The sequence below is a fragment of the Schistocerca americana genome, chromosome 1 (genome assembly GCF_021461395.2).
Source record: "Schistocerca americana isolate TAMUIC-IGC-003095 chromosome 1, iqSchAmer2.1, whole genome shotgun sequence".
Taxonomy (NCBI): Eukaryota; Metazoa; Arthropoda; class Insecta; order Orthoptera; family Acrididae; genus Schistocerca; species Schistocerca americana.
In genome coordinates this window covers 750,042,641-750,619,356 of record NC_060119.1, presented here as the reverse complement: position 1 = coordinate 750,619,356, position 576,716 = coordinate 750,042,641, and the positions used below count along the sequence as shown (strand labels likewise).

The following is a 576,716-nucleotide window of genomic DNA, read 5'->3' as shown; positions in this document are numbered from 1 at the left end:
GAGTGGCCGAGCGGTTCTAGGCGCTTCAGTCTGGAACCACGCGACCGCAACGGTCGCAGGTTCGAATCCTGCCTCGGGCATGGATGAGTGTGATGTCCTTAGGTTAGTTAGCTTTAAGTAGTTCTAAGTTCTAGGGGACTGATGACCTCAGAAGTTAAGTCCCATAGTGCTCAGAGCCATTTGAACCATTTGAACCTTGATCTATTTCACCGTAAATTACGCCGGAAGAAGACGAAGAATCAGGACACTAGGGTAGTTCCCAAAAAGTCGTGGAAAGAAAAATGTCGACATGTAGACAGATGCAGATCCATATCCTTCGGTACAATCAGTTTCGTGGAGAAAGCCTGAAAGACTATTTCGTGACCTTGTCACCAGGCAGCACCTGTTAACTGCTTGAATATATCCGAAGCTGAAGTACTTCACACACGGTAATCACTGTTTAGATGCTTTCTTCTTCGGTTCAGCGCTTCCACTTATTTGTCATTATCATTTGATTATATTAATTTGAGTATGCAATTTACGTTTCACAAAATTGCAAATATGAGCGTACTGTCGCACGTCCTATCCCAATCTACAAAAATAATGCTCTAAATACGGTGCTGATGACGCCAGGCGAGCGACTTCCAGTTAAGATGTCTCCCCTATACGGGATTATACCTGATGGATGTACGAGTACAGCTTGTAGACTCGTAGTTGACATATGGAAGTTTGGGTCTGGCCGTGACTGGTGCTCGGACAGCCTAATGATAAGGCGACCGCTCGAGTAAAGCAGGAAATCCGGGTTCGAATCCCAGTCCTCCACAAACATCAATTGACGTCATTCCATTATACAGCTGATGGTTGTCCCTATAAGCAACGGCGGAAACACTTGGAAGCTTACGTAATCGTAATCGCGTAAAAAAAAAAAAAAAAAAAAAAAAAAAAAAAACTGAAGTAGCCGGATCATTGTATCGTGAAGCATCCTAACTGAACTGTGACTTGACACAAAGTTGCTTCAAAGATGATGGAAGACAACTCATGTACAACAAAATGGCAGCATCCCGCGCACTACTAGCAGTACCCAAGCTATACTTTCCAAGACCTGCAACTGAATCGGTGACCCCCTAAGATCCTCAGCAGAATGGGGCTCGGAGCTTTGAAAACTCTGACATAGCAGAGAAGCACGCTTCCTCGGGGGAAAAAAGGGTTCCTGTAAGTAACTTTAGCGGACGTGACAGTGAAGGCGTTCCCGCTGTTTTCAGCGCGCAGGGCAGCCCGAACTACTGGCGTGTAAGTTGTGTAACGTGTTGTGACTTCACGTCGAGAAGTAGGGACAAACCACTGTCCCTAAGCAACGGCGTAGTTGCGTCCGAAATTATCTAGATAACGGCCCTAGATTTGCTAATTTTCACCATCTTGCGGTTTCTTTTTAAATAATTTGATCGGTGGACATGAAAAATGTTACGCCCCTGCCATTCGTTGGCCCTCTACTTAGGCAACACTTTGATAGTTTTCGTTGGCCGGGGAAAATTTATATTAATGATTAAATAGACCAGTTAATTTTACCAAGTTTTTAGTCAAGCAAGTAGTAGGGTGGTGATTTCTACGCTTGAAATTTGATTAGGAATTGATTATGAATTCGAAATTATGTGAGTAAACTCTCCTTTTATGTGAGGGACTGGGCAGGATTGCCCTTGAGGCTTCTCCGCGGGGGTGTTAGGAAAGTATCAGGATCAGCGATTCATTAGGAGTATCTTAAGGATATGAAGTTTATCCCCAAAAAAAGTAGCTTATACAATGCTTCTTTGACCGAATAGAAGAGGCAGACAAGATCCAACGGAGAGCGGAGCGGGTCGTCACGTGACCTTTTGGTCGACGGGAGACCATAACGGAGATGCTCAACGAACTCCAGTGGCAGACACTACAAGAGAGGCATTGTGCGTTACGGAGAAGCTTACTATTGAAATTCCGAGGTAAAATGTACGGGGAAGAGTCTGACAACATATTACTTCGTCTCACGAAGCGTCCAATGCGAGTAATTAGAACTAACCCGCAAATGGAACGGGAAATGATAAATCTAGCAGAGGTAGGATAAGTATCTTCCGCCATCTATTAGGTTAATGCATAAGTTCGTAGCTATTTTGTTTTGCATGTCTGTGTTCCGGTTGCTGTGGGTTTATATATAAACTGTAACTTTTTATTTGTTGTTCAGTGTTCCTATTCATTTGGAGATAGTGAGTGGAGCTGTGGACGCGAGAAAATGGAGTGTCTAGTGGGGAAAACGGAACGTTTCCGACGTATTATTCTGTTCGTCTTCATTGGAGGGATGGCAGCAGCTAAGGCAGCCAGAAACATTTGCGCCGCTTATGGGGATAATACCACTGGACAGAGCACGGCAATAAAATGGTTTTCTTGTTTTAAGCAGGATCGTTTCGACAGTAGGGACTCTTCACGTTTACGGAGATCTAGGGGGTTTGATAATGGTCGTTTAAAACCAATTATCCATAAAGATCCACGTCAGCGTACTCGAGAGCTGGTAGACGTGATAAACCGGTATCATAGCACCGTCGTATGACATTTGCATCCAGTGGAGAAGATTCAAAAATCGAGTGTATGGGTACGGTATGCTCTAAGCCAAAATCATAAAAACCAGCGGGTGGCCATATGTGCATCTTTGCTCGCTCGCCATTAGTTTTTTCTCTTGAACTATGACGACCATACCCATTCTGTATCATTACATGTGTCGAGAAATGGTGTCTTTATGCTAAGGAAAAGAAAGAAATGGTTAGGCCAAAGCAAAGCAGAAACTCCCCTTACAAAGTCCTGCGCGCATCCACGAAAGATAGGGCATTCATGTGGCGGAACAGCGATGATGTGGTGTGTTACAAATTGCTTCCCCGAGGTGTAAACAATAAGTGCTGACGTTCATTGTCATCAAGTAAGACGTATCGAAGACGCAATACAAGGATATCGACCAGGAGGAATGCGTGAAGGGATGCTATTCCACGATAACGCCCGCCCGCAGTTCTTAGTCTGACATAAAACGCTACACAGTAGTTGAATTGGGAAGTCATTCCGCACCCAAATTATCGACCAGATCTCGCCCCCTCAGATTTCCGTGTTTTTCGCTATCAAACTACATTCAGGGACCTTCCTTTTCGAGCGCTCCGAACATGGCTCGACGAACTCCTCACCTAAAAACGACACGATTTCTGCAGTCGCGAAATCAAAAAATTACTTCAGCGTCGGCACACTAGTGTAAATAGTGAAGAATTGTTTATTACTGATGACTAAGGTCTCTGATACGTGTAACTGTCGTGTTAATTAAACTTATCTACGAACTTATGCACCAACCCAATACATGCATACATAATCCGCAAGCCATCGTTCAATTGGTAGTGTAGGGTCCTCTGTACCAATACTAGTGATTTTCTTTCCTGTCCCACTCGGAAAAAGACCTACGGAAAACTAATACCTCCGTATGAGCCTTTGAAAACAAAGTCGCCTTCCTTCCAGCGATTCCCATTTGCATTTCCGAAACACCTGCGTGTTGCAAGAACCCACCGGTAACAAAGCCAGCATCCTGCCTCTGCATTGCTCCGATGTCTTCGTTTATTCCAACCTGGCGTGGAATACTCGAACAGTACTCGCAAATACTCGAACAGTACCCAGGAATACGTTGCACTAGCGTCCTATATGCGATCTCCTTTACAGATGAACCACAGTTACCCAATACTCTCCCAATAAACAGAAGTCGAACATTCGCCATCCGTACCACAATTCTCACATGCTCGTTCCATTTGATATGTAGTCGCAACGCTACGTCGGGACATTCAAACGACGTCACTGTGTCAAACAGGACACTACTAATGCTTTGTGCGCCCCCGGGAGCTGAGTCGTCGGCTGGGAGTAGTGGCGTACTCCTGTAATCCAAGCTTCCGGGAGGCCGTTGTTGTGGGACAGATCTGGGAACAACTACAGATTCGGACGTTTCGGTAGCTCAGCGTGTTCGGTCAGAGGGTTAGCTACCCTCTGTAACAAAAAAACTGAGTGAATGTATGAACAAAGAACCTAAACGGGTGTCATCGTACATCCGCCCCGAACAAATTCAACGAACAATATAGAACAAAATGAGATAAAAAAAAAGCCGGCACGGTAACTCAGCGTGTTCGGTCAGACGGTTAGCTGTCCTCTGTAATAAAAAAAAACTGACATAATCGATCAACGACGAACTGAAACGGGTGTCTTGCGACGTCCGCACCGTGCAGATACAACGAACGAAAACGAACAAAATGAGATTAAAAAAAAAAGTAGTCAGCGCAACAGAATGTCAATCCTAGGACCCCGGGTTCGATTCTCGGCTTGGTCAGAGATTTTCTCCGCTCAGGGACTGGGTGTTGTGTTGTCCTAATCATCATCACCGACGTGCAAGTCGCCGAAGTGGCGTCAAATCGGAAGAAAGTCACACGGCATTTATTTATTTACTAACGCTGCATGCGACTATTACTCCGAACATACCCTTATGTTTCTCCAACTCAGATGCATTAACTAACATTTTTCTACATTTAGAGGTAGCTGCCATTCCTCATGCTAACTAGAAATTCTGTGTGAGTCATGTGGTCTCTTCATATAGTCACTCAACTCCGACACATTCCTGTATACTACAGCATCATCAGCAAACATCCGCAGATTGTTTTCTGCCAGATCTTTTATTTGTATAGAAAATAATGGCGCCCTATCACAGTTCCTTGGGGCCCTTCTGACGATGTCTCTGATGTAGACTCGCCGTCGACGACAACGTACTAGGTTCTATTACCTAAGAAGTTTCGAGCCACTCTCATAGCTGGGAACCTATTCCGTATGCTCTTACCTTCGTTAACACTCTGCAGTGGTGCACCGTGTCTAAGGCTTTCCGGAAATCTAGAGATATGGAATCTGCCTGTTGCCCTTCATCCATTCTTGTTGTTGTTGTGGTCCTCAGTCCTGAGACTGGGTTCATCCATAGTTCGCAGTATTTCATGTGAGAAAGGAGCAAGCTTAGATTGACACGAGCGATGCTTCCTAAAACTGCGTTAATTCGTGGACATAAGCTGACATTTATTATATTCGAATTCGGAATATGTTCTAAAATTCTGCAGCAAACCGATGTTAAGGACATTGGTCTGCAATTTTTCTGGTCCGATCTTTTACCCTTCTTATACACAGGAGCCATCTGCTCTTTTGCCCAGTCGCTTGGGACTTTGCACTGGGCGAGCCATTCGCCATAAATGGTAGCTAAGCAAGGGACCAAAGCGATGGAGTACTCTTTAAAAAACAGAATTGGGATTCCATTCGGAGCTGGCGAATTTTTTGTTTGCAACTTTTTCAGTTGTTTCTCTACGCCAGGGATGCTTATGCAGGACTCTGTGCTATGGTCAAACGACGATATGTTCGTGTAAGTTTACTGTGTGAACGGTACCTTAAACTAGGAATTTAATACTTGGCCTTCGTTTATTATCGCTCTTGCAACGCTCGTACACAAAATTTTAAGATCTTTGTTCCAGCACTGAACTTTCCATTCACGGTAAGGACGTGACTGCGGTAATGGGAGCGCTACTAATGCTGTATGTGATATTATCGGGTTTGTCTTTCCTGCTCATCCGCATTAACTGACATTTTTCTACACTTAAAGGTAGCTACCATTAATCACAACAACTAGAAATTTTGTCTAAGTCATCTTGAATTCTCCTACAGTCATTCAACAACAATTGTCATCACCAATCAACCGACGATTGCTGCTCACCCTGCCCGCCACCATCATTTCTGTATACGTCGTCAGTAATTTACAACGAGGGTAATTCCAAAAGTAAGGTCCCCTATTTTTTTTATAAGTACCTGTTTATTTCTACGTTGGTTTGCATCAGTTTACATCTTGAACATTTAGCTATTTTTCGAGATAATCACCATTTCTGTCGATGCATTAATGTAGACGCTGTGGCAGTTTTTGTATGTCCATGTCATACCAGCTCGCCGCCATGCTGTTCAGAAAGTTATGAATCTCTTCTTTCACCTCGTCGGCGGAGCTGAATCGCTGGGACCACAACTAACGCTGACAGGTACTGTGAGACTTTGAAAAAACTCAAACTGGCAATTCAGAACCGGAGAAGAGGAATGTTGAGCAAGGGCGTACACTTCCTCCACGACACCGCTCGCCCACACATCGCGCGGCAAACTGTTGCTCTCCTGCAACAGTTTCAATGGAACATAGTCACCCACCCACCCTATAGCCCTGACTTGGCCCCTAGTGACTATCACCTGTTCCCTAGGTTAAAAGAACAGTTGGCTGGAAAGCGATTCAGCTCCTACAACGAGGTGAAAGAAGAGGTTCATAACTTTATGAACAGGATGGCGGCGAGCTGGTATCACATGGGCATAGGAAAACTGCCACATTTTCTACAATAATGCATCAACAGAAATGGTGATTGTGTCGAAAAATAGCTTAATGTTCAAGCTGTAAGCTGATGTAAACCACTGCAGAAATAAACAGGTCAATGTACTTATAACCAATAGATTGTGGCCAGAGTCCACATCCGCCCCTGGAAATGTCTTACAATTTAAAACCTGGCTCCTAAATCTCTGTCTTACCATTATATAATCTATCTGTTACCTTCTAGTATCTCCAGGATTCTTTCATGTATACAAAAAGGTGGCAATTTAAGGAAATGGGACCTGGATAAACTGACTAAACCAGAGGTTGTACAGAGTTTCAGGGAGAGCATAAGGGAACAATTGACAAGAATGGGGGAAAGACAGTAGAAGAAGAATGGGCAGCTTTGAGGGATAAAATAGTGAAGGCAGCAGAGAATCAAGTAGGTAAAAAGACGAGGGCTAGTAGAAATCCATGGGTAACAAAAGAAATACTGAATTTTATTAATGAAAGGAGAAAATATAAAAATGCAGTAAATGAAGCAGGCAAAAAGGAATACAAACGTCTCAAAAATGAGATCGACAGGAAGTGCAAAATGACTAAGCAGGGATGGCTACAGGGCAAATGTAAGGATGTAGAGGCTTATCTCACTAGGGGTAAGATAGATAGTGCCTACAGGAAAATTAAAGAGATCTTTGGAGAAAAGAGAACCACTTGTATGAATTTCAAGAGCTCAGATGGAAACCCATTTCTAAGCAAAGAAGGGAAAGCAGAAAGGTAGAAGGAGTATATAGACGGTCTATACGAGGGCGATGTACTTGAGGGCAATATTATGGAAATGGAAGAGGATGTAGATGAAGATGAAATGGGAGATATTATACTGCCTGAAGAGTTTGACAGAGCATTGAAAGACCTAAGTCGAAACAAGGCCCCAGTAGTAGACAACATTCCATTATAACTACTGACAGCCTTGGGAGAGCCAGTCCTCACGAATCTCTACCATCTGGTGAGCAAAATGTATGAGACAGGCGAAATACCCTCAGACGTCAAGAAGAATACAATAATTCCAATACCAAAGAAAGCAAGTGTTGACAGATGTGAAAATTACCGAACTATCAGTTTAATAAGTCACAGCTGCAAAATACTAACGCGAATTCCTTACAGGCGAATGGAAAAACTGGTAGAAGCCGATCTCGGCGAAGATCAGTTTGGATTCCGTAGAAATGTTGGAAGACGTGAGGCAGTAATGACCCTACGACTTATCTTAGAAGCTAGATAAAGAAAAGGCAAACCTACGTTTCTAGCATTTGTAGACTTAGAGAAAGGTTTTGACAATGTTTACTGGAATACTCTCTTTCAAATTCTGAAGTTGGCAGGGGTAAAATACAGGGAGCGAAAGGCTGTTTACAATTTGTACAGAAACCAGATGGCAGATATAAGAGTTGAGGGACATGAAAGAGAAGCAGTGGTTGGGAAGGGAGTGAGACAGGGGTGTAGCCTCTCCCCGATGTTATTCAATCTATACATTGAGCAAGCAGTAAAGGAAACAAAAGGAAAGGTCGGAGTAGGCATTAAAATCCATGGAGAAGAAATAAAAACTTTGACGTTCGCCGATGACATTGTAATTCTGTCAGAGTCAGCAAAGGACCTGGAAGAGCAGCTGAACAGAATGGACATTGTCTTCAAAGGAGGATATAAGATGAACATCAACAAAAGCAAAACGAGGATAATGGAATGTAGTTGAATTAAGTCGGGTGATGCTGAGGGAATTCGATTAGTAAATGAGACACTTAAAGTAGTAAAGCAGTTTTGCTATTTGGGGAGCAAAGTAACTGATGATAGTCGAAGTAGAGAGGATATAAAATGTAGACTGGCAATGGCAAGGAAAGCGTTTCTGAAGAAGAGGAATTTGTTCGAGTATAGATTTAAATGTCAGTAAGTCGTTTCTGAAAGTATTTGTATGGAGTGTAGCCATGTATGGAAGTGAAACATTGAGAATAAATAGTTTGGACAGGAAGAGAATAGAAGCTTTCGAACTGTGGTGCTACAGACGAATGCTGAAGATTAGATGGGTATATCACATAACTAATGAGGAGGTATTGAATAGAATTGGGGAGAAGAGGAGTTTGTGGCACAACTTGACTGGACGAAGGGCTCGGTTGGTAGGACCTGTTCTGAGGCATCAAGGAATCACCAATTTAGCATTGGAGGGCAGCGTGGAGGGTCAAAATCGTAGAGGGAGACCAAGAGATGAATACACTAAGCAGATTCAGAAGGATGTAGGCTGCAGTACGTACTGGGAGATGAAGCAGCTTGCACAGGATAGAGTATCATGGAGAGCTGCATCAAACCAGTCTCAGGATTGAAGACCACAACAACAACATGTACATATAAAAAAAATAGGAGACCTTACTTTTGGGATTACCCTCGTAAGTATAGATGTAGACGGGTGTAGGTACTGAGGTGAATATTTCCGTCTTTCCGGCTTAATGTAGAGAGCGCACTTGTTTTCAAGATGTAACTGTCAGATCGTGCGATCTGAAAGTGGTTGGAGCACCAGTGACGCACAGCGTACTTTTTATACGGCTGTTTCGGCCACTCGGCAGTGTTGCAGTTTTCACTTAAGGCGGGAGTCGGCGTACGTGGCAAGCGGCACTCGCTGCTCCAGAGCCCGCACGTAGCTGGCACGTGCGCGCCGCCATCAATAAATGCAGCAGCTGCCAAGTGGCTGTTTCGCAGCCGGCGCGCCCTCATGAAATTCTTAGCCCCTTCTACTGCTGCTGCTGCTTCTGGCTGCTTTCTGCTGCTACACGCCGCTTGCTCGCTCGCCTGTCGCCTCGTGTCGATACAAGAACGCGCAGGCAGCGCCGGGCGACGAAACACAGCGCCTGCTGATTGAAATTTTCCCCCAGCTAAAGCGGTTCACATGGTATCGCTGCTCCCAGCAGTGGGACGAAAAAGGAATCTGAAAGCGTCTGGAGATCTCACAAGTACCGCCCTACTAGATTCTTCTTCCTTCTCTGTTTTTATCGTGTACCTGTATGGGATCAGCATGGTTATTATCGAATTTGTCACTGTTAATATTAGAGGGTGGCAGGTGTCTCTCCTGGTGCCACTCTTTTATACCAAATGACAGAATTTGTTCATACCCAAACTGTCTGCGTGTAGTGTTATCCATTGACAGTGTGCGAACGTTTTCTAAACTTTTGCAAAGCATGCATCTACATATAACTCTACATGTACATGGACACTCTGCAAATCACATTTAAGTGCCTGGCAGAGTTCATCGAACCACCTTCACAATAATTTTCTATTATTCCAGTCTCGACAGCGCGCGGAAATAAGAACACTTACGTCTTTCCGTGCGAGCTTTGATTTCCCTTATTTTGTGATGATCGTTTCTCCCTATCTAGGTCGGCGTCATCAAAATGTTTTCGCATTCGGAGGAGAAAGTTTGTGACTGAAATTTGGTCAGATGGTCCCGACGCTACGAAAAACGCCTTTGTTTTAATGATGTCCACCGGAAATCCTGTATCATTTCAGTGACAACCTCTTCTCTATTTCGCGGTAATATAAAACGTGCTGCCCTTCTTTGCACTTTCTAGGTGTACTCCGTCAATTCTATCTGGTACGACTCCAACGCCGCGCAGCCGTATTCTACAAGAGGACGGACAAGCGTAGTGTAGGCAGTCTCTTTAGTAGATCTGTTACATTTTCTAAGTGTCCTACCAACAAAACGGATTCTTTGTTTTGCAGTCTCCACAACATTTTCTATGTGTTCCATCCAGTTTAAGTTGCTTGTAATATTAATTCCTAAGTAATTAGTTGAATTTACAGGCTTTAAATTTGACTGATTGATCGTGTAACCAAAGCTTCACGGATTTCTTTTAACACTCATGTGGATGACCTCACACTTTTCGTTATTTCCGGTCAGTTGCCGATTTTCGCACCATACAGACATCTTTCCTAAATCGTTTTGCAATATGTTTTGATCTTCTGCTGAATTTACTAGTCGGTAGACGACAGCGTCATCTGCAAATAACCTAAGACGGCTGCTCAGGTTGTCTCCTGGATCATTCATATTGATAAAGACTAGCAGAGGCTTATAGCACTACCTTGACGAACGCCAGAAATGACTTCTGTTTTACTCGACCACTTTCCGTCAGTTACTACGAACTGTGACCTCTCTGACCGGAAATCACGAATCCAGTCGCGCAACTGAGACGATATTCCATAAGCACGCAATTCCACTACAAGCCACTTGTGCGGACAGTGTCAAAAGCCTTCCGAAAATCCAGAAATACGGAATCAATTTGATATCCCCTGTCAATAGCACTCGACACTTCATGTGAGTAAAGAGCTAGTTCTGTTCCATAATGTTTCGGGTATGCAGCTGCATAAATTCAGCTTCTTCTTCCAATATTTCCACATGAATACCGTTAAGGCCTTCTTCAGATTGAGCTGAGCTGACTAGAGCTCCAGCACTTGCTCCGTCCTTTTAAACCTAAAGACCGAACCACTGCGTTTGCGGCTGTAGATACAAAAGGAGCCAGAGGCGGCAAAGAGGTGTAACACATACATGAAAATTAAATCTATGGATGCACAGTCGTTCGACACATCGATATCACCGTGTGGAACAACTGCGCAGCCATAGATTTAATTTGCATGGATGTTTGACACCTCTTTGCCGCCTATCAACGTCCCTTTATATACATATACATTTATATATACATAAATTTTCGGTTTCTTTCCAAATGGCTACACCATGGTATATGTAACACATATGGGACGCTATCAGCCGCCATATCTGGCTACAAACCATCGAGCCGTAATTTACGGGAATTGCATGGTCCTCACGTAGACACCTGGTAGCTTATATCTCCGGAAACATTCCGAGAAGTTATCTAATCCGTGTCACGCAGAATCGCTGCGGTAATGCGTTCCATCGATAGACCATCACAGTTAAGAAGCCGGTGGTCATAACCTTTGTGCTATCAGTGTATGTTCTAAGCCACGTGTGAGAAATGGACCACAGTTAAAATACTATATATGTTTCACTTCATTGTTTTTATAGTACAAACAACATATTATGTTCTACAAAAGCGACTCACTGTGTGGGGATACTATCTCCTTAGGATGAAGGGACGGAGGGGGGGGGGGGGGGAAAACGAAATTTTCTGAGGAATGCAAACAAAAACGGGTCATATCTATTGTTAGTATTTCGTTAGAATAAATTATTATTACCTAAAATTTTCAGATACTAACGCCTGGCTATGATGCGACAAGGGAGAAGCCACAGATTATGAAATGAATGTGTGAATAATATTATTGGGAATTAGAGTGCAATCAGCGACTTCACAGCAAATAACCATTTCGTTGAGGCGGCGCGCACAGATTTACCACCTCGCTTGTCACACAGTGTTTCGCCAGTCAGTTGCTTGCCACACCTCTTGATCCAAAATGACAGATTTCCAAACTAGTATACCTCGTGAATCTCTTTACATCAATAAGTGCGCAATATGGTTAATCTTTTAACAGCGCACGTTAAAAATTGAGGCTTCACAGACGCAGGGCTAGACCTGACGACGTTTGAACGTTCACAGAACTGACAATAATGCTCGACCCAAGCAAGAAAGAATAGTCAAACGTCCATACAAAAATTTAGCTTTTCTCGTCAGTAATAGATTCTAATGGTAGCCGTTTGCTCATCGGGAGCCACCCGAAGGCCATTTTCAGTAAGTGGAGTAATATTTTAGGATAGCGAAATATGAGCCCAAGTACAATCTCTTGAGAAAGAGATTTTCACTCTACATACGTTGCAAGAAGGATAATAAAGGAAAGTCGAAGTTTTAAATTTCGAGTATAAGAAGTCATTCACTCAGGAGAGTGAATACCGTCGTTTGACCATAGCACAGAGTCCTGCACAAGCATCGCTGACGTAGAGAAACTGCAGAATTTTAGAACATATTCTGAGTTCGAATATGATAAATGTGCTGGAGACCGAGAAGCTTACGTTCACGAAGTAGCACAGCGTTAGGAAGCATCGCTCGTGGGGATATAAGCTTGCATTTCTTCTCACATGATATACTAAAAACTATAGACGAAGGACGACAGGCAGATTCCATATTTCTAAATTTCCGGAAAGTCTTTGAGATGGTGCCCTACTGCAGACTGTTAACGAAGGTAAAAGCATACGGAATAGATTCTCTCACATGTGAGTGGCTCAAAGACGTCTTAAGTATTAGAACCCAGTATGTTGTCCTGGACTGCGAGTGTTCATTAGAGACAGGGATATCATCATGAGTGTCCCAGGGAAGTGTGGTAGGACCGCTACTATTTTTTATACACATAAGTGATCTAGCGGACAAGGGTGGGCAGCAATCTGCTGTTGTTTGCTGATGATGCTGTAGTGCACAGGAAGGTGTCGGAGTTGAGTGACTGTATGGGGATACAAGATTGTTTACACAGAATTTCTAGTTAGCGTGAGGAATGGTAGCTATCTCAAAATGAAGAAAAATGTGAGTTAAGGGAGATGAGTAGGAGAAACATACGGGTAGGGGAAACATACAGGTAATGTTCGAAGACAGTGTTAGTAGTGTCCTGCTTGATACAGTCACGTCGCTAAAGCATTCCAGCAAAACTTTCGTTTCAAAGTGATATGAAATGGAACGAGCACATGAGGATTCTGGTAGGGACAGCGAATGTTCGACTTCGTTTCATTGGGAGAATTTTGGGAAAAAGTGTTTCATCTGCAAATGAGACCGCGTATAACACACTAGTGCGATCTATTCTTAACTAGTGCTTGAGTTTTTGCAGCGATCCGCACCAATTCGGCTTAAATGAAGACATCAAAGCGATTCATAGGTGGGCTGCTAGATTTGTTACCGGTAGCTTCGCACAACACACAGGTATTACGGAGGTGCTGAGGAACATTGCTGAGATAATTCAGAGAAGAGGCGTTTGGAACTGACTGCAGAATGATCCTGCTACCAGGAGCATACTCTTCGCTTAAGGACCACGGAGATGCTGTACTGCCAGTGGAACAGGTAAGGAAACGACCAGTAGTGGCACGGGGTACCCACGGCCACGCATCGTAACACGGCTTGCAGGGTATGTACGTAGTTGTATTGGTAACCCATGTTCGCCCGCCCGGTTAGCCGTGCGGTCTAACGCAAGGCTTTCCGGGCGTGAATTACCTCCTGGTCCCCGGCACGAATTCGCCCGGCGGACTTCTTTCGCGGTCTGGTGTGCCGGCGAGTCTGTGGATGGTTTTTAGGCGGTTCTCCATCTGCCTCGGCGAATGCGGGCTGATTCCCCTTATTCCGCCTCAGCTACACTATGTCGGCGATTTCTCCGCAAACAAGTTTCTCCACGTACGCGTACACCACCATTGCTCTACCACGCAAACATAGGGGTTACACTCGTCTGGTGTGAGACGTTCCGGGGGAGTGGGGCGGGGGAGGGGGGATGTCCACCGGAGACCGAACCGCACAATAACCCTAAAAGAGTGGTTCGGTGTGGGGCGGCGGAGGGGTGAAGCGGACTGCGGTGGTCGTCGTGGGGTTGTGGCCCATTGCGGCTGCGGCGGGGACGGAGCCTCTCCGTCGTTTCTAGGCCCCTGGTTAACATACACATACAATATAACCCATGTTCTCTAAATGACAATAATATACAAGGATAGCTGTCGTGACTTGAGCCAGAATATTCATTTCTTGTGCTCTTCGCTTTGTAGATCATAGACGACTTTCCTAGAGGGATTCATGCTCACGTTGGCGAGGCTAAGTCAACCATTACCTCCACCCCATACAAAGAAACAGCACGTTATAAGTGAATGCAACTAAATTCATGCCACAGAGTGTGATAACTGATGAAAGCACAAACTCAACCACCGCACTGTTGAGTCAATGACACGTTAAGTGATTAAGTACAGAAGCTTAATATGCAAAAAACCTCTTGCAGTTAATAAACTATTCATAAAATTCTGGAACTACAAATGTGTTGTTCTTACTAGACAGTAAGGTCAGAATATTTATGTGATTATCAGTTAGTTACTTAAATGTTTTATAGATCGAACGAGACGATGTATAAATGACATGTGACTAACATTAATGGACACATTATTTTATTAGTCCTGCTCGGGCAAATACGCTTAAGGAACAAGAGTTTTTTTATGTTTTTATTTCATTTTTTTTACGAAATCGTGAATGGAGACGTTTATCTCAAGGTTTTTGTGTAGGCGTGGAGAGGGCATCCCTAAGGGTAAAAGAGCCCTTTCTCCTGCTATACAGACGTAGCAGGGGTAGAAAGAGCAGCTTTCCTGCGGGGTTCGCAATATGGACTGTTTCAGTCGAGTTAGCTCACTATCCAGGTTACAAAATGGCCAGACACCGGTTTCCCTCTCATTTCTAGCTCTTTTGGGTGTCATTACTTCGTCAGTCGTTTACCGCAGCTTAGGCATATTTCTGTCAACGTGAACAGTGGCTCATCGCAGCCGTGTGGAATTGACGGACGCCACAACTAAGCCTGCGCACGCCAGATGTTTACGCTGCGGGCTGACAGCCACCCACGTGCTGTCCATAAGCCGAAAAGCGCGACGCTCTATGGCGCCCCTTGTAACGATTCTCTAGAACTACCATGGCTAGTTAACAACTCTATCACTTCCCTCCGGACTGCATTTGAACTTCGAACTCCCCTGTTTGTTCAAATGGCGAACGGGAATGTAGCAGGAGACGTGGTCGGCCATTGCCGATGTTTCGACATGTTAAAGGCGAAACTGCAGCAAGAAAGTATTGGGCAAGAGAATTTAATACTTCCAATTGCAGGCAATTCCGGAAAGATAACACACACACACACACACACACACACACACACACTCACACTCACTATAAACACTCGCTCTACTTGACAGCCAAAGTTATCGATAGCGAAAGTTAATAACCAAGGGGTTAAGTTGCATTAGCTCTGCCCCTCCATTTTTTTGACAAAGTTACTATATAATTTAATTTCATCATCTTCCTTAATACCAATATCCTAATAGTTTGAAGTGCACGTTAGTGTTGTTGTATTTCGCAGACTGACCCATGCAGGAGAATGTTCTGCAATGGCGGATTTGCTTGGCTGTTGTAAGCTTGAGTGATGGTTATCGCCATTACGTCGGCCCTCATCAGTCTTGATAGTCTGACGATAATACATGTCACAACTGGAAAGAACAGTGTAGACACCCATTTTACGCAAACCAAACTAAAAAGACCCTAATCTTGGATGGTGCCTGAAAAACGCATTTCACATGATATTCCCGCAAACTACGACCAGTTTTGTTGGAAATGTTCCCTGAGTAAGCCAGAAAGGCCGTAGACGTAGATGCCACCACGGAGCACGGTTGGCCGATAGCGCAAACATTTTGACGAAAGGTGAACTTAAGATGCACTACAAGTAAGGGTGAGTAGGCTTTCCGCAAACGGTATGCCCCCACCTACCATCAGCCTTCCTCCTCACCAACACATCAAGAAAGGAAAGGGAGCCATCCTTTTCAACCTCCACTGCAAACCAAATATACAGATGAAATGGGTGTAAGAGTCGTGTAATTTCTCACCGCCATGAGGCCAAACAAAAAGTGTATCACCTACACCCCAACTGCAAGTTCATCCGTCTGCTCCTAGTGCTGGACATTAAATAAAAAGTAAATGGAAGCCATCACGTGTTGAAATGGCCCTTTAACTCAATACCAAAACTAAACTCAATCAACCATGACGAATCAGACAGAGAAATTAGAATACTTACTCATAAACATTACCTCTAATTGATGTAAGAAATCGGCCGACTTCTTCATGTGATGCTCACACTTACCTACTATGTACGCATATGGATATGGTGTCTGTTCTTTCGGACATGTCCGAAAGAACAGACACCATATCCATATAAGTATATAATTCTGGCAATTCCGGCCATAACCTTCTCTTCTTTGCGGATGCACAGATATTCCCCGGACTCTTACGGGACTTGATAAGAATGTCTTCCACGAGTAATGAGTGTGTTGGGATGGGACTCTGCAAATGTAGTGTGTAGACATACAAGGTGAGAATGTCGGTCTCGCAGGAGGTGTGCGCGAGATAGTCCCTGCAGTCGCGCTATCCTCTGTGCCCTCGATGGCTCGGATGGATAGAGCACTGCCATGTAAGCAGGAGATCCCGGTCGGAACACACATTTTCACCTGTCCAAGATGGTATATATCAACGCCTGTCAGCAGCTGAAGGTATTAATGTAATTCTAATTTCGACCTCTTATGTGGCTCAGCAGAGTAGCAAGGCATTTTGATACACGATGTCCGAGAGTACGTTGCGTAACTTAGGAAGGCCGTATAAGACAGGAAGAACTGTACAATAACAGTTAAGAGTCTTCGTGTCTCCTTGTGATGAGGTATTTTTCTTCGAGAAACTATTAGCTTTTCTCTCAGTACTTTTTGTGGTCCTCAACAACGGTCCATCGACTGACTGAATCACACAGTAAACATTGCATCTTTTGAACGTAATTCTGCTTCATCCAAAACAACTGTAGAATTGCCTCTGTCCGCAAGTGTAATAACAACATCCAATTCTTCTTTAAGTGAACGTAAACCCCATAATGCTGCACCCGTTCTCAATTAGGGGGAGATCCGGCAACCCTGCTGGCCAAGATGGGGCTTGGTAATGACGGAGACAAGCGGTAGAAACCTCTCACCTGGTGCCAGCGGGCATTACCTTGCTGAAATATAAGATTAGGATGGCTTGCCACGGCGAGCAACAAATCGGGCGCACAGAATATCGCCGAAGTACCGCTGTGCTAGAGGGGGGCCGCGGGTGACAACCAAAGGGGTCCTGCTATGAAATGAAACTCCAGACCGTTACTCCTGGCTGTCGGGCCGTATGGTGGGCAACAGTCAGGGTGTGAGTCTGGAGGCGCCCCGACAACGATGAGGTCCCACCCCGACTGTCGCCCGCCATACGGTCCAAGAACAGCGAGTGAAACGATACTGCAGTGCCTGTGTTATTCCCAATTACGATGCATTGCTCCTGTGGACATGCATGAATGTCCAAAGGAACAGGCACAGCTTCGACTACAGCCGTTAAGAAGTACATGAAATGTATTTGCAATTACGAATGTGGACAAGCATCAGGTGTATGATGGAATGATGACAGTGAAAATTTGTGCCTGATCGGGATCCAAACCCCGATTTCCCGCGAATCGCGAGCGGTAGCCTCACTCTTAGGTCATCCGAGCACGAATCACGGCCAGACCCAAACTTCTATATGTCGTCACCAATGTGTCTACAACCTATACTCATACTCCAATATGTATATTCCAGTACCGGCGAGACATTTTACTTGAAAGTCGCTTGCCCAATGTCGGCAGATAAATACGATCTTGCAGTGCTTGTGTTATGCCGAATTACGATGCAGTGTTTCTTTGAACATCCTTGCATGTCCAAAGCAACCCATGTTCCTCTGTTTGATTTTGTAGGGTTGGCAGAAGTTAGGTCTGCTGTTGACTTCCACAATTTATTCAATGATGAGTACTATGAGCAGACAGATGGAGCTGCGATGACAAACACATTGTTACCTGTTATTGCTAATTTGCTTTGAGTCAGGGCCTTGAAATCTGGGTGTATTTTTCAGAAACACAGATGACAGTTTTATTATTTGGCCTCATGGCAGTGAAAAATTGAACGAATTTTTAGAACACATATATTTGTTTCGCTTCGGAGGTGGAAAATAACGGCTGTCTTCCCTTCCTTGACGTGCTGGTCAGGAGGAAGGTTGAAGGTAGCTTGGACATGTTGTCTATAAGAAGCCTTCTTACACTGACTTTTGTACCTACAGTGTTCAGCGTGAAATTGTACTTTGCACCTTTGTCCACGGAGCCCACATCTCTAGGACCATGAGAGTTCTTTAGATGAGTCAGCCCATCTTGAGGTCACCTTTCATCAGAAAATTTAGTATGAAAGAAATATCAGACGGGAATGCACGACAAACCAATGGAACACAAGGTGGGTGAAGATAATACCGAGATGGCGTCAAAGTCCACGCCCCTTTTGCCTTTCGCAGGGAAAATTTGCAATAGAATTGGTCGCATTTTGCGAAAAGAAGTTGTGAAATTTGTTTTTCGGCTACCATCTAAGATTAGTGTCCTTTTAGCATCCGTAAAGGATGGTCTTTGTTTGCGGAGGGCAGTTGTCTGCCGTATTCCTTGCAGTTATGGCATGTCATACTCGTATATTGGTCAAGCTATCGAGACTGTGGAGGACCGATTCACTGGACATAAGTTGTCAAACACGGATAGAATAGCCGAGAAAATCCGCATTTACAGAACACTGTCCTGGCACCGGGCGTATTATGGAATATAACAACACGGATGTTGTGGTTTTCATTTCCAGGTACTGGGTTATTGTTATTTAGAAATCAGGTAAAGTTATACATAGAGATGGAGGTTCCTGTTTCAATTATGTGTGGAATCCTGCTCTCTCCGTTGTCAAAGAACATAGGGGCACAGTTAATACTACTTCATTTGTTGCTTATTAATTTTCACTCTGGGTAACTACTGCCGTCGGTCACCTTTGGTTGTGTGCGATGGCGCCAGTGTCCATCTATGTGTGTGCGTGTGTGTTATATCTTTCTGGTATTTCTCTGCAGTCCGAGCTATTCAATTCCCTTGCAAAGCGCTTTCTAGCAGCAGATTTTCTTTGAAAATCACAGGGTGTGTTCCTGCAGAAATATCGGCGGCTGTCAACAACGTCACCCGGCTGCATCCAGGATGTTATTTCAATATTGTACACACCGGGAGAAACGCAGGTCTCACATTTTCTCTATTTCCTGCCCCAGCACGGTAGTTATTTGGCTTTGTGCCACGGCTTGCCGTTTCGTTTTAACGTGCTACTGGCTGGAGAAAGCGAATTTCACCATCTTTTTAATACTTTTCATATTCAAATGTTTTACTGTGTGTAATGGCCATTTCCACTAATCATCCGGCATTGTGTGTCAGTGGAAAGAATGCCTTAGCTATCATTTGTGCTTAGAAATATACCTAAAATCGCAGTACGCTGCCACAGTCATGCCGACAGGAGTATTTCTCTGGAGTTTATGGAGGTAAGGAATTGTTTATCCTGGAGTAAGGAGAGAAGCTACAGTTAGCAAAAGACCAAAGCTAAGATTTCCAAGGTGTGCACAGCTTGAGCTGGGCACCATTTTCCCGTGCGTAGCATAAAACGTTAGGACACCCTTGGAATTCAGTTCACACTTAACGGTGATCGAACATTATCTATTGCAAAGCCCAGTCACGACAGTGTATTTTAAGAATGTATTCCGACCGTAAATTTGGATTGAAACCCAAATGTGTGCGTTTGACAGGTTACTACACGCTTGAAGTTGGCTTCGCAGCCGACTATGTAGTAGAAAAAAATTGAAGAAATAAGGATAAGTTATTGATATACAAAAAGTTTATTTCTACTGTGCCCCATATTGTAACTAGACTGGCGTGCACTACCTAAGAATGAAAGTAACTTTCACTTGACTTGAAGTAATGGAGTTCAATGGAATTTGGACCAAACATAGCGAAACGTCCCCTTAGAAAAATTAATGAATTACTGTGCTGATAAACCTCTTACGTTATTAGATTTCCAAACAGCTGTGCAGAACTGAACGTACTCAGACATTTACCTCTTTACTTATTCTGATCAACACTAAACTAACACACAATATTTTTAGCGCAACGCAATCTGACTTTCAATAATCCCTACAAAAGAATGGCCCTCACTGACAATACCTATACGTTTCATGAATCACTTACCTCACAAAAATCTTAGTTACTCGAACTACTGCAATACAACGAACGCCAATACTGCCAGCTAAATAAAAGATTCTAACTACTGAGGTCACTAACTACTGATAGGCATAGCTAGCAAATGAAAGATTTTGATAGAGAACAAACAATGTATTTACCTTAATAGTGTTCAAAAGTCATAATATATACATATCAGTTCGTGACATCCAGTCCTACAAATTTACTCTCTCTGATGGACACACGTCCAGATTATCTGCTCTCAAAACTCCGCCATCTCACTCCCCATATCCTCCAACTGCGCAACGCTACGTACTGTTCACATCCAACTGCCCAACACTACAATAGCGACAATTCCAACAATACCAACCAGCCACAGACTTCACACAGCACATTCAGTGTTTTCATATAGAGCGCTACGTGCGTTACCAACATAAAAACCTAAACAGCGTACTTACAATAGAACAGACTGCTACAGTTTAGTAAAATAGGTAACTGAAAGAAATACACAATGAGACAAAAAGCAATGACACTTTTCCAGAATGAAACATTCACTCTGCAATGGAGTGGCGCTGATTTTGAAAATTCCTGGCTGATTCAAACTGTGCGCCGCACTGAGACTCGAAGTCAGGACCTTTGCCTTTCGCGGGAAAGTGTTCTACCAACAGAATTACCCAAGCACGACTCAGGACCCGTCCTCACAATTCCACTTCCGCCAGTACCTCATCTCCTACCTTCCAAACTTCACAGAAGTTCTCCTGAGAAACTTGCGGGGGTGTGCATTCCGCTGCAGAGTGAAAATTTCATTCTGGAAACATCCCCCAGGCTGTGACTAGGCCATGTTTCCGCAATATCCTTTCTTCGAGTAGTGTAATCCTGCAAGTTTCGCAGGAGAACTTCTGCGAAGTTTGGAAGGTAGGAGACGAGGTACTGGCGGAAGTGGAACTGTGAGGACGGGTCCTGAGTCGTGCTTGGGTACCTCAGTTGGTGGAGCACTTGCTCGCGAAAGGCAAAGGTCTCAAGTTAGAGTCTTGGTCCGGCGCACAGTTTTAATCTGCCAGGAAGTTTCAATGACAATTTTATTTAAGGACAGTAATGACATTTTACTCATTCCGATTCATAATGATTCCCTGGACATTACGAAAGGCATGGTATGGTTCTTAATAGCGTGTGTAATCACCACTGATGGTAAAGCATGCCTTGCGACGTGCTCCCGTGTTGGACACCAGGTTGAAAAAGAGTTCCTGTGGCAGGGTGTTTCATTCTTCCATCAGCGTGGTTGACAACCGCTGGATGATCTTTGCTGAATGTGGACGTGCTGCAATACGTGTCCCCAACGCATCCCACATATACTCGATGGAAGTCGGGGAAACGGGCAAGTTAGTCCATGGGCCGAAAATCCTCTAGTTTCATAATCTTCTCTACTTCCACTTTTCGATGTGGTCGCTCATTGCCATCCATAATAATGAAATTTGTGACGAATTCACCACTGAAAAGACGTACATTGGGAAGAAATGTAGTGTCTCAATAATACAGGTCGGTGAGTGGTCCGTGTTCAAAGATCTGGGTGCCAGTACGCCCATACAACGTTATGCCTTCTTGCACCATAACACTTGGAACACTAAAACGATCTCGTTCGACATGTTCCTGGATGCATTATGTGTTCCCATCTTTCTCACCATAGGAGGGTGACTGATGCAGTACGCATTTCTGTCAGTTACCTTTTGTACTACACTATAGCATTTCTTTGCACAGTCCACGTTTCATCGAGCTATGTTACTTGAGTGACACATCATGAGAAAGCTGCATTCATCTTTAAGTTTTGCACACCAGCGTATAATGTTGGCATCCGAAGTATCCCATAATTGTATCTCACTGCCACGTTAAAATTTGGCTCAGAGGTGCCTCTGACCTTCCTCTGTAATGGTGAAAAAGCCCCACAAAATACCTCAAATGAAATGAGCTGTGGCATTTTTCATGTGTGTTGACATGCTGTTTGAAGCGTTGTTGTGCACTAGGGTGACATGGCGTAACGCCCTGCTTGTGCATCATTGCAGAGGAAGGTTGTAGACACCTTTGGGCCAAATTTCAAACTTATGGGATGCTTTTTTTGCACATTGTATATGGGATTTGGCAAATGTTACCTATACTTGGGAGCCGAAAACCCTTCCTGATACTCCCATAACGTTATCGCCAGGGATTTGCTTTATATTCTGTATCTGATGTTCAAGAGTATGAACTGTTACGAAAACTTTATCTTTGGCGACAACGTTAAAAGAAAACTGGGGCCGGACACTCTCATTTAATCACAATTGTTGTTGTTGTTGTTGTTGTGGTCTTCAGTCCAGAGACTGGTTTGATGCAGCTCGCCATGCTATTCTAATCTGAGCAAGCTTCTTCATCTCGCACTACCTACTGCAATTTACATCTTTCTGAATCTGCTTAGTCTATTGATCTCTTGGTCTATCTCTACGATTTTTACCCTCCACGCTCCCCTCCAATACTAAATTGGTGATCCCTCGATGTCTCAGAACATGTCCTACCAACCGATCCCTTCTTCTAGTCAAGTTGTGCCACAAGCTCCTCTTCTCTCCAATTCTACTCAATACCTCCTCATTAGTTATGTGATCTACCCATCTAATGTTCAGCATTCTTCTGTAGCACCACGTTTCGAAAGCTTCTATTCTCTTCTTATCTAAACTATTTATCGTCCATATTTTACTTCCATACATGGCTACACTCCACACAAATACTTTCAGAAAAGACTTCTTGACTCTTATATCTATACTCGATATTAACAAATTTCTCTTCTTCACAAACGCTTTCCTTGCCATTGCTAGTCTAAATTTTATATAATCACCATTACTTTGTTAAAAGTCAAGAATGATAATAACTTTCGTTTAATTTTGAACTGGAAAATAGCGACGGTGCATAGTTAGCTCGGAAGCTTTTCGCTTGGTATTTTACTAACCGAGAGAAGAAATGAAGTCTACTTTCGTATTAATTGCACTCAGAAAAACTAACGGAATTCGAGAAAAATAAATGACAGCACGCTATAATGAATGTAATATGCAAATAGTCATTGCACACAAAATTGTTTTCGAACCAATGTATAACCTGACGACAAGCTTTCGTATTTAATGAATGAAATTTCTTTCTTTTATTTAAAATAAAGGAGTATCATCAAATAGCATAGTCTTAATACGCATTCTATTTCTTTTGCTTGTTCGTCCGATTCTTGAGTATTGCTCATCAGTATGGGACCCTTACCAGGTTGGATTAATAGAAGAGATAGACATGATCCAGCGAAAAGCAGCGCGATTCGTCATGGGGACATTTAGTCAGCGCGAGAGCGTTACGGAGATGCTGAACAAGCTCCAGTAGCGGACATTTCAAGAAAGGCGTTACGCAATACGGAGAGGTTTATTATCGAAATTACGAGAGAGCACATTCCGGGAAGAGATGGGCAACATATTACTACCGCCCACATATATCTCGCGTAATGATCACAACGAAAAGATCCGAGAAATTAGAGCAAATACGGAGACTTACAAGCAGTCGTTCTTTCCACGCACAATTCGTGAATGGAACAGGGAAGGGGGGATCAGATAGTGGTACAATAAGTACCCTCCGCCACACACCGTAAGGTGGCTCGCGGAGTATAGATGTAGATGTAGATGTAGAATAAACATTGTCTACGCTCATAAATAAAGCTCACTTTTATTAATACAGCACAGTCACAGAGATCTAATTACAACCAAGACATAATAAAAAGAGAAAAATAGCACAAGAGAACAAGACCACAAGAGAAAAAGTGAGTTTCTCACATTCGTACATATCCTTTAATAACGTTCTAATAGTTTATTGCTCTGGCTCTGAGCACTATGGGACTTAACATCTATGGTCATCAGTCCCCTAGAACTTAGAACTACTTAATCCTAACTAACCTAAGGACGTCACACAACACCCAGTCATCACGAGGCAGAGAAAGTTCTAATAGTTTATCTCTGCGTAATTTTCATCTCAGTATTAGTTACATGGTTCAAGTATTGCTTGCATTGCATAGATGTAGGAACCAAGAAAATTAAATATTGTTTCACTTAAGTGCAATAGACGATGCCGTTCAGTAATTATTTCTTTAGATATGGGGCAAATTGATTAAGTCTGGCTTTGACGCCTCGCACCCCGCCGCCCCCTCAACCCGCAACCCCCCCCCCCCCCCCCCCCCCAGATCTATCTGTGTCTAGAGTAAATCTAACGTTCAAGTGTGAGAACGCTTTTGACTGTTTGCATAGTGTGTATATGAGGTATGACCTGTGACCCTGACAGATAATAACACAAATGGATGTAGGAAACCGCCTAAAAACCATATCCAGCTCTCGTTGGTAATGGGCGATGCGGAGTCGACCCGGGTCAGACCCATCTACCTGTATCCCCGAAGCGGGGGGGGCTTTAACCGACTCGGCTATCAGCACAGACCCCATAAAAAGCTTCCAAGTACCATAAAAGCGCAACGACATCGATCCCCTTGGCAGCAAACGGCAGATTTATCAATCGAAATACAGTGTTTCGCAATTCCATAAGAAAAATAGTAAAAATCAATCATATTGCAATTAGAAGCTGATGAAATTTTATCCCTTTTCCTATAAAAACCTATTATACCGAGAGATAAATGCAATAGAACTAAATGAATTTCAGTGTCCTTCATTGTTAAAGATAATAATAATAATGTCGTGTGGCCAGGGCCTCCCGTCGGGTAGACCGTTCTCCTGGTGCAGGTCTTTCGAGTTGACGCCACTTCGGCGACCTGCGAGTCGATGGGGATGAAATGATAATGATTAGGACAACGCAACACCCAGTCCCTGAGCGTAGAAAATCTCCTACCCAGCCGGGAATCGAACCCGGGCCCTTACGATTGACAGTCTGTCACGCTGACCACTCAGCTACCGGGGGCGGACATTGTTAAAGAAAAATGTTATGATGAGTCATTTAAATTTAAACAATAAAAGAGAAAGAAATAGTTCCTGAGTCAATGAGTGTTCCTTTGTAAAGTGGTCATGTGATTTTGATTTTTGTATATCATCGATGTCCACGCCAGAGACAGAGCAAGTTGCGTTACTGTGAAACAGTCTTTGTTCTTGTCGTGGCACAGTCTTTGCCTCTGCTCAGTCTGATATATTCGTAGTTGAGTTGTGGTAAGTTTGTGGTAAGTGATGGACTTATCCAGTTGTGCTATGTTGACTGTGATGTTGTCTGTAAGATGAAGAGGGAGTTACTGTAAAGGATAGCATGGATGAATATGAGGCACACATTGAAGGGTGACAGGAATATAAATTTTAAATAATGTAACTTTTTTTTGAAGAGAAGAAGTTTGAGGTGAGACAGCAGGCCTAAGCGCCTGATTTGTAAAAATGATTGACCGCCAGTTAACTTTTATCACTTGTCCAGAGCTAAGAGAAAGACCACTCTACTTCCCTGAATCATGCAACTGATTTAGCTGTTTGATTTTGGTAGAAATTCTCTGTTAACATTGTACCTTTTTCAAATCATTGTTCACTTTGTTAACCATGGTATCATGTGTGAACATCGCGTGAAGTTTTACTCTTTCTTTTGAATACATACTTCGTTCTAAAATCATTGTCTTGGAATATCAGTCCATAGGATTGGTTACTCTCCCCACCCCACTGCTTATCATTACGCACCACCAAACGCGATAGTCTGAGTATTTATTTGGAATCCAAAATCTAGCTTAGCCGGTGCCTGCTTCTGTTTGCTGTTGTGCTTTCGAGAAATCTGCAACAATATTGTCAAGACGCGAGGTAAGTGGAAATTTTGGTTAGGGCTAGATAATTGTTTTACTTCAGGTACGCATTTAATATCAAGGCAATATTAAATTCAGATCAGGTATGGTTCATTTCAAATTAGGTTCTGTATAGTCAAATGTTAGCTTACGAGTAGTTGGATGATAATTTTCGGGGACATAGTTTTGGTAGTAAGCAGACTTTTATAGAGTGGGAGGTAAACTTGGGCTAAATTTCAGACAAGTACAAATGTAGTTGGCGGGTTACACCGTGACAGTCGCTGTTTTACCACTGTAGTTTCATACAGCACTGACAAATATTAAGAAATGTTTGAGATGGTTGTGCACCTTTCGTTCAGTGACGGTGCTCGCAGTACGTTTATGAATTGTTACTTTGTGTGAAGAAGTTCTAGTCCAATACTGAAATGTAAACAAAGTAATAAATTTATGCTGCTTCCAGATGAGACTGCGGAGCGCTATAAATCAGCAAGTATTTTGTACTCTGTTCCTCTCTGACGTGGGGGAAGCGAATGAGAAACTGGGGCCCGGGATGAGGTATGTAAATAGCGCTCTTCCAGCCGTTGCTGCAGGAAAGAAATTAAACAGAACAGATACCTCGCATAATTCTCCTGAACAGCGAGGTGCAGGAAATTTCTTGAGGTGCTTGCAAAATTTATAGAGCCGCCTGGCCTCGGGTTCCCTACTTTTTTAAAATAAAATAAGAAATGAAATACAAAACGCGTTAATTATTTGAGGGCAACCAGTTACCTGTTCTTTACGCATGAAATAAATTCGTGTGAAATAATTGCAGAGATATAGAGAAACAGATGGCCGATCCTACATTGTTACGTTGGTGCAAATAAACTCTAGTACGCTGCAATACGAACGACTATTGATCCAATCAGCATCATTGAAATTTACACATGGAACACTGGAAAGCTAACAAAACCACAGAGGAAAACCTGTCTGTACTTCATTTTGTAGTCCCCTCCAATGGCTGAAGTAGATACTTTAAAGACGACTTCTTGAATTAATCAGTAGACAAGTTTGTTAAACAATTATCGTCAGTGGTATTGAAACTTACATATAACTCATTAACATTATCAGTCCGTAACAACGGAAATGTTATTGTGGAAATGTTACTGCCTCACATGAACTGCGTAACTACTTGTCGTAATAATACGCAGCATGCGTGGACTTAATTTTTACTCTAAAGGGAAGTTGGCTTACCTTCCTCTTGAGCAAATCGTAGGAGGAATAGGTACTATGTGTGAGGTGCTGTTTGTCAAATATTTCCCTCTAAACACTTACGAGAAAGATATTTGACGACTGAGATCTGAAAATCGTCATTTGGAAGTGTGGGACCATTTTCACTGTTATCTGTGCATGCCTGATGCTCCCCATTGACGCATTCTCATGTATTTCCGACACACACGTGGGGTTTTGCACTACAGGCTATACACGTAGTCTCTAGATGAAACGTCAAATACAGAAACAGATTCTATCCGACAGGTTACGTGTACTGGATGATGATACGTATTGATTACAACGGGTAATTCGTTTGTCACACCATCTCTGTAGCAGCATGTACAGCTGCAAACACGCATATAATCCGCTTTCACATCTCAACTACGAACTGAATAACGTGTATTTTTGGACGATTAGCTGTCGTGTAAGGTCATAAGAGTCTGCAGTTCAAGGACAATATCGAAGGAACATCTCCAAAATAGACAAGAAAAGCAATTGACAGCCGAAAGAGCAACATTGTTTGCATCAAAGGTCAACTTTGACATATTTTATAGAAGAGTAAAGATAATTTTAGCAAGTATACTGTGAATGACATATCAATAATTCATAATTAATCGAAACGTTACTGACAAAGTACCCGACGGCAAGTAACCATACAAGTAATGCTATTTTGTGAACACTGCCCAATCGTCTGTTGCTTACAACTATTTTTAGAATTTATGAAGAACTAAATAGCAGGTGAAAATGCAATCGAAGTGCATGATGCCTATTCCACAATGATCTCAGCTCGATAGTCTCGAAACACTTGAAAAAATTCCTTATCTAAAAACCTTCCTAGTTCCACTTTTTTCCTGAAATACTTGTGAATACAAATAAATCTGAGAATGACAGTGGTGTCAAGAGTCCTGTGTGACAGAAACTAACGAAACTAAAATAAAAAAAGTAATGAAAAGCAAAGAGAGAGTCTGTGTAGTAAGTACAACTATAGAAGATGTAAATTACGTTGAAGAAAGTAGTTCCAGTTAAGAAATAAATATCTTGCCGACATATGGCAATATTTTCTGATAGTGTGATTTCCATAAAAAATGCTTCGATTAAAACTTGTCCACAAAAGTGACCCGATCGGCTATGGATATAACCAAATGCAGCGCAACGATCAAAAACCTAATAGACCTGTTGCTATCTGTGAATTGTATCTACATGTTGTCCTTTCAACGGTGGCTCACTTTAACGTTCGGCGGCCCTGATCGCTCATTCAGTGAGCAAGATTAAGGAAACAGCCTGTTAATATCATGCATATATTTGCCATCTTCTCTGACATAGCGGCATATCGTGTCCCTATTTTATTAAAAATTACGACGTAGAGACTCCCAAAGTATGTATTTTCGCAGCAGATAACCCAACGCTGTAGCCCCAACGGAATCTAAAATGTTATAGAGGAGATTATTTATGAACTGTCGGTTTCTTCTGTTGCCGTGCTTCTCTACGAAATACCTATGGATTTATCCGTTTTCAAACAGAAATTTGCACTTATTAATAACTACACTGACCACGATGAGACACAACAATATCAAAATTAAATAACAAAAGAGTTTCAAGAAAACCAAACAGAAACTGTTGGCGTCTAGTGCAATTATCAACTGACGGGAGAATTTAATAGCAAATGTTTTGTAGTAAGTGTGCAAACCAGTCATTATCAAATTAAATTAATGCACTATTGACCCACCGAAATGAGAATATACAAATTAACAGGGACCTCATAAAACCAATTAATCTGTATTTGGAGTAGTTGACGACTATGAGTTGTAGTGAGAAATTCTGTAACGCCCCAGTTCCGTAAAGATGAAATTTTATAATTATTACAGCTACTAATTACAGCATATTTAAGTGTGCCGTCGGCAAATAATTTAATAAATAAAGGGATTAGATGCACGTCAGAAATGTTAACAAATTACACAACAAGAAGTATGTTGGCATAAATGTTTCTTTTTGGACTACGACTGATAGATTTTAGAAGTCTTTTCCGAAACACAATTAAACAAAAGTTGATATCTCTCCCTTACTATCATTACAATGACAATACCAACATTATATATGTAAAAAATATATTAATTTCTCTTTCCGTGGTTTATTTATTGCTGCTGTGAGACAGCATATTTCCTATACATACAGAGACTATATGTGAATACTAGTTGAAAAGAAATCGTCTCTATATTAAGCGGCTTCAGGATTAGGCTCTTGTATAGCAGCGACTTAGGATTGTCTATACAGAACGCAGTAAGAGAAGTGACCCACACGGGCGTACAACCAAACGACAGTGAGTAGCAATCCCAGGACGTCAGTAGCAGCCTGTTAACATGCGGCGTTACCCGCTTGTTGGCTGCTCACTGTCATTTGGTTGTATGGTCTTGTGTAGGTCATACTGCTGGCTAGAGATGCAAGTCAATGCAGAAGATTTCTTCTGCGAAGCTAAAAGAGAAACATCGATGTGTAACATGGAGAGAGAGCTGTTTTCAGGCAAACTGCAATAAATTAAATTTTCCACCGGTTGTTGCAAGCAAACATTTTTCAGAGAAGACAAAGATTGGTTAGCGTCACCCACAATTGTTTCCACGTGTGCTGGGTCGATTAACATGTCACGAGTACCCAAAGTGTCTTCAGATTTCCATCCGTCTCGATCACGAGCCAAACATTGGTTCACACTGCAAGTTTTTATAACATATTCAGAAAATTCTGGAAATACAGTCGAAGGCCTATCTGATGTTCTGGATTCTTAGAAAGAATGCCAAAAATGCATCCAGCAGATTTTCTATACGTACAGAGACTGTAGGTGAATACTAGTCGAAAAGAAATCGTTTCTATATTAACGCACTAAGAGAAGTAACATACCGAAATCTTAATGTTCAACGATTACAAGATCAAATAATCACAGCCTTCGTCAACTGCCTACTTTGAGGAAATATACTTTCATTTTCAATTAACTTCTCATGACGCTGAAAATTCCTGAACACAACCCAATATGGTGATCTTAAATTTGCTCCAAGGTCAACGAAACCCAGATTTTTTTCCTCTCTTTTTACGACAGTTTGTTTCGACAGTTTAGAATATTTAGGGGGAAGGCATATCCCGGTACGATGTTACATGCTCTTAGATATGTTATGTGACGCCATGCAGGCTAATTTGGTATTAGTTATAACTGTACAAAGACGAGTACAATACAACACCCAGTCCCCGAGGGGAGAAAATCCACTAACCGTCCAGGAATCGAATCCGTGCCCCCTTTGTTTAGCATCTTACCGCGCTGACCCGCAGCTGCCGAGACGGACAAAGAGTCTGTGGTTGGAATAACACATGGCCAGCAACAGTATCGAGAAAATGTTTTTGTTGTTGGAATGAAGCGACTGACAGTTGATGACAACTATACGTTCACCATTTGTAGCCACAGAGTTGGCTAAATTTTTCTGCCTTTTTTTTCTAGAAACAGTGGCACCCAGGATTGACTTTTGCATTACCTCTATCTGATTTTCAGTAAGAGAGGTAGAAAGAGGCATTCCGCCCATCAGACTCCACGACAGAACTGAAATACGACGGCGCGACTGTGGCGGCATAATCAAACCCACAACAAAGGCGCCGCTTCTCTTTCCAGTAGAGCCAGGCCACGCAGCGCCTTGTGGCTAACCGGTTCACTGTTGAGAAGCACTTCTCAGTGACTGAGTGAAGAGGACCTTGGACAAGGCGTGGAATTCGGCATTGCTATAATTTATTAAACCAGAGCGAAGTCGCCACGCTGTTGCTGCCATCGAAGATACGCAGAGTAATTAGCTTTTCTTCTTATACGTCCTAGCATGTAGCATGTAAACCCATCGTCTCGTAACCCACCCCCCACCCCACCGCACCCCTCCCTCTCTCTTTGTTTTTCAACCTGTTCGTCACACATCCAACGTCCTCAAATCTGTGTTGGATTTATTCTATTCTCGGCCTTAATCTGTTGTTTTTACCATTTATAGCTCTAGTTAGTACCATGGAAGTTATTCCATGATGTATTAACGAATGTCCTGCGAACCTGTCTCTTCTTGTCAGTGTTTTCCACTTCTCCTTTCCCTACCGATTCTGCTGAGAAACTCCTCATTTCCTAATGGTTCACATAACTTACGATATCTGTGGCAACACAAACGCTTCAGTTGCCTCCTTTGCCGGTTTTCGCACTATCCTTGATTCACATTCGTACAATTCCCTGCTCGAGACGTACATTCTCTGGAATTTCTTCCTCAAGTTAAAACCGACGTCTGATACTAGTAGACTTCTTTTGGTTAGGAATGTTCACTTTGCCTGTACTAATCTGTCATTGATATCCACCTTGCTTCGTACAGGAGATGGTATTTTGTTTCCAAGGTAGCAGAATTCCTTCGCTTCGTCTACTTCGTGGTCCCCAATTGTGATGGTAAGTCTCTTACTAATCTCATTTCTACTGCTCCTCGTCACTTTCGTCTTTCTTCGGCTTACACTCAGTCCATGTTCTGGGATCGGTAGATTGTTCATTTCATTCAGTCGATCCTGTAATTCTTCTTCACATTCGTTGAGGATAGCAATGTCGTCGGCGAGTTTTATTATTACTTTTTAACCTTGAATTTCAACCCTAATCTCTGATCACAACGTTGTCTGTCCACGTGAATGTGCATTGGTTACGTTTTGCTGGCGTACTAAAATTGTTACTTGCATTATCAGGAAGGAGATAGCAGTCTTAACATAGTATATTAAATAAAAAAATTTTAAACTAAGAAACTATTATCTGTCAGAGCATAATTTTCCATTTATAGTTAAAACTCTAAACTCCTCTTTCATCCTCAGCCCACAGGCATCACTGGATGCGCCTATGGAGGGGTATGTGGTCAGCACACCGCTCTCTCGGCCGTATGTCAATTTTCAACTTCTCAATCAAGTAGCTCCTCAGGTTGCCTCACAAAGACTGAGTGCACCCCATTTGCCTACAGCACTGATCGGATGGTCACCCATCCAAGTGCTAGCCCAGCCCGACAGCGTTTAACGTCGGTGATCTGACGGGAACATGTGTTACGATTGCGGCAAGGGCGTTGACCTGTTATACGTGGTTAAAGTAGGATAATTAGTTTCGGTTGCTTTCTACAGCCTCATACAGATCGTTCAAAACGCAAAAAAGCGGTGAATACGCACTGGAAAGCATCATTAGCAATGACATGCATTGCTAAATACCAAGACAGTTACAACACGTATTCTAAAAAAATCACCATGAGAAAGCCAGGTTATACACCGCAGTCTCGCAGGATGATGATAATAACGCCGGCCGGAGTGGCGAACGGTTCTAGGTGCTTCAGTCTGGAACCGCGTGACCGCTACGGTCGCAGATTCGAATCTTGCCTCGGGCATGGATGTGTGTGATGTCCTTAGGTTAGTTAGGTTTAAGTAGTTCTAAGTTCTAGGGGACTGGTGACCTCAGATGTTAAGTCCCATGGCGCTCAGAGCAATTTGAACCATTCATTATAACTGTCATTCCATGCAATTATGGTCAATAACCGGGGTTGCTTACGGAGGCGTTTTTAAACTACGTAGTGCCCTTGTCTACGCAGACGAAATTAGTTATCGTCCTAAAATACGACTGTGGCCTAGGCAATAAAAGTCTTTCACTTTTTAAAAAAAATTGCTTGAATACAATTATTTTTGCTTGGCCAATGATTTGTATACTGTTATATCGAACGAATACCCCTCAAACTAATGAAATCATAAACTAAATTTAAAAAAGAATTACAAATTTAAATGACAGTTACAAATATCAGCCGTACCACACCACACAGTCCAGTACTCTACGATACTACAATATAAAATAGTGTGTTTGCAGAAATACTAATAGCCGGCCGCGGTGGTCTAGCGGTTCTAGGCGCTCAGTCCGGAGCCGCGTGACTGCTACGGTCGCAGGTTCGAATCCTGCCTCGGGCATGGATGTGGGTGATGTCCTTAGGTTAGTTAGGTTTAAGTAGTTCTAAGTTCTAGGGGACTAATGACCTCAGAAGTTGAGTCCCATAGTGCTCAGAGCCATTTGAACCATCTAGGGGACTGATGACCACAGATGTTAAGTCCCATAGTGCTCAGAGCCATTTGAACCATTTTTGAACCAGAAATACTAATACACACATCGGGTCCTTGGGCTCGCCCCCCCCCCCCCCCCCCCTCCGCCGCCACCCCTCCCCCAGCCCCATTCCTGGCAACCATTCATCTCTTCTTCAGGCTTGCAAGATCTTTCCCCCTCCATCTGAGGGTCCGCTGATTAGAAGACAAGGGCTCGAGGGCTCGCCCTTGTGGACTGTATCAAGGCAAACGCCTGCGATTGTGATTGCTCAGTAGCCCCCTAGTGTCGCTGTCCCGGCCTTCACGCGGCCCTGAGTGCAGTGCGACGTCCGGCTGTACTGTATCTCACCCGCAGAAGACTCGACTGCTAACATGCTGGATGATGTAGAATACGCCACACTGTTTTGAAACATACTTTAAACGCTCCTCCTTCGGACCATTTATTTTAATGTTACAATCACATTATACGAAAGCGTGGCACCTATTCTTTCGAACATGTCCGAGAGAACAGACACCACGCATTCGTTAAATGGGTTCGGCTCGATGAGCAAAAAATCCACACCTTGTCCGAAAGAACTGACACCATGCTTTCACAACTGATTCGCATCGTTGGGCCATGAATATACAACCTTCAGTGTGGATGCACATTTACGTCCGACCTCCAGCAGGAATCTAAAATTAGCGAGCGTGGAAGGCATACACACGAACTGCGGTTAGGTGGTGCTAGATGAGAGTTGACTGGGGAGCGTACCGAGACAGTGCACGCTTTTGAGAGGACGGCGCAGTGGCTAACGAAACTGCCAAGTGAGCGGGAGATCCAGAGTTCGAGTCTCTGTCGAGCACACACTTTCACTCGCTGCTTCTGATCCGTAAAAAGTCCCGATGCAGCTATCATCAGTCCCTTTCTTTTCCTTTCTCCCCCTTCCACATTCAATTTACACTACTGGCCATTAAAACTGCTTCACCAAGAAGAAATGCAGATGATAAACGGGTATTAATTGGACAAATATATTATACTAGAACTGACATGTTATTACATTTTCACGCAGTTTGGATGCATAGATCCTGAGAAATCAGTACCCAGAACAACCACCTCTGGCCGTAATAACGCCATTGGTACGCCTGGGCATTGAGTCAAACAGAGTTTGGATGGCGTGTACAGGTACAGCTGCCCATGCAGCTCCAACACGATACCACAGTTCATCAAGAGTAGTGACTGGAGTATTGTGACGAGCCAGTTGCTCGGCCACCATTTACCAGACGTTTTCAATTGGTGAGAGATCTGGAGAATGTGCTGGCCAGGGCAGCAATCGAACATTTTCTGTATCCAGAAAGGCCCGTACAGGACCTGCAACATGCGGTCGTGCATTATCCTGCTGAAATGTAGGGTTTCGCAGGGATCGAATGAAGGGTAGAGCCACGAGTCGTAACACATCTGAAAGGTAACGTCCACTGTTCAACGTGCCGTCAATGCGAACAAGAGGTGACCGAGACGTGTGACCAATGGCACCCCATGCCATCACACCGGGTGATACGCCAGTATGGCGATGACGAATACACGCTTCTAATGTGGGTTAACAGCGATGTCGCCAAACAAGAATGCGACCACCATGATGCTGTAAACAGAACCTGGATTCATCGGAAAGAATGACGTTTTGCCATTCGTTCACCCAGGTTCGTCGTTGAGCACACCATCGCAGGAGCTCCTGTCTGTGATGCAGCGTCAGTGGTTCGTGCAGATGGTTGTTTTCTTGCAAACGTCCCCATCTGTTGACTCAGGGATCGAGACGTGGCTGCACGATCCGTTACAGCCAAGCACATAAGATGTGTGCCATCTCGACTTTTAGTGATACGAGGCCGTTGGGATCCAGCACGGCGTCCCGTATTACCCTCCTGAACCCACCGATTCCATATTCTGCTAACAGTCATTGGATCTCGACCAACGCGAGCAGCAATGTCGCGATACGATAAACCGCAATCGCGGTAGGCTACAATCCGACCTTTATCAAAGTCGGAAACGTGATGGTACGCATTTCTCCTCGTTACACGAGGCATGACAACAACGTTTCACCAGGCAACGCCGGTCAACTGCTGTTTGTGTATGACAAGTCGGTTAGAAACTTTCCTCATGTCAGCACGTTGTAGGTGTCGCCACCGGCGCCAACCTTGTGTGAATGCTCTGAAAAGCTAATCATTTGCGTATCACAGCATCTTCTTCCTGTCGGTTAAATTTCGCGTCTGTAGCACGTCATCTTCGTGGTGTAGCAATTTTAATGAGCAGGAGTATACATAATATACACACACGAACACTATGTACTCTGCGACACTTTGGTTCATAGCCATGCCAGTCTGTGTCGCTCATGTATGGAAAAAAATGGTTCAAATGGCTCTGAGCACTATGCGACATCAGTCGCCTAGAACATAGAACTAATGAAACCTAACTAACCTAAGGACATCACACACATCCCTGCCCGAGGCAGGATTCGAACCTGCGACCGGAGCGGTTGCTCGGCTCCAGACTGTAGCGCCTAGAACCACACGGCACATGTATGGACATATACTCTAAATGACTCATGCCCAGTTAGGAAACGGATCATACACTTCGATAAGTACGACGAAATACATGGTTTTTGTCCTAAGAGTCGTTAGGCACATTATCTCTGATGTTTCGTCAGGTAAAGGCAATGTCGTTTTTGCAACGTGTAGTCGCATTCAGGGCAAACAAATACTGTACATCACATCTTTCATGCAACACCCGGTCACGACCGAGAGCATCGGTTTGTTTTCTGTTACAAACAAGATTATTTTTAAAGTGGAATTTTGCTTGCGTATTCGAGAGAGCGGTCCCCAGTTAGTATAGTGCGATATTCGTATTACTTATATATATTACAAGAGGCAGTAAAACACGAGTGCCCTCTACTGCAGCAGTGACAGCAGTTCCCTGGCCCACACTCACTGCTACCGCCATCTAGACGCGCTGCTCCATCGCTGCTGGAATACTGATTAATTTTCGTATTTTACTGTTCCTGTTAGTACATATCGATAAAAGTAATAACGCAGTAGACTAATGTTGGACTGCTCTGTTGAATGGGCGTATAATATTCCGCTATAAAAGTAACTTTGTTTGTAATGGAAAACAAAATGACACTTTCCGTCGACGATGGGGGTTGTATAAACGATGTGATGAGCAGCACTTGTTTGATCTGACTCCAGCTACACGTTGAAAAAACGAAATTGTAAATATCAGCCGAAACACCAGAGGAAAGGCTCCCGAATACTACAGGGGAGACACGTGATACGAATCTTCATGTTGAAGAAAAATTCAGTATACCCTTCTACCAATGTCAGAGTCTTCTCAGAGCCTCTGTCAATCACTTTCAACCCATTTTGCCATCCATTTAGCCAACCTATCTAGTGTTACCCCAATTATTTCTAATCTCCAGGGCACAGCTAGTATACAAACAGTTCCATTTATCACGACCGGCCCTAATAATTTTATTCGGTTGAAAATTAAAAATATACAAAGATGACATTGGGACATTAACCAGCATGACTGCCCTTCACGCATCTTTATGCTTTACGAAGTCTTCAGAAGTACCTTTTTTTTCTTTTAATGCCATCCTTTGCTTTCTTTCATAGCCCATTTTCTAAGATCTGTTCAGAAACTATCACAGTGTAAGTAAATATGAGGTTATTAAAAACAAAACAAGAAATTTACTTTAAGTCTCCTGCATACGCTAACATGCACTGCAGGTATCTATGGTACGGTAATTAATTCAATTTTTAGAGCTGACAGTAAGCAAATGAATACACAATGAAAATTCGTATTGGTTACTCACTCAACCGCATACAGGTCAAGGTTTGTGTGAGTACAATGAAGAAAAGGTACAACTGCTAATCGACGGAGAATATAGGTTAGCAGAACAGTAATAGCAATAATGATGTCCTTAAAATACGGGTGAATGTTGAAATATCTCTCCAGCGCTCTTAGGTCAATAATTACAATAATACATATAACTCAAAGTGAAATATAGCGTAATCTTTGAATACTAAATGTCTTTGAACTGTAGCGACTAAGGGGAAACGCATTCTCTTTTATGATTGCATTCTTTAGACACTTTTGGATTCAGAATGTTAGATCTTTTCACTGTTTTTAATGCTTTCCTTGAGAATTCCGATTTCAGGAGAAACTATACTAATGGTTGCTTGTTTGCTTTGCTGTTGAACTTTTCTGACCAAGTCTCGTATCCCCTTCCGCGGCGTTTCTGCAACCTCGTTGAGAAACTGTAAGTCATCTGTTCCTAGACTCTTTATAGCACAGTCACTTTCACATTCATAGACCGTCCGGAGTTCACAGGTGTGCTAATACGGCACTGGCGATGGAGACCAGATGGTAGTCGTCGTACTGCCGTGAATAAAAACAAAATCGTAGAAATTGTTTCCTCAAAGGAATATGACGTAGCTGGAGGTAATAACTATCCTCTGATTCTACATCGATCCACACGATCTATGAATTTCCGAAATGTATAGGACACATAAGGGTCGATCTACACGATATGAACACTTATACGTGGTCCAGTCACATTAATGTGACCACCGCATATGCAGTGCAGTAACCCTTCACAGAGGGTAGGTGGCAACACTAGCAGTGGAGGGTATGCAAAGCATGTTTGGCGGGATGCGGAAAGTAGAGCAATTGTAATTCAGAAATGAGTGATTTATCTGATGTCCAAAACGGCATGTTCGTCTTTCGAGCCAAGGTTGGAAGCATTTCCGAAACTGCTAACTTTGTAAACTGTTCGTGTGCCGCCGTGGTTCAAATGTACCTTGCATGGCAAAATGACGCTGTCCAAAACAGGCGCCGAGGCAGCAGTGGTGCACCACGGTCCATAAACGACAGGGGCGAACAGAGGTTACGGTTACGTTTACGGGCGAATAGACGTGCAACTGGTTCAAAAATGGCTCTGAGCACTATGGGACATAACACTTGAGGTCATCAGTCCCCTAGAACTTACAACTACTTAAACCTAACTAACCTAAGGACATTACGCACAACCACTCCCGAGGCAGGATTCGAACCTGCGACCGTAGTCGTCGCGCGGTTCCAGACTGAAGCGCCTAGAACCGCTCGGCCACTGCAGCCGGCAGTACTTGGAACAGTACGTGGAACTTGCGGCGCGGCACGTTATCTTTTACCGCCCTGCCAATGTCAAGCAGTGTTCATTTGTCTAGCTAAAAGCTGCAGTAGAAAATACTAGACCACTACTGTCTATTGCAGGTCGCTACATATATAGAATTGTCCGGTAAACGGGATGTGGAATAAAAGTTTTAACTCGCAATGTAAATTTTCAGGTGTATTTTTACGATAAAGATCACAGTTAATACTGCCAAGTCCGTACTAAGTGTCTACACAGTGTAAAGTTCCCACGCACACCACAATCACACACGTAGCCAGTTTATGGTATTACACACGTTACCGAAATTAACGGAGTTCACTAGATCGTTTAGTTATGAAATGCTCGCTCAAATGTTGTGCACTCTGCTCTACACGTAATACCTGTTCCAATCTTAGACCGCACAACACGCCACGCGGTTTTAACTAACAGTCAAAAGCAATAATTTTGATATTCCGTCCGAAATTCCACACGACTTCCACTAAACCGTTCACTTAAATACGCTTTGTACTACTTCGCCAACTCGTAATTAGCATTTATCCGCGATTTTACAGTACTTTCATCGGAGCTGCTTTCAATGAGATGTTACTAGTTCGAACCCTCAGCCCCCGACTTCTCTAGATCACACCAAAGGCTTTGTTCCCAGCATAGATTGGCGCGAGCCTGCATTTCTCTGATTGGCTGATATCACAAACAGCAAATCAGGTTGCAGTATTATCCCGCGCTGACCCGCGCTTTACTTCAATGACCAATCATAGTAAAACATTTCTTTCTATGGCAATTGCTAAATAAATAAATTTAGAAAAGTGTCAAGTATAAAACTACTCCTTCAGAAATTACCGATTAATTTGTGTTCTACTCACGATTTATTAGTACCATAAACTGACTGCACATTTAACTATAGTAAATCCCCTGTATAGTTTAACTGGTACTTCGTGAATAAACAAAACAATTTTCATTTACTTCTGTTCTTCTTCACTCATACAACACTCACACTGCTAATTACTACGCATATAAAACAATTATAATTATGCAAATACATTAAATATTTGTCAAAAATAACTTTACAACATTATTCTGACTACGACTGCTAGCACTTTCCAACAACTGCTGACCTCTGCCGCCTACTAGTACAACTACGTGCAGCTCTGTAACTCAGGTCCATGTCAGCTGGTGAAATCTGTCGATGACTCATGCCTATAAACATATTGTCCTAACAAGTGGCAGGAGCGATGCGAAGGCGATACGCCTCAAACTATTGAGCAACTGACCACCCAGATGAATCAGATGAACCAGTGTCTCCTCAACGACCGTTTAGTTAACGTTGCTGGGCACGGGTCTCCGCAGCAGCCGCCTGGGTCACGCACCAATGCGGACTGCTGTTCATCGACGACGATAGCTGGACGTTGCTCGCCAGTACAACAAGTGGACGTTCACCGAACGGCGTCAGGTGCCCTTTTCAGATGAATCACGTTTTATGCTCTACTGAGCATATGGCCGTTTTTACGCACAGCGTGAAGTGTCTGAAAGCAAACCTGGAAGGTGCATTATGGTATGGGGAATTTTTTCGTGGCATTCCATGGGTGATCTTGTCATTCTGGTAGGCATAATGAATCCAACACAAGTGTGCATCTATCTTTGGTTATCACTTCCACCCATAAATGCATTTTGCTTTTCCTATCACATGGAAGAGGATGTAGATGAAGATGAAATGGGAGATATGATGCTGCGTGAAGAGTTTGACAGAGCACTGAAAGACCTCAGTCGAAACAACGCCCCCGGAGTAAACAAGATTCCATTAGAACTACTGACAGCTTTGGCAGAGTCAGTACTGACAAAACTCTACCGTCTGGTGAACAAGATATATGAGACAGGCGAAATACCCTCAGAAGAATATAATAATTCCAATCCCAAAGAAAGCAGGTGCTGACAGATGTGAGAATTACCGAACTATCAGTTTAATAAGTCACAGATGCAAAATACTAACGCGAATTCTTTACAGACGAATGGAAAAACTGGTAGAAGGGGACCTCGGGGAAGATCAGTTTGGATTCCGTAGAAATGCTGGAACACGTGAGGCAATACTGATCCTACGACTTATCCTAGAAGAAAGATTAAGGAAAGGCAAACCTACGTTTCTAACATTTGTAGACTTAGAGAAAGCTTTTGACAATGTTTATTGGAATACTCTCTTTCAAATTATGAAGGTGGCAGGGGTAAAATACAGGGAGCGAAAGGCTATTTACAATTTGTACAGAAACCAGATGGCAGTTATGAGTCGAGGGATATGAAAGGGAAGCAGTGGTTGGGAAGGGAGTGAGACAGGGTTGTAGCTTATCCCCGATGTTATTCAATCTGTATATTGAGCAAGCAATAAAGGAATCAAAAGAAAAGTTCGGAGAAGGTATTAAAATCCATGGTGAAGAAATAAAAACTTTGAGGTTCGTTGATGACATTGTAATTCTGTCAGAGACAGCAAGGGACTTGGAAGAGCAGTTGAGCGGAATGGACAGTCTCTTGAAAGGAGGGTATAAGATGAACATCAACAAAAGCAAAACGAGGATAATAGAATGTAGTCGAATTAAGTCCGGTGATGCTGAGGGAATGAGATTAGGAAATACGACACTTAAAGTAGTAAAGGAGTTTTGCTATTTGGGGAGCAAAGTAACTGATGATCGTCGAAGTAGAGAGGATAAAATGTAGACTGGCAATGACAAGGAAAGCGTTTCTGAAGAAGAAAAATTTGTTAACATCGAGTAGAGATTTAAATGTCAGGAAGTCGTTTCTGAAAGTATGTGTATGGAGTGTAGCCATGTATGGAAGTGAAACATGGACGATAAATAGTTTAGAGAAGAAGAGAATAGAAGCTTTCGAAATGTGGTGCTACAGAAGAATGCTGAACATTAGATGGGTAGATCACATAACTAATGAGGAGGTATTGAATAGAATTGGAGAGAAGAGGAGCTTGTGGCACAACTTGACTAGAAAAGGGGATCGGTTGGTAGGACATGTTCTGAGACATCGAGGGATCACCAATTTAGTATTGGAGGGCAGCGTGGAGGGTAAAAATCGTAGAGGGAGACCAAGAGATGAATACACTAAGCAGATTCAGAAGGATGTAGGCTGCAGTAGGTACTGGGAGATGAAGAAGCTTGCACAGGACAGAGTAGCATGGAGAGCTGCATCAAACCAGTCTCAGGACTGAAGACCACAACAACAACAACATCACGTTGACACCTAACAGCAAGACAATGAACATGTCACGGAGTTCGCAGTGTTCGTGCGTGGTTCGAAGAGTAACCAAGAAACCTAGCGCAGCCGGCCGATGCACTGGAGTCCGCACTGTTCCAGATTCCCTTGATTCCCTTCGGTATCTTCTAGAATCGCATGGAGTCTTTTTCTGCACGTCCCGCATCGGTCCGCTCTGGTTATTGAGGCTTTTAACAGGTGCTCACATTAACGTGATTGGATAGTGTACCTTAAGGAATAATTACAAAATATATTCCTGAAGAAGTAGTGCACTTTTCCGCTACACATTCGCTGCGATTTCCTTCATAACAACCTCGGATTAATTAAATAAAGTGAACATGAATTGAGAATTACGTAATGACGATTACTAACAATACCTAGAATATAGGAAAGAATCTAGTCGCCATAAAATTGGTCTAGTAAAGTCTCGAACATGACAAGAATATCTCATTTTCTCTTCTGGTCAGTTACCAGGCCGGTCGTTGTGGCCGAGCCGTTCTAGGCGCTTCAGTCTGGAACCGCGCGACCGCTACTGTCGCAGGTTCGAATCCTGCCTCGCGCATGGATGTGTGTGATGTCCTTAGGTTAGTTAGGTTTAAGTAGTTCTAAGTTCTAGGGGATTGATGACCCCATAGTGCTCAGAGCCATTTGAACCCTCAGCTATCAGGTGTAGAAGTATGAAACCGGAATTTGGTTGCAATAATTACACATCTGCATTTTGAACTGATAAATAATATTTTATTCAAAGTAATCTCCATTGCAACGCAATTTACTGGTATGCATAGCTTCCCTCCTCCTCCCCCCACCGCCAAAAAAAAAGTTCATTTTTGTGCATTTGCATACGAACTGAAGCGTTCTTCAGAGAGAGCGTGTCCCAGTGATGCAAAAAGATGATAATCGGACGGAGCCAAGTCTGGAGAATAAGTAGCATGCCATAGTATTTCCCCATAGGCCGCCTCGTTCGTTTCCCTGACGCGTTTTGCTGTGTGTGATGCGGCGTTACCATGGGCCAGTATCACTTTGTATCGCCTTTTTCCATATTCCGGTCGTTTTTCACGTAATGCTCGATTTAAATCGATCATTTTCTGTCAGTGTTGACGGCTTCACCAATTTTTAGCATATCGTAATAGATGACACCCTTCTGATCCCAGCCAACACAGAGCATTGTCTTCTTTTCAGAGCGATTTGGTCTTTCAGTGGGTGTCGATGGTTTGTTTGGATTCACCCATGATTTACGACGCTTAGGATTCACAAAATATATCCACTTTTTGTCACCTGTAACTATTCGATAAGAAAAACGACTTTCTTTTGTTTCTAGCGAGCAGCATTTCACAGGTGGTCTTGCTGTCTTTCATTCAGTTCATGCAGAAAATATTTTCCCACTTTTTGCACCTTCCCCAAAGCTTTCAATCGAAAAGATACGCGTTTCTACGTCATATGCAATTGTTCCCCGAGTTCCTGTTCAGTCTGAGTATGATCTTCAGCCAATAAGCTCTGCAATTCGTTGTCTTCGAACTTTTCGGTGCTTTCCCGCGCTCGTCGTTTCTCACGTCAAAATTACCACGTTTGAACTTTTTGAATGACTAGAAAAACTGTGTTTTCCCCAGAGCATATTCGCCGAAAGCTTCGAGAAGCATTCGATGCGATTCTACAGCTGTATGGTGCTTGGAACAACAGTTATTGGCCATTATTTCACACATTATAATCTAAACGGCAGGGCATATGCCAACATTTCTTACAAAAATTATTCTTCGTCTTTTAGGTGAAGTGTCGCTAAGAATCATAATGCTTACGTCGCACTGGGACGACAAATGTCCACATTTAATTCCTAGCATCCCTGTCGTATGCTGAAACGAGGTATCCTGATAGTTGGATTAGCTGTGGAGGTACAGTGATTGTATACTTGATTTTCTGACGCACTTAACTCCTGTGGGAGGCAAAAAATACGTTATCTATCGCGGTATTCCAACAACTTTAGAGAACATGGAGGAACGTATGGTGGTTGGATGTAACTTACTTCTGCACGCAACACTGGAAAATGTTACATGAACTCTTTCATGTAATATATGGACAAACTTATCACTGTACATGGGGACCGCTCTCAGCACAGCTGAGTGTTTTGTCCCTATTTGTGCGCACTGGGGATTACAGTACTACAAGTGGTATTAAAAATAACCGTATTAAAAATAACTGTTTCTTACTAACACGAATGTTATGTTTACGTGAGTATGCGATATGTTTTTGAACTAGTCCTGAAGAGAGAGAGAGTGCATTACTGAATAAAAAGTGTAGAGTGTTCTTCAAAACAGACGTACTTCTGTTCATATCTTCGTAATGAGCAATGATACAAACAATCATGATGGGTAATGGCTCTCGAGGATAGATAATACGTGGTTGATAATTTTTTTATGATGCTTCTGCACAAAAGCTATACATGGTGGTCACAAGGCACGGGGTGCACATCTGAGCAGTATGTTAATGGAAGAGAGAGATTTTTCATGGCTGTACAATCGAGGAAAGCAAAGACTTACTGGAAGATAGGTGATATTAGAAAACATAGGTGCTTATAGCAGCTTTTAAGGTATCACAATCAGTCTAGAGGAAAAATTTATCTAGTAATCCATGTCTAATCGCTGACAATAATGATCTTTAGGATGGCTTATTCATATGAAAAACTTTTCACAGTCTGTCAAATTAATAAGACTATTTGTTACAAAGGTTTGTTACGTCGTCCTGCTTCTAATTTAATTGTCAAATTATAAGGACTATTTGTTACAAACGTTTGTTACGTTGTACTGTTTCTAGTTTAGTGCGTCTTGTACTTCCTTTTTGTCTCAGAAGTTCAATGTTTGTCTGGTACAGAATGAAGTAACTGTTGCGAAGGCACGAACCTCTGCGTCGGAAACATCTTACAGTGTATCGTTGTGCGTGAGATATTAAACAGAGTTATATAGGCTATCGAGCGGACAGCACACGATGCGGTTTCGAAGCGACAAAGGAGTACGAAACCTAGCTACCTGAAGGGAAAAAGGTAGAGGCGAGTATCAGTAATGGTCATGAATCATCTGGTAACTGTGCGCAACTACCTCTCTCCTGTTTCCCGTTAAACATATGAATATTTCCCCTTTCTTCTGAAATTCAACTGCATTACCGAAGGCGAGCGCCACTCCAAACGTACGTGTTAGAGATATTCGCTACGAAACTGGACATCAAAACGTTTAAAACTGTTAATTTTTCGATATTTCACTGGACAGATAACGTGTGAATGTCTTCATTCCTTGGGCAGGCATGTCTGTGAGACCATTTATAGATCTGCTGCAGTATTCACTGAGGCAGGGAATATCTGACTGGTTGAGACGGTAGCGGCGAATGGGATCAAATACTGGGACAGGTAAAGGTAGTTTTAGTACATGTGCATACGGTGGCAGTTAGAGTGCTCACGATGGCGGATTTAATTTCAAGTTTTCAAGGAATACGTGACACTCAAAGTCCTTGAGTGATTAAATATTAGAAATTGTGCGGCAGCACTCAGCACCCGCGCAAGTTGCACCGCGGGGCTGAGTTCGTAGGAGGCCTGCTCTCACCAAATTCTGCCTCTTGGCGGTGTCTTGTCATAAGGTTTGGGAACTAAGGGCGTTGTGAGGTAGTATGCAGAATCCCTCACTGTTTAATTGCGGTTATATACGGATACGTTTTTATAACAACTAAACTGCAAAAACAAAATGCCGCAAAACTGGCAGCGTGATGTTTGGTCCAGTTACCTCGTGCATGGTGCCAAACGGTCGAGTGTCTCTTCTATAATTGTCACTCCAGTGACAAGTCGCTTTCGAAAGGACTGTACTTCAATAAAGGGAAATGTGTACCAGACTCAGCTCCAGTCCAGACGAGGTCAGCACCAACATCACACTGCTAATAGTGTGACGGCTGCACACAATATAAGTTTTCTAAATAAAAAATGGTCGGGTTTCCAACATTACGTGTGTCTGTGCTGTCAACCTGAACAATGCAAGTGGTGTAATTATGAAACGTTGTCTGATGAAGACAAGTCGCCATACTATCTGAAACGGTGTAACTGTGTTGTAACTAACTTCTACCAGAACGTAAAACTTCATAATAAAAAAGGTTCTCCTGTGAAATTATATATTGTGCAGTGCAGTGAACAGTGTTCAGTACGTGACGTACAAATTACAAAACGAATTTTGAACGAATAAAGAACCAAAATGTTCCTGTGGAAATACGTTGTGAATTTATGTACATAAACTGACTAAACAAATTTCCAACACCTAATGATAAACAAGTAAATATAACGCTACACTGAACAGATAAATATCTGCATATGAAATGGAATCGGAACGCACTTAACTAATCTGAACCCTATAATAATTTTGAAACGCAAATATTAACTGTAAATTATCTTGTTGTCATGGCTGTAATGTAAAACTGGACCTAACAAATTTTCATAGCTTACTTGTGGCAACAGAAACTAGATCCTGCACGAAGTAATGAACATAAAGAAATACAGCGCTGCAGCAGACTAGCTAAAACAGAAAAAAGGCCTTGCACACGGTGGAAGTTTCAACAGCTTGTCTTCGTTGTTGCCAAAGCCTGCCTTTTCCAGAAATGTGGCCTGGGCTCTCCCCAGTTGAGAACGTTTGGAGCATTATTGCCAGGGCCATCCAACCAGCTCGCTATTTTGACGATTTCACACACCAATGGTACAGACATAGCCACCACATCCCTCAGAAAGACATCCAACAATTCTACCAATCAGTGCCAACCCGAATAACTGCTTCCATAAAGGTTAGTGGTGTATCAACGCATTATTCACTTGCTCAATTTGTGAAGTTCTTTCTCTTGAATTAATCATCCACTTTTTCTGGAATTAAAACCATTTGTTTGTCTGTACATGTACATTTCTGACCCATTCTGAGACGATTTCTTCGTGGAGCGTTTTTGTCTTAGAGTGTACGTACTTAATGTCATGGCAGTCTAGAGACGAAAGGTAACAGCATTACACTTAGTGTGATTAGTTATAATGTTCAGGACGAGGTCCCCTCAGATGCAATATACCGAGTACGTCTCTTCCAATAGATTGGAGCATTGTAAACGTGAGTCTCCTGTTGACAGAAGTCAGACGAAGATGTCTGGCTTCACATACACCACAAAAACACTGCTGTGCCTACATCAAAGGTCCTGAATCAGAGTTGCTAACAGATTTGTGCCTTTCTTGATCTGGACGTTGGTACCCCGCCACATGTTAAGGCAATAGACTCGTATTCAGGAGAACTGCTCTTCAAAGTTCCGTTTGTCTATCCGACTGAGTGTTTGTAGTCGTTTCTTAAATTACGCAAGAAAAATACGAAGATCATTATCAAGGAAACTGCCGATTTCGTATTCCATTCTTGTCCGATGCAAGCTTATGTTCTATCTCAGATGACCTCGTTGACGACGGGGTGTTAAACCTCTATATTCCTCCTTCTAATTCGACGTGAGCTAAACTCTAAACCGCTCTCCTTAATTTTCCGCAAGACAGAGAAGAATATATACGTTAACATCACCACTCTTCTCGATTCTTTGACTTTAAAGACGAGAACCGCAAAGCGTGTTGGAATGGAACACGTACATTCGCACGCCTAATTTATGAAAAGTAAAATTAAAAGAAACTATTTTGGACCGTTACAACAGGCAACAGTCTGTGATCGTGTATGTGAGAGAGAGAACACGTCCGAGTTTGGAGGTGGCGTAATTACTCTGCCGCTTTATGTAATTAATGGATGTTGTGTTTTTACTTTTTTAATTTTTTCAAGCATCAGACGACAGGCGAAAATTGCAGTAATTTTACGGGCGTTATCGCCATTAACTGAATTTTGTTCTCCTGCAACGTGCCGCACTAGAGCAGCAGCGGCCGTGCGTACATTCTGCAGGCCTCTCAACGAAGGAATTAAACAGCGGCTATTAACTACGGCTGACGTCACTTAACGTCATACGTGCGCACCAGGTGCGGGTAATTTAGATTGCGTGGGTGAGGCGGCGTGACGCCATTTCATAAGTCTGGACAGTAGCGCAGCACGAACAGTACGTTCGTTAGCTCAGAGAGGAATGTTGGGCTAGTGTACTACCGTAAAAACTAATGACGGTGTGCTTCAGTTTGACGAGACGAATGATCGAACTGGCATGTTTGGTGATTTCCGATATTGCTGAGCCAGTCTCCTTTGTAATAAAACGGAGAACTGGTGACGGTATTTCCACAATTTAGTTTTACGGGAATTACTTTAAAATCGTTATTATCTTTGTTTCCTTTTTGAAAGCAGACTGAACTTTTAAAGAATGAATTTTCACTCTGTAGCACAGAGCTATTAAAATTTCCTGACAGCATAGATTGAAACTGTGTGCCGACCCGAACACGAACCCGAAGCCTTTGTCTTTTGTGTGCAATTGCTTTTCCGACTGGGATATTCAGGCATGAATATTAAGCTGAGAGGAAATGGTGGAAGCAGGGCTGTGGGCGAGTCGGAAATCGTGCGTGAATAGCTAAGTTGGTAAGAAAGTTGCTTAGGAAAGTTTTCATCTGGTACGAAATTTTGTTTTTCTCACATTTACTAATTTTATAATAAATGCGTATTATGTGGGCGAGCAGGGATATGCAGTTCACTGAGTATGAATCACATCCCATGTCTCTGGACTCAGGATCTTAGCCTCGTGTGAGATTTCTGGAAACCATTCTGTACATTTCGTTAAACTTTGATCGTGTGTCTAAAAGTACTGAAATTGCACCATTGAAGTAGACTCTTCGAAACTGAGTTGCTGTTCCAGTGTGCTTTGAAACATTGGTAATTGTACTAAATAACAGAACTGAAACACCGGAAAATCGTCCTTATGGATACGATTTTTTATGCATAGTTCTTTATCACTTGCAGAATGAATGAGCAACATATCATTTAAAACAGCGTTTTAAGTCTTTTTTTGTCATTAGCAATGACAAAGTGCTATATTATCATTTATTTTAGAATATAGCTCAGGTACTTGTCTCTGCCACGTTGTGGTATAGCAAGGTAGCTTGTAGCATTCTCCGGTTTATGCCTTCCCGTTTCCTGTGTCAAACGCCATTAGTTTCAACTTTTTTGTAAATTTGTCATAGCGATCTCATGTAAACTATTTTTTTTTTATATTCAGCTTTCTCCCAGCGTACCACGCATTGGCAGTTGTACATGCCTATTATAAAATGATTGAACTGATTTCACAGTTTCGTTGTAGCTGTATTATTTGGCATATTCTCGCAGGGCTTTGAAGACTACTTTTTTCGTTTTTTGAGTATCTCTCATCTAACTGGTTTGATGCGGCCCGCTATGAATACCTCTCCTTTGCCAACCTTTTCATCTCAGAGTAGCCCTTGCAATCTACATCCCCAAATATTTGTTGGATGTCTTTCAATCTCATGTGTTCCTCTACACTTTCTGACCACAACAGCTCCACCTACTACCATGGAAATTAATCCCTGATGTCCTATTGTCTTGTCCCTTGTTCTTGTCAGTGTGTTCCATACATTAATTTCCCCGATGATTCTTTGGAGAACTTGCTCATTCCTTACCTTAACATTCCACCTAATTTTCTAAATTCTTATGTAGCACCACATCTCAAATGTTTCGTTTCTCTTCTGTTCCGGTTTTCCCACATGTTTCACTAGCATACAACGCTGTGCTCCAAACATACAATCTCAGTATTTTCTTCCTCAAATTAAGACCCATGTTTGGTACTAGAAGACTCCTGTTGGCCAGGAATGCCCTTTTTGCCAGTACTAGTCTACTTTCTATGTCCTGGTAACTCCATCATGAGTTATTTTGCTGCCTACATAGCAGAATTCCTTAACTTCGACTACTTCAGGTTCCCCAATTCTGATGTTAAGTTTCTCACTGTTGTTACTCCTGCTACTTCTCATTACTTTCATCTTTCTTCGATTTACTCTCAGTCCATATCCTGCACTCATTAGACTGTTCATTCCGTTCAACAGAACCTGTAATTCTTCGTCATTTTCACTGATGATAGCAGTTTGATCAGCTGATCACTAATATCTTTCACTTTGAATTGTAATCCCACTCCTTAACCTTTCTTTCATTCTCGTCGTTGCTTCTCAATGTATAGATAGAATAGTAGTGACGAAAGACAACAGATTTGTCTTAGAATCTTTGCAATTCGAGCACTTCGTCATTCGTCTTCAAGTCTTATTATTCCCTATTGTTTACTGTACATATTAAATTTTACCTGTCTTTCTTTATAGCTTACACTTATTTTTCTCAGAGTTTCGAACATCTTGCACCATTTTACTCTGTCGACTGCCTTTTCCAGTTCGATGAATCATATGAACGTTTCTTGGTGTTTCTCCAGTCTTGCCGCAGCGAGATAATCGCCCCTCTCGTGATTTTCCCTTCCCCAAAGCCAAACTCATCGTCATCTAACAGTTTCTCATTTTCCTCCATTCTTATTTGTATTATTTCTGTCAGCAGCTTGGATGGATCAGCTGTTAAGCTGACTGCGCGATAGGTTTCGGAACTATCTGCTATTGTTATCTTCGGAATTTTGTGGATAATATTTTTCCGAAAGTCTGATGGTACGTTGGCAGCTTCATAGATTCTAAATACCAATTTGAATAGTGGTCTGGTTGTCTCTACACCCCAATGAATTTAGGAATTACGATGGAATGTTATCTATACTTCCTGTTTTATTTGGTCTTAACTTGGCCTAAGCTCTTTGAAATTCTGATTCTAACCCTGGATCCTCTATCTCATCTTTTTCGACTGGTGTCTCTTTTTCTATCAGACATGTCCTTCGCCTCATAGAGGCAATCCACCTATCCGCTCTCTCCTCAGTATTTGACAGTGCAATTCCCATGGTAATGTTATTATTACCGCCCTTGCTTTTAATTTCAGAGGAAATTGTGTTGACTTTTCTATATGCTGAATCAGTCCTTCGTACAATCATTTCTTTTTCGATTTCTTTACATTTTTCATGTAGACATTTCGCCTTGTCTTTTCTGGCCTTCCTATTTTCTTCATCCCCAAGTGACATGTATTTCTGTATTCCTGAATATCCCTGTACATTATTGAACTTCGTCCTTTCGTTGATCAGCTGAAGTATTTACTCTGTTACCCATGATTTCTTCTTATTTACCTTCCTTGTATCTTTGTTTGTCTGTGAGTGACCTTTTTATTGATGTCCACTACTCTTCCTAACTTGATATTCTTTATCGCATGGCCTAAATCGTTAGTGAACTTCCAACGTACCGAAATTAAAACACCCCTCAGCATTACTCAGTACTTCAGTATCTCATTTCCATTCCTGATTCTCCTAGAGCTTTCTCTTGGACTTCAGTCTATTGTTCATCATTACTAAATGGTGATCTGAATCTATATCTGCTCATGGTACGCCTTACAAACAAATATCTGACTTCAGAATTTCTATGTGACTATGATGTAGCCCAACTGCAATCTTCCCACGTTACGGAGTCTTTTACAAGTGTACCTCCTCCTTCTGTGGTTCTTGAACAGGGTGTTCGCTATTATTAGCTGAAATTTGTTACAGAACTCAGTGTTTCTCCTCTCTCATTCCTATTACCAAGCCCATATTTTTCCGTAATCATTTCTTCTACTCCTTCGCCTACAACCGCATTCAATACGTCTCGACTATTACATTTTCATCTCCTTTTAATTAATGAATTAACCGTTCAGTATCCTCGTATACTTCCTCTGTCTCGTCATCTTCCGCTACTGGCGTCGGCATGTGCAAGTATACCTGGACTATTGTTGTCTATGTTGGATTGGTGTCGATTCTGATGAGTACAACCCTATCACTGTCTGTTCACAGTAAGTCTCTCTCTGTCCTATCGTCCTATTAATGACAAACTGTACTCCCATTACACCGTTTTCTGCAGGTGTTGCTATGACACTCGTCTGGCCAGAAATCTTTCTCTTCTTTTCATTTCACTTCACTAACCCCCAACATATTTAGATGGAGCCTTAGCATTTTCCTTTTCTGATTTTCTAACTTACGTACCATGTTCAATCTTCTGACATTCTACGCTCTGAATCGTAGAACTATACCCTTCCGTTGGGTTTTCAATCTTTTTCTCATCATCACCTCCCACTAGACAGTCCGCTCCCAGATATCCGAATGGAGGACTAATCCGGAATATTTTGCTGATGGAGAGTTCATCATCACACTTTTTCAGTTACATGCAGCATAGCCTGTCGATATACATCATGTGTCTTTAATGCAGTGGTTTCCAATGCCTACAGCATCCTCATGCCGTACATCATTGCTCATTCCTCCGCCTTTTACGGGCATTTTACAGCCCTAAGGGCAAAAGGGTGCCCTGAACCGCTGTCCACTTCTCCGCCCTCTTTGACAAGGCCTGAAGTCATCGGCCGCCATTGCTGATGACTTTCATTCAAAATTTAAGCAATGGTGAGATTCAAACCCAGGACCCAGCACTTCTAGACCACAAACAGAAAAACTTAAAAAGTTTATTTATTACCATTTTACAAGTGCTCTATATGCGCCCCTACATATTCCGCAATAGTAAGTCCATAATCAAGTTCTTCCCACGGTCAATGCAGCATGCCCTATCAATCTGTTTGCAAACATAGTTGATGCTGTCTCACAAATAAGGTAAATTTTTTTGTAGACCAGGCGTAAACACTGAATCTTTCTCATAACCGCAGACAAAGATCGCAGGGGGTTAGGTTAGGAGAGCGTGGAGACCATGAAATATTCTGCTTATCATCAACACCACCACAAATTTTGTCTTCGGTTCTGGTACCTGAATTTAAATTTAAGAATTCCCGAATATCATGTAGCACCATCCTGTTGGTAGATGAAGTTCGCACTGCTAGTCTCCATTTGTGGCGTGAGCCAATTCACCAGCATGTCCAGACTCACGTGTCTTATAACGATCTTTTCACAGAAGAAATACTGGCTGTAAACTTTAAACTGTAAAACTATATATAAAACATTAACTTTTGGCGAACCCCTAAAGTGGTTCACAATAGCGCGTGGATTCTATGTCCCCCAGGTTCGCACATTGTGCCACTGACAAGAAATGTTGCTTGATCGCTTGAGACCTCGTCCATAAGCTGTTAAAACTGTGCCGAAAATTCGAAACAACTGATAGTCACTGGGAGTCAGGGGTTGCAGCAGTTGTAAGCCATAAGGCTTCTGCTGCAGTCGTTTCTTTAAAATCTTCCAAACAGTCGTTTGTGGTAAGTTCAGCTCGCGGTTAACCGTTTGTTCCTTTGCTTCAAGTCGACCCTTTCATTTTCTTTTGCAGGTGCACCCTGAAGCTTCAAACTGTGCGTACAGCCACCGAAAGGATCTGGCAGTTGGTTGATCTACGTTAAACTTAGCTCTGATGCGTCGTTGACCTGTTACGGCAAACTGATGAGAATGCTTTTCAAGCACAACATACTCTTTTCGGCAACTATCGGCCATCTTTCCTAACTGCTCACTGCTGCGTTCTCCTGGCAGGAACTTGAAGTGCAGCTGTAAAAATACAAAGCTTTTTAGTTTTTCTGTTTGATGGTTGAGTTTGTGACGATTCAATTTGGATAGTTACGGTGAACTTATGAAATCAATTCAATTATTCATAATAATTCTGTGTGCAGATGTCTTCGACGTATCACCTCACTTGCCAGCTACCCGAAGGGACAAAAGCAGTGAGTGTCATCTGTCTGTCCAAACATGACTGTGATTGGGTGTGGGTGCATTAAAATCCAATGCGTTTTGCGATGCGCATCGTTCAGACAGATCAGAATTAATAATCCGATCGCTCATTACAGCACTCCAGTCTTTCAGTGCCGTATTAGCAGGTCTGGTCAGAACAGAACTAAGGAACAGTGAAAAAATGTTGAATAAAAGTGAGCCTCAACTTCGAAACACTAGAACATTCCCGCTGTTTTCTGAACGCTGTATGAAAACAGTAGGACATTAATTAGCACCTGTATGGACTGCTAGTCGAGTGACTTATAAATGGCGACAGTTTAAAAATGGGAAATCCGAATTCCTCGTGACAGCAGACACTCGCCTGTGTAAACGAGTCGTGAGTATTCCAGCAGTAATTATGAAGAAACTGAAACTGACACAGCTCTCAAAGGAAATGACACCTTGTAAAGGACCTACTAACCACTGTTTTGAGAACTTCGTAGACCGCATATAAGCGGATGTAAAGTCACAACGAGCCAAAATTACAATACAGCCACGTCGCAGAAAAAGGACAGAGTTCGATGTAGAAGTAATATCTGTGCCGTTGCTGCTGTATGAGTTCCGTAGAGTATTTATTGTGATAATTAGAAACCAGAATTAGTGTTTTACGTAGACTCGTTTCCTCACCGATTTGATGGAAAAGTGCAGTTATTACCTTTTCTACCGTCTTAACTTCCAGTAATTTTCTGTAGTACCACATATCACATAAATCACTATGGAATTAATTTATGTCTTTTAATAATAATATAATGAATTGAGGACTAGTAGAGGAGTTCCTTGACGTTTGCTCTAAAAAGAAAGGATTGGTAACTTTTTCGTTCTTCAGTCTGCGAAAAATACAGTTGCAGTCGATCTGCTATTACCCTGTGAATCAAAGACACAATTAGGGAACTAAAACAACTTCCTGTCAGGATCATAACAAGGAAAGAAGAACAATTAGTTTCAATGAGGACATGGTTTTTCTGCCGAAAAGTGAGCGGGACTAGCAGCAAATGTCAACCAACTGCATAGGCTTTTTAGAACAGAATTTGCGGCAACAATAAAGAAATGTTTTATGAATAAACCCATCCACATCGCTAAATAAAATGTCTTTATTTACTATGACCTTTCGGCATCATCAAATATCTGAAAGTGTAATTCTTCAAGGTTTCCTGGCGAGGCGTTGTCATGTTGAATAATCGGGTTTCTGCAGGTTTCTCGTTTCTTTCCTGCACCTTTGTATTTGATCTGCACGACTCGCAGTCTTCTTCAGTGATTCCGGTGTCGAACGAGTCTGGTATTTATACTCATGTTGTGCTAGGAGCCCTGTGTGCGGTCGACACCGTGTCGGGCGCTCTGTCAGTGGTATACGCCGACCAATAGCAGCGGCTGTAGCGTTTCCTTCTAGCCACGGCCGTCCCGAACGCTGTGGGCTGTGCGCGTACCCGGCTCTATTCTCAATTATGTCCAAGCCCTGATAGACCTTTTATCTTATGATTTTCATCATTTAAGTCCTCCTGTGATCTACGACGTTCTGTTACCGAGGTGTGCCTAGTTAGGAGTTCGTCCGAAATCACTGCCGCCAGGAGCGGCTGCAGTGTTATTTTTAGGCCGATGGTGTTCCAATAGAGACTCGGTAGGACATCCTCAGGTGTTGTATCTGTTTTCTGAGGTACCACTTCGTGTGCGTCCGTCGTTACATGTACTGGGCTGTTATCTCTAACTCCATCTTCATACACTATGTGACCAACATACGTTTTTCATATTAGGTGCATTGTGCTGCCACCTACCGCCAGGTATTCCATATCAGCGACCTCAGTACTCATTGGACATCGTGACAGAGCAGAATGGAAATCTCCACAGAACTCACGGACTTCGGACGTGGTCAGGTGATTGGGTGTCACTTGTGTCGTACATCTGTACGCGAGATTTGCACACATCTAAGCTTCCCTAGGTCCACTGTTTCCGATGTGATAGTGAAGTGGAAACGTGAAGGGACACGTACAGCACAAAAGCGTACAGGTCGACCTCGTCTGTTGATTGACAGAGACCGCCGACAGTTGATGAGGGGTCGCAATGTGTAATAGGCAGACATCTATCCAGACCATCACACAGGAATTCCAAACAGCATCAGCATCCAATACAAGTACTATGACAGTTAGGCGAGAGGTGAAAAAACTTGGATTTCATGGTCGAGTGGCTGGTCATAAGCCACACATCACGCCGCTAAATGCCAAACCACGCCTTGCTTGATGCAAGGAGCGTAAACATTTGGCGACTGAACCGTTGAAAAACGTTGTTTGGAGTGCTTAATCACGATACACACTGTGGTGATCCGATGCCAGAGAGTGGGTATGACGAATGTCCGGTGAACTTCATCTGCCAACGTGTATAGTGGCAAAAGTAAAATTCGGAGGCGATGGTGTTATGGTGCGGACGTGTTTTTCATGGAGGGGGCTTGCACCCGTTGTTGGTTTTCGTGGCACTAACACAGCACAGGCCTAGATTGATATTTTAAGCACCTTCTTGCTTCCCACTGTTGAAGAGCAATTCGGAGTTGGTGACTGCATCTTGGAACACGATCGAGCACCTGTTCATAAAGCACGGCGTGTGGCGGAGTGGTTGCATGACAGTAGCATCGCCGTAATGGACTGGCCTGCACAGAGTCCTTACCTGAATCCTACAGAATACCTTTGGGATGTTCCGAAACGCCGACTTCGTGCCAGACCTCACCGAGAGACATCTCCTCAGTGCAGAATTGCGTGAAGAATGGGCTGCCATTCCCTATGAAACATTCCTGCACATGATTGAACGTATGCCTGCGAGAGTGGAAGCTGTCACCAAGGCTGACGGTGGGCCAACACCATACTGAATTGCAGCATCGCCGATGGAGGGCGCCACGAACTTGTAAGTCATTTTCAGTCAGTGTATTTGCGTCCCTTGGGGACTCGATGTTGCCTCCATTGCGACTTCAGATGATCGAGTGCCGGGTTCAAAGCAGAGCTCAGGTGGAAACCGGTGTCACAGTTAATGAGATTCTCCGCGACCTTAATCTCAACAGACTCTTTAATGACGCTGTCCCAGGATATCGATGTTTGTGTTAAAACTTGACATAATTACACTTCATAGAATAATTGCGTTCTAAAAAATTCTTGGCAATCGCTGACTTGGTTGCCTGTCTCAGTCTGGTGTATGTTTAGTGGTCTTTGCACCCGATATTAACGGTCTTGGTCGTCTGGCCGATTGTATGCAATATCACATCGTATGGTAGACGCAGGTCATCCTTAGCACTCCCTAGCACAGCCTTCATCTTGGTGGGTGGATGGTACATGCTTTTGATATTATGTTCGAGGAGAATTCTGCTGACTTTGGCAGATATCGACCCGACATATGGCAAATATACAACCTTCTGCGTTTCTTCGTGTACTTCTTCAGGAACCTCTGGCAGGGAAACAGGTCGCACTGCCATTTGAACACCTCTAGCAGAGTATCCATTTTTGTAGAACACAGACTATAGATGTTCTATCTCCTTCGCCGAATTATCACGATCTGACAGTGTCCGTGCCTGGTGAACCATTTTTCTGTACCATCTGGTGGCAACCGGTGGCTTGCGGGTACAGGTCGGTGTGAATGGGTTTGCGGTACACACTGTGTCGGAAGGTACCACTTGCCTTCCTCTTCATTGGTATATCTAGGAAAGGGAGTGGCCCATCTTTCCCCAGTTCCATGGGGAATTCAGAGTGGCCTTAGTTTAGATGGTTCAAGAAAATATCGAACTTTTCCCTCCCATAGGACCGTATGACAAAGGTCTCATCCACGTACCTATAAAATCATTTCGTTTAATCTGGGTCCGATGTAAGTGCCTCCTCTTCAAATCTTTCCATAAAGAGATTGGTCACCATCGATGAGAGGGGGTTGCCCATTTCTACTTCTTCCTTTTTCTCGTGGAATTGACCCAAACATAGGAAGTAGTCCACGTCGAGGTCACTGTGTGCCTGAATAAGTCCAGGAGAACACCGTAGAACTTTTCTCAGTCGTGTCAAGTGAATCAGTCAATGGTGTGCGGGTGAACAGGGAAACCACGTCGAAGGTGACCATAATGTCAGGTTCCGTGATCTGTAGATGCATGTGGTGGTGTAGGAAATCCTCTGAGTTGCGAATGTGTTGGGCACACTTCCCCACGTATGGTGAGAGTATCTTCTGAAGGTGTTGAGCAGTGAGGTAGGTGATTGTGCTAATATTGCTGGCTACTGGACGTAGAGGAATCCCTCCTTTGTGAATCTTAGGCAGCACATTAAGTGTGGTGGTACTGGTGCTTTAGTCCTTATCTCCTTAACGATCTTTTCTGAAAGGCTTCCTTCAGAAGAGCCCTGGTCTTATTATCCACATTCTCTGTGCGGTCTCTTTCTTCTGGTCTGCATGCCGGGTCATCGAGAAGTCGTTGCACCTTACTGTCATAATCTGGCTTCTGTAGCATTCCGCTTATCTGATGGTAACACAACAAAGCTGTCGTCTTCTCGGACTTGTTTGAGGGCCACACTCTCATCACCGGAGATGTTTAATTTGGGCAATCTGGTTTTAGTGAGCGCTCTACACGTCTCTCTTCTGACTTCTTGAGCCTCACTAGCAGGAAGTTTCAGGACTACCTGCTCTACTGCACTGACGAAGGCCACAACAAGAACATTTCTGGGGGTTACTGCAAATTTAAGACCCTTTCTCAATACTTTCAAGGTGGTTGCTTCAAGTTCCTTCTCGCTCAGGTTGATGACCGTCCGAGCGTCCTCGTTCTGCTGCACCTTGTTGTTAAAACGTTCAATCTTGGCTAGTTGACAGGACGCTGAAGTCTTCCTCATGCACTCCGCTAGGGAGCAGGAGGTGCCATAAACTAGGTCCCAGTCTTGTCCGGTTAGAGAATTCACTATAAAGGTGTGGAGACAGGAACTCTCTGGATGTCACATCGAGATGGTGGCGCATGTCACTTACTCTCTCCCTGACCAATGATAAACTCGCTCGATGTTTAATTCTGCTGGCCACTCTGCTATTGACGAGATGTTTAATTCTAGCAAGTGCCGGACCCACATCCTGTTCTCGGCATCACAGCAGGAAAAAGAGAGAACTGAGCAGTCTCCCCTTCCTTTGTCAAAGCTTCTCCAGCTTTCTAATATTCAGATACATTTCATCTCCATAGTGTCTTCTAATCTAATTCTTCGGGATTTCCCGGCGAGGCACTGTCATGTTGAATAATCGGGTTTCAGCAGGTTATTTCTGCAGGAAAGACCACTGGCAGAAACCCGATTATTCAACATGACAAAAATATCAGAAAACTGAACGCGAGAAACAAGGTTCACTTTCAATATTAAATATTTTAATAAATGAAAACGTTTTATTTGTCGATCTAGACAGTTTTATTCACAAAATATTAATGATGATTGAGGACTCATTCTAGAGATTTGCTTCCGTTTTTAACAAAGAGGACAAAATCAATGTAAGCCCGCAGAACGTAATTTAATAATCATATACACACGAGGTAAAAAGAAAAAAAAGAATCCTTAACCTCAAACCCGCCAGGGTGACCGAGCGGTTCTATGCGCTACAGTCTGGAACCGCGAGACCGTAACGGTCGCAGGTTCGAATCCTGCCTCGGGCATGGATGTGTGTGATGTCCTTAGGTTAGTTAGGTTTAAGTGGTTCTAAGTTATAGGGGACTGATGACCTCAGAAGTTAAGTCCCATAGTGCTCAGAGCCATTTGAACCTTAACCTCAAACGTGATAGAACAAAAAAAAAATTAAAAAAAAATAGCTCAGTTTTCCGTGGACAAAAAAAAAAAAAAAATCGCTGGGTTCAGCTCCCGACGGAATACATAACTGAAGACTCGCCTTAATAGCCCTGGATATTGCAGAGTGAAATATTGATACTGGAGATATAGCTTTGGCCTCAGCTGAGCTATTCGTTGCCATGCCCCTGCTTTCAGGATGGATCTCCACTAAACTACGCAGGGATGAAGGAGATACGCATAACTAAAGACTGGAACAAAAATCTGAGTGGTATATGTATAGTGCAGGTGGTACGAGCATTATTTGAAAATAACTAAAAATCGTGTTTTAAACCCATTTCGGCTTTCGAGATGTGAGCAACACAACACTGAATAAGTTTACTTCCTAGACAGTAATATCACAGAACGAGGTCAAATGAGTGTTCACTATTGTGTTGTATGTACCTACGAGGGTCACTCCAAAAGAAATGCAGACTATTATTTTTAAAATCCATCTTTTATTGTACATGTTTGAAAGTTTTACAGTGTGTAGATACATCCGTTAGGAACAATATTTTCATTTCTCCACATAATTTCCATTTCTCTCAACTGCCTTACGCCATCTTGGACCCAGCGCCGATATACCCGCACGGTAAAATTCTGGACCAACCTGTTGAAGCCACTGTTTGCCAGCGTGCACAAGGGAATCATCATCTTCAAACCTTGTTCCACGAAGAGAGTCTTTCAGTTTCACAAAGAAATGATAGTCACATGTAGCCAGGTCAGGACTGTAAGGCGTGTGTTACAGTGTTGTCCATCTGAGTTTTGTGATCGCTTCCATGGTTTTTTTACTGACATGTGGCCGTGCATTGTCGTGCAACAGCAAAACATCCTGCTTGTGCTGATGTGGTCGAAAACGACTCAGTCGAGCTTGAATTTTCTTCAGTGTCGTCACATATGCATCAGAATTTATGGTGGTTCCACTTGGCATGATGTCCACAAGCAAGAGTCCTTCGGAATCGAAAAACACCGTAGCCATAACTTTTCTAGCAGAAGGTGTGGTTTTGAATTTTTTTTCTTGGGTGAATTTGCATTGATTGCCTCTTCGTCGCTGATGAAAGCCATGTTTCATCACCTGTCACAATTCTTCCAAGAAATTCATCTCCACCATTCTCGTACTGTTCCAAAAGTTCTCTGTATACCGTTCTTCTTGTTTCCTTGTGAGCCACTGTCAACATCCTGGGAACCCACCTGGCACAAACCTTTTTTAACGCCAACACTTTCAGTATTCTGCAAACACTTCCTTCCCTTATCAGAACGTAGCGTGACAATTCGTTCACTATGATACGTCTGTCAGCAGTCACCAATTCGTTAACTCTCTGCACATTGTCTGGAGTGTGTGCAGTATGAGACCTGCCGCTGCGAGGACAATCCTCAATATTTCAGAGCGAGCTTTCATCACGTAACCTGCTTGCCCACCGACTAACTGTACTGCGATCGACAGCAGCATCTCCATACACCTTTTTCAACCTCTTATGGATGTTTCTCACTGTCTCGTTTTCACAGCACAGGAATTCTATGACAGGATGTTACTTCTGACGAACGTCGAGTGTAGCAGCCATCTTGAAGACATGCTGTGACGGCGACACTCACGGGAACAGGTTGAACTAAGTTTGAAAACAAGCAGGAAGGATGTATCTATATGCTGTAAAACTTTCACACATGCAGAATTAAAACTGTATTTTTACAAAAAAGTGTGCATTTATTTTGGAGTGACCCTCGTATATACAAATGAAAGCTTGGATAAAGTAACAAAATTTGCGAAATATGTGATTCGATGCTACAGAAGGACGGTAGCATGTTTCCGGACACACTATTAGAGAGAATAGGTAGAAACTTCTATGTAGTTGTAATTAGTATGGTTGAAGCGCTGAAATATGTTTCAAAATATTCAAGGGAATGTTAAAATTACAAGAAAAGACAGAAAAGTAAATGTTAAAAGCCAGCTAAGTTGTAAATCACTGATAAAGGTGGCCTTATGCGGCTGCAAATGGATGGACAAATGTATGAAAAGTCTAAAAACACAACTGATTATCACGCCTAATAGGTGCAGAAGACACGCTGGCATTCAATACACCTTCCATTCATCTTTGAATGGATAAATACGGCTGTTGTATGGTTTCCAGTGCAATCTTACACAGTTCTTCCGGCAAAACAGTGGTAAGTTCAGGTAGCGATGACGGAGGTGGTTAGCGACCACGCACCCCTTCTCTCCAGTGTAGACCACAAAGGCTTAATAACAGTGAGATCTGGCGACCGTGGTGGACTGGTGAGATGCGACAGTTCATCTTCGTACTCACTAAACCAGTCCTCGACCGTGCAAGCACTGTGTTCCGTCGTCTTGGAAAACAGAATCACTGTTGGGAAACAAACATTGTTCTATGCGATGGAACTGGCCAGCCAAAACGATCACATAATCCCTAGCAGTAATGCAATCTTTCAGAGTACCCAAGATCCATGGAATACCACGATATGGCTATCCAAATCATCAATGAATCCTAGCCATCTCTCACTATCATCACACCACATGGTATTATTCCATTGTTTCATAGACGAAGTTTTATGGCTGCGGCACCATTGTTACCTGTTATGGGCATCTGCAGCACAGATGAGTGAATCTGGAATTCCACATCGCCCTGCAGTTTCCTGCTTATGCAGCTGTCTTGATGCGGTGTCTCTTGAAACGCCAAACCCTCGGCTCCCCTGGGAGAAACCACCGTACGAGCACCAACAATTTGCCCACGATTGAATTCATTTATCTGCGACATAATGCATTGGCAAACAATCTAAACAAGAACCCTAAAAAGTTTTGGTCATATGTAAAATCGGTAAGCGGATCTAAATCCCCTATTCAGTCACTCGTTGACCACGATGGCACCGAAACAGAGGACGACCGAAGAAAGGCAGAAATACTGAATTCAGTGTTCCGAAACTTTTTCACTGCGGAAAATCGTAACACGGTCCCTGACTTCAGCCGTCGCACGGACGCCAAAATGGAAAATATTGAAATAAACGATATCGGAATTGAAAAACAACTGCTATCACTTAGTAGCGGAAAAGCATCCGGACCAGACGAGATACCCTTAAGATTCTACAGTGATTATGCTAAAGAACTTGCCCCCTTTCTATCAGCAATTTATCGTAGATCGCTGGAAGAACGTAAAGTACCTAGCGACTGGAAGAAAGCGCAGGTCGTTCCCATTTTCAAGAAGGGTCATAAATCAGATGCGAATAATTATAGGCCTATTTCGCTTACGTCAATCTGTTGTAGAATAATGGAACATGTTTTGTGTTCTCGTATTATGACGTTCTTAGATAATACAAATCTCCTTCGTCATAACCAACACGGATTCCGCAAACAGAGATCATGTGAAACTCAGCTCGCCCTATTTGCCCAAGAAATTCACAGTGCCGTAGACACTGGCGAGCAGATTGATGCCGTATTCCTGGACTTCAGGAAGGCATTTGATACGGTTCCGCACTTACGTTTAGTGAAAAAAATACGAGCTTACGGAATATCGGACCAGGTTTGTGATTGGATTCAGGATTTCCTAGAAGAAAGAACACAACATGTCATTCTTAACGGTTCAAAATCTGCAGATGTAGAGGTAATTTCGGGAGTACCGCAGGGAAGCGTGATAGGACCTTTATTGTTTACAATATACATAAATGACTTAGTTGACAACATCGGTAGCTCCGTGAGGCTATTTGCAGATGACACGGTTGTCTACAAGAAAGTAGCAACATCAGAAGACTCGTACGTACTCCAGGAGGACCTGCAGAGGATTAATGCATGGTGCGACAGCTGGCAGCTTTCCCTAAACGTAGATAAATGTAATATAATGCGCATACATAGGGGCAGAAATCCATTCCAGTACGATTATGCCATAGGTGGTAAATCATTGGAAGCGGTAACGACCGTAAAATACTTAGGAGTTACTATCCGGAGCGATCTGAAGTGGAATGATCACATAAAACAAATAGTGGGAAAAGCAGGCGCCAGGTTGAGATTCGTAGGAAGAATTCTAAGAAAATGTGACTCATCGACGAAAGAAGTAGCTTACAAAACGCTTGTTCGTCCGATTCTTGAGTATTTCTCATCAGTATGGGACCCTTACCAGGTTGGATTAATAGAAGAGATAGACATGATCCAGCGAAAAGCAGCGCGATTCGTCATGGGGACATTTAGTCAGCGCGAGAGCGTTACGGAGATGCTGAACAAGCTCCAGTGGCGGACACTTCAAGAAAGGCGTTACGCAATACGGAGAGGTTTATTATCGAAATTACGAGAGAGCACATTCCGGGAAGAGATGGGCAACATATTACTACCGCCCACATATATCTCGCGTAATGATCACAACGAAAAGATCCGAGAAATTAGAGCAAATACGGAGACTTACAAGCAGTCGTTCTTCCCACGCACAATTCGTGAATGGAACAGGGAAGGGGGGATCAGATAGTGGTACAATAAGTACCCTCCGCCACACACCGTAAGGTGGCTCGCGGAGTATAGATGTAGATGTAGAATGCACTCACAGCTACACAGTACACTTTCCTAACCACAACTGACCCTCGCAAAGTAACGACGCCGTTGCACATATTCCGTTCGTGGTCGATTAAAACAGTGCAACTTGTAGAATTGGCTAGCATCAGCATTTTTCTTCACACATGCATTTCTCACGATGTTTCCATGTTTTTGTCCAACCCCTGGATTCTTATACATCTGAACAGTCAGTTTAAGCCTCCTCAGCACGGAAGCCTTATTACGCAGCGCTGGCGACTTCTGCCACCATTGCTATTTTCCATGCAATTGCTGCTTATTCAGAATGTATCCAGAGAGCGGTGTAGAATAGAAAATACTCATTTATACTCCTGTTGACTGCCACATAACCTAATCACTTTAAAACTTCTTCCTACAGTATCGTAGTCTATCGATACTGCCGCAGCCCTCTCGAAGATTTCTGCGGACGCCACAAGGGGCGCTTTGGACATCGCCACCAATGAAGAACTTCCAGGCCGCCGATCAATGAAGACTGCGAGGAGGGGGCTATAAGCGGCAGGCACCAATCTTCTATTCGATATTAGTTCCGCGTCTCTAGTTGGTCCCGAACGTTACATAGAGTTGTTGGTAGTCCTACCAGCAAACATTCGGTATACCGAGACTACTCACGCGTCTACCTTCTGCCTCGGATGCCACAAGCTGTGAGCAATATAGGTTTTTTCACGCACGATATATTTATTTAAAGTGTATGTGTGTCAACTAATCCTTTTGCTTGCCCGTCCAAATTCCTACAGTGTCATATTCCTTTGGACACATTCCACCCATGTATCATTAGCAGCCCCGAGTGAAGTGGTGCAAAGATTATCACACTAGACTCGCATTCGGGAGGACAACGGTTCAAACCCGCGTCCGGTCATCCTTATTTAAGTTTCCGTGGTATGCCTAAATCGCTTTAGCCAAATGCCGAGATGGTTTCTTTGAAAGGGTAGGGCCGACTTCCTTTCCCATCCTTCCGTAATCCGATGAGACCGATGACCGTGCTGTTTGGTTTCTCCCCTCTATCAACCAACCAACCTATCAGTAGCATCGAGAACGTAACACTTGGCTCCTTGGAGCATAACGGTTACCGGTTCGCATCGTAACACTTTAGGCAATGATAGGCTTGTCTTCTAGGCATCTATGGCTGAACCGTTACCAAATGCGCCTTCACAGAAACAATCATCACTTGGTAATGACGAATTGCTTTTATGAATGCACTGTACGAATACATATTCGCAGAATAGTGATTCTTAGTCACCTTCGCTCGGGAAGCTATCTTAAACATGTGATAGTCATGCTTTACAAAAAGAATAACTATTCTTACGTTTACCAATCTAAATAATTATTCCTCTCGCTTATTATTAAGTTAAAGAGATAAACACTTTATCTGAAAGACCCCGACATTTTGAGAATGCAAAAAATTGTATTTCACCTCGGCTTAAGAATATCAACCGAAACACGCATAAACACAAAGTCGCCGAGGAGCAGTTCGTTGTGCATGAGTAGCGATTTGCCCTGGATTTGCATTAATAAGCGTCTATGGCCTTACGACTTGTCTGGCGTTGCGGTAATAAATTTTACGCACAATTTTTCCCGGTGATTTGACCTGTCTATTAGTGAAGACTGTATCAAAATTGCAGCAGTTCCTGAGACTAGCTCTCGTATAGAGATAATCGAGAAGGAGGACTTAAAATTATTATTGTATAGATAACTGACAAAAATAAAATGCGAAACTGCTAACGCAACTTACTGTGTCATAGATATAATGTGAAGCAAAAGAAATAGTATTTAGAAGAGTCAAATATATAAGTTCACAAATTGCTATTTATCATAAGAACCAGTAAAAAATTTCATCCTGGAGGTGAAATAATTTATTCTGAAGATTACCCCGCAGATAAAAAGCTGCAGAATTCACAAGTACTTGTGGCACTGTAAATAGAGTACCAAAAAATAAGTTTTCGAAAGAAACCAAAATTAAATTTTACTGACTTATGGCAGTTCCTGTCGTTTTCTACGGCAGTAAGACCGGGACACTTTCCAAAGTGTGGAAAAATGCAATTCATGTCTCTGCAAAGAGATTCCTAAGAGCTCTGAAGTATGAACAAAATTGGGTAAAAAATGTACATATTACACAAGAGTTGCAGTTTTAAACAATGAGCAATGAAATAGATGACTGCAGAGTTAAATGGTAAGAAACTGTGATAAGAAAAAGTGTCGATTACCACTATAAGTGACGAATAACTGGTCTTGGAAGACCAAGGAAGAGGTACCACAAATCAGGCTTACTGATGAAGACGGAATAGCCGTCACACCTAATCCCTGAAAGCGAAGATGATAAGGATGATGATGATGATGGTGGTGGTGATGATGTTGATGACGACAACGACGACGATGATGATGATGATAAACATGTCTGTATAAATCACTACGTTTTATAAAATCTTCGAGTGTCCTATCTGAAGTAAACATTAAAGATATTTGCCTGTACCCTACAAACCGAGAAATGTATTAGTGTACATCGAGAAAGTTCACAGTGACTTAGCACAATGGCCTGAAATTCTGCGCAAAGCGAAAGTCTGACGAAACGAAAACATGTGTTCGTAAGTACAATACAAAAATTTTACATGTTTCTCTGTTAACATTTTATCTGCTTGAGTCTCACTATTCTATTGATCAACTGTAACCTGTCAGAGCTGATTGTACCTCTGTTGTCCTCTCTGGCAATCTAAAAAGCTGAATGACTTATTTTTGTGTGTAGTTTACTAATTGTAACACAATAGAGAATTGATAATGTTTTTTTTTAATTTTAAGTGCAAAATGCAGATCGACTCCCAAAGGTTCATATTAAATTGAATTTAGATTTGTAATAATAATCCATGTGTTTTTTTTTCCATTGGAGGACTGACCTGGAGACAGATTGATACTGGCTTGTAGGCAGTGATGTCGCGGAGACGATGTTGTGAGGTGCGTAGTTAAAAGAGTTCTTTATTGTAACGAAGCTCGGATAAAAAGATTAAGGAAGTTTCTTGGCTAAAATTTTCACAGTTGTAAGTCGTCTCAACAAAATATATGTCTAGAATACAAGAATATCCGGACATGAATTGTGGAGATGTGGTTGTGGCACTGACACGAAAAGGACAATGGCCCTGGATGGCGTCTTGGTGAGCCATATTAGTCTCCATTGATAGAGACGAGAATAAATTGTGTAATGTTGCTCCACACCACAAATTGCGATTGTTGATTTACTACAGGGTAAGATATTTTGTGTGCTGTCATATCTAGAAGTACATAGGGAGAATAAATCATATCATTGAACATATCTGAACTACGAATTTTGGGACAACACAATTTATTGATTGTTCTCTGCCTTAATGTTGCTGGCCGGCCGGAGTGGCCGTGCGATTCTAGGCGCTACAGTCTGGAGCCGAGCGACCGCTCCGGTCGCAGGATCGAATCCTGCCTCGGGAATGGATGTGTGTGATGTCCTTTGGTTAGTTAGCTTCAATTAGTTCTAAGTTCTAGGCGACTGATGACCTCAGAAGGTAAGTCGCATAGTGCTCAGAGGCACTTGAACCATTTAATGTTGCCTGCAGACAATCATTACCATATTTCCTGTGTTACTTTAATAAAGGGGTTAATTTTTTTTACTATATGAAATGACAACGTGTAACCTCCCCCTCACCTATCGACCTTAATGACAGTGAAAAATTAAACCGCATTCAGCTAATGGAAATTTGGGAAGAGCAATCGTCACGGAAGTTAATCTATCAGTAAAGAGGGAGGAAGGGTTACATCTAAATGAAAGGAAAAATGCAAATGAAATTGGTGGAAATTAATTTTGAAAAAGGGTAAAGTTAATAAAGAAAGCAAATGTGCGGTCGTTACGTTAACAATTAACTGGCGTTAATTAGATACTTAAGATTTGGGTAAAATTACGGTCGCCAGTCGTATAGACAACTACTATAATAACTGAAAAAGAAAGGTTAATGCACATATAATTAGCACTAAAAGCGTGGCAACTGAAGGTTGACACGTATTGTGTGAAAATTGAATGTCTGTCAGAAGTAATAAATTTCGCTACACTCTGACTTGATTTCGCAGAAGAATTAATAAAACCGAAAAATTGAAGGTTAATTTAGTGACTGAAATTAATAGTGAACCTTGTTTCTGAAGCATTGCGATATTAAATAAAAGAAGGTTAGTCTTGGGCTACCTCAACAATCATCTCAAAAGCAACATTTGCAATTTAGAAATTAGAGATTTAACTTTGAACTTGAATTAAATGACTCTGAACAATTAACAATAGTAAAATTTAGTATGTACCAAGCGGAGTTGCAGTCACAGGTAAGCTAAAATATGGTAACAAAACTCGCACTCTTAATTTGTGCTTGTGTAATCTAAATATTGTAGCCAGCTATGAATACTTTAACTGAACTTTGAAATTAAAGCAGTGAAATGGAATGATATTACTTTCATGCAGGCGTTTGAATTTCAACGAGACTCGGGTTCATTTCGGAAAAGGAAGGGACCCTGCTTGGTAATGGAATTGGGACAGTGATCAACAAAGGTTCATGCTAAGTTGCTGTATTTTAGTGATGCAAATGGAACAGTTTGAAAAGCTGAGGTCTGCCATACGGTTCTAAAACTTTACATGCTTTCAGTCTTCCTTGTTGGTTGATTGAAGGTTTGAAGTCGTCGATCTAGGAGGTGGCAACAATCACTTATTGTCAGCCATCACTGTTGCAGAAGCTGGATGTTGGCGCTCCTTCTTCACGACATGGTCACCAGGCGAAACGGGCTCTCGATGTGTGCCAGCTAATGTTTCCCGCCCGCGACCCCGTGCTAGAAACTATCATAGCAAGTCGAGCGTAATTACATGCTGCCAAACCGCGCAGGAGCGTCACTCAACACACCTGCTCCACCGCCCTACTCCAGCCAGGCTCTGCTCTGCCCCCATGCTCCACGCGACAGAGTTAACACTCCCAAGATCTTAAACACTTTGGTTCTCCACACGACCTATCGATGTAATCGTTCGATAGCGTAGTTTTCCCTGGGCAAGACCCAGCGTAAAAATACCAATAATATTTACAAATCAAACGAATTATACATCGACATAAATGCATATATATATATATATATATATATATATATATATATATATATATATATATATATATATAGACACAGAAATGTCATTTCTTCAGGTAACAAAATAAGAAAAAAATTTCTAGTACAGTAGATGGAAATAGGAGGGTACGCATTTCCGACGTTACAAACATTAATGTATCTTACATCAAGTACATAGTTTTATAACGAACAAACAGAAGAAGAATCTAGTGGAATCGTGGCCTTTCCAATTTGTCGTGTTTCGATTAGTTTTGCAGTCAATTTTCGGTTGTATTGTAAATAATTTTAGTAATTCCTTACGAAAATTTTTTTAAAACACAGTAGCTACGACGCTACGTGGTAATTATTTTGCTGGCATTCATCTTGCTTTCAAGTAACTCTGGAGTAATAAAAGAAAAACTGTCTTTAAAAACCTTCAGGACCGGCAATAGTAATATTCTATATTTAGTATTTATTACAAATAGAAGGATACTAACGGTAAATTAGCCGCTACACTCGTCCTGACGCTGAATACAAGCGTTATTTGTTCTGTGGATAGAACTGAGTTATCAAAACGATATCGCAGGTGGGCAACGCAGTGAAGCGTATTGCAGATGTAATTTGTGTGTGAAAAAGATCAAACCACGATTATACCTGTTCAGTATTGTTATCAGTAATGTGCTCCCGTACGTAGTAACGAGTTAGAAGTCCTAATGAGTTTTAATTCTGTTAGATACAGTTCTGCGACTGATGTTGTGTAGATGATGAAAATCGTTTGACTACAATGTTACGAAGCGTCTGCGTTCGCTTTCGCGGATTCCGGTAGGCAGATATCTCGAAGATGAAACGTTTTCTCTTTCCTTACCTTCAGCCTTAATCCTCACCAGCTTGCATTTCATACATTTTAAATCCCGAAAAAGTTTTCAGAGTGAGGAACTCTTTCTTTTTTACGGGAGCAAAAGTAATTTAATGTTCCCTGAGTGTGGCGGCGTCCGCTGTCAGGCGGCTTCTTTAACAGGAATTGCAGAAGTTATACGCCTGAAATCACTGTGCAAAGGCAGAGGGTGTTCTTGGAAGATTGTTTTTCCACATTAATCAATTTCTAATTGTCAGTGGCTCCCTATTGCTGCATATTTGAAGCAACTACAAAAGAGAAGAATTGATCAGAAAATTTGTAAAAAAAGAGAAAGGATCGATGCTACAAAATGTGATTTCCAGCTACCATCCACTATCAAAACACTACTATCTGACCGCATTGGTGTATGATACCTAGGCAGCGCACCTTTCTGAAGAATTTCCACTAATCTGGCTGTGAGAAATGTAGTTTTCATTTTTAAAAAAAATTATAGGCAATACCACTGGAGGTGATCTGCGCTCATTTTTCGGACTGAAAGTAAAAAACTGAAGGAAAATAGTGCTGAGTGTATAACCTACCTCTACTCTTGTACTTTAGTATGGTTTCACCTAAATCACAGAAAAACCTGTCTCCTTGTTGTATGTTATACCCCAACACAACAAATAGACCTGTCACGGGAAAAGCCACATATAATCCTCTTACAAAAATTTAGTTTAGTTTCCAAATAAAATAAATCACTTTTACACTGAAATATACAAGAATACGTACCACATCCGGTTAGCGAAGTTTCCCTTCCAGTATTCCATTAATGCCCTTATAATTGCTGCTGTTATTCAGTAGGTCTAACACTGGTCAAGATGCTGTTCGTCGATTTTTGCACAAGATGAAGCAAACTATAATTTCAGAAACTCTGTGTCTAATCAACTGAAACACTGGTGTAACAACTTCGTTTACAATTATGACAGTAACAGGACAGATAAAATGAGTTTTACATATAACGGTCTGCTAGTTCTGCTGTTTGTAAGTCATAGATTTCTCATTGTGCCTTGCGTTGTACATGTGGAGAAAATTAAAAACTACACCTACAACTGGCTTTAGTTTTTTTGCGACACCAAAGGCTACGGTGCAAGACATTCTGCTAAAAAAATTGAGATATACTTTTTACGGCCATTTTCTGTAAAAAAACATTTATAAGTCAAGGATCAAAACGTTCGTTAATAATTAATTAATGGGAAAATTTTTACCAGCATTGATCACTACGTGAAAAGGAGTTACCATGATCGCATTGTGGCAAATAAAAGGAAGATATTGTAATTAACATTTAATAAATTCCTTGCGTGCTTTTATACGCCAATATATATTTACTTCTATCAATAAATAGGCCAGTTCGGGATTTTCAGACAAATGATCAACCGCATCTGCTTCCTAACAATAACATTCCTTAGCTTGAGCTAGTAATTAGAAGCCCTGATTGCAGTTTGACTGTCTTATGACATATGTTTATGAACTTTTTCTCTTGAAAATGACTAAATAGCTGAAAATGGCCAATAGTCGATTAAATAAACGCAAATATTCATTATCAGCAGGAACAATAACGACTTTCTATAATCTAATGCCTGTACGTTGGAACCCCAGTAACTTTTGTAAATAAAATTTCCTATGTAACAAAATATTACTTCCATTCACATAGTTTCCCTTGTAATTTACGGCGCATTAGAAATCGTGACAGAAATCGTTAGATGTAAGGGTGATATCGTGGGGCCTGGTAGTAATGTGGGCCTCCTCCTTATGTAATAAAAAAGCTGCGCATTCTGGTAGTGAATGTGTCAGTTACAAGGGTAGTTGGTAGTTACGTCACGAGATAGTTTCACCAGTGAGCAGCGAGGTCATCTTCGTTTCACCACCGACAAGACACTTATAGATGTAGTGGTTTGTGTCAATATTACTGCAGCTATGCCTATTTTTACATTCGTTGTCATATTTTACTTGTATTACCCACGTATCCAGGGTTATGTCCACATATTCATACTGTTATTTATAGTTAACGTTAGGTGATGGTAAATATTTGTTTTCGAGGATGGCGGTGCAGGTACGAGTCCCCTTCGTGCTGGCACTATGAAGTATGAACCCCAGTGCCAAAGATAAACATTATAATCACTACAGTACGACAACTTCCGTTGAATTTTGTGTTGAGAGGTCTAGTAAAGAGTTAATGCTAGTAAAGCGTTAATGCCTATGAGAAAACTAAAAAGAAAGGTTTGAGATGAATGAGACATTAAAAGCAAGACATCCGGCAAAGAATGGGGCTAAAAATGGCAGGCGAATGTAGGGTGTCTTCAAGAAGATTGTACACTGTAAATCTTGATTTAAAGTATCTTTTTTGTAAGTTGTTGCTTAATCTTTTGACTTTATCACATGAGACTCACATTAGAAGCATAATTTTTTCACATATTGTTTAAGGTTCCATAAAATAAATTATTTTTTGTGTAAGACATAATATCTCGAAAACAGTATGATAAATAAGTGAAAGTCGTGTCAAGTATGTACCCAGCAAGTTTGAAACAGAGAGAAAAGAAATCGTGGCAGTAAGGACAAATAGGGTGTGGTCCGTTATACCACCTCTTCCTACAAAATAAAGAATGTTTAACGTGTTTCCCTAATTTGCCTGCTGCCTTATACATTACTCAAGCTGACTTGTTAGTTTCAATATGATGAAGTCGTACGATGTCCGAGCCCTTATCTACGTTGGTCGGGGCCGGCCACGTTTATCAGTGTTTTCTTTTACTGCTGATAAACCTGTGTTCCTTGAAATGTTCGTTGGATCGACACTTTCGACTGCGACAAATGTTTTAATAAATAAACGACATCTTAATAATGCGAATGCCAGACCTATTTCATTGTGTAAATACTTCCCTCGTCACTGTATACGAGGATTTCCGACTAGCTAATTTGGGTGAACTCCGAATTTATGGGATGCTAGCAATACGGCTCATGAACTACGACACTCACTCCGTAATTCATTTCACCACAGGGCGCAGTGAAAGCTGGTTTTCATGGCTGCTTTGCAAAGTAATTCCTGAAATATGATCTAATTATGAATGAGCGTAGACAGAATATCGCAGTGCGGAACTTCAGTTTATGGGACAGCATTATTTAGTCCGTGGAAACAAGGCTCTAATGAATCTTAATGAACAGGGATTGTGATTCTAATTAAAGGAAGGCCGGGAAGGGAACGTTTCGCTGAATTCTGGCGTTGCAGCCTGAGAAAAAACATACTGCAAGAGGCTTGTCCGACACCTAACGATCTTGACTCTTGTACTTCTGAACTCAGTTTTAACTTTGGCAATGATATCTCATACTGAGAGTCTACGGCAATTCAGCGAATTTTCTCTCTGGAATTTAAACTTTACTGTCATTAAATGAACGTGCATATATTTCGCCTATGAGTCGCTATTTCGTAGTTGAACGGAGTGTTGGTGACATGTCCGGCGTGATGCTTCGGAGAAGAAACTTTACAAAAACTATTAGAATAACACCAGATCAGTGTGACAGGCTAAGAAATACTTTTGCGCCGTACTTCTGGAGCATCGATTGTGATGAACGTGCTGCTGATTCAGGTGATTAAGGATTCGGACATTTTGAGGAGGATTGCATCTTTCAGCAAGCGTAATGTCAGGCGTCTACGCGAATCTACGAGGTTTATTAAGAAAGTAAGGAACGATCGGTTGCGAAAAGGAAACCACAGTGAAAATCCGATGTAGTTTTGCACAGGTGTGTTGGGCAGTGTGTCTAGTATGCCCGTCGATCACGTTACGTCGTTCTTTCTAGTTCTGAGCACACAGAGAGCACATAAAGATACCTAGAACAACAGTGTCGCCCGCCAAGTACGAGGGCCTGATGAGAAATTTCGCCTGAAGCTATGCAGCCAACATTACATCACTGTCTTCTTCGTGACAATTCTCAGTCATATTCTGCAGGGGCAATGAAGATGCTACTTCATCGTCTTCAAGCGCAAATGTTTGATTACCCACAATACAGCCCGTAATTGACTGCCTTTGAGTTTCATCACTCCTCACATGAACCGCTGGCTATGAAGACAACAATTTGGCACAGACAGCGAGCTGTAGGCCAGCGTAGAGTATTGGTGGAAAGCACTGGCGGCTGCCTTCTATAACGAGGGTATTGGGAAGCTGGTACAACGCTACGACAAACGTCTAAGTCGTATCAGTGACTATGGAGATAAGTAGCTGGAAGCTGTAACTAACTGTAGCAAATGATACAGTTTTGATTTTCACTGTGTTTTCCATTTCGCGACCTGTCTTTCCTTACTTTCCAAATTGCCCCCGTATATACTGCATGAAATTCAGTGTCCACACTCCTCTGTCGTCTTAACCTCTGCACGTTAAACTCATAGAAAATCTGCTGTTGCACGTTGACCGGAGTGTTCGTTGCAAGAATCTTACGACACCTCATTTCAACAATTGTTGGAAGCCATCTGATCACCATAACTCTATGTTTTCGTTGGGACATGGAGACATGTTACAATTGACTGACTCACCTCCAGCTTGCTTAACAACTGTACGTGTTGTTAAATGTTGTTGCACTAGACAACAGAAAGTGTTCACTAAATGATATTACAAAGCATATAGAGGACACTCATCCCTCGGTCTGTGGTCACTTAAGTTTAGTGAATGTATGGATGAAACTGTATTATTCCGGTTGGAAAGTACGACAGTGGCATTGTGCTCTGTAGTGCCACAGAGGATTTTCGATGTAAAATCAGTCAAGTTATTTGTCGGAATTACTTCGATTCGTTGATGACACTTATTAATAGAAATAGCGTATAGCTGACTGCTGCGAAAATATTGAAGCAGCGTTTGAAAGTATTGAATTACCTTCTACTGCTTAGTAACGTATAGCTACATTGTCACCTAGTGCAGCGTGTTGTGAATGATATTATTGTGGTTAAGTTTTTATTGTGATGGAACAAGCGTTTGATTGCCAACCATCTTCTTCTGGAAATATATGTTAAGTATCAAGTCAGCACAGACAATCCTTAATAACGTTCATCACGTCCAGTGTTGATGTCATGAAATTGCAATTATTTCAATTACGTACGACAAAAGTATTACTTGAGTGTGATATATATATATATATATATATATATATATATATATATATATATATATATATATTACTTACGAAATATCGCTCAAATGAGACGATGAACGTCATAAGATTACTTTTAATACGGTGTCGGATCACATTTTTCCCGGTGTAGTGCAGCTACTCGCCGTGGCATGGACTTAAAAAGTCGCTGGAAGCAGCCTGTTGAAGCACTGAGCCGTGCTGTCTCTACGCCGTCCATAATTGCGAAACTATTGCCGATGCGGGGTTTCTTGCAAAAACTGACCTCTCGATTATGTCTCACAAATGGTCGATGGGATTCGTGTCGGGTGATATGGGTAGCCAAAACATTCCCTCGAACTGTCCAGAACGTTCTTCAAACCAATCGCGAACTGCTGTGGCACGATGGCACCGAGCATTGTCATCCACAAAAATTAAATCGTTCTGTGGGAACATGAAGTTCATGAAAGGCTGAAAAAGGTGTCCAAGTTGGCAAATATAGCCAGTCAACAATCGGTTCAGTTGGACCAGAGGACACGGTCTGTTCCATGTGAACACAGCACACACCATTATGGAGCCACTACCAACTTACACAGCGATTTGTTGACAACTTCGGTCCATGGCTTCCAACAGAAATCGGGGCTCATCTGACCGGGCCACGGTTTTCAATTCGCCTAGGAGCCAACCAATGTGATCCGAGCCCAGGGGATACGCTAAAAGCGATGCCGCACTGTCAGGAAAGGACTCGCGTCTGGCGTCTACTGGCAGAACCCTATGAACGTCAAATTTAGTTGCGCTGTTAACAAATATGTTCGTCGTATCTCCTATAGTGATTACTGTGCTTTTTCCTGGCTGTTTTACTTGTCTGTTAGCTCTGACAACTCCGTGCAATCTCCGCTGCTCTTGGTCGGTGAGTGAAGGCCATAGGCCATTGCGTTTTCCCTAGTGAGAAGTAATGTCAGAAATATACTATTCTCGACACAATGTAAAAACTCTGGATCTCGCAATACTGAATTCCCTAAAGACTAAAGATTTCCGAAATGGACTGTCCCATGCTTGTAGCTCCAACCACCATTTCGCGTTCAAAGACTGTTATTCCCAACAAGCGGCCACATCCACAACGGAAACCTTTTCAAATGGATCACCTGACTGCAAGTGGCAGCTCCCCCAACGCACTACTACGCTGTCTAGGCGATACTTCAGCCATCTGCACTTGTGTAATTTTACTGGACATTCAACGGCGCATCTGCATCATGGATCCTATTTTTATTTTTATTTTTTTTTGCTTTTCCTGTTATAACGTGAAATCCTGCCAGAGAATTCCCTATCTTGCTAATTTTAGCTTTCTCAATTTCGATAATATGATCCAAATGTCCTTCTCAGATGTAGCCAAAAATCCTAGCCACTTCCGAAAACCCTCAGAAATCCAAAAATCTTTTCACCCATTAATGATTCTCATAATCTGGGCATGAAATTCTGCCTAGTCCCACATTAGTGCTATAAGGGGCAGTTCTATAAAAACGAGACAGATGGAAAAAAATAAGTAAACTGTTTATTATTTAGGAAGTAATCGCCGTAGCTGTTAATGCATGTATCTCAGTGTGTGACAAGATGGTCAGTGCCTTGACGGGAAAAATTTGAAGTCGCTTACGGAACCATGATTGCATCCAAGCGTGCACCTCTTCGTCCAAAGCAAATCGATGGCCAGGATTGTCTTTCTTCACAGCTCGAAAAATATGGAAATTGCACGGGGAGCGATCGGGACTGTATGGATGATGTATAAGAGCTTCCCAGCGGAACTTTGTAGCATGGTCGAAATGACATCGTTCTGTTGCAGGATAATGCCCACCGATCTGTTGCTAAGGTTGAGAAAGATACATAGCACTAACCGAAGCGAGTCATAAACCATACAAAAATGTTGTGCGTTGTGAAATGCTGTAGGACGCCAACCCATCCGAATGTGCCTTAGTACAAATTCTGAGTAAGCCTGCCATTCCACCGTGGAATCCTTTTCACGATGCAACGTGGAAAATTTATTCGTGGTGGAATAAGTCTTTGGAGTCAAACAAAGACTTTCGATTGAAAAGTTGTAAGGGAGTGTGAGAACTTTAAGGGTTCATAACATGCTCTGGCCCTGCTGCTGAAGTTAGACGTAGACGATATCACGTTACAGTATGTCTGATGGACACGACATTTCTTCCTTACGCTAAAAATCCTAGGATCGATTTGCATTATCTCTCCAACCATACATCCGATAACCATCCAGTGCATGCTACCAAGAGTATATAACAAGATTAAATTTTCGTCTATCGTGATCACCTGCTGATAGCCAAATCAGCCCACTGTTTGTGGCTACAAGGCTGATGTATCACCCAGTTTTAGCACTATCCTCTTTGGCCCTAAGTGAAACGTTGCGATGAACAGTTCCGTTAAGTCTTACAATCTTACAGTGCAACCATACATCCGATAACCATCCAGTGCATGCTACCAAGAGTATATAACAAGATTAAATTTTCGTCTATCGTGATCACCTGCTGATAGCCAAATCAGCCCACTGTTTGTGGCTACAAGGCTGATGTATCACCCAGTTTTAGCACTATCCTCTTTGGCCCTAAGTGAAACGTTGCGATGAACAGTTCCGTTAAGTCTTACAATCTTACAGTGGAATTGTGCGCCGAGAGAAAATTCCTACATTTTTTCTGTTTTCTTTGCCAAATGGATAACTTGTAGGGATTTCAGAAGTCTTCTCGACGATTTGAAAACAAATTTACCTGTATTGCTCAACAGTGTGAATGCCAGGTATGTGGCGCCTAAGAAATGTAGGAGAAATCATATGAGTTTAACAATGAAGTAGTGACAGAAGAAAGTTAATTTTTCAGTTTTGAATCAAATTCGGCAGGTGACACTGACATGGAAGCATAACAATGTTCTCGCCAACAAAAGGAGAACATTGATGAGTTTCCTATTTTTGCTGAAAAAGACTGCGATTTTTCCTTGATTTTTATCCTGAAATAAAAGCGATTCTCAGCAGATGTAACACACTGCAGTCCTTTTTGACATCTGTTGAACTTGTATTCTTTTTACGCCGCAATGTTAAAACTTCTGCTACGGTCGCAGGTTCGAATCCTGCCTCGGGCATGGATGTTTGTGATGTCCTTAGGTTAGTTAGGTTTAACTAGTTCTAAGTTCTAGGGGACTAATGACCTCAGCAGTTGAGTCCCATAGTGCTCAGAGCCATTTGAACCATTTAAAGCTTCTAATATTAAGTCAACATTCTGAAGAGACTTTAGAATGATGCGTTTCTCTGAAAAATATTCTCAAGCAGCGCCCTATGGATTTGCTTTATAAGATGCTGAAGAATTGGAGCATAAAATTTACATTTTATTCGCACACAATTTCTATTCACAAATAACGAATGAACGTTATTAGTGTAAACGAATAACTGCCGAAATAAATATTTTTATTTGTCATTCGCGAATTACAAGTAATAATACCTATAGTACTTTCTCGTATTTTCAAAACCCATTTGCTCAAGTAATTTCCTGGCGTAATTTCATCCACATTTGGTGAACGTACGACTAAGTAACTTGAAAAAATGCAAAGAGAATAAAACACCTATACCAACCCTAAGTGTGGCTAGCTGAGCAAAAGTGAGATTTAAAAGCAAATGAAAAAGGCCATAATTGTTTTATGTTTCATAGTTTTCTGGAACTCTTGCCTGATTAGTTACAGTCCTATCGCAGTTATTCCTGACAGTGAGGGAGAGCTGGGAAGACGGGAAGCTACAGTAAAGGAAAACAACGATAGCAGTGTCGAGTGTATAATATTAATGGTCGCTCTGCTCAATGGAGAGAGTTACGGTGGTATTTACGTCCAAGTTTAGTTGAATAAAGGCAGTATAAATCTGCTGAAAACACCTAAAATATTTACAAAACATTTTGTTTGTTCACAAAGGTGATATAATTTATCTATAAGTATCTTGTATTACATGGTGATTTAGTTGTCCCTACCTATGGATTTTAAGCAACCGACAACACCTTCAAAAACTACGTACGAGATTTTGATATTCTCTCGCTCACTACGTCAAAATATTAGTCGTACAGCAAAAATCAACAAAACATTTTTGTACGAACTTACATGCGGTTAAATTTTGTACTTGGTTACGTTTTCGCTGGAGGCCATGGTTTTTCAGTTATTCGAGAAAAACGAGTTTGAAGGTCACTTTTTTACGTTTTTCCTGGACAATTCGAAAACCATGGCCTCTAGCGAAAATGTATCCCAGTACAAAACCTAACTTGCTTAAATTTCGTAAAAAATGGTTCTGCTCACTTTCTCTGTAGGACAAATACTTTGCGCAGGGCGACCGAGGGGAATATGAAAATTTGCGGTTGGTATTTGAAGGCGTTGTGAGTTGCATAAAACCCATAGGTAGAGGCATTTAAATCACCCTGTATAATTAACGTGGAACACATTATGACCTAAATAAAATGGTTTAGTAGTGCTCTTTTGCAGATAATTTACATCAAGATTCCATATTTAATTAGCTTCACATCCCACTTTGAGATTCACCATCACTACGAATATGATCATTTTTCTACATTTACGTATTGTGAGGAATTCTTCATCTTACTACACTTTCGTGCACATGCCAACACACACGAAGGTTTGCGATTAGAGCTACGAAGGGTCGAGGAAAGTGTGTGGTGCAAAATCTGATGTCGCAGCTAAGTGTTCCATACATTAGAGAGTCAATTGTAACGTATACACATATACATTCCTATATTCTTGATTTATTCGCTTCTAGCTTGCACCGTACGTCCAGTTTATGAAATTATAATAATAAGAATTTATCACAGGTTCATTTCAGTTCTTTGTATAGTGTAGATAAGGGAGATCCAGCATTATCATCCGAGTTTAACAGAGCTTTGGAAGACTTGCATTCTAAAAGGACAGAAGGAATAGAGAATATTCCTTCGCATTCATTGGAGGTAGTAGCAACCGAGAATTCGTAAGTATTCTCTATGAGACTGGAGACATAACATCAAACATTACAAAAGAATATCATCCACAGAATCACGAAGAGTTGCGTAACCAGCTGGCTAAGCGCCCAGCGGGCAGTGCGGCACTATGTTTTCCATTTTTTTCAAACTGTTGCACCCTTGAGCCCCCGGTCCGCGATGTACGCTCCCTGGTTAATGGCTGACGCTACAGATCACACGTTATTAATAATTATAATACAGGGTTACATCACCAGTCACAGTTACATTCTCAAGAAGTACGCCAAGTCCTTTAACCAGTACATGTATTTTTTCATCATTACTAACTTTACGACAGGAGCGGGTATAAATGTAAAAGGTATATCACTATATACATAACTAGGTCTAGATTGGGACTTAGCATCTATTCCACAATGACAGGTCTTGTAAGCGATGACATCTCGGTCGGCGAATGATTCCAATCCGGGTAGAGACGCTTTCTCACATCGGACGATAGCAAGAGTAAACCATTCACTTCCAGTACTCCCTGTGCCAGCATAAAGACTGAAATTAACTCGACATCCACGGACAGTCCTTCGTATTGGTTCAACCTGGTACATCTTTTTGGTAGAAACTGGTATAATCAGAATCTCACCGTGTAGTAAATGCGGGTTAAAATTTGAGTTTGTCTTGAGGCAGAAAATAGTACAAAAATTGAAGGTATTAATTATTGCACTTATCTCTTCCATCATTACCCTCATGAATATTACAACTTACTACCAGTAAATTGTCAGAGGTAACATCTTCATTTAACACAAGGATGTGCTCTGAAGTGATAGAAGTCATGGGATAGCGATATGCAGATATACAGATGGCGGTAGTATCGCTTGCTCTCGTATAAAAGGGCAGTACATTGGCAGAGCTGTCAATTGTACTCAAATGTTTAGGGGAAAAGGTTTCCGATGTAACCAGGGGCACATGACGGGAATTAACAGACACTGAATGCCGAATGATAGTTGGAGCTAGACGCATTCCATTTCGGAAATCGTTAGGGAATTTAATATTCCGAGACCTACAGTGTGAAGAGTGTACCAAGAATACTAAAATTTCAGACATTACCCCTCACCAGGGACAATGCAGTGGCCGACGGCCTTCACTTAACGACCGAGAGCAGCGGCGTTTCCGTAGAGTTGTCAGTGCTAACAGACAAGCAACACCGCGTGAAATATCGGCAGAAATCAATGTGGGACGTACGACGAACGTATCAGTTAGGACAGTGCTGCGAAATTGGGCGTTAATGGACTACGGCAGCAGACGACAGAGCCGAATGCCTTTGTAACAGCACGACATCGCCCGAAGCGCCTCCTCCGGGCTTGGGACTATATCTGTTGGATCCTAGACGACTGGAAAACCGTGACCTCGGTATATGAGTCCCGATTTCAGTTGGTAGGGTGGGAGTGTGGGGCAACCCCCAGAAGCCATTGATCCAAGTTGTCCACAAGGCACTGTGCATGCTAGTGGTGGCTCCATAATGGCGTTGGCTGTGTTTACATGGAATTGAACTGATCATTGATTGGAAATGGTATGTTCAGCTACTTGGAGACCGTTTGCAGCCATTCATGGACTTTATGTTGCGAAACAACGATGACATTTTTATGGATGACAATGCGCGATGTCACTTTGCCACAATTTTTGCTTTGAAGAACGTTTTGAGCTATTCCAGCCAATGATATGATCACTCATATCACCAGACATGGGCCCCACCGAACATTTATGGGACATAATCGAGAGGTCAGTTGTTGCACCGGCAACACTTTTGCAATTATCGGCGGCTATAGAGGCAGCTTGACTTAATATTTCTGCAGGGAACTTCCAACGACTTGTTGAATCCATGCAACTGCGAGATGCTGCACTACGACGTGAAAAAGGAGGTTTGACATGATATTAGGAGTTGTCCTATTACTTTAGTCACCTCAGTGTATAATGTGTAGAAACATCAATAGGGACCAATAGGACTAAGGAAAAGAGCATAGCGTTCGTATTAAAAAGCGGAAGACAGAAATACAGATTATTGCCCCTACTTTTCAACATGTCCATCGAAGGACCAATGGAAAAAATAAAATAAAAATTCAAGAGTGGCATTAAAATTCAAGGTGAAAGGATATCAACGACAAGATTCGATGATGGCACTTCTATCGTAGTTGAAAGCGAAGAAAAGATACAGAACTTACTGAATGGAACAAAACGTCTAATGAGTACAGTATATGTACCGACAGTAATCCGAAGAAAGAGAAAAGTAGTAAGGAGTAGCACAAAAAAGATTGGCTACAAATTTAACATCAACATTTGGCACCACGAAGTAGACGAAATGAAAGGATTCTGCTAGCCTGAAACCAAAGACAACATGAAGAGTAAACTAGCACTGACAAAGAGGGCATTTGTAGGCAAAGAAGTAAAAAAAATCAAAGCAAAGTAATCGTTAATATTGGAAAGAAGTTTCTCGTCGGCAGTGTGGACCGCAGTGTCTCCATCATTAAGCTGCGGTGCGCAGAGCCCCTGAAGTCGGACAGAATGCTGAGGTCTGCTCGGCAGAAGTAAATTTCCGTAAGCGAGGCACATTGGGCAGCACCTCCGGTAATTTGTTCCCTCAGAAAGAGTACGGCGAACGCCGCTATCCGTGAAATTAATGTAGCGTTCCAGGCGAAACTGCCGAAAGTAGTCGCGAGCTCGGGCGAAACAGTTCGGTTCCCTCCCGAGCAGGCCGAGCAGAGCTGCTGGATGCTCCACTCACCCCGGGCCGCGTCGTGCAGGAAATGGAACGGAAATTAACTGCAGCCCGTGTCGAAATTTCTGCATCTAACCTTATAAACTCGGCATCAGCTTGTAGCTCAAATTAAAGCCGACTGGCGTAAATCGTCTCAAGAATGAATCACAGGAAAACAGACAAAAGCAAATATGGAACGCCTGTATTGCCCTTATTATTTTAGCAGGATTGTAAATATCACAACTTGAGTCTTTTATTTCCTGGCATTGGTTAGCGTAATATACCCACCCGTCGAGGAAGTGCAATCGCACCCAGTCTAGGGCGTATCTAAAAATAAATTTTCTTAGATGATAGTGTATCCCCCAGCGGTATCAAGCAGCAAACTGGAATAAGCAAACGTCAATATTATTATTTTTCTAGCCAAGCAATGAATATATAAACAAAGGAATACAATTTTATTTAATTACTAGCTGACATTCTTCGTTTATTCATCTTATCAATTTTCTATTAAAACGAAAACAAAAATTAACTACGTTTGTGTTATCGTATCGAAAAAATTTCATTTCAACCTATTAGGGGAAACACCTTTCAAATTATGGAACTATTTTACAAAGAAATACGCATAATGTACAAATGTATAAGTGCAGTATCCATATTAAGAAATATAATACGCAAAACAAAAATTGTCTGTAACTTTTGTTTAACTCAGAATTCGAGGAAACACCTTTCAAATTATGAAACTGTTTTACAAAGAAATACGAATAATGTACAAATGTATAAGTAATGTATCCATATAAAGAAATATAACATGCAAAACAAAAATTGTCTCTAACGTTTGATTAACTTAGAACTTGATTATAGCCAATCTTTCTAGATACATGTCCAGTAGCCACAATGCGATTGTGTAAACGTCTCTACGGCAATGTCTCTTCATAGCTCCACAGGCGGCTATTGTTTTCGCCTACAATCAATGGCGCTTCGGACTGAAAGCCGGTAAAAGCGGTGGCAGGTGTCACACATCGCATCACACAATGAAATAATTTTGTAGGGACATTCAGCGACATTAGCGGATACTGTCTCAAAAATGTGTTGCTAATTGGTTTAAGTAAAAAGAAGTAATACATTTAAACGTTATGCACAATGAGGCAGTTTTTGAGGCATCTTGCAGTTTACGACGTCATAACTCCTGAACTACGATGGGTTAGTACTCGTAGTTCTTACCATCACGACAATTGTTGCCTCGCAGTTAAGGGATATGTGTACCAAGATTTACTGAAACCAATCCAGTGCTTTAGGAGAAGATTTGAAACATACGCACATACGTGCATCCATTTTTATAATACGTGTGGATCTGCAAACTTAATTTGAAAGTGAGCGTTATAGATTTATAATGCATAATTATAACTATGTCACGGAACGAAGAACACAACCTCATCGTCTATAACTGTTACAGGTTTCAATCCACTCAGGGTCATTCTCTATTATTCCACTTACTAAATTTCCGATTGAAAAATTAGTTTATGGTCATTTGCATGCGTAATATCATTTGGCTGTGTGTAAATTGAAATGCGTAGGAAGTATATGTACTAAAATAAAAACGAATCATATTTTAAGAGACTGCTATCCGTGCTGGCACAAGTATAATGGAAAATTGTACCATAGCATTAATATTTTTGTTCTAGATGTAGGTCGAGATCATATATGCGAGTATGGTAAATTATCTACGTGTCGAACAGAATAGTAGTGCACCGACGTTATTCAGTATGTGAATAGTGGACTTGAGAAAACCGTGTTATGCTGGTATCGTATTTAAAGTACATTTTCAGCAGAGTACTGTTTTCTGCCATGCACTCACCTGGTGTCGATATAGATTACAACACTCTTTCTTTCTTGAAATATGTCGAGATGCTGGTGCGAAAACACGATTAAATTAAAACTTTGGCTCTCGCAAAGCGAGATCTGAAGATCACTTTCGGAGAACCTCTAACCAACTGCAACAGTTTCACTGCTGTCATATAATATACTCTCTGTTTTGATGGAAACACCGCATAAGATTTCTAGATTTTTGCAGCTTTTTTAGCGTACCTAGACGATGAGGTATAGCCTGCTTTTGTAACTGCTATCGTCAAATATCTAAGTTGTTCACACATACAAATCTATCGATGTCACGTGGGGATTCTATTTGAATTCGATCAACGGCCTGCAGGGAATCTATGAAGCGTAATCCCACTTATTGATCAGTGAGGCCCAAATAGTCTTACGCCGCGTTATAGTGACGATATGCTGATATAAGCGCTACAGCAGTTTGCATCAAGTGTAGCCTTAAATCGAACTGGTAGCAGGATCAGTTGTGAATGGTCTCCATGGCTACATCGGAGTATGCCGTTTACAGTGTGTCTGACAGCGTGTTAGAGGATACTGCAGAAAACAGGACGACCATGCTGACCCAACAATTTCACGTTCGAGGTTTTCGGAAGACTTAGAAATACTAATGTTCGACCAGCCATTTCTAGAATATGGACGAAGCGGAATAACATTCTGATAGATCCTATACTACTCGAAGATTACGTCTTTTTATTGCTTAATCTGGTTATCTGTTGTCACATGAATCATTATAGATAAGCTGTCTCGACGTATGCCGGGCTATAATCCTCGACCAGCTGCCTAATATTTTTTCCAGCAGTGGTTCTAGAGTTAGTTTCCCAAAGTTTCTCTTCGGACAGACAAGGATCCACCCTTTCAGTTATGTAGCAGTGTCTCGTGAAGCCTGCCACTCGTCAAGAAGCAACAAACTGGTTCAGATTCCCTGTTAAAATCACTGAATCACTGTTAATGCAGGTACAGAAACTATTTTCTGTCGCCCTATTCTCTGTGGACAGCGTTGTGGTGCATTGTTGCACGTCGGATGTCTTTTACAAATATCCTGAGGAGTCGTTCATCTGTGTCATCGATAGCACTCGGAATTCTGCCGGTTGCACGACAGTTACAGCGGTGTCTAGTCATGGTTACCTCCAACACAAAGATGGGTGAAAATTTCAACGATTAAAAAAATACTCTGCCCCAATTTGAAAACCAATAACCAACAATTTTCAGGAATGGAATTAAGATGACTCCTTACTCCTGAAGACAGCGAGTAAAATGTGCAGTTAATGAAAATGTATTTAGGAGAAGCAATTTTTTTCTCAAGAAAGAAATAAGTGCGTTATTTTATTTGCATCCGACAATTTGTAGATAGTACATTTTAAGGATCAGCAGAAAAAAACTATATTTTCAAGGGCTGAGAAATTTTTTCAAAATGGGGAATAATTTTTCATTAGTAACGTATATTAACAGATAATTACAGATACAAGAACTAAAAGATTTTGTGATGATAGATTGAAATAAAAAACAAAAATTATTCTACCTTGTTTGGACCACGAGAAAAAAGTTTACGTTCGCTTGCAATATTTTTTATTCCTGGAAAACCATCTAGGAGAAAACGCTACAATATTGGAATAATGCTGTACAATTAGGCGTCTACGATTTTGTAGTGGTTCCGTCAACTTGTCAATTTGTATTGTTTTTTAATTTTATATCTGAAAGACATCACATTTGTACTGCTCCTGGTGTATTATGAATACCGTAAGTGTTGGTATCATAACCGTGGTCATGTCGTCAATTGGTGTAAATAACGAGGGAAGGAGAAGAAAAGGAAAACTGCTGTACAAATCTAACTTCTGTATACACTGTGTGTTTGGCGGGCCATATTTTGTGACTTCAGGGTGCTGTATGAGGCGCCAAATGCCCCCCACCCCCCCACCGCTCCCCGAAATGCTTTCAATGCGACGCATGGTAATAAAGACAACACCCCCTCCCCCCTCTGCACTTATGGCACCACTACGAATCAGAGGTAGTGAGGGTCCCTGATGGGTATTGCGACAGTTTGTTTGTGGGTCTGTGGAGGTATGTGACTTTAGATGTCTACGCACAAGTCATATAATTCGCGGAATTAGGGCCCACTGATTTTTGTACGCAGTGACGGCGCCAGATAGTGATCCAGATGGGTTTCAAAGGATTTACATTAGGCGAATTTAGGCGCCAAAACATCAACGTGAGCTCACGCTAATGCTCCTCAACCCTTTGTAACATGGTCGTGGCTCAGAGGCACGGACAATTATAATGCCGACATCGCCATCGGAGAAGACATCAAGCATAACGGGATGCAGATTGTTCACAGCTGTCAGCGTGTCTTTGATTACTACCACAGGTCCCATGAAAACATAGGCGAATGTGTCCCATAGCATAATACTCCTCCCACCGGCCTGCGTCCGTGGTGTGCTCCACGTTTCGAGCCGCCGTTCACCTCCATGACGGGGTTTTTAGGGACGACCATCCGACCTGGTGTAGCAAAAGTGTGATTCACCAGAGGAGCCATCAAGTTTCCGTTGATGGATTTGTTTGATCCAAATGGTCCCGTGCCCTCAGCAATCGTAAATGACGATGTCGTTGTGTCGACATGAGAGCATGTAGGGGTAGTCTGCTTCGGAGCTCCATATTCGACAACGTACGACGGTGAGCTCTGAAACACATGTGATCGAGCGGTTCTAGGCGCTTCACTCCGGAACCACGCGGCTGCTACTTTGGCAGGTTCGAATCCTGCCTCGGGCATTGTTGTGTAATGTCCTTAGGTTAGTTAGGTTAAAGTAGTTCTCTGTCTAGGGTACTGATGACCTCAGATGTTAAGTCCATAGTGCTTAGAGCGGACAACCCTCGAAACACCAAGTTCTGTGAAGAGCAGTGGACGTCCAACCAGTCAGCGCCTAGTGATTGTTTCAGTATCCTTTTACCACTTCTCGTAGATGCTAGTGACAGTAGCTTGTGAACATTCGATCAGCTTCACCGTTTTTTAGATACTCGTTCAGAGGCTCTGCATATTAATAATCTCCCCTTTGTCAAAGTCACTTATCTCAATGTAATACCCCATTTGTAGCCCAAATCTTCGTCAGGGTGATCCCTCGTCCGTGACTGCAATTGTTAGCGTGTCACGTGCGAACAACGTCAACAAGCGGTAGGCAGTAGTCGTAACGTTTTTTTCTTATCAGCGTACATTTTGGTTTTGTTGTCGGTATTCTTCAACGAAAACAGCACAGTGAGGCATATTGTTAAAACGTTGCAAAATCTGACTGTACCCCAAATTTCCTCCTCCTCTCCTCCCGAACAGGCCATGAAGGGCTAACGGGACCGACCGGCCGCCGTGTCATCCTGAGCCCATGGGCGTCACTGGATGCAGATATGGAGGGGCATGTGGTCAGCACACTGCTATCCCGGCCGTATGTGTTTCCGAGACCGGAACCGCTACTTCTCAATCAAGTAGCTCATCAATTTGCATCATAAGGGCTGAGTGCACCCCGCTTGCCAACAGCGCTCGGCAGACCGGATGGTCACCCATCGAAGTGATAGCCCAGCCCGACAGCGCTTAACTTCGGTGACCTGACGGGGACCCGTGTTACCACTGGGGCAAGGCCGACCAGCAATTTCGTCCAAACATAATGTCACGAATTTAGACAATTTCTAGCACGTAATTTTTAAGTTAATGACAAAGCAGCGAAAAATTGAGATATGTTAAAACTAAAGATATTGTCAAAGCTAAAAATACCCTTAACACGGTATATTAGAGAGGAGACTATTGGTAAACACAGAAAACACATGAAAAAATGAAGAACGCTTACCTACAAAAGTTTCAGAATTGTCGAAATTGGGTACGTGTTGATAGAAACGCATACGACAATGAACCGTCGCGTCAGTTTTATAGAACACTGACGTGACCTGAAACGCTGTTTTACAGACTTTCCGTAGGCTACAGGACCTTCCAGTGCCAAATATATAGCTGCCCCAAATTTAGACACAATCCGAAATTTGGACCACTTTTTCCACTTAATAAAACATCAACAAAACGAATTAAATTTCTATGTGTGTGACCTCTTTGGCTACTGTGACATAAAAATTAAAAAAAAAAGTGTCGTCTGAAAGCCAACATCTTATTGCAAAATTTAGGATACATTTTGTAGTTCTGATAACGAGCCTTAAACATTGATTTAGATAAAGGTGAAAACGTTCCTTACTTTAATTAAATTTTAATCAAAATGTGGAAGTTTTGCTGATATAGAAATCTCTGACTTTGCAGATTTACAGTTTTAAGCGCAAAATGGTGCACTATCTAAGGAATTTGAATTAATCTCTTGTTTCGTAATCAACTCTAGATTGGAATCACGTTCGTGTCTGGCATAAAAATTCAGCGGTTCTGTAGCACGAATACATTTCCTTTTCAAAACAGCGCATTGACATCTCGCGGTAAAGCTACTTTTTCGAGGATCTTTGTTCAAATAATATGCATCTGGGATTTATATTGGTTTTACGTTTGACATGAGTTGGTTCAGTTTCTCTACGTGTTTCTCATTAAGTCATCTGTTGCCTTCAATGTAACCCAGTGATTACGAGGAATCTATTCCAAAGACAGTGACACAAAATCCACATTAATTTTACGAAACCTTGATGCGCTTTATTTTACGCTTTACTTCATGCACTTTATTTTGCCTGAATTTACTGTGGCAAATTTTTTCCATTGCGTATATCTCATTAAGATAAAGTTAAAATCGCCTTCTCTTACGAAGCGTCGCGTGTAGGCAAAATTATCTCCAATGTTTCTTCACGAAAAGTCCCTTGAGAATGTTTTTAATTAACCTTTTGCTTCGCGAAAAAAATTCATTTAAAGTTTTCTCCGGCAAAAGTCGTGCGAATGAGAGTTTCAGGACACAAATGCGGCAGTAAATTTTGTCTGGTGTATTTTCATTGATTATTATACGTTTTTAGGAGTGATTTTAAACGCAAAGTTTTCAATGAAGGTTTCACTTGCACTGCAGAGGAAATATTCGTACTAGCTAAGGAGATGGTGCCATCATTTCGAAACTTATAAAACGTAAAGAACATACCAGCAGAACGAAAGCCACCTGCGAAAGATGGTTGTCCATTGTTTCATGTACCGCACCACAGCGTTAACCTTCTGTGTTATTTAGTACACATGTGATACTGGCACAAGTTGCTCAAAGTAACGCTGGAATAAGATCATTACGCTGCTGACGTCCGTCTTCATTGTCTTCCACAAACTAATTTCTGCTGCCCGTCAAGAATTCTTATTATCACTGCAGACATCTCTGGTCATCCAACTAATGAGGGCAGAAGTGATAGACCGCGACGTTAGCCACTGTGTCACCAACTGGGCTGAGCTTATGGAACACTAAAAGCCATGTAAATAACGGGGAAATCTTTTACAATCGTTTCCTCAGAAATGGTCTCGTATCTACTACTAAGCCGAGATACGTCTTCGTTATTTTGGGTCTTCTTCCAATGAGCGAAAATTCAGGTGAATTCGGTTGTGGTACTTTCCGTGATACCCTCGCAAGGGCTATAGATTAGCGACATTACCGGCCTCAGATTTCCACTGATGGTTCTTTCGTGAGGCAAGTGGTAGGAACGTACATTGTCAGAACTTTAACAGTGAATTTGTCCATGATTCACAACGCCTCTGTTCTAGAGCCTACTACTGCCTTTCTTGCTCGTATCACTCCCGCACATGCTATTGGAATTTGTGATGAAATGACCAACTTTTCACTGTATTTTTTTCTATTTCTTCTATTAAGTCCTAACCTCTCAACGGTTACCAGCTAAAGAGCAACACTCAGGAGTAGGTCGAAAAAGTGTTTCATCAGCCATTTCTCTCGTATTTTTCCTATGTTTATCCCAATGAATCTTAGCCCCTCATCTGCATTCCGTAGAACAAGCTTCATGCGGTAATTTTAGTTTAGATCTTCCAGCATTGTTTCGAGTGATCTAACGCTTATATTATTTCAGAACATTCGCCTAGTTATTCGCACTATGTTACATTTATTTCTGTTCAGACGACATCTTAAAACGATAGAACCCTGTCGCCAGAGAGGCCTGAGAGTGATTCCATGTATAACATGGCAAGATAGAAGCATAAATGTCAGCATAATTGAAACGGCACCCAGAACCAGAGTAGAAGCGACAGATTCAAGAAGCCAGTTACGGTGGACAGGGTGAGTAGCGCTCACGCCAAAGAATCGTCTTCCCAAAGAAGGGAGGAAACTTTTGCAGGTCGTCAGAGGAACAGATTTAAGAGCTTAATTAACGCTAACATCAAGATCAAATGAAAATGTATGGTTCCAGCAATGTTTTCAATTCCCAAACATTTATAAAGTATACAGGGTGGTCCATTAATCGTGACCGGGCCAAATATCTCACGAAATAAGCGTCAGAGGAAAAAACTACAAAGAACGGAACTTATCTAGCTTGAAGGGGGAAACCAGATGCCACAATGGTTGGCCTGCTATATGGCGTTGCCATAGGTCAAACGGATATCAACTGCGTTTTTTTTAAAAATAGGAACCCCCATTTTTTACTACATATTCGTGTAGTACGTAAAGAAATATGAATGTTTTAATTGGACCACTTTTTCCGGTTTGTGATAGATGGCGCTGTAATAGTCACAAATATATGGCTCACAATTTTAGACGAACAGTTGGTAACAGGTATTTTTTTAAATTAAAATACAGAACGTAGGTACGTTTGAACGCTTTATTTCGGTTGTTCCAATGTGATACACGTACCTTTGTGAACTTATGATTTCTGAGAACGCCTGCTGTTACCTGTAAATACCACATTAATGCAATAAATGCTCAAAATTATGTCCGTCAACCTCAATGCATTTGGCAATACGTGTAACGACATTCCTCTCAACATCGAGTAGTTCGCCTTCCGTAATGTTCGCTCATGCATTGTCAATGCGCTGACGCATTTTGTCAGGCGTTGTCGGTAGATCACGATAGCAAATATCCTTCAACTTTCCCCACAGAAAGAAATACGGTGAACGTGCGGGCCATGGTATGGTGCGTCTACGACCAATCCACCTGTCATGAAATGTGTAATTCAATACCGCTTCAACCGCACGCGAGCTATGTGCAGGACATCCATCATGTTGGAAGTACATCACCATTCTGTCAAGCAGTGAAACATCTTGTAGTAGCATCGATAGAACATTAAGCAAGAAATCAGCATACATTGTACCGTTTAGATTGCCATCGATAAAATGGGGGCCAATTATCATTCCTCTCATAATGCCGCACGATACATTAACCCGCCAAGGTCGCTAACGTTCCCCTTTTCGCAGCCATCGTGGATTTTCAGTTGCCTAATAGGGCATATTATGCCGGTTTACGTTAACGCTGTTGGTGAATGATGCTTCGTAGCTAAATAGAACGCGTGCAAAAAATCTGTCATCGTCCCATAATTTCTCTTGTGCCCAGTGCCTGAACTGTACACGACGTTCAAAGTCGTCGCCGTGCAATTCCTGGTGCACAGAAATATGGTACGGGTGCAATCGATTTTGATGTAGCGTTCTCAACACCGACGTTTTTGAGATTCCCGATTCTCGTGCAATTTGTCTGCTACTGATGTGCGGATTAGCCGCGACGTAAGCTAAAACACCTATTTGGGCATCATCATTTGTTGCAGGTCGTGGTTGATGTTTGACATGTGGCTGAACACTTCCTGTTTCCTTAAATAACGTAACTATCCGGCGAACGGTCCGGACACTTGGATGATGTCGTCCAGGATACCGAGCAGCATACATAGCAGACGCCCTTTGGGCATTTTGATCACAATAGCCATACATCAACACGATATCGACCTTTTCCGCAATTGGTAAACGGTCCATCTTAACACGGGTAATGTGTCACGAAGGAAATACCATCCGCACTGGCGGAATGTTACGTGATACCACGCACTTATACGTTTGTGACTATTACAGCGCTATCCATCACAAAGCGAAAAAAGTGGTCCAAGTAAAACATTCATATTTCTTTACGTACTACGCGAATATGCAATAAAAATGGGGGTTCTTATTTAAAAAAACGCAGTTGATATCCGTTTGAGCTATGGCAGCGCCATCTAGCGGGCCAACCACAGCGCCATCTGGTTTCCGCCTGCAAGCTAGATGAGTTTCGTTCCTTGCAGTTTTCTCGTTTGATGCTTGTTTAATGAGATATTCGGCCCGGTCACTATCAATGGACCACCCTTAATATGCAGACCGAAGCGGCGACTGAAAATGTGTACGAAGGTTGGGGTTCGATTCAAGGTCTCATGTTCACTAGGCAGATGCACTATCCACTACGCCACCCTGGCAGAATGGCTTTGTAGATCTGCACAGACTACCCTAACACGCCCCCTCCTCAATGGAAATTCCCATTCATACCTCCGTTCGCATGTGTACGTCATAGGTGAGTGATACTTAAAAAGATCTCCGGGACCGTATAGTTTTATTGAATTAAAACAATTGTGCCCGTTTTTCAGGCAGGGCCCTCGTTTCGTTCGATGCTCAAGAGCTATTACAATACAGCTGGAGAGATTCTGCAATGCAGTTCGAATTGAGGGGAATACCAGGTGGGCTGAGGAGTGAATGGTAGTTTGTATTGAGGAGGGAGGCATGTAGTCCGTGGAGATGTGCAAACCCGCTGTGTCCGGATGGTGTATTGGTTAGCACATCAGATGAGGGAGCAGGAGACCTGATTTCGAATCCTAGCCTTCGTAAAGATTTTAATTTGTTCTTTCAGTATGTATGTGTGCATTATCATATAACATGAAGCAGTTACATACTACGCAAAACAAAAGACGGCAAATAAAGGTACAGCGACACTTGACAACGCTACACACCGTAAACATACTTATTCAACACACAGTTGGAAACTGGAAGTATTGAAATAGATGCGGTTGAATAAACGCCGAAAATCAGCCATCCGAAGGTTCTAGGTCGAGTAAACGCATCTCGAGGACTACACTCACGGATTAACAACATTGGAAATGCTTGTAAGTACTATATGAAACATTTAAAAATGGTTGAAATGGCTCTAAGCACTATGGGATTCAACATCTGAGGTGATAAGTCCCCTAGACTTAGAACTACTTAAACCTAACCTAAGGACATCACGCACATCCATGCCCGAGGCAGGATTCGAACCGGCGACCGTAACAGCAGCGTGGTTCCGGACTGAAGCACCTAGAGCCGCTCGGGCACAGCGGTCGGCATGAAACATTTAAGATATACACTTACTATATTCATAGATTACAGACCACTCATAAATAAAAGAAGCAAAATGCATACGGCAAAAAACAAACAGCCTTTCCTTTGGTTGCAGAGATGGAATGTACGTTCAAGACTTTGGAGCAACCAAGAAACGACGCAAAAAGGAATAAACGACAATATTTACAAGTGTTTTGGAAGGCTTCATTAACTTTTTTGTTTGTGCGGTCGTAGCGTCAGTAGCTGCATTGGAGTTTGTTAAAGATATTTTAAATCCCTCTTTGTAGCTACAAAAAGTTTTATGTATTACCATACGCGAAAGTAAGAATCACACCTCAATATCTTTTGCAACGAAATATTTTAGACGTATGAGTAGAAGGTAAACTGAAGTAGCAAATTTGTTTAATTCCAGGCTATTAATGCCGTTTTAAATCAATTAAACGAAAGACATGTGGTAATTTAAATAAGGAAGGCTTTTGCGTACTTACGTAGGTCATCAGCTCACAGAAGAACGGCACCGACTAACTTGCACTGCTCCTGCACTGTTCAGTAGGAGCACCGCTGCAGGTGCCAGAGCCACGCTGAGATCAGCCCTGTGTGTTGCAGAAGGGCCGCCACCACCGGGCGCTGGCGCAGTCCGCGGGCCCCCAGACGGCGACGCCGCCCGCCCCCGTCGCCGCCCCCGATGCCGACGCCTCCACCCTGTCGCCCATCGAGCTCTTCGACCAGATGCTCGTCAGTGAGGGTGAGTCCAACTTTCTTATCCTATTGTTCTCGTACAATGAGAGCTGTTCTATTGTGGACTCTGACTATGCACCGGAAGCTTTTGATTCAAGTACCAGTAATAGTTCCTCGCCTTTTGAAATGAAAGACAACTCAGTCACCAAGACAACTAGTCCCATATGGAAGTTGTGACACAAGTTCTAAAACTACTATTCAATCAGTCATGTAATTTATAAAAATTTTTTGCCTTCATAGTTTGTCGTAATATAACTGCGATATGCAAAGACTATAAGGAAAATGTGCTACTGTGATGTCAGATTGCTTTGCTAATGTACGTTTGTCACTTACTTGAGGAAGTAAGTGAAATGTATAATTTGTTAAAATAACATTTAGTCGTGGAGTAATGAAATGAAAATGTTCGTGTATGTAATGTTACACACTGAAGAGACAAAGAAATTGGTAAACCTGCCTAATATCGTGTAGGGCCCCACGAGCACGTAGAAGTGCCGCAACACGAAGTGGCATCGAATTGATTATTTTCTGAAGTGGTGCTGGAGGGAAACGACACCACGAGTCCCGAAGGATTGTCCAAAAATCCGTAAGAGTACGAAGGAATGGAGTTCCCTTCTGAACAGCACATTGCGAGACATCCGAGATATGCTCAAGTCTGGGAAGTTTGGCGGCCAGCGGTACTGTTTAAACTCAGAAGTGTGTAAAATGGCACGCACTTGGAGACAATGTGTAGGATAGGCATTATGTAAAAGATGGAGTGCTTTTGTGCTGTACGAAAGTTACTGTGGGAAGTGTAAAAGGTGGCTTAGGTTTTTGAGCGCTACCTGCAGAGTGAGCGGGAACGAGAGAACACAGTCTGTAGGCAGCAGCGAAAGAGGCAACACTCGGACGAAGTAGGCGATGCCTTGCCTGGAAATTGTTGCACAATAGCCTTGCATGACGACTGCTTCGTAGGACTATGTTATGGATGACAAACCGACGCCAAGAAGAATTAATTAGTCCATTCTTCTAGGAACTTGTACACTGTACCAAGGGTAGTGTTGCCGCCATTACTATCTGCTACACCCAACGACTACAGCCAAAGGGCTACGAACTGTATAAATAGAACTGTAGAAGCGTGAACCATTAATTCAAAATTAACTTATTTGAATAATTATTATGTTAAACATAAAATTTGTTAAACCCTATTATTTTATTCCTTATCATTCACCTGTATCGGGTCCTTTCCTGGTGTTTGATTATTCCAAGTAAAGTTGTCATAAAAGCATTTGAAATGGTTTATTCCGTATCTACAAGTACTGTTTTCGTCTCTCAATAAATGTCTGAAAATAAGGTATGGACTAACTTTTAAAGTACAGGTAAAAAAAGTACTGTATGATTACGTTGTAGAAGAGCTGAACTGAAATTCTGCTGAAGTACTGTATTAGATGTTTTCAGAGAAATTTAACGATTTTAATATTTTTACTCTCTTTGTGGTAATAAGTAAAGTGATAGTGTAGAAATCAGTTTTGCCAAAAGGACGAACTGAGAGGTTTTGCAAGTTTTGAGTAAAGTAAAGATTAAGTTCTTTCAGTTATAAATAAAATTCATTAAAGTCCAAAGAGTTATAAAAAGAAAATTGCTTTCGTGGCTCAGTAACACTGAGGTAGGGTTGCATAACAATACTGCATGACAATACAAAGTGGCCACACCCTACCTTCGCCTTTTGAAAGGAGATTCGTTAAGAGAAAGGTGTAAACAATGTGCCTTAATAAATTTAAATGTGCATGTTATGCTATTGGGCAACGGCCTTGCCGTAGTGAATGCACCGGTTCCCGTCAGATCACCGAAGTTAAGCGCTGTCGGGCGTGGCCAGCACTTGGATGGATGACCATCCAGGCCGTCATGCGCTGCTGCAATTTTTCGGGGTGCACTCAGCCTCGTGATGCCAATTGAGGAGCTACTCGACCGAATAGTAGCGGCTCCGGTCAAAGAAAACCATCATAATGACTGGTAGAGCGGTGTGCTGACCACACGCCCCTCCTATCCGCATCCTCATTGAGGGTGACACGGCGGTCGGATGGTTCCGATGGGCTACTTGTGGCCTGAAGACGGAGTGCTGCTGCATTATGCTATTAGAATATTTAATGATTTCATTTGTACGTTATGCATAATGCAAACATAGAAGTCCCCCTGGCCATATTTGATCAAAAATTCGTGGCTTTTCTAGGTCAAATCTATATATATTTGTGGATGTTGTAGCTAAAATATTTCTGTGTCTTTCTCAGTACCATATCTTGAAAAGTTATATTTATTTTTGAAGTTATGTTAGGAAACATCGGGAAAGTATGACAGAATTGCTTCTGCTTTTCTGAAACTTTTCTGCCTAAACAGACTGACGACCGTAAATCCATTAGACAAACAACTTCACGACCTTGGTATAGAAAGGTTCTAGAGTCAGTATAATTTCATTTTTCTGCGTTTCCTTCTAACAGCTAGAAAACTCTTTGGAAAAGGAACTAATATTCTGATTTCCGTATCCATTAGTCATACATGACGGTCAAATCCTGTAAAAGGGGTAACACTGTAAGATAGTTGTGGGAAGTAGGTACGTTTATGACGTGTGTACTGTAAGTCAATTCCCCGTACAATAATGTTATATGTGGCTTTTCCCGTGACAGGACCATTTGTTCTGTTGGGGCAGAGCGTTGCAAACTGGTCTCTTTACTGCTGACCAGGGGGACGTTCAGTGCGTGCCTCCTCGGAACCCAGCTTGTGAGAGTCGCTAGGGTTATCTGAATCGTACCTGGTCCTAAACCAGACGCAACGTTAAGATCGAATGCTGGTGAAATGTAAATAACTCATGTAACACACTCCAAGGCCGTAGGCATAGCAATAAAGTGTAACGTATGGAACCACAATTTCACTGTTAAATTTATTCCAATAACGAGGGACTGTCTCATTAAATGAATAAGAATCAAATGCAAGTTTTAACTATTTGGTTTATTAGCATGAAACAAACTCGTGCCGCGCGGGATTAGCCGAGCGGTCTCAGTAGCTGCAGTCATGGACTATGCGGCTGGTCCCGGCAGAGGTTAGAGTCCTCCCTCGGGCATGGGTGTGTGTGTGTTTGCCCCTAGCATAATTCAGGTTAAGTAGTGTGTAAGCTTAAGGACTGATGACCTTAGCAATTAAGTCCCATAAGGTCTCACACACATTTCAACATTTTTTGAACAAAACTTGTAGAACATTAGTTAATCACAGAATACATGACTTTAAAATGTTATTTTACAATAATGAACATAAAGTTTCTCCAGAAGCTATTGCATGACAAAGTTACAGGGGTGGTGATTGGATTAAATCTCCGTTTGTTGTAACTCAGTATCGAGTGGTTGTCTCGCCTACTAATTGCTTACAGTGTCTGATAGTCTATTAGATGAAGTTAAAAGATAGAGCCATGGATATCAGTGCCCGCTGATGGACTGCAAATACGTATCCCAGCCATTGATGAAATTCTAAGATCCATACTTCTCTAACATACCGATGCTCACCATAATACGAGGGTGAGTCAAGTGAAAACTTTAAATATTTTTTTAAAATTTTATTTGTTGCGCAGAAGTGGTACAAAGCTGTATCACTTTTCAACATAATCTCCCCCCAGCACAATGAAAGTCCTCCAGCGCTTACAAAGTGCATAAGTTCCATTAGAAAAAAATTCTTTTGGTAGTCCGCGCAACCACTCATGCACCGGATGACGTACCTCTTCATCTGAACGGAACTGCTTTCCTTCTATTGCGTCTTTGAGTGGTCCAAACACACGGAAATCACTTGGAGGCAAGGTCTGGTGAGTATGGTGGATGAGGATGCAGGTCTGTGATTGTTGTAACTGTTGCACGGGTAGTGTGGGGCCTTGCGTTGTCATGTTGCAAAGGACACCTGCTGACAGCAAGTGGGGCGGCCATTTTTATACTGATACCGCGACGGTATGTGTGCATCTGCACTATGCTGCCACCTACAGGCCATTCTGCACGCTGTTTGTAGCACGCATACCTACTTACAAGATAACGGCGTGAAATTTCGATTTGTTATTACAAATTTAAGGTTTTCATTTGACTCACCCTCGTATCTGTCGCCATGTGAATTGAGTGGTGTTGAGGTGACAGGCTGACGACCGGTACAGCAGTTGTGATGATCTGCCAGTGAGGTCTGCAGTTGCAAGTGGACCCAGCGCTATATTGGGTTGTTGCACTCCTCGTGAAGATCTTCCGTCTCTGGCGCCCCGGTGTCGAATGTTCTTATCTGCCTATTCCAAAACTGCCTTGCTGTACGTTCCCTCTAAGTGTTACTAGAGTAGTTAAACAAGAGTCGTACAATCATTTGACGTCACAGAGTAGCTGAACAGTCATTGCTTTCTGTTAAATAGCTAGCCTTGCTACACAGTCTATGAGAAAGAAGTGAACTGGCTGAGATGCTAGTTCCTCAGACTGCCAGCAGTTACCACATTCTTACTATGTGTTGGCTGTTTGTGGAAGATTGCCCATAGTCGACAGATCTTGTGACAAGAGTGTATTCGACACAAAACGGAGGCCTAACTTCAGATGAACCGCCATTTCGGCCCCCAAAACGAAGACTGTTTCGTCGCCCCACTCTGCAGTGTGTAGGCCCTGGATGGCTGCCATCACTACCCTGCTATCTGGGCTGTAATTCCTCGAAGGACACTCCAAGGTCTCGCTACCACCAAGCTACCAGAAGCACGACCTTTAGTCCACCCTCAGCATCCACAAAGCTCATTGCTCACTTCCTTATTTCAGTCGAAAATGTTACCAGCACCAAGTTGTTATGAAAGTTAATTAGAAAAAGAAAATCAATTTGATCAAGCAATGCATTGCAAATAAACCTCTCTAACAGTTAATCTCCTAACAGCGCCTATGTGATCTGCTACAGTATGATCTCATTACGCGACTGAATAATTATAAAAGATGAATAATTGTTAAGCCGGACCAAATGGCTTGTCACCTTGCATGTGTTTTAAGAAATAAATCACCATAAAATTGGCCCACTGCACACCTGTGCAGCCAAGTACAATGATGGGTTCTCGATCTCGCTGTACCAGCTATTCAGGACTACTTTAGTGATTCGAAAATTTAAATCCAGTCACTTGGTTTCATCGAGATATACTTAAATTAACGCAAAAATTCAAAAATCTGCAACGACATAGGAACGGATTGAACACCTACTACTTTATGAATATGACCGTTGTGTATAAAGGAAGTGAACGCAATAGACATTTTACTGGGAGTTTGTCTAGAGAATATGCGTTTTCAGAACTTGTTCTGTGGTTGCGGATTTCCTTAACCTTGCATGCAATTGTCTTTGCTTTAAGACGAACACGCAGTAGTGAGAAAACGAACGGCAACAGCAACAATAACATGTGCAGACATTAAAAACCCAACACTAACGTCAGTTTCACTGATACTGTTTTCCATAACGTTTATTTCGAATTGACGTATTTGACCCTTAAATTTGCCACGTAGTTCAAACGTCGAACAAAGTCCATGTTGTTATAGTCGAATACACATCAACAAAACCGTAACTTGGGGCTAACGATAACTGGTAAACAGATACTTGTTACAGTATGTAGGCAATGAAATCTAACATTTACGTGAACAAGAGTTGCTAGTGTGAAAACCTTACTGATGCAAGTCGGTGTACCAATACAACGTATCTTCACCGTTATTCCTCATTTCTTAACGCCTGACCAGACGGAGAAGAAAGGAGTTAACTAATAAAGCAGCACTAGGTAAAATTAAATCAATTAAAATGTCTCAGTCAACTAGTATAATTAATTATTTGTTTTAGTGATCTACGTTTCTGGCTATTAGGCTACTGCACAGCATAACTGAAAAGGATGATAGTGGTCATAGTCATAAAAACTTGAACAGAAAACAATTTATAATCTTCAGAGAGACTAATGACGGTAAATTCTTGGGGTTTATGGTGGTTCCACTTTGCACAGCAACATCTCTGCCGCCGCGCGGGATTAGCCTAGCGGTCTTAGGCGCTGCAGTCATGGACTGTGCGGCTAGTCCCAGCTGAGGTTCGGGTCCTCCCTCGGGCATGGGTGTGTGTGTCTGTTCTTAGGATAACTTAGGTTAAGTAGTGTGTAAGCTTATGGACTGGTGACCTTAGCAGTTAAGTCCCATAAGATTTCACATACATTTGATTTGAACATTTCCGCCAGTTGTGCTGGACAATGAGCTGACAACGAGAACCCAAGATCGCAAAACTAAGTAACTAGCGAACAAAGTGTGTTGTTTTCCATATAACAATAAAGTACTCACAATGAAAATCTCATTCAATTATGAAACACCTCTCACTATCTCTTGTTTATGAAACTTCCAACAGCATCCCGTGTGTCATTGTTAATGTGAAACGTCTGTGGATTATCACTGCCAGCAGTTTTCGGTATTGGTAACATGATTAACTGCAACTGTGTTTAATCATGGAGAACACTTAACATGCAGATATTTGCTGAATGCAGTTAATGTTTTTAAATGTGGCGGGTGCAGTAATTAAATGGAGAAGCTATCCTGAATTTAATCGGTAGAGTTCGTAACGTTTCGCATGAAGAGGAAATAAAAACACAAACAGAGCGGAAACATCCCGTACTCGAGCGAAAAGTGTAATGAGGGTAATGACTAGATCCAAACATCTGTTAATGAAGTTATCGACGTGATTCCATAATTTGTTAATTCCTTTGAAATATAATGTACCGTTGTTCATAGATGATGTAAGTCTTCAGCGATATAACTGACGCCATCCACAGCTTTTGTTGTGTCGTCTTTTAACAGCTGCTGGCCGTAGACGAACTTACTCTAAACATAATACTGTTACGACTGGGTATTATATGTCAACGTCCTTGAATAAGATATATATCCTGAGACGACTGTAATCATGATTTAACAGGACCTGTTAATGTGCCTTGTAATGTCGGAGCCTCACAGAGGCGGTGCTCAAACAGCTTTCTTCTTGGTGGGGGTTGCGAGAGCTTTTTTAACAACAAGGCGTGGCGCCGCGTAAGAAGGATAGATCAAAATTTTATTTTGTGTGTTGTATGGTCATAGCCTATAAAATAATGTCCAAATATTGATTAGGTATCAGCCTTTAGCAGTTAACGTAAACCGTAAGCCATCACCTACGTGATTAAGTCAGATCGGCTGAATGTTGTCGAGTAGCAAACACTCACAGAAAAAATCTTAGGAAAAGAGGAAACAAAATGAAGGGCGAGCTATGCGTCGAGAGCTTATGTAGCTCATACTAACTGTAAAATGTAAACTTTCACGGCCGGAATTGTCACAATTAATAAAATATTGCGGGCTATTATGCCGTGGTCGAAGAGATTTCAGTTTAATACCCGACGTTTCATCCCCATCTGCGGAGGGCATTTTAAGGGGGATCGTAGCTTCGTTGAATGTCTGAAGACATTCACACCCTGGCTCGCTACTGACTGACCATAATAGCCCGGAATATTTGTTTAATTGTGAGTTTCGTTCGAATACCACAAAATTAGGTTAAATGAACAACGTAGTAGGAGCGCATTTCGGGTTCCTTGTTATTAGGATACTACATTTTCTTGCGCCTAGATCAGAGATCGGCAAACTCATTGGTCGAAAGAGTGACATATCAATAGTAAAATGACTGAAATTTCTTTTGAGAGCAAAGTTATTTAAACTTAAAATATGTAAACAAGTACATTCCTATTAACTTAATTAGAGTCCTTCTAAGCTGGTTCTTGTAGAATCATCCTCAATCTGATTGAAGTACTACATTCGCTGAGGTCGACCACTTCCAAATCTCCCATCAATGCTCGTCTTCCGTACTTGTTTCTCTACCTCCTTTCGTACATTCCTCTATATGTCCTAATCATCTCAACAGACGTTTCTCAACAATCGAAACCACAGCTTTCACGCCACTTAACTTTACATAAAATATTAAAAATTCATCGTACATTTACTGATAAAATTAGATTTTAAGGTATTCATGAAATTAAATCGTGACAATGACTGATAGAAACTGATGTGAACATTGTCCTTGTATCTCCATGGAAAGTCTGAGTAAGTCACGTTTATCTGTTGCTTTTAATGTCAGGTAATATTAGAAGTTCTCGTGAACAAGACAACTTCTCAGTTTTCTTTGTTCAGAGACATGTTTGACAATGATTGTTCGCATGCATATGTAGATCGTAATAAGGAAAGAACAGCAAACACTAGTTTTTTCAGCCGATTATGAGTCAGGAATACTATTCCATCTGTTAAAAATCAACATAAACTGCCGGAAAAAAATTAGTACACCATTTTAAAGGTTTCCAATTTACTCAAGATTTATGGGCGCAACAATGTATATGGTGTACATGAAATGGTTAGATTTACAGATTTTATGTATAGACCTATGCTGAAATACCCATATTAGTACTTGGGATAGCCTCCACAGGCGGCAGTATAGATGCTGACTCTGGTAGCCAGTCGATCGAACAGAAGGAGAATACTGTACTGGGATACGTTATGCCACACCTGCTTGATATTTTCACCCAGTTCTGTAAGAGTTGTTGACGGATGAGTCGCAAAAGCCACTTCTCGTCCCATCATGCCTGCACGTGCGAGACTGGCGACAGGTGCGGACATCGTGCTGACCAGGGAAGTTGCTGCACGTCTTGTAGAGCACGTTGAGTTTCACGGACAGTGTGTGGGAGAGCATTATCCTGTTGTAACAGCACATCACATTGCCGTTTCAAGAACGGCAAAGGACGAATTTAATAACATTCAGCACGTACCGAGCACTGGTTAGCATCCCCTCTAGAAATACCAAAGGTGAACGACAGTTGTATCTTATCATATCCAATGCACTCTACAAGACACGGCTCATAATGTCTGTGTCGTACGCATAAACGTGCAAGCAGACTGTGCTTTCATCGCTAAAGAACACGGAGCGCCATTTCATCCTTCAAGTGGTCCTCAGACGGCACCAGTCGAGCCCTGCATGTCGATAATGTGACGTGAGTGAAAGACGGGCTAGAGATGTGCGTGCCTTTGACCCTCTGCTCGTAATCGGTTCGCAACAGTTCGTGTTGACACATCTGGGTTCAAATGGCTCTGAGCACTATGGGACTCAACTGCTGAGGTCATTAGTCCCCTAGAACTTAGAACTAGTTAAACCTAACTAACCTAAGGACATCACAAACATCCATGCCCGGGGCAGGATTCGAACCTGCGACCGTAGCGGTCTTGCGGTTCCAGACTGCAGCGCCTTTAACCGCACGGCCACTTCGGCCGGCGACACATCTGGGCTTACAAGTCCTCTTCTATGTGATTTGGTAGCTGTACGATCTGCCACTGCTGCCAAAAAAATCGACGATCTTAGCGAGCATCTATGCTGCGTGAACGTCCTGAACCTCATTTACACGGGTGTGAGAATCTTCACGTGAATACTGATACATGAATTGTTGCACAACTGACGCAGAGCGTCCAACTTATGTTGCAGTTCTTCTAAAGGACTATCCTTCCATTCGGAGAGGGCCGCAATTTGACACCATCAAACTCCCTCATTTGAGTGTAGTAAGCACGCGGGTTTGTCCGTGTCCTGGTTGCCTGCTTGCTTCACACGTTTCGACCACACTGAGCCTTCTGGCTGTGAGCATTCCCAATTAAAGGGTAATTGCTAGTGGTGCCCTTATACCTTAAACACTCTGCTGTATGTCGGCGGACGACGTTGAAATAATTATCTGGACACCTACTATCTACTAGGTGGGTTATGCCGTCATCGGATCAAAATCGACTTCGTTTTCCCAGGTGTACTAATATTTTTTCTGACAGCGATTTTCATTTCAGAGAACTCGCCTAAAGATAAAGGCACATACACGAACTAGGTATGTAAAAACGGAAACAAAAAACAGTTTTTTACAAGTACTTTATTTGGTATTACACAAGCTTATATTTCCTTGTCCCTACAATCATCTGTTCCACTTATTTCAGATTCATAGTTATTATTAAACCTCTTTCCAAATGAGCAACTGTTAGTTCATTATTGCGTAGAAATTGTCCCACCGCAGCCCTCAGTCGTTCACAGCCCCATAACTGGACACGGCAGTCCACCCACACCCCTCCCGCCCAACACTGAACCCAGGGTGCGATTCAGCCCAGAGTGACCCCCCCCCCCCCCCCACCGGTAACGTCTCATACCAGACCAGTGTAACCCCAAATGTGTGTGTGGATGAGTAATTATGGGGTGTACGCATACGTGGAGACAGCGTTTGTGCAGTAATCGCCAACATAGTGTAACTGAGGCGCAATAAGGAGAACCAGACCGCATTCGCCGAGGAAGATGGAAAACCGCCTTAGAAACCATCCTCAGGCTGGCAGGCACACCGGACCTCGATACGAATCCGCCGGGCGGATTCGTGCCGGGGACCGGCACGTCTTCCCGCCTGGGAAGCAGCGCGTTAGACCGCGCGGCTAGCAGGGCGGGCACTAGTTCAATATTAATGTAATTATTTTCCTCTTTGGCCTGATATCGCACTCTCCCCCACATTTCACGAGAAACAGTTCCTTTCTCTTTAACGGAATAGATTTTTTCTTACAGTGCACCACGCTAAAAATTACCTCACGCGCCTGACATGGAACCATTATTCATCCCCTCTTTTGAAGACATAATAGCAAGCAGAAAAAGCGGTGCGGGTACATCTACATGGCTACTCTGGCAATCATACAGTTACCTGCCTGTCACAGGGTTCATCGAATCACCCTTGCAATAATTCCCTGCTATTCCACTCTCGAACAGCACGCAGAAAAAACGAACCCTGTATCTTTCTGTACGAGCTCTGATTTCCCGTATATTATTGTGATGATTGTCTCTCCCTATGTAACATTTTCACACTCGGAGAAAAAAGTTTGTGATTGAAACTTCGTCAAATGTTCCGCTGAAACTAGAAACGCCTTTATTTTAAGCCGGCCTGGTTGGCCGAGCGGTTCTAGGCGCTACAGTCTGGAACCGCGCGACCGCTACGGTCGCAGGTTCGAATCATGCCTCGGGTATGGATGTGTGTGATGTCCTTAGGTTAGTTAGGTTTAAGTAGTTCTAAGTTCTAGGGGACTGATGACCTCCGAAGTTAAGTCCCATAGTGCTCAGAGCCATTTGAACCAGCCTTTATTTTAATGATGTCCACCCCAGATACTGTATCATGTCAGTGATACTCTCTCCCCTACTTCTCTACAATATATTACGTGCTGCCTTTCTTTGAACTTCGTCGGTGTATTCCGTTAATCTTACCCGTTGAGGATCCCACACCGCACAGAAGCATTTCAAAACAAGAAAGAGGACGTACAAGCTCAGTGTAGGCAGTCTCTTCAGTAGATCTGTTGCACCTTCTAATTGTTATGCCAGCTAAACGCAATCTCTGGTTCCCTAGCCCACAACATTATCTGTGTGTTCATTCTAATTTAACCGTTAACTCCCGAAATGACTTTCCTGTAACGTATACCACGAGGAGGGCTTTCTGGGACCCCTATCTTTAAACCGAGATTTAAGGCAAAAATCATTTAAATTTTTAATTTATGATATGTAACATTTATTTTTACAATTATTAAAGTGTTCCTTCTAGTTTATTTTATTGCACTAAACAAAGACTGCAGCATTTTGTTATTTATAACACAAAAGCACGTGATTTAGTGTGGTTCTTTTAAATAGCACATATAAGTGGACCGTTAGAGTACTTAATTTTACATTCCGGAAAATTATACAATCTCCGTAGAAAATAAATTTCCAAATAAAACTAAATTACAGGGTTTGAATTTGCGCATAAAGATTCCTCCCGACAGGTACAAAAAGAGAGTCCATCAAACGAAATTCATTGCTGGGAACTGTATTTTTCTTATCACCAGTCAGAGCACATGCGATTTTAATAGACACTTGAAGTATTTCATTGCAGAAACAGACCAATCCCCATCACAAATTTCCTGAAGTTCTTCCTCTGAATGAAACTCTTGTTCGATAGCAGAAATGTGATCACTGGCTAATTTAAAATCGTCGACTTTTTCGTTTCTTTCTTGACCATTACCACTGACACCTTCCTCCATACGCCGACTAACAATTTCGTCAAACTCAGGAAAGTTAAAACTGACACATTCGTACTAACACATTTTGACCTATGGTACCGTACTGAAAAAAACAGGTACGTAGACTCCAACACCCATCAGTAACAAGTGTCAACAATAAACAAAAGAGGCGATAACGTAAGCGACAGGAAAACATGGCAGGCTTGGCAATTTAAGGAGGATAAGGGGAGCATTCCACCACAACTGGCCTTGGAATTCGAAAATTTTCGCGCAGTCTGAGAGACCACGCTCATGTGGATGACCTCACAGTTTTCATTATTTAGAGTCTATTACCAATTTTCGGACCATACAGATGTGTTTTCTAAATCGTTTTGCAATTTGTTTTGATCTTCTGATGACTTTACTATGCGGTAAACGACAGCGTCATTTGCAAACAACTTAACATTGCTGTTCAGATTGTCTCCTAAGTCGTTTATATAGATAAGGAACAGCAGATGGCATATAACACTTCCTTATGGAACGCCAGAAAACAAATCTGTTCCATTCGATGACTCTCCGTCAATTACTACGAACTGTGATGTCTCTGACACGATGTCACGAAACCAGCAGACAATAGCGACGATATTCCTTAAGCATGCAATCTGACTACAAGTGACTTGTGAAGCACAGTGTCGAAAGCCTTCTGTATATATAGAAATACGGAATCAATTTGAAATCTCCTATCGATACCACTCAACACCTCGTGCAATTAAGGACCTAGTTGTTTTCACAAGAAGAGTGTTTTCTAAATCAATGTTGACAGGGTGTCAACAGACCGTTCTCTTCATCTACATCTATATCTACGTGGATACTCTGCAAATCACACGTAAGTGCCTGGCAGAGGATTATCGAACTATCTTTACAATAATTCCCCATTATTCCAATCTCGGGCACAGCGCGGAAGAAACGAACACCTACATCTTTTCGTGCGAGCTCTGATTTCCTTATTTTATTATGATGATCTTTTTCCCTATGCAGGTCAGCATCAACAAAATATTTTTGTACTCAAAGGAGAAAGTTGGTGATTGAAATTTCATAAGAAGATTACACCGCAACGAAAAGTGCCTTTGTTTTAATGATGTCCACCCTAAATCCTGTATCATGTACCTTTATTTCTCGGTAATACAAAACGTGTTTCTATTCTTTGAAGTCTCTCGATGTACTCCGTTAATCCTATCAGGTAAGGATTTCAAACCACGTAGCGGTACTCCAAAAGTGGACGGACAAGTTTAGTTTGAGCAGTCTGTGTAACAGATCTGTTACATTTTCTAAGTGTTCTACCAAAAAAGTAGTCTTTTATTTGCCTTTCTCACAAAATTTACTATGTGTTCTTTCCAATTTAAGTTGTTCGTAATTTTAATTTCTAGGTATTTGGATGAATTTGTGACCTTTAGATTTGACTGATTTATCGCGTAAAGGAAGTTTAACGGATTCCTTTTAGCACTCATGTGGACGACCTCACATTTTTTATTATGTAGTCAGCTACCAATCTTCGAACCATACAGATTTGTTTTATAAATCGTTTTGCAATTTGTTTTGACTTTCTCGTGACTTTGCTAGACAATAAACGACAGCAACATTGCAAACAACCTAAGACGGCTGCTCAGATTGTCTCCTAAACCGATTATGTAGATGAGAATCAGCAAAGGGCCTGTAACACTACTTTGGGGAACGCCAGAAATCGCTTCTCTTTTACTCGATGACTTTCGGTCAGTTACTACGAGCTGTGATCCCTCTGATATGAAATCAGGAATCCATTCACGTAACTGCGGCGATATTCCATAAGTAGGGAAATGCAATACAAACCGCGTCTCAAAACCCTTCTGGAAATTTAGAAACACGGAATAAATTTGAAATCTCTTGTCGATAGCACTCAATACTTCGTGTGTGTAAAGAGCTAATTGTGTTACACAGTAACGATGCTTTCTAAATCCACGTTGAGTGTGTGTCAATGGGCCGTTATCTTCATAGTAATTCATAGCGTTAGAACACAATATATGTTCCAAAATCCGTCTGTATATCGACGTTAATAACATGGGCCTGTAACGTAGTGGATTACTCCTACTAACTTTCTCGAATACTGGTATGACGCATGCAACTTTCCAGTCTTTGGGTACCGATCGCCGGCCGCGGTGGCCATGCGGTTCTGGCGCTGCAGTGCGGAACCGCGGGACTGCTACGGTCGCAGGTTCGAATCCTGCCTCCGGCATGGGTGTGTGTGATGTCCTTAGGTTAGTTAGGTTTAAGTAGTTCTAAGTTCTAGGGGACTTATGACCTAAGATGTTGAGTCCCATAGTGCTCAGAGCCATTTGAACCATTTTTTGGGTACCGATCTTTCGTCGGGCGAGAGATTTTATATGATTGTCAAGTATGGAGCTATTCCCTGAGCATACTGTGAAACGAAACTAGTTGGTACACAGTCTGGGCTGGGAGACATCTTTTATTGATATAAGTTGATTGACTACTCCGTGGATGTCTGCTTCTAAGTTATTCGTGTAGGTAGCTGTACTTGATTCGAATTCTGGAATAATTATTTCGTCTTCTTTGGTGAAGGAATTTAGGAAGGCTGTGTTTAGTTGCTCTGTTTTGACTGAACTGTCGTCGATAGCGTTTCCGTTGTTATCGCTCAGAGAAGGCATTGATTGTGTCTTGCCACTAGCATACTTTGCATGCGAGCAGAATCTCTTTCGATTTTCTGCCAGTTTCGAGACAAAGTTTCGTTCTGGAAACTATCATGAGCTTCTAGCAATGACGTCTGCGTTAAATTTCGAGCTTCTGTAAAAGATCGCATATCCTGGCGGTCTTGGGTTCGTTCAAATTTGGCACGCTTTTTTCGTTGTTTCTGCAACTCGGTTCTGACCCCTTTGGTGTATCGTAAGGTAGTCAACTCCGTCGTTTGTTAATTTATTTGGTATAAATGTCTCAACTGCTGGCGATACTATATCTTTGAATTCAAGCCGTGCCTAGTCTTCACTTAAATCGTCAGATGGGAAGGAGTAGAAACCGTTTCTCAAGAAGGCGTGAAGCGTAATTTTGTCTGCTTCTTTGAATAGATATTTTTTTCGCTGCAGCGACTGTAGGTGGTCTGAGTCGCTACGTCCCCATGCAAATCCACTTCATCCAAACAGACTCGCCCAGGTCGGAAACCTGATTCTGTGTATAGGTCACGAAGTTTCGTTCGCACGTGTCATTTTGTGGAAGAGCCACACTCAAAGTGCTAAAGAGTTGCATGTGGCCTGTAGACAAAAGTATCTTACAGCCGGTGTGTCCTCTTCTGAGGTGGTATGGTTGTTCAAAACTGTTCTACCTGAGCCTCGAATCCTGAATTTTGATACTGAGGTGGAGTTGACTGCCTAGCTGCCGACCTGATCCCATCGATCGGCAACAGGTAGAGACATGTTACTGATCAAGGAAAAACGTCAGCATCATGTAGTGTTGTGAGTGTGAGCGCACTCCTTGTGCTGTTGCAAATTTGTCCCAAGATATTGACATATGTCAAGTAACGCATGAATGCGCAGAATGGCTGTTCTAGACTTGCGTAGCTAGCAGTTGCCATCTTAAGTTATCCACGGTAATTTCTCACATCGTGGCTCCAGACACAACACAAGTGTTTCTCTTCAAAGAAATGGCAGAATGTCTCTTCTCCCTTCGGCGTCACACATTCAGAGACGGTGGTGATCGGCGGTAGCACGGAACCTAGACTCATCACTTAAAATGATTGGCGCTGCTCGTCAGCTAGTCAGTCGCGTACGGCACCAAACCCACCGGTCCGTGTTTTGTTAACAACCTACATGCATGGTTAGCTCTTCAGCAGTTCTGTTTGTAATGTCTCCTACTAATGACGTGGAATGACAGGAAGTTTTAAACTGATAAAATTATTATTACCCGGATGTCAGGTGAGGATGTACAGGGTATGCCACGAGCTTTCGCCCTGATCAGACTGGATCAACCAGTAGCTTGACATTACTATTCACTCCAACGACTGCCTACTGTCAGTTACGAATGCCTTTCGCGCCTCTACATAGCAAGATTTGACTAATTACCCAACCCACAATTACACCCGTTTCAAACTGTGCCAAATGCTGATAGCTTTGGCGTACACGAGCAAGCACCGTTATTGATATTGCTTCACGGTTTTCACCAACCATATGACGCAGCACTCTCCCCTTGTATAGCCTGTTAAGCCGGATAACATGGTCACACGATAAAACAATAATGCACCCTGTTGTACGTTGTGGTTGTCACACATATCTGCAACTCTGACCATTTATATACCTGCTCAAGCAACGCACGTGTACGAATTCGCGTCTGCATAGGATATGTAACAAGTTTACCTCTGATCCAAAAATGATAGACTGCTCTTCTCAAGAGGTCGTATCCAGGCTATAAAACTATTACAGCCTCCGTTGCCGTTATATGAGGTGGCATGTTGAGTACGACAAGAGCCCCATGAACGAAACTGGTAAATCCTTTGTGGTTCTCCTTGATTCAAACAGTTAATTAATCGACATCGTAAATGATAGGACCGATAGGTCATCAAGAAATCTCAGGCCCTGTTACGAAACCCACATAAGTGAGAGCATGCTATGGACTTCGAAATACAGAATAGCTGGGTCTTGGATCCGATACAGGGGTAACACTATAGGTCTGATATTGCAGAATCTTTCATTCGACTCCATTTTACGAGAATAGACAAAGCTGCAGTTTTAATTAGCTTTTACAGCCAGCATTTTGTGATAGGGGGAAACCTGTAACGTGACTGGGGGAAGTCTGTAATACGCTGAAGGGTCAGTCTTGAGGCTACCGCAGAAACGCTAAATTTAACTCCACTACGGCATGGTTCCAGGTTTGCAGTCTGTTGGTGTGCGGCACTTACTGACACATGTAGTGCAGTACAGTTTCTAAATTAGGAAGTTATGTTGAAATAGCTTTCTCGTAGTGAAGTTTGGCCCCTTGTTGTTACAGTATTGATCCAAATGAGTAAAAGAATGTTTTACTGCAAATTTCTTGTGAACAATGGAAAAGATGTTGTAGGATGAAATTCCGGCACGTTGAGGTGACATTATCTTACAACACGTAGTGTGGAGATGAATGATTTCAGCCACCTGTTTTAGATCTTCTTGTACCTTCCTCGCTTATGAATCATTTCAGGACGTGGCCTCTGTTGCAGTCTGTAATAGCGGTAAAAAGGTGTAGATTCTTCGATCAGAAAACTTTTACCGAAATGTCAGTGTCCCGCAGTAGTGAATTTTAAGAAGCCATAATGTGACTCAAACAGATTCCGTTAGACATCAGACAGATTTTTCTCAAAAACATTCATATGCATGCCACGGTACTTCAGCTCCCATACTTTAGATCTACTAAGTGGATAAATAATGTTGGCATCCTCTTGGGTAAAATCCCCATTCGTATCTCCGAAAGAAGACTACTCAGAAGAATGTCGTCATCAGGTGAAAGTAAAGTGGTGTCCTGCGTTTCGGAGCTTGGTATGTTCGATCCCTTAAATTAGAGAATTTAAAAAGGCAAATGGATGGGTTGATGTTAAATATAGTGTGAATTAGTAAAATTCGGCGGTACAAGGAACAAGAATTCTGCTCAGGCGAATGCAGGTTTACAAGTATAGAATCAAATAGGCGTACAGCAGAAGTAGCTGTAGTAAGATACTACGAACAGCATTCTCGTAGCCAAGACAGAAAAGAAGCCCACATCCATGTCAGGTGTAAAAGTTTCTATGTCAACTAGCTCCGCACATGATGAAAAGACTGAAGACAGTATGATGATGTAGAAGAAAGTACTTAGGTAATTAATGGAGTCAAAGATTTAATTGTGATTGGGGAATGGAACTCGAAAGTAGGAAAAGCTAGAGGAGGAAAAATAGTAGATAAATGTGGACTGGGGAAAGGGAATGGAAGAGGAAGCCGCCTGTTAGAATCTTGCGCAGAGCATAATTTAATCACAGCTAACTCTTGGTTTTAGTATCATGAAAGAAGGTTCTACACGTGGAAGAGACCTGGATACACTAGGACGTTTCAGATCGATTGTATAATGGTAAGACAGAGATTTCTGTGTTATATTGTAAGACATTTTCAGCGGCAGATGTGAGCACTGACCATAATTTATTGATTAGTAACTGTAGACTACAACTGAAGATATTGCTAAAAGGTAGGAAATACAGGAGATGGGACCTGAATTAGTTGAAATACTCAGAGGTTCTTGAGAATTTCAGAGGGAGCATTAGGCGCCCATTGACTAGAATAGTGGAAAAGAATAGAGTAGAAGACGAATGGGTAGCTTTGAGTTATGAAATAGTGAAAGCCTAGCAGACATTCTTAGTTATCATAGAACATATTGAATTTAACTGATCAAAGAGGAAAATATAAGAAAGCAGAATATGAATCAGGGGAAAGGGAAAACAAACCTATAAAAACGAGATTGACAGAAACTGCAAAATAAATAACTAGGGTAAAGATAGATAAAGATAGAGATGGGCGACATGATACTAGGAGAAGAATTTGACCGAGCGCTGAGAGAGGTAAGTCGGAGCAAGGCACATGGAGTAGGTGTCATTCCGTCAGATATATTGATAGCCTTGCGAGACAGTCACGACAAAATTATGCCATTTGGTGTGCAAGGTGTATGAGAAAGGCAAAATACCTAAAGAGTTCAAGAAGAATGTAATAATTCCAATTTCAAGGAAAGAAGGTGCTAACATGTGTGAATATTATCGAATTATCTGTTTAATCAGTCATGATTGCAGAATACTAATACGTATTTTTACAGAAGAACAGAAAAACTGGTAGAAGCCGACCTCGGGGAGATCAATTTGGATTCCAGAGAAATGCTGGCACACACGAGACAATAACTTACACCACGACTTATCGTTGAAGAGAGGCAAATCTACGTTTATAGCGTATGTAAACCTCGAGAAAGCTTTGAGAAATTTGACTGGAATACTCTCTTAGAAATTCTGAAGGTAGCAGGGGAAAAATATTGTGAGAAACCAGACGGCAGTCATAAGACTTGAGGGGCGTGTAACGGAAGGGCAGAGAAGGGAGTGAGACGGATCCCTACAAGTAAGCAGAGCAAGCAGTAAAGGAAATGAAACAAAAATTTAGGGTAGGAATTTAAGTTCAAGAAGAAAAAATAAAAACTCAGAGTTTTTTTTATGACACTGTAATTTTGTCGGAGACAGCGAAGGAGTAGGAAGCGCAGTTTAACGGGTGGCGGCGGGGGCGGGGGGGGGGGGGGGGGTGAGGGGGACAGTGTCTTGAAAGGAAGATATAAGATGAATATCAACAAAGGAAAACAAGGGTAATCGAATTGAATAGTATTAAATCTGACATGCGGGGGGAATTAGGTTAGGAAACGAGCACTTAAAGCAGTAGATGAATTTTGCTGCTTGGGCAGCAAAGTATCTGATGGTGGCCGAAATAGAGAGGAAATAAAATGTATGTAGACTGTCAGTGGTAAGAAAAGAATTTTGGAAGAAGAAAAATTTTTTAACATCGAATATAGATTTAAGTGTTAGGAAGTCTTTTCTGGAGTATTGGCGATTACCAGTTCAAAGAAGAGGAGGATACAAGCTTTTGAAATGTGGAGCTACAGAAGAATTCTGAAGATTTGACTGGTGGATCGCGTAACTAATGAGGAGGTACTGAACGGAATTCGGGAGAAAAGAAATTTGTGGCACAGCTTGACTAAAAGATGGAATCGGTTGATATGACACGTTCTGAGACTTTAGGGGATCACCAATTTAGTATTGGAGGAGAGTGTGTGAGGGTAAATATCGTAGAAGGAGACCAAGAGAAGAATACAGTAAACAGATTCAGAAGGATGTAGATTGAAGTAGTTTTTTAGAGATGAAGAGTCTCGCACAGGATAGAGTAACATGGAGAGCTGCATCAAACCAGTCTTCGGACTGAATCTGAACGGCTACCTCGAAAAAAAAAAAAAAAGAGAAGGATCACGTTGTTGGGTAATACGGTAACGACATGCATAATACGATTTTTATCTGTGGTAAAGCTACCACTAATGACATTGCTATAGTCAGTGAAAGTGAAGAAGAATTACTTGACCTGCTGGATGAAACGAACAGTCTAATGAATGCAGAATATGGATCGATAGAAATCTGGGAAAGACGAAAATAATGAGAAGTAGCAGAAATGAGAACAGCGAGAAACTTAACATCAGGATTGATGGTCACGAAGCAGATTAAGTTAAGGAATTCTTCTACCTAGGCAGCAAAGTAGCCACAACGGATAGAGCAAGAACATTGAAAGCAGACCACCACTGGCAATAATGGCGTTGCTGGCCAAGGTAAGTCTACTAGTATCGAATATAGGCCTTGATGTGAGTACGAAATATCTGAGAATGTACGTTTGGGGCACAGCATTTAATGGTACTGAAACATGGATTGAGGGAAAATGCGAACAGAGGAGAATCTAAGCGTTTGAGAAGTGATGCTAGAGGCGGATGTTGATAATTAGGTGGACTGATAAGGTAAGGAATGAGAAGGTTCTGCGCAGAATCAGAAAGGAAAGATGTGGAAAACACTGACAAGAGGAAGCGACAGGATGATACGACATCTGTTAAGACGTCAGGGAGTAATTACCTTGGTAGTAGAGGGAGCTGCATAGGCTAAAAACTGTAGAGGAAGACAGAGATTGGACTACATCCCGCAAATAATTGAGGGCGTAGGTATCTGCTCTGAGATGAAGAGGTTGCCACAAGAGAGGAACTCATGACAGGTCTCATCAATCCAATCAGAAGACAGATGACCCAAAAATGTTTTCAAACAGTAATAGTCCTTTCACATTTACTGTTAATGACTTCCGTTCTTACGTTATCAGCATCCTTTTTCCTGATATATTTCATAAAACACACACTCTCACCGACATTCAATACAGTAACGAGACTATTAGTGTGGTGTAATCGTAAACAATCGTTATCATAAACTAAATATCTCAAGTGCTTTTTTATGTTTACAGTCGGTAGGGCAACCTCGATATTCAGTTGCATGATATTTAACGACAGCGATAGCAGTACACGAAGAATTATCAGTGTTTCCGGCAGCGACTGAACACACCCCTGCCGCCTTGTCAGTCCCGTTGCATCTCCATACGGTTCACACAAGTTTTGCATGGAGGACATCAATCGTGTAAACGCAGCTGGCAGCTGAGCATTTCTCACAACACTATACCCATTTTTAGGACTGAGGTTAAAAGCCACTCTTTCTTGAAAGTATCACGATCTAGATCTTTTACAGAACTGTATGCCGCTGTATTCACTGCGAAGAACAATCTCTACTGCCTCTCGTACAGAAAGACGAAGGCTTGTTTACTGAAATCTATCTGCTGCCTCGTTCCGTGAACAGATACCTTTGGCTCGCATTGTCCCAAAACAAAACCTTATAAATAAATAAATTAAATTGCTCTATTTTCTCGTACCTTCTTATATTTTGGGGCATGTTTGTAAGTCCACAAACAATATTCTTACCCCAGGAACAAGCGGTCAGACTAATCTGCTGTCTAAGTTCGCGAGCTTCGTACAGTCTCGGAATTTTGACTTCGCCGTCCCTGTACGTGCGATTGCTTTCCAACAGTATTCACTCGTTCAGATGAAAATGCAGCATTCAATCAGTAAACGCTTGACGGACAAACGACGTTCACTTGGATAATAATTTTTCATCTTTCTACACAAAGTTGCCTCCAGAAAAACCGAAAAAAGTATAAAATTCCAAATATTTAAATTCAAGTCGAAAGGTTTATTTATGGTACGCTACTTTTCTGTACGGAATTTCCTAGCAATAGTTGACACCTTCTCTCTGTAATAGGTTATTTATTCGTGTAATCTGTTTCTTTCATGTTTGATTAATTAGTTTTTAATTTTTTTTCTATTTTCCGTAAACCATGCACCACTTGTTACATGACAAAGTCTAGAATTGCCCCAAGGAACTTGAGAAAAAAATAAAATGTATAAATTCGCCAATAACACTGGCCGACAATAAGGAGTTGATTCTTTCAAAAAGAATAAAAATATAGGACTGTAGATATATTTTTAATGTTTAATGCAAATATCACTTCCGTATTTCCCCATCAGGCAAGAGTTTTGTGTGATATTTCTTTGAATTTTTGATAATTTGAAACAAAATTAGTAACCAGCTGTCTAACTTTGAACGATATACTACTCATTTTAACATACCTAGAAATCGGTGGATAATAATTTTCTGGCATATTTTGCACCTGTAACATATCTCTTTTTGGTATAGCAGTAGTCAGCCTGCATATTAGAACACCACTTGCCGTGAAATTTCTTTTCCATTGTAGAAATTTGCTAATGAAAACGCTCACCGTGCTCATCGCTGACAGTCCCCTGGAAGCCTCGATGAGAGTTCAAGATGGGAAGTTTTGAGGACATGTTGCATCCCATAGGTTTATAAGAATGCAGAATACCAGTCGCTATGTCAGGATAGTTTTCTGCTTTATAGTTTCAACGATGTTATGACATACATCTTTGTAAAACACCCAGGCTTTTCCCGGTGGATTTAACAAGCCTTCAAATGGTTCATCGGCCATTAATGACCGTATTTGTGGCCCAGTACGAATTCTCTCTTTCAGTTTAGCGTCATTGACTTTTGTAATTTCGATGTAAACCAGAAGAATTCATCAGAAAGTTTAGCCGTAGCTTTGACGAAGTTTTCAGTACTCCTAACTTAATATGCAAAGGTGGTAAATAGCCCACGAGCTACAACACGATACCACAGTTCATGAAGGGTAGTGACTGGCGTATTGTGACGAGCCAGTTACTCGGCCACCATTGACCAGACGTTTTCAATTGGTGAGAAGTATGGAGAATGTGCTGGCCAGGGCAGCAGTCGAACATTTCCTGTATCTGGAATGGCCCGTACAGGACCTGCAGCATGCGGTCCTGCATTATCCTGCTGAAATGCAAGGTTTCGCAGGGATCTAAGGAAAGGTAGAGCCACGGGTCGTGACACATGTAAAGTGTAACGTCCACTGTTCAAAGTACCGTCAATGCGAACAAGAGGTGACCGTGACGTGTAACCAATGGCAACCCATACCATCACGTCGGGTGATACGCTAGTACGACAATGACGAATACACGCTTCCAATGTGCGTTCACAACGATGTCGCCAAACACGGATGCGACCATCATGATGCTGTAAACAAAACCTGGATTCATCCGAAAAAATGACGTTTTGCCATTGGTGCACCCAGGTTCGTCGTTGAGTACACCATCGCAGGCGCTCCTGTCTGTGATGCAGCGTCAAGGGTAACCACAGCCATGGTCTCCGAGCTGATAGCCCATGCTGCTGCAAACGTCGCCGAACTGTTCGTGCAGATGTTTGTTGTCTTGCAAACGTCCCCATCTGTTGATTCAGGGATCGAGACGTGGCTGCACGATCCGTTACAGCCGTACGGATAAAATGCCTGTCATCTCGACTGCTAATAATACGAGGCCGTTGGGATCTAGCACGGCGTTCCGTATTACCCTCCTCAACCCACCGATTAAATATTCTGCTAACAGTCACAGGATCTCGACCAACGCGAGCAGCAATGTCGCGATACGATAAACCGCAATCGCGATAGGCTACAATCCGACCTTTATCAAAGTCGCAAACGTGATGCTACGTATTTCTCTTCCTTACACAAGGCATCACAACAACGTTTGTCCAGGCAACGCCGGTCAACTGCTGTTTGTGTATGAGAAATCGGTTGGAAACTTTTCTCATGTCAGCACGTTTTAGGTGTCGCCACCGGCGCCAACGTTGTGTGAATGCTCTAAAACGGGTAATCATTTGCCTATCACAGCATCTTCTTCCTGTCGGTTAAATTTCGCGTCTGTAGCACGTCATGTTCGTGGTGTAGCATTTTTAATGGCCAGTAGTGTATTGTTTCAAAATTCACTACGGGAAACGTCACACATTTTTCTGGCCAGGGATAAATTCACGTTTAGGCCATGTTTCTCTAACTTGGTGGAATTTCTTATCTCTGTCGTCCCATTCGCGCAAAAGTAATAAAATCTCGTGAACGAAAGTTTCAAAACAAGCGATAAAGCAATGGATTTTAAGGCACCACAGATACTTCATTTACATATTTCATAATGGATTTTCTCTAAAGCCAGTTTCATTTTGTCATACGACTCTTTCACACCAGGAGTATGTCCTACAGGTATTGATGGAAGTCCAACGCCAATTTGTAGCAGCACAACCTTCAAATTAACTTTATAGGAGGCCACAAACAATCGCCACTCATCTGGATGGTGTTTATGTGCTTGAGTTTTCATAACAGGACAAATATCGCTTCAAAACACACTATCAATTTCTTCAGAGAAACGGCCTTTGAAATCACAATGGCGGCGGCGATAATTACACATTCGTACATCTTGCAGGAGTAGCTTCTAGCCTTTGAGTCTGGAAGTTAAAACTTCAGCTTGCTGTTTAGACAGGTCTAAATCCGGAATTATCTCTTGTTGACTGAGAAAATGTGGTTCTGTCAGGGGACACTTACCGTATGGGATGAGAAGGAAAGACTGATTCAGTTTTTCAGTCTCATCCTATCCGGTAAGTCTCCCCTGCCTCGGGTTTCTGGGTGTCTTTTCTAAACCGTACCCCCTTCCCTAAACCTCTCCAGTCCTTTTAGTTTACTCTTCTTCCTTTCCTTCAACCCCTCTGCCAGAAGAAGGAGCCACTGGCTCCGAAAACTTGTAGAAGTTAAATCCTTTTATGTTTGCGTTCCCCTGCTGATGCTTGATGATAGATATTTTTTATCCATTCATTTACATTATATTATCAATAAATGATAATTTTCGTTGATATAACTGTATATTTTGATTCTGATGTGATTCTTTTAATATTTGTTATACAAAAATAACCATCAGTTAGATGATCCATCGGTTCTCTCTAAATCACGGGTGGAACAAATGGCAAAACATGTGTACCATATTTCCACCCAGTCTCCAGTCTGGAAACAAATCACATATATAGAGCCAAGATCTTATTCAAATCACCCACGTGACAGACAAAGTTCATAGCATTTCTTCACAAGACGCGTGAAATGTCGCGTTTGAGACTTGAAGGTCAGCTCATCACAAATATAGCAGAGTTATCTGCATAATTTACACAGTTTTTTGACATGCCGAAACACCAAAACATATCATACACGACACACTCGACACAGAAAGAAAGGGAACAACATTTCGCTAGTGATATTAGTGCTAGCACGCTCACAGTCAACTCAGTACTGACACATCACAATGTAAGTTTAACAGGTCTGCGCATATCAAAACAAGAATGAACCTGCGCAGTTTTGCCGTTTGATGCTTAGACATGATATTACATATCATTTCCTTAAAAAGAGCGGAAATACACTCCTGGAAATGGAAAAAAGAACACATTGACACCGGTGTGTCAGACCCACCATACTTGCTCCGGACACTGCGAGAGGGCTGTACAAGCAATGATCACACGCACGGCACAGCGGACACACCAGGAACCGCGGTGTTGGCCGCCGAATGGCGCTAGCTGCGCAGCATTTGTGCACCGCCGCCGTCAGTGTCAGCCAGTTTGCCGTGGCATACGGAGCTCCATCGCAGTCTTTAACACTGGTAGCATGCCGCGACAGCGTGGACGTGAACCGTATGTGCAGTTGACGGACTTTGAGCGAGGGCGTATAGTGGGCATGCGGGGGGCCGGGTGGACGTACCGCCGAATTGCTCAACACGTGGGGCGTGAGGTCTCCACAGTACATCGATGTTGTCGCCAGTGGTCGGCGGAAGGTGCACGTGCCCGTCGACCTGGGACCGGACCGCAGCGACGCACGGATGCACGCCAAGACCGTAGGATCCTACGCAGTGCCGTAGGGGACCGCACCGCCACTTCCCAGCAAATTAGGGACACTGTTGCTCCTGGGGTATCGGCGAGGACCATTCGCAACCGTCTCCATGAAGCTGGGCTACGGTCCCGCACACCGTTAGGCCGTCTTCCGCTCACGCCCCAACATCGTGCAGCCCGCCTCCAGTGGTGTCACGACAGGCGTGAATGGAGGGACGAATGGAGACGTGTCGTCTTCAGCGATGAGAGTCGCTTCTGCCTTGGTGCCAATGATGGTCGTATGCGTGTTTGGCGCCGTGCAGGTTAGCGCCACAATCAGGACTGCATACGACCGAGGCACACAGGGCCAACACCCGGCATCATGGTGTGGGGAGCGATCTCCTACACTGGCCGTACACCACTGGCGATCGTCGAGGGGACACTGAATAGTGCACGGTACATCCAAACCGTCATCGAACCCATCGTTCTACCATTCCTAAACTGGCAAGGGAACTTACTGTTCCAACAGGACAATGCACGTCCGCATGTATCCCGTGCCACCCAACGTGCTCTAGAAGGTGTAAGTCAACTACCCTGGCCAGCAAGATCTCCGGATCTGTCCCCCATTGAGCATGTTTGGGACTGGATGAAGCGTCGTCTCACGCGGTCTGCACGTCCAGCACGAACGCTGGTCCAACTGAGGCGCCAGGTGGAAATGGCATGGCAAGCCGTTCCACAGGACTACATCCAGCATCTCTACGATCGTCTCCATGGGAGAATAGCAGCCTGCATTGCTGCGAAAGGTGGATATACACTGTACTAGTGCCGACATTGTGCATGCTCTGTTGCCTGTGTCTATGTGCCTGTGGTTCTGTCAGTGTGATCATGTGATGTATCTGACCCCAGGAATTTGTCAATAAAGTTTCCCCTTCCTGGGACAATGAATTCACGGTGTTCTTATTTCCATTTCCAGGAGTGTAAATTCACTACATGTAAGGTACTAGTTCCTATGACAGGTCAAAGAGAATGATAAAATAAAATTTTAAAAATTAACTGCCACAAAAACTGTGCTTGATGGAAAAATTCTGACGACATGCACCAGAATCACTGCTCAGATGTCCTTTGAAGAAAATCTTGTCAACCAGTGTGATTTTACTGCGTAAGATCGCAAATAATAACAAGATTAGAATAAAATCTGGTGATCCGATTGCAAGTGGAGAAGCCCCTAAATGCATCGAAATGTTGTCAGCTAACGTTGTTGAAATATGAGAAGAGCACTACAGCCAAAACACGCTCGTATCTCATATGGAGTTGAGGCAACTTCCCTCCTTTCGATTTAATTGACACTCACCTGAAACAGCTGCTGTGAGGAAATAGACGTTCAGTAATTAACTTCGCATCATATAAAATGTTAGGAAACATGACAGATTTTGATAGTTCATTGTGGGGTTTCTCTATAACTAGTTAATCAGACGAAAGCATTGTGAGAAATCCGTGTTAATTGGAGATCCTTACAAAGGAAGTAATTCAGATTTGGATGCGTGTTGTGACGTGCAAGGTAATGGAAAGCACAGGTTCAGCACTCGACTGTATTTAGGAAACTGAAAAAAAATGGAGGTGTCCAGCTGTTAGGCTATCGTCGCAAGTTCGAATCCTGCTTCGGGCATGGATATTTGTGATGTCCTTAGGTTAGTTAGGTTCAAGTAGTTCTAAGTTCTAGGGGACTGATGACCTTAGATGTTAAGTGCCATAGTGCTCAGAGCCATTTGAACCATTTTTTTATCCAGCTGTTATGGAAACGAGATGACCCAGACTGCACACGGTAGAAGCAAAACCCTGCGTGTCTCCTTTCTCACTGTCTTTCATTTTTCATTCTCAGCCAGCTCATTTGTATATATTTACTTGTAGCTTGCGTCACAGCTCAGTGTCTGCTTGTAGGCCGATTGTTACTTTGACTCGAGTTCCACACACCTCCACTGAATCCATGTCATTCAATGACTAGCCGTGTCTTCTATATAAACTTCATCTGCACAAGATAAAACTACAATGAAAAAATTTGTCTTATCGGTTGAGTTTGAGTTCACTACATACAGTTAGTACATTCTGTGACGACAAATGAGAAATTAGTTGATCCGATACGAGGAAAACTATAGCAATTCAATCATTATGTTATGTATATCAAAATGCTGTTTCAATTAAAAAATGTAGATTCGCTTTTTCGAATTATCTCTCTCTCTCTCTCTCTCTCTCTCTCTCTCCCTCTGTCTGTGTGTATGTGTGTGTGTGTGTGTGTGTGTGTGTGTGTGTGTGTGTGTGTACTGTTATAGGTTGAAACACCAGCCCTAAATAACAAAATATCGCCAGTTGGTATTTTTTGTGATCTTTCCAAGGCATTTGACTGTGTGGATCATGTCACTCTCTTAGAAAAACTCTGGTTTTATGGAATTGAAGGCTATACACACAGCTGGTTTGAATCATACTTAACGAACAGAAATCAAAAAGTTGTGTTGAATAACACAACTAATGTCGGGAGGGTGGTAAATTCTAGTGAATGGGGAGTTATCACAGAGGGAGTCCCACAGGGTTCAATTTTGGGTCCTCTGCTGTTCCTTATTCATGTGAATGTCCTCTCACTTAAAGTTCAGAAACAGAACTAGTACTTTTTTGGAGATAACACGAGTGTTATAATAAAGCCCACTCCAGAAAAAGCAGCTGAAGATATTGTTAAGGATGTCTTTCAAAGAATTATTATGTGGTTCTCTAAAATGGACTCTCCCTTAATTTTGAAAAAAACTCACTATATCCGGTTCTGTACACCGAATACAGTCATACCGACAATTGATGTAGCGTATGAACAGGGCTCAGTTAACAGGGCAGATTTCTCCAAACTTTTGTTTGACAACTTGAACCGGAAGAAGCATATTACTGAGCTTAACAAACAATTAAGTTCAGCTTCTTTCGCTCTTCATATAATCGCTAATCTTGGTAATAAACAGATCAGCCTCCTAACGTACTTTGCATATTTACACTCAATAATGTCTTATGGAACAGTTTTCTGGGGTAACTCAGCACTTAGCCATAAAGTATTGATTGCACAAAAGAGAGCAGTGAGAATAATTAGTGTCGTTCACCCAAGAACGTCATGTAGGCACCTATTCAAGGAATTAGGTATTTTAACTACATCGTCAGAGTACATGTATTCACTAATGAAATTCGTTATAAATAATCCATCTCAATTCGCGATGAACAGTGGTGTTTATACTTACAACACTAGAGGGAAAAATGACCTTTCCTATCCGTTATAGAAGCTGTCAGTTGCTCAAAAAGGAGTACATTATTCAGCAACAAAAATCTTTGATCATTTGCCCAACAACATAGTGTCCAGCAGGTAGCAGATCAAGTTTGAAATCTAGCTGAAAATCATTTCTTTTGGATAACTCCTTCTATTCCATGGACGAGTTTCTATTTCAGAACTGGTAAAGAAAATTGTACCTCTAAATGTAGTTGCATGTGTATAACTACAAATTTCAGTAATATTAATATTAGCACTATTGGTGTGTGTGTATATATGTCTTGTTATCTGACTTGTTCTACATCAGATCGATAAAATAATCGTGAAAATAATCTGCGGAATTTGACTTAACTAAACTAAACTAAACCAAACCAGTTAATCGCGTGAAATGTTATTTGAAAGGCTAGTAACATGTAACATCGTTCTCTCCGTCTGTCAGCGCTACTGCCCCTCTCGAAGGAGGGTGTGCACTCCCTGACATTACAGGGATAAGAGAAGCAAGCGTGGTAGTGGGAGACAAACGCTGCTCGCCTGCCATGTTCATGTTGTAAACAGTGTTGTGTGTGGCGTGCCCAGCGGCTATCTCGCTGCTCGGCATGCAAAGCTGCGGTCACGCCACAAGGGCGGCCGAGATAGCAGAACTGGGGTGACGTCAGCACAACCAAGCACTGTGAGGCGGCACAACGGAAAGGCCTTTCTTTCAGATGCTGGCGCACCCTGGAAGCAATTATCGGGACTAAAGGCAAGGTCACCTTGCACCACAAGTTCCCTCGAGTGTCGGAAATCCGCAGATACCGGCAAACCAAGTTTCTTAATGGTAGCAAGGCGTGCCGCTCCTTCGCGCAGACGACTTAAAAACCGCTTTTCTGTTCCCGTCTGAAATGTTTGCGGAGTTATCTCGGCCTGCCCCGCTCCCCCTGGCGTCTGCATTCATCTTTATTGAATGGTTCGAGCGGAAGGAGTTTTTATCTCCGATCAAAGAGTCCCACTCCCAAGAACGAAACGATTTGAAAAAGGAAAAAAAGAAAAGTTGCAGAAGTACTGTCCCTAAGGAATGTATAAATCTGCGGCATCGAAAAAGCATCTTCCTGCACTCTTGGCGCAAAATCGTCGCGCGAAAGATGAAAGAGAAGTGCTGAGGCACTTACCAGAACTCCACCTGTCTGCTTGTCACAAATTCAGGCTACATCAGTGGTTTGATCAGTGATCCGAAGACGCGGTTTTTACAGATCATTATCTAACTATACATTCTTCAGCTTCTGCGTCACAGATACTCAGAAATTCAACAAGCTATAGAAAATAAAATCATTTTCTGCAGCACGTGATGTCAGCGTTTTGTGTGGAGTGTTTTCGTCCCAGACACTATCTCTGTTCTCGAATGTGTTCTGATTCCTGCAATATGTCTCAGTATGTATACATGGAGGGACTTTCGTGATATGTTGTCCAAAATCTTTAATGCTAGGATTAACAGTCAACTGAAAGTAGCTACCCATTGATTTTCACAGCGCTGAGTTAAAATTTGTTGTGTTTATTAGATGCTACAGATAATAAAAATTGAAGGAGACATACACTCCTGGAAATTGAAATAAGAACACCGTGAATTCATTGTCCCAGGAAGGGGAAACTTTATTGACACATTCCTGGGGTCAGATACATCACATGATCACACTGACAGAACCACAGGCACATAGACACAGGCAACAGAGCATGCACAATGTCGGCACTAGTACAGTGTATATCCACCTTTCGCAGCAATGCAGGCTGCTATTCTCCCATGGAGACGATCGTAGAGATGCTGGATGTAGTCCTGTGGAACGGCTTGCCATGCCATTTCCACCTGGCGCCTCAGTTGGACCAGCGTTCGTGCTGGACGTGCAGACCGCGTGAGGCGACGCTTCATCCAGTCCCAAACATGCTCAATGGGGGACAGATCCGGAGATCTTGCTGGCCAGGGTAGTTGACTTACACCTTCTAGAGCACGTTGGGTGGCACGGGATACATGTGGACGTGCATTGTCCAGCTGGAACAGCAAGTTCCCTTGCCGGTCTAGGAATGGTAGAACGATGGGTTCGATGACGGTTTGGATGTACCGTGCACTATTCAGTGTCCCCTCGACGATCACCAGTGGTGTACGGCCAGTGTAGGAGATCGCTCCCCACACCATGATGCCGGGTGTTGGCCCTGTGTGCCTCGGTCGTATGCAGTCCTGAATGTGGCGCTCACCTGCACGGCGCCAAACACGCATACGACCATCATTGGCACCAAGGCAGAAGCGACTCTCATCGCTGAAGACGACACGTCTCCATTCGTCCCTCCATTCACGCCTGTCGTGACACCACTGGAGGCGGGCTGCACGATGTTGGGGCGTGAGCGGAAGACGGCCTAACGGTGTGCGGGACCGTAGCCCAGGTTCATGGAGACGGTTGCGAATGGTCCTCGCCGATACCCCAGGAGCAACAGTGTCCCTAATTTGCTGGGAAGTGGCGGTGCGGTCCCCTACGGCACTGCGTAGGATCCTACGGTCTTGGCGTGCATCCGTGCGTCGCTGCGGTTCGGTCCCAGGTCGACGGGCACGTGCACCATCCGCCCACCACTGGCGACAACATCGATGTACTGTGGAGACCTCACGCCCCACGTGTTGAGCAATTCGGCGGTACGTCCACCCGGTGTCCCGCATGCCCACTATACGCCCTCGCTCAAAGTCCGTCGACTGCACATACGGTTCACGTCCACGCTGTCGTGGCATGCTACCAGTGTTAAAGACTGCGATGGAGCTCCGTATGCCACGGCAAACTGGCTGACACTGACGGCGGCGGTGCACAAATGCTGCGCAGCTAGCGCCATTCGACGGCCAACACCGCGGTTCCTGGTGTGTCCGCTGTGCCGTGCGTGTGATCATTGCTTGTACAGCCCTTTCGCAGTGCCCGGAGCAAGTATGGTGGGTCTGACACACCGGTGTCAATGTGTTCTTTTTTCCATTTCCAGGAGTGTATATAATATTTAAAAATTTTCACATTTAAGAAGTTCTTCATCTAAAATAATGGCCTTTTCATTCTTTGGTGCGCTAATGTATGATTATCGTTCTCACCATCGTATTCTCTATATTTTTATATTTTCCACTTTTCTTTAATTTTGTTCGGCTGATGTCCATGATTTTCTTGTGGACAATTTTTTATTGCTTTGGAAAGCAAGAAAGTTCGTGGGTTACGATCGGAATAACGTGATCGCAAGTACTGTGTGAATGTTGTACGTACTCAACGTGTTTTAATAACGTAACAGTGACATATTTATACCTGAAGGAAAAAAATTAGTCATGCGAAAGTGCAGAATCTCCTTGCAATTTTCTGACCCCAGGAATGGGATACAAGAACTGTGGGACCACAAACTAGCGACGAGCTTTACATTAAATTCAAACAGATAAATTTCTAACAAGTTTTAATATTTAATCAATTATGTAATAACCCTCGTCATCAACAGCCTTTCGCCACCTAATGCGAAAATTTTTGATGCCCGGTCGTTAAAAAATCAATTTGTTTTTCAGCAAAATATCTGGAGAAAGCAATTTGAACATTATCCACATTTTCAAGTATCTACCATTCAAAAAATGTATTAGTGAAAGGAATAAATCGAAATCCGATGGCGCAATATTTGGCGAGTATGTTTGCAATGCAAAATCTGCCATTCCTAATAATTAATTTTTTCCCAGGGTTCGTGTTCCGCAATGCGGTTTTGCATTATCGTGTTGCAGAATAATGCATTTTGCGTTGACAATCACTGGGTGCTTTTCAATTAAAGATTGATTTACTCCATCCAGTTGTTCACGGTAAAAGTCTGCATGCACAGTTTGTCCAGATTTCAGCACTTCAAAATGCGCGACACCGTGAATACTCCACCAAATACACAAAAGCAACGTTTTGGGGTGCAAACCTGATTTAGTTGTACTTCGTGGCGATTCACTCGGGGAGAGCTACTGGTTTTGCATTTTGGATTATCACAGAGGTCCCATTTGCCATCTTCGGTGATCAATAAACGCTTCTGTATTGAATTTTTGTTTGTCTATCCGTTTGACTTGAGCTATCAGGGATCACGGCTGTTCACTATTGTAAGAAAATGAAACGCCTACATCCATCCTTATTATCTTATTTATTGTGTAGCTACCAGCTTAGGCACTTCGGCGTGCCATCTTCAGGCCGTAGTTGTTGCAGAAGGGATTATCACGACCCACATATACGCTGCATCAGTGGCCAATGTAAATGGTTTACGCGGAATGTCTGTAACTGTGATCTCAGCACTCCAACCATTAACTGATTCTGTATTTCGCTGCTGAAGTATTTAGTTGCATGTGATGGATCGGTTAGCTTTGTTTATCTTAACCAATCTCCTGCAAATGTTCTTGCATGCTTGGCGAAGATTGGTTAAGAATGTTTGACAGTTTCTCGATTATCTGACGCATTTGCTTCTACTTCCTCCGTTAACATGTTAGTGTCTAAATATGTTGGTCTTCCTTTGAGATACAAGCATGAAAGTTCAAAACTACCAGATTTGAACTTAGAAAACTACCTTTGTGATTTACAAACGTCTAATGCACTCGTATACCCATCACAAATAAATACATCAAAAAACTTTTGCATCACCCCAGTTCCCAGACAGACGTTGACAGTGCATATCGTATCACAGACACAGTCCCTTTGCTGTTCAGCGATATCACTAAATCCGCTCAAAGATGTAAACAACGATGCATGAGCAGCGCCTATTAAACGGAGGAGGTCCGACAGCAGATCAGTTCCAGTCATTCCACCAGGAAGGAGGTACACGGCTCGTGTTGTCTGTAGTTCAACGATGCCTTGACGGCCAATACCGCTGTTGGATCGCATCCGCATTGTTACTCTGTGTCAGGAAGGGCTCTCAAGAGGCCTCTGGGAGTGAACCAAAGCGATGTTGTTCGGACATGGAGGAGATACAGAGAGACAGAAGCTGTCGATGACACGCCTCGCTCAGGCCGCCTAAGGGCTATTACTACAGTGGATGACCGCTACCTACTGATTATGGCTAAGAGAAACACTGACAGCAACACCACCATGTTGAATAATACTTTTCGTGCAGCAACAGGACATCATGTTACGATTCAAACTGTTTACAACAGGCTCCATGATGCACCACTTAACTCCCGACATCCATAGTAAATCCGTCTTTGCAACCATTATACCACGCAGCGTGGTACAGATAGGTCCAACAACATGCCGAATGAACCGCTCAGGATTGGCATCACGTTCTCTTCACCAGACATGTTTGGAGCCAACCTAGTCGGGCTGAATGCCTTAGACACACTGTCCAGCGACTGCAGCAAGGTCGAGGTTCCCTGCTGTTTTGGGGGTGGCATTATGTGAGGCTTGCGGACGCCGCTGGTGTTCATGGAAGGCGCCTTAACGGCTGTACGATACCTGAATGCCATCCTCCAACCGATAGTGCAACCATATCGGCAGCATATTGGGGAGGCATTCGTCTTCATGGACGACAATTTACGCCCTCATCGTGCACATCTTTTGAATGACTTCCTTCAGGATAACGACATCGCTCGACTATACATGTACCCTATCGAGCATGTCTGGGATAGACTGAAGAGGACAATTTATGGACGACGTGGCCCACTAACCACTCTGAGGGACCTGCGCCGAATCGACGTTGAGGAGTGGGACAATCTGGACCAACAGTGCCTTGATGAACTTGCGAATAGTATGCCATGGTGAATACAGGCTTGCATCAGTGCAAGAGCACTTACTGCTGTGTATTAGATGTACCGGGGTGTACAGCAATCTGGATCACCACCTCTGAATTTCTCGCTGTATGGTGGTACAACATGCAATGTGTTGCTTTTATTAACAATAAAAAGGGCGGAAATGATATTTATGTTGATCCCTATTCCAATTTTCTGTACAGGTTCCGGAACTCTCTAACCGAGGTGATGCAAAACTTTTTTTGATGTGCATATTTTTGGTAGTATTTGTTGCGTCCCTTGCGAAACTCAAAAAATATAAGATAAATCCCGGATATGTACCGCCTCTGGTATTTAGCTGACCATTTCACCATGAACTGCAAAAAAAAAAAAAAAGGTTTATTTACAGGTAAAATGTTTTTGGCACGACTTTGAAGTACACGATGAGCTGATAAATGATAAACGAATATCGACATGCGCAGAAATAACATTACTTTTAGGCTCCCCTCACACGCAGTTATTAAGGAAGTTTATTTGTTTTCCCTTGAAGGCTAAAATAATACCTTAGTTCTTCCTTCATGATACCTCATGGCCATCAGCCCATCATATTAAAATAATATTTGGAAGCACAGTGGAAACACGTGATCACAAAATCCTGAAACACGTCGACCGCGACGCGCTTATATAAGATGCCTCTCTCGTATCGGCCGCCATTGAAGTATGTTGAGAGCCGACGTAACGTTTTCGTGTTTAGTCAGCGATCCTGCGTCGAAACGCGCTGCTCTCCATTGGATCTTCCCTACGTCCCCTTTAACCCATTCTGGCAAGAGCCCTAGATAGATGAGCAATACTCAAGAATCGCTCGTCCAAATGTTTCAGTTCTTTCGCGAATGAACAAATTTTCCTTAATATTCTCCCAATGAATTTCAGCCTTGCTTCTGAATTTCCTATAATTAGTCTTCTGTAGTTGTTAGACCCCGTAGTCTAGGGGTAGCGTCTTTGATTCATAATCAAAACGTTTTCGGTCCTGGGTTCGATCCCCGCCACTGCCTAAATTATTGATAAATAATCAGCATTGGCGGCCGAAGACTTCCGGCATAAGAACTCAGCCTCATTCTGCCAACGGCCTTGTCAAAGAGGGCGGAGGAGCGGATGGAGGTTCAGGGCACTCTCTTGTTCTAGAGGTGGGAAATTGCCCCTAAAGGCGGAAGAATCAGCAATGATCAACGAGGATGCAGAAGGCAATGGAAACCACTGCATTAAAGACACGTAACGTGTATCCACAGGACATGTGGCCTGTAATTGAAGAAGTGTCATGATGATCTCTCCATTGGCAAAAGATTCCGGAATAGTCCCCCATTCGGATCTCTGGGAGGGGACTGCCAAGGGGGAGGTTACCATGAGAAAATGATTGAATAATCAACGAAAGGATAACATTCCACGAGTCGGGGCGTGGAATGTCAGAAGCTTGAACGTGGTAGGGGAACTAGAAAATCTGAAAAGGGAAATGCAAATGCTCAATCTACATATAGTAGGGGTCAGTGAAGTGAAGTGGAAGGAAGACAAGGATTTCTGGTCAGATGAGTATAGGGTAATATCAACAGCAGCAGAAAATGGTATAACAGGTGTAGGATACGTTGTGAATAGGAAGGTAGGGCAGAGGGTGTGTTACTGTGAACAGTTCAGTGACCAGGTTGTTCTAATCAGAATCGATAGCAGACCAACACCGACAACGATAGTTCGGGTATACATGCCGACGTCGCAAGATGAAGATGAGCAGATAGAGAAAGTGTATGAGAATATTGAAAGGATAAGGCAGTATGTAAAGGGGTCGAAAATCTAATAGTCATGGGCGACTGGAATGCAGTTGTTGGGGAAGGGGTAGAAGAAAAGGTTACAGGAGAATATGGGCTTGGGACAAGGAATGATAGAGGAGAAAGACTAATTGAGTTCTGTAACAAGTTTCAGCTAGTAATAGCGAATACCCTGTTCAAGAATCACAAGAGGAGGAGGTATACTTGGAAAAGGCCGGGAGATACGGAAAGATTTCAATTAGATTACATCATGGTCAGACAAAGATTCCGAAAACAGATACAGGACTGTAAGGCGTACCCAGGAGTAGATATAGACTCAGATGGCAATATAGTAGTGATGAAGAGTAGGCTGAAGTTCAAGACATTAGTCAGGAAGAATCAATACGCAAAGAAATGGGATACGGAAGTACTAAGGAATGACGAGATACCTTTGAAGTTCTCTAACGCTATAGATACAGCAATAAGGAATAGCGCAGTAGGCAGTACAGTTGAAGAGGTATGGACATCTCTAAAAAGGGCCATCACAGAAGTTGGGAAGGAAAACATAGGTACAAAGAAGGTAGCTGCGAAGAAACCATGGGTAACAGAAGAAATACTTCAGTTGATTGATGAAAGGAGGAAGTACAAACATGTTCCGGGAAAATCAGGAATACAGAAATACAAATCGTTGAGGAATGAAATAAATAGGAAGTGCAGGGAAGCTAAGACGGAATGGCTGCAGGAAAAATGTGAAGACGTCGAAAAAGATATGATTGTCGGAAGGACAGACTCAGCATACAGGAAAGTCAAAAGAACCTTTGGTGACATTAAAAGCAACGGTGGTAACATTAAGAGTGCAACGGGACTTCCACTGTTAAATGCAGAGGAGAGAGCAGATAGGTGGAAAGAATACATTGAAAGCCTCTATGAGGGTGAAGATTTGTCTGATGTGATAGAAGACGAAACAGGAGTCGATTTAGAAGAGATAGGGGATCCAGTATTAGAATCGGAATTTAAAAGAGCTTTGGAGGACTTACGGTCAAATAAGGCAGAAGTGATAGATAACATTCCATCAGAATTTCTAAAATCATTGGGGGAAGTGGCAACAAAACGACTATTCACGTTGGTGTGTAGAATATATGAGTCTGGCGACATACCATCTGACTTTCGGAAAAGCATCATCCACACAATTCCGAAGACGGCAAGAGCTGACAAATGCGAGAATTATCGCACAATCAGCTTAACAGCTCATGCATGGAAGCTGCTTACAAGAATAATATACAGAAGAATGGAAAAGAAAATTGAGAATGCGCTAGGTGACGATCAGTTTGGCTATAGGAAAAGTAAAGGGACGAGAGAGGCAATTCTGACGTTACGTCTAGTAATGGAAGCAAAGCTAAAGAAAAATCAAGACACTTTCATAGGATTTGTCGACCTGGAAAAAGCGTTCGACAATATAAAATGGTGCAAGCTGTTCGAGATTCAGAAAAAAGTCGGGGTAAGCTATAGGGAGAGACGGGTCATATACAATGTACAACAACCAAGAGGGAATAATAAGAGTGGACGATCAAGAACGAAGCGCTCGTATTAAGAAGGGTGTAAGACAAGGCTGTAGCCTTTCGCCCCTACTCTTCAATCTGTACATCGAGGAAGCAATGATGGAAATAAAAGAAAGGTTCAGGAGTGGAATTAAAATACAAGGTGAAAGGATATCAATGATGCGATTCGCTGATGACATTGCTATCGTGAGTGAAAGTGAAGAAGAATTAAATGATCTGCTGAACGGAATGAACAGTCTAATGAGTACACAGTATGGTTTGAGAGTAAATCGGAGAAAGACGAAGGTAATGAGAAGTAGTAGAAATGAGAACAGCGAGAAACTTAACATCTGGATTGATGGTCACGAAGTCAATGAAGTTAAGGAATTCTGCTACCTAGGTAGTAAAATAACCAAAGACGGACGGAGCAAGGAGGACATCAAAAGCAGACTCGCTTTGGCAAAAAAGGCATTTCCGGCCAAGAGAAGTCTACTAATATCAAATACCGGCCTTAATTTGAGGAAGAAATTTCTGAGGATTTACGTCTGGAGTGCAGCATTGTATGGTAGTGAAACATGGACTGTGGGAAAACCGGAACAGAAGAGAATCGAAGCATTTGAGATGTGGCGCTATAGACGAATGTTGAAAATTAGGTGGACTGATAAGGTAAGGAATGAGGAGGTTCTATGCAGAATCGGAGAGGAAAGGAATATGTGGAAAACACTGATAAGGAGAAGGGACAGGATGATAGGACATCTGCTAAGACATGAGGGAATGACTTCCATGGTACTAGAGGGAGCTGTAGAGGGCAAAAACTGTAGAGGAAGACAGAGATTGGATTACGTCAAGCAAATAGTTGAGGATTGAGGAGGTAGGTTGCAAGTGCTACTCTGAGATGAAGAGGTTAGCACAGGAAAGGAATTCGTGGCGGGCCGCATCAAACCAGTCAGTAGACTGATGACCAAAAAAAAAAAAGTTGTTAGACTTTGTCACTCTGGATCGTTAATTTTAATTATTTTAGACTATCTACTGTTTCCAGTGTGCTTTCTCCAGTGGTATGGTGGAACGGTGATGGATCGCTTGGCCTTTTTACGTACAGTACGTTGCCTTTACCTTTGGATTGAAATGCTAGACCCTGCACCAGTTGTTGATTCTCTACAAGTCTTGATGCATTTCTCTAAGGACTTCTTACGTTGATACCTTTCAACTGTGCCTTTGAGTGCTCAGAACTATTAACAGGAGGTTTCACGATATACTGATGAGAAAAAATAAAGTGGTACTCCTTTCACCATGGAAGAACTGAAAGTAACTTTTCAGCCTGAGAAGAATAATTAAAAAAGCTGACTTAGACGATCCAAGGCCAGAGAATTTTAAAATGTTTGGGCCAGTAACAGACTAATGAGTCTTAAACTTAACGAATACCTTCATTTCATGATGATAGATTCCTGTGATCTTGTGCAGAACCAAAGTTGTAGCACATCTGAAGCCTGGAAAAAAAACGGATGTACCCTAAGCACTTCCGATCAGTTTATCTTTATTTTCCAGCTGTATAAAGTCCTGGAAAGCCTGATCCTCAATTGCATCTCATTACATGTAGATAAAAAGCTTATAAGTGAGCAGTGATATTTCCAACCAGGAAGAGAGACATGAAACAGGACAAGTTACAGGAGTGACAGTCATATTTTACGGCTCCGTCAACCACAAGAAGTAGGTTAGAAACGTATATTAAGTCACAAAAGACACCGTTTGACATAGTTCATCTAGTGTTTGCTGAAAAACAGGAACTTTTTGCTACTCTGCGTAATACGAAGAAGCGATTTAGGACCTTGAAAAACTGTCTCCGTGAGGGTAGTGAATCGGTACACCTTCTGTGCAACATCAACACAAACAGCCAACCAGTCCATCCTGGAACACAGATGACCCGGCAACGTAGGTTGAGGCAATACCCATGAGGAAGTGGAGATGAAGGTGACAGGAGCTTTGTAAGATCTCAGCAAGTATTACGATGATAAGTACCTAAACCCAAATCCCAGAAATTCCCAGTTCTCTATCTGAGAAACCGCAAAAGCCAGGAGGAAATTAAGCATTATCTGGAGGGGGTAACAGTTATTCCTCAACGATACTCCTATATAACTGAGACTGAACTAGGATCGTAGTGTCATATTCAAAGATGACTGTCGAGAAACTAAGCTGAAAGTACCTGCCTGGAATAGCATCATACGTAAACTTACTTGCATCATCTCCGATTCGCAGGCAAACGTGCACCGTACATCTGCTCCGACCTGCAGCACAATACAGAGCACCACGGTGGCGAAATTCCACACGTGCTAAACAGATGGATTCGGCGTTGAATGAAAGTGGATGCATTATGATTGACTGTCCTCTAGGCCATATCATTTGCTGTGCGTAGTTCTTCCGTTGTGGAAGCATCCGGGAGGTTATCTGGACACCAGGACGGCGCTAGAGGAGTCAGAACAAAAAGGCGAAGCCCACTGACGAAGTGCGGTGACCCGTAATTTTGGGGCATCGTGAGAAGATGGCTGTCATGGTCGAGAGGACGTGCTGATTCCGCGGCAGTCAGACTTCTGGACGGGGTGCAAGTGGGCTCGTGGCTGGACTCTGCGCGTGCGCGCTTGGCTGAAGATTGGAGACGACTTGATGGCAGCTAACATCGACGAAATGGAAAATGAATATTGTATTCTCAAGAAAACTACGCTACAGACCTACAAACATGATGCAACAAAGCCGAGTCGGCACATAAAGAAAGCGCGGTGAGTGGTTGACCTCATTGCAGTCTCAGTCATGGTTATAAGATGAATACGCGTATTAAGAAGGTAACAGGAAGGTAGCCACGCCAGAAGATTGTATCGATTTGCAGAAGGACCTTCAGAGAATTGACGAACTGTGAAGGAACTGGCAGTCGACCCTGGATGTAAATGAATGTGACACACTGCACATAAATAGGAGAAGAATTCCTCTACTATACCGCTACGTCAATGATGTCAAATTGTAGTAAACAGTGTAGGGCGCAAGATATTTATGAGTGACCATCCAAAGAGACATTAAGTGGAATGACCAGGTGAAATAAGGTGCTGGGAAACGTGTGGTCTAATGGTAGTGTCTTAAACTGGGAATCACAGCGTCATGTATCCCGGGTCTTAAGCAAGCCGCTGCGTAAATGTTAGATAAGAATCATCAGCAATGGCGTCCGAAGTCTTTCTGCGGGAGAAGTCGTCCTCGTCCTGCCGACGGCCTTGTTAAAGAGGGCGGAGGAGTGGGCAGAGGTCCAGGGCACTCTCTAGGAGAGGAAAACTGCCATATAAACGCGGAAGAATCATGAATGATCAACAGCAAGAGGATTTGGAAGGCATTGGGAACCACTGCATTAGAGATCCATAATTTGCATCTACGGGAAAAGTCACCTGTAACTGAAAAAATGTCGCGATGATCTCTCCATTGGTGAAAGATTCTAGATTAGTTCCACCGTTCAGATCTCCTGGAGTGGGCTACCAAGAGCGAACGACCATAAAAGAACATTTAACTATGGAAAAATAATAAATAACCAACATCAACATCAGAGGAATAAGAATCGTTATCAACCGGAGAGTGCGGGAGAGAGTGAGCTGCTGTGAACAGTTCGGTGATAGTGTTTGTCTCATCCAGTTCGACAGAAAAGCAACACCGAAAACGATACTTCAGGTATACAAGACGGCATTGCAGACAGAAGATAAAGAGATAGAGTAAATATATAACAATACTGAACGGGTGATTCAGTATACAAAGGGAGATGAAAATCGAATAGACATGGGCTATTGGAACATGGATGTAGGGGAAGGATTAGGAAAAAAAGTTACAAGAGAATATAAGCTGGGCACTAGCAATGAGAGAGGAGGCACCTAATTGAGTTCTCCAATAAATTTCAGATAGTAACAGCGAATACTCCGTTCAAGAATCACAAGAGAAGACTATATACTTAGAAAAGATCCGGAGATGCGGAAAGATTTCAAATAGATTGCATCATGGTCAGAGGATCTGGAATCAGATACTGCACTATAAGGGGAACCCAGGAGCGGATACAGACTCAGATGATAATTTAGTAATGATGAAGAATAAACTCAAAAGTAAAAGAATGATACGGTAGAATCCTTGTGAAAGAAAGTGAGATGCTTAACAACACAGGAATGATGAGATAGGTTTGAAGGATGTGAATTCTGCACTAACGAACATCACGCAGGCAGTTCTGTTTAATAGCAGTGAATATCTCTAAAAAAGAGCGTTCACAGTTGTTGGACAGTCAGACACAGGAACAAGTAAGGTAACTACGAAGAATCTTGGGGAACATAAGAAATACTTCAATTCATCTATGAAAGGGGAGGGTTAAAAGGGTAGGAGCAAACCAATGTAAATCGTTTAGGAATGAAATAGATAGGAAGCGCAGCGCAGCCAAGGTGAATCGTGAGGAAATCTGAAAGGGGATGATCGTACGAAGGACACTTTTTTTCACTAGCTGCTTATTTTTTATGACCCACCGTCTAATTTCTTATGGTGGGTCGTATGTTGCCACTTAGCCGCTGTGAGTGGGTCCGGGGTCCGGAGTGACTGAAAGTAACACCACCCCGGCTCCCGTCCCCACTCACACCGTTGCCCGTGTCCCGCCACGTGGAGGCGGGCTCTATTTGTTTACATCCATTTGATATCTTTTTTTGTGCAGCATTAGAAAAACTTATAACTAATACAAAGTCAGGTGAGATATTAATAAACAAAACGAAATTAAATATTTAGAAAGAAGGAAGGAAGAGAATTGAATAGAGAAGAGATAGGTATAATATTGCCCGTCACCTGGTTGTGGGCGGCGGACTGGGTCTTGGAATGACCCTCAAGACGCTGGCCATCGCTCACCATGCCTTTAACATCTACCATCCTAAAAACTAACTTAACTAGAAGAGATTATGGTACGTTAAAGCTAGAAACTAAGACTAAGATCTCCATGTCCAGCGTGCTAAACTACGAGGGGCGTTCAGAAAGTAAGCTCCGATCGGTCGCGAAATGGACACGACTATGAAAATCCGATAAAGCTTTGCACAGATGTGTTGGGTAGTGTCTCTAGTATAACCCCAGTTAGCATCACGTCGCTCTTCTCATTTCTGAGCTCGCAGTGAGTGCGTAAAGATGTCTAGAAAATAGTGTCTGCCGCCAAGTACGAGGGCCTGGTGAGAAATTTCGCCTGAAGCTATGCAGCTAACATTACATAACTGTCGTGCTGTTTCTTCTTCAAGACAATTCTCAGCCGCATTCTGCAGGGGCAATGAAGATGCTCCTGCATCGTTTTCAAATGGAAATGTTAGATTACCCACAATACAGTCCGCAATTGTCTCCCCCTGAGTTTCATCTCTGGTCACATGAACCGCTGTCTTTGAAGACAACATTTTGACACAGACAACGAGGTGTAGGCCAGCGTGGAGAATTGGCGGAAAGCACTGGCGGCTGCCTTCTATGATGAGGCTATTGAAAAGTTGGTACAACGCTATGACAAAAGTCTAAGTCAGAACGGCGACTACGTAGAGAAGTAGCTCAAAGGTGTAGCTAATTGTTAGAAGTAAAACATTTCTGATGTTCACTGTGGTTTCAATTTGGCAATCAATCGGAGCTTACTTTTTGAACAGGCCTCGTATTTACGATATACAATAGAGTGGTAACTGATTTCGTGCTTGACTCAAAGTTGCTAATGAAAGGGTTCTTGTGGTAATAGTAATAAAGGTAATGACGCTAACGGTTTGTGTTGAGCCTACAAGGCTCCTAGTAGAGTACATCAGACGCAAGCACCTCCAGGCCCCGCCGACAACACGACCTGAGCGGTGGTTTTCCCCGATCTGCCATAGGTATCCGTCGGGTTGGGCTCAAAAGAGAGGGACCACAATTAAGATCCTTCCATCCAGACTGTGCGCTGCCTCTTAACGGAAGGCGTAGGTCCCTTGAAGAGGTACCTAGCTTTAAGCTCTTATTAGACATGGAGGTGCTGTTAACTATTTGCATATAAGGTACAATCTGTTTTTAGGGTTGTGTGTGATTTGTGCACCTCTTGTCGGTTGTTCCAGGGCTTTCTTTAAAGTGGACTTGGTTGACACTATGGATCATCCGCGCTGGAGTCTTCAATATCTATGTTGGTGCCCTGGTCTGTATCTGTTTCTTCTTCATCACTCGTGGTGCTAATCATATCTGTGTCCCCCTGGGCATCATGATGTCTGTTTGGACCGACTTGCCTTCGGTAGGGTCTGTTGCGCAAGTATTCTATTTGTTGGATCTTCGAGATTTCGTCAGTTAGTTTGTTGAGTTCAGTCCACCTCTCCGGGTCGCGTATTATGGCGTGTAGTTCGTTCTGTGTGTTCAGGCAATTTATGTGTACTGTGTGTCTTGTGTTCGTGCGTTGTCCGCAGAAGAAGACAGTATGTTCAGGGAAACCTTGTTCCCCGCACGTGCATCTATTAGTCTGCTGCAGACTCACGCGGTACATGTGCGTGGGATAAGCCATGTCCTGTGATGAAATGTACCATACCGCGGCTGGAATCGATTTGTTTTAGTTTTAGTCTTTCCCGGATGTCAGGGAAGAAGTTGTATACACGACGGCCCTTATCACTGTTGGCCCACTCGCTCTGCCAGGTATCCACTCGCCGTGCTCTGAGTTGGCGTGTTGTCTCAATCGGTACACCAGTGATCTGCCGAACCTGGTCTCTATTCTCCCCATCCTAAGCCAGTACATCGCAGCGCGGTACCTGATGGTGATACCTATGGGGAAGATTCCCATGATGACACATAGTGCGTCATTTGATGTTGTGTTGAATGCCCCTGTTAGTCGAAGTAGAACACTTCTTTGCCCTCGACGTACAATGGTTCTGTTGGTTGAGAGATTTAATCCGTGGGCCCACGTACTGGCAACAAAGCATTGTACTGACTCGAAGAGAGCGCAATGGTATTGCTCCGAATTTAGCCTAGCCAGTTTGTGTAGTGTCTTTTCTGCTTTTTGTGTGCATATGCGCATGTATTCGTGGAAGTTCAATCGTTCAACGATGTATACTCGTAGATAGCGTGTGACTGCTAGTCTTTTTATGTTTGTGTCCCCGATTTTGACTATTGGGTTCCTGCGCAGGATACTCTTTAGCAATGTATAAGTTGTTTTGTTTCCTGCTATCTTTAATTTATGATCTGTGCGCCATTGGGTTACTGTCCGAAGTGTTCCATTGGCTCTTTCCTCTAGCTCGGCACGGTTGTTTGCTGAAACTACGACGAGTTGATCATCAGCATAATCGACAACTCCATCTGTCAAGATGTGCTCCTCTAGTAACTGTAGGAGCGGTTCTATAACTATGTCCCAGAAGATGGGGCCGCAGATCGACCCTTGTGGACAGCCTTTTGTAATTCGTTTAATCACTTTATGGTTGTCCATTTGCCAAACGACCGTTCTGTCTCTGCATTAGTCCATGAAACTATTATACAGAGACTCCGATACCTGCAGGTGTCTGATCCTCTTGAACAAGGCCGGCCACCATAGGTTGTAGAAGGCACCTGAGATGCCTATCATAATTGCAAGTGTGTATTTGGAGGGTGTGTCGTGTACTATTTGGAGTGCTCTGTTAATTGCGTCATCTATAGATTTCCCTTTCCTGAAGCCGTATTGGTGTGGTGTCAGTCCCCGTAGTGTTCGGTGTGCTTGTAGTCTTTTGTAGAGTAGTTTTTCTTGTACATTACGGAGTGTATTGATAAGGCAAATTGGTCTGTATGACTTGGGGTCTGATGGGTCTTTGTCTGGAGGACAATCGCAGCATACAGAAACATTAAAACAACCTAACGTGGAACTAAAAGCAAGAGTAGCAAACAGAATTCCGCTCTTAAAAGAAAGTGCGGATGGGTGGTTAAAGGACATTGAAGGCCTCCATGACGATAAGTTGCTTGACAACTTGATCGAAACAGAAACTGGAGTCGACAAAAAAGACATAGGGCATCCAGGATTCTTTTTTTGAGTCATCTGTCTTCTGACTGGTCTGATGCGGCCTGCCATGAATTGCTCTCCGGTGACATCCCTTACTTCTTAGAGCAGCCAACTTCACCAATCATTTGCTGGATGTATCCTCTCCAGCTCACTTTAGTAACAACGAGGCTATTTCCTGACATCTTAACAGAAGTCAATTTCTTCCCTTCTCCGTCTAATCTGAGAAGAACATCCTCATTTATTACCTTATCAGTCCACGTAATTTTCAACATTCTTTTGTAGTACCACATCGCAGAGGTTTAGATTCTCTTCTGTTCTGGTTTTTCCCTTAGTCCGTATGTCACTACTATACAATTCTGTGCTCCAGATGTACATTTTCAGAAATTTCCTCCTCAAACTAATGCCCATGTTTTATAATAGAAGACTTCTATTGTTCAGGAATGCCCTCTTTGCCATTGATTGTCTCCTTTTTATGTCCTCCTTACTACGTCCACCATGGTTTTTTTGCTGCGTAGCTAACAGAATTTCTTAACTTTATCTACTTCGTAGTCACCAGTTCTGATGCTAAGCTTCTCGCTGTTCTCATTTCTCCCACTTCTCACTACTTTTATCTTTCTTCTATTTGCTCTCAGTTCATATTCTGTACTGATTAGGCTGTTCATTCCATTCACATGATCCTGTAATCCTCCTTCACATCCACTGAGGATAGTAGTATCATCACCGAATCTTGTGATTGATATCCTTTGACACTGAATTTTAATGCCACTCTTCAATCTCTCTTTCATTTCCGTTACTGCGTCTTCGTTATATAGACTGAACAGAAGGAGTGAAAACATACGTCCCTTTCTTAGACCATTTTCAATCCGAGCAATTCGTTCTTGGCCTGCCAATCTTAATGTACCCTCTTCTTTCTTGTAGATATTGTACATCACCCGCCTTTCCGTAGAGCTTCCCCCTATTTTTCCGAGAATTCCGAATATTTTGCATCACGTTTCACCGTCGAACGCTTTTTCCTAGTCGGAAACTTCTATGAACGTGTTGATTTTTTTCTTCAGTCTTGCTTCCGTTTCCAGCCTGAACGTCAGCTGTGCCTCTCTGGTGCCTGTACCTTTCCTGGAGTCGAAATTATCGACATCTAAGGATCCTCAACTTTCTTTTCCATTCTTATGCACCAGGTATATTATTTTTGTCAGTAATTCTGATACGTGAACGATTAAGCAGATGTTTCGATAATTCGAGGAAGTGAGAGAGAGAGAGTTAAAACGGGGAAGAGACAGCAGTAATAGTAAGGAAGGAATGAGATATTTGGAGTAAGACAGAGCAAGTGGGAGACATTGACAGTCGAGGAGAACTGTAGCAGTAGTAGAATAGAATGAAGGAGTCTGTGTCTGTAACACAAGAGACGATGAAAGAGAGACACAAAGAGTGACTATCAGTTGGGCTGGATGTGAGTGAGAAAGGGCACGTCGAAGTGGATGAGTACGCGCAACGTACAGCGATGGTGGTGGTGGTGGTTAGTGTTTAACGTCCCGTCGACAACGAGGTCATTAGAGACGGAGCGCAAGCTCGGGTTAGGGAAGGATTGGGAAGGAAATCGGCAGTGCCCTTTCAAAGGAACCATCCCAGCATTTGCCTGAAACGATTTAGGGAAATCACGGAAAACCTAAATCAGGATGGCCGGAGACGGGATTGAACCGTCGTCCTCCCGAATGCGAGTCCATACAGCGATGGACTAGTGGGTGTGAGCGAATTACAGTTAGACCAGCTTGTGGGAGTTTGTGGTGAGTTGGATGTTCAAAAAGGCGAATATTTTCGTATTTCAAAATTTTTGGAAGAATTTTCAAAGGTGCCGAGGAAGATAGAACGAGGTAGCTGGTACTCCATTTTTCAGTCAGAGTCTTTTAAATAAACAGGAACGTATTTTCACTTTTTGTTCCCCGATAATAGCAATGTATATAGTGTTGTTGAACAACTCGTATATCGCAACAAGAATCAGTTTCAGTGGTTTCGCGTGGCCTGTTGAGGCAGCGCTGCCAACTAGCTGCTAGAGGAGGCGGGAGAAACTCGCGCAGGCCGGCCGCACTCTGCGCGATGGGGAGACAAGGCGAGCGCACGGCGGGGGTGTGGGCGTGGGGTCGCGGTGCCCTCGCGTGCGGCCGACGCGCCGCAGTTAGGCGTGACCAACGGCTGCCAGTCACGCAGCCGCGGGCGTGGCATGGCGTGGCGTGGCGTGACTGCCCGAGCGGCCGAGCTGTGAAAACCCGCGACCGCCGCGGCCGCCACTCAGTCCGGGCTAACTGCCGCCACACAGTAATCGCATTACGTTCACCCGCTGCTACGGCTGGGTAGAACTGTCAGACAAACATCAAACACTGTAATCGCTGTTGTGCGAAGGTGACTGACTCGTTCTAAAGAGAACTCTATGGACGGATCGTTTCACTCCCTCCGAAAACTGGCAGCGTTCTTCCACTGCAGAGGCCGGTCCTAAACAAGTCCATCCAAAAGTTTTAAGAGGTAGTCCTCGTAGTGCAGCCGCTAACTAAAAGCAGTAACTACCGGAATGAACGTGACGTCTCTTAGAGTGTTGAATACAGTGCATCGTTGCTCTGGGAAATAATGCAGAAGGAATTATGGAATGATGAACCATGCCACCCATGATGTGGCTCCGACACGGAAGCAGTTTGAACCTGGTGAGGAATATTCACGCCGATTGTGGGGAAAGCAATAAGTTCTAGAGATGGTATAAGGATTCCTTTTAGTTGTCAGCCTAGATCAAAAAATGGCTCTGAGCACTATGGGACTTAACATCTGTGGTAATCAGTCCCCTAGAACTTAGAACTACTTAAACATAACTAACCTAAGGACATCACACACATCCATGCCCGAGGCAGGATTCGAACCTGCGACTGTAGCAGTCACGCGGTTCCGGACTGAGCGCCTAGAACCGCGAGACCACCGCGGCCCAGCCTAGATCGTTTAGTGTCACATCCGGTTCACAGTATTACCGTTCCAGACGATATTAAATAAAGTGAAAGAGCACTAATGAGACAAGACTCAGTCAACATCGGATAAAGGACCTAGGGGACGACCTGCCCAGAAAAAAAAACGGCAAAAGGAAAATACTAAAAGACCACGAGGATCATTTCAAAAGTTCTGCGCACTACAAGATACAACTGAAGAAAATATTTAAGTTTATGAAATACCTTTACAGGCCTTTAATATTATCTCTCCATTCTTGCTTATGACAGCTTCCCAAACTTTCGATAACTTTTGTATTTCGGATAGGGCGCCTTCATAGTTGAGCTGTCTGATTTCTTGAGTCATCTCGCTGGGAGCTCCATCAATTTTTCCGTTGTGACGAGTGTGACATCGGTTCTGGTTCAAAGTCTCATATCTAGGTTTCATCCAGACCAACAGTCGTTCTCAGAAAGTGATCTACTTCTGTTCGATAACGGAAAAGCTTCTACGGTTCTTTTCCGACCTGCTTTCTACTATTCATTCAGATCATGCCGAGCATACCTAGCGTAACTTTTCTCATCTTTAACTTTTCAGCTATGGTTCTGTAATCCGAAGCGACAGACATTCTGGCCTAATAAGCAATTGCCTCACATGTTTTTCGGCCACCCTCTCTCAAAATGTCATTAACAGCAGCCTGAGAGATGTAATCTGTTGCAGTTGATGGCCTTCCATTTCCTAGGTTACCCTCACTGCTTGTTCGACCATCACGGAAAAGAGCAGACCGCCATAATATTGTGGTATCATCCACTACACTATTCCCACACATCTCTCCAAAGCGTTGTAAATCTCCATTGGGGTCTTTTCGCGTACGGATTCCATTTTGATATAGGGACACTGGTCGTTATATCTAATCCGAAATCACTCGATTTCGGCTTCCGTTTAAAACTTTAATTACTCACGACACAGCCGCGCGTACCAGCAAACACGTAGCAAACAAGTATGGGACAGTGGTTCAAATGCCTCTGAGCGCGATGGAACTTAACACCTGAGGTCATCAGTCCCCTAGAACTTAGAACTACGTAAACCGAACTAACCTAAGGACATCACACAACACCCAGTCATCACGAGGCAGAGAAAATCCCTGACCCCGCCGGGAATCGAACCCGGGAACCCGGGCGCGGGAAGAGAGAACGCTACCGTACGACCACTAGCTGCGGACGATGGGACAATAACACTTAAAGTCTTACCCACACATTACATGAATTTCATGTTGTCATGCCACCGTAACGGTCGTCCATGCGCAGTGTGCAGAACCTCTGTAGCGACCCTCGTACTGAGGCTACCGAAATACTAACTAGGCGAGAATAATTATTCAGTACCGATAATCAGTTTCTACATAAAATGCAAAAAATACGGAACGAATAGATAAATACTTAGGGGTCCACAAGAGAAAATTTTTATACCTTCTGAAATTTTACGCCGGTCAAACGGGATCTTTCCTGGCTGTCTTAGAAGATATTGTAACTTACGCAGTATAAAACAGCTTTTTGAAAAACACAGACATACATTAGGTTACATAACTGAACATTCTGATATCTTTTCCTATGTTCCCAATGAAAGTGCTTGGATACTCTTAATATTTTACTAAATGAAAAAGCACCTGCATTTGTTGTTAAGTCTCCAGAGCAATTCCCATAGCAAAGCCTTTTTCAAAATATACTTCTTTAGGCTATGTTTCGTGTCTAAAATAAATGTAATGAAAATTTTAGGCATGTTGTGGAATAAGACATCAAGGAGCCAAAAGTGGACGCCTTTGTTGCTATGGTATCGTGAATCACAGTTGCGAGGGGCGAGTGGCTCCAGCGACAAGCAAGGAGCCTGTAGTTGGTGGAGTGATAGCGAGGTAGATTCAAATAGCACGTTTCTAGCTTAAGTGAGGAGTACTTATGAAGTCAGATTTAACACTGACAGAGAAGGGAAGTGTAGATGGTACTCTAAAATTGTAAATTCTTCGAAGGAATGTTAAGGAAGAACCAATTTATTGTTGTGCTGTCACTCAGAGATAATTCGACTTAATTACTTGAAGTTGTCAGATCGAGACATGGATTACATATCTTTGAAAGGCTCTTGCAAGACGTAGTGCTTAAGAGGGAAGGTGACAGAGCTTCGTATAGATCACGGGAGCTAGAACAGATGTGCTTCAGACACCAACAGTACTAAAATGGCAATCGTAGGGACAGATTTCACCAGTAGTACTAGGGAACTACCAGTATTTCAATCAACTACCGAAACTGGGGTAACTTCCATAGGAGTAATTGTTACCGTTCTAGACATGGGACACGTGAGCCACATAGTTGCATACCTTCTATTGAAATTTTGGAAATTCGTTCTTCAGACCCCAGGAAGAATGCAAGTAATGAATGCCCACCACAAAAAACAATGTCTTGAGGAAAGACTATGTGTGATATCTCAAGAGCCCATAATGAATAACCAGATAAGCCAAATCGCTGTGCTGACCTGTGACAACTTACGAAAACTATTCCTGGAAAAGAAATTGAATATGTATGAGCCGTGGTAAATTTTGCTGTTTTAAAGAGCACGCCGCAGCGCGTAGTGTGAAGCAGTCGCCCTCCGTTTCGGGCGGTGGCGCCGCTGTGGTAATCGCAGCTTTGGTGTCTCCCTCTGGTGGGAAAGCGGAAAGGTTGCCTGTTCGCGTGCATTTAAGGGGCGCTATGAGCTCTGTAGCAGGGAGTCGGTCAGTCAATCAGTCTGAGTCGGTCAGTCGGTCAGTCTCGGCGAGTCTGGTCAGTTGGTCAGCCGGGTCAGTGTGGGACAGTCAGTGTCTGTCTGCTGTCCGGAATGCTAGTATGTGTTAGGCCGCCAGTCTGCTCGAGTTGTTCAGGGGAATGGTCAATGGCGGTCGGATCGATCGGTTGGTCGGTCGCGCATTGGGACACAGGATGACTTGTCCGTCTTGAGCGTCGGCGCATGTGAGGTCGCCTCGTCAGTCCAGTGGGCCGCACCGTATACCAAGGGGAGTGGCTTCGCGGCCGACGAGAGCAACAGGAGTCAACCCACGACGTCGGTCTGGCCAGGGCGAGCTGCGACGCCGTGAGGCGGGAGATCGACGTGCCTTCCTGCGTCCGTTGAATCGACTGGCAGCGGACGGTTCGGGAGAGCGTTTTGGGGGTGCTGCACCAGATCTTCGCCAGAAATCGCAGTTATTAGAAGTTAAGTGATCCGTGATATGTTGTTTCAGTTACTTGTTAAATTCTACTTGTCTTCTTGGTCAGTCTCTCGTCCCCAGCTTGCTCTTTTTGTTAGGCAGTTAGTGTCTGTCTGTCTGTCTGTCTGTCTGTCGGTCTTCCGTACGTTATTAGCTGCCTCTGCCATGTTTGTCGGATTCGGTGTTAACGAATTTGTAGAATTAAGGTAAGGGCCGAATTCCTGGAATATGTGTTTATCTTGCCTATCATCTTGCGAGACGGTATATGTGTAATGTAGAGCATGTTGTACACTTTATGTAAGTCTGAATTTCATGGGTTTTATTTAAATAGTAATTTTTATAAAGTTGCCACCCTTCCACCGTAAGAGCCCTTTTAAAAACAAATTGCACTTTTGGTGGAAAATAAGTTCTTAGTGTGAGTGTTTGTACCACTTCCATCCCTCTGACGGGGTGCATAGTTAATGTGTTTGTGTGGGTTGGTAAAAATTTTAGTTTAAAGTAGTCTGGTGTGTTGCAGATTTGCACCAGTGTAGTTTTTCAGAGGTCGTTGTGAGCGGTCGTGACTACGGCCGTCGTGAAAGGGGGCGGAAGCTTCTCAGCCCGAAGGCTCCAAATGTAACCAAAAAAAAAAAAAAAATCCTGCCTTTGAATAATTGTAACTTGATATTTCGAGGATATTTTTCTGCTTATAACTATAAAACTGCTTTGAAAAGCTTTTAGGAATAAAATTCACATTTGTTAAATTGTAACTTGATATTTCGAGGGTGCTTTTCGGCTTATAAATTTTAAATCTGTTTTTGAAAAGGCTTTCATGAATAAAATTTCTATTGGTTGAAATTTAATTTGTTTCCATCAGTTATTCCTTGGCAACTACTTTCACGCTCACATAGTGTGTTAATGTTCTTGATAAATCGCTAGCAAATAAAGTCAATTCTTTAAGACAAGATTTTGAAAGCAAATTTTCACGGTGTATTGTGTATGAATAATATCAAATGATCATCATTTCCCATTTCTGATAGCAGAAGTTTTAGTAATTAGCAGCTGCGCTATGTTGCCACTCTGAAAAATGAAGGACTTTTGTATGAATCTGGACATCAGAAAGTCGGATTTGGGCGTAGTTCTATTCCAAGAAACAAAAGGAGGAGGAACAACCATGCACAAGACGTTTCCCTTTGCAGGGAGAGTGGTGACAAAATATGAGCGTAATTGTACGCTCCCAGAGTTCCATGCCCTTCTCATCATGTAGGGGTGTTAGAAATTTCGTTATTTTTTGTTTGGTCGACACAGTGAAGTATACTGTGACCATAACACATCGCTACTCTTATGAATGGGCAAGCTGCGCGATAGGTAATATATCTGCAAGAATTTGATTCTACTCTCATTCATTTTCCTGGGTTGACAAGTATCGTTGATGATGCTTTGTGTTGTACTCCAGCTGGTTTGAATCAAGGAATCCAAGAAGATTTGGAATGAAATAATTTTAGCCTCTTTTACATGAAGAACATGGTCTTTGAAATTTATGCAACCGCTTCACTGAAACGGATTGCAACAGAGAGAGAGACGAGGACACTTTCATCCTTATTACGGAAACTATGAAATCAAGGATAAAGATCATACGGCCATATCGCAATATTACTTGTTAAGGGAAGATGTTCTGCTCTGGCACTGTTTATTTCGATGTTTTCTTCCGGTAACTGTGCATTCCTGATGATCCTGAAAACATGCTTGATGGTATACTCATTCGAGCTGGGCACACTACTCTCCTAGGAAATGTTTCAAAACACTCCACCTGCTACTTCAGCAACATGAAAAGAAAAGTCCAAAAGTTCAGAAGTTGCTCTCAGTGTGCACGGTTTGGCAGCAGGTAAAGCATTCTGCCATCCACATCAGGCATCTTCGTTCTTGGTGTCACTGTAAAGTGGTGTCAGTTAGCAGCAATTGGTTTCATTGAACCTCTTCTTCATAAGGGCATGGATAATGTTGTATCATAGTTGCAATCGACTTGACCTCGAAATGTACTACTGTACCCTGTTTGCAAGAGGCCACCACGAAATATGTGACATGTGCTTTCCTAAGAGGTTCGGCATGCGGATGAAATCATCTCAGAGAACGATCACAATTTCAATTCCATCAGTGGGTCTCTGTATTAAGGCAACATCTAATTAAACCAACGTTCATTTTGACGTACCATCTATAACGAAATCCCGTTGAGAGACAGAAGAAGAACCTCAAAAAACGTTACTATCCGAAGCAGCGTTCTTCATGGGATTTGTTCTTGGCACGGCTTCCAGGACATCTTTATTGAATTGGTTCACAATTCTTCTTCGTTACCAGCCGGCACAGTCTTAAAAAATATGCCACCATACGACAGAACAAAGAGGTTGGTTGATTTCCCTTCCTAGACAAGCTCTGTAACACGCTGGGGTGATGTCTTCAGCTCTCCACAAATTAAAAGAGCAGCAGAACAGACAATAGAACATGCTGATCTCTTGGCTTCAGTCAAAAAGTTTCGGGTATAACAGACGATTCCCCCACAATGTTTTAGTTCTGGGTGGAGATTTTAGTTTGTCTGATATAGACTGGGAGACTCAAACGTTTATAAAGGGTGGCAGGGACAAAGAATCCAGTGAAATTTTTTAAGTGCTTTATCTGGAAACTACCTTGGGCAGTTTAACAGAGAACCGACTCGTGGCGATAACATATTAGACCTTCTGGTGACAAACAGACCTGAACTATTTGAAACCGTTAGCGCAGAACAGGGAATCAGCGATCATAAAGCGGCTACAGGATCGATGATTTCAGCCGTAAATAGAAATATTAAAAAAAGGTAGGAAGATTTTTCTGTTTAGCAAAAGTGACAAAAAGCAGATTTCAGAGTACTTGACGGCTCAACACAAAAGTTTTTTCTCAAGTACAGATAGTGTTGAGGATCAGAGGACAAAGTTCAAAATCATAGTACAATATGCATTAGATGAGTATGTGCCAAGCAAGATCGTAAGAGATGGTACAACAACCGAGTTAGAAAACTGCTGCGGAAGCAAAGGGAACTTCAAATGTGGTGTGAGGAGGGCTATGCGAGAGGCTTCAATGAAATCGAAAGTAAAGTTCTATGTACTGACTTGGCAGATAATCCTAAGAAATTTTGGTCTTATGTCAAAGCGGTAGGTGGATCAAAACAAAATGTCCAGACACTCTGTGACCAAAATAGAACTGAAACAGAGGATGACAGACTAAAGGCCGAAATACTAAATGTCTTTTTCCAAAGCTGTTTCACAGAGGAAGACTGCACTGTAGTTCCTTCCTTAGACTGTCGCACAGATGACAAAATGGTATATATCGAAATAGACGACAGAGGGATAGAGAAACAATTAAAATCGCTCAAAAAAGGAAAGGCCGCTGGACTGATGGGATACCAGTTCGAATTTACACAGAGTACGCGAAGGAACTTGCCCCCCTTCTTGCAGCGGTGTACTGTAGGTCTCTAGAAGAGCGTAGCGTTCCAAAGGATTGGAAAAGGGCACAGGTCATCCCCGTTTTCAAAAACGAACATCGAACAGATGTGCAGAACTATAGACCTATATCTCTAACGTCGATCAGTTGTAGAATTTTGGAACACCTATTATGTTCGAGTATAACGACTTTTCTGGAGACTAGAAATCTACTCTGTAGGAATCAGCATATTTTTCGAAAAAGACGATCGTGTGAAACCCAGCTCGCGCTATTCGTCCACGAGACTCAGGGGGCCATACACACGGGTTCCCAGGTAGATGCCATGTTCTTGACTTCCGCAAGGCGTTCGATACAGTTCCCCACAGTCGTTTAATGAACAAAGTAAGAGCATATGGACTATCAGACCAATTGTGTGATTGGATTAAAGAGTTCCTAGATAGCAGAACGCAGCATGTCATTCTCAATGGAGAAGAGTCTTCCGAAGTAAGAGAGATTTCAGGTGTGCCTCAGGGGAGTGTCGTAGGACCGTTGCTATTCACAATATATATAAATGACCTTGTGGATAATATCGGAAGTTCACTGAAGCTTTTTGTGGATGATGCTGTAGTATATCGAGAGGCTATATCAATGGAAAATTGTACTGAAATACAGGAGGATCTGCAACGAATTGACGCATGGTGCAGGGAATGGCAATTGAATCTCAATGTAGACAAGTGCTGCGAATACATAGAAAGAAAGATCCTTTATCATTTAGCTACAATATAGCACGTCAGCAACTGGAAGCAGTTAATTCCATAAATTATCTGAGAGTAGGCATTATGAGTGATTTGAAATGGAATGACCATATAAAATTAATTGTCGGTAAAGCAGATGCCAGACTGAGACTCATTGGAATAATCCTATGGAAATGCAATCTGAAAACAAAGAAAGTACAACTGTTCGCCCACTGCTTGAAAACTGCTCACCAATGTGGGATCCGTACCAGATAGGGTTGATAGAAGAGATAGAGAAGATCCAACGGAGAGCAGCGCGCTTCGTTACAGGATCATTTAGTAATCGCGAAAGCGTTACGCAGATGATAGGTAAACTCCAGTGGAAGACTCTGCAGGAGAGACGCTCAATAGCTCGGTACGGTAACATACCTTCACCGAGGAGCCAAGCAGTATATTGCTCCCTCCTACGTATATCTCGCTAAGAGACCATGAGGATAAAATCAGAGAGATTAGAGCCCACACAGAGGCACACCGACGATCCTTCTATCCACGAACAATACGAGACTGGAATAGAAGTGAGAACCGATAGAGGTAATGAAGGTACCCGCCGCCACACACCATCAGGTGGCTTGCGGAGTGTGGATGTAGATGTAGATGAGAAGATCTTAATAAAATTCCATCACTTGTCCAACAAGTCAGTCTGCTTATTTATTTATTTAATACTGTTAGATACTGCAAAATATTGAAAGCAGTAATAAAATTGTGCCAGGCATCAATGAATTTCTGTGAGATTTTTCTATCATTATATACACTACTGGCCATTACAACTGCTACACCAAGAAGAAACGAAGATGATAAACGGGTATTCATTGGACAAATATATTATACTAGAACTGAAATGTGATTACATTTTCACGCAATTTGGGAGAATAGATCCTGAAAAATCAGTACCCAGAACAACCACCTCTGGCCATAATAAGGGCCTTGATACGCCTGGCCTTTGGGTCAAACAGAGCTTGGATGGAGCGGACAGGTACAGCTGCCCATGCAGCTTCAACACGATACCACACTTCATCAAGAGTAGTGACTGGCGTATTGTGACGCGCCAGTTGCTCGGCCACCATTGACCAGACGTTTTCAATTGGTGAGAGATCTGGAGAATGTGATGGCCAGGGCAGCAGTCGAACATTTCCTGTATCCTGAAACGCCCGTATAAGACCTGCAAAACGCGGTCGTGCATTATCCTGCTGAAATGTAGGGTTTCGCAGGTATCGAATGAAGGGTAGAGCCACGGAGTGTAACACATGTGAAATGTAACGTCCACTGTTCAAAGTGCAGTCAATGCGAACAAGAGGTGACCGAGACGTGTAACCAGTGGCACCCCATACCATCACGCCAGGTGATGCACCAGTATGGCGGTGACGAATACACGCTTCCAATGTGCGTTCACCGCGATGTCGCCAAACACTGATGAGACCATCATGATGCTGTAACAGAAGTTGGATTCATCGGAAAAAATTACGTTTTGTCATTCGTGCTCCCAGATTCTTCGTTGAGTACACCACCGCAGGCGATCCTGTCTGTGATGCAGCGTGAAGGGTAACCGCAGCCATTGTCTACGAGCTGATAGTACATGCTGCTGCAAACGTCGTCTAACTGTCCGTGCAGATGGTTGTTGTCTTTTAAACGTCCTCATCTGTTGACTCAGGGATCGATACGTGGTTGCACGATCCGTTACAGCCATGCGGATAATATGCCTGTCATCTCGCCTGCTAGTGATACGAGGCCGTTGGGATCCAGCACTGCGTTCCGTATTACCCTCCTGAACCCACCGATTCCATATTCTGCTAACAGTCATTGGATCTCGACCAAGACGAGCAGCAATATCGCGATACGATAAACCGCAATCGCGCTATGCTACAATCCGACCTTTATCAAAGTCGGAAACGTGATGGTAGGCATTTCTCCTCCTTACACGAGGCATTACAATAACGTTTCAGCAGGCAACGCCGGTCAACATGTTTTTGTGTATGAGAAATCGGTTGGAAACTTTCCTCAAGTCAGCACGTTGTAGGTGTCGCCACCGGCGCCAATCTTGTGTGAATGCTCTGAAAAGCTAATCATTTGCCAATCACAGCATATTCTTCATTTCGTTTAAATTTCGCGTCTGTAGCATGTCATCTTCGTGGTGTAGTAGTTTTAATGGTCAGTAGTGAAAATTCAAGGGTGGATCAGAACGCAGCCTGTGTCATGAAAAAATCGGTGATGAACATCTAAAAGCGGGATTAATACAGATCACAGTCTCAGCTGACCTCTCCACAACATTACGGTTCAACGTAATGACCATCCACTCACGCACACTTGCCCTATAGTTAGCCCAGGGATTAAATCGAGTTTTCAAACCTGTTTTATAGTCATACACAAAAAAATACTTACTGGGATGTTGCAATGAACATCAGCAATGTGCAGGGATGAGTGAAGAAGCTTGGTAACGGACAAAAGGACATTACAGATAAACCACGCAGCAACCGCCCAGCAGCATCTGTTACAGATGTCAATCGAGGTTGTGCTGATAAACGGCTTCGGGAAGACTGATGCATTAGAGTTCACAATCAGCGGGTAAATAAAGATTTAGAATGTCATGGATGAAGAAGTAAAATTCTCAATTTTTGAAAGTTTGTTTTTGATGCCTTGGTTCAACGATGGTGGAAACGTGCACAAACGCGTGGTGGCTGTGTCGAACGGAGCGTGGAATAAGTGACACTCTACGCTACGATCTGCACTAATTCGACTGTTATGTGTTCATTATTAAATTTTTCAAGGCACAGGCGGTATTAATTTGGATCACCCTCGTATATTTCTGACCTCGTCATCACATAATTCATGACTGCCTCATCCATCCAGGCGACAACTTTTTTACCTGTGGAATTGCTGCTAACCTATTCATCATTAATCCTTCACAAATTTGAATCATTCCATGGTGACCGTAACACACCCATCGTCAAAGGAATTTCACCCCAGATGTCATCTTAGACGTTCCTCATCCCATTGAATGCATTACTGTGAAAGTTGTCTATGCAATTGAAAAAAGAACCGCCTCCTTGTCTCCCTACTCGATCTACACACTCCGGCTCACATACACTGTATCTAACCGTACGTCAAAAGGCTATCTAGGAATAAGCTAGAACAAATGCAATCCCAGTGTAGTATCCATTGTTGCCCACGTCGGAAATTATGTATAAGAAAAGTACGAAATGGATGGATTTAAAATGTTACGTAACATTTTAACATCCCGTCTCTACAGAAAAATTCTTCAGAACTACCTGAAAATGGTCTAACGAAAGACCGAAACCGGTAGTGGACTCACTAAAGTTCTACGCAGCAAATAGAGCGGTTTTTCATTAATATTTAGAACATATTCTTTTCAATGTAGCTAACGAGCACAACTGCAGACCAACACCATCGTATCATCTGGATGATGAGAGAACTAAACTGTGAAATTTATCAGATAACTCTGAAAGTGTATATTTACCTCTCCCCCTGCTATTTACTTCAATTACAAAGTTTCTAACAGTACTACAGTTTACTTTGTATCACTCCTGTATCATTTTATAGATAGCACATTGGACCCTTTGTCGTACTCCATTTTAAAACTTTTTAAAAGAATGTCCACAAAGTAATACTTTTTTTTTCTAACAAGATGTACGTAGACTAATCTCAAATGTTTGAAAATTGGCCGCGAGTCGTTTGGTTTCTAATTTTTACATCGAGTTCGTTTTCTTGTTTTGTGATGTTTAACAACATTGGATATGCCGCATAGCTATTGACAAACTTTCTCCTGTCCTTAGAACTTATTTTTTAGTTTTAAATTTAGTAAAGCGAAAACATTTGTCGAATAAAAAAGCAATGATGTGGGATCAGCGATCATCCAAAAATAATCCGTTTGTCAAGAAGAAAGCAAAATTGGTTGAAAGAGAGAGAGAGAGAGAGAGAGAGAGAGAGCGAGAGAGAGAGAGACAGACATCATTCCACGCTACAAATATCATCTGAACAATGTACTAAGAATCTCTGTAATTTAATGTATCCAAATACTTCCAAGCATTGTATCTTAACGCTTCCCACGACGTGTAGGTAGTTTCGAAAATTATTGCGGCGGAACTTACACTATGTCTCAATGCGATGCTTTTATTCAAGACATTTGTCGCCTGGCATCTTGACTTAGCCGTCGGCTCGACATCCGTCTCCTCCTGAAATCTGTTTCCTTATCACTGAGTTACTACTTCATTTTTGGCTATTGTTATTTATTCAGTACTTAACACTTTCACACTTAGATATTGACGCTTTCCATTCATGTTGTTAGACTACGTGAATCTTTTTTCTATTATTCGAAGACATGATTGGCGTCTTAATCCCTCTAACTGACGAGTCATTTTTGAACAGTCATTCCTCCTTCCTGATTTTTCGTCAATTTCGTTTTCCTACAGTAACATTCCTTATTCTGGTTAGTTTTCAAGAATATTATTTTACGTTTTTCATTGCGAACACACGTTAACAGTCTGCATCATTTTGATAGTTTCTCAATTCGCTATACCTATTTGCACTGAGAATCCAAACCGAATAAAAAACAACACGGGGAACGAATTTTTCTTGATAGAGGATTACTGAAGAAGTATTAGAGTGTTAAATATACTGCACTGTATGTTTTATACACTGCTTTAATTAAGAGTTTCATATTCTATTCATTCTGCAATATGTTATTTGTTGTTTTAATTCTATAAATTATAACTTTTTTTAGAAACTGATTACGTGTGAACACGCATGTGAAAGTGCCCAATTTTTGCGAGCTGCGTGTTTATTACCTGGGGAAACTGTCACGAGCTGCAGTAGTTTGCATTTGCATGAACGCCGTTCCTTTGCGTCGTGAGATTATTAGCGGCGATTCTTGTGAAGTGGGTCACTTCCGTGATTTACCGCTTAGTCCTTGTTACAGTTACGAATGTTTGCAGGATAGTGCTGCACAGTGATGGTCCATCTACGTCAGGTACTTCGTTATTAATTGTTACCTGCAAGGAGGAGCCCTTGTAACACTGAATCTAGCTACGAGGACCTTGCAGCACCTGCTTCCACCTGATTAATTCACCACTCCACTAAAGGCGTGATATATGTGCGAGCGCTATTAATTAAACCATGAATAATTTACCCAAAAGTAGAAGATGTTACACTCATGCAGGTCAGGTGAGGAAGGAATAATGAGGTGCAAGGTACAATTAACTTTGCGTTGTGCTCAACAAACTAGCAACATCATGCAGCGTTCGTTTAATAACAAAAGTAAATGTTTGAAATACGTCTATTGAGAGCGATTTATTTAGCGTCACGCTTAATTACACTGCATTTACGCCTCAACACAATGGGGCTCATACAATAGCTTAGAACGCCCCCGTGTTCGCTAAATACATCGAAATCAATACCGTTAACTTTCTTCGAATATTCCCGTTCCCGTCCTTCTGGCGTGGAGACATTTAAATTTTCTGAAACTTCTAAAGGTTTACAAAGGGTAAATAATTTTTATAAAACTCGTACCACTGTAATTTACTAGTTAATGTTGACATAAGTAGGTCCCCCCGATTCTAAGAAATATGGTTATATCTGCCGATATGGCTACAAACATCAACTATTAAATATTCAAAAAATGTAGCTAATGCAGCTAATTATAGCTGAGGAATAGGGGAATATCAGACTATGGAAACGGCATGTACACAACGCATTACCGTGCCTAATACGGTGTAGGAAACCCATTGTCATTGAAACGGTTTCCAGTCGTCTGTGGATGGATGAATAGAGGTGCTGTATGGTTTTCAAGGACAACGTATAATTGTGGCTAGTTCACATGACGATGATGGAGGTAAATAGTGGAGGTACACTACTGTACATTAAAATTGCTACACCACTAAGATGACATTCTACAGACGTGAAATCTAACCGACAGGAAGAAGATGCTGTGATATGCAAATGATTAGCTTTTCAGAGCATTCACACAAGATTGGCGCCGGTGGCGACACCTACAACGTACTGATATGAGAAAAGATTCCAACTGATTTCTCATATACAAACAGCAGTTGACCGGCGTTGCCCGGTAAAACGTTGTTGTGATGTCTCGTGTAAGGAGGAGAAGTGCGTACCATCACGTTTCCGACTTTGATAGGTCGGATTGTAGCCTATCGCGATTGCGGTTTATCGTATCGCGACATTGCTGCTCCCGTTCAAATGGTTCAAATGGCTCTGAGCACTATGGGACTTAACATCTGTGGTCATCAGTCCCCTAGAACTTAGAACTACTTAAACCTAACTAACCTAAGGACATCACACACATCCATGCCCGAGGCAGATTCGAAACTGCAGCGGTCACGCGGTTCCAGACTGAAGCGCCTAGAACCGCACGGCTACAACGGCCGGCCTGCTCGCGTTGGTCGAGATCCAATGGCTGTTACCAGAATATGGAATCGGTGAGTTCAGGAGGGTAATACGGAACGCCGTGCTGGATATCAACGGCCTCGTATCACTTGCAGTCGAGATGACAGGCATCTTATCCGCATGGCTGTAAGGGATCGTGCAGACACGTCTCGATCCCTGAGTCAAAAGATGGGGGCGTTTGCAAGGCAACAACCATCTGCACGAACAGTTCGACGATGTTTCCAGCAGCTTGGACTATCAGCTCGGAGACCATGGCTGCGGTTACCCTTGACGCTGCATCACAAACAGGAGCGCCTGCGATGGTGTACTCAACGACGAACCTGGGTGCACGAATGACAAAACGTCATTTTTTCGGATGAATCCAGGTTCTGTTTACAGCATCATGATGGTCGCATCCGTGTTTGGCGACATCGTGGTGAACGCACATTGGAAGCGTGTATTCGTCATCGCCATACTGGCGTATCACCTGGCGTGACGGTATGGGGTTGCCATTGGTTACACGAATCGGTCACCTCTTGTTCGCATTGACTGCACTTTGAACAGTGGACGTTACATTTCAGATGTGTTACGACCCGTGGCTCTACCCTTCATTCGATCCCTGCTAAACCCTGCATTTCGTCAGGATAATCCACGACCGCATGTTTCAGGTCCTACATGGGCGTTTCACGATACAGGAAAAGTTCGACTGCTGCCCTGGCCAGCACAGTCTCCAAATCTCTCACCAATTGAAAACGTCTGGTCAATGGTGGCCAAGCGACTGGCTCGTCACAATACGCCAGTCGCTACTCTTGATGAACTGTGGTATCGTGTTGAAGCTGTATGTGCAGCTGTACCTGTACACGCCATCCAAGCCCTGTTTGACTCAATACCAGGCGTATCAAGGCCGTTATTACGGCCAGAGGTGGTTGTTCTGGGTACTGATTTCTTAGGATCTATGTAACCAAATTGCGTGAAAATGTAATCATATGTCAGTTCTAGTAAAATATATTTTTCCAATGAATACCCGTTTATCATCTGCATTTTTTCTTGGTGTAGCAATTTTAATGGGCAGTAGTGTAGATAGCGATAGTGAACTCTTCTGTCCAAATGAGGCTACAGTGGCTTAATAATTGTGAGATCTAGCGACTTTAGTGGTCAGGGAAGATGCGACTATTTATTCTCGTGCACACAATACCAGTCAAGGATAATTCCAGCTGTGTGAACAAGGGCTCTGTCATTTTGTTGCAGCATTGCCATTGGGGAACAAACATTGTACCATGGAATAGATGAGGGTCAACATGGTTTAAATGGCCTTGAGCACTATGGGACTTAGCTTCTGAGTACATCAGTCCCCTAGAACTTAGAATTACTTAATCCTAACCAACCTAAGGACATCACACACATCCATGCCCGAGGCAGGATTCGAACCTGCGACCGTAGCGGTCGCGCGGTTCCGGACTGTAGCGCCTAGAACCGCTCGACCATTCCGGCCGGCAATAGATCAGGTCCCATAGTCCTTGGCAGTAATGCAGCCTTACCGAGTGACCATGGGATCCATGGAATACCACTGGCTGTCCAGATCGTCACCGAACCTCGGCCACGTTTCACGTTTGGAACATAAGCTCGACCAGAAGTTGAAAACAGTTTGAAACATGACTCATCCGATTACACAAGTGTCTCCCACTGCTCCACTGTCCAGGTTTTACAGCTTTGACACGACGTTTACTGTTAGAGCAATTGCATCGATATTGGGTAGTTTTGGAATTACAGGTCGCCCTGCCTCTTGAATAATCAAACGTTTAGGATCACTTAGTTACTAAAGCATCCACAATACGATCACCACCATTTTTCCCATGTTCGAATTCACTTAGCTTCGACATAAGGCACTCACAACTACATAGAAAACAGTTCTGAGGTCATTGGAAAGAGATCTACATAAATTATAACTAGAAGCAGAGTAACGTGTTTCTTATAACCTTTGTAGACTCTTACAGGTATCTCATCTGGTCGTGACGCCTTTCTACTACTACGCTGTTGTCATTTATTTTGCTATTCGGCGATCGGTTATCTCAATATCTGCCATTTCGACGCTCGAACAACGATTGAAAGGAGGGACAGTGTTACAAGCTTTCGCGGTGAAGCAGTTTCGGAAGACCGTATTCAGTAATTAGGCCTTCCCTCTGTAATATTCCGTTTAGGTGCCAGAATGGTCACTGAGTGAAGGAATAGATGTTTTTGAAGCGCTTACTGATTCTACATCCTCCAAAACCTCTTCGGGTTTTTACTCAGATCGGCTGACAAAGTTTTACTTTCAAAGTCATTGAACGTTTCTTTCGTTGCTCTCCTTACAGTCATTCCCACATTGTCCAGCTTATGTTTGACAGCTAGGTTTTTACTTCTCTTCAATCTAGTATGCATTTCTCTTTGTTTACGTAGAAGCTTTCCAACATGGCTATTAAAGCATGGTGTGTCCATTATGACCTTACTTGGAACATGTTTATCTAGCTGATATTGCACGACTTTGAATTTTTTGAATTTATTCTACACATCTTCGTCATAATCACCGAATATTTGAGACTGACTGCTCAGATAATGTGAAATTTACATCCTGTCACTCTTGCTAAGCAAAAATATCTTCCTACCTTTCTTAACATTATTTGTAAGATCCGTTGTCATAGATGCCATCATAGCCTTATGATCACTGATACTTTACTTTAACTGATTCGATAAGTTCAGGTCTGTTTGTTGTCAGGTGTAAAACGCAACCCTCACCAGTTGGTTCTCTAACTATCTGTTCAAAGTAATTTTTGGACAAGACACGCAGAACAATGTCACACTAATTACTGTCTCTGTAACCACTTTCGATAGCATGACACTCCCAGTCTATACCTGGGAGGCTGAATTCACACCCTGTTACAACTGCATGATCAGGAAAATTATTAACAATGTTCTGGAAGTTCTGTTTGAAGCGTTCTGCCGCTAGAGCCCCTGACCCAGGCGGTCTACAAAAGCATCCGATTACCATTTTTTACCGATCTTTGACACTTCAACCACACTAATTGACAATCGGAATCCTTGATAACCTTCCTAGATTTTATCGAATTCTTCACTGCAGTAAACACACTGCCACCATTGACAGCTAACTTAGCCGTAATATTTCAATCTGAACTTTGAATTTCGTTGTCATTAACTACCGGTTTCAAACATAGTTCTGTTCCTAATACTATCTGTGCATCATAACCTTCAGTAAGCGATAGTAATTCTGTGACCTTTCCTTGGGTGCTCCTGCGGTTTACCATTCTCTAAGGACAAAGGGAGGGTTTCTCTAACCTAAAAAAGTCCCATGTGCACGCCACACGTACTCCGCTACCCTAGCAGTTGCTTCCTGCGTGTACTACACGCCTGACCTATTAACGGGAACCCTACAATTCTGCACCCTGATAGTGGAGGTCAAGCAGTTCGCATCCGATATTGTCGCAGAGTCGTGTGACCCTCCAGTTTAGATCTTCCACTCTGCTCCAAACCAGAGGTCCGCGTTCAACCCTGGGTACGATGCTACAAATAGACAGCTTAGCCTGCACGCCACGTGCGTTGCTAGGTGTCTTCACCAAATCTGCCAGCTGCCGAAAGGAGCTGAGGATGTCCTCAGAACCCAAGTGGCAGCCGTCATTCGTACTGACATGTTCCACTGGCAAACATACCAAGTGCACAATGGCATCCTTTCCCGCCTTGCTTACTTTTTCCCTGAGGGGCATCGTCCGTCTAATATTGTAGCTCCCAATGACAAGCATACCCACCTCTTACACTTGTCCGGACTGAGCAGGAATATCAGCCACTGGCCCGGCACGAGAGACTCAGAGTTATCATCAACACTGGGTAGCGCCTCGTACCTGTTGCTAAAGCCGTCGGCACACGGACCGTGCTGTCGAACGTTAACGTTGAGCGTGCCAAGTTCAACGCTTAGGAACGCTTAGGAACGATGCGACTTGTGCATACGGTACGTGGGTCCCAACGTGGTATACGCGATCGCAACGCACTCCAGCGGCAGTTTGAGGGATGTTTCTGGTTCGTAAATCACACTGTTTACTCAACGGGCGCGCGTAAAATTCCCACGTTAGCTCTATTAAAACGCAAATTTCCTCTATCGTCCACGAAAAGGAAAGTGCCATGTCCAATTAATAAGGACACAGGCTTCTAAAAGTTCCATCACAAACAGTGCGGTACAAATTTAGAATACTTCTCCGAATAAGATAAACATTATTCATCATTCCCACATTTTAGTAAAACCCCAAGGTCGGTCTTACTTGATCACTGTTCCTACCCAGCACAGAATCTCTGCAACATGTGAATTACGAAGCGTAAAAGAAAAAGGAGCAAAATATCTTTATACAAGTAGCGCAAGCTGTCCTGTAGATTAAGCCAATCCAACAAAGTCACCCCTCATAAAAAGGTGAACTTATATTTACATAACATCAAATATTGTAGCATATTCTTATAGTAAACTAATAATAAAGTATCAGAACCTAATGAAAACGCGAATGTTGGGAAACAAAATTTGGAACTGTTCAGACGCGAACCACCACCCCAACAAAAATTCATTACTGGACAGAGAGGCTACTCATTACGCTAAACATACAAGACAATCGTTCTTATTAAATATATTGTATTACCCCTTGCTAAAAACGTTAATAGTAGATAATTATGTTACTAATTGAAATTTAATTATAACAAATTGTACGAAGAACAATGCGCTTTGGATGGATCTTCAGTGAGTCGCTGCCTTCAAATGGCCTACTCTCATAATACGCTCGTTACAATAATTCTTTTGCCACGACTATGATGTTTCTCATTATTTTATTGGAACGAATCACACAGTTAACAACGGGGTTTCCAGTGATTCTCACTTCGCTGGTGCTCAGAAACGGCATATATATGTATAGACTTGAAATGAATGCCAATATGGCGCCTCACAACTCTGTGCTGAAGGGAGACGGCGTGCGTGTGACGTAGGTGGCGTTGTGCCATCTCATTGGTCAACGCTCAGACGCACGCTCAGAATGTCTGACATTCTAGATATTGCTCTGCACGTTCGGAAAGACTCCCGAACGTGCTATTCCACGCTATGACGTCAGAAACTGGGCACGCTCAACGCTCAACGTTCGGATGCACGGTCCGTGTGCCGACGGCTTAAGGCTTAGAGAGCCAGCCGCACGACCGGCTCCCTCTTCGCCTTTCGCCCAGTGTCACGCGAACCCACCACTGCCTGAACCCTTTCTCGACTGAGGATGGAGGCCGGACCAGTCAGATGTTGCGTATCAGGAGAAGCAGCGACACACGGGTAACCAGAGGATTCGAACGCCACCAAAGGAGTCGCAGGTCTCGTCACCAGCGCCCCGATGTCGCCATAACTTCCAGCAGAAGCATGTCAGCGATAGCAAATGCAGCTTCCTGCAGTTTACGGACAGCAGCCAGTTCTCCTTGCGTCCCCTGACACCGAGCACAGTCCCCAGCCATCCCGTAATGTGTAAAACATATATATATAAATCTCAAATAGCGCTAGTGACTTTCGAATGTACGCAAAATATAACCCGAAGAATAGAGAAACACTAAAAGCTGCTCTTTAGATTTCTCACTATACCCTGTGACGGCAAGCCCTTAAACAGAATAAATTTCTCCATTGAAGTGGATGTATCTACAGTTATATGTTAGTAGAAACTCTGCTAACCTAAAAGCTACTTCACGAAATAAGTATCCAAATTATAATCCACTGATCTAACTGTATGCTGTGGATCAGCACCAGATTTTAACTCAGTGACGTGACGTGGAGCTTCTGGCGGTGGGATAATTACTCTAGGAAGTGGCCTTACAGAATGACATGCACCAAGATTTACGCAAAACAAAAATTTAGAGTAATTTTCTAACCAATAGTATACAGTAAAATAAACAGGTATGGTTCACATCTTTGCAGATACACATAGACGAAAAAAAAACAACAAAACAACAAGATGGTGTCGTCTCACCGGCATAATTCAGTGCACGATTGGGTAAACGAGGTTGTACACGACCGCTGGATTTGTTGTAAGGGGCTGGATGACAGCGCTTGTTTATCATGACCACGTTCACACGCAATCTGACGCTAGGCAATTTTTGCCTTTGGGGATTAACTGAGGATCATGTGCATGTATCTCAGCTACCAACTGATCTATCCGAATTTAGAAACAGCATCGTTGCAACAATTAATCCAGACACACTTATAAACGTTTGGGAGACTCGAATGGTACTCACATTGGAGTCTTGTAAGAAAAACTATTTAAATTGCTCTTTCATTTGTTGCGTTATTTTTAACTATAAGTTATATGTAATAAATTCCACAAATCCTTCACTATGAAACACTCTTACAAATAACTAGAATCGAATTTCCAAACAGCATTACTTAGCCGGTGTACATAACTTGCCGCATGATATTTATGAACTGAAACATTGAGCTTTGTTTTTACTATCACCCTTCCCTTTGTCAACTAAAATCTATTTGCTCAGTATCATGTACGAAAAATTTCTTGGAGTTTTATAATAATTTCTAGGCAGATGTTAGCACACTCGATCACCAATTGTCTTACAGAGCTTTCGTGGAGTATTAGAGGATTCGTGTTAACTGCCCAGGTTTCTCACAATTAGCTACGATATCTTTTGCACATATGAGGTGTCTCCTGGAATAAGCAACAGCCTAAATCTCGTAGTGGAAAGCTGTGTTCATTTTCTCAGTGACCCTTTCCTGCTTTTATGATATCGCGAGACTTCTCCATCACTTATTTTCTACCTAGCTTCATAGTCAACCAAACCGATATGAATACTGCTGAAGACCCTAAACAACTCCCTTACTGAAACCGAAAGTTGCCAGTAATTAAGCATTATAAAGTTCCTTACGGAAGTTTGTTCCTCATAGTTTTTTCCAAGTATAGTAATAATGTGAAATGGGTCATGTTTTGTTTCCATATTCGTTGTGCACGCAAACCTGTGTCAAGAGTTTAGGCGTATTCAAATAATTTTATCTTCAGTGGGTTGTGCGACTAAGCAAAAGAATGTTATCTTCAGCTATATCAGGCATACATTGTCAACAAAAAATTATAGAAAGTTATATATAAGAACAATCTTGAGTATTTGATAAAATCAAATTTTATTCAGAAACACTTTCGATCAATCAAGGCAGAGGTATAGCCATTATTTGAATCGCTATCATTCATGGTCTGTAGTTCTGATTGATAATATATTACAAAAAGAGAAACTGCGTAAGATTATACTATTTCTGTATAATGGCCAACATGAACTAGTCAGTAGTTACAAAAACTGGTGTATAATCCCATATATTGAAAAAAATTCCGATAATCTCGGCAAAAAGTTGGAGTATCGCAACTAAAGACCTGCATTTTATAACAGCATACCAAAATTTTTAATCAGTAGCAAAGAGAAACTGCAACCCTGTGCACGGAGGTGGTGCATTTAAAATAACATACAAGCATTGTGGGAAAATAAATGTTAGGCAAAGATGTGGCTATTACAATGTCTGAACACGAGAGAAGCAGGAGATTAAGAAAGAAGGATTCAACCTACTCCGATCATCTAATAACAAGAAACTACTCATATGATGTAGAAGGTGAACTATTACATTCTCTAAGGAAAGGTGAAAGACGATCCTAAGGATACACTGGAAATCAATAAAACTGTGACACAGAATACCAGCTTAATAGTAAATGATCGAACACAGTTTCCGCTCTTCCCTCTTCACAATTAAGTTTTAGTTGCAGATAAGAAATTGAAATTGTAAATTCAAAATTATTTCTCATCAGTTGTTAAATGTATCGCTACATAAAAAGCTATTTCCTTCTCAGTTAATGCAATTATTTCTGTGTCACAGAAAATGTATCATTTTCCCATGTAAACAGTCTACATCTCATCATTTCTGTATCGTTTGCATCTTCTGTGTAAATAGCATCTTTGTAAGCCGCACGTCATTTTATCTGTGGTTTCAACACTCAGTTCTCATCTGAAAATGGTCTAAGATGCCAAAAGATAGATTAAATATACTTTTGCAGAGCATTATGAAGTGTTCCTTTTTTAATATTATTGTTTACATTATGAATTTGTAAGCACAAAATGATTAACATATAACCAAAGATGAATCTAAATCATCCTTCCAATAAAAAATCAAATAATAGGCCTATAACTATAGTTTTGAAACCACCTTAGTAATAGGTATGCGGCGCGACAGCTATGAGGTATGTATTGGGATTCTGAGGAGCTGGATTAGCTAGTAAACACATAATACTTTAAAACACATTTACTAAACATTTTCTAGAGGGTAAACGTAATTTTAATTACACATTTAACTGATCACGTCCACACTGGACTTAAACAAGCATGCATTACAGAAGATAGCTTCATCGTAACTTCTTATTTAAACCTTGAAAAACACAATTAACTTCTAGAAAATTACTGCGACTACAAGCGAAAGAGTTCTTAGAATGATTGAGTTTGCTAGTGGCCAAAGCAAAATTGCGAGGTACTAACAAAAAAACCAGTTAAAATCTTAAATGAAATACTTTCTTAGCCAGTTGAAGAATTAAATTTAAAGAACTAAATTTTACACATCAGTAATACTGCACGTTGTCTCAAGAATTACAGTAACGACGGACTCAGGCATCACACCCAGAACCAGCGGGCGTAGCTACTGACATCAGATGAGGCAATAATCACACATAGCGGTAACAAGGGACCACAAAGGCATTACTTACATAACGCTCATCAGTCATCAGTTCAATTTCTAGAATTTATAAAAACATTTATTAAGTTTCCTGGAACACATGAAGAAATATAAACACGGGCTCAGAACAAATTAACATACACAGTTTGAAAGGAATCCTCTCAGATTTAAAGAAATGAACAAAGTTTAGCTAGTCGGACATAGCAACAGCTGTGCTGGTTAAGGAAGCGAGTCAGAATAACTGTTTAAATGTATAAACGGCTGCGACCAATGTTTATCCAATTACGTAATTATTTACCCACTATGACAGTCCGAATCACAAAACTTTCCCGCGCTTAGTACACTTCAATTATTTAAGAAGTATCAGGATATATTTTACAGCCCAGACAACGACACTCAGCTCGTCCCCAGACTCTCATCCGTTGCATCACGTGGACCCGAGCATTTGACTCACAGTGGAATAAATGTATTAACTACGACGGCGATTACTTTCGAAGTAATAATCAGTATACTTACGTTTTCCCATCTGTCTCGTTTTCATTTCACTGCCTCTTATATTAATCATCATATGCTCTAAATCTCCTTTCTATGTGTAAGAATGGTCTCAGACCACCTTGGAAGCTTTGCATGACATCTGAGAAGAGTAGGAAAACAAATGGAATCTTTGTTTTAATGACGATTAACTGAGGAAGAGTAGTTCTTGTTCGAGGAATTATCATAAAACTTGCCATCCATCTGCGAAAGCTACCGTAAAAATGAGTGGAGCACTTCACTCCATTCAGGTGCAGCAACTTTTAGGCATAGCTTCTTTGTGCACGGATGTGCTGTGTGATGTATAACAACCTGATGTAAGCGACATTGAAGCACAGTAGTCACATAACAGTACACTGCAGAGGTTCCGATTGTTAGCGAAGTTGAGCGCTGACTCAGGGACTACAATAGCACGAGCGTGCCGCGCAGGGCGCTTTCTCTGGCATCCCCCAGAAGTTCTTAATGCACTTCGTCGATGACGTCATAGAAAAGCCGGTTCCTGGGACTAACGAGGAAGAGCCTGCATAATGACGTCCCGGTAGCCGGTTAGCGGAAGTCATTCAAGGGCTGCGACGCTGCCAGGGATTACCAAGTTCAGGCGGAGGAATACGCTCCAGTGGCTCTGTTGGTAATGGAAACGACTGGAGCCAGGAAATATTTTCAGGTAACTCTATTGTGTGGAAACTTTTAATAAATATGTTGATGTAGAGAACTACCTAGCTACGTCAGAGTTCTCTCGTTCTGTTTATAATTTTTGGTGTCATTTCTCTAAACCAGATATTATTTTACTGCATGATCTTCACTAATAATTCGTTCATCTGCGAATAAGTTATTATATTGCCAGATGAACTCCTTGACAATGGAGTACCGTAATTATATCTCAATATGTAATCAAATTACTGTAATTGTTATTGGTAACACTTTACTTTCATTTGATCCAATTACAAACCACTTAAAAAATTTACCTATATCAGGGTGCACTGAGCATCAAAGAACTGTACGATGAAAGCAGCAGATGGAGGTCACAACGCCACATAATGATTATGACATGATTTTCACCTTCTTGAAGACGTGCCCAGACACCACCGAACTTTTACAGTTTTCATGTGTTTATGTGTCATTGTTGTATGAGATTCCTCAGTGAGATTTCAATGAACTAGTCATTTCATTCGTAATGTACCAGGATGTTAACTGAAAATGTATTTTTGAAGAGTTACACTGTAGATTTGTGAAACGACCAATAGTGATCTGGATTTCATTGTGCCCCAAACAGTTAAACATTACTTTACAACCGCAATTATTGTCGAATTTACCAGATAAATAAATTTTTAGGTGTTCTTAGTTTTCTAAGATACAAAAAATCTGAATTTCTTTTATTTGACGCTGAAAGAAAATTAAGAAACATTTATGTAGGGAAAAAGTAATGACTTGATGCCTGAATGTCAAATATTATAGTTTTTCTGGTAAAACTGTGATGATAACAAGGAAACGTCTAAGGAATGTACTCTCTTCTACAACTAAAAGATAAAGTAATTAATGTGAAACAGCACATGGTACAACACTCGCATAAGAGATAGGCAGAAGAATTTGCGTCTTATAAATGTGATATGCTAGTTTACAAGTTGTTGGAATTTATTTATTGGCAAAAAACGCCGTAAATTCTCAAAGAAAATTCCTGTAAATACTAAGATTTGCACTTCAAGCTGTAATGTGTTACGAAGGAAAACTGTAAAAACGTTAATAACAAACGCATCAGTTCAAATGCCAATGAGGCCATAAATGTCATATGAACACATGAGAACAGTACCTTCAGTGGTAAAATACATATTCTGGTATCAAACATTTCCTAAAATCTCAAAAGAAAGAAAGAAAATGGTTCAACATCCCATCGAGGACGAGTTTATGACTGATACACTGCAAACTCTGATAGGCTAACGAGAGGAAGGGAATCAACTCGCTCTATTCCGAGGAAGCATACTGGAATTCACGTCCTACCTTTAGAGTAATCTCAGAAAATATAAACCCAAACGGTTCTACAGGGTTACAGTTTAGTACAGTCCAGAACGAAATGTTCACTCTGCAGCGGAGAGTGAGCTGATGGGGAACTTCCTGGCAGGTTAAAACTGTTTGCCGCACCGACACTCGAACTCGGGAACGCGGGCAAGCGTTCTACTATCGACTGAGCTACCCAGACACGACTTACGACCCGTCTTCACCGCCGTACTTCCGCCATTACCTCGTCTCCTGCCTTATAAACTTCGCAGAAGTTCTCCTGCGAAACTTGTAAGACCAGCTCTTCTGGAAAAAAGGATATGCGAAGACTGGGACTAGCCACAGGCTGGGAGATGTTTCCAGAATGAAATTTCAGAGCACTTCCCTTGGAAGCCAAAGGTCCCGAGCTTGGTTCGCGATCCAGTACACGGGTTTAATCTTGCAGGAAGTTTCAGTTTAGTTCATTAACCACTGCGCCAACTCTCATGGTAATCACCAAATGTATAGTACTGAATTGTCAACAGAGAGTTTCTACGGCGGAAAATGAAGTGGAAACATTCAAAATAATGTGCCGCTCAAAGCAGCAAAAACTAATCTGGAAGGTGAACTACTACCTCCAGCAGCAGTCCGTACAGCGTGATCGCCACATACAGAATGGTCCTGGAGCTACCACTTACACGACCTTTTAAGCATTTGACTTGCCTGCGAAATGTCACAGTGCACGTTAAACACAGAAAATGGATCACCATTTAAAATGTACATAATTTAAAAATACAACATTTACGTCAAATTGAAGGTCTTTCTCTTCCGGTCATTTCCCAGACTATTTACATTATTCTACGTATAAGAATTTATGGACAGTTAATTATACATGAAATTTTCGCACATATGCTTAGGATAAATGACCAAGAAATTTTTGTTAAACAAGATAAAAGTATAGTTGGCCTATTCAGTGGATGTGTCCCTGTGGGCTCTGCTCTATGGTGGCAGCAAATATTACATTTAAATTACTACTTTGAAGTGCCAAGTGTCTTTAACAAAAACTAAATTTAATAAACAATTAAATAAACTGTAAATCACCTAACAGCCTAGACATATGACTTATAAACACGCAGGGTAAGGTACAAGAGAAGTCAGGCCGCATTCATGTTCTGAGTAGGCGTGGAAAATACGATGGTCTTCCACCTTTACTCGAGGAAAAAGATACAAATGCACATAATAATTCAATAAATGAAATATTTATGCATGTGTGACTCTTAGTGATGATAGCTAGTGTCCTGTACTGTCATTTAATACTTTGTATAGCTCAACTGTTATTAATTCTTAATGATTTTTATAAGAGTATACATTGCTTTTACAATATAACAGCAGTAGTTCTTATGACATACATGCTGTCAATGACTCAATGCGTGTATGTTACTGCTGTGATTAGGCTGATGCGTCTGGTTTCGCTATACGTCTGAACTATGAAGTAGTGTTTCACTTTAAAGTATTTCTTAGTAGTCCCAGTCCACCATGCTGTGACTGCAGCCATATTTAGTGCCAACTATCGCAACCGGCTTGGCCAACTAGCCTCGCGTTAAGCCTCCCATCTCAGCCAAGTCAATAAGTATGCACCAACGCACCAAATTTTGAATAACTTTCGGCAGCTGGTAACTCGCCAGTATATGGGTCATGTTACACATCTCCACTTAATGTGGCATTTAGCTTTCTAACTGGCACATTAACAAGCTGCAAAACTGAATTATTAAAGATAATACGTAATATACACATCATACGTGTCAGATCAATAATGTAAACTATGTTGTGATTGGGTATGTTACAGCATGAACTTCATATTATATCACATGAACATAAACCAACAAACATAAAAACGTAATAAACATTTCATAAACTACCGAAAGACATGACGTGTACATTAAATGTTAGAGGAAAAGCACAAACAATCAGATATTAAGAAAATAAACAAAATTCATTAAAACATGTTGTTTTGTGCTGTTGCGCTCATTTTAAATGTACTGAATACTGAGCACGTACTATAAGAACATTTTTCAATACTCTAAGCTGCCATAATTATTCCTTCTTCGTGTCAACTTTACAGTGCGTCGATTCACTGTGCATTCGCATGTTTATACTACATAATAATGATGTTCTGTCATCGATTTCCAATGTCGTTCGTGCTCCAGAGGCCTCTACAGATTTGAATGGCTCTACCAATCACATACTGCGACCATATTTATGTAGCTTCGCAGCAACTAACAGGATGGGAGTGCTTAGCTATTGAAATAAGAGTACGGTACAATTGTCAATAGTAAATTTCCGTAGTGAATCGCAATAGGTCGTACTCCGAATGAATTCCCCGCTGGAATAGATACACATACGAAACACAGTAGCACAGCAAACTGATTTAACGCTTTGCAAAATACAATTGATTTAGCGCGAAAATTCTCCCAATAGTGCTTCCACACTTCCACAAGGAAATATGGATATCATGTTAACTGGGCTCGTTAGACTTGGTACGCCACAACATTTTATTAAACACTATAAATTTTGCATAAACCCAGAACTTTAAAATGTCCAGACTGTCTCTAATCCATAGATATGTTTGCAAAAAATAAATCATAGTGTACACAGACGGTCACACTTAATCTTTACCCCTAAACAAATTGTTTCCTTATGAATTTTACGGAGTGCAGTTATCCAGAAAATCTTATGTAGTCTTACATTACATATAAAACCCCTCCATAATAGCATATCAAATAACTTAAAACTACTCCAAATGAAACTGACACGAAAAAATTATAACTCATCCATTGCGTGGAAAAAAAAAATGGTTCAAATGGCTCTGAGCGCTATGGGAGTTAACATCTGAGGTCATCAGTCCCCTAGAATTTAGAATTACTTAAACCTAACTAACCTAAGGACGTCACACACACCCATGCCCGAGGCAGGATTCGAACCTGCGACCTTAGCGGTCTCGCGGTTCCAGACTGAAGCGCCTAGAACCACTCGGCCACAATGGTCGGCTATACATTGCGTAGAAATAAATCTTATTTTTACATACAAAAAATTACATCAATCGAGTTATGCACACGAATATTATGCCGACTGTTTTCGCCACTTCCATGCATCAAAAACTACTGTCTTATTCTTTTTGTACGTAATGATACCACCAATGTTCAAAACTTCTCACTAAAATATTTGACTACCGAAATATCTTCAATATCACACACTCGTGTCAATAACTCTTGATACTTGTTCTGCTCTGCTTTTTATCTTCTTTTCTCTCAACCTCTCTCGTCCTTTAATTTTTTCTTTCCATCAAAAACAAATATCTTCTTTATGCATTAAAGGAACTGTTCTCCCATCTGTCGCATTATGCTCACGTTCATCTTTTAACATCTATTTAGAATTCACATCTCTGTCAAGAGCTGTTGTTCCCATTTCTCTTTTACAAATGAACACACTAAATCCTTTATCAGAAGTATCAGTTTCTGTAGCTGCACCATTCTGACACTTAACTACGCTAATTAGAATACAATCGTCATCTCCCTGTAACAATACATCACTAATTTCTGCGGCTACATTACATACAACTTCACATGTATCTATAAAAACATCCGCTGACACATCACAAAAGTTATCTTCAGCTTACGAGATCACAGGAATGCTGACTTCACCGACATTAGTCCCTCGCAAGTCACAAAAATTGCACCTCATATAAGTTCAGAATATATTCAGTTTCCTACAGTTCTGCCTCTATTTTAGACACAAAATTTCGAACAGATTTTCACTCATTCCTACCTAGCTTGAACAAAATGTGCAACCCAATATTGTTACTATATAATTCACAGCCATGTTCTTCCAAATCCTGTGCGTGCTTTTTCTTTATTGCGCGACTTGCAGCCACACCAAAATTCATTTACATCATTAACTACATCCATCTCCAATGTTTCATCCTCATTCATCGTATTATGAAACATAACTGAACGTGCAGCACTTGTCCCTCTTTTACCATTTTCTTTTGCCCCTCTGGACTTGATATGCCAGACGAATAAATTTTTAGATCTGCTGTTTCTACCCAAGAGTCCCCAGTCCTTTAAACACCTGCTTACAATCCTTATATCGAACTCTTGAGAGGTCTCATTGTTATCAGAGACCTGATCGCCAGTAAAATACCTAATTCGTGTTTGTTGTTCCTAGGGTGCTCCTTCGTCTGTGATCCCACGCTCAGTCTTATTTCTACATTTTACATTTTTAATCCCACAAGTTTTTCGGTTTATAATCACCATTTTGATCGCCAATAATACTTGATGTTCCTGCTGCACTGCCTCGCTTCTGATTTCGCCCACAATATTACTTTTATATTCTGTTAATGTAACACGGATAGCTGCTACTTTTTCTGTCAGTTCACTGCTTCTCCACTTAGTTCTCCCTTCAGTGTACTTTTCTCTGAATCGTAGTACTTCATACCGCAGCTCATAGGTTTCATCTCCTAATGTTTCTCCTACTGAATCAATTTTGTCATCAATATGGTGAATTTCTTCCGATTACTCTCCTACTTAAACTTCTAAATCTGCACCCTTTTTGTCTCTCATCATCTTACTTAATTTCCAACTTCATTTATATCAGAACTAATTACATAATTTCAACGTCCCTCTTCAGAATTGCTTACTGTATAATAGCTACTACTTACAGATACTAACTCATCAATTGTGACAGCATTTGATGTACCATCTCTAGCTGACCTTCTGTGTCTAAATTCAGAAGCTTTGGTTTCGAATTATCTGACCCCCCTCCCCCTAACATTGTGCGATCTATATAACCATTGTCATTGATAATCAGACCAACCTCCATTTCTGGTGGTAAACCAGATATTCACACTATCGACATCAGTATTTAACTTATCAGTCATGTTGGCTGCTACTGCTATACCGGTGTTGCAGAAAGTAGAAAACTGCTGCCGATGCCGAACTTCAAGACTCTGCTGACTCTACCAATGCCGATGGCACGGGTAGCGTTCCAGTACTGAAGACACAGACACTCGTGGCTTGGCCGTTGTCGATTTCTCCCCTACTGCTACCGATCCTATGCATCCAGTAAACATCCGTGCTACCATTCGTCGCTGTCTCCTTCCATCGAAATACCACCGAGGGCCTAACTTTCAAATACCTAACTATCATTACTTATACAGATGACTGCTGTAAAACCAATAGCTCAGGTCCCCCACGAAATACTGTCTATTGGGCCTTAAATTTAGGACTTCTATCACAAGTATTGGATTCAGATCGCAACTGAAAAACATTTGGTAACTTGAAATGGATTAAATTCAATATTCTGTACGATCCAACACTACAGGTTTCAGATTGTAATGTACTGAATGTTTATTGAATCCGTTCAGCACAAAAATAATATAGTGGCTCTACAAATATTGTTTAAGCATGAAATAGAATTACAATAACATTCAAACACGGTGAAGAGTGTGTAATCGCATATTTGAAGTGAAATCAATTACTATTTAAACATCACTGGAGCACAATGAAACAGAGTCTCATTCTGTTAACTAAACACCAAATTTTAGCCACCTTATGAATAAAGTCCACTGTGATTATCAAAATTCGGATAATCACGAATAGGTTGCAGTCTATTCAATAACACTTCCGGATTTTCAGCAATAAATAGATAAGTAAATAAATAAATTTAATTAAATAAAATATAAACAAAGTGAAATAAAATCAAAGTTCAACACTGTACATTCGTAAACATTCATGAAATTCTACAATTTTAGTTGGCTGCTAGATGCTAACTCCCATTCGACTCGTCATTTTTCTAAGTTCCAACAAGTGTTAAAATATTTTAGTGTCTGCTTTCCACCCCAAAACTCTCACTTCACGACCTAAACCACACAGTCAGTACCCCAGCAAACATGGTACTTGCAACGTCAATTCACGCGGCACGACTGCCCTACACAGAAAGACCCTGGAGCTATCATTTGCGCGCCCTTGTAAGACATTTTCCCGACAAAATTCACACCACACATAAAGTGCAGAATATGGACCACCGTTTAAAACATACATAATTTACAAACACATCATTTATGTCAAAGTAAAGATCTTTCTCTCCCGGTCCTACATCTAATAATTTAAGGGCAATAAATAATACAAGAAATTTTAGCACAGGCAATTACAATAGGTGAACAAGAATTTGTCATTAAAATAAATGGGGCCTGTTCAATAGAATAGTCACTTTGCACTGTATTCAATGGAGGTATCGAATATCATATTTCAATTATCACTTTCAAGTGACGAGTGTCTTTAATAAATATCATATTTAATACTTGATTAAATAAACTAGAAAACGCGCAGGGCCGTAGCCTACAGCATATAGGCACACGGGGAAAGGTACAAGAGAAGGCGATGCTGCTTTCATGTTCTTTGTCGGTGTGGAGAAGACGGTAATGTGGCAACTTTATATGAGGGAAAAGATACAAAAGCACATAATAATTGACCAAATAAAATGTGTACGGATGTGCGGCTTTTAGTGATGAGAAGTAGTGCCCAATGCTGTCATTTAACACCCTGTTTGTAAAGATCGCACGGAATGGTCAACTGTTAATAATATTTAATGATTTTCATAAGAATGTACATTTTCAGTTACTATATAACTGCTGTAGGTTTTGTGATATACATGGTGTCAATATATCAAAAAATGCACTTGAGTACTGGTACTGCACGGATATGACTATTTACGCAGTACGTCGAAACTGTGAATATTTCTGAGTGGCCCCAGTCCGTCATATTGCGGTTGCCACCATATTTCAAGCCAGCCCCTTCATCGACATGCTATCGTAACAGCTAACCACGTTTCCCCAACCCCAGAGGCCTGTGGGACACCACCAACTTCCGGTCGCTTGACGCTCGCTAGTCAATACTTCCGCACAAAACTTTCAATAACTTTGGAAAGTTGATAGCTCGCCAGCGTTTACCTTATGTTCCATACGTCAAATAGTGTCACACTTAGCGAGAGCAGGCATTGCCTGCAGGCGGAGAGGCTGCTAGAACTAAGTTTTTGAAAACAGCTACAAGTCGTACTTTGCATTTTTTATTGATCGATTCCACTCTTCAAATGAACAAGAGAATCATCAGAATATACACTGTGAAAGATACAGATTGATATAATATGGAAAACTGACGTGGAATTTACGTAAAGCACATAATCTACTTCCAGTATAGCGACTTACGTTTAACGTTGGCAGACAGCATCAAGGATTGCGTTTAAAGTTGGCTGGCTGCTCTAAAGATTAGCATGGATGTACTATAGCACTTAAAGTACAGTACGTGATGACATTGATATTACCAACGATGAAACTGACTGTACTACAGTACTTCTGAAGTCCGTAGTATATTGTATCCTAAGATAACTACAACTATAAAAAAGGAAATTTATACTTCAATCGCCTCTTTCATGGGCGTGTGTACAGGAATCTGATGTCTGTATATATCTGCTTCTCTTTCAAAAAAATACGAGTACATCTACAAAAATTAAAATATCATTCAAAATTCATTACAAAAAATACATGTTTAAAACGTCTGTACAAAAATGCGTTCAAAACCACATTTCCTAAAAATATTTCTGTTGGAAAAATACGGAAGCTATTATATTTTGGTTGCTTATCTACAGCAGTTCCTCAAATAACTGGAAGAACCCATGAAGATTAAATTAGTTTTGATCGTTTAATAAACTTTGCAGGTTTTTCTACTTTTATACAGAAATTTCCAATTCTTCCTAAACATATAACGGAGGATCATTATCCGCGTAAGTCACCATACTGGAAGAAGAACACGTACTTTACGTTACGTCAGTGTACGTTTTCCTTATTATCTCAATTTGTCTCTTTTACAGTGTAAACTCTCATGATGCTCTTGTCCATTTGTAGAGCGAAACACGATAGTAAAAAATGCAAAGTGCAACTTGTAGCTGCTTTCAAAAACTTATTCTCACATTTATTTGCTCATGCTTTCTTCGATAATACGCTGATAATTTTTTTGGGAAAATTGATGGTAATTAGTGTGTGTAGGCTTCTAAGGTTCACGTGACTTTGAATGAAATCCGTTTGAATATAAGTCCATGGCTTTATGAGAAAAAAAGCAATTTCAGTGTCCTGAAAATGGCGTTTGCAAAGAGGGTCGAAATTTAGTTCGTATAGTTTTTAGTGTTTTAGAGCTATACCACCTTACATCCAAGAGAATTTTATTCAAATTTGTGGGACTCTTTTTCGTTTCGAATCTAGTTTCTACGCTTGCAGTAAATGTAAATCTCCATCGGTATCTCATCCTTCAGAGTTGTTTGAGCTGATTTCAGTAGTTTGTCAAATTTCGGCCTCACTATGGCTTGAGATAGCAGAGCCCAAATACTGGCTTCCAGGATTCAGAAAGACACGACAGACCCGAATCAAATGCGTCCAGACGGTTAAACGAAGAGGGCCAGTGTGCCGGGCAGCATGGATGTGGTTTTCTGGCAGTTTTCCACATCCGACCGCTGAATACTGTGCTGGTAAGCAGGTGCCGCCTAAGTTACATTTCGAAAACAGTGTCACTCTTTCTCATGGTGCTGTGTTAGATGCAGACAGATGATGCACACAGATTCCGTTTGGTATGGAGAGACGTGGCGACAGGAAGGGCATGAGGCCACCCTCTGCCATTAACGCTGCCAAATCCAGAATAAAATGTCGACTCCGAGAAGACATGCGAGAAGGCTGGACATCACTGTGTTGTGCTCTTTGCGGTTACAAGTGTTTTGGCTTCTTATGCTACGTGCTGCTACATTTGGCCAGTTTCTGTTTGTGTGTGCGTGAGGAAAATTGTTAATTTATGAAATGTGCTGGTGCTTTACATCATTGCTGTTGAAACTGGCGTTAATACGACTGTATGGTTCAGCATGATTGACATTTGACTTGCTGTAGCGAATTTTTTCGTAAGTTACCTTTTTGGATTTCGTGTCTTTATGCCTTTTAGCACATGAGGCTTTATTGTCATTTGTCTTTTCTGATGATAATTCAGTTGTCATATGATGATGAGTGACCAAAACCGGTAGCAAATTAATAAATTGTTCTAATGTAGTAAAATGACACTAATTTCCTGAAACATATATTCGCTGCTGACAGTTGCCCGAAGAAAACATTTGAGAATGAAAAGAGGAAGACCTTACGGGATTCCACTTTGTCTTTGTATAATACAGGTGGTTGGAAACAGTCTGAAAACTTGTAAAGGTCTTGCAAAGTAGTTTATGGGTTGAGAAATAATTGTTCAGAAAAAAATGCGATACGTTGCACTGTCTCCGAGTTGAAGCTAGAAAATAAGGTCGCAGCGCAGCGTGCTCAAGTTCAAGCGGCCCACCAGAGGCAATTAATGTTAGCTGTTGTCATAGTGTATATGATCACACATGAAACTGTTCAGCCTTTGGCTCAGGTTAGGTCCTTTCTACCGTCCCATGTCCAATTTCTGTATGGTTCTCTTGCTCGGTTTTACCAAACCAGACGAAGAACATTTTTGGCGACACCGTATCTGGCTTGCCGCTTGAATTAGCGAGGGCAACGGCCTGATTGGCTAACTCCAATGCAAGCTAACTTGGCAACAGCTGAACGTATAGAATTTTTTTTCTTAACAATGTACCTGGCAACAACGTTACATGCTTTTGAAACTTTTTCTGACCACCCTATGTTTCACGTCAGTTGGTCTCCACCGTATAGGTCTTCTGAATTGTTTTTAAATATTTTATGGCTTACACTGGGCCACTGTAGTCAATATAATGAACTAGGTTCTTCCGTTTTTTGTTGACCCAGTACTTTTCCATTTTTTCGGATCGTCGCCTTCTCTTCTCATCCGAAATCACCCTTCCCATTCTCTGTTCGTTAATTTTTATTAGTAATGTGATATGTTTGTCCTGAAGTATCCTGAGTTGGTCTGTCTAGCCTTTCAAATCCTCCATCCTAATCTGTAATTTGACCATATCCTCCGTGAACTCTGCGATCCATCTAATGCCGCTCTTACTATTCCATAACTTCTCGGTTACACTATTTTCTGTTGTTCTCATCAAAAGTCCTAGGAAAGAGATCTGTTTCTTTTTCATTTTGCCTGTCACTGGTTCTGTTTCTTTATAAATTTTTTCATTTGAAGCTATTCTGCAAAGTCCGTCTTTTCGGTAATTTTAATTTATACATGTCCTGACTATTCTTCTTTCTTTTTGAGAAATCTATTACTACAGTGTTGGTTGTCTTAAATATAGTTTCACTGGCATATGTTATTTGTGGCTGTGTGACTATTTTGTAGTGTTTCAGTTTTGTGACTATTGAGATGCGTTTTATGTTATATTTATTCTTGATAACATAATGTGTCTTAATGAATTTTCGTATTCTATCCAGGTTGTGTGTTATTATTTCTTTCAAGTATTTAAAAATTTCACCAATTTTTATGTCGAATTCGCCAATTTTAATTTTGTTTGCCATTGGCTGTTCCGTTAGCATTATTTCTATTTCTGTTTTTTCAAAAGACAGTTTTAGTTCAACACCCTGCGTTATTTCCTGAAATGATTGTACTTGTTGTTTGGTTCCTTGAATGTTGCTGTCGAGAAGAGCGGGGTCATCACCAAACCCTAAACAGTTCAACTTTACGTCGTCTTTTTATGTTCCAATCTTAATGCTCTTTGGATTGCACTTTTATTCCCTCGTTACGTATTCGAGGGAACAATTAAAAAGAAGTGGTGACAGGACATGTCCCTGCTTTAAACCAGTTTTTACGGAGAATGATTCAGAAAGTTGCCCTCTGAACTTAATTTTCTAATTTGTATTTGTTAAGGTAAGCTCAGTTAGTTTCAATAATTTTGAGTGGAGTCCGGAATGTCTCAAAATTTTTAACTGTGAGGGTCTATGAACAGAATCATAAGCTTTCTTGATATCTATAAATGTACACTACTGGCCATTGAAATTGCTACACCATGAAGATGACGTGCTACAGACGCGAAATTTAACCGACAAGAAGAAGATGCTGTGATATGCAAATTATTAGCTTTTCAGAGAATTCACACAAGGTTGGCGCCGGTGGCGACACCTACAACGTGCTGACATGAGGAAAGTTTCCAACCGATTTCTCGTACACAAAGAGCAGTAGACCGGCGTTGCGTGGTGAAACGTTGTTGTGATGCCTCGTGTAAGGAGGAGAAATGCGTACCATCACGTTTCCGACTTTGATAAAGGTCGAATTGTAGCCTATCGCGATTGCGGTTTATCGTATCGCGACATTGCTGCTCGCGTTGGTCGAGATCTAATGACTGGTAGCAGAATATGGAATCGGTGGGTTCAGGAGGGTAATACGGAACGCCGTGCTGGATCCCAACGGCCTCGTATCACCAGCAGTCGAGATGACAGGCTTCTTATCCGCATGGCTGTAACGGATCGTGCAGCCACGTCTCGATCCCTGAGTCAACAGATGGGGACGTTTGCAAGACAACAACCATCTGCACGAACATTTCGACGACGTTTGCAGCAGCATGGCCTATCAGCTCGGAGACCATGGCTGCGGTTAACGCTGACGCTGCATCACAGACAGGAACGCCTGCGATGGTGTGCTCAACGACGAACCTGGGTGCACGAATAGAATAACGTCATTTTTTCGGATGAATCCAGGTTCTGTTTACAGCATCATGATGGTCGCATCCGTGCTTGGCGACATAGCGGTGAACGCACATTGGGAGTGTGTATTCGTCATCGCCATACTGGCGTATCACCTGGCGTGATGGTATGGGGTGCCATTGGTTACACGTCTCGATCACCTCTTGTTCTCATCGACGGCAGTTTCAACAGCAGATGTTACATTTCGGATTGTTAACGACCCGTGACTCTACCCTTCATTCGATCCCTGCGAAACCCTGAATTTCAGGAGGATAATGCACGACTGCATGTTGCAGGACCTGTGCGGGCCTTTCTGGATACAGAAAATGTTGGACTGCTGCCCTGGCCAGCACTTTCTCCAGATCTCTCACCAACTGAAAGCGTCTGGTCAATGGTTGCCGAGCAATTGGCTCGTCACAATACGCCAGTCACTACTCTTGATGAACTGTGGTATCGTGTTGAAGCTGCATGGGCAGCTCTACCTGTACATCCCATCCAAGCCCAGGCGTATCAAGGCCTTTATTACGGCCAGAGGTGGTTGTTCTGGGTACTGATTTCTCAGGATATATGCACCCAAACGTGAAAATATGATCACATGCCAATTCTAGTATAATACATTTGTCCAATGAATACCCGTTTATCACCTGCATTTCTTCTTGGTGTAGCAATTTCAATGGTCAGTAGTATAATTAAGAGAGGCGTGTTTCGTTTGCGGTAATAAGCCATGATTCTTTCAGAGTAATTATTTGTTCGGCAAAGCTTCTACCAGGTCTTATGAATGTAGTAAAGGATTTTTATCTGAGCCTCTGCGTTAATACCTTCGATTTTTCTTCTCGAATTTAGCATCTGTTCTTGCTGTGCACCATGTACCTCTTATCTCAATCACGTCTCTCTCAATTGTCGACGACATGCTAGTGGGTGAGAGGATGAAGTGAGGTGCCGGTGGTGTCGGCAGACCCGTGCCTGGGCGTGGTGTGCGGAGCGGGCCGCGAGTGCCGCCTGGACGGCGCCAGCTCCACGGTGTGCCAGTGCCGGCGCCGCTGCCCCAGGAGCCGCGGCCACGGCCACGCGCACGCAGTCTGCGGCACGGACGGCCGCCGCTACGCCTCGCACTGCCACCTGCACCGCGCCGCCTGCCTGCAGCGCCGACACGTCGCCGTCGACCACGACACGCCCTGCACAGGTCAGTCGCCCATGCTCTTCTTCTCATTCGCGGGCTCCGCACTTGAGTGTATCGTATCAGCTCACTTGCCGAAGGATGAGGGTGAGATTAGTGACTAACGTCCCGTCGGCAAAGAGGTCATTAGAGACGGAGCACAAGCTAGGATTAGGGAAGGATATGGAAGGAATTCGACCGTGCCCTTTCGAAGGAACCATCTCGGCATTAGCCTGAAGCGCGTAGGGAAGTCACGGAGAACGTAAATCAGGATGGCCGGACGCGGGTTTGAAACATCGTCCTCCTCAATGAAAGTCCAGTGTGCTAACTACTGCCCCACCTCGCTCGGTACTTGTCAAAGCTACGAATCACTATACACTGGTGAGCCAAAACATTATGACACCGGCTTTATTGCTGACCTTTGTAGCCGAGCGGTTCTAGGCGCTTCAGTCTGGAACCGCGCGACCGCTACTGTCGCAGGTTCGAATCCTGCCTCGGGCATGGATGTGTGTGATGTCCTTAGGTTAGTTAGGTTTAAGTAGTTCTAAGTTCTAGGGGACTGATGACCTGAGATGTTGAGTCCCATAGTGCTCAGAGCCATTTGAATCATTTTTTGAATTATCCGGAGCCCACCACAATTTGAATTGGTCATGTCGCATTGTGAAACATGGGAATACGTGGGGATAGTATGTGCGATGAACAGTGTGCTCCAACACGCTTATGCCTGTAACTGCTCTGTACGCTGTCGTCATTTCACAGATCGCTGTCTGTTCTGCTTAGAGATCTTGAAAATCAAATAATTGACAAGGAAGCACAATGAATTACAATAAGTAACCATGTTAACCTGGATGACAATAGAGAAATAAATACAATGTAAGATGAAACGCCCCGTTGAAACATTAATGAATTACTGAATTACTGTGCTGATAAACCTCTACGTCATTTGATTTTCAAACAGCTCAGCAGAACTGAACGTACTCAGACATTTCTCTCTTTACTTATTCTGATCAACACTAGACTGACACCCAAATTTACAGCGCAACGCAATCTGACTTTCAAAAATCCCTACAAAAGAATGGCCCTGACTAACAATAACCTGTACCTTTCATGAACCACTTACCTCACAAAAATCTTCGTTACTCGAACTACTGCAATACAGCGAGCGCCACTACGACCAGCTAAATAAAATGGTTCAAACGGCTCTGAGCACTTTGCGGCCGCCGCCAGCACTAACTACTGATAGGCATACAACAATGCAAACCAGCCACTGACTACACACAGCACAGTCAGTGAGTTTCATACAAAGCGCTACGTGACATTACCAACATAAAAACCTAAACAGCCTATTTACATAGCCCACAAATAAATTTTACAAATTGTTTTCGGCAGTAGCCAATAATTATTTGATAAAATTTTCCGTTATTACAATAACAAAGATGTCAAATGCACACACTTATTGATGCAATGTTGGTCAAATGCAAAAATTGTTCTCATAAAGACAGTCCTCATCATTCATCACAGCCGGCCGGGTTGGCCGAGCGGTTCTAGGTGCTACAGTCTGGAACCGCGAGACCGCTACGGTCGCAGGTTCGAATCCTGCCTCGGGCATGGATGTGTATGATGTCTTTAGGTTAGTTAGGTTTAAGTTGTTCTAAGTTCTAAGGGACTGATGACCTTAGAAGTTAAGCCCATAGTCCTCAGAGCCATTTGAACCATTTGAACCATTCATCACAATAGTAATTACAGTTTTCTTTTTTTTCTCTCAAAGTCTGAGCAGCAAAACAAAATGCACACGCAAGTGGTGGATTTCCATGCAGTCTTGAAGAAGTAGTATTTTCCTTCCAACGGAAAGACAGTGCTGCCTCTTGACATGCAGAGAGGTAATGGGCCACAACAGAGCAAACCCACAGCAAAGTCAGTCGAAGTTTTGAAGAATATTGGTAGGTAGGTCATCACAGAGCAGACACACTGTAGTCCTGGTAGAGATTATGGTATTGGTGGGCCATCAAAGGTGCAGACCCACTGTAGTCCTTGTAGAGACGGCCAGAAGCCATCTGTTGCGACTTTGCAGGAGCACAATCAACATCGAAGAGTCTTGCGGACAATATGGCAAGTCCATAAACCACCACTTGTGCACTCATCCACCACTGGTGGTGGCTCACCTCCAACTGCGCAACCCTACGCGCTGTTCACATGCAACTGCCCAACACTACAATAGCGAATATTCCAACAAAGCAAATCAGCCACAGACTGCACACAGCACAGTCAGTGATTGTCATACAGAGCGATACGTGACGTTACTAACATAAAAGCCTAAACAGCCTACTTACAAATTAAAATAAAAACCTTTTAAAAATACAAGCATAAAACATTCTCCCTTAAGATCCATGCTACCGCTAATGGCAGTTAGAGAACAGCTCAAAGAAGCGGAGGCACTCCCCGCTCCCGAATTAACCGAAATAAGGATCGCACCCCAAAATAATTTAAGGATGACCAGTTTAGGACGGAATAAGAGAAGATACTCTACTTACATATGTCAATATGTCGGCGAAGAACTGCCCAAGACACAGGGAGGTAGGTTGGACTCAAACCACCACACACTGGCGACTACAACACGCGCCAGAGCCATGCAGCAGCGAGTCAACACAAGCCACACGTTACTATAGCTCCCTCCCGGCTCACTCCGCGCACAATTACACAACAGCCAGCACTGCCACAAGAGGCAGGAAGCCCCAATGAGTTCCTCCTGAAGAATAAATATAAACATCAAAGGTACATAAGTGAAATCACTTGACTCAAAAATATCGACATTTAATAACAGGGATTGGGGGTGGGGGTGGGGGCTGCGACCCAAAATACGTTATGAAAAGCCACTGATTATTTCCCTGCAACCCCTAGTAGCGTCAAATTATCAGAGTTTCTATAGGGAAAAAGGAACAATACAATAAAAAGTGAAAAGACCTTATTAAATTTACGTAAGACGTCCCTGAAGGTACTTCAAAACTGGAGGAACAGCGGCGTGCGCAGGATGTCCACACCGTCGGGCTTACCTTACAAGATATTGACACGTAAAGAAAAGTGCACATCTGATGCGCACCACGACATCCAAAACATTGTTCCATAACATACTTGATTTAAAATAGTAATTACCATGATAAATAGAAAATTTAATAAAGGTAACTTTTCAAACGTATCTAGAAGAACAGTTTAAACTAAAAAGGCGTTTAAACCAGTAGGTAAGATGAGCAAGCCTTTCCACAACACAGCATGAAAGCTAGGCTGCGATCAAAGACCTTTTACAAATATCAGGTACATATCAATGAAACACCAGCAAAATTACAAAATACGCCGCTAAGAAGGCCGTAAGCCAACTCAGAGCGATGGAGGCCTGGGCAACAGTCAGTTAGGTAGCGATAGGCAGGTCAACAGAACCAACAGCCATGAGATTTACCCCCCCCCCCCCCCCCCCAAAGTCATGCATCTGCGATACAAGCAAGCCAACAAGAACGGGTCACATAAGCAATGCGCGAATAGTCCTCGAAAGGCATGCAGCCGAAGCCGGCCGAAGTGGCCGTGCGGTTAAAGGCGCTGCAGTCTGGAGCCGCAAGACCGCTAAGGTCGCAGATTCGAATCCTGACTCGGGCATGGATGTTTCTGATGTCCTTAGGTTAGTTAGGTTTAACTAGTTCTAAGTTCTAGGGGACTAATGACCTCAGCAGTTGAGTCCCATAGTGCTCAGAGCCATTTGAACCATTTTAGCATGCAGCCGATTAATTCACAGACTGTCCGCCCCCGGTAGCTGAGTGGTCAGCGCGACAGTATGTCAGTCCTAAGGGCCTGGGTTCGATTCCCGGCTGGATCGGAGATTTTCTCCGATCAGAGACTGGGTGTTGTGTTGTCCTTATCACCATCATTTCATCCCCATCGACGCGCGAGTCGCCGCAGTGGCGTCAGATCGGCGAACGGTCTACCCGACAGGAGGCCCTAGTCACACGACATTTATTTACTTATTGATTGGCGTCTCCATGGAGTGTCCTGTGCACCACGACCATATAATGGGTATACTTGGAAGGAGAGACAGCATTGGTCGTATTTTTTTGTTTTATTAAACGCAAAATCGATTTTCGGTCACTTAGTGACCATCTTCAGTGCTGTAATATATAATTTAAATTGGTAGGCGCTGGTGTCAACAAGCTTACAGCGATCGCTTGTTGACACCAGTGCCTACCAATTTAAATTATATATTACAGCACTGAAGATGGTCGCTAAGTGACTGAAAATCGATTTTGCGTTTAATAAAACAAAAAAATACGACCAATGCTGTCTCTCCTTCCAAGTATATTTATTTATTTAATTCACAGACTGTCGCGAAACTCGCCAAGACACTTACTGAACTCATCGCCACGCCCGCCTTCGGCCCGGAAGGTTGCCCAGCTTCAATTCCCCTTTCTACGGCTGCTCGCCAAGACCCGAAGCATCTCCTCTCCCAGCGCAAGCTCGAAAGGTCAAGTCAATAGGTCGAAAGAGGAATCGAGGCGAGCCAGCATGGATATCCAATAACTTACCGCCTGCTGCTGGTTTCACCGTCTGTTAACCACCCTCCGTATATGCTCACGACAACAGTACGCGCACAGCGGCCTAACTTCGCAGCTTTCGAGAAGCCCCTTCCCAGACATTGGATGCCTTTATGTCACAGTTTCTTATGTCAGTGAATTTCCACATTTGCTGTCCGCATCGTCACTATAATGACTGACCATTCGTCTCTGCTCAGCGTACCTGCCTTACTAGCCGCGTCATCGGGCGGTATTCAATCCCGCGGTCGGCGGTCGTCCTTGCGTTTTGGCTCAACAGTCTATGAATACTAGGGTGGCACATAAAAGTTTCAAGACTTGATACTTCCAGAATATCACTTCACGATCACAGAACGTCTTGTCGAGAGAGATAGGCAGCCAACGAACGTTAAGATTAACATAGGTAATCTCAAATGCAGTAAAAATCCTCCACGCAAATTAATAAATAACTGAAGTGAACTATCACTTAGGCTGCGTTCACACTGCCGGCCGGGCCGAGCCGAGCCTGGCCGGGCCGCCGCCCGCTTCGATATCAAACACATGGTTCCGAATTGCGGTGTTCACACTGGCGGCCGGGCCGCGCCGACACGGCGTGAGCCTCCCGGAGCCGAGCCGACGACATTCCGAGTGTTTAATATTGCCGGCGCGAGCCGACCGCAGGCGCGAGCCTGTGGAGCAGCAATACAGCTTCTGCAGTACACACATCACACGTCTCCCTTCTGCTTTCTTCACAAGTGTCACTGCACACGTCTTTTATTTTAAGATGTTACCTCACATTTCACAATCAGTGAGGAAAAATTACGTTTATTATGATGATACATGCGAAATTACTTTTATTTCATTTATTTAATCTGCCGTATTTACATGCATTTACAACAATAGCTTGCCAGCAATCGCGTCATTGCCGCCACTGAATAGTTCGCATTTACTTGTAAACGGAGACAGATATGAGTGTCACTGAGGGACGGAAATGTGTCCCTATCAGATGATAATGCATTGTAAAGCCATGCTGTGGCAGTTCCTTATCAGTGGAGATAAAACCACTGAGTCAAAGGGCATTATCTCAAAACTCTTCGCCTATCAATCTGTCTATCTTACAAGGTAATGAAAAGAATTCTGTGAGGTCATAAGTGGCACCACATGATGAACCATCACCACTGCCAAGCGCTGCATCATGAAGAAAAAAGAAGAAAAAAGTTGGAAAATTCTGAAGGAGTATTTCTGCGATTCTTCGTTGAAGGCACAGCAAGACATTACCCAAAATGACGAAGCTAATTACTTCCTAATGATTCTCAGGAGTCCCATAAACTCTCTTCCCCTCAGAGGTTAGCGTTTGTGAAATTTAAAATACAAAAGCATGACTACAATTAACTGGAGGTAGCGAATGCTGTACAAAGTTCTACTGCAAACCAAAAAGTGTCTACTAACGAGTCTTACCTTATCGTTATACACAATTTTTCTTCTGCTGTTATACTTCTGCGAAAATTTGTGTCCTGTTTAGAAATTTTGTCTTGAATGTTCTGCAGCACATACTGAAATGTATTATGATTCATTCTGTAATTTGAATAAAATTTTTCAGGATAGTTTTTAAGTTCTTCATATAAAGAAAAAAACTCTCCTAAATGTCTGTCGCTATTCATAGGATGAATCCATAACCTCCTAGTTCTTCTGTACTTCAAAACTCGACGAGTTACTGCAGAGTCAAAACAATACCAATAAAAGAGTGAAGACATTGTTCTACACGACAGCACAGACTAGCTAAAGGCGAGCAACTGTTGACTGCAGCTGCGTTTTCTGCTGACTTGCTTGTCAGCTGTCGAAGGGTGGAGATCTTTTTAAATTTATTTATTTGGCCTCCCGCCAGCCATTTAGCCAAAGAGTGGGGATTACCTTGACAGTGCAGCGCAGCCCACGAAAGAAGAAAAAAAAAACAATGAAGAACAATGAAACGCACATCTGTGCCGATCTACAGTAGATTCATTAACTCTCCATTATTTTTTCTGTCAAAGTAGACAACGAGACTACAGAATTGCGCTTCAGTTATCTTTTAGTTCGAAATACGAAATGTACATCATACTAATTGTCGGATGTTGATGACAAATAATTGTTTGTCTTTTGTGATGCAACGTGTGGCCAATTATAAAAGCATAGCAGATGAATTGTCCAGTAGCCGAGGGAAAAATTCTTATACATTTGGATTTATCTAGAGAATGAGACCATTAAAATAATAAGAGGGACCGGCACTAGGTCTGCGCTGATCACTAGTAATTAGATTTTTTCTGTGCTGTATTATATGACTACACTAAACCAAGCTGTAACCGCGCGAACTCCGTGGCTTGCGGACGCGGCACTGACGCCACTGAATAGCTCGCATTACTTGAGACCAGAGACAGATATCAGTATCATTATCATTTCAAAATCTTTTTGGTACTTTTAGCTACATTTCATTCCCAACAATGTATGGTCTAAAACGGATCTAACAGTAAGCTACCCGCTACATAACTTTTTCACTACAAGATTTGTAAATCAAGTGCACAACGTTGACAAATAGCATCATTTCACAATGACTGTTGAGAAATATGGAAAGATAAATGATTCAATACGAAGCTAAGATGTTGCACTACCACGTCTTCAAAAATCAGATTCTTTAGCCACATACTTTCTTCAAAATCGGTTGGGAAGCGTTACGAAACTAAGAAATCACGCGAAACGAAAAGTAGACTTTTTCTTTTTTCACGACGTAAGTAACGCTTTTAAGGAAAAAATAAGTTCATAAAACGATGTGGCGAAGTCTTATATACCGCTAAGAATTTTTAAAACATGAAAATCGGAGAAGTGGATTTTCCCCCATTTCGCCGGCCCGGCTCGGCGCGGCGCGCAATGTGAATGCACTACTCGCCGGCCTAAGCTGCCTAGGCACGAGCCGAGCCAGTTCGCGTCAGCCCGGCCCGGCCCGGCCGGCAGTGTGAACGCAGCCTTAGGAATACCCATAGCCTAAACAGAGGAAATTATGAATGAATAACACAGATCCCTGCAAATGAACACACATCAAAATCGAAGAACTCTCTGACACACACAAACGCACGCACATATACACACACACACACACACACACACACACACACACACACACACATATATATATATATATATATATATATATATATATATATATATATATATATATATATATATAATTTCAAAATATCCACACCAAACACTGGAAGACAAGATTTTGGAAAAGATGAATGTATCGTTAACATTAGAAGAGTTATGTTGATGTGGAAACGGCTAACACCAACAACTAGAGCAGGTTAAAGCAGCCGACTATTACTTAATCACATGCACAAATTTGACAATACCAAAACAAACAATAATTAGTTTTATCTAACAGATAGTTGCAACTTCCACAAACATCATCAAAAACCAAGAACAAAGGAGAAGCATAATGAATGGAGCAGTATTCGCGATGGCAGTAACATGTAAATACTAATAAATATAATAAATCTTTAGTAACTGCAGTTAATGAACTGTGCCAAAATAGCAGCTATGACGAACAAGACAAACAGCACAATGAGGAACAAAATGTGCTGTTAAGGTGCTTTTATAGAATCATGTGTGTGAAACATAGAGACAAGAAATTGCTTGACCAAATCGGATGGATGCAAATATTGATTCTTTTTAATGACGAAAACTGCTCACGATGAATATTTAAATATCTTGAATAAAAACATTATTTCGGTAGCATTTTTTCTGACCTATCTGTAACGCATTGCCACACCGTACAGGCTCTGAACAGAGAGAAGTGTTGGAGGCCATTTAGATAGTACGTCTGCAACAACAGTCACAAATACATAAGCAGTATGTCGAATCTGTACCTACATGATACCGAAGGGATTCAGAGAGGGACTTCGTCTCATAAACACGAAAAACTAAATTTAATGAAAGAGACCGTAGGACAAAAGAAACTGTTGGCAACTTGATAAAGGACATCTTGTATTTACCATAAGCCGTCCATCCAAAGTATTTATTTGGCACGTCAATACTGTCACATAGCCCAACATCAGGGGGCCGCGCTGGGTAGCCGCGCGGTCTTGGGCGTCTTATCACGGTCCGCGCCGTTCCCCCCGTCGGAGCTCTGAGTCCTCCCTCGGGCTTGGGTGTGAGTATCGTCCTTACCATAAGTTAGTTTAAGTTAGATTAAATAGTGTCTAAGATCAGGGACCGATGACCTTAGCAGTTTGGTCCCATAAGACCTTACCACAAATTTCCCACCATTAGGGCCATCTGCTACAGAGCACAAACAAAAAATATATTCTTACCGTTATCTATGTCGATAGCAAAAGATCACTTTGCATAAACCATAGAAGAAAAGAAAAAGAAATTTACATACTGTGTACGTCGACATCAATCCACATGACAGGTGTAAAATCGTTATGATTATAAATAGGGGCAGGGAGCGTACAATATTTTCAGACTGTTTTTAACAAATCAAGAAGTATAGTACCTCGTGAATATTTAAATGTTAGAGTATTCCTGTCTATAACCACGCATACAGGACTATAATAGAATACATTATCTCGTGGTGAAAACAAAAGTATTATCTCCAGGATACACACATTGTTGCGTGCAAACCTACACGTTAATGTTAGTGAATCCAGTCCACCAGAGTTTAGTGCTTGTTTAGGAAAATTCTAACATTCTTATAATGGCATCATTAAGAACATCAGCATTCTCCACAGGTCGGAAAAATGTAGATTACTGAATATCCTCGAAGAACCAGAGATATAAATTCACTTGGCGAGACACATAGACAACATCCTAATAAATGACGGAATAAGATTGGCATAGAGAACTTTAACAATTGTTTATCACTATAAGTTCAGGTTAGAGATATCTCCATCTTCCTGCATATCAGTTGACAAGATATGTTAGTAAGCCTTAAGATCGCATTACGGTTTGGCAACCCACTGTGTAGCACACAGAGGTACAGTATTATTACATTTACGACATCTTTCTCGTTGTGTTGTTCATACCAGCCGGCATCAACTATTGTCACTTTGTATATTCTATTTTTATATGCATTTTCTCAAAATTCGGTAGTCCACGTACATAGTGAGATCATGCTTTATATATATTTCTAGCTGTAGTTTCATAGGTAACAAGAGATCTGCGCTCTGAGACTCATTGCCCTGATTAGCATTTCCCGGGTTCGATTCCCGGCGGGGTCAGGGATTTTCTCTGCCTCGTGATGGCTGGGTGTTGTGTGCTGTCCTTAGGTTAGTTAGGTTTAAGTAGTTCTAAGTTCTAGGGGACTGATGACCTCAGCAGTTGAGTCCCATAGTGCTCAGAGCCATTTGAACCATTTTGAACCTGATTAGCAGTGATCTTATTTACACGTACAGTTTTACACCGTACACGCGATGATATGAATACCGGATGGATAAGAGACCTTGTTTTTGCCAAAAGAGAATGGACCATACAGTTGTAATACGAGAATATGAGTTTTAATACGAGAATATGAATGGTTATGTACAGGTTTATATTTAATTTTTGTTCAGAAGGTTTCTGCGCTTTAGGATCGACATGGGTTCATGGTGTACAACAATATGTCCTTCATCACATACTGGCTCAGGGGCAGTCAGCGTACAATATTTTTAGACTATTGTTAACAAGTCAAGACCACCGCTGCCACGAGTGCGACTGCTGAGCTGTCTACGACAGGACTTCTTAAACAAATACACACACATCAAAAAAGGTTTTGCATCACCTCTTTTTCGAGAGTTCCGAAATCTGTACAGAAAATTGGAATAGAGCTAGACATAAACATCATTCCTTCCTTTTTATAGCTCATGATAACTCCACATTGCATGTTGTATAACCATACAGCGAGACCTACAGAGATGTTGGTCCAGATTGCTGCACACACTGGTACCTCTAATACTCAGTAGCACGCCCTCTTGCATTGATACATGCCTGTATTTGTCGTGGCATACTATACACAAGTTCATCAACGCACTGTTGGTCCAGATTTTCCCACTCCTCAACGGCTATTCGGCGTAGATCCCTCAGAGTGGTTGGTGAGCCACGTCGTCCATAAGCAGCCTTTGTCATTATAACCCAGGTATGTTCGATAGGGATCATGTCAGGAGAAAATGCTGGCCACCTAGTCGAGCGATGTTCCCATGCTGAAGGAAATCATTCAAAGATGTGCACGATGGGGGCGCGAATTGTCGTCCATGAAGACGAATGCCTCGCCAATATGCTGCCGATATGGTTACACTATCGGACGGAGGATGGCATTCACGTATAGTACAACCGTTACGGCGCCTTCCATGACCACCAGTGGCGTACGTCGGCCCAACATAATGCCACCCCAAAACAGCAGGGAACATCCACGTTGCTCCAGTCGCTGGAAAATGTGTCTAAGGCGTTCAGCCTAACCGGGTTTCCTTCAAACACGTCTCCGACGATTGTCTGGTTGGAGCCATATACGACACTCACCGGTGAAGAGAACGTGATGCCAATCCTCAGCGGTCCAAAGGCATGTTGTTGGGGCTGTCGGATCCCCTCCGTCTAATAGGCACTGCTCATGCATGGTTGATTACATCTTTGGGTGGGTTTAGCGACATCTCTGAACAGTCAAAGGGACTGTGCCTGTGATACAATATTCACAGTGAACGTCTGTTCTCAGGAGTTCTGTGAACTGGGGTGATGCAAAACATTTTTTGATGGCGCTCCTTTTGCCGGACCGTTTGTAAAATGGAGGAATACAAAGAAGTAGTTTCAGTGATGTGAGGAGTGCAAGTTCATAATACCCAAAGAAAACACTAGAAGCTGTCCGACGACGCTACCTTCACACAGTTTAGCGCCGCAGGACGTCTTTATCATGGAGAACTAGGGAAAGTGTACAATACAACCTTCGCTCCGTGCAACGCGGTTTCTAGTGCATCTACATTCACACTGAAAGTTGCTAAGGTGACGTCTCTGAGACCATTGAAAGTTATTATACTGACTCAGTCTCTCACTCAACAATAGTCCCACACTCAGCAATGAAAATTTCTAGTATTGGTCGGATGGACTTTAAGTCAATACTACACATCTTGTTGAGCTTTAGTTTCACCGAAATTGACATTATGGAGCCATTTAGCCTATGTCGAAAAAAATTAGGTATCGTAATTTGCCTAGAGCACCTCTAAAAGATTTAAAACAAACCCTTTACGGGGTAATGTAGAAATCACGTTTAGAACGTATAACCATGCCCGTCTCCCGTGGAACTTAACGTACAAAAGTGGAACTGGTGTACATTATTAAGAATCTGAATATATTATTTTGTGTGACTCCTATCTTGGCTAACTACACAGAACCGTCGTAGTTCCTCTCAAATAAGCTCGACGTCACCCGGCATCAAATCGCTCTATTGTCGGTCTTGGATATCTTCCACACGACGTCGTCTCATGGCTGCACCTTCTTTGTACACTCTTTGTCCTTCTGCTTCCTACTATATAGTCTAATCTACTCTCTTTCCTTTTTCTTTTCGCAACTACACGTAAATTTGATACATTTGACATGTATCTGATGTCCTATCGATACGAAAAGATCTAGAAAGAATAGAAGCCAAGAATATAAATAGAAAACTCTTACTACTGTAGGAGAAGGGAAATACTAGTACAACCTCTACTAAAACGTTTACTGAAATATCTAGCTACACAATAGCGTTAGTAGTTGGCGCGACAGAAGAAGATTAGATCGGGTATAACAGAACGTAACGAATTTTAAATGTAGTTGATACGTAGATATAAGATGATTAGCACAGGAGTCAAAGCGGTATATGCCAAGATAACTGGAACTTTTATATGTGTGTCTCAATCAATACAACCACCATGAAAGTCATTGAAAGTGATGCAAGGACACGAGGTACTCTTGTGGGTAGGGGAGGATAGATCCAGTCACGTTCAGCTTGATGTCATTTGATTCATTAGGTTCACGCTACAATGGAAATCCTGTGCCCACGTCCAGCAGACGGCGGTTGGGCATCGAATCCATGTCTCTCAGTGGCGATGCGTTTTTGTGTAGTAATCTGCGGCTACCATGCGCAGCATCGTCCAAGGGTTTAGCCGTCTTGCATGGTAGGCTTTCCAGGCCAGCGGCAGAGATGCATCAGGTGCTGGAGCCGTGGTCTGGCGCTGTTGTGCCCCAGCCGTGGCGAGTGACGGCAGAGGTGGCATCTGGGTACGAAACCCAGCCTCGGCGTCTGACTGTGGCAGTCACCAGCGGCTCGGCCCGATTGCAGTTAGACTCTAAGCTATCAATGCTGAGGCTGGTCCCCAAAGCACTTGGGCAAGATGGAGAATGGAGATAGCTGTTTCTGCAGATAGAGAGTAGCTGTCAGTCCCTTCTTGATCTCACCATTGCAGTCTCCTCCACAGCTGTCCCAGTTCAATGCCTCTTGTTAACCGGATGACCATTACTTGTAGGAGTTCAAGCTTGCCACGTTGGTGCACAGGTGTCCCAGTGCCCGTTGCCACAATGCTGCCAAAATCTTCCGTATTTGGGTACTAATGTTGGTCATCAACCATGTCGTTGTGCCGATGTTTGAGGCGGGCATGATGTCGAAGTATTCCATTAACCGATTACTGAAGCAGAGCGAATAAGGCAGCAAATACTTGCATCAGCCAGTGCCACTAATATGAGTAGAACGCAAATACTTCTTGCGTTTCGAAATTGGTATTACATGCCAAGCTTGAATTCTTGTCTTGGCCAGCCGTTTGTGGCAACGCGGGCCAGGTGCTCCAGTCGCACCAGAGGGTGTGAACATCAACGTGTTCAGGCAGTGCCACGCATAAGTTTGCTGCGGTTGTGCAGATCAGTTGGAAGGCAGTTGGTAGCAAGGAAGTGGAGTGGTAACTTGGACGGGGAGACTGCACCTGCTTCTGTCGGCGCTGGATGACGCTGTTTTGCGATGACGTGGCTGCCCCATAGAGTTACCACAGTGAATGCAGTTCAGTGCAGACCGAGTTGCACGGATGGAACGAAATTGGCCACATATTCTAGTAGCTCAAACTGACTCGCCATGGAAAGCGGAAGACAAATCTGTAGCGCGTCGCCGGGGAACAGACTTTCGGACAAAAGCCAAGCTTGTTTCGTATCAGTGGGGTCGAGCCAGGATTTGCCGGTGTCTGTACGGTTACGTGTCATGGAGCGCGGTCGACCACTGGTTGATGTGAGGCAGCCCAGTGGAACGACAGTTAGAATCTTCCAGCAAAACCGTCCTTATCCTGAGGAAGGCTGAAAAGTGCCTCCTGAAGTCGGGGTGGATTGCGTGGAGACAGTAAGACGGTGGGGCTGCGAACAGTCAACACTATGTCTTCGTGCTGTTGGCGTGAGGCATTGTTTGGCTTGCCCAGGAGACGGTGTTTGTCTCTTTCTTGAAATTTTTATTGTAATGGACGAAGGAAGTAAATTTGTTTCCAAGTGTTTTCTTTATGTTGTTTACGCCACATCTCTACCTATATTCATTACCTTTTATTGCGAAGTTACAACATTCACTATAGAAAGATTCACGTCGCTATAAGGTAGCGAGAAGCGCACCCGTCAGGTCAGCGACGGGTAGTCTCAGAGCGTGAGAACAGTTGGATAGATATCAGACAGTTGGATAGATACAGCGGAGATTCACCTGTGAGAATTAGTGTGAAGGGGCATAAGTTTCATCATTTATATTTACCCTTTAAATATTTATATGTATCTTCAACTGTGCTTCTAACTTGCTCCGTTAGCTTGTAATAACACTTTCAGTAACTTTCGGTCTACAAGTAAAAACTAAGCAGAAACCTCAGTTACTGTTGATAGACGTTGGTGAAAATTAAGGACCCATTTCATGCATGCCATGAATGAACAAAAATGGTTCAAATGGCTCTGAGCACTATGGGACTTAACTGCTGGGGTCATCAGTCCCCTAGAACTTAGAACTACTTAAACCTAACTAACCTAAGAACATCACACACATCCATGCCCGAGGCAGGATTCGAATCTGCGACCGTAGTGGTCGCGCGGTTCCGCACTGTAGCGCCTAGAGCCGCTCGGCCACTTCGGCCGGCCATGAATGAACACGTGGCATAAAGTTAAGATAACTCACTGGAAGTCCACGACCGGTTTCCGGTGAAGCAACACGTATTTTATGTGCGATTTCTAGTAAAAATTAATCAAATCGTTAAAAGTTGCCTCGGAAAACGTTTATGTGCAATCTCGTGAACTGTGAGATCGTATGAGGCTTTTAAAAATTGAGATTTCTGTGATGCTCTAGAAATAATTGGCATCCGGGAATTATGCCATGAATAACGATAGTAGACTGGCTCTCATGATGAGAACACGGCAAGTGCCATAAAACGATTTCCCGGAAACTTCGCTGACTTAAAGACGGTTCCAAACAAGCGAACACAGGTCTCGGCTTATCCGTAGATACGCCAGCGGTTCTGAGGAAACGACAGTCAAAGGTTTCGACGTAACGTAAACTCGAATTTAGAGCGAGGTAATCTCAGCCGAAAAAGTCGCACAGTGGCTAGCGAGGCGGCATCTCACTTCTGCGCTCCGTTTTCGAAACAGGATTATTGTTTTTATTTATTTATTTTTAATTTATCTGCCTTTTTTTAAGAAAGTTATCACACAATGGTTCTTATCAAGTTCTGGCATATATTAATTGTAAAATTACAGGATGGTTTCACGACGTCATACGTTTATTATAAAATGTGTGTCTATGGTGTTTTGATTTTCTCTGCCTCGTGATGACTGGGTGTTGTGTGATGTCCTTAGGTTAGTTAGGTTTAAGTAGTTCTAAGTTCTAGGGGACTGATGACCGTAGATGTTAAGTCCCATAGTACTCAGAGCCATTTGAATTCTATGGTGTTTTCAGGGTTTACAATCTTTTTAAATTCTTAGATTCTTATATTTCATTTTTACGTCAGTTCCTATAATTTCTTATATTTTATTCTTACGTTTTTTCTTCAGGAAGATTTCGTGCGTTACTACGATGATACCGATAGTAGTAATATTCGAAAAGTAGAAAGTTCTAACACCAGGAGTATCGCTTGAAGGCAGGGTTGCCAACTGAGATTTGTTCGTATGAATCCCGCTTGGGAGAGAAACTTCGTTGAAACTGATGAAGATTTAACAGGTCGTCTATAATTTCGCGGGAAACCACGAATAACGGATCACTTGATCAAGGCACACCACTGGAATTTCACCGACAAAATTCAAATTATTTTCTCATTCTTTAATTGTTTTATTTTTTTAATTCATTCACCAGAAATACAATTACTAGACGAATAAGGACAACAAATTTCAATATGCATTGGAAAATATTCCTGCGGTAATCTACGGACGTGGGTAGATAAATGAAACGCAGATATAAAAATAATAATCGGGTCTCGAATATGGGATTCAAAAGTGACGCTAGCTACAGTATCGACGCTTCCGTTGTACTATTTTTTCGCTAAAAGACAGATAATGTACCTTGAAAACTTCCAACGCCATTTTCTCAGAATGAGTCGAGTATCTGCGTATAAGCGGAGACACGTGTTTGCTTGTTTTGACCCCTCGTCCACTGAGCGATGGTTCTTGGTAATCGTGTTATGGCTCTCGCCGTATTCTGTTCATCAGAATCCTCTATCTTCAATTTTTGCTTTTATAAATAGAAATAAAATCAGGTGGCAACCAAAAAAAATATATATAGTTTCATTTTTAATAGCACTCAATTATTTCCTATGTGCCACTTCGTTATGTGCTGCTTACTGAATGTACGTTGGAGACTGCGGCGAGCAGAGAAGAAACCTGTCGGCAACGAGACATCTTTATAGGACAACAGGCAACCACGTAGCGGCCAGTTATGCTACGGAAAGCGAGCGCGAACATTATTTTCGTAAATCCGTCTTGGTTGATCCAGGCATATCTTTTTGGTGGAAAGTGTTATAATCAGCAATCACCATGTAGTATATGGGGTAAAGTGTGAAGTGGCCTTCAGACATCCAATAGTAAGAAGGCATTACTTATTGAAATTTTTATTTACATCATTACCCTCGTGAATATTACAACTTACATCAGTAAACTATCACAGGCTACATGTTCACATAACATGAGGCTATACTCTGATGTGACAGACGTCATGGGATAACGATACCCACATATGCAGATGGCGGTAGTATCGCATAGAGGAAGTATAAAAGGGCAGTACATTGGCGGGGCTGTCATTTGTACCCAGGTGATTCATGTGAAAAGGCTTCCGACGTGATTATGGCGACACGACGGTAATTAACAGACTTTGGACGTGACATGGTTGGGTTGGGTTGTTTGGGGGAAGAGACCAAACTGCGAGGTCATCGGTCTCATCGGATTAGGGAAGGACGGGGAAGGAAGCTGGCCGTGCCCTATCAATGGAACCATCCCGGCATTTGCCTGGAGTGATTTAGGGAAATCACGCGAAACCTAAATCAGGATTGCCGGACGCGGTATTGAACCGTCCCCCTCCCGAATGCGAGTCCAGTGTGCTAACCACTTCGCCACAGCGCTCGGTCGTGAAATGGTAGTTGGAGCTAGACGCATGGGACATTCCATTTTGTAAATTGATAGGGATTCAATATTACAAGGTATTACCTCTCACCAAAGACAACCCAGTGACCGAGAGCTTTCACTTAATGACCGACAGCAGCAGCGTTTGTTAGAGGTGTCAGTGCTGGCAGACAAACAGCACTGAGTGAAATGACCGCCGAAGTCAATGTGGGACGTAGAAATAATGTATCTGTTAGAACAGTGTGGCGAAATTTGGTTACGGCAGCAGGCGACTGCCGCGAGTGCCTTTGCTAACAAAACAGCGCCTGCAGCGTCTCTACTGGGATCGTCATCATACTGGTTGGAGGTTGGACACTAGACAACTGATAATCCATAGCCTGGTCAGAAATGGTTCAAATGGCTCTGAGCACTATGGGACTTAACATCTGAGGTCATCAGTCCCTTAGAACTTAGTACTACTTAAACCTAACTAACCTAAGGACATCACACACATCCATGCCCGAGGCAGGATTCGAACATGCGACCGTAGCGGTCGCGCAGTTCCAGACTGAAGCGCCTAGAACCGTTCGACCACACCGGCCGGCATAGCCTGGTCAGAAGAGTGCCAGTTTCATATGGTAAGAGCTGATGGTAGGGTTCGAATGTGACGCAGACCCGACGAAGCCATGGACCCAAGTTGTCAACAGGGAACTGTGCAAGCATATGGTGGCTCCATAATGGTGTCAGTTGTGTTTACGTGAAATGAACTGGCTCCTCTGGTCCAACTAACCCGATCAATGACTGGAAAAAGTTTTAGCTACATGGAGACCATTCGCTGTCGTTGATGGATTTCATATTCCCAAACATACATGGAATTCTTATGGATGAGAATGCCCCACGTCAACTCTTCGCGAATGGTTTGGGGAATATGCTGGACAATTCGAGCAAATAGTTTGGCCATCCCGCTCGCCAGACGAAAATGCCATTGAGCAGTAATGGAACATAATCGAGAGATCAGTTCGCGCAGAATATTCTGCACGGGGCCAACACTTTTGCAGTTATTGGCGGCTATAGAGCAGCATGACTCAGTATTCCTGCAGGGGAATTCCCACGACTTGCTAAGTCGATACCACGACGAGTTGCTCCACTACGCTAGGCAATAAGAGATCCGACATGATAATAAGAGGCATCACATGGCTTTTATCACCACACTGTCTGTAACATTTGATTATTGAGATAACGAAACTGGTTGGACTGTGCTTGTTGCCAGCAGGCGCCCCCCGGCCGGCGGCGCTCGCCGACAGCAGCGGTGTACCGGCTGCGGACGCCGAGTCAGACGCCTCACCGGCAGACCTGGCACCGCCCCCGCCGCCGCCACTGGTGCTGGCGAAGCAAGCAGAGCCGCTGGGAGAGGACGACCAGCGGCTGAACGCCGTGCCCGAGGGGCCATCGCGCGTCGACTGCAACCAACAGCAGTACGACGTCATGAAGGTAGGCGCCTACCACCACAGCGTACTGGCCTCCTCCTCCTTCCGTCGGTTTGCGGACTCTTCGATATTAAAAGTTGTGCAGTCTTTGTCTTAACAAATATTTGCTATCAAAAACAGTCTTGACCGCAATTTATTTATTACAGTGACTGGTTTCGACCACTACCGTCGTCATCTTCAGACCAATGAGTAAGGACCTCCTCCTGCTGGAGTGTTTCTCCAGCAGTAGGAGGTCCTTACTCGTTGGTCTGAAGATTCTCCAGCAGAAGGAGGTCCTTACTCGTTGGTCTGAAGATGACCACAAATCGGTCATCACCGTAATAAATAAATTGTGATCGAGACTGTTTTTGATAGTAAATATTTGTAACACTTTGATCACTGTTCACTCCCACAATGCATTCAAAAATAATTTGTCTTAACAGACGTAGCTCTGTTTCGTTTCGTGAATAATGGAAATTTTGTTCTTCCTCTTTCCGTCGTCATTTATCCTACCATGAAAGCTATATTTAGTGACAGATTATCGTTCGTGGAGGGTTTTCGAACTACACTGATGTCCAAAATTAAATTAAGAAACGGAAATTTTGAAAGGTTGCCTTTATTTTCCCACAAAATATTATAAACGGGTGATAGCAAAGTAGAAACAATGCAAAAAATACAGAATATAAATTTTAATCCGTCTTCATGGCAAAATGTTTATTCATATGACCAGTTTCGGTTCCTGTAGAACCATCTTCAGATCTGCTATTTCGGTTACAGGAGTAAACCGTCCAAATCACGTGATGTGACGCAGCATGTGAAAGTTGCTGTATTTGGACGGGTTACTCCTGTAACCGAAATAGCAGATCTGAAGATGGTTCTACAGGAACCGAAACCGGTCGTATGAATAAACATTTTTCAATCAAGATGGATTGAAAGTTACATTGTAACATCACTGATTGTGGCTATCCTATCAGACATTATGTCTGCTTCTGCAAAGAATACAGAACGTCAACAACTGCAACATGCATAACAGTAGACGAAAACGTTCTTCGTTTTTTCCATTGTAACAGATTTGCATACGCACTGGTTAATGTGCTCACTATTTGATGTGACGACTAGCAATACAGGCCTTACAACGACGGAGCAGGCTGTGAATAACGTCATCAATGTCATGTTGAGGCCAAAACGCCCATTCTTCCTGCAGAGCTGTCACAAGTCTTGGAGAGTGGTTGGTGGATGCTGACATGATGCAATATGTCTCCCTAGTGCATCCCACACTTGCTCTATCGAATTCAAATCGGGAGAGTGAGCTGGCCAGCCATCCGTACAATACCTTCCGTTTCCAAAATGGCGCGCAGCACCTCGCAACAACCGTACATCAAGCCCCAGGTCCTCGTCACCACATCTAACAGCAGTTAAACCTTTCCGATTCTACCGTATAATTTCATGAAGAGATGTTCGAGTAACCAACATAATCCCTGCCCACAACATCTTCCTCGATATCGGTCTCTTTCTCAACTTTCCCGGTCTCCAAATTGTGTTGCACATTCCCTTTAGATGTGAATCCGTCGAGAACCTTTCTCCAGACCAAACCGGGACGCTTCTGTGAAAAGTACATTGGACCACTTTTCGAATTTCCAGACAGCATGCTGACGACTTCACTCTATTAATAAAAGATAATCGGGTTTCAAGCCACATCAAGTGGTTTACTGCCCACGAGCTTTCGGCAGAGTTCTCCTCTGCCATTGTCAAGTGGATGACTGTCGTGTGGTTGTCATTGCCGTGCTTATATAGCCGCGCCGTCGCTCGTGACGTCACTGGTGTTCGGTCCCGCACCATATATGGTAATGTTTTGGCCGCGCGACCGCCGGGCCCGCTTCAACTCCCTCAACACCGGATCCCATGCTGTACTCAGCTGCAATCCACCGTCTCTATTCAAGGTGTTGTTGTGTCCGCAGCTCGTGGTCGTGCGGTAGCGTTCTCGCTTCTCGCGCCCGAGTTCCCGGGTTCGATTCCCGGCGGGGTCGGGGATTTTCTCTGCCTCGTGATGACTGGGTGTTGTGTGATGTCCTTAGGCTAGTTAGGTTTAAGTAGTTCTAAGTTCTAGGGGACTGATGACCATAGATGCTATGTCCCATAGTGCTCAGAGCCACTTGAACCAAATAATAGACGTCTCAAAGAATGCAATTCGGTGTCCGTTTTACAGAGCATGTTCAGCTACAGCTGACTTTTCAGGATAGCGCAGACGGTAACACCTTTCATGTTCTATGCGGCGCTGTTCAATAGAGCGAACAGTCTGGCCGACATAGAACTTCCCGCATCCACACGGTATCTTGTAAATTCCTGGCGTTCTGAGGCCTACATCGTCTTTCACGGATTTCTTTAGTTGTCGGATCTTTGCCGCAGGCCTGAAAATTGTATCTATTTTATGCCTCTTCAGGAACCGACTAATCTTCCCTGTTGTCGAACAACAAAACGGTAAGAATGCAACCTGCTTGGTGTTTTCTTCAGAGGTCTTCTTCCTTTGAGGCTTGGATGACACTGCTTGTGAGATCTGTTTGTTGTTGTAACCGTTTTTCTTAAAAAATTTACGTAAGTGGCTCAATCCTCTCGGCAAGATTTCAGTGTCTGAGACGGTTTCAGCTCGATGTAGTAAGGTCCTCAGAACTGACTGATTCTGCGCTGGGTGATGGAATCTGGTGGCGTGCAGATACCGATTCGTGTGGGTGGGCTTGCGGTAAACGCTATGACCTAGAGACCCATTGGGTTTACGGCGGACAAGCACGTCTAAGAACGGCAGGGAACCCTCCTTCTCTACTTCCATTGTGAAGTTGATGTGGTCGTGGATGCTGTTCAGGTGCTCCAGGAACATGGTTCAAATGCCTCTGAGCACTATGGGACTTAACTGCTGTGGTCATCAGTCCCCTAAAACTTAGAACTACTTAAACCTAACAAACATAAGGACATCACACACATCCATACCCGAAGCAGTATTCGAACCTGCGACCGCAGCGGTCGCGCGGTTCCAGACTGTAGCGCCTAGAACCGCTCAGCCACTCCGGCCGGCGCTCCAGGAACTCTTCTAACTTTTCTTGTCCATGTGGCCTAATGACGAAGGAATCGTCGAAGTAGCGATAAAAACAGCTCGGCTGTTCTGGAGCCGTGCCCAAGGCGATGTCTTCGAAAGGCTCCATAAACAGGTTGGCTACTTCTGGAGCTCATGGACTTCCCATCGCCACGCCGTTAGTTTGGTTAAAATATTCTCCATCATGTAAGAAATATGATGACTTCAGAGTGTGCTTAAATAAAGCCACGATGGTGTCGTCAAAGAGCTGGGACAGTAAGTCAATAGAGTCTGTGATAGGGACACACGTGAATAAAGAAACCACATCGAAGCTAAACATAATATTCCCTTCAGCAAGTCGCAGACCTTTAATCCGTTTGATGAAGACCGCCGTATTCTTTATATGGTGTCCACAGTGTCCAACGTGCGTAGAGAGATTAACGGATATCGCCGCGAAAGCATGCATTCGTACATGACTCCACTCTAGACGTTCCCTTCTGTGAAGGCACGTCAGAGGTACAAATACAGCATGTCTCCCACAATGAAGGCCACTCTGTCAAAGACTTCTCTACACCGTTAGCCTCGGTACAACACGTTCAGTGGATACTTCGAGGATATGTGCCACTTTCTGCGCAGTGTTAAGGCGTACCGTCGTGCCCTTACAGTCAACGAATGGTCGTTTCTTCCTGAGATCACACGTGGTCGGCTGTGCCCTGGTCTTCGTGATTCATTTCGGTCTCTATAAACTGTGGCCACATCCGAGAAACAACGTAACGATTCACGTTAAGCCATCGGGCCACATGAGTTTGCGACTGTCCTGCTTCCATTCTTCCTATGGCCCTCCACCGCAGAGTGTATGGTAGGCGTGTTTCCTGTGCCTTACTGCACTGTCTGTGCTGTGTACACAACAATTGTGGATGTGCTACTACCCGAGAAACACTACTCCGTTTGATAGGTGCCCTGACGTCATCGTCGGTGTCGTTTCCCGTTGACCGGAATGTTATCTTCCGTATAGAATACGATGGTACACACATCTGTTGACAGTCTGCATGATTATATCGTGAACTAGACTCAGGACGGGGAAATAGCGGTCTGTTGCTTTAATTTTGGACACCAGTTTTTTTTGTTTTGGAGTCAAATATGCGGACCTCGCAGGCCATTTGATAACTGAGTTTCGTCCTATCCAACGTCCAGGAAAGTTCTCATTCAATATTTGCGTTTGCAACACGGGGAGAATGAGCTGGGCAACCATCGTGCTGCAGACACATATACCGCCAAATATCAAGTGGTATCTCTTCTAGAAGAACCTGTAAAATGTTCATCAGAGCCGGCCGCTGGTGGCCGAGCGGTTCTGGCGCTACAGTCTGGAACCGCGAGACCGCTACGGTCGCAGGTTCGAATCCTGCCTCGGGCATGGGTGTGCGTGTTGTCCTTAGGTTAGTTAGGTTTAAGTAGTTCTAAGTTCTAGGGGACTTATGACCTCAGCAGTTGAGTCCCATAGTGCTCAGAGCCATTTGTTCATCAGAAAGTGCGCATAGTCCATTTAGAACGCCTGAGGTGAAGTAAGGTAGCATAATATAATTTCCTATGATGCCGCACCATACGTATACGCTCCACGGCCACTGATGCTGTATCTGAAGAAGCCAGTGGATTTTTGGCTGTCGAGTAGTTTATGTTACGCAAATTTACATTAGCGTGATTGGTAAACTTTGCTTCACACTTCGTAAAAACGTTGGGCCGCCTCTCAGTTGATAAAGGACAAACCGACAAAATTTTGTTCGACGTTTGAAATCGCGGTCGTCAAGTGCCTGATGTAGTGATAGATGCTAGGTATGGAAATTCTGTCGATGCAAGATGCGAATGACACTCTCCTGGATGATTCCGTATTCTTTGGCAATATGTCTCGTACCACTGAAAGGATTCATTAGCGTCATAGATAGAACAGCTTCTTCGCGTTCTCTGTCAATCGCAGTCTTCTTTCTTGTCCTGCTTTTGACGTTCAAATAGCCTGTTCGTACTAGCGTCTTAATAATTCGCGCAACTGCCTGGCACGTCGGACGTTGGCCGTCCAGACTGATAGCCTTATACCGATGTATTGCTTTTACGGCAATTCCCTTACATTCTCTATTTAAAAATAGTATATTCAAACTCTCCTCATTGGTGTACATGTCTGCAGGCAATGAATGTTGAAGTAGAAATAAGAAGCCTGCAGTGCAGACAAGTAAACAGGCAAATGTGTTTGATATTCTGACAAAGCGTAGCACGATAGCTCTGCGTGGCAGTGTTTGCACGACGATTCCGGCCACCGTTCTCTCAAATTTTAGGACATTTCTCGAATTCTTTTAGGACTTTAATAAACGCTTTACCACTGTAATTATTTTCTCAATAGCTATCTAAAAGCTATCTAATGTAGTTACGTAAAGTATACGGTTCTGTAAAAAAGCAAAAGTACTTGCTTCACTATCTATGTTGACACCAGAGCTAAGAACATTAACCAAACAAAGCAGGACGTGTCTCTCGACGCTCTAACATTTACCGAAAACAGCATTTCGATACGTATAATCGATCATGAAATAAAAGGGGTGTTACTTCTTACGTGACACACCCTGTATACTAACAGAATTCATTGAGACTATATTGTGCCACCCTCGCCGTATTAACACTGTGAATTGACTGACTTATATGTATTGGGTATGGCAGCTTGTAGAACCGTTGTCTCCCAAAGTCACCATTTTCACCTTGCTCCTGTAAATAATCTCGGATCGACAGAAGGTGCTGAATCTGTGAGAAGCTATCTCAGTTATCTACCTACTTGTAACTGTTGAATCCTGCCTAATTGTGAAAGATGGGGTGTCTAGGAAACCTGTTTCTCACATCGCTACACAACAATTCTACCAAGTCTTATTTATGAGCTTTATTACGAGAAGTACATGACAATTCTTAAAATTGTGCTAAACAGATGTGTCGCGAGCAAAGGGCGATAGACAAAGTAAACAATGTTCTTCAGTATATACAATTCCTAAGCCGCTGGTCTACCTAATCTTGATGTTGCTGTAGACGTGGGCCACGACCAGTCGGCGCGGTGCTTATGCCTTCTTCGCACAGAGGCCGCTGCCGTCGCATTGTCGTCCTGGAGAGGGGTCGGTCAGCGTGCAGTTGTCTGACGCTTTCTACACAGCCCTCTCTGCTCCCTCGTTTCCGACTAGCGTGCCGGTGCTTGACTTTACGCCGTAACAGTAACAGGCCAAGTAAAAGGGTTTGTTACTTTAGCAGACATATTACTGCAATCCTGGTCCGGTGGACTCCTTGCTGTCAATAACTGTGTGTTCGAGGTGACTATAATACAGGGTGAGTCACTTAACATTACCACTGGTATCACCTCAGAAAACCACAATAAACACTGAATAACCAATTCCACAGACCAAAAGTGAGGAGAGGGGTAGGTGTAGTTGGTTAATACAAACCATTGAGAAATGCACGGAAGTGTGATTTTCAACACATACTCATGTTTCTTTAAATGGAAACCTGTTATTCCTTTCAGCACAACAGAAAATAGAAAAAAATACCTAATATATGCCGTTTATTACGTTGTAAAACGTTGATTAGATCCAGAGTAATTTGCAACGTAAAGTTGACGCTTGAGAAGGTTCTCAGCAGTTCAGTCGTTTGTATCTGAGAGAACCGTATTAATCAGGGATACAAAAAGAACAATAATGCAACGTAGACACAGACGAGACATGAACAGCACGTTACGTCCACATGCTAACATTTTTATTAGTGTTTTTCTCTGAAGAATACTGTACGGCACTGATTTTTTGGGAGAAAATGTACGTTAACATAAGAATATAGTTAAAATTACAAATTTGTTTTTCGTTTCCAATTATTATTATTATTATTATTATTATTATTATTATTACAGGACTAACCAATGCAAAGATTAATTAATAACAGAATCTTGTTGTATTCCTGTTATCCTCCGCCATGTCTCTTTATCCAGCGCATCTACCCTGTCGATGCTGCGGTGTTCTATTACTCCATTTACGTGGTCTGTCCAAGAATGTCGTGATCTTCCGTGCTTACGTCTGCCGTGTGGTTTCTATTCATAAACCTTTTTTTGGCCACTAATAGTCTGGCATTCTCATCATATGCCCGTACCATTTTAATGATTTTCTTCCAATTCTATTTATCATTGAATCATTTGCCTTCATTCTAGCTTTTACTTCATCATTAGTTTTCCTTTCCATTCTTGATATTCTGGCACTCCTACGCAAATAATCCATTTCCACAGCTATCAGTCTTCTTCTGAGATCCGCATTTAAGATCCATAGTTCTAATCCATAACATAGAACTGATTCAACCATTATCTTACCTAATCTTTTCTTATTCCTGCTGGAAATACTCTTATCCCACCAAAAAGGATTCATACACCCTAACACTTTCCTGCTTTGCTGTGTTCTGTATTTTACTTTTGTATGTCCCAGTCCATTTTTATCAATATGTGCCTCGAGATACTTAAATTTCTGTACCTGTCTCATAATTGCTTGCTGATTTGAATTACAGAACGTAGAAGAGTGTGTCCTGACATTTCAGGCCAAAAAATGTTCAAAGTGGTGCCCATTATTTGCTGCACACAGTTGCAATCTACCGCGTATTGAATGTCTTACACGAGGCAGTACATCTGCTGTAATGTTGCCACAGGCTGCCTCAATACGATGTTTCATATTCTCTGGGGTTGTAGGCACGTCACGGTACACGTTCTCCTTTAAGGTACCACACAGAAAGGAGTCTAAAGCTGTACGATCAGGAGAACGGGCTGGCCAGTTTATGCGCCCGCCACGTCCTATGAAACACTCGTCGAACATTCTCTCAAGAGTCAGCCTAGTGTTCATTGCAGAATCTGCAGGAGCACTATCATGTTGATACTACACACGTCTACGCATTTCCAGCAGGACATTATCCTGCAATGTTTGCTGATAATTTTGTAGAAACTCGATGTACACACATCAAAAAAGTTTTGCATCACCCCGGTTCCCAGAACTCCTGAAGACACACGTAGACTGTGGATATTGTATCGAACACACAGTCCCTTTGTGCGTTGATGAACTTGTGCATTGTATGTCACGACGACTGCAGGCATGTATCAATGCAAGAGTACCGCGCTATTGGGTATTAGAGGTGCCAGTGTTTACAGCAATCTGGACCACCACCTCTGTAAGTCTTGCTGTATGGTGATACAACATGAAATGTGTGGTTTTCATGAGCAATAAAAAGGCGGAAATGATGATTATGTTGATCTCGATTACAATTATCTGTACAGGTTCCTGATCTCTCGGAGACGAGGTGATGCAAAACTTTTTTTGATGTGTGTATTTTTCAGCTGTTTGGGTGCCTTCCATGAAGTGAGGACCAACGAGATGGTCGCCAATTACTCCGCACCATACATTTACATTCCACGGTCACTGTCGTTCTACCTGTCGAAGCCAGCGAGGATTGTTCACGGACCAGTAAAGCATATTTCGTAAATACATTGCACAGTGGTTTGTGAAACCTGCTTCATCGGTAAACAGGTAGAACTGCAACGATTTCTCTGTTAATGCCGATTGAGAGAAAGTCACTCGATTATTAAAGTCATCTCCATGTAATTGCTGATGCAGCGACACACGATACGGATGAAATTTGTGACGATGAGGCATGCGAATTACGCTACTTTGACTCATTGCACTGCCTCTAGGGATGTCACGTAAACTCATGTGTGGGTTCACAGGAACAGCAGATAATACGCCAACTACACCTGCTTCTCCTGTGGTGGGTTTGTTTCGGATCCGTTTGCGTGTTACGACCATACGAGTTAGAACAAAACTTTTTCACAGTTCTTACAACACTGTACACATTGTTGTACTTGCGACCTCCTCGCGTTCCTACAGTGCTTACTTCTATTCCCACTTGTGTACGGCACAGTATCACAGACGTCCGGTACCACGGTGTACTACAGTTACTCTGAGTACAAGGACTAATCGAGCAAGAGCTACATGCAGACACTGAGACAGCCAAACTCGTAACCATTGAAGTCTTTGTAAAAATACCCCTGCAGATCTTCTTTGTTACAATGCGCGAGGTTTCAAGCGTGAACTTTACGTTGCAAATTACTCCGGATATACTTAACTTTTTACAATGTAACAAACGGCATTGATTAAGTGTTTGACAGTGCGGCTGATCCCGGCGGAGGTCCGGGTCCTCCCTCGGGCATGGGTGTGTGTGTTTGTCCTTAGGATAATTTAGGTGAAGTAGTATGTAAGCTTAGGGACTGGTGACCTTAGCAGCCAAGTCCCATAAGATTTCACACACATCTAAACATTTGATTAAGTGTTTGTCTCTATTTTCAGTTGTGCTAAAAATAATAACAGGTTTCCGTTTAAAAAAATATAAGTATGTGTTGAAAATCGTACTTCCGTACATTTCTCAAAGGTTTGTATTAACCAATTCCACCAGCCCCTCTCCTCACTTTTGGTCTGTGGAATTGGTTATTCAGAGTCTGTTGTGGTTTGGAAGGTGTATCCAGTGCTAATGTTAGCTGACTCACCCTGTATTCAGTTTCGCTTGCAGTTGCTTCTGAGCGCTTCGCTGTCTATCTCTCTCCTGCATTTTGAGCCAATACTTCCTCAGAGCGATCAGAGAGGACAGAAGCTGTTTGTTCCAGAAACTGTTCTACTTGTTCACTCACTTGGTCGCCCCGCTTCACTTAACTCATACCACACGACCTATTAATATAACGCGTTATTCGGGCCTTCAAGAATCTTGCTCAAACGCGCGGAAGGGTTCACCTCCTTCAATAAATGAAACGTCAGATGCTATTTCAGTTAATGCTGATACTATACTGGCGACAGCCTCGATCACCTCATGCAGACGCCCCAGTGTCATGACAATGGGGTGGTGCAGTACGTCCTTAAACATACGCCCTTGGGTGGTACACTTCCAAGGCGGTCACAGCCCCTAATATTCTAAACTTATACTACTGATGAGACAGTTGTTGATTCAGAGTCGTACCAAATCCAGAAACACTTCTAACTTCATTGGCAGACAGGTCTGGTCCTCTCACTTATCTACAGTTATCTTTCAATCACCTGGTCGATGTCATACCGCCTCGCCCAGTCCAAGAGTCACAACCCCAGAGAGGGTCTCTAGACCGGTACTGCCATACAATCATTTCACTCACCACAGCCGCCCTTGCCTTGCTGCCGTCGGTAGAACAGGAACAAATGCGCCGTCAGTATCGAATGGCTGTACCACACAGCCGCCAGGGAATTCAGATTTTATGTGGGCATCAAGAAAATGCTGTCGTGTCCATCACGGCACATGTAAAATTCTACAATTTCCTAATCTAAAACAAAAAAAGAACAGGAAACGGTAATAGCATCCATAGGAAAAGACCCATGATGAAGATAAAACACAGCTATTGGTAAGCCAAGGGAGTAAGTTTCTCATACGCCAACGGAAAAACAAACAGCACCATGAAGGAGTTGTACGTTCAAGACGAAAGTTGGTAGGCGTGCTTTTACATCTGAAAGATGATGTCTAATCAGATTCCGAGCCACTCGCATAAGAGAGGCACTAGTAGAGCCACTATGAGGATGCAAAAGAAGTCTGCTTCAAACAAAAGCCGCAACGGTCGTGAGCGTTTCTTACTTTTGAAATTGGACATGGTGAGTTTACGTTAGTCAAGAATGCCTTTAATACGGCAGAGATGCCACTATCAACACCTTACTGAGTCTGAATGAGGTCGTGTAATAGGACTACAAGAAGATGGATGTTCCTTCTGCGATACTACAGAAAGACTTGCAGAAATGAAGCCACTGTACATGACTGCTGGCAGCGATGGTCGCAAGAAGGTCGAGAAGGAAGACCATCGCGTTCAGGGAGTGGCTCTGGCGCATCGTACTGCATCTGCAGTAGCTATTTGAGCAGCAGTTGGCACCACAGTGACACAACTGTTGCAAATCAGTTACTTCTAGAACAGCTCCGAGCCAGACGCCCTGAAGCCTGTATTCCACTGACCCCAAATCACCACCTTTTGCGACTTCGGTGGAGTTAAGCGTGAGTTCGTTGGAGGACAGAGTGAAGATCTGTTGTGTTTTATGATGAAATCTTGATCGCTATTAGTGCCAGTGATGGTTTTGTGTTGGTTATATGGAGCAGCGTTGAGGGCCTGTAACCAACATGTCTGCGTGCTAAACACGCAGAACCTACACCAAAAGTTACGGTAGGAGGTGCAATTTCGTAAGATAGCAGAAGCACTCTTCTGGTTATCCCACGCACCATCACTGCAGAACTGTACGTCAATCGGGTGATCTGACCTGTTTCACTGCCATTCATGAACAGCACTCCAGGGAGTGTTTTCCAACAGGGTAACTCTTGCCCACATTCCGCTGTTGAAAGCCAGTATGCTCTACAGAGTGTTGACGTGTTGCTTTAGCCTGCTGGATAGTCAGGTATGCCTCCAGTCTATTACATGTGGGATATCATCGGCCGACAACTCCAGCGTCATCCACAGACAGCTTTAACCATCATTATATTGACCTACCAAGTGCAACAGGAATTAAACTCCGTCCCACAAACCTACATCCGGCATATGTAGAACACACTGGATACATGTTTGCACTCTTGCATTCAACATTCTGGTGGTTACAGCGGATATTAATGTACCAACATTTATCATCTGCAAAGGCTCATGCCATGCCAACGTTAAACTGTGGCTTTGCAGTGTCAATCACTTAAATATGTTACCTCGACAAAAGTATTCCCGAAATTTCAGTACTCTACGTTAATAATTTTTTGTGTCGCAATTTTTTCCGTCAGTGTATTAGCTATTTACGCTGTGATATCAGAGTAAGAGATAAAACCAACAGATTCCATGCTACTTGTGGAATAATTACACGCGGTATTACGCCCGTATCAGCATCACTTTATTGAAACGAAAGATGCGTACTGACCGAAGGAAAAACGAAAGGCTTGTACAGGAAGGGAGATGACATTTCTTCGATCAGTCACAGGATACCGAATTGTAAATCTGTCTGGTTAATGTCTGAAGCATACTGTAGAATAAGAAGTCTAAATGCGCAACGGTAAACAAATAAGAAGTTCCGGCGAATACTGCTCGGGGTCTCGTGTAACGAAGACCAATTCGTTTCTGCAGATGTACGGAGGAACCTAACTTTTGCACTTAACTTAATTTTTTTACCTCGTCAAACATATTTGTAACGTTATTTTCTTAAATGAATTCCGACCAGCCTAGCGTGGAGTTAAGTGCAGTGCGTATTCAAAACTTCATTAAACACCGAGAAACAAACACTAACTTTGTTTCTGTTATGGTATTATCGTAGAGTTTAACTCCACAATACCAGACTTATAGAAAACAGTCTCAGAAATATACTTCCGACAAAAAATAACGGAATAAATATACGTAAAGCGAGGGCTTTTGGTACATTGTTGTGGCCATTCCAATAGCTTGTACGCACTCTCCCTGGACACTAGGCAAACGATACGTGATATTTACGGCACTAACGACGGAAGCCCTTCAACACGTGAGATACTTAATCAGTTCTGTATTGTCCTTTAGAGGATTTGAAACATTTTTCGACCTTGTCTAGCCCCACACTGGTTTTAGATTAATATTGGTTCTTTAACACTGGCTTCTTTAGTTTCCTACCGTAGTGGTAGCTCTAACCTCAAGGTGCACGTATCACAATAGTAAAGTTTGTGACACGTGCGCTATAAAATCCAACGCTCACAATTCCGTATAAAAAATCATTAACAAGTAAAAACTGATGGGAAAGGTTTCTTGGAATCAGAACAGTTTGTGCTAGAGATCGTTTATTATACTTTGATTTCATAGGATTGTGCTTACAACGACCAAAGCTAATTAGCTGGTTTCACAGGGCTGCAGACCCATACTCGAGTTACGCTACTGAAGGGCCTGTGTTATTCTGGTTACGATGCAAAGTGCTTTTGGACATGCATGCATGTACAAAGGAGATTTGCATCATAATCAGAGAAACACAGGCACTGCAATATCGTACTTTTCTGCCGATGCGAGGCAAGCGGCTTTCAAGTACAACGTCTCACCTGCACATAGTGGATGTACTAGTTCAGAACATAGACGCGTAGTTGGCGACATATGGAAGTTTGGATCTGGCTGTGACTCGTATTCTCAAATGAAAGAACAAGTTTACCGTTACCAGTCACTCATCATTTATCTCCACGACACGTTTCAGATATGCCAATATGCCAACGCCAATGCCATATTTGTTTACAAAATATGACAGTCTAGATACACATATAAAACATATAACACGTCAGCCTCAGTTGCAAATGGAAACCAGTCTTTACCTAGGTTTCAACCAAAATAATTCGGCCTTCTTCAGAAGCTGTTAACAGTAAACTGTCGCATGCCAATAGCTTCTGAAGAAGGCCGAAATATTTTGGATGAAACCTAGGTAAAAATTCGTTTCCATTTGCTACTGAGGGCTGGCCTGAGTGGCCGAGCGGTTCTAGGCGCTACAGTCTGGAGCCGTACGACTGCTACAGTCGCAGGTTCGAGTCCTGCCTCGGGCATGGGTGTGTGTGATGTCCTTAGGTTAGGTTTAAGTAGTTCTAAGTTAAGTCCCATAGTGCTCAGAGGCATTTGAACCATTTTGCTACTGAGGCTGACGTGTTATATGTTTAATTATCACAGTTGCTGACGGGGATGCACGATGTTAAACGTCTTTGTATGGCAGTATACATTTTATGTGTTATGACAGTGAAAGAAATCTGTGACCACTGGAGACTATGCAACAAGTTCCTCCAAAAATCGCAACACAACACACACATATGTCATACTATCAGATGTAAATCCACCTGATGATACGCGTCATGGAGGTAAATAGAAATGGTAACAGTAAACTTGTTGTTTCATTTGATGTCAATAACTGTCACGGTAGAGCCTAACCTAATACGTTCGCATTTCATTCTCATTCAGTCCGGTAGCTGTAGTACATCGAGTGACAAAATGAGTGAAGCACCAAGAAAGGGAGCAGGAAAATAAATGAAGCTTCACGATTTGGGGAAATACTTATTACTAGTTCAGTGACTGCTAAATCTACAAAGAACTTGGAAGTATGTGCACAATTCTCAGTACACCGTTGCTCACCAACTGGCCTGAGTGGAAGCGGCGTTTCGGTTGGGAAGGGTGTCACAAGGCCGTTGAATCCTCTTCTCAGGCAAGCTGGCCCACAACTGTTTTAATTGATCCTGGATGTCCCGGGTACTGGCATTGGGCCGATGTCTGAGATGGTCCCGCTGACGATCTAACTAGGACAGACCTGGGAATCTTGCTGGCCACGAGAGTATCATCATCACACAGGTAGTTCATAGAGATACGCGCGATGTGTGCACGAGCATTATGACCTCTTGGAAAATGGCACCAAATTTTAACAGAGTTGTGACAGAGTTGCCTGAACCACTGCCATACGTGACCAGAAGGCATAACGGCGGCTCTCCACGCCATGACGCCACGAGTAACACTGATGTGCCTCTCCAGTACATGGGACTAATGGGATCTCTCACCAGGTCGGCGCCATACTCGCCGAGGGTGGTAAACCGAGGTATTTTAGACCTCGATTCATCGTTGAACATAATGAGGCGTCATCCATCAGCGCTCTTTGCTTCCTTGGCAGGAGGGTACTTAGTTACACGTTTCATAGATCATTTGAAACTCAAGTTAGAATGTGCTTGGTTCACAATACGGCGATCCTGCATTGTTGTTGTCAAACCTGTTCGAGGCAATCTCTTACACCGAGTATGTCTATCCTCCGGTTACCATGCAGTCCAGTGCCATGCCATCGGCATATCCGAATGTTCAACAAATCTTCATAGTCGACCGCTGTGACCGAGTGGTTCTAGGCGCTTCAGCCCGGAACCGCGCTGCTGTACGGTCGCAGGTTCGAATGGTGTCTTGGTCATGCATGTGTGTGATGTCCTTAGGTTAGTTAGGTTTAAGTAGTTCTAAGTCTAGGGGACTGATGACCTCAGATGTTAAGTCCCATAGTGCTTAGAACCATTTGAACCATTTGAAATCTTCATACTGGACAATTCGACACACCGGCAGAATAGAGACGCCCAATGAGGCTCCTTCCAGAATCTGTCAGGTGCTGATAATGCAGTCTCACACGCGTGCAAACACATCCCAGTCCTTTACAGCGATCACTCACATCCGAAGTTGTTCACTACCCTTACATACCGTACAAAGTCTGGTGATAACAGTGAACACGAACAACACTAATTCGTTCTGGTTGACGCTGTACCTCACAGAAAGTATTGCACTTTTAATCATTTACATAGTCACCTATTATGTGTACGTGTCCGAAGTTATATTATCGGCCAACCAAGTCTTCTGGATGCTCCACTTTCTTTTCTTCATGACAATAATACAGAAATTTATTCAAGATATTCTGATACTCTTAAGCAATAATCTTAATAAGCCCAGAAATAATACAGAAATTTATTCAAGATATTCTGATACTCTTAAGCAATAATCTTAATTAGCCCAGGAGGTAAAGAGGTGGACTCCTACCAAGAGACAGATATCACAATATCAGCCCATATCAGCTTTACAAATGGGCACGTAAGCAACACTGCATAACTAAAATGAGCAACTGCCACAGACAGGAGGTGCTCACTACCACCGGTGACTGACATGCTACAGTAGCAACTCCACAGAGCTGAGACATCTAGTATTCCGAAAAGGCACGCAGCGCAGCACAGAAAACTAATAATTATTTAAGTTAATGGAATTACGAACTCTACGTGAGTGCAATAACAGGAATTACAGAAAATAGTACTGTCTGATGCACTACGGTCCCAAAGCACGATTGAGAAATTCCTGTTCACTGTGCTGTTTCAGTGTGTATGGACACACCACAAAAGGCGACAGCTGACTTCACCACTTCCGGCACCTGCCGAACAATGAATTACTCTACCACAACCTCTCAGTTGCACGTCGATCGATGTAAGTCACCAAAGTGCAACTCTAGGTCATCTGCCAAACTCTCCAGTTACTACGCTCTCCGCCACTCCACTTCTCTGGCTGATGGGAAACGACACCGCCTGACGTTGCAGCAAACGATGCCGACGTACAGCACGGTCATGTCCACGACGGTCGTTGCAACGCTGCAAACACGAACTCCACGACGTTCCACGGCGCTCACGCTGCAGTGTCTCTCCTCGCCCGCCTGGGGCCTTCGACGAACTCTGCTCTACACTGCCAAGAACCGCTGACCGGAATGTCCATGGTGATCTCGGTCATAGAGACAACCTCGGCTGTCGCATCAATGAGTGGCCACCGGCTGCACACCACAGGATTGTTAGCCACATCAATGAGTGGCCACCGGCTGCACACCACGGGATTGTTAGCCACATCAACATTTTTTGTCTCCAGATGATGTTGACGGGACTACTCGCGATCGATAACTTGGCATCTCGCTAGAGTGGAGGGGTAGGGGAATGGGTAGAGTTGCTAGGATTAACTACAGGGATAGGTGGGTTGTGAGGAGTAGCAAGCTCCGCCCCGCCGCCATGTACCGTAAGCACGCAGCACAGGTATCACAAACCTGTGTTTTTGAGCTTTCACAAGCTTCTGATAACCGGCTTCCTTTTCAGAAGATAACCTCCGCAAGGGGCCAGCAACAGTATTATTGCTAATTTTCGAAAAATTCACAATGAAAATACTACAACAAGACCCAGAAACATTCAGTAAAATGTAAATGTCGTGTGACTAGGGCCTCCCGTAGGGTAGACCGTTCGCCAGGTTCAAGTCTTACGATTTGACGCCACTTCGGCGGCTTGCGCATCGATGGGGATGAAATGATGATGATTAGGACAACACAACACCCAGTCCCTGAGTGGAGAAAATCTCCGACCCAGCCGGCAATCGAACCCGGGCCCTAAGGATTGACATTCCGTCGCGCTGACCATTCAGCTATCGGGGGCGGACAGAAAAACTCAGTGACAAAGCCGAAGACTGAGAAGTCAACACCGGGTAACAGCACTCTGCGCAGTTGGCAACGAACATCTGCGAGTCACAACTGCATGAAGTTCCCCGACTGCTGCCTGCTTCTACTGATGACGTCCGGGGAGTCTGCGTGCCAAGTTATAGTCCCAACATAGTACTTTTCCGCACAGGCAGACTGCTCTCCCGCTATCACGCCGTCGCAGGACGCATCTCATCTGGTCGGCGCCGCTGCAGACAGCTCGTGGCCAAAAGAGGCCTCTGGCGCGAAGACAGCGCCTTAGCTGCACAACCGTGCCCATCTGGGCAAGCGAGAAGACAGAGCCGTGCCACGAATTCAATTTCACTGTACAGTATGAACAGTAGCGGTATCTGTACCCTTACAACATTCGTAAAGAGTAATGCTGAAGCACGAATCCAGTGGCTGAAGTGAAAACCCTGTGGAGAGTGGTGTAAACTTCTGGCAGCAACAACACACGGAAATTCCTGTATTCAAAATAGAGGGGTTACACAAAAATATGGAAACAGAGTGATAAATCCGTGGCTGAATATAAATGCAGACGCCAGCGAAGCCTTCGGGCTGCACTGCTGTATTTCACGTGCAACGGCATCTCTCCAATGTCCTCAGTAGGTTGCACGTGTCGGTCGTGGTCAGAACAGTGTTCTGTGGAAACGTGACTGTATTATGTTGGATCTAAGAAGATTCGAACGTGGACAAATTCTAGTGGTCGTGTGATAGGTGCTTCTGTAACCAAGGTAGCCAAAGTGTTTGATGTTTCAAAGGGCACCGGATCGAAGATTTATACCACATACAGGAAAATCGGAAAGACGCCATAGACCGAGTCACAACGCGGACAAAATTACATGAGTGTTTCGACGCAGCTGATATCAGTAATCCCTTCCCTTCTCCTTTGCTTCCCTTTCTCCCCCTCTCCACCTTCAATTTTCATATGGCATACGAAATTGTTTAGAGTGATTGTGGCAGACACTCAAAGAAGAGGACTGTGGATAGAAATACGAGGAAGACAGACGTAAACGTCACTACAGAAATCAATGTCGCACTTGTCAACCATAACAGCAACAAAACAATAGGAAAGGGGGCAGCGAAAACAGGAAATTGCTGAACGAGCTGGAATTCAAAAACCACTCACAAGTGGTTCAAACGACCGTAACAGGAAAGCTTGGTGCCCAAGCCATAAAACCTGGAACACTGAGCAGCGGAAGAATGTTATTTGATCGGACGAACCTTGTTGCACGCTGTTTACAACTTGTGCCTGAGTTTATGAACAAGGAGTGAAGCATGGGAAGCGGGTGGGGGTCGGGTGGGGGCATGGTGTTGATTTGGGCTGCCATATCGTGGTATTCCATGCGTCCAATGGTTACTCTGCAAGGTCGCATTCTTGCAAGGACAATGTGACCATTTCGCCTGATCAGATCTACATCTACATCTACATCCATACTCCGCAAGCCACCTGACGGTGTGTGGCGGAGGGTAACTTGAGTACCTCTATCGGTTCTCCCTTCTATTCCATTCTCGTATTGTTCGTGGAAAGAAGGATTGTCGGTATGCCTCTGTGTGGGCTCTAATCTCTCTGATTTTATCCTCATGGTCTCTTCGCGAGATATACGTAGGAGGGAGCAATATACTGCTTGACTCTTCGGTGAAGGTATGTTCTCGAAACTTTGACAAAAGCCCGTACCGAGCTACTGAGCGTCTCTCCTGCAGAGTCTTCCACTGGAGTTTATCTATCATCTCCGTAATGCTTTCGCGATTACTGAATGATCCTGTAACGAAGCGCGCTGCTCTCCGTTGGATCTTCTCTACATCTTCTATCAACCCTATCTGGTACGGATTCCACACTGCTGAGCAGTATTCAAGCAGTGGGCGAACAAGCGTACTGTAACCTACTTCCTTTGTTTTCGGATTGCATTTCCTTAGGATTCTTCCAATGAATCTCAGTCTGGCATCTGCTTTACCGACGATCAACATTATATGATCATTCAATTTTAAATAACTCCTAATGCGTACTCCCAGATAATTTATGGTATTAACTGCTTCCAGTTGCTGACCTGCTATTTTGTAGCTAAATGATAAAAGATCTATCTTTCTGTGTATTCGCAGCACATTACACTTGTCTACATTGAGATTCAATTGCCATTACCTGCACCATGCGTCAATTCGCTGCAGATCCTCCTGCATTTCAGTACAATTTTCCATTGTTACAATCTCTCGATACACCACAGCATCATCCGCAAAAAGCCTCAGTGAACTTCCGATGTCATCCACAAGGTCATTTATGTATATTGTGAATAGCAACGGTCCTATGACCCTCCCCTGCGGCACACCTGAAATCACTCTTACTTCGGAAGACTTCTCTCCATTGAGAATGACATGCTGCGTCCTGTTATCAAGTAACTCTTCAATCCAATCACACAATTGGTCTGATAGTCCATATGCTCTTACTTTGTTCATTAAACGACTGTGGGGAACTGTATCGAACGCCTTGCGGAAGTCAAGAAACACGGCATCTACCTGTGAACCCGTATCTATGGCCCATGGTACAATGTTTGTTCCCCATTGATGATGCTATGTTCCTCAATGGTGACGCCCATGTTTACACAGCTCGCATTGCCTAGTACTGGTTTTGTGAGCATCTGCCTTCGCCACCACAGTCACGGCAGCTCAGTCTTATTGAGCCTTTGTTGTCTGCTTTGGGGAAAACGGTACGTGATCGCTAACCACCTGCGTCATCGCTACCTGAACTTGCCACTATTTTTGAGGAAGAATGGTATGAGATTCCCTCGAAAACCATACAGGACCTTATCTTATATTCCAAAATGACTGAATGCCATCGGTTTGCCTACGTCGTATTAGGTCAGATAATATGTTGTGCTTGTGGTGTTTCCATACTTCTCACCACACCGTCTGTTTTTTCTCAGTTATTTATGTTTAGAATTATAACGATGTTACGTGTTACTATTTGTACCAGATCCTTCCGCTATTCTGGCAGAAAAAGTTGATATATGTTTGTTGGGGATTAATTAAGTTGCTCTTTGTTCCATAAACTAATGATTACAGTTTCATAAAAATTGGATGATTTATTCAAGAAAGAGAGCTTCACAAACAGAGCAAGTCAGTAACGCGCTGGCCCACCTCTGACGCTTCTGTAAGCAGTTATTTCACTTGTATTATTGGGTAGAGTTGTTTCATGTCCTCCTGGTGAACATCGGACAAGTTTTTGCCCAGTTGATGCGTTAGATCTTCAAAATCCCGAACAGGTCGGAGGGATCTGCCAGTAATGTTCCAAACGTTCTGACTGCGGAGGAGAGCCGGCGACCTTGGTGGAAAAAGTAGGGTTAGACACGTTAGGCAAGTACAAATACAAGCAATAAGATCTCTCGCCATGTGCAGTCGGGTGTTATTTTGCCGAAATGTGAGCCTACGATGGCTTGCAAGGAAGGGCAAGAAAACGAGGTTTAGAATATCGTCGACGTACGATATGCTGTAAAGGTGCCACTGGTGACAAGAAAAGGGGTCCTGTGTGGAAAGAAATGACACCCCTGGTTGTCGAGCACTATGTCGAGGACAGTCCAGTTGGTATACTAGTGCTGTCTGGTGCGTCTTAGACAAGTCATCGTTGCTCATCGGCCGCAGCCAGTGAGATTTCAAGCCGAAGAAGTGTCTGGAGACGCCCAAAACCAGCGGTTGAACACCGACATGGCTGTCGCCCGCCATACAGCCTGACAACCAGTTGTTATTGCTGGCGTATCATTTACTTTACATAGCGGTCCCGCGTAGCTATCATCTGAGGAACCCCATACAGAACAGTGGTACGTCGACGATGTTCTACGTCCCGTTTTGTTGCCCTTCATGACAAGCCATCCTGGGCTTAGATTTCAGCAAGATATCGCCCATCCACTTATCTTCCTGCTTGCCCAGTCCTACTTTGGCCAGCAAGGTCACAGAATCTCTCCCCAGTTGAGGACGCTTGGAGCACTATGGGCAGCACCCTCCAACCACCTCATAATTCTGACGATCTAACGCTCCAGTTGGACATGGTATCCCTCAGAAGGACATCCAAAAAGTCTGTCAGTCAGTGCCAAGCAAATAACTTCCTACATAAGGGCCAGAGGTGCACCAAAGCATTGTTGACTTTCTCAATTTGTGAAGCTTTTTCTCTTGAATAAATCATCAAATGTTACTGAAACTGTAATAATTTGTTTGTCTATCATGTACATTAGTTCTACTGATTTCCATTCCCTTTGGATAATTCCTTTGTAGTGTGCCTTTTTTTTTTCTCCTAGTGTATGTTTGCGGAGTCAAAAGTAATTAAGGGTGATAAAGTGAAGTGGCTCGGCGTAGTGCAGTATGCCGAGTGGTACTCCCGAGGGCACAAAGTGGACGGGTGACTATGAAATGAAACGATTACTTATGAAATTCAACACAGGAGCAAGTGCAACGACTTGAGATTATCCCTTCCGAGTGCCACTATTTTTACAAAGACGAGCACATATTCATAAGTATACAGATTCATACGAGGGAGAGGTAGATAGGCACTTCGGCGTGGACGCGTAGTCGCCGAGCAGGTGGACAGTTGCCGCAGGCAGCCGTCGCGTGCAGACGACGCCACTGTGTCCGTAGCGGAGTGCTGTGGGCGGCCCTAAGCGAGGCGACGCGGCCCCTTCCTGCCTGCGTCTGACAGCCGGACGCTGTGTTCGCCCCTCCCGATACCCGCGGCTGGCTGCCTCCCTGCCACTGTGCCGCCTCGATCTGGGCAAAGGAGTAAACGCGCTGCTTACACACCCCTAAACATGCTAATTTACACACAACTTTATTCACTCTTTCTTGAAAATTAATTTCACTGCTCTAAAAAGCGTAAAATATCCTAACCGAATCTCTGTTTTAAATAAGGGCCGGAAAAAGAAAGACGCACGTACTATTACGGCACGTGTTCCACTAAAAATAATATACTAATACTCTACTGGCCATTAAAATTGCTACACCAAGAAGAAATGCAGATGATAAACGGGTATTCATTTGAGAAATATATTATACTAGAACTGACATCTGATTACATTTTCACGCAATTTGGGTGCATACATCCTGAGAAATCAGGACCCAGAGCAAGCACCTCTGCCCGTAATAACGGCCGTCATACGCCTGGGCATTGAGTCAAACAGAGTTTGGATGGCGTGTACAGCTACAGCTGCCGATGCAACTTCAACACGATATCACAGTTCATCAAGAGTAATGACTGGCGTATTGTAACGAGCCAGTTACTCGGCAACCATTGACCAGAAGTTTTCAATTGGTGAGAGATCTGGAGATTGTGCTGGCCAGGGTAGCAGTCGAACATTTTCTGTATCCAGAAAGGCCCGTACAGGACCTGCAACATGAGGTCGTGCATTATCCTGCTGAAATGTAGGGTTTCGCAGAGATCGAATGAAGGGTAGAGCCACGGGTCGTAACACATCTGAAATGTAACGTCCACTGTTCAAAGTTGCGTCAATGCGAACAAGAGGTGACCGAGACGTGTAACCAATGGAATCCTATACCATCACGCCGGGTGACACGCCAGTATGGCGATGACGAATACACACTTCCAATGTGCGTTCACCGCGATGTCGCCAAACACGGATGCGACCAATATCATGCTGTAAACAGAACCTGGATTCACCCGAAAAAATGGCGTTTTGCCATTCGTGCACCCAGGTTCGTCGTTGAGTACACTATAGCAGGTGCTCCTGTCTGTGATGCAGCGTCAAGGGTAACCGCAGCCATGGCCTCTGAGCTGATAGTCCATGCTGCTGCAATTGTCGTCGAACTGTTCGTGCAGATGGTTGGTGTCTTGCAAACGTCCCCATCTGTTGACTCAGGGATCGAGAAGTGGCTGAACGATCCGTTACAGCCATGCGGATAAGATGTCTGTCATCTCGACTGCTAGTGATACAAGGCCGTTGGGATCCAGCACAGCGCTCCGTATTACCCTCCTGAACCCACCGATTCCATATTCTGCTAACAGTCATTGGATCTCGACCAACGCAAGCAGCAATGTCGCGATACGATAAACCGCAATCGCGATAGGCTACAATCCGACCTTTATCAAAGTCAGAAACGTGATGCTACATATTTCTCCTCCTTACACGAGGCATCACAACAACGTTTCACCAGGCAACGCCGGTCAACTGCTGTTTGTGTATGAGAAATCGGTTGGAAACTTTCCTCACGTCAGCACGTTGTAGGTGTCGCCACCGGCGCCAACCTTGTGTGAATGCTCTGAAAAGCTAATCATTTGCATATCACAGTATCATCTTCCTGTCGGTTAAATTTGACGTCTGTAGCACGTCATCTTCGTGGTGCAACAATTTTAATGGCCAGTTTTGTATTCATCCGGGCATTTATTTCGCAAAAAACTCTGAATTGCAAAACAACGCTATTACAACAATTGTACTCACGTTGCTTTTTCATATCCAAATTATTCGTATTTCGCCTATGTAACGTTGAATTCACACAGAACTCCATAACGCTGGTATAGTTAGGTCGGCTGTTAGTGAAACTAAAATAAAAACAGTCTCGTAATCCTGTCATCAGTTACAAGACAGGTAGCGTCAGTTTTTGTAACATCAGCGGGCGCTTGGTTGACTCTGTCAACCGGCTGTCGCGGTCTTGACAGGCACGGAAAGAACTGTCTTCATGTGCTTTGTCTTGAGAGGAAACAGTTATGTTTTGCTTTTTACATATATAAACATAGATTTTAATGTTTCAGCTTTATTTCTCCTCAGTAGGTAGTTACAAAATCCAATAAGCCGTGACATCTCTGCTTAGAGACATACAATGAGCGGTGTCGGTTCCGTTTCCCTCTTTAGCGTCTGGTAAGTGTGTAGAATTTGACCAGGAAGTTGCGCAGGTACAGCAGCTCCGCACGTGTGCAGAAATACTCGCTCGCCCTGTCGTTTGACCAGCTCCGACTTGCAACAGAGAGACACGAACTTTAGATAAAACTAAATTCAAGAATTATTGAGAACTGCTCAGCAAGCGATTCAGACACACATCTCAAAAAGTACTAGGGGTTTACGTAACAGCTAGAGACAGGATCAAAGAAGGCACTGTAATGGAAGACATGACTATGTCTGTCGCTGAAACGGATACGGCGCATGTAACTTGGAAGACAGAGCAAGAAAATTCTTTTCTTGAATAAAAAAAATAAGAAGATACCGAGACGACAACATGTTAAAAGATATGTAGATAACTTGAGAATATATGACGGAGCGAGATGTCCGCTTTTAGCCGAAAATCTTAATGCACTGAAAAATACACACATCAAAAAAAAAAGCTTTGCATCACCCCGGTTCCAGAAATCCTGAAGATAGGCGTTGACTGTGAATATTGTATTACATACACAGTCCCTTTGATTGTTCAGAGATGTCACTAAACCCGCCCAAAGATTCAAAGCATGAGCAGCGCCTATTACACGGTGGGTTTCCGACAGTGGAACAGTTCCAGTCGTTCCACCAGCAAGGAGATGCACGGCTCGTATTGTCTGTAGTTCAACCATGCCTAGACGGTCAATATCGCTGTTCGATCGCGCCCGCATTCTTACTTTATGCCAGGCAGGACTCTCAACATGCGAAGTGCCCAGGCGTCTCGGAGTGAACCAAAGCTATGTTTGAAAGCTATGTTGTTCGGGCATGGAGGAGATACAAAGAAACTGTCGATGACATGCCTCTCTCAGGTCCCCAAGGACTATTACTGCATTGGATGACCGCTACCTACGGATTGTGGCTCGGAGGAACCCTCACAGCACCACCATCATGTTGAATAATGCTTTTCGTACAACCACAGGACGTCATGTTACAATTCAAACTGTGTGCGATATGTTGCATGATGCGCAGCTTCACTCCCGACGTCCATAGCGAGTTCCACCTTTCAACCACGACACCATGCGGTGCAGTACAGATGGGCCCACCAACATGCCGAACGGACCGCTCAGGATTGGCATCCCGTTCTCTTCACCGATGAGTGTCGCATATGCCTTCAACTAGACAATCGCCGGAGACGTGTTAGGAGGCAAACCGGTCAGGCTGAACGCCTTAGACACACTGTCCAGCGAGTGCAGGAAGGTGGAGTTTCATTGTTTTCTTTACGTGCCATTACGTGGGGCCGATGTACGTCGCTGGTGGTTATAGAAGGCGCCGTAACGGCTGTACAATACCTGAATGCTGTCCTCCAACCGAGAGTGCAACTATATCGGCAGAATATTGGCGTGGCATCGCCGTTGAGGAGTGGGACAATCTGGACCAATAGTGTCTTGATGAACTTGTGGATAGTTAGCCACGACGAATACATGCATGCAGCAATGCAAGAGGACGTGTTACTGGGTATTAGAGGTACCTGTGTGTACAGCAGTCTGGAGCACCACCTCCGAAGATCTCGCTGTGTGGTGGTACAACATGCAATGTGTGGATTTCATGAGCAATAAAAAGGGCGAAAATTATGTTTTTGTTGATCTGTATTCCAATTTTCTGTACAGGTTCCGGAACTCTCTGCACCGAGGTGATGCAAATCTTTTTTTGTTGTGTGTAAATGGGAGAGTTTTACCTATCAGTGGATTTAAAACGCATAATTATGATGATGGGTTTGATTTACAAGGAAATTTTCTAATGCTAAGCGAATTTATTATGTGAGATGTGTACGAAGGCCAGTTTTACGTTCAACCCCTCTATTGTTAGTTCTGGTTTTCCAGTTTCCTTGTTTAGCCTCTTAGCAGGTGTTCTCTGAACTCTGCTACCTCTCTCGCTGACCACCCCACCACCAGACAATATGTGAGTATATTTGACCCTGTTAGTAGGAAACGACGCTAGAATATGTTACCGACAAATTACTTATATCACATAAATGTTGCCACTAGCCTTTAACACAAGAAATAAGAAACTAAGTTCCGATGACACTCATATCAAGTCTTAACCGTGAAGCTGCAACTCTGTTGACGTGATATTACGATAGTTGTGGCGTCAGGCAGATGGCGGTAGTATCTCATACAGAAGACACAAAAGGGCGGTGCACTGGCAGAGCTGCTGTTTGTACTCATGTGATTCATGTGACTCTGGTCGTGACGTTCCGTATCGGAAATCGTTAGGGTTCAGTATTTTGAGATCCACAATGTCAAGAATGTACCGAAAATGCTAAATTTCTGGCATTATGTCTCGTCGAGGATAAAGCAGTGGCTGATAGCTTTCACTTGACGACCGAGAGCAGCGGCGTTTGCGTAAAGTTTTCAGTGTACATACAAGCAACACTTTGTGAAATAAACTTAGAAATCATTGAAGGGCGTACGACGAAAGTATCGGTTAGGACAGAGCGGCAAAACTTGTCGTTAATGGGCTATTGCAGCAGACGACCGACGCGAGTGCCTGTGGTAACAGCACATCGTGCAGACCCCACGAAGCCATGGACCCAAGTTGCCAACAAGGCACTAGTAGTGGTAGCTCCATAACGGCGTGGGCTGTACTTACGTGCAATGGACGAGATCCTGATTATGTTCGGCTACTTTTTGGAGACCATTTTCAGTCATTCATGGAAGTCCTGTTGCCAAGCAATCATAGGATTTTTATGGATGACAATGCGCCATGTTACCCAGCCACAATTACTCGTGATTGGTTTAAAGAACGTTCTAGACAATTTGAGCGAATGATTTGACCACCCATATCTCCGGACACAAATCCCATTGAATCTTTATGGAACGTAAGATCGTGCACTGGCAACACCTGCGCAATTGTGGACTGGTCTAGAGCAGCATGACTCAGTGTTACTAAAAGATGGTTCAAATGGTTCTGAGCAGTATGGGACTCAACTGCTGAGGTCATTAGTCCCCTAGAACTTAGAACGAGTTAAACCTAACTAACCTAAGGACATCACACACATCCAAGCTCGAGGCAGTATTCGAACCTGCGACCGTAGCGGTCTTGCGGTTCCAGACTGCAGCGCCTTTAACCGCGAGACCACTTCGGCCGGCTCAGTGTTACTGAGGAGACTTCCAACGACTTGTCGGTGCCGCGTCGAGAGGCTGCACTACGCCGAGCGAAAGGAGGTCTGACACAGTATTAGAAGGTATCCAATGATTTTAGTCACCCCAGTGTATTGAAGAAGGTGAATACAGGTTAAAAGAAAGATTCCGTCTTCCAAAATTACCCAGATTACACTGTACAGCATTGTCGACTATTAACGGTGTAAATAACTATGCATCAGCAGCGCCTATTGGACGGAGAGGTCCGACAGCCGATCAGTTCGAGTCATTCCACCAGGAAGGAGGTACCAGTTAACCAAAAGTATTTTTATTACTTTTATGTCATATCACCCCACTTTACTACGTAGTAATAACTAAATACACTGAAACGCCAAAGAAACTAATATAGGCATTGGTATTCAAATACAGAGACATGCAAATAGGCAGAACACGGCGTTGCCGACGGCAACACGTATATAAGACAACAAGTGGCTGGCGCAGTTGTTACCGCTACTAGAATGGCAGGTTATCAAGATTCAAATGGTGTTATAGTCTATGCTCGAGCGATGGCATGTAGCGACGAAATGGGGATTTTCCTGTACGACCATTTCACGAGTGCACCATGAATTTCATTAATCCGGTAAAACATCAAATCTCCGACATCGCTGCAGCTGGAATAAGATCCTACACTAACGGGACCAATGACAGCTAAAGAGAATCGTTCAATGTGATACAAGTGCAAACCTTCCACAAATTGCTGCAGGTTTCAATGCCGGGCCCTCAACAAGTGTCAGCATGCGAACCATGCAACGAAACATCATCGATAGGGCTTTCGGAGTCGAATGCTCGCTCGTCTGTTCTTGATGACTGCACAACACACAAAGCTTTATGCCACGTCTGGTCCCGTCAACACCAACATTGAACTGTGGTCGATTGGATACATGTTGCCTGTTCGGAGGAGTCTCATTTCAGATTCTATCGAGCGGATGGACGGGTACGGGCATGGAGACAACTTCATGAATCGATGATATCTGCATGTCAGCAGGGGACTATTGAAGCTGGTGAATGATTTGTAATGGTGTGGGGCGCTTGCAATTGCATTGATATGGGACCCTTGATACATCTAGATACGCCTTTGACAGGTGACACGTACGTAAGCGTGCTGTCTGATCAACTGCATCCATTCATGTCCATTGTGCATTCTGACGGACTTTGGAAATTCCAGCAGGACAATGTGACACCCCACACGTCCTGAATTGCAATAGAGTGGCTCCATGAACACTCTTTTGAGTTAAAACACTTCTGCTGGCCACTAAGCTTCCCAGATATGAACGTTGTTGGGCATATATGGGATGCCTTGCAACGTGCTCTTCAGAAGAGATCTCCACTCCCTCGTACTCTTAGGGATTTATGGACAGCCCTGCAGGATCCATGGTGTTAGTTCCCTTCAGCACTACTTCAGACATTAGTCGAGCTCATGTCATGTTGTGTTGTGGCACTTCTGGGACCTCGCGGGGGCCCTACACGATATTAGGCAGGTGTACCAGTTTCTCTGGCACTTCAGTGTAATTAGAGAGGCAAAACTAGCTCACAACCAATTTAAGTCCTGACCACATTTCCATGGGCTATAATACATATTACGAGATGTGGTGCTCCTGGAGCACGTGATTCCTCTTAGAGAAAGGTCTTGACTCATGGTTTGTAACATGGTGTCATTCATATTACTGTATCGCAACTGTTCAGTTTACAAATGATCCGAAAGTCGACGGCGAAATCCCCCGCTCCAAGCCAGGCTTTTCTCTTTTTGTTTTCCTTTATTGTTATTTCATTCTCCTCGCTCAATATGGGTGGAGGGTGGGCTGTCAGCAGTACAACACTCCTCTCTTCAGCCAAAGGAGTTAAAAAAGTGTAGATGAGAACAATTTTTGTCCTCTTTTACTATTTTAAATTAAAAACCAAAGACAGGCAGCAAAAAAACGAGAGTACCTGAAATTTAAAAACACATCACAGGAAGGTGAATCTCTCGCAATAAAAAACACTGAAGCACTGCACTTTCACTTACAATCAGAAGGACCTGCACTGGGTGAGAAGCGCTGTCGGAGGAGAGAACACGTTCCATATGTTTGAGGTGTGAGGATAAAGAGGTAGGAGCTGACAGGTTATGTTAAGAGGTAATGGCTGTTAGGTATGGAACCTATGGAGAGGACAGATAAGAGATGAGGCGGATAGTGGTTATACAGACGTGGGAAAGACAGAGGGTAAGGAGTGGTACGGAAGGGTAGTCGTTATAAGAGGCAATGGATAAGGATGGATGCAAAGGTAAAAAGACAGAGGGACACAGCTGTGGAGTGGGATAGGTGGGGAAGAGTTGAAGTTGGTAGGATGGATCAATTTCGGGGTGGATCTCATTGTCTGGGAGAGGGAGTTGGCTGAAGCAAGTCTCTACCCCTTGAATTAAAACTGTATTATCTCCACACATATAAACTGAAGTCGCCTTTTCGGGTCCGTCTGCATGTGCAAGTTAATGTCAGAAACTGTTGTAAGGATTCTGATCTGGTTTTCACTAATAGATACACTGATTCACGAAGAAGGTTTTTGTATGTAATATATAAATATTTCGTAAAAATGGTCTGAATTATGATAAATTAAAGTTATGTTGTGAAAACAATGTCACTGCCAAGTAGCGTACAGCACCCATAACTAGAGAAAACTGCAGATAGTCAAAAGTGCATTCAGCATCGAGGTTTGGTGGTCTAGCGGTAGAGTGTGTGGCTAGAAACCGAGAGGTTGTGGCATCGAATATTGCTGGAGTCACCTTTTCTACTCTGTCTTTAAACCCAGCTTCCACCTTTCAATGGTGTAGAGATTCTCCATAAACATTACACTGTAGTTACCGGTTAGGAGCATACATGTCGCCAAGTGACATTCAGTTGATTGAAATCGCTTCGGGACAACTGCATAGCGAAAACCATGCGAATCCAAACCTATGGTTATAAGTTATTTATGCATAACTCAAAATGTTTTCCGAAAATCTACTTCGACATACGATGCCACTTTGCTTCATTTATACAATTTTGCAACAGCGCAGCAGATGACGCAGCTTTCAGCGTTCCCCTTTCCTTGAGTTAAATATAGACACGAACACGATTCTTTGCGTAGTTGGCCAAAAGATATTATTTTTTGCACGCTTTAAATTTATAAAGGAGATTGGTAGACGAATCTTTACTGGCTACAAAGATATTTTAGCATTTTAAAAGTAATCTTGAATGGGATTCAAAAATTTCATCTTGAATGGGATTCAGAAATTTCTTGCGGATACATACACAAGACTCAAAGTACTTCTACAGATGGTCGAGGGACGCGTTTCGATATAGGGCGACAATTTCAGTATGCTAATTTCTGCTTTCCTTCTATTACCAGTTGCAATTCACACCTGTGATTCGCATTCATCCATTACGTTGCTTGCAAATATTTTCCTTAAAACACGATGTACTCCCGTCATCGTCATAAGATTTTGCTCCACAAACGAATTCAATGGGGTACACATAACATTCGTGGCTACAGACAACTTTCCTGGAGTGCGATGCTTAGGCAGCGTAATTTACATGACAGTAATGATATTAAAAAAAAAAAATGGTTCAAATGGCTCTGAGCACTATGGGATATAACTTCTGAGGTCATCACTCCCCTGGAACTTAGAACTACCTAAACCTAGCTATCCTAAGGACATCACACACATCCATGCCCAAGGCAGGATTCGAACCTGCGACCGTAGCGATCGCGCGGTTCCAGACTGTAGCGCCTACAACCGCTCGGTCACTCCGGCCGACTAATGATATTCATGTAGTTAACTTTGTTCTCTGAATTTCGCACATAGCTTTACAAATGGCCCATGAACGAGTCGTAAATAAATGTTACCCATACAAAGCTGGGCCGGGTCGAAGTTTATGTTAGTTCTCACAAGAGATGTGCATTACTCTTGATTAACACACTTCATTAGCCTTTTTTCTCTTTATTTATTAAATTAGCTCGCTTACTGTGGTTCTCACTTTTATATTAGGAACTTGCAATTTCCTCCCAGACGCTCTTACCTCGGTTTTGTATGTCCATTCGAAAATCTCTCCTCTTGAGTGGTGACAGGTGGGAAGAACATCTCGCTCGTGCTTCTGTGTCTCGGCACATAGCCCACCAGCATGACGGTACTGCACCACGGGTCGCCTAACCCCGGGAACCCAGGGGCCAGTGCAATACAGGCAAAACGGAGTGTGTCAGTACTACTCAACCACGATAATAACACAGTTGGTCTCCCTCTGCTGTTATCAAAAAACGCGGTGAAGTTAAAGTAAACAAAAATCATATCCTTTTTTCGACTGTCTTATACACTGAGGAAGTCTGAATAACTTCACGGGCAAGGTGTCTGGTCGTTAGAGTAGCAGAGCATGTTCAAGTGGGCTTCGGTAAACACACGAGCAAACTGAAGCGCCCTCACTCTCAGGTGCAATATTACTACTAATATAGTAATAACAGTAATACGCCATGTTATTGAGAACGACTCCAGATGCCAGTGCTGTGACTCTGGGCTTTCACCTATCCTACAGATGGTAGCAGCATTACTCGTAGGAGGCGCCACTGCCATGGACCTACTTGCTTCCGCCACGTTACGTGGCCACAAGTAGTTCAATAGTAGGTGATACTCTTGCCAGTACTTAAGCCGTCACCTGTCTCGTAGCTCGCATTTGCAGGCCAGCCAGCCAAAGAGATACTGCCCCTCCCAGAGCCGTGGAGCCGCCAGCAATCTTCCGGCTGGCCAAAGACTGCCTCTCTACGCTAGAGCATCATGGACTTCGGCAATTTGCTCTCGTTAGTGTGACGCTGTTTAGAGACAAACATCTCATCCTTTGATTCTTAAGACCATGACTCTGTAATGTCGTTTGTAGCGTCTCCAACGCCCAGTTTACTTGGGTCCACCATCTCAGTGCCGTGACTATTTCGTCGCATAGGCCCAAGCACGCGTAGTGTCTGGGTGCGCTACAGCGTGTTGAGGACCATTTAATAAGCTATGTTGCTACGCTTCAGTTCTTGAAAAATCACAGATTGATCTATTTACAGCGATTTGTTAAATGATCTCCTTATACTGAAGCTGGTGCGAGAAGTGTTTGTCAGAGCACGGTTTTATGTTTCAGGATAACTTGCTGCTCTACAGCCACGCGAAACTCACATCGGACGACAACCGCACGCCGGGCAGGGAGTACCTGGTGACGGCCATGTTCACCCACTACGACAGCAATGGGGACGGAGCGCTCACGCAAGAAGAGCTGGACAAGGTACGCTGCTCACTGATGTGCGTGTTTCTTCACAACTCTCACTTGGGAACAAAACTGTCGGAGAGGTTATAACTTTCAGCTGATATTTAGCTTCATGCTGGTGAGTTGTTATTTAGCTTCATGCTGGCGAGTTTATAGCTATTTAATGTGTTTTTAAACTTCATGCACACTCGTATAAGGATTAGTTGGGAAATCCAGTATCTTAACTAATACAGTCTCTGCAAAGCTTTCCGGGTTAATTTAGTCCACTAAAGAGAACATGAAGGCACTGATGATTCCACTGTATCACTGTATAGGAAGCAGAGTCCACTGCCTTGCAGTTCGTTGACGTTGAAAAATGGCCATTATTTACTTCTGTTACAAGTTGGTATGTTCACGGCGTTGGAGTATTTCAAGTGCACATGCTATACGGAACTTTTGGCCTGATCCTGACATAGCACCACGTTTTGAGAATCTATTACGAAATCATTTCGTAATACATCCAACTTCTGTTTGAGATTGTTTAGTGCAATGAAGATCACTACGTTACTATAAATTATCAAGAGATGAAATTTATTTTGTATTTCTATAAAATCTTTAAACACTGTAAATTATCTAAGAAATACGCTTCTTATGAATTCTTAATATCTGCAGAAAAAAATGGAAGTATAGAGGAAAATTAATGTTGGTCGAAAAAGAAATAAAATAAAAACCAAATAAATAAATAAAAATTAGAAATGCAGTTCCTAGCCTATTCTCCGTAAACCTCCACTAAAGCGTGCAGGGGTAATTTTACAGTCGACAAATAGCATTTACGAGCTTCTGAGCCATAGAGACCAGATCTACAGTGGTGGCTACCAAAGGACGATATATACGTGCCAGCAAAAAACGTTAATGGAGCTAACAGTTTCGCTGGTCGCAATGTTGTAAGGCACCAACGACCAACAGACAGAACGAGTGCAATAGATAGGATTTTTTTTTTCTTTTCGAGTCATCAGTCTTTTGACTGCTTTAAAGAGCCCCGCCATGAATTTCTCTCCTAAAGGAAGTCTCTCCAACGCTACGTCGTCAGTTACTTATTGGATGTATTCAAATCTGTGCCATCCCCTACAGTTTGTACTCCCTACAACTCCCTTTAGCACCAAGGAATCTATTCAATGATATCTTACCACATGGCCTATCAAGTCTCGTCTGCTCTTCAGTGTTCTTTACATGTTACTTTTTCGCCGATTCTGTGGACAAGCACTTCATTCCGTATCTTATTAGTCCAACAGAATTTCAACATTCTTCTGTATCACCACATCTCAAACGGTTCGATTCTCTTATTCCGATTTTTCCACTGCCCATGATTCGCTACCATACAATTCTGTGCTCGAAACGTACATTTTCAAAACTTTCTTGTCCAAATTAAGGCCGATTTATGATACCAGTAGATTTCTTTTGGCCAGGAATGGACTCTTTGCCTGTGCTTGTATGCTTCTTATGTTCTACTTCATTCGCCCCTAGTGCAATACTCCGTTTACATCGTGAGCACCTATCTTCATGTTGAGTTTCCCACTATTCTCACTTCTGCTATTCGCAATTAGCTCTTAACCACTTTACTCTCAGTACATATTCTGTACTCATTAGACTGTTCATTGCATTCAACAAAGACTGCAATTCCTCTTCCATTTTACCGGGGATAGGACTATCATCAGCCAATCTTATGTACAATATTCTTCCCTCCAGAATTTAAATCCCGCTCTAGGGAACATTTCCTCTATTTCGCTTATTGCTTCTTCGATCAACAGTGGAGACGAAAGATTATGTCTTACATCTTCCTTAATCCGAGCACTTTTTTCATTGTCTTCCAGTCTTATTGATCCCTCTTGGTTCTCGTACATATTGTGCATTACCCGTCTTTCTCTATAGCTTACTGCTGTGTTTCTCAGAATTTCGAACGTCTTGCACGATTTTACACTGTCAAACGCTTTTCCCAGGTCATCAAACCCTATGAATGTGTCTTTATTTTTCTTCTGAATTGCTTCTATTATCAACCACAACGACAGAACTTCTTCACTGGCGGCGCCTTTACCTTTCCTGAATCCAGACTGATCGTCATACAACAGGCCCTAGATTTTGTTTGCCACTCTTCTGTTTTATCATTCTTGTCAGCAGCTTGGCGGAATGAGCTGATAAGCTGATTATGCGAAAGTTCTCACCCTTATCTGTCCTTGTCCTCATCGGAATTGTGTGGATAATATTTTTCCGAAGTCTGATGTTACAACGCCAGTTTCATTTTACATTCACACACCAACTTGAAAACTCGTTTGGCTGCTACTTCCACTAATGACTTTGGAAATGTAAGTGGGATGTTATCTAACCCTTCTATCTTATTTCACCTCAAGTCTTCCAAAGCTATGTTAAATTCTAAGTCATACACTGGGTCCTCCATGTCTTCCATATCGACTCGAATATCTTTTTCTATATTGTCATCATACAATTCTTCCTCCTCATACAGGCCTTCAGTGTACTCTTTCCACCTATCCGCTCTCTCCTCTGCAGTTAACAGATGTGTTCCCATTGCATTTTTCATGTTACCACCATTCGTTTTAATATCACCAAAGGTTGTTTTCACCTTTCTGCGCGCTCAGTCCTTCGGACGATTTCTTTTTGGATGTCTTCATATTATTCCGCTAGTCATTGCGCCTTCTCTGCCCTGCACTTTGTATTTATTTCATACCTGCAGGGTTTATGCTGCTTTATTCCCGTTTCATCCTGAACATGTTTTACTTCCTTTCTCGTCCAAGCGTTTCTTTCAAGCTATCTTGTTGGTTTGTCTGTCCAACATTTTTGATTGTCCTTCTTATAGATGTCCGCTCCTCCTCAACTTAAATGCCTACTATGGTATTTCTTATTGCAGTATTCACATCCTTAGCCAACTTTAATGGCTACTTATCATTCCTCAGTATTTTAGTATTCCACTTCCTTCCACAATGGTTCTTCCTTACGATTTTCTTAGACTTCAGTCTACTCTTCACCGTTACTAAATTGTAATCTGATTCAATATATGCTCCTGGATACACCTTACAATCCAGTATCTGATTTCAGAATCTGTGTCTGATAATGATCTAATCCAGGTGCGAAGCTTTCGTAGTTCTGGGTCTATTCCAAATACAACTCCTCCTCTTGCGTATTTTAAACAGAATTTTCGCTATTACCTTCTTAATTTTTTTTTACAGAGCTCAATCAACCTTTTACCTCCCTTTTCCCGACTGCCAAGCAGCCATATCCTCTCGTAACCCCTTCTTCCACTCGTTCGCCTACAGGCGCGTTCCTTTCTCCCATAATTATCAGATTTTCATCTCACTACATATACTGAATTACCGATTCAATATCCTTATATACATTCTCTACCTCCTTACCTTCTGCTTACGACATAGGCATGTATATACGAACTATCGTTGCTGACCTTGGTTTGGTGTCGATTATTATGAGAGCATCCTATCACTGAAAGGCTAACATAAAATCTCCTCTTCGTAAGGTATTCTGCTTCCGTTACACCATCTTCTGTTACTGTTGATATTACTATACTGTCTCACCAAAAGTCCTTATCTTCTTACCATACGACTTCACAGACCCCTGCTAGATGTACATTGATCCTCTGCAGTTCCGTGTTCAAATTTTCCAGCTTTTCTACTACTTTCAAACCTTAATTCCAAGCTCAGACTTCTAAATTGTTACGTTTCAATACGATATTGCAGTACCGTGTTGTTCAGAGATACAATGCATTGTTTCTTCGGACAAGCAGACATCTCCGAAACATCAGGCTCTGAGGCTCTACAGCCTCTATGAAATACAGAAACTGCATTCGCACTTTTGAAGATGGGCAAACAGCTGCTTTATAATGGAGTAAAGGCAATGAAAATTTCTTCCTGACCGGAACTCTAAGCCGGATTGCCTGCTGATAGCGAGTGGTCGCCTTACATTGGGGCTACCAGAGCACCCTTAATGGCTAAATCCAAACATGGTTGACGACATATGGATGTTTAGGTATGACCGAGGATCTTCTATAATCTTGAATGGGTTTTACGTGACGTTCACTCCCATCAAATGCAACGAAAAAAAAAAAAACAAAAAACAAAAACAATGCAGTGGTAAGGCGACCACTCGCACTAAGCGGAGTAGCAAGGTTAGAGTCCCGGTCCGGCATAAATTTTCATTTTCGTCATTCCATTATACAACTGATGGCTGCCCACATTCGCAGCTACGAACACATTTCATGTGTAGTAGGATCTTATCGCATCTTTGGTTATTCCATATTTTTTTCGTGGTCACCTCCCCCTTGGCAGTCCCGTCCCGGAGATCCGAAGTGGGCACCAATCTTAAACTTCAGACAATGGACACTTCCTGAATTACGAGCCACAGGTCGTGTGGATACGCATTATGTGCCATTATCTCGAGGGTTTCCATTCCCTTCTGCTTCCTCATTCCGTTGATCATTGCTGATTCTGCCGCTGTTTGAAGGTCGTTTTCCACATCAATGGCAAGAGAATGCTTTGAACCTCCATCTGCTCTTGTGACCTCCTTGACAAGGGCATGGTAGAACGAAGGTGACCTCTTATGCCAGAAGTCTTCAATCGTCATTGATGATTATTTTTATTCAGAACTTAAGTAGTTGCTGTGTTCGAACCCAGGACATATGACATTTTCACTACCAGCAAAAGATGCTAAGCCTAGACCATAGATTTTACCAACGTAGTTGATATTAAGTGTAAGAAAAAAACTGAAAAAAAATGCTGTTGTATCTTGTTGTTTGCGGGTCGTCATAATTTCTTCCTCTAGCCCAATCTATTCATCTTAGACAATTCAATTACCTGTTGGATGTATTGAGATATATGTCTTCCACAATTGTTTTTTCATGAAAACGGTCCCGTCTGCTCACTGATATCCACATTTTTGTTCTTCAACAATTCTGCCGAAAACGTTCTTTTTCGTATCTTATGAGTCCCATAAGTTTTCAGCTGCATTGTGTAACATGTTTCTAAAACTTCGCTTCTTTTCTTCTTCGGACTGCTGTAAGTAAACAACTTCTTGGTAGCTCAGATAGTTGCTCAACAGGAAAACTGAATAAGGTGGTACAGTGGTAAATAAATGGACTTGCATTTGGGAGGACGGTGGATCAATCCCCTTCCAAACATACAGATCATTTATCTACGGTTATCCTGAACCTCTTTAAGAAAAGCCTAAGATGTTTACTATGGAAAGAACATGGTCTGTATCCTTGGCATTCTTGTTATAACCGGTCTTGTGTACGTACATAATGACTTCATCTTTAACCCAGGTCCGCTTTCCCTGGAACATATTCAACATTGGCAGATCGAAAATCTGACCTGCATTTAGAGAAGGAAGCAACACAGCGACTTCTGCTTTACTTCGCAGCGGAGCTCACATTTATCGAGAATGTCGTGCACAGTAAACGGTCCCATAGTGACTGAAAAAAACAGTGAATGGTAGGATGTCCTAAATTACAGGTCAATATCGTTGACACAAGGTTGTTGAAGGACCCATAAGCATATTCTAAGTTCAAGCCTTGTGACGTTCCTGGAGGAAAACAGGTTTCCCCTCAAAATATCAACACGACTAGAAGAGAAACCACTCTCCTTCCTTTACTCATATACGGTATACACTGAGGTGACAAAAGTCAAGTTATAGCGGTATGCATACACACAGGTGGCGGTAGTATCGCATACATAAGATACAAAAGGGCAGTGCATTGGCAGAGTTGGTATTTGTACTCAGATGATTCATGTGACTTCGAGTGCGGAGTGGTATTGGAGTTAGGTGCGTGGGACATTCCGTATCGGAATTCGCTAGAGAATTCAGTATTCTGAGATCCGTTATGTCAAGAGTGCACGGAGAATACTAAAGTTCAGGCATTATCTCTCGCCAGGGATAACGCAGTGGCTGACAGCTCTAACTTGTCGACCGAGAGCAGTGTAACAGACTAACAACAATGCGTGAAATAACAGCCGAAATCAGTGTAGGACGTACGACGACAGAATCGGTTAGGACAGTGCTGCGAAATTTGTCGTTAATGGGCTATGGCAGCAGACGAGCGACGTGAGTGCCTGTGCTAACAGTACATCGTCTTCATCGCCTCTCCTGGGCTCGTGACGTATCAGCTGGACCCTAGACTACTCGAAAAGTGTGGCATGGTCATATGAGTCCCGATATCACTTGATAAGAGCTGATGGTGTGGTTCGAGTGTGGCGGAGACCCCACGAAGGCATGGACCCTAGTTGTCAACAAGGCATTGGTAGTCGTAGCCCCATAATGGCGTGGACTGTATTTACGTGGAGTGGACGAGATCCTGATTATGTTAGGCTTCTTGGAGACCATTTTCAGTCATTCATGGACGTCCTGTTGCCAAGCAGTGATGACAATGCGTCATGTCACCCAACCACAATTATTCGCGACTGGCTTGAAGAGTGTTCTAGGCAATTTGAGCGAATAATTTGGCCACCCTTATCTCCGGACACGAATCCCATCGAATCTTTATGGGACATATGAACCTGCACTGGCAACACCTTTGCAATTGTGGCACTGGTAGCATGGCTCAGTATTACTTGGGAGACTTCCAGCGACTTGTCTAGCCGATGCCACGTAGATATGCTGCACTACGCCGGGCAAGAGGAGATCCGACACAATATTAGAAGGTATCCAATGATTTTTGTCACCCCAGTGTATTGCAGGAGGTAAATTCAGGTTAAAAGAAAGATTCCGTCTTCCGGAATTACTTAGATTACACTGTACAACATTGTCGACTATTAACGAAGATTCGTCATACTGAGTATCTTCCCGGATATGTATTTGATTCTGTAAATATTTGACTTACAGCACTCAACGCATTATACTGGACGGTAAATATTCTGTAAAAGCAAAACTAATATCGGATCCCAAGAAAACGTAGCTCCCCTAATGTTTTTAATGTACATGAACTACTTACCAGTTAAGATCATCAGTAATATCACATTGTTCGATGACTTAGTTATACGCAGGAAAGTACCGTCGGTGGACAATTGACAAAATTTAACACTTGGAGAAATGAGGTTCCAAGTGTATTCCGAGAACAGACAGATTCAACTTCAATTTCGATAAATCCAATCGTTCGTACAGCACGCAACTTTGGAGATTCATGACTGGCTCGTTGGTACCATTCTTCTAACACCTGATCGGGTTTTTATTGCCTATTTTGATTCTGGTAACTACGTATTTTCGTTGAATTTATGGAACCACTACAAGCAAATAGGTTGCTGTTGCATCATGGTTCTCAAATTCTCTTTGAACATGTGAAGGTTTCACCAAAATGGTGATTCTCTCCAACATGGAAATGGATTACACACACATCAAAAAAAGTTGTGCATCACCCCGGTTACCAGAACTTCTGATGATAGACGTTGACTGTGGATATTGTACCACAGACACAGTCCCTTGACTGTTCAGAGGTGACACTAAACCCACCCAAAAATGTAAACAACCATGCATGAGCAGCGCCTATTCCACGGAGGCGGTCCGACAGCCGGTCAGTTCCAGTTATTCCACCAGGAAGGAGGAACACTGCTCGTGTTGTCTATAGTTCAACCATGCCTACACTGTCAGTAACGCGATTCGATGGCGTCCACATTATTCATTTGTGCCAGGAAGGGCTCTCAACAAGGGAAGTGTCCAGGCGTCTCGTGGTGAACCAAAGCGATGTTGTTCCGACATGGAGGAAATACAGAGAGACAGGAACTGTCGATTACATGCATTGCTCAGGCCTCCCAAGATCTACTGCTGCAGTGGATGACCGCTACCTACGGATTATCGCTCGGAGCAGCCCTCACAGCACCGCCTCCATGTTGAATAATGCTTTTCGTGCAGCCACAGGACGTCGCGTTATCACCAAAACTGTGCGCAATAGGCTGCATGACGCGCAACTTCGCTTCCGTCGTCCATGGCGAGGTCCATGTTTGCTATCACGACACCATGCTGCGCTGTAAAGATGGACCCAACAACGTGCCGAATAGACCGGTCAGGATTGGCGTCACGTTCTCTTCACCGATGAGTGTCGCTTATACACTCCTGGAAATGGAAAAAAGAACACATTGACACCGGTGTGTCAGACCCACCATACTTGCTCCGGGCACTGCGAGAGGGCTGTACAAGCAAGTATCACACGCACGGCACAGCGGACACACCAGGAACCGCGGTGTTGGCCGTCGAATGGCGCTAGCTGCGCAGCATTTGTGCACCGCCGCCGTCAGTGTCAGCCAGTTTGCCGTGGCATACGGAGCTCCATCGCAGTCTTTAACACTGGTAGCATGCCGCGACAGCGTGGACGTGAACCGTATGTGCAGTTGACGGACTTTGAGCGAGGGCGTATAGTGTGCATGCGGGAGGCCGGGTGGACGTACCGCCGAATTGCTCAACACGTGGGGCGTGAGGTCTCCACAGTACATCGATGTTGTCGCCAGTGGTCGGCGGAAGGTGCACGTGCCCGTCGACCTGGGACCAGACCGCAGCGACGCACGGATGCACGCCAAGACCGTAGGATCCTACGCAGTGCCGTAGGGGACCGCACCGTCACTTCCCAGCAAATTAGGGACACTGTTGCTCCTGGGGTATCGGCGAGGACCATTCGCAACCGTCTCCATGAAGCTGGGCTACGGTCCCGCACACCGTTAGGCCGTCTTCCGCTCACGCCCCAACATCGTGCAGCCCGCCTCCAGTGGTGTCGCGACAGGCGTGAATGGAGGTACGAATGGAGACGTGTCGTCTTCAGCGATGAGAGTCGCTTCTGCCTTGGTGCCAATGATGGTCGTATGCGTGTTTGGCGCCGTGCAGGTGAGCGCCACAATCAGGACTGCATACGACCGAGGCACACAGGGCCAACACCCGGCATCATGGTGTGGGGAGCGATCTCCTACACTGGCCGTACACCACTGGTGATCGTCGAGGGGACACTGAATAGTGCACGGTACATCCAAACCGTCATCGAACCCATCGTTCTACCATTCCTAGACCGGCAAGGGAACTTGCTGTTCCAACAGGACAATGCACGTCCGCATGTATCCCGTGCCACCCAACGTGCTCTAGAAGGTGTAAGTCAACTACCCTGGCCAGCAAGATCTCCGGATCTGTCCCCCATTGAGCATGTTTGGGACTGGATGCAGCGTCGTCTCACGCGGTCTGCACGTCCAGCACGAACGCTGGTCCAACTGAGGCGCCAGGTGGAAATGGCATGGCAAGCCGTTCCACAGGACTACATCCAGCATCTCTACGATCATCTCCATGGGAGAATAGCAGCCTGCATTGCTGCGAAAGGTGGATATACACTGTACTAGTGCCGACATTGTGCATGCTCTGTTGCCTGTGTCTATGTGCCTGTGGGTCTGTCAGTGTGATAATGTGATGTATCTGACCCCAGGAATGTGTCAATAAAGTTTCCCCTTCCTGGGACAATGAATTCACGGTGTTCTTATTTCAATTTCCAGGAGTGTATGAGTGTAGCATATACCTTCAACCACACAATCGTCGGAGTCGTGTTTGGAGGCGACCCCGTCGGGCAGAACGTCTTAGACACACTGTCCAGCGTGTGTAGTAAGGTGGGGGTTCCTGATGTATGGCATTACGTGGGGCCGACGTACGCCGCTGGTGGTTATGGAAGCCGTTGTAGTGGTTGAACGATACCTGAATGCCATCCTTCGACCGATAGTGCAACCATATCGGCAGCACATTGGCTAGGCATTCGTCTTTATGGCCGACAATTCGCGCCTCCATCGTGCACATGCTGTAAATGACTTCCTTCAGGATAACGACATCGGTCGACCAGAGTGGTCAACATGTTCTCCAGACATGAACCCTATCGAACATGCCTGGGATAGATTGAAATGGATTGTTTATGGACGATGTAACCCACCAACAACTCTGAGTGATATACGCCGAAACGCCATTGAGGAGTGAGACAATCTGGACCAACAGTACGTTGATCAGCTTTTGGATAGTATGCCACGACGAATACAGGCATACATTAATGCAAGAGGACGTGCTACTGGGTATTAGAGGTTCCGGTGTGTACCGCAATCTGGACCACCACCTATGAAGGTCTCGCTGTGTGGTGGTAGAACATACAATGTGTGGTTTTCATGAGCAATAAAAAGGGCGTAAATGATGTTTATATTGATCTCTATACCAATTTTCTGTGCAGGTTCCGTAACTCTCGGAACCGAGGTTATTGCAAAACCTGACTATAATTGTCAGAGTATTCTGTCTTCCGGTGGATTTGACGACAGTTTACTTAAGGAGGTCTTTCTCTCTTATGGGGTGCGAACGCTGGTCCACTCAACACCGGTTGCAATGCTATTACGAAATTCGTTGAACGCTGGTGGTAGTCACACATAACATTCCAGCCCATCTACAAGTTTCTGATTACCGCGTTCATATAACGTAAAGCGGTCAAGTGGGGTCGTGATTTCTCTGCGAAGAAAGTGGCCATCTCAGATCTAATTTCCCACGGTGGTATTTGTATTGAAGATCTCATCCGAAGAACGTCAGTAATCGACGTTAGCTGATCTGCGTTCTACTGCTAACGAGGGTTGAGGCACTTCTTCCCCGGGTGCAGTAGAATAACAGTTGGACGCGCAGCTTTCTGTTCCCGATTTTTCGCCTATACCCTTGCAGCACGATCCTAAAAAGCTGGCAATCGAGACACGTCGTATGCAGGATGGTGATGAGTCACATACGTATACTCTTTACCCTCACCTTCCTAAATCAAGTTTGTCGGTTGGTATATCTTGTAGTGCTGAGTCCTGCTTTCCTGATGGTGTCGATGGTGCGAAAACAGCTGCTGAGGACTTTAGTGCTTTTCCTAGCATTCCTCCGACTGTAGATGTAACCCCTCCTGAACCACCCAAAGGTGAGGAAGTCGCTGAGCCTTTTAGTGTTCCAATGATTCAACAGCTGCAAATTGCGGCAACCGTAAATTTAACTGTTTGCTTGACGCTGGAACAGCCTACTGTTGTTGATCCCAAGGAGGTGACTGGTGGCCAGATCCAGATGTTTCGAAGCCTGTCACCTCTTTTGTACGTCGATGTTAACTGCATGGACCCCATGCCGCAGGGTGGACCTCTGAGGCTTCTTGTTTGTCACCTAACATGCTTAATGTTTAAGAACCGCCCACGCCCACTGATGCCGTATTGTCTCATAGTCGCAGCAAACAACGCGTCCTACCTGACCGCACCGTGGCTCAAAAAGAACACACATGAAGATATCAGAGGCGGGGGTTCTATCCCTCACCCTCTGATTCGTCTACTGACTCAGTAATTGCTCTTGACGTACAGTAATAACGTATTTCAGTTGGTCAGCAGATCGAATTCTATTTCTAGTTGTTAAAATATGTAGCCTTGTAAGTTTCTTTCTTTGAATGACAATTAGGTGGGATTGGAAATTCAGCTAGTTTCACTGCGGAATTTTATCTATGATTCGTGTTCACATGTCGTATTGCCACAATAAATGCATTTCATTCATTTCCTCTGCCTGGTTTACTGACTATGCTTAATGTGTCCACAGAATGTTCCCAGAGGACTGCCTTGTTTTCTACAGAGGGCATTCCTATGTAAGGGATTAAGCTTCTTGACAACGGTAGAAGTGTAGGACGTACATTTGTTACCTGACCTTGATTCTGATTTTCGTACAGTCCTGTACTGGGCGCACTTCGGGCCGTTCCCGATTTTATATGGAAGAGGTGGTCTAATTGTTACATTAAGCTTCACAGAGTATTCTGATAGGAGCTGATTTTAACTGTGCGTTGCGTTCTCTAGAGCAGTCGTCCAGTTCTAATTTCCATTGGGAATTGAAAGATTTAGATCGTTCCTGGAAACTGCTGACGTATCCGTCTGTAAATACCCGACTATTGTTATATTTACCTCTTTTACTGTTGCATATAGCAGCAGACTTAACTAATTTTATTTATTGATCGGATGCGTGATATGATTTCGACTCTCGATGACATCCCCGCTAGCTTCAAGAACCATTGTGCAGTGGCTATTAATTTAAATCACACTGAATGCTGATTTGGGTGCACGTGGAGGTGTTCCCGGAAGTGTGTGACTAGTCTCCGTTCAACTGCGAGATACGCCTCCAATTTGGAATGGTGGGTTCAGCTGGCAAATCCACGGCCCCGACAAACGTTGATACGATTTTGAGACGATTCAGCATTGACAGAGCACGGGAATTTCGGCGAGCGCAAGAATTTTACTACTCTGTCTTATGTGACCTTTAGGAAAGTGCTCATCAGACTCTTCTACGGATTTCAGACTTCAGGCGTTTACAGGTCCAGTTATTACTATTGAAGGAACAAATGGAAGAGTTAAGGATGCGCCCCAAACAGTGTGCCGAGATAGTGGATGAACTGATTTCTCTGTATCGTCTGATTCGATATCAGACTCATTGTCGAGGAGCTTGTATCACGTCTGTCAAAAGTGAGGACGTCAGTGTAGTGACGGAAGAGAAAGACATATTGAACGCTCTACATCAGTTCTGTGTTGGGCTGTATCAGGTACCCGTTTCTGCCGATATGACATCCGATTTATTTGCACGGGCTCTGGAAGTTAGACTTTCACTTGCTCATAATGCAAAGTGTTTTGTGCTATTCTGTCGGACGATGTCCTTACTATAGGAGTGCTTTAACGTAAGTCGTTAGGACTGAATGGTCTGCCAAAGGAGTTTTATGTGCGTTTTTGGTCTATGTCGAGTACTCCGTTTATAATGCCTTTGAGCTAAATGTTGATAGGAGTGTTTGCGCTCGACTCGTTTACAGTTCGAAAAATTGTGTTAATTCTTGAAAGTTGTGGTCGGGTAGCAAATGATAAATTCATCAGATTACATTATTGAATTATGATTATAAGACTGACGAGGGCGATGAATAGCCATCTGTCTGCGTTTCTGACAATCAGAGTTGTATTACCGGCCATACTGCTCTGACCGTGGTAGCTGAATGTCCTGATGCTATATCGGTGGCCACTGTTGCTACTGTTCCTGGTGCTCCAGCTTTTTTGAATTTTGACGAGACTTTCCACTGGCTGAGCCATGGCTTCCTGTTGCAGGTACTGGAAGCCGTTGCGTTCATAATCGAAGCGTACAGGTTCTTGTTTAATTTGTTTATGGGCATCCAAGTCTCGGAGACTGTCAGTGGCCAACTAACACCCAGATTACCATTCCTAGGGGTTTTCTTCGGGGAAGTCCACTTCCAGTGTATTTATTTGTTGTACCACTTGAGCCGCTGCTTCGAAGAATTGTCGCTGAGTTGCAAAGATGGATTCTCTTGAGCAAGAGACTCTCGATGCATTCATGTATACACGCGCGGAAGATGTGATGGTGTTACTCTGTTCTCCTGCTAAGGTTCCATTGCTCAAGGCTACGTTTGTTGTCTTTTGCCTTGCATCTGGTGCCCGCATCAACGAAGGCAAATGTCGGTTAATGAAATGACGGGGTTGTGGTAACGCTATCACTTCATGGGTGTCAGTGGTCAATCCCTGGGAGTTATAATTGATATATCTAAACTTCAATTGGCTACAATTAATTGTAAGTCAGTTAAGAAGAAGATACAAGGAGCAGTGGTGGAACGGCGTTCCCTTAACCTGCTTTATAAAGTTCTACATGGTTGAGATATTTTCCCTTCCTGCAATGACTACTAGGAAACTAAAACCGTCGTCTAGTCGCTTTTTATGGGATCATCACATTTTCGATTATGATAAGAGGTATCTGCGTGTAAACATTCGCTAGGCAGATTTGGTACTTCCTGATACTCAAGGGGAAGCGTCTGTGTTATTTGTTCGGCGCATCGTGTTGACTATCTCTCACGCAGTCGACACATTCACGTCTCGGTTACTTTCCCGTCTGCAGCAGGGCAGTCTTGATCTCCCTGCCGATATTGATCGATTGAAATTTCCGTTAAAAAGGGTTCAAATGGTTCTAAGCACTATGAGACTTAACATCTGAGGTCATCAGTCTCCTAGACGTAGAACAACTTAAACCTAACTAACCTAAGGACATCACACACATCCATGCCCGAGGCAGGATTCGAACCTGTGACCGCAGCAGCAACGCTGTTCTGGACTGAAGCGCCTAGAACTGCTCGGCCACAGGGGCCGGATTTCAGTTAAAACATGTCCGCGAATTACGTTGCTTTCAGTCATTTTCGATCTGATATCCTACAGAGTCAGCATCTTACTTGCACATTTTTGTTAATGCGCAGGAGAGGGATTGAGTGTATGGCACCTTTTAAACGGGAGTCGCTTAAAACTTTTAGGTTTCCTGCTCTACTACTGGCGGTTTGGTCCGCATACTAGCAAATGGTGTCCAATTTGATCACCTCCAATGAGCGTTAATTACGAATTGGGCTTAGTGTCACGTATTGATGAGGTCGCTGTCTGAATGAGGTGGCTGTCCCGTCACAGATACTTTACAACATAGATTTACCTGTCAGTGTCACTAACTGAACTGGTACTGGCTTAAAAACAGTTAGCGTTTGTAACTCGATCCATTGAGACTGCCTTTATGGCTGATGTCACGTTGTGTCCAGATTCCTCCCGCTTTCTGAGGTTTAAGTAAAATACAACTGCATGCTATTGGGGCACTATGTTCACTACATTGTAGATGGAGAAGGCGATACGAACTGGTTGTGTTGGCAGAAGAGCGAACACCGTGTTACTAGCGGAGGCCGATATGCACACGTTTTAGCTCACGCAGGCTGGCGTGAGGAAGGAAGGACTATACTGACGTGAGGTCTGGAACATGACGAGGAATTAGAATTCAGAAAGCGGACGGAATTAGTTTGATAACTTTAATCCATTAATGATGAACGTCGCTCTTGACCGTACATGATTCACAATATTATCTGTTCAGAATACATTCTTGAAGAATATGGCGCCTTGCTAGGTCGTAGCAAATGACGTAGCTCAAGGTTATGCTAAACTGTCGTCTCTGCAAATGAGAGCGTATGTAAACAGTGAACCATCGTTAGCAAAGTCGGCTGTACAACTGGGGCGAGTGCTACGGAGTCTCTCTAGACTAGACCTGCCGTGTGGCGGCGCTCGGTCTGCAATCACTGATAGTGGTGACACGCGGATCCGACGTATTCTAACGGACCGCGGCCGATTTAAATGCTACCACCTAGGATGTGTGGTGTCTGGCGGTGACACTACAGAACTCACTTGCCTTCAGCCAGTATATGACCACTACATAATGGAAGAGTTTGCGCCTGCTACGGTATCGCGATTTATTCGTCAGTATGTTGAACTTTGTACTTCGTCGTCAAAGTACCGGTTGAGTTAGCCGGTCCTTGTGGTCATGGCCCCTTTTCAGGTATATTGTTTCACAATTTGTTTCATTTTTGTGGCCCTTTGGACTTTTTTCAAGTAAAAATAATAGTTGCAGGAAACGACTGAAAAAGGGATAAAATTCTTGTTTTTTGTTTGGCAAGTATGAAAGTGGCGGTGCCATGTAACATTAACACCGATGGTGTTTTTTTTATTTTTCTGAGAAGCAACTGTAATTTGGAACAAAAAGGCAGTAAGAAGGACGTAAAAATGTGGTAAGTGTAAAAAAAAATGGGGTTATCGTCTTTGACTAACGAGCGATTCCTTTTAGAGCTGGAATGCGACCCCAGCTACTGCTTAAATCGATTGAAAATCATCAACAATGGAGACCGAAGGCTTCTAACGTAGGAAGTCACCCTCATTGTGCTAATGGCCTTCTCATAGCAGGTGGAGAAGCGAACACATGTTCAGCTCACTCTCTTTCCCTTGGGATCGGATACAGTCCCTAGATGGATGAAGCATCAGCAAATAACAATGGCATGAAAACCAGAAGGCATCGGGAACAATTGCATGAAAGACCTATCATGTGTAGTCAAGGGACAGCAGGCCCGTAATTGAAACAGAGTCGTGATGAACTCTCCAGTGACAGAAGATTTCCAATTAGTTCCCTATTCGGACTGCCGGGAGGGGAATATAGAGTGGAGGTGACCATGGGAAAAATATGTAATTAGCAAGGAAGGGACAACATTCAAAGAAACAGCATGGAGTGTCAGAAGTAGGAAAGAGAGTGAGCTTGCCTAAAGAGTTCTACGTCAGGGTTGTTCTCATCAGATTAAACAGCAAACCAAGGCTAACAACGATAGTTCACCTTTAAATGCCGAAGTCGCAAGTAGAAGATGAGATAGAACAAGAATATGAGATTATTGAACGTGCAATTCAGTATGAAAATGGAGATGAAAATCAAATAAGGATTGGGGATCGGAACCCGATTGTAGGGAAAGGAACAGCAGGAGGAGTTAAGGGAGAGTATGGGCTTGTAAATAGAAATGAGAGAGGACGAACACTAATTGAATTCTGCAATACATTTCGGATAGCAGCGAATATTCTGTTCAAGAAAAGCAAGAAGAGGATGTAAACTTGGAAAAGAACCAAAGACACTTAAAGATTCCATCTGGATAACATCATGGTAAGACACAGTTTCCGAATGAGACATTGGATTGTAAAGCGTACCATGAACAGTTATAGAATGAGATTACAATTAAATAATATGAAGAATAGAATACAGTTCAAGAGAATCGTATGGAAGAATGAATGTGGAAGGAAGTGGGGTACTAAAGCACTCAGAAATTATGAGTCGCGTTTTAACTTCACTAACGATTTGGGTACTGCGGTTAAGTAATCCCACAGTGGGCAAGTGGGCACTTCAGTTTAAAGAGGGAAGGACATCTCCAAAAAAAAGAACAATCACAGATGCTGTACAGAAAAAAAAATTGTACAAGGAACGTAACTGCGGGGAAACCGTGTGTAGCTGATCGATGAAAGAATGAAGCACCAAAATTCTGAGGATAAGATAGAAATACTGCTCCATAAATCCCTTAAGATTGAAGTAAATAGCAAAACAGGGCAGCCAAGACGAAATGGCTGCCGGAAAATTGTGAAGAATCGGCACACACAACAGACAAAACAACCTCGAAATTATAAACAGAGGTGGTACCATTTAGATTGCAATATAACTTACGTTGTCATAGGAGAGAGTGGGTAGGTGGAAAGAGTACAGTGTGTGCTGCTGTGAAGAGGAAGCTTTGTCTGATAACGTGACTGATGAAGAAATTCGAGTTGACACGGAAGACATAAGGAACGCAGTATGAGAGTCAGAATTTAAAATATCTGTGGGATAGATAACAGTCAATCGGAGTTTCTAAAACAATTTATGGAAAGAGCAATAGAACGACTATTCAAGTAATTGTGTAGAAAATATTATGAGACGTACCGTCAGACTTCGGGGAAAACATCATCCACTCAGTTCCGAAAATAGCAATGGCAGATACGGAGGAGAACTATCGCATAATAAACTTAACATCTCAATCAACCAAGCTGCTTACAGAAATGACAACCAGAGTTGCGGAAAAGAAAATTTGGGATCTGTTAAGTGTCGACCAGTTTGGCTTTAGTAGAGAAAGGAAGTTCTGACGTTGTGCTTGCTTGATAATGGCAGCTAGTATGAAGAAAAAAACCAATAGAGGCTCATTGGATTTTTCGACCCAGAGAAAGCGTCCGTCAATGTAAAATGGAGTAAGATGGTTGAAATCCTCAGAAACATAAAAGTAATCTGTATGGAAGGACCGGTAATATACATATGTATAAAAACTACGATCAAAAAATAAGAAATGCTCGAATTAAAAAGTTGAAAGAAACGGATGCAGTTTTTAGTCCCTTCTGTTCAACCTTACATCGAAGAAACAAGGAAAAAAAAAAAAAAAGTTGAAGAGTTGGATAAAATTCAAGGTGAAAGGCTATCAAAGATAAGATTCGCCGATGACATTTCTATCCTTAGTGTATGTGAAGAAGAATTAAATTTTCTGTTGAATGGAATGAACGATGTAATGTGCACAGAGCATGGTGTCTGCTTAGAGACAACAGTCAGGCCTGCCGACGGTGAAGGTACCCGTTTCTCGAAGCCGCCGCGTAATTGTGGCGAAAATGGTATGCGATGGAATCGGACATTGTAGATAACCATCTTGATAACGGCAATGAGCTACTCTTCCAGTACCTTGACCTTCACCATAGAGAAGAATCATGTCGGTGTATTCTGCAAACGTGTACTCAACCACGTTGCTCTAAAACTAACAGACACGTGAACAAGGCTCGAACCAAGTCAGAAGGGTAGGAGAGACGTCAAATGATATCAGCCGATCCGACGTCAGCATCCCCTTCCCCCGCTGAGACTACACTGTTGCGTACCTACCCAGCAAATACGTTTTCAAACGTCTGTCCTGGTCTAATTCAAAACACTCATTCTTCTCTACAAGCCCCGGCAGTTGTGGCCGAGCGGTTCTAGGCGCTTCAGTCCGCAACCGCGCGACCGCTACGGTCGTAGGTTCGAATCCTGCCTCGGCTATGGGTGTGTGTGATGTCCTTAGCTTAGTTAGGTTTAAGTAGTTCTACGTTCCAGGGCACTGATGACCTCAGATGTTAAGTCCCACAGTGCTCAGAGCCATTTGAGGCATTTCTACAAGCGCTAGATTGTTGTATGAGGAACTTTTGAGCAGGTGTATGTGTGTGTGTGTGTGTGTGTGTGTGTGTGTGTGTGTGTGTGTGTGTGTTACTTGGTACATGTGTGTGCGTAGGCTGGCCGCTCGGACGAGGCGGGCCTCGAGGCATCGGGCGACAGTGGCGGCTGCCAGCTGGGCCATATGCTCGCCTTCGACGACGCGGACGGCGACGGCCGGCTCAGCCTCAGCGAGTTCTACGCCGCCTTCAGCAAGCTGTACAGTGAGTGCCGCCCTGCCCTGCCATCCGCTCCGCTCACTCACCTCCCATTGCCAGCTGCTTATCGGTGCTAGTATGCTGTGTTATAGCCTGGCTTCTGTATCTAGGTTACTAAACGGTTACAACGATCACCTGGTCCCATTTTAGATTCCTTCCAATGGCGCCGGCCGTTGTGGCCGAGCGGTTCTAGGCGCTACAGTCTGGAACCGCGCGAACGCTACGGTCGCAGGTTCAAATCCTGCCTCGGGCATGGATGTGTGTGATGTCCTTAGGTTAGTTAGGTTTAAGTAGTTCTAAGTTCTAGGGGACTGATGGCCTCAGTAGTTAAGTCCCATAGTGCTCAGAGCCATTTTTGAACCTTCCAATGGCAACAAAAATTCTGTTTTTCGTATTTCCCTAGTGTTATTGACATAATATCAAAATTTAAAATGCTGTCGTAGTCAACGCAATAATAAGTATAGCTCAGGTGTTACAGTTATAAACTGAGCGTATGTGTTGATGTGGTTAACTCATGCGCACAAATTACCCACACTATACTCATCCAGTATTTAAGAACGAGAGATATTACGGAATTCCATATTTTCTGGAGACTTTTCCAATAGTCTGTGGGTGACTAATCGAAAACTAATAAAATGAATTTAATTACTGTTTTATGACTTCAGAAACGAAGGTTTTACGTATTTTATATTTGAAACATAACTCATGTGTAAAGTTCGAAACTGTTTTGTACGTTTTATACATGGTGTGGATTGCCGATTTTGCAGTTTTCATACCCCTACACCTACTTCTACATGTATGTTTATACTCCGCAAGCCACCCAACGGTGTGTGGTGGAGGGCACTTAACGTGCCACTGTCATTACCTCCCTTTCCTGTTCCAGACGCGTATGGTTCGCGGGAAGAACGTTTGCCGGAAAGCCTCCGTGCGCCCTCGAACCTCTCTAAATTTACATTCGTGATGTCCTCGGGAGGTATAAATAGGGGGAAGCAATATATTCGATACCTCATCCAGAAACATAGCCTCTCGAAACCTGGACAGCACGCTACACCACGATGCAGAGCGTCTCTCTTGCAGAGTCTACTACTTGAGTTTGCTAAACATCTCCGTAACGCTATCACGCTTACCAAATAAACCTGTGACGAAACGCGCCGCTCTTCTTTGGATCTTCTCTACGTCCTCTGTCAACCCGAGCTGATACGGATCCCACACTGATGAGCAATACTCAAGTATAGGTCGAACGAGTATTTTGTAAGCCACCTCCTTTGTTGACGGACTACATTTTCTAAGGACTCTCCCAAAGAATCTCAACCTGGCACCCGCCTATCCAACAACTAATTTTATATGATCATTCCACTTCAAATCGTTCCGTACGCATACTCCCAGATATTTTACAGAAGTAACTGCTACTAGTGTAGGTTCCGCTATAATATAATCATACAATAAAGGATCTTTCTTTCTATGTATTCGAAATGCATTACATTTGTCTATGTTAAGGGGCAGTTGCCACTCCCTGCACCAAGTGCTTATCCGCTGCAGATCTTACTGCATTTCGCTGCAATTTTCTAATGCTGCAACTTCTCTGTATACTACAGCATCATACGCGAAAAGCCGCCCTGTGGTCATACAGTCCGAAATCTGGTGTCCTACAGATATGGGACGGACCCCATAGAATCATAGAAATTAATTAAGCGAAATGAAAATGTTGCAGAACCGAAATGAGTTACTGAATTACAATTAACAGAGGTAGCCAAATGAAGTCTGGCAATATGGGAACCACACGATTCACATAGACAAATTAATGAGAGGAGGGTTCATCTAACACATAACAGAAACAAGTGGTCATTATTATATTCAGGTTCATTATCGAAAAGCAAACACAAGGGTTACCTACTGATATTAAGAATTAAACGATTAAGAGAAGATATCTGTATGGTGCGAAAATTGGCAATAGACCCTAAATAATGAAAAATGTGAGGCATCCACATGAGTGCTAAAACTACTCCGTTAAACTTCGGCTCCACGATAAATCAATCAAATCTAAAGGCTGTAAATTCGACCAAATACCTTGGAATTACGGTTACGATCAACTTAAATTGGAAAGATCAAAATAAGTTGTGGGGTAGGCGAAATAAAGACTGCGTTTTATTGGAATAACACTTATAAGATGTAACAGATCTACTAGAGAGTGTAGTACTCTTTTGGAGTACTGTATGCCATGTGAGACCCTTACCAGACAGTATTACCGGAGTACATCGAGAAAGTTCAAAGGAGGGCAGCGCATTCTGTATATCGGGAATCAGGGGAGAGAGTGTCACGGGCGTCATACAGGATTTGTGGTGGATGTCATTAAAACCAAGGGGTTTCTCGTTGCGGCGGGATCTTTTCACGAAATTTCAAACATCATATACCTAATCCGAATGCAAAAATGCTCACCATAAGAGAATGACGTGAACGATACAATTATTAGGTTTTCCCGCGCGCTGTTCGAGAGTGCAATTATAGAGAGTTATTATGAAGGTGGTTTGATGAACACTTCGCCAGGCACTTAAGTGTGATTTGCGGACTTTCTATGTAGCTGTAGATGAATAATTTGATAAACTCTAATCTTTGCACGGGTGGATGGGCGTGATAAAAGGTAAGTTATGCAGCTAATAGTCGAATACAAGCAGTGACTAAGTATGGTTAGTGAATTAACAAAAGAAAAAGAGAGAGAAAGAAAAACACGGGATATATTCAGACTCTCAAAGTGCATATTGTCTGCAGCTCGTGGTCAAGTGGTTAGCGTTGCTACCTCAGGATCGCGGGGTCCCGTGTTCGATTCCCGGCAGGGATGGGGATTTTCTCCGCTCGGGGACTGTGTGTTTGTGTTGTCCTCATCATCTCATCATTCGGATAGTGGCTAGATTGGAAATGGTTAGATGCTAGCTTGTATGGACGCTGATGACCAAGATGTTAAGGGCTAAATACTTTGAAAGCGGGCTTTTGATCTCTGCAAAAGGCGGGAAGAAATAAAATCGGGGTACCCACACATGTTATATGTCCGACTGACCGCTACTCACGTACACTGTTGAAAAGTAATAGTCAGTTGTAAGCCCTGACGTACTAGACTACTGGGTCCGCCTCTATGCACATTGAATTTTTCATTGGGCTCATTTGAGAAAAAAGAATCGATTTCGTCAGGGTCTCAATAAAAGAATGGAAGTCGCGTTATCTCAATATTTGTTCATATGAATCATGTACACTAATCTCATTGTCTAAACAATAATCTTCAAGTCTTACATTCATTGATCACTTTTGAATACAGTAATTCAACTAACCTTCCATGAGTGGAACAGAAGAACATGAATACTGGAAAAGTGAGATACAAGAGTACACTAAAAGCATCAGTTGCGCTGTCGGCCAGTGCACAATCCCCATGTGACGGAATTCCAAAAGAAATACCCGTCAAACAGCGTAAATTCTGCTCGCAGATGATTATGAGTGAACCTGTAGGACTACTGGAAAAGGTTGAGAAATAGAAATGGAGCACAGTGAAGTCCTGCCCATAAAACACGCGGTATTAACAGGACTACATCGTAACACGTTGACAAATAAAACTGGATAAAATTCGAGAAATAACATACCCAAAAATGAAACTGATAGCTAATCAGAGGTTAACCAATTTAAGTTCAGAAAAGAACATTGTTCGAGAGCTATTGAACAACACAAGCCACATCAGGCAGTCACTGGCACCACGTTGAATTAACCACAATGGTAGTTTGTTTAATTATGTGAAGTTATATCCACAGTTCATGGAAACTGTTAGAAAACGCCATTGAAACAGTTTATAGAAAAGAAGTGACAAGAGAGAAATCACGACTTTGGCACTGTTATACTAGAAGTCGTACGCTGTATTTACCTTTATCACTTAAACACGCTGCGACGCGATCTTGAACGAGTTCGGGCATGGTACCCTTGGAGAGCTTCATTAGACTATAATCTTTCTTGAACACTTTCGTTTATCGTATAAAAAGGGCTTAAACGAGCCCCAGATTGTGACTCTGTTTTATTTTCGTGACAGCTGTCTGTCTCCACCACAAATGTACAACAAGCAACTTCAGCGACCAAGATCGCTTGACCTTGTCAAAGGAGTCGGAGGAGCGGACAGAGGTTAGGGCATTCTCTTGTCCTTGGAGTGGGAAATTGTCCCTAAAGGTGGAATAATCAGCAAATATCGAAAGCATGAAAATGCAAAAGACAATGGAAACCGCTACGTTAAAGACACACTGAAAAAGTGTCATAATGATCTGTCTATTGACGAAAGATTCTGGAACAATCCCCCATTCGGATTTCCGGAACTGCCAAGGAGTAGGTGACAGTGAGAAAAAGATTGAATAACCAACGAAAGGATAACATTCTACAAGTTGGGGCGTGGAATATCACAAGCTTGAACGTGACAGGGAAGCTAGAAAATCTGAAAGGGAAATGTGAACGCTCAATCTAGATGCAGCAGGGACCAGTGAAGTGAAATGCAAAGAAGACAAGTATTTCTGGTCAGATGAGTATAAAGTAGTATCAGCAACAGACTGTAAAGACTTTTCTTGTCTTCTTGACTGAAATGGTTATAGTAGATGTTCCATATCTGTAAAGTATGGGATAACGGGAAAAGAATTCATTATGAGTAGGAGGCAGGGCATAGAGTGTGTTGCTGTGAACAGTTTAGTGATAGGGTTGTTTTCATCAGAATAGATAGCAAACCAACACCGACTTATCTTTCGGATATACATACCATCGTTGCAAGCTGAAGATAAAGTGATGGCGAATGTATATGAAGATATTGAAAGGGTAACACAGTACGTAGAGGGAGATCAAAATCTACTAGTCATGAGAGACTAGAATGCAGTTGTATTGGAAGGAGTAGAGGAAAAGGTTGTAGAAGGAAATGAGCATGGGAAAAGGAATGAGAGAGGAGAAAGACTACTTGAGTTCTGCAATAAATTTCATCTAGTGTAGCGAATACTCTCTTCAAGAATCCCAAGGGGAGGAGGTATACTTCGGAAAGGTGAGGTGACACGAGAAGATTTCAGTTTGATTACATCATGGTCATATATAGATTTGGAAATCAAATGCTGGATTTTGAGGTGTTTCCAGGAGCAGTATCAAGGTGTAGTAATGATGAAGGGTAGGTTAAAGTTTAAGAGATTAGCCATGAAGAATCAACATGCAAAGATGTGGGATACTAAAATACTAAGGAATGACGAGATACTCTTGAAGTTCTCTAAGATTGTAGATACGACATTAAGGAATATCTCAGTACCCAGTCAGTTGAAGAGGAATGCACATATCTAAAAACGACAGTAATAGATGTTGGAAAGGAAAACATAGGTACAAAGATGGCAACTGCGAAGAAACCTCTGGTAAGAGACGAAATATTTCAGTTGATCGCTGAAAGAAAGAAATACAAACATATTCAGGGAAATTCAAAAATAATAGTTACTGAGGAATTAAATAAACAGGAACAGCACGGAAGTTAAGAAGTAATAGCAGAACGAAAAAAGTGAAGAAATCGAAAAAGAAATTATTATCGGGAGAACTGACTCAGCATATAGGGAAGTCAAAAGAACCTTCGGTAAATCAAAGGCAAGGAGAGTAACATAATAGCGTAACCGGAGTTGCACTGCAAATGCAAAGGAGAGAGCGGCTAGGTGGAAAGAGTATACCCAAGGCCTCTATCAGGGGGAAGACGTGTTGGATGTCACAGAAAAAGAAACAAGATTCGATTTAGAAAAGACAGGAGATCCAGTATTAGAATCAGAATTTAAGAGAGCTTCGGAATACTTAAGATTAAATAAGGCAGAATGAAAGAATACATTCCATCAGAATTTCTAAAATCTTTGGGGAAGGGGCAATAAAACGATTATTCATGTCGGTGTGTAGAATGTATGAGTCGGGGTATACACCATCCGACTTTCGGAAAAATATCCTCCACAAAATTCCCAAGACTACAAGAGCTGACAAATGCGAGAATTCTCGCACAGTCAGCTTAACAGCTCATGCATCCAAGTTGCTGACCAGAATAATACACAGAATAATGGAAAAGAAAATTGAGGATGTGCTACATGACGATCAGTTTGGCTTTATAAAAGGTAAAGGCACGAGAGAGGCAATTCTGAAGTTGCGGCTTATAATGGAAGCAAGACTAAAGAAAAATCAAGACACGTTCATAGGATTTGTCGACCTGGAAAAAGCGTTCGACAGTGTAAAATGGTGTAAGATGTTCAAAATTCTGAAAAATGTAGGGGTAAGCTATAGGGAGAGAGGGGTCGTATACAATATGTACAACAGCCAAGAGGGAGTAAAAGAGCGAATGACCAAGAATAAAGTGCTCGTATTAAGAAGGGTGTAAGGCAAGGATGTAGCCTTTCGCCCCTACGGTTCAACCTGTACACTGAGGAAGGAATGATGGAAATAAAAGAAAAGTTCAGGAGTGGAATTAAATTTCGGGGTGAAAGGATATCAGTGATACGATTCGGTGATGGCACTGCTATCCTGAGTGAAACTGAAGATGAATTAAATGATCTGCTGAACGGAATGAACATTCTAATGAGTACACAGTATCGTTTGATAGTAAATCGAAGAAAGACGAAGGTAATGAGAAGTAGCAGACATGAGAACAGCGAGCAACTTAACATTGGATTGATGCTCACGAACTAGACGAAGTTAAGGAATTCTGCTACCTAGGCAGCAAAATAACCAATGACGGACGGAATAAGGAGGACATCAGAAGCAGACTAGCTACGGCAAAAAAGGCATTCCTGGCCAAAAGAAGTCAAGTAGTATCAAACATCCGCCTTAAATTGCGGAAGAAATTTCTGAGAATGTACGTGTTGAGTACAGCGTCCTATGGTAGTGAAACATGAAATGTGGGAAAACCAGAACAGAAAGAATCGAAGCATTTGAGATGTGGTGGTACAGGCGAATGTTGAAAATTAGGTGGACTGATCGGCTGCACCACGAAGACAAAATCTTTATTGATCTATCATTGGAACCCCGACGAAAATACACAGTATTTTGTCACAGACCTGGACTGTAGCGAACTCTGCTTACCTCCCTCCATCCTGCAGCTGGTGCACCTGACCCTTTCTTTTCTTTTCTTTTTTTCTGAGTTATTAGCCTTCTTACTTGTTTGATGCAGCCCGCCTCGTATTCCTCTACTGTGTCAACCTCTTAATCTCAGAGTAGCGCTTGCAACCTACGTCTTCAATTGCCCGCTCGCTGTATTCCAATCCCTATCTTCCTCTACAGTTTTTGCTCTCTACAGCTCCCTCTAGTACCATGGAACTCACTCCCTGATGTCTTAACAGATGTACTATAATCCAGTCTCTTTTCCTTGTCAGTGTTTTAAACATATTCATTTCCTCTCCGATTCTGCTCACAACCCCGTCATTCCTTACCGTATCAGACCACATAATTTTCAACAGTCCTCCGTAGCATCACATCTCAAGTGCTTCGAGTCTCCTCTGTTCCGGTTTCCCAAACTCCATGTTTCACTACCGTACAATGCCGTACTCCAGATGTACATTCTCAGAAATTTCTTCATCAAATTAAGGCCTATGTTCTATACTAATAGATTTCTCTTGGCCAGGAATGCCCTTTTTGCCAGTACTAGTCTGCTTTTAATGCCCTCCTTGCTCCGTTCGTCACTGGTTATTTTTCTTCCTGGGTGGTAGCATTCCTTAACTTCATGAACTTGAGGGATCAAGGAATCCTCAGTCTGGTAAACAAAGGGAGTAGGGAAGGGAAGGGGGTGGGTTAAAAGTTCAGAAAAGACTACGTCTTGCTGAAGTAGACAAGTGCAAATGAGTGCCGCTTGCTTTAATCTCGAAATCGTTAAGATATTTCAAAATAAATAATTCTGTAAGAGAAGTGCAGATTTTATTTAATTGCGTAACCGTTTCAGAACATTCTTAGGTCATCTTCAGATGCATTTATACTTCAAAAGGAAGGAAAAGGTCGTACAACAGCACTAAGATATTCGTAAAGTGGCACAATGATACACACAGTGATAGTACGAAAAATAAAAATAAATCATGAAGGGTAGCGTAACCACGAGCTACAGGTTGTCAGTTGGCGAAGATTCAGTTAAAACTATCGAAGTTACGCAAACTGAAGTACAAAGGAAGCACATAATGTCATGTGGCTGAGAACTTACTTCAACGTCCCCATTTAGCAGAAGGCATCAGTTATCATTTGAAGCCGCTGAGGTATTTATCAGCCTTGTAACGTTACGAGGGTCACTCCGAAAGAAATGCACACTATTTTATTTTAAATACATCTTTTAATCTACATGTTTGAAAGTTTTACAGTGTGTAGATACATCCTTTAGGAACAATATTTTCATTTATCCACATAATTTCCATCCCTCTCAACTGCCTTTCGCCATCTTGGAACCAGCGCCTGTATATCCGCACGGTAAAATTCTGGACCAACCTGTTGAGCCACTGTTTGGCAGCGTGCACAAGAGTGTCATCATCATCAATCCTTGTTCCACGAAGAGAATCATTCAGTTTCCCAAAGAGATGATAGTCACATGGAGACAGGTCAGGACTGTAAGGCGGGTGTTTCAGTGTTGTCCATCCGAGTATTGTGCTCGTATCCATGTTTTTTTTTGACTGACACGTGGCCGTGCATTGTCGTGCAACAGCAAGACATCCTGCTTTTGCCGATGTGGTCGAACCCGACTCAGTCGAGCTTGAAGTTTCTTCAGTGTCGTCACATATGCATCAGAATTGATGGTGGTTCCACTTGGCATGATGTCCACATGCAAGAGTCCTTCGGAATCGAAAAACACCGTAGCCATAACTTTTCCAGCGGAAGGTGTGGTTTTGAATTTTTTTTCTTGGGTGAATTTGCATGACGCCACTCCATTGATTTCCTCTTCGCCTCTGGTGAAAAATGATGGAGCCATGTTTCATCACCTTTCACAATTCTTCCAAGCAATTCTATGACAGCACGTTGCTTCTGACGAACGTCAAGTGTAGCAGCCATCTTGAAGACATGCTGTGACGGCGCCACTCACGGGAACAGGTTGAACTAAGTTCGAAAACAAGCGGAAAGGATGTATCTACACTCTGTAAAATGTACACACATGCAGAATGAAAACTGTATTTTTACAAAAATAGTGTGAATTTATTTTGGAGTGGCCCTCGTACCTTCTACATCAGAAGTTCAACTAGCCGAAGATATCTTCCAAATTTAAAGGGTATAAAATGTCAAATGGTTAGTTATCCTTCTGTAAGATGTTATCACTGTCGGGAAAGACTTAAAGCATGAAGATGTACCGCGATAATATTCACGTAGTCGGCAGCTCTCAAGGTGCCTTAGATTAGAAAGACAAGTCGCCTGGAAGCCCAGGTGAATATTCCCCATGGCATCATACTGCCCCCCATGGCATCATACTGCCCCCAACATGGTGCGATGTATCTTTCTAGAAGACAATCGTCTGGATGACGGCGAGTGATTCATCCAAGCTGAGGACACATGTTCTTTGATCCACGGCCCAGTCTCTATGGTCTTGTGTCCAGTGTAATTAACTCTTTTGTTAGATCTACATGGGAGCATGGGGAGCCCCATGCTGAATAATATGCTCTGAACGCTGTTTTACGGTACACTCGGTCCTGCACCAACCATCATTATACTCCATCGTCCGATCTGCCACAGGTCGCCACCTACCCCCCCCCCCCCCACCCCCTACCCTTTACGGAGCGAGTAAACCTCTGACCACGTTCTACGATGCGTGGATGTCCGACACTTTGTCGCTTACTGATGGTTTCATCATCCAATGACTTTTGACAGATGCTCACAGAAGTAGACACAGACCCAGAAAAAGGCCGCTCCAACCGTGGCCGAAACGTTGGTTTTCTCCAGCAGTAGTTTTATACAATATGACGCGGTACCATACCCAGAAAACGGTTGTGTCGGCTAATTCTGGTCGCCAAAGCCGACGCAATTATATTAGACTCATTTTATTTTTGAATTCTATATTAGTTTGCTTTTATTTCTGTAGGTCAGTGGAGTACGTTGGCACTGAACTGAATGCCACTTTACATTAACTCTACTTTCACCAGATAAACAACAGATTCTACTACAAAATCAATAATTCTGTGCCATACATATTTCAGTACAAGGCAGCGCTCAACTACATGGAAAGGAAGACACCCCTTGAGTCTCATAGTATTTCTACAAATTCTTTTAGAGAACTCAGTTTGTCCCCGATCTCCTATTATCGTAAAATGCACGTCAGTATTTATTGGTTACATGGAGAATTAGTACCCAAGAGAGTGGCTCCACTTGTTCAAAAATCTCACAGTCAATCTAGCAAAAGAGATTCATACATCTAAAATTTTGAATAGATAACTAGATTTCGTTCTGATAATTGTGATACACGCCATTTAAAAATTGAGGGGACAGGTTGCCAGAAATATCTAAATGCTTCTTTTAATTAATTATGTACACTTATTATAACTAAATGTTTGAATGTCGTCGCTTCCAAATATAAGACATGTAAGTCAAACCCACACAATTTACTTTCCGGCAAACTTCCAACTAGTTGCCGCAAGGAGCTAACTTCATATAAAGTAAGTGATAATGAGATAGAAGAAGACAAATGAGTCAAATTTCAAAACATGAAATTCCACGAAACAGCCGATAATAACCGTGAAATCCACCGGAAAAAAGATACGTCATTACGGGAAGACAAGACAATAAAACGCTCTGAAGGCTTGTCGTTTATCACTGGCTAATTGGCCGTAGCTTTCAGACGTGTTACAGTAATAACTGCCAGTTCTTTGTGTGTTTGCGGTATCACACAATGATGATGGCGGTTTAATATACCCATTTAATGTTTAATCCAACGACATTTATAGCAGAGAACAAAGGGAAACAAAATATTCTCACAAAGCAGCAAACAGTCTTGATGAAAGGCATCGTGTAGCTCGGAAAGGGGAAATACGGTGAAGTACAAAGCGAACGTTCCGTTGGACAAATATCAAACGATGTTCTGGTCTGGATCATATCACATAACCTTCCTGAGACTCACATAATACGATCAAAGGACAGGATATGAGATAGAACATCATAATCTAACAGAAAGGAGAAATGAAAAAAAAATGAATAGTTGCGTGTAGTATTTATACGTATAACGTAATTATGAACGAAATGTTTTGTTTATAACATCACGTTTAAAGCAATCGTCTATAAAGATCAGAAAGCTTTGGAAACTTACATCTATCATTTAAACTCCTGAAAGAAGTCTACTAAGTACTGTATTTACTGTTGTAATGTCCTTCTCCACATTTAAATGTTAATATGGTCTAATTAATTTGTGTTATAACGAATTTAATAATTTAATCTCCACGTTTGTTTGTTTGTGTTCCATTCACAATCATTTTTGACAGTCTTACACAACACAATATTTCACTTTTATTTCGAAACACGAACGAAAACTCATTTACATTCACACACGTCCAGCTACTGAAAATTTCTTATTAATCCTCTATTCAGATCTCCGGTTGGAGACTGGGAAGTGGGAAGTAACCGTGAGACGTAGCCTTTAATCCCAGAAACCTGAATGTCATATGGAAGCTACAGACACGTGAAGAGCGATGCAAATCTTCAGTCTAGATATAATGCAGCGGTCAGTGAAAGAAACTGGAATAGAGGTACAAATTTCTGGCCAGCCGAATATAGCTTAATATCAAAAACAGCTGAATATTGTGCAACGGGGGAAAGAGTCGTCATGAAGAGGAAGGAAGGACACAGAGTGAGTTGTGAACACTTCAGGCAGAGGTAAAGAGAGAAACCGAATGGGTAAAAGGAGCTCAAAATCTAATAGTCATGGATGTGTGTAACGAATAGGGGAAGGAACAGAAGGTGGAGTCATGGGAAAACATGGGCTCTGAAGTAAGAATGTGAAACGAGAAAGATTAATTAAGTTCTGGAATAAATTAGAGTTAGTAGAAGCGAAGACGGATATAAAAAATCACAAGAGGCGGAGAGACACTCGGAAAAATCTAGGTACCTGAAAATATCTAAAGAAATAACAAACATTACCTATAACGACTTTTAGAAGGGACACGCTGTATATCTAGAGATATTATTTTTCGGAAGAAGGCTTTTTTGTGTCAACGTTGGTGGAATCTCTACAGAATTTCTCTCAGAGCACTGCAACGGAAAGATGAAGCTTCTTGGAAAAAAAAAAAAAAAAAAAAAAACGCTGAGCCGAAGTACTATCTTAAGAACGGTACAGAGTGATATGTTTCGCATGCACAAAAGCAGGCTAATCGTATGAAATGAAAACTTACAGGGTTGTGAAACACTAATAGCTATTATGGTGGTGCCAGGCAGGAACAGGGAAGGCTGGGACCGACTAATTGAGTTGAGCTAAAAATTGCAATAATTGCTACATTTATTTAGAAAATCAACTTCCGATGCACATAACAAAACACAATTCCAGTGTCGAAAACTTAATTTACAGTCGAGTAGCTAATGGCTTAAACACTTAGAAGTTATACTAAAAAACAAGACCAAACTCATCAATAACTGTAAAAAAAGAGAGAACCTTGAATCCAGATATACGAACAGCTGTTAGAACATCATGCTTAAAACCACATCCTTCTTACAACACGCGCTGATAACTTGCTGTTGAGCACGTGTGAACTGCATTCTTACAATGCAGCTCAATGGCGATAAAACTGATATATGGAACAGAACTTCAGAAAGATTAAGGGACCTAGCAATTACGTGGCACAGAGTTAAAGCGTCTGAGAAGGGTAGTTTCCCTCTGAGAATAAACTTTGATGTTTCCGGGGTTGAATCTCATACAATCGTTCTAAACTTCGGCTAGTATCTAACATCTAGCTGGTTTCATTACACATGCTGGCAGACTACATCATAACTTTGGTTACACAGTCAATGATTAACGGTACATGTCATCTCCATCAATATTAACCAATACTCGGACTTTTTCCTGAAACAGTTCAGTATTATAGTCGAGACACAAGAATTTGTTAACAAAATAAACTGACATGAGTTTAAACAACCACCGACTGCGGCGTTTAACTCTATTACTAAGGTTTAGTTCATCTAACAAAAAAGTTACAAAATTTTTCAGCGAACTGAAGCAGTTCAGTAACTGTGGTTAAGAGAAGATACAATTAGCAAAATATCGGCTTAACGTAGGTGATCGAAGCATTGCATTCCTAGGCACGTGCTAATCATATTTACTAGTGGGTATCGCCATAGCGTACCGCGTCCAAATTACAGCAACATCCGTACAGTCAACCACCAGTGAGACGCACGTTCCAAAACGCCAAGTGTGTACTCTGCCGACCGCTACGGTCGCAGGTTCGGATCCTGCCTCGGGAATGGATGTGTGTGATGTCCTTAGGTTAGTTAGGTTTAAGTAGTTCTAAGTTCTAGGGGACTGATGATCTCAGATGTTAAGTCCCATAGTGCTCAGAGCCATTTGAACCATTTGTACTCTGCCCGATAGTACACTGGACTGCCTCCGCTTCTGTCACCCGTCTGCTTTTACACTCCGCAGTCTAGAATTCGGCTCACAGCCAACCCCAGCATGACTCGGAGCCGCGAGATCTCATGATTTCCTCGAGATGGAGCGTACACCAGCTGTGGCCAGCATCTCATAGAACCTGAGTGGTGCCTACTTTGGATAAAAACCAACAATAGTGTCCTTGTGACATACTATGCTCCCCCCCCCCCCCTTCTCTGTCACCCTAGTTTTGGTTACAAGTCACTAAATATTCAGATCAATCTTGAGGAAGGGCATTATCTGAAAAAGATGAGCTCTCATTTTTCTTCCAGTATGAAGATGAGTCAATAAAAGAGTTACCAAAGCTTTTGAACTTCCTAATTGACAAGAGGCCTTGTACCTGGGCCAAAGCTTGGGTGATTCTTTCAGTAGGTTTACTATAAAAGGTAAATGTCGTGTGACTAGGGCCTCCCGTCGGGTAAACCATACGCCGGATGCAAGTCTTTCGATTTGACGCCAATTCGGCGACTTCCGCGTCGATGGGGATGAGATTATGTTGATTAGGACCACACACAACCACTCCCTGAGCGGAGAAAATCTCCAACCCAGCCGGGAATCAAACTTGGACCCGTAGGTTTGACATTCTGTCGCGCTGACTACTCAGCTACAGGGGGCGGACTAGCAGGTTTACAAATAACCTGAAAGTTCCTAAGGAAACTTTATCCACGACTTGGTATGTATTGTGATGCTACCCCAAGTTGTTCCGCTTAGCTTCCTTTTGATGTTTTTTTTTCAGTGATCCCATTAGGCCTTCTGCACCGAGCAACCACCTCTTAAGGACTGCTGCTATTGCGAAGGAGGGCATCAGTTGACTCTGTGTTGCAAAATGGAGTAGCTGTTCAATAACCCAGGAGTAAACCAATGGGCGTACGCTGATGACTTTCGTGATAGGCAGTACTGAATGCCACAGTTAAACATGGAAGTGACCTATCAGAGCCACTTTGATCACTACTCTGTGAGTAGACCGCGGGCTCCTATTAATGAGCTCAGGTGCGAGGGATTTGGATAGTTGTTGTATGGTGAATTCTCACGCTTAAGCACTGTTTAAAAACGATGCATGCATTATCAAAAATGGTTCAAATGGCTCTGAGCACTATGGGACTCAACTGCTGAGGTCATTAGTCCCCTAGAACTTAGAACTAGTTAAACCTAACTAACCTAAGGACATCACAAACATCCATGCCCGAGGCAGGGTTCGAACCTGCGACCGTAGCGGTCTTGCGGTTACAGACTGCAGCGCCTTTAACCGCACGGCCACTTCGGCCGGCCCATGCATTATCAGTTACCAAAACTGACATGTTCTAAAAGTTCCAAAACTACGTTGCTAGTGGCAACCTCAATAGGTAGCAGTCGCACAAAACATGTAAATGCATTCGACGCAATCAGAAATGTAGCTTTGATCTACGCAAAGGATCTACGAAACCCATGTACGTTTTCTGAAAGGCCCTGTACACCAGCTTGGGAGCTAAATAACCTCTCTTGCTGTTTTGGGCCAGTTTAATAGCATCAGAAAGGTCCATAAGTATACAGGTCCTGACAGAAATTAATATTGCAAATAATAAGATCAAAACTGTATGGGATTTTGTGAAGTGAGAGGCAGAACAGCTAGTCAGTGAACAACACTGCATAATAATGAGACCAAATGACAACATTGTGAATGATAATGTACAGTCGGCAAGTACTTTTAACAAATACTGTTTAAACGCAGCAGCAAAAATTTAAGCAACTAGAGGCAACACAAGCATCCTGCTCTGAAACTAATAGAAATACAATAATTCCAAAAAACAGAGGCTCGTATGGTGCTGATGGAATTTCAGACAGAATTTTGAAAAGTCGCTCCAAATAGATATGTTATGTCCTCAGTGACGTTTGTAATTTTTCCAAACAGTTCAAAATATACACTTGTTGAGCCTCGTTATAAGAAAGGAGACAAAATGGAAAAAAAATGTCGTCCGTTTTCTTACCGACATTTCTTTTTCAAAGTATTCGGAAAAGCATGAGTAACGTATGTACTAAACAGTAATATAACGTTTAAGTAGAAATAAATTACTTAGAATATTATAATCCGGATTCTAGAAAGGTTACTGAGTTGAGAATGCTACTTACACATTCACCCATAAAACATTACAAGCCTTAAGTAAGAAAGTATAATCAGGTCGTATGTTTTATGATCTTCGCAAGGAGTTTGACAGTGCAGATCGTATTATATTCATACAAAAACTTAAGTTTTATAGAACTGATGGCTTCACACAAGATTGTTTTGAATCGTACTTAACAAATAGAACACAAAATTTGTGCTGAATAATTCAGGCAATATTGGAAATTTAGAACGCTTTAGCGACTGCGGAGAAGTCACAAAGGGGGTCCTACAGGGTTCAATTTTGCGTGCACATCTATTAGTGCGTGAACGACTTTCCACTTAACATTCAACAAGAACAACTAATACTTCTTCAACACTATGCTAGTGTTGTAATACATCTCACCAGAGGAAAAGCAGCAGAAGAGATTTTCAATGTTTCAAAAATGAGTGTTTCACTGAAAATGGACTATCCCTAAATTTTGAAAAAAACATGTTATATTTAATTCTGTACAACAGATAGTTATAGCAACAACCGATGTAGCACATGTACAGAAATCAGTATATAGAGCAGAATGCTCCAACTTTTTAGGTGCACGTATTGATAAAACCTTGAACTGGAAGAAGCATATTACAGAGCTTCACAAACACTTAAAGTTAGTTAGTTTTGCGGTTCAGATAGTTTCTTGACTTAGAGACAAACGAGTCAACCTCCTGACATATTTTGCATATTTACACTCATTTATGTCTTATGGGATAACTTTATGGGGTAGCTCATTACTTAGAAAGTATTAATTGCTTAGAAGCAGGCTGTAGGAATAATATGTGCTGTTTAGTTGCGGTAGTCATGTATGTACGTCTTCAAGGTGTGGGCATTTTAAATGCATCATCACAATATATTTGTTAACAAAATTCGTCGGCCGGCCGAAGTGGCCGTGCGGTTAAAGGCGCTGCAGTCTGGAACCGCAAGACCGCTACGGTCGCAGGTTCGAATCCTGCCTCGGGCATGGATGTTTGTGATGTCCTTAGGTTAGTTAGGTTTAACTAGTTCTAAGTTCTAGGGGACTAATGACCTCAGCAGTTGAGTCCCATAGTGCTCAGAGCCATTTGAACCATTTGAACAAAATTCGTCGTAAATAATCTATGACAGTTTGAAACGGAAATAGATATCCGTACCTACAACACTAGAGGAAAAAATGACCTTTACTACCGATTATTAATGCTATCAGTGGCTCCAAACGAAATGTCTCTTCCAGTAAACTATCCCTCACATCCCTCAGCTTTACGACTCACCTACACGACTTCATTTTCATATTCATTTGACTTCCCTTCATAAGCCGCATCGAATCACAAACAGCTTTACTGTAAGTATTTAAGTTTCTAAACATTCTTCCAGGACAATCATTCTGGATAAAATTCGTCTGCAACCTCCATATTTGATTTGGAGTACAACTCTTTTCAAAATCAGCAATCTCCAAAATTTCTTCTAAGGTGACACAAATTGCGGTAATGGCGAAACTTTCCTCACTAGGCTCAGTTACCTATTGTATGGTAGGATCGGAGTTTTCTCGCGTATTTGTTAAACTAGGTCCCGAATAGTTTCTTTCAGTTCTATCTCTCTTCTTTGCATCTTACAACTGAGCCCATTTCTATGTAGAAAAGCCGGGTCCTTCACATCATCATGCATTCCGTAAAATATAAAGCCAATATAGGAGATAGATCTTGATTCACTTTTTAAGTAACGATTATTATGCAATTAATCAATCACATTCTGCTACTCTTATTTGTGATGGTACTGGACAGGCAGGCTCGGATCGATTGAATGAGTTGAGTTACAAATTGCAATAACTCATGCGTTTATTTATTCTGCAACACATTAAAAAGCACAACTTCAGTCCTTAAATTTGAGCTTGAGCTGAAGTAACTAATGGCTTAAACACAGCTATATTACGAAAGAAGGTGCAACGCATTAATTGCTGTAAAACAAAGCTCACTGGTAATTTAACTCTTTTTAAGAATATCGTGTTGAATTATCATGTTGAAAAGCAGAGCCTCCTTAAATACAGCTTAATGCTAGTAAAACAAATATTTAGAACAGAACTTCAGAATGATTATATAACACAACGTGAAACATGTGTAATAAAAGTACCTATCTTTGAGAAAATATTACTGTGGTTCCAGGTTTCGAACTCAATTTTTCTCAAACTTGGCTGGTATTAAGAACCTACCTCGTCCCATTACATATATGGGCTGGTTGCATCATAGTATTGAATCAATAATTACCCCCACACACACATTTCACATCAAAATTATTCTCTACTATGAGTTTTTTCTAAGCAGTTCACTAACAGGGATGAGACACAACAACATATTAACACCATAATTTTATAGGAATTTAAACAAATATTCACTGCGCCGTTTAACCTGGTTACTAAGAGCTATTTCATCTAATAAACAATTCACACCAGTTTCCAACGAACTAAAATATTTCAACCACTGTGGCTAAGCGATGGTAGAGTGACTAAAACATCAGCTTACAGTAGACTGATCAAAGCAGTGTATATCTAGGCACATGCTGTTCACATTTACTCGTGGTTCACATCATAATGTTGCAAGTTCAGACTTTCAGAAATCACAACTGCACACTCAACACCAAAGAGCAAGAAAATCCAAGTGTGTACTCTGGAGATGGAACACGGGGCTGCATCCGATGCCGTCGGTTGTTGTCCCACGAACTCTACAGCCTACAACCCAGAATCCGGCTCACAACGACCCTCTGAGACACGGCTCGGAGTTGCGAGATCTCAGTTTTCACGTCATAAGGAGCGTACACCCTCTCTACCCTGCAACCCATAGAATCAGCGCAAATGTAGGACCAATATTTTGTTTGGATACATGTCTCTCGACCATCTGTCACAATGTTATGTTAGACAAATCGATTACCACTACCCGGCGTCTTCAGTTGGCATCCATTGCTTGTGCGTGAACTGTAAGGATCTGCAAATTACTATACATAGATTTATCTTCACAGCACCGCTTTCAGAATGTTAAATTGTGTCTGATTGACTGTCAGTTGATATAAGTTTTGTAGTTCAATCGATAGGGTGGTACTCAAAGAACTGGGCATGTGTCCACTGGCGGTACATCATCTTAAACTGATTATTTTAAGGTAAGGAGTCAGTTTCCGACATGACCGTTTATGATGGTACGAGTTCTTGAATGGGCAAACCGTTTGAGGCATGTGTTTACGAACTGCTTAAGCTTAACCCTTTAAGTGGGCATGACGGATATATCCGTCCATGCACTGCTAATTGCGAGAGACTTAAACGGATATTTCCGGCCGCTGTGTACTGTGGCTGCTATCTAACGCGAATTACGAGTTATCGGTCTGCCGTTGAAACTGCGGTATTAGTTGAGCTTCGACCGCTACGTGGCACAGTGTGTTCTGGGCTGTTGTTGTTGTGGTCTTCAGCCCAGAGACTGGTTTGATGCAGCGCTCCATGCTACTCTATCCTGTGCAAGCTTCTTCATCTCCCAGTACCTACTGCAACCTACATCATTCTGAATCTAGTGTATTCATCTCTTGGTCTCCCTCTACGATTTTTACCCTCCACGCTGCCCTCCAATGCTAAATTGGTGATCCCTTGATGCCTCAGAATATGCCCTACCAACCGATCCCTTCTTGTAGTCAAGTTGTGCCGCAAATTTCTCTTCTCTCCAATTCTATTCAATATCTCCTCATTAGTTATGTGATCTATCCATCTAATCTGCATCATGCTTCTGTAGCACCACATTTCGGAAGCTTCTATTCTCTTCTTGTCCAAACTATTTATCGTCGATGTTTCACTTCCATACATGGCTACACTCCATATAAATACTTTCTGAAACGACTTCGTGACCCTTAAATCTATAGTCGATGTTAACAAATTTCTCTTCTTCAGAAACTCTTTCCTTGCCATTGCCAGTCTACATTTTATATCCTCTCTACTTCGACCTTCATCAGTTATTTTGCTCCCCCAATTAGCAAAACTCGTTCACTACTTTAAGCGTCTCATTTCCTAATCTAATTCCCTTAGCATCATCCGATTTAATATGATTACATTCCATTGTCCTCGTTTTGCTTTTGTTCATGTTCATCTTTTATCTTCGTTTCAAGACACTGTCCATTCCGTCCACCTGCTCTTCCAGGTCCTTTGCTGTCTCTGACAGAATTACAATGTCATCGGCGAACCTCAAAGTTTTTATATCTTCTCCATGGATTTTAATTCCAACTCCGAATTTTTCTTTTGTTTCCTTTACTGCTTGCTCAATATACATATTGAATAACATCGGGGATAAGCTACAACCCTATCTCACTCACTTCCCAACCGGTGCTTCCCTTACATGCCCCTGGACTCTTATAACTGCCATCTGGTTTCTGTACAAATTGTAAATAGCCTTTCGCTCCCTGTATTTTAACCCTGCCACCTTCAGCATTTGAAAGAGAGTATTCCAGTCAACATTGTCATAAGCTTTCTCTAAGTCTACAAACGCTAGAAACGTACGTTTGCCTTTCCTTAATCTATTTTCTAAGGTAAGTCGTAAAGCTGCATGCCCTCGGGAAAAATTACGGCTGTAGCTTCCCATTGCTTTTAGCCGTTCGCAGTACCAGCACAGCAAGACAATTTTGGTTAGTGTTACAAGGCCAGATCAGTCAATCATCCAGACTGTTGCCCCTGCAACTACTGAAAAGGCTGCTGCCCCTCTTGAGGCACCACACGTTTGTCTGGCCTCTAGTTATAACATTCTCCAGTCGAGTGTGCGTCGACAGTATGCGTCCTATGAAGTAGTCGCAAGAGCGGGCGTTTTTCGTCTGTGTTTACCGCCGCGTTACTGAGTGATCTTTTGCAATGGCGAAAATCGTTTAGAAAATTTGAAAATTTGTAGTAAGGTCTCATGGGGCCAAAGTACTGAGGTCGTCGGTCGCTAAGCTCACACACACGCTAAGAACAACACAGACACAACCGTGCCCGGAGGAGGACTCGAATCTCGGACGGGGGGGGGGGGGGGGGGGGGGGGGCTCGCGAACCTTCACAGACACCTTGAGACCACGCGGGGTAGCCGGTCGGAGACAGAGCAGCTGCTTTTAGAAAGTGATGATAGTTTCAGTGACAGTTCTGAAACCTTTCAAGATACGGATACTGAGGCTAATGAAAGTGACTTCCATTCAGAAACATCTGACGACGAGACATTACCGCAGCAGGTAGTACGCATTGCATTTGTGTGTGCTAGTTCAGTTCGTGATTAGTATTTGTTCAGTGGTAGTAGTGGTACAGCTGCACCTCTAAAACTATACGATGTGATGTGTTGTTTTCTGTGTTGCATGGACAATGATTTGTGCAAAAAAATAGCTCAAAGATGAGCTTACATGCACAACAGTTCATAGCTTCTCATCAGAATTCAGCAGCACGCTGCAGGGTTCACAGTTCGCAGGATACTACAGGCGATGAGTTAAACACATACTGGAATGCTCACACTTACGGAAATCTTTACAAACCATAAGATGTATTTTTCAACGAAACATAAGTTGACACACCTTTCTTCAGGAAAATGATGAATGAAAATCGATTTCATCGTTTACTGGAATTCCTCCTCTTTGCTGACTACGCACTTTCAGCATAAAACTTCAAAATACGCCTGACTGTGGACAGCGTTAGTTCAGATTAGCTTACATGCCAGATAGGAACATCACCGATGAAGAATCTTTGTTGCTCCGGAAAGAACGGCTTGAAAGAAGGCATTTTAATCCATCAAAGCGCAGCAGATTCGGCATCAAATCTTACTAACTCTGTGAATGCAGCTCCGAGTATGTATTGGACTTTATTGTTTACACTGGAAAAACATTAATTAACGTAGCCACTATCTAGAAGAAACAACAACCTCTCGAATTGTTCTGGAGCATCAACGTTATCTACTCGGGGAATGTCACTGCATTTATCTTGACAACTGGTACACCAGTCCAGATTTGGTATACACACTGTCTAGCAAATCACCGTCGTTGTCGGCACAATGCGGCAAGGCAGAAAGGGATTCCCTGACTTCATATAAAAGGAGGAAGCGAAGAAAGGAGAGTACACAAGAGGACAGAGAGGCAAGCAGATACTAATAAAACGGAAGGACAAAATATACGTTGTTATTACCAGGACCTTCCCTTAGGAAACATTTGTAAATTTAAACTCAAGGAAGGGAATCGTTCAAAAGCCACAAGTTTCGTTGATTCCAACAAGAATATGAGAGAAGTGGTTGGGTGCTATTCTCAGTTGCACAGCTACCAGATGGACAGGAGCAGGCTGAAATTTTTTTTATCAGGAGCTTTTCCGGCACTTGTTGGACATTGCATACTTCAGTGCATTCATCCTGTGGGAGAAACATCGTGACGGAAAAAAAAAGAAATAGAACGAGCTGTGTGATTAGTCTCGGCTAATACTTGGCCATATGTTCTCCATACAGGACATAAGTAGGACGCCCACTTAGAATACCGAAACCAGCAGGCCTTACAGCCAGGCATTTTCCAGACCATCTGCCAGCCACAACGAAGAAGAGACCAACAGGGAGGTGTGGAATGAGCACCCGTCTGTCCCCAGATCGATCTGCCGCTGTGGTTGCCCCGGTTGCTGCCCGCAGTGGGGCTGAGCCCTCGCCTGTGGTTGATTGGGAGGTCGTTCCAAGGCGTGGCAGGCAGCGGAAGACGTCCCCGGAGGCTGTTCAGAAAGCCTAACCGGTGCGTCTGATAAACAGGTTTCAGGCACTGTCTCTGGCAGAGCCAGATGCAGCTGCCTGCCCTGTTTCAGAGGATGATTCTCAGCCTTCAAGGTCCGGGTAATCGCAGAGGGTGGGCTTATTGGTAGTTGGGAGCTCGAATGTTAGGCGCGTAATGGGGCCCCTTAGGGATATGGCGGCTAAGGAGGGGAAGAAATCCAGTATGCACTCCATGTGCATTCCGGGTGGAGTCATTCATGATGTGGAAAGGATCCTTCCGGATGCCACGAAGAGCAGAGGGTGCAGCCAGCTGCAGGTGGAGGCACATGTCGGCCCTAATGACGTGTGTCGCTTTGGATCTGAGGAAATTCTCTCTGGATTCCAGCGGTTATCTGATTTGGTGAAGGCTGCCGGTCTTGCTTACGAGATGAAGGCAGAGCTCACCATCTGCAGCATCGTTGACAGAACCGACTGCGGACCTGTGGTGCAGATCCGGGTGGAGGGTCTGAATCAGAGGCTCAGACGGTTTTGCGACCGTGTTGGCTGCGGATTCATTGACTTGCGCCATGGGGTGGTGGGGTTTCGGGTTCCGCTGAATAGGTCAGGAGTTCACTACACTCAGTTGGCGGCTACATGGGTAGCGGAGGCTGTGTGGCGTGAACTGGGCGGTTTTTTAGGTTAGAAGGCCTCGGGAAAGTACGAGATGGGCTGCAATCTCAAAAGGTGCATGGCAAATACAGGACGTGCTTGGGTCAAGGAACAGTTGTAATTGTAGTTGTAAATTGTTGTATTTGTGCTGGGAAAGTCCCTGAGCTTCAAGCGCTAATAGAAAGCACAGAAGCTGAAATCGTTATAGGTACAGAAAGCTGGCTAAAGCCTGAAATAAGTTCTGCAGAAATTTTTACGAAGTCACAGACGGTGTTCAGGAAAGATAGATTAGGCAGAATTGGTGGTGGAGTGTTTGTGTCTGTCAGCAGTGGTTTATCTTGTAGTGAAATCGAAGTAAATACTCCGTGCAAATTGGTATGGGTTGAGGTTATACTTAACAGCTGAACTAAGTTAATAATTGGCTCTTTCTACCGACCCCCAGTCTCCGATGATATATTTGCTGAACAGTTCAGAGAAAATTTGAGTCTCGTAACAAATAAATGGCCCACTCATACGGTTATAGTTGGTAGGGACTTCAACCTTCCCTGGATATGTTGGCAAAAATACTTGTTAAAACCGGTGGTAGGCAGAAAACATCTTCCGAGATTGTCCTAAATGCTTTCTCCGAAAATTATTTCGAGCAGTTAGTCCACGAACCCACGCGAATTGTAAATGGTTGCGAAAACACACTTGACCTCTTAGCCACAAACAATCCAGAGCTAATAGAGAGCATCATGACTGATACAGACATTAGTGATCACAAGGTCGTTGTAGCTAGGCTCAATACCGTTTCTTCCAAATCCACCAGAAACAAACGCAAAATAATTTTATTTAAAAAAGCGGATAAAGTGTCACTAGAAGCCTTCCTAAGAGACAATCTCCATTCCTTCTGAACTGACTATGCAAATGTAGACGAGATGTGGCTCAGATTCAAAGATATAGTAGCAACAGCAATTGAGAGATTCATACCTCATAAATTGCTAAGAGATGGAACTGATCCCCCATGGTACACAAAACAGGTCCGAACGCTGTTGCAGAGGCAATGGAAAAAGCTGCGAAGTTCTGAAGAACGCGAAATCCCGAAGATTGGCTAAAATTTACAGACGCGTGAAATTTGACACGGACTTCAATGCGAGATGCCTTTAATAGGTTCCACAACGAAACATTGTCTCGAAATTTGGTAGAAAATCCGAAGAAATTCTGGTCGTATGTAAAGCACACAAGCGGCAAGACGCAGTCAATACTTTCGCTGCGCAGTGCCGATGGTACTGTTACCGACGACTTTGCCGCTAATGCGGAGTTATTGAACGCAGTTTTCCGAAATTCCTTCACCAGGGATGACGAATGGAATATTCCAGAATTTGAAACAAGAACAGCTGCTAGCATGAGTTTCTTAGAAGTAGATACCTTAGGGGTTGTGAAGCAACTCAAATCGCTTGATACGGGCAAGTCTTCAGGTCCAGATTGTATACAGATTAGGTTTCTTTCAGATTACGTTGATACAATACCTCCCTACTTAGCAATCATATACAACCGCTCGCTCACCGACAGATCTGTACCTACAGATTGGAAAATTGCGCAGGTCGCACCAGTGTTTAAGAAGGGTAGTAGGAGTAATCCATCGAACTACAGACCTATATCATTGACGTCGGTTTGCAGTAGGGTTTTGGAGCATATACTGTACTCAAATATTATGAATCACCTCGAAGGGAACGATCTGTTGATACGTAATCAGCATTGTTTTAGAAAACATCGTTCTTGTGCAACGCAGCTAGCTCTTTATTCGCACGAAGTAATGGCCGCTATCGACAGGGGTTCTCAAGTTGATTCCGTATTTCTAGATTTCCGGATAGCTTTTGACACCGTTCGTCACAAGCGACTTCTAATCAACCTGCCGGCCTATGGGGTATCGTCTCAGTTGTGCGACTGGATTCGTGATTTCCTGTCAGGAAGGTCGCAGTTCATAGTAATAGACGGCAAATCATCGAGTAAAACTGAAGTGATATCAGGTGTTCCCCAGGAAAGCGTCCTGGGATCTCTGCTGTTCCTGATCTATATAAATGACCTGGGTGACAATCTGAGCAGTTCTCTTAGGTTGTTCGCAGATGATGCTGTAATTTACCGTCTAGTAAGGTCCCCCGAAGACCAGTATCAGTTGCAAAGCGATTTAGAAAAGATTTCTGTATGGTGCAGCAGGTGGCAGTTGACGCTAAATAACGGAAAGTGTGAGGTGATCCACATGAGTTCCAAAAGAAATCCGTTGGAATTCGATTACTCGATAAATAGTACAATTCTCAAAGCTGTCAATTCAACTAAGTACCTGGGTGTTAAAATTACGAACAACTCATTTGGAAAGACCACATAGATAATATTGTGGAGATGGCGAGGCAAAGGTTGCGTTTCATTGGCAGGACACTTAAAAGATGCAACAAGTCCACTAAAGAGACAGCTTACACTACACTCGTTCGTCCTCTGTTAGAATATTGCTGCGCGGTGTGGGATCCTTACCAGGTGGGATTGACGGAGGACATCGAAAGGGTGCAAAAAAGGGCAGCTCGTTTTGTATTATCACGTAGTAGGGGAGAGAGTGTGGCAGATATGATACGCGAGTTGGGATGGAAGTCATTAAAGCAAAGACGTTTTTCGTCGCGGCGAGATCTATTTACGAAATTTCAGACACCAACTTTCTCTTCCGAATGCGAAAATATTTTTTTGAGCCCAAACTACATAGGTAGGAATGAACATCAAAATAAAATAAGAGAAATCAGAGCTCGAACAGAAAGGTTTAGGTGTTCCTTTTTCCCGCGCGCCGTTCGGGAGTGGAATGGTAGAGAGATAGTATGATTGTGGTTCGATGAACCCTCTGCCAAGCACTTAAATGTGAATTGCAGAGTAATCAAGTAGATGTAGATGTAGATGTAGAATAGCCCTTCGCAAACATACTTCATACTGGTGCGCAGAATGGGAAGTTTCGTTGTGTGAAGCTGCTTGTTTTAAAATGTTTCAGACTGAAAACGACTTGTAATATGTTGAAAATAATTTTTCGTTGACTTTTGCAATATATTTTTCTCATATCCACCCAATATCAATTTAAATTCAAGAACGAAAACATGAAGGAAAACTCTTCTGTGTGAGAAAAGTACACATCACCCTGAGGGAGCACTCCGGGAAATATTACTCGCTGATGAAGTGGTGTGCTCATGCGAACTACCCACGTAACAGGTTATTAACAAACAACTGACTGTTGTATCATCGTTGGTGGCACTACCTTACAAAACAACAAACAACAGTCAGCGATGCATTCGCCGTCGAGTTTACCACTGTTTACACTTCATAATTACACTTTATGAATGTTTGTGGACGGGATTACAAAAGCGTAATACAGTTTATGGTCCAGCAACAGGCTGTGCCGGAAGATGTCCAGAGAATCGTTTTGCAACAGAAGTTATTCAAAGTGGCAGAAAATGTATCGTCGTGGAAAGAAACTGGTGCGTTCAGATATATGACCGAGACAAATAGACTATTGTTTGGAGAAAGTGAAATACTAAGACGGAGAGATGTGATTACAATGAAATTTATTCTAACGATTAAGGACATCTCACTACACAAATAATTAGATTTACAGGCCTGCACATGCACTGTGAACATGGGAAATAAATATCCAAACTATCCATTAGTTATAGTTCGAGACTTCAATCTCGCATCCATTGAGTGGGAAAATAACGCGTTTATCATAGGGGACAGAAGCAAATACTTGTGTAAAGTTATTCTAGGAGCGCTCTCAACATATAACCTTGAGCGATTGGTTAGAAAACGAACTCGAGATGGGAACATATTAGATATCTTGGCGACAAACAGACTTGATCTTTTTGAGGAAGTTAATCTAGAAGAAGGTATTAGCGACCATAATGTCGTTGTGGCTTCTATGCTGGAAAAAAGAATTGCGCTGACTTTTCTTGTTTGGGAAAGCTAATAAAAGTGTCATTAATGAATATCTTCATAGTCAGCTCCAAGCATTCACCGCGGTACACAAAGATATTGAGCATCTCTGGTCGGAATTTTAAGGTATTGTCCATCACGTGCTAGAGAAGTATGTGCCTAGCAAAAATACAAGAGAGGGAAATGGTCTACCTTGGTACAACAAGCATATTAGGAAGTTGCTGAGAAAGCAGAGAATTTTGCACAGTCGTTTTAAACGTAGTCACTGCCCCGCTGACGAACAGAAATTATGTGAAATGAAAGCAGCTGTCAAAAGCTCAAAGAGAGATTCTTTAAACGAATTTGAAAGCAATATTTTATCAGCAGATTATAAAGTAACCCCAAAAAATTTTGGTCGTACCTAAAACCTATGAACGCAACAAATAATTCAATACTTTCTCTTGCTGACAGTACGGGAAATGTAACGGTTGATGATAAACAGAAGGCCGAAATTCTAAAACTGGCTTTCAAAAACTCGTTTAGAGTAGAGGACCGCAGCACCAATCCCCCTTTCATTTATCGGACAAACGCAAGGATGGCTGACATAGTGTTTAGTGTATCTCGGATTGTAAAGGAGTTAAGATCCTTAGATGCCAGCAAGGCATCTGGCCCAGACGGTATCCCCGTAAGATTACATGTTGACTATGCTATAATTATAGCACCATTCTTATCCATCATCTGTCAGAGATCATTGGAACAGCGGAAAGTTCCACGGGACTGGAAGAAGGCCCAGGTCATAGTAATCTATAAAAAGTGTAGAAAATAGGATGCACATAATTACCGGGCAATTTTGCTGACATCGATTTGTTGTTCAGACATAATGACCTACCTAGACTCTGAGAAACACATCTGCAGAAACCAGCACGGTTTTAGGAAACAGCGGTCATGCGAGACACAGCTGGCCCTCTTTGTGCATGTTATACAACAGGCTCTATATACCGGCTCCCAGTTTGGTGCCATATTTCTCGACTTTCGAAAGGCGTTCGACTCAGTTCCGCAGTGTCCCTTGCTCCAAAAAAGTGCACGCTTACGGGATATCCGATGACATATGCGGTTGGATAGAAAGTTTTCTAACAGACAGAGAGCAGTATGTCGTCCTGAATGGTATGACTTCAACAGAAACAAGCATAAATTCAGGTGTGCCCCAGGGCAACGTAATAGGTCCGCTGCTTTTTACCATTTACATAAACGATCTGTTTGATGGTATTGACAGCGGCAGTAGACAGTTTGCCGATGATGCTGTAGTCTACAGGGAAGTAGTATCACACGAAAGTTGTGAACAAATCAATGAGGATTTGCAGAAAATAAATTATTGGTGTAATGGCTGGCAGTTATCTCTCAATATTAGTAAGTATAACCTACTGCGTATAACAAGGCGAAAATCCCCATTAACCTACGAGTGCAAAATAAATGCCCATTCTTTGGAAGAGGTAACATCCACCAAGTATCTGGGAGTGACTATTCGAAATGATCTCAAATGGAATGATCAGATTACATAAGTAACGGGCAAGGCGAACTCTAGATTTAGGTTTATTTGTAGAATCCTGAAGCGATGCAGTCCTTCAACAAAGGAAATTGTTTACAACACATTATTTCGTCCAGTCTTAGGGTATTGTTCGTCTGTGTGGGACCCTTACCAGTTGGGTCTGATTCAAGAGATTGAGAAGGTCCAAAGAAGAGCGGAAAGATTCGTGACTGGTACATTTAGCCATCGCGAGAGCGTTACAAATCTCATACAAAGTTTGAAGTGGGACGCACTTGCAGACAGACGACGCACTAAACGGAAGGGGCTGCTCACTAAATTCCGAAATCCGATCTTCGCCGAGGATGTAGAGCATATATTGTTACCACCAACTTTCAAATCGTGCAATGATCACCATTCAAAGATAAGGGAAATAAGAGGTCGTACTAAGGCGTTGAGACAGTCGTTTTTCCCTCGCGCGATCCGCGAGTGGAACAGAGGGAGGGAAATATGACTGGCGCATATTGTGCCCCCCAGCACACACTGCTTGGTGGTTTGCGGAGTATATATGTATATGTAGATGTGTATGTGGGAATTCAGTACCGAGTGGTGACACCACTTGCTGCTATCAAAGCCGTCAGACGTCGTGGCATTGAATAAAAAAGTAGCTGTATATGCTGCTGAGGAGTACACTGTAGCAAGATTTCTAGGTCCGTCCATAAAGAATCAAATGTGGCTGCATGAGGACTTTAACAAGGTGCCGACTGACCACATCCCAGACATATGAAATGATTTTATTTAAGTGATGCACTATACCTGATCTTCCCACATATGATGAAAATATATCTGCAGACTGTGCGTCTGATACTCCGCGGAGAAATGTGATTTCTCAGCACAAACGTCCCACTTTGCTATTACAATCTGTGTTAATATGACCAACAGACACCTATTACGGGGACTGAAGGTGCACGTTCGCCAGGTATATCTCATGGATCTTTCTCTACAGAATTCTGTCTAGTCGTTGCTGTACAAAACTCTAGTAGAAACAGAAGAACTGGTTGGCGGGTTCCTACCTGCCTCTCTCATCGTGGGACAGACAACAGTGATACTAAAAAGAGTGAGACAGAAAATCGTTGTAAGGCACGAATTAAATTGGATTATCATTATTTTGCTCATTTAGTGCTAGATTAATTTGTTGCTAAAAAGTCTTAAGACGTTTGTGGCAGTAAAAAACTCAATGTTCATTCCACACTATTAGCTGCCTCTCAGAAAGTACTCAGGATATTCTACTATCGGCATGGTATTGATTCAAAGCATTTAAGAACTATGTTTGTACACAGAAGTGGCTTGTGTTTACTTATGTCATATCACTTCCACACAAGAACACGAGTTTATGCTGAATTGGGAAAGTCCTTAACCGATTGTCTGCATACAGCAGAAGAAGCAGTATCCTTCGTTTTCAGTGACACTCCACAGTGCCACTTATAAATCCCACACATGTTTTTTCACTTTGTCCAGGACCTCTTCTTTTGAGGTCTTCATCAATGTGTAACTAAAGATATAAGGTAGTGAAAATTATTAAATTAACTTCCCAGGTCAGGTGTTACCACTTCGGTTCATGCAGTGTACTTAACAGATGAAAGTCTGGAAAGAGTATACTCGTCAGACTGCACGTCCGTACGTCGAAAAGTTTTCCGCTCTGGAGCATAAGATGTTAATAGAGACACATACCCACAACAATCATAGATTGGCTATAAAGCGTGGTGGCCTGTGACGGAAGCTACAACCGTCCACAGTGGATTCACATTGTCAGCGGGACGTTTTTGCATGGGTAGCGACCGCTTTGGTAGCGATGGCGAACGTTACGACACCCTACACTCGGCACCATGCATCTGTCGGACACTGTGCAAGCCTTCACTTGCATGCAGTCATCGGTACTAGAACGAAAACTCTTCGAAAACGTTCAGACTGCAAAAAAGGTTAGGAACACATAACGAAAATCTACTACCAGCGGGACAGCCGACATTGTTTGCTGTCGCAATGTTTCAGAAACCGGACATTATTTGCAGCAACGTCTCCTGCATTTAAGCAGTGTTACTTACATATACACAAAAATTTAAAAGTATTGATGTTTATATGAATTTATGGAATGGGATAACGTTCGAAGGCCAGCTGCCGCAGCTTACTATGACGTCTCCTGAGTTTCAGTCACAAATATACATCGGTCGGAAACGTCCATATCGTGTAGTGAAACACTGTCGTATCTGGCCAGCCTGGAAAGCTCACATATCGAAGACTGTTTAGTATTCAGGGTCAGGACAAGCGCAGTGATGGTATTTTCACGTTATTTTGTAAATGTGTGGTCCGTTCCTCACTCGCTGCAATCCATTACATTTTGCTTATAAAAGATTAAAAATTAGTTTTTCCGTGAAAGGCTCTTTAATAAATTAAAAGACTTTTAAATATTAGCCGTGTACGTTTCATTTCGCTTTATTTCTGACGCATCTTCGGTTGCAACAGTATACGAATATTTTTTCCGACTATGCTACCCTGGCTCTGCTTAAGGTATAGTTCAAAGTCTCGTTTTGGAGTAATTACACATACTGATGGCAATTATACTTTGCAAAATTGCAACTGTTGTACTTCACCTATTCTTTCCTTCCTTGTATTCTTTCTAGAACACTACCTCAACATCCCCCAAATGTCTTAGGCCTTACTAAACATGCAAACTGCTATACCGCGGTTTAGTTCACTCCTTACATTCTATATTAGGGTCACTGTCACATTTTATTTTCAAATCAGAAACAGCTGTCTACACCCGGAACTTTCTGACACCCTGGAAATGCAGAATGTTTCAAAGAAACTTCTGATATTTCTTCTGCATAAATTAAAGTAGAACAACTGGACTAAATTTTGACTTAGGTGACGAATCAGAAACTTTACCTTGACGTCAGTTGTAAGTTAGCGGTTCGTGTGGTTTCGGTAGGGATCTCCGTGGTGCAGCTAGCGCGTCTGCTCGTTCATTACCCAGTATGCGTCGTCTGGACACGGCGATAACACGTCTATAATAGATGTTTTACGTTATCTGTTCCAACAGGTGCAGCTTAGTTATATCCACGCAACGTAATATAAGTCTGTTTCTGCGGTAGGCCCTGCACCCGTGGTCTAGGGGTCTCCAGAGGCACCATTTCTTGAAGAAAGATTCTTTTCGCAGAAGTAGCATAACCAATATACGAAGCTATCTTACTTTATACTTCGAATCAAATTTTTACTGTAACATTCTGTTTTACAACATTTTCGTTTGTATACGTTTACTGTTTATACTCACGTAATTACATAAAGGCTGCGTGGAGTGGCCGCGTTGTTTAAGGCGCCATGTCACGGACTGCGCGGCCCTTCCCGCCAGAGGTTCGAGTCCTCCCTCGGGCATGGCTGTGTATGTTGTTCATAGCATAAGTTAGTTTAAGTAGTGTGTAAGTCTAGGGACCGTTGACCTCAGCAGTTTGGTCCCTTCGGAACTCACACTCATTTGAACATTTTGAACAATTACATAAAGTAAACAAATAAGTAAATAGAAGAAAAGGGGATAAAGTCTTTGATTAGTAATCCAAACGTCCTCGGGCGCGGGTCCGGAACCCGCCAGTGCTTAACTTTTGATTAATAATCAGTATTGGTGGCCGGAGACTTCCTGCATAAGAAGTCATCCTCATTTTGCCAAGGGCCTTGTCAAAGAGGGTGGAGGAGAGAACAGCGGTTCAGGGCATTCTCTTGTCCTTGGGGTGGGAAACTGCCCTTAAAGCTGGAAGAGCTGGAAGAGTTAGCAACGATCAGCGACATGAGGATGCAGACGACAATGGAACCCACGGCATTAAAGACACATAACGTGTATCCACAGCATATGTGGCCTGTGTATGAAAAAATTTCATGATGATCTCTCCACTGGCAAAAGACCCCGGAATAGTCCCCCATTCGAATCTGGGAGGGGACTGCCAAAGGAGAGGTGACCAAGAGATAAAGATGGAATAACCAACGAAAGGATCACGTTCTACGAGTCGGGGCGTAGAATGTCAGAAGCTTCACCGTGGTAGCCAAGCTAGAAAATCTGAAAAGGGAAATGCAAAGTCTCAGTCCAGATACAGTAAGGAACATTGACGTGAAACGTAAAAAAGATAAGTATTCTGATCAGATAATTATAGGGTAATATCAGCAGCCGGAGAAAATGGTATTACGGGAATAGAATTAGTTATGAATACGATGGTAAGGGAGAGAGTGTGTTACGTGAGCAGTTCAGTGACAGGGTTATTCTTATCAGAAACTACAGCAAACCACCACCGACAACGATAGTTCAGGTATACGTGTGACGTCGGAAGCTGAAGAGGAAGAGATAGAGAAAGTATATGGGAAATTAAAAGAGTAATACAGTACATAAAGTGATATGAAAATCTAATAGTCATGGGGGACATGGTTGCAGTTATCGAGAAAGGAGCAGAAGAAACGGTTACAGGACAATATAGGCTTGGGACAAGGACTGGGAGAGGAAAAAGAGTAATTGAGATCTGTAGTCAATTTCGGTTAGTAATAGCGAATACTCTGTTCGAGAACCACTAGAGGAGGACGTATACTTACAAAAGGCCGGAAGATAAAGAAAGATTTCAGTTAGATTATATCATGATCTAGCGGAGATTCCGAAATCAGATGTTGGATTATAAGGCGTACCCAGGAGCAGATATAAACTCAAATCAAAATGTAGTAGAGGTGAAGAGTAAGCAGAAATCTTAGAGATTAGTCAGGAACAATCAATGCGCAAGGAAGTGGGTACAGAAATACGAGTACTAAGGAATGACGAGATACGTTTGAAGTTCTCTACAGCATTAAGGAATATTTTACTAGGTTGAAGTGGAATGGACATATCTAAAAACGTGAAACACAGAAGTTGGAAAGAAAAACATAGGAACAAAGAAGGTAACTGCGAAGAAACCATGCGTAACAAAAGAAATACTTAAGTTGATCGATGAAAGGAGGAAGTACAAAAATGTTCAGGGATGTTCAGTAATACAGAAATATGAATAAATAGAAGTGCCGGGAAGCTAAGATGATGGTCAGTTTGGCTTTAGGAAAGGTAAAGGCACGAGAGAGCCAATTCTGACGTTGCGGTTGATAATGGAATCAAGACTAAAGAAAAGTCAAGAAACGTTCTTAGGATTTGTCGACGTGGAAAAAGCGTTCGAAAATGTAAAATGGTGCAATATCTGCGAAATTCTGAGAGAAATAGGGTTTAGCAGTAGAGATAGATGGGTAATGTACAATATGTACGAGAGCCAAGAGAGAATAATAAGAGTGGTCGACCAAGAACGAAGGGCTTGGATTAAAAATGGTGTCAGACAGGTGTGTTGGCCTTAGCCACTACTGTTCAATCTGTACAGAGAAGAAAAAATGATGGAAATAAAAAAAGTTCAGGAGTGGAATAAAAATTCAAGGTGAAAGGATATCGATGATACGATTCGCTGATGACATTGCTGCCTTAGTGAAAGTGAAGAAGAATTACATGAGGTGCTGAATGGAATGAACAGACTGATGAGAACATAAGTTGAGAGTAAATCGGAGAAAGAAGAAAGTAATGAGAAGTAGCAGAAATGAGAACAGCGAGAAACTTAACATCACGATTAATGGTCACGAAGTAGGTGAAGTTAAGGAATTCTTCTACCTAGTCAGTAAAATAACCAATGACGGACGGAGCAAGGAGAACATCAAAAGCAGATTAGCACTGGAAAAGGGTATTCCTGGCCAAGAGAAGTCTACTAGTGTCATACATAATGCTTAATTTGAATAAGAAATTTCTGAGAATGTATATTTGGAGCACAACGTGGACTGTGGGAAAACCGGAACTTAAGTAAATCGAACTGAGATGTGTTGCTATAGAAGAATGTTGAAAATTAGGTGGACTGACAAGGAAAGGAATGAGGTGGTTCTGCGCACAATCGGAGAGGTGGTTCTTACTTTGCGATGTACTGCTTGTGGCGAGAAGTAGTGATTACTATGACGTCCATTATTGGCAACAAGCGTCTTTTGATTAGCGAGCAGCCTCAATAAATTTGCGCCATGCAGCATTCTTCCATATTTCCAAAATCTTCTTGGGACCAAATACAGTGCCCACATACGTCGTCGCCCACTTATAATTTGCCTGGCCACATATTACAAATGATTTTCGACGCTAAACACTCTGACATTCGCACGCCAACACGTCCGTCTGTACCACACCGCAGATGCTTTGCGTCTACGAAAGATATTCTCTATGCTTTATGTAATAAAATATTGCTTGACGTTGCCAACGCGTTTACTACAATGATGTAGTGTAAATTATTCTTACTTACTCTGTCAACATAAATTACATATTCACAAGCACTAGTTAGTGAGACACTGGCATTTTCGCGTTAACACATATGTCTGTTCACCACCATAGATGTTTCGCAGCTCCTGCTCTGCCTTCACCTTCAAGACTGTGCGCAATCGCGCTAGCGATGTTATTGTTATACGAAAGATATTCCCTATGCTATATATAATAATGACTTCCCTAATATGGCCAGCGTGTTTATTACCATGATTTAACAGATTTCTTATGTTTCCAATCAATATACATTACATTTTCGTACACATTAATTACTGACAAATTTCATTAATACCTATGTGTACCAAGATGGTTATAAATTTGTTTAATTTAGTTTAGTTTAGTGCATTTATGTCATGTTCCATAGATTATTTTTATGACTGTTTTATCGATATGATGAGGAACAAGTCAGATCACAAGATATATACATACACTCAAGAATAGTGCTAATATTAATATTACTGAAATTTTTAGTTCCACACATTCAACTACATTTAGAGGTAGAATATATTTTCTTTTTAATTTTTTAAGTCAAGTAGGTAAAACTTACGTGAAGCATTGGGTTGCGGTGTTACAAGTCCTCTTGTATCTTTGTGACTCGTTTATAGCGACATTTCTGTTTCAAACCATACTGGATATTTACCGTGCGTCTGCTGGAGTGCATCCTTGAAAACCCGGATTTTCTTCAATAAAATCTTGGTAGTCCTATGCGTATGTTATATTTCACCTCCAGCCTACTGTCGAAAAACAATACTAATTTCGTTGACATCACACGACCCCACCATTATTGCTGTGCTAGTATACCTCTTTACTTCCCACCAATCATACTCGCCTAATACAGAGAAAATTGTTCAGCGTTTCGCCCTTTTGTTAGTCGGATGACACTTGCTACAAAAGCCTGCAAGCTTGTGTTCGTCCACCGCTGCCGCGGTGCTATTTTTCGTTCTCCGCTTTACATTAAAATTGCAACGCCATGGAAGCTGCATGCAACAAACGTGAAACTGGCATGAGATGTACTACATGCTTGAATATGCAAATGATCAGCATTTCATGAGGCTTGGAATCATCACAAAAGTAGAAAAACGACCTTCATTTTCAGTGTGACCCTTATTTGTTGACACCATCGGTTTATGAAATGCTACGGCCAGTTTTGATTATGCTAACAAACTTCATCATGATTTAAAAGAGCGAGAAAAATATTGTTCAAAAAAGTTCTATCTACTTACAATATGTACACTATAAAAAAGGATAGAAAATGACAAAGAACATATCATCATAGACTGTAACACGTCATATGTAAGATCAAGCACTAATTTATCAAAACTACTGTGTGTTTCATGATGCTGTTATTTAAGGTAAAAAACTTGCACCTACTAAAGGGCACTACTTTATTCACAACCGCATAGCAAAATTTATCATACCGAACCAAAGTTAAACTATATACAAAAGTGTTTTGGCAAGTTAAGTTACGGTGGCAAAAGAGTTCAAGAACCGAAGATAATAAAATGTGGATATAGTATATAAATAGGTAAAAAGATAACTCTAATAAGCAGCCTGGTAACTGATAATGGAAGGCACTCTTTAGTAAATTACGAAGTAATTTAACAAAATAAAATGCATGATCCCAAACAGCAATGCTGTACCGTCTGAAAAGTTCATTTGACGTCAAGAATTACGAGATAATTTAATATATAAAAAGCAAAATACAGGATGGTAGAGAAGGTGCATTGTGCCACTTGTAAGTTACTGCAGCCTCCAGGGGATGCTTTCTTCCGATGCGCTGTTGCGTCTTGTTGTTGCCGCCAGTCGCCAATGTTCTGTGGATGAGTGTAGAAGGAACCATGCGGAAGTAAGTCTGGCCGTCTTCCCAGCTTCACAGGGGTCAGCAAGCGTCATAACCACTCTTGTTTCTGCATATCATTGCATAACATTTTGACAAACGACATCAAAGAGTACCGGTAAATCAGCTCATCAAAGATGTCAAAAAACACGTTATGATTAAACTCGTACTGCTCGTTTAAAATCTGTTGCGGAAAGTGCTTTTTGTACTTCAGTTTCCTGGTGGCTCCACAGAGTAGTGGTAATCTGCCAACTGGGCACCAATTCGGCGATTTGTAGGTCCATATCACAGCCTACGCAATTATTCCTACCAGGTCAAGGCGACCTACAGTTTTACGTGTAATCCGAAATACCTAACGTTTATAGCGAATCTTCATATCACTGGTACTTGTGGGCTAGCTTACAGGCAAATTGAAATATTCCGTGGAACGAGCAGGATTCGATCCCGCGACGTTTCTGTTTCCAGGCAAGGAGGCCATTCCATGTGGATACAAAATATAAGACGAATGAGTTATTTGCTCTATAGCAGAACCTGCTGTACACCAAGAAAATGAAACTGAGTGCTTGGCAAGGATTTCAGGCATGATTTACAGGACTTGTGAGTGATGCTGTGACAAACTGAGATACTCACACACACGTCCCAATTTAACTCAAATCCATTTCAGCAATCCCTTCTTCCGTAGTGAAAATGTCACAGATGGTCCCCTGCGACGCGTCTTGAAGTACCAACACTGTAACTAAATGTGCGGTAGAGAATATCTTAGTGACAATATGGGTATTGTAACTAGAAAGTATGTTTCACTTTTCAAAGAAAAATGTACTGCAATGAATGTTCGTGGCCGATCAAAACTCCGTACTAGTCCAGGGCTCGACAGCACACTTTCGCGATCCGTGGACAATGAAGTTAGCTTGTGGCATGGCACTGGAGTGGACTCCACATTCTATTCGCTCACATTCCACTTTAATTCAGCTTATAGAACTACAATTCCATTACTAAATAATATATAAAAATGTGGTGTGCTACATAAAAAATTGTTAGTCAATGTATCTGTGGCTGTCATTGTTTTGGTGGGTTTGGCATTTCTCTTTTGTTACTAGGCTCAAGATTAATTGAGGAAGTCTGTTTTCCGTAGTGTACCGTACAGGGTGGCCCGTCAGTCTCGGAATATTTAGGATTTTTCTTCAGAATTCTGTTTCGGACCTTGTTTTCCCCTTGAATCTTTCAAATACTCTCGCAGTAAGACTTCACTATTGCCTACGTGTCAAGCCATCCTGCCTCCCAGCACAGAAGCAGTTCATTCCAGTGATAGCCACTGACAGGATAGACTTTCTGCCCTCTACTGAATGTGCTGGTGTACCCACGCTACTGTTTTCACCTATAGTAAACGTAGGAGGCGCGTCGCATGTGTGGTACCTGAAGGATTCTGGGACGGAGAACACGTTTCCTTTTCTCTCTCACGATCCAGAGTTCAGCTGCCCAGTCCTCGCCCTGCGCACCATTACTGCCCATCAGTCACGCAAAAGTGAACTGCCACCTTACCTATTTCCTATTCCGTTCATTTTCTTGACCAATCTTCTAGACAGTCAGCCTTTACCTCTGCCCCCAGGGCAGACAAAGAGAACATATTCCAAGTTTTCTTTATTTATGTCTTTTATTTTGCCGCCATCTTCCGACGCTCAGTCATCTCGCTCTGCAGCCTGTACAGTACTGCTGTGTAAAGTCACTGCAACTACAGTTAAGTTCAGATTGTTTTTAAATCATAATTTCACTCTTGTTTACGTACCATAACAAATCTTTTCCACTTCAAAGCACGTGCCATCCATTATTGACTTGCGTTATCGAGGTATGAAGTAGCGAGCGGAGTTTGCACCTACAATCAAACTGGCGGGTATTAGAGATTTCAGCTCACAAGTTGGCACGGGGGGACGCAGCACAAAGGAAAGACCGTTTCGGGGTGTTTGCTTAGGATCGCAACCAGAGCATCAAGAAAAGGAAGCAAATGTGTGTTTTACTTATCACTTGTTTACTTTCAAGGGCTACGCCACAGAGGTGGCTGAATGCCCCTGAATGGCAAAGTTTGCAATGTGGCGTACTGTAATGTATGGGCAATACACTGGCTTTCGGTGGAGAGATAGGACTCCATTCGGCTACCATCAACAGGCCCAAGACGGCCTTGCCGGATTTCCTGGAAAGATCAGACCCAGTTTGTTGCACCGGCGACACGAACACATATGTATACTATCTTTTGGGATGGATACTGACCGTGAGTTGTCCTTTGCCATTTTTAATGTATTTGCCTACAGTTTCAAGCCAGTAGTATCATGCAAGAGTCAGAGAGCAACGAAACAACGCCTACAATGACCTTCACGCCAGCGAATTGAGACCTGTGAAATTATTATTATTATTATTATTAATTGTTGTTGTTGGTTTTTTTTTTTTTTTTTTTTTTTTTTTGAGCGAATGAAATATGAGACGCTTCCACGGAACCGGCATATTCACTACGAAGACAGAAAGAACATTGATAGAAGAAAGTGAAAAGGAGAGGGAGAGATGTTCTTGCTAGACTGACTGGGACTGCTGAACAGGGATTATGTACTCAGCCACTCGTCACGATTCTGGTTCTACGGGTGGAACAGAAGGGGGGAACGGAGGTTTTATGACGGGCACGGTGATTCGCGAATAATAGTAAGTCTTTCCTCTGAGGCTGAGGGATGCGTCTTGGAAAGGAACTGCCAGGCTAGCCGATAGCTGTGCGCACCCACCAGATGCTAGTGACAACGCTAGTCTAAGAGCAGGTATAGTTTTTGCTAACAGACCGCCAATTGACTCACGGAGCCTGATGAAGGATCTACTCAGTAGTCTTCGCAGTAGCATTCCTCACGCGTACAAGGGTCTAAAGACACTTCCCTAATTTCGACCCGCTCGAAGCAACCTTCAGAACATCAGGTTTTCTTACTATTTAACAATTTTTCAATGTCTATACATTCAGGTTACAATAGTCTTGCGATTGCGACATGCACAACAAATGGCGGTAGTTTCGCGTACACTAGGTATAAAAGGGCAGTGCATTCTCAGAGATGTTGTTTGTACTCAGGTGTTTGATTTGAAAAGGTTTCCGACGTGATTATGGCCGCACGATGGGAATTGTAGTCTTTCAACGCGGAATGGTAGTTGGAGGTAGATGCATTCGACATTCCATTTCGGAAATCGTTAAGGAATTTAAAGTTTCTAGAGCCACAGTGTCAAGAGCTGTGTACGGACGCAGGAGGAGCTGGCCACTGTTCGCGAACAGCTGAGCGTGTTGATAGCCGCGGTCAGCCGTTTTCGGGCTGCTGCCTCGGAGTGTAGCGGCAGTGGGGAGTCTGGTGCGTCGCAAGGTACACCCCAGGTGTTACATGCTTCACCCACTGTCCCTGCTGTCGAGACATCTTCGCGTGTACTGGGCGCGGTTGGGCCACCCTCTCCCCAAGGGGAGTGGCGGGTTCAGCGGCGTTCGCGGCGCACGAGGCGGAGGGTCAATGTGGAGGCTGGCCGTGTGGCATCGCCCGCTCTGCCTGTGAGTGGACATGTGGCTGTTCCTTCAGCAAGGTCCGAGCAGGCACACGGGGGGAGGGGTTATTAGTTATTGGGAGCTCCAACGTTAGGCGGGTGATGGAGCCCCTTAGGGAAATAGCGGGAAGGTCGGGGAAGAAGGCCAGTGTTCACTCTGTCTGCTTGCCGGGGGGTCTCATCCGAGATGTGGAGGAGGCCCTACCGGCGGCGATAGAGAGCACTGGGTGCACCCGACTGCAAATTGTTGCTCATGTCGGCACCAATGACTCCTGCCGTCTGGGTTCAGAGGTCATCCTCAGTTCGTACAGGCGGTTGGCGGAATTGGTGAAGGCGGAAAGCCTCGCTCGCGGGGTGAAATCAGAGCTAACTATTTGTAGTATCGTTCCCAGAACCGATCGCGGTCCTCTGGTTTGGAGCCGAGTGGAAGGCTTAAACCAGAGGCTCAGACGATTCTGCGGAGATCTGGGGTGCAAATTTCTCGACCTCCGCTATCGGGTGGAGAAATGTAGGGTCCCCCTGAATAGGTCAGGCGTGCACTACACACCGGAAGCGGCTACAAGTTTAGCGGAGTACGTGTGGAATGCACATGGGTTTTTTTTAGGTTAGATACGTCCCTCCCTAGGCTCGACAAGACGCCTCCTGAGACGCGGCAAGATAGGAATAGGCAAAATGCAACAGGGAATAACAATATTAATGTGCTAATAGTAAAATGCAGGAGCGTCTACAGAAAGGTCCCAGAACTGCTCTCATTAATAAACGGTCACAACGCCCATATAGTACTAGGGACAGAAAGTTGGCTGAAACCAGACGTAAACAGTAATGAAATCCTAAACTCAGATTGGAATGTATACCGCAGAGACAGGCTGGACAGTGAAGGGGGAGGCGTGTTTATAGCGATAAGAAGTGCAATAGTATCGAAGGAAATTGACGGAGATCCGAAATGTGAAATGATTTGGGTGAAGGTCACGGTTAAAGCAGGCTCAGACATGGTAATTGGATGTCTCTATAGGCCCCCTGGCTCAGCAGCTGTTGTGGCTGAGCACCTGAAGGATAATTTGGAAAATATTTCGAGTAGATTTCCCCACCATGTTATAGTTCTGGGTGGAGATTTTAATTTGCCGGATATAGACAGGGAGACTCAGACGTTCATAACGGGTGGCAGGGACAAAGAATCCAGTGAAATTTTTTTTTAAGTGCTTTATCTGAAAACTACCTTGAGCAGTTAAACAGAGAACCGACTCGTGGCGATAACATATTAGACCATCTGGTGACAAACAGACCCGAACTATTTGAAAAAGTTAACGCAGAACAGGGAATCAGCGATCATAAAGCGGTTACGGCATCGATGATTTCAGCCGTAAATAGGAATATTAAAAAGGGTAGGAAGATTTTTCTGTTTAGAAAAAGTGACAAAAAGCAGATTTCAGAGTACCTGTTGGCTCAACACAAAAGTTTTGTCTCAAGTACAGCTAGTGTTGAGGATCAGTGGACAAAGTTCAAAACCGTCGTCCATAATGCGTTAGATGAGTATGTGCCAAGCAAGAGCGTAAGAGATGGAAAAGAGCCAGCGTGGTACAACAACCGAGTTGGAAAACTGCTGCGGAAGCAAAGGGAACTTCACAGCAAACATAAACATAGCCAAAGCCTTGCAGACAAACAAAAATTACGCGAAGCGAAATGTAGTGTGAGGAGGGCTATGCGAGAGGCCTTCAATGAATTCGAAAGTAAAGTTCTATGTACTGACTTGGCAGAAAATCCTAAGAAATTTTGGTCTTATGTCAAAGCGGTAGGTGGGTCAAAACAAAATGTCCAGACACTCTGTGACCAAAATGGTACTGAAACAGAGGATGACAGACTAATGGCCGAAATACTAAATGTCTTTTTCCAAAGTTGTTTCACAGAGGAAGATTGCACTGTAGTTCCTTCTCTAGATTGTCGCACAGATGACAAAATGGTAGATTTCGAAATAGACGACAGAGGGATAGAGAAACAATTAAAATCGCTCAAAAGAGGAAAGGCCTCTGGACCTGATGGGATACCAGTTCAATTTTACACAGAGTACGCGAAGGAACTTGCCCCCCTTCTTGCAGCGGTGTACCGTAGGTCTCTAGAAGAGCGTAGCGTTCCAAAGGATTGGAAAAGGGCACAGGTCATCCCCGTTTTCAAGAAGGGATGTCGAGCAGATGTGCAGAACTATAGACCTATATCTCTAACGTCGATCAGTTGTAGAATTTCGGAACACGTATTGTGTTCGAGTATAATGACTTTTCTGGAGACAAGAAATCTACGCTGTAGGAATCAGCATGGGTTTCGAAAAAGACGGTCATGTGAAACCCAGCTCGCGCTATTCGTCCACGAGACTCAGGGGCCATAGACACGGGTTCACAGGTAGATGCCGTGTTTCTTGACTTCCGCAAGGCGTTCGATACAGTTCCCCACAGTCGTTTAATGAACAAAGCAAGAGCATATGGACTATCAGACCAATTGTGTGATTGGATTGAGGAGTTCCTAGATAACAGGACGCAGCATGTCATTTTCAATGGAGAGAAGTCTTCCGAAGTAAGAATGATTTCAGGTGTGCCGCAGGGGAATGTCATAGGACCGTTGCTATTCACAATATGCATAAATGACCTTGTGGATGACATCGGAAGTTCACTGAGGCTTTTTGCGGATGATGCTGTGGTGTATCGAGAGGTTGTAACAATGGAAAATTGTACTGAAATGCAGGAGGATCTGCAGCGAATTGACGCATGGTGCAGGGAATGGCAATTGAATCTCAATGTAGACAAGTGTAATGTGCTGCGAATACACAGAAAGATAGATTCTTTATCATTTAGCTACAAAATAGCAGGTCAGCAACTGGAAGCAGTTAATACCATAAATTATCTGGGAGTACGCATTAGGAGTGATTTAAAATGGAATGAACATATAAAGTTGATCGTCGGTAAAGCAGATGCCAGACTGAGATTCATTGGAAGAATCCTAAGGAAATGCAATCCGAAAACAAAGGAAGTAGGTTACAGTACGCTTGTTCGCCCACTTCTTGAATACTGCTCTGCAGTGTGGGATCCGTACCAGATAGGGTTGATAGTAGATATAGAGAAGATCCAACGGAGAGCAGCGCGCTTCGTTACAGGATCATTTAGTAATCGCGAAAGCGTTACGGAGATGATAGATAAACTCCAGTGGAAGACTCTGCAGGAGAGATGCTCAGTAGCTCGGTACGGGCTTTTGTCAAAGTTTCGAGAACATACCTTCACCGAAGAGTCAAGCAGTATATTGCTCCCTCCTACGTGTATCTCGCGAAGAGACCATGAGGATAAAATCAGAGAGATTAGAGCCCACACAGAGGCATACCGACAATCCTTCTTTCCACGAACAATACGAGACTGGAATGGAAGGGAGATCCGATAGAGGTACTCAAGGTACCCTCCGCCACACACCGTCAGGTGGCTTGCGGAGTATGGATGTAGATAGATGTAGATGTAGATGAATACCAGATGTCATAAATTACCTGTCACCAAGGACCCTGCAGTTGCCGACAACTCTCACTTAACGACCGAGGACTGGGGAGTCCGTTTAAACTTTTCAGTGCTAAGAGTCTGCGTGAAATTACCGCACAAATCAATGTGAGAAGTAGATCGAACGTATCCCGTAGGACAGTATGACGAAATTTGGCAATAAAGGGCTATGGCAGCAGACGACCGACGAGAGTGCCTTTGTTAACGGCACGAAATTGCCTGCAGCACCTCTCGATTAGACCCTTAAATGCTAGAAAACTGTGGCCTTGTCAGTTGAGTCCCGATTTTAGTTGTTAAGAGCTGATGGTTCGAGTGTGGTGCAGACCTCACGAAGCCTTGGGCCCAAGTTGTAAGCAGGGCACTATGGAAGCCGGCGATGGCTCCATAACAATGTGGGCTGTGTTTACATCGAATGCTATGTTCGGCTACTTGATGACCATTCGTAGCCATTCGCATACCTTTTGTTCCCAAACAACGATGGACATTTTATGAATGGTAATGGGCCGTGTCACGGGGCCACATCTGTTCGCGATTGGTTTGAGGATGGAATGATTTGGCCACACAGATCACCCGACAGAATCCAATCCAATATTTAAGGAACATAAAATCCCGAACCGCCAGCACTTTTGCAGTTATGGACGCACAGCTCAGTACTTCTGCAGATGTTCCAACAACTTGTTGAGTCCATGCCACGTAGAGTTGCTCACTACACAGGGAAAAAGGAGGCCAGATACGATATTAGGCGATATTCCATATCTCTTGTCACCTCAGTGAATCTGCACGGTCTAAATAGTACTATCTAATGGCCTTCAGATGTGAATGGATGTCTGAACGGAGAGACACTGTTGACGTCAACGGCTGTATGAAATAGAAGAGATGCACATTACACAAAGACGTGAGAGTAGCGAAACTTGTTGAACTTTAATGCCTTGTACTAATGTGACAGTACAAAAACTGGCCTCTCATACGTCTTGCTATTCCAGTACACATGGCAGTAGTACCGGGCTACTTGTTGTAACGCAGAGAAGGGAAGAACGCGTTGTTTCTCTAACCTGGTGGCATTTATTAGCTGCATATTTGATTGTTGGTGGGAAAACTTGTACTACACTTTAATTTTGCCGTAAATGAAACTGACCTCAAGACTGTCCGACAGTCTGCCCCAATATCTGGCAGTAACAAGAAGGCAGAAATTTACGTCTTACTTTAGTTGAAGAACTACATTCGTGACGCAGATAAGTCTCCTTTGTCTATCAATTGACTAGATGGCTCTACACCTCACATAATTTCTCTGTCGTCTCACATTGATTCCTACAGTACATGCTAATTCTACATCTAGAGCTACATAACTTTTTTATTGTAGTTTTGAAGGGCGTTGAGGCATAGATATAAAATTTATTCTGCAGATTTACATAAACAAAATGAATGCGATTAGACACGAGCTGTACAATTTGTGTGTGAAATGAAAATTTGTATCAGACTGTTACTCGAACCCGGAATTCCCGCTAAACGATCTAGCCCTAGATGTAGAACTGGCGCCCTCGGTAGGAGGTGATACGAGACGACGGAGCGTGTAGCCACCTCCATGTTTGATAGGTGAGGGAAAATAATCTGCGCCACAGGTCACGGGTCTACTGTTATTAATTAACTATGACAAAAAGAAAATTGCCTGCCCTCTTGTTACTGCAAGATATTGGCACCCAGAGTCGGGCAATTTTGAGGTCAGATTCATTTACGGCGAAATCAAAATGTGACAAGTTTTCCTGTTAGCAATCAAATATGCAGCTAGTGAATGGTACGTGGTTATAGAATCGGGACGTTCTTCTCTTCTCTGCGTTACCACATACAGCAGGTTACTGCCTCCATTTGCACTGGAGTATCAGGGCGTGTAAGGGATTTACTTGTATCTTGCCAAATCGGAACGAGATACTAAAGTTCAACAGTTTCGCCAGTCTGGCGTCTTTATTCGAAGCCGTTGTCCCAGCACAGAAATGAGACGTAGGTCTTCAGTCTGTTGCTTTTGATGGGAGCCGTTATTAGAATTACTGTGAAACGAGCTAGCAAGAAGCCCCTTGAGCACGAAGTAGTATTGTGTTAACAACTATGACTGAAAAAATTTTAGCTGATAATGAATGTCCTGAGGAGAGATTCAGAAAATATGTGTCCGGGACGTGAAGAGATCAATCTTCTGTGGGATGTATGTATTACCCTTCACTAAATAGACACCGTGGACGTTAAAAAAAGTTGAAAACAAACCATTAACTTGCACCATGAACACCGAATGAAAAATGCCGTGCCACAGTGTTCTAAAAGGTTCGCAGCATCAATATCAAAGGCGAATTCTGTGGGAGTTACAAACCGTGCAGGACGTATCCATTCTTAAAGAATGCATATAGAATCATATTGTCGTAACGGGATGATGAGAACTGATGGAATGTAATGGCAAGGAACCGAATGCAAAGCAGTTTGTCGGAGGGCTTATCTTCAAACTGGCTGTCCTTTAAGGCGTAGCTACAGATAGTGCGATAATATGCTTTATAGGCACAGAGGAAACAAATATCCACAATTTAAATTTATCCAGTGGTTCCAAGTGGCAAGAAATGCAATACCACACACTTTTCAGGAGAGATATTTTACCCTAAATCAGTATTATTTTAATACGCACGGCGGGAACAGCTTAAAGACAAGTTAATTTCATCATATATTCGCCGAAATCAGTGCTCATACTATAGTTGTAGTTCTCTTACGCGCATTCTCCCACTCTTGCTTGGTTGACGTAAATTTTACCTCCGCCCTTGCAAGATCACGGAGATGAGAAACAGTTGTAGTGAGCAGAACACCTCTAAGTTGTCGTAGCACAATAAATAACTTTCCAGCCAATTTATGATCCAGATCAACTGTCGGGAAAATTGTATACCAATGCGTTAAGGCATTGATGTTAGTTGCTCTTCATACAACTCTCTTGGTACCTTTAGTTTCCAGGGTTCCTTTATATGCATTGCCTCTACAAATGCCGACTTTTCGGAGTTAAGAACAAATTCCTTACTGAACGATGCGATAAGTTTGTTTATGTCATCTACAAATTTTTCGGGCTGATTCCGCAGTTTGTTGTACATCGCAAAGTTGACACTTTGTTCAGGTTGACGCATTGTTTGAAATTTCGTCATCTTACGTCTTCCGATTCTGTAGCACTTTTGAAGTTATGCAACTATCTACAGTTTCCCTTGAAATCACTCTAACATAAGTGGTGAGAAGTTTGATGCGGATTACGTAGCGGGTCATTATCACGCATATCCTGCAAATTCTGTCAAGCATTCTTGAAACGCACAAACACCAGTTTTTGTAACACGTACACTTTATCCTCCCTCGAATATCCGTAGTTATTCTTATGCACTACATGGTCATACTGATGCGGACTTATTCTGAACCTGTTCACAATTGGTTTTCTTCTTACTGTGCTGCGGATGATCTCCATGTACGTAATTGTGATTAGTACTCTCTCATGTAGGACAACGATTGTCCATTCCTTCGTTTCACTGGAGATGGATCTGTGGCTCGCCTTCTTCCAAAGATGATGAACTACGTGGATCTACACCTGTTTCAATATCACTTTCTCTTGTTAAACACGTATTTTCATCATTGTACTCCTCATGTACGTTGGCCGCACAGTCGTCCTTATATGACACCACACATTCCATTGACTCATCTTGCAGAAACGCTAATATTTCATCTACCAATTCTTTCTCACTCTGCGAAATTCCTTGCCTGCTTTCTGACGAACTGTTACATTTGGCCGGCCGCGGTGGTCTCGCGGTTAAGGTGCTCAGCCCGGAACGTAAGCTAGAAGAAACATCACAAGCCGGCCGCGGTGGCCGAGCGGTTCTAGGCGCTTCAGTTCGGAACCGCGCGACTGCTACGGTCGCAGGTTCGAATCCTGCCTCGGGCATGGATGTGTGTGATGTCCTTAGTTTAGTTAGGTTTAAGTAGTTCTAAGTTCTAGGGGATTGATGACCACAGACGTTAAGTCCCATAGTGCTCAGAGCCATTTGAACCATTTTTTGTTAGCTTTGGCAACTGTTATTCTAGATGTAATGGAATATTTGCTTTGTTTGTCGTTGCCATTGCAGTGTTTTGTATCAACGCCACTAGCATTATGGAACTGTTATGGGTTATTTGTCAACTTAGCAGCTCAAGTACACTCCATAGTCTCATGCTGTGCTCAACGCTGGGTGCCTCCAGTCACACCCCGTATTGTCATTAACAGCCAATATTGTGTTTGCATGGTAGATAACATATGAGGCGTCGAATGCCGTAAATATCATTGACCTTTTGCGACCTCGCAAATCTTATTGCATCAAAATAACGAAGTAGAAAGTTAACAGAGATGCCAAAAATTTTTATTAAAAACAGCAAACTGAATTCTACAATATTACCTAATCATACCTACGCCACTCAAGTTGGCACGATGAACCCTCATCCGATATTAGTGGTCAGAATTCAGTCATTTACCACATTTTAACTGAAAAATACGTGTTACTGACGTACCACAAGGTTAATTAAATATTTCTGAACAAGTAATTAATCTGCTTTGTTTGGAGAGCTTACCCGCGTTCATTCTAACGTTATACCATCAGACGTAGCATTAACTACTTTGCCGTCAACCACCTCACTGGGTGGTGATTCATTGCGTAGTCCCCACGATTTGTTCTCCTCACTACGGCAATAGCGTATACAAAATTTATTTATAATATTATCTAAAAATCGTATCTAAAATTTATCATAATGGTACAATACCGAGTGGGTCTCCCATGCTATTTTGGACAGTATCAAAAGACAGATTTATTTATTGTTAATCAATGAAAATTAGAGGTTTGGTGCAGAGATGGGATAATCACCTCCTGTTTTCAAGCAGCAGCAAAACAGAAGGCAAGTAGTTTCTGTTGGCGCAGTTTCCCCTACCGCTTCATCAAATCAAGATATCTGTAGTTGTCGTAGTGGCCTCATTCCACCCTGTGACCTCATAAGATTGCCAATATAGCCTCGCTCAACTCTGATATAAGCTGCAGGAAAAGAATTGTAGTTCCAAGAGCCAGTAACGGTACTAAATAACTCAGAATACGGTAGAAAAGGTCTAAGAAAAGCATCCTCAAGGGGAAAGTCATCTTACGGCTAACTTTTGTGGACAGCTGATGTAGCATGCCGGCCGGGGTGGCCGAGTGGTTCTAGGCGCTATAGTCTGGACCGCGCGACCGCTACGGTCGCATGGATTTGTGTGATGCCCTTAGGTTAGTTAGGTTTAAGTAGTTCTAAGTTCTAGGGGACTGATGTCCTCAGAAGTAAAGTCCCATAGTGCTCAGAGCCATTTGAACCATTTGATAAACCATGCTTTTCGTAGTAGCAGGAGTGTATAATAATAAATTGCGGCCAAATGAAACATACACGTCTCAAAAGGATGTCCTAAGAGTCGCACCAGTACACAGTGTATCCACCTCTGACGGCAACGCAGGAGTGTATTCTCGAATGCAATTGATCGTAAAGCTGCCGAATGGTATCTTGCGATAGACTGTCCTGAGTATCTTGCGTGTTTGCTGCGATTAGACAATGGTTCATGCTTGCTCTGTGGAAGGAGTATATTCCCGCGACATCATCTGCCACACGTTTTCAATTGGCAGTAGATGTGGCGATCTCGTCGTTATGGACAAGAAGAGCACGTTGCGTCGCAGGAGCCATATGTGGACGTGCACTGATCGCTGACAAACATAATCTCCCTCTCCAAGTAATGTCCGTAGCCCGGGAACAGCAGCTTGCGCTATGTAGCTGACACTGGTTACTTTACCCTGCAGAAACACGAAACGTGAACGCGATTTGTAACTGATGGACCACCACTCCATTAATCCTGTATGGGACCTGTATGTCGTGGGCGAATGCAATCCAAAGGCAGCTCTCCATGTCCGGGCTGTACATGTGTACGTCCATCAACAGCATAAAGACGGAATCTACACTCATCACTGAAGAAAACAGACCACCATTGCAATCACCAGTTGACTCATGACACCAGAATAGCCATCTCTGGTGGTGTTACCGTGTCAGTGGTAAACTGGCCGCAGGCACACGTAATCTTAGTCCTGCTGCAAGCTGATGGTTTCCAGTGATCCTTGGTGGCCCAGCAGGTGCATGGATTCCTTCACTGTACAGTGTTCGGTTGGCCACCACTGCTCGTATAAAGCAAGAGAATGAAACATCTACAGCCGTCCTTATGATGCCATTTCTGTCAACTTGATGGCTGACGGCTGGAGAGACAATATCGCGGTTACAGGTAACCTGCTGAAATCAGTTACAGGCCTTAGCCACTGTTGCATCTTCTATACGAATGGTGTTAACCCCTTCGCATCAGCTTGTTCCTGAAAATAGTGCACTGAAGCACCGAAACTGGTAGCCATACAATAAATGCATCGTAAGGATGGCTATAGGTGTATCATTTTCTCACATAAGTGAAAGGCTGAAATACCCCAGACCTCCACTCACAGGGATGGACATGCAAAAGCTATTATAATGCGCCGATCTTGACGTTCATCTCTACTACGCGCTGGTGGAGAATCTGGTCTACAGTTGTGCGAACGTTCCACAGATCACGACTGAAATCAGTGACACACCACGGATACACTGTGCCCCACATGTGTAGCATTGAATCGCCACGTCCATCCAGTTTCCCGCAGGCACAAAATACGACCCCGTTTAAATGGCTGAAGTGGTCGGGGCATGCTTTTACCCTAGAGTGAATGTAGCAAAACACCTTTCACTTCTAAATTCACCACTGCGACTGCCTCCAGAGCAAAACCAGAGGCTGCACAGAGAGGTCTCCTGAGCACCAGTCGTTGACTGCGATAAATGAGTCACTAATACTACAAACCCTCAGTATGCACATATTATACGTTAGTGACCCTGTGTATTACAGTGTCAATGAATTTTCTCATTTTAAGAAAACTGAAGGAATGATATATTTTAATAGCTAAAAACCTTCAACTGCTTGCAGCTAACACTGTATAAATATTTCTTTGTCTAATACAACCGTTTGAATAGACTTTGCTGTCATCTTCAGGTCGTAACGAGGTATACATACACTCATGCTCATAATTAAGGATAATGCTGATACATGGTGAAACAACGCTCTGGTGGGCGGTTTGCGAGTTTAAATCACCTCAGGGTATGACCATGCGGTGCATTTGACCTGCAGTCGCACGGTGGAGCTGGCAGCAGTCCACATACGCATGTATGACGTATGTCACAGTACGGTGCAGCGATTAAGTGTGCAAACATTTTCAGACGTGCTAATAGTGAATGTGAGTTAAAAATGTCTAAAAGAACACATATTGATGACCTTATGAGGGGTAAAATACTAGGGCGACTGTAGGCTGGTCAAACACTGCAGGTCGTAGCACGGGCCCTCCGTGTGCCACGAAGTGTGATCTCAAGATTATGACAACGATTCCAGCAGACGGGAAACGTGTCCAGGCGCTACAGTACGGGACATCAACGGTGTACAACACCACAAGAAGACCGATATCTCGCCATCAGTGCCCGCAGACGGCCACGGAATACTGCAGGTAGCCTTGCTCGGGACTTTACCGCAGCCATCGGAACAGTTGTCTCCAGACACACAGTCTACAGACGACTGAACAGACATGGTTCAAATGGCTCTGAGCACTATGGGACTTAACGTCTGAGGTCATCAGTCCCCTAGAACTTAGAACTACTTAAAACTAACTAAGGACATCACACACACCCATGCCCGAGGCAGGATTCGAACCTGCGACCGTAGGGGTGGCGCGGTTCCAGACTGTAGCGCCTAGAACCGCTCGGCTACCTCGGCCGGCGAACAGACATGGTTTATTCGCCCGGATACGTGCAAGGTGCATTCCTTTGACCCATGGTCACAGGAGAGCCCGTAAAGCCTGGTGTCAACAACACAGTACGGGGTCATTGGAACAGTGGCCCCAGGTTATGTTCACGGACGAGTCCAGGTATAGTCTGAACAGTGACTCTCACCTGGTTTTCATCTGGCGTGAACAAGGAACCAGATACCAATCCCTTAATGTCCTTGAAAGGGACCTGTATGGAGGTCGTGGTTTGATGGAGTGGGGTGGGATTATGATTGGTGCACGTAAACCCCTGCATGTCTTTGACAGAGGAGCTGTAACAGGTCGGGTGCATCGGGATGTAATTTTGCACCTGTTTGTCCGCCTTTTCAGGGGTGCAGGGGGTCCCAACTTCCTCCTGATGGATGATAACGCACGTCCCTGTCGAGCTGCCATCGTGGAGGAGTACCTTGATATAGAAGATATTAGGCGAATGGAGTGGCCTGCCTGTTCTCCAGACCTAAACCCCATGGAGCAGGTCTGGGATGTTGTCGGTCGACGTATCGCTGCACGCCTTCAAACCCCTGCGACACTTCAGGAGCTCCGACAGGCACTGGTGCAAGAATGAGAGGCTATACCCCAGCAGCAGCATGATCAGCTGATCCAGAATATGCCAACCCGTTGTGCTGACTGTGTACGTGTGCGTGGTGATCATATTCCATATTGATGTCGGGGTACATGCGCAGGAAACACTGGCGTTTTGTAGCATATGTGTTCCGGAACGGTTTTCTCAACTTTTCACCAATACTGGGGACTTAGATCTGTGTCGTGTGTTTTCCCTTTGTGCCTATGCTATTAGCGCCAGTTTTGTGTAGTGCCACGTCGTGTGGCACCACTTTCTGCAATTATCCTTAATTTATGAGCATGAGTGTACGTGGAATATGTCTCATAACACGACTTAATACGTAATGTTTAAGATAAAAGTTTTAATTTAGCATAACAAAAACAGAAATCGAACTGTACATTTGCATTCGTTGTTTTTTTTTGTTTTGTTTTGTTTTGAAACGTATTCATTTTATACTGGACATGACGTCGAGTTGTCATGTGGTTAAAAATCAGCACATTGTATCATTACAGTGTCATTATCCAGCGATACGCTTAGGTGTAACGGACGCTGTGCCTGTGCAGGCGTATCGGTGGTGTCGCTGGACAAGGCGGTGCAGGTGCGGCGGCTGCGCGCGCGCGTCGGCGACAGCGTCGAGGTGCGCTGTGACGTCACCGGGGCTCCACCGCCGCCCATCGTGTGGCGGCGCCACGGGGCGGACCTGGCGCAGCTGCCCGCCGGCGCCGCACACGACTTGCGCGTCTTCCCGGACGGCTCGCTGTTCCTGCCGCGCGTCCAGCTGGTGCACGCCGGCAACTACACCTGCCACGCCCAGCGCAACGAGGACGTCGTCCAGACGCACGTCCTCACCGTGCACAGTGAGTCGTCGGCAACTTTGAAAAAAATTAAACTTCACCTGCGACAATTCCTCGAGTGCATTTTTAGGTACGCTTCTCGTGTAGTTGTTGCAAAGTTCCATGTCTACAGGGTGGTCCATAGATCGCGACCGGGCCAAATATCTCACGAAATAAGCTTCAAACGAAAAAACTACAAAGAACGAAACTTTTCTAGCTTGAAGGGGGAAATCAGATGGCGCTATGCGTGTCCCGCTAGATGGCACTGCCATAGGTCAAACGGCTTTGAACTGCGGTTTTTTACATAGGAACCTCAATTTTTTATTACATATTAGCGTAGTACGTAAAGAAATATGAATTTTTTAGTTGGACCACTTTTTCGCTTTGTGATAGATGGGGCTGTAATAGTCACAAACATACGGCTCACAATTTTAGACGAACAGTTGGTAATAGGTAGGTTTTTTAAATTCAAATACAGATCGTAGGTACGTTTAAACACCTTATTTCGGTTGCTCCAATGTGATTCATGTACCTTTGTCAATTAATCATTTCTGAGAACGCATCCTGTTACAGCGTGATTACCTGTAAATAACACATTAATGCAATAAATGCTCAAAATAATGTCCGTCAACCTCAATGCATTTGGCAATACGTGTAACGACATTCCTCTCAACAGGGAGTAGTTGGCCTTCCGTAATGTTCGCACATGCATAGACAACGAGCTGACGCATGTTGTCAGGCGTTGTCGGTGGATCACCATAGCAAATATCCTTCAACTTTCCCCACAGAAAGAAATCCTGGGATGTCACATCTGGTGAACGTGCGGGCCATGGTATGGTGCTTCGATGACCAATCCATGCATAGACAACGAGCTGACGCATGTTGTCAGGCGTTGTCGGTGGATCACCATAGCAAATATCCTTCAACTTTCCCCACAGAAAGAAATCCGGGGATGTCACATCTGGTGAACGTTCGGGCCATGGTATGGTGCTTCGACGACCAATCCGCCTGTCATGAAATATGCTATTCAGTACCGCTTCAACCGCACGCGAGCTATGTACCGGACCTCCATCGTGTTGGAAGTACATCGACATTCTGTCATGCAGTGAAACATCTTATAGTAACTTCGGAAGAACTTTACGCAGAAAGTCAGCATACATTGCACCATTTAGACAGCCATCCATAAAATGGGGGCCAATTATCCTCCCTCCCATAATGTCGCACCATACATTAACCGGCCAAGGTTGCTGATACTCCACTTGTCACAGCCATCGTGGATTTTTCGTTGCCCAATAGTACATATTATGCCGGTTTACGTTACCGCTGTTGGTGAATGACGCTTCGTTGCTAAATACAACGCGTGCAAAAAATCTGTCATCGTCCCGTAATTAATCTTGTGCCCAGTAGCAGAACTGTACACGATGTTCAAAGTCGTCACCATGCAATTCCTGGTGCATAAAAATATGGTACGGGTGCAATCGATGCTGATGTATCATTCTCAACATCGTCGATTTTGAGATTCCATTTTCTCGTGTAATTTATCTGCTACTGATGTGTGGATTAGCCGCGACAGCAGCTACAACACCTATTTGGACGTTATCATTTGTTGCAGGTCGTGGTTGACGTTTCACATGTGGCTGAACACTCCAGGTGTCCTTAAATAACGTAACTATCCGGCGAACGGTCCGGACACTTGGATGATGTCGTCCAGGATACCGAGCACCATACATAGCACGCGCCCGTTGAGCATTTTCATATTTCTTTACGTGTTACGCGAATATGTAATAAAAATTGGGGGTTTGTATTTAAGAAAACGCAGTTGATAACAATTTGACCTATGGCAGCGCCATCTAGCGGACCAGCCATAGCGACCAACCATAGCGCCAATCATAGCGGTTTCCCCCTTCAAGCTAGACGAGTTTCGTTCTTTGTAGTTTTTTCGTTTGATGCTTAATTCGTGAGATATTTGGCCCTGTCACTATCAATGGACCACCCTGTATGCATATTTTTTCAGGAGATTGTTTCATCACACGTTATGTTTAACGATATGGGTCTGCTCTAAGTTTGGGAAGGCGTCTAAAATGTTTCCATCAACCTTTATGTTGGTCAAAATGGAAGGAAGTTCAGCACCCGGTGTAGCTATTTCCCTAGGATGAGACCTTATTTGACCCACGATAGTTTATCACAGAACCAATGGGAATTTGATGCATATTATTGCTATTCGACAATGCCCTGTTGGTGAAGGGGAGCCTGCTAATGATTTGCAGTATTCTTGTAATTAACTGTGCGATCCTAAAGCTTCATTATTAACCCTCTGATCCTCTCCGCTGTGTATCGTCGCGTCCAGTAGTTCGAGACTGCAGATAGGCAACCCAATGTACAGACTAGCAAAGTTTGCTGCTGTCACGCCTTCACGGACAACCCGTGTCAGTGAATTCCACGTAGCACTGACGTTTCTAGATAAGTGTTTCTTGCTGTATGTTTTATAGTTTTGGGACAGTCGTCTTCTGAACCCCTTGCGGGGTGGAGCACCCTCTCCTTCAGCACGTAAGTGCCAGGTCACACAGGAGCGCTGTGACGTCTGCAACATTCTCCATACAGTCCCAACTTGGCCCATCCGATTTTAATCTGTTTCCAAAACTTAAAGAATACCCTCGAGGACTTCACTTGATGGTAACGAAGTGGTGGAAGCAGAGGTGAGGGTTTGACTTAGTCAGTGAAGTCAAACATTCTACAGTGGCGGTTGCACCTAACTTGTCTCTTGTTGGGAGATATTTGTTCGTCGCCATGGTCACTATCTTGAGAGATAAATAAGCAGACATGAAGAGCAAAGATTTGGCACGATAATAACTTTTGTGTTATTTAAAAAACTTTAAGAGTTTTCACATAAGATATTAGGAGGCATTAATTTCAGCACTCCCTCGTAACAGGGTTTGTATAATGTGGACATGAAGAATAAAGATTTAGCATGTTATCAACGTTTGTTTTATTTAAAAATCTTTAAGGGTTTTCACATAAAATATTCGGAGGCAGTTATTTCAGCGCGCCCTCGTAACAGTTTTCGCATAATGTACACAAAGGTACGTGACAGAGAAAACAGAAATCTATACCCAAATTATCAATGTGACAGAGTTTGAGTCAACGAAAGGTCTTGCGAAAGGGAAAGTTCCTGAGCAGTTCTGCCCCTATTCTTCGACGAAAAATTACAGAACCACTGGAGTCGCAGTCGTCGCTATTATGGCAAACATACGCGATAGCTGTACCGGGAAACCACACTGCTACATAATCATTAGTTGTTTGAGTTGTTGCGGTCCTTTTTCATTGTATAGCTGCAAGGGTAATAATTTATTGAATACCTCTCTACTCAACTGGTAAACTATACACTTTGGCCGTTTCATTTACTCTATCCTACCACATCTAGTTCAAAGTGAAGAAAATTGTTAGACTATTCACGACACCTGTGTGCATCATCTCTGTGTGTCAACTACTTCTTCGATGTACGAGGGCGGATCAAATATAAATGGGGTTTTATTTTTTATTTAAATTCACTTCTTGAAAAACTCAATAGTTTATTTTTCCGCATAGTCCTCTGCTTTGCAAATGCATTTATCGCAGCGTATGGGCAGCTTTTGATACATTCATCATGAAGAGAACTGGGTCATGTCACCTGCCAGTTGCGCACGAAGTCTTCCACACTCTCGTCATCTTCAAATCGTCGCCCTCCTAGAGCTTCTTTAAGCAGTCCGAATAAAAGGAAATCGCAGGGAGATAAGTCCGGGCTGTAAGGTGGATGGTTAAGTGTAGTCCAGTGCATTTCCTGTAGCTTGGAGATAGTTAGAGCTTCAGTATGGAGTCGAGCATTGTCGTGGAGGAAGATGACCTGTTCGAATCGATTGGTCTCGTCTTTTACGGTGATACGCAACTCTCGCCTTGTTCAACAGTTCGCAGTAGTAAGCAGAATTGACTGTGCGACGCTCATGCAAAAAATCAATCAACAAAATGCCTCGTTGATCGAAAAAGCGGTTGAAAGAACCTGGCTATCTGACAGTCGAGTCGTGGCTTACACTGGTGTTGCTGCCCCTTTCCTCCGCCACTCCTTACTGGCTTGTTTGGATTCTGGAGTGTAGTGGTGAACCCATGTTTCGTAGCAGGTGACGATCCGACTAAAAAATGCGTCACCTTCTTCCGCAAACCTTGCTGTAAGCCTCTGACAGACCTCCAAACGTCTCAACTTCAGATTTTCGGTCAAAAGCTTAGGGACACATCTGGAATACACTTTACGGAACTGTAGGTCGTTTGTGATGATTGATTGACAGTTCCCATAACTGATACCGACATTTTGTGCAATTTCTGATATTATCGCCCGTCGATCTTCGTCAATAATGTCTTTAACTGCACGAGTGTTTTTGTCTGTAATGTTGGTCCGAGGACGACGATCGTGTTGCTGTTTTCCCACACGTTGTTGTCCTTCCTTGAACTTTTTATGCCAGGCAAACACACGCGTCCTTGATAATGTTTTATCACCGAACTGTGCACTTAATCTTTCGCAAATTTCCGCCGGTGTAAATCCTTCACGAGCAATAAATTTGATAATTATGCATTGCGCGATGGAGGGGTGGACCTGTTGCTGAGACATCGTGAGCGCTACTGACGAAACGGTGCGAAATTTTTTATGTTGTCTTTTTAATTCAGCATAACCTCTTTGTAAGTCATTTTCTGTAGCTTCATGCCCACATTAAAAACTATGAGGTCATAACGTGTAGCACGAGTTCGATGATACTTGGAGATGCACATAATTTTAAATGTGTATGTGTATCCTTCTTAAAAGTGCTTGTGATACTAGTTTTGTGACAACAACAACACGTGGACGATAAATAGTTTAAACAAGAAGAGAATAGAAGCTTTCGAAATGTGATGCTACAAAAGAAGGCTGAAAATTAGATGGGTAGATCACATAACTAATGAGGAGGTATTATATAGAATTGGGGAGGAGAGAAATTCGTGGCCCAACTTGACTAGAAGAAGGGATCTGTTGGTAGAATATGATCTGAGGCATCAAGGGATAACAAATTTACTACTGGAAGGCAGCGTGGATGGTAAAAATCGTAGAGGGTGACCAAGAGATGAATACACTAAGCAGATTCAGAAGGATGTAGGCTGCAGTAGGTACTGGGAGATGAAGAAGCTTGCACAGGACAGCGTAGCATGGGGAGCTGCACCAAACCAGTCTCTAGACTGAAGGCCACAACAACAACAACAACAACAACGTATTACTAATGGTAGCCCATTTTATCATGCGATTTGCTGCTGTATGTAACTTATAACCGATTGTTATCACACCGAGTCCCTGTACCTTGGACCCCTCGGGGTAACCGAACGGTCTGAGATGAGGCGTCTTGTCACGGTCCGCTCGGCTTCCCCCGTCGGAGGTTCGAGTCCTCCCTCGGGCATGGATGTGTGTGTGTGTCGTCCTTAGCGTAATTTAGTTTAACTTAGCTTTCGTAGTGTGTAAGCTTAGGGACTGATGACCTCACCAGTTTGGTCCCATCAGACCTTACCACAAATTTCCAAAATTTCCCTGTACCTTCCGTTTGTCAGTGTACTTGATAGTGGGCTAGTACTGATGTTATTCAACAGTTCAAAATTAAAGTAAAAATGACAGCTGCAGAGCATGTGTAACCATTCAAACAGCGTCTTGTATGTCAATCCTGTAACATATCATTCTTGACCGAAACCACCATTTTCTCCTCTACTTCGCGTGTACACTACAGCTGGCTTCTGTTACCATAACATGTGCGGACTTCGTCCATGACAGATCATATTTCCCCTAATACTTCCAAGAGGGTTCATGGTGGGGCCTACTCGACGGGTTTAAGGGACAGAGACTATTTCATGACAGCACTAGGGGTAAGAAAATTTTGAAAAGACTTCGCTAGAAATGGAGTTTTGTTAATGCGGGTAGGATTTGACCAATAAAATGCCACCGGTTTTGCGTCTGAGGAACGTTGGTAGACTGGGAAAAATCTTAAAACAGTATCATGGGGCAACTGAGTGTGCTTTCTGTAGCGAAGCTGGTCGTTTAAGACATTTGATTTTCTGATGTCCTGAGTTAGCTGTCCTTTGTGATCAACGAAGTTACTTTTTAAACAGGGAAAGGTTAAAACAATATGATGTGCGTTGCCATACACAGGAATGGAATCAAGCATTGTCACTTCATGGTTTTCTGTGTCACTGTATCGATATAGTGAGCCAGCACTTGTTGGGTACATTGTAGCAAGAGATAGTTTTTACGAAAAGTAACGGTCAACCGAAATCTGAGAGGGGTTTTATTAGATTTTTCTCCCAAATGACTTTGAATGGTTACCTGTTTTGTTTTTAGTAGAAATTTTTGAATGATGTTGCTGGAGGCTCTGGAGGCGGTGTATCAACTGCTACCGATGCACTTTGTCCAGGAGGCTCTCGGAATCCTTCTGGAAGTACGAGGGGCATTCAATAAGTAATGTAACAGATATTTTTCTGAAAGCAGGTTGGTTCCATTCAAGAGTCCAGTACACTATACTATTCCCCATTCCTTTGGCTACTCTGTTCAGTGTGGCCTTACGTCATCTTACACACAGCTTCCTGCGGAGAGCATCCTTCAGTGGGCCAAACATATGGAAGTCCTAACGTGCAAGATTCGGGCTGTAGAGTGGATTAATAAGAAATGAAGTTTTCTGAGCTCCTCTCGGCTGCGCAGACCAGCACAGACATCCAGCTGAGCAGTTAGGTGTCTATGACCCGCCTATAACCTCGAATGAGAGTATCCAAACGTTCCAACAGTGCAGGAGTCACAGCTATGTGCGGCCGACCGGCATGCGGGAGATCAAAAATGGTTCAAATGGCTATGAGCACTATGGGACTTAACATCTGAGGTTATCAGTCCCATAGACGTAGAACTACTTAAACCTAACTAAGCTAAGGACACCGCACACATCCATGCCCGAGGCAGGATACGAACTTACGACCGTAGTAGCAGCGCGGTTCCGGACTGAAGCGCCTATAACCGCTCGAACACAGCGGCCGGCTGCGGGAGATCGGAGAGCTTTGCGCGATCGTGATGCGATATGATAGAGGAATCCACCAATGATTCGCCGTGCTTTTGTTCAAAGTCAGGTCTACGTAGACATTCTGCAAGAACATACGAGCATCTGCGATGCTCTGCTTTTCCACAAAGAGAAACTCAATGACAACTCACAGCCTGGAACGCACCTCTTTTACAGACGCCACTTTGAAGCTTACGTATAGCGCCACCACCCATCATTTCTTCATAAATCTATAGGGGCTGAAGCGGGAATATTCCTAGTCATCCACCATCCTCCGCCCCCCCCCCCCCAAAAAAAAATATCGCATTCTTACCACCAAAATTGGCCGACAAAAATGAGTTGCATTGCTAATTGAGTGTCCCTCATAGATTTCTAGAGGGCGTTTTTCAGGAGCATAGCTCACCCAGATATTCATTCATTTATTTACATTACAGATCGACTCACCATCTTCGCAACTATGGAGGGTCGTTTGCTAATAAAAAATCCGTAACAAAGCTGCTTCGTCTTTTTCTGCAGCTTCTCTTAGTGCTCTTTTACATAAATCCATTGGTACTTAAAGCAAACACATGTGGTACATAAGCACATTTTTGAGAAGGAAAACATAGTTTACCATTTCCTTAAGAAGAAAATAAAAGACGATAGAAAAGGTTTAGATAATAAAAGAGGTCTGTTACTTCCCAAGTGGAAGACTCTCGGTAAACACTTCGAGCTTGCCTCACCTGAATCACCACATTTCGTTCTAGTGTGGTTACTAAACCTCGTTGTTAACGTGTGGTCTGGGGCTAGCCTCTTTGATGGGTTATCGTAACGTCCTCCGTCACGGGTTCGAAACCCACCACCGTCTATATTCTCATTAATAATTAGTATTGGCGGTCAAAGACTGACGCCATAAGAAGCCATCCTCATTCTGCCAACGGACTTGTCAAAGAGGGTGCAGGAGCGGAAAGAGGTTCGGGTCCGTCTGTTGTCCTTGGGGAGGGAAACCGCCCTTAAAAGCGGAAGAATCAGCAGTGATCAATGGCATGAGGATGACAAGGCAAGGACATGTGGTCCGTAATTGAAAAAGTATCATGATGATATTTCCGTTGGCAGAAGATTCCGGAACAGTCCCCCATTCGGATCTTCAGGAGGAGATGCAGAGGGGGGGGGGGGGGGGGGGGGGTGACCATGAGCAAAAATTTGAACGTGGTATGGAAGTTAGAAAATTTGCAAAGGGAAAAGCAAAGGCTCAATCTACAAATAGTAGGGGTCAGTGAGTATAAGGGTCACTGAATATAGGGTAATATCAACAGCAGCGGAAAATAGTATAATGGGAGTAGAATTCGTTATGAATCGCCCAGAGACTGTGTTACTGTGAACAGTTCAGTGACAGAGTTGTTATCAGAATGGACAACAAACCAATACCGACAACGATAGTTCAGGTATACATGCTGACGTCGCAAGCTGAAGATGAAGACACAGAGAAAGTATATGAGGATATTGAAAGGGTAATACAATACGTAAAGGGAGATGAAAATCTAATTGTCACTGTGGTATGGAATGCAGTTATAGAGGAAAGAGTAGAAGAAAAGGTTCTGGGAGAATATGGGCTTGGAACAAGGAACGAGAGAGGAGGAAGACTAATTGAACTGTATAATAAATTTCAGCTAGTAATAGCGAATACTCTGATCAAGAACCACAAGAGGAGGAGGTGTACTGGGAAAAGTCCAGGGTTTACGGGAAGATTTCAGTTAGATCACGTAATGGTCCAAAAGCGGTTCCGAAATCAGATACTGGGTTATGAGGGGTAACCAGGAACAGCTGTAGACTCAGATCAGATCAGATCAGATCAGTTACGACGAGCAGGCTGCAGTTTAAGAGACTAGTCCGGAAGAATAAATAAGCAAAGAAGCAAGATACGGAAGTACTAGGGAATGACGAGATATGTTTGAAGTTCTCTTAAGCTGTAGATACAGCAATAAGGAATAGCTCAGTAGGCAGTAAAGTTGAAGAGGAATGAACTTCTCTAAAAAAGACAATAACAGAAGTTGAAAAGAAAAACATAGGTACAGAGAAGGTAACTGCGAGAAATCCATTGGTAACAGAAAAAATACTTCAATTGGTCGATGAACGAAGGAAGTACAAAAATTTTCAGGGAAATTCAAGTATAAAGAAATACAAGTTACTGAGGAATGAAATAATAGGAAGTACAGGGAAGCTAACACGAAATGACCACAGGAAAAACGTGAAGAAATCGAAAAAGAAATGATTGGCGGAAGGACAGTTTCAGCATACAGGGAAATCAAAACAACCTTCGGTGAAACTTCCTGGCAGATTAAAACTGAGTGCCGGACAGAGACTCGAACGCGGGACCTTTTCCTTTCGCTGGCAAGTGCTCTACCATCTGAGTTACCCAAACATGACTCAGGACCCGCCCTCACATCCTTACTTCCACCAGTACTTCATTTAATTCTGGAAACATTTGGTGAATTTAAAAGCAAGGGTGGTAACAGTAAGACTGCAAGTCGAATTCCATTGTTAAATGCAGAGGAGAAAGTGGATACGTGGAAAGAGTATATTGACGGCTTCTGTGACGAGGAAGATTTGTCTGATGTGATAGGAGAAGAAACAGGAGGCGATATAGAAGAGATAGGGGATCCAGTATTAGAATCACAATTTAAGAAAACTTTGGAGTGCTTAAGATCCAATAAGACAGAAGGGGAAGATAACATTCCATCAGAATTTCTAAAATCGTTGGGATGGTGGCCATAAAACTATTGATGTTGGTGTGTAGAATGTATGTCTGGCGATATATCATCCGCACAATTCCGAAGATTGCAAGAGCCGACAAACGCGAGAATTATCACAAATCAGCTTAACGCTCATGCACCCAAGATGCTTACAAGAATAAAATAAAGAAGAATGGAAAAGAAAAATGTGGATGTGGTAGATGATGATACGTTTGGTTTTAGGAGAGGTAAAGGCACCAGCGAGACAGTTCTAACGTTGCGGTTGATAATGGAAGCAAGACTAAAGAAAATTCAAGTCACGTTCACGACCTGGAGAAAGTGTTCAATAATGTAAAATGGTGCAAGATGTTCGAAATTCTGAGGAAAATAGGGGAAAGCTGTAGGAGAGAGACGGGTAATATATAATATATATTAGTGCCAAGAGGGAATAATAAGAGTGGACGACCAAGAATGAAGTGCTCGGATTAAAAACAATGTAAGACAGGGATGCACTCTTCCGCCCCTCCTGTTCAATTTGCACATAGAAGAAGCAGTGATGGAATTAAGATTCAGGAGCGGAATGAAAATCCATGGTGAAAGGGTATCAATGATACGATCCGCTGATGACATTGCTATCCTGAGTGAAACTGAAGAAGAACAACATGATCTGCTGAATGGAATGAACAGCCTAATGAGTACAGAAAATGGATTGAGAATATATCGAAGAAAGACGAAAGTATTGAGGAATGGCAGAAATGAGAAAAGCGAGAAACTTAACATCAGGATTAATGATCACGAAGTAGATAAAGTTAGGGAATTCTTTTATCTAAGCAGCGAAACAACCAGTGACCGACGGATTAAGGAGGACATCAAAAGCAGACTAGCAATGGCAAAAAGGGCCTGGCCAAGAGACGTCTACTGGATCAAACATAGGCCTTAATTTGAGGGAAAAATTTCTGAGAATGTACATTTAGAGCACGGCATTGTATGGTAGTGAAACATGGATTGAGGGAAAAACGGAACAGAAGGTAATTGAAGCATTTGAGTTGTGGTGCTGTAGATGAATTTGAAAATTAGGTGGACTGATAAGGTGTGCAGTATCGAAGAGAAAAGGAATATGTGGAAAACACTGACAATGAGAAGGGACAGGATGATAGGACATCTGTTAACTTCCATTATACAAGAGGGATCTGTAGAGGGTAAAAATTGTAGAGGGAGACACAGATTGGAATACATCCTGAAAATTAGTGGCGACGTAGATTGGAAGTGCTACTCTGGGATGAAGAGGTTGGCGCACGAATGGAATTCGTGGCGGGATCCATCCAACCAGTCCAAAGATTAATGGTTCAAAAAGAGGAGAGAGAGAGAAAAGATTACTACTATACATGGTGAGTCACGTAAGAAGTAACATTCCTTTTATTTAGTGAACGGTTACACATGTCGAAATGTGGTTGTCGGCAAATGTCACAGCGCCGAGGGTCATGTGTTTTTTTGTTTAGGTAATGTTTTTATTGTTGCCATCAACAGAGATATTAAAGCAGGTACGTTTTTTAAATAGAGCCGTACCCTTCCATAACTGCATTTGGTAGCTCTTGATAAGACAATTACAGTGAAATAGCGTTGTTAATGTTGACGTTGAAACCTGTCATAAAAATTCAGAAATTTCCTGGAATGTGAGAGCATGGCGGCCGGAATCGGCACATTTGCCTGTTTAGTTGTCAGTACTGCAGATCGCTCATTTCTGCTTTAACATTAGTTGCCTGTAGACATGTACACCAATGAAGAAAAATTGGATATGCTACTTTTTTATGAAAGTATGCAGTAATAACAATTTAGCGGCTCAGGGCTATCCATCCGGATCCCCAAAATCCTAGGTGCCTGGCAGATCCACGAATCATTAAGACAGGCTGTTTTAACGTCAGAATGAGGACAAGAAAGAGGACTGCAACTGACAGTGAACACGAAGAAGCTGTTCTGGCTTAGACGTTAATGATTCCGCCTGGTAGTATGAGACATATTTTGAAGGTAGTATCAGCCTGACGAGTGTCTTTGGCATCCAGCCAGAATTTCCATCCTTATCAGTTTTCACTACATCAGGCACTCGACGACGTTGATTTCGAGAGTCGTATATGATTTTGTAGGTTTGCTCTTCAGTAACTGAGAGACGTATCTTACGTATTTCCAACGTGTGCTCTTTACCGATGCAGCAACGTTTACTAACAACGCTAATGTAAATTTGCACAACGTGCACTACTGGGCAGCCGAAAATCCACACTGGCTTCGTCGGGTGCAACATCAACGGCTGTGGAGCGTCACTGTATGGTGTGGCATATTAGGAAATTACATTTTGGGACCTTACATCATCTGCGGCGTTCAAGACAGACATTCGTACGCACTCTTTCTGACGAATATTCTAGAAGTGGTAGCACTGGGAAGTCAACAGTGTATGTAGCTGCGACACGATGATTGTCCAGCTCACCCGTCCCGTGCTGTAAGGCGAATATTGAATGGAATTTTCCTGGACGTTGGATGGGAATAAATTCTATCGTCAGATGGCCTGCGAGGTTCTCCGATTTGAGTCCTCTTGGTTTCTTTGTTTGGAAAGCACACAGAGGTGCAGTCTATGGCGAAACCTCGCCTACATCAGGCGATATGTGTCGTCGAATCGACAGCGCATGTCCTACAGTATCATCCACTGTAATTACATTTATTCGTCGTTCTTTCGAACGGAGATTGCAAATTCGCCTTTCCGTACTTGGTGAACAGTTTGGACTCATGCTTAAATAACGGATAAATTTATATTCTTGGACGAAATATTTATGTTATTTTCTTGTGTGGTTACCAAATCATTGACAGTAATTTCTTTATTTCATGTTAGAGCGTCGAGGATCACGTATGTTTTCTGACTAAATTGCATTGAAATATCAAAGAAGTGTGACACAGTGTTTGCATGTAGCTATTACACGCTTACGTTCAGCATGAAACGAGGTTTCGTTAAGAAGAATATTTATTTTCAATAAAATGTTTTGTTCAACGAATGTATCCCATATGATACAATTCAGAGAAGCATAGGTGCATACAGTTGTGCAACAGCATGTATTTTACCTCTAAGAAGCACACAGCCAAATACAAGAGAAGGCAGGTCAAAGCTTCCCTATAACATTTAGATATTTAATACCGTAGCTGCGTATAAGACCTCTTTATATTTGAAGAATCAACAGCTGATTTCACTGTTTCAGTGCATGTGGATCTGGGAGGATACACAAATGTGAAATAGGTTTCCTAAGCCCTTTGTGTTCGGCTACATTCTAGTCTACGTCGTATTTCCATACACAATCTCGTAGGTGAACGTGCATCTAGGTCGTAAGTTGGTTAAAGGAGAAATAAAGCTTTATTCTGGAAGCACAGGCCGGCATTAGGGTATACAGACACGCAACCTGGTCCGGCAGGCCTGCTTGGCAGTGTTCCCAACGCAAATGCCGTTCTTGGTCACCATGTCCTCACATGCGAAGAAATTTCTCGAAATTTTTTACTACAGGTTTCAACGCCAACATTAACCAACGCTATATCACTGTAACCATCTTCTCAAGAGCTATCGGATGCAGTTATAGAAAGTATAGGGTTCTATTTAATGAAAGTGCTCGCTTCAGCATCTCCAGTAATACCAGCGCTATAAAGACGAATCATACAAAAACATACGTGATTCTCGACGCTCTAACATTTGCCTAAGGCCACGTTTCGATATGTGTAGCCGTTCATAAAGTAAAAGGGCTGTTACGTCTCACCAGACTCACCCTGTACGTATGTGTGTCATGAGACTGCCGGAAAGCCGGTCGCGTTAGCACGTCACTGGGGGGATTCGGAGAGAGGCGCCTGGCGGATTAACGACGAGGACCGATGTGCTGGCCGGCCTAAACGGAGGATTTAGACAGTAACCTACATACCCACTAGTTGAATACTCGGCTTCTTAGCTGCTACGCTTGTCCCGCATGATTTCCACGATTTGAAAACATTTATAAAACGTTCCCACTTTTTCTCATGGGATGCAGGCAGGTGTTGATACGAATGCACCAATTCCGTCTTTGGGAGTAGAGGCGAGGGGCAATGGAATATATAACGGCATCTGGCCACGCTCTACCACAAACACCGGCAAATCCAAAAATTAATATGTGGACCTCATATGTATACTGGATAAAGGTCAGAAAAAAGAAGAGGTAAGAAATTTATTAGTATACTAGGAATAGTGATAATTTCACTTCTCACACACAGGTCAAAGCGCAGTTGGCGAAGTACACCGACGGAAAAAAATGATCGCAACAGCAAAAGATAATGAATGTAGAGTAATAAGATGTTGGGAATATACGTATTTGGCTAGGTGACAAATTTAAGTGATTAACACTGCAAGGTTACAGGTTATAAGCGTGAGACAGGCCATTGCAAATGTGAAATGCTGCTACATTAATAACTGGTGTAAACGGCAGAATGTTGAATGCAAGGATACAGGCGTGAATGCGTTGTGTTGTATAGGGGCCGGACATCTGTTTGCTGGATGGAGTTCCATGCCTGTTGGAGTAGGCCGCTCAATGCAGGAAGAGTTAATACTGGTTGTGAATGACGCTGCGGTAGTCTTCCGATGATGTGCAATACACGATCTATTGGAGACAGGTCTGCATTAGAGACGGCGTAGGCAACTTGTCACACTCTATAGAATATGTTGGGTTACAACAGCGATATGAGGTCATCCTTATTCTTTTGGAAAACGTGCCATGGGATGCTGTTTATGAATGGCAACACAACAGGTCGAATTACTAGATTTATGCAGAAAATTTTCAGTCAGGGTTCATGCGATAAGCCGGCCGCGGTAGCCGAGCGGCTCTAGGCACGTCAGTCCGGAGCCACGCGGCTGCTACGGTCGCAGGTTCGAATCCTGCCTCGGGCATGGATGTGTGTGATGTCCTTAGGTTAGTTAGGTTTAAGTAGTTCTAAGTTCTAGGGGACTGATGACCATAGAAGTTAAGTCCCATAGTGCTCAGAGCCATTTGAACCATTTCATGCGGTAATCATACGGAATCGCACCCAAGACCAAAACTCCAGGTGTGTCTTAACACGAATACCGGTTAGTTGAAGGCCCTTAGTCGGTCTCCTTCTAACCACCACACGGCCATCACTGGCATCGAGGCAGACCAGCTGTCATCAGAAAACGCAATAGACCTCCACCCAGGCCTCCAGTGGCGTCTCTCATGACACCACTGAAGTCGCAAATGGTGGTGGTTTATGGTTAGTGGGATACATGCTACAAGGCGTTTGGCTCGGAGCCGTCCTTGACGTAACCGGCATCTAACATTTCGTTGAGTTACTGTAGTCCCAACTACTGCTCAGATTGCTGCTGCAGATGCAGTACGATGACGTTCCCTGTCGGTAGTGCCACGTGGCTGTCCGGAGGCCGGTCTTCTTGCTTCTTGCGACCGCATATACCCGTGTCCACCGCTGCCAGCAACCATGTACGGTGGCTACAATCCGGTCAAGTCTTTCTGAAGTATCGTAAAAGAAGCATCCAGCTTCTCGAATCGCTACTACGCCACCACGTTCAAACCCAATGAGGTGTTGATAAAGGTGCCGCCTTTGCCGCCTTAAAGATATTCTTGACTAACATCAACTCACCATGCGTAATCTCAATGGTAGCTAACTCTCATGACCGTTACATCGCGTATTTAAAGCAAATCTGATTTGTATCCTCATAGTGGCGCTACTAGCACCAATTTCATACGACTGGAGCGAAATCTGAATAGATATCATCTTTCAGATGTAGAAACAAACCTACCACAACCCCTCGTTTCCTTTCTTTTGGTCTGTGTATTTAAGTTGGTTGTAGCCAGTTCCTGAATGCCATAAACCGCCATCTTCGCGCCAGAGAGCACGTATAGCTGCTCCATGACCTTGTTTTAATATTTCGCCCAGTCAACAAATTTACGTCAGAGTCAGAACTGGTCACATTTCATTGGACAAATCCTTCCCCCACTAACAGAACTCCTGCAGAAGATGCCACTTCCTGTCAAGTCTTTTCAAAAGTTTATTTGCAGCGCGTGATGAAAGCTATCTGCTGTCGTGAAATAGTCACTATCTCTTAAGCCCGTTCAGAAGGGGCGTGATTGATAATGAGAGTGCTAAACTGGACTCATCGTTGACAGCAAATTTAGTGTTGTCAACCCATTACAAGTTTATCGGTTAATCACTTCCTAATTGTTTCTTTATGAGTTTAAGCGGAATGAAAACTACTGTTCATAATCTAATTTTAGCAACTCTACTTGAACTATTTAGGCACCAAGGATGCTCTTTGTTGCAATATTTGCATATGAAGAAATGAAAATGCTGTTTAACATAACTTTAATGGTATGTTCGCAGTATTCAAATTTTCTGCAATATTTCCTGCATTTAAACCTCATCCGAAATATCAAGTAATTGAGCCGACGTTCATCTAGTTGCGGAAGCATTCTCGTAGTAATACACGAACACCCAGAGAGTGGACCTCTGACAATGTCTTCCCTAGAATTCCTGAGAAACCTCACATCAAGCTAGAAACAAGCCTTGACGCTACCATACAGTGGCTTCCACAAACATCGGAACAGGTAACAACGAAAAGATGCCACCTTCTGCAGAAATGTTATTGCTTGTTTTCTTTTTCTTTTTTTAGGTCTTTGTTTTGTCATTCATCATTTGACTGGCTTTATGTGGCGCGCAACGAATTTATTTATCGTGCCAATCTCCTCATCGCAGTGTACCACTTCCCTCTATGCCCACAATTATTCGCTATTTGTATTCGAATCTTCATCTACAGTTTGTACCCTCTACAGGTCCATGCAGTATCATGGAAGTTATTCCCTAACGTCTTAACAAATGTCCTATCATCCTGTCGCTTCTTTTGACAGTGTTCTCCGTTTGTTTGCTCGCCGACTGTGCTAACAATCTTCTCATTTTTATCTTATAAAGCTATACAACTTTTAACACTATATTTTTTTAGCTCTATCTTAGACGCTTCGATTTTTGTCCCACATTCCATGATTCACTACGTACAATTCTGTGCTCCAAATTTGAATTCTCAGAAATTTCTTCTTCGGATTAAATCCTGTGTTTAGTAACCAAAGACTATAGCATACAATGGATATTTTCGACATGATTTATTGCAAAATAAACGAAATTAATAAGATTAAATTAAAAGTAGAAATTTTCACTTAACTGAGGGCAAAATAAGTAGAAAGACAAATAAATTGCATTATCTGACTTGGGGAAAGTATCAGGTAAAATCCAACACGTCCTACAAATGCAAAATCTAAAAACCGGGTTCAGGTTACAGAGCACAATAAGAGTACACATATGCCATTGGCTACAACAACCCACAATATTTTTTCGATCTTGAGTACTGACTGTGGAAAATTATTTTTCGGTCAAGGTGGGAATTGTTTTACAACGAGACTCCGTGAACACGTACTAACAGTGGAAATAATTTATCAGTAGCCATCAAAGAACAACGTAACGAAGTGGCATACATACCATATTGATTGTAAATTTTACAAACAGCTCACAAATGCAGGTAGCTCAAAAACGACGAATAAATTCAAAACTTTATCTTCGGTAAAAAAAAAAAATGGAAATAACATTTTATTTCAGTCAAACAGTGGTCCGCAGATCGCACGCTGTCCGAATCACGTGTACTGCCTCTCTTCGTCTTCTACTTGTGACGTCGGCATGTATACCTGAACTACTTTCACAAGCGTTGGTCTGATGCGGACAACCCTGTCACTGAAGAGTTCACAGTAACTCACTCTCTTCCTTACCTTCCTACTGGTATTGAATCCTACTCTTGTTAAACCATTTTGTGTTAGGATTGCCCTACACTCATCTAACTTGGAATTCTTATCTTATTTTCACTTCGCGGACTCCCACAATACTTAGATTGTGCGGTTGAATTTTGCTTCCCAGGATTCCAAGCTTCCCTACCAAGTTCAAACTTATGACACTCCATGCTCCGACTCGTAGAGTGTCACCCTTTCGTTGGTTATTCAATTTATCTGATTCCTGTTGTCTTCTGCATATTCATACCATTGATCATTGTTGGTTCGTCATCCTTTTTATGTGCAGTTTCCGCCTCAAGAGCAAGATAGTGCCCTGACCGTCTGTTCGCCCCTTCGCCCTGCCTGACAAGGCCCTTGGCAGAACGAGGATTGCTTCCACTGCGGAAGTCTTCTGCCGCCATTCCTGATGCGTTTTTTTTCTTTTTTAATGAAGAAGTTACGTAGTGGCTAGGCTTTGATTGCCAGTCTTAAGACGCTTCCCCTGTCTCAGGGGTACATTTCTGCGCTCAATGTTTAGCGATGCCAGATGTGGCGGACCACGCTATACCTTGTAGTAATCTGATGGAAGGGTTAGGGTTTGGCAAATGTCTGTGAAAAGTTACCTGCCATCATTTTTAGTGCCAACAGTAAAGCGCTGAGTATGTGGTGTTTTGATACGGCGGTGATTTTCCTTGCTAGGTTGTCCTTCACTTATTGCGTTTAAGAAACAACTAAATGCGGAAGGGTATGAACAGATTTTACAACATAGCGTAGTGGTTAGAGTTGATGAATACGTCGGAGACCATGTTTTTATCATCATAACTCTGATAAAGCAGCATCTTTTCAGGCAATGTTGTTTGGGCAGTAACATCACTTAAATGGACTGGCCTGTCCAGGGTCTTGACCTGTACCCAACAGAACACCCGTTGTTTAGTTGAAAGGTCGACTTCGCTCCAGACCATAGTGTCCGACATCGCTATTTTCTCCGGTTTTGGCTCTCGAGGAAGAATGGGCTGCCATTCCATCACAGAGATTGAGGCACTCTGTCAAAAGTATCCCCTGTAGAGTTCAGGCCGTCATAAAGACGAAGGATGGACATTCCCCATTGGGCAGTAACATCACTTAAATGGACTGGCCTGTCCAGGGTCTTGACCTGTACCCAACAGAACACCCGTTGTTTAGTTGAAAGGTCGACTTCGCTCCAGACCATAGTGTCCGACATCGCTATTTTCTCCGGTTTTGGCTCTCGAGGAAGAATGGGCTGCCATTCCATCACAGAGATTGAGGCACTCTGTCAAAAGTATCCCCTGTAGAGTTCAGGCCGTCATAAAGACGAAGGATGGACATTCCCCATATTAACGTCCACTAATGTGCGGATGGTTTTCCTCAGACAGTCTACAGTGCAGAAGTCAGGAACAATAATTCTCTTGTGTTACAACCCTGAGGAATAGTCGACGCCTATGACATAACAACTAGATGGGATTCGTTGATAGAGGTCAACATTTCCGCATCAGTGACCTCTGGGCCGAATCCATGAACCATTTATCCTCTGGTATTAAGCGGGATTGCTGTAGGACACGCACGTTAATCTGTGATAAAAAACGACCGCTTCTCGCGAAGGGCTAGTTCCAGAGAGTCAGAAAAGAACCGATGAATTCAAGCTGTCCCCACTTCTCACAGTTTACATCCTCGTTTACTCAGTAATGATCCTATTGACGATGGGACATTAAGCCTTAGCTATGTTTTACCTTAACGCTCAGGGAAGCTGTAAAAAATACACTTAACTAGATAGCCCATCATTCTGCCCGTAAGTTCCCAAGTTATAAAATTTACTATCTCATAGGAACGCTATTATGGATACACCTTTACTGATATATTCGCTGAACTTTATTGCAAGTAAAATTTATTAGATGTGCTATTGTTTCCTATAACACTTTGTTGATTACGTGTGGATCATTAGTCACAGAAAAATTTGTCGTAAAAGATAATAATTTATAGCTTCGTCTGCGAGCGACCAAATACGATATGATTGAATTCACACTACGCAGTATTGCCATTGATCATGATTTGATAATCTCCTCAGACGTTCTCTTTTCTGTGATGTGGTGAAGTGAAAATAATTTTTTTTTTTCAAATCAGAAATATTAGATTTATAAGACTCTTGTTTCTATGTTTTGTAGCTACGCCTCGGGTGAAAGTCACACCCCGAATCCAGTCGAAACGACCCGGAGAAGAGGCCACCATGTTCTGCCACGTCATCGGAGAACCTTTCCCTAAGGTAAATAATGGAAACTGTGTAAATTGTAGGTAGCAGTAGACAAACCGAACATTAAGAATTGTCTTCATGTGGGACATTAAAGGACATTTTTGTTGTGGCGTAACAAGCTAGTTACGCCACACTGAGAAGGGAGCCGAAAGGCACGCGTACACACACGCCGACTGGCGTCAAGTCTGGAATAGGATAACTATTGAATGGTAGCAAGAAAAGTACGTAGCTGCTTTATACTTAACTTTTAATCTTTGTTGGTTTACAACGTTCTTCTTGAGACATTTATACGATAACTCTCAAAGTAGGTAAGGCTAATGGCGCCTTGCTAGGTCGTAGCCATGGACTTAGCAGAAGGCTATTCTAACTGTCTCTCGGCAAATGAGAGGAAGGCTTCGTCCGTATTGTCGCTAGCAATGTCGTCCGTACAACTGGGGCGAGTGCTCGTCCGTATCTCGAGACCTGCCTTGTGGTGGCGCTAGGTCTGCGATCACACAGTGGCGACACGCGGGTCCGACATGTACTAAATGGACCGCGGCCGATTTAAGCTACCACCTAGCAAGTGTGGTGTCTGGCGGTGACACCACAATTTTAAAGCTTCCCACTTCGGTTGTTGTTGCTAATTATCCACTTTATTCAAGATCGCACGAATGGACAATCACGGCCTTAAGGGCCATTTTGATGTGCAATAGGTATTAATATATTGTAAAATTAATCGACCATTAAACCATGTTTGGAAGATGAGCACTGTTGCTGCCAGTAAACATTCTGGCTTTAATTTTGAAGCTTATACGTATAATAATTGGAAAATTTTGCAATATACTGTGCATACTGCGCTTGAAAGTTGGCCAGTCGTGCGAGCTTTAATAAAGCGAATACTTGTCACCAACGGCCGAAGTGGAAGACTCCTCTTTTTTATAGGGATTTGGACGAAAATAAACACTTTGTTTAGTCTGCAGTATGTATTATACATTCACAAAAGTTTAGTGTCAGAAACAATTAAATTTGTATCAGTAGCACATCATCCGATTTCTTGTGGAGGCATTTCTTTTGTCGGTTTGAGTACAGTGACATCATAAGTACGTTCCTGAAAAACCGATCCCTGCGCTCTTTCCGATCACGTTCACTGTTAGAAAACAGTAGATTTGTACAGACTTGGTATTTATTGCAGCGTGTTAGGTCTTCCCATGACTGATGCGAAGCTATGTTTCGAATAAACGACGTTTTCCCATGATTTCGTTTCAGAATTAACAGTGGAAACTGAGTCTGGTGAAAATACACGATAATAGAATCTAAAACATTCCAGCATACAAGTTCCTGAAAATGTGTTGTTGGCAAGATAGTAGCAAATGTGTGGTTACTTGTCCCCACCGACTTTACTAAAAAGTATTGGCCAAGTTCGTACAAACGTAGTTGAAATATAGTATTTCGAAAATGCTTTTACAATAAAAATCAGTCCTGATAGCAATATATATTATTTATTTTTAATTATATCTTTTAAAACTTTTTTATTTAAATACCTTAGAATATTCTGAGAAATAATGTATTTGTTTTCAGGTCCAGTGTTTTTATATTTATACACCCTACATTTGTCAAATTTATTTCATTTTGTTACGGTTCATGTGAGCACTGGTGAGCGGAGCCTCCTTCCATAACTCCTAGCCTTACTAGCTAGCTGGCAGTGTGTGATGAGCACCAGTATGTTCTACGCAGCAGCTCCGTGCACCAGCTCCTCACGGCATCTGGGTAACACACCGCCTAATTTTACATCATAACTAAAGGGATTGGACAAAAAGATGAAAAAAACACGAGAAATGCTTGCTTGAACATAAATGAATCGCTTAGTGCAGAAAGGCAACTATTTCAAAATATATTTCCCCTTTTTCTTGACGGTTATGGTTCTAAGTAGATCAGTGCACTGTTTTGCAGCGAAAAGGAAACTTGTTTGCACGATAACATGGGTTCGCAGTGCCGTCAATTTTACATTCACTGCAGATAAGGAACTAGTCCGAAGCATGGTGGTGGAAGGAGGGAAGACACAGAGGATGACGTTGGTCAGCTCACAATCCTCAAGAAACGATAACAAGGTTTATACTGATCTTTCGTCGACTATGGAACTTGATGACCTACATTCTATAAAGGAACCTAGCTGAACGATGATTCGTATGGTAAATTCGCTCCTAGAAACCTGAAAAGAGTTCTCCCTATTCGAGAATACCATGACTTTACCTTCTCAGCTGAAAGTCTGCACAGTGCTACGTGCAACATAAATATTGCTGTCTTGGCAATTTTCGACTGAGAGAAGCTGTACAACCTCTGGAAGTACACCTACGTACCCGCACCGCCTATAAAAAACAACAAAATTACGTGAAATAAACTTTAGTCTATAACTCTCAAGACAAGATGCAAGTTTGGGATTCAGTAGCATCATGTCCGACAACAACGACATCTCGTGTTTTAGATGCTGACTGGGTAAGCAAAAAGTAAAATATTATTCAGAAACATTGAATTTCTAAAGAAGCACCATGATCCCAATATTAAATTGAAACTCCAGTATACTGCAGAAAAGGAACGTGTCGAGCACCATCAAAGACGTCCTCCTCTTTCTCCTTAGGTCATATTTGACTTTTACATGTATATAACTAACTGCACGAAACCGATTTAGTTCAGTTTTCTGTCTCTACTGTAAAAGAAGAAAATATGGACACATTGCCTGTCCGCAGAAAACGGTTGAAATGCAGATGATAGCCAAGTCTGGAGGTCGCAGTGTTGTATTTGACCACCGATGGCACCTGTGCAATATCCACAACACACCGCAAGTGTCATAGGCGGTGACAAGAGTGTTTTATGTAATTGTGAATGCATTATGTGGGAGCTAAGTGAAGTGAACGTGGGCAAATAGTTGGTGTTCATATGACTGGTGTTCCGTAACCAAGACAGTGGTTCAAGAGACACCGCAGCGAAAATCATATCGTATGCAGGGAAAGCGGAAAACCATGTTACGCTAAGTCACAATTCATAATGCGGATGAACGTGTCTGTTTGCTGATCCTCAAGAACAATCATTGATGAGGATTGTGAGGAAAAATAAGAGGACGACAGGTACAGAACTGAATGTCGCACTCGTGAACAAAATTTCATTCGTGGTTTTCTGTTTTGTTTTTTGAGTCATCAGTCTTATGACTGGTTTGACGCACCTAGCCACGAATTCCTATCGTGTGGGAACCTCTTCATCTCAGAGTAGCACTTACAAACTATGTCGTCAATTGTTTGCTGGATATATTCCCGTCTCTGTCTTCCCTTTCAGTTTTATCCACTGCAACTTCTTCTAGTGACATGAAAGCTACTGCTGCCTGGTATCTTAACAGATGTCCTACCTCCTGTCCCATCTTCTTGTCAGTGTTTTCCATATTTTCATTTCCCCTCTTCTTCCCTTACCCTATCAGGTCACCTAATTTTCTGCATTCTTCTGTAGCATCACATCTCAAATGCATCGATTCTCTCTTGTTCCGGTTTACACACAGCCCAGGTTTCACTACCAAACAATGCCGTGCTCGAAACGTACATTCCAAGAAAGTTCTGCCTCAAATTAAGGCCTATGATTGGTACTGTTAGAGTTCTCTTGGCACGGAATGCCCTTTTCCCAAGTCCTAGTCTGCTTTTAATTTCCTCTTGGCTCCATCCCTCTTCAGTTATTTTGCTGAATAAGTGGCAGAGATTTTTAACTTCATGTACTTCGTGATCACCAATCATGATGTTAAGATTTTCGTTGTTCTCATTTCTACAGCTTCTCATTACTTTCATCTTTTTCGATTTACCCTCAGTCCATATTCTGTTCTCGCTAGACAGTTCGTTCCACTCAACACGTCTTGTAATTCTCCTTTATTTTCACTGAGGATGGTATTGTTACCAGTGAATCTTATCACTGATATCCTTTCGCCTTGAAATTTAATTCAACCCCTGAAACTTTCTTTTACTTCCGTCATCGCTTCTTCGATCTATAGAATGAACAGTAGAGTCAAAAGACTACATCCCTGTCTTACACCCTTCCTAATCCGAGCACTTCGTTCTTGGTCTTCCACTCTGATTGTTCCCATTTGACTGTCGTACATATTGTATATTCTCCCTCTTACCTCAGAGCTTACCGTTATTAGGCTTAGGATTTCTAACATCCTGCAGTATTTTACAGTGTCAAACGCTTTTTCCAGGTCGACAAATCACAGGAACGTATCGATTTTTCTGTAGTCTTACCTCTATTATTAGCCGCAACTTGAGAACTGCCTCTCTTATGCCTGTTCCTTTCCTGATCGTCATCTTACACATCCTAAGTTTTGTTTTCCATTCCACTCTCCTGTATAATACTCTTGTCAGTGTCTTGGACACTGTTTTGCAGATTGTGCGATCATTTTCGCATTTGTCTGCTTTTGCAGTCTTCGGAAGTGTGTGGATGATGTTATTCCGAAAGTCAGATGGTATATCACCTGACTCATACTTTCTACGAACCAACGTGAATAGTCATTTTGCTGCCACTTCTGCCAATGATTTTAGGAATTCTGATGCAATGTTATCTATCCTTGCAGCTTACTTGATTTAAAGTCATACAGTGCTCTTTCTAATTCTGATTCCAATACTGGATCTCCTATTTCTTCTTCTATCACTTCAGTGTACTCTTTGCACCTATCCGCCCTCTTCTCTGCATTTAAGAGTAGAATTCGCATCTCGCTCTTAATGTTGCCGTTCTTGCTTCACAATTCATCGAAAGCGATTTTGTCTTTCCTGTATGCTGAGTCAGTTCTTCCGACAATTATTTCTCTCTCTATTTCTTCACATTTTGCAAGTAGCCATTGCGCCATAGCTGCCCTTGCAATTCCTATTTATTTAATTCCTAGGTGACTTGTATTTCTGTATTCCTGAATTTTCCTGAACATCTCTACTAAATTGTGATCTGAGTCTATATCTACTCCTGGGTACAGCTCAAATCCAATATCCAATTTCGGTATCTCTGCCTGACGTAACTGAAATCTTCCTATATCTCCCGGTATTTTCCTAGTATATCTCCTTCTCTTGTGTTTCTTCAACAGAGTATTCGCTGTTACTAGCTGAAATTTATTGCAGAACTTAATTAGTCTCTCTCTTTTCTCATTGCTACTACCAAGCCCATAATCTCCTGTAACTCTTTCTTCCACTTCTCCTCCTACCACTGCATTCCTGTCCCCCATGGCTATCAGATTTTCATCTCACTTTACGTACTTAATTACCCTTTCAATGTACTCATAGACTTTCTCTACCTCTTCATCTTCGGTTTGATTTGTCGGCATTTATACTTGAACTACCGTTGTCGATGTTGGTTTGCTATCGATTCTTATGAGAACAACCCTATCACTGAACTGTTCACAGTAACACACCCTCTGCCGTACCTTCCTATTCATAACGAATCTTACTGCCGCTATACCATTTTCTGCTGTTGTGGATATTACCCTATAGACCTACTCCCCTGACCTGGTATCTTGTTTTATTTCGACTTCACTACACATGCATCAGTGAAAGGACATGATCTAGTGCAGCAACACCCTCTGTACCCTCCCTCCCCCACCTGTTTTTGTTGAGCACTTTAAAAATGTACCTGTATTGCGAAAACCTGCTGCGTATTCATAGGATGCCTGCTAATAGGCATAAGAGGAGCAGCGTATATTGCTTGCAGCTCCTAGGGCTATTATCATTGGTTGCCTCTGTATATACAGGTTGCCAAGACATCAACAAAGGAGGGCGAATAATATGGAGGGTGTTGCCGTACTAGAGAGGAAACTTTTGCCCTTTTGTTTATGCATGTGCCAATGTCATAAACCTCCTCCGCCATCTGCCCCCCTCCACTCTACCCTCCCGCCACCCCTCCCCCCCCCCCCCCCCCCCCACACACACACAAACACCCTCACTTCTTCAGTACGCCACAGGAGCGCTCGAAATACGAAGTACGGAAAAATGTGAACAGCCTTTCCTGCATTTGATCCCACTCATTTCATCGAATGGTTTTAAGCTGTCCCTTGTGGTTGCATGCTCTACACAAGAGCAAAAATTTCGGTCGCACTGCACTCCAGAAGATTGCGATCGCTTTCATTGCGGTTGCTGTACCTCGATATCCTCAGAGAATAGTTGAAGAGTCCATGGGCTGTCAGCAGCGACAAAAATTGTGAAGAACGTCGTCCAATTGCTCACCATACTACAAACTGTCATTTTAGACCGCGAAATGTTAGGAATCAACGCTCAACGATAGAGGTTGTTTCTTTGGCCACCTCTGTGCCATCACCTAAGGCCTTTTTGTATTGATTCTGAGCAGCACTGTGTCTGAGACGTTCACTTTAGCCAGCCATAAGGAAAGCGCACAGCTTCAACGCTAGTTCTGGTCTCCATGGCAGAGGAGGGGTGAAGTGTGAGTAAGGGAAAGAGGGAGGGAGGATGACGGCCTCTCCATCGCTTGACACGCTCACGGTGGCGATGGGCAAATTGTGGAGACAGTTGGTGCCAGTGTGACGTTATTAAACTACCTTATATCTTAAATGAGCTTTTGAGCTCTGACCTGCTTTACGCATTTCGCGACACCTAACAGTTTGAAACATCGCCGAACCCGAATGTGACGTTGGAAAGCACACAATTTTTCATCATTATAGAGGTAAGTTGTAGGCAACTTCGAGCCAAATTTCGAAATAATGCTTTCATAATGGGAGACAATTACGCGGTTCCGAAGAAGTGATCCTTTTTCTTCGTAATGCATTGAACATTCTTTTTGTACTGCTAGGATAATATTTCATACTGAGGTCAGTAGCAGCTCGTAACTTTACGTTCGCTATTATCTCGCAAACAGCTTGTTTGCGGATCCATGTTCCCTCCAACGTTCTTCCTTCAGTTATCGTATACCGGGTGATCAAAAAGTCAGTATAAATTTGAAAACTTAATAAAACACGGAATAATGTAGATAGAGAGGTAAAAATTCACACACATGCTTGAAATAACATAGGGTTTTATTAGAACCAAAAAAGTTCACAAAATGTCCGATAGATGGCGCTGGACAGCAAAACTGCTACCGTGACGGGTGGAGGTACACGGATATGGTACAGAATCGCATCATCCCCAGCCTGGCTGATAAACACCTGCTGGAACGCACGATGTTTATGCAGGATGGCGCTCCACCCCATATTGCTATACGCGTGAAAGATCGCTTGCATCCGTCCGATCAGTCCGTGCGATTATTGGCTTTGGGGTTACCTGAAGTCGGAAGTGTATCGTGATCGACCGACATCTCTAGGGACGCTGAAAGACAACATCCGACGCCAATGTCTCACCGTAACTCCGGACATGCTTTACAGTGCTGTTCACAACGTTATTCCTAGACTACAGCTATTGTTGAGGAATGATGGTGGACATATTGAGCATTTCCTGTAAAGAACATCATCTTTGCTTTGTCTTACTTTGTTATGCTAATTATTGCTATAGTGATCAGATGAAGCGCCATCTGTCGGACATTTTTTACACTTTTGTATTTTTTTGTTTCTAATAAAACCCCATGTCATTCCAAGCATGTGCGTCAATTTGTACCTCTCATCTACATTATTCCGTGATTTATTCAGTTTTCAAATTTATACTGAGTTTTTGATCACCTGGTACTTTCAACCACTGTCAGTTTCCGCTGCTAATCGGGGTAAACCCTGTGTTAATGGTATTTCGCTTCGAACCGATGCTGCGGCGAAATGGCAGTGCGTAAATTTCGGTCCCTTGGTCATCTTGACTACGGTGGGTTCAAACGCGCTGCGTTCGTCAGGTGGAGTGGCTGAAGAACGACGAGCCGCTGCGGCTGACGCAGCGCAAGTACGAGCTGGTGGGCAACGGCACGGAGCTGCGCGTGCGCAGACTCGCCTACGCCGACACGGGCGCCTACTCGTGCAGCGCGCGCAGCGCCGCCGGCGCCGCCACCGACCTCTCCTCGCTCGTCGTCCAGGACGACCCCGCGCCCAGTGAGTAGCAACAGGTGTCTGCTGTCTGCTGTCTGCTGGCCGCCGTCTGCTGTCTGCTGTCTGCTGTCTGCTGCACCTCACCAGGCAGATCCCCGCTCGCGCACTCAGCCCTCGGCACTCCGCGTCCTCACGGCACCGATATACACGACGGTCGGTTCAGTTATCGTAATGGATTGCAGGAAGGAGAAACCAGAGGTCTACAACAGAATAAATAAATAAGTAAATACACATCGCGATTTAGTAGATGGTGCAGTTCAGCCAGCAATTTATAAGATAGTATGAGTTTGCTCAGTTGTACATTTGAAAGGCTAATTGAGTTATTCAATAAGTTTCATCTAGTAATGACGCATACGCTGCCCGAAAACCACAAGAGAAGGATCTACTCATCTGATTAAATCCTTTTGTGGATTTTAAACTACGCCTTGTACCGCTTCTCATAAGGGTGACTGGGTTACTGGTTTCTGGAGATGGCATTTCTTATGTACCGTCCTAATCTGGCTGTCATCTGACTATCTGTTTTACTATACTACAACGGCAATTTTTAAAAAAAAATGTAGGTTCTTGTGGAGGGACTATCATCTGTGCTGCTCTAACTGCTTATTGGCAGGCACGCAGGAAGGCAACGTTTTCCTGTAGCAAGACTTCGATGGGGTGCGGCACTCTTCCTGTAAAATGTAAATGTCGTGTGGCTAGGGCATCCCGGCGAGTAGACCGTTCGTCGGGTGCAACTCTTTCCATTTGACACCACTTTGTTGACATGCGCGTCGATGGTGATCAAATGATGATGAAGACAACACAACACCCAGTGTCTGAGAGGAGAAAATCTTCGACCCAGCCGGGAATCGAACCCGGGCCCTTAGGATTGATATTCTGTCGCGCTGACCACCTTTTTTTCTTTTTTCTTTTTTTTAAATCTCATTTTGTTCGCTTTTGTTCGTTGCATCTGCTCGGGGCGGACGTCGTAAGACATCCGTTCAAGTTCGTCGTTGATCGGTTGGGCCCAGAACAGCAGCTGGCTAACAAACACATTGGACTTGGATCAGTGGAATTGAGATCGTAGGCAACTTGTAGCCATCCCATAAATGAAATACATTCGCAGTTGTAAATATGGAGAAACATCAACTGTATAATTGAATGACGACAGTGAAAATTTGTACCGAATCGTGAGTGGAACCCAAAGTTCCCGCATATCGCGAGCGTCGCCATACCATGCGGGTATCCGAGCACGACCCACGGCCAGACCCAAACTTCCATGTGTGTACATCCTGTACTCATTCATCCATTACATAAATTCCCGTACAGGGGAGATATTTTACTTTAAAGTTACTTGCCTAGTGTCGCGAATAAATATTTTACCGTGCCTGTGTTATTCGAATTAAGATGCAGTGTTCCTTCGTAGTACAGGCACTGCATTATCGTATCATATCGTGTCGTATGAAGCTATCCTGTCCATTCGTGCTACTGCGGCCCTAAAGTGTTCCAGTAGGTTCTATAGGTTTCTGTTGTTGCATAGGTGACTGCTGGGCATGCAAACGGACTTCTTGAAAATTGATGGGCCAGTCACAATCCAGATGGTGTTAGCTTAAAACTGACCTGCTCTGATACGCAAAACGATTTTATTCAAGTTGACACAGGCCGTGAAAGTCTTCTCTCTTGTATCAAAAGAGGAAGGAAGGATAATGACGGTCTAACATCGACAATGAGGTCACTAGAGATGGAGCACAAGAGCACAAGTTTAGATTGATATTGTTAAGGATACTAAAGATAATAGATACTGCTCTTTCAAATGAACTATGTCTGGAATGATTTAAGGGAATCATGGAAATTCTAAACCTGGGTGGCCGAAGGCGAGTTTGAATATCCATGGTCACGAATGGAAGTCCGAGGTGTTAACCACTGCGCGATCTCGTTGTTATATCAAGCAACTGTGAAGTGCAGTGTTGTTCGGATAACTTAATTTAAGGCAATAGCTCAAAAGACCAATCTGTGTGATCACAACTTGTGGATAACCTCACGTCATGAGGCATCACCTACAATCGGACATAGATCTACGAGAGTGTGACAGTTGCAATAACCATATACAGACAAGTATCGACCTCCTAGTCCCCCGAAAAATAACTGTTTTGCATCGTTTTCATAAGCTGTACAACAAAACAACTTCCACCGCCAATGTGTTGCTACGGCGATTGAGCATTAGGATCCACCATGATATCTGCGTGTCTTAGACAAATTGGCGGAGAACACGTTAAAAGATTGTTTTGTGTTTATATTGTCTCAAATGAGATTAATCAGTAACTGGATATTTATACAGAGTAAGTCACAATTAATTAAATAAATGCATACAGTTCAAAGTACACGATACCAGAAGAAAAATAGTGTCAGTAAACATAAGTTCCGAATTGGACCGTTTGGGTGATAATTGCGACTTTGTGGTTATGAGCCACTACTTACATATACATACACTTACATATACAGATATGCCAATTTGTCTAAAACACGCAGATATCATGGTGGATCCTAATGCTCAATCGCCGTAGCAACACATTGGCGATGGAAGTTGTTTTGTTGTACAGCTTATGAAAAAGATGCAAAACAGTTATTTTTCGGGGGACTAGGAGGTCTATACTTGTCTTGATATGGTTATATCATGTAAACACTGCATGCCGGTCCGTGGTGTGGTCTTTGGTTACATTTTCGACACGTGGAATTGTAAACAGAATGGATACAACAGTACAGTATGCAGGCAGAGTGACACTCGTGTCAGTTGTTTGAGGAGTTTCAGCTGTGTTGTACGAGTGTTGGTGATAAGGTGGAACATTACAATAACGAGAAGCATGCAGATATGCATTTCATGTATGCTGGGCCAATGGTAGAGCACGGGAGACTGCACGCTTTTATCAAAAAGCATACACTTCCCGAAGACATCCAGAGAGTCAAACGTTTATCACGGGTGCATTAATGCCTCCGAGAAACTGGGAGCTTCGCTTATTCACGAATTATACTTGCGCTTAAGGGTATGGTGCTGGAAGCAGTGGATCACTCTCCACGAATCTGGAGAAGGAGACGTCTGCCATAAATGTCTGGAAAATGCCACAGTAGTGTCTGGAGAATAATGCGTCACAATGCGATATACTCGTGCCACCTCCAATGGGTTGGGTGTCTTAGTGAGAGAGACTTTCGCCCTATACTAATGTTCCGTCGGCGGAGGCTACTACAAGTTGTAGGCAACCATACGTCTGACAATAACACATTATTTATAGATGAAGCAGTGTTCGCTCTTGTTGGTTAGTTTAACTACCACAGTTCTCATGTTTGAAGTCATGTAGGCTCCAATCCAAATGCTGTGCATGTGTCTCCACTACGTGATGGTCTTATTGGGCTGTATATGTTTCCAAACAAGTTCACAGAACCGAATTACATTCGGTTTCTGTGGCATCTTCTCCCATGATTTGCGTGAGGATGTTCCGTTGGAACAAGCCAGAAGCTGTGGTACACACATCAAGCACCGGCATTTTCTGCTGCTTTAGTCAGACGACTTCTAACACGGCGATACGGCCAAAGATGGACTGGGCGAGCAGGACCTGCGTCGCGACCTCTTAGCTCAAATGGTTCAAATGGCTCTGAGCACTATGTGACTTAACATCTGAGGTCATCACTCCCTTAGAACTTAGAAATAATTAAACCTAACTAACCTGAGGACATCACACACATCCATCCCGAGGCAGGATTCGAACCTGCGACCGTAGTGGTAGCATGGTTCCAAACTGAAGCGCCTCGAACCGCTCGGCCACACCAGCCGGCTGACCTCTGGGTAAGACCACTTGATCTGGACCCCGTGAATTTCCATGCTTGGGGCTACCGTAAAGAATTCATGTACGCCAGTCAGGTTAACACGATTGAAGAGCTGGAGCAGACATGTCAGCGCTTGTCAAAAATTTCGAAGTTTTCCAGGAGTGTTTGAAAGTATTCGAAACTCATTGCGGCAACGTGGATTGACTTGGATCCGTGAACAACACGTTGGACGACACTTTGCACGCGTTCAACTACAAGGACAGTCATGTAACTGCTGTCACATTCAGTAAAAATAGCTGCACTTCTAAGAAAGTATCTCAAATAACTTTTATTTATGTGTCCAGTATTTATGGCTTTTCCTTACTGCGGTAACGTTTACACGGAAACGTCAGCGGTTGCTGCAAACCACGAAGTTGCAAATACCTCGCAAACACTTCGTTTGCGGACGTATGTTTAGCAAGAATTTTTTCCTTCTTGTATTGTGTACTTCCAACTGTATGCGTTAACGTCATTAATTATTACAAACCCTGTACATTTATATCAGATAATAGGATATATATATATATATATATATATATATATATATATATATATATATATATATATATATATATGCCCAGTTAATAGCTTTACAGATTGAGGTGTCACAGAAGTGAAGAGACTGGGTGTTCGTGCAGGAGGAGCATATTTGAAATCTACATCTACATTCTACATCTACATTTATACTCCGCAAGCCACCCAACGGTGTGTGGCGGAGGGCACTTTACGTGCCACTTTCATTACCTCCCTTTCCTGTTCCAGTCGCGTATGGTTCGCGGGAAGAACGACTGTCTGAAAGCCTCCGTGCGCGCTCTAATCTCTCTAATTTTACATTTGTGATCTCCTCGGGAGGTATAAGTAGGGGGAAGCAATATATTCAACACCTCATCCAGAAACGCTCCCTCCCGAAACCTGGCGAGCAAGCTACACCGCGATGCAGAGCGCCTCTCTTGCAGAGTCTGCCACTTGAGTTTGTTAAACATCTCCGTAACGCTATCACGGTTACCAAATAACCCTGTGACGAAACGCGCCGCTCTTCTTTGGATCTTCTCTATCTCCTCCGTCAGCCCGAGTGTTTTGTAAGCCACCTCCTTTGTTGATGGACTACATTTTCTAAGGACTCTCCCAATGAATCTCAACCTGGTACCCGCCTTACCAACAATTAATCTTATATGATCTTTCCACTTCAAATCGTTCCGCACGCATACTCCCAGATATTTTACAGAAGTAACTGCTACCAGTGTTTGTTCCGCTATCATATAATCATACAATAAAGGATCCTTCTTTCTATGTATTCGCAATACATTACATTTGTCTATGTTAAGGGTCAGTTGCCACTCCCTGCACCAAGTGCCTATCCGCTGCAGATCTTCCTGCATTTCGCTACAATTTTCTAATGCTGCAACTTCTCTGTGTACTACAGCATGGTCCGCGAGAAGCCGCATGGAACTTCCGACACTATCTACTAGGTCATTTATATGTATTGTGAAAAGCAATGATCCCATAACACTCCCCTGTGGCACGCCGGAGGTTACTTTAACCTCTGTAGACGTCTCTCCATTGATAACAACATGCTGTGTTCTGTTTGCTAGAAACTCTTCAATCCAGCCACACAGCTGGTCTGATATTCCGTAGGCTCTTACTTTGTTTATCAGGCGACAGTGCGGAACTGTATCGAACGCCTTCCGGAAGTCAAGAAAAATAGCATCTACCTGGGAGCCTGTATCTAAAATTTTCTGGGTCTCATGAACAAATAAAGCGAGTTGTGTCTCACAGGATCGCTGTTTCCGGAATCCATGTTGATTCCTACATAGTAGATTCTGGGTTTCCAAAAACGACATGATACTCGAGCAAAAAACATGTTCTAAGCTTCTACAACAGATCGACGTCAGAGATATAGGTCTATAGTTTTGCGCATCTGCTCGACGACCCTTCTTGAAGACTGGGACTACCTGTGCTCTTTTCCAATCTTTTGGAACCTTCCGTTCCTCTAGAGACTTGCGGTACACGGCTGTATCATGTCTGTATCTAGGTTTTCGGTGGTTTTCCTACAACGTTTGAGGTTACTACCGAGATGATTTCTTTGGAACGGTCCCACCAAAAAGGAGGGAGCTTACAATACTTCATTCGACCAATACTTGAATATTGATCTTCGCTTTGGAATGGGTACCAGGTAAGACTGCCTGAGGAAATAGAGAAGATTCTAGTAAGAGCTGCTGTTTCCGTTACTGATTCATGCCGCAAGCGCGGAAACGTCACGGAGACGCTCAGGTAAACCCACTGATAGACACGACAAGAAAGGCGTTCTGAGTCACGCTGTGATTTACTGTTAAATTTCCGAGAGTGTACGTTACTGGAAGTGTCAAATAATATCTGGCTTCCTCTTATGTACATCTCGCGAAAAGACAATAAATGTAAAATTAGAGAGCTGAGGGCTTACGCGGAGACTACCAATAATCGTTCTTGCAGGGGCCCATTCGTGACACTGGAACGGGAAAGGGTGGTCAGTGGTACACAAAGTACGCTACGCCACGCACCATAAGGTGGGGTCGGAGTACAAAGCTAGATGTACTCGTAGACGAAGAAAGGGACGCAGTCGATTTCCTTCTTTCACAGCTTGTTACTGATGACCTTATCGTCTACGAGACGATAATCCCAAATTTCACTGCTTTTACTTTCATAATTTTAGACTCTTTATTCTGTTCCGATGTTATCGTCGAATAGTGAGTTCTGAAATTGTTTTCTTTTTGTTGTTGCTGTTCTGAGATAACTATGTCAGTGTGAGGAACGGGAAGATGAAAAGACGACGGAATCATTAACATGCAGGCGAATTACGGCAGTTTTTGAGGGCTGTAACCAAAGTGTTAGTATTATCATTACCCAAAAATGTGAGTGTTGGAGCCGTTGGTAAGCGGCCAGACACGCAATTTCTGCAAACGAGGTACGATTATAGCATTCTATCCCTACATCAATGTAGCAGGGACTGAACTTAGATGGATTTATATAAAACTTTTGGAGTTTTATGGTAGCAGGACCAGAGGGTTACTAGAGTCTACTTTGTGACACATCTGATTGCAGTGAGTCTGCCGCTGACTACTGCGGAACTGTGTTGTTGCGCTTGGTGACAGTATGAAAACGATAGTCTTATGACGGTAATAGGCGTTTACATGTAGCCAGGTGTACCAGTTTAAAAAATAATAGATATGGTAACAAAAACCATTTCGGTACATTTGGTGTACATGTACAGACAAGTAAATGATTACAGTTTCAGAAAAATTGGATTATTTATACAAGAGGAGGCGCTTTACAAATTGAGCAAGTCATTAACGCAGTGGACCACCTGTGGCTCTTGTGCAAGCACTTATTCGGCTTGGCACTGATTGAATAAATTATTGTATCTTGTGAGGTAACAGGCGAGTTGCGGCGCCTGGAAATATTCTATGTTAGGAGTTGGGGCGGCTGCAAAGTACGCTCGTCAAAGCCGCGGCTCGTTAGCAACCGCTTGATATTGCACAATAACTGGATCACGTGGTTGCTAGCTGAACGCGTGGCTGGGAATTCCTTGGTGACGCTGTGTCGATGAAAGACACTTGTATGTCGGGAGTGCCGAAGATGGCGGACTTTGTGAAACCTTAATGGCAGACATTTGACAGTTCGTATAGAAATTAATAGTAGCCAGATGAATCATGATACCCCTAATGGAAACATGTACAGGGTGGCGCTCGAAATTATTTACCAATTGTTTCTTTCACAATTTACGACGCGCATTAGATATCACGCTGGGATCGCTACAGCAGTACCAGCAGAGCCTGGAAAAACAAATGAGTTACGAAATGACGTGTAATTCACGATACTGCCGCTAGGAGACTAGTAAGCAGCAATGGCTCACAATAGAAGACAGACGACACGGCAACGATCGGCCACTGTGTTACTTTTTCGTGAAACGAAAAGCCTTGTTGTGACTCAGAGGCGTTTTCGACAACAGTTTAACACACGATGGCTCCCTTGCAAGAAGACCATTCACAGGTTGTACGATAAATTTGTACAGGAAGGAACAGTATTGGAAGCGAAGCGACCTCGGCCTAAGCGTGTTTGTTCGCCGGAGAATATCGAAGCGGTACGAGTTGCTGTACAGAGAAGCCCCGGGAAATCGTGTAGAAAGGCAGCAGTCCAATTGGGAATATCCAGACGCCCGTTCAACGCATTCTTAAGTGACCTCCATACGTACCCATACAAGATGACCTGTGCGCAGAAGCTCACTGAAGAACACAAGCAGCACAGACTACTGTCTGCTCAGTGGGCGGAGGATAGGGAAGAAACTCTCAACAACGTTTGGTTTTCAGACGAGGCGCATTTTCATTTAGACAGTGTGATTAACAAACAAAATGTACGTTTTTGGGCCACTGAAAACCCACAAGTGCTTCATGAACGACAACATTATGCTCCGAGGATTACAGCGTGGGCAGCAATTTCCAGTCACGGACTTCTTGGACCTTTTTTCTTTGAAGAAACTGTGAACAGTGACCGTTGTTTGAGCATGCTTCGCAATAGCTTCATTCCACAGCTTCTTGCTACTGCCTTGCCTTTCAACACGCAGTGATTCAGGCAAGATGGAGCAATGCCACATACTGCAAACACTGTGTTGGAGCTTTTACACGAGCATTTCGACATGCTGATCATTTCACTCAGGTTTCCAGGTCGCTTCAATGACGGACAAAATTGGCCCCCAAATAGTCCAGACCTCAATCCATGTGACTTTTTTCTTTGGGGGTACCTAAAGGAAAAAAATTCTCGGAACGTCCACGTGATTTAATGGAGCTCAGAAGACTTATTCTTCAAGCTTGCAGTGAAATTACGGAAGACACGTGCCGTAGGGTAATCACTAATTTCAATGTTCGTTTGAAGGAAGTTTGGAGACGAAATGATGGACATATTAAGCATGTGCTGAGTTAGAACAAATCTCCATGGACGGCTCTTCATTGTAGTATATGTTCCTTTCAGATTGTATTGACAATAAAGTTCATATTCAAAAACAAAATGGTAACACATTTCGTGCGCCACCCTTACATTACCATTATTTGCACGACGATTCTGATGGTGTAATCAGATTTTCAATATTTTCATTAGTTTAAAGTTTAGTATCTGACTGTAAATTACGCAAGTAACACCCAGCAACGAATCTCCAAAATCTAAACGGTTTATCCGATTTTGTCGTTCGACGTGTCTTTAGGAAGCTATTAGTGTAAACCTAAATTGATATGAATTATAGGCATCTAACTTGAATAATACATGAGTCATTAGGGGTCAAAGTGGCCGACTACTATCGATAGCGTCAGGCCATAAGTACTCCACAGTTACACGAAAAAAAGGTAGCAGCACGCTTCATCTATGTCTTTGTTTATATCCGATATATGCTATTCATGAAGAAATTGGTCAATTATTTACTCTGTTTTAGAAAGCACAGAGACATTAGGCTACTAGCTTACTTCTGTTCTATCCCTGTGATATATGTTTATTTAATCTGTTTATGTGTTTAATAATGTGTGTTAGAGCGTGTTTATGGTCCAGCCGTAGGAATAATTATTTAATTTCAAGTTATTTAAATGTAAATCCAGTATTTCGAATGTGTTTAAAAATGTTTGTGAGTGTTCATTGGCTTGGAGACATGACGGGAGCGCTATCATCAGTCACAGCGTCCGTTACTAAGGGAAGCGAATGGAATGGAGGGGAGACGAAGTGAATGGTGGGGAGTTCTTGACGGTGCGACGCGAGGGGCAGTCGTACAGGACACACGGAGAGTCCTGGAGAGTACGGCACGGCGGCAGCACGGTCGCAGAAAAGATTAGGACGGTGGAGCAGTTTGCGCGTGGTCGTGGCTGATAGAAATATTTCGTAGTGCCAACTAGTGCACTTGTGAGATTTCCGTGGCTTCTGCAGTGAAGAAGTAGTATGCGTTTACAAGTGAATATCGCGTGAGATATGTTGCTGCTCATAACTAAATACGTGAAGTAGGGATCTGTTGTTTCCCTGTTATTCAACTTACATTTTATTTAATTGCTGGACCATCGACACCAATAGTGTTTTACAGTAATGAAGGGCATTCTTAATGGTACTTCTGCTATCGTACTTATCATTTAAAGTCGTTAAAATAGTACCTGCAGAATTTATTTAATTGCAATCTTTCTTTCATAAATTTCTACGTTACATTCACAATTTCGGAGTGATAGGAACATTTAACCATTCCTTTCATGTATATATGTTTATACTGTATACTGTAGACTCAGCAGTATTTAGCTTGTAATGCGGCAACTACGTATCCCAGCCCCTAGACAACGAAACCAGCCAAAACTTTTAATATTTCAACTTTGAGCCAGAGGGTACGTAGTTGAGGGCCACCACACCACCACGATTTGTATTGTGAAAGCTCGCAATCTCCTCCTGGGGGATATCGTACCACATTCTGTCCATTTCGCGGGTTTGATCTTCAAAATCCCGAGCAGGTTGGAGGCCTCTGCCCGTGATGCTCCAGAAGTTCTCAATTGTGGAGAGATCCGGCGTCCTTGCTGACCAAGGTATGTTTTGGCAAGCACGAAGACAGACTCTCGCAGTGTGAGAGCGGGCATTATATTGCTGAAATGTAAGCCGAGAATGACGTTCCAAGAGGGGCAGCAAAACGGGGCGTAGAACATCGTCATCCTCGGCATACTCACAGCACTGCGGCACGTGGACGAGATTCGACGCCCCGTTTGGCTCCACTTCACCGCGATCCATCCTGGGATCACGTTTCAGAAGCAAACTGCCCGGCCGCACATGGCGAGGTTTTCTACTCATTGTCTTCACGCTTGCCAAACCTTGGTCAAAAAGTACGGTGGGTCTCTTCCCAATTGGAAACGTCTAATACACCAGTTGGGAAGAATATGGCGCGGTATCCCTCACGAGGACATCAGCGAACGCCAACAATGACAGTCCGAATAACTGCTTGCATAAGGGCCCTACAGACTGGCACTATTTGAAAAGCTCTTTTTCTTCAATAAATCATCCTATTTCTCTGAAACTATAATCGCTTGTTTGTCTTTACAAGCACATAAAATCCACTGATTTAGGTCCTGTTCGGATAATTCCTTCGTGTGGCTGCTTTCTCTTTTTTTCTGATTGTGTATGTGAGGACAAAAAATACCTACAGGCAGGAAAAATCCATTTAAATTAGGAAACAGGGGCAATAATGATCCTTTACAAACATATGAAGAAATATGCCCAGAACATTCACCATGCTGAGAAGGCGCGCGCGTGGGCCGAGATAGTGGGCTTTTATTTTGCTGTGTCACCACGAGAGACCCTCATGAGGGGGACAGAGTTACATTCCCAGTACTGGTAGGGTTTTTTCGATTTTACCTCAGTGAGAGGAATGGACTGCGGTGCATCAGGCTCGTGATGCCAGCTATCAGATAGAGAGGTAGCGACTCTTAAGGTCGAAACGTCGATAGCGGCCGGGAGTGCAGTGTGCTGACCCCACGCTCCTCCATACCGCATCCGATGATGAATGACTGAGGGTGACACGACGTTTAGTCGAGTATCGCGTGCTCTTCAGTGGCTGATCGCGGTGTTTCCTTTTTTCTTTTATAGCCAGAGTGATCTGAATGTCACCTTGGAAATCTATTCTTTTGCATCGTCTCCAATACACTTGTTTTCAACACGTAGTTTCTGTAGCTGATTTTAATTTTTGAAGTGTAAATAATTTTTTAATTTCAAATAGACGATTTACACATGTATACAGGAAGTTACAATCTTTGAAAAATCTTATCTAAATAAATTAGTCGTTTGAACTACGCTAGTTATGAGCAAAGCAAATATGAAACACCTCAAATAATGTAGGAGGGTCGCGTTTCATTTTGCAATCATGGTTTTATAATCACGAGAGCATGGCAAACAATTGTAGCTGGATGAAGGATGGCAATGAGTCACGCACCTGCGGACAAAAGTAATAATTAAATTTCAATGTAATACACTTTTACGTCAGTTCTTCATATATATAACATTTTAGCAAGACAATATTTTGTGCATGGCATTAAAAATTTTCGTAACGGATTCATCAAATATTATATTTTAAAGTTCTCTTTGCACTAAATATTATTTAATTTTATTTTTATTATCTTCTGACATAAAGAAAATAAGTCTCATGAATAGTTTCAGTAAATAATTTCTCCAAATGTTTTAAAATTACAAAACAGCTACACAATGAACTCGTAACAGCAAGTTCCTGCATGGTTGTCCATTCGTTTTCGATAATAAATTTAATATGCACATCTCTGAGCTAAAGATATGTCCGATATTGAAACAGCTTAATTTTTTTCTAGGTTTCCCATATTCGTGGATGCAGACGACAATTGGTTAGTGCATAAAAACAGCTAACACTGCACGTCTTACTCATTATAACCATTTTGTTCTCTAAATCTTTGTTCCCCTGTTCTTTCACCGTAATTTACTACTTAAGTTCCAGTTTCACATACCTTTACGTAGCTATTAATCTCTTCATCTGTCTTTTTCTACCTGATCTATTTTTCTCTGTCTGTGATTCCGCTTGTACTGTTATTTCACAATGTTTTATTCTACGTAATCTGTAGTGCACTTATGGTCTCCATAGATAAGGCAGGGTCGCCAGTAAGAACGCATGCATTTTGATGGCTACTCCATTAGAGGACAATATTTTTACGTTTTTGTAGGAAAAATGTGTTCAGTTTGTGCTAAACACGGAAACAATCTTTACAAATGCACGTTGAATGATAAAGTACCTCTGTCATGAAAATACATTTAACTTTCGGTATTTTTTCATGTCTGTTTTACTGTTTTACGGTTCCTGGAGATAAAATTGTTAGAACACTAACTTATTGTCCCTTTGGTTAAAAAAAAAAGTTGTCTGTCAAATGTCTGAAGCCGTTGATCTACACTCTGTTATGTATGCAATTTCGAAAGAAATAGTCGCAATGAATCTAAGTGAATGACATTGTGTCCCACGCTAGTGATACTAAGCTCTAGTTAAGGTGTGCATCTCGTCCTAGATCATATTCTAACAACGGTAGGACCAAATTAGATTTCGCATTACACTCGTCTCCATAACTGGCTGACTGATCAAAACCATTTGACCTAATTTAGCAACGTACTGTAGCAGCTCCAGTCAAATGACAACGTATAAAATCAGATAACCTTACAAACAAGATGGTAATCCGGGAGAGAACTTATCGAATGAAACCTTTTTTCAACTTACGGTAAGGAGTTGTGGGCGGAACAAGTGCTTTAAGATATATTTTTCGTCAAGGAAAGAGTTTCTGACACGTTTTAGCACTTTTCATAACATCATGGAAATATGTGATTCATGATTAGGGAATGTGGTAATTGTTCATCCAATAACCATGCTAAGTTAAATTTTTATAATTTATTTCGGAATATTACATTTCATCTTAAAATTAATGTAATTACTGCCGATGAGTAACTGTCAACACTATTTAAAATAAGGCGTAAGTTTCTGAAATCGATTTTGCTATAAATAGAAGCAGATCTATTCCAAATCCTAGTTTTAAGTAATTTCTACAATACTTTCAATAGCACAGTAGCAAATGTTTTCAGATTATTTCAGTGAATTTGAGGATAACTTCCGAAAAAGAAAAGATTGATTTGGCATCTATGAGCTAACCAGATCTTGCTTAACTGTACATACTGGCGACTCTGGGTTGGTGTTCTTTCCTGCAATTCACAGCCTGTCTCTCTGTTCTGGTACTCGTTCTTCGTTGCAGCATCACCGAAGGAGGAGCGGCGCTTCTTCGCTTTCCATGACTTTGGAATCTCGGTGTACGAGCCGACGGCTTGTCGCCTGTACCATCACATAAGGGGCAGCGACATCATACCTGGCACACAGGTACGTATCCACTAATATTTTGAAACCCTGTGCGTTACGTGTTTCCTGGAGAACGTTCAACACTGACTGTGAGTTTTCGCATTGGTCATTCTCTCGTTGACACAGTCAACATAGAATACTGGGCGAGAAGTGGGACTGAAGAGTGAAGAAAATATTTTATCCTACCTTCGTTTAAGGGGCCTCCTTAGGACATGTACGGAAAATCCAAACATAAACTGGTGCTACTTTCTTAACTCATAATCTTTGCTAGTTATGAAGTAGGCAGATGGAGCTTCTTTTCGAAATCTTTCGCCGGCGAAGAATGATATGACAATTTTTGGTTTCCAGTACAATGAAGAAATGAGTAAACTTGGTCTATTAAAAATATTGTAAGTTATCCTTACATTTGACAGTACACATTGCGAAACGCAGTCATTTAATCACCACTACCTTATCAATAGAGAAACAATACCATTGCACATATGAACCATAAAAATAGACAAATGAGTGACACCTAGCCTAATGCATGCCTCTCGATGTGATACCACCTTGGTGGCTGGGTTTGAAGCGTCACTATGTAGATGATTCTAACTGTGCCACATGAGGCCGAGTGAAGTGACTTTAGACTTTCTCTCCACAGACAAGTTTTCGCCAACCTCAAAACCATAGAGTCGAGATGCATCCGACGCTTAGAGCTACTTTTTAAATGTTTATACGAAAATCGTGTACAAACCTCTTACTTGCTGCTCCAATACCTACCTCATTTATTACAATTATGTATCATCATATTTGTCTGTAAATTATAGTTTTTGAGCATGTCCCTTATGGAGCTTACTCTCGAGCACCGTGGTTCAGTACGTTTCGTGGTTGAATGGTCACTACTGTCTGTCATAACTCCCGCTCTGTATGTGACGCAATGGGGGAAAACCACGTATGTTATCCTTATTACTTATTATTTTGTTTTGTTTCCTGATACAGATAACAATTATAGGCAACATTAGTAATGAGTGAAACCTATCCGACATCTTTCACATAACACAGCGTGTAATGCGAAATATTTTCAATCTCAGTTTGCCGCGTGAAAGGGAAAATAGCTTCAATGAGAGTTCCCAGTTATACTAGATTTTAGCCTACGATGAGATCGATACCATGATGTCTCTGTTTCGAGACGAGTGCTGCATCCATTGTTGCTTTTACTGTTTAAGAGACGCCAAAAGTAACAAATGTCTATATCTGTCTCCAAATTAACGAGAAAATATCATTCCGCCCTTAGTTATCGGAATAACCAGACAACTTTTTCAAATATTTGAGGTTAAGGGAGAAACATTTCTGTCATACAGCCAAGACCATTCGCGCTGCCCGTAAAAAGCAAGATTATAAACACTCCGTTGATCTGTGTTTATTTGAAGTTGTGCAGACATACGTCCATTAACGTTCAATGGCTCATATTCAACAAAGTGTGAAACACAATAAAAATCTTCGAATAAGGTACTCTGAATACCTTGCACTGAAAAGTGGAAACACAAGCACCACGTTTGCAGAACACTTTATATAATAGTGACCAACCTACTGGCATAAAAACGGCAGTAAGCAGTATTAATGATCGATAGACAGCTACTGCCCTCCTACCACAGCTCAAAAAGATCCACTATAGTAAGTATAAGCATACGATACGCCACCATTCTCACTCGAAGAAATTGTTTATTGAGGTTATAAATTACGCCTAATATTTACAATAGAGATTTTACCTACTCGTGGTTTCCAATAAAGCTGCAGTTTCAGTCCATAGATTCCGAACTATATCCAGACTATGATATTTTTCATCCTTAATATACCACAAATTCCGTTTCTTGGAATAAACGTATCAGCTTCTCACAGTCTATACTTCGTGTGTAGGAACGTCGGTCGATTTGAACGAAAAAAACAAACTGAACCTAATTTCACCGACTGTCGTCCGAAGTCTTTACGTTCGGACATAGAGGTTGGTCGCACTGCAGTAGTGATTTGAAAAGACCGTCTGTCTTCCACCTGTGTTGGTCGTCGGTGGAATCCACCAATATCGGTGCCATTGTAACAGCAGCCGTAGTGTTAATTGCGGAAGGTGTGATGAATGAAAGGGTTCTTCTCGGAAAAGCATACTGTTGGCGACATTCATACTCTTTTAGTTGCCAGTAACGATTTCCATGGTGACAGTACTTGGTGAGACTTGAAATATAATCCTCTAACATTTGTACCCCTCCAAAATTAATTATGTTAAGCAATGGGAAACTACCCACAGCTGAGATCGGACAATAGAGTGGGCGCTGTTTGCACAGACGAGTGAGCAACGGTGAAGTAAGTCAACATCCGGTAAGGCCAGTATCGGTACGCAGTAAACGTTTAAAAGTAGGCTTTCTCGGCTGCAGTGAGTTTCAACAAAAGTATTTTTGTTGTGGTACTGGGGCATACTGTAAATAAAACAGCTAATGTTTCGGCTATCGTTGAAGGTATTCGTGCTGTTGTTTAGTTGGGGAGGTGTCGGATCTCAATAGTATAAGAAGAGATTGTAAAAGATAAGAAAAGAGCAAAGCACCATGTTTTGCCACAGACGACCCAATCGGGACCTACCGACCGCCGTGTAGTTAGCCGGATGTGGTATGGACGTACATTGCTCAGAACACCACTCTCACTGCCACTGCCGGCTTTTCCCGCCTTGGAGCAGCTACTTCTCACGCTAGTATCTCCTGAATTGGCATCACGAGGTTGGGTGAAACACATTCCGATCCTCTGATCAAGAGAAAATTCGCTGTCAATAGCGGGAAACACATCCCGATCCTCCGCATAGCAACCTGACATGTTGTCCACTAAGCTACGGAGGCAAACTCAAAAAGTAAGGTTACAAATTATTTCATTCAGTGCTGCACTACACCTCTAAGTGACATAGATACATGACACTAATTTTCAGTATAGTCACAACCTGTCACTGAACAACGGTCGGAACGCTCTACCAGTCTTTCAATTTCTCGATGGCCGAAATACACTCCGTAGGCAGGTAGCCATTCCAGAATCGCTGTTGGAACGTCCTCATCACCATTTCAGCTTGCCGAAAAGATCGATATCTTATGGTGCAATATGTGGATCAGTCTCACCTCCGTCTGTGCTGCCTTGGTCAAATTGTTTGCCACAATTCACTACGGGTGGCTGCGAGATTTCATTTGGTCCATATACCGCCACAACTTCACTGTGAGTATGGGTACAATTTTGCCCCGAAGACTCGTACTGTCCCGTGTATTTCAATTTTGTTATCCGCGTCGCAGCAGAATTGTGTCTGCAGAAAACCCGTACATTACGCTTTGCTCACGGCTCCAGATGCGCAGTGACGTTAGCGTGCGATGTGTGTAATGTACGTCATGAAGTCCCTAGATATGCTTCTGGGCTACTGCCCCTTCAGATATCCTCTTGTTATTGCTTGCGTTGACAGGTCAATTAGGGGGCATAAAATGTTCTTCATTTAGACTCTGAAGCCACAATGACCACTTTTGTTAATGCTCCGAGGAGACGAAGCCATAATGTTTTGAATTGTTGTAAGGTGGAGTAATGTCGGATGGAATTTTCATATTCGTTAAGGTAACTTCGTAAAGAAAATTAAATTCTTGCGACAAAAAGTGGAAGATATTTTGGTGACGATGGAAAATAATATGATCAAAGAAATTTAGTAAAAAATATTTTTTAATTTGTCTGAATCTAACAAATAAAACTGTACGATGTTGCCCCTTTGCTGGCATAATTTCGGACATTCATTGAATTTTGCGCACCAAGGTCCATATTACACTCTAATGGGACCATTTATGATAGTGACTATCTTTTAAAAGATACCCATTCTTAAAAACATGTTTTATGTGTTTAGAAAATATTTTTTTGCAGATGGTTACAAAATATTCTACACATCTTCAGTAAACATTTGACACATATTTAGAAAACTTTCCCAGACATACTTACAAAATATTTCATTAATAAAGACAATTTACTCGTACAACAAATCAATAATAATCTAAAATATGTTCTCAGTGAAAGAAAACTTTCCCTTCTCTTCTCTTGGAGTCGGCAACACTCTTACAATTTGGCCTTTGTGTGCAGTATCATCGTCGGGAATGGCAGGAGAAATAAACACAGGTTTGCTGCCTTGATATGGACGCAGAGATCTGACTTCCCCTTCTTTTGCGCCCACTTCTGTTGCGATTGTTACAAACTGCTCTCCCCCCCCCCCCCCCCCCCCCCCCCCCCGCCCCCCAAAATCACGTGTGGATAATCCACAAGAGCAAAAGCCTGCGCTTCCACAAGTGCTTCCTCTGCTCTGCTACTTTCGTCACCAGTGGGTATTGCATCATTATTCACAAGCGACTCAGACACCGAGTCATCATTATCTCATATCGGTGCCTAAAATGTATTTCCTTGGGGCAACATCTAATTTTTCTTTTGTTGGACACTTGTGCTGCTTTTCATTCCATAGCGAACATTCTGCAGCATATATTCAAAGCTCGAAGACTATTCTTCCGAAGAAATTCTTTTGACAATTATCTCCATCAGGTAATTTTTTGAGGACTCTTTCAGTCTCAAACGAAATTAATCGCACTGCACGGAATGCACTTCTTATTTTGTCTTCTTCAGTTGCAGATACTCTTTTGAGCGTTTCCTGCAAAAATGAGGGGGAAGCGTATTTCGATATTGGCCCACGCCGGAGCTTTTCTTACATTGCGTAAGCACTGCCCGTTAAGCAGCTTTTAAAGGTCTGAAGAAATCTACGTTTAATGGCTGTAAAATATGAGTACTGTTTGGTGGCAATAAAATAAAAGACATTTTATTCTTCCCACATTCATCAAATACTCGCAGCGAAATGTGACTTGAAAGGTTATCTCCTATCATAACTTTCTGCCCCTCCTTTGATTTCAGTTAAGGCAGCGGAATAGCAATACACCAGTCTTCAAAAGTAGACAGATCAGACCATACACATTTATTGCGGCTATAGTGGAATCCTTTTGGACCTCCTTCTTGTCATGTGTCCCATAAATGCTCCGATTTCTAGACCACAAAGGGAGGTAACAATTTTCCGTCCCCAGTGGCAGCCATCATTAGTGAAAAACTAACTTTAAAAGAACCTAAAATCCTTTCAGAATGTTTTCTTCCCCTCCTAACTATCACATAATTCCTGTCAGGGTCCTCATACAGATTGATCTCTTCATAACTGATTACATTTTTGGGATCGATATTTTCCATTTTTTCACCGGCATTCTGGAAATATGGTTTCACTGTCTCATAACTCACTTCAGCACGTTCCCTTTTAATGTTCTCAGATAGCCGGATGCTTAATATGGCAGAGTGAAGCTGTGAGAATGAACGCGACCACTCAGTCCCTGGCATGTTACAAGGAAAGCGTTTTTCCCTTCCTCCATATTTATCAAGACATCTTTTCACTATGTACCTAACATCATCAGAGGTAAAAGGAAAACCCCAGCGTGTAGCCCTTAAAATACCACGGACAAGTGTGCTATCTTCATGGTACTTAAGACAGAATTACTAGAGGGTTTGTATTTTTTAACTTTATTCTCTAACGTTGAACGTGGTACTTTGAATTTTCTTGACGTTTTTCTGTACCATAGTTTTCCCGATGTTATAGCAACAAGCACTTTTTCAAGATTTTTCAGGATCGTAATTGCACCTCGGAAGAGCACCAAGCCTCCTTTTGTAAGTACCCGGCATTGTCCGATATTACATCAACGTGTGTAGTTACTGTAAGTAGTTCACTAGACATTAACGGAAGTGAGATGTGGAGATAAACTGTATTCACATTTCCTTCAAAAATGGTTCAAATGGCTCTGAGCACTATGGGACTTAACAGCTGAGGTCATCAGTGCCCTAGAACTTAGAACTACTTAAACCTAACTAACCTAAGGACATCACACACATCCATGCCCGAGGCAGGATTCGAACCTGCGACTGAAGCGCCTAGAACCGCTCGGCCACACCGGCCGGCCCACATTTCCTTCTTAAGATTTAAATAAGTAAACAATAAGCAAATTAAGCTTACCAGTTTCTTCTCTTCTTGTACAATAACGAAAGTTTTCGTATAAAGATGACTAGCAACAATTGTACACTGCACTGTAACCCGCTATACACTACTATTTCAACGTACAACTGCAGTGATGTGTGCTCGTAAACGCTTGACAATATGTAAGGTGTACACAGCAAAACGCGCGGGTGAAATAAAAGCTTGCATTCAGTGATACCAACGTAAAAACATAAGTATGCTGTTACCCGTCCGAAATTACCCCTTTATCCGATATTTCCCCATCTTACGGCAGTAGTACAGTGAAGTACTTTGTAACAGTCACTTACTGTTTATTGTCAAAAATTCGTTGCAGGAAAGAGCTGAGGTGGATTTCTGCATTTAATTCCCATGCACTCGTACTATTTAATATTAAATGATGTTTGTTTCCTATGCCGACTATTCGAGCATAGGCACAAACGAAAAGCCTAGCTACCCACCGGGGTAGCTAAAATATTAATGTGCACTCGATTTATTATCACTTGGTGTTCTTATTTTTCCCCGATGTTTACGTACTCTTGGCTTTTTTAGCTTCTGTTTGTCAACTTAGACTAACTAAAGCCAGGACCTTCAATTCCATTAAATTTTGATCAGTATCCACCCACGGTAATTACGGTGAGACAAGAGTGGCGACGCCATCTAAGTTTACACTGTTCGCTTACGACCCGAGGCAAGTCACGAAATTAGGCCGTAGATTTTCGATTAGGACGCGTCCCCAGGGCACAGTAAGGCAGCAGCCCCGGCGCCGGCGCCGTCGCTGGCTGCTGACGCCGCGCCTGCAGAATATATGGCGTCGCCTTCCCAGAGGGACACACGGCCAGCGTTATAGCTCTGCGTCAGAGGAACGGCCTAAAACACTCACTTTTGCAAACAGACCACGAGGAAAACCTATAGCACACACAAAAGCGTCGAGCTGCACAGACAACTAAATAATGTCTGATGTCAGTCTACTTATTTCAGCATGTGGTGAACGATCTGTAGCATCATTCCCTGTATTATAAAACTGATGTAGATCAGAGGGACACCTGAACATGATGAATGCTATATATCAAGACTGGAACAAAAGTATATTTAAGGCCAATTTTCCTTGATTAGGTTCGCCTGTTACATTTAAAAAGATTCATTCATAATTCCATAAGTTAAAATCAGTTACTTATGAAATCGACGAAGGATATTTCAGCCTTTTGCCATTTTCAAAGGAGAATTTAGTATTTTTATACAAATATGACGTTAAGTCATGCAGGAGAGAGGCCACTATCATTATAATAATCCACTGTAGCATTCGTAGACTATTGATGAAATTTTTGTTTCACGTTCAACTGGAAACGCTGTATTTAAATTCAGTTGTCACTTCTGGATATCTGATGACAGATAAATTCCGAAACGCATCAAATGAGCAATAAAGTCATTCCTTTCCTGGTGTCCGACTTTAAGTATTGAGTGAGGAAGAAATTTCTGACAATCTACGAACGGAACGCAGCATTATATGGGATGAAACATGAACTGTTGGAAAACCGAATCGGAAGAGAATCGAAGCATTTGAGATGTGGCGCTAGGGAAAAATGTCGAAAATTAAGTGTATAGATTAGGTGAGGAATATTCGGCAGAACTCGCGAGGACGGACTTTATGATACAAGAAGAATAGCATATTATACAAGAAGAAGAGACAGGATGACAGGACATCCGATAAGACATCAGGGCATAGCTTCCATGCTACTAGAGGAGGCTGTAGCGGGTAGAAACTGTAGAGGAAGACAGCCATCGCAATACATCCAGCAAGTACGTGAGGACGTAGATTGCAACTACTACTCTCAGAGAAGAGATTGGTGCAGGATAGTCATGAGTCCCTGACGAGATTTCACTGATTTGGTGGAGGGTGCCAAACAGCGAAGTCATAGGTCCCATCGGATTAGAGAAGGATGTGGAAGGAAATCGGCCGTGCTCTTTGAAAGGAACCACCTCGTCATTTGCCTGAAGGAATTCAGATCTTTTCATTCTAGTGTCAATGTTCTTGCGTTTTCTAGGGCTGCACCATATGAAACGACGACATGAATCACTCGGCAAGATAATCTGCCCTCTTCTCTAAATATAACGCCACCATAACTTCGCCAAACGACTCAGTGCCTTTCTGTGAAGGGAAACACCAGCGGAGCAACATCTAGAAATCAACGGTGTACAGAATGTCCCGAGGCAACATGCCAGGCCTTGTGCTTTGCTTATTGGATCATCTAGTATTTATTGCTAGATAATTATCCTTCAGCCGTGCTCTAGGGGTAGCACATTCGAGCATGCACCCGCGGTTTAGCAGCAGTCTTTGATTGGTAATCAAAACGTCCTCGGTCCCTTGTTCCGACTCCGCCATCGCTTACACTTTGATTAAAAACAAGCATTAGTGCCAGAATGAGATTTTCACTCTGCAGCGGAGTGTGCGCTGATATGAAATTTCCTGGCACATAAAAATTGTGTGCCGGACCAAGACTCGAACTCGGGACCTTGCCTTTCGCGGGCTACTGCTCTACCGTCTGAGCTACCTAAGCACGACTCACGTCCCCTCTTCACAGCTGTACTTCTGCCAGTATCTTGTCTCCTACCTTCCAACCTCATCTGCGAACCTAGCAGAACTAGCACTCCTGGAAGAAAGGATATTGCGGAGACAGAAGAGCAGAGTGAAAATCTCATTCTGGAAACATCCCCCAGGCTGTGGCAAACCCATGCTTCCGCAATATCCTTTCTTCCAGGAATGCTAGTTCTGCTAGGTTCGCAGAAGAGCTTCTGTGAAGTTTGGAAGGTAGGAGACGAGATACTGGCAGAATTAGGGCTGTGAAGAAGGGGCGTGAGTCGTGCTTGGGTAGCTCAGACGGTGGAGCACTAGCCCGCGAAAAGGAAAGTTCCAGAGTTCGAGTCTCGATCCGGCACATAGTTTATGTGCCAGGAAGTTTCATAAGCATTGTTGGCCGATACTTCCGGCGTAAGAATTCATCCTCATTTGCACTGTCAAAGAGGGCGGAGGAGCGGACACATGTTCAGGGAAATGTCTTGCCCCTGGGGTGGGAAACTGACCCTAAAGGAAGAAGAATTACGAATGGTCAACGGCATGAGGATGGAGAAGGCAATACAAACCACTGCATTAAAGACACATAATGTGTATTCACAAGACATGTGGCCTGTAACTGAAAAAGTGTCACGATGATCTCTCCGTTGGCAAAAGATTCCGGAATAGTCCCCGATTCGGATCTTTGGGTGGGAACTGTCAGTCGAGAGGTGTCCATGACAAAAGATTGAATAACCAACGAAAGGATAACGTTCTACGAGTCGGGGCGTCGAATATCAGAAGCCTGAATGTGGTTGGGAGGCTTGAAAGGGAAATGCTAAGGCTTAATCTAGAAATAGTGGGGGTCAGCGAAGCGAAATGAAAAAAAAAAGACCAGTATTTCTGGTCAGACGACCATTTGGTAATATCAACAGCAGAAGTAAAATATATAATGGGAGTAGAATTTGTTATGAATGAAAAGGTAGGGCAGAAAGTGTGTTACTGTGAACAATTCAGTGACACAGTTGTTCTCATCAGAGTCGGTTGCAAAACAGCAGCTACAACGATAGGCAGGTATAGACGCCGATGGAAGCTAAAGATGAAGAGGTGAGGAAGTATATGATGATATTGAGTGGGTAATTCAGTAGGTAAGAGGAGACGAAAATCTAATAGCCATGAGGGACTGGAATAGGGAATACTCTCTTCAAGAATTGCAAGAGGAGGTGGTGTACTTGGGAAAGGCCGGGAGACACGGTAAGATTTCAGTTAGATAACATCACGATAAGATACTGGATTGTAAGTCGTAATCAGAAACAGATACAGACTGATATCACAATGTATGATGAAGAGTAGGTTGAAATTCAAGAGATTAATCAGGAAGAATCAATACGCAAAGAAGTGGGATGCAGAAGTACTAAGGAGCGAAGAGATAAACTTGAAAATCTCTAAGGTTATAGACAGTGTAATAAGGAATAGCTCAGTAGGTAGTACAGTTGCAGTAGTATGGACAATTCTAAAAATCACTGAAGTTGGAAAGAAAAACATAGGTACAAAGAAGGTAACTGCAAAGAAATCTTCGGTCGATTGAAGAAAGAAGTACAAAAATGTTAAGGGAAATTCTGACAGACAGAAATACAAGTCGTTGAGGAATAAAATGAATAGGAAGTGAATAGAAACTAAGACGAAACGGCTACATGAAAAATGTGAAGAAATCGAAAATAAAGTGATTGTCGGAAGGTGTGACTCATCATATAGAAAAGACAAAACAATATTCCGTGAAATTAAGAGCAAGGCTGTAACATTAAGAGTGTAATGAAAATACCACTGTTAAATGCAGATGAGTGAGCGGAAAGGCGGCAAGAATTACACCGAAAGCATCTCTGAGGGGGATGAATTGTCTGATGTAGAAGAAGAGGTAGTAGTAGGTTTATAAGGGATGGAGGATCCCGTGTTAGAATCAGAATTTAAAAGAGTTTTGGAAGACTTAAGATCAAATAAGGCAGAAGGGATAGACAACATTCCTTCAGAATTTCTAAAATCATTGGACAAAGTGGCAACAAAACGGCTATTCACCTTGATGTGTAGACTGTATGAGTCTGGCGACATACCATCTGACTTTCGGAAAAATATTATCCACAGAATTCCCAAGACTGCAAGAGCTGACAAATGTGAGATTTATTGCACAGTCAGCTTAACAGCTCATGCATCCAAGTTGATGACAAGAATAATATACGGAAGAATTGAAAAGAAAATTGAGGATGCCTTAGATGGCGATCAGCTCGGCTTTAGGAAAGGTAAAGGCACGAGAGAAGCAATTCTGAAGTTGCGGTTAATAATGGAAGCAAGAATAAAGAAAAATCAAGACACGTTCATAGGACTTGTCGACCTGGAAAAAGCGCTCGACAATATAAAATGGTGCAAGATGTTCGAAATTCTGTAAAAAGTAGGGTAAGCTATAGGGAGAGACAGGTTGTACACAATATGTACAACAGCCAAGAGGGAATATTAAGAGTGGACGATCAACAATGAAGTGCTCGTATTAAAAAGGGTGTAAGGCAAGGATGTAGACTTTCGCCCCTTCTGTTCAATCTGTACATTGAGGAAGCAATAATGGAAACAAAAGAAAAGTTCAGGAGTGGAATTAAATCTCAAGGTGAAGGGATATCATTGATACGATTAGGTGATGACATTGCTATCCTGAGTGAAAGAGAAGATGAATTATATGATCTGCTGTACGGAATGAACAGTCTAGTGAGTACACAGTATGGGGTGTGAGTAAATCGAAGAAACACGGAGGCAATAAGAAATAGTAGAAATGAAAACAGCGAAAAACTAAACATCAGGATTGATGGTCACGAAGTAGATGAAGTTAAGGAATTCTGCTACCTAGGCAGTAAAATAACCAATGACGGACGGAGTAAGGAGGACATCAGAAGCAGACTAGCTATGACAAAAAAGGCGTTCCTGGCCAAGAGAAGTCTAGTAATATCAAATATCGGCCTTAAATTAAGGAAGAAATTTCTGAGAATGTACGTCTGGAGTACAGCGTGTCTGGTAGTGAAACATGAACTGTGGGAAAACCGGAACAGGAGAGAATCGAAGCATTTGATATATTTGATATAAGGTGCTACAGAGTAATGTTTAAAATTTGGTGGACTGATAAGGAAGGAATGACGAGGTTCTACGCAGAATCAGAGAGGAAAGGAATACGTGGAAAACACTGATAAGGAGAAGGGACAGAATGATAGGACACCTGTTAAGACATGAGGGAATGACTTCCATGGTACTAGAGGGGGGCAAAAACTGTAGAGGAAGGCAGAGACTGGAATATATCCAGCAAATAGGTTGCAAGTGCTACTCTGAAACGAAGAGGGTGGCACAGGAGAGGAATTCGTGGATTCGTGGCTGGCTGTATCAAACCAGTCAGAAGACTGATGACTAAAAAAATAAACAAAAAGGGTATAGGTATTCCATTTCCCACTCCAACATACCTTACTTGCATTATACCAGGAAGTTTCACAAGGGACTTTTCCTTTGTACGCTGCTCTGAAGTCTCCACTGATGGCTCTGGAATGTATCTCCTTTGATAAAAAAACTGTCTGCATCGCTGAATGGTAGGCAACATACATTGGTGCAAATCGCAATACTCACAGTACGAGCGGCAAAAGACAACAAGCTGTGAGGCAACGTGGTATACCTTAAATATATGTAAGCCTCTACGAGGAGTTAAGTGTATGTACCAAACGTGTGCTACAACGAACGAATGTGGGCCAGACTGCGCCGAATGGGAGGCAATCCTCCAGTCTGGTGGGATGACATTGCCTTCCGCGAGCCATAGATCTTTTTGTTATTGCTCTCCCTCTGTTCTCATTCGCCGAAGCATGTTTCCACGGAACATTCCATTTTAAACTTCCACAGTTTACTTAAACATCATCTACATTAATAGTCCTGAAGGTGTGTGTCAGAAGGTTCTTGTAATACCACTGTCTCGTCACTCCTTCCCTGCTCCATTCGCAATTGGCGCGTGGCAAGATTGATTGTCGGTAAGCCTCTATATTAGCTCTAATGTCTCGAACTTCCTTGTTGTCCCCATTATCCGAGATACAAGTGGGAGGAAGTAATGTGTTGTCCGACTCTTCACGGAAAGTGGTCTCTTGAAATTCGAGTAGTAAACCTCTTTTGATACACAATGCCATTCTTGTACCGTTCCCTACTGGAGTTTGTTGAGCGTCTCTGTATCGCTTTCACGCTGAATAAACGATCCCGTGACGAACCACGCCGCTTTACATTTGATCTTCTCTATGTCTTTTATTGGTCCCACCTGGTGGAGATCCCATACTTATGACCAATATTCAAGAAGCGGTCCAATAAACGCTTTGTTAACTACTCCGTTCGAGGATAAGTTACACTTCCCTAAGGTTCTTCCTGTGAATATCAGTCTAGCATCTGCTTTTCCTACTATTTGTTTTATGCGGTCATTCTGCTCAAGGTCGCTCTGGATAGTGACTCCTAGATATATTATGGTATATAGTGTTTCCGTAATTGTACAGTAATGGATTTCTTTTCCTATATATGCCTTACATTTATTTACCTTCAGGGTCAACAGTCAGAGAGCCTGTACCATTCATCAGTCCTGTGAAGGTGATGCTGCAAACCGGTACAGTCTTCCGGTTTTGATAATTTCTTGTAGACAACCCTGTCGTCTGTGAACAGTCTTAAACGGCTACCGACGCTTTCTACTAGATAATTTATATACATTGTAAAAAGTAACGGCAATGTCTCATTTACTTGGTGTACTCCGTAAATTACCTTTAAATTTGGCGAATTTCTTCTGTTAAGAGCGACGTGTTGAATCCTGTCTGCGAGGAAGTCTCCACTTCCAAATCTGGTTCGATACTCGATAAGCTCGTATTTTTTCACCAAACAGCAATTCCCGACGGTGTCGAATGCTTTCCTGAAGTCAACGATCACGGCATCAATGTAAGCGCCGTTGTATACAGAGTTTCACTATGTCTCTGTCTTCGGAATCCATGATGATTTTAATAGAGGAGATTTTCGTCCTGGAAATATTTCATAGTTCTCGAGCATGAAACTTTTTCCATGATGTTACAACAGATTGACGTCAATGATACAGGCCTGTAGTTACGCGCGTCTGTCCTACTCCTACTCTTGAAAACGGGAATGACCTGCAATTTTTCGCAGTCGCTAGATACCTTCCACTGCTCCAGCGACTTACGATAAACTTACTGCTACTAGGGGAGGAAGTTCTTTCGCATAATATCCGTAGGATCTCACAGGTATCTCATCTCATCCTGATGCCTTTCCGCTACAAAGCGATTGTAGTTGTTTTTCTATTCCGTGATCAGTTATCTCAGTATCTGCAATTTATAAGTTCGTACGTTGATTTTAAGAAGTGATCTATTACGATCACCCGCGGTAAAACAAGGAAGAGCGAATTCAGTACTTTGGCCTTCTCTCTGTCATTTTCCACTTCGGTGCCATTGTGACTACTGAGTGAGTGAATGTTTGTTTTCTAACCGCATACTGATTTTACGCAAGACCAAAACGTCTTTGGGATTTTACTCAAATCGGTTTACAAAATTTTACTTTGCACTTCTTTCAATGCCGTCGGTATGCTCATTTTCGCTTCGTTCATCTTTTGCTTGACAGCTGCATTTTGACTTTTCTTGACTCTACGATGGAGCTCTCTTTGTTTACGTAGTAGTTTTCTAACGGCTATTAAACCATGGTGTGTCTTTCCCACCCCTTAAAACTTTGCTCGGCACATAGTTATCTAAGATGTATTGAACGTTCCATTCGTGGTCCATATCGAATATCTGATGTGGACTTCTCAGCAACTCTGTAATTTGTATCCCGTCACGCTTGCTAAGGAAAAATATTTTTCGACACTTCTCAACATTGCTTGTAACATCTGTAGTCATTTATGTTATCATAGTCTTATGATCGCTATTACCCTCCTCTGCGTTCATTGATTAGAGAAGTTCAGGAAGTTCAGGTCCATTTGGTGCTAGTACATTGCCTTAACGAGTTGGTTATCTAAGTATCTGCTCGGAGTAATTTTCGAACAAACCATTCAGAACAATGTAAAACAAATCCATGTCTCTGGCCCCAGTTTTATTCGTATGACTCTTCCAGTGTACACCTGGCATGTTGAAGTCCCCCCCCCCCCCCCCCCCCTCCACTACAATAGCATGATCAGGAAACATATTCACAAAGTTCTGCAAGTTTTCTCTGAATCACTCTACCACTACAACTTCTAACCCAGGCCATGAGTAAAGCAATCCGAGTCGGCCGGGGTGGCCGGGCGATTCTGGGCGCTACAGTCTGAAACCACGCGACCGCTACGGTCGCAGATTCGAATCCTTCCTCGGGCATGGATGTGTGTGATGTCCTTCGGTTAGTTAGGTTTAAGTAGTTCTGAGTTCTAGGAGACTGATGACCTCAGAAGTTAAGTCCCATAGTGCTCAGAGCCATTTGAACCATTCAAAACAAACCGACTATAATTTTTGACCCAGCTTTGAAGGTTAAATTCACCTAGATTAATTTGCACTCGGTATCCGTGCTGATATCGCTAGGTATTGTCGAATTTTGTTCTACCGTAAATACGTCGCCACCATTGGCTGCTAACCTACCCTTACGAAAAATATTTCAATCTCAATTTAGGATTTCACTACTATTCTCTTCCGGTTTCAACAAATTTTCTGTTTCTAATACTAACTGCGCCTTATAACACTCAATAAGCGATAATAATTCTGGGCTTTTTCCGTGGATGCTCCTGCAGTTTGCTAACAATGTAATATTAGCAAACTACAGGAGCATCCAAGGAACGTTTCCAGTTTCTGATCTTAGAGGACCAGCATTCTCTGAGAATAATATGGCTGATGTATCTTCGATTTCGACAGGCTATTAGTCTCTGATCAGAAGGGGAGGTCCTCTAACCTAAATGTTTCCCATATGCACGCCTCACATGATTTGTGGTCTTATTAGCCTCTTCCTATGTATGCAGCACTATCGACTTATTAAGAGGAACCCTACAACTCTCCACTTGATGGCACAAGTCGAGAAATTCGAATCAGATACCGTCGCAGCAGTTTGGCTGGTTTCTTTGGAACGTGGGTCAACAATTACAGCATACGTGTACTGAGAAACGTGCCGTTTAGATCAGGCGTCACAAGGAACAGTTGCCCGGGTTAGTCCTACGCCACGACAAAGCGCATCTACACACAATTTCCAATACCAACGACAAGATGCAGCGAATCCATTGGGAACTTTTGGATCACACACCCTTCAGACCCAATCTCATCCTCGCTAACAACTATCTCTTCTTGAATTTGAAACAGCGGCTTTGTAGCCAACGGAATGAAGATGAGAAGGATCTCAAGACTGCCGTTGTCAACTAGGCCAGTTATAGGGCAGAGATTTGGAGAGGTTTTGAAGAAACTAGTGCACCGGTATGGTTCAAATGGCTCTGAGCACTATGGGACTCAACTGCTGAGGTCATTAGTCCCCTAGAACTTAGAACTAGTTAAACCTAACTAACCTAAGGACATCACAAACATCCATGCCCGAGGCAGGATTCGAACCTGCGACCGTAGCGGTCTTGAGGTTCCAGACTGCAGCGCCTTTAACCGCACGGCCACTTCGGCCGGCGCACCGGTATGAATGGTTCTTAGACCTGTGCTGATGTTACGTGGCAAAGTAAAGAATGCTTGTAGGTAACTAAAATCGCCAATAATAACTTTCATATTTGACTTATTATTTTTATAAAGCGAGCTGCCATTATATCTCAAATACGCTTTCACGGAGTGAAATGATGGTGCGGCTGAGTTACAAGTGAAAGCTTGTTTAAAACGTTTGTTCCCAGCGTCAGTTGGTGTGCGGCAGTAGCGGTACCGCTTGCAGCTGGGGACAGGCCATCAACGTGGCCAACCGCTACGTGTACGTGGCGCAGCCCCGCAACGACCGCGTCCTCGTCATCAGCAAGATCCAGATGGTCGTCGTCGACGTAAGTAATGCCCGACCTGCCACTGCATCACTGCCGCTTCTTTGCTTTAGTTTTGAGGTTGTTATTAGTCGTAATGTCACACTATATACTAGGTGAAAGGCAACGTTAAGTTCCAGGTATATTTATATATACATACAGGGTGGTCCATTGATCATGACCGAGCCAAATATCTCACGAAATAAGCGTCAAACGAAAAAACTGCAAAGAACGAAACTTGTCTGGCTTGGAGGGGGAAACCAGGTTGCGCTATGGTTGGCCCGCTAGATGGCGCTGCCATAGGTCAAACGGATATAAACTGCGTTTTTTAAACAGGAACGCCTATTATTTATTACATATTCGTGTAGTACGTAAAGAAATACGAATGTTTTAGTTGGACCCCTTTTTTCGCTTTGTGATAGAAGGCGCTCTAATAGTCACAAACATATGGCTCACAATTTTAGACGAACAGTTGGTAACAGGTAGGTTTTTTTAAATTAAAATACAGAACGTGGGTAGGTTTGAACATTTTATTTCGGTTGTTCCAATGTGATACACGTACCTTTGTGAACTTATCATTTCTCAGAACGCAAGCTGTTACAGCGTAATTACCTGTAAATATCACATTAATTCAATAGATGCTCAAAATGATGTCCGTCAACCTCAATGCATTTCGCAATACGTGTAACGACCTTCCTCTCAACAGCGAGTACTTCGCCTTCCGTAATGTTCGCACATGCATTGACAATGCGCTGACGCATGTTGTCAGGCGTTGTCGGTGGATTACGATGGCAAATATCCTTAAACTTTCCCCACAGAAAGAAATCCCGTGACGTCAGATCCAGTGAACGTGCGGGCCAATCCACCTGTCATGAAATACGCTATTCAATACCGCTTCAACCGCACGCGAGCTATGAGCCCGACATCCATCATGTTGGAAGTACATCGCCATTCTGTCATGCAGTGAAAAATCTTGTAGTAACATCGATAGAACATTACGTAGTAAATCAGTATACATTGCACCATTTAGAGTGTCATCGATAAAATGGGGGCCAATTATCCTTCCTCCCATAATACCGCACCATACATTAACCCGGCAAATCGCTGAAGTTCCACTTGTCGCAGCCATCGTGGATTTTCCGTTGCCCAATGGTGCATATTATGCCGGTTTACGTTACCGCTGTTGGTCAATTACACTTCGTCGCTATATAGAGCGCGTGCAAAAAATCTGTCATCGTCCCGTAATTTCTCTTGTGCCCAGTGGCAGAACTGTACACGACGTTCAAAGTCGTCGCCATGCAATTCCTGGTGCACAGAAATATGGAACGGGTGCAATCGTTGTTGATGTAACATTCTCAACAGCGACGTTTCTGGGATTCCCGATTCTCGCGCAATTTCTCTGGTACAGATGCGCGGATCAACCGCGACACCAGCTAAAACACCTACTTGGCCATCATCAATTGTTGCAGGTCGTGGTTGATGTTTCACATGTGGCTGAGCACTTCCTGTTTCCTTAAGTAACGCAACTATCAGGCGAACCACCCGGCCACTTGGATGATATCGTCCAGGATACCGAGCAGCATACATAGCACACGCCGGTTGGGCATTTTGATCATAATAGCCATACATTAACACGCTATCGACCTTTCCGCAACTGGTAAATGGTCCATTTTAACACGGTACTGTATCACGAAGCAAATACCGTCCACACTGGCGGAATGTTACGTGATACCACGTACTTATACGTTTGTGACTATTAAAGCGCCATCTGTCTCAAAGCGAAAAAAGTAGTCCAACTCTAACATTCATATTTCTTTACGCACTACACGAATATGTAATAAAAATGGGGGTTCCTATTTAAATAAAACACTGTTGATATCCGTTTGACCTATGGCAGCGCCATCTAGGGGACCAACCATAGCGCCATCTGGTTTCCCCTTCCAAACTAGACAAGTTACGCTCTTTGTTGTTTTCTCGTTTGACGCTTATTTCGTGAGATATTTGGCCCGGTCACAATCAATGGACCACCCTATTAGGAGCAGCCATATAGGTCACCAGACAAAATATTGGTCACCCCCTTGACAGAACACACTGGTCGCAATGGAGCACGGTAAAACTGATGTCAGGCTATCACGTGTCCTTCCATCACTGATGTATTGTCCAGGGGACCACTACTTGGTGACGACAGGTCACCAGCGCCATTTTGTCGCCTAGCGACCACAGGATACCAGCCAGTGACGGACGGCGCTTCTGCAGGTACCGTGAACATCGTTGTTGCGCTGCAAAACAATCCCGACTGTGTGAGACGTAAGAGTGAATCTCTTATGTGTAACTGGTACCATCGCTTCGCTTTCTTTGACTTGATATTTAGATCGTGTTGTAATTCGATTTTGTTGTTTTCAGTGTTACTTTACTTTTATTGCATCAAAAAATACGTAAAGTGCGACGGTGGTGTGAGCCGAACACAAGAAGTGATATGAAGAGGAAAACATAGATAGGTCAGCAAATTCGTGAGGTCGGCGAGGTATTGCACTGAAAAAGAAAAGAAGACTATTCAGACCTTATTTGTTATTGCTGAGGTTTGTAAAGGGTAAATGCATTTTCGTAACGATACAGAAAGAACAGTAAATTGTACATAGTGACATATTATCACATTGTTAATATTATTTTGAAAATGTACCTTTTAATAAGCTGACAGTCTTTTCACGAGTTGCGATATGTTCGCAACAAAGCTCCACTCAGATTCTTTAAATATTTATTGCATTATAAATCATGTCATGAGCCACAGAAGTTTGTTAATCAGGTAATTAATTTCAGTAAACGATGATCATTATCAGACCTGAGTAAATCTAGTATATTACATAATTTGTGTCATTGCGTGTATAGATGGTACAGTTACGTTAATCAGCCATTCAGCCTTCGTCATAAAATTTAAAAAAATGGGTACCATGGACAGCATTAGGATCTACATGTTGACACTTTGAAGACACGATAGTCTGTTGTCGCTCGTTGGTAGAAACATTTCATAATGAAAATATTAAACAGGCAAAACAAAGCTGCGAATGGTCTACAATGCTGCAAAAGTAATTAATATGTCATTGTGAAGCATAACAAATAAATTAAAATATTTCAGCTAACTAAACATTGAACAGTTTTAAGTAATTTCTTAAGTTGTGTGTTAGAAGTACCTACTGTACATAAATTTACACATACAGGTAAAGCAGGCAAGTAGCTTTTTAGTCGCTAGACTATGCAAGGCATTGCTATCCGGGAGCCTTACACCATATCCGGCAAATTATCACTTGGGCTCTCGAACTGTGAACACCAATCATTTGTACGCGGACTGTAATTCAAGTCAGCAAAATGATTTCTACGTGCCAGTCGGCTGTATGGAATTAGCACAGTAAGATCGGGCAATAGGGACACGTGACAGAATGTTTCAAAGTAGCTGTCAGTTTTGGACTTGCCTGCGACCTCACCGTGAGTGAAGTTAACCGATTTGTGGGTGTACCGCAGTCCACACAACGTCTCTACAAGGAATGGAAATGCCACTCGCAGTCATGTACACGGTGTGAGAAAAGTGTTTGTGTGGAGATGCTAACCGACACGGATTGCCGGCCGCGGTGGTCTCGCGGTTCTAGGCGCGCAGTCAGGAACCGTGCGACTGCTACGGTCGCGGGTTCGAATCCTGCCTCGGGCACGGATGTGTGTGATGTCCTTAGGTTAGTTAGGTTTAAGTAGTTCTAAGTTCTAGGGGACTGATTACCACAGCAGTTGAGTCCCACAGTGCTCAGAGCCATTTGAACCATTTGAACACAGATTGGGGCGAGTGTCACTCCTTTGTAAAGGACAATCAGTTTCATAAACGACGGTAACTGCTACTTGCCAGTGTATGCGAGTCCATCTCAACCATTTACCGAACAAACTTGGCTGCGGAGCCGCCTGCAATGGAGAGTTCAAGTCGAATACCTTGCGAAAGGCCAGCGCTCGGAGCGCCACATGAAGCTGAACGTCTTTAGTGATGATCAAAAAATGAAAACACAGAATCTGTACGGTAGCTGACTGGAAGCCTGAAGTGTATTCCAGCATGTCGCGGTTTTGCCTCTTTTCAAATAATGCAGGATGTCCAGGGCACGGAAAGCGCAACGAGGCGCTTAATCTACACTGTGGATGGCGCAGTTCAAACCGAAGGCAGTTCTGTGATGTTGTGGGAATGCTTTTTGTACTTTTTGACTTGGGACCACTCATTGAGGTCACCGTGAACATGTACCACTAAGTTTATTTCGACCATCTCCATCGAGATCCAGTGTTGTTATTTATTCAACAGCTTCATGATGAGTATGCTGTGGGAACTCCCGTCATCGAAGAAGACAACAGCCCTCTTAACAGTCTCCCTGCATACTCTCCTGGTTTAACGAAAAGTAAGGCACTCTACCGCAGCTCGAGTGTCATGCTACTAAATCACCCGATCTTAATGCTTGTAAATATAGGGCTATTCAGTGGGGGACAAGTAACGAGCAACAATCCCACAACTTCGTATCTCTGCGGGATTCAGACATCAGTGAGTGGCTTCAGCTGTATATGGCAACCTTCAAGGAACTTCTGGTCTGTCTTTGCCACTGAAATGAGGTCATTATTAAGAGTAGTGGCGTTTTCACAAGGTGTTACCGATACGTCTCCTGTTGGGCGACATATATTTTGTCCGGTATGGTGATTAAAATACAATTTTTGTTTCTACACTCCATCTACAGGCCACAAGTGGCCCATGGGGACCATCCGACCGTCGTGTCGTCCTCAGATGAGAATGCCGATAGGATGAGCGTGTGGTCAGCACACCGCTCTTTCCGTCGTTATGGAGGTTATCTTTGAACGGAGCCGCTACTATTCGGTCGAGTAGCTCCTCAATTGGCATCACGAGGCTGAGTGCAATTGGCATCACGAGGCTGAGTGCATCCCGAAAGAATAAAATCGGACTCGCGTAATAAACAGTGTTTCTGAGTTTCAAGCGAGCTTTGCCGGCCGCTTTGGCAGAGAGGTTCTAGGCGCTTCCGTCCGGAACCGTGCCGCTGCTACGGTCGCAGGTTCGAATCTTGCCTCGGATATTGATGTGTGTGATGTCTTTAGGTTAGTTAGTTTTAAGTAGTTCTATGTCTAGGGGACTGATGACCTCAGATGTTAAGTCCCATAGTGCTCAGAGCCATTTGAACCATTTCAAGTGAGCTGCCGATCGCCAACAGTTTGTATGTTCAGCATTTTGTCTAAAGCAAGCTCCGACACCCAGAGCAGATGGCCCCTCGGGTGCTGACAGACCGCCGTGTCATTCCCTGCCTTATGGTGTCATTTGGATTCGATTTTGAGGGTAGTGAGTGTGAAACTGGCGATAAACCATCAGACTGACTGAAAAAAATCATCCGCACATTTCAGAAGATTGTAAAAGCCGAAAAGCACAAGAAGTGTCGTACGATCAGCTTGAAAACTCATGCATCCGATATAATTACAAGAATAGCGTACAGAAGAAGGGAAGAGTATATAGATGATGTGTTAGATGATGACCAGTTTGGTTTCAGGAAGAGTGGAGGCGCCAGGAAGGCAGTTCTGACGTTGAGGTTAATACTGGAAGCAAGACTGAAGAAAAGTCAAGACACGTTCAAGGGATTTTTCGACCTGGAAAAAGTGTTCGACAATGTAAAGTGCTACAAAACAATCGTTATTCCGAGAAAAAAAGCTACAGACAAACACTGGTAGTATACAACATGTGCAAGAACCAAGACGAAAATATACGGAACAATAAGCGTGGAAGACCAAGAACGAAATTCTCAAATTAAAAAAAATGTGTAAGACATGGATGTAGTCTTTCGCCCCTACTGTTCATCTATACGTCGAAGAGGCAATGAGGGAAATAAAACTAAGGTGCAAGAGTGGGATTAAAATTCAAGGCGAAACGATACAAGTGATAACATTCGCTGATGAGATTGCTACCTTTAGTGAAAGTGAAGAAGAATTAGAGGATGTATTGACTGGAATGAACAATTTAATGAGTGCAGAATGTGGATTAAGAGTAAACCGAAGACGGACGAAAGTAGAGAGGTACTACAAATGAGAACAACGAGAAGCTTAACATCATAATTGGCGATCACGAAGTAGACGAAATCAAGAAATTCTGCTATCTAGGCAGCAAAATAACCCTTGACGAACGGAGCAAGGTGGACAGAAAAAGCACATTAGCACTGGCAAAATCGACATTTCTGGCCAAGACTAGTGTCAAACGCAGATGTTAATTTGAGGGAGATATTTCTGAGAAAGTACGTTTGAAGCGTAGCGTTTTGTGGTAGTGAAACACTGACCGTGGGAAAACCGGAACAAAAGAGAATCGAAGCATTTGGGTTGTGTCGCTACAGAAGACTGCTGTATATTAGGTTGACTGATAAGCTAAGGAGTGAGAAGGTTGTCGGCGAGGAAAAGAATACCCGGAAAACAGTGACAACAAAAAAGGATGACGGGACAGTTGTTACGACATTACGTAATAAGTTCCATGATACCAGAGTGATCTTTAGACGGTAAAAACTGTGGGGGAACACAGAGATTGGAATACAGGTAGCAAATAATTGAGGACATAGGTTGCAAGCGCTACTCTGAGACGAAAAGTTTGGCACAGGAGAGAAATTTGTGGCTCAGAAGACTGATGACTAAAAGAAAAAAAGTTGTGGAGGGCCAAGGTTCAACACAATACTCTGTAACGTCACAAAAGGTGTCGTTACATGATTAGAATTAGTGCTAAAACAAACCTTCGTACTATTTGATATACAAAAATCAGAATTAAATCGGTCTTTTATGCACCTAATTAACTGTGAAATAATCTCAGCCCCAACAACCGCATGCCTGTAGAAACTATATGGGCCGGCGTATTTTCTTTTTTTCCATTTTTGTGCACGTCCTGTGTCCTTATTTCTTTTTTTTTTCGCCCTTTATTAAAGTGTGTGGTCATGTGTGAGTGATTTGAATGTAGTAGCAGACGAACCAGAGAAGTGGTGGGTTTCTTAATCTTCTGCCAACCTAACCGGTGTCAGTGGAATGTAGAGAGCAGTAACAGGGGGGTTTGGCTAAAGATGTGTGAAGCTAAACGTTTTCCTAGCAGATGTTGGTCATGGGCCTCTCCCCCTCGGGGGACGGTTAGTCAAGAGTGTGTTTGAAGACAGGTAAGCGACCAGACGTTCCCTCAGAACGGCTGTGTCGAACACGGGATAAAAGGTACTTGAATATGTTACTTATTTGTTAAATTCAACTATTTTTCTCGTAGCTATTTTTGCAATGATCATTTATGTACCAGTTACAATTTTTAGTTCTATTAATCGGGTGGACAATAATGTGATTTCTGTTAGGCGCGACCACGCAATGTAGAGATTCAGATCTCAATCCAAACCTTAAGGTTACAACTTGCCTTATTATTTTTATTTGTGGTGAAAATTTTTTAACTATCAAAAAAAGAAACTGTATCGAGTGTGCATGTTGCAAGATGAGTCGATTTGTTTCCAAGCGCTTCACGCTAAAAATATGCTGCCACCAAATCCTGCTCTATGCCAGATACGAAGTGTATACAATTATTCTAACTAAAAATGCTATCGACTTCCGCTTGCCCGTGTGGATTTAGTGCATGTGAATGTCTTTGTTTTAAAATATAGCAGTGACCACGTGCTCCCCAGATCTTCCGATCCCCACAGGACTATGTAGATTAAAGGCAACGCGGCTTGTAATTCTGAAATGAGGAAGACATAGGATACCTTCTAAAAATATCATGAACGTTTGTCCATCTGTTAAATGCAAAAAGATTATCTTTAAAAATGCAAAAGATTAATCGAAAATAAATATTTTGTCATTTGAAGCTAATTTCCGTTATCGATTATTTATTTCGCAACATGCTGGAAATGAGTGTCATATTAGTAGTATTTGATGAATACGCTTCCCAAATCTAAGGTTCTTGGCACAAGATTAGTTCACAGCACGTAGTTCTCTCTGACTGCCCCCCAATATAATTTTGCTCTATCCGTTGCGACCCTATAATATCCGTAGGTGAAAAGGAACACCCGGAAATAATAAATTCAATCGGTATAAAGATTGTTCTGAAAACATAGGTGGGCCTAAATCTTAATCAAATAACAGGCAAAATAATCAGAGAAGGCTACGTCGCCAAACATAAGAATGTGCCCAAGATTTTCTATCACAGCATGCCGGAACAAAAAAGAATAAAAGAAGTTCCAGACAGCAAGAATAAGCAACCCCTTCATAGCGTGCCAATATAAATTCTGTAACATTCAATACAGGTGAGTTGCAACTCTTAGCGGTTTTCGGATTTCCACGTGCTTCTCATTTCAGTGACTTCTCAGTTCTCCTCTGTAGCTTCTGTGCGTCTCGTTCTAGTCTTCCGAAAATAGGAAAACTCCTTGATAGTACTTGGAACTGAACCCCAGTAGTCCACATGGCAGTCAGATGCGATTGCTACTTCCCTCAGGAGGCGGATATTTTACGTGATGTAATACAATAAAAAACAATGCCAATTTCTATCGAGGGTTTTTGCACTACCTTTTCCTTCATGTTTTAAATTTTCGTATCTGCCTTCAAAATGGAAAACATCTACACGGCATTCATTTAAAAATAACAATTGTAATTCGTTACCACAGTCTGAAATCTATAACTTGAAATAATGCATGGTGACAAATGTTCAACGAAATCTGCATAGCAAATATCTTTCAAAGTTATTGTTATAATATTACTGACCTATAATACAAAACCTACGAAAGGCGTTCAATAAGTAATGGAATGCAATTTTTTGGACCAATTCCAGTTGAGAAAAGAATTTTGAATTTGTTGTGGGACATCGTGCAATGTCCCCGCTTCAGCCCCTATAATTTCATGAAGTTCCGATAGGTGGCGGCGCTATATATTGCCTTCAAAATTGCATCTGTAACGGAGGAGGGCTCCAAACAGAGAGCTGTCATTCTGTCATTGAGTTTCATTTGGCGGGAAACCAGAGAAAAGCAGGTACTCATAGGAGCTTGGAGAATGTCTACGCAGACCTGTCAGTGATGTGAGTCTTGGGCGAGGCGTCTGTCGTAATCGCAACAAGGTCGTCGAATCCCATCCCATATCCTGCGTACCAGACGGCAGCACACAGCTGTGACTTCTGCAATATTGGAACGTGCGGACACTCTCATTCAAGGTGATCAACGGATCACAGTCAAACACCTCGTTACTCAGATTGAAGTCTTCGTCGGTAATGGTGACGAGTGTGTCACACCCGTCTTCCATTAGGGGTACTCAGAGGTGTGTGACCGCTGGGTTCCCCGCTGCCTAACAGAAGATCATAAAGAGCAACAGAGGACCACCTGTGTGGGATTGCTTGAGTACGAGGCTGATCGTGACAATTTTTTTCCAACATCGTTACAGCTGATGAAATACGGGTTCATCATTTCTAACAAACGCTCCGTCTTCAGGCCACAAGTGGCCCATCCGTACCATCCGACCGCCGTGTCATCCTTAGCTGAGGATGAGGGTGGGAGGGGCGTGTGGTCAGCACACCGCTCTCCCGGTCGTTATGATGGTTTTCTTTGACCGGAGCCACTACTATTCGGTCGAGTAGTTCCTCAGTTGCCATCATGAGGCTGAGTGCACCCCGAAAAATGGCAACAGCTCATGGCAGCCAGGATGGTCACCCATCCAAGTGCTGGCCACAACGGACAGCGCTTAACTTCGGTGATCTTTCGGGAACCGATGTATCCACTGCGGCAAGGCCGTTGCCGTTCATCACTTCTAACTAGAAACAAAACGGCAAGCCATGGAGTGGTCTCACACCACCTCCAAAGTAGAAGTTAAAAGCCACTTCTTCAGCAGGTAAAATCATAGCCATGATCTTCTGGGACCCCGAAGGGGTTATTCTGTTTCATATCATCGATCGTGGTGCAACGGTCAACTCTGAAGCATATTGCACTACCCTCAGGAAATTGAACAAACGACTTCAGCGTGTTCGACGCCACTAAATGTTCAAATGTGTGTGAAATCTTATGGGACTTAACTGCTAAGGTCATCAGTCCCTAAGCTTAAACACTACTTAACCTAAATTATCCTAAGGACAAACACACACACCCACGCCAGAGGGAGGACTCGAACCTCCGCCGGGACCAGCCGCACAGTCCATGACTGCAGCGCCCTAGACCGCTCGGCTAATCCTGCGGTCGACGCCACAATAATGCAAACAAAATTATCCTTCTCGGTGGCATGCAAGGCCTCACAAGTTTGAGCAGCCGAGAGGAGCTCAAGAGCTTTCATTGGACTGTTATTCCTCGTCCCCCTATAGCCATGATCTCGCACCTTTCGACTTCCATCTGTGTGGCCCAACGAAGGATATACCCCAGGTTAAGCACTACGTAGGTGATTGGGAGGTTATTGCTGCAGCAAGACGTTGGCTCCGACGGCGACCAGTGAAGGCCCTACCAGTAAAGCGGCGTAAGGCCGTCGTATTGAACGGAGATCATGCTGAATAATAAGGTTTTGCAGCCAAAAGGCTGGGGAATAATACTAACATAGTGTACTGGAATCCTGAATAAAAGGAACCTGCTCTCAGAAAAGTATGTGTTGCTTTAATTATTGAACGTATCTCATAGTTCATATAAGGAATACGGATCAAACACAAATGTTAAATTCTAATAACAATGTGGGTATTATTGAAAGCTGTTTTTACTCTGTTGCGAAATGACACCAACTAGCAGAGAATTTCAGCAGAGACAAGTGTGTGGTTTGGGATCTTATGGACGCCCAACGGCGAGGTTATCAGCGCCCTGACATCGATTAAAACAAACGAATGTGGATAAGAACGAAAACTGTCGTACACGCATGCACACGAAACGACCACACAATGACTCTATCGCACAGACACTCTCACATGCACTAAAACCAATGAGGAGGCAAGATAGCCAATCAGGAAATTAAAGCAGAGGGAAAACAAACCATAAAAGAGCTAAAAGAACAGCAACTGGAAATGTGACTGGCTGACCACTTACGAAGAAGTTTGGGTGAGCCAGCCTCCCAACTGACACATTAAAAATATCTCCCCAAAATTTTGTTAAAAATGTGGGACAATTCACAGAACTTTAAAACGCGAACCACATACGTTTGAGCATTGCATAAAATAGACTGCAGACCCGCCGGAAAATCCGCTGCAGTCCGCTGGTCAGCAAATAAAATGCAGTCCAATAAAATGTGGTGCATCTTGATCTGTACGCCACAAGCACCACACATCGGAGGGTCCTCTCACCGGAGTAAAAATGCATGCCTCATAGGGTTGTGTCCGATGCGAAGACGAGTAAGGAGGACCTCGTCCCGTCGAGGTGGCTGGGAGGAAGTACGCCACGGCCGAGTTGTGGGCTTCACGACACGGAGCTTGTTGTCGGTCACTTCTAGCCACTCATGTTCCCAGCGTCACAGGACTTTATACCTCAACAGCGAGGTGAGGGCATGCAGGGGGATAGCACACTGAAAGACCTGACGGTCACGACAAGCATCCTTGGCTGCTCGATCAGCCCTTTCATTCCCCAGAATTCTCGCGTACCCTGCTACCCATCAGAAAGACACCTGCTTCCCCAGTCGCTGTAGTTGGGGGAGGGCGTTCTGGATAGTTTGGATTCCTTTGGTGCTGGGTATAAACACTGGAGAGAGTAAAGGGTGCTCAAAGAATCTGAACAGACGAGAAATCTAACACTGGGACAAAGTCTCATCTGCTCCACTGCCCGTAAGATGGCATATAATTCTGCGTCAAAGATGGTAAATTCGGGAGGCAGTCTGACCTTGAGGAGACGATCCGGGAAGGCGACAGAGCAACCAACAAAGTCACCCTGCTTCGACCCATCCGTAAAAGCAGCTACATGGTCGTGGTGCTCAGATAAAACGGCAGAAAATTCCGCATTAAAAACGGAAGCAGGAGTGCTATCTCTCCTGTACCGCATCAAATCTAAGATAACTCTGGGCCTCTCCAGTAACCAGGGTGGCAGGTGGTTAAAACCCTGGATTTGGGGTCGTACAGACTCCACACCTAGGGACTCAGCAGAGACAAGTTGAACTAAAAGTTTTATAGATATCTTACCGATACCTTACCGATATTTCTTTCAGATGTGGCATCCCAGACTGACAAAACTGAGCGTTGGAACAATATAACGTAATTTGTCATTGGCCCAGTAACCGTTGATACATCTGTGTTCTGTAAGGCACCTGACGGTGCGTGGCGGGGGTACTTCTGGCACCACTGTCGTTAACGCCCTTCCCCTTCCTTTCACGAATGGCGTGTGAGAAGAATGATTGTCGGTAATCGGTATTAGCTCTGATTTATCTGATATCATCATTGTGGTCATTTCTGGAGGAAGTTTCTCTCGGAATGTCAACAGGTAGTCTCTCTGTGAGGCACAAAGCCCCTTGTATGAATTACATAAATGCGTGCATAGAAAGCCACTCTCGTGCTGACTGTCACTGGGATTTGTCGAGCATATTCGTAAAACTCTCGCATGACTGAGCGATTCCGTGACGAAACGCGCCGCTCTTCTTTGGGTATTCTGCATCTCTACGGAGCTCCAGTAGGTCACGGTACACTGTTAATACGACGCTACACTGCTCTAGTACTTCAGGTAAACCTCGTCAAACTGCAAGTCGTCGTTGGAGTGTTAGCACAAATGCCGCGAGAGTATGGTCTCGTAGCAACGCGTAAAGTTTCTTCGTCATTCTATCAGAAGTGAAGGGGATGTGATCTCGATAAAACTCAATGATCTTTTGACTCAGCAAGTGGCTTTTCCTTCGACTTCAGCGCACTTCGTAGCCGGCCAAATCTGGCAGTTTATTCATATTGTATCGTTTATTTTCGTGCCGCTCGACTCTGTATCTTCGTGTGACGTCACATTTTCCACAACATCCGAAAGTATTGGTAACACACGAGGAGTCTGGCTCCAGAAACTGATAGTTTAGTACATACATATGTCTGACATTTGGAACTGCGCCTCGACGTCAGAGACCTGTAGACATTACCTACTACGCAGTCCACTAGGTTGCCATGTGCTGTTAATAGACGTATTCGAAACACCCCTGGCTGTTCTCGCCGGCAGGTGGTGACGACGGACAAGATGCCGGTGGAGCTGCACTACGTGCCGCACCTGGACCAGGTGTGGGTGCTCAACTGGCGGTCGGAGCGCGACCGCGGCGTCAAGACGGTGCAGGTGATCCGCGACGCCGCGCAGAAGCGCAAGCACCACACCGTCCACCCGGAGCCCATAGACGGACAGTTCGACCTCGTCAGCGGACTCTTCATTCCTCCTATACAGGTAAGAGGCCCAAGGCCAAATAGGCGGCACCAATGATAACATCTAAAAATGTCATCGCCGGCTGGGAAATATGAAGCCAGAGGTCACAGACGATTAGCCGACCGAATAATGCGCAATTTGCCTAGGAAATATGAGATGTGTTAAAAAAATTCCGGAACGTTGTCCACAAAATTTTTCTACGCTTACCTCTTACTCACTGTGCATGGTCTCCTTCGAAATACTCTCTACCGCAACCGATACACCACTCCCGAGGCTGTTTCCAATACCGGAAGCGGTCTTGGTACCCCTCTCGCTGGATCGCGCAAATAACTTTTCTCTCATCATCGGTACAAATCTTCGTCCTTTCAACGACGTTTTGAACTCTGGAAATAAAAGGAAAGTCCTCAAGGGCTAGGTCAGGGAACAGAGCATCAAACAGCACTGTGATTTCGTTTGTTATGCAATTTCACGCACCAACAGGGATGAATGTGCGGGTGCGATATCGTGATGCAAGGGCCATGAATTTTCTCGCCATATTTCAGGCTGTTTCCTTCTCTCATTTTCTCGCAAGCGCCGCAACATGTCCCGATAGCACCATCTATTAACAATTTGCCCTGTGGCACGAATTCATGATGAACTAATTCTACAAAGTCAAAGAAAACTACCAGCATGACTTTGACATTTGACCTGACCTGACGAACTTCTTTAGTCTTGGAGAACCTTCCCTGAACCACTGTGTGAAGATTGAACCTTGATCTCAACATCATGACAGTAGACCCACGTCTCATCGCCAGTTGTAATTCTCTTAAGTAACATCTCGTTGTCATCTGCGCGATCCAAAAGTTCTTCACAGATTGCGAGGCCATTCTTGTCCTGTGAGTAGTGGGGCGAACTAGGCGGCAACACGATGCGTTCCAACATTCTGTGTCAGGACTTCATTACATGATACAACAGAATGTTACATTCTTCTGCAATCTCTCGGCCAGTCAGTCTTTTATTGGCACGCACAATTTCATTGAAGTTCCTGACATGAGCGTCATCGGTAGACGTCGAAGGGTGTCCTGAATGAAGGTCATCTTTAACTTCCGTCCGGCCATTTTTAAAGCGTATGAACCATTCGTAACACCGAGTACGGTTTAAACACTCATCACCGTTGGCTTCCTAGATCATTTGGTGTGTCTCTGTAACGGTATTATTTTTTTTGCAGTTTCACGCAAAATTTAAGCGTTGGTCCACTACCTCTGCAACCTTGAAATTCGCAAACTGTGCGACACAACGTTCCACTCAATGCAGCACTGAACAATAACTAACAGACATACAGCAACGAAACTTCTCGCAGTTACACATTAAAACCAGACCTGTGCACAGATGACAACCACATTTCGCTCCACCATACCATTGGCGCGAAATTACGAATGTAACTTAAAACACACTCACGAGGCACAACAACATGATTACCTTTTTAACAGCGTGTAGACCCATTTTTGGAATGCCAAATAATTGCATTTTTGCGCGACATGGATTCGACAAGGTTTCCGAAGGTATACAGCGCCAGCGCAGAAAGATACGTATGTAGCTCCTTTTTTGTGTTTACTTCGTAGATTCTTACTTAAATTGGGTGTGAGTTTCGTATAGGAGGTGTAATTTCGAGTTTTAGTTACTGTAATCGTAAATTCAGGCAGGTTGTAGGGCAGTCGTTAGGCATCTGTTTTGTTTTGGTACGTCAGTGGCACTTGTCTGTCTAGTAGGCTCTCAGAGACCAGTGTGGCCTGAGCTCCCAGTTGGTGCACATCGACAGCGCAGAGAGATACGTATATAGCTTCTTTTCTGTGTTTACTTCGTAGATTCTTACTTAAATTGCGTGAGAGTTTCGTATAGGAGGTGTAATTTCGAGTTTTAGTTACTGTAATCGTAAATTCAGGGAGATTGTAGCGCAGCCGTTATGCATTTGTACAGGTTAGTTCATACATTCTTTGCGTGTTTCTCTTGCGTTATCTAGGCACGGACTCGTGTTTCAGTAACTGTTGTTCAACATTAATTAGAATGGACAGGGACTGCGATTGCTGTGTTCAGATGAGGGCTGAGTTGGCATCCCTTCGCTCACAGCTGCAGGCGGTGCTGACTTGGGTCGCGAAGCTTGAGGCTGTTGCCAATGGGCACCACTGTGGGGAGCCGGACTTGGGTATCAAGGGGATGTCAACCTCGTCCCGTCTGTCCCCAGATCGGTCTGCCGCTGTGGTTGCCCCGGTTGCTGCCCACAGTGGGGCTGAGCCCTCGCCTGTGGTTGATTGAGAGGTCGTTCCAAGGCGTGGCAGGCAGCGAAAGACGTCCCTGGAGGCTGATCAGAAAGACAAACAGGTTTCTGGTAATGTCTCTGACTGAGCTAGATGCAGCTGCCTGCCCTGTTTCAGAGGATGATTCTCAGCCTACTAGGTCCGGGCAATCGCAGAGGGTGGGCTTATTGGTAGTTGGGAGCTCCAATCTTAGGCGCGTAATGGGGCCCCTTAGGGATATGGCGGCTAAGGAGAGGAAGGAATCCAGTGTGCACTCCGTGTGCATTCCGGGTGGAGTCATTCCTGATGTGGAAAGGGTCCTTCCGAATGCCACGAAGAGCACAGTGTGCAGCCAGCTGCAAATGGTGGCACATGCCGGCACTAATGACGTGTGTCGCTTTGGATCTGAGGAAATTCTCTCTGGATTCCAGCGGCAGAACCGACTGCGGACCTTTAGTGCAGAGCCGGATGGAGGGTCTGAATCAGAGGCTCGGACGGTTTTGCGACGGTGTTGGCTGCAGATTGTAGTGAAGTCGAAGTAGATACTCGGTGCGAATTGGTATAGGTGGAGGTTATACTTCACAGCCGAACTAAGTTAATAATTGGCTCCTTCTACCAACCCCCAGACTCCGATGATATAGTTGCTGAACATTTCAGAGAAAATTTGAGTCTCGTAACAAATAAATACCCCACTCATACGGTTATAGTTGGTGGGGACTTCAACCTTCCCTCGATATGTTGGCAAAAATACTTGTTCAAAACAGATGGTAGGCAGAAAACTTCTTCCGAGATTGTCCTAAATGCTTTCATCGAAAATTATTTCGAGCAGTTAGTCCATGAACCCACGCGATTTGTAAATGGTTGCGAAAACACACTTGACCTCTTAGCCACAAACAATCCTGAGGTAATAGAGAGCATCATGACTGATACAGGGATTAGTGATCACAAGGTCGTTGTAGCTAGGCTCAATACCGTTTCGTCCAAATCCACCAGAAACAAACGCAAAATTTTATTTAAAAAAGCAGATAAAGTGTCACTAGAAGCTTTCCTAAGAGACAATCTCCATTCCGTCCGAACTGACTGAAAATGTAGACGAAATGTGGCTCAAATTCAAAGATATAGTAGCAACAGCAATTGAGAGATTCATACCTCATAAATTCGTAAGAGGTGGAACTGATCCCCCATGGTAAACAAAACAGGTCCGAACGCTGTTGCAGAGGCAACGGAAAAAGCATGCGAAGTTCAGGATAACGCGAAATCCTGAAGATTGGCTAAAATTTACAGACGCGTGTAATTTGGCACGGTCTTCGATGCGAGATGCCTTTAATAGGTTCCACAAAGAAACATTGTCTCGAAATTTGGTAGAAAATCCGATGAAATTCTGGTCGTATGTACATCTACATCTACATTGATACTCCGCAAGCCACCCAACGGTGTGTGGCGGAGGGCCCTTTACGTGCCACTGTCATTACCTCCCTTTCCTGTTCCAGTCGCGTATGGTTCGCGGGAAGAACGACTGTCTGAAAGCCTCCGTGCGCGCTCTAATCTCTCTAATTTTACATTCGTGATCTCCTCGGGAGGTATAAGTAGGGGGAAGCAATATATTCGATACCTCATCCAGAAACGCAACCTCTCGAAACCTGGCGAGCAAGCTACACCGCGATGCAGAGCGCCTCTCTTGCAGAGTCTGCCACTTGAGTTTATTAAACATCTCCGTAACGCTATCACGGTTACCAAATAACCCTGTGACGAAACGCGCCGCTCTTCTTTGGATCTTCTCTATCTCCTCCGTCAGACCGATCTGGTGCGGATCCCACACTGATGAGCAATACTCAAGTATAGGTCGAACGAGTGTTTTGTAAGCCACCTCCTATGTTGATGGACTACATTTTCTAAGCACTCTCCCCTATGAATCTCAACCTGGTATCCGCCTTACCAACAATTAATTTTATATGATCATTCCACTTCAAATCGTTCCGCACGCATACTCCCAGATATTTTACAGAAGTAACTGCTACCAGTGTTTGTTCCGCTATCATATAATCATACAATAAAGGATCCTTCTTTCTATGTATTCGCAATACATTACATTTGTCTATGTTAAGGGTCAGTTGCCACTCCCTGCACCAAGTGCCTATCCGCTGCAGATCTTCCTGCATTGCGCTACAATTTTCTAATGCTGCAACTTCTCTGTATACTACAGCATCATCCGCGAAAAGCCGCATGGAACTTCCGACACTATGTAAAGTACACAAGCGGCAAGACGCAGTCAATACCTTCGCTGCGCAGTGCCGATGGTACTGTTACCGACGACTGTGCCGCTAAAGCGGAGTTGTTGAACGCAGTTTTCCGAAATTCCTTTACCAGGGAAGACAAATGGAATATTCCAGAATTTGAAACACGAACAGCTGCAAGTCTTCAAGTCCAGATTGTATACCGATTAGGTCCCTTTCAGATTACGCTGATACAATCATATACAACCGTTCGCTCACCGATAGATCTGTACCTACAGATTGGAAAATTGCGCAGGTCGCACCAGTGTTTAAGAAGGGTAGTAGGAGTAATCCATCGAACTACAGACCTATATCATTGACGTCGGTTTGCAGTAGGGTTTCAAGCTGCGGGTCTATGGGGTATCATCTCAGTTGTGCGACTGGATCCGTGATTTCCTGTTAGGAAGTTCGCAGTTCGTAGTAATAGACGGCAAATCATCGAGTAAAACTGAAGTGATAACAGGTGTTCCCCAGGGAAGCGTCCTGGGACCTCTGCTGTTCCTGATCTATATAAATGACCTGGGTGACAATCTGAGCAGTTCTCTTAGGTTGTTCGCAGATGATGCTGTAATTTACCGTCTAGTAAGGTCATCCGAAGACCGGTATCAGTTGCAAAGCGATTTAGAAAAGATTTCTGTATGGTGTAGCAGGTGGCAGTTGACGCTAAATAACGAAAAGTGTGAGGTGATCCACATGAGTTCCAAAAGAAATCCGTTGGAATTCGATTACTCGATAAATAGTACAATTCTCAAGGCTGTCAATTCAACTAAGTACCTGGGTGTTAAAATTACGAACAACTTCAGTTGGAAAGACCACATAGATAATGTTGTGGGGAAGGCGAGCCAAAGGTTGCGTTTCATTGGCAGGACACTTAGAAGATCAACAAGTCCACTAAAGAAGCAGCTTACACTACACTCGTTCGTCCTTTGTTAGAATATTGCTGCGCGGTATGGGATCCTTACCAGGTGGGATTGACGGAGGACATCGAAATCGTGCAAAAAAGGGCAGCTCGTTTTGTATTATCACGTAATAGGGGAGAGAGTGTGGCAGATATGATACGCGAGTTGGGATGGAAGTCATTAATGCAGAGATGTTTTTCGTCGTGGCGAGATCTATTTACGAAATTTCGGTCACCAACTTTCTCTTCCGAATGCGAAAATATTTTGTTGAGCCCAACCTACATAGGTAGGAATGATCATCAAAATAAAATAACAGAAATCAGAGCTCGAACAGAGAGGTTTAGGTGTTAGTTTTTTCCGCGCGCTGTTCAGAAGTGGAATGGTAGAGAGATAGTGTGATTGTGGTTCGATGAACCCTCTGCCAAGCACTTAAATGTGAATTGCAGAGTAATAATGTAGATGTAGATATATATGTAGACGCCTATACTAAAGTCATGCAGTTGGTCCACATTAACGTTCAGATAGTCCACTAACTCCCTCCCAATTCATAAGAAATTCTCTTTCACACTCACAGGGTTATTTGGTAACCGTGATAGCGTTACGGAGATGTTTAATAAACTCAAGTGGCAGACTCTGCAAGAGAGGCGCTCTGCATCGCGGTGTAGCTTGCTCGCCAGGTTTCGAGAGGGTGCGTTTCTGGATGAGGTATCGAATATATTGCTTCCCCCTACTTATACCTCCCGAGGAGATCACGAATGTAAAATTAGAGAGATTAGAGCGCGCACGGAGGCTTTCAGACAGTCGTTCTTCCCGCGAACCATACGCGACTCGAACAGGAAAGGGAGGTAATGACAGTGGCACGTAAAGTGCCCTCCGCCACACACCGTTGGGTGGCTTGCGGAGTATCAATGTAGATGTAGATGTAGATGTAGTTCATTAGACTGCACCAGGGCGTCTAAACACCGGGTTTCATGATATTTGCTCGCACTAAATCATTTGTAAAAACTCGAAGGACGGAGCAGAATCTCTTTGACCGCAGAAAATTGTGGCAACTTTCAGCGGTGGAGAAAGTGTCGTAAACGGAAATTGAATTTATGACTGCCTGGTCGAAGGCAGGTGTCCAAATATCTACTGGCAGTAATCTACTGGAATTTTCGTAATGAGTGCAATAAATATTTGCGACTGACATTGGGTCCAGTTATTCAGGAAGGATGATTTTATGGTTGGCGATGGTGTTATAGCTGGTTTGTTGAAGGTTTTGTCGGGAGGTATCTATGGCTGGCGTCCTTAAAGCAAGTCTCAAGCAACACGGCAACAAGGCAGATAGAAATACTTCGCTTGTCTGACGACGAACTTATAGCATGCACCCAACATTAGCCTCAGTCGTAAATTTTACATTTTTAAAATAGACGGAGGGAATACTATGTAGATTTAATCACATTTTACTGACGTAAAATTAGTTTGAAGTAAGATGGAAGAGAAAATGTTAATCAAGAATCGTTCAATTATCGAGAGCATTAACGTTTAAATTTCAGTTAGACAGTGTTTTTTAAATTTTTTTGTTTTGTGGTAGTAATGAAAAACGAGAAAGACAAAGTTACGAACGAAACTTCGAAGTACAGCTAAACGGAGGGCTAATGGCAGTAGGTTAATTCACTAATGTCATACGTGGAAAGCGTCACACTCACAATGACCTCGCTGTTCAACTAGGAGAAACGAATTAGAGGGAGGCAGAAGCTCTCTCTACTATTACACTGATTCTAATCAGTTAGATTCCACTTGAATATAAATATGGATGCTCGAAGGAGAGTGTCAATTACAATTGTCGGTTATACGAGAAGCATATAAAACACCGTTGTTCCTAGTTGGATGCCCCTGTTCGTAAACTGGAAAGAATGGGGAGCTCAGGATTCTCTTTTTCTGCTTTGGTGAACAAAGTACTGAAAGAAGTCCCTTTGATAACAATCATTTCATGATTAGACTGCTCAGATCGAAATCTCTGTCCCGGCCGGCACCAACGGTCCACTTTAGCAATATGTTTACTACTTCACTGTCTCAACTGGAATGGCTTTCTGTGTGTTAGAAATAGTTTGGGAATAAAATCCATACGTTATGCACGTGCTTGTTTCCATTAAAACTACGCAAACTCTCTACGTCACTCATTCTCCTTACTGTGACAAGGTTTTGTTACAAAGGCTCTGTTTTATCGGGCATCCTCGATTCGAGAATACTGTGAAACTGATTTCCGTATGAAATCAATGCCTTATATGTCCTTCAAAGATCTCCTTGAAAATAGCGGTACCAATATCTGAACAACAATATAAATCAAACTATTTAAATAACTTACGCAACGGCAAATTTGCGACGTCTTCGACAACAGCCGATATTCCGACAGGTGCACAACCCGCCGGTTTCAACTTACAGATCCAACTACAGCGGCTGTAGATGGAAATTTAAATTTCGGAATGCAGGGCATATGCGGTAAAATAACATATATATACTATGAACACTAGCGCCTCTACACCGGCAAAGATCACCAACGTCGGAAGTTACCCACAGTGAATTTTAGCAACCACAATGTGAGATAGCATTAAATCTGTCCCTCTATCGTTTGAACAAGTCGAGAGCAGAATTCCGCACAGAATCAAAGTCAGATACTCCATGACATGGACTTTTTGCAACAAAGTACGAAGACCCCCTTCATGGTGAGTCAGATGTTGACACCAAGAGCCTGTAGATACAAATCGTTGTGAGTTGGCTTCCTGTAAACGCCATGTCCCAAAATACCAATAACCTTCGTCCTGACCAACACGTCAAGCAAGGCAAGGCAGCCATCCTTCCTCACCTCCATCGTGAGGCGAATAATCGGAAGAGATTTCTGAAAGGCCGTTTAAGTTCTAACTTGGATAAGGCAAATAACAAAAGTGTTGTTTACATGGCAGAAAATAATATAGTAGTAGAATGAGATTTTTGTGTACGTTGTCCTTTTTGATGTCGAGATAATAATGTAGTTCTAACGTTTGCCGAAGTTGTGCATAATATTAATCCTCCCACCGCTATTCGCAGAAAGCAACGGGCTGAATCAGGTCTTTGATAACGAGATGGCACCAAAGTGGACGGCCTTTTTTGATTACACAGGAAGCATTTCCAACAAGATTAGTCTTTTTCTGCGTAAATATGATGTGAAATGTGCTTTTTGACCACTATCGAAGGCAATGGTCTTTTTAGGATCCGTAAGGATGTTATTATTTTACGTAAGGTATCGTATAACATGGACTTCTGGTAGACCTATGTCATATCTTGGTCAGACTATCAGGACTGTGGAGAACCGGAGTACTGAGCATAAACATCACGCACGCTTACAACAACCGAGCAAATCTGCTACTACACGTTGCCTTGATGCTAGTCATCCTGTGAAATATAACAACACGAACATTCTGGCGTGCACTTGCGGATTCTGGGGGTAGAGTTATTCACGAAGCAGTTGAAATTAAATTGTCAAGTGATCTTACAAATAAAAATGGAGGTTTTCACTTAAACTCTGCGTGAAATCTTGCTGACGTCCTGGTCAAACAACAGGTTGACAGAATGAGATTTCCACTCTGCAGCGGAGTGTGCGCTGATATGAAACTTCCTGGCAGATTAAAACTGTGTACCGGACCGAGACTCGAATTCGGGATTTTGCCTTTCGCGGGCAAGTGCTCTACCAACTGAACACGAGGACGAGGTACTGGCAGAAGTAAAGCTGTGAGGACGGGGCGTGATCGTGCTTGGGTAGCTCAGGCAAAGGTCCTGAGTTCGAGTCTCGATCCAGCACACAGTTTTAATCAGCCAGGAAGTTTCATATCAGCGCACACTCCGCTGCAGAGTGAAAATCTCATTCGGGAAACATCCCCCAGGCTGTGGCTAAGCCATGTCTCCGCAATATCCTTTCTTTCAGGAGTGCTAGTTCTGCAAGGTTCGCAGGAGAGCTTCTGTGAAGTTTGGAAGATAGGAGACTAGGTACTGGCAGAAGTAAGGCTGTGAGGACGGGGCGAGAGTCGTACTTTGGTAGCTCAGTTGGTAGAGCAGTTGCCCGCGGAAGGCAAAGGTCCCGAGCTCGAGTCTCCGTCCGGCACACAGTTTCAATCAGTCAGGAAGTTTCAACAGGCTGACAGTGTTAATGCCATCTCACCTTTTGGTTACTAATATTTACTTTCGATGACTTCTAACATTGGTCATCTTTGATTGTGTGATGGCTCTAGAGCTTACAGTGTGTGTGTGTGTGTGTGTGTGTGTGTGTGTGTGTGTGTGTGTGTGTGTGTTTTATCTTTCTGCATACGCTCTGCATACCGATGTTTTAAATTTCTTCACATAGTGCTCCCTCGATGCATTTGTGCCTTGAAAATGGCGGGGCGTGGAGGTGTTGAAATATCCGCAGTTGTCGAAGATATCAAGCGGCTGCATTCTCTAAGTTATTTTAACATGTTATAGACCAAGACTAACTCAAGTTTCACATAAATTAGAGTCTTCTGAGGACATTACATGTCTAGTAAGCCAAGACGCTGCTATATTTAAAGACTTTTTATTACAATGGTTTATTTTTGTGCTATAAGCTTATCTCGGCTCCATGGCCATCACAAAGCTATCTGCAAACATGTGGAGCTGTTATTGGATATATATCTGGCTATTTGTAATTAATAACAATGTTGTATATATCTGTTGTCGTACTCACTTCCATAACACATCGTTAACGTTGTCGCTCTCTAGTACTCACACCTTGTACTGCTTTCTGTCCTACGTGTAGCGCAGACAAAACTGTGGATACGTAATGTCTCAACAGTGGATTTTGTTGCTGAGCAACATTAATCAACACCTATTTAATATTTTTTGTAAGTTTGAAACGATTCCGTTGACAGCTAAGTCAACGATGTTATATAATTACAAAATTGGCTTATTAATGTGTGGAGTTGTGTGTGCTAGTAGTAAATTCTTTGCTTATGTTCGCTGGTGTTGCTTTTGCCTCCAAATTTGTTTTATGTTTTACCTTAGTGGAATTTTCTGTTTTAAGTTTGTTTCATATATTTCCAACATAATTCTGTTGTATGTATGTTGTTGTTGTCTGATTTTTCGGTACCTCTCTTGTTAATTTTATGTCGTTATGAATCACAATATGTCTCGGTTTGTTGTGTCTGTCATAGATTTGGTTGACTATGTTGGGGTTCGAGTTGTTTTGTTGTGCTATGTGTTTCAGAATCTCGTATTCCTTCTGTATTGCAGACTGTTGTAGCGCTAATTCAGCAGTCTTTTTATCATCGAATGTCCTTACAAGACATCTATAATGCTTCAGCCCCAAAGGAAAAAAAGTCAAGTGTTTGCTGAAAGTAATTTGTCTGGAGTTTGACGTTACATGAGAGCGAAACATAGACAATAAACAAGTCAGACAAGAAAAGAATTGAAGCTTTTGAAATGTGATGCCACAAAGTATTGAAAATTATTTAGTTATACCTGGCATCTAATTAATACGTATAGGTACTGACTCTAACGAGGAAGAAATACAATTTTTGACAAAACTGGACTAAAAGAAGTAACAGGATTATAGAACCAGTCATGAAAGGCAACAGGACGTTGATTTGAAAGTTCCAACAAGTTTATGAGGGGTTAAAATTGTAGGGAAACTTCAAAGCAGGTGCAGCAGTTATTGAAAAACGAAGAGAGTTGCACAGAATAGCTTAGCGTAGAGACCTACATCAAACCAGATTTTGGACTAAAGATTACAAAGTGGTCAGTAGGGAGATTTTTGGATTCGGGGCATGCTGGTTTGCGCTGGAAGGTCCGCAACTGCTTAGTATTGTGGAAAAATTGATAAATTTTTTTTATCCGTCTTAGTTCCACGAATATACAATTTATTGTTACCGGTTTCAGGCTGACTCGCCCATTCTCAAATCACACATCCAAAAATTACAGAGTAATTGTCGTGCAAAAATATTTACATAGGGCATGCTTTATATTGCAAGTACCCATGTGATTATAGAAATGCGTTGTCAGCCGGCCGGAGTGGCCGAGCGGTTCTAGGCACTTCAATCTGGAACCGCGCGACCGCTACGGTCGCAGGTTCGAATCCTGCCCCGGGCATGGATGTGTGTGATGTCCTTAGATTAGTTACAATTAAGTAGTTCTAAGTTCTTGGGGACTGATGACCTCCGCTGTTAAGTCCCACAGTGCTCAGAGCCATTTGAACCATTTTGGAACATGCGTTGTGATTAAGGGTAACTAGATTTGGTACCATTTTGTATACCTAGTTACGGTTAATAAGAAGTTATGTCAGTAATCATGTAAGTAGTTGTAATACTAAAGTAATTGTGTACTGTACGTAAATGTTTTTGTACTACACTACTGACCATTAAAATTGCTACACCACGAATATGACGTGCTACAGACGCGAAATTTAACGGACAGGAAGAAGTTGTGATATGCAAATGATTACCTTTTCAGAGCATTCACACGAGTTTGGCGCCGGTGGCGACACCTACTACGTGCTGACATGAGGAAAGTTTCCAACCGATTTCTCATACACAAACAGGAGTTGACCGGCGTTGCCTCGTGAAACGTTGTTGTGATGCCTTGTGTAAGGAGGAGAAATGCGTACCATCACGTTTCCTACTTTGATAAAGGTCGGATTTTAGTCTATCGCATTTCTGTTTATCGTACGCGACATTGCTGCTCGCGTTGGTCGAGATCCAATGACTGTTAGCAGAATATGGAATCGGTGGATTCAGGAGGAAACGCCGTGCTGGATCCCAACGGCCTCGTATCACTAGCAGTCGAGAAGACAGGCATCTTTACCTGCATGGATGTAACGGATCGTGCAGCCACGTCTCAATCCTTGAGTCAACAGATGGGGATGTTTGCAAGACTACAACCATCTGCACGAACATTTCGACGACGTTTACATCAGCATGGACTATCGGCTCGGAGACCATGGCTGTGGTTACCCTTGACGCTGCCTCACAGACAGGAGCGCCTGCGATGGTGTACTCAACGACAAACCTGGGTGCATAAATGGCAAAACGTTATTTTTTCGGATGAATCCAGGTTCTGTTTACAGCATCATGATTGACACATCCGTGTTTGGCGACATCGCGGCGAACGCACAAAGGAAGCGTGTATTCGTCATCGCCATACTGCCATATCACCCGGCGTGATGGTATCGGGTGCCATTGGATGCACGTCTCGGTCACCTCTTGTTCGCGTTGACGGCACTTTGAACAGTGGATGTTACATTTCAGATGTGGCTCTACCCTTCATTTGATCCCTGTGACACCCTACATTTCAGCAGGACAATGCACGACCGCATGTTGCAGATCCTGTACGGCCCTTTCTAGATGCATGAAATGTTCGACGGCTGTCCTGGCCAGTACATTCTTCAAATCTCTCACCAACTGAAAACTTCTGGTCAATGGTGGCCGGCCGGCCGGCCGGGGTGGCCGAGCGGTTCTAGGTGCTACAGTTTGGAACCGCGCGACCGCTACGGTCGCATGTTCGAATCCTACCTCGGACTTGGATGTGTTTGATGTCCTTAGGTTAGTTAGGTTTAAGTAGTTCTAAGTTCTAGGGGACTGATGGCCTCAGAAGTTAAGTCCCATAGTGCTCAGAGCCATTTGAACCGTTTTTGAATGGTGGCCGAGGAACTACTCTTGATGAACTGTGGTATCGTGTTGAAGCTGCATGGGCGGCTGTACCTGTACACGCCATCCAACCTCTGTTTGACGCAATGCCCAAGCGTATCAAGGCCGTTATTACGGCCAGAGGTGGTTGTTCTGGGTGCTGATTTCTCAGGATCTATGCACCCAAATTCCGTGAAAATGTAATCACATTTCAGTTCCAGTATAATATATTTGTCCAATGAATACCCGTTTATCATCTGCATTTCCTCTTGGAGTCGCAATTTTAATGGCCAGTAGTCTACATGTACTTTGTAATTTGTAGGTGTGTGGTTTTAGAATGGGCGATTGAGCCCGAAACTGGTAACCCCTGCAGTAATAAATGAGACTGAGATGTACAAAATAAAAAATTTTCAGATTTTTTCCCAGTGGTTAGACTATTGCCACTCTTGCGTTACTGCAGTCGGTCATTTGATAGTGGATAGGGAAGCAGGCTCGTAGATGGCTGCATGAGTGGTGGTGCCTGCTGTGTGTGATTGCAGGACGTGGAGCACGAGTTCCGGCACGGCTACGTGTCGCACGCGGGGCGCCGCGGCCTGCTCAAGCTGGAGCTGGCCTCGCTGCGCTACCTGCGCGCAGTCGACCTCTCCGAGCGCTCCTGCCTGCCGCGCCACCTGCAGTTCTCCTCGCTCTGTGAGTGACACCCACTGACTTCCCCCCGTCCCGCGCTCCTCCCCGTTCGCTTCCTGAAGCAGTAAACTGCCGAAAGATTGTTAGGTGACTCAAAAATGCTGTAGAAGCCACCAGACCTTCCAGTTGTCTTGTAACCTCTAAATCAGAAGCTAGATAACTTGCCTCTTGTAAGAATAATATGTAAATGATTTAGTAGCAGTGGAAGAAATCGATCGTTGCGATAGATCGAAAGAATTCTCTTCTTGAGGAGAAACCAGTAACAGTCGCAGATACCTTTTGCATTCTTCGCACACTCTTCTTTTTTTATTTAAGGAGAAACAGCCATTATGCACGACGAACTAATTATCCGAATGGAACGGAAATTAGTACATGTACAGACAAACAAATGATTAAGATTCCAGAGAAATTGGTTCTTTTCCTTGCTCAATCAGTTATTCGACTTGGCATTGATTGATATAGTTGCTGGATGTCCTTCTTAGGGTCATCACGTCAAAAACAGTCGGACTGGTGCTATAGATAGTCAAAATCCCGAGATGGTTGGAAGACACCGTTCGTAATGCTCGAAACTTTTTTCAGCTGGGGAGAAACCCGGCGACTTTTCTGGTCAAGGTAGGGTTTGACAAGTACAGAGACGTGTGCGAGTGGGCATTATCTGGCCGAAATGTAGGCCCTAGATGGCTTCCCATAAAGGGCAAGGTAACTGGGACTAGAATATCGTCGACGTGTCACTGTGAAGTAAGGGTGCCGCCGATGACAACTGAAGGGGTCCTGCTGTGAAAAAAAGTGGCAACCCAGATCATCACTCCTGATCGTTGGGCTGTATGGCAGACATCGGTCAGGTTGGTATTAGACCACTGTCCGGGACGCCTCCTGATACGTCTTCACTGGTCATCGGGGTTCAGTTCGCAGCGATACTCAACCCTGAACACAATTCCACTTCATTCAATGAGATTCCAGGCCGAAGAGCCGGCCGTTGTGGCCGAGCGGTTCTAGGCACTCCAGTCTGGTACCACGCGACCGCTACGGTCGCAGGTTAGAATCCTGCCTCGGGCATGGATGTATGTGATGCCCTTAGGTTAGTTAGGTCGAGGGGACTGATGACCTCAGATGTTAATTCCCACAGTACTCAGAGCCATTTGAACCATCCAGGACGAAGACCTGTCTGGAGGTGCCCCGGACATCAGTGGAATACTGAAACGTCCCCTTTGAACAATTCTACATGACTGTCCTTAAACTGATACACAATATTTTTTTTAGCGCAACGCAATCTGACTTTCAAAAAATCCCTACGAAAGAATGGCCCTGACTAACATTAACCTATACGTTTCACAAATCACTTACCTCTCAAAAATCTTCGCTGCTCAAGCTACTGCAATACAGCGAGCGCCACTACTGCCAGCTAAATAAAAGATTCAAACTATGGAAGGCACTAACTACTGATAGGGATAGTTAGCAAATGAAAGATATTAGTAGAGAACAAACTATGTATTTACCTTGATATCATCATATATAAATATAGCAGTTCATGACAAATTACAAATCTCCGCCATCTCTCTCCCCACATCCACCACTGCTGGCGGCTCACCTCCAACTCCGCAACGCTACGGGCTGTTCACAGCCAGCTGCCTAACACTACAATGGCGAGTATTACAACAATGCAAAGCAGCCACAGACCGCACACAGCACAGCCAGCGACCCTCATACAGAGGTGGCGCTACCAATAAAAAAACCTAAACAGCCTACTTACATAGAGAAAACATAAACAGCCTACTTACATAGAGAAAACATAAACAGCCTACTTACATAGAGAAAACATAAACAGCCTACTTACATGCCCCCATGCTCCCCACAAAAAATTTTACAAATTCGTTTGGGCAGTGCCCAATACAGATTTGAAAGATTTCTTCATAATTACAATAACAAAGATATCAAATGCACACACTTATTGATACAACGTTGGTCAAAAGCTAAAATTTTGTCACAGTCCATAAAGACAGTCCTGATCATTCATTACGGTAAAAATGCAGAGTTTTTCTCAAAGTCTGAGCAGTAAAAGAAAATGCACACAGAAGTAGTGGATTTCTATGCAGTCTTGAAGAAGTAGTGTTGTCCTTCCAACGGAAAGACAGTGCTGACTCTTGACATGCATACAGGTAATGGGCCACAACAGAGCAAACCCACAGCAGAGTCAGTCGAAATTTTGAAGAGTATTGGTAGGTAGGTCATCACAGAGCAGACCCACTGTAGTCCTCGTAGAGATTGTGGTATTGGTGGGCCACCAGAGGTGCAGACCCACTGCAGTCCTTGTAGAAATAATGGCGTTGGTGGGTCATCATAGATGCAGACCCACTGTAGTCCTTGTAGAGATGGCCAGCAGCCATCTGTTGCGATTGTGCAGGTGCACATTCACCATCGAAGAGTCTTGCGGAGAATATAGCAAGTCCATAAACCACCACTTGTGCACTCACAAAGTTTTTGGAATTGTCCTTAGAACCGGCAATGCTGTTATCCAGTCCCTTGCTGAATTAGTAACACACGTGCAAACACTAACAGTCCCTACTTCTCACATATTGTCCATATACTATGACGAACAGAAACGTGTGCAGTGAAATGTAACTTACAAGTTAATAATAAGATGAACTGGTGTCAATTACAATTTTATAACATGAGAATACAATTACAAAGGTACAAAATACATCATTAAAGAACATAACAATACAGATAACATTTGTAGTACAGGCTTTACAAAAGAATAGAAACAAACATATACATCAGTGTTACAGGAATTATGACATGAGTACAAAAATAAAAGTTCAGAATCACTTTCGAAACATCAACTTCACACATGAGCATTAAAACAAAACAGAATAAATAATGTGTAAGCATATTTATAAGGTAAATAACATATTATTAATGCCAATTATATTTGAGGATAAAAGTATTCCTCATCATAGTGAATGTAGCTTAATATTAAAAGAAGAAAAAATTCTATGAAACTACACAGACAGGAAGAAAACAAATACACAAGGGTACACAAACACATAGTGGGATAACACCAATAGGAAAGGACAGGGTTCGTTTTCAGTGTAACATGTGGTACTGCAGTCCAACCCAAAACTTCATATATCTTTCCTCTTATTTCATCCTTTGTTTCCACCAAAAAAATTCTATTTAAGCATGCTTTCTGTATTTATATGTTCACACATTTCTTACCTCAACATTTATTTCCAAGAAAATCCTACCTAAACCTGTTTTCTGTACTTTTTTCGTATAACTTCTGAATGCATTTCTTCCAATTCATCGCAACTCATTCTCTTAGAGGCTACCCCCTCTTAAGCTAACTTAAATCTACTGAGCTCAGATGCTAAACTAAGGGACGAGGCAATGCAGCAGCACATAAAACAATTAATATAAACAGCAATGAAAAAAAAATGGAAAATCGCAAAGCAAGCTACAGTAAATCTAAATTACCAAGCAATTCAACATTACAACTAATATGAGGCAATGCACAGCAAACAAAAAAATAAATCTGGCTTAGCAGAGTAACACAAATTAAAGTTCAGTAGCACTATGCCTGGCAAACAGCAGCTTATATCTAAACATGACATAGCTCAAGCAGAAAAAATAGTACACTAAAGATAACAATGCAGGTAAGGGAAATGTATAATCACATCTTAATGTCTAAGTAATTAAAGTGGTGCACCACAACAACTTATTGTAAAAGAAATATTACCATGTACTTGAAAAGAATATTATGTATGCAGTTACTGTTACTAGTCCCTTCTTATTGTTCTTTCCTTTCCAAGTGCTCCTTTTTTGAAGAATGTGGATCACAAAATTATTATTTAATAGATCTGTTGACAGAAAGTGTTCACATTAGCAAATGCATTTAATTTTATTTTATGAAACCAATGCTGCAACACAGCTGGAAAACAGATGTCAAATGAAATAAGCAATTACGCAAACGAAGCATAAAAACATCATTCAATAGCTATGTGGCATTTCGTAAGTCAGTAGCTCTCAACTCTCGTAGAAAGACACTTGTCATAATCAGGTGTGCAGATGAAAAAATATTTCTTGTCATTTTATTAGGCATTTCAGTAAATATCATAAATTACGAGCTCCACAGCATGCTTTCAACAAGGAAATGTCAGTAGCACGGACAATGGCCTCCCCTTTTTTTTTTCTACCTGTGCCGCTGAAAGGCTAATGGCTTTTTTTTTTTTTTTTTTCTTCGGGCAGCTGTCGCCCAGGTGGGTGCCCGCGACGCATTACGTGCAGGTGCTCACTTAACTTTCTTACGGAAATATTTACGACAGCAGTTTCTCAGTTTCCGCTACAGCGACAGTCTCACATAAAAATATTTCACAGGTCAAGAATTAGTGTTGCAAATCTGGAGAAACAAAATCCTATAAATATAAGTGTCCAAAAAAATTTTCGCCGGCATTGTGATACATTCACGCATTTACACACATTTCATAACTCTTAAAGTACGATTCTTGGTTTCCAACATCCTGTTTCACAAGTCAAGAGTCCCTACCCACTATTCATTATTCCTTACCTTATTACACATATACATATTCGTATTCATCAACACATAATAACTACATAGCATAATCAGATTCCTCATATAACATCAGCTTATTGATCATAAACATACCTCAACAGCATAATACACATCGTCGTCGTAAAAATAACATCATTACACCTCAGTCAAATCTCAAAAACGTCGTAGCTTTCTGCATTAATGTCAAAACCTAAAAAAATTCTCTGCTCATGTCAAAAGTGTCATCTGCCTCAAACGTACTTTAAAAATCATGATCTCATACCAAATACATCATTCAAAGCTCTCATAGTATCACAATGATTCCGAAAAAATATGAACAGTTTACAAAGTACAGACAAAATACAGTTTCATAAGTGTGAAGTTACCCAACTGTGTACTGCGTAAACATGTGTCACTGATGTAGTAAAAAAATGTTTATCTCTCAGTTAAATGATCAGATAGCTGTGTAATTTGTGTGTTAGAGAAATATGGTACCAATGTGTATAGTTGTATAAGCAAATACCATATTAGCTAGGGTTCCTTGTGGTTGCCACACACATGGTACACAAAGTAAGCGTGTACCCCCGTGAGGATTAATGTAATTATACCCTCAGGTGTTACAGATTACAGCAATGGAATGAAATGTATCACGGAAAACCTTTGTATCATTGTACTCCAAATATCTTTAAAAATAAATGTTTTAAGTACAAAATTAATCACTCAAATGCGTGTCCTGTAGCGCTAAATGTGCGTCTTGCTGTAAGATAATTCTGTGGAAGTGTCGTACTTATCGTCCTCCGAAAGCTAAGTTCTGCAGAAGTCAATGTACTTACCTCATGATAAACAAAAGTGAAATGCTTTGCGTAGAGATATCTTAGTTATTACGCTTATTGTTGTGATGATGAAAGTACTGTGCTGTAACGTATTGTTGTGCTATGGAAAAGGCTGTCTCCTTGTAGCTATACCACAAAAGTTACTACTAAAACATGTTTTGATTTCCAGAAGAATTCAGAAAAACTGTGCAGATATAAAACAGATACACCGCAAAAGCGACATTGTAAATTGTCACTCATTAGTAGCGTCGTGATAAAACCGTGTAGTTGTCACTTAAACTAACCACTGTGTCGTCTGGTATCTCACAGAAAGTACATTAAACCCAGAATGTATTTTCAAGTAAACCAAAATGTTGCATTAAAATCTCATTAGCAGTACCAGTATGTGTCCTAAGTATGTAAGCCTGATAGTCGTTACATAATCGTGCAACTAACAAGCGAGAATGTACAAATACAACACTGTGTCGTCTGTTCACAATAACAATGCATTCGTAATTTCTGTTTAAAAATGTTCCCTAGGTTCTAGACTGGATATTTAACTTCAAACACTGTTGCATATTAACAGTTTCTTAAGTCAGACAAAGCATACGAGAAATGTGAAGTGAAAAGTTTTATGGCAAAGACAAAGTTAAAAAGCAGATTATCTTTCAATAAATGGTTTTACATGTGAAATGTGGTGTAAACCTTTACTCTTCCTAGTACGCAGAGTTTCAACTTCAACGCAATTATCATGTGGTATACGTCGTTAAACAATACTGGAATTTTTCTTAAGGTTAGCGTCTATGTCATTTTTCTCTGAGCCAGCCGGCGCAAGCGGCTGCCTGCGGTGCGAGTCATTGTCTGTCCCTTTGTTGGCGCGCGCCGTTATTGGGATTAGGAGACCTAGCTTCTACAAATTCGCCTTGCCGAGAGGGCCCAGCCGTGTTAGAATCCCGCCAGTTCTGATGAAATTGACGTCTGTCGTCATGTCGGTAGTTCCTGTAGTTTCTTTCTTGTCGGTCATGTGGTGGAGAATTTCTCCCTGAATCGTACCTGCGCACTGAACTGTTGCGTCTGAAGTTATTCTGTCTCCCTTGATAATAATTGTTTTGGTTCCCATATTGTCTGTTTCTGTGGTTATCTCTGTCATATTCATTACTACGGAAATGCGATCTTTCTCTGTAACTATTATTACTCTTCCGGTGGTTGTCATATGGGTGGTGATTGTTTTGGTCACGATTTGCGTTGTGAGAATAGCCTTGTCGTGTCCAGTTATTGTTTCTGTCGTCACGGAATTGTGACGGAAGTGACCTGTAGTGATTGTTTTCCTGTTTTCGCATCCCGCGACTGTCTGTGTCAATTTCCAGTTCTTGTAACAGTCCCTGAAAAGCTTCAATGTCGTCTTTGCAATGTCCTGCTAAAATAATATGTCGTAAATGTTCAGGCAATTTGAGTAAGCAAATGCGGATGAGTTCTGAGGGGCTGTATGGGTTTGAAAGATACTGATTCTTATGCAACATGTCTTCAAAATATTTCACAAGACTGGAGAATTCAGATTGTTCGAAATGTTTCATCATTATGATACAATGTTTTACTCGGTCTTGTGTGGCTTGAGACCAATATGCTGAGAGGAAGGCATGGTAAAATTCTCCTTCACTGTGGCAATCGTGAATGACCGATCGCATTCTTACAGCTGGTTCATTCTCTAAGTAGCCACACATAAATTCTAATCTGTGTTCTAACGACCAGTTGGGAAGAAAAGAATGAGAGAATTGATGGAGCCATGCTTGTGGATGAATGTCGTTGCCAGAATTCTTATATGTTTTGAATTTACGTGTAGTAATGAACAGCTTATAGTCAAAATCATCATGTCGGCGAGTCGCACATCGGTCATTGTTAGGTCGTGTCGGCCGTTCCATCTCAAAATTCGGTGCACATTGACAATTTCTTTCATAACTTCCGAAATGCCCTATGTTATTATTTTGCGGCTTTTCCGTGTTTCTAAGTCCCTCTTCCCGTGTTGGAGCGCGAGTGTCCTCTGAAATACGTAATTCTTGTATTACCTGTGTCAGCTGATCTTGTACTTCCCGGATTTCTCTTTGGTGTTGTGTATTAATTTGATTCTGATTTTGTTTGAATTTTCTTATTTGTTCATACTCTTCTGTGTCAGTGAAGGCTACGGGTCTTGCGTCATTCAGATCATCATCTACCTTTGTAGATAAGTTAGTGACCTGATCCGAAAGTTCGGCTACTTTCTCCGATAGTGTACTTATTTCTTCAGTGTGTTTTTCTGAACCAAGTTTCAGAGTATCTACTGTGTCCTTAAAGTTTTCCTGAGTTTTTGCAAGTTGCGTAACCGAATCGGTAGATGCAACTGAGTCAAATTTAGCTTGCAAGGTCTCATGATTTTCATGAACAATAATTTGCAGTTCTTTTATGGCTGCTTCGTGATTCTGTAATGCATTTTCATGCCGCGAAAAAATAGGTTGAAAATGCTCACAAATTTGTGTTTTTACGTCATTACAGACTTTTTGACATTTCGATTCAATGTTATGTAACTCAGTAGTTAAATCTTCACGTGTTTGTTCAAGTGTTTGTTCCAATGAGTCTAAATTTTTAAGATTTTGTTCCACTGTGTCTAACTTTTGAAGCTTTTGCTGTGTTTGTCTCTGATTTTGTTCCATTGTGTCTAACTGTTGCTGTGTTTGTCTCTGATGTTGTTCCATTGTGTCTAACTTTTCAAGCTTTTGTCCCATTTGTTGCATTAATTGTAATAACAATGCACTGGTGTCTGAAACATGTTCCTCAGTGCTTTTCGGCAGTGAAGTTGCACCGGCAACATTCACATTTTGACAAGTGGAAAATGTGTCTTGACTCATTTGAGAAAACGGTGGGAATCCAAAACCTGAGTCTGCAGTATTTGCAATATCGTGTTCTGCCATTCCCGATTCCTGAGGCGAGCTGTTGCCGACCAATCGATCGATAACGCTTCCCTGTTCACTACCTGTTTCACTGTCTACACCATTGTTTGCCGCCCGCTCCATTTCCCTATGCGCAATTACCAAATTACTACTTTGAACATTAGTTAATTCATTACTCTGCGGCGCTAACACACTGCTTTCGTCTTCACTGTCATTTCTCAGTTTACTTTGGAGCCTAGTATTACGTTTTTCACACGCCATTATTGTCACAGTATTTCACATGATAACACAGAAAAGCGCAATTTGAAGAGCAAAATAAAATAACATAGCAATGGAAATAATGTCTACTTAATTGCCAGCGCAGCTGCGAAATACTTGGTGCAAATCTACATGCATGCCACAACTGTTTTACTGTACAACAATGAAAAACTACAACTACAAAGGAAATTCTCTCTATAATTACGCGCTAGCAATAAACAATAGCTACACTAATTACACAAACTACAAGAAAAAAATCAGAAGATTCCAGTGAGGTATCCTGGCAGGGTCGCCATATGAAACGTCCCCTTTGAACAATTCTACGTGACTGTCCTTAAACTGATACACAATATTTTTTTTAGCGCAACGCAATCTGACTTTCAAAAAATCCCTACGAAAGAATGGCCCTGACTAACATTAACCTATACGTTTCACAAATCACTTACCTCTCAAAAATCTTCGCTGCTCAAGCTACTGCAATACAGCGAGCGCCACTACTGCCAGCTAAATAAAAGATTCAAACTATGGAAGGCACTAACTACTGATAGGGATAGTTAGCAAATGAAAGATATTAGTAGAGAACAAACTATGTATTTACCTTGATATCATCATATATAAATATAGCAGTTCATGACAAATTACAAATCTCCGCCATCTCTCTCCCCACATCCACCACTGCTGGCGGCTCACCTCCAACTGCGCAACGCTACGGGCTGTTCACAGCCAGCTGCCTAACACTACAATGGCGAGTATTACAACAATGCAAAGCAGCCACAGACCGCACACAGCACAGCCAGCGACCCTCATACAGAGGTGGCGCTACCAATAAAAAAACCTAAACAGCCTACTTACATAGAGAAAAACATAAACAGCCTACTTACATAGAGAAAACATAAACAGCCTACTTACAATACGAACTGACTGCCGCTCGCCATACAGCCCAACGATTAGGAGTTATGGTCTGCGGTGCGGTTTCGTTTCACAACAGGACATGTTTTTTGTGATCATCGGCACTTTATAGCACAGTCGTTTGTGAAAGACATTCTACGTCCCATTTTGTTGCCATTTGTGGGAAGCCACCCATGGCTGACTTTTCAGCAAGATAATTCCCGACCGCACAGGGTAGTTGCTAAGCCCCACCTTGGCCAAAAAGGCCGCCGAATCTCCCAACAGTTGAGAAAGTTTGGAACGTTGTGGGCAGAGCCTTCCAGTACTGTCAGGATTTGGGCGATCTAACGCGCTAGTTGGGCAGAATTTGGCACGAAATCGATCAGGAGGACATCTAACAACTATATCCGTAACGGCCAGACACTGGTCAACGAGTTATTCACTTGATCAGTTCGTGAAGCTCTTTCTCTTGATCATATCATGAAATTTTTATGAATTAATCATTAGTTTATCTTCATATGTGCATCATATCTACTTATTTTAGTACCATTCTGGTAATTTCATCATGGTACGTCGTTTATTTTTCTTATTTTTTCATTTGTTTTTCAGTCTTAGAGCTTATATTATCTCCAACTCTGCATTATACTCCACAAGTCATCTTGTGGTGCATGGCACAGCGTGCATCCAACTGGCATCTCTACCATTTAGTCCATTCTCTCTGCGGTTGTCGCCAAGAATACTCATAAGCTTTAATTCGTCTGATTTCATCATCATTTCACGAGACATGTATGGAAGGAACTAATATTTTAATCAGCTCTGTTTAGCACGTGCAGTCTCGGAATTTCAACACTGCCTTTCCGTGAGGCGCAATAACTTCCTAGTACTCGTATTGCCTACCGCTAGAGTTTGTTGAACAACCCTGTAACGGCGATTCGGCGTAGATCCCTCTGAGTGGTTGGTGGGCCACGTCGTCCATAAACAGCCCTCTTCAGTCCACCCCAGGCATGTTCGATAGGGTTCGTGTCTGGAGAATATGCTGGCCACTCTAGTCGAGCGATGTCGTTATCCTGAAGGAAGTCATTCACAACATGTGCACTATGGGGGCGCGAAATGTCGTCCATGAAGACAAATGCCTCGCCGCCAATATGCTGACGATAAGGTTGCATTATCGGTCGGAGGATGGAGTTCACGTTCGTACAGCCGTTACGGCGCCTTCTATGACCAACAACGGCGTACACATAATTTCACCCCAAAACAGCATGGAACCTCCACTTTGCCGCACTCGCTGTACAGTGTGTCTAAGGCGTTCAGCATGACCGTGTTTCCTCCTCTACGTCTCCGACGATTATCTGGTTGAAGGCCTACGTGACACTCATCGGTAAAGAGAACGTGATGCAAATTCTGAGCGGTCCATTCGACATGTTGTTGAGCCCATCTGTACCACGCTGCATGGTGTAGTTGCAAAGGTGGACCTCGCTATGGTTGTCTAGAGTGAAGTTCCGCATCCTGCAGCCTATTGCCACAGTTTGAGTCGTCATACAACGTCCTGTGGCTGCACGAAGAGCATTATTCTGCACGGTGGCTTTGCTGTCAGTGTTCCTTCGAGCCATAATCCGTAGGAAGCGGTCATCCGCTGCAGTAGTAACCCTTGGGAAACGAGGCATGTCATCGACAGTTCCTGTCTCTCTGTATCTCCTCCATGTCCGAACAACATCGCTTTGGTTCACTCCGAGACGCCTGGTCACTTACCTTCTTGAGAGCCATTCCTGGCACAAAGTAACAATGCGGACGCGATCGAACCGTGGTATTGACCGTCTAGGCATGGTTGAACTACAGACAACCCGAGGCGTGTACCTCCTTCCTGGTGAAATGACTGGAACTGATCGGCTGTCGGATCCCCTCCGTCTAATAGGCTTTGCTCATGCATGGTTGTTTACATCTTTGGGTGGGTTTAGTGACATCTCTGAACAATCAAAGGGATTGTGTCTGTGATACAATGTCCACAGTCATCGTTTATCTTCAGAAGTTCTGGTAACCGGGCTGATCCCAACACTGTTCTTGATGTGTGTAGTTTAAAGCAAAATTTTATGATAACCTAAAGAAAATCTTTTTAAAACCCCTACAGCCTACCGCACATCATTAAACCTGGAACACCCACTAGTAGGTGGTATGGTCCAGGTTGCCTTCCAGAGATCTGTTGGATGATTTTGAAGGCTCCGTGTAACAGTTTGCGTGTAATTCTGTTGAAATGCCAAAAAACTGGAACTAAATTCAGGAACACATCCAGAGGATCGGCATTTCTGTGTTTGAATGTAAACTTAAAGAAATGTAGCACATTGAGCACAAAGAAGCGAACAGAACCGTTGATGTTGTATTAAAGTATAGGCTATAAATGACTGGAAACAGTAGCAGTCGTAAAACAGAAATACCGCTCAGGAGCGGCTTCAAGTGGAATAACCTTATCAAATTACTTGTGGGAAAAGAAGATGCAAGGCCGAGATTTACCATAGAGTCCATCTACAAAAAAAGTCACTTAAAGAACATTTGTTGGACTGATTCCAAGGTACTGCTCGTTATTCTTGAACCTGTACCAGGATGTGTTAACAGGAAATACGAAGACCCAACGAAGAGCAGGGAGCTTCGTCACGCGACCGTTTAATAGGCGCCAGAGGTTCCAACTACAACGGAAGACGCTACGCTAGAGGAGTGTCCATCACAGTTTATTGTTGAAACTCCGACAGTACAACGGTACATTGTCGCTCAGTGGTCAGCGCGCTGGGCTCGCGTTCTGGAGGACGACGGATCAAATCCCCGTCCGGCCATCCTGATTTAGGTTTTTCGTGATTTCCCTAAATGGCTCCAGTCAAATGTCGCAATGGTTCCTTTGAAAGACACTGACAACTTCCTTCCCCATACTTTCGTAGTCCGAGCTTGTGCTCCAATCACCCCGTTGTCGACGAGAAGTTAAATTCCAGAGTTTCCTCTTTAGGAGAGCACAGGTTCCTGGAAGAGTTGGAAAACATATCACTTCCTTCCACATAGTCTAGCGAAATGACAACGACGAGAAAATGAGAGAAAACATGCCTCATAAGGATGCATATTGAAAGTCACTATTCGCATGTTGTAAGCGTACATATGACAGGGTAGGGACAAAATATAGTGGTACCACAAGTTGCCTTAGGTGCAATTCGTAAAGTGTCTTGTGTATAGTGGTATACTGTGAAGTCCCACCCCTCTTCGTGATGTGTCAATGGTTATTAATGGTTATTAACGGTCGCAAATTCAACTAAAGCGGCTCATGAATATAGAGTAATAAAAGTAAACGTAACAGCTGCGATTGCGTGACAAGTATTAATCGCATGCGTCTCTTTTAGTCTTCTAATGCCGTTTGATAAACTGTTCGCCTTAAAACATAATATTATGTGCGTGGTTTAAACAAAAGGGGTTAAATAGGACAGCTTTTAATAATAGTCACTGTTTGTTAGGCAGAAGCTTCAGCCAGAGTAGGCTTCAGTTCACACTCATGCGTCACTATTTTCCAATGCTATTTCACTCTAGCTAGTGTTCCGTTTGGATGTTTTTCCATGGTTATCACTGTTTCTAGTACGCACACGCGATTGTCACAAATCGACATTTTAGACACTATTACCTGAACATAGTTTCGTTAAGGGTTTCTCGTTCCTCATTTTTCCTCTGAATTCTTTAATTATGTTCTTTCGCGCATCACACTTTAACTTGTCACTTATTGTAGCCCTTTACTCCTGTTTTAATCCTCAGTAATTAGCAATATAATCCGACAAGGTATACTGGCTTTCTCGACTCATACTTGACTACTAAACGCTCGCCCCAGGGAAGATGGTCGCATCTCAGTGAACTTCGTTCAAGTGCCACCATCGACAGATATGTAATTGACCTGAGATATAATGGTCTGTGATAGATAGAAAGCTCAGGAGAGTGCGTTAATGTTACTCTTGTGTACAGAGTGGCCATTATTGAACTATATAAAATAAAATCGTCATAACTACTCGAGGTTTGTGTTAGGACGTTTAAACTACACCTTTGACTGTTGAGCAAGATGGGAGTTACTATGCGCGTGCGTGTTTGGTTTAGTGACGAAGCCCACTTTCATATGGATGTTTTTGTTGTTGTGGTCTTCAGTCCTGAGACTGATTTGATGCAGCTCTCAATGCTGCTCTATCCTGCGCAAGCTTCTTCATCTCCCAGTACCTACTGCAACCTACATCCTTCTGAATCTGCTTGGTGTATTCATCTCTTGGTCTCCCTCTACGATTTTTACCCTCCACGCTGCCCTCCAATACTAAATTGGTGATCCCTTGATGCCTCAGAACATGTCCTACCAACCGATCCCTTCTTCTAGTCAAGTTGTGCCACAATCTTCTCTTCTCCCCAATCCTATTCAACACCTCCTCATTAGTTATGTGATCTACCCATCTAATCTTCAGCAGTCTTCTGTAGCACCACATTTCGAAAGGTTCTATTCTCTTCTTGCCCAAACTATTTATCGTCCATGTTTCACTTCCATACATGGCTACACTCCATACAAATACTTTCAGAAACGACTTCCTGACACTTAAATCTATACTCGATCTTAATAAATTTCTCTTCTTCAGAAACGCTTTCCTTGCCATTGCCAGTCTACATTTTATATCCTCTCTACTTCGACCATCATCAGTTATTTTGCTCCCCAAATAGCAAAACTCCTTTACTACTTTAAGTAGTGTCTCATTTCCTAATCTAATTCCCTCAGCGTCACCCGACTTAAATCGACTACATTCCATTATCCTCATTTTGCTTTTGTTGATGTTCATCTTGTATCCTCCTTTCAAGACACTGTCCATTCCGTTCAGCTGCTCTTCCTAGTCCTTTACTGTCTCTGAGAGAATTACAATGTCACCAGCGAACCTCAAAGTTTTTATTTCTTCTCCATGGATTTTAATACCTACTCCGAATTTTTCTTTTGTTTCCTTCACTGCTTGCTCAATATGCGTCTACCTTGCACTTTTATCGGGGAGAGGCTACAACCCTGTCTCACTCCCTTCCCAACCACTGCTTCCCTTTCATGCCCCTCAACTCTTATAACTGCCATTTGGTTTCTATACAAATTGTAAATAGCCTTTCGCTCCTTATATATTACCCCTGCCACCTTCAGAATTTGAAAGAGAGTATTCCAGTCAACATTTTCAAAATCTTTCTCTAAGTCTACAAATGCTAGAAACGTAGGTTTGCCTTTCCTTAATCTAGCTTCAAAGATAAGTCGCAGGGTCAGTATTGCCTCACGTGTTCCAATATTTCTACGGAATCCAAACTGATCTTCCCCAAGGTCGGCTTCTACTAGTTTTTCCATTCGTCTGTAAAGAATTCGCATTAGTATTTTGCAGCTGTGACTTATTAAACAGATAGTTCGCTAATTTTCACATCTGCCAACACCTGCTTTCTTTGGTATTGGAATTATTATATTCTTCTTGAAGTCTGAGGGTATTTCGCCTGTCTCATACATCTTGCTCTCCAGATGGTAGAGTTTTGTCAGGACTGGCTCTCTCAAGGCCGTCAGTAGTTCTAATGGAATGTTGTCTACTCCCGGGTTCTTGTTCGACTCAGGTCTTTCAGTGCTCTGCCAAACTCTTCACGCAGTATCATATCTCCCATTTCATCTTCATCTACATCCTCGTCCATTTCCAGAATATTGTCCTGAAGTACATCGCCCTTGTATAGACCCTCTATATACTCCTTCCACCTTTCTGCTTTCCCTTCTTTGCTTAGAACTGGGTTTCCATCTGAGCTCTTGCTATTCATACAAGTGATTCTCTTTTCTCCAAAGGTCTCTTTAATTTTACTGTAGGCAGTATCTATCTTACCCCTAGTGAGATAAGCCTCAATATCCTTACATTTATCCTCTAGCCATCCCTGCTTAGCAATTTTGCACTTCCTGTCGATCTCATTTTTGAGACGTTTGTATTCCTTTTTGCCTGCTTCATTTACTGCATTTTTATATTTTCTCCTTTCATCAATTAAATTCAATATTTCTTCTGTTACCCAAGGATTTCTACTAGCCCTCGTCTTTTTATCTACTTGATCCTCTGCTGCCTTCACTACTTCATCCCTCAAAGCTACCCATTCCTCTTCTACTGTATATCTTTCCCCCATTCCTGCCATTTGTTCCCTTACGCTCTCCCTGAAACTCTGTACAACCTCTGGTTTAGTCAGTTTATCCAGTTCCCATCTCCTTAAATTCCCACCTTTTTGCAGTTTCTGCAGTTTTAATCTACAGTTCATAACTAATAGATTGTGGTCGGAGTCCACATCTGCCCCTGGAAATGTCTTGCAATTTAAAACCTGGTTCCTAAATCTCTGTCTTACCATTATATAATCTATCTGATACCTTTTAGTATCTCCAGGCTTCTTCCATGTATACAGCCTTCTTTTATGATTCTTGAACCAAGTGTTAGCTATGATTAAGTTGTGCTCTGTGTAAAATTCTACCAGGCGGCTTCCTCTTTCATTTCTTAGCCCCAATCCATATTCACCTACTACGTTTCCTTCTCTCCCTTTTCCTACTACCGAATTCCAGTCACCCATGACTATTAAATTTTCGTCTCCCTTTACTATCTGAATAATTTCTTTTATTTCATTATACATTTCTTAAATTTCTTCGTCATCTGCATAGCTAGCTGGCATATAAACTTGCACTACTGTAGTAGGCGTGGGCTTCGTGTCTATCTTGGCCACAATAATGCGTTCACTATGCTGTTTGTAGTAGCTTAACCGCATTCCTATTTTTTCATTCATTATTAAACCTACTCCTGCATTACCCCTATTTGACTTCTTATTTATAACCCTGTATTCGCCTGACCAAAAGTCTTGTTCCTCCTGCCAGCGAATTTCACTAATTCCCACTGTATCTAACTTTAACCTATCCATTTCCCTTTTTAAATTTTTTAACCTACCTGCCCGATTAAGGGATCTGACATTCCACGCTCCGATCCGTCGAACGCTAGTTTTCTTTCTAGTTTCGTCAATAAGCAAAACTGGCGCATTTGGGGGACCGAGAATCGGCATTTTGCGATTGAGAGGTCTCTTCATTATCAATGGGTGCATGTGAGGTGTGCAATGTCCAATGAAAAAATTATCTGTGCGATATTTCTTGATGGCACGGTACCTACTGAACGATACGTGAAGGTTTCATCCCAATTATCCAAAGTGACCTTGATTTCAACAATAGTTGGTTCATGAAGACGGAGGTCAACCGAATCGAAGCAGGAGAGTGTTTGATGTCCTGGAGGAGCACCTTGGGGACCGCATTCTAGCTTTGGGGTACCCAGAGGCCACTGGCATGGGCCTTGATTGGCCGCCATGTTCTCGGAATCTGAACACATGCGACTCCTTTTTTCTGGGGCTGTATTAAAGACAAGGTGTACAGCAATAACTATAAAACCATTGCTGAGCTGAAAACAGCCATTTAGATGGTCATCGACAGCATCGATGTTCCAACACTTCAGCGGGTCATGCAGAATTTCGCTATTCTTCGTCGTCACATCATCGCCAATGACGGCAGGGCTATCGGACATGTCTTAACTTAAATCCGAACATGACTCACGTGTTGAATAAAGTGTGCTCACGCCATAGTTTGCATCTAATTTACGTTTTATAGTCGTATAGTTCAATAATTGACACCCTGTAGTAGGGTATATATGGGGCGTGAGCAGCGTCAGATGTAGCGACCACTACAGAGGACTTCGTTCTCGTGGTAGACACCGTTTTGACCACCTAACCGTTAGAAAGGGCCCTTATCGTGAATCTAATGGTTGAAAATAACACATTTGTGGGGCATTTGGATGGCATCTGGATGTGACTATGGCCCGATGTTGGACTACATAGGAGGGTGAGAGCATACTTACTGTACTCGCTAATAACGGTGCGTTCGACCATATCTGACAATCACAATGGAAGATCGCTTTATTGTGCACCAAGGACATCGTAACCCCCTTCACATTTGTACCTGCCATCCGGGGCCAAGTAATGGACCCCGTGTGACATTCTGTGTCTTATTCCATTATTGCTCTGAGATTGGGAACAGCAGGACTAGGGAATTACCGTTAACACAACAGAAACCAGTGCGTTTGGAGTGGTGCCGAGAGTGAAGTGTGAGTTGCTGATAAACGGCTTGATGTGGTGATCAGCGATGCATTGCTGTTCTGCCGTACCCCGGATGACCTTCTTCGGCGAGTATGGCGCCGATCTGGGCCAAGGTCTCATCCTTTAAAATCTTATGGACAAGCACGACGGTCTCACTCCTGGTATCGTGGTGTGGGGAGCCATCGTCTCTCACTTCACGTCTTCCGCTGACGGCAAAACGGTATGTCACGTGCATCTTGCGTCTTCATTATGCCAATGTTTCGTGGTGCTATTTTTCAAAGGCACAATTCTCGTCCACAGATTGTGCGTGTTTCTATGAACTGCCTTCGTGAATTTGAGTACTGTGGACAACAAGACACCTACAACTGGCAACGGTGCTTTCGCGTTTTCGTCAATACGGTATCAGAACGTTTAAGTTCTACCACTGTAAAGACGGAAGATCCGCGATTCGGAATGTCAGAACTGTGTAGTAAGTAGCGGCAGGAACACCACCACACAATTACGTAGCACTAACATTCCAAACCATCCAGTCTCGGAGAGAGATTTTAATCGTGTTCAACCTAAAGGTAAAGTATCGAACTATTTTTCTCCGAATCATAAAGTTTGTCGGAAAAGCAGTGAGAATAATTACTTTTGGAAACCTTTTATCAAAGCCTGTTATAACAATAAACTGTTTCGCTTAATAAAACGGCCACCATCCCAAATAGGGGACAGTGTCTACATCGAAAGAGGAAGTCAATTTTCGACACTGAATAAATAAGTACTTTCACTTATTACGTAATTTAAACACAACCACTTAATTTCCATTTACTACGGTCACTTTGCAGTAAGTACTATTAATCTCACTTTCTGTTACTTATGGAATTTATCAGTATACTTCAGTAATTATTTAAAGAAGACACACATGTGTTTCAACAAGGATACAAAAAATATTAAACTTATAGCTATCATTCATATGACCAAAACTATTATTTAACACGACTAAATTTCATTTCTTTAGGACTGTTATTTGTTAATGTTTTACTAACATCAATATTTGTCTGGATTTCTTTGACATGGAGAAGCAACACGAACAATTACTGTTAAGATTGTTGCAGTTAAACAATTATATTACTTTACTTTCAGAAACACTATTGAAAACTTACCCTCATGGTCACGACAAGCGGTGGTCCTTAAACTGATATGTGCAAACTTCAGTATTTAATAATGATTTTCAGAATTTACTACCAAAACAGTACTATTGCTAGTAGTTTACTATTATTCAAGCTTCAATAAACATCAGGATACTCGGAATAAATTCGTTTAGGCAAGGACCCTACTGAGGTAAATGAAATAGGAAAATTACGGTTAAACACAAAGGTACATTTAACACTTATATTCCACTGATTGAAGATGGATGGTTCATACTGTGAGACACTTCTAAATAAAATACTTTGCCTCTTACTGATGTCGAAGGTGGCATGAGGCGGTGCTGCGAAGTAACATTAGGCAGCTACGGCTCTTGATGTACATAGCTCTGTCTTCCTCTTGGTGGCGACAATAAAATTGCAAATCTCTGAGCTATTAATTTATTGCCGTACTGCACAAATCATGTAGAACACGTCCGAGGCCAAAACCCAGTCTTGCAGGTAAATTCGGGGCCTCTAGTGCTTGACCAACGTAATGTGTGTTCACCACTTGCAGGTCAGCTACCGACTGTCTGAGCCACTTGCGCGCCAGTTCTCACTCCCGCGCCCCACCACCTTTACCATTCCACCACAGAACGGAGTTCCGTTCTACCTATGATCCCTACACCTTTTCAATTTACACCCCTGCTTACAGAAACCTTAAGTATGAACCAACTACTATTGCATGACAGAAAAACGACATAATTAATTACAGTTGAACTTGAATTATTACATAATTATTTACAAAATATGTTTTAATACATTTATTCCACCTACGTCAAAGAGGTTATTTTAAATAGATAAACTACTCTAAACAGAAGCTTGCTTTCGTTATAGTATTAGCTTAATTTTTCGAAATTATTACGGAACAAAAAAATTTTAAAATATACAGATTAATGGCAGTATTATATTTACAGTAGCATTACAAACTGTCCCTCGAAAAACGTCTTTGTGGCCAACTCAGACGCCACGTCTACTCCAGTCTCAGTAACTAGGTGATCAAGAGCGAGTTACAAAAGTTACGAGCCAGTTTGCCTCAGGAGAGGGTGCAACCGCTTCCCAACCGAATCACTGTATGCATACAGACCAGATCGGGTGCAACTTCATATTAATAAATGGGTTCACAGTACCAAGTTAGTTGTTAAGGTGACTCAGTCTCGTGATCACTCGTATAACATCAGTCTGTGTCCGAGAGAATTCCTTCCGTTTCCTCCTCCCCTTATAGATGCTCCACTTTTTCTTGTCAGGCAGTGTAGCTTCCATTGACAGAACGACAATGATACTAAAATATAGACTTTCACGGCCGGAAATGTCATGTCCATTATAATTATCCGGGCTGTTATGCCGTGGTCGGTTGATGAATTCTGTGTCAATTCCCAACGTTTCGTCCCCGTCTGCGGAGGACATCTTCAAAGGGGTCTGCAGTTCGATGAAAGGTCGAACACACCCACTCGCTACTGACTGTCAGCTGCAGACCCCCTTGAAGATGTCCTCCGCAGACGGGGACGAAACTACTGACTGTCAGTAGCGAGCCAGTGGGTGTGTTGGACCTTCCATCGAGCTGCAGAGCCCCTTGAAGATGTCCTCCGCAGACGGGGACGAAACGTTTGGAATTGACAGAATTTATCAACCGACCACGGCATAACATCCCGGATAATTATAACGGACAGAACAACAATGGGCAATCAGTGTCCATCTCAAAAGAAAGCGCCCACCTCCCTCGCTTTCCCGGTACATGTGGTACAGTTACAAGATGTAGAACGGTAAGCAGGTCTCTGTAGTGTGCATCCTACAGCTGCTGGGGTGTCGAAATGCCGCAGTCGGGCTGGTGGTGGTGGAGTGCGAGGAGCCGGCGACGGGCCAGCCGGCGGGCCAGCTGGTGCTGGACGCCGTGACGGACGCCGTGGTGTCGCAGCGGCCCTCGCTGCTGGGCCGGCCGCACCTCAGCCCCGACAGCCGCACACTCGTCACGCTGCACCGCGCCAGAGACGGCGTCACGCTCGTCGTACAGCGCGTCGCTGGTAAGCCGCCCTCTGCCCCTGCCTGGCAGTAAGTCCATCTCACCTGTCACAGCTAGCTTTTCGTATGCTCTGTATTTATCGACTGACAAGGTGTAACACAACGAATCCTCCCAGGACCGCGACGTGTGGACCCAACAATAAGGTGACAAATACGGGAACTACTCATGGGTATACTCAGAATTCCTCCATCAATTTTAATTGAAGCTACTTGTAAAATCAGTCACAGTTTAAGTCACTAACGAAAACTTCCTGGCCGATTAAAACTGTATGCCGGACCGAGACTCGAACTCGGGACCTTTGCCTTTCGCGGGCAATTGCTCTACCTACTTTTTTTTTTAATCTCATTTTGTTCGCTTTCGTTCATTGCATCTGCTCGAGGCGGACGTCGGAATACATCCGTTTAAGTTCGTTGTTGATCGATTAACTCAGTTTTTTTTATTATAGAGGGCTGCTAACCCTCTGACCGAACACGCTGAGCTACCGTGCCGGCAACCAACTGAGCTACCCTAGCACGACTGACGCCCCGTCCTTACAGCTTTACTTCCGCTTTACTACCTCGTGTCCTACCTTTCAAAGGAGAGTTTCCGTAAAGTTTGGAGGGTAGGAGACGAGGTACTGGCGGAAGTAAAGCTGTGAGGAGGTGGCGTGAGTCGTGCTAGGGTAGCTCAGTTGGTAGAACACTTGCCCGCGAAAGGCAACCCGAGTTCGAGTCTCGGTCCGGCACACAGTTTTAATCTCCCAGGAAGTTCAATATCAGCGCACACTCCGTTGCAAAGTGAAAATCTCATCCTGGAAACATCCCCCAGGCTGTGGCTAAGCCATGTCTCCGCAATATCCTTTCTTTCAGGAGAGCTAGTTCTGCAGGTTCGCAGGAGAACTTCTGTAAAGTTTGGAAGGTAGGAGGCGAGGTACTGGCAGAAGTAAAGCTGTGAGGACGGGCCGTGAGTCGTGCTAGGATAGCTCAGTAGGTAGAGCACTTGCCCGCGAAAGGCAAAGGTCCGGAGTTGGAGTCTCGGTCCGGCACACAGTTTTAATCTGCCAGGAAATTTCATATCAGCGCACACTCCGCTGCAGAGTGAAAATCTCATTCTGGTCACTAACAAAAGTTTCCAGACAAAGGCCCTTCCTAACAGGAATTTTTGACAACTGGAAACTGATTTCGGTTGACATCATACTGAGTTAATAATTTTTTCCGGATGATAACAACCATTATAAACTGCTCAAGGCTTAAACAGGCATCTTCTTCCTCTTGGGAAACGTAGTGCTGCAGTGAAAGCTGCTTTTCCGACGCTTGGGATTGTGCCAGTACAGGAAAACTCGACTATCCTCGTAGTTCGCAAGGGATCTGTTTTTTGAAGTCGGAAGACTACCGGATTAGAACGTCAACAAGGCCATAAAATATCTGGCCTTCGTTACGTCCGCTCCGTTAAGTTTGAGTTCCGGGACTGCAGCCTCGTAACCGTTCGTGAACCCGAGACTTTCGCCGCTATGCAATTGTAGTAGTTTAGCTGCTGGTGAATCTTCAGGTTAGTGTGGTCGTGATCTATGAAACTCTTCCGATACTGATGATCTTCAGAAAGACTCGTGGTTCTGCTGACTCTTGCCGACTCTCGAACCACGAGTTTCTCTGAAGATGTTCATCACAGTTGTGAACGAACTGTTGGTAACGGAAAATATTCCTGGATCACGACCGTACAGATTTAGCAGCAACTAAGATGTCAGTACCAGAATCAGAATGTAGGAGAGCTTTGAAGGACTTAACATCAAATAAGGAAGAAGGGATGATAACACTCCATTACAACTTCTGTAGTCACTGGGGGAAGCGGCAACAAAACGACTATTCACATTGGTGTGTAGATGGTATGAGTTGCCGACATACCATCTGATTTCGGAAATACATCATCCCTACAGTTCCGAAGACTGAAAGAGCTGACAAGGGCGACAATTATCCCACAATCAGCTTAACAACTCATGCATCCAAGTTGCTGACAAGAATAACATGCAGATGAATGGAAAAGAAAATTGAGAGTGTGCTAGATGACGGTCAGTTTGGCTTTAGGAAAGGTAAAGGCACCAGATAGGCAATTCTGACGTTGCAGTTGATAATGGAGGCAAGACTAAAGAAAAATTAAGAGACGTTCATAGGATCTGTCGACCTGGAAAATGCTTTCGACAATGTAAAATGCTGCAAGATGTTAAAATTCTGAGAAAAATTGGGGTAAGCTATAGCGAGAAACGGTTAATTATACAATATGTACAAGAATCAAGACGGGATAACAAGAGTGGACGACAAGAAAAAGGGGTGGTCTTTTACCCCTACTGCTCAATCTTTGCATCGAAGAATCAGTGATGGAAATAAAAGAAAGGTTCAGGAGTAGAATTAAAATTCAAGGTGAAAAGATATCAATGATACGATTCGCTGATGACATTGCTATCCTGAGTGAAAGGGACGAATAATTACATGATCTGCTTAATAGAATGAACGGCCTAATGAGTACAAAATATGGACTGAGAGTAAATCGAAGAAAGATTAAAGTAATGAGAGGTAGCGGAAATGAAAACATCGAGAAACTTAACATCAGGGTTGATGGTCACGAAGCAGATGAAGTTGAGGAATTCTGCTATCTAGGCAGCAAAATAACCAATTACGGATGGAGCAAGGAGGACATAAAAAGCAGACTAGCAATGGCAAACAGGGCACTCCTGGCCAAGAGAAGTTTATTAGTATCTAACATAAGCTTAAATTTGAAGGAGAAATTTCTGAGAATGTACGTTTGGAGCAGAGAATTGTATGGTAGAGAAACATGGACTGTGCGAAAAGCGGAACAGAAGAGAATCGAAGCATTTGAGATGCAGTTCTACAGAAGAATGTTGAAAATTAGGTAGACTGATAAGGTAAGGAACGAGGAGGTTCTGTGCGGAATCGGAGGGGAAAGGAACATATGGAAAAGGAGAAGGAACAGCAAAGCTGAGACATCTGTTAAAACATCAGCCAATGATTTCCAAGGTACTGAAGGGAGCTGTAGAGGGCAAGAACTATAGAGGAAGACAGAGATTGGAATACATCCAGAACATAATTGAGGACGTAGGTTGCAAGCGCTACTTGGGATGAAGAGGCACAGGAGACGAATTCGTGGCGGGCCGCGTCTAACCAATTAAAAGACTGATGACTCAAAAAAAAGTCTGATCGTGAAAGCCTTCATTGTACAATCACTAGTAGTTTAGCTGTTCATTTCCTTGGACAGAACACAATAGTATCTGCCCAATACACGCGCCGTTTCATCTGCATGGTGAGCGCGCATGTCTCCCTACGACCGCAAGCCTTGTTGTATGATTTACTGAAATCTCCCTCTTTGTCAGCTTGATGCGTTTTTCATGTTTAAATATTCTCTGTCTGGCTTTATCGTAATTCTGCGTACAAATCTATGGTTCAATACGCATTATCTGTGCCGTTGGTCTCTGATAGGTCAGTAAATTCTGCCCTCTGCTAAAATCGTATTTTGCTCAATCCTGATTTAAGTGTATATCACTGTTATTATTATAACTCACCTTCCTTCTTCTTAGTTTTTTATGTCCTCGCACCTTTCACAGTTTCCAAACAAATTAGGGACCCAATACACGTAAGAATATTGCCGTCGCCTGACATTCGGATATTAGATAGGAAATCAATTTAAAATTCTGGCAGCCGTTAATATTTACCACGACTAGAAACTGGTGAAAGCTGTATTCATTTTCGCCGCCGGAAACTGCAAGACGTTTGAAAGATGCCTGGATGTGATATCGTAAAGGGAAGCACACGTTGCAATACCTCCCACAGCTGCGACGTAATACGGTTGATCTGACGTAGAGAATTCTTTGCAAATTTCTCGTTCTTGAGATACCGAGGACGCACTCACTACCGTTTCAATTTCATTTTTCACCGACAGAACGAGGAAAAGAAACAAAAATTTACTCGATTTTCTTATTCTGGTAGCGATCATTACAAGTTTTCGTAGGTCAGAAGCGCTCTTATTTTTGGTCTGCTTTTGTTCGATACTGTGGTGACTTAAAAAATGTTGTTGCCTGCACGATCAAACCTTTTAATGATATTTATGTTTCGAGGTCACCTAGAAAGCAGAAACGGAGTATGGGGCACAGACTGCAGATGGCTGGAGATACGACATTTTAAAATCAGAGGGATTTTTTTCTGCAGTTGTATTGCAGCACTCAAATGTTGTAGTACATACTTACTTGTTAGATCATTTGAATGGCACACGAGGGCGCTGGCAGTCACGCAGGGGCATTAGCTCAACCTCAATCATTTGCGATTCATTCAGCTACTGACACTGCGGTGTCTGTCTCACATCTTTCAACGACCGGTATATCTGGTCGATTTCCTGCGTACCTTGCTGCAGTAATATCCTGGAAAAATGGGTGTGACATAGCCATTGCGCATTATTTCTTGTCACTAAAATTTCCAGACAGAGTACCTCGTACTGTCCGCTGTTCGGAAAATAATTTCGGATCGGTTGCGAAATGGGAAACAACGTGAAAATCAAAAATGTTTTGTTTACAACAGTCAGCTACCCCTTACAGCTTCTTCTCTACATAGTCGCCACCCCGATTTAGACATTTGTCGTAGCGCTGTACCAACTATCCAATACTCCCGTCTTAGAAGGCAACCGCCAGAGATTTCGTCAAGTCTCTTATCTCGTCTACAACTGATAGAGTGTGCCAGAGTTTTGTCTTCATAGCCTAAGGTTCATGAGAGCAGAGATGAAACTCAGAAAGAGCCAGTTACTGGCTGTGTTGTGGCTGATCAAACACTTCCCATCGAAAATGGCTGGAGGAGCATCTTCACTGTCCTGCAGAGTGCAGCCGAGAACTGTCTTGAAGAACGAAACGCATGACAGTTACGTTATGTGGGTTGTACGACATCAGGCGAGATCACTCACCAGGCCCTCATACTTGGCGGGCGACACTATTTTCTAGGTATCTTTACGTGCTCACTGCGAGCTCAGAATTGAAAAGAGTCATTTTCCGCGATCGACGGGCATACTAGAGACACTACCGTGCATGTCTGTGCAAAACTTCATCAGATTTATGCTGTAGTTTTCATTTCGCGACTGATGAACTTACTTTCCGAATAGTCCTCGTAGATGCTGAATATGGGCTTGAAGCGTGCTCGAATAGGCCAACCAGTGAGGAGCAGTTCATGGAAAAGCGACAGTGCTGATTAAAATCCCTCTCGGGGTGTGTTGTTGCTGACTGCCGATTTGGTGGTAGCAGAGACACGCTGTGTACCTCGTACTGTCCGTGGTGGCAGAAGAAGCGTTCACCTCGTTTTGACAAACAAATCTATAGAGGTAGAACACAATTTCAACGGTGGCTATGAACAGACAAGTGTATTTACTTACCACTTGGTTCTGGAACATGGTTATCAACGAGAGGAGGAAGATAGACTAATCAAAGTCTTGTGAATCAGTTCAGGTCTGTATGAATGACGGATTAGCCCAAAGTCGGCAATAATGCTCCTGGCTGAGACTGGTGGTACAGACAGCGGGTGCCATGCACAGCCGACACCGGCACTTGGCGCCACACTTACCGGCCGGGACACATTTGGTCCGCCCGATGCATCTCGGGAGAGGAGTGCGGTTTAGACTCCGGAAAAGGCAACTTAGAGCGGGAATGCATCTCTTCACCTACGGGTAGCTTGTAGGACGCTTGTCGAAAGTATACTTCTAGACAACGGAGTTGTTCGGTCGACAACCGGTTAAAATTTCCTTTGTGAAATTTTGCTTTGAAAGCCGGCATTCTCATTAAGTTAATTTTATTTTTCCTTTGTTGTTGGTATTGTTCGATGTTAACGATGCAATAAAATTTTCCTCTTTCCAACATTCACTACACGTTCACTCCCAGAGACGTCACTTTGCATTGTGGTTTTCAGACGGTGACCTGAGGTTCTCGTTCGACGTAAAGACGACGCTGAACATCAGTGACGTGGCCTTCTACCCGTCACGCACGACGCATGGCTACGACCTGTACGCGAGTGCGTCAGACAAGGAGGACGTCCTCTTCCTGGACCTGGCCTCAGGTAACAAGCGACCGGCGCCACAACGAACATAATCAGAACAAATCAACTGAAAATTAATGCATGTTCTCGTTATATATTTCACCTTTAAGAACTACAGTTACAAAGAGGACAAGGAAATTATTATAACCGATTTCCCACAAACTTCGCGTAGTGGAAGAAGAATCAGAATAAGCGTTCCTGAGGGAAACACAGTCGAAGTTTTCGACGATCTTTAATTTTCTTTTTTTCTATTAATCTACTCATATCCGTAGAAGGTTCTTACACGAATGTTTCTTATCACGTTATGGGATACAAGGACGCTATATTAATTGCAAAACTACAACTGGGTTTCACAGTAAGTGTCATACATTTATTACAAAATTAATGTGCATATGGTATATTCAAGAGTTACAACCTTTTTAAATTCAGATATTCTTATAATTCATTATTATATCTATTTTTGTATTAATGCTTATATTTTATTCTTATGTTTATTCTTCTCTGAAATCTGGTGCATTCCCTTGGATTGTACTGATCGTAGACACGTTCGAAACATAGAAATTCCGAACTACACGAGCATCGCGCAAATGCAAGTTTGTCACAATACCAATCTCACTCGGGAAAGAAACGTTGTAAACGTTGCTGAAGCTTTCACACGTTGGTAACTTTCTCTGCAAACTGCGCATAACGAATCACTTTAACGAAAACTGGCGCCTGCAATTGATTATGAATTAGGAAACACTACGGGAATTTCACCGAAAAAAATTTCATATAACTTTCCCGTTCATTTCATTCTTTTAAAATTCATTCACCAGGCGTATAATTAGCGGACGAATAAGGAAGAAATCATTTGAGCACACCTTGGAAAACATTCGTGTAGCTACGAAAGTGGGTAGGTAAATGGAAAACAAAAATAAAAATAATAATGGGTTTTCGAATACGGATTGCAGAAGCTGAAGCTGGATGGATAGGTACTGTGCCACTGCTTCGGTTGAATTATTCACTCTTTAAAGGCTTATATAGACCCTAAAAACTTTGGTAGTCGTTATCTCAGAAACGGTCGAGTATGGACGAAAAAGCCTAGACACGCGTTTGCATATTTTGATCCGAAGTTTCTGGGAAATCGGTTTATAGCTCTTGGCGTGTTTTCCTCGTTAATACAAATCCCGAGTTGATAGTATTAATGGAAACGCTAATAGGTAAGTAGCCTGAACGTGTCGGTTAAATCTTAAATTATCATATTCACAACAATGACCTCCTCTTTCTCCTTGAGAATTTATCAGTACTTCTCCGATTTGCATTTCCTTCTGGGTGCAGGATTCCTCTTTTGCAATGGTCTCGTATTGAAATACCACAGACATCCTTCACACAATAGTTAAGCAGTAGGAGATCTCATTTTCTGATAAGCTCACAATCATGAATGGTTATCAAGACCAATACCTGACCGTGGTATCTCAGTGGCTAAGACAGTGAAAATCAAATTTCCATTCCAGATATCCTGATGAAGATTTTGTTCGATTTCATACATTCTTGCAAGTGACTGTTAGAAGTTAGCAACGTTCCATAAAGCAGTTATGTCTGATTTACACTCCCGTAAATCTGAAGAAGATGAAGTATACTATATCACATTGTGAAAGTTTACCTCTTCACGAGAATAATTCCTCGTACACACACTGGAGGTGTGTATTTATGAGTAAGATGTATTGCCTCGTAAGCAAATTAGAACTGGCCGAGGTATGTGATGCAGATGCCACAAAGTCACGGAACTTTCTAATACCACGAGAGATTATGTCAACGTCAGTGAGTAAAGATTATTGGCAGTGATGCCGATTTCGTTTGATGGTGAAGGTCTGAGCTTATTTTTATATCACCTTTCGGCATCAAGCGCCCTTTGCTATGCATCACTAAGGGTGTTGCCACTGCCCCGACAAGAACTCTTGTCACACATTCTAATCACATCGGCTTGTTTGTTGACAGAACCCCAGTAGGTAGATGCATGCGATGACATAAGGGGCAGTCGAATGTAAACGAGACAGATGGAAAAAGGTAAGTAAATTGTTCATTATTTCAAAAGCAATCGAAATAACTGTTAATCCATTTATCGCAGAATGTGACGAGACGGTCAATCACTTCACGAAAAATTTTGTAGTTGCCTATGATCAAGACTGAATGAGGGCTGTGTAGCGGCTTCCCAGCCAAACTTCTGCAGCATATTCGAAAGAACCTAGGCAAGATGTGGGCCCGCCCACATATTCAGGAAATTTGTCTCATTGTATTAGAGACGTGTCTGTTGTGTTCTTGTTCCTGTTATGGTCTTCAGTCAGATGGCTGGTTTAATGCAGTTCTCCTTGCTACTACATCCTGTGCAAGCCTCTTCAGGTCTGCATAATTACCGCAACCTACATCCATTCGAACTTGTTTACTGCATTCAAGTCCTCGACTCCTCCTACAGTTTTCACCCATCACGCTTTCTTCCAATGTCCTTGATACCTCAGGATGTCTCTTAAGAACCAATCCCCTCCTTCAGTCAACTTGTGCATAAATTTCTTTTTCTCCCAGTTTGATTCAGTACCTCCTCGTCTGCTATTCCATATATCCATGAAATCTTCAGCATGCAGCACATTTCAAGAGCTCCCACTCTCTTCTGGTCTGAAGTGCCTATCGTCCACTTTTCACTATCCAACGTTTAAATTTTTAATAGACTGCCTTTTCGTGCACGGCTTCGCCCGCCTTCGCCTGCCACATCTATTTCACACATATACTCCAAGGACAATCATCCCGGGATTGTTCGGGAATACCTTCTGAGTATACAAACAAGGAGTCGCGTGTATACCAAATGTGGTTAAAATTACTCCAGCTGTTCTTGGCAGAAAATGGCTCTGAGCACTATGGGACTTAACTTCTGAGGTCATCAGTCCCATAGAACTTAGAACTACTTAAACCTAACTAACCTAAGGACATCACAAACATCCATGCCCGAGGCAGGATTCGAACCTGCGACCGTAACGGTCGCGCGGTTCCAGACTGAAGCGCCTAGAACCGCTCGGCCACTCCAGCCGGCAGCTGTTCTTGAGTTACGCTTTTATGTCACGCGTTTTCGCTATAAGGCCCCTGCCATATGGATGCTAGCGCCGTGGTACTGGAACAGTATATTTTTCCAATTACCAGGTGATACATGTGGCAGACTTGAACAAATTTCTTGCGGTATTGTGGAGATATTTCACATTTTGGCACCCATCTCCAACTCAATAGTCTAACAATAAGCCTAACAACCACAAATCTAAGAATTTGATAGTAATATTGACCTTTACGAACATTTTTACATAGAATGTCATCTTATACCCACCAATACCGTTACTAGTGGTAGGGTGTATTGCCCCCACATACAGGGTCTTACAAAAAGATACGGTCAAACTTTCAGGAAACATTCCTCACACACAAAGAAAGAAAATATGTTATGTGGACATGTGTCCGGAAACGCTTACTCTCCATGTTAGAGCACATTTGATTACTTCTCTTCAAATCACATTAATCATGGAACGGAAACACACAGCAACAGAACGTACCAGCGTGACTTCGAACACTTTGTTACAGGAAATGTTCAAAATGTCCTTCATTAGCGAGGATACATGCATCCACGCTGCGTCGCATGGAATCCCCGATGCGCTGATGCAGCCCTGGAGAATGGCGTATTGTATCACAGCCGTCCACAATACGAGCACGAAGAGTCTCTACATTTGGTACCGGGGTAGCGTAGACAAGAGCTTTCAAATGCCCCCATAAATGAAAGTAAAGAGGGTTGACGTCAGGAGAGCGTGGAGGCCACGGAATTAGTCCGCCTCTACCAATCCATCGGTCACCGAATCTGTTGTTGAGAAGCGTACGAACACTTCGACTGAAATGTGCAGGAGCTCCATCGTGCATGAGCCACATGTTGTGTCGTACTTGTAAAGGCACATGTTCTAGCAGCACGGGTAGAGTATCCCGTATGAAGTCATGATAACGTGCTCCATTGAGCGTAGGTGAAAGAACATGGGGCCCAATTAAGACATCACCAACAATGCCAGTCCAAACGTTCACAGAAAATTTGTGTTGATGACGTGATTGCACAATTTTATGCGGATTCTCGTCAGCCCACGCATGTTGATTGTGAAAATTTACAATTTGATGACACTGGAATGAGGCCTCATCCGTAAAGAGAACATTTGCAGTGAAATGTGGATTGACACATTGTTGGATGAACCATTCGCAGAAGTGTACCCGTGGAGGTCAATCAGCTGCTGGTAGTGCGTGCACACGCAGTACAGGGTACGGAAACAACTGGTTCTCCCGTAGCACTGTCCATACAGTGAAGTGGTCAACGTTACCTTGTACAGCAGCAACTTCTCTGACGCTGACATTAGGGTTATCGTCAACTGCACGAAGAATTGCCTTGTCCACTGTAGGTGTCCTCGTCGTTCTACGTCTTCCCCAGTCGCGAGTCATAGGCTGGAATGTTCCGTGTTCCCTAAGACGCCGATCAATTGCTTCGAACGTCTTCCTGTCGGGAAACCTTCGTTCTGGAAATCTGTCTCGATACAAACGTACCGCGCCACGGCTACTGCCCCGTGCTAATCCATACATCAAATGGGCATCTGCCAACTCCGCATTTGTAAACATTGCACTGACTGCAAAACCACGTTCGTGATGAACACTAACTTGTTGATGCTACGTACTGATGTGCTTGATGCTAGTACTGTAGAGCAATGAGTCGCATGTCAAAACAAGCACCGAAGTCAACATTTCCTTCCTTCGATTGGGCCAACTGGCGGTGAATCGAGGAAGTACAGTACATACTGACGAAACTAAAATGAGCTCTAACATGAAAATTAAGCGTTGCCGGACACATGTCCACATAACATCTTTATTTGTGTGTGAGGAATGTTTCCTGAAAGTTTGGCCGTAACTTTTTGTAACACCCTGTATACAAATAGTGAAAAATGCATACAAACATTTGACTGAAATACTCTAGATGCTCCTGAGATAAGATATGTGTCACCTCTATTTCAGTTCCACCCCTATTACACCCACATAATCCTTCGTAGGTGTCCGTACAAATCTCACCAGATTCATTGCCATCACATGAAAGGTATAGGAATGCATAATAGACAACAAACAAAGATTCATTTCTACATATTAAATATCAACAAATTCCTCTTTTTCAGACATTCTCCCAGCCAACATTTTACGTCCTCCCTATCTTGGCCATCATCAGTTACCTTACTGCTAAGAATAAAAACTCATCTACTGCTTCTAGTTAGTCATTTCCCGATGTAAATCCCTCAGCATCGCATGAATTAATTCTATTACACTCCGTTACCGTTGTTTTAGCAGATTTGATGTTTATCTTACATTTTTTTCAAGGCACAACCCACCCCATCAAAATTTTCTTCTTACGTTATTAGACAGAATTACAGTGACATCAACAAACATCCAGTTTTTATTTCTTCTCCATGAACTCTAATCACATTTCCAAATTTCCCCTTGGTTTTTCGTTACTGCATGCTCAACACACAGATTAACTGACGCAGTATCAGGGCGAAGGCAGGGGGAGGGGGATGGGGGAGTGGGTACTTAATGCACACCTTTTGAAACTATTGCGATCTAGTCTGTTCCTTTATATTTTAATGTTTTGAAAATAAAGATACTTATTGTTTTTCACGGATTCTACTACCAGATTTCATCTACGTTTTAAATTTTCAGTTAAAATCAACCGAAAAATTTTATCATTTTACCATAGTTATATTGTAAAGCTATCTTATTACAAATAACACGTTTTGCCTTGTTAAGGCTTCCTCAAACATTTTAAAAGGAAAAGAAAAGCAAGGATGTAATTACACAAAATTATACGTTAAGGGTCATGGTTCTGAGCTGCGTGAAGCTTTCGAAAATATTTTCAAAATTTTAAAAATCAAGTTAACACTGATTGAAGGCTGTCAGATCATTACATATTACCAGCTGGTAGGGCGGTTAGTCAGAAAAATGGTAACAAATCGTCTAAAGGAACAATCGTCAAACAAGATACAGTGGAACAAAACCAAGAGTACATAAATTTAAAAGGATAAAAAACGGGGATAAATGTATGAAGGCAAAGATAAGAGGAAGGGGCAGAGACAAATAAGGTAACAGAATATACCTTAAAATAGTCAGAGCCCCCGGGTGAAGTGCATTGTACAGCCAAACGCACCTAGATTGAACCTGGATATCAGGTGACTGAAGCAGGGCCGGCAACGTCATGCCGAACTTCACGTACGCAGCGTGTGCGGGCCACGGGCGGACCAAGGTGGGGCCTGCCACTCGGCTTTGTTCGGTCCTTCTCGGAAGTACCCGGGACAGCGTGACATTTCATTTAGCACTGAGTTGCGGCATTTTGCGGTCCGCACAACTATCTGAGATCGGCAAAATCGTGACGTCAGCGCTGTTAACCCTTCGCTATTTGTTCGTGGTATGAAGGACGTCCACAGGTCGAGTAGCTGTTTGCCCCAAAAGAAGTAGTCAAGCTATCTATCTTCTCTATACTTTTAAATGAATGGAAATGACAGAAGAGACGGCTGCATAAGCGGCGCGTACTGCTTACTTGCTACGAAACGACGTTATAGTACCATACAGGAAGAATGTAATCTTTTAGATGACGATGAAAGAGTAAAAAATTGCAACTGACAGACGGGGTTCATTGTTCTGTACAGCAAGCAGCACTCTGTGCTAAATTTTCAGGCATGGAGCACTTGAAGAAACTGATGGTATGAATATAAAAATTTCTGAAGTCACACCCATTATTCCATTTTCGGTTGCAACAGTTCTCGTTGGGAACGACGAGGAGTATGGAGACTTCATATATTACTGCAAAGTGCGCTCGTTAAGTCAAGGAGCACGCCGGTTTTTTCGATTTAAATCTTGCTATTGTTGAATTTATGAAGGAAAAGGAGTGCAGGAAAGAAAATTAGAACATTAGTAATGAATTTGTGACTTCGCATGTAAAGTGAAATTGACTGCACACTGCCCGCAGTAAGACACTGCAAGGTGACTTTTTTACGATTTGATGGGGATACATTTAGAAAGAAAATCACGTTGTAGAAGGAAAATATTGTGACAAAGAGAATCCAGTTCCCTAGGCTTACTAACGTTAAGGAAGGTATGACGTTTGAAGAATTTATTGTGATCGTACAGGAATTACAATCATTACTTTTATGACGGTTATGAGGACACTGTCAACCTTACATTTGTTTCAGAACTGTTTTCGAGATAGTTTGGTGTCTCAGTTGAAAACGCCCTTGAGCATGTGCACATGTAACTGATTGACCTGCAACGTAATTTCAGTTTTATTTACAATTCTTTTTACGTTAAAACTGTCCAGGATGCATACGTTGCTTTTCTCATGTAGATTTTCCAAGTCTACATAATGAGGGTGCAAAAATACTACAATATTAAGATAGACATCTTTGTGTGAAACATTGTTTTTCGATAACGAAACTAAGTAGGTCATAATTACGTAGCAGCTTGACTGTAAAACCCTGTTAAATTTTTTGTGTGTGTCCCTTTGTCGATAGTCTGTACCAGATAAAAATTATATAATGTCTTCAGCACGACAAAAATAATTAATTAATACCGAACATATGTTTTGTTTGTGGCCTATGTTGTTGATCAATGTGAAATACAAAACCAATGCATACGGAATATCTTCTGCCATTACATGCGGCACGTTCACTGTTTAGTCCTATCCCCCCTCTTTGCGCTCAGATGGCACAGTTTTACAGTGGCGGAAAAGTGAAGCGAGCCTGAGCGCTTTGGTACTCGGATCCGGGCATGGCCTGCGAGCTGAGATCTTGGTCACCAGTTAACTAAAGGCTCTAATAGAAGGCCACATTGAAACTAGTGTCCACGCTAGTGGCGTGGACAACAACAAAAGCCGCTGGAGTACTTGAAACTTAACTAATGTAGGCTGGAAACTATGCTCCTTAACTTGTAATTTTGTATAATTACATCCTCGTTTTTTCTTTTCTTTTCGAAAATTTGAGGAAGCCTTAACCAGGCGAAACACGTTATGTGTAATCATATCGCAACTGAGACTGTCTCTTTATATAATTTCAAGTACCAGTTGCTGTACAAAATGAACTCATCGTGGAATGGAATAAGCCAAAAATTTAAGTCTTAGTAGTATAAGTCACCTTCTACAATGGACGTACTATTGGGTATTTTTAGCTTCAGGGCCTTACATGCACATCAGTGTCTCTTTAAAAAGGATGTTATGAGAAAATGACAAAAAATAACGAAATTTGCGTTTTTAAATTTTTTTATGATGATCTTTATGCACTCCCAGCTTGGCAGTACACTTCATTGAAAATACATTGATTTTGCTGAACGGTATCGGTTCCTACTTACATTCCAGTCTATTTGAAAACTATGTTGTTAATGCACTGGGGAGCCAAGCAAACTGGTGCACTGCCTAATATCGTGTAGGTCCCCTTGAACATGCAGAAGTGCCGCAACACAACGTGACATGCACTCTACTAGGGTCTCAAGTAGCGCTTGGGGGCAATTCACACCATGAAACATGCAGGGCTGTCCATAAATCCGTAAGAGTACCACGGGGTGGAAATCTATTCCGAACAGTGCATCCCAGATATGCTCAATGATGTTCATGTCTAGGGAGTTTGGTGGCCAGCGTAAATGTTTAAACTCTCAAAAGTGTTCCTGGAGCCATTATTTAGCAATTCTCGACGTGTGAAGTGCCGCAAGGTCCTGCTGGAATTGCCTAAATCCGTCGAAGTTCACAATGGACATGAATGGATGCAGGTGATCGGACAGGATGCTTACGTACGTGTCACCTGTCAGAGACGTTCCTAGACGCATCAGGGGCCCCATATCACTCCAACTGCACAGTCCCCACACCATTACAGAGCCACCACCAGCTTGAACAGTCCCCTGCTGATATGTAGGTCCATGGCTTCATGAGGTTGTCTCCTTACCCTTATAGTACATCCACTCGATACAATTTGAAACGAGACTCGTCCGACCAGGTAACATGTTTCCAGTCTTCAATAGTCCAATGTCCGTTTTGACGGACTCAGGCGAGGCATAAAGCTTTGTGTCATGCACTCCAAAGATACACGAGTGGGCCTTCGGCTCCGAAAGCCTATAACGATATGTTTCGTTGAATGGTTCGTACGCTGACACTTGTTGACAGCCCAGCACTGAAATCTGCAGCAATTTCCGGAGGGGTTGCACTTCTGTCACGTTGTACGATTTTTATCAGCCGTCGTTGTTCCCATTCTTGCAGGATCGTTTTCCGTCCGCAGCTATGTCGGAGATTTGATGTTTCGCCAATTTCCTGATAATCAGGGTACACTCGTGCAATGGTCGTACGGAAAAGTCCACACTGCATCGCGACCTCGAAGATGCTGTGTTCCATCGCTCCTTCGCCGGCTGTAATGCCACGTTCAAACTGACTTAAATCTTGATAACCTGCCATTGTAGTAGCAGTAACCAATCCAACAGCAGCGGCAGACACTTGTCTTTTTATATAGGCGTCGTCGACCGCAGCACCGTATTCTGCCTGTTTACATATCTCTGCATTTGAATACGAATGCCTATTCTAGTTTCTTTGGCGCTTCGGTGTGTAACTGAACAAACTACAACGAATTTGATTTTTTTTTAATTTTTATAGTGTGTGTAATTCGCCCCCCCCCCCACCCCCACACTTTTGTAATGCACTTTATGGACAATGCGATGGTATAGCTAGGGTTAAATAACATCGCAGATAGGCTTCAAACCTACTTCACTCCCTTCCTTTTAGCATACTACAATGGAAAAAAAAACACGATTTGTGCAGGCAAGGTGGAGGTGATCACGGGCGTCGGGGCGGCGATGCCCGCGCAGCTGGCGGAGTGGGGGGCGCCCAACCGGCCGATCGCGGCGCCCGGCGTCTTCGGCCGCTACCTGGCCACCGCGGCCGCCGACGCTCTCTTCGTGCTCAACGGCGCGACGCGCACCGTCAACTGCGAGGTCAGCCGCGTGGCGCTGCCGCGGGCGCTCGCCTGGGTCTCCATGCGGCTGCAGTGACGCCGGCCGCGACGCGCCCCCGCCGCCCGCAGCGCCGCCTGACTCCTCGGGCCCGCCACCGCCACCACTGCACTTCACAGAGCGAGCCGTTCGACAACGTCAGAGCCCAGGGACTTGTCCTGTTAGCGCGTTTATCAGCACTGTGTCTTTCCGTAACACGCTACGATGGAGACGTTTGCCATACAGAACCAGAGGCTTCGTATTGCGTCCACTCGAGGTAAAGAAGGTTTATCATACGATGAAAGCTTTTACGACCGGATGTCTTAGCTGTTTGTTTGTATGGTAGTGGCCCATAAAACTTTCCCGCGGTTAACATTTGGTCCAGAGCAGCGCTAGAAATCTTTAGAGATGTTCATGGATCTCGCCAACTGGTAGGACTCTTCTCAACCTCGAGCAAGTCTGAATATATCCAGTGCTGTTCTGGATGTAACCTTAGCAACGGAAAAGTTTCAGGGGCCACGAACATGCAGCACGGAATATCTACCAGCAGGAAAAGAAAATTGTATCCACACGATCTACAGAGACACAAACGTCGGTACGTGCCTGGGCAATTGCAACTTTCACACAATATACACCCACAGTGTCTTCGCTGGTTTCTGTAAAGCTCAATGTAAAGCTCAATAAAGAGAAAGGGATAAATTTACAGTCGTGGACCGATTCGACAGGCATTTCTTCAGTTACCATTCAAATTTCACGCAACGCCGGAGAAAAATGTTTTTACAAATTTGCCCTATGGTTTACCGTCAGGTTGAAATTCAAATACCTTCCCTGTCATTTCAGATTCCCAAATAAGCTTTCATATTGACAAAATATACTCAGTAGCTTCGTTCATCAAGTTACCTGCCAAGAGGTGAATAACGAAAGTACCATTAGCTTTAAACAGCTTCGAAATTATTTAGGAACGGAATGTCCATCTTGGAAACAGCAACTGCCTAAAATTTTTAAAAAATCTGAGATACATCATTAATTTTGTGTTGAATGAATCATAAATTCGTCCGAAATATCACATGTACACAATTTCAACGTTTCCTCTGTTCGATAACAGCATGCAGGACTCAGAAATTTATCGGCATTTGGGTTTACTTTGGCATTACTTATCCCAAGATACACATTTGCGTAAGCGTTTATACTTCGCCATTTATTCATTATCACCGCCCTAATATGCAACCAAATTAGGGAACAAAAGTGAAAGCAATTACTCTTTGCGATTTTAGAATTAGTTGGTCGAGACAATTGCTCTATGGCCATTAAAATGCTGTGTGATTTTACCAGCCGCAATATCGCTTCACGGTAAAGTGATCTTAAACTGAGCAGACTACTATAAAAGGCAACGGGTTCACAAATGCTACTGCTATTGTGGTCACATTTAGGGTTTCAAACCTACCTTCTGCCATTTAGATTTTCATTCTTTGTTATTTCTCTGAACATATCAAGTTGAATGCCTGGACGTTTCCTTTGAAAAGGACAAGGCCAGTATCCTCCTACTCCACCTGGTCTTGGCAGGAACGCTAAACACCAATCTTTCTTGCTTTGGAATCATCAGACACTGATCTAGGCTTCGCAGACAAATGTAAATAACTTTGACGCGGCGAACAATAAAATAAAATTCCACTGTAAAAAGAGCATCATAATGCAAAAATGAGAACAACTATTTTAATTAAGGAAGTTTCATCGTGCATGTTCACCTTTGTCTAAAGTCTGTCTCCAATTCCGTCGTATGTAAAATATTATAGCCCGAGCTCAAAATCTCTTGTTGCCTTCATTTATGGGTGTACATTACAGGGGAATGTGAGATTTCTTGTGGAGACAATAACTGAACGACAGTGAAGTCAAAGTAACTCTCAAATACTCAGTTTGTGAGACGTATCAGCTTTCTTCTCAATTATTAGCAGCAAACTGTTGAGAGTGAAGGATATCTCCCCGCTTTCGGTACCATAATTTGCAGATCTAATGCTACAAAATGGGCTGATAGGTCCACGAATTCCCGTAGGATGCATATGAATGACGGTTCGTTCAATCGATACTTCGCTGGAGAAATTGCCAAAGTAGCTCTACTATATCCTCATTTGCTGATACTAACTTACAAAGATTGTCATCGCGCTGATTACGTAGCGGAATTATATGTCGACAGTCGTTTCGAGTATACATTTTGGTGAGATCTCTGCAGATTCTTTACCTCTGCTAATATGTTGTCTGTTGAGCACATCACGCACTTCATTTTGAGGAATAAACAAGGACGTGATACGAATTCACAAATTGATAAGAAGGACCTTCTGAAGTTATCTCCTGCAGTTCGTAATCTTATCTTGTTACGAAACATTACTTAAATCTACGAAGTTGAATGATGATTTTTCGTTCACGTCATTAACATAGTGGCTACAACTGTCTCAAATTGTTACTGTACAATTTTACTGAGAAATGCCAGACTATTGAACTGTTGTTTCCTTCTTCTTTCTGCATCACGTCTAGCTTGTTTTAAAATTACAGAACTAATCCCTAACGGTAATTTCTTACTAAATAAAAAAATGTTGTTGGTCATGTCCACATTATATATTCTTATCTAGCGAATATGTGTTTCACTGCTACTTACATTAGCTGTATTTAATGAACCTGCTCTTCCACATATAGAGACTTAGCTGGTGACACAGTAGCAATACAAGTTTACTTTCCGCAACACGTCGTGCATGTTCAACTATATCTACAATTTTAAGGTATGGAAAATGTCATAGCCTGAGCGCAAATGTTCTAGGTGTCTTCAGTCATTTATGAGTACATTACAGGGAAATGTGAAGTTTTTTTCGAGACGTAACTAAACCACAATGAAGTCGAAGTCAGCTTCAAGTATTTCAGTTTCTAAGACATATCAGCTTTATCCTCAAGTATCAGCAGCAAACTGATATCATCATTCCTGATATAAACGATAAGAACTACGTTAAAGGAAAGTTTTCCAGCTTTATGAAGTGTACGACGAGAGCACATAGCAAAATGGTTTTAGAATAACGAGATAACCTGCAATCCTTGATATACGTTGACGACGAAGATAATAATGAAGCAATGGGTGGTAAAATATGGAAGATATTCATGCGTATCAGAAATATTGCCCTTAATAATCTTATAAGAGGAAAGAATGTCTAGACTGACGGTTAATATGATGAACATGGAAAATAGTTATTCTTTCTCTAGAAATGATACGCAATTGCCAATTTACAGAAAATACTTTGCTGTAGCTCTGATATCTTTGGAAAACTCATGTTGTACAGCAGATATTTCAGCAAAGAATAACTAATGCGTCGTTGAATGTCTGACCAATCATGGACATAAGTAACAGATTGAGCTACAAAAAAGAAAAATTTCGGTAAGTGATAAGTTGGAGAAGTCTACAACTTGTAGCACAGCCATAGATCATTATATTTACGATCTTTTGTAGTACAGACGTCTTACGAAAAATCATGAGGTAGAAGTATCGGTGAAACTCTTTTTGTAAGAAAAATTGTAAATAAATTAAAGTTTCGTGAAGACAGATATCATACGGTAGCTAAGAACTGTAATACTGTTTTAATAAATGAACTTGTTTATATTGTGAATTGTTGTTTCTTACTTATTATATCCTTCTCCTACTAAAATTATGGTAATTTTATAGCTAAAAATGTAAATATAATTTGCAATTTAACAACAATTCAACACATTCCGTCTAGAGAACTGTTGGAGACTACGTCGAACAACTTACGCCCTTAAAAATGCCACTGAAAAGAACTACTACCTTTACTTTTGTATAGATACGGTCAGATCATTTTTTGTTGTAAATACTAGTTTACGTATTACGTACTGTGCAATGTGAGTGTATAACTAGTTCCAGTTGCTCCAGTGCGTGTGGAATCATACACACAAGGAGCTAATACAACGCATGGAAGAAGTATAATTTAATGCTTTGTTACAGAATTTTGTCAGCGAACTCTCTCCGTAGTCCAGCCATTAATGACGCAGTAAACTCCATTGCCAAGTAAGCAAACGTATTTCTTGCGGCCTATGAACTCTTGGTGATATAAAACATCTCTGTTGAGCATTTCACGTTCGATGATCACTCAGTCGGTTAATCAAAAAGATGGCGCTCCAACACAAGTATATCCGAAAGTTTCCTTTAAGAGTTTATGTTCTGCCCAGTGTTATACGCCGTTTGTACTGCTTATAATGAAACATCTCTGTCACCAACTGCTACGTAATTATAATATATAGACGATTTTTCCATTGATCAAATACAAAGTCTCTCCAAGATGGCTGCTGTAGAACGGATGGAGCTTTGAACCGCTGCATGATTCCTGGGATTTATCTACGACTGAATTGATTCTCCCATGTCGGACTTCTTCTTTTCAGGCTAGTGGTTGAGAAACACGATCTCTGTGTGTTGGCAGATACTTGGTGCGCTGTTCACCCTACCGCAACACTCGTTACCGACGCCGGTGTTGTCTCATTTGGATGACGGTCCGATACTTCACTACAGTGGTACCAGACTAGCATTAAAAAAATTGCACAAAGTATGGTACTGCTGCGTTCGAATGTACGTCGGGTCTGTGTCGTTTACACTGACCACTGCCATGCTCTCGGAATAATCGGAAATGCGGTATCGTATTCGGAGCCAATACATGGCGCAGAAAGAAACTTGGAAGATATCGATTTTCCAAAAACTGCTCCTTTAGATGTCGTTTCGCTACTGAAACAAATAGTGCGTCGCTGTAATCAATATTTCACAAGCATCCTTCTTTGCCATCCGATTCACTGGGTGAACCAAAACTTCGAAGTTCTTTTTGACTTCGTGCAACACACATGTGCCCCAAAAACATGAAACACTACGCATTAATATCACATTTACAACAACAGTGAGAATGCTGTAGTCAGATTCGATGTCACTATTAACTAACGGGTCCAAAGCCTCTAGTTGTCGGAGCACATTTATGGGTGATGTTGTAGCCGGAAAGGATGGACTGCTAACGAATGGTGTCGCTTCATCCTCAGCTTGTGTGCTGTGCTATCGGGGATCACCAGCTAGTAGGGTAGCACAGAGGGGTAATGTTTTGGAAAGACATACTGTTGTTATTACTAGCATCATGGTGTGGAGAATCATCAGGTAAGAGTTCAGGTCATCTCTGGTAGAAATTTAGGGATCTCGAAAGGGATACTTTGGAGAAAGCTTTTGACGATGTTGAATGGAATACAATGGTTGTAATTCTGAAGGTAGCAGAGGTAAAATACAGGAAGCGAAAGGTTATATACAACTTGTACAGAAACAAAATGGCAGTTATGAGAGTTGATGGGCATGAAAGGGAAGCAGTGGTTGGAAATAGGGTGCGACAGGTTTGTAACTTATCTTCAAGGTTAAGCAATCTAACTCTAAGGAAGCAGTAAAATAAACAAAAGAAAAATTTGGAAAAGGAATTAAAGTTCAGAGAGAAGAAATAAAAACTTTGAGCTATGCCGATGACATTATAATTCTATCAGAGACCACAAAGGACATCGAAGAACAGTTGACTGGTAGGGGCAACGTCTTCAAAGGAGGATGTAAGATGAAAATCAATTAAAGCAATAAAGGATAATGGGATTTAGTCAAATTAAATCAGGAGATGCTGAGGGAATTGCAGTTGGAAGAAAGGTACTGAAAGTAGTAGACGAGTGTTGCTATTTGGCAGTAAAATAACTGAAGCCAGTCGAAGTAGGCAGGATATGAAAACCAATGGCAAAAAAGACGTTTCTCAAGAAGAGAAATTCGTTAGCATCGAATATAGATTTAACTGTCTGAATTATTTTATGAAAGTATGTCTCGTGTGCAGGTTTGCTTGGAAGTAAAACGTGGACGATGAATAGCTCAGACAAGAAGTGAATCGAAACTTTTCTACTGTGGTGCTACAGAACAACGCTGAAAATTATGTAAGTAGATCATGCCACTAACGAGGAGGTACATAGAACTGGGAAGAAAAGAAACTTGTGGCACATCTTGATCGGGAGAAATGACAGATGATAGGACACGTTCTCAGGTATCAGTGGATCACCGATGTAGTACTAGAGGGGAGCGTGAGTGCTACAAAATACAGAGGGAGACCATCAAATGAACGCAGTGAGCAGGATCTAAACGATGTAGATTGCAATAGTAGTTTGGATACGAAGAGGCTTGCACAGGACAGAGTATCATGCAGAGCTGCACGAATCAGTCTTCGAGGTGAAGAACACAAGGACAACGACTACCATTGCACAATAGCACGTCACAGGCACCCCACGTCCAAATTGTTACCTCTCATGAGACGGTGTCCTGGTATCTGTTTTCAGCAGAACATCGCTCGTCCACATACGGCACGTGAATGTGGGCTATGTACATAATGTTGACGTACTCCCCTGGCCAAAATCAGTACCTGGTCCTCCTTTCTCAGTAGGGAAGCACTGCACAACGGGAACTTGCTTAACACATATTTCAATAAACAATCCGTGAAAAGTGTTGTGGATTGGCAGGAGAGCCAACCCAGGAATTTTAGAGGAAGCCGAAAGGCACGCGTTTTAGCTCACGCAGGCTGGCGTGAGGTCTGGAACAGGACAAGGAAATTAGAATTTAGAAAAACGGACGTAGCTGGTGGAATACTTAACTTGAATCCATTAATGGTGAACGTCGGTCTGACGGTACACGATTAACAAGATCAATAGCAATTGATAATGGCGCCTTGCTAGGTCGTAGCAAATCACGTAGCTGAAGGCTATGCTAACTATCGTCTCGGCAAATGAGAGCGTATTTCGTCTGTGAACCATCGCTAGCAAAGTCGGTTATACAACTGGGGCGAGTGCTAGGAAGTCTCTCTAGACCTGCCGTGGGGCGGCGCTCGGTCTGCAATCACTGACAGTGGCGACACGCGGGTCCGTCATATACTAATGGACCGCGGCCGATTTAAAGGCTACCACCTAGCAAGTGTGGTGTCTGGCGGTGACACCACAAAAAGAATGTCGGAAATACGACCGAAAAAGGACCGCCCCTCACCCGCCCTCCCCCCCCCCCACCCGATATGTTGCCTATAAATTGTTCCCATTAGGAAATTATAGCTCACGGACTGGCCTTTCGCTAGATTGCACTTAAAGTCCGTCATATTCTTGCATTACCTCCAGTTCCCCATTCACTCGCACAAAATAGTAATAGTAGACAAGTTAATAGGTTCGTGTGCCTCACCTTCGTCTATGTATTCCCATTGATAGGTTGAATGTCATTCATGTTCTGTCAGGTAATATCATTGTAAGTGTATATTTTTACTCTGTATCTTATACATTATAAGATAACAGAAAAAACTTACAAATTAAAAAAAGTAATGTCCAAACTACCAAACGCAATTCTAGTCAAAGTGGTGTTCTAACAGTTGAAAAACAGTGATACCATAAAGACTGGTGCAGATTGTTGACTTCATTCTATACCGGCAACCAATTGAAAACACAATTAATCATAACTTGCGGTAAGCAGTTTTCTGGTATCTATTCTTTTCAATAGCAGATGTGTTAGTTGACAGAACATGAAATAAGGTATCGGCAATTGAAATAAAAATATGTAACAAAAATTCTGGACGTTTCAGATTAAATTTAAATCAACGGAAAATTGGAGGAGTTATGTTATAAGAGTTATCACAGGAGGAAGATGGTTGCGTCATGGATCTGTATACTATTAGAACAAGATATTCCAGTAAGACCGAGCCATATCCACAGCCTGCTGCAGCTCACAGGCCACATGTACCGGCGGAGGAGAACCACAGACAGGTCCTCTGGTATGAATCGCTTTTTATAGCCGCTGGAATTCTCCAGGATGCCGTTCCAAACCTGGAACTTGAAGGGAAAACCAGTGACTCAGACGTTCCAGTCCATAAATCAGCCTGTGAAAATTTCCATTATTGACTGCCTTTTGTAGTGGTTGTGGAGAACAGTTGTGGCCTTGCAGATCTTGTGGCGGCTTGCGTCCTGCCGGAGTATACAATCCTCTAGATCCATATTAAAAGGAACGATCACGAAGTATCCTTTTGAAGGCCATACAAGCGACTCTGCGCGACTCCAGTGCGGTTGTACAAGCACCGACATGTACCCAGGGGGTTAGTGTGGCCTTCGAATGGAAACTTTTTCATCGCCGTTTGTAGGACAGGTGGTAGCAGACGTAGTGTAGTGACCATCTATGGAAGTAGCAAGACTCGACACACAATCTGTGCCAGCCACCAGCTTCATAGGTTTCAGACTAAACGTAGATCAGTTATAGGTTTTATGGTTTCCTGTTGTGTTGTATTGACCGAATCGCGAAAGGTGCCAGTATTAATATCAGCTGTAAGCCTTTTAATTTAGGTAGGAGTGTACAGTGCAAATCGCTTCTGCCAGTCCATTAAGAGGTCACGAGGAAAACCAGAGATTTCACCATCACTGAGTGCAAAGAGGAGGTAAAACGCGACTCAGTCACATTCCATCCACAAATGCCGGAACGGAAGCCGTCAAAGGCGAAGCGAGCAGATTTTGGGAGTAGCAGCGAGCAGCATAGTTGAAGGCCGAGAAGACATCAAGCTCGAGCACCCTGAGATGACAGACAGCCTACAAAAAGTCCTATGTAAGTGAACATTATCTTCAGTTAAGCTTGTACACTAAGAAGGACTTACAAAACTTACCTGTAGTGTCTCTGGACTAGAATTGTTGGTTTCCATCGTAAATTTGCCTAAATGTACCTATGTCAGTATAAAACTTTCATTATGACGAGAAATTCAACCTTAGGGTTCAATTACAGCAATAGAATATGACACTTCCATGAGTCGTGGTCTGTAGTACCATACATCACTGTGTAAACCCGAATATAAACAAAGCTGTGTCCCGGGGTGTTCGTTTATTATGGTAACTGATTGGAGGAGCTAGTAAATCTTAACTGAGTACTAAACTTATTGAGCTTATAAATAAACTAGTGCCTTTGCTCTTCTACCTGTTCGTTGCAAACACTCGAAGAAGAAATAAATAGCAGACCAGTAAGCCACACAGAGTGTCATTTCCCTATCATTATCATATATACCTCCTTAGCATAACATCCAAGTCTTGCTGTACTGTTTCCAACCGCAGAGACATGAGGAATCTGTGCATAACCCTGCCGCCGTTTCACTTCTGTGCGCAGCTGCTCGTGAACCAAGAAAATCGAGTGTCAGCTCTGATCTCAGAGTAACCGCCTGAGTAATACATAAAAAGTATGTAAGAACGAAAGAAAAACGGATAGCAAATTACAAAACATATTATCTGCCTGATATGATTATCATTATGTAACTGATCTGGTGGAATTCATATGCGTCACTCAATGAAAACATTGCACATTGTGATGTATGCGTGAGACGTGTGACTGCTCAAATTACGTGCTGGAGAAACCAAAATTGCAAATTAATCACAGCTACACAAAGGAGATAGGAAGCTCGGGGCTTGGCTGATGGATAAACTTGTGGCTGGTAGATAATTTTAATTTCAACTACAGGAAAAACTCATTATTACAGAATTTGAGCATCAGAATAACAATACATAAATTTAATTGGGACCTTTGTACTCTTAAGAAAATATACAACTGACTTTAGAAAAACTATGCATTTAAATCATGAATTAATATAAAAAACAGTATTTTGAAGATAATAATTAGATGTTACTGCAAAATGATCACAGAAAGTCATCACCACAAGCACACTATTCAGTTCATTGGTCACGTAACCAAAATTTACACAACTCTAATGATTCACCTTAAGTTACTTATAGGAAGATCTCGTCGGAGACGGCGCGCCGACAGGCAAGATATTCAACTAAAGGATGGGGGCACGGCTTATACATGGCGGTACTCGGAACAAACGAGTAAAAAGCAACCGCCAAGCAATTTCTCAGATGACCAGGCTGCAAGTCAGGGCAGAAAAGACGCCGAACGCACACACGATCTCAGCCTGCCCGCCAAGGCGACAAACCTCATCTGCCCCACATACCAGACCATTTCCGCAACAGCAAATAATTCACGCGGCAGATAAAAAAATGGCTCTGAGCACTATGGGACTTAACATCTATGGTCATCAGTCCCCTAGAACTTAGAACTACTTAAACCTAACTAACCTAAGGACAGCACACAACACCCAGCCATCACGAGGCAGAGAAAATCCCTGACCCCGCCGGGAATCGAACCCGGGAACCCGGGCGTGGGAAGCGAGAACGCTACCGCACGGCCACGAGATGCGGGCCGCGGCAGACAAATTCAGCTCGTGATTCACCTTTTTCAAGACCATGCAATGATTACTAACTACGTGACTATCTGTAACATAACTGAAAACCAAACTGAGACATTCACCGAATAGAAGAACAATTAAAATTACACTGACTTAAGAAAGGCCTGTCCTTCATAATAAAAGAAAGACTAAAATTAAAACTGGACGAAGATCACCCTAATTAACATACTACATCAAATTAACACTGCAAGGAACCTCTAAAAACAAGCAGTAAAACTGTATTCCCTTTTGCATTTGCCGAAATGCTTAGACTCTGCTCCACGCAAACAACACTTGGAAGCCTTAGACTTCGGGAGTTCAGTATAACACTCTCTTATTCAGAACCACCCTTAACTGACCTCCGGCAGATACAACGTGCCACCATATGTTTCACAAATCTTCACAGGTTAACAGCAGCATATGAATCATACGTAACTTAATGCTTCCAGTTAAGCGACGAGAAGATGTCCAGCATGAGATGACGAACCCGCCACCGTTTCGCACGCCAACGCGCCGACTAATCAGCGGCGTACACCCGGCGCGGAGCAAAACGGCAAGGACAGAGAGGACGGCGAGCCGGCCGAAGTGGCCGTGCGGTTAAGGCGCTGCAGACTGGAACCGCAAGACCGCTACGGTCGCAGGTTCGAATCCTACCTCGGGCATGGATGTTTGTGATGTCCTTAGGTTAGTTAGGTTTAACTAGTTCTAAGTTCTAGGGGACTAATGACCTCAGCAGTTGAGTCCCATAGTGCTCAGAGCCAAGAGGACGGCGAGGCTCCGGGCACAGCGGATAGAGACGAGGGCAGTACCCGCCTTCAAAACATGTTGCCTCGTTGAACGCCGACCGGAGAGAGCCATCGGCCACACATCAAACCGGAAAACCAAAGGCGGAACAGAGATACGAGACCACACGAGTGTCAATATCAGCGACGCAAGTGGAGCATAACTAGCGCCAGTCGCCACGGCTCAATACGCATGCATTTGTACTATGGAAATGAGCGTATGGCATCGTTGACCATGAGGCCATTACTCGGGGAAGTTCGGCCGCCAAGTGCAAGTCTTATTTCATTCGACGCCACATTGGGCGATTTGCGCGCCGGTGAGGACAACACATAACTCAGTCCCCGAGCAGAGAAAATCCCAAACCCGGCCGGGAATCGACCCCGGGATTTCTTGCATGGGAGGCGAGCACGTTACCACCCAGCTAAGCAGGCGAACATTTAAATTATAATACACTACAATAGATTTTGAAGAACAGGCAAGCATGGAGAAACAAGAAAAATAACCTCGTGAATAATATGTGTGATGAAACTTCCTGGCAGATTAAAACTGTGTGCGGGACCGAGACTCGAACTCGGGACCTTTGCCTTTCGCGGACAAGTGTGAAGTTTGGAAAGTAGGAGACGAGGTACTGGCGGAAGTAAAGCAGTGAGGACGCGGCTTGAGTCGTGCTTGGGTAGCTCAGTTGGTAGAGCACCTGCCCGCGAAAGGCAAAGGTCCCGAGTTCGAGTCTCGGTTCCGCACACAGTTTTAATCTACCAGGAAGTTTCATATCAGCGCACACTCCGCTGCAGAGTGAAAATCTCATTCTGGAATACGTGTGTAAATCGTAACGTTTCCTACTACTAGTAACTTACTTTATTTTAAAACTTTCGCCGCCATCTTTGTGCTCTCGGCTAGGCAGTATACCTCTGCGTGCATTACATGTAAACACGTGACAGACTTGTTTATGAGTCGTAGCAAGTAACTGAGTCTCAGCAGCACCAGCAAAAACAGACTTTGTCCGTAACTAAAAAAGTGGCGTTGTGTGACAGTAACATGAAAGGGAGATGCACAATGTAACACATTGCCAGCACAAAAATGTTCATAAAATTTTAATTATCACCTTGAAAAATTAATGATGTTACCTTGAAAGTCTGTGATCATGTTAGCATTTTCTACACGGTGAGTAGGGCATATTATGACAGTCCGAAGCAGTCCCATGTGTGTTTGACCTGTGGCATTGACTGCGACGTTCCAGCTCTCCACCGTGCTTCATCTTAACAGGCTCCCATAACGTCTAGAAGGGTGTGTTCCTGCGACGGTTTGCCTGTTAGAAACATAATCTGTTAGCCTCGTACCATGTCAGTTCCAAAAAACGACTACCATCACGTCGCCCGATGACGGCTGTAAGTTTGCCTTTTCGGTGATGATGAATCCACATGCTTCAACTGCTTCCTTTCCTTTACTACTTTCTCTCGTTGTCACAGTCATACACTTAGCCCATCCATTTGTGGTGAAGAGTTCTTTATTTATTTATTGTTAAGAAAGTGTGAATAATAGTAGTTTCGCCGGCCGAAGTGGCCGTGCGGTTAAAGGCGCTGCAGTCTGGAACCGCAAGACCGCTACGGTCGCAGGTTCGAATCCTGCCTCGGGCATGGATGTTTGTGATGTCCTTAGGTTAGTTAGGTTTAACTAGTTCTAAGTTCTAGGGGACTAATGACCTCAGCAGTTGAGTCCCATAGTGCTCAGAGCCATTTGAACCATTTTGAACCAATAGTAGTTTCGGCAACCCGCGCCAATGACGTTTCCATTTTCAGATGTCTTGCAAACTGTTGGGCCCTGTACCACGACTGAGTTATCTTTTTTCGCATTTTGGCCACGATTGAGATACAACTGTCTCTGTGCACCGACACCTCTACTCTCTTGCGATTTCCGGTCTTCACAGAGAGCTGTCTGCTACTTCGGCATACATATGTTTTACCATGCTAGAAGCGTAGCAGGGTCTAAGGAATGCATCATATAAAGTTCCATTGCTGCAGTACACTTCCACGAATTCCGCATAGGCTGCTGCATTGTTGTTCCCCTTAGGATAGAGAAAACCATTTAGTGTACGATATTCCACTTTGTGAAGGGGATGCAAAATTATGTATAGGCTCCTCAACGGCGTACTACGGAATTTTGTACATAAAACCGTTCAGTTTCCTTATGTATAAAAAGAATATATGTTGGACGTACATGGGTCCGAAAATGTTTTATTTCCTGTTTGCAAAAATCTTAAACACATTAATCATGGGAAACACACAGGTAAAGGATGTATCAGCTCAGCACGAAATACTTTCCCAAATGAAATATTCAAAATGCCCTCCGATAGCAAGGATACCTGTAACAGCTCGCCGTCGCATTGCATTCCTTATGCGGTGCTACAGACCTAGAAAATTGTTTATACACTACTGGCCATTAAAATTGCTACACCACCAAGATGACGTGCTACAGACGCAAAATTTAACCAACAGGAAGAAAATGCTGTGATATGCAAATGATTAGCTTTTCAGAGCATTTACACACGGCTGGCGCCGGTGGCGACACCTACAACGTGCTGACATGAGGAAAGTTTCCAACCGATTTCTCATACACAAACAGCAGTTGACCGGCGTTGCCTGGTGAAACGTCGTTGTGATGCCTCTTGTAAGGAGGAGAAATGCGTACCATCACGTTTACGACTTTGATAAAGGTCGGATTGTAACCTATCGCGATTGCGGGTTATAGTATCGCGACATTGCTGCTCACGTTGGTCGACATTCAATGACTGTTAGCAGAATATGAAATCGGTGGGTTCAGGAGGGTAATACGGAACGCCGTGCTGGATCCCAACGGCCTCGTATCACTAGCAGTCGAGATGACAGGCATCTTATCTGCATGGCTGTAACGGATCGTGCAGCCACGTCTCGATCCCTGAGTCAACAGATGGGGACGTTTGCAAGACAACAACCATCTGCACGAACAGTTCGATGACGTTTCCAGCAACATGGACTATCAGCTCGGAGACCATGGCTGCGGTTACCCCTGACGCTGCATCGCAGACAGGAGCGCCTGCGATGGTGTACTCAACGACGAACCTGGGTGCACGAATGGCAAAAGTCATTTTTTCAGACGAATCCAAGTTCTCTTTAGAGCATCATGATGGTCGCATCCGTGTGTGGCGACATTGCGGTGAACTCACGTTGGAAGCGTGTATTCGTCATCGCCATACTGGCGTATCACCCGGCGTGATGGTATGGGGTGCCAATGGTAACACGTCTCGGTCACCTCTTGTTCGCATTGACGGCACTTTGAACAGTGGACGTTACATTTCAGATGTGTTACAACCCGTGGCTCTACCCTTCATTCGATCCCTGCGAAACCCCACATTTCAGAAGGATATTGCACGCCCGCATGTTGCAGGTCCTGTACGGGTCTTTCTGGATACAGAAAATGTTCGGACTGCTGCCCTGGCCAGCACATCCTCCTGATCTCTCACCAATTGAAAACGTCTTGTCAATGGTGGCCGAGCAACTGGCTTGTCACAATACGCCAGTCACTACTCTCGATGAACTGTGGTATTGTGTTGAAGCTGCATGGGCAGCTCTAACTGTACACGCCATCCAAGCTCAGTTTGATTCAATGCCCAGGCGTATCAAGGACGTTATAACGGCCAGAGGTGGTGGTTCTGGATACTGATTTCTCAGGATCTATGCACCCAAATTGCGTGAAAATTTAATCACATGTCAGTTCTAGTATAATATATTTGTGCATTGAATACCCGTTTATCATTTGCATTTTTTTCTTGGTACAGAAATTTTAATGGCCAGTAGTGTATTTTTAGAGCCTTCCACAATACGGGCACTAAGACTGTACATCTTGTACAAGGGTTCCGCACACGATAGCTTTCAAATGCCTCAGCAATATACAATAGCGTGCTGAAAGTAATAACTCCGAATTTTTATGTCAAAATTCTTAAAGCATTTTAGATAAGACGACCGTTGTTCAAATTCTACTTCTTTGTTCTTTATGTCTGCTTATTTATTACTCAACGTAGTCACCCTATAGACTAACATGTTTAATCTAACGAAAGACCAGTTTGTTGGTACCGTCACTGTAGAATGTTTGCTTTGTTGACGGAGCCGGCACCTCATCTCTGCCTCCACCGCTTCATCACTATCAAAGTGTAGTCCTAGAAGGTGTTCTTTCAGTTTTGGAAATAGATGAAACTCGGATGGAGTCAAGTCGAGACTGTAAGAAGGATGACCGATGACAGTGGATCCCAGGTGTCAGATGTTTGCAGATGTCACAGTGCTCGTGTGTGGTCTAGCATTGTCATCCGAAAGGAGAGTACCCTTCATGTGTGGAAGAACTCTTGAATTCGAAACTCGAACACAATCGCTGTTTTTCACGCACCGAAATAGCTACACTATGTGATCGAAGGTATCGGACACCCCTAAAAACTAACGTTTTCCATATTGGGTGCATTGAGCTACCACCCATTGCCAGGTACTCTATATCAGTGATCTCAATAGTCATTAGAATCGTGAGAGAGCATAATGGGGCACTCCGTTGAACTCACGGACTTCGAACGTGGTCAGGTGACTGGGTGTCACTTGTGTCATACTTCTGTACGTGAGAATCCTACACTCCTAAACATCCCTATGTCCACTGTTTCCGATGTGATAGCGAAGTGGAAACGTGAAAGGACACGTACACCACAAAAGCGTACAGGCCTACCTCGTCTGTTGACTGACAGACACCACCGGCAGTTGAAGAAGGTCGTAATGTGTAATATGCAGGATCTATCCAGACCATCACACAGGAATTCCAAACTGCATCAGGATCCACTGCAAGCAGTTAGGTGAGAGGTGAGAGAACTTGGATATCATGGTCGAGCGGCTGCTTATAAGCCACACATCACGCTGGTAAATGCCAAACGACGCCTCGCTTGGTGTAAGGAGCGTAAACATTGGACGATTGAACAGCGGATAAACGTTGTGCGGAGTGATGAATCACGGTACCCAACGTGGCAATCCGATAGCAGGGTGCAAGGGTGGGGAATTCCGGGTGAATGTGATCTGCCAGCGTGCGTAGTGCCAACAGTAAAATTCAGAGGCGGTGGTGTTATGGTATGGTCATGTTTTTCATGGAGGGAACTTGCCTGCCTTGTTGTTTTGCATGACACTATGACAGGCCTACATTGATGTTTTCAAAATGGTTCAAATGGCTCTGAGCACTGTGGGACTTAACATCTGTGGTCATCAGTCCCCTAGAACTTAGTACTACTTAAATCTAGCTAACCTAAGGACATCACACACATCCATGCCCGAGGCAGGATTCGAACCTGCGACCGTAGCAGTCGCGCGGTTCCGGACTGAGCGCCTAGAACCGCTAGACCACCGCGGCCGGCGTTGATGTTTTAAGCACCTTCTTGCTTTCCACTGTTTAAGAGCAATTCGGGCATGGCGATTTCATATTTCAACACGATCGAGCACCTTTTCATAATGCACGGCCTGTGGCGGAGTGGTTACACCACAACAACATCCCTGTAATGGACTGGCCTGCACAGAGACCTGACCTAATCCTAAAGAAAATCTTTGGGATGTTTTGGAACACCGACCACGTACCAGGCCCCACCAGCCGACATCGATGCCTCTCCTCAGTGCAGCACTCCGTGAATAATGGGGTGCCATTCCCTAAGAAATGTTCCACCACCTGACTGAACGTATGCCTGCGAGAGTGGAAGCTGTCATCAAGGCTAAGGGTGGGCCAACACCATATTGAATTCCAGCGTTACCAATAGAGGGCGTCCGAACTTGTAAGTCATTTTCAGTCAAGTGTCCGGATACTTTTGATCACATAGTGTATGTTGAACACTGGCATGTTAAACGCTACAATTCGCACATTCTGACGGAAGATGGCTGCAAATGTGTACTTGTGAAGAATAAAGATGTTGACTATCAATAACGTTGTTTTATTGAAAAAGGTTTGAGGTTTTTCACATAAAAAATTCAGAGTCATTACTTTTCAGCTTTCCCTTGTAAGTCTTGTGGGTTCAAGTCTGGAGAGAGTGAAGGCCAGGAAATGGTCCACTTCCACCCATGTATCTGTCATGGAATTCCTTATTTACATGCCTATGAAAATTAACACTGAAATGAGGAGGTGGTCCATCATCTGCGAAGTGCATGTTTATCTCACTCCTGAATGCATACACTCTATCACAGGGCTTACCAAGGTGCGGTCTGCAGACCCCTTGTGGGTCCCCCGGCTCTTTCTAGAGCGTCCGTGGACAGCCTTGACCAAAACGTGTAAAAGAATGAGTTAACATATTAATTTAAAAGTTAAAAAGCAAATTCATAAATACTACATTAGTTGCACTACCCTGTGAATAGCAACAACTAAAAATCGCAATTACAACGAAAGCTAATTCGAAATGAGCTTTATCTAGATAGAGGACGGTTAAGCTCAGTTTGTAATTTCGGCACGAGTCCTTCCTTAGATAGTTCTAGCTAAATTGCGCCGTCCTTCTGAGGGTATTCATCAGGACTTACAGACTAAACGGGTTGTTGTCTCAAGAGCAAGGCGACTGAATTAGCTGCTACTCGACAATCCATGAAGACTCATGCATACACAATTACTGAAAACTCATTAAAAGCTTCTTTCTTGGTAAGCTACCGATTGACAAAGACAGGCGAAGCTCATGCCATTGCGGAAACCCTCATCAACCTTGTGTTAGCGTATTGGTTCTTGTATGCTAGACGAAAAGGCACTTGTATCTCCTTTGCCACTATCAAACAGTACTGTTAAGAGACAGATATTTGACATGTCATATGGTGTGAAACAGTCTCTGCTTTCTCGCATCCAACGCAATTTATTTAAGGGACTCCGGAACGCCCTATACTTGCAATGTTAAAATAACGCATATAAATTACATCTTTCCTCACAAAGTATTTGAGGTAGGAAGTTGAACTTTTTACAGATTATTTATTGGAATATGGGCTACAACTTAACACAGGGATTTTACAAAATTTTAGTTCAGTTATTAAAGATGATTATTTTTTCAATTGTAATGAAAATTCACAACTTTTTTTGCAATTTTTTATTTATATATTCAAAAATATACAGTTTTTTGGAAAAAGGCTGTGTTAAATTATGCAGAAGGTAGTGTGTAACATTTACTGAAAGTTTGAAACAAATATGTTTGGAAGATCCTTAGAAAACATGTAATTAGTATGAGAAAATAAAGGTTTTGGGAATCGATCGACAAAGATTGGATTAACTTTTTAGTGCATTCCAGGTCCATAGGATGGATTATCTTCATCCTCTGCAAACTCCTCCTCCAGCTTCCTCTTGTTCCTCCTCCTGTTTACTCTTGCTTGTATTTCTAGACTCTTTACAGCCCTGTCTGCAGCCCAAAGGCGTTCCTTCTCTAAAGCAAGCATCGCTCGTTGTTGTGTTCGTAGATTTTGCTACCATTTTCTTCAGTTGTAGTTACTGCAACACTGTTCCAAAAGGTGGTCATGTATGAACACTTATCACATTTCAGTTGTATTTCACTAGCAAGTCCTATGTGCTTTATTATGGAGAGTTCCAGACCAACTTCACTACAATGAATACATCTTACACAGTTTGAAAAAATTCCTTTGAGAACCGACATATCAAATATTTCATTCACATCCGATTCGCCCATAAAACATTCACAGTTTTCACTCATTGAACCAAGCTTCTTCTGTGAAGTATTTTCTTTCCCACTTTGACTGCTATGGGCAGGTGTACTTGAGAGGTTAGGTTCACTCACTTGGTTATCGTCTGTATTGTTTACAGTAATAACACATACCTTTGACTTTCCAACATTTCTCCTTTTCTTAAAAGCCTTCAGAGGATTTCTAATAACTTTACTTTTACTCATTACTATATATCAACAAAACAGAGACTCAAGAAACAGAATTAATTACGAATATTTTCGAGATAACGACAGAGTAAATAAACATGAAACAATCGACAATCGCATTAGCGATATATATTGAACCATCACAGGTTAGCCACAACACATACTTTATCTCACATCACTAAAATGTACCTGATGAACACGGAAGTTAATAATAACACCATTTGACAGCAGTTTGACAGCGCCACAGTGGATCACGCCCATGTAGAACACATTTCAAAAAAAATTTAAAAATAGTTGTAGTCTTCAGAATTGAATAAATTATGTATCTATTAAAAAACGCAAAAAAGTAAAAATTGAACTTTTCATGATTTTGAGCCTTTCCGGAGCCCCTTAAGGCCAAGACTTTCACAGCTCTGTGTGAAGGTATGAGAACCCTTCATCGCCCCTGCTCCTCCATATAGAAGTGTGGTGGCTTTCAGGACAGAATACACTCTCTCGATTATGTGAAATGCTTTTAGAACTCCTAGTTTTACTTTCAGACCATAATACAAACTACCACATTTTATTAATTTCGAAAATTGGTACTGTATACTTGCTTATTTGGCAGATATTTTCTCCAAAATGAACGAAACGAATATTTCACTGCAAGAGAAAAGCTTAACAACGGTCACTGCCAACAACAAAATTCGACCGTTCAAGAAATTTAACACTTCATTTGTATGCTCCTCATCATGATGGTGTTATGTATGTGAAAGACTGCGTTTAATGATTTTTGAATCACTTTCGTTTTCTGTAAGTGTAAAAGAACGTTTGATACACAACTGTTTGATGAATGCATTTTGTGTACTATTGGTAATGATGCATAATTCTCACCTTGTAAGACTGATAGTATTTGTATCGGTGTTCAAGAAACAGTTTCTATGGAGAAAGAGGTGTGTTGAACTACGGAAGTAAATGCAGCAGCAGAATTCTGACAAACGGGAACGACGTTAGTTCCAAGTTCTTTCCATTACTCTGTGACCAAAGATTTCTGATTCGTCGTCGGGATAGTGGAAAAATGGTACTTGTATTGAGAAGTTTTCAGTCCCCGTGGGCTTCGCACTAAATTTCAAGAATTACTGTGCGCTTGACCGACAATTGGTCCACTGTGGATTTCCGCCTGAAAAAGGGTTGCGCCATCTGAAAATCTTGGAAAGCCCTGCTCTAGCACAACAGACTAAGTAAGTATGGTAATTTTTACCGTTGAGCTGGGCAGAAAAGCATGAGATCCTAACAAACAAACACCAACAATGCTGGCCCAAAACTTACAGAAGATCTTTGTTCGTGATGTGATTGCACAATTTCGTAAGGGTTCTCGACAGTCTATACATACTAATTATGAAAATGTATAATTTGATTGTGTTGAAACGAATCCTCCTCATCTTCACATTTGCACTGAAGAAAGAGTTGACACACTGGTGAAGAAACCATTTGTAGAAATTTATCTGTGCAGGAAAATCAGCTGCTGATAACTCATACCTGTACGTGGTATGGATACAGCTAGAAGCCATTTAGCACTGTCCGGCCAGTCATGTGGTCAATATATTTCGCTGGTGCTAAAAGACTCAGTCTGACTTAAGGGTTGTCATTCACTGCACTCAATTGGAGGAGGCTCCAGTTGGGATGTCCTCGTCTTTCTAGTCCTTCCACAGTCGCAAATAGAAGGCATACATGCTCCATGCCATGCTTCCTAAGATAATAACTAACTGCTTCAAACGCCCTCTTTTAGGTAGTTGTGGAAATCTCTCCCTATAAAACCTCTGAGCGCTATGTCCTTTACCATCCCCTAATTCGTACAGCAAAAGGAGATCTCGCAACTCTGCATCTGAGTACACTTCTACCGCCCTGTACTGGCAACTAAATCAGTGAAGAACACTAAACAGTTTGTGCTACGTGCTTGCACAGGCCGTGATCTACACTAAACAACTGATGATACTTGCTTGGTCCTAGTAGATAAATGAAGTTAGTCGCATGTCAGTAAAAGCAATGGAATTAGTCACATGTCAATACTACCTTCATTTAATTGGAACAACAAGTACTGACGGTGAACCTACGCATTATAACTTAATGTACATCCTAATCAAGCGTGACTATGAGGGTATTTCGAACTTTTTCTGTAGGAATATGTTCCATACATTGCTGGTACGTTCTGTTTCTACGTTCAAAATGGTTCAAATGGCTCTGAACACTATGGGACTTAACAGCTGAGGTCATCAGTCCCCTAGAACTTAGAACTACTTAAACCTAACTAACCTAAGATTCGAACCTGCGACTGTAGGGGGCACACGGTTCCAGACTGAAGCGCCTAGAAACGCTCTTTCACACCAGCCGGCTGTTTCTACGTGTTTGCCATGATTAATGTGACTACGAAGAGATGTAGAAAGTGAGCTGTAAGGAAATAAAACATTTACGAATGTATGTTCATATAACATATTTTATTTCTCAATTAATTTTTGCTGCAAGTTTCGTCACACACTTTTGTTACATCTTGTATTATTCTATTCATAACATTGATCTGGCTACTGCCATCATCTAAGATTTAAGGAATATAAGAATGAGAAATGTATGCTACGTATTACAAGGCGACAAAGAATAGTACCTTCAAAGTTTAAAACATGTTAAAGATAAGTTACAAAACACAAGACATTGTATAACAACATTTGGGTCCAATCAATAAAATGGGCTCAACATTTGGCTTGGCTTCAAAAAATGTTTAATTTTATTTAATGAGACACAGATGGTAGCCAGTGGATGATGCTAGTGTATGGACATGTTTTTGCTTTCTCTTTTCCATTCTTACTTAAAAAATGACATTCATTCTCTACAATTATAATCAGTCAAATTCAAATAGTAGAACATAATCAGTATTCATAAAATAGCTCTTGTGATGGCAAAAATAATCTGAAGCTCAACTAAGTATGACAACAAATTTTCCTTAAGTATTCTAGAATCATGTCTATACCACAACTACGTAAAACTTCAACAGTAAGGAGGCCCAAAAATTGACTTTTTTATTTAAAAAAAAAACGCGATTCTGCCTGATTCTAAAACTATGTATCTTACCATTTTCGTGTTTAAATGACTTCCTATAGCAGATGCAGGCATCAGTACCTAGTTGTCACCCTACTATCAAACACAGAACCTTGTGTATTTAATTTCGATGCCACTATTTCCATGGCAGCTCTTCATTTGGTATCCTTGAGGAACATATATAGCCAATACATAGGGATCTTTAAGATTCTATACTCCTGGGAAAATGTTTATATGGAAAACCACAGAATCTAAATGAAAGCTCCAGTAACTGTATTTGGGAATTCTTCTCCAAAACAGTTTTATTGGCATGCCAGCGTTTCAGATCGATGTGATGGACGTCATGATATGTTTAATGATAGAGTAACAAGAAGATTAAAAATCATGAGCAGTCTATACATCAAAACTGAGGACAACATGAAAACTGGGCTGTCTTGAGTGGACAGGCAATGTGTCACTCAAGCTGAAAAAAGCTTGTGAAAGAATGGCGATGGAGGCCATAATTACCAAGCTAAAAACATTGAAAAGGACGTTCAGTATCAACAAGATTATGGAAATGAAATATTTTATCATGTTATTTTCAGAAGAAAATGATATGTAAATCTCTTTTTACAATTTCCCAAAGTTAAAGTATTTGCATACTTAAATGTCATTCTTTCATCCAGTATTAAAGCTATAAAAGAAGAATTTAGCATGAATGGTAATATTGCGTTTGCCTCACAATGAAGCAAATTAGTTAACAAAGTATTAAATATGTTAAGCTGAAGCATGTCATATATTCTTAAATTATTAAGAGAAAAATTTGTCTTCTGAAAACATTTTTTTAATATAAAAAACCACAAATTGCTAAATATTCCTGGTTTACTGTTTCGACAGGATAATAATTAAAAGAACAGCCGGACGGTGTGGCCGAGCGGTTCTGGGCGCTTCAATCTGGAACCGCGCGACTGCTTCAGTCGCAGGTTCGAAACCTGTCTCGGGCATGGATATGTGTGATGTACTTAGGTTAGTTAGGTTTAAGTAGTACTAAGTCTTGGGGACTGATGACCTCACATGTTAAGTCCCGTAGTCCTCAGAGCCATTTGAACCATTTTAAAAGAACAAAATTTGTTTTGACCCTTTATTTTGATAGTGTGGAAGTATAAATAAAATAAAAATTACTCATAATAAGATAAAAATCAATATTAACTGCACTATGTATTCTAAATTTTTTAAATTTTCTTTTCAGGTTGAGGTCACAATATAATAATTATTTGACTGAAGTTTCATTTAAGTATCTATTCAGGTTCTTGATTTATTAAATTTAAAAATACTAGTAGAAACAACAGACCATGCCATTAAATATATTTCATCTTGACATGCTGTTGTGACTATCAGAGTTGCTGTTGTATCATTTCTGATACCTAAAAACTGGATTTTTGTCATTATGAATGAAACTTTCAACCTCACCAAGTACGTTTGGGGAATGAAATACTTTTAATTTTAACTATAGTATAATTGGGTGTAACATCATACTTTTTAAAACGTCTATCACTCAATTTAATTTTCAAAATGCTTCACAACACAGGCTTTTTCATCATAAAGAATATCAGTTCTCACTCTGCTTGAAATTGCGTCAACTTATTGACAAAGGAAGTAAATTACCTGAATAGTTTCAAATACTCTGTAAAAATCTCTGTAAACAGTTGATAGTTGCTGCCCCACTTAATCATAGGTTTTACTGATTAATATTGAAGCCTGACATTGCAAGGAACTAGACAGACATCATAACGTAACTACCGAAAAAGTATTTGTACATAAGGAGCTTATAGTGCCTAGACAGCACTTTATGTTCTAAATTAAAGCACGGTGTCTAGTTTTGATCCCTTTCAACAATGATATTCAGAGCGATTAAATTGCAAATATGAAGTTGAATACACACTGAAAAACTTTACCAGTAGCAACAGTCACACAGTGACCTGTCTTCATATTATGGGCCAACAACATGTCTACCACGCTGGTTGGACTTGAGGCATTTTACTTTTATTCCTCAGCTTGTGCACATTTTGTAAGTATGGTTATTTTATACATTATGATGGCTCATTGCTTTGTAAACCAGGGTATGGAACAGCTGAGAATATCTGCTACCTGTGCATAAATTTTGCTCGCTATAATACCTGTTGTGCCGGCCGAAGTGGCCGTGCGGTTAAAGGCGCTGCTGTCTGGAACCGCAAGGCCGCTACGGTCGCAGGTTCGAATCCTGCCTCGGGCATGGATGTTTGTGATGTCCTTAGGTTAGTTAGGTTTAACTAGTTCTAAGTTCTAGGGGACTAATGACCTCAGCAGTTGAGTCCCATAGTGCTCAGAGCCATTTGAACCATTTTTGAATACCTGTTGTACAAGTGCATGTAACGGGCATGTCATGCAATTTTTACTTATGCAACTGGCCATTCTCCTTTTTTATGACTTGCGAGATCATGGTTTACAACCTGGCTCACTCTCGATGACGCTTTTACCTACATACTGATCTAGTCTTGTTGGCCCATAATACAAATGCATGACTGTTGCTCATGGTTATGTTTCTCAGTTATATTCAACTCGTTTTTACGATATAAACGATTTGGAGATGGTTGCTGAAAGCGACCAAAACTAGTCACCTTGCTTTAATTGCATAACACAAAGTCTGGTGTATGCAGTAAATGTTTTTAAGTGAAAAAAATTTATTCAGCAAGTTCTGATTAACACTGGACTTTGGTTTACAAGTTCTAAATTTTGGTGGGTGGATTTAGCTTTTTAGTCTTTTGTGCTTTTGACCTCTTTAGCCTAATCATTTGTAACAAACACCTCTCAACCTTACGTTCTTTCAATATTCTTTGTTAGTATGATGATGCTAGCAGGCAAAGTTATCTTGCAAATGAAGTAGTATTTGACTTGATTCACACAGTTTTATTCACAAAATATCCTTGAAGATCGTAAGACTCATTCACAAAATAAGTTGATGCTTGATCAGACTAAGCATCAGTTCATTACTTTGTTTAAGACAGAAAACAGTGTGGTGCTAAGTACTATGAACCACAATTTCGACTGGAGATGTCTAGAGTAAATTGTTTGGTTAAAGTTAAAGACAATTCATATATTGCAAGTCGCTTCCAACAGAGCTGACGTGGGCAAATCCGATATCGGGGAAGGTGATGAATGGAAATCCCTAGGTAACCAAAAAGCATTCAGTCTACGGTTATGATTAAACAATTTAGTGTTATCCTTACAGCCATTGCCAGTTCGTCGAAAAATTTAGAATTGTTAATTGAATAGCAGAAGGATAACAGGAAAAGGCACAAGAAGATAATATGGTGTTTACGAAAGCAATATCTTAGGACATCAGATAAACTATTAAGTGAAGTACATCACTTTCCTCAGGGAGTAACTAACGTTGCCAAAAAGATCTTTATGAGTGCTCAGTTGGTGTTGTTAGATAAAGGATTACAGCATAATATCGCCGTCAAAATGAACCCACAATTAATTAATAAATTAGTTAGTAGAATGATTGCGAAGTTTAAAGCTCATGTCACTTGACAAAGTTTTACGAAAGTGGCTGACAGAAATATGAGCTAGTCTCCACAAAGTCTTATCAAAATAGCAGCAGTTATCTGAGAATAGTAGTGACGGATGTAGATACTATCAAAAAGTTTAAAACATTCTGAACAGGAAAGAGGAACTTCCACGTAGGGAGACAAATGTGACGTAGTCGTAATCATGTATGATGAAGATTACGTCCACAAAATAGAGAAATTTTGTAGAAGTAATAGAATTACAGGCATAAAAAGAAACGCATTTGGTTCGTTCCAAACTGAAGAGCCAAAGAAATTGGTACACCTGCCTAATATCATGTAGGGCCCCCGCGAGCATGCAGAAGTATCGCAGCACAACGATGCACAGCTTCGACTAATGTCTGCAGTAGTGCTGGAGGGAACTGACATCACGAATCCTGTAGAGCTGTCCGTAAATCTGTAAGAGTACGAGGGGGTCGAGATCTCTTCTGAATACCATGTTGCAAGACAACCCAGATACGCTCCATAACGTTCATGTCTTGGGAGTCTTGTGGCTAGCGGAAATGTTTAAACTCAGAACAGTGTTCCTGAAGGCAGTACGTAGCAATTCTCGACCTGTGGGGTGTTGCATTGTCGTGCTGGAATTGCTCAAGTCATCCAGAATCCACAATGGACATGAATGGAATGCAGGTGATTAGACAGCATGCTTACGTACATGTCACCTGTCAGAGTCGTATGTAGACGTATCAGGAGTCCCACATCACTCCAACTGCACACGCGCCACACCATTACAAGCTCCACCAGCTTGAACAGTCCTCTGCTGACATGCAGGGTCCATGGATTAATGAGGTCGTCTCCAATCCGTACATGTCCATCTACTCGTTAGAATTTGAAATGAGACTCGTCCGACCAGCCATAGTGTTTTCGGTCATCAACAGTCCGGGAAACGAGTAAGCCTTCGGTTCCGAAAGCACGTACAGATTATGTTTCGTTGAATGGTTCGCACGCTGACACTTTTTGATGGCCCATAATTAAACGGTTCTTATCAGTCGTCGTTGGTCCCGTTCTAGCAGGATCTTTTTCCGTGCGCAGCTATGCCGGAGATTAGATGTTTTGCCAGATTCCTGATATTCAGGCTACACTCGTGGAATAGTCGTAAAGGAAAATCCCCACTTCATTGCTACCATGAGGGCGCTGTGTCCCATCAATTGTTATCACTTAAATCGTGATAAACTGCCATTGTAATAGCGGTAACCGAGTTAACAACTTCATCAGACACTTTTTGTCTTATATAGGCTTCACCAACCGCTGCGCCATGTTCTGCATGTTTACATATCCCTGTACTTGAATACGCATGCCTATATCAGTTTCTTTGGACATTCAGTGTAAATGAAAATGAAAAAGAAGGTAGAGGCACGTAACTTCTTATTTGAGGAGGACATGTTTAAAAGATAGTGGAAGTGTTGAATCCATCCTCACTGACATGACATTCATAGATTAAGTTGCTTGAGGATGACCATCAAATTCGACCCAGGATGAAAAACAGATCTCGTACCAATTTTAAGGAAAATGCGGAGTTGTATAGGAGAAACAAAAACAGCGTATTCCATCGAAAAATCATTCAGCTTTATGTACTTTAACAGTTATGCAGCATTTATAAGTGACATTAAGATTCTACAGGGTGTTTCAAAAATGACCGGTATATTTGAAACGGCAATAAAAACTAAACGAGCAGGGATAGAAACACACCGTTTGTTGCAATATGCTTGGGACAACAGTACATTTTCAGGCGGACAAACTTTCGAAATTACAGTAGTTACAATTTTCAACAACAGATGGCGCTGCAAGCGATGTGAAAGATATAGAAGACAACGCAGTCTGTGGGTGCGCCATTCTGTACGTCGTCTTTCTGCTGTAAGCGTGTGCAGTTCAAAATGTGCAAGTGTGCTGTGGACAACATGGTTTATTCCTTAGAACAATTTTCAACAACAGATGGCGCTGCAAGCGATGTGAAAGATATAGAAGACAACGCAGTCTGTGGGTGCGCCATTCTGTACGTCGTCTTTCTGCTGTAAGCGTGTGCAGTTCAAAATGTGCAAGTGTGCTGTGGACAACATGGTTTATTCCTTAGAACAGAAGATTTTTCTGGTGTTGGAATTCCACCGCCTAGAACACAGTGTTGTTGCAACAAGACGAAGTTTTCAACGAAGGTTTAATGTAACCAAAGGACAGAAAAGCGATACAATAAAGGATCTGTTTGAAAAATTTCAATGGACTGGGAACGTGACGGATGAACGTGCTGGAAAGGTAGGGCGACTGCGTACAGCAACCACAGAGGGCAACGCGCAGCTAGTGCAGCAGGTGATCCAACAGCGGCCTCAGGTTTCCGTTCGCCGTGTTGCAGCTGCGGTCCAAATGACGCCAACGTCCACATATCGTCTCATGCGCCAGAGTTGACACCTCTATCCATACCAAATTCAAACGCGGCAACCCCTCAGCGCCGCTACCATTGCTGCACCAGAGACATTCGCTAACGATATAGAGCACAGGATTGATGACGGCGATATGCATGTGGGCAGCATTTGGTTTACTGACGAAGCTTATTTTTACCTGGACGGCTTCGTCAATAAACAGAACTGGCGCATATGGGGAACCGAAAAGCCCCATGTCGCAGTCCCATCGTCCCTGCATCCTCAAAAAGTACTGGTCTGGGCCGCCATTTCCTCCAAAGGAATCATTGGCCCATTTTTCAGATGCGAAACGATTACTCCATCTCGCTATCTGGACATTCTTCGTGAATTTGTGGCGGTACAAACTGCCTTAGACGACACTGCGAACACCTCGTGGTTTATGCAAGATGGTGCCCGGCCACATCGCACGGCCGACGTCTTTAATTTCCTGAATGAATATTTCGATGATCGTGTGATTGCTTTGGGCTATCCGAAACATACAGGAGGCGGCGTGGATTGGCCTCCCTATTCGCCAGACATGAACCCCTGTGACTTCTTTCTGTGGGGACACGTGAAAGACCAGGTGTACCGCCAGAATCCAGAAACAATTGAACAACTGAAGCTGTACATCTCATCTGCATGTGAAGCCATTCCGCCAGACACGTTGTCAAAGGTTTCGGGTAATTTCATTCAGAGACTACGCCATATTATTGCTACGCATGGTGGATATGTGGAAAATATCGTACTATAGAGTTTCGCAGACTGCAGCGCCATCTGTTGTTGACAATTGTAACTACTGTAATTTCGAAAGTTTGTCTGCCTGAAAATGTACTGTTGTCCCAAGCATATTGCAACAAACGGTGTATTTCTATCGCTGCTCCTTTAGTTTGTATTGCCGTTTCAAATATACCGGTCATTTTTGAAACACCCTGTAGATGGAGCTTTGCGGGTTTCTTTGGCATCACAATCTGGCATGCAAATATATTTATTAAGGAACCTGTTGAAATAATTAAAAAACTTTAATACAATTCTAGTGAATTAGGAGAGGTGAATACTTGGAATTAATAATTTTTGTTGTTATTGGTTTCGTTTAAATCTGCTAACTACATGTATCAAGTGGGCAATTGTTTGTCCAAGACAATAGCACAATCTTTAAAACAAATTTGAGAAGAAATGACCTCTCCCTGTTCCTCTCCAGCCTCCTCTCTGTACCCCTCTCCTCCTTCTACTCGTTCATCGCCATCTCTCTCTATCTCTCTCTCTGTCTCTTATCTCTCTGTTCCTATTCTTTCACTCTCTCAATCCTGCACCCCTTCCATTCCATACACACACCTACACACACACACACACACACACACACACACACACACAACTCACGCTCACAACCTAGTAAACAAATGAATAAACGCCGTGCTGTGGGTGCAACACGTAACACCACAGTTCTGATTCTATTGTTAAGTTAGTGAGACGAAATGGAAATAATTCCAGTGCAGAGTAAGAAAAAGTGCTTTCAAAAATGGCAAAACAGTGTCAAGACTGAATGTGAAAACAATTTTCTACCTCTGCCTACCTAACAACGAATGAGAAAGCAATGGGTTTTAGCTAAACTAAGCAAGAATGGAAAACGCCTTAAGTGATTTGTATGGCACCTTTATAAGGAAATACTGATGTTAATCTATAAAGACGAAAAGGCACAGACATATTATGTACTCATATTTCCAGAAAGAACTTAGAAGATGCTTTGTAAAAGAAAGCGAAACGTGTCTAGTGTAAAAATACCATTTAATTGCTTAAGACAAAAAAAAATCAATAACAACTGACATACATACGGAACAAATGCCTTCAAGGAAATCGTACATAGCACAGAAAATTTAGTGGTACATATGTTATGGCGATAGCGTTATTTTATTATACATAGGTAATGCCGATGAAACGCGAGAAGTGCCTAGGAAAATGAACACTATGCAGCACAAAATTGACTTCACATTCGGGCGAAAAAAAGAAAAATGCCTAACCTTTCTCGACATAATAATTCCTGACAATGATGGGAGGAAGTAAATGGGTATACACAGAAAGCAACCAATACCAGTGCAATCATAAAAGTTAATCCATGTCATCGCAGAAGGTGTAACTACTGTACCAGTGGCTGGGCGCAGGTGCTCCGTCGGCACTCGCGGCTAGGACGGCCGAACTCAGGGTCCTTGCGCGGCGACAGGTGCTCCCGAACTCCGTGCTAACCGTGTTGCGGTGCGACCCCTGAAAGGACCGTAGCAGGTGCCGGCGGTCATTCCCGCTGCTAACAGTCCGTTGCAAGTCCGGCTGTTAGGATCAAACAACCGTCAGTCTAGGTCTGCGGTCCGCTACCTCATGAGCAAAACGAAATCTTCTGAAGGCTAAAATGAAAATAGATCGGTCATAGTTCAAATGGTAAACAAAGTTGTATTAAAATAACTTATCAGCACCCGCGATGCATCCTTTTGATTGGCGTAGTTCGCTTATTTTCGGTAACAGAGCTTCGGGTCAATACCCCAAAATCCTGATCTATATACAGAGCGCTATGGACATGTTTTCGCTCATTTTTTTGTGGCAAATTCAGTCTTCCAGACTCTGCAGTTGTCTCGGAAACAGAAGTGGCGATTTCATGGGTATCCTCTTTGTCCCAATACGGAGATAATGGCTAGCAACCAAATCAGAAGCTTCGGCAACGTTTATCGTTAGGTCAGTTAAGTTTTGATCATTTTTAGCACCTGATTCACAGCTTCGTATAGTTCTCTTCCCTTTTCAGGATCGAAACTGAAATTCGGTCTTACTGGGTAACATTCTACGTCCTTTCAAACTAATGCACACCATTTTATCTTTCGTTTTTCCTTGCGTATTTAATAAATAGACCAGCGTGTAACACTGTCTTCCCTTTGGATCTCTATCTTACTTTCTAAGAATCATTAATTCTGTTGATCTCCAAGTTTGAGGAATCTGCCTTGATGCTCGCATTCACATAGTAGTGCCACAAGGTATGGAACAACACGACTGCTCATTCTTGTAAAATCTCTGTTTATTTTGAACGCGAAGGCGACGTCTTCCATTTTCCCTGTTCCGTTATTGTACCCGTACCACTTCTTCAGCAACCGAGATAACTACGCTGTCTCCACGGGAAGCTTTAATCGCTATCTGTAGCTAGTATTAGCCGAATCTCCAACATAATCACCGTCGGGAAGTAGATACTAGTATTTTGGTCTGAACCTTTTCAGTCATTTGTTAATACCCCGTTTTACTTCTTGAAAGTGTGAAAGAGAACTGATGATTACAGCTTGTTTGTGCGACTTTGCAGAGTATCCCCTGAAATATGTCGTAGGCACTGATCTTTCATGTACCCTTCTCAGTGCCACATTCCCGTTTTTGTTAAGAGCTCTTTATATTTTTTAACGCTTCTGTAATCTTAAAGCCTTCTGATGATGCCTTCTTCTATACCAGACACGTTTGATAATACTACGAGGTCTGCACTCTTACAGAACAAAGGTCAGATCTCTAAGATTTTTTAAGTGAAGTGCAACACTCCACGGTGTCCTTTTCAGCTCCTATTTCTTAATGATATTGCTTTTTTATCGCAATTTGAGTACCACGTAACTGCTTTTCCTCATTTTTGTCGAACCCTGTTGCATCTCTCTTCCCTACCTAGAATTATATATTGCCTTTCCGTATATTGTAACTACTCATCGCTGACAAATACTTTTCTTCATTAGACAATCGAATAACAATAACACTGTGTTGTCAATATGTCGTGTTATTATATTAGGAAAAATGTGTTATTAACTTCATGTCTAACACCAAGGTTTGTCGAATCACCTACTGAGTTCTAAGATGTACACTGATAGAAAAAGACTCCCAGCACCAAGAAATAATTAATGTACAGTAACGAAATTCCGGGAATACTACTGTCCAGCCAACATATTTAAGTGATTAACGTTGCTGGATCACAGGTTAATGAAAGCGCGAGAAAATCTATTACGTACGTAGAATGCTGATACAAATGCTTCAAATGGCTCTGAGCACTATAGGACTTAACATCTGAAATGACCTGTCCCCTAGAACTTAGTACTAACCTAACTAACCTAAGGAGATCACACACTTCCATGCCCGAGGCAGGATCCAACCTGCGACCGTAGCGGTCGCGCAGTTCCTGACTGAAGCGCCTAGAAACGCTTGGCCACACCGACCGACGAATGTTGGTACATTAATAACCGGTGTGACGGCCATAATGTCGATTTCAAGGATGGAAACGTGTATACATTGTGTCGCACAGGTGCTGGACATCAGTTTTTAGGGTGGAGTTACACTTGGTCGGTCAGTACAAGGAACGCTAATGCTGGATATGGATGACAGTGGAGTTATAGTCTGATGATATCCCGTACGTGCTCGTATGGAGACAGATGTGGTGATTGAGCAGGCCAAGACAACATGTAGACACTGTGCAGAGCAAGAAGGGCTGCAACCGCGGTATATGGGCGAACACTGTCATCTTGGAAAACTCCCGCTGGAATGCCGTTCATGAATGGCAGCACAACATGTCTAATCACCAGACGTACAGACTTGCAGTCAGGACGCATGGAACATCCACAAGAGTGTTTTTGCTCTCACACGAAATGGCACACCAGAACATAACTTCGGGTGTAGGTCCAGAGTGTCCAGGCCCCAGATAGGTTGGCTGCTGGCGCTCACCCGGCCTCCTAACCAATGCACAGCCATCACTGGCACCGAGGCAGAACCAGGTTTTATCAGAAGATACGACCTCCACTCTACCCTCAATGAGAAATCGCCTGGCGGCACTGAAGCCGCAAACGACGGTGGTATGAGGTCAGTGGGAAGCATGCGAATGGCGCGATATTTGAATAGACGTCATCTTCCAGCTGTAGAAACACGGCTACCGACTTTGGTTTATCTCGCATAAATCCTTCTTGATGTTGGCATTTTTTCCGTCAGTGTAGTTATTAATTGAATGAAACACTAGACGTTGTACTGTGTCTTGGAGATCTAATTCGTTTCATTTGTTTTCTCTCCACGCCAGACCTTGAATTTGGAGTTAGGTTCCTGAAAGAGAATATGTTTGCTCCTATGTCCCATTATTGTTGTCTATGTGTTTAACGTACGGATCCATACCATGAAAAAATACGTTTGTAGAGAAATATCTGCCACTTTCGTCAAAAATTTCTGCATTTCTCACACATTTATCACAAATGGGACTTAACATCTGAGGTCATCAGGCCCCTAGAACTTAGAACTACTTAAACCTAACTAACCTAAGGCCATCACACACATCCATGCCCGAGGCAGGATACGAACCTGCTACCGTAGCGGTCGCTCGGTTGCAGACTGTAGCGCCTAGAACCACTCGGCCACTCCGGCCGGCACATTTATCACAATTTCTTATTATTTCATGTTACCTAATGAGACGTTAAGAGGTATCGCTTCGCTATTACTTGAGATATTCGTGAATTTTTGTTCTATGGCTCCTGAATGAATATTATTTGCAGTTTCCTCAGTTCCAGAAGAACTTCAGCGATACTCAGATCGTTTATTGTCATCCTTCGTACTTTTAATTATGGTATCATTGAACGCGTTGTTGCATTAATATACCTATAGTTGAAGCCGGGCCCCATAACATTACCGGACAAATTATTAGTCATCGCATTAAAAGAACATAATGGTCAGTCTGAAGCTCTGTAGATGGTGCGAAACAGGTATCAGGCGGTCATAGGACAGTCAGTTACTCACGCAACTCACGGTGGAATGTGCTCGTCGGTTGTGAGATGGATCGACGTAGAGACGTGACACATTGGCAGAAAGGACCTATCTTATTTGGACGTGGTACTCATCACTACTTAGTGAATGACACTGCCCGACTGATTGGCGTATCCACCCCTTCTGTACGGTGCGCCTACTGAGATCGGGTTAAGAATAGTGTTGTTGTTGTTGTTGTTGTTGTTGGTGGTGGTGGTGGTGGTGGTAAGAAGATTCTAACCGATATGAAACAGAAACGAGTGCAACGCGTTACCAGTGAAAGTCGGCTTAAAACATGATAGAGATTGTTGCTACTGATAAATTCAGATTCATCTCACACAGGTTCGAAGCGATTACTATAAAGAATGCAATGGTCTTTTGGAGCCGGGTACACCACGGAAGGCTATTACTCACACGAGCACCTCAAGCTATATGTCTTTAGTGGGCCATACAACAAAGAAACCGGTCAGTTCAAGTAGTTCAAATGGCTCTAAGCACTATGGGACTTATCATCTGAGGTCATCAGTCCCGTAGAACTTATAACTAGTTAAAACTAACTAACGTAAGGACACCACACCCATCCATGCCCGAAGCAGGATTCGAACCTGTGACCGTAGAAGCAGCGCGGTCCCGGACTGAAGCACCTAGAACCGCTCGGTCACACTGGCCGGCAACTGGTCAGTACTTGACTCGACCAATGCAGTGCAGTCCTACGAGTCGCGATTTTCTCTAGTTCAAAATATGAGGGGTCTGCCCCTCAGTGTGTAGAAGGTAGAGTTCAGGTGGTCAGTGGTTGCACAATGTTGTGGGTGTGCTTTTCGTGCCATGACTTCCATTCATTCAGTCGGGTTGAAGAGAGCCACAATGTTTATTTCAGTATTATAGGTGAAAAAGTGTCGCCCCTTCTCCAAAATCTTCATAATGAATGTGGCGTGGACATTGCAGTCTTTGAGGATGAGAACGGCCATTTTCGCGGAGTTGCATCGTTTCGCTCCTCACTTGACGAATGCTCGGGCACCCTGTCACACCTCGACTAGCACACTAAATCGCCAGATCTGGATCCCACATCAAATTTGTCGGTCTGTGTCGAACAACCTTGAAACGTAGTACTCAATATACAGCGTTTCCCTAGCTGCGTTGGATATAATCATTTGTGTCTTAAGCTGCGTATGGTATACTTGTTTTCCTTAGTCGCCGAATTGAATTATCAAGACAGTAAGACTGGAAGAACAACAACGTAACGCACGGATTAAAAAGGGTGTACGACGGGGATGTTCTCTTTCGCCACTATTGTTCAATCTATAACTCGAAGCAGCAATGACGAAAATAAAAGGAATGGTCAAGGTGGGGATTAAAATTCAAGGTTAAAGGGTACCAATGATAAGTTTCGCTGTTATCATTTCTACACCCATTGGATGTGAAGATGAAATACAGGATCTGTTGAAAGGAATGAAGAGTCTAAGGTGTACGGAATATGGACTGAGAGTAAATCGAAGAAAGTCGAAAGTACTAACAGGTAGGAGTAATGAGAAGAGTGAGAAACCACGTCAGTATTAGGGATCACGAAGCTAAGGAATTCTTCTACCAAGGCAGCAAAATAACACATGATGGACGAAGAAAGGAGGAAATAAAAAACAGACTAGCACTGGCAAAAAGGCGATTCCAGGCTGAGAGAGGTCAACTATGTCAACCATTGGCCTTAATTTGAGGAAGAAATTTTTTAGAGTATGCGTTTGAGCACAGCATTGTATGGCAGTGAAGTATGGACTGAGGGAAAAACAGAACAGAAGACCAATGGATCAAATGGCTCTGAGCACTATGCGACTTAACTTCTGAGGTCATCAGTCGCCTAGAACTTAGAACTAATTAAACCTAACTAACCTAAGAACAGCACACACACCCATGCCCAAGGCCGGATTCGAACCTGCAACCGTAGTGGTTGCTCGTTTCCAGACTGTAGCGCCTAGAACCGCACGGCCACTCCAGCTGGCCAGAACAGATGAGAATCTAAGCATCTGGTCGTGCGGTAGCGTTCTCGCTTCCCACCCCCGGGTTCCCGGGTTCGATTCCCGCGGGGTCAGGGATTTTCTCTGCCTTGTGATGACTGGGTGTTGTGTGATGTCCTTAGGTTAGTTAGGTTTAAGTAGTTCTGAGTTCTAGGGGACTGATGACCATATATGTTAAGTCCCACAGTGCTCAGAGCCATTTGAAACATCTAAGCATCTGAGATAGGATTCTATAGAAGAATTTTGAAAATCTGGGTGAACTGAGAAGGTAATGAGTGAGCTTCTCCACAGAATTGGCGGGGAAAGGACGTTTGAGAAACACTGACAAGACAGGATCATCCATAGTAGTAGAGGGAGCTGTTGAGGGTAAAAACTGGGAAGAAGACAACCCAGAAAATTATTGAAGACATAGGTAACAATTGCTACTCTGATGAAAAGAAATGGTTCAAATGGCTCTGAGCGCTATGGGACTTAACATCTGAGGCCATCAGTCCCCTAGAACTAAGAACTACTTAAACCTAACCAACGTAAGGAACTTACACACATCCGTGGCCGAGGCAGGATTCGAACCTTCGACTGTCGCGGTCGCTCGGTTCCAGACTGAAGCGCCTAGAACCGCTCGGCCACACCGGCCGGCTGAAAATATGTGCCCCGGCAAGGACTCGAACCCGGGACCTCCTGGTTACGTGGCAGACGCTCTAACCATCTGAGCCACAGAGGGCACGCTACTCTGAGATGAAGAGGATGGCACAGGAGAGGAATTCGTGGTGGGCCGCATCAAACCAGTCGTAAAACTGATGACTAAATGAAGGAAAAAGAATCGAAGATGGAGCCCGTGTTACACGTTTTTAATAGTGATGCCTCTTGGGGAAACTGAAAAATTATTTGTCCATTTCGCATATAACTTCATAGGTAGCTCGAACATAACTAGGTGAATGAATGTCAAAAATTAATCTCGGAAAGCACATAAATGTGACACATCATGCAAATTTAATAATTTTCAACATCGCAACCTCTGTTCGTTAAGACTTACGTCAGCCGGTCGGTGTGGCCGAACGGTTCTAGGCGCTGCAGTCTGGAACCGCGCGACCGCTACGGTCGCAGGTTAGAATCCTGCCTCGGGCATTGATGTGTGTGATGTCCTTAGGTTAGTTACGTTTAAGTAGTTCTTAGTTGTAGGGGACTGACGACCTCAGAAGTTAAGTCCCATAGTGCTCAGAGCCATCTGAACCATTTTTTCTTAATTTTTTTTTGAAGTCTTACGTCAACTGTTGGGATTTCAAATTGTACCTAGACTTTTTTCCGATATGCTTCTTGCTCATACGCAGGCAGAGATGACTCGAAAGCGCAAATGAAATTCGAGAAGCGGTCTTGCTGACGTAAGATGCTACTCTGCGCCTCGTACGATCTGCGACGTACGCGACACCTCATCGTTTTGCCGTTAGGAAGATTTCGTGTTAGTTTCCTGCTTAGCCTGTCAACTTTAAGACATTAAGCCGTATTTGGGGCGAGTCGCCAGCAGCGCTATTCGTATGCACCTGCCTCGCGTGCTGGGCCCTTTTTTTCCTTTTTTTTTTTTTAGCAGGGCCCTGCTCTTCAGCGAGCCAGTCTCATTAACTGTAGGGGTAATTTATCTGCGGAGCTCCCGTCACGCGAGGCGAAAGTGGAAAAATGTAATTAACTCCTGCGACGTCGAGGCCGGCGAAATATTGCAGGCGCTGCGCCGCCGTGCTGCGCCGTTCCGCGCCGCTGGCGGGAAGCCGGCCCTGCGCGGCCCACACCAGCTGTCAGTGCGGCGCTCTGCTGCGGCGACCGCGTCCAGTGAGGGACCCGTGCCAGCGCTGGCGGCAGGGGCTCTTCAAACGGGAGCCGCCAACTCGTCAGTCCGGCTTGTTACTCTGACCAGCCGGGACAGGACGAGTTTTGTACCGCGGCGCAGTGGCAGCGCTGTCTCTGCGAAAGCAAACAGAGAGTGCATGTCGCTTTATAGGTATTATGAGTCCACGGCGTTGCTGCAGTAGTACGTTGTATTACGATGCCCAGGATTATGCCAGAAAGCAGTTTCAAGACTTCATTTTGGTTACGATTCAGAACTTACCTGTAAAGCTACGTGCAGACCTTACGAATTTATTAATTAACGAGGGGCTGGCCACTGTGGCCGAGCGGTTCTAGGCGTTCCAGTCCGGAATCCCGCTGCTGCTACGGTCGCAGGTTCGAATCATTGTAATGCCACTTCCTCGGACGAGAAATGAAAATCAAAAATTAGCGCCAAAATTCCCAAAGATTTCCCCAAAACAAGTTCCAAATTCCATGAAAAGTGAACAAGCAAACAAATTTCCTGTTAACACTATTATTTGGATATTAACCAGTAATTGAATCGGGAATCTAATACTTAATAATTTATTAACATTCGATAGAAAGATAGGATTCCAGTAAATTCAAACTCAAAACTCAAAAACTTAGTAAATCGCAAAATCATTATAACTAAAATACGCAAAGTATAACCAACATTCCCAAACAATACTCCGTGTGAGTACTTTTTGAGATTGCCGGCCGGAGTGGCCGTGCTGTTCTAGGCGCTACAGTCTGGAGCCGAGTGACCGCTACGGTCGCAAGTTCGAATCCTGCCTCGGGCATGGATGTGTGTGATGTCCTTAGGTTAGTTAGGTTTAAGTAGTTCTAAGTTCTAGGCGACTAATGACCTCAGAAGTTAAGTCGCATAGTGCTCACAGCCATTTGAGCCACTCTTTGAGATTCGTCAGTAATGGCTAAGGATAATACAGTCCACTGTCACTACGTTACTAGAGTTAGCCAAAGCTGGTCATACTTTTGAATGCTCGTATATATAGGCGCAATTATATTGTTTTTTCACAACTGATTATTGCGATCTACTATGACTCAGTGAAACGATACTTTGACTTCAAATATTACGTTATTTAGAATTCAGATAGGGGACTTGCATATATTACACAAAAGTGACTTTTAATTTGATAACCTCAAGTTAACACTATTTAGGAAGTGACCACAGACAATTTCATTCATAATAACTAATGGACTATGGAACTTGGCGACAGTTACGAAGCATATAATTTATAACTTCCCCCAACACCTGGGAATGCTTCTTCCTCACAGCGCTGTTAGGAAGTGACTAATATTGTGTAATAAACAAGCATATCGTTTCAGTTCATGCATTTATCATTCAAGTTTTATAATATTACTTATAGAGATAACGTGCTGCGATATTATTTGACTGAAGCGCTCGGCGCTTATATAGAAACTCCTTGATGACAGGAATTAAAAACACTGTTACGACTGATTATAGATTTGAGATTACAAGCAGTCTATAGGGAATTTGATGACACTGGAACTAATTTGAACTTATCATTAATATTTAAATAGCAACTGATGAAGCATCGATTACAAACGATTTAATTACGACATTTGGTGAAGTAAATATCTCGCACAAGTCGCGAGTTCAGTTCATCAATGTTCTGTTTGTAACTTCGACACCGATACATACAATCTCATTGCTCTACCGCTGAGTGTTAGGAAAGACTGAAGATCTGAAAAGACGTTCATCCTGCCTCGAACATGGATGTGTGTGACTTCCTTAGGTTAGTTGGGTTTAAGTAGTTCTAAGTTCTAGGTGACTGATGACCTCAGATGTTAAGTCCCATAGTGCTCACAGCCATTTGATCCATTTGTTAAGTCACATAGTGCTTAGAGCCATTTCAATTCATTAGCAAGCCGAGCTCAGAAAACAAGTTGGTACCAAAAAAATTGTTCAAATGGCTCTGAGCACTATGGGACTTAACATCTATGGTCATCAGTCCCCTAGAAATTAGAACTACTTGAACTTAACTAACCTAAGGACAGCACACAACGCCCAGCCATCACAAGGCAGAGAAAATCCCTGACCCTGCCGGGAATCGAACCTGGGATCCCAGGCTTAGGAAGCGAGAACGCTACCGCACGACCACGAGATGCGGGCAAGCTGGTACCCACACATATTATAAAAATGTATGTATGTATACTGACGGAATATCCCAACAGGAAGTAATAAATAATGCAGGGTAATGAAATTTTGGGAATACATTTGTCCACGTAACATATTTAAGTGATAACTTTGCAAGAGCGCGAGATAAACCATTGCAAGTGTGAAATACTGGTACATTAATAAACGATATAACCGCCAGAATGTTAAATGGAAGCATGCAAACGTACATGCATTGCACTGTATAGGTCTCGGATGTCAAAAAAATGGTTCAAATGACTCTGAGCTCTATGGGACTTAACATCTGACGTCATCAGTCCCCTAGAACTTTTTTTTTTTTTTGGTCATCAGTCTACTGACTGGGTTGATGTGGCCCGCCACGAATTCCTTTCCTGTGCTAACCTCTTCATCTCAGAGTAGCACTTGCAACCTACGTCCTCAATTATTTGCTTGACGTATTCCAATCTCTGTCTTCCTCTACAGTTTTTGCCCTCTACATCTCCCTCTAGTACCATGGAAGTCATTCCCTCATGTCTTAGCAGATGTCCTATCATCCTGTCCCTTCTCCTTATCAGTGTTTTCCACATATTCCTTTTCTCTCCGATTCTGCGTAGAACCTCCTCATTCCTTACCTTATCAGTCCACCTAATTTTCAACATTCGTCTATAGCACCACATCTCAAATGCTTCGATTCTCTTCTGTTCCGGTTTTCCCACAGTCCATGTTTCACTACCATACAATGCTGTAATCCAGACGTACATCCTCAGAAATTTCTTCCTCAGATTAAGGCCGGTAATTGATATTAGTAGACTTCTCTTGGCCAGAAATGCCTTTTTTGCCATAGCGAGTCTGCTTTTGATGTCCTCCTTGCTCCGTCCGTCATTGGTTATTTTACTGCCTCGGTAGCAGAATTCCTTAACGTCATTGACTTCGTGACCATCAATCCTGATGCTAAGTTTCTCGCTGTTCTCATTTCTACTACTTCTCATTACCTTCGTCTTTCTCCGATTTACTCTCAAACCATACTGTGTACTCATTAGACTGTTCATTCCGTTCAGCAGATCATTTAATTCTTCTTCACTTTCACTCAGGATAGCAATGTCATCAGCGAATCGTATCATTGAAATCCTTTCACCTTGTATTTTAATTCCACTCCTGAACCTTTCTTTTATTTCCATCATTGCTTCCTCGATGTACAGATTGAAGAGTAGGGGCGAAAGGCTACAGCCTTGTCTTACACCCTTCTTAATACGAGCACTTCGTTCTTATCGTCCATTCTTATTATTCCCTCTTGGTTGTTGTACATATTGTATAGGACCCGTCTCTTCCTATAGCTTACCCCTACTTTTTTCAGAATCTCGAACAGCTTGCACCATTTTATATTGTCGAACGCTTTTTCCAGGTCGACAAATCCTATGAAAGTGTCTTGATTTTTCTTTAGCCTTGCTTCCATTATTAGCCGTAACGTCAGAATTGCCTCTCTCGTCCCTTTACTTTTCCTAAAGCCAAACTGAACGTCACCTAGCGCATTCTTAATGTTCTTTTCCATTCTTCTGTATATTATTCTTGTAAGCTGCTTCGATGCCTGTGCTGTTAAGCTGATTGTGCGATAATTCTCGCACTTGTCAGCTCTTGCCGTCTTCGGAATTGTGTGGATGATGCTTTTCCGAAAGTCAGATGATATATCGCCAGACTCACATATTCTACACACCAACGTGAATAGTCGTTTTGTTGCCACTTCCCCCAATGATTTTAGAAATTCTGATGGAATGTTATCTATCCCCTCTGCTTTATTTGACCGTAAGTCCTCCAAAGCTCTTTTAAATTCCGACTCTAATACCAGATCCCCTATCTCTACTAAATCGACTCCTGTTTCTTCTTCTATCACATCAGACAAATCTTCGACCTCATAGAGGCTTTCAATGTATTCTTTCCACCTATCTACTCCCTCCTCTGCATTTAACAGTAAAATTCCCGTTGCACTCTTAATGTTACCACCGTTGCTTTTAATGTCACCAAAGATTGTTTTGACTTTCCTGTATGCTGAGTCTGTCCTTCCGACAATCATATCTTTTTCGATGTCTTCACATTTTTCCTGCAGCCCTTTCGTCTTAGCTTCCCTGCACTTCCTATTTATTTCATTCCTCAGCGACTTGTATTTCTGTATTCCTGATTTTCCCGGAACATGTTAGTACCTCCTCCTTTCATCAATCAACTGAAGTATTTCTTCTGTTACCCATGATTTCTTCGCAGCTACCTTCTTTGTACCTATGGTTTCCTTCCCAACTTCTGTGATGGCCCTTTTTAGAGATGTCCATTCCTCTTCAACTGTACTGCCTACTGCGCTACTACTTATTGCTGTATCTATAGCGTTCGAGAACTTCAAACGTATCTCGTCATTCTTTAGTACTTCCGTAACCCATTTCTTTGCGTATTGATTCTTCCTGACTAATGTCTTGAACTTCAGCCTACTCTTCATCACTACTATATTGTGATCTGATTCTATATCTGCTCCTGGGTACGCCTTACAATCCAGTATCTGATTTCGGAATCTCTGTCTGACCATGATGTAACCTAATTAAAATCTTCCCGTATCTCCTGGCCTCCTCCTCTTGTGATTCTTGAACAGGGTATTCGCTATTACTTGCTGAAACTTGTTACAGAACTCAATTAGTCTTTCTCCTCTTTCATTCCTCGTCCCAAGCCCATATTCTCCTGTAACCTTTTCTTCTACTCCTTCCCCTACAACTGCATTCCAGTCGCCCATGACTATTAGATTTTCGTCCCCCTTTACATACTGCATTACCCTTTCAACATCCTCATACACTTTCTCTATCTGTTCATCTTCAGCTTGCGACGTCGGCATGTATACCTGAACTATCGTTGTCGGTGTTGGTCTGCTGTCGATTCTGATTAGAACAACCCGGTCACTGAACTGTTCACAGTAACACACCCTCTGCCCTACCTTCCTATTCATAACGAATCCTATACCTGTTATACCATTTTCTGCTGCTGTTGATATTACCCGATACTCATCTGACCAGAAATCCTTGTCTTCCTTCCACTTCACTTCACTGACCCCTACTATATTTAGATTGAGCCTTTGCATTTCCCTTTTCAGATTTTCTAGTTTCCCTACCACGTTCAAGCTTCTGACATTCAACGCCCCGACTCGTAGAACATTATCCTTTCGTTGATTATTCAATCTTTTTCTCATGGTAACCTCCCCCTTGGCAGTCCCCTCCCGGAGTTCCGAATGGGGGACTATTCCGGAATCTTTTGCCAATGGAGAGATCATCATGACACTTCTTCAATTACAGGCCACATGTCCTGTGGATACACGTTACGTGTCGTTAATGCAGTGGTTTCCATTGCCTTCTGAATCCTCATGTCGTTGATCATCGCTGATTCTTCCGCCTTTAGGGGCAAATTCCCACCCCTAGTACAAGAGAGTGCCCTGAACCTCTATCCGCTTCTCCGCCCTCTTTGACAAGACCGTTGGCAGAATGCGGCTGACTTCTTGTGCTGGACGTCTTCGGGCGCCAATGCTAATTATTTATCAAAATTTCAGCAGTGGCGGGGATCGAACCCGGGTCCGAAGACGTTTTGATTATGAATCAAAGACGCTACCTCTAGACCACGGGTACCTTAGAACTACTTAAACCTAACAACCTAAGGACACCACGCACATCCATGCCCGAGGCAGGATTCGAACCTGCGACCGTTGCGGTCGCGCGGTTCCAGAGTGAAGCGGCTAGAACCGCTCTGCCATCCCGGCCGGCTCTCGGATATCAGTTTGTGGTAGTTAGTTCCATGCCTGTTGCACTTGATCGCTCAGTACGGGGACGCTTAATGCTGTTTACTCTGTAAAGCATGTTGGGTTACAAGAGCGGTATGTGGACGAGTGTTATCCTATTGGAAAACACCCCCTGGAACGCTTTCAATAATGGCAGCACAACGGTTCGATTTAGCAATGTGACATACAATTATGGAGTCAGGGTGCGTGGGATAACCACGAGAGTGCTCCTGCTGCCGTACGAAATGACAGCCCAGACCACAACTCCAGCTGTAGGCGCAGTGTGTCTAGGCTACAGAGAGGTCGGTTGCACGCCTTCAAGTGGCCTCCTTCTAATCGACAGACGGCCATCACTGGCATCGAGGCAGAACCAGCTTTTAGCAGGAAACGCAACAGGGCCCCACCCTTCACTCCAATACGTTCTCACTTGACATCACTGAGGCCGCAAATGGCAGTGATTTGGTATCAGTGGAATGCACGTTACAGGGCATCTGTCTCGGAGCTGTTCTTGAAGTAACCGATAATTAATAGCTCGTTGTGCCACTGTAGTGCCAACTGCTGCTCATACTTCTACTGCAGATACAGTATGATGCGCCGAAAACGATGGTCTACCCTCTCGGTAGTGCCACGTCGCCTTCCGGGGTTCGGTCTTCTTGCGACAGTACATTCTCATGACCACCGCTGCCAGAAGTTACAAGGTTAATCCCAAAAGTAAGGTCTCCTCTTTTTTATAAGTACATAGTCCTGTTTATTTTTACAATGGTTTACATCAGTTTGCAGCTTGAACATTTAGCTATTTTTCGAGATAATCACCATTTCGGTCGATGCATTTTTGTAGACACTGTGGCAGTTTTTGTATGTCCATGTAATACCATCCCGCCGCCATGCTGTACAGAAAGTTATGGACCTCTTTTTTCACCTCGTCGTCGGAGCCAAATGTTCTTTTAACCAAGGGAACAGGTGATAGTCACTGGGTGCCAAGTCAGGACTATAGGGTGTGGTTGATTATGTTCCACTGAAACTGTTGCAGGAGAGCAACTGTTTGCCAAGCGATGTGTGGACGAGCGTTGTCAAGGAGAATTTGTACGCCCTTGCTCAACATTCCTCTTCTCCGGTTCTGAATTCCCCGTTTGAGTTTTTCTAGAGTCTCACAGTACCTGTCAGCGTTAATTGTGGACGTAGTGGGCATAAAGTCGACCAACAATACCCCTTGCCGATACCAAAAAACGGTTGTCATGACTTTACCGGAAGACTGTGTTTGCTTGAATTTCCACGGCTTTGGCAAAGAAGGATGCCGCCACTGGTGTGATTGTTGCTTGCTCTCAGGTGTAAAGTGGTATGCCCAGGTTTCATCACCCGTGACAATTGAGTCCTGAATGTTGACCCATTCGGCTGCAAGGCGGTGAAGAAATGCACGAGAAGCATCAACTCGTTGGCGCATGTGGTTCTCAGTCAGTATGCGTGGCACCCATCTTGCGCACACCTTCCAGTAGTTCAATGTTTCCGTTAAAATTCTGTGAGCGGTGCTTCGGGAAACCTCAGGAACCAACGTGCAGACATCATCCAGGATGAGAAGCCGATCCTCTCGCATGCTTTGCTCAACTTTCAACACTTTTCTCAGAAATTGACGGTCTCCCTCTCCTTCGTTCGTCGTCAATTTCGGTCCAACCAGCTGCAAACTCTCTACACGCCTTACGAACCTTTTTGACATCCATAAACGACTCACCATACACTTCCGTCAATTGGCAATGGATTTCAATCGGTGTAGTGCCCTTTGCGTTCAAAAACCGAATAACTGCGCGCATTTCGCACTTGGCGGTAACATCCAACGGGAGCTCTATTCTCAACGGCTGCCAAGCCAAGACTGAGAGCCTCAGCGTGGCGTGCGCATGTTAACACACAGCGCTTGAAGCACTCTTCTGTACTTATAAATAAACAGGACACTTTACTTTTGGGAGTAAGGACCACCTATCTATGAGAGGACTGCGGTTGGAAAAAGATGTGTAGCCCAACAATTCCGAATACCTAGATATCACTAACCAAGTATTTCAGAATGAGAGTAGTTAATGACTTGCAACAAACTTTACACATAATTTCAAACCTTCATGAAACTTTTTCTCGCTGACGACGGCCGTTTGCGCAGTGGTCGTCGACTCTTAGTGTTAACAGATTATTCAGTGACAGTACGATCCAATATCAGAGTGCGCTATGATATTGATTTGGTACACCACTTTCCATAGCTGGACAGTTTTTGTGGAGACAAATACAATATTTAAAACTATTAATAGTAACTATTAAGATCCCCCCGAAAACGTAATTCTGATTTAGTGCTTAGATCAAAGAGAACTTGAGATTCCTAAGTTACTCGAACGCAACAGACCTCGGAGCAATTTCAGATCCATCGGACCTTGATGCAGAGCGTACGTGGTCGTAAGAGCTATAGAGATATTAGAACAGTTACAAGTTCGTATCATTTTAGGTATCGATCTGTGATGTTCTACTTGTTAAACTCAAAAGCCGGCTGCTGTGGCCGTTCGGTTCTAGGTTCTTCAGTCTGCCTCGAGCATGGATGTGCGTGATGTCATTAGGTTAGTTACGTTTAAGTAGTTCTAAGTTCTAGGGGACTGATGACATCAGATGTTAAGTCCCATAGTGTTCAGAGAAATTTGAACCTTTTGTTTTTAAACACAAAAATCAAAACTCTTCTTCAAGCACTGTACAGTTCCACTCATACCTTACGTACCGTCAACAGAGTGTAATGATTGGAACGAAGAGATCATAATGAAAAATTGTAGAATAAGGGATCTCACAAGCTTCATTATTGGGCCCATTACTTTTCTCATTGTATGTTAATGATGTGTCGACTACTATCTACCATTTCAAATACCATTTACATGCTGATGATCTTCAGTTACACCCAAGTGCAAACCCAATAAATCTTACTTTCCGCATCAGAAAGGGCGCCGAACGTAAGTTTGAACCTTCACCGATCTGAAACAGAGGCAAACTTAGTCGCTCACAGAAGACTTATTACTCCTAAAATCGTAGAATCCCTTTCCCCATTAACGCTAAACAACACAAAATTGAGATTTTCTTCTTCTGCAGAGAATTTGGGGACAATTGTTCTGGACCATTATTTAGACTGGACTGAACATACAACTACAGTCTATGAGACGGTGCCGGCATTAGTTCATTCATTACAGAAATATAAGGTAATGAGTGAGGAGGTTCTCTACAGAAATATAAAAGAGTATTTTCTCTCAAACTTAAAAAAAATCTCTCAGAGTCACTAATAGCCCCCATTCTTGATTGTGGTGATCCAATTCTCTAAGGATTTACATATGATAACTCACGTCAGCTGCATCTGGTGATGAATGCTTGGGTGCAATATATTTGCGACGTATGCTATTTATACCATATCACTTCTGCCTACGACCAATTATCATGGATACATGCCGATAAGCGTAGAGATTATGGTATCCTATGTCTTCTTTATAGTCTTCTCAGACATTGCATTTGTTACCTTTTATTTTCAACCATTACACTACTATCTGAACAATACAGCAGAAACACTCGTTCTCAGCAAAGTAAAATCCTCTACCACTACGCAACACTGATATGTCTTTAAATCATTTCACGTATCAAGGCCAGATTGTGGAACAATCTTCCTTAAAATATTAGACAAACTAAAATCCTTTCAAATTTCAAAAGTCCCCTGAATGCCCACCTCCTATCACAGTAGCTATCTGTTCTTGCAGCTCACTCTCATCAACCCTCTCTCTCCCACCACTTGCTACAGAGCTCTCTATTGAAATTCTCTTCTTCCCTAACAGCCATTGTAACCGTCATTCCAGTCCTCTCCTCTTTCATTATCCCTTCCACTTCAATGCAAAACAGCTACGGTCGCAGGTTCGAATCCTGCCTCGGGCATGAATGTGTGTGCTGTCCTTAGGTTAGTTAGGTTTAAGTAGTTGTAAGTTCTATGGGACTGATGACCTCAGATGTTAAGTCCCATAGTGCTCAGAGCCATTCAGTACCAAACGAGGCTTCTAAAATGATAACCTAATCTATATCATTCTCAGTTCCACAGCTGCTTGCTTCTCATTATTACTGTTGTTAATATTATTATAATTAGTGTGTGTTATTGCTTTTGTTAATTATGCAAATTATTAATGAGTGTTTTATAAAATAACTGATTAATATTATTCTTAATTCCTTCAATATTTTATCGTTATTGTTAGTGCTATTATTATTAGTACTGTTATTATTGACAATTATTATTTTTATTAATAATGAAAATTATTATTATTTCGATTCTTATGTAATATTATTTGTATGGGCTGTTCCTGGTCAGATGTAAGAGAGGGCCTTAACGCCTTAATCTGGTCAGGCTAATTAAACAATAAATTAATGAACAAATAAATAAAAAGTATACTTGTGTACACATGTAATGAATCAAGGCGTGTTTTAAACATAATGGAAGCGTTCAGAAAACTTCATTTGATGTGGATTCAGAATTGAAAGTGCCAGGTTTTTCATTTGTTTTTATGACTTAAGACCAAATATACCGTAGAATTGGGTCTTTGCTTCCACCAGATAATCATTAGCATAAGTTCCTTCAAATTTACTGCTTGGAGGATGAAATCAATGGAACTGACTGTAGTTGTAATAATATCCAAGGTACGGGAAAAAAGACGATTATCAATATTCAGAGACAGTTCCATAACCATCTAATAACCAGTTTTAAATTGCTTTAGAGGGACTTTCAAGAGAAGAATACAAATTAGTGATTATTATTCCAGGCTGTGCACCAAGTGGGGAAACGAGAGTCGTCATAACGCTCCATGGATAAATGAAGTAACAACCTTGGTTACAGGTTTACAATTCGCAAGTCGCGACATCATTTTTTATTCCCGCCGTGACAGATAGACCACGGCGTCTGCTACACATAAATATTATGTTTCATTGCATTATCTGGTAGCTTTTAGGTAGGAGCAGGAAAGTTTTCACTTTCAGATATTGCAGTTCAAAGCCATGAGGGACGTATCTTTGACAAACAAGAAGTGTCACGTGTGGACTACTATCATACGAAGACGGGAAGAAAATGATTTTAATATGATATCACGATGCAGGCAACTGCCCAATCAGTGTTCTGTCGATGCGTTTGTTACGGCGGAAAGCGAACAACTGCAGTAAATATCATTAAATTAAGCTTAGCTGAGAGCAGATAAAAACATTCATCTTAAAGACACTGCGGCACATGTTGCAATACGTCCTAATAATATCGGCCAGATGGTAATTCCACCCTCTTCTTTAGTGAACAGCCCACGGTAGCTTCATAAGTATACTCAAGATGCATTCGCTTATGTGAATTATTCACAACCTTCACTTGTAACCCCCAATGGAAGGAAATAGTCTATGACTTATTACCTCTTCTGGCTTCAGTTGATAGACATGATGTAGTTGCAAGACGTTTTAGGGTAAAAGTAAAGACACTAATGTCAGTTATAACAAAGGGAAAAATATTGGGAGAAACGCTACGTTTGATGCATTCTGCTGAATGGTAAAAGCGTATTTTACTTGGCTAAAAGAAAAACATCAGATCTAATTAAATGAATGCCAAAAAATATGTTCCACAGTTCCTATGGTTCCAACGATTCTATCTCCTTTCACGACAGGTGGACAAGGCACGAAAAAGTTCACAGGGTGACCGTAAAAAATGAAAACGTATATACCCTGTACCGACGAAAAGCACGAGGAGATCGAGGGCGAACGGCAATGATAAACCTTTGAAATGTCAGTTACTTTAATGTCCATAGTAACTGGTAGTCTCGTATTCCTCAATTTTGTAAATATTGTTTAATGCACATATTAATTTGGAGGGTTGCTTTTCAGTGCACGCTAAAAATATTTGTTTGTAAAAAGTTTAACAATGGCAGTGATCATACTGTTATCAACTTCAGAAACAAAGACATCGTGAATCCCATAGATGAGTCCGGCCGTTATGTCAGCAACATGAAAGCTTTGTGGAGATTTCAGGTTTTCCCCCATCACGAAAGACATCTCATTATACCACATGTCACTATTCACGCAGAGAACACTGAAATTGTGTATTTTAACGAAAATAATTTTTGTGAGCGAATATTAAGCCCGCCAGAAAAAAATGATTGAATGTTTTTAGTTTTTGTGCAAGAAAAGATTTCACAAAAATTCTTCTATTCGTTGAGGTGTCAAGTTCTTGGACCTGGGTTACATCAAGAAAAGAATGGAAACGTCAAATTTAAGGAATCGCTGTTCAAGACTGCCCTAGTGTTAAACCCTGAGTTGTTTTAAGTAGGATGTATAAGACGCATGTCAGCAACATGACTATCTGCAACATGGAGTGCTCGAGAATGATGTTACACCACGAGCGAGGGGCAAACTTTTCAAATATCTCGAAAAACACGATGTTCAGGAATTATTAATATTCACACAGGCATGTTTGGTAAAAGCGTTATTATAAAAGGATCATTATTGGAATCTATCACTAGAGGATGCTGCATAATGCAAATCACTGACAAAACTGAGAGAGCTTTTTGCTGTATTAATAGCAATCTGTGGGCTTTCAATTACCAAGCAAATGTGAGAAAAATAAAAAAAAATGACTTGGCGGTAGATACAGGTAGATTCACAAAGATATGCAAATAATTTAATATGTCATTCTACAAGAAAAACTAAAGAAAAAAGTTCATAAAAACATAGGTCCGCAAATTTTTAGTTAAGGAGTTACAGCTAATAAAATATCTTGTCTGAAATTAAGCAACTTCGTTAATACGAGATTAAAAAAAAAGAAATTTTTGAGCATTTACTGTGACTGTATTGTGAAATTTTATGTACACAGTACAACTTCCTCTACACTGAGCTTTGTTTTTTCCGATTTAACATGAATGTACGTGTGCTATGGTATTAATAAAAGCAGATTATCTGACACATTCATAGTTTCAGCTAACGGTATTACCATCACTTTTCGAATGTTAAATTCTCTACAACCTCTGAGGAAAACTTCGTGCAATTGTCTGGAATTTAAAAACCAAATTGGGCCAAGTAGTTAATAAATTTAAAAAAATTACAATATTACGCCTTTGCTTCTCTGCACGTTCTGGAAAACTACTGCAGGTACACGTCTAGGACATGTTTCATTAGAATAAATAACAACAAAATAAATAGAAATCGTGCTTTACTTTAACCTCGTTCAGTTTTCCGACGGCTTGGTATTTGCGAAGTTGCTGAATTTCAGGCAAAACCTTTTATTAGCCGTAGCTCCGTAACTAAACATTTGCGGACCTATGTTTATATGAACCGTTTTCTTTAGTTTTACTTGTAGAACAAAATATTAAAATATTTGCGTATCTTCGTGAATCACCCTGTACATTGAATAGCTACATATAATTGTTTTATCCACAACGAACCTCTCGTGAAAGTAGAAGGCCACGTAATAATGATAATAATGAAAACTGGAATAAAGTTATCTGATTTCAGATTGAGCAGTTACAACTGATTAAGTTAGTAGTGATTTACTATGAGAAATGGGTTATGCACTACTTGATAGAAACGGCAGCTTAGTGGAAACGTCCCGCAACAGAAAACAGAAAATACAGAAATTTTCAACCATCCTATGAAACAAATTGATGGTAGCGAAGACGGTATGTTTTTTTTAGATCATCCGGGAGTAGGTGGTAAGATTTTGCCTTTAAATTTGCTCATAGCCCAAACTCGGAAAAATAATAGAATTGCTGTGGTAGTAGCTTCCACTGAAATAACAGCCACGCTGCTCGATGGTGGCTGAATGTGACATTCGGATCCAAAGCTGCCGTTAATTTTAGCTCACGGAGAAACACCTACCTGTGACATCAGTAAAAATAGCGACCTGGGACGGACGTTTTACAAGTGCAAGCTTTAGGTTTGTAGCGATTGTACGATGTCCCATAAAGAGCAGCTGAAGCACTAAATCGTACCATCCAACATATTACAAGCAACCAAACTATCGTAGGTGGGACTGTCGTATTATTGGTTCGCAACCTTAAACATACTGAACGTAATAACTGAAGGCACATCAGCAGACGAAATAACTGCGTATTTAACGGTGTCGACCTTACGCCAAAATGTTAAAAAAGTAGTCTAACAACAAATATGCGCATACAACCGCATAATGATACAGAATCAGGACAATATACGGATGCTATTCTGAAAATCGGTGAATATCTTATTGATACAGCTGTTAATGGCATAAGTGCGTTAAATCGTGAATTCTGTAACATTGTTCACAGTACAGAATAGTTGGTGAACAAAGTTTGTCCTGAACTGCAAACATATGCCGTAAATAATGAATGATTGTGTGACACGACAATTTTTGTGCCGATTAACGAATATGTTGGACAGATAAAACAAAAAATTACGTCACAAGCAGAGAGAGATAATGTGGAGTATCTCTCTGTCGATACTATTATAGATACTGAACAAGTCATCTCAAACCCTACACCGTTTCCTAAGTTATCGGAATTGTGGCAGTACGTCCTCATAAACTGAAGCAATGGGGTTCCGATGCTTGGAGTGCTTGATGCGACCAGATAGTGTAACGGTGTACGTTTACAAATTACACATCTGGGCTAAAATATTGTTAGAGACGTTAGTAACTCAACTAAAGGAGAAAGTTTTCTGATTTCGTGATTTCCAGTTATACTGACGTATTTGCCTTTACAGTTTAAAAGGTTGCAGTTCCCGCTAAAAACTGAGAAATCAAATGACAAACCCTCGAACTATGTGCTGGGCATTTAGTAAAAGTAATGCGTTTTCCTCACAAGAAAACGTGGCGTGATCATGTTTATATATCCCACAAAATACGTATGTCCTTGCCAAAAAACAAACACCAAACGCGTTATTTATATAGTGTGATGACAATAAGATCTTGCAATAAATAATTGATAAGAAAGGAATTTTTTGTGTTTTTTAATATTTTTTAACTATGGTTCGACATACAACAAGAAATATATAAACATCAATTATATATCAGTATGCCAGTAGCGCAAAAACTTTTTCATATACAAGTACGTTCCTACACCACTATATGCCCAGATATTTTGTTCCCTCCCCCCCTGCCTCCCCTCTTAAACCAACCAACCAACCAGACATTTATAAATTACTGTCTTACTTCCTCAGCATCAATCATCACAACAAAACTATTGATAAGTGAGCACAGGCACGGGTGCAAGCTAGTAAAAAGATAACTAAAATAGGCAAACGCTGGCACAAATCCCAGTTCAAACTTCATTCCACCATAATCCTACTTAGCGTAGGATCACATCGTATACCGTGATGTCATTAAATTCTTTATTTTGGGCGGTGTACTTTCAATATTAAATCGTCAGTGTCTCAACATTTAAGGAACGGGCGGCTGAATGCATTTGTGGTTGTGCTGCACTTGAAAATAATCTACGCGATGGACGTCCCAAAACTGCAAATGTAGACAGAACTATGATATAGTGTTCAATATAGTATTACACTAGCGGCGATTCAAAGTAAATGAAATAGCTCATGCCGTAGGCATATCGGAAGAAAGAGTACCATGGATTTTGCGCGAGGAACTGATCACGTGAAAGCTTGTGAAATGTGGACGCTCCAACTTAAGGCCGTTTTGAGAAGAAGCTATCTGATTTTCTATGCAGGTTTCTTACCTTTTGTGAAATGTGCACTCATAATGCGACCACAGGGACGAAACAACAAATACTGCTATGGGAGGCAGCTGACAATTGAGGACCAAACACGACAATCCTGTTTTATTTGCTTCTAAGGCTATGGTCACTATTTCAAGGCAAGCACAACGGAACTTTCTTGTTTATGACACAACTACAAATTAATTAGTATTGATATCCAAGTCATCCGCACAATCTGCATGTTATACAAATATGTAACAACAGGCCTTGGTTATCTGGTCAGTTATCTTGTATACAGTTACATGACAACAGCAAAACTGAAGGATTGTAAATGGCATATCTGGAAGAGATTTTGAATCGTTTACCTGAGGAAACTTGTGACCATAAACGTTCTGAGTTCAATGTGCAGTGGCAGTACTAGAGAATTAAGACTTCTCAGAATCTTGCGGCGAACCGTGCAGGAATCTCGGTTTCTAGAACAGGTATCCCAGATAGCGGGAAGCGGTGCAAAGGAATTATAACTGAGTATCGGGGAGATACGTTCTAACGGTGAGTCAGCCGCCTTGTAGTCTAGGACACCAGCCGAAAATCTAGTTTGTAACGAGTGCAGTTAAACGGTTTCAACAGTTCACTGGAACAGCACTAGAAAAATTGTAGGCGTTGTGTCCACGTAGCTATTCATATGCGTAAAAGTAGGAATTCTGACGAATTCTTCGGTGTTTTCTACCGTGTACTTCAAATGAATGCTGTCTTCCATACAGGCTCCTGCTCTGCATACTTTATAGTCTCATACTCCTCATGTTATGTTGCACGATATTACAGGAAAAGGATACAAGTGTTTGCTAGATAGTAGCTTCTCTGATATGTGACCTGCAGCTTCCGTGTTTTGTTCTAAAACACCATCTGACGCACGAATGAAGTCACAGGATGTATTGACAAACAGTTACTCTAGTATACTGGAATGAGTTGCCCATGCAGGTCCGAGACTTATTATTCCTTAAAAATTGGGCAGCACACATAAATCGCTGTCGGTAGCAACGTCAGTTACGTTATCCCCCCGCCTAGGGGCTAAAGTGCCAAAGGGGAGGCAAAATTGGAGACACCGCAGTCAAAAAAAGAAAAAGAAAGGCATGCTAAAATCGAGCCCCCTTCTCATTGACTGTCACTGTCTCGAAGACGCAGGATGGCTGACGTGAAAACGCTGCGAAGTAGGAAAAGAGGGTGGGGGTCTCCGGAAGCGCATTAGCGGCGACAGGAAGACATCGATCAGCGCCACGTCGACGCGTTACCCGGTCGACCGCACGGCGCGTCGTGCTGCAATCGATCACCCGTGCCTCGGCGGCAGTCACTTCGTTCGAGAGCGTCACGCACTCGCGCCGTTCATTACTTGAGACTAAAGAACGCTGTCTAGATGTACTTGTTCAACTAGTAAAGGCTCTTCTCCTTAAAAAGTTGACTAAAACAGTTGCAGAAGTAATACAAATAAACATAATAGCTTCCTGCAACGGAGTATCAGTCACATCATCAACAAAAAAATGTAGATCTGGGTGTTATACAACCTCGTATGTATTACATACTTTAATGTTCGAAGCAAGTGTTAACTAGACCATCTAAAATCGAGGGACATTACTGAATGTGTGGTACTGACTTCAGCATGAAATATTTTCATTACAGGTAAATAACAATATTTAGATTAACACGGATATGAAATAGCTTTGTCACTGACTTCTTAGAAAATAATTCTTGAGCTCATTCTCTGAAAATAGTTTTCTTATTCACAGATTGCATGATTGTCTTTCCAAACAGTGTTGTGTTCACGAATGTTCTAAACAAAGTAACGTATTTCATCACTAAATATTTATGAGAATACAATTTACATTTAAATCTTCGATGATAACTTATATTTAAATAATCGATGATTTCTTGCTTTTTAGACCGATTTCTTCATGATTGAATATTTTTCCTTCTTACAAAATGTTTATCAGGTTACATTTTACACTGGCGTGTAGGCTTAGCAGGCATTTTATGTCACTGCCTGTGCGACATGAAGATGTTTATCCCAGTGAGTTTCCGATGTCCTCTGAAAGTCGTTTTGAAATTCCTTCCTGTCTGTCCCAGGAATATTTTCTCACATTATCGTATTTTAATTTGTAAACAACTGATCTTTTTAAAATTCCTCAGAATACGAAAGACACAAATTCAGATTCAAGAAATAATTATTTCTGTATTAAAAAACTGGCAACTACGAACAGTCCCAACTGGGTGTGTGTATTCACAATATGTAGACTGTGAAAGCAAGCTTATGCGGTCTACGTTTAACATCTCTGATCAGTAATTAAAACGTTTTCGGTCTTGGTTTCGAAACCCACAACCCGATAAATTTCGAATAAAAATCAACTTTAATACCCCCCGAAGAAATCCGGCATAAGAAGTCACCCACATTCTGCCAACTACTTCATCAAAGAAGTCGGAGATGCGGACGATGTTTATTGTACTCTGCTGTCCACGGCATGTGAAACTGCACCCAAAGGGGGAAGAATCAGCGATGATCAACGGCATGAGAATGCAGAAGACAATGGAAATCACAGAATTCAAGACACGTTGTGTGTATCCACAAGTCATGTGGTCTGTAATTGGAAACGTCTCATGACGCTCTCTCCATTGGTAAACGATTCAGGAATAGTCCCCCATTCGGATCTGTGGGAGGGGACTGCCGAGGGAGAGGTGACCACGAGCAAAAGACTGAATAACCAAGGGAAGGATAACTTTCTACGATTCTGCGCATGGAATGTCAGAAGCTTGAAGGTGATAGGGAACCTCGAAAATATAAAAAGGGAATGCAAAGACTGATTCTAGATATATTGGAGGTCAGTGAAGTGAAAAGGAAAGACAACAAAGATTCCTGGTCGGATGAATGTAGGGTAACATCGACAGCAACAGACAATTGTATAACTGGAGTAGGATTCGTTAAGAATAGGAAGGTAGAGAGGAGTGTGTGTTACTGTGAACAGTTCAGTGAGAGGGTTGTTCTCATCAGAACGAACAGCAAACCAACGTCGACAACGATAGTTCATATATACATGCCGACGTCGCTCATCAGAATCAACAGCAGACCAACATCGACAAGGATAGTTCATATATGCATGCCGACGTCGCATGCTGAAGAGGAAGAGATAGAGGAAGTATATGAGGATATCTAAAGGGTAGTAATGTACATAAAGGGATACGAAAGTCTAATAGTCATAAGGGACTGGAATGCAGTTGCAGGGGAAGAAGTACAAGAGACAGTTACAGGAGAATATGGGCTTAAGACAACGAGTGAGAGAGGAGGAAGTTCTGTAATAAATTTCAGCTAGTAACAGCGAATATTCTTTTCAAGAATCACAAGAGGAAGAGGTATACTTGGAAAAGGCTGGGAGGTACGGGAAGTTTTCAGTTGTATTACATCACGGTCAGACATAGGTTCCGAAATCATATACTGGATTGTAAAGCGTACCCAGGAGCAGTCATCGATTCAGATCACAATGGAGTAGTGATGAACAGTTGGCTGAAATATAAGAGATTAGTCTGGAAGAATCAATACGCAAAGAAGCGTGATGCTAAAGAATGTAGAGGTACTTTTGAAATTCTGTAAGGCTATAGATACTGCAATAAGTAATAGCTCAATAGGTAGAATAGTTGAAGAAGAATGGACATCTCTTAAAAAAAGGCAATCACAGAAGCTGGAAAGAAATGCATAGGCACGAAGAATGTAACTGTGAGGAGACCATGGGTAACAGAAGAAATACTTCAGTTGATCGATGAAAGCAGGAAGTTCAAAAATGTTCAGCAAAATTCAAGACTACAGAAATAAAAGTCGCTGAGGAATGGAATAAATAGGTAGTGCATGGAAGCTAAGACGAAAAGGCTGCATGAAAATGTGAAGATCTCGAGAAAAAAGCGATTGTTGGAAGGGCTGGCTGAACATATAGAAAAGTAAATTTCATTTGGTGAAATTAAATGCAAGGGTGGTAACAGTAAAAGTGCAACGGGAATTCTACTGTCAAATACTGAGGAGGGAATGAATAGGTTGAAATACTATATTGAAAGCCTCTAAGAGGGGGAAGGTTTGTCTGATGTGATGGAAGAGGAGACAGGAGTAGATTTAGAAGAGATAGTGTATTCAGTATTAGAATCATAAGGTAAGAGATCTTTTGAGGACCCAAGATCAAGCAAGCCAGAAGCGACAGACAGCATTCCATCACAGGAGTGAATATTTTGAAAGACTACATTGAAAGCCTCTAAGAGGGGTAAGATTTGTTTGATGTGATGAAAGAGGAGACAGCAGTAGATTTAGAAGAGATGGGGTATTCAGTATCAGAATCAGAATGTAAGAGATCTTTTGAGGACCCAAGATCAAGTAAGCCAAAAGCGACAGACAGCATTCCATCACAACTTCTGAAATCATTGGGGGGAAGTGGCAACAAAACGACTGTTCACGCGGTGTGTAGAATGTATGTCTGGCGATGTACCACTTGAATTTCCGAAAAATATCATCGACACAGTTACGAAGACTGGAAGAAAAAACTAGTGCGAGTATTATCGCACGATCAGCTTACTGATCATACATAAATGTTGCTGACGAGAGTAGTTTACTGAAGAATGGAAAAGAAAACTGTGCGTGTGTTGGATGATGATCAGTATGGCTTTAGGAGAAGTAAAGGTACGAGAGAGGCAATTCTGACGTTGCAATTGTTAATTCCAAAGAAAAATCAGGACACGTTCATAGGACTTATCGACCTGGAAAATGCGTTCGACTTCTACATCTACATCAAACTCTGCAAGCCACCCGATGGTATGTGACAGAAGGTACTTTTCGTACCACTAACTGAGCCTTCAGACCCTGTTCCAATCGCGAAGCCTCTGTACTGGCTCTAATTTCTCGAATTTTCTCTTCATGGTCATTATGCGAGATGTATGTGGGGAGGAGTGATATTATGATGTCCGACTCTTCCCGGGAAGTTTTCTCTCGAAATTTCTACATTAAGTCTCTCTCCGCGATGTGCAACGCTTCTCTAGCAACGTCTGCTAATGGAGTTTGTTGAACACTTCTGTGCCGACTTAACGATCCCGTGACGAAATGTGCCGCTCTTCTTTGGATCTTCTCTATCTCTTTTATGGGTCTTATCTGCTAACGATCAAAGATAGACGATTAGTACCCAAGAATGGGTCGAACAAGCGCCTTATAAGGCTCTTCCTTCGTGTGTGAGTTAGATTTCCTTAAGATTCTATCTTTGAATCTGAGCCTGGCATCTGCTTTTCCCACTATTTGTTTTATATGGTCATTCCACTCAAGGTCGCTCCAGATAGTTCCTCCTGGGTACTGTACGGCAGATATTGTTTCCAGCGGTTTATCATCAAAAATGTAACTATACAGAAGGGGCTTCTTTTTCTATATATGCGCAATATGTTACATTTATTTACGTTCAGGGTCAGCTGTCAGAAACTGCACTATTCATCAGTTCTCTGCAGGCCTTTCTGCAAATCGTTACTATCTTCTGACGTTGCTACTTTGTTACAGACAACCATACCATCTGCGAACTGCTATAGAGAGCATCCGATGCTAGACCATTTATATACATTTATTATAAAGAGTAATGGTCCAATCACATTTCCTTGAAGTACACCGGAAATTACCTTTACATCAGTCGATTTTGTTCCGTTAAGAGTGACGTGTAGAGTTCTGTCTGCAAGGAAGTCGCAAATCTGCTCCGATACTCGATACGGATACTCGATACGTTCGTATTTTATCACTAGAAGGCAGTGCAGGACGGCGTCAAATGTCTTCCTAAAGTCAACGAACACGGCATCAACCTGAGCGCCATTGTTAACGGCGCTGTGAATCTGATGGATGAACAGAGAGAGCTGAGTTTCGTAGGATCTCTGTTTACGGTTTCCATGTTGATTTTTATAGAGGAGATTTTCCTTCTCCAACGTCATAATTCTTTAGCACAAAACATGTTCCATAATTCAACAACAGATTGACTTCATCGATGTAGGTCTACAATTGTGTGCATCTATCCTACGGCCTTTATTAAAACGGGGAATGACGTGCGCTTTCTTTCAGTTGGTAGGTACCCTTGATTGGTCAAGGGATCTACAATAAATTACCGCAAGAAAGGAAGCAAGTTCTGTCGATTAATCTTCGTAGATTCTTATATGTATCTCATGTGTTCCTGGCGCCATTCCCACTGCTAAGCGATTATAGTTGTTTTCTGTTTCAATGTCTGCAATTTTGATGTTCATACCACGACTGAAAAAAAGGGACCGTTGTTGCGATCTTCCGCGGTGAAACAATTTTGGAAGACCAAATTGGTTATTTCGACCCTCACAAAGTCGTCTTCTGTTTCGGTGCCAGTATGGTCACTGAGTGAATGAATAGATGATTTTGACCCGCGTAATGATTTTACTTACGAGTGAAACCTCTTCGGGTGTCAATGTCAAATTGAGGAAGATGCTGGAAATTCTGAAGAAAATTACATCATAATTAAGGATCACGAAGAAGTACTTGAAGTTAGGGAATTCTGCTACCTAGTCAGCGAAATAAGCAACGACGGACGGAACAAGGAGGGCATGAAAAGCAGACTAGCACTGTCAAAAAAAAAAAAAAAAAAAAAAAAAAAAGCGTTCCTGATCAAGAGAAGTTTACTGGTATCAAATATAGACTTTAATTTGAGGCAAAAATGTCTGAGAATGTACTGTACGTTTGGAGTACAGCATTGGAATGTATCGAAAAATCGACTGTGGCAAAAACTAAACAGAAGACAATCGAGCATTTGAGATGTGGTGGTACAGACTAATTTTGAAAATGAGGTGGATTAATAGGGTAAGGAATGAAGAGGATCAGCACAGAATCGAAAAAGGAAAGGAATATGTGGAAATTACTGGCAGGAAGAAGGGAAAGAATGACAGAGCATCTGTTAAGACATGAAGGAATACGCTACATGGTATTGTAGGGAGCTGTAGAAGGTGAAAACTGTAGAGGAAGACAGAGACTGGATTATTACCAGCAGATAACTGAGGAAGTAGGTTTCAAGTGGCATTGTGAGTTTAAGATAATGAAGAGCTTGGCACAAAAGAGGAATTCGTGGCGGGCCGCATCAAACTAGTCAGAAAACTAACTGATATCGGAGATCAAGGGATATATTAGTTGAAATTGTACCAGAAACAGTCAATAAATAATGCAACTCGCTTTTTTTCTGAAAGCAGGTTTTTTTTTTTCGATTCCAGTACACTATATAATGACCTAATCTTTTGGCTATCAATACTTATTTTTCTTCGTTGTCTCCGTTCAGTGTGACGGACTTACACCACCTTACTGGAAGATCTTGTGTGACATCCTGGTACCACTTCACTGGTCGACGTCGAAGCCAACGCCTTGCTGCGTTAACAGCTTTTCCATCATCCACGTACTGCATTACTCTGAGTCTATCCTTCATTAGGCCATAGAACTGGAAGTCGGAAGCTGCGGATCTGGGCTATAGGGTGGATGAGGAAGAACAGTCCAATCAAGTGTTATGAGCTCCTCTAGGGTGTGCTGACTCGTGTGAAGTCTTTCGCTGTCATGAAGACGGAGAAATTTGATTTGCAGGTTTGTGGCGGCGAACACCCTGAAGTCGTTTCTTCAGTTTTCTCATGGTAAGACGATACATTTCAGCGCTGACGCTCAGCGATGATCGTTGCACCTTGAGGGAGGATATCAAACAGAATAACCTCTTTTTCTTCGGAGGAGAAATCTTGTTGTGCTATTCAAGTATTTCCGTTTTGTTTCCGGTTCGAAGTGATGAGCCCATGTTTCATCACCTGTAAGGATGTCCGACAAAATATTTTAACCATCAGCCTCGTAAAGTGGCGGCAATTCTTCACAGATGGATCTTCGTTGCTCTTTACGGTCTTGTGTCAAGCGGCAACTCAGCGGTCACACACCTTTCGATACCCCCACCTGCCAGCCGGTGTGGCCGAGCGGTTCTAGGCGCTTCAGTCTGGAACCGCGTGACCGCTACGGTTGCAGGTTCGGATCCTGCCTCGGGCATGGATGTGTGTAATGTCCTTAGGTTAGTTAGGTTTCAGTAGTTCTAAGTTCTAGGGGACTGATGACCTCAGATGTTAAGTCTAATAGTACTCAGAGCCATTTGAACCATATGAATACCCCACCATGTGGACGAATGTGTCAGCACTACCAAGAGAGACGTCAAGTTGCCTAGCGAGGCGGTTGATTGTGATCTGTCGTTCATGTAGAATGACAGTGTCCACACGTTCCAACACTGCAGGAGTCACAGATGCCTCGCCAAACCACTTACCGTGCTTTAGTTCACTACCAGGTCCCCGTAGACATTCTGCAAGGGCCTATGAACATCTGTGATGCTCTGGTTTTCCTCCAAAAGAAACTTAGTGATAATTCTCTGCTTGGAACGGACCTACATTAGAGTCGCCATTTTTAAGGCTACGTACAGCATAGCCACCTACCAGAAGTACATGAAACTATAGGGACAGAAGAGCGAATATTTCATGGTGTGGAACAAAATTTCTGAAATTTTTAACCGAAATTGACCGAGAAAAAAAAAAGTTGCATTACTTGTTGAACGCCCCTCGTATTATTTTTGCATGATGGATACAAAGAAATGTTCAATACTTTTGGCTGTAGATTCCTCTACTAAATTCTAAAGTGTCACAACGTATATTAGACAGAACACGTATTAACATTTCAGACAGGACTAACTAGCTTGAAAGAAAAAGAGACACTGCCAGAGAATGATTTTCATAATCAATCATTACTTTAATGTTTGTTGTCACATCATTAACATAGCTCTCAACACTTCTTAATTTCATCCATATCCCTTTTTGTGAGAAACTAAGATACACTCCTGGAAATTGAAATAAGAACACCGTGAATTCATTGTCCCAGGAAGGGGAAACTTTATTGACACATTCCTGGGGTCAGATACATCTCATGATCACACTGACAGAACCATAGGCACATAGACACAGGCAACAGAGCATGCACAATGTCGGCACTAGTACAGTGTATATCCACCTTTCGCAGCAATGCAGGCTGCTATTCTCCCATGGAGACGATCGTAGAGATGCTGGATGTAGTCCTGTGGAACGGCTTGCCATGCCATTTCCACCTGGCGCCTCAGTTGGACCAGCGTTCGTGCTGGACGTGCAGACCGCGTGAGACGACGCTTCATCCAGTCCCAAACATGCTCAATGGGGGACAGATCCGGAGATCTTGCTGGCCAGGGTAGTTGACTTACACCTTCTAGAGCACGTTGGGTGGCACGGGATACATGCGGACGTGCATTGTCCTGTTGGAACAGCAAGTTCCCTTGCCGTCTAGGAATGGTAGAACGATGGGTTCGATGACGGTTTGGATGTACCGTGCACTATTCAGTGTCCCCTCGACGATCACCAGTGGTGTACGGCCAGTGCAGGAGATCGCTCCCCACACCATGATGCCGGGTGTTGGCCCTGTGTGCCTCGGTCGTATGCAGTCCTGATTGTGGCGCTCACCTGCACGGCGCCAAACACGCATACGACCATCATTGGCACCAAGGCAGAAGCAACTCTCATCGCTGAAGACGACACGTCTCCATTCGTCCCTCCATTCACGCCTGTCGCGACACCACTGGAGGCGGGCTGCACGATGTTGGGGCGTGAGCGGAAGACGGCCTAACGGTGTGCGGGACCGTAGCCCAGCTTCATGGAGACGGTTGCGAATGGTCCTCGCCGATACCCCAGGAGCAACAGTGTCCCTAATTTGCTGGGAAGTGGCGGTGCGGTCCCCTACGGCACTGCGTAGGATCCTACGGTCTTGGCGTGCATCCGTGCGTCGCTGCGGTCCGGTCCCAGGTCGACGGGCACGTGCACCTTCCGCCGACCACTGGCAACAACATCGATGTACTGTGGAGACCTCACGCCCCATGTGTTGAGCAATTCGGCGGTACGTCCACCCGGCCTCCCGCATGCCCACTATACGCCCTCGCTCAAAGTCCGTCAACTGCACATACGGTTCACGTCCACGCTGTCGCGGCATGCTACCAGTGTTAAAGACTGCGATGGAGCTCCGCATGCCACGGCAAACTGGCTGACACTGACGGCGGCGGTGCACAAATGCTGCGCAGCTAGCGCCATTCGACGGCCAACACCGCGGTTCCTGGTGTGTCCGCTGTGCCGTGCGTGTGATCATTGCTTGTACAGCCCTCTCGCGGTGTCCGGAGCAAGTATGGTGGGTCTGACACACCGGTGTCAATGTGTTCTTTTTTCCATCTCCAGGAGTGTATATTGTCTGAGTGACAGAAAAAAATGTGAAGCTAAATATTTTTCATCAAATTGGTTGATGAGTGGACTCACTAACTTTTGTGAATTGTTCGTCCAATTTCTCGTTAAACACTCACATCACTACACAACTGTAGCAAATTTTGCAATCGTTAAAATATCACCTGGATTTTGTCAATGGTCGAAAGAATTTTCTAAATAAATCTGTTATCACTTTGAATATATCTAACAAGGATCAAGCTGAAATCTCGCATACTTATTGCGCAAGTGTATTGCCTTTTTTTTTTTGGGGGGGGGGGGGGGGCAAGGGGGCGCCTGGCTCTAGCCCACACCGGATGGGACCGGCAACAAATCCTTGAGAACGTCCTGTTCATTTTCTTCGCAGCTCTGTCAGCAGATACTACTGTATTTCACCCTCAAGAGCTCGAAATCCTCTTATCCACTGGACAATGCCATTGATTCAAAGTCTACCACTTGGGAAGACGTGAAAGGCGCCTTAAAACAGGGACATCCTGGCTAAGGGAGACGACCGCGAGAGGAAACCAGGCAAAGCAGGAGGTCCTGAGGAGGCAGCACCTCTACCTGACTTTCCTTAGCGGGAGCCTGGCACCTCCTCCTAGCGAAGCTGTAAAAATACTCTGAATCCCCAGAAAAACGCAAGCCGGATTGATCAACGCAAGGGAACCTTGGCATACGACAGTGACAGACGACTTGGGGTAGGCACCGTATACAACTGGCCACTTGAAATGATCGCAGTTTCAGAGATTAAGAACCAGAACTGGCATTTGACCAAATATTTCCATGGTGATCACAACAGAAACCAAAAAGATATCAAGAACTTCATTGAACAGGTACGATCGGCACTGGTGTCTGTGTTGCTACTCTATAAAAGGATACTTTAACGAACAAAATGCACCTTTACACCTTTGTCAGTGAACAGGTAACTATGGTTAGAATCCATGCCAAAGAAGAGGGGTGGGGTGACGACTCTCAAGTATTCTACAACATTTTGCAACGAACGCTACATGTATGAAAACAATTATTTCTTAATAACTTGAGACTTGAATGCTATATGGGGTGAGGATTGCAAAGACCACTACTAACTGGTTGAGGTCGTCTCGCTGTGTGTCAGAACTGGCTAGACCATGATGAGTTGCGTCACGGATTCTTTTTGATAGCTTGCGAGATGGGAGTGACGTTTGGGTAACTATAGAGCAACAGACGGTGAACATAAACAGTTCTTTTTGAGTCAGTCAATCTGAGAGCCATTTGTGTGCACCCTCATCTCTAGTGTGCTTTGTGTCGTAATATTTCCACTGGGCGCGGCAGTTAAAGCAAACTGCTCGCACCATAAACGTGATGTAGAGTCGCCACGATGACTGAGCATTGCACATCGGGCGCTGAGGCGACACAGCGGCCACAGCCCGGCTTCGAGCTGTGATTTCTACGACAGTCAGCGTCGTCTTACTTTGTGGCTTGGGGTCCCAGTTATGCGACGGTAGACAGGGGTGCCTAGGGACGTGAACCCTGTATCACTGGTTGCCGCACTGCGTCAGCAGCACGGGACTCGTGGGGCGGTCGTTCGTGCCTTGGCGGTAATGGATCTTTGGTTGCTGAGCCTCGACTGTCATGCAGTCGTGCTTTGAGGATGGTGGTGATGGTGGCGACATAGTTATGGCGTAAACTCGTAAGCTACCTCAGTAGACCTCGTGGTGACGACTAAAATGTGATATGCACCTTGCATGGTCCTGCAGTACCGATCGTGAGGTACTCGGATAGGCCAGGGTTCAAAAGCAGTCGCTTGGCACTGACTCTGTGGAAGGGACTGCATTTCTGCGTCATTCAAAATAATTTCGCGCTCTTCCTTGTCGCAACTATTTCGCACATAAAGCAACCGAAAATACGTTCCTGTAATGAGTTTAAGCAGTAACTGTGAGATTCTCCTGTCACTAACACATCCATTAAGACTCACCTTTGTGCTATAGCGATCGATAAACCGATAGCCTCGTTCCTGGTCGCATTCACAGCGCCTCTAAGTCACGGTTACTTTTTGCAGTTCCTGGAAAAACTAGTGTGAAACGTTCTTGACCCCTCTCTGCACTACAGAGCCGCGAGACGCCATAGTTACATTTAGTGGAAACCCTTATGTATACATGGCGTTTAGAAGCATCAGAAAATTGAAGGCCTCTCGACAAATTGTCTGTATTTGTTTGGTTTATAGTAATAAAACTTCGGGAAGCGCAATATTGGTGGTTAAGGAATTATTCTAACTTGTGTGTTTTGAATGTACGCTGCTTGAAGACAACGGAAAACAGAGGATCAATAAGAAATGCAATGTTCGTGGTACAGTTCGTTATAATTAAGCATCAGTTAATAACATATCTACGATAAAAGCTTTCAGAAAACAGTAAGACGGAAGTAATAAGAATACAACACTTTTGGTCGAAATAGAGCAATGAGAAGAGTCACAGAACTAAGGTATTGGGTAAGATATTGCTGGTTCGGGTCTCACTGGATCCAAAAATTTTTCTATTACACATCGCATTTTCTAAGAGTTCTGACATTTTGTTGTTAGTTTTATAAAAAATATATTCAATAATACTCCAAGCTACGTAAATATAGCTGCGCTTTGCTGGAGGAGTGTTTTCGTTGGATTGGCTTAATCTGCAAGAAACTTGCATTAGTTGCAGTAAGATATTTTGAACATTCTTGGTTTAAGTTTTGTATTTCACATATTGCAAAGATTCTGCTGCTGAATAGGAACAATTATCAAGTAAAAATAACCATAGGATTTTACTAAAAAATTAGAATCATGAAATAATTTTTATCTTATGCGAAGAACTGCAAATTTGCATCGTACTATTTGTAGTGGCACTTTTATAAACCGATGTTCTCACTGACTAGACATGGGACTGTCCTTTTTGTCTGATAACATGTCCATGGACATTGATGTTTAACTTTATGTATACAACAGACAGAACTACCTGACTAGCATATGGACAAGGGAGCCGACGAGCGTTTTAATAAAGCTGCCGTAGGAATTTCACGCCGGTTCACCTCATAAACGGTGTGATGCGAGAGCCAGATAGAGCCGCCAAAGTTGGCGTAGATCACGTACCACGCGCACAGGTCGCTCCATTTCTGAGCGCTCTGCAGCACGTTGGACTCGGCACGGTTTACGTGACGACAGCTTCGGCTGCAGCTGCAACATTCAGGCTGCTCCCAGCGCCTCGTTGCAGAGAGAGGCACGCACGGAAATTCAAGTAAGAGCAGTATTTGACAACTTGCAGTCGGCGTAAAGAGTACGTAAGTTTAGATTTGAAAATGCATAACATCACTTGAATGCAATAAGAAGAAGGAAGCACTAGATAAATCAGCAACAGAATCACATGGCACAAGAAAGGAAAGTTTTTCAAAAGTCATTTGTGATATTTAGCCGATGAAATACGCAGGCTGATTGAAGATAAATTACAAGTCTACTTAAAACTGTTAAAATTCCTAGATGGTCAAGCTCCTACACTGGGTAAATCTAGTGAAAATGCAAATCAGGCAAGTTAAAAACCATAACTGAGAAAAGTATATTACAGACATTGAATTTGACATAAGAAGAAAAGGAGCCATGGCATACAAAACAATGAAACACTAAAACAAAGAAGATAAGTACGATTTAGAATAAACACAATAGCTGCAACCAACAGGTTGGAATACTACAAAATACTCTGCGCAACTGTGCAAGATAGACGGTTCTGGCTGAAGCAGAGAGGATAATGATGGAGGAACTACAGGAAAGCAAGAACAGGATGACTGTAGCATGCGGGAAAATCAATGTAAAACAGATAAAACACACTACTCGCCATTAAAATTGCAACACCACGAAGGTGAAGTGCTACAGACGCGAAATTTAGCCGACAGGAAGAAGATGCTGTGATATGCAAATGATTAGCTTTCAAGAGCATTCACACAAGGTTGGCGCCGGTGGCGACACCTACAACGTGCTGACATGAGGAAAGTTTCCAACCGATTTCTCATATACAAACAGCAGTTGACCGGTATTGCCTGGTGAAACGTTGTTGTTATGACTCGTGTAAGGAGGAGAAATGTGTACCATCACGTTTCCGACTTCGATAAAGGTGGGATTGTAGTCTATCACGATTGCGATTCATCGTATCGCGACATTGCTGTTCGCGTTGGTCGAGATCCAATGACTGTTTGCAGAATATGGAATGGTGGGTTCAGGAGGGCAATACGGAACACCGTGCTGGATCGCAACGGCCTCGTATCACCAGCAGTCGAGATGACAGGCATCTTATCCGCATAGCTGTAATGGATCGTGCAGCCACGTCTCGATCCCTGAGTCAGCACGTTTGAAAAACAACAACCATCTGCACGAACAGTTCGACGACGTTTGCAGTAGCATGGACTATCAGCTCGGAGACCATGGCTGTGGTTACTCTTGACGCTGCATCACAGACAGGAGTGCCTGCGATAGTGTACTCAACGACGAACCTGGCTTCACGAATGGCAAAACGTCGTTTTTTCGGATGAATCCAGGTTCTGTTTAGAGCATCATGATGGTCGCATTCGCGTTTGGCGACATCGCGGTGAACGCACATTGGAAGCGTGTATTCGTCATCGCCATACTGGCGTATCGCCCGGCGTGCTGGTATGGTGTGCCATTGGTTACACGTCTCGGTCACCTCTTGTTCGCATTGACGGCACTTTGAACAGTGCACGATATATTTCAGATGTGTTACGACCCGTGGCTCTACCTTTCATTCGATCCTTGCGAAACCCTACATTTCAGCAGGATAATGCACGACCGCATGTAGCAGGTCCCGTAGGGGCCTTTCTGGATACAGAAATTGTTCGACTGCTGCCCTGGGCAGCACATTCTCCAGATCTCTCGCCAATTGAAAACATCTGGTCAATGGTGGCCGAGCAACTGGCTCGTCACAATACGTCAGTCAGTACTGTTGATGAACCGTGGTATCGTGTTGAAGCTGCATGGGCAGCTGTACCTGTACACCCCATCCAAGCTCTGTTTGACTCAATGCCCAGGCGTATCAAGGCCGTTATTACGGGCAGAGGTGGTCGTTCTGGGTACTGATTTCTCAGGATCTAGGCACCCAAATTGCGTCAAAATGTAATCACATGTCAGTTCTAGTATAATATATTTGTCCAAGGAATACCCGTTCATCTGCATTTCTTCTTGGTGTAGCAATTTTAATGGCCCGTAGTGTATACAACAAATCTTGCAAAAATTAGAATAATCGATTTTATGAATATGTGCTAGCATAGTGGTCATATACCAGAAGAGTGGGATTTGTAAAAAGGGAAATATACAAACTGTCACAATGAAGGAGTATTAGCCTCCTAATGCTATTAATCGTGTTCTAGAACATTTAAAAAAGTAATTGCCATTAATCTCTGAGAGTGTATTATCAGATGCTAAATGTGTTTTTCGCAAAGGAAGACCATGCTTTTGTTCTGACTGTACCTTTACAACGACAAAACGAATAGAAAATCTCCAACAATTAAATTTACCAACTCTTCTTGTTTTCATTCACAAAAAAGGCAGTTGATACAGTGTAGCATCGCAGCTAGAAAAGCTAAAGATTTTTCCGACATTTTGCTTTTGTTGGCAACACTTCGTTGAAAATATCATGAATCCTCCGAAAATTTCAGGTAAAAGTGGTTTTCCGCCCACCATCGAAGATTGCAGACCTTGTGGGATCAGTTAAAGACAATCTGATACTACGCAAGGCCGGAATTTATAAGATACCGTGCCAATGTGGTATGGCTGACATAGGTCAAACCACACGCACCGTCAAAGAACGCTGCACTGAACACCAACGCTACACCCGCCTTTTGCAGCCAACCAACTCCGCTTCTGCTGAACATCGTATTTCTAATGGACATTCAATGCAGTATGAGAAAACAATTATTTTGTCCACAGCAACGTCTTTCTGGGACTCCATTATTAAAGAATCCGTAGAAATACGACTGGCGGAAAATCTGTTAAACCGTGACAGCGACTACCAGCTGGACAGTGCATGGAATATCATCATCTCCACGATTTGCTCTAATCGAAGAGGACACAATGCGCTGACGGCCGCGGCAAACAGCAACGCAGAGGGTGACTGAGTTGCCCTATTCCTCCAGCGAGGGCGCTGCCGGCGGGCAGTGTGGTCCATCTATAAAGTTTTCGACGCATGCGCAAAATACTTACAGCGCGCTATATGTTGCGGAAAGGAGGACGTTTTCGCCAGTCTACGACGGCTCACATGAAGATGACAGGCAGGTGCCCAGTTGAAATACCGTGCGAGGTATTGAGCGACGACCGGACGCAAACTCGTAATTTCTTTGAACAGTCAATTCACCGGGAAAATTTTAAAATTCACAGGAGGGATTTGTTTGCGGTAAACTCCTTCAAGTGAGGGCATGTAGGCTGGTCTGTGGTAGTTTTGAAAAAGATAAACGTAATACATTAATTTACACTACGCTAGGATTCAGACTTTATCCTATAAGGCTCAACTACCGGTGTTTGTCATATATTTATGTTTAAATTTCATCGGCGGTCATACGGAGATCAGTTACTATACTAATGGCCATCAAAATTGCTACACCAAGAAGAAATGCAGATGATAAAGGCTTATTCATTGGACAAATATATTATACTAGAACTGAAATGTGATTACATTTTCATGCAATTTGGGTGCATAGATCCTGAGAAATCAGTACCCAGGACAACCACCTCTGGCCGTAATAACGGGCCTTGATACGCCAGGTCATTGAGTCAAACAGAGCTTGGATGGCGTGCCCATGCAGCTTCAACACGATACCACAGTTCATCAAGAGTTGTGACTGCCGTATTCTGACGAGCCAGTTGCTCGGCCACCATTGACCAGACGTTTTCATTTGGTGATGGATATGGAGAATGTGCTGACCAGGGCAGCAGTCGAACATTTTCTGAATCCAGAAAGGCCCGTACAGGATCTGCAACATGCGATCGTGCATTATGCTGCTGAAATGTAGGGTTTCGCAGGGATCGAATGAAGGGTAGAGCCACGGGCCGTAACACATCTGAAATGTAACATCCACAGTTCAAAGTGCCGTCAATGCGAGCAAGAGGTGACCGGGAAGTGTAAGCAATGGCATCCCATACCATCACGCCGGGTTATACGCCTGTATGGCGATGACGAATACACGCTTTCAATGTGCGTTCACCGCGATGTCGCCAAACACGGATGCGACCAATATGATGCTGTAAACAGAACCTGGATTCATCCGAAAAAATTACGTTTCGCCATTCATGCAGCCAGGTTCGTCGTCGAGTACACCATCGCAGGCGCTCCTGTCTGTGATGCAGCGTCAAGGGTAACCACATCCATCGTTTCCGAGCTGGTAGTCCACGCTGCTGCAAACGTCGTCGAACTGTTCTTGCAGATGGTTGTTGTCTTGCAAACGACCCCATCTGTTGATTCAGGGATCGAGACGTGCCTGCACGATCCATTACAGCTATGCGGATAAGATGCCTATCATCTCGACTGCTGGTGATACGGTGCCGTTTGGATCCAGTGCGACGTTCCGTATTACCCCCCTTAACCCACCGATTCCATATTCTGCTAACAGTCACTGGATCTCTACCAACGCGAAGCGCAATGTCGAGATACGATAAACCGCAATTGCGATAGGCTACAATCTGTCCTTTATCAAAATCGGAAACGTGATGGTAAACATTTCTCATCCTTACACGAGTCATCACAACAACGTCTCACCAGGTAACGTCGGTCAACTGCTGTTTGTGTATGAGAAATGGGTTGGAAACTTTCCTCATTTCAGCACGTTGTAGGTGTTGCTACCGGCGACAACCTTGTGTGTATGCTCTGAAAAGCTAATCATTTGCATATCACAGCATCTTCTCCCTGTCGGTTAAATTTCGCGTCTGTAGCACGTCATCTTCGTGGTGTAGCAGTTTTAATGGCCAGTAGTGTACTATGACGGCTGTATATACTAGGAGCTCCACAATTCGCGTAAAACACTTCTAGAGGTTGTAGAGGGGACACAGTTGATGAAATTTTACATAGGAACCCATGTCCGGAAATGTCATCCAATGACGCTCTGGAGCATCAGAGTTATAGGCGTCGACGCTTGTAAATTTGTGTATACTCAGGGTGACTCTGTAATGGTGTAACAAACTTCCAAGGATGATGGAGAAAGACAGATGGTTCTATTTAAGGTAAGTGTTTCTCTACCGGAAACGAATGAGTTCAAATTTAAAACAAGAAACCGTTCTGATACCTCTGACAGTGGAATACATGCACCGGCGGTGTCATTTCTGCCGGCCGAAGTGGCCGTGCGGTTAAAGGCGCTGCAGTCTGGAACCGCAAGACCGCTACGGTCGCAGGTTCGAATCCTGCTTCGGGCATGGATGTTTGTGATGTCCTTAGGTTAGTTAGGTTTAACTAGTTCTAAGTTCTAGGGGACTAATGACCTCAGCAGTTGAGTCCCATAGTGCTCAGAGCCATTTGAACCATTTTTGTCATTTCTACGGATGCTAGAATGAAGAGGTGGCACTACGGGCCAATACAAGAAAAAATGGCTGTTAAACGTGGGCTTCAAAATGCATACCTGAGAAGCTATGTGCACTTGTTCAGCTTCGCTAATGCGAAACACGTCTCCTCTATTAACAAGCTAGCTAGATATTGCTCTGCACGTTTGGGAAAATTGATTCTCCAGTGTGCTTTTCCACGCTATGACGTCATAAACTCGGCGAGCTCAACGCTCAGCGCTCAAAGGTTCGTGTTCCGATTGCTTCAGTCTGGTACCGCGAATATCAGTGTCCGCGACGTCCTCGCTAATGGGAAAACTATTGCGACCTGCTCGTTAGCGAAGGAAGTTATTACTAGCTGCAATCATTATAGCAATGTCGATGATAAAGATATGGAGATTCATGTCAAATTTTTAATCATTTATTGAAGTAAAATGTCATCTAATGCCGAAGCACATATTCGTCTCAATTTTCAGGCGTAGGGATCTGATCTGAGAAATCTCATGACCTAGTGACAAAAATCTACCGATGTGGAATATGTAAATTTTCTCTGATGCGTAATACGCCTCGTTAGGCAAACGACGCCTAGGGCCTGCGAGCGTTTCATTCTTAGTGTAGCGAAACCTCGGCTGTGGAGGTAATTAACGACCCGGATCTCACCGCGAGATGTCGCTCGCTCAATTGGCTCCATTCACGTGCAATTTAACTGCCTAACGGCTCCATCCGCTCCGCGGCGCCACCGCTAAATGGGTCGCTCACACACACACGTACACACATACAAACCCCCCCCCCCCCCCTACACACACACACACACACACACACACACAAAAGTTCAGACACTTGCCTCTGAGAATAGAATGCGTCGATCTCACCTGGGTCGCGAGGTAGCTAAATGGCAAAAGCTCAAATTTGTTGTAATAACTGTATGTAGTGGATATTTTATAAGGTATACGTCATGCGTTACTGATTAATTATTATTAAAATTTCCAACGTTTCTCTGGTCCAAGACGCGAAAAAATTTAGAACCTGTAATCCTGAATATAACGACAAAACTGCACACCCAGGCATGACAACTTCCATTTCCAAAAAAATCCATACATATTACAAAAATATATGTATGTATGCATATGTGTATGTATGTATGTTCCACATTTGCTAAACCAATGGACTGATTTCAGCCAAATGCGATACACAAATCTCTTACTGCCTGTAGAGAATCGCTTAGGGGATAAGAACCACTTACACATCGTATAGAATCGAGGCGAATGGAGGCGAAAACGCAGTATAGCCCACTACAACCACATACTCATACTTTATTCATCCAGTTTTTGAGGAAAGAAAACGCTTAATGACTTGCAAGAAACTTCATGCAGTACTTCAAATCTTTGCGAAATTTTTCCTCTCTGGCAACCTCCACAAAATTATAAAAGGAAAAAAGTTTATCGCTTACTACATTTTCGCTGTTGATGCTGTAAAACTGCCACATGAAGAATTATGTTGTGATTTATTATCCGTTTACTACTAACTGTATTCGCTACGTATTCTGCAGACTTTATGCACATATAACACTCAATATCAAAAAAAATAAAAAATAAAATAAAATAAAATAAAATAAATAAAAAAAGTAAATAAATAAAAAAATAAATAAAATCACTGTATGAAACATAGTTCAGGAATTATGGCGCCATAAACACCGAGACGTGTGAGAAACTGCCACGAGTGCATGAAATTTAAAACTACCTCTTCTTTAATATTTTTTTTTTCATAATATGGGGCCACAGTCAATATATTTCTTTAAAGTCACTACCGTCATAAGACAGTTTTTTATTTGCAGTGTTACATTCACACGATCACGATTTCGGCTTTACAATGCCATTATCAAGTGTTTTAATGCAATACAGTGCCTAAGATTGCATACTGTCTTATTTAAATTACACTAATAGTGTATTTAATGATATACAGAGCCTAAGATGGCATACTGTCTTATTTAAAATACACTAATAGTGTATTTAATGAGATACAGTGCCTAAGATGGCATACTGTCTTATTCTAAATACACTATTAGTGTATAGCACTAAAACACTTGATAATGGCATAGTAAAGCCGAAATCATGGTCATGTAAATGTAACACTGCAAACAAATAACAGTCTAATGACCGTACTGACTTTATAGAAGTGCTGCTTCTTTGTTACCAACTCTATTCGCAACATATTTCGCAAGACAGTGTCCACACATGTCACCGAACGTACCGACAAAAATACATCAGTGTACGACGCATAGTTCAGGAGATAAGATGTTAAATTCTGAGATGCGTGAAAAACGTTCTGACTTATGACTCCTTTACTTCTAAATCTACTCGCATCACATTTCGCAGGCAGTATCCGTATATGCCTCTGAATGTACATAGAAAAGTATATCGTTGTACGGCACACAGTTCAGGATATATAACGTCATTAATGCTGAGATGCATGAAAAATGTGTTGCATCATGTATGACGTTTTAACGCAGTAGTTCTTTACTACTAACTCTATTCGGAACATATTTTGCAGACAGTAGCGACATATACCTCAGGATGTACCTGCAAAATTATATCATTGTACTGCACATAGTTCAAGAGATAGGATACTATAAAGATGTGGTTGCGTAAAAATGAAATTACAGGACGAAATTCTCTACAGTTAGAGCTGAAATGTGTGCGCAAATATGTCTGAGATATCTTAAATATATGCGAAACACATTTGATATGTGCTCACGCTGGCAAAGACACGTGTCAATAACTCATCTTAAACCCATTGAAGAATTTCAGTCACATTTGGTACACATATTAGTTACGATCTGGAAAGGAATACTGTGGAGTAAGAACCACCAGAGGGAGGGGGAGTGGACTGAGAGAGATAGGGAAGAGAAAGTGATGGACAGGAAAGGAAAAGAGGAGGAGGTGGATAGAGAAGCAGAGAAGGGGGGAAGTTGATACGAGCAGAGTGAGGATGAAGCAGTATGCACAGAGAGGCGGAAGGAGGAAATGTACAGGAAGTGGAAGGAAGTTACGGAATAAAAGAGATGGGGGAGGAAGAGACAGAATTATAGGGGGAAAATGGGAAGGTTAGAGAGGGAGGGACACAAGGACAGAGTCGGGAGGTGCAGATGGACAAGGAGTGGGGAAAGGGGAAGCGGAGAAGGTGAACAGGGAGAGAGGGTGGAGGAGATGGACAGAAGGGGGCGATGAAGGAGGAGAAGGATAGAGATACATCTTGCTGCATCCAAGTCAAAACAGGGTTGTGAAGTGTCCCAGCTTGCGGCATCCTTACAGTAAATCAGTTGATTACTATCAAAAACCAATTTATTGACACAATCAGTTTATATTCACAAATATAAGTTCTGCGATTCGTTAGCAGTTCAAAACAAATAATAAGGGAAGTCCTTTTTGAAAAGAAAGGAATGATTTGTTTTACAACTTAAAGTTCTTTGAAAACAACACAATTACATATCTGTTTGAGACTACCTTCTGAAAAGTTCTCTTGCAAACTCAGCACACTATCTTCTTAGACATCAGTAGTATGCAGAAAATTAGAGTCCCCTCTAACGAGCAGTGCAAGGAGTTCCAGCATCAGAGTCCACGACCTGACCAGCGGGTCGCGATGCGCGGTGGTCCCGGGTGTCAAGGACGAGGTCGAGTCCGAGTGGCAGCGTGATGCTGGTGATCTGATTCTGTTGGCGGAGACAGAACAGCTTAGTGCTCACCGGGCGAATGGTTTATACCGATGTGGTGGATGACTACCATATAGCTCTTTTTGTAGCAATGTGAAGCCGTGTTGGCTGGTGAAAATGGCGTAGCAGATGCAGACGTGACGGCATCTACGGCTCTTCGGCGCACGCTCTGAACCAGCCGGCTTCCTGTAGGTCAGGCGAAGTTTGGCTGACTTTTGTCGTTGCGCCTGCGGAGCTGGAGCGATGGTCCATATAGCGGCGCCACGTTGCGAATTGGTGGCGTTCCAGGAGATCCCGGAAACACGCCACGTTGCACATGTGTCTTCCGGAACGTAATTGTAACATGTCCTTTCCAGCTAAGACTGCAAGCTTGATCACACACAGAATACTGCGTGCATCATGTGAACGCAATAAATCAACCTGTTTGTGCCTGCTGTGTATAAAGTGTCTCGTTATGTCCGGTGGATACGTAAGAGCCTTTGATGTCACGCAGTACATAGAATAATCACGAGATGTGTGCTCTAGCATGCAGATTTCAAAAAGTTGATTCACTGGGACTTTTTCTGTTTCCAGAGTATCTCCATGTTACTGTTCATCATTTTGGGATTAAAGACGTCAACATAGATCGGAGGAAGGACAAACGAATCATTTACCGAAATTTTTAGAGTCATCTGTCTCTAAAAATGAGTGTAGTGCAGATCTAAGTGAGTATTTCAAACTGTAAAAGAGTTCACATTTTCATGTAAACGAACTGAAAACGTTAATATATTCATTACTTTTCGCAGTAACCTAAACATTATACCTTGTAAACGTTAAGATTTATTATGAAAATCTAAGTCATTAATGTAGGAAAGACACTTCTTATGAAGCATTGATCCGAAGTTCATCCACTGAGACGACGAATTAAATATACAGGGTTAGTCACTAGCTACTGCCACCAAGAATAACTCCGAAAGTGTGATAGGAACTGAAAAATTTGTAGGACAAAAGTTGCATGGGACTACAACAGCCATAATATGACATTGGCTTTTTTTTGCTAGGTGTGGTCGCTGCAGGTATATGAAGATCAACTTTTTTTTTTTTTTTTAACGGGATTCCAAAGTTTGGTACTTGTTGTGTACATAGTTCCGCATAGTCAGCGCGTACACAACTTTCGCACTAGAGCGCGCCCCGCTAAGCACAACAGCGCAGGCGCAGTGCTCGTCCATCTCTGCACTACGAGATGGCGCTGCCATAGAGACGGACCAAATTCTGCTTCCGCCGATCCGCGTATTAACATGTAGCGCAGCCAATGAGATTGCTGCTAATGTTGAACCTTTTCTCCTCGCGGATCACACTCACGCAGTGATACATCAACGTGCGAGGTGTTATAACGAGTGTACAGACCTCCGATTAACCAGTCTACATTTGTCTGTACTGGTCTATAGTCAAGTTTCAGTCTGCGCCTAATAAGATTACCTTATTCCTGTACATAGCCATGAAGATAAATGTATAGACACTTTTTTTCAAGTATCAGAGATATATGTGAGAATAAGATTAACATACTAATGCCGAAGGAACTTCAGATTGTCAATTGGAAGTAGCATCCAGAACCAAGTTAAGTAATTATTATGCTAATTATTATTTTAATAAATGTGTGTGAAAATTAATCAAGTTCTGTTTAAAGTTGGTCACCGTCAATCTGCTACTTTAAGCGTGCAAGTGGCATTTCTATTGTCTGACCTAACGGCAGAAGATAAACACGCCACGATAAGACCACGAGACATATTGCTGACACTCGCCTATTTCGTTAGAGCGACAAGTCAAATAATCTGATGGTGTGTGTACTGAAGGTCTTACAGTACGCACATCACAGTACTTATTTTCTGATAGAGGCTATCAAAACGAATCCAATGAAATCTGACAGTAAGGACTGTGAAGGCCAACGTAGGTCAAAAAGGTGGCATGAACGTCCATTTACAGAAGGTGTTCGAAGTGATGACCATTGGTATCAATGCAGTGTTGCAATCTTCTTATCGTGGATTGAGTGGTATTCCGTAACACATCAGCACTTATCAAAGCACATGCTCTCACAATTCTCTCTCACATATCTTCAGGTGTAGTTCGAACCTCTTTACAAATAATGTCTTTTACGAATCCCCACAAAAAAATCCAGAGGCGTTAAGTCTCGCGAACGAGCCGGCCACGGCACATCTCCTCCGCGTCAAATTCAACGATTTGGGAATTGTCTCTGCAACTCATATCTAGCCATCAGTGAAAGATGTGCCGGACACATATCGTGTTGACACCAAATTCCGTTCGTTGTTCCTAAAGGTATTTCTTGTAGGAATGCGGTGTACTTCATACCATTAAGATTCCCTTCGGTGAAATAGGGACCTATAGTTCTGTCCTCCAGAATCCCACACCATACATTCACAGAAGACGGTTTTTGGTGTGCAACTTGCGCATTCAACATAGATTTTCAGTGCCCCAGTAATGCGTATTATGCAAATTAACATTTCCGTGGTTCGTGAATGTAACCTTATCAGTAAATAAAATCAAATTAATAAATGTGTCATCCCTCTGAATCTGAAGTTGACCCCATTGGCAGAATTCAGTGGGACGCATACAATCTGTACCAGTTAATTCTTGGTAGAGACTCATGTGGTAAGGATGATATTTATGGCGATACAGAACACGAACAACACTACTCAAGCTCATGGCAGATTCCCTTGCGATTTGACGCGAATTAACACAAGGAACTCGAACCACAGGGGCAAGAGTAACAATTTCCGTTTCCTCGTTAGTAACTTTCCATTGACGGATATGTTTCCGTTGCATTAAAGATCCAGCTATTCTCAATTTATACACATATTTAAATATACGACGTATAGGGTGAATACGTTGAGGATATGTTTCAGCGTATAAGTCTCTAGCTCTCACTGAATTTCGTTGGCATTCTCCGTAAATGAGAAGTGTATCGACTTGTTCTTCGAAGAAATACATAATTCACATTCGCTTGATTCGACTATACTAGTCTTGTGTAGTGTTGTTTTGCGAAACCGTCGAATGATGCTTACATGCCAATGGTATGTGAGATGGATACGCCATATTCGGCGAATATTTACTATTTGCACAATATACGAGAGAGAACTGAGTCAGACCATGTGCTTCGAAAAGTGCCGAAGTGATAAGGAATACCACTCAATCCATGATAAAAAGACTGCAGCAATGCATTAAACACCTTCTGTAAGTGGACGTTCATGCCACCTTTTTGACCTCCTTTGACATTCAAAGACCTTAGTGTTACACACCATTGGATTCGTCTCGATAGCCGCTATCAGAAAATAAGTACCAAACTATAGCATCCCATTTAGAAAAACAAAGTTTAACTTCATATCTGACACGACTCCTCCTAGCAAAAAAAAAAAAAAAACCAACGTCATATTATGGCCCTCATTGTCCCATGCAATATTTGTTCTACTTATGTTTCAGCTACTATTACACTTTCGTAGTTATTTTTGGTGGCAATAGTCAATGACTCACCCTGTATATGTGTCTGTTTTGCTGAGAATATGAGGTGAGATCGAGTTCAGAGAAGCTGGACTGTACATGTAAGACCTGTCTTTGTGTAGGACGGGGAGCGGGGGGGGGGGGGGGGGTGTCATCTCTCCTATTGGCCTGATGGGAACCCCTAATCATTTCTTTTGTTGTACCAGCCTCCTCACCGGCCTTGCCGCGGTGGCTACACCGGTTCCCGTGAGATCACCGAGGTTAAGCGCTGTCGGGCGTGGTCGGCACTTGGATGGGTGACCAACCTGGCCTCCATGCGTTGTTGCCATTTTTCTGGGTGCACTCAGCCTCGTGATGCCAATTGAGGAGCTACTCGACCAAATAGTAGCGGCTTCGGTCAAGAATACCCTCTTAACGGCCGGGAGAGCTGTGTGCTGACCTCACGCCCCTCCTATCCGCATCCTCCACTGAGGAAGACACGGCGGTCGGATGGTCCCGGTAGGCCGCTCGGGGCCTGAAGATGGAGTGTTTTTTTTTTTTTTTTTTTCCAGCGTCCTCATCTCGTAGTATCGTAGTGCACTTGCTCTCAGCGCTCTCGGTTTGTTGGCTACATTCCAGTCTCTTTATTTTGGCTCCAAGGTAGCAGAATTCCTTCACTTCGGGGTCTTCAGTTTTAATTGTTGTTCTCTGACTATTTTCATTCCTGTTACTCGCCATTACTTTCGTCTTACATCGATCTCCTCCCCTTGCGTATTCTGTGGCCTCTAGACTACTCCATTACGTGCTATAAATCTTCCTCATTTTCACTGAGGAGAGCAATATCATCACCGAATTTTCTCACTGATTTTCTTTGTCCCTTAAGTTTCATTCCACTCTTGCAAGTTACTTTTATTTCCATTATAACTTCTCAGTTGCGAGGATTGAACAGTAGGGGAGAAGGACTGCATCCATGTCTTACACTCTGTTTAATCCGATCCCTTCGTTCTTGGCCTTCGCTTCTTATTGCTACGTCTTCATTCTTTTACATGCAGCGTATTACACGACTTTCCCTTTACTTTACAGCTGCTTTCCGGGAAATCTGGAAGACCTTGCACCATTTTGCATTGTTGAATGTTTTCTTCAGTTCTGCGCACTTTGATTTTTCTATAAATCTCGCTTCTACTATAGAGTGCAACGTCAGATCGGTATCTTTACCTTTCCCAACCAAATGAAACTGCTCTTTTCTATTCTCCTGTACATTATGCTTGTGAGCAATTTGGATGCAAGAGCTGTTAGACCGATTGTCCGATAATTCTCTCAATTTCCTGGCCTTGTCATCTTGGAACTGAATTTAAAGTATTTCTTTTCTAAACTCTCGTAAATTGTACTTCCTTCTTTCTTCGATCAGTTGAAGTATTTCTTCTTGACCATGATATCCTCGTAGCTACATTCCCTGTGCAGTCTGTGACAGACATCGTGACATGTGGCCCTGTCGTTTTGTTCAGCTGCGCAGCTTGCAGGAGACGAAGTGTTACCAACATTTTGTGTACAGGCGTTAAGTCGAAAAACCGACCGAATATTGTCAGACTGATTTAGATAATGTGGGAGACTATGCTGCTGCTGCTTGAATTATCTCCTACGTTGATCCTTCGTGTTGAATAAACTAAATAATAAACGTTATTTGGTATGCACTTATCATAATATAATGTATTGCGAATAAATAGAAAGAAGGACCCTTTATTGTATGATTATATGATAGCGGAACAAACACTGGTAGCAGTTACTTCTGTAAAATATCTGGGAGCATGCGTACGGAACGATTTGAAGTGCAATGATCATATAAAATTAATTGTTGGTAAGGCGGGTTCCAGGTTGAGATTCATTGGGAGAGTCCTTAGAAAATGTAGCCCATCACCAAAGGAGGTGGCTTGCAAAACACTTGTTCGACCTATACTTGAGTATTGGTCATCAGTGTGGAATCCGTACCGGATCGGGTTGACGGAGGAGATAGAGAAGATTCAAAGAAGAGCGGCGCGTTCCGTCACAGGGTTATTTGGTAAGCGTGATAGCGTTACGGAGATGTTTAGCTAACTCAAGTGGTAAACTCTGCAAGAGAGGCGCTCTGAATCGCGGTGTTGCTTGCTGTCCAGGTTTCGAGAGGGTGCGTTTCTGGATGAGATATCGAATATATTGCTTCCCCTTACTTATACCTCCTGAGGAGATCACGAATGTAAAATTAGAGAGATTGGAGCGCGCACGGAGGCTTTCCGGCAGTCATTCTTCCCGCGAACCATGCGCGAATGGCTCAGGAAAGGGAGGTAATGACAGTGGCACGTAAAGTGCCCTCCGCCGCACACCGTTCGGTAACTTGCAGAGTATAAATGGAGATGTAGATGTAGATGTAGATTACAAAGACTTTTTTAACAAAAATGTACCAAGTTGTCACGAATTAGCAGGGTAGCATGCGCTCTCAGCTTCGAAACTCTTTGCGTCTACGGTTAGTCCACAGTCATACTAAAGCGCCTTTAGAGCGAAGACTATGGCGAAAGTATGTAAATCTGGCAGTAGGGTTACAAATATAACAAAATCCACATAATATATTTTCAGTGTCGCAATCATTCAATACAGCTGACAGAAGCAGGAAAAGCAGATATTAACAAGTGTGCAAAATGTTTCATATGGTTCTGAGCACTATGGGACTTAACTTCTGAGGTTATCAGTTCCCTAGAACTTAGAACTACTTAAACCTAACTAACCTAAGGACATCACACACATCCATGCCCGAGGCAGGATTCGAACCTGCGACCGTAGTGGTCGCGCGGTTCCAGACTGTAGCGCCTAGAACCGCTCGGCCAATCTCGTCGGCAACAAGTGTGCAAAATGGTTCAAAGGGCCCTGAGCACTATTGGACTTAACATCTGAGGTCTTCAGTCCCTTAGAACTTAGAACTATTTAAATGTAACTAACCTAAGGACATCACACATCTCCTTGCCCGAAGCAGGATCAGAACCTGCGACCGTAGCGGTCGCGCGGTTCCAGGTTGAAGCGCCTAACACTGCTAGGACACAACGGCCGGCCAACAAGTGTGCAGTTTGGCAAGTTTTTTACATTTGTAACTACAGGGTACAGAACCAAGGAAGCAACAAAACGAGCTTGCTATTTGTGGCCCTTTCGCAGATGAGGCAGAATTCTTGTCTCGGGCGAGATTAGAATCGAAAACTAACACAGTCTTTGTCTTGAAGCCTGAGCACTTCACCGCCGAACTAGCATTAAAGTATAGCAGACAGTGCTCTTTTGTTGTCCCAATGATGGCTAAGACGGAGAATTCGCTACGTAAATGGCGAAGTAAACAGTAGTTTCTGTTGGAACGAGCTTCGTGGCATCAAAAAACAGATATTTGCTACCTCTGTCAGTTCTTTAGTGACAATCATTATGAATATTTAACCTAAATAACAAAAACAGCCGGCCGAAGTGGCCGTGCGGTTAAAGGCGCTGCAGTCTGGAACCACAAGACCGCTACGGTCGCAGGTTCGAATCCTGCCTCGGGCATGGATGTTTGTGATGTCCTTAGGTTAGTTAGGTTTAACTAGTTCTAAGTTCTAGGGGACTAATGACCTCAGCAGTTGAGTCCCTTGGTGCTCAGAGCCATTTGAACCATTTTTTGAACAAAAACAAGTGGCGAATTTGCTATGGGGAGACCTTGAGTTATTCTTAATGCCTGAGCTAGAATCCATTAATTGTGCTACCCGAACCTCAATGCATTAAGTTTCTGACAATGGCCGTGGCCAAATACAACAGGAAAAGGGCCTACATTAAATCCTCTGATAACGGCTATTTTCAATAGCTAATAAGCCCTCAAATGATGTAGCATTTGATTGCTTTGGGTAAGAGAGATCATGCCAACGCTAGAATTATAAACTGCAACTTCCATGGAAAATAATAGATATCCAAGGTATAAAAAAGCGGAAGTCCTTCATAAGTTTTATCGCAGCCAAATAAAATGAAACTGCGAAATATTAAACTTCAAATACATTAAACACACTGATAAATACACTACAATGAAATTCAAGCTACTAATCACGAGTCACAAATTGTTGTAACTCAAACACGAGATATTTTTCGGAAATTCACACAAATACTGCGTCACTAGTGTCTCTGGCTATCCTTAATCAACTGTAATTCCATTATGTTAACAGATCAAACAAAATTGGTTGACGCAGACATTTGTCTGTTGAATTCAATAGAAGAGTGATATATAAAAATATAATAGTATAGTTTTTTCTTTATCAAGCATAGTGCGGCGCACCTTGGCTACCACCATACTACAGAACCGCTGTCGATAATCACGCTACAAACGGACAGCCACCATAGACCCTCCGGCCGCATCAAGGACGGTCTGACTCGAGCAACTGGCAGAGTTCTGCACCATTGTCGTACATATTAGCATATATAAAATACTCCACACCAGTAGACCGTTGACTCCTCAACAGTAATGTTGTGTAAAATGATCATAAATAGATTCTGTACTCATGAAGTGAAATGAACGTTAACAGGCACCACAGGCGATCCGCCACAAAACACAGTGTAAATCAATACAGTTGCAGGGTTAAGAAGTGTTTTGTGGTGACTTTAATTCCAAGGAAGCTGCACGTGGCTTAATCACCGACTCGACTCCACCTTTCTGCTGAGGGCTTCAGTGCAAAAACTTTTGCAAAGTACCAACAACGCTGTACTGGGCATAATAGTTTACCACCAACGTCTTCAGCAGCACGCAGTCGGCAGGTAGTCCGCCCCTGATATTTACCGCGCCCACTCTTCTAATATGATCGGTACTTGAGGAAAAACACGACGCAAATTAATTCCGTATGGGTGACCGAAACAGTGCACTTGTTAACTCGCAATAAAGTGTCTCCAGGAGAAGACACAGAGAAGAACGACACATAGGAAATCTGACACCTGAACTATCCCAGGGCTAGGTGCAGTGTCACCTGCCTAAAGAACACCATGCCACCCTTTCCACGTTCAGCCATCCGTGACACCCACCACTACTGAAAGTTTTCAATCGATAGTGGCTGGGGGAACAATCACCGATCGTAAGATTCAAGGGGCAGTCAAAAATTCCCCTAAACTGGTGAGCTACATCCAATGGGGTCTTGTCCCGCCAATTCCAGGTTCTCTGATGTCACAGAACATCTTCGTGAGCTGCCCAATTGATTTCCAACACACATCAGGCCAAAAGTTCATCAAACTGCTAGCACGAGAGGGTCACACCTGCGGGTTTCTAGCGTCCGCTTCTGGAAAGATCGGATCGGAATACGCTTCACGCTGGTGAAGTTTGGCCAAGTTTGGCCGAGACGCAAGAGTTGTAAAATTGTTGCACCGGTGCCGCTGCACGGTGTGTGCAATAGGCCGGACTGCAACTCTGGTTACATACGCAGAGAATCAGCCAGCTTTTACCATTACTGCCTTCACCCCCGCACCCCACCCAGGTACCTGGCTCTACCGTAGACCACCCAAATGAAGGTTATCAGTACCGAAAAGAAAACATGCAGAGTCCCACACCAAGGATATCGGAGTTCCCAGTACTCATTGCATTACCCAAATGAACTTATTCAGCCTCTTCCGTAGAGAGATAATGTAAATGATGACAAGAAATGAAAAAAAAAAAAAACGGTCACAATGCCCACATAGTACTAGGGACAGAGAGTTGGCTGAAACCAGATGTAAACAGCAATAAAATCCTAAACTCAGATTGGAATGTTTACTGCAGAGACAGGCTGGACAGTGAAGGGGGAGGCGTGTTTATAGCGATAAGAAGTGCAATAGTATCAAAGGAAATTGACGGAGATCCGAAATGTGAAATAATTTGGGTGAAGGACACGGTTAAAGCAGGCTCAGACATGGTAATTGGATGTCTCTATAGGCCCCCTAGCTCAGCAGCTGTTGTTGCTGAGCACCTGAAGCATAATTTGGAAAATATTTCGAGTAGATTTCCCCACCATATTATAGTTCTGGGTGGAGATTTTAATTTGCCGGATATAGACTGGGAGACTCAAACGTTCATAACGGGTGGCAGGGACAAAGAATCCAGTGAAATTTTTTTAAGTGCTTAATCTGAAAACTACCTTGAGCAGTTAAACAGAGAACCGACTCGTGGCGATAACATATTAGACCTTCTGGTGACAAACAGACCCGAACTATTTGAAACAGTTAACGCAGAACAAGGAATCAGTGATCATAAAGCGGTTACTGCATCGATGATATCAGCCGTAAATAGAAATATTAAAAAAGGTAGGAAGATTTTTCTGTTTAGCAAAAGTGACAAAAAGCAGATTTCAGAGTACTTGATGGCTCAACACAAAAGCTTTGTCTCAAGTACAGATAGTGTTGAGGATCAGTGGACGAAGTTCAAAACCGTCGTACAATATGCGTCAGATGAGTATGTGCCAAGCAAGATCGTAAGAGATGGAAAAGAGCCACAGTGGTACAACAACTGAGTTAGAAAGCTGCTCCGGAAGCAAAGGGAACTTTACAGCAAACATAAACATAGCCAAAGCCTTGCAGACAAACAAAAATTACGCGAAGCGAAATGTAATGTGAGGAGGGCTATGCGAGAGGCGTTCAATGAATTCGAAAGTAAAGTTCTATGTACTGATTTGGCAGAAAATCCTAAGAAATTTTGGTCTTATGTCAAAGCGGTAGGTGGATCAAAACAAAATGTCCAGACACTCTGTGACCAAAATGGTACTGAAACAGAGGATGACGGACTAAAGGCCGAAATACTAAATGTCTTTTTCCAAAGCTGTTTCACAGAGGAAGACTGCACTGTAGTTCCTTCTCTAGATTGTCGCACAGATGACAAAATGGTAAATATCGAAATAGATGACAGAGGGATAGAAAAACAATTAAAATCGCTCAAAAGAGGAAAGGCCGCTGGATCTGATGGGATACCAGTTCGATTTTACACAGGGTAAGCGAAGGAACTTGCCCCCCTTCTTGCAGCGGTGTACCGTAGGCCTCTAGAAGACCGTAGCGCTCCAAAGGATTGGAAAAGGGCACAGGTCATCCCCGTTTTCAAGAAAGGACGTCGAATAGATGTGCAGAACTATAGACCTATATCTCTAACGTCGATCAGTTGTAGAATTTTGGAACACGTATTATGTTCGAGTATAATGACTTTTCTGGAGACTAGAAATCTACTCTGTAGGAATTAGCACGGGTTTCGAAAAAGACGATCGTGTGAAACCCAGCTCGCGCTATTAGTCCACGAGACTCGGATGGCCATAGACACGGGTTCCCAGGTAGATGCCGTGTTTCTTGACTTCCGCAAGGCGTTTGATACAGTTCCCCACAGTCGTTTAATGAACAAAGTAAGAGCATATGGACTATCAGACCAATTGTGTGATTGGATTGAAGAGTTCCTCGATAACAGAACGCAGCATGTCATTCTCAATGGAGAGAAGTCTTCCGAAGTAAGAGTGATTTCAGGTGTGCCGCAGGGGAGTGTCGTAGGACCTTTGCTATTCACAATATACATAAATGACCTTGTGGATGACATCGGAAGTTCACCGAGGCTTTTTGCGGATGATGCTGTGGTATATCGAGACGGTATATCGTACTGAAATGCAGGAGGATCTGCAGCGAATTGACGCATGGTGTAGGGTATGGCAATTGAATCTCAATGTAGACAAGTGTAATGTGCTGCGAATACATAGAAAGAAAGATCCCTTATCATTTAGCTACAATATAGCAGGTCAGCAACTGGAAGCAGTTAATTCCATAAATTATCTGGGAGTACGCGTTAGGAGTGATTTAAAATTGAATGATCATATAAAGTTGATCGCCAGTAAATCAGATGCCAGACTGAGATTCGTTGGAAGAATCCTAAGGAAATGCAATCCGAAAACAAAGGAAGTAGGTTACAGTAAACTTGTTCGCCCACTGCTTGAATACTGCTCAGCAGTGTGGGAACCGTACCAGATAGGGTTGATAGAAGAGACAGAGAAGATCCAACGGAGAGCAGCGCGCTTCGTTAGAGGATCATTTAGTAATCGCGAAAGCATTACAGAGATGATAGATAAACTCCAGTGGAAGACTCTGCAGGAGAGACGCTCAGTAGCTCGGCACGGGCTTTTGTTGAAGTTTCGAGAACATACCTTCACCGAGAAGTCAAGCAGAATATTGCTCCCTCCTACGTATATCTCGCGAAGAGACCATGAGGATAAAAGCAGAGAGATTAGAGCCCACACAGAAGCGTACCGACAATCCTTCTTTCCACGAACAGTACGAGACTGGAATAGAAGGGAGAACCGATAGAGGTACTCTAGGTACCCTCCGCCACACACCGTCAGGTGGCTTGCGGAGTATGGATGTAGATGTAGATGTAGAATGATGGAAAAAATGTGAGAGCGGAGAGGCCAGAAAAGGCATACAAAAGGCATGTCAGCCCTCAGAGTTACACATGAAATTATCTTTTCAGATTATGTCAATTATCCCATGACGAGGCCTCTAAACTAGTAACAAATATTCATCGGATCTACTACATAATAAAACTTATAGGATGAATCAGGAGGAAAGGTACATGGTTCAAGGGTGACAGTATTGATGCCCCAGAACTAAAATTTCAGATGATCATATGTCGTTCTCTTATTCGTATCCGACATACAACTGTTTGAAAATCATGTCAGTCGCATATTCTTAATAATCAGCACTCACATTCAAGTGCTACAGTCAAAGTAACATGCAGTTTTGTCTTTACTGGCCGGCCGCGGTGGCCGAGAGTTTCTAGTCCGGAACAGCGCGACTGCTACGGTCGCAGGTTCGAATCCTACCTCGGGCATGGATGTGTGTGATGTTCTTAGGTTAGTTAGGTTTAAGTAGTTCTAAGTTCTAGGGGACTGATGACCTCAGATGTTGAGTCCCATAGTGCTCAGAGCCATTTGAACCATTTTTTTGTCTTTACTGACCATTTCAGTGCGCACCTCCTTTCCGCTTTCTCTATGGCCAGAGATACAGTTACATTTTAGTCATCAGTCGTCTGACTGGTTTGAAGTGGCCTGCCACGAATTCCTCTCCTGTGCCACTCTTTTTCAGATCGTAGTAGGAACTGCACCCTACGTCGTCAGTATTCCAATTTCTGTTTTTCTCTGCAGGTTTTACCCTCTACAGGTCCGTCTCGTACCAAGGAAGTAACCTCTGACGCCTTAACAGATGTCCTATCATCCTGTCCCTCCTTCTTGACAGTGTTTTTCATATGTTTGTTTCCTCTCCGATTCTGCAGATAACCTCCTCATTCCTTACCTTACCAGTCCACGTAATTTTCAGCACTCTCCTGTAGCACCACAACTCATAGGGTTGTATTCCTTTCTGTTCTGGTCCTTCCACAGTCCATGTCCCACTACCTTACAATGCAGGCTTCAAATGTACATTCTCAGAAATTTCTTCCTCTTACACTGTTCATTATTTGATAAATTTCTTCCTCATTACACTGTTCATTATTCGATACTAAAAGACTTCTCTAGGCCAGAAACGTCTTTTCCGCTGGTGCTAGTCTGCTTTTTGTGTCCTCCTTGCTCCATCCGTCATAGGTTATTATGCTGCCTAGGTAGCAGAATTTCTTAATTTGGTCTACTTCGTGGTCCCCAATTGTAATGTCAGTTTTCTCGCTCATTTCTACTACTGCTCGTTGCTTTCGTCTTCCTTCGATTTACTCGCAATCCATATTCTGAACTGATTACACTGTTCATTACGTTCGACACATCCTGCAATTCTGCTTCACTTTCACTGAGGATAGCAATCTCAAAAGCGAATCTTATCATTAATATACTTTCACTCTGAATTTTAATCCTACTCTTCAACTTTTCTTTTATTTCACTCATTGCTTCTTCGGTATATAGTGTGAAAAGTGGGGGTGGAAGATTTCATCCCTGTTTTACACCCTTTTTTAATCCGAGCACTTAGTCCTTGGTCTTCTAGCCTTATTGGTGCTCTTAGTTCTCGTACGTAGCGTATATTACCCACCTTTCCCTATACTTGTCGCTATATTCTCAGAATTTCGAACATCTTCCATCCTTTCTACATTGTCGAATGCTTTTGCCAGGTCGACAAATCCTATGAACTTGTTTCGATTTTTCTTCAGTCCTGCTTCCATTATCAGCCGCAACATCAGAACTATCTCTCTTGTGCTTTTAGGTTTTCTAAAGCCAAACTTACAGCCATTTAACACACGCTCAACTTTCTTTTCCATTCTTCTGTATATTATTCTTGTTATCACCTTCCATGCGCGACCTGTTAAGCTGATTGTGCGATAACTCTCGCACATGTCGTGTCTTGCTCTCTTCGGAATTGTGTGGACAATGCTTTGCTGAAACCCTCCCGCCAGAGGTTCGCGTCCTCGCTCGGGCATGGGTGTGTGTGTTGTTCTCAGCATAAGTTACTTTAAGTAGTGTGTAAGTCTAGGGACCGATAACCTCAGCAGTTTGTCACTTAGGAACGAACACATATCGGAACATTTTTCTGAAAGTCTGATGGCATTTCGCCAGTCCCATAGGTTTTTTTAAACAAACGTGAACAGTTACTTTGTTCCCACTTCCACAATGGTTTTAGGAATTCCAGTAGAATGTTGTCTGTTCCTTCTGTCTTATTTAATGTTAAGTTCTATCTGATCTTAAGATCTTTTAAATTCTGATTTAATAGTGGATCCCCTATTTCTTCCCTGTCGACTCCTCTTTCATTTTCTATCACGTCATCGGACAAGTCTTCCCAGTCACAGAGGTCTTCAAAGCACTCTTCCCACCTATTCTCGCTCTCCTCTGCATTTAACAGTGGAATTACCATTGAATCTTAACGTTTCCGCCCTTGCCTTAAATTTCTTTGAAGGCTATTTTTACTTTCCTGTATACTAAACCCGTCCTTCCGACAAACATTTCTCTTTCGGTTTCTTCACACTCTTTATGTAGCCATTTTGCCTTAGGTTCCCTGCTCTTCCTATTTACTTCGTTCCTAAGTGACTTGAATTTTTGTGTACCTCAATTTCCGTGACCAGTTTTGTACTTCCTTCTTTCGTCAATCAACTGAAGTATTTCATCTGTTAGCCGGCCGATGTGGCCGTGCGGTTCTACGCGCTTCAGTTTGGAACCGCATGACCGCTACGGTCTCAGGTTCGGATCCTGCCTCGGGCATGGATGTATGTAATGTCCTTAGCTTAGTTAGGTTTAATTAGTTCTAAGTTCTAGGGGACTGATGACCACAGATGTTAAGTCCCATAGTGCTCAGAGCCATTTGAACCAACCATTTCATCTGTTATCCATGGTTTCTTCGCAGTTCCCTGTACGTATGTTTTCCTTTCCAACTTCTGTTATTTTCCTCTTTATAGATGTCTATTCCTTTTCAAAAGGAGCAAAAGGCTATTTACAATTTGTACAAAAGCCATGTGGCAATTGTAAGAGTGGAAGGGCACGAAAGGGAAGCAATGGTTGAGAAGGGAGTGAGACAGGGTTGTAGCGTATCTCCCCCCCTCCTCCCCCCTCCTGGCCCATTTGTTATTCAATCTGTATACTGCGAAAGCACTAAAAGAAACAGAAGAAAAATTTGGAGTAGGAACTTAAGTCCAGGGAGAAGAAATAAAAACATTGAGATTTGCCGATGACATTTTAATTCCGTCAGAGACAGCAAAAGACTTGGAAGAGCAGATGAACGGAATGGACAGCGTCTTGAAAGGAGGATATAAAATGAACATCAACAAAGGCAGACGAGTATAATGAAATGTAATCTAATTAAATCAAATGATGCTAAGGGAATTAGATTAGGAAATGATACACTTAACCCAGTAGATGAGTTTTGCTACTTGGGCAGGAAAATAACAGTTGGTGGTAGACTGGCGATGGCAAGAAAAGAGTTTCTGAAGAAGAGAAATTTATTAACATCGGGTATAGATTTAAGTGTCAGGAAGCCCTTTCTCAAAGTATTTCTATGGAATGTAGCCATGTATAAAAATGAAACTTGGGCGATGAACAGTCTAGACAAGAAGACAATACAAACATATGAAATGCTGAAGATTAGATGGGTAGATCACGTAACTAATGGGGAGGTACTGAATAGTATTGGTGAAAAGCGAAATTTATGGTACAGCCTGACTGGAAGGGACTGGTTGGTGAGACACATTCTGTGGCATCAAAGTATCGCCAATTTAGTACTGGAGGGAAGCGTGAGGAGTAAAAACCATAGAGATAGACCAAGATATGAATACAGCAGGCAGATACGGAAGGATGTGTGGTGCAGTACTTACCCGCAGAGGAAGAGGCTTGCACAGGATAGCGTAGCATGGAAAACTGGATCAAACCAATCTTTAGACTGAAGACCACAAAACAACAATTCCTCTTCAACTGTACTGTCTATTGAGCTATTCGTTATCGCAGTGTCTACAGCCTCAGAGAAATTCGAATGTACCTTTTCATTTCTTAGTACGTCCGTTGTAAGCACCTAATTGAAACGAATTCTTGGCTTTGGATCGGTCGCCGTGGAGTCATTTCTTGCTCACCAAGGTCACCCGATCTTACACCGTTAAAATATTGTTTGTGGGGTTGGCTTAATAGAGAAGGCCACAAGCGCAGACTGCATGTAAGAGAGGAACAAATGGTTCAAATGCCTCTAAGCACTATGGGACTTAACATCTGTGGTCATCAGTCGCTTAGACTTAGAACTACTACTTAAACCTAACTAACCTAAGGACATCACACACATCCATGCCCGAGGCAGGATTCGAACCTGAGACCGTAGCAGCAGCGTGATTCCGTACTGAAGTGCCTAGAACCGCTTGGCCACAGCGGCCGGCAAGAGAGGAACTATTCGCTCATATTTACATTCGTGTGCTCAAGTAAAGGACCGTACGAATGAGCTGAGGTAAGCAATACAGCAGCTCCTTACAAGAGCAGCAAAATGCATTGCAGTTTACGGTGGATATTTTGAACATATTTTGTAAGGAAACGTACATAATGAAACAAATCATCAGATCACAATGTTTCATTCAGTTTTGCCTGCGTTTGTCCTGTTCCCCATTGTTTTCATTAGTTCCCTCGGAAACAGTTAAGAACTGAAAATACGTTCCTATGACGTTTTTGTTCGGAATCATAAGTACTACCACCCATCAAACCATGTACCGTTCCTTCTGACACACCTTGTATATAACAGCTGCATGAACTTTATTATTAAATACATTTTCATTGGCAAGAAGTTGTATAAGAAACACATGTCACTCCTTACTCTGAGGTGACAAAAGTTGTCGGATAGAGATATTCACATTTACTGATGCAGCTAAAACACCTACTTGGGCATCATCATTTGTTGTAGGTCGTGGTAGAGGTTTCACATATGGCTGAACACTTCCTGTTTCCTTAAATAACGTACCTATCCGGTGAACGGCCCGGACACTTGGATGATGTCGTCCAGGATACCGAGCAGCGTACATAGCACGCGCCCGTTGGGCAGTTTAATCACAATAGCCATACATCAACACGATATCGACCTTTTCCGCAATTGGTAAACGGTCCATTTTAACACGGGTAAAGTATCAGGAAGCAAATACCGTTCGCACTGGCTGAATGTTACGTGATAGCACGTACTTATACGTTTGTGACTATTACAGCGCCATCTATCACAAAGCGAAAATGTGGTCCAACTAAAACATTCATATTTCTTTACGTACTACACGAATACGTAATAAAAATGGGGGTTCCTATGTTAAGAAAACGCAGTTGACGTCAGTTTGACCTACGGCATCGCCATCTAGCGGCCCAACCATAGCGCCATCTGGTGTCCCCCTTCAAGCTAGACGAGTTTCGTTCTTTGCAGTTTTTCCGTTTGATGCTTATTTCTTGAGATATTTGTCCCGATCACTATCAATGGACCACCCTGTATATAGGAAACGAGGACCAACAACACGATATTAAGAGGTATCGCATAACTTTTGTTACATATATATATGTATATACATTTGCTTGTGCCGTTTTTCACATGGATACGCGGGGTCGGCATGGTTAATTGGATGTAGCAATATTAGTTGAAGGGATGAGCAGATGCCCTTCCTGACCCGACCCAGTACCCCCTGGGAAGGAATTAGTGTACCCCAACTGACTGCGACTAGTGTAATCCATGGAATAGTGCGAAAGTGTTCAGATGTCTGCGAGCCGTGTAACTGAGGCGGGACGTGGGGACCATCCCGGTGTTCACCTAAGGGAATGTGGAAAACCGCCCAAAAACCACATCCAGGCTGGCCGGCACACTGGCCCTCGTCAATCTGCTGGGCGGATTCGATCCGGGGCCGGCGCGCCCGAGTCCAGGAAGCAGCGCGTTAACTCGCTTGGCTAGCCTGGCGGGACATATATATATATATATATATATATATATATATATATATATATATATATAACACCGACGTTTCGTTCTGAAAATATTCGCTATTACTGCGGACACATACAGCAAATATATTCGCTTTATTAATAAACATACAAGAAAATGCGAGACTTTCCAAGGCGTAAAGAACCATACTGACGGCCATTCTTCCCAAGTACGGATTGCGATTAACCAAGAGCCGAAGGAAATGTCACTGGAACCACGAGTGAGGATGGCTTCAGGAGCGTAGATGCAAATACAGTCGTATGATTTTGACGCGTGAGTTTGCAGTGTAGGGAATTTCACGTAGTCCACACAGGAAGCACAGTATTCGGGTGAAACGGCTGTTCTGCAGCAGAGAGCTCTTGCGGCTTGCCGACCACCGCCGATGTCGCCATCGAGCGCCACAGTGCCACAGCAGACAGCGACCGGCGCAGTGTGGCACAGCGCGGCGCCTGAAAGTTGGGCCACCAGCGCAGCCCGTGGGACAGCCGTGGTGCCGGTAGCTTTGAGCGCCTAACGAACGCGCCGCTCAGCGCCCTGCGCCCTGCTCCGCTCATTGCGGATTCCCTTGTCTCGCAAGGTAAACGTTTGTTCACAGGCGGCTTGTCGGCGGGCTGCCGCAGCGCGACGAGGGCGCCGGAGAGGGGAGAGCCGAGATTCGTTTAGGCAAGTGCGGGGGCGGACGGTGCCGGAGGAGGGCTGACGGCGGCAGGAGGGAGGGGGCGCGCAAATGAGCGCTGCTCTCTCTCCCCCTGTCTCTCTACCTCTCTCCCTCCCTCTCTCTGACTCTCCCTCTCTCCGACTGCGCTCACTGGCTCAGGTGGCGAGAATCAGCTGCAATCGCCGCCTGCCGGGAAAGACCTTCTCTCTCTTGCTAGCAGCCTCGTTTGCAAGGCACACACCGCTGCTCTCCTACGTGAATAATCGGTCTCTTTTCCGGAGATCAGGTACACGTTTAAAAGGAGAGGCATCACTTCAGATATGAATAAAGCAAGCTCTACGGGCAAAGAACGCTGCACACTGAGAAATGTAAAGAACGGAAGGAAATTCGTGGACGTGGAGGTAATGTATAGTAATGACAAACACAGATTAGGTGAAATAAAGGGATGGTACATGGGACAGTCATAAGGTTTCAATCTCCATCTCGAATAAATATATTGTTAATATCTGTATAGGGTGCAGAATGAAAATGGTTAGCGATCAAAATAGAAGGTGATATTATTTAATGCAAGACCCGTTTCGGACTTGTGCCTACCTTCATTGACATGTTTCAGTGCTCAATGTTAGAAATAACTGTTTAAATAGGAAACAGATAATGTGATGATGACTAAATGGATCCAACTGAAACATCTGGAAGTTGCTAAGCGACGTGTATTGTACATTAATGCAGTAATTACATACAGCTTGAGTATACATGTCGTTTCCACGTTATTTTCATCACATCTTTTACTAAAATATCTCGGTATTTTACACATTAACTGTTTATTATACATCACGGTAAACATTCGTACTCCCATGTATGCCTTTGATACAGTAGATGATAATAACTTCAGAAGCAGATGTATTTCCAGTATCTAATCTGTTTGCAGAGGAAAAAAGAAGTTATGGTTCCAGACTCAAACTTTCATTTTGTAAGGGAGTGTGCACTGATATTAAGCTTCCTGGCAGATTAAAACTGTGTTCCGGACCGAAACTCCAACTCGGGAAGTTTGCCTTTCGCGGACAAATGCTGTACCATCTGATCTAGCCAAGCACGACTCAACTACCCGCCCTCACAGCTTCAGTTCCGCCAGTACCTCGTCTTCTACCTTCCAGACTTCACAAAAGCTCTCTTGCAGACCGTGCAGAACTAGCACTCCTGGAAAAGGATATTGTGGAGACATAGATTGTCCAGAGCTATTGCTATGCCACGTCTCCGCAATATCCTTTTTTCCAGGAGTGCTAGTTCTGCACGGTCTGCAAGAGAGCTTTTGTGAATTTTGGCCGGCCGAAGTGGCCGTGCGGTTAAAGGCGCTGCAGTTTGGAACCGCAAGACCGCTACGTTCGCAGGTTCGAATCCTGCCTCGGGCATGGATGTTTTGATGTCCTTCGGTTAGTTAGGTTTAACTAGTTCTAAGGTCTAGGGGACTAATGACCTCAGCAGTTGAATCCCATAGTGCTCAGACCCATTTGAACCATTTTTTGTGAATTTTGGAAGGTAACAGACGAGATACTGATGGAACTGAAGTTGTGAGGACGGATCATGAGTCGTGCTTGGGTAGCTCAGATGGTACAGTACTTGTCCGCCAGAGCCAAAGTTTTCGAGTTCGAGTTTCGGTCCGACACACACTTTTAATCTGCCAGGAATTTTCAGAAGTTACGGTCAAAGACATTAGATCTACGAAGTTCAAAGATTAACAAATGCCGGGGTGGACGCGCGGTTCTAGGCGCTACAGTCTAGAACCGCGTGAGCGCTACGGTCACAGGTTCGAATCCTGCCTCGGGCATGGATGTGTGATTTCCTTAGGTTAGTTAGGTTTAAGTAGTTCTAAGTCCTGGGGGACTGATGACCTCAGAAATTAAGTCCCATAGTGCTCAGAGCCAAGAAGCCAAGATTAACAAATACAGAAACATACCAGATATTACAAATTATGAAAACGAAATTGTTGTATGTTTGTGGCAGCACACTGTCATTTACAATATAGGAAATAGTTGCGGACAAATTATAAAGTGTTTTATTCATTGTTATTCTTTTTACTAATTGTGAGGGGGCAATGAGTAACAGTTCTCATTTTTAAAAATTTCGTTAAAGATGTATAGAAACGACTTGTTTGCCAGGTCTATTTGTTCACAGAAAATCGGATATGGTGAGCTGAAAGTGTGAATGTAAACTTCAAACTCTTGAAGAAGTTTCTTTTTTTTCCTTTGACAGTGTGTAGTACCTTCATGTTGCCTGTAATGGTTGTGGTTGAGTGTCTATGTTCTGTCAGATGTGTTGCAGAAGTGGATTTATCGAAGTCACATTACTAAAAGGCATCCAAGTGTTCATGATATCTTACAGTGGAACTTCTTCCTGTCAGGCCCATTTAAACATGAAAATATGTAAACACTTGATTTGCTGTAACATCAGCTATTTGTCTTGCTGGAGTCGATGATGTTCTGTTGTAGCTTATTGTTAGTGTTGAAGGACTTTTGAATACCGCTGTTAGGTAAGGTATTAGCAACTTTCTATGAAATTTTTCCTATAAAGGGGATAAGAGCGAGTGTGTGTATTTGTTGTTGTGAATCTGGTTTAGGAGATGTGAATCATTTGTTTTTGATTTCGTTGTGAAGTTTCTCAGTTATATCTGTGTTCTATCCATTGTTGTGTGCAATTCCTTTGATCCTGTAGTGTCTTTTTCAGGACAGATTTTCACTTTGTGTATCCAATTAACTGTCGATTGGAAGAATGCCATTTTTTTGTTGTATTGGGTGACAGGAAAAACCGTTTATGGCAACACAATTGGTGCTGGGTTTAGATTTAATCTGAAAGGCTTGTTTGTTATTTAGATTAGATATTTTAAGATCAAGATAATTTTTCCTTTATCTACTAGTGGTTCTAAGGTAAAGTTACTGTTTTATCTGTGGTACTGAGAGGATTTGTAACTTTTTCAACCTGTTAATTTCTATCATTGTACGGTATAATAGTATCATCAACATACCAATTTGGCCTTAAACAAAGACTCTGACCTGAAGAGTTCATGTTCTACGCGATTAATGTAAAAATTTGCAACGATTTCTGCCAAACTACCGCTCATTGCAGTACCATCCTCTTACTTGCAAATTTTTCTGTTACAATAAAATTATTATGTGCTAGGATTAGTTACAGCAGTTCAATGAGTCCACATGTCTCAGCTTTGGAAACCTTTTTGTGTTTTAATAGGCTGTTTTGAATTATCGACTGTGTCATGAATAGATAAGTTGGTGTAAAGGTTTGCTTTCGCCACTGAGGTAAATTTAGCACCCGCTGGAATCGGTCTATCTTTGATATCTCCTAAAAGATCATACCTATTCTTAATCCTTAAATCCTTTTCATAAATGTAAAAAGTACCGAGAATTTATCTTAGCTCCTTGCACATAAAAGATGCTGGACAGCTTCTTGAGTTAACAATAGGACGTATGGGATAATTGGAGCTTATGAATTTTCGGTTATGAACGTACGTTTGGTGCTAAAAGGCTCGTGACAAGGCGTTTTAGGACGTCAGAATCAGATAAAAAGAAATCAAAGCATTTTAGTAGTGTACTTGCCTGGGCTTGAAATTTGGGTATAGGGTCATTCTGTATTTCATACACGTTGTTTTTATGATAAAATTCTTCAGTTTTGTTGATAGATTCAGAGTGATATGTAACAACAGTTTCATGAACAAAGCTTTTTTTTCAGATATTTTTCTCTTATTAGGCAGTTTGGAGTCAGTTTTTGGACAGCTGTGTAGTTTTTTACTGATGTAGATTGCTTGTATTATAATCTCCATTTTAACTCGTGTACAGATTTGTTCATTTTAACTGAGTCACATGACATTTTAGAGTAGACTAATTCTTGATATTGTTGTAATTGAGCAATGGTAGAATATTATGTTTGATGCCTTTCCCAAGTAACTCAGTTTGCTGTTTGTCGGACGTGATGTTGGTCGAACTTATGAACCAGACATAGAATACTAGTTCTTGTGTTGGAGGAGATTCTAGCTGTCGCATTTTGTTGGAACTGAGAGCAAGGAATTTCCGATTGTGTCTATTTGACAAAACTAATTGTACTCACTTGGTCGTTAATTTTATCTTAAGTGTACATAAATTGGACTGAAGTCATGATGTTGCTTACTGCTTTTATTTAAACATTCATCTCCAACACTGAACAAAATGAAACATGCAACTGAATGTATAGGCACCTGAAGGTGGGCACAAGCCCAAAACTGGTCACAGAATAAATAAAATCACCTATCATCACGGGTAGTGGTCATTATTCCTCACTGCATAAAGGAACAGTCAGCTGCGTCCATTATGGATAAAATTCTGTTTCAGGACAGTGGAAGGTGTTGCATCTTCCTACACTTCTCAGACTTTAACCTCTAGGCAGTCCTGTGATAGAAGCTTAATATATTTTCTTATCCCTTTTTTAAATGATGGCATTCGCTTTTCATCTGCTGCACTCTTTCATAATTTACAAGAATTTCACCAGAAAACTTAAGTTTTTCAAAATGTGGAAAGATAGTCCAAGGGAGGACATGAGTAAGTAATTAAGAACAAATATTCGACTGAAATTTAAAGCGTTGTACTCGAGCAATTCTTTCCAATACTATATTTAATAATTTATCTGTTAGTTTATTACTCTACTACCCGCCAATAACGAATAAATGAAATCATATTGAGCAGAGATATTATCAGAACTCAGTTACAACTTAAGTGCATTTTGAAACAGAAGTTACTGGAAACTGAAACAAACTTCCATCTTCAATACAGGTAAAATTGTTAAGGCATTAAAGAAACCCATTTCATCCGCAGGTCTCACGCGTTCAAAGATGAAAGACCTTTTTACTGTTTCAAGGTAGAAGATGGTGTACGACTGATAAAGTATCTGATAAAGCATGGCTTAACTGCTTTATAAATAGTCGTAAACATATACAGCATTTTACACACGATAAAATTCTGTACCCGAAGAAGTAACTCTATATTCCAAACAACTTTAATATATTGTGCAACACAAAACTGTGAAACGCAAAATATTTACAAATACTCCACCAAACTCAACAACAACAAAAACCGTAGAAAGAGATTGAAGCTGCTGATGGCGGCCTCTAGTGCTCAATCGTTTACGTGACTATAAAACCAAACGCTAGACTGAAATACAGACGAAAAAACCTACGGACAGTATCTTCTAGGTACAAGAATCTCCACTGCATGTCGGCAGTCCTTGTTCACAATGAGACCTCCATGCTACACTATCGTAGCGCACGGGTAGACAAGTAACAACAAAATGATGCAGATCAATGATAAAGTGGTATATGTGCGGTAATTCTTCAGCATTTGGAGTTGCTACAACCGTGTAGTAATAGACAGAGATTTACTGAATACGTTTTTTAATACAGCGTTACTCAAAAGAGAGGGAAATTTTTGAATGGAGATTAGTGGTTAAGTACAATTGCTTACCACGTATTTATTTATGTCAGTGTATAGTACGGAGTATGCCATTAGTGAGTGTCACAAGCATTTTTATTTCCTGAATATCACATCGATAGACGAGCTCCACCTTGCCGGATACATTCCTGTAGCCGGATAGGAACGCTATGCATGGCTCCACCTAACATTTCAATAGGAATTCTGGAGATTTACTTTTGTATTCTTGCAGTATGTTCATCGCTGGCAGCAGATGTAGTGCGGTAAACCCCTTTTCTTGAAGTGGCCCCACAAGAAAAAATCTCCCACTGTCAGATCAGGTGATCTTTGGTGCCACGCAATGTCACTGTACCTTGAAATGACAGGGCGACACTAAATGCCAAGACAGTGTGAGCAACGTTCTATATGCCACTGACTATCATCTGCCTCGCAGCGTTGTCACAACACGTTCTAAAATCTCATTCTTTTAAATCACTTTGAAAAAAGAAAATCTTTTACTCCTCAGGCCGTAGTATATATTGAACAATTAAAGCGTAATCTCTAGTTTCGGTCTCTTTCAACATCCATCTACACGTCATTCAAGCCGTAATAACGAGTTGAATCGCACTGAAAAATTCGTATTACCGTCCAGCAAGACTAGGAAAGTATGTAGTTAAAAGGATCATCGAAAGCAAGCCATGTTGTAAACCATACTCTCGCAAGATTCAGGTAATAAGGAAGCAAATGGACAGTTATGTAACTGAGTTGGTGGAAGCGCACGCAACAATGCACCATCGTCTGACGCAGTATTTAGATGGTGCAGACACTTCAGACAGTTCAAACAAAGTGGTATATTGTCTCTCCGTGAACAATTGGGAATATTAAGAAAGTCTGAGCCCTAGTGCTCTCGAAGACGGACATATCACGAAAGTGAAAATCGCCCACTGGCCAGACTTCGGTTCCGCGACTGATCGTCCCGGATCCCGATTATTCACTTAAGGGGCACACCGTTGCAGAAGCGTACAACATCCTGGTGATGGTTTGTGGAGTGAGTGTTTTAATATAGAAAAATGTGACTGTATTTGATTTCCGCACATTTCAGGTATCTAAAGGGCTCATTAGATAGGAGAATCAGATGATTGGTGTGGTGGCGGGGGCTGCAAGTTGCAGAGGTCCGCTCACCATACATAGCGGGTTTGTTCTATCTGGGAGAATGTTAGATCCTGAACTACTGAAAATGCTACATCCAGTCACAGGTGGCTACTGTTTAATATATCGGCCGCCAAAGTTTACAAGTTTTACAGTTTTGCATTTTCTATCGATACTCATATGAACATCTGTCTGTCACCAGTTTGCATAACTTCTTGGTGGTGCGTCGCTTTCTTTTTCTTAGAGCATAATTATATTCTTTCCACTACAGAAAACCTAGCAAACAAAGTTTTCCACTCCTTCCATTACAGTAAACCTATTGAATCATCAGTTCTCAAAATTATTACACGGTGTAGTTACATAGAGAATGAAGTGAAAACACTGTCCGAAAGTTCAAAAAATAGAAGCCACTTAACTTTGATGTTGTGAAAGATCGTACGTAGAGATTATACGAGCCCCATAAACAGACATAATAAATGTACGGAAAGCTGGTTGAAGCCAGAGATAAATTCTGCCGAAATTTTTACAAAGGTATAGACGGTGTTTAGAAAGGATAGATTGCGTGGAACCGGTGGTGGAGTGTTCGTCGCTGTTAGTAGTAGTTTATCCTGTAGTGAAATAGAAGTGGATAGTTCCTGTGAATTATTATGGGTGGGGTTACACTCAACAACCGAGCTAGGTTAATAATTGGCTCCTTTACCGACCTCCCGACTCAGCAGCATTAGTGGCAGAACAACTGAGAGAAAATTTGGAATATATTTCACATAAATTTTCTCAGCATGTTATAGTCTTAGGTGGAGATTTCAATTTACCAGATATAGACTGGGACACTCAGATGTTTAGGACGGGTGGTAGGGACAGAGCATCGAGTGACATTATACTGAGTGCACTATCCGAAAACTACCTCGAGCAATTAAACAGAGAACCGACTCGTGGAGATAACATCTTTGACCTACTGATAACAAACAGACCCGAACTTTTCGACTCTGTATGTACAGAACAGGGAATCAGTGATCATAAGGCCGTTGCAGCATCCCTGAATATGGAAGTTAGTAGGAATATAAAAAGAAGGGAGGAAGGTTTATCTGCTTAGCAAGAGTAATAGGAGGCAGATTTCAGACTACCTAACAGATCAAAACGAAAATTTCTGTTCCGACACTGACAATGTTGAGTGTTTATGGAAAAAGTTCAAGGCAATCGTAAAATGCGTTTTAGACAGGTACGTGCCGAGTAAAACTGTGAGGGACGGGAAAAACCCACCGTGGTACAACAACAAAGTTAGGAAACTACTGCGAAAGCAAAGAGAGCTTCACTCTAAGTTTAAACGCAGCCAAAACCTCTCAGACAAACAGAAGCTAAACGATGTCAAAATTAGCGTAAGGAAGGCTATGCGTGAAGCGTTCAGTGAATTCGAAAGTAAAATTGTATGTACCGACTTGACAGAAAATCCTAGGAAGTTCTGGTCTTACGTTAAATCAGTAAGTGGCTCGAAACAGCATATCCAGACACTCCGGGATGATGATGGCATCGAAACAGAGGATGACACACGTAAAGCTGAAATACTAAACACCTTTGCCAAAGCTGTTTCACAGAGGAAGAACGCACTGCAGTTCCTTCTCTAAATCCTCGCACAAACGAAAAAATGGCTGACGTCGAAATAAGTGTCCAAGGAATAGAAAAGCAACTGGAATCACTCAACAGAGGAAAGTCCACTGGACCTGACGGGATACCAATTCGATTCTACACAGAGTACGCGAAAGAACTTGCCCCCCTTCTAACAGCCGTGTACCGCAAGTCTCTAGAGGAACGGAAGGTTCCAAATGATTGGAAAAGAGCACAGGTAGTCCCAGTCTTCAAGAAGGGTCGTCGAGCAGATGTGCAAAACTATATACCTATATCTCTGACGTCGATCTGTTGTAGAATTTTAGAACATGTTTTTTGCTCGAGTATCATGTCGTTTTTGGAAACCCAGAATCTAATATGTAGGAATCAACATGGATTCCAGAAATAGCGATCGTGTGAGACCCAACTCGCTTTATTTGTTCATGAGACCCAGAAAATATTAGATACAGGCTCCCAGGTATATGCTATTTTTCTTGACTTCCGGAAGGCGTTCGATACAGTTCCGCACTGTCGCCTGATAAACAAAGTAAGAGCCTACGGAATATCAGACCAGCTGTGTGGCTGGATTGAAGATTTTTTAACAAACAGAACACAGCATGTTGTTATCAATGGAGTGACGTCTACACGCGTTAAAGTAACCTCTGGCGTGCCACAGGGAAGTGTTATGGGACCATTGCTTTTCACAATATATATAAATGACCTAGTAGATAGTGTCGGAAGTCCCATGCGGCTTTTCGCGGATGATGCTGTAGTATACAGAGAAGTTGCAGCATTAGAAAATTGTAGCGAAATGCAGGAAGATCTGCAGCGGATAGGCACTTGGTGCAGGGAGTAGGAACTGACCCTTAACATAGACAAATGTAATGTATTGCGAATGCATAGAAAGAAGGATCCTTTATTGTATGATTATATGATAGCGGAACAAACACTGGTAGCAGTTACTTCTGTAAAATATCTGGGAGTATGCATGCGGAATGATTTGAAGTGGAATGATCATATAAAATTAATTGTTGGTGAGGCGGGTACCAGGTTGAGATTCATTGGGAGAGTCCTTGGAAAATGTAGTCCATCAACAAAGGAGGTGGCTTACAAAACACTCGTTCGACCTATACTTGAGTATTGCTCATCAGTGTGGGATCCGTACCAGATCGGGTTGATGGAGGAGATAGAGAAGATCCAAAGAAGAGCGGCGCGTTTCGTCACAGGGTTATTTGGTAACCGTGATAGCGTTACGGAGATGTTTAATAAACTCAAGTGGCAGACTCTGCAAGGGAGGTGCTCTGCATCGCGGTGTAGCTTGCTCGTCAGGTTTCGAGAGGGTGCGTTTCTGGATGAGGTATCGAATATATTGTTTCCCCCTACTTATACCTCCCGAGGAGATCACGAATGTAAAATTAGAGAGATTAGAGCGCGCACGGAGGATTTCAGACAGTCGTTCTTCCCGCGAACCATACGCGACTGGAAGAGGAAAGGGAGGTAATGACAGTGGCACGTAAAGTGCCCTCCGCCACACACCGTTGGGTGGCTTGCGGAGTATAAATCTTGATGTAGATGTAGAATGTGTCAGCTCGGGAAACGTCTCGACAAATTTGAAACAAGTAGGAGTTGTGATTAAGCTGAAGAAAGATAATGCGAAAGATATAGAAAACTATAGGCAACCTACTTTGGGATACTTTTCAGTTGCTAGCCTGAGGGCCTGCCCATGTGGACGTCCTTGTGACCTGGCCGCCTGCACTTTTCACCACACAGATACATGCTTTGCTGTCACTGACAAATCCGACAAGGTTTATAATCCTACTGGAAGAACCTGCAAACCATATGAAGTGGAATTTTGGGAGGAAGGTAGGAGAAAACCCACACCTTAGGAAAAAAGTTGTATGTAGACAATATCCAAACGTTGGCAGAAACGCGTGAAACTAAATGCATCCCATTCTGTAACAAGAACATGGATGCAATAGGCGTGGTTGTGAGGATTCATTCTCACACAATTTTCATCTCTTTTCTTTTGACAATCTTGCCTTCCAGGAAGGCGTGAAACACAGATAGAATACGCAACGACTAGCATCAATTTTGAAATTGTTACAATAATTCAAAAATAAGGAATAAAATACAGAATATCAATAAATATCCAGAATATTAATGAAATATCAGTCAATTGTTTTTCTTGTTAGAAACCAACACTCTATAATTTAGCAACATCAGGCATCGATAGCAAAAATATTGTAGTACATGTCACACACTCACAGGTGTACCATACAATTTGGTATCATACTATTTGGTACCCAACAGCTTTCTTTTGAAGAATTTCAAAAAAATGTCTCTGAGCACTATGGGACTCAACCGCTGAGGTCATTAGTCCCCTAGAACTTAGAACTAGTTAAACCTAACTAACCTAAGGACATCACAAACATCCATGCCCGAGGCAGGATTCGAACCTGCGACCGTAGCGGTCTTGCGGTTCCAGACTGCAGCGCCTTTAACCGCACGGCCACTTCGACCGGCTGAAGAATTTCAACGTATCTTGACAACTCAACTTTACAAATGGCTACGAATGCCAAGAAAAGGTCATTAAATACAAATTCAGTGTTTTTAACTCTTGCGCAGTTATCAAAACTAGCAGGAGAAAACGGCTACATATGCGAAGCCGACGATGGTGATTCCACTCGTCGCCAACACAGTGCCCTGAGCCAATGTTTCTAATTAGATACTGACTGCTGAGTGGCCGAAAAAACACATCAAATAAGCCCTAACCACTCCATCCAATTCCTTACTAGGAGCACAATTTCCTCGATCAGACCTCTCCACGAGGTATCCTAAACAGCAGTACTCCAGGTTAAAGTGTTTAACTTCACCCAAGCACCAAGGACTCAAATACATGCACAAGCATAATTTCTTGTATAGAATACGCCCAGGGAAAGCAAATGCAAGTAGTCGGTAACTGAAACATGAAAAGACGACCACAGTTCGATAACTTAACTAGAAAGCACAATTACAATAACAACCGAACCACCAACTGTAAAAATGCAGTCTTTTATTTTCCACAGTGTTCTTCACTACTCGTTTCGGTCAAGTGACCATTATCAAGAATAAGCAGGCATGAGTGGCTGGAAAGTTATACCCTAATAAGAGCAATTACGGTATAACTTTCCAGCCGTTCATGCCAGCTTATGCTTGATAACGGACATTCAACCGAAACTAGTAGCGAAGAGCATTGTGCAAAATAAAAGACAGCTGAAGGTTCGTCAAGAATTTTAACAATTATATGCCGGCTGAATATCCCCACTTGCAAACATACATAAAGTAACCCTCTAGCACACTTCAAGACAATTTTCGTCCATCGACTCTCTGTTCCGATACAACTGATAAGTATGGTAAAGGCTTCACTTTAATTTTCAGTGCAATGTAAGGTTACTTTTCCCGTGTATGTAGAAACAGAAGCACAGAGCAACACCAGCGGCGAGAAAGCCCTACAAGTTCAGAACACTTCAACTACCACAACAGATAGCCCGCCCGGCTAGCTGCGAGGTCTAACGCGCTGCTTCCCGAGCTAGAAGGCGTGCCGGTCCCCGACACGAATTTCTATCGAGGTCCGGTGTGCCAGCCTATGGTTTTTCAGGCGGTTTTCCATCTGATTCGCGAATGCGAATTGGTTCTCCTTACTCCGCCTCAGTTACACTATGTCGGCGATTGCTATGATAACACTGTCTACACGTACGCGTACACCATAATTACTATACGACGCAAACATTTTGGGTTACACTCGTCTGGTATGAGACGTTCCCGGGGTGTCCACTGGGGCCGAACCGCACAATAACCCTGCGTTCGGAGTGGGGCCGCGGTGGGGTTGATGCACTGCTGTGGCCTGTTGTGGAGTAGTGGACCACTGTGGGCTACGGCGGGACGAAGCATCTCCGTCGTTTCTAGGTCCCCGGTTCAATACACACACAATACACCACAACAGATAAGTCTGTCAGTATGCACCGAGTTCGCAAAGCATCAGCACCGAGGACAAAATCTTCACAGTTAGGATTTTAGTACCCAAGACAGCGTGCTGGGAGCAGACACAATATTTCATCGCAAGCGAACAGAACACTGTCTACAGCGAATGATACTTTTCACTCCAACCAACTCCACGTCATTCTGCCCTATCCTCTGTGCCGACCATTGGCAGTCATATGTTCACAACCCGGACCGCCACAGCCAATGTCCGGACACGTCCTCCGTTCGCCTCACGTCAGGGTGCAGGGATCATTTATTCCTTCCTGGGCGACGACCAGAATTCCAGTCAGCTCCTCCTTGCCTCGCGTCATCCACGACAGCGCCCTCTTTCGCCGCTAGCGAACAACAGCTCCTCTGTGGCGACGTGCGTTTCGCAGCTGCCGGCCTCGGCGGAAAGTTCAAACATCAGCGCTCGGTGTGGGGCCATAAGCTTACACATTCATTTGCACGCTCACATAGCCGCAGTCTGTAGGCCTTGTATGTACAGTCGTGGTGCTAAGTGAAATACGGATCAAGGTGAGTCGACACTACAGTGTTATATTCTGTTAATTATTACGTTATACTAGTCTGAGTATATGCTGCTGCTATGACTCTTAAGTGAGATACATGACACATATACTCCTACAATCTTACGACGAACCATTTTAAAATACGTAATCATTTTCTCTGTACTGTAATTACGGGGCGTTTGTGATAAAAAGATGTGCTAAGGACTTTCGTAAAAACATTTATCGTTATTAGTGCATGATACTTTTTATGATTTTGTTGTTATTATTATTAAAATCATAGACACGCTAAAATAGTTGTGACGGCAAGTTCAGTTTGGCAGAGGGGGAGGAGGGACGATAGTAAATCTCAACCACACCAAAAGTGCGAGTATGTGATGCTGATGACCACCTGGCATCGGTGCAATGTGGTTTTTAAATTCGTAAGTTTGTTGTGTATTTTCCTTCGGCGCGCGCAGTATTATGAATCCTGAATGATTTTGCTTAAACACACGAGTGGCGGAGAATGTCTTTAACTGATGTACTTCCACAAAATAATCCCATTATTGTAAAAAATAGGATCCATTGCGGAACAAAGACTTGCTGATCATGAGAGTATAGAGAGAAACTAGAACCACCAGGAATACAATTAATTGTCAATGAATGGTTACGATTGAACCGGGATAGAACGTGGGAAGCAGCACAGGCTTCAATGAAAGCAAACATTTTAGTGAAACATTTATCAGATGTATATAAACGTGGGAGACCCTCAGAGCTACGCCTTATGAAGAATACAGTTTGTGATATGCATCAATGACTTTCCCAGCAATGTTAGAAGACTAGAGAAATCCATTTTACTGATGACAGCAAGATGTTAGTCATAGATCAGATACCAGAAGACTTATCAGAAAAAACAAAAGAAACCCTAAAAGATGTTTGAAACTGGTCGTCATCACGCAATACACTTACATAGCACACAAAGAAAACAAACAGCATGAGTCTCTACTTAAACAGGGAAAACAACTCTGTGAAATTAAATTTGAATGAAAATTCCATTGTTGGTTTAGCAAACACAAAAGGTTGAGAAATTAATATTGACTATCATGTGAAGTGGAGTTAACACATGGTTCCACTAACAACGAAAATGTCCTCAGTGTCCTATGACCTTAGAATCCTGTCATCAGTGTGTAAAGACAACACCAGCATAATATTCTCATACGGCCTTCATTTACATTGTTTGTAAACCAAAGAAAAATGGCATTATACTAATAACTGCAAATAATAACTGAGTTCTCCGTAAAGATCTATTTAAACGTCTGGGGACTGCAACTATACCATGTCAGTATATGTACCAATCTGCTATGTTTATCAAGAAGAACATCAGCAATCATCTCACAAACATCAGCCTTAATGATGGAACTTACATTTACTGAGAGTAAATACACAAAAAACACAAAACAGCATTTTTCTCAATGGAACAAATTTGTGTGGCAAGTTGGCCAAGGATATTAAAAACACAAATAATATCCAAAATGGCTTTCAAATAATTCATACTAAAATGTCAAGGAGTATTTAGAAAACACGGAGCATGGGATGCTAAAAAATTAAAATCATTTAATACTAAACTGTTGCCATTCTGATGTAAACTGTCATAGTTCAATGAAGCTTACTGTAAAATTCGGTGTCTGTGATGAATACTTGTAACCTCTTTTCATATTCTCGAACTTAGTGTCTCATTCATTGTGATGAGTTAAGTAATTTCTCAGTTAAATGACATGAATTCTGTAAATGATATATGGAATAAATAAGTAACTAGATCTAATGTACAGTAGAACGATCATAATAAATTATAAGAGACGCTATGCTAAGTCCTTTTGCAAACGAATTTGTGAAAACGAGTGAGCATTGGGTGTCACGAGCTTTCCTGAAATTTTTATTTCAGATTCCTCACACTTTGTATTTTTGTGCCTATTATAAAATTACGAGAGCCTGCAAATGAATGAACTGTCAGGTATAGCACTTCATTTGCGGATGTGCAGAATATTACATGAATATAACATGAACAGAACACATCTTTGGAAACTGATTACTACTTGCCAAACAGCATATATCCAGGGAAATTATTGATATTATGTGCCGATTATACCGATATTCCGTATGTAGTTGCCGCTCGCGATATAATTTTGTTACATAATCAAGTGATAGACATCCATGTACCTATTGATGGACATGTACTTGCAACAGTTTACATCATTTTGATGATTATTTACTTCTATTGCTTTCAAAAGCGATTTTCTTGCGTTTTCACATTTCGTTGCATGCTTTGCTGCGGGAGATACTTTAAATTAACTGCTGGGTGATACCTTTCTTAAGCTTCATGTTGTACAGGCTGTGGTTGGAGGAGTAATGGGGTACTTCTGCCTCCCTGTGGCCCTTCATGTGACTGCTAGTCATAAACTACAGTAACTGCCGTTAATGTAAGGGGCGTACGAGAGCAATAAAATGCATAGTATAGCAGGTAAACTCACACAAAGACACATGCACACAAACACTCACATGCACACAACAGCTAGTTCTCTCTACGTTGACGGTAAAAATGCAGAAATACAGAATTCATAATAAATCAGAAATTGAAGATCTCCTAGTGATTCTTCGGAAACCTCAACTGAAGTACAAACTTCTAATTTACGGAGAATATGAAATGGTCTACGGCAGGGCTCCCCAAACTATTCTTCTGGTAGAACACTTCTAAATTATCGGTACTTTGATGGAAACGCTTGTTTATTTTAAAGTTAATAAAGTTTTGAAAGGTGAAAGAAACCTTTTTATTCAGTGAGTGCTTCAATTTTAAATCATAACTAATAACACAAAAATCATTAAAAAAATTTAAACAATAATTATTACCGTCAAAACATTGAAAGCAACGCCGTGTTGTAAATGGTCTATCTAGGAGTACTTAGACACTACCCGCGAAACACCAGTGTTCCACAGAACACAGTTTGGGAAACTCTGGTCTTCATGTGCCCTAAGAGTAAGGATCATCTACCTTAACACACGATACGAAAGAAATACGTATTAACACAACTCTGAGATGTAAAATAATGAACAGTTGAAACAAGTTTCAGCAAAATAATAATTTGCATAATACCAGCTGATGGTGGAATAAATGAAAATAAATTTATAAGTTAACTAGCAACCCATCGTGGCTTCACACGGGCAACAACATCTGTCTACTCCAGACAACTTGTCTGACATTGCAGTAAGTTTGTCGACAGGCCGCTGCGTAGAGTAATGACAAAAATACAGAGAACAACGTTAGATAACATAATATCATCACTTTCACGTAATTCAGAGACCAATATTACGTAACTGAATATTATCACTTTCATATTAGTTTTCATGAGGCATGAAGGTAGTGCGTTCCATCTTTAATTGCGTTCCATCTTTAACTGAAGTATTGGACACTTAAATACATATACAGAACAGGAGATATTCTCTAAAACGAAAAAAAGTAATTATCTCTGTATACAGAAGACTATGTTTTGACTGACTGGCTGACTGACTGACTCATCACCTCCCGGCGCAAACGGCTGAGGAGAGAAACTTGGAGTTTGAAGTAGGTGTGGATCTTATACTTTAGACGTCGTTTAAGAAAGGATTTTTTGAAATTCCAATCCCAAGGGGGTCAAAAAGGGAATGAAGAGTTTTTGAAAAAAAAAATATGGCTATCACGGCTATTTTGAAGCTAGACCTACAAAAAGTATTATTTGGTTTCTCGGCCAGAAATAAAGAAATACGCGTTTCAGCATTTTTTGATATTTAGCCCTGGATATTGGGGGTTAAATGGTGCTCTTTTTGGAAATATAGCATTGGTAAAGAAATAGTGACCTACTTTTAAAGTTACGTCAACGAACATTGGTATTAGACTATTAGATCACAAATGAAAAAAAAATACATGTTTCATTGTTTCTAGGAGCTGAACCCCTAAAACGGTGAAATAAGGGATGAGACTTTTTTGTGAAAATATGTTATGAAAGCATTTTTAAAGTTTTTGAAAATTCAGCCCCTATGGCGGAGAAACGGGGGATGAAAACTTTTGTAGAAATATTTCATTGTCCAAGGATATTTGCAGCTAAATCCATGAATATTTATATTGGGCTTCTCTGTTACAAAATACACGTAAGCATGCCACTTTTTTCGGAAGTTCAACCCCTAAGAGGTTGAAATAGGCGTGAAATGTTTTATGAAAATATTTCATTTGGAAAGCATTTTTAAAACTAGGACTTTGTACAGTGGTGTTTGGCTTCTTGGTTGGAGATGAAAAAATAAATACTTGTGTCACTGATTTTGGAAATTCAACCACTGAGGTGGGCAAATAGGGTCACACTCATTCACTGACTCATCATAACGCTGCCGCAACCGTTAAGGATAGAAACTTGAAGTTTGGAAAGGGAGTGGATCTCATATTGCAGGCATCATTTAAGAACGGATAGTCTGAAATTCCACTTGTAAGGGGATGGAATGTGGGATGGAAAGTTTTCTGAATGTATGCCACTCTTAAGGGAATTTTGAAGTTAGGTCTACTAAAATTGGTAATTGATTTCTCAGTCAGAAAATAAAAAATACATATTTCAGCATTTTTAGAAATTCAGCCACTGAGGGTGTAAAATAGTGGTAAAATATATTTTTAAAAAGTTACTAAAGCTTCCAAAGGATTTTTAAGGTTACATCTACAACAATTGGTATTTGACTTCTCTGTTAGAAGTAAAAAAATAAGTATTTCAATGTTTCAGGAAATTCAGCCCCTAAGGAATTGCAGTAAGAGATGAAAATTTTTAAATAAGTATTTCGATACATAAAAAAAATTAAAGCTAAATTTATGAAAATTGGCATTTCGCTTCTCGGTTAGATACAATGACATATTTGTCAGGGGATGAAAGTTGCTATGAAAATTCTCCACAAGAGTGCAAAAGGCATGATTAACAAAAACTTCGGCTTCCCACTATAAGAATGGCTTATTGGTCAGAAGTACATTGGAAGAAGATCGCACTTATATGGCCTTAATTAGCGTAAGAAGCTTAGATGGTGTAGCAATTTGTGAACAATATAAAATTCGATTGAATGAAAACGAAAATGAAATCGCTGCAGGTCATACAATCTACGCGAGCGAAGCAGCGGGCGCTTAGATAATTTTGGTAATAAAGGAGAAACGCAGCCTGACGATAGTTGAAGGCAATACGCTAGATGTTGTGAAGCAGAGGGATACGCTGGAAACCATTTTCTATTTTTAACCATAGCAGATAAAACGTTTCGGGGAATGATGTAATACAGGCTTAGAGGGAGAAACAAAGTCAGAGCCGTTCTGTGGCGTCCTTAGGTTAGTTAGGTTTAAGAGTTCTAAGTTCTAGGGGACTGATGACCATAGATGTTAAGTCTCATAGGGCTCAGAGCCATAAAAAGTCGGAGCCACACCTGAAACTACCAGTGTAGGAGCTCTGTGTGGTACAGCGAAAAAAGTTATGGATCATCGCTGTAGATGGACATCAGGTTTCCAGAGTCAGTAAGACACAAAAGTGAGCGAAGACATCCCTCAGTTCGCGAGATAGACATGCCCATCGGAATTGAGTGGAGCTGGAAGAAAAAAAGAGTGTGATACAAAGTAATTGTTTTGATGCAGGAATAAAGTAAGCGTAAAGTGCGAATACTCTTCATGTTCAATGTCTAATGCAGATGCTTACAACGACCAATTTTGAGTCAGTCACAGATTGTGTAATGGCCAAATATTTCTCACGCCAGCATCTTGCGTGAGGGACTCGATCTCGGTTTGAAGACGGCTGCGAATTTGCCTGCCGGACCACGGACAGAGCTTATCCGCGGGTTGCTAGGGCACATCACTACAGAGACTGAATGAGTCGTTCTTCTTCTTTTCCCTTATCGGTTATTCCGTCTGGTACGGGGTCCAGTTTGCCAGTTATTTTGTTATTTGTCTTTGCGGCCATTATCCTGCTTGAAGCCACAGTCGTCAACCTACGGCAGGGGAGTTCTGTCCACCGATAATCTGTGAATCGTATAAACTTAGTTCTGTATGTTGCCGCGTTTTAACTGTTTGCATGTCGTATCCTCCATGGCGGAATTTGCTGATTATCGAGCATCTTCGTAAACGGGGTTGCGAAACCCGCTAAAAAACCACAAGCAGGTTGGACGGTGTAGCAGCCCATGGTCGATAACCGCGGCGGGGAGTTGATCCGGGGATCAATCACTAGCCTACTCAGCAATCATGAGAACTGCGTGTTACACTATTCGAACTGGTGAAGAGTCTCAATAAGAGCAGCTCATCAGAGTTAACAAGTTTTATTTGTATCGAAGTGAAATTTACACAGCGAACCAAAACATCTGAGTTGCTCATAGAAAACTTCGCTTTTCCCCCGAACAAAGTAAGTAATTTACTTGCATCGTTTCTGTTTCTCGGTATGAGTTCAGGAGCGCTTTAAAGGGATAGCAATGACAAATACAACGGCCCGGCCTTTAAAAACCAAAACAAAAACAACCTAAAATTTTATATACGCATGTAAACCTTACGCCAAACTTAGAGGGGATGTAGGAGCTGTCTTGAGGAACAAATAGAGGCTAGAACCTGTGTCCGGAAACATTATCTAAGACCCAACAGGGGTCGAAGTCAGAGGCACCGGCAGCCGCCACTAGGTACCCCTTGTGGAGCAAGCATGACTTTGTACGCTGACGGATCTTAGGCGAACCGTCTCGCAATGTTGTTTGTCGTTCAGTGATCGCGACTGATTGCCACGATCGGAAGTGGAGAACATGGAGCTAGCTGTTGCGAGCAAAAGGTCTGCTATGGATGTGGTGCACTGTTGCCTCGGTGGATGATGGTTTTGGTCACACGATTCCATCAACAGCTTACTTTTCTTCTGGAACCCTCCAAAGTCGAGACGACTATTGAGGGTTTCTGCCTGAAAAATATCCTGTGTGCAGATGTGAAATATGACACATCGAATTAAAAGAAAGCTCACATTTCTTTCATTAAATACCAAAATAAGCTAGAAACCTTACAATCTCCGCTAACAACAAAGGAAACAGCAGCAGTGTTCAGAACACGTAAACAAGAGGCCAAGACACCGTAAGAAAACTGTACGCCGATTTTATACAGAAATACTGCATTTAATCCATGAATACCATAATGTAGACAGATATTAAGTATCAATAAATCTACAATGACCACATTACATGCTTTATAAGTAAAAGCCAAACGCATATCGTGAAAAACACTCTTTAGCTGCAGTAAGCTTAGAACAGGATAACCAATAACAATAGATTGTAACATTTGCAGCGTAAGATGATCATGCAACCAAAACTGGGCAAAATTGTGAGTGAAGTATTTGTGACAACAGCGTGCTTCAGCTATTTATTCTTAAGTACTGTAGCAGTAATTCGGGTCGGTTAACATACATCTCTGCTGAAGTGTGTTCTTCCTTAGTGCTGCCATTAGTGATGAAAGCTACAAGTGCGTGTATTACGTTTCAGGCGGTCACAGACCCATTTTATTGATAGAAGAAAAACTTGTCAGTAGATTCCTTGGAAACGTCCTACCTATAACTTTAAAAAAAGTGATTAACAGTCCTGTATTTACAATAATTTTCTTCAGCCTCAGGATAGGGAAGAAATTATTTCCTGAGATTATGGGGCTTACTTTGTGACAGGAGACATACTTGCAGAAACAAGTGTAGCAATTGAAATTGTGGAAAATAAGCTCCGTTAACGGAATTATGGCATTTGTGAATGGTTCAGTAAAAAAGAAATACTTTTATTTTGGATTATTTCTTTGATTCTAAGTATAACGTACAGCTGCTCCTAATATTGTATTAACTGTGCCATGACTTCATTTTGTCTCATACCACTGGATTTGTAAGTTTGAACTAGTACCGTTGTTTACAAGATTTTGGGTTAAATGTAATTGCTGTGATATACATACGGCTCACTGAGCATATGCGTAAATAAGTCTATAAAAAATTCGCTTAAAGACAACATTCTGTCGATCATCAGCAAAAACTATAGAAAATGGCTGAAACTGCTTTTGGAAATCTCTAGTGCGCATTTGTACATGTGATTGTGAAATCATTTGTAGACTGCAGTATCGACAAAAATATGTAATGTATTCTTAAGTATGTTAGCCACTAGGAATTTTTCTTTGTATTGCATAACAAAGTTTGTTTGAAACAAAGAGATTTTATTTTTTACAGCAAGATCAAAAATTTACTGACGACCCATGTGCCATCTTCCTCCGGTTGCTGCGCGCCGGGTAAATTGTCGCGTTTTCGACAATGCGAAGGTCCGCCTGAATTGGAAACAACGATACTGCATCATTACAATTTACTCCAAATCCACATGAAACAAAGAAAAATCATAATTCTGTGAATATATAAAAACATAATATCCGCCAGCAGTAGCGGAGTATGGATCTTCTATAATCCCAGTCACTCGTGCTGGTAAAAGAATAATCATTAACCAAACGTCGCACGAAGATCCAGAGACGAAAGCCAACAGATAGCATGTCAGATCATTTATTGTAGTTATAAGACATGAAGATACAGCGAGTATGGCTCTATGTCTCCTGTACTCAATGAAAAGTGATCTTCAAACACACGAGGTGGAAGTCAACCTCCAAGAACTAGGAAGTCTCATTTGTACGCCGATATACTACAGGGTTGTGAGCTTCTCTAAATAGAAGGAAGGGTAGGGGTTAACGTGTTCCGTTGGCAGCGAAGTCTTTCGAGAGGGAACTGTGAGGAACTGTGAGGAACGAAATGAGCATTTCCTTTTCAAAAGAATTACCTAGACATTCGCCTTTATCAATTTACAGAGACCATTGTAATCTGCCCTCCTTCCTAATTCCATCTATTGTCCACATCAGTCTTTTACCAAGATTTGAGAGGAGTGAAGATTACAATAAACTTACCAGTTAACTTATCTTTTCGTGTAGAGTTGGCTCCAGTTCTTCTTGTCTAGGGGTCTGATTCTTGAAGATGAAAATGTCAAAATTTAGGTCCTCAAGATTGAATTGATCTAAATAAATTTGAAGATTGTTGTTGCTGAATTTTTGTCGTTACGTTGAAATACTTTGTCACATTTCAGTATATCATACACTCTTTTGATTTTCCACATTAACAGAGTCGAAATTCTATTGTTCGCACAAAATACAAAGATACATCCGATCACATCAGAGGCATGCTTACTACCGTCTCACTCATCGGAAATAACAACATTTCAAAGGGTTTTTAATTTTTCTTGAAAAATGAATTTCTATTAGTTTCTGTTATATTATTACTTTCTATTATTATCTCATAAATGAATCCAAAAATAAACATAGTAATCAGTACAGCATTGTGTAGTTAATAACAGAAATTTTAAGTGTGCCTCTAGTTCATAATTTCAAATGTCTCTAAAAATAATTTTAATTGTACATTCAAAAGAAGCACTTCGTGATTATAGCACGAAAAATAAATTAATTACTGTTCATAAATTATAGCATGAAATGTAACATATTGTGTATAAAATTATATGAAAGTTTTCAGAAAAGCAGCTGAGATAGTACTGATCTTTCCAAAATTCGAAAAACAATGCTGGTATCGACAACTACTGCTGAGGAAAAGTAATGCTAGAGGAGGATGTCCCCTTACACCATGGATAATCTAAATCTAGATGACTGGACAGGGAGTCGGATCTAGATGGTAATTTCGAACACATCATCAGAAACTTACCTCAATCAACAACTCCTTACAATTCAAGTACGGAAAGAAATGTTTTAGACATGATTGCTGAAAATTCATTTTATTTTTTTGCGAGTTTCGTTGCTGTGGAGGAATAGCGACCAAGTGTTAGAAGATCGATGGTCACTAAAGACATATAATGAAGACAGTTAGCAGAGTAGTTGTGTTTCGTAGAAATGGTGGTCACTTACAACCTGCCTAAACGATGGAAAGCATTCATTTCAAACATGAGGTACGCAGAACAAGTCCAATTAGATTGCAAACAGTGACCTAGTAATGAACGTATTAAGCAAATTGATGGAAAACAGCAAAACCTACTAATTATCAAGGTCTCAATCGGAAAACGTTGCGAAAACTACGTATATAAAGAGAACGCAAGTAAAATAATAGAGAAGGCTTAATAGCGATTCGTGCATGCACAAGAAAGACTGTACGTGAATACAAAATCTTAGGAATTTCTGGACGTATCTAAAGTCAATGAACGAATTTGTAGTCATAAATAGGCCGTGGAACTGCATATATCAGAGCGACAACCTTGTCTCACTCCTTTCATTATTTGTATCTGTTCTGCATACACGCCTTCTGTACCTCAGGCTACTGACGTTACTTTAGACAGACTTTCTCAAGATCTATAAAAACAACATTGGTAAATTCTTTCTGCTTTTCAGTGACCTGACATAAATTAGAAACTGCACCAGTCTTTGATCGTCCCTTTCTAAATATAAACTGTTCCTCCACTAGCAGACGCTCAGTAATGCCATAAATGCCTGAATTCTCTTCCCAGTAGAAACCAGGAGACATCATTCCTGACGGTCTGCCTTGGATTACACCTCCTTATCCACTAAAGTTTCTTTGACTTGTGTGTAAAATTCTTACGTAATGTTCACATTCTGTGTCAAATATCCTATTATTTCTGTAGCTTTGACACATGTTTCTCCTTTTTATATGTCGGATGCTTTGCTTTCTTCTGATTTCATGGTACACCTTTTTGAAGCCAGTACATGTTAAAAACATGTAACAAATTGAGGTGGAGTGACAATCTTTCTTATTTAATGACTATAGATTAATTGATCCAAACTGGTTGCTTTTCGACTTTTTGCAGTTTTCTAGGGTGCTATGAGTTCTTTTATTGTCACGTCCTCTAGGCACTTTATTTCTATTTCTGAATCTTCCTGTTTCTTGGTTCCACACCGACATCACACCGTAAGTCTCTATAATAATTAATTCACTCCCCTTTCGTAACATTATTCAGACGAATTCCATCCATGTGTTATTCAGCGTTTTCAAATTCTTGTATGCTATATGCTAATGGCCATGAATATCGTTTCGAATATTATCGATTTATTTGTCCATGCTTGCTGCTGGGCTCTCTTCCCTAATCCTTTAGTGTAATTCCTTTTCTGTTTTCAGATTTGTTTGTTTCCCAGGGTAAACTTAAAGATATCCTTGCTACTGTGGTAAAAGATTTCACTCACCAAAGGTGTCTATTGGGTACATTAAAAGACAGTAATCAGTCACTACATCAAAATTTTTGTATACTTCTGTATGTTTTACTTGACTTTGTATTCTTCTACTTACTGTTACATAATCCATGACCTGTTACTCTAGCAACCCAAGAATACTTGTGAATTTTTTTCTAAGAAAAAGTATTATTTATTTTTAAATCACTAAAAGTGAAACAAATCTCTATGTAATCACTCATTTTCATAATAATTTTTTTCTGTGTGCAGTCTAACATTGCTTCCTACCCTTGCATTTAGGTCACCAAATACGACAACTTCATATTTTTAGTTTTTCTGGTCCCCTAATTATTTTAAGGATGTCATAAATCGTAACTTATTCCCAATCTTACGCTCCTCTGGTTAATAATTCGATATGAGAGTCAGGTTCTGTCTTTTTTTCTTATTGTTACTTTTGTTGTTTCGCTTATACACTAACAATTCTTGACATATCTCTTCCATTTTCTGTTTATGTATACTGCTGCAACTTTAACAGTTCTTTTCTTTTGTTGTACTGCACTATTCGACATTATACATTCATCAATACATTTAAAACGTTTACCTTTTCCTTAGCTTCTGAGATAATTGTAAAATCTATCTGTTGGTGCAATGACTTACTACCTCTTCTTCTTCTTCTTCTTTTTAATCAACTCCTCTAGCATTATATGCAGCTAACGTACTTTTTCGGATACTAATTTTCTCTTGTCCTTTTCGTTGGCTGCTTTACGAGGCTAATTTGTGAACCGAAAATATTTTGAAGTGGTTCTGAATGGGTTACAAACCCAGAGCAGGAAACACTGCTGGTGGGGCTGCCGTCTACGAGCTTACCAGCTAAATTTATATTTCTCAGAACATGAGGAATTAGGTTCTTTTTATAAATGTCGATGAAGGCAAGATAATGTCCATTACAAATTGAAAAAGTTCAGTAGTATCTGATGACGAGACTTATGGTGATCCGAAGAATGTCACACCGTTTAAGCGTTTATGGATATTGAGAAATCGATATGAAATAGCACGAACTCGTGAAATTTGTAATGAGTTTCTCTATTGTGGGACCTGCAGCGTAACAGTAAGACACTATGCAGAGAATTCGAAAACAGTATGCTGCTTAACATTTTATTTTAGTATATAAGCTTATTTCAGCTTTATTTCCTCCATCAGTACATGTCCAGAAGTTGTAGATGGACATATGCCAACTTTGAGTAAACCATTATTGCTGTCCGTAGTTGCTGGATATAATATCATTTTTAGCAACGCTTTAAAGTTGTAAGATAATTTACTGTTGGACTTATGTTATAATACGATTTTTACTATCTAACAGTAATAGAAATTTAACTTGACAGCTATTGGTTTAAAACAGTAAACTATCGAATATCCTTAAAACGTTGCTGACAACAATATTACAACCAGAAGCTACAGACAGCAATAATGGTTTACTCAGAGTTGACGTATGTCCATCTACAACGTCAGGACATGTACTGATTGAAGCAATAAAGCCGAAATAAGCATATATAATAAAGTATCAAGCAGAATACTGTTTTCCAGTTCTCTGTATAAGTCTGTAATAGGTAAGGTGAATGGAAAGCTCTGGTCCGTCGGAAGGTTTGTAGCAGAGGGCAGGATATCACATATAATATGAATACTGTTCTGCGGCACTAGTGTTTGGAACGCTTTTCAAGTGGCCTCGATAGCAGACAAAAGCAGTAAGTGAACAAATTCAGAGGTGTGTCGCTAGGATCGTAACAAGCCGACGTAGCTCTAACGTAAGCACAGTCGAGATACTCGGGGAAGAGAACGTAGTTGTCGCGAAATCCTGCAGGGTAAATTTAGATAACAGGTTCACGAAGATAATTCTACTGACATCACCATGTATCTAACGCAGTAATTCTGAGAAAGAAATTAGGACACATAAAAAGGCAGAATGAAAGTCAATTTTCCGTCGCCCGATACGTGAATGGAACAGGACATGTAAATGTTCATATCGATATGAAGTACCCTCCGGCACTGATGTGCGGAGTACATAGATGTAGGCTGATACCTTGATGTCGAAGATGAGCAGTGCCAGCTATACTTGCATGTTGTGTACTTTGCGAGGAGAAAGAGTTCTCAGTTAGTTGGGTTCCAAGGTTCTCAGGCATCCAAAGAAATTTCATCTGCGTTCCGCACGACTATTTATGAGAATAAGCTCATTTAGGTCAGTTAATTTCTGAACTTTTGGTGACTACATAGCTAACCTGGCATTTCTGCTGGTATCAAGAACTGGGTGTTGTTGTGCGTTGACGCGAGCGTTCTTATACGTTCAAAAGCACCGACCATGCATTTGGTATAATTTGACGAGCTAACTTGGTGCTACTCTGTAGCAATGGTAGCGGCAGCATCAGATATTGATAAAGGGTGAATGTTGGGAGCGAGATGTTGCGCTACTAAATGCGAGTCAATATATCAAAAGCGAAGAGACGTGGACACACCACTGTAGACTGTTTCCAGAGCGAGATTTTCGACATGATATAGCAAGTCTATTTTTTATCAGTGAATCGTCAACTAATATGAAACTACGAACGTGATCTGTACCAGTTGAAAAATGGATTACGATACTTCTATATGACAGTCGATGTAGGAATATTGTTTCCACAGGGTGTTTAGGAAAACATTTGATTAGCCAGTTGTTATAGATTCTCGTCAGCTTGGAACAGTTACCAAAGTAGGATTACGAGAAGAAATAAACAAGCTTAAAAAATTTATTGTAACGATTAAAGAACCAAATAACGTTCTGCCGTAGGAATTTTGAAGCAGTTTGGGTTACTTAATGGCATATGTTTTCGGTATAAAACAAATCAAGGAATATCGAAAAGGGACGGGAATGGTTGGAGGGGAAGAACGAGAGAGGCGCGTTCTGATTTGGAGCAGGGTAGGTGGGAGAAGATTGAAGGTAGGTTGGAGGGATACATATCGAGGCAGATCTAGGTGTCGGGAGAGAGAATTGGTTGAAGAAACATTGGGATAGTATATGGAGTACGTGTATGTGTATGGACAGTTGGATGTGTGCGTAAAGTATTGGCGATATAGCAGGATTGGTAATCAGAGCGGAGATCATGAGGTTATTGGAATCTAATTTATGCAAAGTTTCCGGCAACATTTTCGGGAAGCAGCAGTATTGTAATCTATATAAAACCAGTGAAAAAACAGTCTAGATCGCAACAGTACTTTATTAAAATGACCAGTTTCGACCTAAGGCCATCTTCAGACAGTGTACAACAGCGACCGAGATCAACTGCCTGTAGTACTTATCGTCAAGTTCAGCTGTTGATGCTGTCTGAAGATGGCCTAAGTATAGGCCGAAACCGGTCGTTTTAATAAACTATCATCGCGATCTAGACTTTTTCCACTGATTTTATCTATTTTATGGATAGTTTAGGAGATACAGAAGTGTTTTATGTGAGTGAGGAGTGATAGGAATTTGATAAGATAGTAGTTGCTTGGTTGGTTTGGGGGAGGGGACCAAACGGTGAGGTCATCGGTCACACCAGATTAGGAAAAGATGGGAAAGGATGTCGGCCGTGTCCTTTCAAAGGAACCATCCAGGAATTTGCCTGAAGCCATTTAGGGAAAGCATGGAAAATCCGGACGTGGGTTTGAACTGTCGTCCTCTCGAAGGCGAGCCCAGGGTACGGACTGCAGCGCCACCTCACTCAGTGATAGTGCAGGAACCACGTAGTGGAAGGTAAGCAGATGCAGTAAGCGAGACAGAGTGCATGGCATTCAAGGATTTGGAGAGACATACAGAATGCAACATTTGCATAGCAGAGGACTGGTTTTGTAGGTGTGGAGAATAGTGAAGGGGCGTAATCCGCGAGTTCGGTCCATTAGTAGTTTTACTAGTTGTGTCTACTCTGGGCTTTCTCTTGGATGTTTAGTAGGCGAGGTTTCCACGATAGTTGCCGATGAATAGTTAGCCCGGCTGTAAATGGTAAGGTAGAAGTCATGGAGACAGAGGGAGGGAATGGTAGATCCTATAGTTAGTGCAAGGTGTTTAGAAGGGTCTATTTGAAGGCCATGCTGCGTACACCAGGAAGCGTAAGATGGTCCACGTGAGTGCGTGTAAAGCAACTACAACTGACTGAGGTGGATTTGGAGGAATCGTTGGAATTTCTGAAGTGTGGTGTAGATATCGAGGAAAGCGGTATAATTAGTGTACTGAAGGAGGTGGTCTGGTGTAGGTGGTCTGGGATTATCAGCAGTGTAGATGGGATAAAGAAGAGGAGAGAGGACGGAGCCTTTGGGAACTCCTGCAGTGGGGTGGAAGGTATGGGGATTGGTGTTGTTTATAGTGGCAAAGGACAAATGATTACATAGAAACGATGCAATAAGATGGACATGGTTAACGGTAAGTGCGTAAGTCTGGAGTTTTAGAAGAAGACCGGAATGCCAGGCATGGTATAATGTTTTCTCTAGCTCGAGAGACACCACTATAGCGAATTTACAGGCGGTGAGCTGCTGGGATATGAGATGGGTGAGGGTCTGCATGACGTTCCCATGCACATTATGTTAATAATTCGACCTTTCTCAAAGACAGCTATACACTTCAAATGCTGGTGCTCTGGGCATTCTTTGTTGCGATCTGTGCCTGGAAAGTTCCTGTAACGCTAAACACACCGAAAAGTGTTCATGTTCTCACGAAGTTTTTTAAGTAGTGCAGTGAAACGGAAGTATTTCCACCTATCCAGCTCATTACAACAGCTCAGGTATCTCCAGAGGGTGCGGTTGGAGACTGGAGGGCAATGACAGCGTCACACCAGGCCTTGCTGGAGCAGCGTGACCCAGCAGCTGGTAACTGGAAATACGGAGACGTAGCGCTGGCATCATCTGGAAATCAGAGCAGAGACCATTACGAAGAAGCGGCTGACAATTTCGGCGTGTGTAACCGGGGCCATGCTTTGGCACAACGGCCGAGGTTTTTGAAATCACTTGGCTGACCCAGGATGTGCTGGGGTCTCCGAGTTCAATGATGGCCACCAAGGAAAACAGATTCCGGGGAAGAAGACTACTGTGGAGCCAAGATCAGCATGGAAACAGTACCACAGGTCGGCAGTAGTCAATGTAGGATATCGCCGGCTGTTCTGTGGACATCATCGAGCTGCGGTGGTCAGTGTGAGACATGACCGTCTGTGATGCGGATATCGTCAAGCTTCGTTACCAGACGGCGTCTTCCTTCCAGTGTCCAGAAGGAGATTGCTGCTCATAAGCATGGAGGCAGTCCGGTGCAAAATTCTGGTTATGACGATACAGAGCTGACCATAAAGTGATGTAATATTTTTGCATGGTGCAATTGCAGTTGGTGGGCTTTGTAGTTGCTAGAGTTTTGATCTATCAAAAGATTGTGTGGTGTTGTGTGTCAAGAACGGCGAAGTCGGTCTTGCGTTGTTCCTTGTGTGGAGATGCATGGAGACGCCGTGGGGAATCTGATTGCGAAACAATTCTATTTAGGTATATTTGCGCAGAGTGGCTGTGGTTCAAATGGTTCAAATGGCTCTGAGCACTATGGGACTTAACATCTATGGTTATCAGTCCCCTAGAACTTAGAACTACTTAAACCTGACTAACCTAAGGACATCACACAACACCCAGTCATCACGAGGCAGAGAAAATCCCTGACCCCGCCGGCAATCGAACCCGGGAACCCGGGGTGGCTGTGGTGCTGTTCGTGTGTACCACTATTGTTTCGAATTTGAAAACGCAATAAGGCAGTTATGAGATCACTATGTATCAACGATAAGTCATTGTGCCTTTTGATTATTTATGCGTTTCGCTTGTAGATTCTGCAGGAGGACGCAGAGAGCATGCAGATTTACAGGGCGGGTAGATGCGCAGTTGGATGGGCAAGTGTATACAGAGTGGGAGTCGTGTGGGTCCCGAACAGTCGGTCAGCCTGCTGTAAGGGATATACTGAGCACTGTAGGGGAAGTGCCATTCTAAACTAAAGCCCAGCCCCACATTTTTCGTAAATATTAACTGGTGCGTCTCCACCCCCACCCTTGCATGGTGCCCATCCAGAAAGATATACTGTCACGTCTGTTTTGGTCAGTATCTACAAATTCGGCTTAAAATTCAACAAAAGCAGCGATTTATTTTCGCCTCGTCCGTTAACCATTTTTAACTTCCAGAGAAAAGTCATGAGGATCGATTTTTTAGTATGACCCACATTTCTCTGGTTTACGTGTTAAAATTTGCCAAAACACAGCGGAGTTTACACAATGACTCCTTACTAACGTGTTGTGCAGACGCATTTGCGAAGAAATTCTGGAACAGTGGTCAATTAACTTTATTAAGTGAGAATCTGAAGACAAGTAAGGTAAACAGCTTATCAAGAAGCGCATCCTCAGTACAAAAATAGTTATTTTGTTCCAAAACCACAGCATTTCTCTTTTTACCAACACTACTGCAAAATACTATGCTCTTTGCGTGCTATCAGTTGCCAAAATCTCGTTTTGATATCTGGGACCGTTCATGAGGTTTAAAGAGCGTTATGTGACCATTGACGAAATAAAGGCCACATTTTCATGACGTTGATATATAAAGCTATAAGTAATGTGGAGAGTGACACCAGCGAACCAGAATAGGGAAAACGATGTCGAATGAACTCGCTCAGCACTTGAGACGAAAATTGGTTACTACATACTGGCTGTCATATCCTGCGTTGACACTATATCAGTGTGTACTGTGGTGTACTGTGGTGTACTGTGTTTTATCTGGCATCCGATAAATGTGTTTACCACAAGAATTTGCTCTGTTCATACGCGATGTGGTATTCTGTGTTGTTTAATATCACAAAGATTGATTAAAAGCCCACACTTGCACAATACGAACTCTCCTCCGCCCAAATCCTACGTCATAATCTCTAGGAGAAGCCATTTTATTTCCTGAAAGAAATTAAAACAAGCTCGTATTGGGACTAAATTTACGTCAGCACATCCCATCGTTCTGGAGGCACTGTAATATCATATCTGTACCGTTCGATCGTGATGTTCATGGTGTAACGTTCTCCCTTTTCTGTCAGTGTGATACTGCTATACTTTGCAGCACCCGCGGAGCCCGCAGGATTGGTTTGTTGATGTGAATGGTAATGATGAAGTAGCGGACTAAGCGGAACATCCTCATTGGAAGTTTATCGGACGTCTGTGCTTACGTTCCAGCCACTCTTCACAGACTGCCGTTGTACTCCGTGCGCGCGGAGCGTGTTCTGCTCCCACACAGACCGCCACCTGCGTGTGGGTTAAGGCGGTAGCGGCCGCGGCCACGTAAATATTCGCGCTCTCCGCGGAGAGGCTTTCCGTGTTGCGAGGAGCCGCCCCAGTCCCGGGCCCCCACGTCTCTCTGCGCCCGTACACTCGCCTCTTTATGGTGGCGGAGGCGAGTTTATCTTTCAGCTGCCGAGTATTGGCCAATGTGTTGCTTGGCCAACTCTATTGTCGAAATGTTCTGGCATTCGTACCACATGGAGCTGCATTCACTACTGCGCAGGCCGCGTTACGGTCACGGTGCTTGTACTTCTGGCACCATTTCCCCATTCACCGCTTCTTCATTTGATTCACGATAGGTCCGTATGAACATCGATAAACCTTCGTATCAGTGCTAATTATTTTACCACTTTTAACATGGTGGACAGCAGCAACCGTAAATTCATTTTCAGTAATTAAAGTACAAAGCCAACCGGTTGCATACGTTTTTTGTATAAACCCTGACCAGGTTTCAGTACAACCAAGAATATCTTATTCACCCATAATGTTTTGAACCTATTATTTTTTTCTTTATTGTTATATCTTGAACATGTCTGTAATGCAGATGGTAAAATAAAAACAAGGAGAGATATGAAACTTCCTGGCAGATTAAAACAGTGTGCCGGACCAAGACTCGAACTCGGGACCTTTGCCTTTCACGGGCAAGTGCTCTACCAACTGAGCTACCCAAGCAGTGCTTGCGCCGGCACGGTAACTCAGCGTGTTCGGTCAGAGGGTTAGCTGTCCTCTCTAATAAAAAAACTGAGTTAATGGATCAACGACGAACTAAAAAGGGTGTCTTACGACGTCCGACCCGAGCAGATACAACGAAAAAAAAAAAACGAACAAAATGAGATCAATTAAAAAAAGAGGTTGGTATACCACTTGCCCGCGAAAGGCAAAGGTCCCGAGTTCGAGTCTCAGTCCGACACACAGTTTTAATCAATAGGTGAGGTGGCATAAGCTCTGTCCCTCTCTTTTTTCAGAAATCCGTGAGCTGGTTTCCATTCAGGATCCGAACAAAAACCATTATTTCTGTTTATTTTTTTTTCAACAGCTTCCTTAATAACACTATCCCAATAGCTGGAAGTGCATGTCACAATCTCTCTGTTGTTATATTCCGTAGGATGACCGGAGTCAAGACAAAGTTATGCAATGGCGGATTTGCTCGGTTGTTGTAAGTGTGTGTGCCACTTATGGGCAGTGTCCATTATAATTATCCGGGCTGTTATGCCGTGGTCGGTTGATGAATTTTGTCTCAATTCCCAACGTTTCGTCTCCGACTGCGGGAGACATCTTCAAGGGGGTCCGTAGGTCCATGGAAGGTCCAACACACCCACTGGCTCGCTGCTGACTCAGTCAGTAGCAAGCCAGTGGGTGTGTTGGACCTTCAATCGACCTACGGACCCCCTTGAAGATGTCTCCCGCAGTCGGAGACGAAACGTTGGGAATTGAGACAAAATTCATCAACCGACCACGGCATAACAGCCCGGATAATTATAATGGACATGATATTTCCGGCCGTGAAAGTCTACATTTTAGTAACTTATGGACAGTACACCAGTCCTCCACAGTCCTGATAGATATGACATAGCACAACTGCAAGGGATGTGGTAGACACGCGCCCCACGCAAAAGAAGGACATCCTTTACGGAACCTAAAGGACCCTTATCTCAAATTGTGGTCGAAAAACACGCTTCACTTCAGATTTCGGCAAAATACTACCAATCTTTTTCGAAATGCTTCCTGCGTAAGGCTAAAAGGTCGTAGACTTTGTTACTACCTCGATATTGTCGTTATTTATCCGGTGTACACCTGGTCAATGTCGCAACGCACTTCTAATCTGTCTTTCATTATAGCTATTCTGTCGAAAGGGAAGTTCGAGATAGGTTAACTCAACTGTCAAACTGTCAGGAGTCCGAGATGACTCTGTGAACCAAGGTATGAAGCACTCATTCGCTTTGAGCCGGATGATGACAGCTGCCAGACAGCAGATGCAAATCAGTGTGAGTAGGCTTCCTATAAGCAGCAAGTCCCAAAGTTCCGCCCATCCTCCTCCTGACCAACACATCAAGGAAGCGAAGACAGCCATCGTTTTCCACATCCAGCGCAAACGAATATTCGTCTGGATTTCATTGAGGTGCTCTAATAAATGGTTAAAATTCTCACTACGTTGAGGCGAAACAAGAAAAGTATTGTCTACGCACCTGAAAAAACAAGCATGTTTTAAGGCAGCTGACTCCAAGACACGTTCCTCGAAATCTTGCTAAATAAATTGACAATAATAGGTGATATCGGGCTTCCAAACGCATCTCTGTCTGTCCGCTCGTTATGCTGGTCACTGAATGAAAATTAAGTGGAAGGCAGCACACGTCGAATAGATTCGTTAGATCAGCACCAAACCTAAGTTCAATCAACCACACCGAATCAGACAGAGGAACACGAGTGAAAAGAGAGACCACATCAAAACTTACTAGAATATTACAGTCATTCGAACACATTCCCTCTAATCGACGTAAGATATCTGCCGAGTTCTTAATGTGGTGCTCACACTGACCTATTGTACGGCTCAACAGCGTAACAAGGTGTTTTGCTACACTATATGTCGGAGCAAAAAAATGGCTCTGAGCACTATGGGACTCAACTGCTGAGGTCATTAGTCCCCTAGATCTTAGAACTAGTTAAACGTAACTAACCTAAGGACATCACAAACATCCATGCCCGAGGCAGGATTCGAACCTGCGACCGTAGCGATGTTGCGGTTCCAGACTGCAGCGCCTTTAACCGCACGGCCACTGCGGCCGGCATATGTCGGAGCATCAGTGTTATTTACAATCGGACTAAATCTTCTTGTCGACCTTAGGGAGGTCATATAACGTTGGGAGAACAGTACAGGAAGAATTGAGGGTCTCGATGGCCTCCTGCTATATGGAACATTTCTTCAAGATGTTGTCAGTCTTCCTCTCAACACTTTGTGTGGTGTCAGCATTAGTCCTGCCATACGTAAAGGCGGACAGCAGACACTGCATCTTTTGAATGCAACCACACTTGTCCAAAACAACGGTAGCGTTTCCCTTATCCACAGCTAAAATAACAATATTCGGATGGACTCTGAGTGAACGTGAAGTAGTGCTCTCAGGCGCTGTGATGTTACTCTTGGGTGGACGTGACCCTAGTCACCACACCACATGCCCCCTCCTAGCCTATTCTCCAACTTCAGGAGGTAGCTTAAAAACAGCCTGTTCAATGGAACTAATAACCATGGCAAACGCTTGGGTAGTGCGTCGTCAAAAGCTTTCTCCGACAAATTTATCACAGAAAGTCGAGAAATAGTATTACACACCGAGCCACGGAAACATTCAAACTTGGCCAAATGCTAGGCAGCTACAGATGGAAATTCCCAATCAGACTGCGACCACGATTGTTTAAAAAACTTCAGCTTTCTTGGTATTTGCTCGACAGTGCTTCTTTTCTTACATAGTTTAGAGGGAATGCAAACACATAAATGACTCTGATATTCTAGTAAGTTCTGATGTGATCTCTCACTTCACTCGTGTTCCTCTGTCTGTTCCGTTGTGATTGACTAATGTCACGGTGGTGTTATTTAATGAATCTATTTCGACATGAGGTGACTTCCACTTACCTTTCATTCAATGACCAGCACTACGAACGAACAGGTAGAGCTGTTATAGGAAGCCCGTTGCCAATTTGTTTATGGAAGATTTAGAGGGACGTGCCTTGGAGTCGGTGGGTTTGAAACATGCGTGTTTTTTTTTTCGATATGAAGACGATACTTTCGTTGTTAAACTTCAAGGCAGTGAGAATTTATCGACTCTTTAGATTAAAAACAGCCTGTTCAATAGAACTAATAAAATCAACCACTGGCAAAAGCTTGGGAGTTGGTGCAAAATTTTAAACCTTTCCCTAGGATGAATTAAGCTGCGTCATCAAAAACTTTCTTCGTGAGATTTATCTCAGAACGTCGAGAAATAGTATTACACACCTGAATCCAGTCCACCCGTATGTTCGCTTCACACGAAGGTTGAAAAGGCTTTCTTCCCTTTCTTGACTTTCACAGGGCCCATATCATCTCGGATCCTGAGAGTTTCTCGAGTGAGTTATCCCATCTTGGAGTCACCTTTCTGCAGAATGCATATAGCGACAGAAAGATTAAATGTGCGTTGCGCTATCGAACAACTGCGTACCTGGTAATACCGAAGAAGTAACCTTTTTGCCTCACGCTGCGAGTATTGTTCGAAAATATGATGTGAAGTGTGTTTCACGAGCTCCATCTGAGATCAGGGTCCTATTAAGTTCCGTAAAGGAGGCACTTCTTTTGGGTAAGGTGGGTGTCTACCGTATCCCTTGAAGTTGTGCTATGTCACATCTATCAGGATTGTGGAGGACTACTGTCCTGAGCATAAGTGGCTCACACGCTTACAGCAGCCGAGAAAATACGTCATTGCATAATATTGTCTCGACACCGGTAATCCCATGGAATATAACAACAGGGTTGGGTTGGGTTGTTTTGGGGAAGGAGACCATACAGCGAGGTCATCGGTGTCATCGGATTAGGGAAGGACGGGGAAGGAAGTCGGCCGTGCCCTTTGAAAGGAACCATCCCGGCATTTGCCTGGAGCGATTTAGGGAAATCACGGAAAACCTAAATCAGGACGGCCGGACGCGGAATTGAACCGTCGTCCTCCCGAATGCGAGTCCAGTGTCCAACCACTGCATCGCCTCGCTTGGTATAACAACAGGGAGATTGTGGAATGATCTTCCAGCTATTGGGATAGTGTTATTAATGAAGCTGTTGGAAAAAAAGTTAATAATAATCTTATAAATAGAGATCATGGTTTCTGACTGAATTCTGAATTGAAAGCTGCTGTCTCACTTGTCAAAAAAAGAGATGTTCAAATGTGTCTGAATTCCTAAGCGACCAAACTGCTGAGGTCATCGGTCCGTAGGCTTACACACCGCTTAAACTAACCTAACACTGAGGACAACACTCACACCCATGCCCGAGGGAGGATTCGAACCTCCGGCGGGAGGGGCCACACGAGTAATGTCATGGCACCTCTAACAGCTTGGCCACTCCACGCGGCCAAAAAAGAGAGAGACAGAGCTTATGCAGTCCCACCCGTTGATTATTCATTTCACCATCGATATTTTCTGACATCGGTCATGTTTGGTTTGTGATGGCACTAGTGTTTACAGTGAGTGTGTGTGTGTGTGTGTGTGTGTTATCTTTACGGAGATTATGCGTAGACCGAGGTTTCAAATTCGCTTACACAATCCTTGCTTACTGCAGTTTCGCTTTGAAAACAGCAGGGTCTGTTCCTGACGACGACGTCACCCTGCTGCATTTCCGTAAGTTATTTGTATGTTCCAAAGAGACGGTTAACCTTTTCGTTAGTCCCAGTGTATATGTTCAAAATATCATCCACATACCTAGAGTAGGATCGAGACCCTAGTTCTATGGAACCACAACATCTGAAATATTCTCTTGAAGTGAAATTATAAAAGTATTTGCTGCAAGTCCCGCCAACTGATCACCAACTGCATGCCCATCTGATTGTTGAAACACTATTCCATTAAATATGAAATAATCATGTTTAAAAACCACCTTTACTAAGTGTATAACGTTTGCAATTTGTTCATCTGTTATATCTTTTTAAGAGGGTGCCTATGTTCATGATCCTACTCTCGTGGATCGTTTATTAATATCGGTACACAATGCAAAAGGAGTACGTAATGACAACGCTACATAGAGAGAAGAAGGGTGGAAAGTGGGTGTGGTGGAAGAATTTGAGATCTTTATATTTACGGTCAGTAATGATCTCCTCATATTAAACGAACACCTACAGTTGAGGAACAATAGCTTCCTTAATGCCTTTAAACTATTTCTTACAACTGTACGATCTTATGCTTCATGTTTCCATTCTGTTTCATTTCGGAAACTTTATTTCCGCCTTTCCTCTATGGACACTATTCTTCCTTACTGACAGAACGCCAGACGGCACAGTATACCACATTATTTTGCATATTTTGCGTAATGTAGTTCCTCTTTTGTTTGTTATAATATTTTGATAAAATCCTACTACAATAGGTTCTTCATTTTCAGAACGTATTTGTAATTAACCATTTTACGTATTTATTGCTATATATTGTTATAATCATTTTTATAATTATTATTTTATTTCTTTTGTACATTTTATACACTTTTTTATAACACATACAAATTAGTCAGTTTAAAACATTTAAAAATATATATCATACTGACGTATTACTACAACAGTTCCGTATTTCATACGGTTGATAGTTATCATGCTAGAAGCATCCAGTAAGTGCCGCGCTTTACGCCATGTTTACCTGGTATTGCAGCTATTCTGAGGAGGAAAAAAAAGGGCGCAGGACCAAAAAATAATTAATGTAGAGAATTTGAATTGCGTGAATACATTTGGCTAGGTAGCATATTCAGTGATTAATATTGCAAGAATACAGGTTAATGTGAGCGCGAGATAACCTAACATGAGAACGTGCATGCATTATGTTGTACAGGTGTCGAATGTTAGTTTCTTGATGTAATTCAACAGCTGTTGCACTTGGTTAATCAATACAGGTACGATTAATGCTTTTTGTGGATGACGCTGGAGTTTTCGTCCGATGATATCTCACATGTGCTCATTTGGGGACAGATCTAGTGATCGAGCTGGCTAAGGGACAGTATCGGCACTCGACAGGGTGTTACAAAAAGGTACGGCCAAACTTTCAGGAAACAGTCCTCACACACAAATAAAGAAAAGATGTTATGAGGACATGTGTCCGGAAACGCTTAATTTCCATGTTAGAGCTCATTTTAGTTTCGTCAGTATGTACTCCAACGTCATCAAATCGTAAATTTTCACAATCAACATGTGTGGGCTGACGAGAATCCGCACGCAATTGTGCAATGACGTCACCAACACAGATTTTCTGTGAACGTTTGGGCAGGCATTGTTGGTGATGTCTTGATTGGGCCCCATGTTCTTCCACCTACGCTCAATGGAGCACGTTATCATGATTTCATACGGGATGCTCTACCTGTGCTGCTAGAACATGTGTCTTTACGACACAACATGTGGTTCATGCACGATGGTGCTCCTGCACATTTCAGTCGAAGTGTTCGTACGCTTCTGAACAACAGATTCGGTGACCGATGGATTGGTAGAGGCGGACCAATTCCATGGCCTCCACGCTCTCCTGACCTCAACCCTCTTGACTTTCATTTATGGAGGCTTTTGAAAGCTCTTGTCTACGCAACCCCGGTACCAAATGTAGAGACTCTTCGTGCTCGTATTGTGGACGGCTGTGATACAATTCGCCATTCTCCAGGGCTGCATCAGCGCATTGAAAGTGTTTGAAGTCACGCTGGTACGTTCTGTTGCTGTGTGTTTCCATTCCATGATTAATGTGATTTAAAGAGAAGTAATAAAATGAGCTCTAACATGGAAAGTAAGCGTTTCCGGAGACATGTCCACATAACATATTTTCTTTCTTTGTGTGTGAGGAATGTTTCCTGAAAGTTTGGCCGTACCTTTTTGTAACACCCTGTATAAGGCTGGTTGGGTTACAACAGTGGATGTGAGCGAGCGTTATTCTGCTGGAAAGCACTCCCTCGAACGGTTTCAATCAGGGTACGTGGGATAACCACGAAAGTACTACCGTCATAGGAAATCGCATCCCAGTCCAGTGTGTCTAGCATGGAGACAGGTTGGCTGCAGGCCTTCGCCGGCCGCTGTGGCCGAGTGGTTCTAGGCGCTTCAGTCCGGAACCGCACTGCTGCTACGGTCGCAGGCTCGTATCCTGCCTCGGGCATGGATGTGTGTGACGTCCTTAGGTTAGTTAGGTTTAAGTAGTTCTACGTCTAGGTGACTGATGACCTCTGATGTTAAGTCCCATAGGGCTCAGAGCCATTTGAACCAGGTGTTCAACTGGCCTCCTCCAAACCAAAACACGGCCATCACTGGCGCAGAGACAGAACCAGAATTCATCAGAAAATATCTCCAACAGTTCATCCAATGAGCTCTCGCATAATACCACTGAAGTCTAGAATGGCGGAAGTCTTGGGTCAACAGAATGCACGATATAGGAAGCCTGGCTCGGAGCTGTAATCGAAGTAAACAGTTTGTAACAATTAGTTGTGTCACTGTGGTGGCAACAGCTGCTGAGATTACTATTGCAGGTGCAGTAAGATTCGTCGGAGCCTGTGATGTAACAAAATATAAGTGATGTTGTTATTCAATGGAAAAGTTGGAATTTGAGATTTCGCTTGCTGTTTCATCAATCACAATTGGTGTAAGAATCATGAATTGACCATTGTCATAAAATATTGCGTTATGAAATGTGAATAGTCTTTACTTGCAGTTTCGCGTGGCTTGAATCAGTCACAGCTAGCGTGCTATTGATTAAGAAATTGCATTATCGTCTTTCTAATTACTTCATGATCACAGATACGATCATATTCGGTCGTGAAGTTATTCTTATGACAAAACAATTTCCTAATGGACCAGAAAGTTCTTAAGGGGGCTAGAACAACTGTAACATCACACAAAAGGGAAATTCAATATTAAAGCTGATGCAAGAAGACGATAAAACAGTTTTCTTTTTGTCAATGTAACACGCGCATTGGACTGCTAACCTTGGTGTCTGTAATCTTAGCAAAATGCATAATTAAAATGAAAATTATACTGAGGAGATGATAGGAATGAGCACTGCTAAATGATCCAATATTTCCAGAACAAATATTTACTATAACTAAAACATATATCGTACCTTAAGCTTAGTACTACAATGACGGTAGATTTTTATGTCCGTTTCATGTCCATTGAGCGCTCATTTATATAGCCATTGTCTTCTTGAGTCGCTCGTGCGTCGTCACGATAAGTTATAACAGTTCTTCTTTTTACACTTCACCCAAACTTAGACGGAACACGTTTTTATACATTTAGTAAAAATTAGATCAGACTGCCACAAATCTGCGTCCATCCTACTTAAGAAGAACAGTACAAGTCTTTAGCGTTCAAGGCTTCATTTGTTCTCCAGCGAACAAAATAGTGAAGGATCGCATATCGATCCGTATGCTTCTGTTTATCTTGCCGCCTAAAGACGACGAATTACATTATTTAGGATATTCCACCATCGCTATGCGACATCTTATTACACATTAATCATTCTTTATAATCAAGTATTTCCCTTCTGGCTGAAAGTATTAACTATTTGCTGTTTTAATGAAGCCAAAAATAGCGAATATCAGAAGCCATAAGCTGAACATGATGGTCTTCCTTCTCGGCAGTGGCACTTGTCTGTCTTGAGCACGGTCTTCTTGCAACCCTACATTCCTGTGCCCACTGCTTCCAGCAGTCTTGTACAGTGGCTCCATACATGCCAAGTCCTGCTGCAACACACAGCTTCCCGTAGTCCTCTTACTTAACCTCATACAGACTCAGTGAGATGTTAATAATTGCGTCTAAGTCGCCTTGAAGGCTTTCTTGACTAACACTGAGAGATGACAAGATATTCTCTCACCTATTTTTCGCAAACTGAAAATTATTATAGATTTTATTACAACCTGACGCACCTTGAGCGAGACTCAAAAAAGTTAACGGCCTGAGCAGACGTTGATGGAGCCGGTTAGGGCGCTAAAATCATGACATATTTTTATGGTTCTTAGCTCGCAGAAACGGCTTGTTGGGGAGTTGAAAGCAATTGGCGGCAAGTCCATCCCTTAGTAAATCTTGCTGGACAGACCCACAGCCATGAAGGTCAGACAGGGCAGACCCTCGGCGAGACAGGACTCCAGCAGAACAATGCTGCTACGCTACATGCCGCGGTACCTGCGGAAGCCTGGACTGGAACGATGGTCTAAAGGAACGCGTCTACACAGTGTAGTCGTTAACCGGGCATTGTGTGCCTAGCCACGCATGATAAAAGTTCACAAGTTTTTGTGTTCGCCGATAGTGTAAGTAGGGCATTGAACCACTTTCCCTGGCCGCCTCGGTTGTATAAGAAAAATCCGGCGTTTGAGAAACGTTTAGAGATAGAATCTTTATTACACCTCATAGCGAGGACTAACAAGCTCCAAGGCACAGGCTATTTAGATAAAGATCTTTGAGATTGTATCTCTTTGCTTGTTGCCCTGTAAAGAGAAACGACTTCGGAAAAAATCATATTCCCCCTCTGCGAAAACTTAAAAAAGCCAGTAATTGCCAGTTTCTTTTTTTTCAGAGACGCAAGTTTCTTAACTCATGCCCGGGTTGTGCATTCGTGTGATATGAGAGATTTAGCATCTCTAGAGCCCTGTGATTGGCTCAAGACAACGTGAAGTTGGTGTCGTTCTTGCACTTTGCGGGAAAACGGATTTTTTTTCTGGAGAGGTGCGAAGCACTCGGGTGCAGGACTTTGGTCTAGTAAGCACTTCTGGTCGAAGATCTGGCATGTGTGGTTGGTACTTGGGAGCTGTCCTGACTTCACTTGTGTGTAGTTTAGACTGGGGAGCCTGTGGTGTTCTTACTGTACCGACAGTGTGACTTCAAACGTCTCGGACTACTCGTTTGCCGAGGGCACACATTCATTTTTGGTTTACCAGTCTTGACGTTTGGTATCCTTGTGCGCTCTGTTTTATAAGTGAGGCAAATTAGTTCTTGGTACGACCAGCGAATGGATGTGTCACACACTGAAATCTACCATGATTTCAAGGCTCTGGAAGAGAGAAAATTGCGATCCGTCTGCCTGATCGCTAGACCGTGAGATTCTTGCATTTCTTTCGTGGCAGCGAACGATTCACAGGTGCCGCCTCCACATCTCACCTCCGCCGCACACATCTCGCCAACTACAAGTTACTTCGCCGCAAGAAGCAAATAGGGTAAAGTACTGCCGCTCCGGCATTGCCAGGGCATCGAGATCTCAATCGCCACTTGCTCTCAACTGCACCTATGTTGAGAAAATTCAGTAGATTTGAGCCCGCATCTCGTGGTCGTGCCGTAGCGTTCTCGCATCCCACGCCCGGGTTCCCGGGTTCGATTCCCGGCGGGGTCAGGGATTTTCTCTGCCTCGTGATGGCTGGGCGTTGTGTGTTGTCCTTAGGTTAGTTAGGTTTAAGTAGTTCTAAGTTCTAGGGGACTGATGACCATAGATGTTAAGTCTCATAGTGCTCAGAGCCATTTGAACCATCAGTAGATTTGATCATTCAAAGTCTGCTCAGCGTCAGATCAATTCAGATTGCGTTATCCACATTTTTAGGACCAGAGTATTTGACTAACTCCACCAGCTGAACTATCTCTGCCACCCAGGACCCTTGTCCAGTGTAGTCTTAAATCACCTGTTAGTTGTTTACGGCATCCAAGCAATAATTCTTTTAGCGTGATTTAAGTCTGTTTTGGGAAAATATGTGATGTTAGTACACTAGCCTATGCCTAAATTCTCAGTCATTTGTACAGTCCCACCAGAGTTACCTTTCAACATCTATTCACCACATCTAAAGGTAACTAGCGTGTTTTTACAGCAAACCTGTTTTGCTTCCTCACAGTGTCGCTGCTAGCGCTTGTGTTATGCGACAGGCATGAAAATTTAACAGATGTCATTTTTCGGATGTAGATACACGGCCACCAACTTTTCTTCATGTCGCGTAGCTCCTTCTTGGCTTTGTGACATTTTGCCGTCAGTGTAGCTGCCACAGGTTCAGTCCAATACCTTCTATTTTACCAAGATGTACCTGTATAGTAAATTTTAGTATTTCTATGGAGAACTTTCACCCACGTTTTCTGCTGTTTGACCTGAACTTCTTAGCTCATAATGTATGTTCATAATTTTATGTCATGTGATCTATCTAAGTGCCAATGGCCTTGCCGCAGTGCTAACACCGGTTCCCATCAGATCACCAAAGTCAAGTGCTGTCGGGCTGGGTTAGCGCTTGGAATGGTGACTATTCGGTCTGCCGGGCGCTGTTGGGAAGCGGGGTGCACTCAACCCTTGTGAGGCAAACTGGAAAGCTACTTGATTGAGAAGTAGCGGCTCCGTTCTCGTAAACTGACATACGGCCGGAATAGTGGCCTGTTGACCACATGCCCCAACATATCCGCATCCAGCGACGCCTTTTGGCTGAGGACAAAGCGGAGGCCGGTCGGTACCGTTGGGCCTTCCAAGTCCTGTTCGGACGGAGACAATCTATCTAAGTGCCAGTTAAGATTTACAAACCAAAATAGAGTTATACTCCGCAAATAAGTACCAGATAAGAAAATTACTATACCGCAGTACAGCGGAGGTGGGCAAGGACGTATAACAAATAACCATACAAAATTGATGTAAAATATTGCGTCCAGAATGATACAAATAGCCAGCGAGAACCTTCAGGAATTTAACACGTCTTAAATCTCCCAGTGTTTGGCCAGGTCAAAAAACCAACAGTACATGCAAGGAGTAGAATTAATAACCATTCAGTCAGGCGAGCCACACTTGCATAAACAAAGTTAAATAAACAAATTTAGTAAATTGGTAAATTAGCCGATTAACACTTCAGCCATTTACACGAGCTAGAAATAAGAAAAAGAAATTAAAAGGTGAGCTGCAGTAGGTGCGCAATGATTAAGACACAGATTAATACATCAACGTGCTATACAATCGTGTCTTGAGAAAGTGTATTGGGTTCGGAAAAATTAAGTGAAGCAAGACCTCCTGCACGTGGCTGGCCGTTCGGTCGAGCGCGGACTTTGCTCTGCTTCTGACGCTGCACCTGTTCTATCAACCAGGCAGATTTCCCGAAGTCCCACTACAAGAAGTACAAATGGTAGCCTAACTAACAGATAAATAGACGATTTAATGCAGGAACTGGGCCACACGTCTACTATAGACAGAGCCCCGCCCCAGGACAGTCAAAATTACAGCAATAATAGAAACAAGTAAATAATATTAAAATGAGTGAACCGAGTCAAATCAATGAAACATATAAGGCGGCCAAAATGTAGTCAGTTCTAAATACAGTTACCGAGCAGGAAGTTCGACTGCCAACCACAAATTGTACGAAACTCGTGCCATGTGCGTGAGGGGTAAACAAGTAACCGCCATTCGGAGCGGGGCACTAAATCCCAAGCAAACACATTCGGTTAGATAACGAACGCTTGACAAACAGCAGATATAACATGATCTTCTGAATAACATTACTGACACGTAGAATATAGTAGTAACAAACGCTAAATAACCTCCTCGCTGAAAGCGACTAAATAATTAAGATGAAGTGGCCCCACCCTTACAAACAATACAGGAACACGGTCAAACGTGGTAGTATAAACACCCTGTAAGACATTAAATGGAACTGCATGGGCCCGCATCTCGTGGTCGTGCGGTAGCGTTCTCGCTTCCCACGCCCGGGTTCCCGGGTTCGATTCCCGGCGGGGTCAGGGATTTTCTCTGCCTCGTGATGGCTGGGTGTTGTGTGCTGTCCTTAGGTTAGTTAGGTTTAAGTAGTTCTAAGTTCTAGGGGACTTATGACCACAGCAGTTGAGTCCCATAGTGCTCAGAGCCATTTGAACCATTTGGAACTGCATGGCGTGGCACATGAAATGGACTCAGTACATAAATGCGCGCCACCACAAATTCGACGCCTTACAGCAGCGGCCGTCCGCTGTGGACAAGCGGTTCTAGGGGCTTCAATTCGGAACCACGCTGCTGCTACGGTCGCATGTTCGAATCCTGCATCGGGCATGGGTGGGTGTGATGTCCTTAGGTTAGTTAGGTTTAAGTAGTTAATATAATATTTTAATGGCGTGTGACGAGGGCCTCCCGTCGGGGAGACGGCTCGCCTGGTGCAAGTCTTTCGATGTGACGTCACTTCGGCGACTTGCGCATCGATGGGGATGTAATGATGATGATTTGGGACAACACAACACCCAGTCCCTGAAAGGAGATAACCTCCTACCCAGCCGGGAATCGAATCCGGGCCCTTAGGATTAACGGTCTGTCGCTCTGACCACTCAGCTACCGGGGGCGGACGGTTTAAGTAGTTTTAAGTCTAGGGGACTGATAACCTCAGATGTTAAATCCCATAGTGCTTAGAGCCACATGAACCATTTGCACCTTACAGATAGGAAGTTGAGATCTAATTTCTTGCAAATAGCGCTTTGTTTGGAGTATTAAATAAAGAATCAAATTCAGTAGTTTTACGGCTGTTCACAGGGATCTTTCGCGCCTAGAGATAGTAGCAGTATCAGTAACCAGACGTCTGATAGGAAACCGGACGTGAATCTCGGACAAACGACCAGAAAACACCGAACTAATCACTCACAGTACTGGAACAGGAAATGGCAATTATAGCTATAATTGTTAGATTAAATTTTGATTTTTTTCAAAAGTATCTTTGTTGAGAGCTGGCCGGTGTACATATGATAATGTACTATAGCACACTGTAACTATCGCACTGCCGGCCCTAGTGGTCGAGCGGTTCTAGGCACTACAGTCTGGAACCGCGCGACCGCTACGGTCGCAGGTTCGAATCCTGCCTCGGGCATGGATGTATGTGATGTCCATAGGTTAGTTAGGTTTAAGTAGTTCTAAGCTCTAGGGGACTGATGACCTAAGCAGTTAAGTCCCATAGTGCTCAGAGCCATTTGAACTATCGCACTGAACTTATGCCATTTCAGTTCAAATGTGAGCTGGAAAACGCACTAAAACTATACTGTTTCTCTTCAAATGCGTGCTTGAATGAAAATAAAATGGACTACAGCATGTTTTGTAGCGTTCTCTCCACGATAACTAGATATCATTGTCGAATGCTGAAATGATCAGCTGCGCTAAGATCAACTCAGAGAACAAATGCAGCTGTCTTTTTTCGACTACTCATACTTTGATGTGAGATTATTCCTGCATGCACTAAGGGTGCTACGTTACCCACAGCACCAGGTTAGTACCAGTGTTAGTGAATGTAGGTGTAAAGTATTATGCAAACAACATGCCAACTTCTGTAGATAATCTGCTAGACACGCCCTTTCCCAGTAGATCTTTGGAGGAGGAAGTGAAAGTTAAAGAGGTAGAGAGACCATCTTCATATGGAAATTTAACAATGGGGAGGACGTGAGATGGAGATCACTGATTACGTTCAAACTATGTGAGTAGAGGCAGGTAGATACCCCCTTCAGGTTCCCAGAATATTTCACCAGACTGGGCCATAGGGAAACATGAAACGCTCGCTAAGGATTTACGAGCAGAGTATCAGACATTTTTGAACAATACTTACATATTTGTGTTAGGATGCAGTCGTCACCTACTGGCAATTCATCGGGTCGGATTCAGTTCTCGCGGCTACATGTTTTTTCTTCTCTTTTCGTTTTATTTTATTCTGAGCAGTGTTAAACAATTAGTTATAAACTTTATGCATATTTAAACAGGTCGGTTATTATACGTAAAATTATTACATTCAGTTTAGTTACGACTACTATGCTTGTAAGGCTGCGGCTACAGGTTGTGGTAAAAAAGGTGATTATAAGATGAAATCTACTATGATAGTGAATGAAAAGAGTTAGATCTCCGGATGTGATGTTTGCAATCCACTTTTCTGTTTTCTGTGTTATTTGGGAACAGAGATGTGTGGGGTACAGAGGAAGGTTAGTATTAATCCACTGATGAAATAAATATAGCGGAAATAATTCACATATAAACAACATTTCTGATCTTAGTGCACTAGGTAAAGCTAATATCCCAACAATATTAAGTCACGCCTATCAAGGCGATATAGTGAAACACAAATTATTTGTTTTCGTAATATTGTAACACTGTGATAAAATTTTACGCGAGCTGCCACTGTACTGTATGTCATTCATTTCTTTTTAAATAGTATAATCTAGGTACGACATTGATTCCTGGTGATGTACTGAGGCTTATTGGTTACATTTCTCATGTCTGGCAGCTGAGTGCTTGTGTCGGGTTTCGTCTGTCGATTTGGTACGAGTATGCTCTCAGGCTATAAAATACTGTAAATTAGACGAAGAGCCCCCTTTTCTTTGCAGGCTGCAAGTAATAAAGAAAAACATTTTGATAAACGCATGCGATATGTCCCATGTATTGACACAAGTTTCGAAAAAAGTTCCCGCAATTTAAACCCAACACTAAGATTAAAACTTAAGTTTGAGTTTAAAATGCGATATTCCAGCAGGCACGTTCACCTCTAGGGGCTATCCTTCCAATAATGGATGTGGCTGCCAATAGCGGTATAGTACTGGAGTGAGGCGCGTAATACTCCTAATGTGCTTTCCATTATGTAAATTGAGAGCCAAGCTACTCAGAGCTACGGCCACTTGAAATGCCATTTCCGATATTAAATAGCAGATCAAGCTAAAGCTTTGTCTGACGTTGCTGCCCTCTTTATCAGTTTCAGTTAACTACTAATTAGTTATGAGTGAATCAGCTTGCTCTGAACAATACGCTCACATTCTGAAACGGTATCTCTTATTTTCCGCAAATCATTCAATTTTTTATGCATGAGGTAAAATTCATCACTTGCATATATACGTTATACTTCAAATATAAAACGCCTGACAAGGCGTTATAAAACGAGAATTGTTCACTCTTAGTTTTACGTTTGATGTTATGTCCACAAAGATAAACCACAAATGAGAAAAACAATCCCTGATGTACTCGACACATCTTCCTTAATAATTGCAACAGCGTGACAAAGAGCCGCTTAGATTACTGGAAATTACAACAGATAAGAAGAGTGGATGCTATAACAAAAGGTTCTGCGTTTTCATTGATTATTCTATTCTGATTAGATTCATTATAAAGGGTTCTGAAAGCCTGCGACTGTGAAAACCACAGCTAAGAACCTTGCCTAAAGAAAATTGAATTTTATAGGAGATATGTAGATGACACACTACTGTTAGTGAAAGGGGATAACAAAGGCATCACACACATTCTAAATTACTTCAATAATGTACATGAGAAAATTAAATTTACAGTGGAACATGAGCAAAATAAAAGCATCAACTTACTGGACCTAAATATTACAAGACACAACAACACATGCACATTCAAAATTCATAGGAAAAACACAATGACAGACACCACAACCCTTGCAACCTCATGTCACCCAAATATCCACAAACAGGCAGCATACAGGTCAATGCTACATAGAGCAACAAAAATACCATTGAACCAAGAAAACATACAACAAGAAATAAACACAGTGAAAAAGATTGCAGTTGCCAATGCGTACAATGCTTCCATGGTAGAGGCAATCTTAGACAAAGTGAAGAAAGAGGTAGGTAGAAACTGCACCACAGAAGAAAAAGAGAAAAACAAATGTATATCTAGAATCCCATACATTGGCAATGTATCACAGAAGATTGCAAATATTTTCGAAAATCACAAAGTCAAAATTGGGTTTTCTACATCTAGTAAGCTACAACAAAAACTAATACACAACATAAAGTGTAAGCACGATCAATACTCAGACTCTGGAATACGCAAGGTCACATGTCAGGAATGCTCCATGTTCTACCTAGGACAAACAGGCCGAAATTTCAACACTAGGTACACACAGCACATAAAAGCCTACACACACAATAGACACACTACATCAGCCATAGCAACACATGTACATAATACAGGACACCCATTTGGAAAAATAGAGCAAAATTTCAAAGTACTCTACCGAGTAAATAAAGGACACAAACTGGGTTTGCTGGAAGAACTGGAGATATATTCACATTACAGAAAATATGGAGATAAAATATTAAAAGAAAAACTTGAAACTGAATCAGTGAATTTCTTCAGATGTTCCGATAGTATACTTAAATAAAAATAGTAACACATAGAAATAAGCACAATGGCAAATAAACATAAGTAAGTTATGATGCAAATTCTTAAGGTCAATAAACTCTGTACAAAAGCTTGTCATAATCTGTGGAAGACCTACAATCTAATCTCTGTTGACTACTTATACGAACATCTGTGTCACTGTTTTATTTATGTAAAATGTTTTCGATGTTTAAGAGTGTACAACAAGTTGAGTGTGATGTTTAGTTTGTGTGAGACTCTGCACAAATGGACCATAAGAAAACTGCAAGTACAATTTTTTCTAAATTTTGCCACTAACTTCACAAAAAGATCGACAACCAACTAAAAATCACGTGTTTTCTTTTACAGGGTGGTCCAGTGATAGTGACCGGGCCAAATATCTCACGAAATAAGCATCAAACGAAAAAAACTACGATGAACGAAACTCGCCTAGCTTGAAGGGGGAAACCAGATAACGCTATGGTTGTCCCGCTAGATCGCGCTGCCACAGGTCAAACGGATATCAACTGCGTTTTTTTAAATAGGAACCCACATTTTTTATTACATATTAGTGTAGTACGTAAAGAAATACGAATGTTTTAGTCGGACCACTTTTTTCGCTTTGTGATAGATAGCGCTGAATTAGTCACAAACGTGCAAGTACTTGGTATCACGTAACATTCCGCCAGTGCGGACGGTATTTGCTTCGTGATACATTACCACTGTTAAAAGGGACCGTCCTAGATTGCGGAAAAGGTCGATACCGTGTTGATGTATGGCTGTTGTGATCAATTACAATGAAATGAACACCCTTAGCTGCTTACAGGCGTTGGCATACGTCAACGGGGACAGATGAAAATGTATGCCCCGACCGTGACTCGAACCCGGGATCTCGTGCTTACATGGCAGACGCTCTATCCATCTGAGCCACCGAGGACACATCACATGCACGAGTCATGTTGTCAGTGTTGCGAATAGAATTAGTAGTAAAGAAGTAATATATTAAAACGTCTTGCCTGATGAGGCAGTTTTACGACATGTACAGCGAAAATGTAATAAACGATAACGTTTTCTCCTTTCATCATTTTTTTGGTGGGTGTCAGAGATAAAAATATTCGTAAAAGTTTGAAATTATAAATTGTGTGTAGTTTGTTGCCGGTCGCTAGGTGCTCTCATTCTCAAACAGTGGAAGCATAAATCTACTTATTTTCGCGCAATGGTATCTCATTGTTTACGACGTCATATCTTCTGAACTATGTGTCGTATTCTCTTTTTGGGCTAGGAACCTTGTGGGAGTACGAAGGACACTCAATACACTTCCTTCGCAACTGGAAGAATGGTTTAGTTACGCTAAAACGTCAAGCATACAAGGAAACATTCATTTTTATTTATGCAGATGGGCAAAAGAATTTCGCATTATTCGGTGTAGAATCATACTTGATGTGCCGTTTAACCATGGTATTTTGTAGTTGAATATGTGTGAGAATCAAAAGTGTAGGTAGAAATGCTGATGTGAATGTGAAACATTTTCAGTTTTTCGGGTCGTATTGTTGACTGTCATTGCTGCTGTGTATTGCGTTGTAAATCTCATTGTTCTATCACGAGGTTTTGTGTTAAACAAGTTCTTCTTTCTAAGCTTTCCTCATATTTATAGCCAGCCGCGGTGGCCGTGCGGTTCTAGGCACTTCAGTCCGGAACCGCATGACTGCTACGGTCGCACGTTCGAATCCTGCCTCGGGCATGGATGTGTGTGATGTCCTTAGGTTAGTTAGGTTTTAGTAGTGGTAAGTTCTAGGGGACTGATGACCTCAGATGTTGAGTCCAAGAGTGCTCAGAGCAATTTGAACCATTTGATATTTATGACTTTCATCACTGTGGTTGGCAGTAAATTTAAGCTGAATCGATAGTATGAGGAAGGGAACTACCTCATTTCTCTCCTGTTCTTACTTTTAATTTTGCTTTAACTAAATATTTATATTCGATCTCTTATATTAACCTCCTAACCCAGTACGTTGGAAATAAGAATTGGATTGTTAGACAGTCATGAACTAGGTATTAAAATTTCTAATTAAAACATAAGAAATAATTATATTTTCGCAACTCTCATAACAGATTATATGCAGGAAATTTCTATACTACTGACAGCTTTTGAAAGCATTATCTATGAAATTTACACTGATAATAATTATTGTCCTTCATTTTTATCGTTTCTTGCAGTAGCGGCTGTTGATCTGATCAACACTTAAAGTGGTCTGTATTGATATGGAATGGATTCAACTACCTTGCGTACATCCTTGATCTTCTTGTCTTGCTTAGGAATTTTTCCTTGCACCCTGTTTCTGTTGAAATTTTGCGTTTTTTCATCAAGAAAGTGATATTCAGCACACCATCCATCAACTCAGACGCGATTAAATAACGTTTACGTAAGAAGTAGTCTAACTCCCTGTATTTTGAAATCGAAAATGACATTTCCTGGGATCTGATTAATATTGTTGGCAAGCTAACTTGCTTTGAAACTATTTGGAACAGTTACTATATGAATGACTATTATTCATTTACTTTTAATGAATAATATCTAAACTCGGACGTCAGCCGTTAAACACAAAACGCTACTCACCCACTGAAAACAGAAATTTTTAAGCAACTATACAGCAGACAAGAACATCAGCTGTTAGAGCAACCACAGTGTCGAGAGTTGACGAACTCGGAACCTCAATATGTCACCGTCTTCAAACTAAGAAATATTTCCAAGTGCGATTAAGCAGGCATATGACTAGTTTTGTTCCCTTTTTATAGCTTGCAATGTGCATTGTAGCGCGGCGAAATTCCTCGTTCCCTCAGATAAAAAATATCTCGTCGCAGCGGTATGAGCGCTCGACGGCAGAGAAACTACCAAAATTGTTAACTTTTTTTGTTTTTTTATTCCGTTTCAATTGTCTCTTGATAGCCGTAGCTTAAGGCAGGCGTGATCGGATGCTGACGTAAAAACGTAATGGCTAATCTTGATCTGATTGTAATGTGTAGATATTGTGGAAGTTATTAAGAAATTCGGTGGATGGAAGTAGCAAAGTGAATTAAATTGCATACAGTATCAAGATGATTTTAATTGGTATAAATTAGTGATCCCTGGACTATTACAAGATTTCGGAGCAGATTTTTTCACGCTGAAATGAAGGAGATTTTTGAAGACGTGGACGCCGCCCGAAAGAAGACATGTTAACCTGGTAAAGAATGAACTCTAAGCTACGCCATTTCCCCTGTCAGTTACATTCTGTTATTCTCTGTTTCTTTTCAATAACTTTTGTAGTGAAAATTGGTTTAACTTTTGCTCAAAAACGCCACAAGGACCACCCCAACAATAGCTTTTCCGAATAACGAAGTCCGATAGCTTTTCTGTAATACAAAGTCCGATTTGCTTTTCATTCTTTCCCTTTTTCACGGTCTCTCTTCTCCCATTTTTTTTATTAACCACTACAACTGGCGACCGTGACAGGACGCAATTTTCGGATGTGTCGTTTTTGAGCAAATTTGAAACTTTAATTTGTATTTTTCCCAACAGAGAATAAAATCCTGAAGTTTAAAGGGTAACGAAAACACCAACTTTATTGTACCTAAGCAAATGATAGCACAATATTGTAAAGAATTTTTGTAACTAATTCAATCTGTTTTTCTTTTCATGGCATATATTGATGCAAAACTGTTATTTTGAGACCTTTTGGTGATTATCCGATGGAGATGTATTAAGAAAATCCATATTTTGACGAATACGATTTACGCAGAAGTGATTGACCAGCCGTTGCAGGACAGAAAGTTTAATGGTGAGTCACACAATTATGTTTCATTCAAACATTCAATAGCCAACTGCAGAATCCATTTTTCCTTTTCCACACATCCTGTAGTTTTCTTCTAGATTTTTACAAAATTATCTATCTCTATTGTAGTTTGTCTTAATTATAGTATTGTTGTAGCATATGAAGATCGTGAATTTGACCGCCAAACAGTCATTTGTTACGAAAAATTTTGTCCGCCCTGCTGCATCTTTCTCAACCATTGTTTGCAATAGAGCAATCATTTACATTGACGAGAAAATATTTCAACCTAAATTTGAGTCAAATCTTTATTAATCAGACTTATATTATTCCCTTTTTGACTTACTATTATACATCCTATTACAATGGAACGTGGTAAGGTAGAGATAGTTTCGGCAGATGAGTTAAGTGAAGTAGATTCATCTTTCAACCAACAAGAAAGTCCGCGTTTCCCTCCATGGACGAGTTCACAGATCAATGCAATGATTTTGCCTCAAACTCGCAACATTTGTGATAATACACAGATGGCGACTTTAAATGACGAAATGTGGAATGGACGCGAGACTAGACCGTCAGCGCCATTGTTAACATCAATGTCAGAACCGAATATGAGACAAATTCAGCAATGTGACACAAATCGGACACAGGAAACTGACAAACTGGACCGACTATTAGAGTTATTTGCAGACATGAAACGAGACGTTAGTCAGAAAATTGACATATTAAACCATACTATGACCGAAAATTTTGAACGGACGACAAAACAGATGACAGAATTAAATAACACCACTCAACAGCTCAGCCAGCAATTTGAGACATTGTCCGACCGAGTCACTAAACAGGAAGAAACTTTGGTTACATTCACACACGAAACAAAAAACAATATCACCCGATGTGAGAATCAGTTAACTCAAATAGTTAGTGTGCAGCAGGAAGTGAACACCCGTGTGGAAGAGTTAGCTCAGGCCCACACTTCAGCTAGCTCCACCCAAGAAAAGCTGACTGAAGAAGTGGGAAATATTACCCAACAACTTACAATGGTAGTTCTTGAACAGACCCACCTCAAAGAAAAGATAGAAAAGTTAGAAGATCGAGCGGACCTCGCGTCACTAAACAACGACACCAACATGGCCGAAAGAATTGTACATGAATGTAAATTGTGTGACGACTATCTGGACAAAAAACTTGAAACAATTACACAGGACATACTTTCAAAAACAAAGACACATGTTAAAGACGAGACAAAACACATAGAAGACGAAGTGACAAAATTACGAGACAATGTTGTGCCGTGTTTGGCGATAGGTGCAAACGCATCGTCAGGAAACGACAAAACAGCTAAAACCATGGCTAATGACACAGACAGAACACCACCTATTGTGGAATCACCTATTTCAAATCAAAATTACAATGTGCCGCTTTCTTTTCCACCGAACGAGCAATATTACGTTACCGGCATGGCCGATGACACGTTTGTAAGACATGGGTATTTCCAGACATTTTCCAGTGAGGACAAGCACAAAGTCCACCCTATTGTGTTTATTAGATCATTTGACGGTGTTTTTCCACGTAGTTGGTCAGAAGTCGATAAAATCAGATACGTCACCAATCTCATGAGAGGACGAGCAGCTAAGTGGGGTGCCGCTATGAAACGGCGGTGCCTTACGTTTGAACAGTTCGAACAAGCCTTCTTGGACGAATTCTGGTCCGAGAATGAGCAACAGAGTCTAAGGAGAGAAGTGTGCAACCCCGAGACCTATGACCCTAAAAAAGAGACATTAAGACAATACTTTGAGATGTACTTAAACAAGACACTGTACTGGTCCAAACCAGCCGACTTGTCAGCGATAATCGACACTTTAAAGAGCCACTTACCCTTTCCATACCGAGACAGATTAATAGGAGTACCGGAGAATGACGTTAAGACTTTCTTAAACTTCTTAGATCAAATGGACGTAGTTTACAGAGGCGATTCACGCCATTCAAATTTTATTCATATTAGTAACCAAAACCAGGACCCACCCCAAAGGAACCGTAGTGACGGTGGTTGGTGGAACCATCCGCCTGCGCGCGAAACATATTCAAATGGAAACGTGTATGACAGTAGGAACAACCGCAGAAATTCGTGGAATAATAACAATAATTATCACCCATATCAAAATGGTAACTACAAGCAAAATGAAAATTACAGACAGTACAACAACAACAATAGGAGACGTGAGAATAACCGGTACAACCCGGGCTACTTTGACAGGAACATGACATATAACAGACATAATTACCACCAAAACAATACCAATCCCAACAATCACCGACAGAATATGTGGAACACACAAAATTCACGCATGACAAATCATAACCCTCCACGGAAACCGCCGCCGTTCCCCGGTACAGTTATGCACTCCCCGCCACGAAGTAGCAATAACAATTGCGGCGCGCCATCAGCTGACGCGTGGGCGCCGACCGGCTGGAATGTAAACATAGTGGAGCTGGTCAATGAACCCGGCCAAACACAGCAGACGACGGAAAACAGTCGACGACCGAGCTAAGCGCTCGTGCTTCGGTCGTGAGGTGTTGTAAGAGCGCAACGGCTGAGACGGTTTGTTTCCTCAGGTACGACGACAAA

General features: G+C 42.6%; 1 protein-coding gene across 1 annotated transcript; it reads left to right on the top strand.

The window, feature by feature from the left end:
• The first annotated feature begins 200,021 nt into the window (after nucleotides 1-200,021).
• LOC124594023 (follistatin-related protein 5-like) lies at nucleotides 200,022-427,450 on the top strand. Its single transcript, XM_047132378.1, has 14 exons — nucleotides 200,022-200,041; nucleotides 200,133-200,319; nucleotides 232,587-232,727; nucleotides 251,392-251,536; nucleotides 304,364-304,657; nucleotides 324,433-324,530; nucleotides 332,331-332,523; nucleotides 346,143-346,264; nucleotides 362,741-362,881; nucleotides 375,994-376,209; nucleotides 389,819-389,969; nucleotides 410,535-410,735; nucleotides 416,662-416,808; nucleotides 426,656-427,450. The coding sequence occupies exons 1-14, from the start codon at nucleotides 200,022-200,024 to the stop codon at nucleotides 426,883-426,885; spliced, it is 2,286 nt and encodes a 761-aa protein (XP_046988334.1). The 3' UTR covers nucleotides 426,886-427,450.
• Nucleotides 427,451-576,716: the final 149,266 nt, after the last annotated feature.

What these genes read in the sequence shown, in the direction of transcription:
- LOC124594023 (XM_047132378.1), top strand. Translation starts at nt 200,022, where the DNA reads ATGGCTTTTATCACCACACT. An exon ending in CGCCTTCAGCAAGCTGTACA is followed by an intron (nt 251,537 to 304,363) that starts GTGAGTGCCGCC and finishes GTGCCTGTGCAG; the next exon opens with GCGTATCGGTGGTGTCGCTG. An exon ending in TCCAGATGGTCGTCGTCGAC is followed by an intron (nt 362,882 to 375,993) that starts GTAAGTAATGCC and finishes TCTCGCCGGCAG; the next exon opens with GTGGTGACGACGGACAAGAT.